We start from the raw sequence: 451,634 nt of genomic DNA on the forward strand, positions 1-451,634 counted from the left end.
TCCCTGTCCCTTTACCAAATGCATCTTTTTGAAACATTTCCTTACAGTGCAGACCTCCTACCCATGTAAAAAAGCCCTCCTAAATAATCCAGTTTTGCATAGTAGGTGGGAGCTCTCCTGATTTCTTCAGGTAGGCCATTTTTCCAGGCAGGCCATTTTTGAGGTGGGGGCCACGACTGAAAGTGTGTGTGTTCGGGCAATTGCTGATTTTACCCATTTGCAGTGTGCCACCTGCAGAAAGCGAAGTTGCTATGGCAAACATAGGGAGAGAGGTGGCTCCACAGTTAGGAGGGACCCAGGCCTTGAAGGGCTTTGTCTGTGATAGTCAAAACCTTGAATTGAGCCCGGTAACTGATGGGAAGCCAATAGAGTGACTGCAGAATGGGAGTAATATGCATGCTTCATCTAGCTCCTGGTAATAAGCGAGCTGTTGTGTTCTGCACCAATGGAGTTTCTGAGTTGCCTTAGAGGGGAGACCTATCCAGACTGCACTACAATAGTCTTGTCTCGATGTTACCATGGCATGTATCAAGATGGCCACATCAGCCATGTTAAGGCAGGTAGTAGAGGTGTGCATAATGAAATACAAGCTGAAAAGACATACAGAGCTTCACTGGTTCAGCTCGTTAAAGCAGCTTCCAGAACACTGAACCAAATCTCCCCTGCCAAAAACGTTTGTGTGTTTTGTTTGCACAGCGGCCATGCAGGCAAACAAGACAGCGGGGTGGGCCGTTCGGCAGCATCATGTTTTCTTTAATGGTGAGTCTGTCTGCACTCCTCATGTAACCAATTGGCCCCAAAGGGGAAGAGACTGAGCCCTTAGCATTAACTTCGTTGGCGGGAAGAGGATGTGCGTGGTACACTTCATGTGCAACGGCCCTGGCATTGAGTGGCTCATAGGAATCAGAGGTTTGCTTAGCACAGGGGAGAGGAGCAGCAGATGGCATGGTGCCATCACACTAGCATCACCTCGCCATCGCCATCTCTTTCTGTGCGCTTTTACACCAAGTGCAAAGAAAGGCCGGCCCAGCAACATTTATTTATTTTATTTTTTCAATTTACAACCACATGGTTGGACCGGGGAGAGGGGATAGTGACTCTGAGACCCTCCACCCTCCTTTACAACTAAGCAGAGATTTGAACCCTGTCTCCCCCTTCCCATCCATGATCAACCATCTATCAAACAGCACCACATTGACTTTCAGCCGAGCTGCAGAGTCAGACACTGAAATGTCTTCAGTGACATGCAAAGAGGGATGCAGCCTCATTTTCTTAGGAAATCGTCCTCTGATTTTCAAGATGTTCAAAACAAATTGACCCATTAGGCTGGTACCACGTTCATTTAGCTTCCGTATTATTTCATCTGCATAGCAGATGTGCATTATTAGGGGCCTTCGATAGTGTCATTCAGCAATGGCTGATAGCAATGAGCTGACGGGTTGATGCATGGGGGCCTTGCCTTGTTATAACGCTCGCCTTGCCATTCCGTAACTGGGACATAGAAAGCCTCCTGCTCTACCCCTTTCCTACATGATGAAGCAGAATAAGGTATTGTCAAAAAACAAGTAAGGTTAATTCTTTTCTTTTTTTAATTACATTTTTCGTCTTTGCTAAGAGGAACATGGTTAAAGCAATTAGTTATTAATTTATTCTATTCCCTACAGTTTGAGGAAATCACACTTACTTTAAGAATACCAAGGATGAAACGTCAAGCAAATGAAAATGTCTGAAACAACACGAGAATTACGTGCCCTCTGCACACAGTGATCAAGCTGGGGAAATAAAAAGGATCAACAATTACATATAAATGCTAAACGAACAATGGCATTCTTTAAAATAAACATGTATTTATGCTTCATGGAGTGATTTCTGAGATTTCTTTCCCTTTAATATTCCAGTCCTGACTTCCTAGTAAAGAACAGACACTTACTCCCCATTAGGATACTCGGTACAACAGCCATTCTCTGGGTAGCTTTTTGGCAGGTAATAGAATACTGTACAACAAACGCTTTCCAAAAACTTAAAAATAGCCCCCTTTGGCTTAATGAAAATGGATTGAGCTTGTAAAATGTGAGATGTCAGTGACAAGCATTAAATGTAATTCATATCATGAGGGAATAGCATCCTATGTGCAAAAACACCTTCCTTGCCGGATCAGGGACTGAAAGCATTCATGTATTCATCCAAGAGCTGTGGAGGAACTAAGAATGTGCAGAATCATCAAATTCCATGTGAATTTTGGCAGAAAACAGAATGATTTCACCCCTAAACTCCACAGTGGCTGTCTAGATCTCTGCATCGCATGCCCCAAATCCACTGAAATCGAGGGAAGAGACCACACATCTCCATCTTTCCTATTTATTTTTATTTCTAGAATGGGTTCAGAACCTGCTGGAAAGCAGTAGGTCCTGTGCTGATTCCAGAAATACTTCCACCCTGCTCCAGCCTAACAGTACTGGAAGGTAATTAGTCCAATGACACCTTTTCTGTCTCCCTTCCGCATGTGCGGTCCTGTGCCTGCATAATAATGTCACTTTCAGTGATGTCACATCTGGGCAATGTCATCACAGAGGCTCAGGAGTGGGCACACTACTTCAAAGCACTTGCCTGTGCAATGACATCACTCTCAGGAAGTGATGTCATCCGTGAACGATGCTCCGTGAATGAGCCCAGGAGGCCTGTTCCCTGCACCTTTCTCCCCTGCTGGCCCAAGGAAAAGTGGATAGTATAATAGAATAAAATAATCATGTTTGCATTGATGTCAGCAGCAAGTACATGTTTTTTTCTAGTTCTGAAGTTTTCCAGAAGTCTTTTCCAGCGGTTGTTTTGGCCAAAACTATCCAAATCATGTTGAATGTTTATCTGCATAATACTTCCTGGTTCTAAACTTAATTATACACAATGTTTTATTTTTGCAAGTTTCGTGCATTGCTGCATTCTAACGAAGACACACAGAAATGCCAGGCTTCAATAATTCACAAGCAGGTTTATTAAGGTATAAAACCCCTAGAGAAGCACAATCCCTGCCTATCTCATTGCTCCCCACCCCCAAATCTACCTGCACCCTAAGGGAGAGGGAAACATGCGAGACGGTCACAGAGGGGTCAAGTTCTCAAGGCTGAGTAGACAGACAATAAGGAAACACTTCATACATAAGCACAAGGGGCTTCAAAGCCTCTGTTTAGCAAAGGAATACAATGGCTAAAATTAAGTATTACCATGTTGGGATTTCTCTAAATTGATTTCAGACATTTAGTTGCCCCTGTTGATCTTAAATCTTCTTGACTTGTAAACAGAGAGATTGCTACGGTAGATTTCATGGCTTCGCTTTCAGAGGGAGCCATTGGGGAACGTATTACATTGGACATGCCCTGGCAGTATGATGCAATTAAAAATGACAATTCGTTGAAAGGGGCTTAGAACTGGTTAGCATAAGGAAAGGAGGAGACTTAGCTCACAGTGCTAGAAACCCCAGGTTGCAAACTCTCTTTCATGAGCAAATTACATTAAGGTACATCAAACTCTAGGTAGAACTTTAGATTTTAGCCCATAATAAAGGAGAACTTAGAACCTTAGAAATATAGGTTGCAGTGGTACTTGTTTCTTTGAAAGAAGCCGAGATAGGCTGAATCACAGAATCTTGAACATGGGGCGGAATGCAGTTTCAGCTTATGTAGGCTGAGGGCCAAGCTACAAGTGAGGAATGACACTTGAACGGCAAGTGAACAGACTCACGTGTATTCCTCCCTGTTCACTTGCCCTCCACTTGCACTCCACTACATGATCAAGTTTGGGCAACAGATGAAACAACAATACTGCAATACCATCTTCACAGACCCATCTATCTGCATTTGCTATGATGAGGTGACATTTCACCATTTCTTCAGAAAAGCTTGTGCATCCATAAAACAGTTATGTTTTCGAGTGTTACCATGAAGGGCTCAGACACACAAAGAAGAGATCATGAAACTATATCAAGAAACTATACTATTCCCATCAACCGAAATTTCGTCCTACTTTCTAGGCGGGCCTACACAAATATAGTGGTAGGTCAGCCTACAGAAACAGCATATGATGAACCTTGCCTGTTATACCACAGTGCAGACTAGAAATTAGCAGGTTTGAATGAAAAGGTTAACGTTTGTTTTTTTTAAGTCTCAATACACAGAAGACTAATGTGTCAAAGGGAGAGCCGGCAAGCCTCTTTAACTTGGAATGCAATCCTATGCATTTGCGTTTCAATGCAATCCTTCGAAATCAACAGGCTTCGACCAGATTAAACTCTGCATAAGATTGCCCAGTTAGTTTTCTCTGTAGGATTTTTTTTAAAAAAATACACCGATTATTTATGCCTTTGCATCCAAAGTGGTATTCATAGAAGATACTATTCTGAAGAACAAAATCTTCCATTTGAGCTTGTAAGCGTTGTTGTGAAAAATGATGGTAAAGAGGGAGGTTTGGGATGATGACAACACCAAAACTTGAAGGTAAGGCTAGGACTGGGAGAAAAGGTTACACAGCTTTAATTTCTTCTTTTAGTAGAATTGCTTTATCACTGCAAAAGTAAAAAAACAAACATCAGGCCTCCTCGGATCTAATTTGCATTTTGTGGATGGCTAATTAGGTCACAGAGGTTAATATGTTAAAGGATGGTCTGCCGATGGTTACGCAGGTTGTCACAGCCTATCTCAATCAACCCTCACTACAGATGATTGGGCACCTGTTATTGAACAAAATGGAAGCCTTCATTTTGTCTTTTAAGAATGAGGGGAAAACCCTGTTGAGAATAAGAATTCAAGAGAGTTTCTTTTACATGCTTGGCAAGCAGGCAAAAGTTCAGTTGCAAACCACTGAAATGTTAAGCAAAGAACAGTGAAGTGTGCTGGAATGAGTGTTCTGAACTATAAAGGTTGTAAGGACTGGATTCCAAGCAAAATGTGTGAAGGAAGCAATGAAAAATGACATTCATGGCATCACAGTTGCAGCAGAGAAGAATGACATTCTTCTCCACTGCAGTTGTGAGGCTGTGGATTTTTTTTCACACATTTCCGTGGAATACAATCCTTTAGTTTTCTGCTACTACAGAGCCTTTTCAATGCCCCCTAGATATATAGTAAAGAGTCCAGTAGCACCTTAAAGATGCATCTGACAAAGAGAGCTGTGGTTCTCGAAAGCTGACGATGCATCTGATGAAGAGAGCTGTAGATCTCAAAAGCTTATGCTACAATAAAGTCTTTAAAGTGTTACTGGACTCTTTACTGTATCTATATCTATATATCTGACAATGCATCTGACGAAGAGAGCTGCGGTTCTTGAAAACTGACGATGCATCTGACAAAGAGAGCAGTAGTTCTTGAAAACTTATGCTACAATAAAGTTGGTTAGTCTTAAAGGTGCTACTGGACTCTTTACTATTTTGCAACTACAGACTAACATGGCTAACTCCTCTGGATCTATGACCCTAGCTATATGGAAATGACTCATCTGCTATCAGCTTCTGCCCTGGTAGGGAACGACTTCAACACATGGACAAAGATCAGTCAGTGCCAGTCTTGCCCATGAAATCAGCACCATTCTCCAGCCATACAGGAGATGTCTACAGATAAAAGGGCACTGATATGGAGATGGTTCCTTATGGGGGTGAGGAAAAAAATCTCATCAAAATATGTTATTGTAATTGACACATTTCCATGTATTTGCATGTTCTTTAGTCACCGTATTTGTTATTGACTAGAGGCTACATTCCACCCTCACCCCCACCCTAGGAAGACACAAAACGGATAGAAACTGCTTATTACTTTTACCCAAGTAGATGTTTTTTCACTTTATGAATAAACAAAAGGAAGTAGAAAGAACTAAATCCAATTAGTCACTCAAAGAAAAAGTAGTTATCCAAAATCTTGTAGGAGATTTTTCCACGTGTGGGTTTCAATATTAATAACCGGAGATTGATGGAGAAAACAGAAAAGGGAAACCAAATGGCACAGGGTTTTATTTGTGAATTCCCGCCCCCCCCCCCCAAGACATTTAGCTTTTCTGCACACTTGACTTATTCCTGATTTTCTTAGCAGTCAATCCCCAGACACTGAAATTGGTTTGGGTATGGTTCTTTCATGCATCTAAGTTCCATACAATGTTTGTGCCGCTGAGTGCAAAAACAGCTGCCCCAAAGAGCCTGGAAACCCAAATTGCAAAGAACGGGGCCAAAACTCATGATAACAACAACAACAAAATTAGCTCTGAGCTGGCAGTGACCCAGTCCGGGGAAAAAACAGTAATGGTGCATGGTTGGTGTAGAACCCCCCCTAGATCTGAAACTGAATGTTTTTCAGTGCACACCTCTAGAGGTGATATAGGACCAAGAGGCAATGATGGGCTTCATTTATGCCTTTCACCTCATCCCACGCGCTACAACTTGCTTGGGGAATGGTGAGCCCCAGCAGCACTGTCATAGCCTCAGAGGTTTGCCTTAGGCCTCTTCATCCGTGGTATGAGTCCAGGCACAACGATGGGCCCATTGCCTCTTCTCACGTGCTGGCACCTCTGGGAGCCAGCTGAGCCCCAGCGGAATGGCAGCATCTCAGAGGCTTATTCAGACCTGGCAAGCACCAAGACCTAACAAGGTGTACAAGTCACACCCACTGCAGTATTTAGACATTTTTACCCTGTTTATCTCCCCAGTAGGACCCAAAGCGGCTTACAACATTCTTCCCTTCTCCATTATATCCTCACAACTCCACGCTGTGAGATAAATTGGGCTGAGAAAGAGCGACTGCCCCAAGGACACCCTTCCATGGCAGAGTGGGGATTTGAACCTGGCTCTCCTAGATCCTAGTCCAATGTTCTAATCAGCACACCTTCTTTCCCCTTGGAAGGAAGAGTATGTATTAGCTACTTCGTGTTTGTTCATTCCCTCATAGCCCCCGCCCACAAGTTTCTTTCAACAAACCCCGTGGCCTTAAACTCCAGATTAATTCAAGCCCTGAGGGTGGGTATAACCTTCACAACAATGCTGTGAAAGAAGTTTGTCTGAAGATCTGTTAGTCATCATGGCCTCTCGGGATGCTTCATAGATGAGCCACACCCAGTACTCCATGACCACTTTGTTCTTGGCAGCCCCAGTCAGCTCTACAATTAGACTCGCCAAGAAATGACCACGTGGTGCTGCTATTCTTTTAAAAATGCATGTTAGAGTGAAGACTAGAAGGTCCTGCTTGTTGAAGAGTGGTGGATTCTACATTGTGGCTACAACAGGAAGAATAAATTATTTTATGGAGTTCTTAAATTAACAGAAAGCCCTTTGCTGGTCTAATGCTAACAAGTTTAACCACAGGATAGATTCCTGAGAGTTTAACAGGATAATCATATTGATGATTCAGTATGGCCTTCCCATCCTATGTTTAATACATTATACAATCATCTGTGTCTGTGTTATTTGGAAATTAGATGTATATAAGGTTAATTAGGAACGCAAATGTTTGCAAGTACCCAGTTAATTGGCATAGCTGTTGTGAGAATTCATGTTATTTATTTGCATGTATTCCAATTTACCCTTGTACTTTAAGTTCAGAAATTATATTATATTATCATCACATGAAGCTGCCTCATGCTGCATCTTGGTCCTTCAAGGTCATGAGTCGCAGTGGCAGGTAGAGGTCTCTCACATACTTCTACCTGAACTTTTTAATTGGAGATGCTAGGGAGGGATTGAACCAAGTGTTTAAGGTTGTAACATTTAAATAGACCTTCAAATATACAAGGCCTTTACACTCCCTAACAAATGTCCTGCTAGCAACATATGGTGGTGGAAAGTGCCATCAAGTCACAGCTGACTGATGGCAAACTCTGATGGGGTTTTCAAAGCAACAGATGAACAGAGATGGTTTGCCGTTGCCTGTCTCTGCATAGCGACTCTGGTCTTCCTTGTCTTCCTCAGCATAGCAACCCTGGTCTTCCTTGGAGGTCTCCCATCCAATTACTAACCAACAGCAACCCTGCTTAGCTTCTGAGATCTGACGAGATCAGACTTGCCTGGGCTATCCAGCACAGGGTGCTAGCAACATATGAAATGGTGGAAAATCCTGATATTTATTGTCACTTTCCAAGCTGTCCATTTCAACCTTGGGATCCAAAACAAAATACCTCTTTCCTTCTATAAGGTGCAATGCAGAATAAGCGATCTTTAAATCCAGATTGTTCAGAGGTTGTGTACAGCGATGTAAGAGTTACAACTGGTGCCATTTTCTTAGTAGCACTCGACATGCTTTGAAAGTATGTAAATGTTGAGAAGCCCTGACCTGGATGCCATAAGCTAGCCCTGTCAAATCAAATCTTGGAAGCTAAGCAGGGTCGACCCTGGTTAGTACTTAGATGGGAGACCACCAAGGAAGACCAAGGTCACTGCACCGAGGCAGGTAATGCCAAACCACCTCTGTTAGTCTCTTTCCTTGAAAGCCCCAGTAGGAGGTCAGCATAAGTCACTGCAACTTGATGGCACTTTACGCACACACAAACGTTGAGGAACACGTGGCAATGAATGTATCAGTCCTTCGTTCTACAGACATTGGGGGGTGGGTTATGAGTGAATTAACTGGGTAAAGAAAAAACACACGCCTGTGACTGACATGGAAGAATGGCATAGTTGTACAATCTCGATCTTAGTATGCAGAAGTCATTCTGAGTTTACTGCAACTTGCTCTCAAGTAAATGTAAACAGTGAACTCTAAAGAGAAGTAACGCCCTTCTAAACACATTGCTCTCAATGAGTTTAGAAGAGTGTAACTCTGTTTAGCATTGCAGTATTAATTTATTTTCTTTTAAAAACACTGTAGGTTATTGGATCTTGTAAGCTAATAATAACTTTAATAGACTTCTCTTGGAAGAAAAAAATCTGGTAACCATGGCACTGACCATGGTTACATCTATGATTACTACGGCTTACATGCCCTCCTTTTGAGTTTACTTTAGCAACTAGCCAGTACCTGCTGCAAACAAAATGCTTTGAGATCTTGGTCTTATCCAGCCAGAGGACACCCATGTTCTTATTTTGACTGAATTGGGATCTGTTGATAAAAGAATTCAGGTAGAGACCACTGACATTTATAAGTTTTGTTTTTGACCTCTTATTTCTTGGAGAAACAACTCAAGGTCATATTTTGAATTAGCCAAACATTTTTGATTGTAGATATCAGCCACATATGTTTCATCAAATGGATGCAAATGTTCACTCATTCCAAATTAGACCACAGTTTAATGGGATTTGCTTTGGGTGGAGGTCTTTACATAAGAAATTGTATGGGTGGGGGTCACAAGAAATGAATCAGAAAGGAGAATTGCCAGTCCTGGGGACTTTTTTCACGCCATCTTCACTCTGTGATTGTACTGATTTTTGTGTTTAGAAGTTCCGTTTGGTTCAAGACAAATGAAACATTTTGATTTGGGATTCCCTCATAGTTCACTGCAGAAAAAGCTGCTCTGAACTTCTGTGTTCAAGCTCTGTCCCTCATGTTAAGCCTATTAAATTTGGTTCTGTATGTTCAAAACAGCTATAATTGACAACTGCAATTCTCCATGCAAATCAGCAACTCAGAACTTCATGTCATCTTTTCAGCAGAAGTTTCTTAAAGGAAGCTCGCAGACTCAGCATGGGCTGTGTTGCCACCGAGGGCGAGGCTGAGTGGAGGCGTGGTCCAGAGGCAGAAGAGGAGGAGCGGCAGGATGTCTCTTCCGAGGGCACGACATGGTTGGCGCCATTCCAGAAAGGCATTAGCAGGAGCAGGGCACTTTAGGACACTTTCTTCAATCAGGTACCAAGTAAGGCCCACCTGCTCCTGCGTGGGAAGCAGTCAAGCCCACCAGGCTCAGTGGTGGGGTGTGGCTCAGCTGGGCTGCGGGCACCCTGCGCCACAGCTCCCCAAGGCCAGCACCGCAGCGGCGGGTGAAGCGGGCAGAAGTTTCTTAACATACAATTAGAACCATCAGACATGATAGGAATGCACGTGTTTCTCCTGTTAGTTTTTATCTCTTCAGTGGAAGGACTCAATTTCATGAGCTGTATCAAGCCAGCTTTCTCACTTCAACTGGCACGATAACTCTTCTTGCTGTCACCTCCATCTATTCACGTTCTTGTCCATACTGATCCCATGATTCCCCACATAGCCTTTTTTGGTGGTCAAAGGAGTCTTGTTCCTTCCTTTTTAGTTAAATGTATAACATAAAATCATAGCTACCTCTAAGATGTTTCAAGGCCAAGCCTGCCTAAAAGCTGTAAGAATTGACTTGTAAATCTTCTATCAACTCTCTGATATCATGGATGGTGAGGAAAAGGCACTTCCTTCTTTTAATTATGTCACATGCTCTAAAACTCACATTGTAAACTGATTCCAGTAGGCGAAAGGCAGCGTGGGGGGCTGCAAGGCCGCCCACACCATTCACCTGTGGGGAGGCGAATGGCACGGAGCTTCCCAGCCCCACACGCTGCCTCCGCCGCTCCGCCCTGTGTAATGACATCACTGAAATGATGTCATCACGCAGCGCTGGGAGTGCGCACACACTGCACGCGCGCACGAAGGGTCGGACTAGGGTTGCCCTGGGCACCAGCAACCCTAGATGCGGCTCTGGTGGAGGCAAATGGGAGCTGGGTACCCAGCACACCGAGGAAAATAATTGATATTTAAAAAGTCCTATGAGAACTGTGGTTCTTGAATTCTATAAACAAAGCCAGAAATCTTCACACCCAGTGACACCCCTTCAGGACGAAAGATAAACAACCTGAGGAGTATGTAATTGCAAGTCTGAACAGTCAGGGAAGCAAAGCAAAGGATTTGTGCAGAGTTGCCTGCAGATTTTACACTCCGAGTCTGCTGGCAGGTAGCTTGTTCTGATGTATGTCTCAGCTAATTTCCGGGGCTTGGAAGGAGTTATTTAAGAAACAAACTGGATCACAGTGACCTCTAGAGGTGGTTTCTACATCTGCAAGTACTCGTCTTGCTACAGAACAAACAGTGATGAGAGAGCGGCATGAGTATTCCTGGGAAGAATGTTCCCTCTATATGAAGAACTAGACAGTCCAGACACCGGAATGGAAAAACAGTTGGCGATGCATGTACAGCTTAAGTTTCCAGGTGGAGTCTCATTACAGCCTATAGATCTTCCCACCTAAGAACCTGAAATTCAAAAGAACGCACACTAGAAACAGAAGGAATTCAGACATTTCCTTGTCCCGCATTCACCTGAAGATTGTCTCTGTTCCATGATAAGGCTGCCATGTTTCCAAGCAGGCGCCCAATTAAATGAGTAGAATATCAGTAATGTCCTTCTGTAATCCTCTCAACATCCCCAAATGTCTGTCTATGAGTTAGCTTCAGAAACATATAATTCGAAATAGAATCATAGAATTACAGAGTTGGAAGGTACCTCTAGGGTCATCTAGTCCAATACCCTGCAAAATGCAGGAAATTCCAAAATACTGTTCCCCCCTCCCACATACACACACACACAGTGACCCTTACTCCATGCCCAGAAGATGGCAAAACTTCATCAGGATCCCTAGCCAAACTGACCTGGGACAATTATTTTCAAGAACAGGTTTTTTTAACCTGCTCGTTAAGAATACCTTGCTTAAATTACCAGGGGTGTGTGATGCTAGCATAAGTCTCGAACAGCAGCAAACCAGAGCCAGTTATGTGCCCAAGGAGACCAAGGTAAGCCCCTGAAGTGCGGGCAACACTACTGGGGGGCTGCTTGCTCCCCATGTATCTGGTCAAGTAAAACCCTGATTTCCCTCACCCCTTTCAATTGCTGGCTGCAGCATCTCCAGATTGACCTTGCAAGGTTTTTAGCACTTTGGTCATTAACCCTGCCTTAAATCCTTCAAATGTCTGCCATATTTATAGTCATGGTATCTAAAGAGGCATTTTTCCTGGATGCTAAAGTGACACTTAGAGAGAAAACCAAACTGCACAAGATTTCTGGTTCAATCTGAATAGTTCCAATTACACACCTCCCTTGAGAAACAGATCAATAAACCTTCAGAGACCCCATTGGGTGTAGTGGTTAAGAGCAGCGGGACTCTAATCTGGAGAAACGGGTTTGATTCCCCACTCCTCCTCTTGAAGCCAGCTGAGTGACCTTGGGTCAATCACAGCTTATAGGAGTTCTCTCAGCCCCGCCCACCTTACAGGGTGATTGTTATAAGTATACTTTGTAAACCACTCTGAGTGGGCATTAATGTTGGGGAAAATGGGTTAAAATCTGACGAAGATGCATCTGATGAAGAGAACTGTGGTTCTCGAAAGCTTATGCTACAGTAAAGTTGGTTAGTCTTAAAGATGCTACTGGACTCTTTACTATTTTACAAAGTAAGAAACTTTATAAGCTACATCTTGACATCTACATCATCTGACATATTGACCAATAACAGTTTTTCAAACACACCTCAGTTTCCCGGGCTTTGAATCAAATAAGGCTATTGGCTCTGTGCCAGGTTTTCTTCTAGGTCAACACAAACAATAGAAACACTAGGTAAACACATTAACCCCATAATGACTGAATGTCAGAACTTGCAACATATATCCCAACAGTTAAGTTGTCCTGAAGGGCAGTATATAAATTGACCATTTTTAATTCATTTTCATAACATTTTCTATATCTTCCTGCTGTGGTCTCCCCCATAAAAGTACGCATTTTTCAATGTTATTTGTACATGGTCGCATAAAGGTGCATACATTTCCATTTAAAAAAAATAATCAAGGAAAATAAGGGGGCTCAAAAAACAAAGACGACAACATTAAAAAGAAACAACTCACATGCCTATATCTGGCTATTCTTAGATCTTGAAAAAGTCATTCCAAGCAAGAGGACTTTTGGATAGGTAAGCCCAGTGGATGGCGTTTGGATCACAGTTACTTGCAGGAGCATGCGCGGTACCCACTACTACTCATTTTTAAATCAGGAATGTTTAAAGCATCTCCACAGAGAAGATGTGATAAACCAAGGTTTTTTTACGAAAAAAAAATTGGGTAGGGCAAACTAGTTTTCTGGGTGGAGTGGTGCACCCCCTGTCCCCACCATATCTACAACCCTATAAAAACGTTAGCATGCTATGGGGAAAATAGTTTGTGAGCGCACATAGTCTGAATACATTACAATAAATATAGCACTGAAATATGATTAACTCTAAAAAATAAAACAATAAATGTCCTCTGGACCTTAAATAGATTTATTATGGCTTAAGCCATACTTTATTCAATGTATTAAGTGTGTTGACAGACACATCTATAAAGTTCAAATGTATGCAAGATAAGGCTAATGACCATTCACAAGAGCAGCAACAGGTGATAACACAATGTCCCTAGACTTACTAAGAGCCGAACCAAACGTGACGAGTTACTAGAGTTCAACTCGTGTCTGCTTACCTCAAGGTTTGATGGGAAGTGTAGAAAGTGTAGGTCCTTGCAGCTTTAAGTTTAACATTTACAGAGAGGCAGAGAGGGAAGTCCAGGCGTGGGGCTCCTGCTGTGCACCCCCTTCCCCTTCGCTGAGTGTGGGGGGGTTCAGGGCCCCTCTCCTGCCCCCCTTCCCCGCACAACAGACAGGGAACCTGGCTGCTGCTGCCTGCTAGCGTGGCTTCAGGTGGAGGCAGGTGAAGAAGTCAGCAGACAGGGCGTCCAGAGCATCGCTGCATCTTCCCCCCCCCCCTTGCTTACCTGGCCCCTGTCTGAAGCTGTGCAGCCTGGAGTGCCCAGCATGCTCTGCCTTTCCCCCACTCCCACAGAGCATCGCTTCATCTCCCCCCTCGCCCGGCCCCCACAGAGTGAGCAAGGGGGGAGATGCAGCAACGCTCCAGGCGCCTTTCCTCCTGTCTTTCCTGGTGCATTGCTTCATCTTCCCCCACTCACCTGGCCCCCTCCGCACGGCCCAGAGCTGCATAGCCCAGCGTCACTCTGCGGGGGCCAGGCAAGGGGGGGAAATGAAGTGATGCTCCATGCGAGCAGGGGAAAGGCAGAGCATGCCAGGTGCTTTTCCTCCCGCTTTCCTGGTGCATTGCTTCATCTCCCCCCTCGCTCACCCGGCCCCCTCTGCACAGCCTGGAGCTGCATAGCCTGGCATCTCTCTTCAGGGGCCAGGCAAGCAGGGGGGAGATGAAGCGACACTCCATGTGAGCAGGGAAAGGCAGAGCATGCCGGGCTATGCGGCTCCAGGCTGCACGGCTTCGGGCAGGGGCCAGGCGAGTGAGGGGAGGGGAAGGATGCAGCGATGCTCTGGGCACCCTGTCTGCTGATCTCTTCACCCGGCCCCCACCTGAAGCCGTGCTAGTAGCTAGCAGCGGCTAGGTGCCCTGTCTGCTGTGTGGGGAAGGGGGTGCCCAGCAAGAGCCCCATGCCTGGACTTCCCTCCCTGCCACTCTGTAAATGTTAAACTTAAAGCTGCAAGGACCTACACTTCCTACACTTCCCATCAAACCTTGAGGTAAGCAGACACGAGTTGAACTCTAGTAACTCATCATGTTTGGTTCAGCTCTAAGTTAATGTAATTCCTGTAACGTGAAAGCTAACACAGAATCCTGGGAGTAGACTTCTGGTTGGGGCCAGGTCTCAGGAGTGTGTGTCCCCCATATTGCACCAATTACACCAGCTACCAATCTAGGCCTGAGCACAATTCAAGGATTTGGTTTTGGCCTTTAAAGCCCTACATGGGACCGGGGTATTTGAAGGACCATCTTCTCCCATATGTCACTGCCCGGGAATTAAGATGACAGGCAGAGGCCCTCCTGATTGTCCCATCAACTAAAGAAGCTCACTTGGTGGGTACATGAGAAAGGTACTTTTTGGTGGCAATCCTACAATTACGGAACAACATCCCCAGGGAGGAGCTCCTGGCTGCCTCACTGCTCATCTTCAGAAGGCAACTGAAGGCATTTTTATTTAGGACTGCTTTTAATTAACTTTGTTTTTATGCTTATTGGCAGTCCTAAACTATGTTTTAAAGTTTGACATTCATTTAATGATTATTTTATTTATATTGTAAACTGTCTTGAGTTCCTTCAAAGTAGAAAGCTGGTTAATAAATGTTTTAAATTGAATGAATGAATGAATGAATGAATGAATGAATGAATGTAATCATCCTGATTACAGGTGGGATTCAACAATCCATTCATATAAGGATTGTGGATCTGTGCTGTGTTTCTCTCCCTCTAGCAGTCCTTCTGACCCTGGGGAAGTTAATTCCCAGGGTCATGAGAACTACCTGTACTAGCAGTGATACAGATGTGGGGGGGGGGCACTGGAGGGAAGAAAGGAAAAGGATGAAATTGCCTATCTTTGCTTTTCTGCATGTTCAAGAGTTGATGATGCAAAAGGTAGGGAAATAGTTTTGCCTGCTTCCTCTGCTCAATACAGTTGCCTGATCTTTTCCAGGATCTGAAGGCACTGCTGGGGAGAGGAGAATGCCTCCAAGTCCTGTGACCACCAGCATATTCCATTGATTGTTTATATATTTATTTAGAATTTTTTATGGCACCTTTCCAAGAATTTGCCTAAGGCGACATACAAAATAAAAAAATAATAAAAACAAAACATGAAAAGATATTGATTAAAATCCAGCATTAAAAACCCAGCCCAGTATAAAAACAGAATATAAAAACAGGCCACTGGCACCTTAAAATAAAAGTCTCTAGATTAAAATAGTATTAAAAGGTCAGCCCCACAACCTGGATCACTGGATCTAACCCAAATTCTAATCTAGCACATTCATGGTGGTGCCTTCTTTGATATTCACTTTTTTAACTCAAGATCAGTAGCGTTCAGATAAGCCACAGAGTGTGCTAGGGAGCTGACTCCCCCCTCCAGTTTCTGTATGTTGCTTGGGCTATAGAGGTTGGTGATGATTAATGTGAGAACAACCCATTTTGCAGCAGAATGCTGAGCATCAAAAGGAAGCATTTGCCCCTTGTTGTGGAAACGAAATTGCAAAGCACAAGAAAACATGGCAGCAACAGGAGGATGCAAAGGTAATAAATTATTGGCACTATCATCATTTAGAAAAAGAAAAAAATTAATATGAAGCAGGATTGTTTATAATGCTGCTACTGCCCCGCTACCACTTTGCCAGCCAATTTCCCTCCATAGTGTACACCCATCAACACTTGCCTTCTTCAGAGTCTGTTGTTGTGTGTGTAGTGTATCTGGGGGAAAACTCAGTGGGTGGATGGTTTAGATAGAGGGGGGCTAATGGTGGATGTGTTGCTTAGTTAAGAGTGAAAATAACTGTCCCAGAGTCTTGGTTCCCCAACCCCCCTTGAAAAGAAGAGTGTATATGTACGCTGTCGACACTTGCCTTCCTCAAGCATTCTGGGGGGGGGGTCTGTAAACACTGGACCCAGTTGTCGTGTGTGCTCTAACTCGGTGGGTCAATGTTTTAGATGGAGAACTGTGTTCTGTGCAATTTTAGTGCTGTTAACTGCAAAAACCGCTGCCTCAAAGAGCCTCGAAGATCTCATTGTAAATAATGAGGTTGAAACTCATAATAACGAAAAAAACAAACAGATTGGATTCAAATCAGTAACATTCCACCCGGAAAAAACAATTACAGTATATAGTTCATTTAGAAACCACAGATTCCATACTGAAATAGAAATTTTCTCGGTGCACACCCCTACTATTGAATTCCCAATATTTATTTCCAAATAAAAATGCTCAGGACAAGATTTTTGGGATAGACATTCTTTTTTAAGGGATAGAAATCCGCAGAATGTCACAACAACAGTCTGTCTTCCACATGACTTGATCGCATAGCTATGAGGCGACTACAGCAACCAGGCATGTACAATCTATTTGAAATGTTTACATCGAGAAGACCTTTTGTTCAGTTTCTCAGCTTAAGCAGAAAGTCTGGAAGGGCACCTTATTCACTGAATAATATATATTTCACTCATAATGCCTCCACTACAAAAATCTGTTGTGCCAGTCATAGGCCAGGATTAGTTTTAAAAGAAGGGGGTGGGGGTGGGGGTGGGGGTGGGGGAAGCATTGTTATGGGGAGTGGAATATCGTTTCCCAAAATTCACTTTTTTAGTGAATTCATTCCTCTTACACTCTTTCAAAAGAAGAATTTCTCTTTTTGATTCTTCTTTACAGTTTTCTGTGACACCTCTATGCACCCTTTTGTAACTTCAGCCCTCACAGGTGTTGGTTTTTTTAAAAAAAAAATAATGTTAGCACCACAGGGTGCTTAAGCCAGAGGGTTGGAAGTTTAGAAAGACGTTGCCTGCCTCTGAACATCTGCAGAATTTTGTAGAAGCCTGCTTCCAGCCTCTCTCTCCTTCAAATTTCACTTTTGATCAAAATAGAATTGACTCAAAATAGACTCCAAATTCCTAAGAAGAGGGGAAGAAATTGATTGTTTGGTTTCAGGGAGAAATTGGGTAAAGAAGAATTAAAAGAATTCATCTTAACAATGCTGTAGGGGGGAAAATCTCATTTTTTTGAAGCAGGAGAGAAATGGACTAAAATAACTTTGCAAATCAGCCACCCATTACAAACCAGGACATATTGACATCCTGGCCTGGATTTATTCAGGGTCAAGTAAATGGCTCCGGATTGCTCCAGGCGTTCTGAAACATCTGGTCTCTATTCTGCTCAAAGAATGAAAAGCCCTTCATACAAATGCACGCGCAGTCCGATTAATTTGCAAGGGAAATATCCTCCCTTGTGAGTCCTATCAGTGCAAGTTTTTAAAAAAATAAATTCCAAGGATTGCAGAAAAGCCATTGCTTATGACTGAGAGAAAATGTAGTAATGGAACGGAGGAACAGACTATTTCTGGGACTTGCAGTGCAATGACGCTATTCAGCTTGCCACTGGTAGGACATTTTTTGTTTTCGGTCACAAAGTGTGCAGATATCATGCTACACTGTTGCCTGCTACTCCATATATTAAATGGGGGAGGGGGAAATACTGCTGACAGCATCCAGGAGTCCCTGGAAATTTTTTTCCTTTACCCTGCCTCTCACATAAAAGAAAGAGATAGACAAGGAAGGAAACACACCATGGCTCAATAAAACACAAAGAGGGAAAGCATCTCTAGAAATACACAATTGCTCACTTTATACCTTCACTTAACCAGAAAACCTAACAAGGGTTTTTTTCCCTGAAGGAGACCACGTATAATATTGGGGTGGGTACAGCCATTTTCCTTTCTTCAGCTTAAGGTAGAGCCTCTAGGTGGTGGCTGGAGATCTCCCAGAATTACAACTGAACTCCAGGTGACAGAGATCAGTTCCCCTGGAGAAAATCAAAAAGAGTCCAGTAGCACCTTTAAGACTAACCACAGTTCTCTTCGTCAGATGCATCTGTGGTTCTCGAAAGCTTATGCTACAATAAAGTTGGTTAGTCTTAAAGGTGCTACTGGACTCTTTTTGATTTTGCTACTACAGACTAACACGACTGTAGTAGTCTGTTACTACAGACTAACACGGCTAACTCCTCTGCATCTATGGCCCTGGAGAAAATGGCTCTTTTGGAAGGTGGACTCTATGGCATTATAGCCAGCTGAAGTTCCTCTCCCTCCCAAACCCCACACTCTCCAAGCTCCACCCCCCCCAACTCTCCAGGAATTTCCCAACCAGGAGCTGGCAACCCTAGCCTAAGGAGACTTCCTTCAATCTAAGTTGGCAAACCACTTAATTTGGAGGAAGACTCCTCAGCTTGGAGGAAAGTTTCATACCTGAGCTGAAAGGAAAGCTGGGTATACATATTGTAATAAACAAACAGATTTGCTTAGTGGAGCGGTTGGGTAGGTGATATGAAGTCAAACAAAGGGTTAAAACAATTGAGTATGGTTTCCTAGAGTGGCTTCCACGTGTTGTGCCCAGAGAATATAGGCGTCATGCTGGGTGAGAGCAAGAAAGTAAAATGAGGCAAGTGGACTGTTTGGATTCTCAGTAGGCTTGCCAGGCCCCCCAAGCCAGGGTGGGGGAACCAATGCTCTACCTGCCATCCCCCAGCCCCGCTCACCTTGCTAGTGGGGGGGGGGGAAGGCACCTGGAGAAGAAGCTCATGCATGTATGCTTACATTCCCCCATCATGCCAGAAAATGAGTCCCCCATTCCCCCCACACAACCCTCCTGCACCCCCAGTTGGGCCCCTAGGGGATCAGGATTCAGGAGAAAGCTACTGAGAAGATAAATCATATGAAGGAAAATTGAACGTACCAAGGGTACTTTGCCTTTTGCAGCTAGTTTTCACAGGGGTAAAAACCTCCAAGTGGAGGCTGGAGATCTCCCAGAATTACAACTGATCCCCAGGCCACAGAAATCAGTTCCTCTGGAGAAAATGGCTGCTTTGGAGGGTTGACTTAGAATTGCCAGGTTCTTACACCATCCCAGGAAGCGGGGACCCAGCATTAACAGCATGAGCCCAGCAGAGCATGGTAGCATGCCTGTGGCTGGCATGATGATGTCACTTCAGGAAGTGATGTCATTGCACCCATGCCAAAAGCAAGCCCAGTGCACACTTGCCCAGGTTGCCTACCAGTGGCGGGTGATTGCCAGGTGGTTTGCCACCTCCTACTGATCACCGTGATCAACAACAGGCAACAGGGCAAACTGTGAGATTGCTCGCCACTGGCAAGCAAGTTAGAATCCTAGGTGGACTCTATGGCATTGTACCTCAGACTCTGCATCTTGGAGCTTCACCCACAAAATCTTCAGGAATTTCCTAAGCTGGAGCCAGCAGGCCTTGTCTGCTTTTTAAAAGAAGGAAAAGAAAGGCCGACTATTTTCACACATTTTACCGGCTCCGGTACGTCACACAAAGCTCCCGCAAGGACAGCGTCTTCCTGGCACGATTTTGCACGAGAACTGGGAAGTCATGCCAGGAAGATGCTGTCCTTGCGGGAGCTTTGCACGATGTACCGGAGTCGGTAAGACGTGTGAAGACAGCCGCCATTTTTCCATCACAATCTATCTACTGAGGATGGGACTAATATTTTTAAACTTCAGAAAGGAGGGTTTGTTTTCATTTAATGCCAGGTGGGAAACCATTAAGCTATTCTAGCTATTCAAGCAGTTCATCAATGCAATAGTTCTCCTATGGAATTTGTATCACCTCTTTCATGGTGGCATTCGGGGAAGGGGAAGGAATCAAAAAGATCCTGTTGGCTTGTTTTAGTGATTTTTATTTACTGAACTTCCATATTACTATTATGTTAAAATATCTAAAGTTGTTTACCAGTAATGCAAAACTAGATATGCTGCCATAAAGAATGGAAGACCAACTAGGTAACCTTCAGTTTTGTGATGCCAGCATAATATGGTCAATAGAATGTCAGACTAGGATAGGGTTGCCAGATTCAAGTTGAGTAATTCCTGGAGATCTGGGGGGGGGGGGTGAAAGTTGGAGAATCCTGGAGAAAGTGGGGTTTGGGGAGGGAAAGGACCTCAGCATGGCATAATTCCATAGAGTCCACCCCCAAAAGTAGCCATTTTCTCCTGGTGAACTGATCTCTGTGGCCTGGAGACCAGTTGTAATTCCGGGAGATCTCCAGCCACTACCTGGAGACTGGCAACCCCTAGACTATGAATGAATGATTCTTTATTACAGCACTTAGCCAGTACATAACCCCTAAACTAGGTTCCAAGAAACCCAGGTTTGAATCCCCATTCTGCCATGGATGCTCGCTGAATGACCCTGAGCCTGTCACTTTTTCTCAGCCTAACCTACCTCACAGGGTTGTTGTGAGGATAAACTGGAGGAGAGGAGAATAATGTGTGCCACTTTGGGGTAGGAAGAGGGGTATAAATATCTCAAATAAACACACTGCTCCACTGTGGATATAAAGCAGTTCTCAGCAGCCATTCAAAATCCCATTTCTGAATGTATTGAAGAATAAAGTTGTAAATAGCCATGTTGGTCCATGCAAAATCCATAAAGAAGAGCAAAATCTATATAATACCAGTCAAGTTACCACTCAACATTGTACAAACTTTTAAGCTCGGTACGCCTCCAGCTTGGATGTGACAAAATTTAAAAACATAGAAAGGTAGGAAGCAGGTTTTTTAGACCATGCTTCCTACTCCTCTTGTTTTTAAAAACTTTTGTAATATCCGGCCTGATTAAGAAGAATTGGGGTGAGCTCAAAAGTTCGTCCAGTGTTTTGTGTCAATTTTATTAGGCCAAATAAAAGGCCTGCACAAAAAAATGCAAGCAGTAATTTTTAAAGCCAACACTAGAGGTCGCTCTAGAACAATATTGGCAACATTTCACGCCTCTATTTAGCTTTTTGGCTAAAGACAAAGAAGCAAATTAACATTATAATAGGGTTAGATCAGGATTTGTTTGCTATACTCGTTGTTTACACATGTGAATTCATTGCATGTGTCCAACCTATTATTATCCATTCGGATATTATATTCTCACGCTGCTAAAAATAAATGGAAAATCAACAAAAACTGCTTTGAACATGAAAGTCCTAGTGAATTATTGCCACTGGAAGCCTGCCTGTCAGAACTTGCTGCCAGTCCAGTCTCAGGCCATGTTTGTGTGTCTAGAAGAGGAGCTCAGGCTCAAGGCAGAGCACGTTGCCTTCGATGCAGGAAGTCACAGTATAAATGCCTGGGTAAAGATTAGCAGGCATTGAGAAACATCTTTCTCTGCTTGTGGCCTGAAGAACTGCTGATGGTGCTGGGAGTGGGATGGACCAATGGTCTGAGACAGCATAAGGCAGCTTCATGGTGAACAAGGAGGAAGGCTCTACCAGTACTTGCGGTTCTCAGGAATAGATAGTAGGACTGTTTTGGAAGAGGGGATCTGGGAAAACCCCAATGTCTCCACAAACAGCTCTATATTGGAGAGGGAGTGTAGAGCTTGAATGTTTATTACACAAAGACAGCAACACTATTGGAACGTGCATTCATCTGTCTCATTACCTCCCCGTCTTCAGTTTTGATGGGCCTTCCTTCCAAGTAACAAGTGTACAAGATCACAGTTTAAGACTACAAGATCTGTCCCAAAGGAGCTCCTCAATAGCAGTTGCAAATCTGCATTGACGTAAATGATTGGAAGCTTCCAGGGGCAAAACTGTTGAAAAGGCTTCTGTAAATGTAGGTGTACTTTTACGGAATACGCTGACAGTAAACTGGACAGAAGTCAAGATGTATTTGTTAGTAGTACTTGACTGCATGGGACATTTGGGAAATAAAACTCCCCATCTAAAACTCTTGACAAGCATCATAAAAACACAATACTTTAGCAGAGCTAGATATGATATTTAAAGCCTGCACAGAGACAGCTAATGCGTGAAACTTGCTGCTTGCCCAGGAGTGTTACTGATGCCAGATGAAAATGCCTTCCAAGACTTTTGCTTGTGGTTTGTAGTATTAAATGCAAACCAGTTTATCCAGTATGAGTGAAGCTGGGGGAAAGACATGATTATCAGTTGAGATTTATACTGAAATAAACCAGAGCTCTGCATTACACAAGCATCCTTCATATAACTTGTGCAAGCAGTTCTCTGAGGGTCATTATTAGAACTGGTTCACCCACTGTGCTCTGGTTGGTTTATCATTCCTGCAGCAGTTGTGTCCAGCTTGGCCAACTAACACTAAGCTTGATAAGCAGGTGGTAGTGAGGCCCTGCTTTGGGTGTACCCATCTTCTGAGTTGGCAAGCAAGGACAGGGACTTCTCAGTGGTGGCACCAAAACTCTGAAATGTTCTCCCCAAGGAGACTCATCTGTTTTCTTCTGTTGCTGTCTTCTGTCAATGAGGAAAGACATTTTTTGTTTCATCAGGCATTCCTTCAATGATCCTTCCTTCTATATTTTAATTGTTGGTTTTATATGTGTTTATACGAAATATGTCTTTCAGATCAGTTTTTAATATGAATGTTTTTAGTCTGTTAGCCACCTTGGTCGCCCTGACGAGGGAAGAAAGGTTGAGCATTAATTTGTAAATTAATAAAAAGGAGAAAATGAATGCAACAAGACACAGTGATGACTACTACCTTAGATGGAGGAGGAGGTAAAGTCATGGAAGATCGGCCTGCCAGTGACTGTTGTCCGTGATGATAACTAAATAGAATCTTGGGGGATGATTCTAAGGACATTTCCACACACGTTGAATAATGCACTTTCAATGCACTTTAGCAATCCTTTGGAAGTGGATTTTTTGTTCCACACATGGAGTGATTCCATACACATTGGATAATGCACTTCCAATCCTCTTTATAGATCATTTGGAATGGATTTTTTTGTGTGCGGAACAAAAAATCCACCTCAAATGATTGATAAAGTGCATTGAAAGTGCATTATCCAACGTGTGTGGAATGGAAAAGCAGTTCCAAATGTTCACTAAAGAGTATTGAAAGTGGATTATCCAACGTGTGTGGAAGCAGCCTAAGTTGTGGTTGCTGTGCCCAGGGCAAAGAATGGAGAAGGGCAGTTGGCTTCAGGCCCTGCTTGAAGACTTCAGAAAAGCACATGAATGGCAAGTGTTAGATCAACTGGGTACTCTTCTGGATACTCTTGGGCTGATTCTGCACACGTTGGATAATGCACTTCCAATCCTCTTTAGAGATCATTTGGAACTGAACTTTTTGTGTGTGAAACAAAAAATCCACTTCCAAACGATTGCTAAAATGCATTGAAAGTGCATTATCCAACATGTGTGGAATCAGCCCTGGTCTCGTCTAGCAGGGTACTTCTCATATTCTTATGATCCATCATAACTTCTCAATTTAATGCAAGTCTTTCCTTCTTCAAGAGAAAAAAAGCTTTGCACTTTCCTAAGGCTCTAAGAAAGATCAGCTAAGCACTCCAGAAAACTAAGCATTTTACCTCTTGCTTTCTAAAATGTCCCTATTTCCTAGCACATGGTAGAGAGAGACAGAAGAGAGACCATGAGCAAGAGGGCAAAACTGGTGTCCACAGATCACTGTTTCACAAACCAAACATTACCATGTAATGAATCTGAAACCTCATTTCCCCTCTAGTCAGACACATTCTCTATCCACACACTAATGCAGATGTTGGATGCAGTCCTAGAGTACTGGCTCTTCTTTGCTGAAACTGATGATAAAATTGCTCACATCATTTGCACCAGAGATGACATCAAGTTGAAATATTTGGGTGAACAGTTTGAAGGGAGGGGAGGAAAGGGAAAAAGCCATTCCTAGTCCAAGAACCCCTTCTTGTTCCAGTAATCTTCAAGTCAGGAAATTAATTCCAGGTATGTAGCCTTGATGGTTTGCAGTAAAACTACAAGATTTGAATTCATCAGGACCTTAAAGATCAACAAGATTTTCAATGTACAAGCTTTCGAGAGTCAAAGCTCCCTTCATCAGGAGCTTTGAATCTTGAAAGCTTGTACGCTGAAAATCTTGTTGCTCTTTAAGGTACTTCTGGACTCAAATCTTGCAGGTAAGAAGTTAGTAATCCTAGATCCAAAATTAATGTGAATACTACCTACATAGAATTACAGTGTCATAAATCTGCCTGTAAATATAATAGACGTGAAAAACGTCACTAGAAATTTGAAGGACTTGTTCAAATGATATGCCAGCTCTATATGTTAGGAGCAGGAAGGGAGGTGATGCATAATCCATCCACCCTACCTCTGGTATCAGTAAACATCATCCAATTTGTCACACATCAGTCCCATACACATGGCTGAAATCATACAATTAATCTATGATGGAATTGTGCAGACAGTTTATGAATGCCAATTGGGGCTATACAGCAACATATGGAACCTGCTGGCTTGAGGAGCTGGGCCAGCACAAAAGGGGTTGCATCCTGTGACTCTGTTCTGCTAAGTTGGATCCCATGACTCCCTTCTACTATGTGTTCTTTCAAGGGAGAAAGACTCTCTTGATGGAGGAGGACTTTTTTGGATGGAGAAAAGTCTTTCTTTGTTGAAGAGCCTCTGTTCTCTGTTGGAAGAAAACTTGGAGGAGAATCAGAGAATCCAGCTCAGAGTGGGCAGGGAGGGCATGGTACCTTCCAGCTGTTTCTCTACCATGCTGGAACATTGCCTGAACTGACTCAAGGGGGTTATTGTATCGCAGCTATATTCGCAGGTGTGTGTGTGTTGTGCTGTCAAGTCATCTCCAAACTATGGCGATCCTATGAATGAGAGACCTCCGAAATGTCCTATCATTAACAGACTGGCTCAGATCCTGCAAACTGGAGGATGTGGCTTCTTTTATTGAGTCAAGCCATCTCGTTTTAGGTCTTCCTCTTTTCCTGCTGCCTTCCACTTTTCCTAGCATTATTGACTTTTCCAGAGAATCTTGTCTTCTCATGATGTGACCAAAGTATGATAGCCTCAGTTTTGCCATTTTAGCTTCTAGGGGGAATTCAGGCTTTATTTGGTCTAGTACCCACTGATTTGTCTTTTTGGACATCCATGGTATCTGCAAAACTCTCCTCCAGCACCACATTTCAAATGAATCAATTTTCTTCCTGTCAGCTTTCTTCACCATCCAACTTTCACATCCATACGTAGTAATGAGGAATACCATAGTTTGGATTCTCTTGATCTTGGTTCCCAGAGAGATATCTTTATCTTTAAGGATCTTATCTAGCTCCCTCACAGCTGCTCTTCCGAGTTTCAGTCTTCTGATTTCTTCATTGCAAGTATAGGATTGCAAACGTATTTGGGCCTGAAGGCCTGTACACTGATGCTGCATATCACTGGATTATTCAACATATGACTATTCACCCCAGAATCTGTGATTTGATACCATTGAAGTGAAGTCAGGTGATGGGAAATTCTACCTGTGGTGGTTGTCCTAGGATGCCTCCTTCACACATGCTCACTCATGCAATGTTATAGAGCCATATGTAAATCATATTTGTTTCTGAGTCCAGAACCATGAAATTAAAGTTTACTAGGTCAATAAAAAGTACACTAAAATCATCCTCCGAAAGAGCTCTTTCCCTTAATTTTAAACAAAAGGTAATGAAAATCATTTGTCCATTTGTCTAAGTGGACACTTTGGCTTTTAACAATGCCTTGGCTAAGCCACATTAAATAAAAACAGAAATTGCAGCACTCTCATCGAGGTCTAAAATGCTGCTCCATTGCTGAAAGTCGTTTCTTTATATACATATAAAGTTGGCTTTTCAAAGTTTATACGGTTTAGATTGTACTTCTAATGTTTCATTTGGCATGAAGGGCTTGACAGCATCAGCCCTGGACTGTAAGAGAGACAAATAAAATTTTGTGGGAAGAAAATGTTCACTCAGAGACTCCATGGTGGAATATTGTAAAAAACTGGGAAAGGAATGTCTCAAGCAAACCATAAGCAATCCTTGTTCTTCTTCATTTCCAATATATGTTCCACTTTCTCCTCCTTCCCCTTCAGTTCTCGTAACTTCCAGTAAAACAATTAATCCTCTTCTCTCCATTTCAGAATACATTTTAGCTACACATTTTAATAGAATCTCTTAGGACCAGTAAGCTACGGATAAACTACATGACTGGATCTGCAGATTTAGCCTCAAAAGCAACATTGGGGGATCAGATATAAATGGGGCTGAGGAACTGGGGGGGGGGTGTGATCTCCCTTACCCTTGTGTCATTTTCTAGATCAAAACTGCTCACCTGCACTACTTTTGAATGCAGTGGAATAAATCATTTATTTATTCATTTAGATATTTTCTTCCCTATTTTTCTTCTCAATGGAAGTGGCTTTCAAAAATACCATTTAAATAAATAAAAGGCAAAAAAGCTACGTCTTGGGCTGGATCCACTCAGCTGAATCATCTAAGACCACTGGCTGCACCCCCTGGGCTAAAAGCCAAGGTTCAAGAGCTCTTTCGGCTCTTGTCCTTCAGCTCATTCCAGAAGACTCCCGCCTCTGGCCACACCCAGGCTTTTAATTCTGCAACAGGAAGGGAAAACAGAAGCTCAGCTTGGATATTATACAGCTGGCAAAGATGTTCCCAGCTTTCCTTGCAAAAAAGATCTAAACTCCTATCAGTAGAGTGAAGCTGGAGGAGCAGGAATTTCCCACCGACTGCAGTCCACTGAGCCCCCTGCCCAATTCTGCTTCTGCAGGAAAAGGGGCCCCACAGAAACAAGCCGCAAGGCAAAGTCAAACGGTCTGCAGTGGGAAGGGGGAATCGAGACAAAATTCCATCTCGTCTTCTACCAGAGCAAGTGCTGTTCAGCCGGTGTAATTGCAGTTATGTCAACAGAATGGCACCTTTGGATCAAACCTAGTACCGTTACAAAGTCTGCTCCAATTAGGAATTGGTATTGCTCTGTGGACTGCACAATGATGTTTGCCTTTAAGTTCAGTCCTTCTGGTTGATCCTGTATTGAAGAGAATCTAAAGATTTCAAAGATTAACAGTTAAACTGATTAAAGTCAGAAGTCCTATTCCTGTCTGTTTTACTCTTTTTGTTAAGTAGTGTAACAAAAGACTTTAGAATAGAAATTTGATTCTTTGTCAGTAAGGAAACGTAGGAATGCTGCAGCAACATCCAAACACTGAGAATGAGAAAAGATGTATTTCTACATGGGTTATCTCCCATATGCATCTCCTTAAAATTTAAGATCATCTGGCCTTGTTTCAAGTGCTGACTTACTGAGAAGCCAGAGTGGACTCTACAAGAAGCCTGCTCAGGACAGATCCAGATTTTACTAGACAAGGGGTACGGGAGGGGGAAGAGTGCTTTGTGATTTAAAATGCCTTGCTAAAACTGCTGTTGGCTTTTGTGGGAAAACACACAGGCTGTTTCCACACGGCTTACCTTATTCTGCAAAATAGCGAAATCTCGCACAAAATCTCACGAGAAGACGCAGTTATCGCATGAGAAGATGCGATAACAGCATCTTCTCACGAGATTTCGTGCGAGATTTCGCTATTTTTCAGAATAAGGTAAGCTGTGTAGAAACGGCCACAGATTCAGGCAACCGAACCTGAACATTTCTTTTCCGGCGTGTCTTTTTCATGTTAATATTTTTGCCATTTCTATTATACACTACTTTGGAAAATGGGGTAAAATTTTGCAAACCAATACAGTAAAAGTAATATTTTCAGATATTCATGGAATTCATCTGCTACTGTCAGCATCCAAGCCTGAATGTCAACCTTCAACAAATTTGGGCATTCACTGCAGCACAGAGAGAATGTTATTCCTCCTCCAAGGGGAGTTGTAAAGGCAATCATTGCATCCATATAGGCGATGCATGAGGCTGGTGCCTGGGCAAAGAATTCACAACATGAACTCTTGGATAAAATTAGGCCATAACTTTCTTGATTACAGCACTGATGCAACATAGGGCAGTGGATCCAATGCATTGAACAGCCCGCCTGCTGGGCACCACAGGATGGCAGAAGGTGTAGCACCTGTCCAGGCATGACCCTGGTGGTGGCTGCCACCCAGGGTGAAGCCTGTAGCAGCCAGCCCAGGCATATACTCTTGGGCGTCTCCCAGATCCTTTAAGGCAGGGCTCCCCAACAGATAGCCCATGGGCACCAGGGTGCCGACAGACACCATTTCTGGTACCTGCCAAGCATTTTCAGGAAGCAGGCAGGCCAGGTGGGGCTAGATCACTGTCTCTTTAAGGCAAGGAAGTGCAGGCTCAAAGAGGGCCTTCAGAAGCTCAATGAGATACTTGGAATTCTGATTTGGAACACTTAGAGCTGGCCACACTGTTACTCATTCATGTGTTTCACTCCTCCTGCCTGCACTGAGATCACAGGACGGTCCTGTGACCTTCTCAGGCTGGACTGTTACTTGGTGCTGGGAGGGGTGAGTGCAAAGTCAGCAGGTTCCACAGATAAGCAGCCTTAAGAGGCGGGGGGCGGGGGGGAGGAATCAACTTTAAAAGTCAGGAGCCAAAGGCAATTAGTGCCCAAAGAACCTGAAGAAGGGAACGAACAGCAAACACATGCACTTGAGTGTTCACTAGTAACAAAGCTGCTGCATTATTTAAAGTTGAGGGGTGTAGAGAAAGAAATGCTTCATCCTTCCAACAATTGGAGTAGGTAGGCTCCAGGCAGAGCTGTGTTTAGCTTGCTGGTCAATGTTGGTGGAATGCAGTGTGGCTGGAACCTTTTGATGGTAGGCCAGGAAAGGGAGAGCAGTATAGCTGAACCATATGGCAAGAGGGAAGCAGGCTTTCTTTGCTCTTGGATGAAACTAAAGCACTCGATGAAGGAAAGATGTTGCAATTTTGGGAATCCAGGGCTTTTTTTCAGCTGGAACACAGTGGAACGGAGTTCCAGAACCTCTTGAACATGGTCACATGGCTGGTGGCCCCGCCCCCTGATCTCCAGACAGAGGGGAGTTTATGTTGCCCTCCATGCTGCTGGAGCACCGCAGAGGGCAATCTAAACTTCCCTCTGGAGATCAGGGGGTGGGGCCACCGGCCATGTGACCATTTTCTGCTAGGGCAACCACTGAGTTCCACCACCTCTTTTCCCAGAAAAAAAGCTCTGTGGGAATCCATAGATGAGATGAAAGGGAACTGGATAGCAGTCTGGAATGGACTTTTGGAGGAATGGAAACAAGCACAACCACATCTACTACTACCAAGGCTGCAGGCGAGGGGTTGCTCTGCGTGCCTCAGGGATCTTCCCTGTGTGTAATATAATTCTCTCCATGATCTCGCCCATCTCTAAAACTTCCTTGCCCAATATTGGCTGGATTTCTCCTATTCTCTTGAAGTCCCATGCCAGTGCCCTCTGGTAGCATTCCTTGATCTTATTTTCTCCCTCTCCCCTTTTTTTCTTGTCTGAATTGTTCTTGGAAGTTCTACTTATACCCTTTGCCATTATATATTTTAAAATTTTATTCTACTTAACATGGGCTTATAGAATTCTCCTCTCCATTGTATCCTCCAAACAACCCTGTGAGGTAGGTTAGGCTGAGAATTGTGTGACTGGCTCAAGGTCACCCAACAAGCGTCTGTGGCAGCATGGGTTTTAAATTGCTAAGAGTATATACAATGTAACAAGAACTATGTCTTAATCTGTTGTTAATTTGTTTAAATTATTAAATATAGGTAGGTATGTGGCTTTGTGGTTTGCTCTTACCACAGCTGTTTTGTGCTTATACACACCACCCTCTGTCAGAATTCCAAACATGCCCATAGGGTCAAAAAGTTTAGGGAACCCCCCCCCCCTTTAAGGGGACCCTGAAAAGACAGGGTGAACTTCCCAGCTAGCACAAATCACACAAGTGGATCCGGCACAATGCCCCCAAACTGCAGCCATGTTGTGACAGGCCTCTCCTATCTGCAGCTGGCACCTAGGGAGGGAAAGAGACTGTCAGTCTGCTTCCATCACTATCCAGGAATGGTGGTGTGGACCATGAGGAGCTACTGAGGAGATGCTAAGCTGCTTCTACACTCCTCTTCACCCCCACTGGTGCACGCTACTTCCTCTGTGGATATGCCCCTAACCTCAACTCCTGGCCACAAAATAACCCTCTGGTAAATCAATGATCCACCTTAAAGTAGGAAATATTATTACTGGCTGCACTTGAAAGTAGGTTTCCTATCAGAGAACTGGGAGGGAAAGATTTAACTCTTGCTTGGACTAGAGAGCTTGAGTGACAGGCTACACCCTCCTCTCTGATTGGTCAGTTAGAACCTGGCTGAAGGGCTGACAGTTGCTTTCTAACAGGATTATTCAGAGAAAATTTGTGAGGAAGTCTGACAGGGAAGATCAGACAAGTTCCCCTCTGGAGAAAGGGAAGAGGAAACTTTTGCCTTAACTGTAACATCACTGTCCTCAAAAAGAATTCTGTTTTAAAATTCATAGTATAAGTGTCAGTATAAACTGAAGCCCGTTTGACACAAACACCATAGAACTAGGGGATGGTGTTTTTAGCAAGAGTGATTGGGTAGTAAGTGAAGACTCCCTTTCAAGTCAAGTGAACAATGATTATATCTTCTGAGGAGAAGAAGATTAATTCCTGCCCAGTTTCTAAAAGGGGGGTTGGCTCTGAGGAGAACCCTGGGTCTGTTGTGAAGGGAAAACAGGTTTAAACTAACTCCAGGAAACCTGAGCTGTCATAGGAAACTGTGAAGAAACATTGTTGCTGTAACTAAATTACTAAATAAAACACCTCTCACTGTTAAGAACCAAGAATATATGAAATTAAGGTTCAAGGAAACTATTTTGCCCGTATCTCAAAGTGTATTTTGTACTACCAACAAAAGTTTACCCCAGCACTTTCATTCCCTGATTATTCTTATTCAATCCCTGCCTGTTAAATAAAGTTGCCATTTCCAACAAAAAGGAAGAGGGCTCCTGCTTCTCCCTATCAAGTTCCTGGGCTGGGTTAAAAAATCAAAATTATATCCAACTGTCAGAGTGGGACAAACAGACTTTCAAACCACAAAGATTAACACACTACTTGGGGCTGCTCAGTAAAAGCAGGCAAACTGAATTTTGGTAGGAAAATCTGCCTCACAGTGGGGGAGTGAAGGGGAGGGGGTCCTTGGAGTCTGTATTCTCCCTTTCATAACTCCACCAGCTATTCTTCATATACCAACCAGATTAAAATGCCTTGTTTTATGGTGGGCATGTTCCAGCCAGGTATTTCTCCCCCAACTCCAGTTTCTTAATGCTAACATTAAAAGGTTAGCATCTAGAAACTGGGATCACAGCGTCCTGTTGAACTCAGAAATCCAGTTCTATACAATGGCAACTCCAAAGATTTAGTTATTCAGCCATATTGCCAGTATATTCTAATTTCCTCCCCAACTGCCATTTGTTTCTATCCTGTTTTTAAGATGGATGAAGCAAAGCACCTATCCATCTCTCTTCCCCACCCCCCTCTCTTTGTCACGGCTGTTATTGCCGATTGTCATCTGAAGGACAGGCATCCTCTAGGGGTGCTTGAGAGACTCTGCCACAGTAACATATGTTCAATGAGGAACAAAAATGTGTTATGTGTTACATGATGGGAGAATAGTTGACAGTAAAACAAAGAACTATGAGTTATGCCAGAAGGAACAAGAAATAACGAAAACAAACATCCAAGCATCAAAATGGTAGGGAATACCTTGAGGAAAACAGATATTTACAAAGAGAATGTTAAGAAGGAAAACTAATGTGATAGCAAGTGTACACTGCTGACTTTACTCTGCTTGTAGTCTGGGTTCAGTAGTGGGAGATATTTAACTAACCTTTGTCCTATTCAGTTCCAAGGTTTGTGAGGGGAAAAAATGGTAAAAAATATTGGATAATGCAAATGTTCTAAGCCCAAAGCCATAATAACTGAAGTGTCAGTTTTAGCAGAACTTCTACAGTTACACTCCAGTTAAACAGAGATAACTTAAAAACTAACCGATTATGGTAACCCAAATTTGTTCTGAGAACCATAGCTGGTCAATTATGAGCAGTTAATAGAATTATCTCCTCAGTGCTCAGTACTCATTGTCCGGGGTCTGGGGCACATCCCCCGGACTTACTGGGAGGAGGGGATGGGAGACAGCCGGGAGACAGCTGCCCAGTCACCCCAGCAGGCACCCTCAGCCAGAGCCTACCTGCACAGGAGGGAGGGAAACTAGCACCCAAGCCTCAGAAGATTAGAAGGGGCAGGTGGAGGCCAGCTAGTCCCACCCTCCAGTGGGAGTCCAAGGTGCCAAGCAGGCAGAGTGAGGGCAAAGGCAGTGGGAACAGACAACAAGCAGCTGGGCAATCTGAAGCCTTACCAGCCAGGGAGGAGAAGCAGCCTCAGCAGCTCAGAGCCACGTCCCAGTCTGCAGCCCAGCTTGTAAGCAATAACCTAGCCCAGGGGATGCCAGGAGCTACGCAATGCCAGGTGGAGCTGCCTGAGGCAATCTGGGGGAGAAGATGGGCAGCTAGCCAAGAAGGCTTAGCTGGGCCTGCCTTCAGCCATCAGCTCAGCCAGAGAGGCTGGATAGCCAGCCAATGAGGCACAGGTGGACCGGCCCAGTGCTTCCAGCCAAAGAAAGCACAGGTGCAGCTGCCCAGGCCAGCCAGAGCCATGGTTAGAAGGCAGCAGGAGGGTGTGGTTGGCAGGTGGAGCACGGCAAGGCTGAAGGGATAAAAGGGAAGTCCTCCCACAGGGCAGGGTGGGTTGTGTAGGAGTGATGGAGTGGAGTTGGAGACCCGGACCCGGACCCGGACCCGGACCCGGACCCGGACCCGGACCCGGACCCGGACCCGGACCCGGACCCGGACCCGGACCCGGACCCGGACCCGGACCCGGACCCGGACCCGGGACCCAGGACCAGACGTCAACGGAGGAGGAGATGGAGGAGATCAAGGGGGAAGCCGGGAGCAGGTTGAGCAGGCCAGCAAGTGGACTGAGAGGGAGTCTGGGTGAGGTATACCACCCCTCTTTCCACAGAGCAGGGTCCTGCAGCATCCTTGCCATCCCTTTGATGTCAGGGCCAGGCATGGCGGCGCCCCACCCAGCAGTGCCCGTGGCAAGCCCTGACACTCATCTGGACATCTCAAAGTAGCTTGGGGTTTTGGAGTATGCCTAAGTTATGAACATAGCGGCAACACTTCCTGTTCCTATAAGTGATGGGAAGATTTGCCCAGGGCTCTAGGCCCAGTACACATTTGTAACATTACACACATGTTATCACATATATGCTGTACATATGCATTTTGGGGGCAGTGCCATGTACCAGTAGAACTGTTGTCCTAAACAATAGTATCTCTTTTCTTTTTAATTATGCCTTCTAAATTCTTCGCAACCAGAAAGCTAGTTCCTTGCTACAACATTGCACTGATTTCCTCTGGAACTCTCAGAATTAAATACACACCATTTTCTTTCTCTTTCTCCTATTTCAGATGATAGCAAAACAATATTCCTGGATACAAATTATCCTGATAATTAGGAGCATCAGCTGACTGAAGAATTTGAATAGCAGGATTAGAGTCCAGCAGCACCTTTGAGACCAAGAAGATTTTCAGGGTATAAGCTTTTGAGAGTCAAAGCTCCTTTCTTTGGTCCCGACCATGCCACTGGACTCAAATCCTGCTGTGATGTTATTGCTACATGCTTTGCTTTTGGCTCCAACTGGGCAGAATTAGCCCTGCGCAAAGCACACCCACTACTGTCATGATGATGTCACTTCCCAGGAGGAACAACCACCCAGTAAGTGCCGGGTCCCTCTTCCCACCGGGCCGGCGGGGGGAAAGGCCCAGGGCCCAGGGGGTCTGCAGTATACTCCTGCATGCTCCAGAATACTTCCTTGTTGTGCTGGGAATGACATCATTCCTGGTACAACAAGAAAGTGCTTTGAAGCACATGTGTGCTGCCCACAAGCGAGGTTAACTCATCTCTGTGTGCAAGCACATACCCCACCCTTCCCCCTGGTTTGGGCTCCAGGAGACCTGGCAACTCTAGCCTCAGCATATCATAATCTAGCCCTAACTGCTAAAAATATTGAACACGAATAGCCTTCAATGCTTATATACGCGATTACACACTGATTGGTCATGATGACATAGCTTCTTGTCGTACTCATGTTCCTTTCTTGCTCCTCCTCCTACTTCATGTGTTCATGCCCATCATAGACAAGCAGAGGTTTCATACTTAAGATCCAAGTTGGTTTGGAATGACATGAGATTTTTCAAAGGGCCAACTATGAAGATCAAAACGAAGCTGCAAAGTACAGCCACTCTTTTACCTTTATGCCAAAATCTGTAGTGGACAACTTGTTTTACGTTTTTGGTATTGAGAATGATTACCTTTCGAGTCCTGCAAGGTTTAAAACTTGGTTACTTCTAAGGTAAATTCCATTCCTCTTCTCTTTTACAGCAGTTGTGACCAAGAAGAAAGCTCTGAGTTGACCATTCATATTCAGGAACTCAGAGTAGAGATATTTTCTGTTGTTTGGCCATATATTCCTTGCCTGATATGGTCTTCCAAATTTCTTTTATGTTTTCTCACATGTAATACTGAGCAATCTTGTGTAGTTTTGAGTTCATCTGCTATAGAGACAATGAGGGTGGTTACCTGGATACGCCACTGAACGTTATTCCCACAAGCTTTGAATCTGCAACTGTGATATTAGCTGATGAAATAAGGATCCGAGCAGATGAAAATAAGAAGAAAAGGTTCTGTAGGAGCAGGGACATGACTATAGTTTTTCTTTGTCAACCTTAGCTTACAAAATACAGCTGAAATAGAGACTGCTGGCAATCAAATCAGTGTATGTCAGTATTTCAAATTGAGAAGTTCACTGCAACCCCCAGAGTTCAAAACCTGAAATTCCTCCTTTACGCTTGTTTATATTTAGGAATTTAAGAAAACATTCCTTCACTCACCAATTGAATGAGTGAAATCAGTATGAGGATCAGCATTTTCTAAATATGAATGCAATAAAATGTTGTTTACCTAACAGAAGGGCATATCAGCTAATCAGATATCATTGCATGAAAGTCTACTGTGCTTTGTTAATTCCTGAACACTCGTGTCAGTCAACATTGTTTAATTGTAATAAGCCAGTCTCAATTCAAATTCCCATTCATCATTGAAGCTCACTGGGTGACAAGGGGCCTATCTCTGTCTCTCATCCTAACCTACCTCACAGGGTTGTACTGAGGATAAAATAAAGGAGTAGAGATGCTGAGGTCCATGGAGGAAGGAATAGGATAAAAACATGATAGATGTATCTTTGTTGGTTGTCAAATAGAGCAAATACAAAATATTTTCTGAAAAAATTGCAAATATTTTTTCATTAAAATTCAGGGGAGAATTTTTTAAAAAGAGAATCAAGAGGGCAGATAGGTTCTATTCTGCTCCAAACAGGACTTTTCCATTAGTATAATGGAACGAATCACATTTTGTGCAACTAAGTCCCACCATTAACAGGTTAGCGCAGTGCCTGAAAAACCTTCTAACCTACTTGATTAAGAACCACCAGACATGAAACATCTGGGTAGATATTTATCTTGTTAAATTAAACATGCACCTGGCCCCTTAATTATCAACTGTAATTGACAACTTCATCATCTCAGAGCACTATTCTGTCCATGCCGCACTGGTAGACATAATTAGGTAATAATTAATGGCTCTTTAAGTGCATTATTTCCTGGGAGATGGGTTTTCTGTGCTTCTGTTAGAAGTTTATCAGACATTAAACCTCACTTAACATGTAGGCCAAACCTTGCCATACACAGTTAAGATATAATCCTGATGTAGCTTCATTTAAGGTATTGTTATTTTCAGTTATTATCCCTTTGTGTTTTTGTTTCTAATGCAGACTTAATATTTGAGAGTGGTTTTTGTAATGGGTTCCCTTAGGGGATATTTTATAAGAATAAGAATTTTTCGCTAAAAATTGGATGATTTTGAAACCAAAGGTGTTGTTTCTACTAAAGCATCCAAAACCTATGAGTAGGTGTCTTGTGCAGACTTTTCTGGACCTATATAAGGAAAAGAAAAAGTTCTTAGCAAGACCATTTCAGGTCTGTACTTGACGGATGTGAATGAATTTCTGATATTGCTGAGGAAGGGAAGTCTTTGTGATTGAACTATTTATTGTATAATTTACTATTTATTGTATTGATTATTTATTGACCGACTTATTTATTCCTATTTATTGTATTGTATGTTCTTGAGCACATTGTCACTTTAAATAATGTTGGTGGAGATTTTGGGATTGTGAGTAGTTCATCATAACCTTGGGAAGTTTTTAACTTCAGTGTCATTTAGTTTTTCCCAAGGGAACCTCTTTCTTTTGGCTATCTTAAAATTTAACAAGAATGTATTCCCACATCACAAATATTGTTAATTGTTCTATTGTGCCATGAGATTCCTAATTTTAGCAGCAACAGACTAACAGGACTACCCATTTAGAATCAGAAATATGTGTTACTTCTTGATTGAAAACTGTGAAGGGTTGTTATGGTTCCAGACATATTATGCAGGGGTGAAGAACACCCTGTTAAAGCCTCTGTTAAAAGGGCAGGGTATTTTTCTCCATGCCTTTTGGCAACCCTAATGATGTCCACTATCCTAATGATGTCCACTATCCTTTCTGAGAGTTCCAGAAGTGCCCACCAACTCAACAAGGTGTACGACTCTTGATGAAGATAGGGTTACCAGCCTCCAGGTAGTGGCTGGAGATCTCCTGGAATTACAACTGGCCACAGAGATCAGTTCACCTGGAGAAAATGGCTACTTTGGGGGGTGGACTCTATGGAATTATGCCATGCCAAGTTCTTTTCCCTCCACAAACCCCACTTTCTCCAGGTTTCACCCCCTAGATCTCCAAGAATTTCCCAACTTGGAGCTGGCAACCCTAGATGAAGAGCATCCGCTCAACTCAAACTTCTTGATATGTCAATGAGGAGATAAACAATTTTCATGTGTATGATCCACACAGAAGTTTCTTAAGTCCTATTTCTTATATAGAGAGCAGAACCACAAGTGACAAAAGGCACAGATTGGAGACTTGTCAGCTTCCCTCAAGTTTTGATGGGAAATGTAGGCATCCTAGTCTTGCAGCTTGGCTCTCTGACTGCTGTCCAATGGACTTTTCAACTGTCACTTGTCCAACATTCCGCCAAGCTGCCTACATTTCCCATCCAAACTTGAGGGAAGCTGACAAGTGTCCAATCTGTGCCTTTTGTCACTTGTGGTTCTGCTCATAGTCCCCTCTTTTCAGTCAGCCAATAGCCACCACCTGAGCCTTTCCAGAGTTTTCACCTCTATCCTTGAGGTCAGTTTCTAGTTACTTCACTAGCAGATGAAGGTAGTCTAAGGCAAGTTGAGTATCATTCTATCCACTACTGGAAATCAGTTCCCTTTTGTATATTCCACTGGGCAAGTCTCTTACTCCTCTTAAAGTTTGAATCTTGCCAAATGAATTTTTTTTTTAAAAAAAAGCCTCAATTTATACCAGGTTTTCAAAAGGTTTTTTAAATAGAAGGAAAAACAGAGAACAGATGTGAGCTTTTAAGTCTTCATTGCGCCTCAGAATAATGCACAGCTTTAGAATAACAAGTACTGCATGGCAGAGCCTCGAAAGGATAAAAAGCCCGCTGGGCAGAAAGAGGAAGAGATATCCGTATAATGGTAAGTTCAAAAGTTCAAAATGTAACAATAATCAACACTGTGATTAGTAATTTCACTGCAATCAATTACTTATATTATGACAATGTATATTTCAGAGAACATCTGCAAAACAATAGTATACACTATCTTCTACTCAAATAGCTTAGGATGGAAGCATGAAGCATTTCTGTTACCTGAAATTAGGATATATAAGGAAAACATTGCACTAACTGAAAGTTAAATAGGGATGGGTTGACAAGACAGAAAAGCATTGATTACAAGTAACAAAGTCAAGCTATAGATGAGAGACCTCTTAGCCCTTTTCAGTCATTAGGTTTTATTGTGTATATGGAGAGGATGTGCTCCATGTGGTTCTTTTGATATATACTGTTGCTGTTTTGTTTGAAAGAGGCAACATGCACATTTTCAGCTTCAAAATATGTGAACTAGAACTCTGGGAAATTAAGGTTCTTGTATGTATACACTGAGGCTGAATATAGACGTATTTGCCTTTCAAACAAAATGACAAATGGCAATCATACATGTTACATCTAATGTGTTCCCCCCATACACCTGGCAAGGTAAAACCATCCTTTTTAGGCCTTTGTTTTTACCATGGAGATTGGTTAACTCAACTGGCTCTGGTTTTAAGCTGAGCAACCTCAACAAGAAACTTATCCAGTCAGGGTGACTCTAAATGATATGTTTCTGCACGGGCATTCGATCATTTTAGTATGGTCTGTGCAGTCACACAGCAATTTCAGGGAAAGGAAATGCTTCTTTTTTAAAAAAATGAGAGCTCAAACAAGCTGAGAACGGCACCACAAGGGGAGCGAAAGCTCCTGCCTTTTCCCCAAGCAATTTTCCTGCACAAAAACAGTGTGTGTGGGGGATTTATGTTGCTGATTTTGCTGCCCCTCGTGGAAGGCCATGTAGAGCAGCACAGTCAGTGAAATAACGCCCCCTCACACACAGTTTTCATGTGAGAAAACAGCACAGGGAGGAAGGCAGGAGCATTTCTGTGCCCCTTTTAGCGCTCTTTGTTTAGAAAGAAGCAGTTCCCCTCAGCTGCCATATGACAGCATAGGGCACCTTAAAATGAGTGCACGCCCATGCAGAAATGTATTGTCTAGAGCTGCTTTCAGTTGCTTTCACTTCTAGGATTTACTCTGTTGCCACCAGCGAGCTATTAATTGAACTGTATTCTGACAACCCACTTTCACACACTCAAAAAATTCCGAATCCCCTCCTTCACTTAGGGCCAAGCTACAAGTGATGAATGACATAGGTTGGACACTTGTCAGCTTCCCTCAAGTTTTGATGGGAAATGTAGGCATCCTGGTCTTGCAGCTTAGCTCTCCGACTGCTGTCCAATGGACTTTTCAACTGTCACTTGTCCAACATTACACCAATCTGCCTACATTTCCCATCAATACTTGAGGGAAGCTGACAAGTGTCCAACCTGTGTCATTCATCACTTGTAGTTTGGCCCTCAGTCAATGCAAAGATGGGGGATAATCTGGATACTTCACTTGATACAGATATTCTCAACTGAGAAGGTGCCTCTGGCTATTATACTTTGGTAAAAGTGATCTGAGATATGAAGCTTTTTCATGGGTCTAGAGACCAAATTACTCCGATTTCAGGAAAAATAAGTTTATCTTTAAGTATATAAGCATTCCATAGATACAAAATTAAAAGAGTGAAAATGTACTAAGGCCGGAAAAGGAAAGCTTAAGAATATTTGGTCACCATTGCCTCCATGACCAGACCAGAGTTCTGTCTCTCCTTTGTCTTGTGTTGTATTAATTGCCCAACAGCTAATTTCATTACCTCTTTCTTCAGCTTGAAAACTGGAAAGAATTAAGAAGGGGGAGGGAAAACTTCCTCTTTGTTTTAACCAGGCTAGCTGTCAAGGCACTTTGAAATTAACACCTGAGCATTCACAGTGTACAGTTAAACCCAACATTCACAAAGTAACAACTACAACATTCAATGTATATACTTTATATTAAGTTCAGGACAACTTAATGCCCACTCAGAGCGGTTTACAAAGTATGTCATTATTACCCCCACAACAAAACACCCTGTGAGGTGGGTGGGGCTGAGAGAGCTCCAGAGAGCCGTGTCTAGCCCAAGGTCACCGAGCTGGCTTCAAGTGGAGGAGTGGGGAATCAAACCTGGCTCTCCAGATTAGAATCCTGCGCTCTTAACCACTACACCAAAGTAGAAAATTCATATAGTGATGTTTAGTTGAAATGCCAGTGCAATAAACATGGTAAAATTGAATGACTGAGAAGGGCTCTGGAAGAATTTCTATCCAAGGTGAATGGTCACAAAGCTGAAAAGGCAGAATGTACTGAGCATTGACACCCAAAGTGGTGTAGATCAATCTAGAGTCAGCTTTATGGCAGAGTAGGGCACCAATTGTACCAATTCAGGCTGCAAGTGTGGAAATAAGTGTTTGAAAGATCCTTTGGGGGGGGGGGGTGAACCCACAACTCCTTGCACATAGAAAAATAGCATCCTAGGAAGAGGAGCATATTTTTTCCAACCCTGAAATGTGTGTGAAAAACTGCCATCATTTTGCTTCTACGTGGGGCACACCCTAGGTCTGCGTATCATCCTTTGGGCAAATACATTTAGAGGAAACAAAAAGCAGCTTTCAGGAAGCGCTCTCTCTCATTCTTGGAAAAGGGAACTACATTGTTGAGTCTTACAAATAAATACTGTCACACAATAATGTGATGACATTAGCTGACCATAATGCCTCTGCTTATTAGCTTAGCTGCCACTTCAAGCTTTTATTCATCTTCCAAAACAATATTTTTGTGCTCACTTTTCTCACAGGATATTATTTTTCCTAGAGAAAAAGTTCACTTGATTGAAACCAGTTGTCTTTACTCTGAGGTAAAATAAATCTATTTCAAATCGAGCCTTTCCTTTTCAAGACAGTTCAAGATGGTTACATTTTAACACACACACAACCGTCTGCAGAACTACTCACTTATTTCACGTCTGTGGTTTCGTTACTAAATAAGCAGTGCTATCCTAAGTGTGGGGGGGGGGGCGGGGGGCGGTGCCTCAAGTCATAGTTGACATATGGATGGGTTTTTATGGCAAGAGACTATCAGAGGTAGTGTGTTATTGTCTGCCTCTGCAGCCCTGGTCTTCGTTGCAGGTTTCCCATCCGAGTATATTTACTCAGAAATAAGTCCCATTGCCATTCTTAATCAAGATCCTCTTAACCCCACTGGCCAGCCCTGTTGCTGGGTTTCTAAGCGGCCGATCAGAGCTGAACATCAGGAGGCTTAAACAGTCTTCCTGGTTTTCAGGGCCAACCACTTGCTGGTAAAAAGAGGACTTGCTCTCCTTGCCATCATAAATTGTGGGTGCTTTTTGAATTGGCTGTCCGAAGTTCCTTTTTTATTCTTGCCTGCTTGACTCAGCTTGTGTATGGAAGAATATTTGATTAAATAGGCCTATGTATTGTCGAAGGCTTTCATGGCCGGAGAACGATGGTTGTTGTGGATTTTCTGGCTATACAGCCTGGAAAATCCACAGCAACCATAAATAGGCCTAGTTTGGGCAAGTTAAGCCCTGCAGAAGGGCTAAGTAAAATTATGCAGTTGCTTTGGTTTTTTTCATTAATAAAACAAAACAGGAAGGGAGGGATGGATGGAAGGAAGGAACCAGGTTCATCTATATCATGTTTTAGCTCTACAGTGTTTTGCAGCATAGAACTCAGCCATGAAGCATGTGAAATAAAAATAAGTAGACTATATCTGAGTATATGCAGAGTTCTTTTCCTTCTTTCACTTCTACTGCTAAAAAAAAAAATCAGCCGTATCCCTAAATCAGGGCTTCCGGATCAAAGGATGTGACTTCCAGAACAGCCCAAACCTCAAAAATTTTAATTTTAGAAATGGAAAATGAGTTTTAAAAAAACAAGCCTAATTGTAAACAATCCATTAATTTAAACACACATGCACAGTGGCTTAATTGAGAATGTACTGTGTAAAACTTATTGACTAATAACAGCAATCCTCTTACCCCCAAAACCAGCATTCTAGCTAATTGAAAGCAGAATCAAAGTTAAACATTTAATTTATCCGAATAACTTTGCAGTCATTTTTTTATTCACCAAAAGATTTCTTTTTAAACCTGACATTTCCAAAACAGTGCAAGTGAATCAGAATACAGGTGAACACACAATCAGTAAATACAGGTGACAATGATAATAACATTCACATCCTCCTACCCAAATAAATTCAAGCACAAAAGTTACCAATTTTACAACCAGAGCAAAACGTTAAGCAAGCAAGTGAAAATGGTGCAAATGGCTTGCTGTATATTCAAATGTGTGCCCCCAAGGCCTTAACACTTTTCATGCCATTTTCAGACATGAAACCTTTGTATAGGATCCTCACTGCGACGTACAATGCCACTGATCTCTGCCTGTAAATGAAGGCAGAAAACCCTTCATGCCCCTTAGCAACACCAGTGTTTTATATTCCCATTTCTCTCAAAGAAAATATTTTAGAAATTTGTCATCATCATCAACCAATCTTTATGGCTTATGTAATTATTCAGGGCTTGAAGATACCTCTTTATGTTTTTTGTTCATTAAATAGAACAAATACCTTATCGAGAAATAGGGAATTTTCATTATGGACATTTAGTAAAATATCTAATTTAACTATGCAAAAATAGCATGTGATATAGTCCTTCCCAGGCTGTACAATTTCAGGTTGCATTACAGGACTGAATGTTCCCATAACATTAAAGTCTCCTGTGTTTAATAGTTCTCCTTGACTTGTTAAGCTCCCAACTACAGGAATTTGTTTGTTAACATAGAGGAGAGCAAGCATGTATTACCTTATCTTCTGTCTGATACACACGAGGAAGAACAGTACTACCACTGCACATTTGAAAGACAAGGGTTTTATTAATAGTCTACTAAGGGATAAATTAGACATTACGGCATCCATGGGTCCAACTCATGGACACTGCCTCCATTTTAGATGTGAACTGGGGCTATTTAAAAAAATGCTGCTAGGGCCTAATCCTAATTGGGCCTGTGGTGTGGTGGGACCAGGTGACACCCCCCCCCCCCACATACACACCTTTTCAAGTGCCTTGCGGCCTTTTTAAATTGCCTGAATTCACCTCTAAAATGCTGTCATCATCCACAGGTCAGACCGGAGGACACCCTAATGTCATTTCAACTTCCTTAATATCTTGGATTATATGGATTGGGTAAACCTTCCCGACCAATTAAAAGAGACTGGAACATATAACACATATTAGTAAGTCTATCTACTTTTCTATTGTTGCTCGGGTTTTTTTTTTAAAAAATGGGGACAGTTCCAAGTAAAACCATAGCAGACATACTGTTAATTATTTTGTCAGAGTGCTTACTGTAACATGAGAATAGAAATGCTATATATTTCTCATACTTCACTGGTTTTTATCTGTAACATAAATCAAATTGATTAATTATAATAACTGAAAATCCCTAAAATGAAGATTTAAAAAATATTTAAATGGGGTTAAATTCCCTTTCTGCTAGACTATGTAATGTGAAAGTTGCAAGTGCTAAGACACCACTTTGTGATGTCTTGTGATTTGCCATAAACTATTTATGCATATCTCTCAATTCTTAGATTAAGATCAGGAAATCTTTAATGACTCCCCTCTCCTAATATTGTTAGACATTGCAGAGCTAGCTCTAGAAGGACACAGCATGGATTGAGATTTGGCTTCCACTAAACATGATATTGTCGTGGTGTGATTCTTGCTTGTAAAAACTGCACTGACCCCCATAGCTTTGAATTTTCTTATAGAATATGGCACTACCATTTCCACATGTTGGTTCTTCCTTGAAATATGCTACACTATCACACGAGCATTGTTTATATTACTGGTGATAATTAAAACCAACTGATAGTTGATAATGGAAAAATAACTGTGAATGTTTCATGACGTTTATTCTTTTATTATATCTGGGTGTGTTCTACTGTCAAATATGATTATTATAATTGGAACCAAAAAGCAATCAGAGTAGAACAACAAAGAGCCTAAAAGGTAAACTCATGAAAAGGTAATGCAGAAAAAAACCCTCCTAAACTGTTCATGGCATCTGAACCAAGAAATAATGAACACAACATAAAACAATACTTGAGTTTGTGAATTTCAATTCTGTGAAGTTTTTCCCTCCGTTGTTCTTATAAAATTAGGACACCAAGTATCATCTGTTTCTGAGAAGAGGAATTATGAATTATGCCATACTACAGGCCCTGGATTGTTTATACTGGGAAAGTAGACTTTAACAGCCACAAGCCCCTCCCTGACCACCAATCAGCTTTTATACGGCACAGAGGTGCAAGGCTAGCCAAGACCGTAGACTTCTATGAAAGGATGCATCAGGGTGGAGCTGTACATTCTGGGTGGGATTCAGATAACATGTTTGCTTAATTTCACCAATTCTCTGCCTTACAAAGAATTTTGTTCATGCAGCTCCCATGATCCCAGCATAATCTTTTTAGGTGGTCAAAGGTGACTCTGCCTTTTTTTACCTGTAGGTAATCTGGTTGGATCTCATCCTATGTAGCTTTCTACATTTCCCCCCTAACCTACTGATGTGCCTTTATCAGGACACCGACACATGCAGAAGAATAAGAGAAAGGCTGGGTGGCTTGCCACCTCCCTCCGATTGCTGGAGGGGCAAACTGCCAGGAGTTTTCCCACCATTGGAGGGCACCTGGCAAACCTATAGACCCACCACTGGGCCTAGGCCTCAGCCGAGTGGCCTCTTTAGCACCAGCACTGGCGCTGCAAGGGTTCCTTGGCTCAACTTCCTTGAGTCCACCTCTGCTCAATATAAACAATATTTCAACATAGCGTCCAGGTTATGAAAATGTACCGCCACACTGAGTCAATTCCTCTCCAGCAACAAAAATGATAAAGCCATGATCCAATTATGTATTTCTTCTTATAGCAAATAAAAGCCATCTTCAAATGTACCTAATATACCTTGTTCTCATTGAAAAGGATCTGTAGCTGTTCACAAGTGAAAGCATAACTGGGTTATTGATTTGTAGCATTTTTAAAAAAACATACTGGCTTGAGTTATTATCTCCACGGCACTGAAATAGTCTTGCTTTTTTTTGGATCTCTTACTGGTCATATGGGGCTTGCTCCTGAGGAATAATGCATGGCCAATAAGGCTGCTTGGCATTTGCCACCATTGTGGTACAGTTTTTCATACTTGAATGTCTAAGAATGGCATATCGATTGCCCCTGAGTAGATGGGTTTGCACTTCATCTAAGCCCAAGTGGAAAAGTTGTCACTAACAGGATTATCTCTAAAGGATCTTAGAACTTCCAAGAACTCTGAATTTCTTTGGATGTGAGAAATGCAATTTACTTCTATTTTCTTTGTAACATCCAAGATCTCAAAGTCAAACCCAGTAATATTTAAGTAAAATGAATCCAGGTGGCAGTGCTAGGAAAGCCATCTGCCAGAGACAACAGAGAGTAGCTGCCTGACAGAGAAGTTTGTACTGGGCTAGATGCAGGGCTTTTTTTCTGGGAAAAGAGGTGGTGGAACTCAGTGGGTTGCCCTGGCTAGATGAAACAATGGTCTCATACAGTACATGGCAGCTTCGTAAGTGCAACCGTCTCATCTCAGTTTCACATGACAAAGTATTTACTTTACATCTCTCCCTTGGCATTTTTAAATTTTATATTTATACCCCACTTTTCTCCCAGTTGGGACTCCAAACATTCTTCCTCCTTCTGTCTTATTTTTACAACAACCCTGTGAGGTAGGTTAGGCTGAGAGTATGTGACTGATCCAAGGTCATGCAGCAAGGTTCCATGGCAGAGTAGAGATTCAAACTTGGGTCTCCCAGATCCTAGACTTACCATACTGGCTCTCAGAACTAACATGAACTTTATTAGCCCGGTCTTAGATGGTGGTTACTTACATTCTAAAATTTTCATCGTGAAAGTAAAATTGAGACGGGGGCTTCAGATACATTTCTTCTCCATGTGAAACTAAGGTTGTACAAACTAAGGCTGTACACCACTTTAAACATACACATAAGTACTGACCACGACAGAATCCTTTATGAAGGGGTTACCAGAAAATCTATTAACTATTTCCAAGAGATGGCTTATCAAGCCACGATCCCAAACTTACTAATTCTCCTCATTGCAATAAAATGAAATAGTTTAAAATATTATGAAGAGAGGTGCATTTAATAATTAAACCCATAACCCCTGAGCACTAACATTTTCAAAATGGTTTTCTTGTGTTGAGCACTGTTATCTATTGCTATAAGGTGTACATCAACCCTATGTAACTTTCTTTTGCCAGTGTATGTCCATTTATAACATAGCCTTATTTATTTATTTATTTATTTATTTATTTGTTTGTTTGTTTGTTTGTTTGTTTGTTTGTTTATATGGGACTCAAACAGTGGATTTTGATAACAAAAACCACACAGGTAACCAGTATGGTCCAAATCAACCACAGATTTACTGATTGGCCCAAGAAGCCCACTGGCTTGTATCCTAAAGCTCCATTAAGCAAAGTTTGAAGCCTTCCTCTAACTTTAGTGGCTCTGCCTTCAAGGGTAGAGCCATTTAAGCTGAAAGAATGCTATTTGGACCAGAAGAACTTCCTCCAGCCAGAGGTAGAATACCACCTATTATGCCTAAGTATACATTTCTCACCTGTAAAACATATAAAAATGATCAGTGGCCTACCTCATATGGCAGCTGTGAGAACAAACCAAGGCTAGAATTGCAAAAAAAAGTTTGCATAGGGAAAGTGACAGAAAAACAAAATAACCAGGCAATGGATAAAGGGAATTTTGCGCAGTTTATGAGCTTTGAGATTCCGAGCTCTCTTTGTCAGAGCTTTGATTCTTGAAAGCTCATACCCTGGATATTGAGTTGGTCTTTAAGGTGCTACTGGACCCAAATCTGCTCTTCTACTACAGACCAACACAGCTACCCACCTGAAACTTGTTCACTTTATGTTTATGATGATCCCTTGACTGCCCAATTCCCTTCAATTGCCCAAAGACAACCTGACAGCGAAGACAGGCTTGCCAAAGGAAGACATTCGTTGCTGCTCTCTTCAGTGCATTACACCCTATGAACGAGGATTATATAAGCCAAGGTGAGCTACAGTTCCTGCTATTTGGCTGCAAGGGACTGTTTCACTGTCACTCAAACTCATCAGCCATCATTCATTAAGCATGTCACACATGGATGACATAGACAGAATAGCACAATTTTGATAAGGAGATATCAACCCTAAAGTGATGACAATCCCCTTTGATTCTTGAGCACCCTCATTTAGTAAACTAATACACAGTGCCAAAAAGTACATTCTTTTGATTTTCCTTGACCCTCGCTATCTTGTGACTTCCTGTTTCACTTATTACAGGGCTCAACGTTTTGAAGAGAAGTTTCTTCTCTTCAAAAATCAGGCATATAGGGGCTCAATTCAGATTGGGACAACAGTGCAAGAGGAAGGCGGTTTAAAGCTTCTCCTCTGCACCATTTCCCTAATATAAAACAGCCTTGGGGAGCCACTATTTGCTCTGCTGGGGCAAACATACAAAACCTGTAGTAGTACCTCACAAGCCACTCAAACATGCCTTATATCTAAACATTCAGAATCACATATTACAGGCATTTGAAAAACAGGGGCGCAACCATAATTCTGGACACTGTTAAAAAATTCTTGTTAAAAATATATGCCTCTCATAAGGATGTATGACTTATTTTGAGGAACAAGAGATACTACACTACCGGCAAAGGATAAAGGAAGTTTTTTTTCTAAGATGAGACATACTTTATGGACAATCTGTGCACAATAGAATCAATTATAAATATCCAATACATATTGCATTTAGGATCCTTTAACGCCCAACTCAGATATTTAACTTTAGCATGTTTTTGTTTCAAACAAAATGGAAAGACTTTGACTTAGTGCCGCTGGAAGAGTTACATACTACGTCACTAAGATTTGTAGATATACTATGTGAGGTTTCTCATCTGTTTGTCTTTTCTGCATTGAAATTCAAAAGTACAGTATGACTGATATATATATATATACACACACACAGATATGTATGTCCAACGCCTCAGCTGACTCTCAGTGCTTTTGTGAACTATATATAGCTATTCAATAGAAAACATAAAAACATTGATACAAATATATAAAAAGACAATCAGTATAAAAAGTTTATATTTATAAAAAGTACTTTTTTTAGGCAACAGTTTTCCCCTGAGGGTACACCACATATGTTGGATTCATAAATATTGCTCTGCACTGCAGCTTAGTTATCAAAGTTCATCTCTTCCAGGAAGTATAAATCACTCCAGTCACCTGATGTATCTGCAGTGGTTGCCTCAGGAAACGTTCCCTAGCTTAAGATGACGAACAACGGGGCCTCCGAAAAATCTGGAGAAGATTTCTTCTTCCACATATGGAAGATACAAGAGCAGGACCAATAGGGTAGTAATTGTTTGTCACGTGACCGGACTTTCCCCCCTTTAGCAGTTTACTGGCTTTTTTGCACCCAGTCCCAGCTGTCTTCATTCTCTTTCCTGTTCTTCTCAGCTTCAATGATTTCTTTGTACTTCCTGCGAAAGAAGCCCATCTGCAAATGAAAAATAAGCTTTATGAATAGCTGTATCTATCAACTGAAAATCATACAGTTAGCTAAGATCACAAATGTTAATCTGACTACATGGGTTACAGTCCAAGTAACTAATTAGGGGAACAAAATCTATTACAGTTTTAATCCCATCCATCCCCCAAGCAGCTCGGAGGCATATAAGTTTTTCTTTCCGCCTTCATCTTATTGAAGTACAAAAATCTTAGGTTGGATCCTGTTGAAAACTTCTGTGCACAGAATTCCTTCTTCTCCACCTGCTTCCTTCCACTGGAGACTGAAATGACCCCAGAAAAACTACTTCTAGGGGATTGAGGATCCCCAGGAAAAGCATGAAGGGGAATTGGTGAAAATCACCCCCTCCCAAAGGAGCCTGGTTTTTGACAGGATCCAACCCTCTAAGAGGTTATGCTGAGAGATTATGATTGGCTTAAAGTCACCAACTGAACATCAGAAAAGAAAGGAGAAGATTTGAACCTTTATGAATAGCTGTATTCTAGTGGTTCCGGAACCGCTAGAAAATGGTCACATGGCTGGTGGCCCCGCCCCCTGATCTCCAGACAGAGGGAAGTTTAGATTGCCCTCCGTGCCACTTGGCGCAGAGGGCAATCTAAACTCCCCTCTGTCTGGAGATCAGGGGGCGGGGCCAACAGCCATGTGACCATTTTCTCCAAGGGCAACCCACTGAGTTCCACCACTTTTCCCAGAAAAAAGCCCTGAGTAGGATTGAGTATTAAGGTCTGAAAGCTTAATCAACTAGACTTAAGGTGCTGTTTCAAGTTCCTCCTGATCCCACACAAGCTACTGGGCCAGCCTGTGAATGATTAGTGTGAGGCTTTCCTTACAAATTTGTCATCACAATGTAAAAATTCACTGTAGTTGTTGGTCAGCACAATGACTATGATACAATTGGGAATTTGTTTATATCAGAGTTCTACAAATGTGTTATACTGTAGATCAAAACGTGTGGAATTCAAATTCTGATCTTATGCAGACACAGGCGAACCTCTGAAATAAACACACGTACAGCCAACTTTATCAGATGCATGTAGAAAGACATTTATATGTGAGGTTATGAAGTCATAGGGCCATGAAATACAAAAATATGAGGTGTGATATAACTAGGTAAAATGCAAATATAATGAAGGAAGTACAGAGACAATTATAATACAACATCCCTTGTTTTGCTAAGCTAGTTGACACCTGGAATGGCTGTGGTGTTGCTCAGCTAGCTAACACATTGATAGAAGCAAACTGTCAAAACACGTAATTGATAGGGGGAAAAATCCTTCCATTAACAAAAAAAAAGTGTTGCCAGCTTAGTTGAAAGATCTATGTGAGCTGAAAACTGAAAGACTTTGTTCTATACCTCAGTTATCATAGCAGCTTCAACTGTCAGACGTTCAAACTCAATGTTTCATGACTAGACATGGGCACGAACCAAAAATTTTTAATGAATCAGCAGTTCGTGGTTCGGTGCCGACGACAATCCCAAAGTCGTGAACCGCAACAAACATTTTCCATTGCCGAACCGGTTCATGGTTCACGGTTCGTGGGCGCTCTTGCACTGAGAGAGCCCATATTCACAGGAAGTGTGTAGCAGACTCTCCTCCAGCCGGCACCCAAGTTTGGTCAAGATCGCAATAGTGATCTTACCAGAGGAGATAGATCCCTATCCCAAAAATCCAAGCTCAATTAAACTCTCTCTGCCTCTCTCCCGAAAGGCTAGCAAGTAGTAAGCAACAGCTCTGTCACACTCTACTGCTCGCTGAAAGTGAAACCCAGCTTGGGAGCCCAGTGCTTTTTATAAGCTGACGTCCCATTGAGCAACACAGGAGGTCTGTGGTTGGCCGTCAGAGCTGCCTATCAGGCTTTGCAGGGATGAGATTGGAGTGCCCATGGCTACAGAACACCCCCCTCCCCCAGGTGTCTTCTCCCAACTTGTAACTGCTTTGCAGTTCCATGGTTGGAAGGAAGACTTGCCAATCAAGGTAAGATGGGCTTCCATTTGGGTTTCCAGGGTGACAGAAGGAGCGCAGACAGAGTTCAGGCATTCCCCCGGCTCCGTTTCCAGGGGAGTTGATTGATGGCGCCTGACTGTCTGGCTTCCCAAACCGTGGCCGAATGCACTGAACCAGGCTTCTTCCAAACACCAGTTCGTTTGCCATGGACAATCATGAACTGCCGGATCACGATCACGCGATCGCCAATTTCGTGGGTTTTTGAAGTTCGTAATGCGATTCGTGCCCATCTCTACTCATGACCAAGATTTGGATCCAGTAGCACCTTACAGATCAACTAGATTTCCAGGGTATGAGCTGTCAAGACTCAACTGCTCATGCCCTGGAAATCTAGTTGGTCTTTAAGGTGCTACGGGACCCAAATCTGCTCTTCCACTACAGACCAACATCTGAAACTAATTTCTCATGAAGATGTCTTGACAAAAGGTCAAGAAGCCCTCCTGAAATGTTACTAATTACATTAGAATTATTTTTAATACACTGACATTTTTACCGACATTTAACTGAACAGGATTACCTTTAGGCTAAATTTGGCGGCTATACATAGAGATTAAAGAGAAAAAAATAATAACCTTGGGAAATTCTGCTAATCTCTTTAGGATTGTTTTAACTTTTTTTTTAAAAAAGCTTGTCAATTTTTCACCTTAATAGGTCTTTCCAAATGACCTAAACTTTCAATTTAGGAGAAATTCAAGAGCAACTCTCTTGAATTTCAGAAGCATTATACTGGAATGAGTTTGTTTTATGATCCCTTACAGAAAATGAGGTATTTACTTCACAGTGACAACGCTGGAATGTATTGCCAGGCAGGGAGCATGGCTGCACGATAACAGGCTTGTTACCCAATCTACTGGGAGTTTCTCCTGCCAGAGTCCCATGGTAAGGAATGAGCACAACCATTCATGAAAGACTGTGCCCTCCGTTTCTAATGGAAAATAATGGTTAGCCTCCTTAAACATTTAAACCTTCTGTACATTTAAAGGCAGGGCCATTGCCATTTCTGCTGTCTGTTTAATATTCATCAGCCGTTTTATAAGTCTTCGTACCTGTCTAAAATAATCTGGCTCTGTTAACATTGGGAGGTCTCAGTTCCTTACTGGGCTTTTTATGCCCCTCCCAGAAACAAAAATAATTGTAATAAAGAGGTTTGGATAACCATTCAAGAGTAATTGCTCAAACGAAACAGCATGCCATTCAGATCATTAAGTCAATATTTTGTTCATTGTAATTAAACATTTATGTAACTCCTACTGTTTTAAACCTGTTTTCACCCTCCTGCAGAGTGTGATGCTTTCGTCTACCTCCATCCATCAGATGTTATTACCCTCTTTCCCAATATGGAGCATATTTAAGGCGGCTTTGTACATTAGCTCCGATGTTGCTATGTTTCTATTAAACATGACTTTTTAATTGAAAATCTTTTACCACACAGTACAATTCTAAGAAGGGTTACTCCAGTCTGGAGTAACTTTCCTGCAAAAGTCCAGAAGTCTTCAATTCTAAGCAGACTAAGTTCCGTTAAGCATAATACCAGGCACGGAAGAAAACATTATCACAGCAGCATACCCCATGCCAGGCTCAATTCCAAGTGCTGGTGTTAACTTATAAAAGCATGCAATGGTCAGGGCCTTACATATATCCTTGTGTTTCATCAAGTAGACCAAGAATTCTCTATCTATGTGCCAAATCTGTAGAGGCAAACAGACAAGCATTCATGGTGGCTGCACCAGTGACTAGCCACAGTGACTACAGGGAACTTCAGTGATCAGAAGCAGTAAGCCTCTGAATACCAGTGCTAGGAAGCAACACTGGGGGACGGCCTTGGCCTCTGTGCTTGATGGATAGCCAGAATAACTGGCTGACCGCTGTGTAAGATTGACAGCTGGACTAGATGCTTTCTACTGGTCTCATCCTATAAAGCTCTTCCTATATTATTATGTTCTGAACTTTAGAAGTCCTTTCCGCAGGAGATTCATTAAAGTTTGATCTTTAATGAACAGTATGACATATTTATTCAAGCTACTTTTCTGTTGGATAAGTGTAAGAAGTGATCGATTAGAACATTTGTTCCCAAGCTTTTGGATACGGTTACCGGCAAGTCTAAACTCTGAGCCAAGCTACAAGTGATGCCTGACACAGGTTGGACACTTGTCAGCTTCCCTCAAGTTTTTATGGGAAATGTAGCATCCTGGTCTTGCAGCTTGGCTCTCCGACTGCTGTCCAATGGACTTTTCAACTGTCACTTGTCCAACATTATGCCAAGCTGCCTACATTTCCCATCAAAACTTGAGGGAATCTGACAAGTGTCCAACCTGTGTCAGGCGTCACTTGTAGTTCGGTACGGTGACCTGTCCAGGGTTAGGCCAAGGTTTTCTGGTGCCCTAGGCAAAGTATAATCTTGGTGTCCTTCTAGTCCATCATTCAATTTTCTACAATGTCCAACCATGTTTTTGAGAAACTAACAAGTATCACATCACGATGAACCCCAAGCAAGTGGCATTCTGAACTACACAACCTTTGTATATGAGGGCTATACTGCAGCCTTTGACTACCTTGTTCTTCATTACTCTCTTTAACCTCCTTTAAGATTCTAAGACAATCACTCTCATAACCATCAGGTCATATTTTACTTGATTCTTTATCAATCCACATGTATATGCAATGAAGGAAAAATACCAACTAATGTATGACATGGAAAATACTGTTTCTAGGGGTCAAGTCTTAGTTTCCAAAATACAGATCAAAACCTTGCCTCAAATTAAGCACTGAAATTGGTTCTTATAGGAGCCACTTCACACATCATGATTTTCCTACAGAAATATTCTACATATGCATGTATATACTAGTTTCTGGATGGTTCCCCCTGCCATTACTGTTGCAAAGGGTGGGGGAAGCGAGAATGTGAGAAGCTGGCATGGAGGAAGAGGGGAGAAAGAGATCAATGCAAAGGGCAGGGGTGGCCATTAGAGAGGGCTGGCCTGCAACCCACTTTCAGAGCCTTTGTGACCCAATTCTGGGTCCCTCCCAACCCATAGATTGGGAAACGCTGGATTAGAATAATTATAGCATTATTCCGTGTCCCAAGACTGTTGGGTAGGCTTTAAGTCTGGATGCATGAAATCATATATTCAGTCCACCATGAAAAGATCTGTAGTTGTATGGCTATCAAAGATCCTAAAGAATCCTGGCATACTAGAAGAGAACTGCCAGACAGGGTACTGGACTCGGTGGAACACTGATCTGATGAAATATAAATGAGGCCTCTTACAGCATCAACTTTTCTTAAGAGTCTTTCCAACAATAAGGCAACATCCACTGAACTGATCACATGAGAAAGACTCACTGGTTCTTCAAAATCCTAATAAATATTTCAGGGTCCTGAATGAGAAACGGAATACAGCCCGGCCACAAGTGCTGATTTTGTTCCATTATCTCCTGCAAAGCCTCTTTTGCTTCATTTTGTTCTGATCTTCGCCACCAGCAAAGCACCAAATACTGTGGCAGATACTCCAGATTTGTGTGCTTGTGAGGTTTAAATAAGAGTGAGCACTAAACTTAAGCACTGGCCGAATCCACACTACCTATTTGTTTCTGTGGCTTTTTCGCAATTGGCGCGCTATTCATGCAGATACTCACACGCTTTCCCATTCCGCATGTTCCGCACCATCACCGCGCCACTATTGCGCCTTCCCTCCAAACCACGTGATATTCGCGGAAATCCGTTTTCTCCCCTTTTTTTCCACAGTGCATAAAGGTCGGTATACTGGTAAACCAACCGTAGTGAGCAGTGGTTTGCGTGGGAAGAAATGGTCACCGGAGTCAAGATATCGGTATACCGGATAATTGACCTTTTTTTTTTAAAAAAAAAAGGGAAGTGACGAGCACCGTCAATTCTGACGGCAGAGGATGGAACCGCCCACTGTGACACATTACTCAGTGGCATGTGGAGAACTGATTGTGCCATGAAGACACACCGCAAGGGTGGATGTGAGGATGCACAGCCTGGTAGCGGAATGAAGGCGATTGCCACAACAGCGCAAGATAAGCGGAAGATGAGTGTGGATTTGCCCACTTTTAAGACAGACTTAAGCACTTTTCAATCTCCATCTGTAATCAATGAAATTTTAACACACACTCAAACTACTTAAAGTGCATAATTTTAGCTGTATCTGATCTAGTGGATGCATTTTTACATCCACAGAATAATTACTCCATAGAAGCTCTAAAATACAAAACTAAAGGTTTGGAGTTCAATGAAATCTCTAAGGCATCTGAGAATCTACGTGAGCAAATAAAACAGGGGCTGTATCATCTTTACATGCCCCTTCCAGTCAGCCTATACAGACTGATGTTTGATTCTGGCAGTCTCCATTTCATAACTTCTCCCCCCTCCTCTACCACCTCCCTCTGGCAAACCCCTTCACATGCGACTTCTCATGAATGCTGATCTCATTAATACAATAAGCTGTTATCAAAAGTCAGAATATGCAAACCATCAATATTCCAATATGTCACACTCACCACCGGCGCTAGGGTTTCTGGTGCCTGTGGCCACCTTCCCTAGACTGTGCGTGCATGCAGCAAAGCTGGGCCCATTGGCTGGCGGGTGGCTGGGGCGGCGCAAGGAGGCTGCCTGCACTCCGCACGCCGCCCCGGCCGCCTGCTGTGCCTGGCCCGTGGCTGCTGTGCCTAGCCGGGAGCGTGTGGTGGTAGCAGCGGCAGCGGCGCAGGGTTGGCTGGCTGCAGCAGCAGCTGCGGCCCAGGCACGCCTGCTCCATGGCTCACGCCTCCACCCCGGCACCCCCTCCAGCACCCCCTCTGGCCCCACAGCGCCCGCCTCACCGCCTCAATAGTGGCACCGGACCTGGTTACACTTGTACCAGACACAGTTAGGGATCAACTCTGTCATATAACTTCCAGATCAATGAGCTAATCGTTCAAGTAAAATGATTCTGTTTCTCTATAAAAAAAAACCTCAAACAACCAGGATGAATCGGGTGTTAAGGGGCATGCAATTAATTTCCCATCATGCCCATCATAGTAAAGGAAAGATTTTCAGACCAAAAACTAGTTGTAACTTAAAAATCACACCACTTGTGGGGAGCTGGAGGAAAAGAGAAAAACTGAGCTCATAAGAATGAAAAGAGTAAAATAAAACAGCCCAGATCCCGAACAAGAAATATGAAAAACTTAGAACTACTTCACACAAACAGGAGGTAAAATAAAAGAATTCCAGGTCTGTACCACTTTTGAGTGAAGGTGGGGAAAGGTAATGAATGAATCCATACCACAAACTCTCTTTGCATAGAAAGACAAGGTGAACGGCTCTAGCCTAGCATCTTGCTTATATTAGCTGCTCATTATTTTTTTTCTCTGTGGGGGAGCATGTACCCCTTTCCCTTCAACATGAAGTGATATGTCCAGGAATAATCTTATTAGCTTATTGTCATTCCTCATCTTTAACTGACACCATTTACCTAGCCACTTTTCAAAGTAATCCAGCAGTTCGAGTGCAAGATCACAGAAGTACTTGCATTCCTAAAATTAAACAAAGACGTTTTAGTTATAATAATGCTGCTTGCTGAGCCCTAAAGGTGTCTATTCTTCATACAAACTACAGACTTTGAACATTAAAACCTACACTTGAAGTTATGATCAAAATATTCCTTTTTAATTTCCTCCAGGGCCAAACAAGCAAGTGAAAAACTATTTCCTACTGTTCTTTTAATAAAAATTGTCTGCTTGCAAAACATCTGCTACAGGAATTATCTTTAAAAGTTTGTTGTTAACAGTTTCTGGCATTTGATGTTATTTCACAACTGCATAAAGACTATCTTCATAGGGCCTCCCACAAGCAATAAAAAGGAGTTGGAAAAGTTAATGCATATTAATGAGGCATGAAATGCAGAATCTACAGGTGATCTCACCATGAAACTGGAGATAGAATTTTCTGTAATCATTCTTAAGCATGAAAGGGAGGAGGAGGAGAACAAAGTATACAGCCCTGAACTCCTTGGAAGAAAGATGCATGAAAGACGTACCAAATAAAAAAGGTTATTTATTTACTTCAGTTATACCCTGCCTTTCTCTCCAATGTGGATCCAAATTGATTTATACTGTTCTCCTCTACTCCGTTGATCCTTACATCAACCCTGTGAGGTAGGCTAAGAGTATGTTACTGGCCCAAGATCACCTAACAAGCTGCACCACGGTGGTTAAGTGGTTCGGCTGAAAAATCAGTACTCTACTGGTTCAAATCCCACTACTACCATGAGCTCAATAGGTGGCCTTGGATAAGCCACTCCCCTCAGCCCCAGCTGTATTGTGGGGATAATAATAACACTAACTTGTTCATCACTCTGGGTGAGGCACTAATCTGTCTAGAAGAGCAGTATATAAGCTCAGTTGTTTATTGTTGTTGTTGTTGTTGCAGAGTAATAATAATAAATAGGTTTAAAACAGACACACAGGAAATCTTGATCATGGATTTCCCACATCACATCTAATTGGACCTTCGGAATAACAGTTTTCTGTCCAAAGCATTCAGCCTTCCACAGATAATGGAGACTTGCACATACACAAACATATGCTGACACATGGCAGTTACTCCTAGGAAAGTGTCCCTGGGATTACAGTCTTTGATATGTTATGTAATTTGCCGGGAAATAATCAGTGATAAAGGGGGTGAAGGTCGGTCACAAATGCAACCGAGGTGACTTTCCAAATTAGATTATGCAGAACACCACTGCAAGAATAATTTACAATTTCATAGTGAGTAGAAAACTGAGAGTGGGTTTTATAATATGAAGAGGCTAATTCATAGGACTAGTATACAGCAGTGTGGCTGACTAAAGTCAAAGGAATCAGTTGTGATCAATTCTAGTCAGCGGAGACACAGGATCATCTCGGACTTTCTTCATGTTCTCCAGCCTTCTGTGCCCAGGAGGCAGAGCAAACTGCAGTTCTTCGTCTCTGCTGACAGAAAAGTGTTCATTCTGGTTCAGTCACACAAGCTGTGTGGAGCCTAAACTGCCTGTGTGAAGTTGTGAGAGATTCTAGTTGAGTCAGGCAAATTGTGTGGAAGCCTGAGAACTTATTCTGTCTAAGTCAGGCAAACTGTGTGTACCTGGGTCAGCTTGTGTATATCTGAAAGAAAGATTAATCTATTTAGGTCAGGCAAACTGTGTGGAAAGGCCTGAGTGAATCTATGTCTGTGTGCATGTGAAGAGAGTTTAGTGTGCGAGTGAAGACCTGTTTGGAATATAAATCTTTATTACTGGGTCTACAGAGATATCACTATTTTTGAAACCTTAAAAGCTTAAGGACTATTTTGAAACCAATACGCTTATCAAAACTCTACAATCATCAAGTTTACGTACCTATAAATAAATTCTACTTTTGTTTAGGGGGAAAAAATCCCTTTTTACCTCACAATCACCCTCACACACTGACCGTTCTGTCACACTGCCATCTATAACAAAACCTTTGTGTAGTATCAGTTAAGCAGAAGAGAAGGCAAAAGCCTTTGGTGGCAGCTAAAACCTTTGGAGAAGGCAGTAATATATAGGTCACACAAACAAAAAAAGTATAAGCCTGGAGAAAGTAGAGAACACCTGAAGCTCTGCATGAGTGGAAATAACAAGAGTGTTAGTTGTGACCAGAGCCCTCCTGAGGTATAACTTTAAGATAAAGTAAGGAGGAGCTGGATTAAAGGTCCAAAGAATTAAAGGTTTGGAAAACAAATGGGGCAAATCATTACAGGGTGGTTCAAAACTAACAAATCATTAGATGCACTACAATTCACATGCTGTTGTTGAGGATTCCTTGACCACCTTGAGGTGTGTGTGTTGAGGGTGAGTGGGCTCAGTGGACTGCAGCAGAAGGGAGAGGCTGAGAGAACCTGCACCACTAGCTTCACTCCCTGGCAGTGCTATGGATCCACCTCCAAATCACTAGTTTGTTTTTTTCTGGTGTTAACTGGAAGCCTATGGCTTTATTCAGGAACATTTATTCACCTGTTTTGATATGCACCTTTTGGTCCTGATTACATGAGAATCACGATGAATAGCTGTCACATCCCGAACTATCAGTCAGACTGATGACTGATGCAAAGCCAAAATCAATGCAGTACATGACTTATCTTCCAATAGAACTACACTGCCATCTACTGCATTTTCTGAACAGACGTTTTAGAGGCGGACATTTTTATAATTATATTTGAAGCACTGCAAATCAGGAGGAAAGGCGGGGGCGGGGGGACAGCCCCAAACAAAAAGCCAACAGCCCTAAATGTGGTGTCTGTTTTTAAGCTATCCTTCCATATATGTGTCTTACAAAAATACCAAAAATAGACTGCTGTGACAAAACAGTAATTAATCACCCCAACAAGAAGAGACAACCAAAGCTTAAATATCCACTGAACTGCCAACAGAAACAACTAAGGAAAGGTTAGGGGGGAGGCACTGCATGGGGAAAAAATCCCTTTCATTTTCAGAGCTGTGATAAGCCCATGGCTCGGGTCCAAAGGTGATTTTCCATTCATACTAGAAGGTTCTTCCACAGGCAGAAGGATATCTGTTTGCAGTTGCTCCAATGTACAATCTGATTCGCCAGCCAGGAACAAAAAAGCAGTGTACTGTAGTGGTTATTGTGTTGGACTAGGAGACCCGAGTTCAAATTTCCACACTGCCATGAAGCTCCCCAGGTGACCATGGGCCATTCAGCCCAACCTACTTCACAAGACTGGTAAGAGGATAAAATGGGAGAAGGGAAAACTATGTATGCTGCTCTGAACTCCTTGGAGGAAGTCATTAGATATATGCAAATGGAAAATATTGCACTGTGGAAATAGTTGTCTACCAGTGATATGAACCTATTATTTGCAGAGTATGCATTGGGTAGAAATATATGCCTATGCAATGAAGTGTTCATCTCTGCAGTATTTGTAATGTATATTTTTGTCCTGACCTGGATAGCCTAGGCTAACCCAATCTCATCATATCTAAGAATATAGTTAAGCAGAGTTAGCCCTGATTAGTGCAAATCACTTCTGAATATTTCTTGCCTTGAAAACCCTATGGGACCACCACAAGTCACCTATGACTAGACAGCAATTTTAAAAAACCCTTATAGCCTTCTTCTCTTCCATTCAAAGTCACTTACAATCATAAAAAGCTTACTGTGATGACCTTAACTCCATCCATTTCCCTAAGAAGTGATCGGTTGAGATGACAAAAAAGATCAGCCCCACAAAATACAGAACTCTTTGCCACAGAGCAAAGCCACAAATCTCAGCCAAATGCTCGCTGAAAGTTGACACAGCTTACAGCATCTGATCAATGAAGATCTTCACCTCAGTGCTTCTGGGAAGTGATTCCAACGAGCAAGTTCCACTACTGTCCATTACTGTCCATTTCATAAAAGACAACTTTACCACCTCTCACTGAGAAGGCACTTTAAGAGAAAGTGCCCAGGGCTGACATGAGATGACCAGCAAGCCTCTATAAGGAGAGGCAGTCCTTCAGATATGTGGGTCCCAGGTTGTGAAGGGTTTCAAATCAGCATCTTAAATTGTGTCTGAAACCATACAGCCAGTGCAACCGTTGCGGGATCACTATTAAGGCAATGCCACACAATGCAAGACGAAGGTTGGCTGCTGCGTTCCACACAAGCTGAAGTTTCCAGGATACCTTTCTGAGTATGATCTAAAGTTAAGCACTTTGAAAATCCCACTCAGAGGGAAAATGCTAAGCACGTGCTTAATGCTACCACTGAAACCAATGAGGCTTACATATACTTTACTCAGAATTGATTACTCCTTTTCAATTGCAAATTTGTATTTCAATTAGCCTATGAAACTCTGTATCCTTGCAAAAGAGTAAGCCACATGAAGTGCTCTGCTCCATTTTTTCTTTTGCAGAAAGATAGAGCAGAACATTGATTTCAAAATGTTTATAAAACTATACAAGTGCATTCACATTTCACAAGTTCCAGCTGGAACACAGTAGTAGCTAAATCATTGTTAGAAGTGATTTATCGACTATGCTGCTCCTTCCTTCCTTTCCATCCAAAAGGATGTACAAAAAATTTAAAGGTTGCTGGCACTGAATTAAAAACTCTACATTCAGCCTTTAAACATTACTGCTGAAGTCCATAAAAGAGCAATGCGACTGAATTGTGGTTGATTTTGCGTGCCAAAAAAAATTTCTTTTAAAACAGAAAGCTATATCATTCTCATAATTATTAGCATAAACAGTTGCTGATTGTTTGGTTTAACCAGTTGTAAATGGAGATCAAGGAATTAATACCTCCAGATTCACAGAAATCTGGACCAATGGACCAATGGTTTATTTTAAAATTGCATCTGCTGTTTCAGTTTATAAGTCTGAGAATTTTGTAATAGTATGTACTTATTTGCAATTTTAAAGTTGACATATATAGTGTGTCTTGGCTTCGGTTCTTAAGAATAATCATTATATTTAAAGGTTTGCTGGTCCCACAAAAGGACTTTTGGCTTGCCAGTGGATTAAATATGTTTATATGGTGCCAAGATAAAAGCTAGAATGTCTAACTGGTTTCTGATGTATACAGAGTCCCCAGTGGCTAGACTTTGAATCGGATAGACTGTTTACCCACACAATTGTAGAGAATGCATTGCCTTTTTCAAGTCATATACACAGACCACCAACAAAGCCCAGTTACTTGTGAAGGACAAATGAAAATACTGTGAAGAGTGGGAAAAGTTTGACCAAGTTTCTATTTATACAAAGTGGCAATTGTGCATAATCAATCTTGATGTTTTAAAGAATGTGTCAGAATGTTGTATATACAGGAAAATCTATTGTGCTCATATTAGCTCATTTATGAGTAATATGTGTCACATACATTGCTGAAGAAACATAGGGCATTTTCCTATGTAATAGAAGAATGTGTTTTTTTTAAGTGTCATTTTACAGATGCCATTTCCACACACATTGAATAATGCACTTTCAATGCACTTTCGCAATCCTTTTGAAGTAGATATTTTGTTCCACACATGGAAAATCAGTTTCAAATGTTCACTAAAGAGTATTGAAAGTGGATTATCCAACATGTGTGGAAGCAGCCAGAGATTTTACAGAGGTTTGGGCGGAGTTGCCACCAATATGCAAATGACACTCAGATCCATCTTGCTCTACCAACAGAATCCAGGGAGGCTGTGGAAATTGTGAAAAGGTGCCTGGAGGCAGTTTTGGAGTGGATGAGGACTAATAACCTGAAATGTAATCTGGACAAAATGAGGATGCTACTGATGGGGGGAAATCTGATCCACGAAATAGGTCCTATTCTAGATGGGGCTGCATATCCCTAAAGGAGCAAGTTTGTAGCTCGGGTGTGCCCCTGGACTCCAGCTTCTTGTTGGATAAACAGGTGGCAGCAGTTGTCGGGCGGGCCTTTCACCACTTTGGGCTGGTGAACCAGCTGTTGCCCTTCCTGGGTAGGAAAGATCTTGCCAGTATAGTATATGCCCTGGTAGTACTTAGATTACTGCAATGTACTTCTCATGGGGTTGCCCTTGAAGACTGTCCAGAAGCTACAGTCGGTACAGAATGCTGTGGCCAGAATGCTGATTGGTGAGGACTATAGGGACCATTTCACTTAAGTCTTGTTCCATTTACACTGGCTCCCAATTTGCTTCTGGGCTGAATTCAACGTGCTTTACAGCCCTATACGACTTCAGGCCAAATTACCTTAAGGACAATCTTCTACCATACAATCCTAGCCATCTACTCCAGTCATCTTTGAAGACTATGCTTTGGGTGTCCCCATCATGTGAGACGAGATGGGTGGCAACCCGAGAATGGACCTTCTAATTTGTGGAGCCAAAACTTTGGAACTCCCTCCCCAGGGAAATCCATTTGTTCCCCTCTATTACTGTTCTCCACAAGCAAGTTTTTATACTATTTTAAATGTTGTTTTAAATTTAAGTTGTTGTGTTAACATTTTTAATGTTTTAATGTTCACCACCTTGGGGACTCTATTTGGGTACAAAGGTAACATACAAATGTTTTAAACAAACAATTAAATTAGTTTTTGCATTTATTTGTTTTCATTTTCCATTGGTTACACCAATTCTAGCAGTAACTTTTTTTATTCAGTTAGGCTTATACTGTGATTTTACCCCTCAACCTGGAGTTCATCTATACCAAATTTCAAAGAGGTATGAGAAAGGGTTTCAGTATGGTAAGCCATTAAGTCAAAACATATACTATACTAGAACTAAAATACACTTTGATGCTTAAGTGAACACTTCCTACACACCTTTTGATCTCTCTTTTCTTTCTCTCCCCCCACACACATCACAGGCTGCCAGATATGGAATGGAAAGCTCCCACACATCTCTCTTCCATAAAAGGTGCAATGCAGAATTATTTCAACGAGCATTTGGCAATATAACTAATGAATGTTTCTGACTGCCAGCTGTTGGTGATATATATTTTTTAAATCTATACATAAGCTTCTATAAAAGGTTTCCAAATATCAGTTGCTGTCTATATGTGACACATTCAAATGCTGATAAGTTTATAAGGTCTAATGAGTTATGGGAGGTGGGCTTTAGTCTTTGTAGTATAAATCTTTTAGCGACTGTATGGGCACAGAGAGTCTATTTCTGTTGACCATCAGTTAGGTTCCAAGAGACAGGCAAATAGTGTAGAAATATATTAACATCCTCAAAAATAAATGAGTATTCTAATACAAAATTGTTATGAGTAATGACTTCCTCCCCAAAAGACTAACTGGACATGTTCAAAGCATATGCTTAAGAGAAGCATCTTGTAAGTTATACCACCAACAACTGGACACTGTACTTAATCCTTTACTAAAAAAAAGGTGCTCTGGTGTCCAGTATACCGTTAACATAATTTTTTCCTGAAATAGGTCACAGCTTAAGATCCATAGCAGCAACAGGTATAAGGCTTAAAGCCTTACCCCATTGCTTTGGCAGAACTGGATGATCTAGCTCACTATTCCATTAATCTCTGAGACTCTGTATATCATATTTTTGACTGACATCAAATATTTATAGACAAATATTGTAGGTTTCATTTTCCAAAAGTGGGGGAAATTCTGGAACACTCAAAGCTGCTGGGCCATATTGGAACACCAACAAATGTTGCAATTGTAAATATTGCCATTCAGTAGAAATTGGCAAATCATATCTAGATCTCAGCTAAGAAAATGACAAGAATTCATCATCATAGCCTATCAATTGATCTAAAGTAAAAGCTCCCTTGTCCGTCCAAGCCTTCCATAAAAAAGTTTTCCTCTCAATCAATGTTAGTTTAGCATCTGAGAACAGGTCAAGTTGTTACTGTCATGATATTATGTGCCATACTTCTCTAAGTGCAGAAATTGCAGGAGAAACAGAATCCATTTTTAATGTAAGAAGAAATGCATTCCATTTAAAAAGTGGATCCAAACAAGATGCCTCCAAGAGAGCCCAAGATGAATACTCCAACTGAGAGGAGTGATCTCAGTAATTTGTACATATTAACAAAGAAACTTCTGGTGGCCAGCAGATACAGACATAGATGCAGCCCCAGCATTTTAAGAATTCCAAGATTTTCCTTTAATCTAAATCAGTTTGTAACTGTTTACGAGCCAGAATGTTTTTTAGTGTTTTACTTAAGTCTACAAATATGTCTGATGATAAAAACTAAGGTCCAGAATACCAAATCCTCCTTCATTAATTTCAAGTCCATCCACTTTAAAGAAATCCGAGGTGCTGATGAGCCCCACGTAAATTTCCGAAACAAAGTATTAATTTTATGAATATGGAAAGGGATTGTATGCAAAATTTAAATAATTTTTAGGTACAATACTCATTTTAAGTGTATTTACTTTACTCCATAAGAACAGATTTAGAGTTGCTCATCTGTCCAAATTCAGGGATATATCAGAAATCCACTTATTAAAGTTCAACAAAATCATGCACAATATTTCTTGGAATCAATATTCCCAGATAAGTAATGACATCTGGCTACAATCAAAAATGTCCACCAGTAATTACAATCTGTGATACATTCTCCCAGTGCGATCAATTCTGATTTTGCCCAATTAATTGAATAACCAGATAAACAAAAATTATTAATCAAGCTTATTAATATGGGAGAGGTACTGAAATAAATAATAAAAGATCATCTGTGTATAAAATAATTTTAAATTCTAAAGAATTATATAGAAAGCCATGTATATTACTAAAGATACCATTGGTCTACACTCTACACATCTCTGCAAGTAGACATAAAATTGAGAGGATAACTCAACAGGAAAGCTCATAAAAATACAACAAAAATGATCTAGTCACTCATATGTTAGATTAATTCACAGAGGCTACACATTTCATAAACCTGTTCCTGCAAAGTTGCGTATTCAAGTTCTGCATGTTGCCAAACTTAACCCCTTAAGACTTGTAGGGGTGAACCATCCATATACTGCAGTTCTGAAGCTATTTACTCTAGAAGGCTCCCTTGGCCATAGTAAATTAAAGACTGCTGCTCTGAAAACCGTGAGTAAGCCACAGCTATATAGAATAAAGCTGTAAAGTAGATTTACTCATCAGGACCAACATTTAATACTCAACTCTGAAAAGGCAGATTAAGCTCATATGTGTTGGCCTTCTAGTGAATGTTACATCAGAATCTAAGCCACTGTTCTGTAAAAGCTGTAATGCCGTCTAGGGATTTGGGAAAGCAACAGGATAGTTACTTTTGAGGCCAGTTTCCTATTTCTGAAACAGTGGCAAGATGAAGAGGGAAGAAGGTGATTTTAAGCCAATCATGTCAGGATTTGTCAAATATGGAAAATGAGATGAAAGTAGAGCTGCTTCTAAAAGTACATGCTCATTTGGCTCAAAGGATGAGCATCAAGAGCTTGGAATGCCTGCCTGCAAAGTGAAGTAAGCCTCGTCACTGCTAAACTCAGCTCCCCCAGAATTCTCTTTCTTCTCTGCTCTCCTTTTCCACTGGTGCCATGATGACCAGCTGTCCAAGTCACTGCATAGGGGAAAGCAGGGCTTTTTTTCAGCTGAAACGTGGTAGAACAGAGTTCCAGCACCTCCTGAAAATGGTCACATGGCCGGTGAACCCGCCCCCTGATCTCCAGATAGAGGGGAGTTTAGAGTGCCCTCTGTGCCCAGCTGGCCATGGCCACCGGCCATGTGACCATTTTCACCGAGGGCAATTTAAACTTTAAAGAACTCCCCCCTTGTTCCACTGACCCAAAGTGATGTCATTGTGTGGGCCTGGGAGTGTGCGTGCACTTTGCTTGCACGCATGTGGTACCAGGAGCACCACCTCCTGTCAGGAGTTGCCCCCTGAGCTGGCAACCCACTGAGTTCCACCATCTCTTTTCCCACAAAAAAGCCATGAGGGACAGGATCATGGGTGACAGGAGGGAGGGTGGCAGCAAGATCCCCCCCCTTCTCTTGGCTACCTTCACTCCTCCTCACATCACTCCTCCTCAGTTCACATATGAACATATGAACTGGAGTCAGACCATTGTTCCAACAAGGCCAGTGTTATGTCCTCTGCCTAGCAGCAGCTCTCCTGCGTCCCTTTTATATCACCTGCTCCTTTTTAATTTGAGAAGTTGGGGGTTGGATGTGGAACCTTTTGCCTGCCAAGCAGATGCTCTACCGCTGAGACATGGTCCTTCCTCAAAGTAGGGCAGATACGTTGGGGCATAGCAGAGCAATGGAGGGGAGGAAAGAAGAAATTCTGGGGAGGTGGTGCTCTGATATCATTGAGTACACCATGCAGTTTTGAGCACATCCAGCACTTGGAAGAGATGATAGTTTATTTTATTTGATGATTTATAAGCAAATAGGTTTCTTTGGGCTGGGGCACACTTGTCCAACTAAACCTCATGGAAGTTTATGAGGGAATCATAAAGCTGCCAGGAAACAATTCGTTTAAAAATACATGTGTGCCATTACAGTTTTTGTTTTTTAGTCTAGAGGTGGTGAGTTTTTACACAAAAGTCTAAACATGCTTGGGAATTCACTGAACATCATGCCCACATAATAGTGGGAGAATTACTAGTGCAATGGTGGTATCAAATTTCCTGCATTCTGTCAGGCTTGTTGAAATCTGCACTTAGAAGAATGATTCTCCTGCCATGTTAGATTTCTTTTTTTTTTCCAATTGAAGGGCTGTATATATCACTTTTGCATAACTTGGAAAAGAATAAAACCCTGGAAAAACACACAAACATTTTCTTTAAAAGGTGGTAATAATGACATCTAACTAGAAGCTATTAATATTTACTTGGATGTAAATGCTAGTTTAACAGGGCAAGTTCAATTGTAAATATTGCAGCTTAGAATGCCTTTTCCAGATTTTTTTTCTCCTAGCTTTCATTTTGCCTTTAATTCTACACGTATTAATCCTTAAACTTCACAAAATGAAACCCTCTGAAACAGCAGTCCCGTAAGGGGAAGCTGGTATATGCTAACTAAGCAGGAAATGGCATCTTGCTCCACCTGGCTGAGGTGGTGGAGTGTCGCTGCTTTGCACACAATCACCCCCCAGCATCTCCAGTTAAAGGCTCAGGAGCCAGGGGATGAGGAAGACCTCTCCCTGAGACCCGGAGAGTTGCCAGTCCAAGTATACAAGTTTCACCTTCGTAGTTCAATGGTCTGACTCAGTAAAAGGCAAGTTCAGACATTCAGGTGGTCCAGCGTAGAAGGAGGGAATGCCTTCAAAACTGAATATAGGATATACAGAACAATCACTGGAAACGGACAAAATATCTACCCCTTCCTGCTAGAAATAAAGTCAGCCATGTGTTTTAGCCAGTAGCATAAACACAAGTAATACAGTGAGGGGCCATGAAGAGGGAAAAGTGGACAAGCAATGAATCTCTACTATTGAGCTCAACTTCCAGTCAGCTTATCGTTTAATGTTTAAAGCATTTTCCAAATACACAAATAAACTGCAAGGTATTTATGGAAAGAGTGTTTTAAACATTCTCCTAAATACAGCCTGTGTATTTTGTTGCTTACGCTTCTCTAAACACCACCACAATAAATGCAATTAAGTGTACTATTTGTTTAAGTTTGTTGAGAGTTTTGTATATCACAGTTTCTCTGTTAGAAGAGGAATGGAATGCTACAGTAATCTAAAAATCTGGGCCTGCCCATGCATTTGTCTGTCTGGCCTGATACTTCACATTTTACCTTTACAGATATCTGTACAAGACACAAAAACTGTTGTTGCTTTTTAAGCTGGGTTCAAGACCCACTAAAGTTTTGATTATTTGCCTGTGTTAACTTTTTAAAGACTAATTGGCATGTTAACTTCCCTAATAAGGGAGCACAAGCATGTATGTGAGGCCCACCCCCAACATGCATCTCCCTTGGAATTTCAAACCACCAGAGGTCTCCCTTCCACCAGTGGCTGGAATAGGATGTGGCAGGAAGTGGAGCAGGAAACGATGGGGCTTATAGGGATTTAATCATTCTCCCTTCTCTTCTGTAGAACAAATGTTGGTAGTTAGTTAACAATCAATTCAGACATGCTGGAACCATCATGAACAGGAAGTAACTAATTAATGGAAGTGGCTGTAAAACAAATGAGCAACATTTAAAGGGTCAGTTGCAAGAACGTTTCTCAAAGCTGAATATTTGTTTAATGGGATTTGGAAATTTCCAAATTACCATTTAGCAGAATCTTGCCCAAAAAGAATAGGCTATGCCAGATATTTAAGAATGGAACCAATTTTTTAAAATTTTGTTTATACCTGAAAGGAGTAAGAAGTGTGTTAAGTGTCCTAGTAAGGAAGCATTCTATGTTAAATTTCATTTGCATATATTCATCTCTTAATACACTTCTTAACTCTCACTCCCCCCTCCGTTGTCTGTCACTCCCCACTTCCCAAAATCAAAACTTGGACTGTAAACTCCTCAGGTCAGGGGCGCTGATATCAATAGCACCTTTTTGCTTTTGATTTCTATTGTGGGAATTGAAAAGAGTTCCGAAAAATGTGGGGTAGGAATGAAAAATAGACTTAGGGCATCTATTGGAAACAGAGAAATAAGTACACAAATGAACAAGTATTTTTGAAAAGAATAAAGCTGAAAACACTAGAGGACGAAGGGAAGGCAACAGCCACAATAAGGGGCATTCTGAAACATCAGACCAAATAAATAATTATAATGATAAAAAGCACTGTGGCAAGGTCCATATCAGTTTATGAAGTGCAATTATTAACACTAATTATCAGAAGAAATGGAATGAGGAGCCAACCACACAAGGTAATTCTAACATATAATGCAATAAATCACAGGGACAATCAGCCTATATCCTCCATGTCAGGACCTCTGACACATCTTGTCATTTTGAACCATCTCTTTTCCCAATAAAAGAAAAGAACACAAAAACTGGGGTGGGGTGGGGGGTTTACACACATAATGGTCTCAGTGTAGAAAACTGTTCACTCATTACATTTAATGGATGCTAAATGCTTACCAAAGACTGACAGAAAGCGTGTGTGCATTTTATGTCAAGGCCATAGCTAATTCTTCTGTCTGTGTTGTGTCTGACAGACAGCTTACCTTCCATAGCAGCACAGCCAACAACAGGAAAATAAGAATTCCCACCAGCAAACTGATAGCAATGATCCATCCAACCACATAACCACGGGGCTCCAGATTATGCAAGGCCTCAAAGATCACCTACAAAGCAAATTAGGAGAGGGGGAAAAAATCATTTATCTAATTAGCCTTCTTCATCCGTCAACAGATATGTGGCAGATATGTTAGATTGTTTTGCTCTGTTCATATTTCTAAGGCAATATACAGAATAACAAACATCGACAGTTTGTAAAGATTTGCTGACAAAGCTAGTTTTCTCAAGGGGTTTATGAAAAGCCTTTTTTAAGAAAAGAGAATCTGATATCAGTACTGACAAGATGGCATGGCTCATCTTTGGAAACCCCATCCCACTACAGTTTTCTCCCAGACATATAGATTACTTCCATGCTATCAAAAAAAAGTCACAGTCACTAGCTGGGGAATACCCTACTTCAGGGCTTTTTTTCTGGGAAAAGAGGTGGTGGAACTCAGTGGTGGAACTCAAGACCGCACAATGACATCACTTTGGGTCAGCTGGAACAAGGTGTTTTTTTTTTAAGTTTAAATCACCCTTGGCGAAAAAGGTCACATGGCTGGTGGCCCCACCCCCTGATCTCCAGACAGAGGGGAGTTTAGATTGCCCTCCGCACCCAGCTGGGGGCAGGGTCACCAGCCATGTGACCATTTTCAGGAGGTGCTGGAACTCCATTCCACTGCATTTCTCAGCTGAAAAAATGGCCATGTGACCATTTTTAAGAGGTGCCGGAACTCTGTTCCACTGTGTTCCCGCTGAAAAAAAGCCCTGCCCTACTTCTATATGTCAGACTTGCAAGAAGTCATGTAGCAGGTTCTTCAAAATGGCACAATCCTCCACAGTGAAAATACTTTTAAAAATCCCATATAAACTCAGTAAAGCCAATGAAGAGCGGAGTTCAGCCATGAAACACATTGCATGTCCACAAGCAAATCTCTCCATTGATTTAGATAGGGTTTGCATCTGGACTAACTTTCCCACCTGCTGAATGGAACTTTCCTGCCAGTCCACTCCCAACACAGCTTACTGATCTCTATGAAATACTGTTCATTGGCCACCTGTGAGCTTGATGAATGGCATTAAGTGGGTCTGAAAAGAAACTTCAGTTCACGGGAAGTTTAATCTAGATCCAACCCACAGATTACTGCTGTGTGAACATAATCTGTGCTCACATGCGCCCCTGCACTCTTTAAGTCAGTAACTCAGTCTGAATATAATGCAAAACCATGGTTCATTTTTTACTGTGGTTGGTTAGATTGCAAAGTCAGGATTTGGCTCACAAATAATCACTCAGATCTTAATGTGCTTCAACAAATGTTGGTTGTGTTTGCTCATTACTATGAAGAGACTTCGCTGGTATCCTGGTCTGCAGTGAGCAAGGATGGTACCATGGACCAAGCCAAGTTATAATTAGGGTGCCCCTGTTTATACATCATGATACAGATAAGGAGGTAACCTGGAGACCGTTTGGATATAGAGGCAGTAGAAGCAGAACCAATGGATGCCAGTTTCCTTTCCATTTTTTACTGTTATGCAAATTTAAATTCAACCAAAAAGACCCTGGGAAAAGAGAGATTTTTCATTCTATTCATTATTTGCTGGACACCCCATTTGTAGTCTCTGTATGTGCACATGATGGGGGTGCAGGTTGGAGAAATCTAAACCAACGAAAAGTCACATATTTCATTCCTTCTTTTGGAATTTAAAAAGAATAGCAGTTCCCTGTTTCAATTACTGCTACTCTTGAAGGTGACCTCATGGTTCACCTCCATGAGAAAACTGTTAGGAGCAGCAGTGTTGCCAACCTCCAAGTGGGGGTCTGGAGATCTCCCAGAATTACAACTGATTTCCAGACTACAGAGATCAGTTCCCCGGGAGACCATGGCTACTCTAGGGCATAGTACCCAGCTTTCATCCCTCCCCTCTCCAAACTCTGCCTTCCACAGGCTCTATAATCAAATCTCCAGGAATTTCCCAATTTGGAGTTGGCAACCTTAAGTTAAAATGGATTACAATGGATTTCAGGTAAGAAATATCCTGTTTGGGATTATTTGAATAACCATATATAAAACAGAAGGCAGTTTTGAAGGCTGTAGAGGCCCTTCTTATGAGGTTCTAAAGGACAAGCCCTTGAATATATGAAGGAGAAGCATAATATCCTGTTAGGAGCTAATACCTTGTTTTTGTAAGAAAAAAGAAGCACTTAATAAGTCTTATGAATGGCAGATGAAAGATTTACTAGCTATTCTTTAGGAGGGCAGATCGTAAAAAAAATGGAAGAGTTCTTGGAAAATGAAAAGGTGGAAGGAAAGTACAGAATAAACTACATTGGGGGAGGAGTACAGAAGGGGTTGCTTTTGTAAATAAGGAACATATGGAGGAAGAAAGCAGGACAAAGAAAGTACATAGTGAGAGAGAGGCACTGAAAGAGCCAGGTAAAATGTTAAAGACGGCATCTCCCCCTCACCACCAGGTGCTGCTGCTCCCCCATCCATTTCATTCATCCGATCTCAGGGCAATGTGCCTTTTGCCAATCCATCCCCTCATCCTTTTCCTTGCTAAGGCATTTAGGCCTTTTGGCCTTGCTCTGCCTGCCCACTGCTGTTTCTGAGGGAGAACGGCACTCTGGGAAAGACAGGTCCTTCCACTGCTGTTTCTATGGAAGTTCAAACCTCTATAAAATTGCTACCCTAGGCAGCTGTCTTGGGTTACCTAATAACATAGCCTTTTCATTTTCTTTTGAAACTGTATATACCACAGGAAAAGACAGCCTTTTCAAGCCAAGTTGGTTCTCAGAACAATTTACTCCTTACAACTGACAAAACTAGGTAAACCTCCAGACATATAAACAAACCAGCATGTCTCACAGAAGGCTTGGCTAGTTCTCTGACATTCAAGCAAGCAAGGAGTTTTTGACATGCATTAGAATCCAACCACAGGCCTCTCTAATCTGCTTTTTGTAGCCCTGGGAGGGCTATACCACATTTTTCAGTGTTTAGTCTGGCCCTAGGATTCCAAATTCCATTTCTAAGATACTGAAGAAGCAGCAAATCAGGTTATGTATTCAACCCATGGTTGACAGCCAGTATCTGTGCTTCATAGTGGGCGTTTCCACACGGCTTACCTTATTCTGCAAAATAGCGAAATCTTACGAGAAGACGCTGTTATTGCACGAGAAGACGCGATAACAGTGTCATCTCACGAGATTTTGCGCGAGACTTCCTGTTTGGGATCCATGGAGGTCTAACGCAGCTCCACTTGCGGAGCTGACCGGACTGCCGTTTTAACCGGCCGGCGGGGTGAAAATAGCCCGCGGCCGACTGCTCTCAGGCGGGGAGCAGGCAAAGAACGCTCAAGACCCTAGGGTGAGCTAGATCTCGGACGAGGGGGGGCTCTACACAACGAGTCTCCCCCCGATCCTTGAGGTCCCACCTTGCGACGGGTCGGCTATAATCTCTGCGGCAGTTTTGGGGCCAATTCGGCTGGCATAAGACCTACATACCCAAGCATCGATTGGGGGAAGAAGCTGAGAGGAGAACTTAAAATCGAAACAGCGATTACAACCCGAGAAAAGTGAAGAGAAGGTAAAGATCATTATCTTCTGAGACGGGACAGATTGATAAAAACAGAGAGGAAAAAAAGTAGATTTTTAAACTGCAACAGACTAGTGAAAAGGAGGGGAAGACTCGGCAGGAATCGAATTTAAAAAGAGACTAAGTTTAAAGAAGTTATTAAAGAAATGGGACTATTGTTTTGAATACCTGTGGCTTTGGAGCTGTGAGAAAAAGACACCATCGCGAGATCTGCTGTGGGAAGACGGGAGACAGGAAGTGCGTAATAACAATAGAGTGGCTGGAGAGAAGCGGCCCTTGCTGGAGGGCAGGAAGTAGGGAATCGCCATTTTTGAAAGGGGAAGGGTCGCGGCTTCAGCGGAAGAGGAAGTAGGCCATCTTGGATTACAAAATCATAGAGAAACCATAGAGAAAAGACGCCCGACATTTTGGACTCTTTAAAATTTAATTTCTATAAGAAGACCGGGACATTTAAAATAGAAAAACGTTAAATTTTACGCCACGGAGTTAAGGAAGAGAGCGGATTCGTGGGAGCGAGCTAAAGCAAGCCCCACGATGTCAAAAAAAGAGTGGCAATCGGCAATAGAAAACCTGGATAAAAACCTGGACAAAAAACTTTTAGATATGATTAAAGAACTTAAGGACACGAAATTGGAGCTGATAAAAGAGGTTAAAGAGGTTACACAGACAGTAAAATCGGAGCTGTCAGAAGTGAAAAAAGGTATGGAAACAATACGAAGTGAATTACAAGGAACGCAGCAGAGAGTTAAAACAGTAGAAGACGCGATGGAGAATTTAGCAGACACGCAACAAACAGAGATGAGATTGGTGAAGGGGAGAATGTCAGTTGCAGAAACTAAACATATGGAGAAGCAGCTACGTTTTCGTGGCTTGCCAGAAGTGGAAGGAAAGTCAGCGCAAGAACAGATGACTGAGGTGTTGGCTGAGTACCTGGGGAAGGAGGAGGAGGAAGTTGTGGCTATCCTAGATGTGGCATACCGTGTGAATTCGAGAATAGCAACCCAGAGGAAACTACCAAGAGATGTGATTGTGCAGTTTACAACACGAAATATGAAAGAGAGGATTGTGACAAAACAGTTTCAAGATCCATTGGAGGTTGATGGCAAGACGATTATTATAATGAAGGAACTGCCCAGATCAGTGTTACTGGACCAGAAAAAATATAAAGTGCTAATTCAGATTTTGAAGGACATGAAAATCAGGTACAGATGGGAGTTACCGGAAGGAGTGTCCTTTGAGTTTGGAGGGGCCAAAAAACGCATCAGATCTGAGCGAGAGATGGAGCGATTTATTAAGGACAATGAAAAAGACTTACCAACAAGATCATGAGTATGGAGTGTAAAGTATTATCTTGGAATGTAAATGGACTAAACTCACCGAATAAGAGGAAAAATACTTTTCACTGGCTACTAAAACAAAAATGTGACATTGTTTGTTTGCAAGAGACCCATATCAGAAAGCAGGATGTAAAATATTTAAAATCTGGAAAATTGGGCAAAGAATATGTAGCGGCCTCCAACAAGAAAAAAAGAGGAGTGGTGTTGTACATAAAAGAGGAGCTACAGCCAAAATTTGTTATGAGAGATGTGGAAGCTAGATTTGTAGCAGTGGAATGTATTTGGAATTTAAAGAGAGTGTTGGTAGTCGGACTTTATGCACCTAACGGTGCAAAAGAAAGCTTCTTTGAGGATTTAAGGAAGCATTTAGACGATCTTGCATACGACCAGATAATTCTTGCTGGAGACTTCAATGGAGTGACAGACTTGGAACTAGACAAAAAGACTACAACGGCACAAAAGAAAAGAGGACTATTACCAAAGCTTTTTTTTGAGTTGATTCAACAAGAGACTCTTGAAGATGTATGGAGGAGAGAATATCCTAAAAGCAGACAGTTTACTTTTTATTCTGCAAGGCATTCTACATTATCAAGAATTGATATGATCTGGGCCTCAAAAGACTTAGCATTATGGACTAAGGAGGTAGAAATAATGCCTATGGTAGGCTCAGATCACAACCCAATTATGTGGAAATTTGGAAAAAAGAGAAAAAGGAAAGCATGGAGAATAAATGAGGACTTGTTACAGGAAAGAGAGAATATGGAAATACTGAGAAGAGAGACAAAGTTTTTTATACAATACAACGTGAATAAAGAAGTACCAACCAATAAAGTTTGGGATGCTTACAAGGCGGTTGTAAGGGGCATACTAATGGACTTAAATGGTAGAGCAAGAAAGAAGAAAGAGGAGAAAAGACAAGAGATTGAGGAGAAAATAAAAGCCAAAGAAATACAGCTAAAAAAGAGACCAGGGAAAAAGAAGGTATACCAGGAAATTAAAATACTTCAAGAACAGCTAACAGCAATGAGCAATAAAGAATTGGAGTGGAATCTCAAAAGACTGAATCAAAAAGCGTTTGAGGGTGCTAATAAACCTGGGAAGTACCTGGCATGGCAATTGAAGAAGGAAAGGGAAAAGAAGATAATAAATAAAATTTGCGAAGATAACAAAACGTATTTGGAGCAGGCTACCATTAGTAGAGCCTTTTATAAATTTTACGCTAAGCTGTATAATAAAAAAGAAGTAAACAAAGAATCAATAGCGTCATATTTGGAGAAAACCAAACTTCCAGAAATCTCGGAAGCTTGGAGAAATAAGTTGAATAGTGAAGTAACTGACGAGGAAATAAGTAAGGCAATACAATCTGCAAATCTAGGAAAGGCGCCAGGGCCAGATGGACTTACGGCTAAATTCTATAAGACAATGGCTAATGAACTGGCACCATTCCTAAAAGAGGTGATGAATGGGGTTTTAAGGGATCAAAGGATTCCAGAAACTTGGAGTGAAGCGAATATATCATTGATCCCAAAAGAGGGCCAAGACCTGACTAATGTGAAAAATTATAGACCTATATCGCTACTCAACAATGACTATAAAATTTTTGCGAAGATATTGGCGGAGAGATTGAAGGGGTGGCTCTCGGAAGTCATAGAGGAGGAACAAGCAGGCTTTTTGCCAGACAGACAAATAAGAGACAACTTAAGGACAGTGATCAATGCTATTGAATATTATGACAAGCGTTGTGACAAAGAGGTTGGTTTCTTCTTTGTTGACGCTGAAAAAGCGTTTGACAATTTAAACTGGGACTTTATGTTTGCCACTATGGAAAAGCTACAATTGGGAGAAAGATTCATCAGAGCAATTAAGGAAATTTATAGAGACCAGACTGCAGCAATTGTGGTGAATGATGAATTGACCAAGAAATTGACGATAAGTAAAGGAACAAGACAAGGTTGCCCGTTATCTCCATTGTTGTTCATTTTAGTATTGGAGATTCTGATGATACAAATACGTCAAGATGATGAAATTCGTGGAATAAAAATAAAGGACTATTCATACAAGGTCAGAGCATTTGCGGATGACATAATGTTAATTGTAGAGGACCCATTGGAGAACATGCCAAGAGTGATAGATAAGATCAAGGAGTTTGGAGACTTGGCAGGTTTCTTCATTAACAAAAAGAAGTCAAAGATATTATGCAAAAATATGACTAAGCAGAAACAACAATTGTTAATGGAAACAACGGATTGTGAAGTAACAAGTAAAGTGAAATATTTGGGAGTCGAATTAACTGCAAAGAACATAGATCTATTCAAAAACAATTATGAAAAACTATGGACTCAGATAGAGAGAGACTTGATTAAATGGAATAGATTGAATTTGTCATGGTTGGGCAGGATTGCAGCAGTTAAGATGAATGTGTTACCAAGAGTAATGTTTTTGCTACAGACAATACCAATCATCAGAGACTCCAAACAATTTGAAAAATGGCAGAGGAAAATATCAGATTTTGTTTGGGCAGGCAAGAAGCCTCGAGTGAAAGTGAAAGTTTTACAAGATGCAAAGGAAAGAGGCGGAATGCAACTGCCCAATCTGAGACTTTATCATGATGCAATCTGCCTAGTTTGGTTGAAAGAATGGATGACATTAAAGAACAAGAAACTATTAGCCCTAGAGGGATATAAAAAAATATTTGGATGGCACGCATATTTATGGCATGACAAAGTAAAGGTCAACTCGATGTTCCTGCATCACTTTGTTCGGAGAAGTCTATACACAATCTGGAAGAAGTACAGAATTTATCTACAAGAAGGAACCCCTTTGTGGGTGGTTCCATATGAGGTGATAGACCCGAGAGCTGTTGATAATGAACAACAATGTTTAACGTATAAAGAAATAACTAAAACTGAAGCATCCAAACTTAGAATAAAGACACAAGAGGAACTATCACCTAACTACGATTGGTTCCAGTATAGACAGATCAGAGACTTATATAATTCGGACTCTGTAAAGGGAGGTATACGAATAGAGAATTCGGAACTAGAGCAGACCCTTCTTAAAGAAGATAAGAAAAGAATATCCAAGGTATACCAAGTACTGTTGAAGTGGTATACCGAGGATGAGATAGTTAAAACACAAATGGTGAAATGGGCTATGAACTTTAATAAAGAAATAACAATGGAGGCATGGGAATACTTGTGGAAAACTACAATGAAGACAACGACATGTATTAATATCAAAGAGAACATTTATAAAATGATCTATCGTTGGTACATGACACCAAAGAAGATTGCGCTAGGGAATTTGAATACTTCTAATAAATGCTGGAAATGTAAGAAGCATGAGGGCTCCCTCTATCATATGTGGTGGTCGTGTGAGGTAGCCAGGCAGTACTGGGGGGAAATAATAAGAGAAATGAGTGAAATTTTACAATTTCAAATTAATAAGAACCCAGAACTCCTGCTACTGAACTTGGGAATGGAGGGAATTCCAGCCCAACACAGGACGTTGATATTTTATATGACAGCAGCAGCTAGACTTTTGTATGCGCAAAAATGGAAAGTACAAGAAGTGCCAACTATTGAAGATTGGACTTACAAATTGCTGTATATGGCTGAAATGGACAAGATGACAAGAAAATTGAGAGATCTGGACTCAGGGCAGTTCAACACAGACTGGGAGAAGCTGAAACAATACCTGGAGAAGAAATGGGAGGTGGGAGGAAAACTGTGGCAGTTTGAGAACTACTGAAGTATCGAAGTAGAGGGGGGAGACTTTACCGGGGGGAGAAGAGATAAATGTGAATTAATAAGCAGTCAGATTAATAGATTGACATATATATAGATATATATAGGTTAACAAACAGAACATAGAGAAAATAATTAATTATAAGGACTAAATATAAGGAGCGATTAACTAACAATATTTTCTTTTTTTTCTGACAAGTTTTGTACCAAACTGAATGTCTGAAGATATAGATGGGTCAAATTGATTGATTACGTGAGGAGAGATATATAGAACTATTATAAAAAGATAGAATGAGTAATATATATAGAGAATAAGTCAAATTGTTTGATATAAACGAATGTATGATCTATATGGTTTATGATATATAGAAATACCTGAAATTGAAAAATTGGGATAAATTGTTTATCTAAGATGGAAACAAAGGCTTACAGTTTGGGCATATAATGTTAAAAATAGTTAAGGATGTACTGCTTAGAATAATTGAGAATATATATTTGTTTTAGATAGAGGAAGCTAATAAAAGTAAGGGAAAGGGGACAAAGGGTTGGAAAGCTGTTGGAAGTCAACAAAAAGGGGGGGAAAGGGAGGGGGTTAGAGATGAAAAAATTGGGGAACATTGAATGTAAATGTGGAAATAATGGATTCTAACCCAATAAAAAATTTTCAAAAAAAAAAAAAAAAAGATTTTGCGCGAGATTTCGCTATTTTGCAGAATAAGGTAAGCTGTGTGGAAATGGCCAGTGTCTGGATTCAGGAAACTGTGAATGGAGCTCCGCCCACAGAATAGATCTTTTCTACTTCCCCCTTTTTCACTTTCACCTCCTGAAAGTCATCGCTGAGAGTTAAATGACCCCCAGCAATGGCATGGGATGTGGATGTGACAGGGCTGCAGCAGGAAAAGGGTATCACCAGAGACCGCCCACACCCCATGTGAATGGAAGGGCCTTTCTGCTTCTGCAAGGGAGCCAAAGAACGACCACGGCACGGGCCATCTTTAAACAACACACCAACCATTTGTCTCAGCAATTTTACTAGTATTTGTAATGTTCATATTCAAATTTATTATTACGGTCATAGACCAGCAAGCGAGATATAATACACAGTAAAACCTATGGGTAAATAAAACAGCAGGTCAATAAAACAGTATAGTAAAAAAAAAATTTAAATTATTTCAAAACCCAATACAGTGTAAAACTTAATCCGGCATAAATACAGAATTAAGAAAACTCCCTTTAGTTAGTAATATAATGTCTCCTGCTCTTCATTGCCAACCATCCGAATTTAGCAGCCTTGTATGTTACATCCTGTTTCTCATCCGACAGCATTTTTGAAAGAAGAGCTCTTTGTCTTCCTGGGTACACTACAAGTATAGGCATTATATAGACTTCTCTGATCTGATTGTACATTTTACACTCAAAAATAACACATGGTATTTGTAATGAAAGTCTAAGTGGCAACATTTCCTACATTAAGTGGTAGTGTTTCAAAATCTTTTTTTTTTTTTAAAAAAGGAGAGATCATTTTTTAAAAATGACCTTGTCTACGTTGCTGCGCCTATTTGGAAAGATAATGACTGGCTTTCCAGCACAGGCTGGAGTATATATCTGTTCTTCCAACACTCTCCTTAAACCAGGTGTCATGTTTTTCTAGGGAATAATTATAGGTGTATAATTTTTAATATAATTTTTAATATAGGTGTACATCTTTCCAAAGAAGAAAGATGCAGGATTACTCTATCCAAAATGTGTATCTTTCTCATATTCATAGTGACATTAGAACGTGCAAAACACTTCAGTATTTTTACACATGAACTTGCTTGCTGGAACAAAACTATTAATGATACACCGTCCTCGTAGTTTCGGGGAGAGATGGATGTGGGTTATAGTGATGGCTTGTGGTTTCGGCAGGCATGGGTCCAAACCCCACTCAAGTCTACGTCAAGGCCTATAACATTATAAAATACGTTTCATTTTAAATGGTAACCTGGTCAGCAGAATGAATGGCTCAAGGAATTGGCAAAATCATTATAGTGAGATGTGGCTGTAAGACTTCTCAGGTGGCTCTAAAAAAAGATTAGAGAAATTCATGGAGAATATAATAAGATTAATGACTCTGGGCCCCAATGCTGAATAACACCTATGTACAGAGACACTAGCAGAAGCTGGGGACCAGGAAAAGGCCATTGGAAACAGAACGGCATACCATTAGATGGACTTCAGTCTGATCCAGGAAGGCAAAACTTAAATAAAAATGTCAGTTTCACATATTTTAATAAACACAATCTAGCAGATCCAGCAGCGTAAACCAAAAACCATCTCAGGTTCAGATGTTCTCTTTTTCGAGATATGCTGAACTGGTCAGAGAAATGTGAAGTCAGCCATTCATCTTTCCTAGGTTTTAGCAATGGTATTGCTGAATAGGAAATACGCCAGCCAGACTCAGAGCTTTTGAAGTTCTTACATCTTTGTTGCATCAAATAATCTGTTTAAGAACACATCTTCGTCTTTCCTTTCTTGGCCTGCTTAACAGCAACATCCACTTTAGGGCATCTAAAACACAACGTATATTTAATGCTGCCTTTAGATGTAACAGATTTCTAGCAGAGAAACATACATTATGGTTGATAGAGGAGAAAGGAAAAAAAGGGAGAGGTCTATAGGCCTAAATAAAATAAAATGGGCTATTAAAAAAATTAGAGTCTTTTTCAGGCTTTGAACATTTGCCCATGAAACAGTCCAAAACTGGATCCATACGAGAATGTAGCTTGAGTTCCTGCTTTATTTAGCTTTTAATGTTTCCAACCATACACTAAACAGCTTTTATTGCAGATTTCTTTTTCTTTCTTTTTTTTTTCATTTAATGCAACACTGAAGGATCCTTTCAGGGGAATTTACAGGACTGAGTTTAATGACCATTTTTTAGCAAGAAATTCCCTGGGAAGATCAGCAGGAACATGCTAGCTCCACTACAAAGACTTCCTTACAGAGACGATTACAAATCAGCTCCTGGAAGGGAGAAGGCCACCTTGACCTTAGTTTCTGAGGTAACATAAATGACAATCGGTAGCGACAGTTGTCACCTATAGGAGGCAAGGCATGTTTCTACTGATCAATAATTAAATTACGTTTCTTTAAATATGCAATAAGCTTAGACACACTGGCACATTCAACTACAGTTTTTAAAGGAAGATTTTTGTATGGGATGAGTTCAGAGAACACATACATTTGAGAAATATATGTGTGTCATATATTCCTCCACACACTCTCCTATGTGTTGGTGGAGGAAAGATACCTAGGGTTGTACTATTAATTTAGAGAGAAAATTTCCCTGTCAGGGTTCACTTGCCTGAGCTGTTCAGAGCATGGCACTTCCTTATTTTTGGTGCTGGGCAGAAACCTCTGGCATGGTGTGCATTTCCTTTGGTTCCCTTCTGCTTGAGAATCATTGAAGACAGGAAGTTGTCGGTCTGTGTGTGTGTGGCTAATGTAGAATCATGTATGAGGTTACATAAGATACTGTCTTAGGACTGTGGTCTTCAAGCTTTTCAGACTGCTAGGACCCATTGAGCACAGAACCTACTGAACTACAACATGTAAAAGGAAAGAACCAGAGAGCTGCCTTACAGATGTAAAAAAAGGCCAGGTGGGCTGTAGACAGCCAGAGCTGGAGACAGAAAGCACGAGCTGAGCACCAGGAGACATACCACAGTGAAGAACAAGTTTATGGGCCAGAGTCATGGAGGAATCCTCTCCAAGTGACTTTGCCTGACCAATCAGGCTGTTCCTCTTAGCATGTTTGCCAGCAGGAAGTGTCGCCTTTTGCTCCTCGTGCATGCATACTATCATCAGGTTTTTCCAAAAGGCAGCAACCTCCCCTCCAGTGGATCTGTCAGGGCTCATGACCCACTCAGAAGGGTTCCACAGACCACCTAAGGATCCTGACCTCTGGTATGAAGACCTCTACCTTAGGACAAGAGCTAGGACACAGTCCTCAAGTCCAAACCTATCAGTGTTGACAGTTTGCTAGCAGTGTGATCAACTGCTTAGACAGGCTTGGTTTGACTGCAAAAAAAGTTTCAATTACTTGGAATAGTTGGGTTTTGGTGGCAACCTAGGCTGTGATGGCATACATTAGTAAGAGTAGCACTTTCAAGTTCTCATGAAACTTGTTTCATGGTATTACTTTTCAAAACCATTTGCAGGCCATTAACACTGCCCATAGTCGAGCGGAAAAAACTATTTAACAAAATAACCACCCAGGACCATCAAAATCCATCTTATACAGTTAATAAGTCTTCAGGAAAACACAGTCAGTGTTGCAACTCTAGATTTATGGCAGTTAATCTGATCAAGCATTTGAAGCAAACACAATTTTCAACAGTATCAAACTTGTCAGCTGTTTCATGTTCATGAACAGTAGCTCAGAGAGAAGGGGTAGTTGTTTTCTTTTGAGGGGAGGGGAATCAACAGATATGACAGATTCAGAAGTAAAAGAAGATTATCAAGGGATGGTGAGGTTTCTACAGGAAGGGGAGGGAGGAGAGTGGACCCAAAATTCATGTATGAATAACTGTGGTTTGCAATATGTATGTTTCTCTATTACATTCCACGAGGGGGAGAAAAAAAATGAATACGTTGAGCCAAACCACATGTCTGACATTTTCCCCCCTTGAGTATGACCCAACAAAAAGCATACCCAGTCAAAGAAGCCAAGAGACATATGGAAATTGCATAACGGAAGATTAAAAAACTAGTATTCCTATTAAGGATGAGATTACAAACTGATACTCCAAAATGAAATTATGTCCAACATGCTCCTTTTCAACTAGAAGTTCCCAAGAGCTACAGTGGCTGCCCTTTGATCAGAGATCATATTTCATTTTCAATGCAAAATGGATTCTGTCACGACAAAGATGCAGAAGGATGCAAGCCCAAATGCAAACAAGAAAGGGTCATTTTCCAAACATCCAGTAATAAATGGAAATAGTTCTTAAACTATTACCATCATACTGAAGAAATATAAAATCTTTTACCGCAATAAAAAGGATGTCATATATTACATATATTACACAATGCCACCTATTTGGTAGATCACGATCCAAGGAAATCCAGAAAACAGACAGAGCAACGTAGACTTCTGCATTGAGTCAAGGCTGAGTTCCAGAACCAAATAATTCTGACCTGGTAATTGTAGCGAAGTAGCTGACAATCCGCTTCCAGGCTCAACGCAAGGTGTTAACAGCAGTTCATGGCGCAGACGCCAGCTCCCACCACTGGGGGTATGGAGTGACCTTACTGGCAGGATCAAGTGGAACAATGGAGATGATGGGGCCGTGGCTGCAGCTCCAGGCAGGCAGTTAATGAACGGACAGCAGAACCCAGTGACGCGCAGGTGGTGAAAGCTCTTGCCTCTGCTGAGTTTTGCTGTGCATTCAGTAGCTGCCGGCCGGCACAATATAAAGCAGATACAGCCAGGGTGTCTCCATGAAAAAAGGAACATCATTCAAGCAGTACACAGAATGAACTAAGACTGCAATAGTGAAGGGCAAGGCCTTTAAATTAATAGCCTCATGGGGGAATGAGTACTTCCCTTTGGCATCAAGAAAGTAATGCAAGTATCATTTGGTTTTGATCGTGTGGGTATTCAGGAGCACGGACAATGCCCTGAAAACATTACACTGTTTTCAGTGCTTGAAGATTAACTGAATACATCCAAATTACTCCTAGGAATCTTTTATAGGCATGATAGTTGTATTTATTTATTTATTTATTTAAAAAATTGTTAGTCGCTTTTCTGTCTTACGGCACTCAAGGGGGTTTACAACAGACATAAAAACAAATAAAAGCGTCAATTTAAAATCACTATCTAAAACTACCAATAAATAGTAAACTAATTGAATGCAGTTCTAGAAACCTGGCACAAATGCCAGATAGTCAGATTTTAAGCTAAGTAGTTAATTTGCACCTTCTTAAAGCTACATAACAGTCAATAAGCCATGACAATAAGATAGGGAGAAAGAAACAATATTGAAGATTTGGGTAAGAGGCTGTTTTTTGTTGGACTCATGGGGGAAAAACATTTGCACTAAGTTGGTGCAAGAGATTTGGGAGCTCCAGTTTTGAATTCCCCCTCTGTTATGGAGCTTCCTAGGTCAACTTGGACCAGTCACTCTCTCTGAGAGTAACCTCTCTCACAGGGTTGTTGGCATGAAGATAAAACAGAAGAAGGGAAAACAATGTCACAAGATGCTTTGAATCCTTAGCGGGAGAAAAGTAGGGTACAAATATTTAAACAAATAAAAGTTTTACAAATGCATGAACTGGAAAGCGATCATGACCAGGATCCATTTGCCACAGAGGCTACTGGGTGCAGCCCTAAAGCATTGCAAAGGATTATGGGGCAACCTCTCAGATTATGCACCTTTTACCTGCCCCAACCAGGTAACAATTAGAGATGGGCATGAATCGAATTACAACCTAAAAAACCCACACAAACCAGGCTGGTTTGTGGTTCATGAACCAGTGGTTCGTGGAAGCTTGTTTCCATGAACTTCCACAAATGGGTCTACTGGTTCGTTTGAGTCGTATTAAAGGGGCAGTTTAGGGTCCCCCCCCTCGCCACCTGCTAGCTGATAGTTTAAAGGGACCTGCTGCTTGCAAGCAGCAGGGCCCTTTAAACCCCACGAACCATGAACTGGTTTGTAAACTTGCCCCAGTTCGTGGTTCGTGAAAACTCACAAACCACGAACCTCATGGTTCGTTTTTTTGTGTGTTCCGTGCCCATCTCTAGTAACAATGGAGAAAAGTCCTTAGTCTGGCTGTTTCTCCACTCCAAACTGACTCTTCCAAAGTAGCTTCTCTTTAAGAGGTAAAACGGCTGTTACGGTTTAATGACAGATGTTTTGCATTTAATTTTTTAGGTCTTCAGTAGAAGTGACAGTATCTAGAGCTATGACAACATCTATTCTACTCTATTCCACAAAGTTGTATCCAACCGTCCTTATCCTGAGTAAGAGCTCAATGCAATATCAAAAATGGCCACAACATTTTAAAAAATCAACACGATTAAAATCAGGACATTTTCCCCTCAAACCCTTTGAACATTTACTATTTTTCACTGAAAAGTTAGTAAGCAGGGCAAGGCATTCTAGGGAATGCGTTCCATAGGTGTTATCACCTGAAGTGTCCTGCCCCTTACTCTTTGCAGGGGCAAAAATCTACTAATTTTAATGCCCCCAAACCTCTAAAGAATGGGGGCATTCCATCTGCAGAACAAGTGCTATAAATCAAATAGCAGTTTGTAATGAATCTAACAGTATTTATTTTTTGAGCTTGCCATATTTGAGACATAAAATCTTAATATACTGCTAACAACTGGGTTGCTTCCCTGTTGTTGAATGTGTTATATAAAATGGCTCATGTTTGTTCCAACATTGTTTCAGCTCCGTATCAGATTTCTGCTGGTTCTCAATTTTCTGTAATCTCTACTCTATTGTACTGTTTATCAAATGTCCCAGCTTTTGATCGTATTGAATTACACTGTGTCATCTGCCTTGAGACTCCGTGAAAAAGGACTATAATTAATGTAAATAAATAAATAAAAATTTAATCCAGATATCAAATATGGGGGGAGGTTTGTTTGAAAAAAATATACGCCAATTCATTCTTTTAATGGATAAAAGTGACACTGCCTTCAGGTACAGTGCAGAGGAAAGCCTTCCCCACTTCAGATTAATTTCCAGTTCCCAGATTTCTCGAGGCCTTAACAATCACCTGTTTGCCAGTCTTACCAGCTTGCCAGCTGGGCACTTGAAAAACCTCATTTGATGAGCCAAACACAAAATACACGGGAGGAGGAGATTCCTAATATACTGTGGACCCAGGGCATTGAGTGCTTTAAAATATCGTGCCGTTTCCAAGAGCAGTTTTACTGCTTTAGAATAGATGGGGCCTCTTGTTAGATAGGACTCAAGCCCGTAACAAAGGGACCAATGCACAAGGGAATTTAATAAGCAACAGAGGACATGAAATGGATATCTTTTACACTGAATATCGTGTCCGCTTAACTATTCTTTTTGACCTTTGTATGTAATTTTTTTTAAATGAATTGTTTCAGAATCTCCATATGAGCTGATCTTCCTAAAGGGGATAAGTCTCCAGGATTTCCAAAAACCTGTGTTCAATTAAAGCAGGCTTCAGCTTCACACAGGGGGAGAAAACCCCACACTTACGGCTTAGAGCGAAGGCATACCCAAGGCCCTTTGCACATCAGCCTGCCTGCCTCAAGTATTCTGCAAAACAGCATTTGCCACAGAGGCAAGGCTTATCACAGCAGCAAAACCACTGGAGGATTTGTGAGGCAGCAGCACCGCCAGCATATTTGAAGAAAGGCACGCTCCTTCATTCTTGCAGGAGAAGCTTAGGCCTGGCCACAAATTCCTAGCTCAGTGCAAAGTCCTCTAACACATTCCAGATGAGCGACACAAGCAATGCTGATGCAGGCTTCAGGCTTACCGTTGCATCTTCTGAATTACCATTGGGCACTTCCACTGCTCGAATGGTTTTGTCCACCCTCACCTTGGCTCTTGTTACAAACTGTATGACCGATGAACTATCCTGAGGATTTAAAAACAAAGCAGCGTGAGAAACGTGGCTAAAAAGACATAGACCTTTTATAAGATGCAAAGACTAGGATGTTCTAGATGTAAAGCCAACTCATCTCATTAAATTTGGTATGTTGCAGTACTATCTATCTAATACATTGTTCCTTGACCTTTCTCCAGAGAAATCAGAGTGGCGTATGTGGTTTTTCTGTTCTCCCTTTTTACCCTCTAAGGCAGAAAGGAAGTGTGACTAGGGCATGATCTCCCAATAAACTGCATTGCTCAGTGGGGATCTGAGCCCATGCCTCCTTGTTCATAGACTGACAGTAACCACTACATCATATGGGCTCCCACAATGGTACAGTTTTTGTTGTCAAGCTGGGATTTCATCTGGATGAGAAACTCTTCTGTCTAGGTCCACCGCCTCATTAGGAGAGTGTAATATGCTGCCAACCACCACCATCAGCAAAAGAAATCTTATTATTATTTCCAGATAATTAGGAACAGATATTTAGACACTGTTATCAAAACATACTTGTGTATAGTATAAAATATTTTTATGATTAAAATAAATCCAGACATGACACACTGTAAAAAGCCCAAATATTTAAATTTTTCTCCCGCAAGAGTGAATCCCTCTTGAATTTTGTAAGAGTTTAAATATAAATGGTCCAACCAGTTGCCTTTTAAAGTCATTGTTTGTTCCTGTAAAGCACCACTGGATCATATGCCGTCTGCTGGATCCAGATCAGAGTCACAACATCTGAGGCATACAATTCCTACCTGGGGCTGCAGGAGCAAAGTGAAAACTGACAATGGAACTTCTTACTCAGAGGCAAAATTGTCCATCTTTTTAGTGCCATCCCCCAGCCTCTGAAAGGCCAGGGCTCTTTGCAACCTGAACCTACATATTGGAAGCGTGCCGGGGATGTAAGTGGTGGACGCTTCATGGTGCACCAGCCACTCTGGATGGGCAACAGCCATGGTATCAACCGGAGCACGACTATATTCGGTACAGTTCTGTACACAGTTTTCTAAATAAAGAATGGCGCTATATGGGTTTACTCTAGCAAAGGGCACAGCTAAATAAATCTGCCCAGCAGCGTGGTGTAGTAGTTAGAGTGTTGCACTAGGATCTGGTTCAAATCTCCACTGTGCTATGGGAGTTCACTGGGGGACCCTCCTAATCAGAATAACCTGTGAGAAGAAAATGGAGGGTTGGAGAATGAAGTGTTAAGCTGCTTTGGGTGGTGCTGGGGAGAAAAAGTGGGATATAAATATCTAGATAAATAAAAACAAGGGGAATGGCTGTCAGCAACCACGGTGGGCTGATGCCCGGGTTCTGGCAGGTCTGCTGCTGCTCAGCTGTGCACTAAGAGACGGTGGCTAGGCTGAGGCTGCAGTGAGGCCTCCAGTCCAGCAGGGTGTGGAGGAAAGATGCTGTTGGCCCTTTAGATGGCACCTGGAAATCCATTAACAAGCTGGAGACCAAAGCCCCTGAGAAAGAAGTGCCACAAGACTGGTCAATCTCACAGGAGGAGTGGAATGGGGACTAGCTATTTAAGCTCTTCCAGCCAGAGACTAGGAAGGTGATTGGCTTGTCTCCTCTCTAGGGTTGCCAGGTAGTGCTTGGCAATCAGCCGGAAGGCTGTGAGCAGTGATATGAGGGGGCCTTGACATCACATCACTTCTGGTAGAAAAACAAAAGTGAGATAGGTAGCTCTAGGCAAACCCTAAAGTGACATGATTGAATTGGCGTGATGTGCTAGGATTCACCAGGTAAAACCACAGAGTATCAGGTAAATCCTAGAGTGTTACACTGATGCAAAAAACTTAACCTCTGGGTTACCCCGGAAGTGACATCACAGCATTGCTGCAAGGTTGGTTTTCCTCACCATTTTTCCTTCAGTGTCCCACTGACCAGTGGCAGGGGCTGGAGGCTGTTGGCATGAACAGTTTTGCTAGAGCAGGAGACCTGGCAGCCCTACTCCATCCCAATGCTGATAATCTAGAGATGGTGCAGGCAGAGGCACCAGATAATGGGAGGAGGAAGAGAAAGAAGGTGAACAAACTTTCTCCCCATCCAATCTGAGGCCTTCCTGTGGGGAAGGAGAACCCCAGCACCATGCTGCCCTGCTGCTGGTTGTGCTTTGCTTCCTCAAAATAACAAAAGTCATTTCCTCCTAAAACACCAAAGGGACGCTTCGCTTGGCTCTCAGATACATGACTAAGCTTTTGTTTTCCATTCAGTCCAACATTTTACATCAGTTCTTTTTCAAGTGAGGAGGTAATCATAGGAGCTCTCGAGGGACAAACCACATTTCAGCCAAAAGCCAGCTGAGCAACAATAGGCTGATCAGTGCTTGCAACCGAGACAGGGAGAGCTCAGAAGTTGTTGAGGAAATAAGCCTCTGGCAGTATGTGATAATCGCTGCCAGACCAAACAGTGAACAAACACTTGGACACTCCAAATGCACTCTAAGTGCACCAAAGGGTTGTGTGAATCAGCTCCCAGATTCACATCAATTGAGAGTTATTCTGCAACTTTAAAAGCATGCTTGTGGGCTCTTGTTGCTGTTAACACTGTGCAGAGTTAAATGTTTTAAAAAAATGGAAAAACATGAAGATGTCTGCCAGTCTGAAATACTTTCTGTCTCTGAGATCTGCCCAAACAGCAGCACGGAAAGAAATAAATTCCCAATCATTCTGGTTTCACTTCCATTGCGTGCTGGATTCTGTACAGGAACTTTTAAATGATTATTCAAGTGATCATGCTCACCTTTTTTAATATCTCAGTGTTCAGTAGCATATACACATCTATACTGCGAGATTCGGCTTTGGCTAGTGAGCTTAAATTACAGTGTACGATTAAGCAAGACCTGCCTGGTCTTTCGCAGTCCTAAAGGAGACAAGCAGAGAACCATGAGGCTGACATGGAAAGGGAGAAATTCAAAACAGTGAAACAAATGCTGCTCAGCCTTTGGGATTAAACTAGACAACATCAGCCATGATTTGTTAACTGTTGTGCTTCTTCTAGGGAAAACATTCTGGGGAGAATTTCCAGGAAAACAAACTTATGACAGCCCGTATAGATTTAGATTGGCTTCATTCACGTAATGAAGAATTCTAAGCAGTGTTAAGGTCTAGTGCTGGTTCTGTATACCGGGGTGAACTGGATTAACTCCAAATCCCTTCCAACTTCAGACCTCTGCACACTTACCTGGGAGTAAGTTCTACTGAAATCAACAACCAAGGATAGAACTAGACGCACATAAATTATTTCTTAATTTTAAGAAAGAATGCTGAAGAAAACAGTTAAATAAATATTGGATGAGATAAATACATTTTGAAAGGATGTATAAATTGGTGTATTGGAGGAGGGGCCATGGCTCTCAGGGAGGGGGTGTGGCTCAGTAGAAGAGGTCTTGCTTTACATACAGAAGGTTCGAGGTTCAGTCCCTGGCATCTCCGGTGAAAAGATCAGGGGCAGCAAGTGATCCTAAAGAGTCACTGCCACTCACAGTAAACAATACCGATCTGTAGAAAAGAGCAAGAGTCCGGTAGCACCTATAAGACTAACAAAATTGGCGGTAGGGTATGAGCTTTCGTGAGTCACAGCTCATGTCTTGTTAGTCTTATAGGTGCTACTGGACTCTTGCTCTTTTCCACTGCTACAGTCTAACACGGCTCTCCATCTTAACACTGACCTGGACAGACTAAGGGTCTGACTTGGTAACAGTCAGCTATTTATACACGTAATTTGAATAATGTCTCTTTATATCAAGTTTTTACTTCCATCTAAAGCTTATCTGCTATCAAAAGCTGCTTTGGCTTTAAGGCCCTCATCCAAACACCTCGCCTGCTGCAGTGAGTCGAACGGATGCAGCTGCATCAAAGCATTTCCCTCTCCATGTTCTCCAAACAGATAGTTGCCATGGATCAGACGCAGCAGAGCAAATGAACTGTTTGTAGGTAACAGAAGAGAAAACCTACCCTGTGTTCTGCCCACACAGATATTGTGCTTTCAGATATTGTGGACACTCCAGTGCACAGTGTGATGCACAATTGTACACAGAGCCAGATTGGAAGGGATTTTTCTGTTGCACACTTTCATAGCAGCAAGACCCTGACTTTAATGCCCTCAAGTGTATCTTAGAGAGGACATGAATTATATCAACTTGCATCCAACCAAGAAAAATTTTTGCTGATTCCCTCCTCCCACTGCAACCCACTGAGGGCCAAGCTACACATGACGAATGACACTTGAACAGCAAGTGGATTGAGTAGAGGGCAAGTGAACAGGGAGAAATACACTTGCCATTCAAGTGTCATTCGTCATGTGTAGCTTGGCCCTGAGCTATCTGAAATTCTGTTCCTGGGGGGCCAGCAGACCCAAAGCAATAGCATAGTGGGGGGCTCAGTAGGAGGGGAGAATTGGTGGAAAGTGCAGCTTCCACTTAGGATACTTTATTAGCAAGCAGTAGGTGCAATTATTTATAAATCAACTCTTTACACAATGGATCATCACTGTGATGAACAGCTGAACTCAGAGAGATCATTGATAACTGGATGTGAGAAGATTATGTAGAGTGGAAATACACATTGTGAATTACCTGAGGATGCTCAAGTGCAGAATTTGATGTGTGGTCCTCAATTCACGTGCAGGCTGTTCTTGCTTGGCACACGTGCATGCCACTTTCACAGGAGCTCCCTTTGTGGGATTGCATCTGCAAGTGAGTATGAATGCCACCACTGACAACCAAGCTACAAGTGATGAATGACACTTGCCTGGCAAGTGAACAGACTCACGTGTATTCCTCCCTGTTCACTTGCCATTCACTTGCTCTCCATTTAATCAAGTGGAGAGCAAGTGAATGGCAAGTGAACAGGGAGGAATACACGTGAGTCTGTTCACTTGCCAGGCAAGTGTGATTCGTCACTTGTAGCTTGGCCCTGAGTCTCAATCCTGTTTTTTGCAGCGAGAACTTTCAGAGATGGACACTGTAGACCAAGTACTTCAGGCTCCTCTGACATGACAATACGCATTTCTTAAAGGTATGAGAAACTGTCAAGATCTGCATTTCAATGAATGGATGTTGGAGGTGGGGGAAACTGGGAATTTGGCAGTTGTAAGCCTGGGATACTTTTGGCAGTTGAGGAGGGACTGGTATTGAACACATGAATGTACTCACATGGAGCAAACTGAAGTGTGACTGTGCGAGCGAGTGCATTAAATGAGGTTCATTTGAGCATCCCTAGATACTTCATAAAGTGTATTTCCACCATATGCGTACACAGAGCACTGGATCATAGCACTGTTGAAGCAGCAGTTTGGGATTTCTTACCAGTACTTTTCTCCCAGATTTTGTGAAAAAGGCAAATATTGTGTGAAAAATGTTCTCCTTTTCCTGAGGAATGACACATGGGGTTGGGTTTTTCTGAAAAGAGCAGTTTCCTTTGTCCTGGGCAACCTGAAGGCAGAAGAAAGACTGTAACACAAACTTATTCTCTTTATGATACTCTTCTGTTATATGCATCCCAATACGTTCATTGCAAAATGGATCATGCTTCTTCCATTCAGCCAATGAGATGAAGCCAACCTTTGTGTTTCCTATCTTCCTCTGCTAAACTATAATGGCTCCCAATTAAACCCATATGTAGCTTAGTCCTGGGGAGATCTCAAGAAGCATCTCCCCATGCAGAGAATTATCAGATAGTTCCAAGTGTCAGCCATGTCTGTTGCTATAGCAAGAAAGTTGCTGTAGCATAGTGGTTAAGTGGTTGGGCTGCAAATCCGCACTCTGCTGGTTTGAATCCCACTACTGCTATGAGCTCCTTAGACCATCTCATTGAAGTGTACCACTGGAGGAAGTGTAGATTTTATTCTAGACTATATGTCTTTGCTAGAATATGCCAGTTACTGTTATTGTTTATTACACTGATTATAGTATATACTGCTGATTGGATGCATGTATTTTCAATGGTTTGCACTGTAGGATTTTAAAGTCTATAACAGGATATAAATACAAATATCTGAAAAGTGGCAGTGCTATCACGGGCAGTAAGAATATTGTTTGGCCCCTCTCATGTTCTAATTGTACCAGAATGGGTTGGGAGTAACCATAGGGAATGGCAATGCATCCAATTTTATAAGAATTATCCTGACTTCCAAATAAGTGTGCTTATGATTGCAGTCAGGCATCACAACCACCAATACATTGGACAGAATTAAGTCATATAAAAATCCATGGCACTTGCATCTAAGTAATGGACATAGAACTGGGATATAATACATAAAACCCTTTTAATATGTTGAAGTTGGCATTGTTGGAATACATGAGAGTGTGTAGGATTAGAAGCTCTCAGCCCAAACTGCTTAAGGATGAAGTTTCGTGGAAACAGAAATACAGAAACAGCCTGCTAGCTGTAGGTACACTGTTCATGAGAACTTAGGGTTTACTGAATGGCTTTGTCCAGGGCTTTTTTTTAGAGGGGAACGGAGTTCCGGAACCTCTTGAAAACAGTCACATGGCTGGTGGCCCCGCCCCCTGATCTCCAGACAGAGGGGAGTTTAGATTGCCCTCCGCGAGGGCAATCTAAGCTCCCCTCTGTCTGGAGATCAGGGGGCAGGGCCACCAGCCATGTGACCATTTTCTCCGAGGGCAAACCACTGAGTTCCACCACCTCTTTTCCCAGAAAAAAAGCCCTGGCTTTGTCACAGGGCAATGAAAAATGCAAACTATAGTTCTATGCTGATCACATTTACAGTTGATCTATAATATCTGTGACAAATTAATTTTGCAACTAAAATAACAGTCTTTGACAGAATGAAGATTTGAAATATATCACATACTTTGACAAATAATTGATGTGAAGTGCCAAAACAGAACCGGTAAACTAGAAATGTAAAAATAGCTAGGTTCATACCCATCTGTTCCTTTGGTAAACGGCACACATAGAACAAGTAGGTTTGGCCTCATAAACAGATTGTTTCCATTAAATAGCCTTTCAACTTATTTTTCACATAACACCGAGACATGCAATACAATGGGGGGTGTATTCCGATAATATTTTATTGCCAGCATGAACCTCATCGCTGCTCAGAGGCAGGATGTTACCAGTCAAGTAAAAAATGCATGTGAGTTCACTCGTAAAGAATGCAGTGATTGCAACATACAAAAGAATTTCCCATAGGATTTCTTTAATAGATGTTGTATACTTGAGTAACCATATGCAGCAGGGAGAACAGAGGGAGAAAGTGGCAGAGAATTGTAGTCTGATTGGACTGTGTCATCATAAAGCAAACACAGGAGACAAGCATATTTAAGGAAGTCAAATGTTTCTGGAAGGCAGCAGCATAGATCAAGAAGATGAAGATATTCAACCCAAATGTGGCATTCTGATGTAGTGGGTTTATATTTTAAGTGGAATGATCTTTTGCAGTCTCTCTATGCCTATTTGGGACTACAGCAGTTTGGTAAAGCCTTGACACTCTTCAGAAGACTGAACCCAAAACACATACCAATTCTTAACTTCACACCAACAGTAATTTAATAGCCACACCCGTGGCGCAGAGTGGTAAGCCGCAGTCCAAGCTCTGCTCATGACCTGAGTTCAATCCTGGTGGAAGCCAGGTTCAGGTAGCCAGCTCAAGGTTGACTCAGCCTTCCATCCTTCCAAGGTTGGTAAAATGAGTACCCAGTTTCCTGGGGGTAAAGTGTAGATGACTGGGGAAGGCAATGGTAAACCACCCTGTAAAAAAGTCTGCCAAGAAAACACTATGATGTGTCATCCCCCCATGTGTCAGTAATGACTCAGTGCTTGCACAGGGGACTACCTTTACCTACTGGAACACTATATTCTAAAAGGGACAAGGGATCCTGTAAGTTCCTCAGCAGCAGTTTCTCTCATCTCAAGTTTACAGTCATGACGAGAAAAATGGAAATTGTTAAATACTGCCTGCTTCAGAGCATTTAGGTGATCCGGCATCCTTTTGCAACACACCCACTTTATATAAGCAACTCTGGCGTTCAGGTTTTGTTGAGAAAAAGGTGTTTTCATGTGCAAGGCTTATGCTGCCTTTCACCCTTACTCAAAGTCCTTAAATTCATGTCTGATAGTTGGGTCATATAGTTGGTCATGCATAAAAGAAAGCAAACACACATTCTCGTCAACGTAAGTTTAACATTTATATAACTAACTCACCTGAAGAGAAGGTGGCTTTAAGTTTCATGTGTGGAATCACACTCTAGAACACTACAAAAAACCCTAACCCTTGCAGGCACAGGACTCCTCCACTGACTTTTAAGTGTTACCCTAATAAGGGGGGGGTCTCCTTGTGAGTTGGGGGAATTAGCATACAAGGAGATGCAGCAAGAGGGGATAACTGGCAGGATCTCCACCAATGTAAACCAGGATTGTTCCCCTAGAGGACTCTCTAATAAACAGGTGAGTGTTCAACAGGAATGGTTTTTATTAAAGGGGCATTAAAAAGCAAACACACAGGAAAAATACACAGCATATAAACAGAGCTAACCAAGAGAAAAGGGAGGAAGAGGGAGAGAGATTCAAGGTCAGGTAATATTTACCAGTCTAGAAGATAGAGGAGCAGCTGAGCAACTAGTGCTTTGCAGCAAGGAGAAGGCTAAGACACACATTTGAGACTGTGCATAGGATTCCAGAACACACACACAACTATGGCAGAGGGCAGCCCAATTCTACTGTGAAACATTCCCTGGGGCAGGATCACGTCTTCTGTCCCAAGAACAATAGCTTAAGACTTATAGGTCAGAAAAGTAGAGTAAGAAAGAAAGCTTAATGGCTCTGGAGGTGCAGGCTCCAGACATGTAACAATAAATTGGGAGAGGCTTGATTGAGTATATTTGGGCAGAACTATAAGGGAAAAATGGGACTGATGATCCACGATTAGTGGAAGGGAATAGTTATCAGATCCCTGAATAACTCTGATTAGGAAGGTAGAAAGGGGAAGACTGGAAGGGTGTGGATGAGATTAGCATAGGAACTTCTGGAAGACCTCTTTTGTCCTAAGTCCGGGGTGTGGGGCAGCTAGCCAGTCTGGCCTCATGATACACATTTCAATAATTTTCCAACTCCATCTGGGTTGGCAGCATGTCTTATACTCAGGGCACATGACGAGAAGGGATTTATGATATTGGCGAATTCATAAACTGCCCTTTCAGTGTGAGGGAGGGTTTGACTGCTAATAGAAGATCCTCGATTTCTTTTTGTTAAGGCAATAATGTTAAGCCGAGTGAGATGTGAGGTTTTGTTTGACCACAGAAGTAAATGTCTGGAAGTGTTGTCAACGTAGCAGGTTTGCATTAATTAAAACCGATACATTAACTTGTTTCAGGACTTTGGGCTTTGGTTAAACAGTGGCTTAATGTAAACATTACACCATATCATGGTTTGGTACTAACCATAATTCAAAACCCAAATCCTGTTTGAGTTTTCAAATATAAAGTAAACGAGTACTTTCATTTTCCATTTGCTCATCATTCCCATTTCTATAATGCAGCACCTTCTCAAGGTGGGTGACTATAACTATCGTCTGTCAATTCAGACATGATGTCAAGTTAACATAAACCATAGTTTGTAAACCTATTGCAAACCATAGCTTCTGATTTTGGTTTGCAAGCTGTTGCAAACTGTGGTTTGCTGGTTTGGATAGACATTGCACCAAACCATGGTGGAACTTCTTACACCATAACTTTGTATGAATTGAGCGATTGATTTTTACTTCCTAGTGGTCATTTCGGAAGGGTATAAATGCAACACAGAAAGCCGAAGAGAGCTATTAAATGTCCTAGTTATTGTGGTTACTCCCTTCAGTATACAGGAAAATTCAGGTACTGTTTTTTCATTTCATTTCCCTTTTTATTTCTATGATTCTAAATAAATACTCCCTTTCTAAAGTTTTCCCCCACTAAAACCAAGATCGCTCTCTCTCTCTCTCTCTCTCTGCTATTTCCATCCCCAGCAACACAGAGCAAGCTGGAATGGTCAATTCCAGCCCTTCTGAATGACAAATAATAGCTATCGGTAAGACACCCTTCTGGGATGAATATGAATCAGCTGATACAGTTCATGCCTCAAACAGATGCCTCCTTCAGAAGGCCCAGGGTATGCTGACCTCAGTGACTTGTTAAAATGTTTCATCTTTGAACTGTTGACAGAGAGAATCTTCGAAAAACAAAAAATGAGACTTTCTTTAAAAATATACTTCCAGAGTGGAAGTCTGCAAACTGAACAACATACAATTCCTTTCCCCTTTCCACAGAGGTTCAAAATACTTTCAAAGAACTATAATAAGTAGCTGTACTAGTCACTTAAGGTTTCCCCAAGAAATGTTAACAATCCAGCAAACGGAGGATTCTTTGCCCTTGACAAGTTGCATCAACTGGATGTGACCATTACTTCTTCTTTCTGCTGCTTCCAATTATTTGTGAAATGAGCCGTTGCACATCTCCCCAATGGAAAGCGTGCATGTATTCCTGCCCTGTGATAACTGATTTTTTTCCTGGTGTTTTTAAAAATTATATTTATGGATTACAGATTCTTACCAAAACAAATTAGAGCAAAAACGATTCATACACAAGCATTAATATGGACAAAAATAGCTTCCCAGTAGCTTCCAAACTAAAAACATTACCTCTTCTTTGTAACCAAGTCAACTTTTTCAAAATACAGGGCTTTTTTTCAGCTGGAACGCAGTGGAATGGAGTTCCAGAACCTCTTGAAAATGGTCACATGGTTGGTGGCCTCGCCCCTGATCTCCAGACAGAGGGGAGTTTAGACTGCCCTCTGCACCACTGAGCGGCGTGGAGGGCAATCTAAACTCCCCTCTGTCTGGAGATCAGGGGGCGGGGCCACCAGCCATGTGACCATTTTCTCTGAGGGCAACCCACTGAGTTCCACCATCTCTTCCCCCCCCCCCAAAAAAGCACTGTCATATATCTCTTTACACTATCCTATACTGGACTGAGTCTCTTTTTTTCCATATAAACTATTCCTAATGCTGTCATCAGATGAAGGGACAGATTCTTCAAGTTTTTTGGAATAAACTTAACATAGGTTAAAAGCTAAGGCCGTGTAAAACGGCCAAAACCTTCTGTAATGACTGATTGTATTGGTCATCACATAGATAGCGCTGCGGCTTCCTTCTCATTGATCACCTCAGCAGTATCTCGTACAAGCAATGCTAGCTTCACCCTTTTTTCTCAGCCTATATTCTTGTTTCCAGAAAGTGAGTGCCATTTTGCCATGCCCATGTGAAGCATTCCCAGGAAATAGATAAGGACTGCAGCATACATAATATCTTAAATATTCTTTGACGAATCTTGGAAATGTTTTTAGATTTGACCTTTGATGAAAAATTCCTGTCATAAGCCAATAGGCAGTGCTGTTCTGCACACACACACACACAAACACACACAAACCCATCTGAACTGGTACAGCAACCAAGAATAGGCATGATTAGTCCTGCTTGGCATGAACAACAAAGGCATTCAGTCTTTGTGAGTAGGGAAGGGGGAGAGCACCCAATATATCAACGGTGTAAAGAAACATTTATTTTATTTTAGTGCTCACAAAAGGCTTAAGCCTACAGCTTAAACATCACCATACATGGCAACCAAAAAGAAAGTTTACACGTAACATTCCCATGCTCAAGTGCTCAACAGTTGAAATCCAAGCCTGTGCTTACATTCTGCTTTTCTTGGGTGGCAAAGTGGAGGGTAGCTTATGCCAACGGCTACTTGATATGAGGGTAAAGCTGCATACATGCATAGAAGCAGCTGTTACACAATAGAAGCACAGCAAACCTTTGTCATTTGAGATTCACCACTGCACTGGGTGCAGCCCCATCAACCATGTATTGTTGTGGTCTCCCAAGAGCTGGGACTGCCAAACGTCGGAGGGCAGGGAGGCCTCAAGGATCTGTCAGATGCTACACGGCTCAAGGGATGCATATGGCTTTGTGGATACACAACATGTACATGGTGAAGTAGAGTCTCATCCCCCATACGCTTTCCTACTTTCACTTATGATCCTAATATGCACATATGAAACACTTGGGTAGAATGTCTTTGCCTCTCTCGTGCTGCAGGTATTTATAGATTGTGTGGGGGGCCAGGGGGTACCACCAGCCAAAGGGAAACAGTTTACTGACCCTTAGCTCCTGGCTGTTAGCCCGCGAATCACAGCACAAGGGCCAACCTGGACATCTTGTTTTGTTTTTCCTACCATGTTACATACATGGCAACTCACAATAAAAACAATACCATAAGAAAACAGAAAATCATCAGTACTAAAAACAAGCCATATGCACAAAAACAGCATAAAACAACCACTGAGCAGCCTTAAAAAATCTATTAAATTAGTCCTCATACAAGAACAGACCACACAACTTTTTAAAAAACCCTTAGTTAAAAGCTTGGGTAAAAAGAAACTTTTTGGCCCCATGCCTAAAGGACAGTAAAAAGAGTAAAGGAAAAGAAAAAGAGTGCTGCTATTTTTTTATATTTTTGTACGATGCTTTTAAATGTTTTATATAGAATGTTTTAAATGTTTTAATGCTGTTATCCACCCTGGGCCTGCTTGCGGGGAGGGCAGGATACAAATACAATTTAAAAAAAAAAGTAAGGTAGGCAAGCATCAAGAGGGAGAGCATTTCCCATATGAGGTGCCACCATTGAAAATGTTCTTTTTCTAGCTCCACTTTCCAGCCACCTCACTTCTTCACTCAAATCAATGGGCTGCCCCACCTCCTTAGGTCATTATTTATTCTCTCACTAACAAAATCTTTTTTTAAAAGGTGCGGTTAATCCTAAATGAAGAATATGATATATATTGGTAATCTGCCAAGAATAATGTCAGGATACTATTAGAAAAGTTTAAAGATTTGTGAATGGAAGAGGGAGGAATTTACTTGGGCAACATTTGGAACAGAGAAGCAAGTGTCCTGGGAGCTACACACAGCAGCCTTCTGTCATATGTCACTGAACAAGTGTTACTTTTTATTGGGCTGACGTTTTTAATGACTGAGAAATGGTTTAAAACTTGTACAACAAAGTGATCACCAAAAGCAAATCAATACTTGTATTAACATTTCTATGAAGCTACACAACAGTAAAGACATCAAGTAGAAATAACTTGTTTTTGAGACTGAAAATATCCATTCATGGATAGTTCAGAGAGAGAGAGAGGTGGAGATCTATTTTTATTTATTTATGTCATTTATAGTCCACCTTTCTCACTGAGACTCAAGGTGGATTACATAGTATGAGATTAGTACAATCAGTATCAAGTATATGTCAGTACAGTATCAAGGACAGTTCCATAAACAATGCCATAGGATAAATAGATACAAGTTTAAAAGACATAGTATTAGCAAGAATCCAATACAGAGTAGAAAAAATACTGAAGCAGAATATAATCAATTCTAGGACTAACATTAGACAACATGGAGCACAGGTGGTACATAAGAGTACATATTTAAAGCAACAGATAGTGATGAAGTCTATGGTCCCTAACTCATTAGTGAAGCATCTGAGACCCCATCCCTACAATACAGCCCTCCCATTTGAGTAAAAAGCCTTTTTGAATAGTTTGGTTTTGCATTGTTTATGAAAGGTCAGGAGAGTGGGGAGGGGTCCTTCTGACTTCCTCAGGCAGGTCATTCCACAGGATAGGGGCCACCACAGAGAAAGCCCATGTACAGGCTGCTGCTGACTTCACCCAGGTGCAGTCTGGCACCTGCAGGAGACCCTGTTCAGATGAGCAAAGCTGCTGTGGAGGAACATAGGGAGGGAGGTGGTCCCGTAGGTCTGCCGGACCAAAGCCGTGAAGAATTTTGTATGTAATAACTAATACCTTGAACTAAGCACGGTAACTGATGGGTACCAATGGAGCAACTGGAGGATGGGAGTAATGTTCATGCTCCTGCTTGCTCCTGATAACAGTTGAGCTGCAGCATTTTGCACTAATTGGAGACCCCTAGTTAACTTAGATGGGAGACCTATAGAGCATTACAATAGTCAAGCCCTTATGTTACCATAACATGGATCCAAGTGGTCAGGTCAGCTGTGTCAAGATAAGAAGCCATCTTCCAGGCTAGAGTGAGGTTGTAGAAAGCATTTTTTGCCACTGCCTTAACTTGTTTTTCTAGTAATAACCCCTAGGCTCTTAACTGAGTCTGCAAGGGTCAGACAAACTCCATCAAAAGTGGGGAGTACAATGTGCTTCAAGATCTCTGGCTTCCCAACAAGTATGACTTCAGTCTTGTCTGGGTTCAATTTACCCATCTCATCATCTTTCCTGGCTACTATATTCATCCCTCTTAAAAAGCCATTGCAGAGGAACCTTGACAAGTTACCATCTACAAAGTTATGTATTTCTTGCCTGCACATGAGGGTCCTTTAAATTAGAGGAAATTACCAAAGGCAAATGAATTCATGTTCCTTTTGCAAACATAAGACTTAATGCTATCGTTTTCCCTAACATTGGATCAGCTGTATATAGTCGGCATTCTCGTGAACAATTCTCTTAAAACTGTGTCATGTTGCAATATATCTGTACAGTCCTAACTGGTTTGATTCCAGTACCTATTGCATCAAATGAAAGTTCTTATTCATTAGTCAGCCTATTTGAAAATCTATTTAAGTTTTTTTAAAGGGCTATTTCATCATTTCTAATTTCCTTCATAACTATTCCTGGCAGAGTTAAAACTACACCAATAAGCAAACGGGGAAATTATCTCACTTTTCACAATGCCCACAGGAAAACAATGGTGACCTTCACTCATTCAATTTCATAAAAACTCTTTAAAGAGGGAATTCCCTAGACAGGAAACTTACAAAAAGACCTCTTCCCGATGTCTTTGTAGCTCTTCTCACAGTCATGATATCCTATCAAACCTTCTGTTTCCTTGCAGTATGTGACAAAGGATAACCTATATACTCAGCTTATGCAACAACATCTTTGTACGTGATTATGTAAAAACTCAAATCTTTCCCAACACCGATGCCACCCATCCACCTATTCTTACCAAAGCATCTTGTCATTCACATCTGCACATAGCTGACATAACTGCACAAGGACATCCTTACAGCTTGAGCCTTGGAGCTTTTCAGGCTCTCTCTCCACCCCTTCACTTTCGGCTCTATCTCATATCATCTTCCCCTATACCTTCCCCACAACACAGAAGAGACACTACATTCTGCAGATCCCTAAGAATACAGGATAAGCCCTGCTAGGTCAAAACAAGGACCTCTTTAGCCTAGCACTTCTTTCTTCCACAACGGCCCACTAGATGCTTATGAGATGCTCACAAGGAAATGGTTTCTCAGGCTACTGACCCCAGCACCTCATTACTGAGAAGTAAGCTGTCTGTGAACCTAGTGGTTCTCTTTAGTCATCAGGTCTAAGAGCGGCTGACAGACCTATCCACCAAGAATTAGCACCTGAGCCAAAAGGGACTTGCATTCCACTGCAGGCAAGCTCAGCTGCATAGTTTAGTGCCAGTCAAAAACCAATTCCAAAATTGCTCAGTGAAAAAAAATTGCTCAGTGAAATTTGGATCAGGTTATAGAAGTGAGATATTTGCCAATAACTATCAACAGCAGTCCACTGATGCCAAAATCATATTTATTTATTTCTAAACACTTTGTATGGCACTTCTCTATTACTCAAAGCAGCTTAAGCACATTAAAAACAACACCAAAATACACTGCCTTGGGTAACAAATAAAACAGGGTACCATCTCTGACCACAGCCAAAACAACTTCAACATGAAACACAGCAGGAATGTTCTAAGTGTTCATACAGAACAAGCGCTCCTTTCACAGTTTTTGGTATTCTGTCAGAGAGGGTGCCCTGCGTAACTCTTCCGGCAAGCTATTCCACAGTACAGAGAGAGCTACAATGAGAGAGAGCTACAATGAGAGAGCCACAGCTACAGCCACTCGTAACTCTTGAAAGATGGTTGGCTCCAGAAGAATCTGCTAGGGAGATCTAAGGAGGTGACTGGGTTTATATACAGAGAGATAGTCCTCCTAGAACACTGTGGAATGGAAAAAGACCAGTTCAGGTTGGCAGAAACAGAAATCCATTCCGCCTAGAAATCTGGTAATGGTTTTGAAGTTTGGTACAAAATGCAATACAGATAGCTAAATGCAGCTGTAATAATTATCGCTGTAAGTTGGCCAAATTTTACCCTCTGGGTTAACTTCAAGTGTTACATACATCGTGAAGATCAGGAGTGTAGCCAACTGTCACAATGACAATGAGTTTCAAAAAATGCTACTGCTGAGCATTTACATGTAGTTACCAAACTCTTGCTGTGCAGCTATTGTCAGAGCCAAGTCCAAAACTTCAAAGGAACAGAATAACACAAAATTTCAGAACTGGCTGCCAAAAAAACCCAAGGGGATTTTCTACATCAGATGTAGATTGTAAGATATGCTTCTAGTTCTCTGAAAAAGAGCACCAAAAGAACATACCTCCAATAGGGGAAGGGTTCCAGCCCAGCATCTACCTGGATGTGGCTAAGTTAAAATTTAGCGTACTGTGCCTTCTCTTTAAAATCTCACCACCTATGCTGATGCCACATAATTGACATGCAGGAAAGACTTTAGCCCTTGATCAGCATTTTTTTTTCTGGGAAAAGAGGTGATGGAACTCTCAAGAAGAAAATGAGGAAGAAACACATGGGATTCTTTGAAATCATATTATTTTTAAGCATTATTGCCGAGTATTTTCAAGAGGTGCTGGAACTCCATTCTCCCGAGTTCCCCCTGAAAAAAAGCCCTGCCCTTGATGATGCATAGAAGCAAGACTCAGGTTGTTTCCACAACGACATCTTGCTCCACTTTGGTATTGGCTGCATCTTTTGCTTTATAAACTCCACAACCAAAAGGGCTATAAACTTTCTTTTAAAAAGCTGGGAACATTACTGCAATAGACGGTCATAATGTTATAACACAATAATGGTATAGCTATTATGGATTTTTTTTAAATGGCCTGGAAGAAAGGAGGGGAGGATGGCTACCAAAAAGGGCTGAGGCAGGAAAGTGTGAAAGAAACTTCCACCTGGATGCTTTTTGTTGCCACTGTGAATGCCTCGGACTTTGCAGCAGAGGGAGCTACACAGAGAATTATTTCTGCGGCCCTAAAATTGCAATTAAAAATTACTTTTCTCACTTCTAAATAATGACAATTAAAACAGCCTCTCTGGGTTCTTCTGTACCTGCCAAAGTTTCTTGAAGAGCTTGTTTAGTTTTGATTATACGATAATTTGGGTCATGTAGGCCTCTTTTTGTACCTGCGTATCCTAGACAGCGCAGTCGATAATACATCAACTCCTTTCTAGCTTTGTCTTCACATCGGCAAACATAGTAAATACAGCCTCAAGGATTCACACAGAGAGAAATGTTTGCCTTTCCTTTAAAGGGTTTGCGCCAGAGAGATGCAGCCACCTACCATGTGCCAAAATGATGCAACTTCACTACTTTGGGGCCTAAAAGAAAAGTCTTCGTATTTTTAGTTCAACTCGCAAAGTAAATGAAAACAAATGTTTCCGGACCCAGACGTTGTTCATAATGCCAGATAGAGTCGCTTGCTCTCCAATTCTTAACATCTAAGACACTCTCGCTTGAGAGTTCTGTTTAGATGCTAGTAATCAAACTCCTGGGAAGTGACCAACTTGGCACTGCTGCAAAGCAGAATCCCCTCAACAGCTAGGTTGGAAACCATTCAGCTGCCCTACTTATACTCAGCTTACAATGTTTTGTCATTTAACTTTCATGACAACATTGACCCTGAAGATGAAAAAAGTTTTTTAAAAATACAGAATTCTTTGTATTATTCAGTTCAAAGTGTGCCAAAGTGGCACCTCCAGCAACCTTCAGAGCAGGTAACTATCATGGTGGCCCCAGTTCTCTGAGCATGAGAGCAGCAGGCAGAGTAAGGCCATGAGAAGCATTGGGGATATTTGTTAGTCAATGCAGCAAAGTTGCAGTATACTACAACAGATAAAACTTACTTTTTATTGAAGCTGATTCATATTCGCTTACATTCTTGTAATGGCAGAAGAAAACATAGAAACCTAATCTAAATAACACTATTCCCTATTACAGGTGGCCAGCGAATTCAGCTGCATGTAAGTGGGAGTATGGGTGTGCCTCTTGCAACTTTGTACAAGAGAGCTCTGCAGATCCATCTTGCTTCTTGTAAGACCAGCAGGAGAGAGAGGACAAAGGGCACAAAAAGAAGAGTCAGAAGCTTCCAGATCAAAGAAAGGCATCGCACAAATACACAATCTGTTTCTAATGTAAACGGAAAAATAGCACGCACACACACACCACCCAGTGTCCAGGCATGCTGAGTTGCCTCTATTCCAACAAGGAAGACAGCAGTAGCTTGGCTGAAATACTGTACAATTTGATTAGTGATGTTTGAGGGGAAGGAAGCGAAGAGGATAGGAGCGCAATGGTTAGGATGTCAAACTAGCATCTAGAAGATCCAGAGTCATATCTCCACTCTGCCATGAAGCTTGCTGAGTGACCTCGCTCTGTCTCTTTCAGCCTAGCCAATTTACAGGTTTGTTGTGAAGATGTAATGGAGGAGGAGAGAGTGATGTACTGAGAGATTAAAATGTACTAAATAAAGGCTGGTGAATTACAGAAAAGTCTTCTTCTGGTCGCAACAAGGATGAGTTAAAACTTCTTCCTGGCTGTAATCCAGAGTGGAAGTTGGTGGGTGTGGTAGGTCCACTCCTCTTTCTGACACTGGTCTCATTGTTCTGAGGCATGGAACTAAGAGATCTTTAGCCATGCTCCTATCCCATCAAAGGTGAGGCGTACCTCTCACACACAGGCTGCACCATAAATATATCAACAACTTCAAGGGAGAGGGAGGTCACAGGGATGTCAGAGCTTACATTTTTTTTATTTCTTTTTTTAGCTTTATCCTTCTGCTCCTCTCTCCCATTTCAATATCCCTCATTACGCACATGTGCAAAGCAGGTCTCCCTTAATTCTCTTCAATATATTAGATTCTTTTTGATGTGATATCTTGTGAAATATAGTCCTGATTCTGCTCGCCCTGCATAAAAGCTTTAGCTTTGTATTATGGAATTGTGCGCATGGAGTAGCAGTGGACATGCTCATGTTTTTCCAGTGGATCCCCAGACCACCTGCCATACTTTCTAGCAGAAAAGGCAACAATGAACCGCGGTTGCCATGTTGTTAGAAGTACAGATCCCACCAGAGCAAGTCAGCAATGTTCTACTCTATAGGCTCCAGGGGACTCGAACTCAAGATCCTGGAAGCCAGGGCCCAGTACTGCAACCAGAAGCAAGCCAATCCATCTGAGCCTGAAGAGCAACACAACACATATTAGTGGCTACTTTGGGAAACAGAGCCTGGGCCAGCCCATCAGAAACATATGGCTCAGAGATGCAGTCACAAGCATGGCTGGGCTATACAAGCTCAACCTCAGCTCTTCAGTCCCACTGTCCTGATCACTGTGGAATGATATAGTTCTGCTCTGGCTGTTTTGGGGATCTGCTGCTGCTGTGGACTTGACTACTTGCCTGCCTATGACTACATCTTCTCTCTCTGGACTGCTACACTGAATTTGACTTTGGCCTACCAGCACCACGTCTCTGGTCCTAAAGAACTATTTTTGCTGCATTTGACCTTGGTCCTCACTACAACCGTGCTGCTTGCCTGTGGTCCTGCTGTTTTGGCTTCCTGTTCAGTGAGGCTGGTTTAGTAGGATCCAACACAGATACATTCCAGTTTAGAGAGCTGTTCTTGACTAGGATTGCCAGGTTTCTTGACCCTCCCGGCAGGGGAAAGGGACCCAGCATTCACCTTGTTCTCTCCTTGTGCACACATCCCCCAGCAAGGCAAAGTCACTAAGAGCCCCAGGAGCACTCTTAAAGAATCGGCCCATTTGGAGCCCAAATGGGTCCAATGCAAGTGTGGGAGCACTCCTGGGTCCTGCATGATGATGTCATTCCTGGAAGTGATGTTGTGTCACATCAGGAGTGTGCCTGGGAGTCCCATTCCCCCACCTCTTCCCTCCACTGGCCAGGTTAGTGGGGGCAGGGGGGAAAGGCTGGGAGCAGGGGATTCCGTGCCCCCTCCAGAGGACCTGGCAGGCCAATTTGTGACATAAATAAATAATTGAATGAATTGGGGAAGGGGTCTTTGTTGTTCAATCGTGAGTGAAGTGCCTACAGAAATATCACACAGAAATATCCAGATGGTTTGGAAGGAAGGAGTAAAAACGAGTGTCAGCTTCTGCCATGGGTGCTACTATGCTGGGCACCGGCACTCCTGACCTTGATTCTGGGAAGCCATCAGGGACAGTGCAGGTTCTTGCTCCTTCTGTGGAAGGAGGGGGGCATACATCACCCTCGCTCCCTCTCAGTCCACTTGCAGGCCTGCTCAACCTGACAGAGTCCTGGCTGCCTCCCCTTTCAAAGCCTCTGCCCTCCTCGCCTCTTCTGGGCTTGCTCTTCCTCCTGTTCTTCATCTCTCTCACTCCTACTTCTTCCAGTTACTCTCTCCAAACTCCACCACACTCCTGCACAACCCACCCCGCCCTGTGGGTGGACTTCCCTTTTAACCCTTCATCTCTTCCCTGCTCCACCTGTCAGCCACGCCCCCCTCCTGCACTCTATCCACAGCCCTAGCCAACTCAGGCAGTTGCACCTGGGCTTGCTCTGCTGGCTGATTGGGGCAGGTACACCTGTGCCTCCTTGGCTGGCTGCCAAGCTTTTCCTGCAGATTGCCTCAGGCGGCTTCACCTGGTATTGTCTTGCTCCTGGCTTCTCCTGGACCAGGCTACTGCCTTCCAGCTGGCCTGCAGGCTGGGTCATGGCTCTGGGCTGCTTTGGCTGCCTCTTCTCCCTGTCTGGTAAGGCTGCTGGCTGACTGCCTTTGCTTCCTGCGCCTCCTCCCTCGGGTCTACTCCCCTCCTGGTGGGTCCTCCCTCTCCCTGCCTGGCTCCCTGCGTTCCCACCAGAGGGTGGGGCTAGCTGGATTCCACCTGCCTCGCCTGACTCTCTGAGGCTTGGGTGCTTCTTTGCCCTCCTGTGGTGGGGATGCCTCCTTCCCCCCTTTTGTTGTTGGTTTGCTCTGATCCTGGGTGCCCGTTAGGGTGGCTGGATGGCTGTTCCCCAACTGCCTCCCATCCCCTTCTCCTGGTAAGTCCGGGGGCTGAGCATCAGACCTCGGACAACGAGTAAAGGGATATTCAAAAGGGGAGGGGCAATAACTGACTCTGAAATCAACACAGAATTGCAAATGCTTGTTCTAATACCTGTTTTTGGAAAATGGGGACCAAGGCAAACAAAATGTAATAGATAAACAATATCCTTTGCTGCAATCTTGAAAATGAAAGCTCTCTGCTGGATAGCACCTCATTCAACAATGTATAGTAAGCAACATGTGGAGGTGGGACACAACTGGAATTCAAAAAATTAAAGAAAAAGGAATTTTAAAAGGATTGTGTGAGGGCTCTTACATTTCAGAAAAGAATGACTGAACTTCTAGAAATGATGAATGCTAAAAGAAAGATCACAAAATAGAGGGATTGGTTGTCCTTCCATTCTGGACGTCAGATTGTCTCAATAAGACTAGAGATACTCTAGGACTAGCAGGATCTGCTAGGCACTATCCGTGTCTGCTGCACTGTCCATGTGAATACTACCAAGATTCAAGCATAGAGCCAGTTTGGAGTAGTGATTAAGAGTGCGGGACTCTAATCCGGAGAACCAAGTTTGATTCCCCACTCCTCCACTTGAAACCAGCTGGGTGACCTTGGGCTAGTCAGCTCTCTGGAGCTCTCTCAGCCCCACCCACCTCACTGGGTGATTGTTGTTGTGGGGATAATAATGGCATACTTTGTAAACCGCTCTGAGTGGGTGTTAAGTTGTCCTGAAAGGCGGTATATAAATCAAATGTTGTTATTATTATTATTCCTTGGGACTGAGTACCAACTTGCAACATGTCCCATATATATACAATCACCTGAGTCATTAAAAGAAAACATATCTATTTTATTTCTAAAATATTTTGTTTCTATAAATAGAATGGTAATGTAGCCTGAGTTCTTCCAAGCCTTGAAAAGTATACCTATGCTAGGATCCTGAATATCACCGCCACATGAATCTTTCCTATCTGAAAAGTGGGGAAAACCCATTTGATCATCTCCATTTATGCGGTCGTGATGTTTGGACACACACGGCAACTGCGTGAGACAGCCCTATTGGGGAGGCAGCACCCCATGCAAATTAAATGTGAAAAAGTGCCATGACACTCACCACAGAACATCACTGCATGTTCACGTCTGGGAAGATGAAGTGGAGAATCACGTTTTCCTGACAGCACAATACTGGAGTTTGAATACTGCAAAAATGTATTTTCTCTACAACTGAAACACTTTTTTGAGGAAAGACATCTGAAATCCATTGTAACAACAGAACAGCAACTGCACAAATTGCTGTGTGAAAAACGTCATCGCCTAGAAAGGCCCTGAAGATGGTATGACGCCCATCCCAGAACCCGGCGCTACATATTCCCGCGTTCCAATTAAAGATTAGGTTGTTTACGTGACTTTTTCAGAACGGCTAATGAGCCCTTGCCAAGGAATAAAGAAGACTCCCAGCTGCTGCACAGCAAAAGGTTGAGCCAGTTCAGAGAAGTACATTTTGCTCTTGTGTCTCAATTGATGGGAACTTACTTTGTCTCCTAGCCTATGACCCAGACATAATCCACCTCCTCTTTTGAAAATTCTTAAAACATGGGAATTTTTAGAAGGCAGCCCTTAAAAAAACATTTCAAACAGTGACTTTCAACCCATTTTCCCCAAGATCACCCTCATACTTGTTTGCAGGAAGTGCATCATTGACTGAAAGCAGGAAATCACATTCCCAAACATTAAGTATGTCACCAATAAAGTTAAGGGAGGTGTACGTATATACACAAACAACGGTAGCCTGACATTCCTACTACTCTGGTGACAAGGAAGCTGCAGCAAAGACACCATGGAGTGATGTGAGATGCCTCAAACCACATGGAAAAAGCAGATGGACACGGACATAAGGAGTCCCAGCACCATGGTATCTCATGTTTCCCCAGTGGCAAGAAAAAGAGCATTGCAGCAGTTTACATGCTGCCCGGGGAGTAATGCTTGAAGCTCCAGTGTCAAGTTCACATGATTATACGCTGTTCGATGCTTGAATATGAAATATCTAAATGCAATTGTTTGGTTCCATGCTTGCTTAGTATTGGCCGTGTTCACACTGCTTACCAGCCATGGAACATCACGCCAAGCTCCCAGAACGACAGCATCTTCCTGCTGCGATTTCGCACGAGAACTGTCTTGCGCGAAATCGAGCCAGGAAGACGCTGTCATTCCGGGAGCTTGGCACAATGTTCCGTGGCTGGTAAGCAGTGTGAAAACGGCCACTGTAAAGTGTAATTACTTGGAACTGAATGAATCCCACCTCTTTTCTATAACTTGTGACAACTCCCCCCTCTTTCTTTTATGTTTAATTATAAAACTTATAATTATAAATATAAATTATATAATTATAATTATACAATTTTATTATTAGCAATAAATACAATATCAAGCTCTTTATCTAATACATGACTATGCCATATCTCAAACCTAAATAGCTATATCTTGGATCAGTCTTCACCTCACTAAATAATAATAAAATCAACTACCTTTTCTTAAATTCTAGATAAAAACTCATTTTTGACATATATATCACAATTTGGTGTAGGGTAAGAGTGGCAGGACTCTAATCTGGAGAACCGGGTTTGATTCCCCACTCCTCCACTTGCAGCCAGCTGGGTGACCTTGGGTCAGTCACAGCTTCTAGGAGCGCTCTCAGCCCCAGCCACCTCACAGGGTGATTGTTGTGTGGGGATAATAATAACATACTTTGTAAACCACTTTGAGTGGCTGTCGTTGCCCTGAACGGCAGTATATAAATTGAATGTTGTTATTATAACATACCACACATTATATTTCACAATGGCTCAGAAAATAAACTTAACACCCTCTAAACATATTCTAGTATCTATTGCTGTGCATCACTAAATATGCTAAGACAATTCCAATATTTAACAAATGGGTACCAAATTTCTACAAATTTGCATACTGACCATAATTTTTGTGTCCCTCTTTCCTTTTTTTTTTTTGCAATAACTAAGAATTGCTTTCTATGTGCCTCTACATCATTTCACCATTCAGTGTTTGATGTCTCTCAGCCAAATGCAAGAACTATTTCTTTTGAAAAACACCGTCTTATACCACATTTACTCAAAAGGATGTTGTACATGCAAACACAGAATTATTACTGTATATAACTACAGCTTATATGCAAATGTAAGATGACCCCCTTTTATTTCATGGTATACCTTTAAAAAACACTAGTCATACATTTGAGTAAACGACACAGTTCCAACCACACAGTTCTTTCGAAAGAACGGCATTTCCTTTCACAGAAGATGGGGCATTTCTGCCCTCTCACTCATGCCGTTTGTCTTCTATGGTGTTTCTGAGGGTCCACTGACCCCTATAAAAATTTTTCAGAATGTTGAGTGGGCTGCAGAAAGAGTAGAACGTAGCACTTCATGAAGTCTGTGGATCATTGGATACACACAGTGCGAACCAACTGACAATAAGATAACCTCACTATGTTTATATAGAAGAATATAACACTGTTCTAGGAGGCTGTATGCAAACCAAGGTATGCCAAGTCCTTCACAATCACAGACTGAAAAGGCATGGAATAAAAGGGAATGTGGAAAGGGAGAGAGGGTGTGTGTGTTTTTTTTGCAATGACAGAGAAATAATTACAGTCAAAATTAAAGTTCTTTCTGTGGTGATTGGTCTGTTGTGGCTAATTATCTCACACACAAACACTCACAAACACACATAACTTCTATCAGGTACACAATATCTTACAAACCTCAACTTTTTAAAAAACCCTCTATGAGTTCATAAATACTATACCATTCCCCAATGGAATACTTTGGTCCTCTCTATCTTCTTGCCAAGTGATAAGGAAAATGTTACCGTAATCATTTGTACAGAAGTGTGCAAAAATGTGTGGTAAAGTGGGTATCGGTTTTTGTTGTTTGAGTTCACATATACTACTTAGGCCAATATAAGCTTCGGAAAACAGCTCTCCCATTTATCAGCGACTGATTACCTAAATGTTTTTTTAAACACCTCTCTTGGGGGGGAAATTGCCTTATAGCATATCTTCGAATAACGCTGATGGATAGCAGCTGGGGTTAATGCATTAAAAATAGTAAAACTATCATGGGAGAGGAACAGGGCTAATGGTCTCTCAAAGGAGCACTGTGGAGGAAATTAAGACCATATTATATTCGTCACTGACTAGGTGCTTGATTTTATTTGGAATATCTGTGCAAGGCTCCCCCGTTATAAAAGAAGTTCAAGTCAAAGTTCTACATTCCACTGCTATCGCTATAATGAGTCACAAGTTTCCTCCTTGAAATGACAGCTCTGTAGCGCAAATTTTCCTGTTACTGCCCATCTTCCAACTGTCATAGTTTATAAGGGAAAGATTTGCAGGGTAGCTTACCATCATCTGTTGAATGTGAAACATTTCTGCTCCAGTACCAGAGAGACGATTGGGAAATGAAATGTCGACAAAAGAGCTGGGGAGAGTGCTTGGGCCAGCATTGTAGACCTTAAAAATAAGCAGAAATAGGCTTCAGTGACGGATATTGTCTAGCATAAAAAAACATAGAAAATCATTGCAGACCTCCCCAGAAGTGGTAATACTATACGGTAGGAGAAAGTAGAAGAAAAAGAGTCACATCACACACTATTAGGATGAAAAGAGGGGTTTACCAAGACAAGGTTGTGAGTCATTTTGATATAATGCTTGAGATTGCATAAACTGCATAGTCCATTATCCATAACAGTACTAGTGATAGTATATACACATCAATCAGCTGTTTTAATTTGACCAATGATTCAGTTGAGTCAATCAATGCTGGAACCCCTTGTCGACAGTTTGATGTAGTGGTTATGAGCACGGGACTCTAAGGGGTGAGATCCCCTTCACTGGCAGTTTTGAAGAAGAGGCTGGATGAATATTTGCCAGGGATACTTTAGGCTCATCCTGCATTGGGCAGGGGGTTGGACTAGAAGATCTGTATGGCCCCTTCCAACTCTGTGATTCTGTGATTTAAAACAACAGATAGTACATAAAGGAACATAGCGGTCAAGTCTGTGGCCCCTAACTCATTTGATTTGGTGTAGTGATTAAGAGCGCGGGACTCTAATCTGGAGGACCAGGTTTGATTCCCCGCTCCTCCACTTGAAGCCAGCTGGGTGACCTTGGGCCAGTCACAACTTCTAGGAGCTCTCTCAGCCCCACCCACCTCACAGGGGTGTTTTGTTGTGGGGATAATAATGACATACTTTGTAAACCACTCTGAGTGGGTGTTAAGTTGTCCTGAATGGCAGTATGTCAATTCCCTGAGTTGCCCAGCATTCTCCCTCCCTCAGTAGCCATTTCTGGTTACAGTAAAGTTTACCAACAGGGTTGTGGAACATGTGTAGAATAATAGCCAATCAGGAAATGACACATAAAACAGCAGGATTTGAGTTCAGTGGCACCTTATAGCCCTTGAAAGCTCAGGGGAAGAGCAGGGCCGGCACGCCCATTGAGGCCAGGTAGGCGGTGGCCTCAGGGTGCGGGGTGCTGGAGGGGGCGCTGGAGGAGGCACGGGGGCCGGGAGCACGCGCCACGGAACTGCAGCCTCCTAGCCCTCCCGCCCCGCGCCACCACCACCGCCAGCACAGGCCCCCAGCCGGGCACAGCAGCCTCGGGCAGGCGTCTACAGCGGTGCAGGGCAACCAAGCAGGAGAGCTCAGACGTCACCCGCGCGCCATCCCAGCCACAGCAATCAGGCTGGCGGCATGTGCGTGCCGTGATGACATCACACGTGATGTCATCGCGCTGGCTGGTGCGTGTGTGCGTGCGCGCACGGGCGGGCGGTGCCTGGCCCACCGGCCAGCTGCGGGCACCGAAAACCCTGGCGCCGCTGCTGGGGATGAGCTTTCAAGACTCAAAGTTTCCCGTTGCACCAATATAGATAAAAGCACATGACAATAATCAATACTAAGCAATACTATGCCATGTACTTGTATTCTAGATGAACTTTCAAACTTTGCATGAACCGTCTGTGTGTTTTTTCTAAGTGTTAGGTAATTCTAACAGGTGTGCTTTAATCTTTCGACAGTTAATTAAAATAGTGGACTCTATCGAGATTAATGTTCCTCTATCAGAGATTCAACCGATAGTGATCTCTCAACTTAACTTTTTCTGACATTTCTCAGAGATTTATAGTTTTGTTTTGCAAGTTTGAGTATAACGTCCATTTTTTACTAATTGGAAGGTTATACAATAGAAACTATGAATATTCAATGAAGCATCAGACCAATTATCATTTGTTTGTGCTATCACGTGAAAAGCTCTTAGATATTTGCATATGATGATGTATAAAACTGCAAATTCAGATAGAATGTCAGAGCTCTGATGGAAGAAATCTTGAGAGAATTTAGGTGAGAATTTATCTTTACCTATGCATTTCATAGAAACTTTGATTATGTTAAACTTAGAATTTATTAGGAAATGTTAGCAAACTTATTTCTTATTGCCTTTCTGTGTTCTGTTTTTATAGGATTTATATTAATAACCATTTATATTTTAACTACTTGCTTCATTAAAAAACGAGGGTGTATTTTCAATAAAGTGAAATAAACTCGAGACAGGTGTCTGTGTGTTTGATAAGGAGTTGCAAAGCAATATTGAACCCTATATAAAATAAATGTACTGATAAACAGGTGGTTCAAAGAACTTAGCTGTTTGACAGGTCTGAAAGCTAATTGCTGAAAGCTTTCCAGGAGAAAAGATACATCTTTCTTTTGGCTAGTAGAAGCTTAGTTTCAGATACGGGCAAAAGTTTGTTACATCCCTTCTTCAGATACGGCACACGGAGTGAGAATAAAAGAGAATACATGAGCACGTGAAGGGTTGCCTCTCCCTCACCACAGAGCACACTCAATTATCCCTCACACATCTGAGACTAAAGGACAGATTTACAGAACGGCTGGCACGCTGGAATTTCTCGTACTTGTAGTCTGGTTAGACTCACTTTCTCTTCTAATGATTAATCCAGCTCTGTTTATCTATTTCACATACACACAGAGACACCTAACATTTACATATTGAAAAATAAACAAGCTGAATTAGACATTGTCATCTGTGTTTAGAATTTAGTCTCTGAAAATTTGGTGGTGGCCTATACATGGTGCTGTTCGAATCCAGCCAACTCTAAATAGTCAAACATCTCTGCTTTATTCCTTAAGCATTGTTTGTGTTTTGAGGAATGTATGAACGATAACGAGAAGTGGGTGCACAATGCCAGGCCTTTGCAAATGTCCCAGAGGCACTCGCAAGGGGGAGAAGAAGCCGCCACTGCAACATGAAATGTGGGAATAATGTAACAAATTAGAAGACAAATGAGCTGGTAACTCTGTTGTGAGGAGGAATGAGAGTTAATGAGGAAGGGATATCTGGATGACTCATCACATTATCCATGACAAAGCAGATGTGAGTGACTTTTTTTTTTTAAAGGCATCTAAACCTTTGGCATATAACAAATTTTTACATGCAAAAATAATTTTTAAATGAATCCATTCAAGTTTTGCAATCAACCAAACCTCTTTCCTTTTCCACTAAGTAAATCTGTACTACTTTTCTCAGTACATTTTTTAAAAAAAATTCTCAAAAACATTTCCAAGCAGTCCAGGCTTTTACAAATGGCTGCCCTCCTACGTGAGAAGGATATATATCACTTTGCTGAGGAAAATATGGTAACTTTCTAATAATGTTTCTTTACTCTTTTTATGCTGTAACTGGGGTCTCCAAAAGATAGCTTGCTGGCTGCTGAAGAGTACCTTGTATAGCCCCTAGAAGATCCTGCAAAAGACTGCCAAAAATATTTGCTTTCGTCTCTTTTTGTTTAAAATATTTTTTTTCATAGCTATCTGTGCCGCTCAGCAGATAGCTTTATTTCTGGTGCTCTTCTTTGTCCATTTTCCAGGACAGAACAAAACTTGGTAACATGGGGGAGGTGTGTGGAGAAGTTGGGTGCTGTCATTAAAGAAAGGGTTGGCAACCCCAGTACTATATGCTGCTCAGGCCTTTTTTTCAGCTGGAATGCGGTGGAACGGAGTTCCGGAACCTCTTGAAAATGGTCACATGGCTTGGCGGTGCAGAGGGCAATCTAAACTCCCCTCTGTCTGGAGATCAGGGGCGGAACCACCAGCCATGTGACCATTTTCAAGAGGTTCCGGAACTCTGTTCCACCGCATTCCAGCTGAAAAAAAGTCCTGATGCTACTCTATGTCAGATTGACCAAGAGAAGTCCAAAAATCAAAACACAATCTCCATAATTCCTTTAAGTGGATTGCATCACTCCTCGGCTGAAAGATCTAACCTGGTTACCTTCTGTTTCTGGGCACAATTCATATAGCTAGTTCTTACCTTTAACAACCTAATCAGTTTGGGGTCAAGCCTGAGGGACCACCTCTTCCCATGGTATCCCAGCCGCCAGTTAAGAGAAAATAAAATGAAAAAAACACTTTTTTTTTGCAATCCTTTGCTGGATTTTCTAGGGGTGATACAAGCTACTCTTCAATAAAAGGTGATAAAATGGTTCACGTATTCAATAAGCATTACCCTCACTCGGAACAGAATTAATTCGGTGTCAGTGGCATCAGCATACAGCCAAAAATAAGTGTTGTGACATCATCACATGGGTACGTGATCTCTGAGTGGCAACAACCATTCTAGGAAGCTGAAAGAAACCTAACCAGGGGAGGAAAATGGTGCCAAAGCATCAGCAAATAGAGGAAACAATGGGAGCAAACGGCTTGTGTTTTTTTCTTTCTAAATTTCAAAGCATTGCTATGGAACTAGAGATTGAAATGGATGAACATTTGACACTGCCTTAAACTGTGTTTTCCTCTAAAATAATCAAGTAATTCAAGCATTTAAGTCCGGTCTTTAGCCATTCTTCAGTTCAATTGTGAAAACACTGTAAATTCTGAAGTATGAATTTAGAACACAGTATCTTGTGGCTAGGTACTCAGGAGCTTGAAATCCTTGTCTGAATATGCACCTTCCGTTCCTTCTTAATAGATCTCCAAGGGCAGCAAATGACAGTCAAGAATTAATGGCTGTGAACTACAGTCTTCCCATAGTGGGAGACACGTGATACCCATTTTGATTAAATTGGCATCATGCATGAAAGAAAAGGAGAGGATAAAAAACACACATAAAATGTGAGACCTTTCATCCTCTTTGATGTGCAATTTGTCATTCTGTAATTCTACCTGGTGGCCAAAGAGACTTTGTCATACTGTAGGGATTCTAAAATGGCATAGATAGGAAATGGCTGGGGGGGGGGGGGGTCAACTGACAATCTTTCAGATCTGGGAGACTTTTGTCACAATCAACTAGAACATAATCCAAACAAAGGGTTGTTTTTTTAAAAAAAATCCTTTTAGCTTCAATAGAGAGTTAAGCATGTACTTATAAGAGGACTAAAAGTGCTTGAGTTTGGTTGATTATGCCCCATTAGGTGAGTGAATAAGAACACATCTGGATGGGAAACAACTGGCAGGGAGGGACAGATGACACATTCACCAAGCAAGAACCTGCAGTCAGTTCAGGCTCCTTCACCTTTATGATATATATAGTAAAAAGTGTGAATTGGTTTGTGCCCACATGACATTCTCTGATGTACAAGTACATGGGTAGAAATATCCAACGCATAAAGCCACCTATCCACAAGGCATCTCTCTCTCACAGGGTCATCACATTTTTATCTAGTTAACTGCAACAGAAACAATGTAGCTCTAAGCAACTCTGTTGAGGATTGCACTGTAAGACTGTGATCCTAAGAACATATTCCTGAGAATATGAATTAAATAGGACTTACTTCTGGGCAGACCTGCTTAGAATTTCTCCCTAAGCTCCTGGAGGGAAATACTAATCTAAAATGTTGGCATAGTGCTATTTTGCACAAGTTATGACTCAAACCAAATGCAGACCCGCTAGCTAACGTATCATGGCCTGTATGACTACTATGTACTATGTTTTTACAGTCCATACAGAAAACAAAACCAAGAAGATGACTGGGGCCCTGGTTGGCTATCTTATATGGCAACACTTGCTCTGGTGAGCCACAAGTCATGGAAGTTGAGCCTTGCGGCAGCAGTTCGACATTTATTAACTCTACTAGTCGCTTCCAAAATGTATCAGTTGACACTGTAATTCTTTTCATATGAATTTGCATATATGTCTTAGGAATTTCCAGCAAGCCACAGAGTACACGTACCATTTGTTTTTTGTCCTACATGCATCTTACAAATTCACAACGTTCTCAGTCCTCAAAGGGATAGTATAGGACAAGGCAAAAAATTAACCCAGCTGCACAAGCCACTGTGCAATCTACTGCAGGACTTGTGTGGACTGGTGATTTTTTTCCCTGCTAGTGTGCATAGTTTCTTATGTCCTAGGACAGGGTGCATGGAAGCACTACAGCTTGTGATTTAAAGAAAATGGCATCCATTATGTTAACATCAGCTACGGAAGCTCAATGGCATTTCAGTGCACTACATGGCCAGGATCGAAAGTATCATACAGCTAGTTCCACATGACCAAGGCGGTTTGGATTTCTGATTCTTAAACAGTATCCTCCAGCTAGTCAAACTGGCAAACTGCTTGAATCAGTGAGTGATTCCAATATGGCATGGCAGTGGGAGTTGTTTGTTGATGAAAGCAGAAAGGGAAAACCCCCATTCGTTGCGCCGAAATTAGCTCTTTAGATGCTAATCAATATTAATACCGTAGGGGCATCCTGCCATAATATGGGTTGGATCCTACCAGTTTTTCCACTAATACACAAAGGAGAAAAGATGAAGCCAATTCCCCTTCTCAGTGTAGATCCTGTGTCACCTGGGGTTTTGTCCACATGGTTTCACAATTCCTTGTACCGCCTCCATAGGATTCAGACGTGATCTCCCTCTTCCCTCTTGCACTAGAAGAAATGTTAGTAGGATCCTATGTAGAAACTCTATTTTTGTTGACCAGCTTAATAATCCAGAGCACACTACAGCATACCATATACATGTGTCAGCCAGAAGAGATGATCTTATGCTCAATTCTCTCATCCTTCTTTGTAACCAATGGCTAGAGCACTTTAGCCACTTTTTGCATAGGACAATGGAGATATCATGCTCTGTACAATAACAGACTAGAGCGCACACTTCAGCCAGATTACTTTAAAGCAAACAAAACCCCACAAAAGAATGTTGAGAAGAATTTTTTACCTGAAGAGTGAAGTTCAGAGGTTGAAAATGACACTCAAAGTCTTCCAGCTGAATAAACTGAGATGCCTCCACAGACTCGCCATAAATAAAGGAACTGGGAGAGACCACTCTAAGTGAGAGAAAGAGGAGATCACACACAGGGTAACAACAGTGACCTTCACTTTGCTCCTGGATTGCAGGAACGGCCCTTCTGACAGTAATTTCAAACCTATCTATTTCTCTTCCTGCGATTTCACCCTCCAAAAGGGTGGAAAACATAAACAGAATTCTGACTGAAATTAAACAGAAAGGCCCAAAGCTAGACCTTATCATGACCTGTACTATCCCAGAACATTTGACCCTAACCTTTGGCCCAGCAGATCAAAAAAAAAATCTGACTTGACTTCAAAAATAATGCCCTTAAAAGAAAAGAGTACATCACAATGCTATAATTAATGCCTAATGATTCTGCATCAGGAAGACAAATAAAGAAAGACAGAAACATACAATCCTATCATAATGTCCTATTTTCAAAGTCTGAATATTTAGCCGTGTGGGGACGGGAGGCATCCTGTCTTCAACTTTATTTATAAAGAGCATACTTGTTTTTTTATTAGAGGAGATTCTTGAAATAAACTTGGAAATGTCGTATGCATGCATTTGCTCATTTGATGAGCCGTGGCTTACCCAGTGATGGAGGAGTCAACTTCATGCTTCAGGGGAACAGAGAGAAGGAGAGTGTTATCCTGGAGGGAATGCTCCAAGTTCCCACTATGTCAAAAAAGAGAATCATGGTGGTTATATAAGTGACCTTTGAAGCAGCCGTGCCACCAATGTCCTGAATTGAGCTTCAACATCAATATTTTTGCCATGGGTAATAATTGATCTGCTTAAAGGACATCCATATATATGTGTGCCCTCAAAAATGCCAGTTCTCTGGTCAAGGGGCCACACTAGTTTAGCATTCAAAGGTCTCTGAATTTCTACTGATTATTTTAAAAACACTGTTAATTCTGTATTTCTACGGATGAAAGATTTGATATTCTCAATGAACTCAAGCCCTGACCTGAATAGCCCAGGGAAGTCTAACCCTGTCAGATCTCAGAAGCTAAGCAGGGTCACTCTTGGTTAATAATTGGATGGGAGATCTCCAAAGACTAGGGTTGTTATGCAGAGGCAGGCAATGTTAAGATGCCAGCCACAGCTGCTGGCGAAACGTCAGGAACTACAATGCCAAGACCACGGCAATACAGCCCGGAAAACCCCCAACAACCATCGTTTATCTCTTGCCTTGAAAACCCCAGCAGGGGTCGCTGTAAGGCCCTTTCCACTACCACCATGAACTCTGGAAAAGCTATATCTAGTCATATGCTTAAATCCAACAGAAAACCAACCCTTCCCACTGAGTCAAGGATTTTATTGTGTATATCTGAGGCCACTGTGCCTTTCTTTTGAACTGTGGTTGTTTGGACCTTCTCAGTCTTGTAGTTTTGGAGGTGGCTAAGAGTTTTAGCCTTCTTGTTGGTTCTGAGTTAATAAAGCCACTATGTTTAAGGCCTGCTAAACCTCCTTTCTTTCACTACCAGACACAGACAGCTCTTCTTGTGGAGATGAAGATGGAACTAAATTGCTGAAAGCTTATCCAACAGTAAGTGTGCCTCTGTTCTGAAAGGCTACTGGTAGCAGTCTGAACAAGGCCAGTTCAGGAAACAGTAGATTTTGTTATCAAAATGGCTGCCCCTGGAAAAATTGACGACTTTGATATTAGCAAACCTAATTCTTGGGATTCATACTCAGAGAGACCCTCCTTTTTTCTTGAAGCAAATAAGATAGACAACCCTGAACAGAAGCAAGTCGTTCTCCTGACTGTCTGTGGAGCCATAGTAAGATCATTCACTGCACTTGGTTCTCCAAAGACACGTGACCAACTGGTGCAGTTATTGCAGGCCCATTTCTCACCAGCACCATCAGTAATTGTGCAGAGATTGAAATTTCACAAAAGAGACCAACAGCCGCTGAAGGCATTGCTGCTTACATTGCAGGGCCGTGCCATCTCTCTCTATACTGCAACTTTGGGATCTCTGGGAGGACATGTTGAGGGATTGCCTGGTGTATGGAGTTTATGATAAAGCACTCCAACTACACCTATTTGCAATGGCTCAAGAAAAGGCATTGGATAGTAAGACTCTTTAGTTCAAGTCACAGAAATTAAGGGGGAAATTAAGGAGCCATAACAAAGCATCACATCGCCTGGCACCACATGATCTCTCCAATGAACCCTAGGAGTGGTATCACATTCAGAAAGTCAGTGGCGAGGAACCTGTAGGAACTGCAATTTTTGCAACAGGACTTATTAATGTTCATGAATGTAAGATGGAAATCTACTCTGGTTCTGGGGTATCCATAATCAATAAAGATATATTTTGTTGCCCTTTTCTGCAGGAGTTTTCCCTACAGCTGTCACATCCATCATGCATTCTCCATGATTACAATGAGCAGACAGTAGGGAGTTGTCATGCGGATGTACAGGATGGTTCTTTCCAAGGAAAACTTCCAGTCATCGTTGCAAGGAAGCATCACAAAAGCCTGTTTGGAAGGCATTGGTTCTTCTCACCACTAGGAATCAGTATCCAACAACTCCACTCCCTTAATATAAGCCAGCTTCAGGAAGCCGTCTATAAATTCTCAAGATAGCTTCTGGGGCTTTTGGTGCTTTTAATGAGAAGCTACTGTCATTCCATCTGGATCCAGCAGTCCCACCAACTCACATGAAAACTAGGAATGTGCCTTTTGCACTCATAAAAATCTGAGGAAGAGCTGGAGTATCTGATCAAATAATGAATCCTTGAATCAGTTACACAGACCCAATGGGCTACACTGATTGTGGCAGTATTAAAGTCTAACAGTAAGGTGTGGATTTACAGAGATTACAGGTGCGCTGTAAATAAGGCACTGTACCCCCAGACAGACCTCACGCCTGCCTCCTGCCAGTCCCTTCTTCATTGCAGCAGGTGGTGGCCATTTCTCCTTTGCACCTGCTTTTGCAGAAGCTGCAGAAGCACAGCAGCGAAGAGAGCCAGAACAGGAAAGGCCCTCCCATACGGAGTTACAAGTGAACAGGTAATGCACCTGCAATATCATGAGAGGTCTTCATCAGCAGTCTGCAATGAAGTGAAGACTGGGGAGAGCAGCTTAAGAGACATTTTTGTAAGCAAGACTTGGGAAAACTCGAGTATCTAAAAAGAAGAACCAGAAGAACAGACTCACGTGTATTCCTCCCTGTTCACGTGGAGCGCAAGTGGAGGGCAAGTGAACAGGAGGAATACACGTGAGTCTGTTCACTTGCCAGGCAAGTGTAATTTGTCACTTGTAGCTTGGCTCTAAGATCCGGGGACCCAGGTTCAAATCCCCACTTGGCCATGGAAGCTCACTAGGTGACTTTGGGCCATTCACTCTCTCTCAGAGCCTCGCTACAAGTGACATTTTACACGTGAAGGGCACTTGATCATTTTCGCAAGTCTTTCTGGGAACTGAAGTCCCTCTCCCCCACCCCTTTTCCTTCAGTTCCTTCCCCCCTCTGTTAGAAAGGCTGCCTGAAGAGACAGAGAAAGCCTACGGCAACAGCAGCGTTTGCAAATCATCTTGTTCGGGGAGGGGGGGAATGCTCTGGAGAAAGCTGAGAAAGTTGCAGCTGCCCGCCCCCAAAGATCGTTGAGAGCAGGCTTGTGACCGGAGGAACGATTTGCAAAAGCTGCTGTTGCCGCAGGCTTTCTCTGACTTTTCAGGCAGCAATTCTAACAGTTCTAACAGAGAGGGGAAGGACACTAGGACTTCACCGACATGTCAGCTTTCTCCAGAACATCCCCCACCTTTTGCAAATCGTTCCTCCGGTCACAAGCCTGCTCTCAACGATCTTTGGGGGCAGGCAGCTGCAACTTTCTCAGCTTTCTCCAGAGCATTCCCCCCCCCTCCCCGAGCAAGATGATTTGCAAACGCTGCTGTTGCCGTAGGCTTTCTCTGTCTCTTCAGGCAGCCATTCTAACAGAGAGGGGAAGGAACTGAAGCAAAAGGGGTGGGGGAGAGGGACTTCAGTTCCCAGAAAGACTTGCGAAAATGATCAAGTGCCCTTCATGTGTAAAACGTCACTTGTAGCGAGGCTCTCAGTCTCACTTATCTAACAGGATTGTTGCTGTGAGGATAAAATGAGAGAATGATGTTTTGGGTACCCATTGGTGAGAAAAGTGGGATATAGATACCTAAATAAACCTGGAAATGTCCCATTCACTGCCTTTGAAAACATGGCAAGGATCATTCCTTCGGGTGGATGTTCTCAGATAATAAAATGACCTAGAATACAGATGCAAGGATTGTCTGACATTGAAAGCTGGCTTATGGTATTTATTGGCAGCAATGAAGGCAGTGCTATCTTGTTCCATACACCTGCTGTCGCTGAGGGCTTAATACTTCCCCCTATGAGATTCAAAGAGCAACTGCTGGTAGCCTTCTCTCATCTCCAGCTGCTGTGCATGATATCTTTTTTTTTCTTTTTAAAGGGAACCGTTATTTTGATGTGACGCTGGAAGATGCCAAATTGCAGCCTTTCATGCATGAACACATCACATCTAAGAGCATCAAAAGGTTTAAGTGGCACCCTGTGCTTTAGAAGTGGTGGGACTAAGAGCAAAAGTTTAGGAAGCTGCGTGATTCTCATTCCCATGCCAGTATCACTATTTCCTGTGGCAAATCACAGATGGGGTTTGCTTTGTTAAGGCATATAATCATGGAAAGCGAGCTCTGCCCATTATAGTTTTCATCACTCTCTTTATCAAATCCCCATGCACTCATTACAAGGGATGTACAGTCAATCAGAGAGTTGGCCTTCTCTCCTAGCAAGCTTCAGGATATCCTCTGGGACAGAGAAAAAGCAAGCCGCTCAGCTACTTCATGAAATCAACATTAGAATAGCACGAGGGCTCTATGGGTAACACTGTAAAATGCCAGGACATAGATCAGCTACCATCAAATAAAAGCCATCTGCCTTCTGGCTTGATTCCTATAGACTATTATGCTGATGGACCAGTAAATAAAGATTCTATGGTCATGACAATAAGGTACGTTTCAGTTAAACACAGTGCAAGCAAGGATGGAATGAGTAAATCTATCTCGGTTTTGGGATTTATTGAATCCTGGCACAAAAAGCAGCACAAGACAAATTAGTCCCACCATCCAAAAGTAGTCCCTCACCAGCTGGGATCCTTGGTTATACATCATGCATAGTGTATGTTAACTATTTCCCATACCTTGAGAGATTTGGAAGTATGCTATTGGAGCAGTTGGAGAGGTGCTTTGAAATGGAACAGTATCTTTATGCTTTGCATTTTAAGCCATGACAGAATGGGGAAAGATTAAACCCACACACCATGCCATTTTTATGGGCTATTATTATTACAATTCTCCAGAATACAAAGTCTGTCTAGAGTACAATAAATCATGTATGATATCATGCTGTACGTTTTTCCTTGTTGGTCTGAGCAGAGTTTAACAACTAGGTGCTTTCTGGAAGAAAGTAATAATGGATTTGTTTTCTCAAAACCTTTCATTTTTTTCTAATTAGAAAATGTTCTGAGGCAAGTACTTAAATTACGGATGATACAAAGCACTATTTGATGTAGTGCTTGAGATGGTGTACAGATTATCTATAGCCTAAAAAAGGCTCTACATTGAAGAGGGCCATGCAACTATAATGTAGACAACATAAATGACTTGCCTTCCAAAGAGCTCACAACTATATTTCAAAGAATTAACTATGTGTAGACAAATTTACTATTTGTAGACAAATTGAGTCGATCAGCTAACATGCCACATTAATAGTATACAACCAATTTACATTCTTGCATGCAAGAAGGTTCTCTTAATGGATTTTAATCCCTCCAAGACTACTTTTAAGTGCTGTGCTGAATAGTCTTGTAAGTATTATAATGTTATAGATGAATGTGTATTTGACACAGAGAAAAATACCATCTTCTAACTTCTAATAGCTTCTTCAAACTTGATGAAGGCCTACTAAAATGATAGCAAAGGGGGTCTCAGAGTTAAAGTCTCAGAGTAATCCCCAGGCTTGAAGAAAAATATTTCTTTGTGATTATTTTTTCAAAAGAAAGTATCTTTTAGAACGGCCTGAAGAATATCAAATTTGCTTTAAGAGACACAGATTGCTCAGGGAAGTTGAACGTCCGTTTTTAAAAAAGAAGGAGGGAAGGAAAACAGGTGGGATATGGAAAGTGACTTACTCAAGTAGGGAATTTGGGTCAGACAGATTTCCCTCCCCCCATAATTTATTTCCCCCATGATGCCTTGTGCAACCCCAAACTTGTATGTACACTAATACCCAACTTTACTCCTTGCCAAGGTATCAGATTAATAAGACACATGTATACAAAACATCACAAGAGCATCTATCAGCAGGAGTGCTCAGTGCATACTTCCTTCTAAATATTTTTCAATCCCTTCAGTGCAAGCTAAACAGAATCAAATCCTTGCATGTAACCAGAGAAGGGAATAGGGAGGAGCTGAGTTGCGACTTTGGGATAAGTGGATTAATTGTGGATGCTCTGTTCTTTAGATGTGAACTTCTGGTCACTATCAAATATTAAACCTCACAGGTACATGCTATACCAAATGGGGATGGGTAGCTCTGTTGTGTAGCTTCTCTTCAGCCAGCTAGGATGCCAAAGGCCCTACCTGAACTTCATGCCTGAAATCTCAATAAAGAGAAATTGAGGGATGAAAGAGCTGCAAGGGAATATGGTGCTGTTTTAGAGTCTGTGTGAGCTAGGCAGATGCCAGGCCAGAGCAATGACTGACAAGATAGATGGCAAAAAAGGTCTGCAAGTTGAAAATGAAATCCACCTTACCTCTGAGCAGTGACAAGGAATGAAAGCACCTCTTCTTCCCCAGACAAATGACTGGTGTCAAAAATAACACTAAACTCATACTATGGGGAAGAGAAAGTCAGATTTAGCAATAAATAATAAGCTTTATTTGAAATATAGACTTTAATTTCATTACATGGCTGCATCGTTCTAAAATACATATGTAGCATTATTAGTCCTGTTCCAGACTTGAAATGTGTAAGATGTGAACAATGGATCCTGTCAACAAAAGCTACACGTGTACAATCCCCCCCCCCCTCCAGTAGCCCTTCAACTTCCCCCTCATTTGGCTGCTGGGGGTCCTCCATCCCCCAAGAGCAGCATTTCAGGGGGTATTTGGGGCTACTTTGGGAGGGGGGGAGGTTGCACTTCCGAGTATGGAACTTAGACAGGATCCAAGACAAAATTATTTAAAAAAAAATATTCTTACACAACACAGAGGATATAAGTGCATGAAAGGAGGCTTCCATACATGCACAGTGATCCATTGATGGGCTCTTGGGGGGAATGACAGCTTTTACGATACCCACTTTGTAAGAGTTACCAGGGCCAGTGACACCAGAATAATCCTGCCACTTTCACTTGTGTAGACCTTTAATATAAAGCTGTGGCATCCTCTTCTCATCTCAAAGGCTTCCCTCTCCCCCCACATCCAAGGGACTGGGACAAGAAAGGAATGAGATTGAATCTTTACAGAGTGGTCAAGAAAAATTTTCCTACTGAGTTACTGGCTGCAAATGGAATTCATATTTAAAATGTTCAGCTGCATTGCTGCAATCAAAGGGCATAACCTCACTAATAATTTAAACAAATATGATAAGTGCAACTTGAAAAGGGAAAAAAACTTTGCATTTATTTTTATTGGCATTATGCTGTAACTAGCTGCACTTTGCATACTTTTCATAGCAGGACAAGATGCAAAACACATGCAAAACACAGCAGGGTGACTAAATGAAATGGAAAGCGTCCTCTTCCAAGCGTCTGCTGAGAGAGCTACACACAGTCATTCTCTGGCAGCTACACAAAATCTCATTTGGGCTCCAAGACCATGAGCAGTTGTCACAGTCTGGAAAGTTGACCACAGCATCTTTGCGGCCAAGATGCAAAGCCACACTATTTGCAGAGCTGCCTGCACCCCACAAACTCTGACTATGGGGAGGTCTTAACTCATTACCTTGGACTTTGATCTCATGAAAGGAAACCCCACGCTGCACTTAAGGAAGTCCGATTCTGGTTCCAGCAACTCACACGCAATCCCCATCTCTTCCTGAAAGAGGAGGGGTGGGGGGAATAAATTTCAGCTCATGAAACTATGGCCAAAGAAAAGAAAAATATTTATTCATGTTATTCTGATTTTCAGACAAAGCAGCACATACTGCGGCAGGTACTGAATATGTACAAGAACCACAGGCTGTGCCCTCAAGCTTTACAAACATTGTTTACTAGGAATGACTTTTATTATTATAGTGGAAGTAGCCAGTAAGTCGCCATTCCCAGAAGGATGCCAGTGTGGACTTGGATCTAGCTGGTGGTGGTGGTGGTGGTGGAGAGTCACAGCTGACAAGGTTCAAAGTCCTATTCTGCCAGGAAGCTCACTGGATTGACCTTGGACCAGCCTAACCTATTTCTCACAGCCTAATCTATCTAAGTCTGCCAATTCCAACTTGGGAAATTATTGGTGCCTAGTGAGACAAGAGTTTGGGGACGGGAGGGAGAACCTATTTCACAGACTTCTGATTTGCCCCTTATGCCATTCTTGATGGTCCCTTGCCCCCAAGAAGCAGATTTTTGGGGGAGGTCAGTGGGCTGCAGCAGGAAGAGAGAGGCAGGAAAGCTCTGTTCCACTGACAGACATGCCTTGGGTAGATGGAAAATTGAGTTTGGGTCCAACTTATAGCATTGCTTGGGTGATGTGGGAAAAAACCGATACACTGAGGGCCAAACTACAAGTGACATCTTACACAGGTTGGACACTTGTCAGCTTCCCTCAAGTTTTGATGGGAAATGTAGGCGTCCTGGTTTTACAGCTTGGTTCTCCATTACAGCTGCAAGACCAGGATGCCTACATTTCCCATCAAAACTTGAGGGAAGCTGACAAGTGTCCAACCTGTGTAAGACGTCACTTGTAGTTTGGCCCTGAGACTTTGCATTGTAGTAAGGGGGAAAGCCAGGCAGACTAATCCCAGGGTCATTTAAAGACCTTCACAGGCCCTAAGCACTCTTCTTTTTGGCGGTCCCACTCCACATCATATCAAACATTAAAATGCACCCACATCCCACATTAAATCTCATTTTTGCTGGGAAACATTTGAAAGGATTTTTATAATTTTGCTTTTGAATTTATTTGATGTAACTCATTTAATTTACAATTGAAAAGGATGTTATGCAAGAAATGACCTTTGAAGATGGAATTATATGGGATTTGGCTCACAAAAAAGTCACAAATTTAACATAATTTGATGGTGTTTTTTACAATTTTAAATTTTGAGTTTTGTTAAGAATGATTCATTTTGTTCACGTGCTTTATATTTTATTATATTTATATGTCATTATATAAATGTTTAGTTGAGTTGCAGTTGATTAGTTGACACAATATTACATTTTGTAGACATTTAATCAAACATTTATTGATTTCAATTTTACAGTTTTCGTTTTTTGGAGCCTTTTTTTCAGGGCTCAGACATTTTTATACATCTTGAAAACCTCATAAGACCTAGGCCCTGTGTTTATGGCAGATAATGGATAAAACAGCCCTGACTAATCCCAAGGGCACAATCCTAAAAAGGTTGACTTGGAAGTAAGGGCCATTTCAGTCAATGGAGCTTACTCCTCAGAAAGTGTTCTCAGAATCGCAGCCAAAATGTGCTTGGCTAGTTTTAATGCCTTGATTCACTGGTCATCTATGGCAGTAAGAATTATTTGCCTAATGAAATGGGGATGTGCAATCTAAATCTAGGATTCAGGGGGAAAGCTGGATTTTTGCCTATCAGCCTAAATCCAGATTTCCCAAATCAAATCAGAGAATCCTGGATCTGATCCAGGAACCTGGATCCAGATCCCTGAATAAGTCCAGGTAAATCCAGAAACATGGCTTCAGCCTCTGGCTGGCTCTTTCCTGGGCTTCTCCTACTTTTTTCCGAAAAGGGGAGGGAGAAGAGGGAGGGGGAGTGAGGCAGAGACAGGAGCGAGGGGGAGTGGCCAGTCTGTGCCGGAGCTCTCCTTCTCTACCTGGCTTCTGTGAGAGACACTGGCTCAGCTGGGCTAAGTTGCAACAGGGTCCCTTGCTTCGGTTTGGCTTGGGTGGAATTCTTTGTTTGGACATGATTCTATAATAACAACAACAACATTTGATTTATATACCGCCCTTCAGGACAACTTAATGGCCACTCAGAGCGGTTTACAAAGTATGTCATTATTATCCCCACAACAAAACATCCTGTGAGGTGGGTGGGGCTGAGAGAACTTCTAGAAGCTGTGACTGACCCAAAGTTACCCAGCTGGCTTCAAGTGAAGGAGTGGGGAATCAAACCTAGTTCTCTAGATTAGAGTCCCGCATTCTTAACCGCTACACCAAACTGGTTTGATGTTGGTCCCCTTGATACACTATGGTTCTGAGGAGATTCTGAGGAGACTTCTGCACAATGCAGAAGTGACAGGTCTTGCCAGGGCTGAGTCTTTAAACCTCAGCCTAAAACATAGCAAAAATGTTATGTTTGGGGTCCAGTTTTAGAGACTTAGCCTGGTACAACCCGTCGCTTCTGCTTCATGCAAGGAGTAACATAGATCCTGAACAGGATGTCATAAAAAGGGATTAATTTACTTGCTCTATACAAGGAGACAATGTTAGACTCACTCTCTCATTTTCAGAACTTAAAAAGACCATCTCACATCTTTGCTGAGACTTGGAGTAGTTTTAGAAAATTCTTCTGGATATTTTTGTCAAGGTCTACCAACCAGAATGATTACCAACCAAGTCCACTGTGGTTTCTTCAGGGATGTAGTGGTATAATATTTGATGTCGTTTTAGCCTAAACTCCCACATTTCCTCATATCTATTAATATTTTTAAAATTTACATTGCTTGAAGTTTAGCATTTTCAGTTGATTAACATAGCTACTGTTACCTTAAGAGTAAAGATTTAAACAGGAATAATACTGTAAAATCATATCTGAAGAACATTTCCTGCTGTAGGAAGGTCATGATTTCAATGTAATGATTTCCAGGTCATCATGGTTTCAATGGGTTAAACTGGAGTAACGCAGCACAAGACTGCACTGCATATTGATTAAAATCCATTTGATAAGTGTTGTTTTCTTTTTTAAAAAAGCATGTAATAAAACAAAATCAAAGCACGCAATGTATTTGGTGGTGGTGGAAAGTACCCTCAAATCATAGCTGACTTATGGTGACCCCGGCACGCTTTTCATGGCAACAGAGGTAGCTTGCCATTGCTTGCCTCTGCAACCCTGGTCTTCGCTGGAGGTCTCCCATCCAATTACTGACCAAGGCCAAACCAGCTTAGCCTCTGAGATCTGACAAGATCAGGCTCACCTGAGCTATCCAGGTCACAAATTTATTTAAAGGGATTTATTTAAACTGGAAGAGATCTCAAAGTACAATATTAGTGTTACGTTAGTAAATGTCAGTAGATAAGAACTTCAGCTGCGGTTTCATTCATTACTATCTATTTGAAAGCAATCTATCTTTAGGCCTAGTCCTGTACAGGACGGCGAAGCGTTAAGGGGACATCCTGATTCCTGTAGAAAAGAGCAAGAGTCCAGTAGCACCTGTAAGACTAACAAAATTTGTGGTAGGGTATGAGCTTTCGTGAGCCACCACTCACTTTGTTAGTCTTATAGGTGCTACTGGACTCTTGCTCTTTTCCACTGCTATAGACAGAATAAGACAGCTACCCATCTTGATCTATCCTGATTCCTGACTCCTTGTATTGTTGCAAAGAATGTTGGGGGCCGACTGAACAATGACTGCAAATTCACAAGAGACCCTCAGACATCCCATCCCATCCCCTGCTGTGCAGCACCTAGGGTCAACCAGTGAGAGGGCTGGGGGCAGGGGGAAGGGGGCGTGCATGTGACATTGGCAAGGTCACTGACATCACTATGTTGCTTCCAGATACAACCCAGAAGTGACAAAGGGTAGCTTTGAAATCGCTGGAAACTCTGGTAAAACCCAACCAGAAGTGATGTACCACTACCAACATCAGTGACCTTGCTGTTCTTTTATTTTTCTCCTGCTGTTACTTGGAGCAGCAGTGGGCAACAGGGCATGCCCATGGAAAGCCTCCTCCCACCATAGTGGGAGGCCTAGCAAGCCTAGCAGCAGCCCTGTAGATGCAAAATGGTTTGCACAGGCCTTGGTGCAAGGATCCCACCAGTTTCCCACAGCAAGCATGTATAGTGTGGATGTTATGTTTGAAGACCCACTGCAGCCCATGCAGCAACTCCACTCAGCACAAGGCCGTTTAGTGGTTCCAACCCTTGTAAGAGTACGGACCACCACTGCCTGTTAGCAGGTTTTTCATTACTTGCTCTGATGCTATGCAAACAGACTCCCAGAGGACATTAGAAGAGCCACATGCCTTGTGCAGTTTCCAAGGGGATGTAAAAATGAACTTTTAAGGACTTTTGGTTTGTCTCAGTGAGTACTTTAAGCACTCCTGCTTTGAAGCGCAAGTATTTGGGGTCTCTTAAATTTGTTATTGCTGGCTTTTAAAAAAATATTCTTTGATATTTTTACAGTGGTGGTGTTACCTACTTTTCTGAGAGAAAGGCAGGTCTAGAAATGTTTTAAATAAATACATTTGCATACACATTAACAGTCTTCTATACACACATATGGGACCCCTGGCTCAATTAGTGTTTCCTGCAGCATATATCCACCTGTAGGTCACTGATATGTTGTGTTTGAGGCACCAGCAGGGTAGCCAAAAGAATATGCCGCCACTGAAGCTGCCCTAATTATCTGCAAACTAAATGTCAGTTTAGCTCTTCCCATGGTTTGTTTTGTTCATGTCCTGAGAGGGTGAACATTTCTTTAATGCAAATGAGCTTCAACCTGACAGCTGCCCTTCAGTTCACAGGAGATACTCAAAACCTGGTAAGGGTCAGAATTAAAACCTTGAAAAAAAGAGTTTTGTCGATCAACTGCACACCTATAGACAAGTGCTGAACATTCAAATAGGCCACCTTGCCCAGTTTCATCAAACCCTATGCATTCAGGCAGTTCAATTTTTTTTTATAAAAAAAAGCATAATAAACTTTACACATTGGTAGCAATATTAAAAGTTTTTCAAAGATGATCACCTAAGCACAAAGGGCCTCAAAAGGCAATGGTAAAAATAATCAGCTGTGTATTCAGATAAAGTTGTGCTAAAATATCAGATTTTATTATTTAAAATTTTATTCTTCAAAAAATAAAAGAGAATGGTAGGTTAAGCTACAAATTTAACTATCTATTAATTAAGTAAATGGCATTAGCAGATATTTGGGAGGAACAGCAAATCTGAGCCACCTACCTCAACAGCACTCATCAGAACCACACAGACAGACCCACTTTCCCTAACTCTGATGCACTATTTGGAAGTAAGTTAGTGCAAATTTCTCAGCATTTGTTCTGGGAAGGGGATCGAGGGAAAGAAGGAATGAATGTTTATTTTGGCATTGGATGCTGGTTTCCTTCTCTCTTCCATGATCTCATTAGCAAGTGCTGAAGGCACATCACACACCCCAATCCAACAAACTTTGGTTTCACATCCTTTAATTCCCTGCTCACTTTTGGAGGGTGAGTTCAGTAGAATTAATTGCAGCAAACCTGTCCCTCCCTCCCAGCTAAGTTATTTGTGGAGCATGAGATCACAAGTGTTGATCTGCACATGACGTTTCCAACTGAAGGAACAAAAAAAAAAAAGATTTCTGGATGTCTTCCCTCCTACTACTCTCCTCTAAATTTGTAAACTGTATGAAGAAAAGTTAGCACATAAGAAAAGAATTCAGTAAGTATGACACTGTCTGTTTAAGCAGTTGGGGAAAAAATTAGAAATTTACCTGGCACATTTTTTTAAAAGTCTGAGGCAGAGTATTGCACATGGGCTATTATTACCAAGCAAGGTGGGATGCTAGGCAGAATAGGATGAGGGTCCAGAATCCACTACTCAGCACTGCTTTGAATAAATATAGTTTTCTCTTTTATGAACCATCTGCCACTACAACCCGCCCTGCCAAGCTGTGGATCCTATTCTCAATCATTATATTGACAACGTGATTTAAGCATCTGAAATTAGCTTACTACCATGCCTGTTGTCGAACTGACTTGATGTCCTTGACATAAATGCTTAAAAGTCACCTAAAAGAAGTGGCAACAAGCGCACCTCAAATTTAGAGTGCTCAAAAGATCTGTTATGCACTTGAGCATTTCCCTATGTACCCACTGTCAGGACTGACTATGGTTCCTATGTGATCTAACCAAAGAGACTCCATTTTAATCCTGTCAGTGTTTTAAGTGCTTCTTTTGCAGGTGACAAGCAGTCCAGTAACAGTTATCTCAAAGAAGAGAAATGTTATGACTACAACCTTTCCAGCCTTGGGAAAGTTTCACTCTCTCAGCCTCAAGCCATTTGTTTTGAGAACTATGGGGGGAGGATGGGACCTGCAGGGTTATGCTATTCTGTACCTTAACTTTTGCCTGTCATTCGTAACAATACTCGTGTACCAGCTAGGATATTGCATCTTGGTTAGTGGACTATAATGGTTGTTTATATTCATTAAAATCTTTTGAAACCAATGGACTCATGTCTAATTGCAAGAGATAGGCTGGATTGCAACTTTTAGTAAGCCACTGTCTGACACTTGGTAGAACCCACTTGGGTTCTACCAACTAGAGATGGGCACGAACTGGAAAAAAATGAACTGAGCGGTTAGTGGTTCGTCACATTTCACGAACCTGCCCCAGTTCACAAATCGGTTCGTTTTGGTTCGTGAAAATGTGACTTCCAGGCCAGCAAATCACCACTTCCGGATTAACAGAAGGTCACTTCTGGGCCAGCAGAAGGCCACTTCTAGGTCAGCAGAAGGTCTGCAGGAAGTCCATCCCCTGTTGCCTAGGAAACTGATTGACCCGTGCCAGGCTGTCTGTAGTGACGAACCAAAAAACGAACCAAATGAACCAGCCTAAAGTTCATAGTGGTTTGTCAGAAATGGGCTCTGAGGAACTGCTGGTTACGGATTTGTCCTACAGATCTGCCTTCAGGAATTTTCTTTTGTCCAGCTTCCAAAGGGGTTCCACAGTTACACTTTTAAATAGCCCAAAATGTGCACCTTTTCCCCAAAGAACAATACATCTGCAAAATTTGCAAGCTATATCATATTAACTAAAGAAAAGATTGAACCAAAAGCAAAGGCAGGGCACAAATATTTTAATTAATAAATCACACATACATACACATGGCTCATCTCTTAAAATCATGTCAGACTTTTGTCAAAATGTACAAAGCAGAATTTGGGTTCTGTCATTTCAAAATATTAATTCAAAGGTTCAGGTGGTTATTCTTTTTCACATCAAACTACTTGCATAACTGTTATAATATTTTAAATAACTTAAATACCCAAATAGCTATATTCTTAAAATATTCTAATATTCCATGCCTAATAATTTTTACCCCTTTGCAACAGGAACACATGAATAAGAATTATTTGTTTACAGCTATCATTTTAAGCCTTAGAACTTCAAAACCTACCATGCTATGCAGCTGCTAATCAAACATACATACACACACACATGAAGAACTGATATAACTAAGGTTATATTGCCACAGACTTTCCAGCAATTCCTAGAGAGGCACGGTGCCATGTCCTGGTTTTCCCCGGAAGTGATGTAATACTGCTGCACATACAGTGCCCTCCCATGTCCACTGCCACACTCCCACTATTGGCTGGCAACCGTGGTAACTAAATGAAATGTACAATCAGAACATGCATCTGTATGGGTATCTGAAGGATGCCACTCAAGATTTGGGGGGGGGGGCGGTATTAATTTGGCCAATGGATTTTGCAGAAGTTTAGGTTAAAAGTAGAGAAAACCCACAAGTTGCTGGATTTTAACCTTTAAATGGATGCCATAAACAATGATCTGAGAACCAAACCCCAGCTTATTATCAACACACATTATCTTAGATAATATCAGATCTTTCATCATAATCAAAATATTGGCATGGGTAGGAAGTAGAGTAGCAACAAGAATTCAAATAAATGTTCCTTTGGTGCCTCTTTCTAGTTCTGCAGTGGGAATGGAAGCAACATGTGCTAAAATGCTGCAAAGACAGGCTGGATATGAGGAACATCCGGCCCAGTCTGGAAACAGGAAGCTCTGGAAATTGATTTTTTAAAACAACATACATAAAATAAACAGATTCTTGTGAAATTTGCAGAGCAGCCCTTGTAGATGCAAAGTTCTGAATAAGCAACTAAATGCCCGTGGACTTATTCAAACCAAGCCTCCCTTATTTTCTGGGTTCTTTCCGCTGCTGCCTGTTAGACTGCATGCGATTTTGGCTCAGGGGTGGAGTTACTTCTGGATTTCCATTTGCATGCACTCTGGGATGTGCTGATGCAAGATTATCATCAGCACAAAAGCCAGTTCTTTCGTTTCATACCAAAAAAGGAAAAGTCTTTCCCCTCTGCAGGCAAGGTTCTTATGATAGAAGACTCTTCTGGCTTTAATGGCATTTAGCAGAGGCTCCCTTAACCAGGTCCTGGCGGGAATCTCTTTTTGGACTCACTTTTATTTTCTCTGTCTTTTAAAATCTTTTTTGGCCTTCATTCATTTTAAAAGAGACTAAGCTATGAAAAAAAAATGGTTTCATTAATAACAATGTCTCCCACTGTGTTGTTTTCCAAAAAAGACTGCATTTGTTAATGCCTTGTTCAAAGAAGGAATAAAACCAGAAATTTGAGATGAAACCAGTAATTAGCAATGATTGATCAAGCAATACCTGGAGGCTAAGGGAGAACTCTTTTCCACCTCTTTACTTTCTCCCATGTAAGTTGTACCATTGTACTTGGAGGCCAAAATCTGCTTCCTACCTTAACACTGGGAAACCCAGCAGGTACAACATGTCTGAGCAGCATGCAAAGTCCTCAAAGACAAACTGTAGACTCACCAGATAGGGTTGCCAGATAGGTCTGGAATAATACCAGACTCCCGGGGGGCGGGGAGAGACGGCATGAACCTTTTCCTAATGTTCGTGCATGCAGCACACAAAAGCGCTCCCAGCTGGCACAATGATGTCACTACAGGAAGTGACGTCAAGATGCCAACCCACTTCCTGGCTGGCCACACCCATGAGGTGCCACACAGCTGCAGGAGGCCAGCCAGGCACCCAGACTGGTTGGCCACTCCCATGCAGCACCACACAGCTGCAGGAGGATGGCTGGGCAGTCCATTCCTGCTAGCACTGCACAGGAGGCTGGGTGTCTGGGCTGCTGGCCTCTTCCCCGGGCTGGTGGGAATGCTGCGCAGCTGCAGGAGGCTGGGTGGCTGGGTAGGTGACAGAGGAGGGGGAAGGAGGGGCCAGGTGTCTGGTATTTGGGGAATGTTTCCCATGGACAGTCCCCCCAAATACTGGACTGTCTGGATAAATACCAGACACCTGGCAACCCTAACACCAGAGCTGGCTGCATACTCTCCAGCTTTGTATCTTTCTGGAACTATATGATGCACCAAAGCCCAGTTTATGGGATGCCCTGTTCCTACTGGTGAGTCATCTTGGCCTGTTTGTGACCCCGATGTCAACTTGTAAGATTCACTTAAGTGAAACCTTCCACCGCCTTAGGAGCCCTGATGCTTAACTCTACAGGCCCCAACCCAACTTCTTATTTCAGCCGTCAAGGCAACTATGTTGCCTATTGAAAATAAGTGTGTGACTCTACAGGAAACAAAGAGAATGAAAGCATTGTTTTGATTTTAAAAGTGGAAATCAAAAGAAATTTAATGATTCCATTTAAAACTCTGATCTCAGGGGCACTTTAGTGCATACACAGTTTTCCAGGATACAACATTTTGTGAATCAAAGCTTACTTTGTCAAAAACCATGTCTGATAAAGTGAGCTTTGACTCACAAAAGTTTATACCCTGGAAAACTCTGTTGGTCTTTAAGATACTACTGGATTCAAATTTTGCTCTTCTACCACAAACTAACACAGCTACCCACCTGAAACTCATTTCAAAATGTTTTACATGCAAAAGCTCAGAACAAAAAAGTTAAAATCTGGCACTGTTTAAGAAATACAATTCTTTCATCTCCGTAAGAGAGAACTTTCAGTTTTCACAGAAATAACCAATAAGAATTTCCTGTCACAATTCAAATGAGAAAATTGTCACTTCATCAGATGTTTATCCAGCGTCACTCTCTGTATCACATCCAGAAACTGAATACGATTCAGTAGAAATATCTCATGCTGATATGGAGAGACAAGCGCAACTCCAGAGATTGCATTTATGATCGCTCCACACTGACTAACACCCAGCATGATATGTACTACAGACTGATCCAATCTGATCACTGTGTGGTCACATTACCTTAAAGCAGGGCTTTTTTCAGCCGGAACATGGTGGAATGGAGTTCCGGCACCTCTTGAAAATGGTCACATGGCCAGTCGCCCCACCCCCTGATTCCCAGCCAGAGGGGAGTTTAGATTGCCCTCCGCGCCTGGCATGGAGGGCAATCTAAACTCCCCTCTGTCTGGAGATCAGGGGGCAGGGCCATTGGCCATGTGACCATTTTCGCCAAGGGCGATTTAAAGTTTAAAAAACTCCCCCCTTGTTCAAGCTGATCCACAGTGACATCATTGTGTGGTCCTGAGTTCCACCACTGAGTTCCACCACCTCTTTTCCCAGAAAAAAAGCCCTGCCTTAAAGTCTTCCTGAGCCACATTGTTGCCAGTTACAGGTAACTCCCATGGAGGGAGCCATTTTTAAAGTCCAAATCAACTCCCATGGAAGGCAGAACCACACAGTCCAAAGAAAATGGCAGCCCCATTGGGTCATCAGCATTGTTTGCTCTCATGTTTTTAAAAAATCACAATTAAAAAAACACTATTGGGGGGAAATAGTTATGGCCAGACAGACGTTTGTTCTGTTCCATCAACTGGATGGGGGCAGGGGGGGAGATGGGAACATTATACTAAGGTTTATTCATATTGTGGTTTTGATTAACAAATTCAAAGCTCTTGTTCCATAAACACTTTCACACTCACATAGCTCTATTCATTCATCAGTGAGATATAGGGTAAAGTTTTTAAAGGCAACTGTGTCTTGCTGCCAAGTAAAAGAAACTTCATTTCTTAAGAGCCAAAACTAATATGTCTCAAATACAGTGAAAGACCAGAAAGAAGCCTCTTTACAGAAGTGACTTTGTATGAAACAAATTACAGGCACTATTGAACCAGGCTTTATGTACATTCCACTCTTGACAAAGGTAGTAAGAATTTTTGCTGAGATCTTTCTGGATTGAAATTCTAACAATTTGACCTTGTATGATTTTTCTTCAACAAACACTGGAAAGGAGCAGCTTCCAGTATCACATTCATTAAGCTACTAAAATAAATTTGGTTAATATTCAAGGCATTATGTGGTGATGGGGGGAGGGGGGTGTCCGTACAATTTTTTTTTTAAAAAAACCCTTTTGGCCAGACTACCCCTATGAGGAGAATGGAATCTTATATATTTCTGTATACTATCTTGTTTCCCACTGTCACTGTTTACTGTTAAATGTAAACCATATTTTTCTTATTCATACCCTTGTGGTTTAGTTTATTTTAAAGATGTGTGAATTCTATGCTGAAGGTGTGTTTGACAGCCAAACATGCTGTGTCCCAAGCACAGGTGAGCTGATCACCCAAACTGCTGAGCTCCTAAGGAAAAACTGGGAAGGCTGCCAAACAGAAACTGCCTCCCCAACTTCTTGAAGAGTCCCCACCTGGCAGGGACCTACTAAGAAGTTCGAAGGTGGAAATCCAAGGCTGACTCTCAGCAGATGCCAGCGTAGCTTCTTTGTCTGTTCTCCACCCCACTACCCAAGCTTCTCTCTGTGTCCCAGCAAGGCTGGAACACAGGGAGAAGCTTGGGGTGGGAAGAACAAGAGCAATTGACTTCTTGCCCGCTTGGGGTGCAGTGAAAATCAGCACACTGCTCTTGTGCTCTGCAGTCCAAGTAATTTTGGGGGGGGGGGAGAAGATCATTCCCCTCCCCCCAATTGCTCCTATTCTTTGCAGTCCATGTGTCAGTTTCTGGAGAAGATGAAAGGAGCTATTGGTTTTTGTTTTTTCTCCCTCCACCAAAATCTGACAAAACGGTTGCAGAGAACAGGAACCTTCTACTCCCATTCTCTGAAGCCCAAATTCTCACTGTGGGATGGGGGAAGCAGGTGGTTTTCCTCTCTCCTTCCCCAATACAATCTGGGCCACAAATGATAGGAACAGATTGCTCATATTCTCTGCCAGTTTCTGGCGGAGTTGGAAAAAACCATCTTTTTATCTCATCCACTGCTGTGCAGAGTATGTGAGCGGAGTTTTTCAATAAACTTTTTATTTTATTTTAAATGATGGTAAGTTGCTCTCCATACCACATAGACCTGCACCATTTGAACACACTATCTAAAACAGGTGTCAGAGGAAGAGAAGTGGTTGGTTGTTAGATCACTGTTTCCCTGGGTATGTGCAAGTGGCACTGTTTCCCTGGGTGTTCTCCGTCCCGGCTCTGACCTGGTGGAACTCTCTGTCAGAAGATACGTGGACCCACCAAGATCTTGTATCTTTTCGGTGGGCCTGCAAGACAGAGATGATCCGCCAGGCATATGGTTGAGGCCAGCATTTGGATCCATCTAATCAGCCTCCCTGCCGGTCTCCTACTAGCAGGGGGGTCATATGGTCATCTGCCCCACACCCACGCATGAGTAGTTATAGAATACCAACCCACACCTCCACCTTTCTTCTTATATATGGTGTGCAGGAAAGGTGAAGGGGGCCCATCTGGAATACTGAAATTTGTTTGTTGAGCACGATTATAGGATGTTATATCCATAGACATGTGATTTTAGTGTTTTTATCTTTTGTATTCTTATTTATTGCTGTAACCCACCCTGAGCCTGCTCGCAGGGAGGGCAGGCTATAAATAACAACAACAACAATAATAATTTTTAAAAAGTGCAATAAGCCGTTCATTTGGTTACCAGTCATAGGGAGACATGGGCATTAGGTGAAGCCTTTAAAAGGCAATGCAGAAGGGAAGCTGGGATTGCTGGCCCCCTTGGCAGGAATTTGCAAAATTGACCAGCTGGTGGCTATGCACTGAAGAAAAATAAAAGACCTCCAAGAGTCGGGTGGACTCAGGAGGCTGGCACATGGTTGGGTGAAGATTCAGGACAAGCACTGAGCACTTAGATGCCTCAGAGGGCCAAAACAGAATGGGGTTCCATGGCACATCACAATGTCAGTAGATCATGTGAAGTAGGGGCACTAAGACACCAATTACAGGGGGAAGTTCCACTCAGACCTAAGTCCATTGCAGCTCATCCCAGATATGGTACCAGGATGGGAAACAATATAGCAGAAGATACATGACCTGCAGTCTGTAGAGGATATTGTGTTTTTGCAGACTGGGGGAATGACTAGCTTGCTAGAGAAAGTCAATTCTCCCTCTTTAAATGTTTGTGTATACTATACATTTTGCTTTGCCACTTCAAGATCTGCATGTAAATATATAATGAGTACATACCAATCATCTCCTCATTAAACTGCAAGCATGTCTCCAGATCAGTTATGATGCCTCCATGGTGTTTAGAAAAGAATTCAGGTACAAATTATGCTGAGGTTAGCACTGTGATCTCTTTTGACCAAGAAGACCAATTTATCGCTTAAATTACTATTAGTATTCCCCGATCTGATTGGATTGTTTACTGTTTTGACAATCTCTCTGTAAAGTAGCACACCTTCCTGCTGGGCCTTCTGGCCTGACTTTTGATACCCCTCCCCTATCATTCTTCTGTTTCTACCCAGGGCTTTTTTTCAGCTGGAACGCGGGGGAACGGAGTTCCGGAACCTCTTGAAAACAGCTGGTGGCCCCGCCCCCTAATCTCCAGAAAGAGGGGAGTTTAGATTGCCCTCTGCACAGCGGCGCAGAGGGCAATCTAAACTCCTCTCTGTCTGGAGATCAGGGGGCGGGGCCACCAGCCATGTGACCATTTTCTCCAAGGGCAACCCACTGAGTTCCACCACCTCTTTTCCCAGAAAAAAAGCCCTGTTTGTACCCAGGTACAGTCTATATTTCCCACATCTGAAGAAGCCAGCACTGGTTCATTAAAGCCTTTGCCACAATAAATATGTTTTCCTTTAAGGTGCCAAAGAACTCTTTACTGCTTTGCCACAGGCTAACACCAGAATCCCTCTGAAGCTGACATATTGTGAAAACAAAACCTCTTGGCCTGTTGTCTCCAGCAAGAGTAGGATACACACATGGTTGGGCACTGCACTATCGCAATCATTCACCTCTTGGATTTTCCTGTCTGGAAATCAAGATCTGAAGACAAACTCAAAGCACATATCTCACTAGACTTCAAAGCTCTTCTAGATAGAGATCAAAAAAGCACTACAAGCTATCAGAAAACTAATTCACGAGTAATCTGAGGAAAGAGAAACAGCTAAGAGACTAATGGAAGGCTGATAAAACTTTGAGGGGGAAAAGGTAAATTTATAACTTAGATAAATTAGTTTCCTGTCTTTGCCTCCTTAATCTGAGCCTAATTCTTTTATTTAAACCATGATCTGTGCACCTAGTTATAGAATGTACAGTAGTTTCCTACAGTCTCTGGGTCAAAGAAATAAACTGCTAATTTTTTAAGTTACTATAGAGACTCCCAAGGGAAAAAGAAAAGCAAAATGGCAACCTATCAAGAATGCATTTTCTGGAGTCCCAGAAGTTAAATACAGGCTATTAAATTAGTTATATTTTAGGAATAAAGTTCAGTTTGAAAAAAAAATATAATACAGTCACTAAGAAGTGAGGACGAAGTTCTTGAATAGCTGTCATTGGCTTGATTCAGACATTATGCCAAACTTTGGTTTGGTGGTATTATTTGAATAAGCCTGGAAGAAATCTCAGTCTTGCTTGCACAATTCCTTATCCCTGTTTCCTTTGTTTGCTGAAATCTAATTTGCTAGTTTCCTAGCTTGTGATCAGCAGGTTGATCTCAGTCCAAAATCCTGACTTGTAGAAATCCTGCCAATTTAGATGCTACAGCAAAGTACAGTTTACTACAAACTAGGAAAAATAACAGGAAAGGAGGGTAAAAAGGATTGCACGAGTGAGGCCAGAATTGTAAGTGGTCTATCAGCTATGTCGAGTGTATCCACATTTCAGTGGGTGTGCATGTGTTTAAAAGATACTTTCTTAACTAACCTTTTGCTCAAACAAGGTAGAAACTCCTTCAGAAGAACAACTGAAACGCAGCCCAGCATACCTATGGGACCGCCTCCCTCCCTATGTCCCTCCATGGCAGCTTCACTCATCTGAACAGGGTCTCTTGCAGGTGCCAGCCTGTACATGGGCGAAATCAACAGCAGCCCGTACACGGGCTTTCTCTGTGGTGGCCCCCACCCTATGGAATGGCGTCTGAGGAGGTCAGGAGAGCCCCCACCCTCCTGGCTTTCCGCAAACAATGCAAAACTAAATTATTCAAAAAGGCCTTTTTCTCAGCTAAGAGGGTGGTATTGTAGGAAAGGGGTCCCAGATGTTTCGCTAATGAGTTATAAACCATAGATTTCACCATTATGTTGCCTTACATATTATCTGTTGCTTTAAATATGTACTCCTATATACTACCTGTGCTTTATGTTGTTTAATATAAGTCCTAGAATTGATTATGTTCTGTTTCAGCAATTCCTCAACCCCATACTGGATCCCTGCTAATCCTATGTCTTTGTAAACTTATATTCATTTACCCCATGACATTGTTTATGGAAATGTTCTTGACACTGTATGAAAATGCCTGCCCTTGTCCTTGTGCCTGATTGTACTAATCTCATACTATGTAATCTGCCTTGAGTCTCAGTGAGAAAGGCAGAATATAAATGACACAAACAAACAAATAAATAAAACAAATCGAATAACACAGAGAAGTAGCCTACTGAGAAGGGAACACCTTTTTCCACATAGAGGCCACAAATATTTTGAATGGCACCATCAACCTTTTTTTTATAAAAGTTCTCATCAGGAGACTGCCTATCCAAATGAAATGGGATTGTGTATCAGAGCAACCAGGGTTTTTTTTCAGCAGGAACGCAGTGGAACAGAGTTCCGGAACCTCTTGAAAATGGTCACATGGCTGGTGGCCCCGCCCCCTGATCTCCAGACAGAGGGAGGTTTAGATTGCGCGGATCTAAACTCCCCTCTGTCTGGAGATCAGGGGGCGGGGCCACCAGACATGTGACCATTTTCTCCGAGGGCAACCCACTGAGTTCCACCACCTCTTTTCCCAGAAAAAAAGCCCTGAGAGCAACCTTAACATTTAGGATGCATATGATGAAGAGGACACTGGCTTACCAAAGTTTATGCCATTAAACATTTGTTGGTCATTAAGGTGCTATTAGACTCTTTTGTTACATTGGCAGCAGTCAATCACTACCACCCCAGAATTTAGCAGATTAGAATCTGTCTTCTTCCCAGCAACAGGGATTCTAAGATACAATTTCATCATGGTTAGGAATCCCAAGATGTTGGCAAGAAAAATATTGCCATTTGTTGAAGCACCTGAACTCAGACATTATAACAATTTGGAGTTTTGTTTAGGGCTTCCTAAACCAAGAAGTCTTCAGTCACAGCTCTGTATGCAAGGGGAAGACAGAATGTGAGATCTCAAGGATTCAAGGGCAATGCATGTCCCAAAGAAACTGCTTGTTCATGACATCTGAATGCTGCTTACATCTCTAAACCTCAAACTCTTTCTTAGTTACATACACAATATGTGTGTTTGAATCAGCACCCCCCTTGTGTGCTGTAGCGTTGGGACTAGGATTTAGGAGACCCAAGTTCAAATTCCCCCTTTGCCATGGAAGGTCACTGGATGACCTTGGCTCAGTCACACACTCTCAGCTTAACCTACCTCACAGGGTTGTTGTGAGGATAAGCTGGAGGAGAGAATGAGGTAACCTGCTCTGGGTCACCACTGGGGAGAAAGGTGGGGTATAAATGGAGTAAATAAATAATACAGCTGTTGAGTGACCTCAGGCCAGTCTCACACTCAGCCCTAGCCTTACTCACAAGATTGCTGCAAGGAAAAAACAAAGAAGAGGAGAATGATGTAAGCTGCTTCCGGTTGTCATCGGGGCAAATAGCGCAAATAAATAAATAAATAAATAAATAAATAAATAAATAAATAAATAAATAAATAAATAAATAAATATGGGATTTAAAATTTTCCATTTATAGCTGACCAGGGATGCTGCTATGAATTTATAGTGAACAGTTTTGTTGTATGGGTTTGGCCTTCAGTAGCAGGCTTTGGAGAAACCTGAGTATAGGATAAAAGAAGAGCCATGTTTCTTAAGGATATTCCCTCAGAGGTCATCACATGACAGGAAATGGTTCTGGCCATGCGCCCATCAAGGCTTAGAAGAGGTGGTCCTTCCTGCCAGCTGAAGGGAGGGGGCAGGTATGTGTCTATAGGAAAAGAAAGGGCAGTTGAAGGCCAAAGAGAAGCAGACAGTGAGTTGACTGAAACGCCCATGGGAGTGCCGGATCTCTCCTTGGGGATCTGATGCAGTCTAGCATATCTGTTTCTTTTTAGGACCTTGCCTTCACCTGTGCTCTACTTGTACATTTGTAAATAAAGCAAATATTACAGAAATGCCACAGTCTTTCTTTTTCCAAATGAAACCACCCAGGTGTTACCCCTATAACTGCTCACTGCTTCGGGAGTAGGGCACATGGAACAATATAATAATAAGAAAACCAAACTGGCATACAACTAGCTATTATGATATATTGTTACTATAACCTGTATGTTGGGTTAACTCTCTCGTCAAGGGTTTCAACAACCAAACACAATTTCACTGTGGCGCTGCGACATAAAAATTCTGCACTGTAGCTACTTAATGGTTTGCAAAAAGTGTTTTGTGTTACATCTATTAGGCCAACAGAAACCACTTGAAAAGTGTTGTCTAAAATGATATTGTAAAATATTTGAAACTCTGAAGGAAATTTTAAAAACAGCCTTTCATTCTTACAGATGTAATACTTTTATTATTGTATAGATGAAAGAATTTTGACAGGTGCAGCTTTTCAAAAATCTGTTATGAACTCAGTAGTGGCGCCAACTGGGACTTCCTCAACGGCTAGATTAAGAAAACTATCAGAGTCCTAACACTGAAAGACGGGATGCTCTCTTTTTGAAGCGTGGGAAACAATATTTATCATTTAATAAAAGCAATTATTTTGGCACTGAATATCTAAATCTAAATTTCACAACACAGCAGCACTGGTTTCAGGAAATACAGAAACCAGCTGATCATAACTGTTTATCTTTAAGAATTATTATCTTCTGGATGCATCTGAGCCTGCTGTAGTTTGAAATGATTCACCAGCAAGCCACAAAAGTGGCAAAGCTTTTACTGCAAGCTTTGTAATCACCACAGGTTCAAATGTGCTTACAAATTAAATTTACTCTGCATTTACATGACCTCTAACCTCACTGAAGAGGTAAGCAGATGTGGTTAACAGTAGAACAACAGCCTATAAGCGGGGACAGTTTTCAAGGGGGTGCAGTCTGTCAGGGAGGCTGCCTCAGTCAGAATCAGGCCTTAGTGTTTGGTTAAATATTGCCTGTGACTGCTATTCAGGACCCTCTATCCACAGACATGTGGAATCAATATGACAACCACGTCCAATGGCAAGCTGGCCATGATACAGTTTGAGCTAGAGTGACAGACCAGGATCTAAACGACCTGGGTTTGATTCTCCATTCTGCCATGGAAGCTCCCTGGGTGACTTTGAGCCAGTCATAAACTTTCAGCCTAACCTACTCCACAGGATTTGTTGTGAAGAAAAAATGGATGAGGGGAGAATAAGCAGCTTTCAGTCCCCATTGGGGTTAAAGGTGGGGTATTAAGTAAAAATAAAGAACTCTACCCTGGTCCTTTGCCTGTTCTACAATTCTATTTTCCCTGAACCATATTTCCTGTTGTGATCCACACTCACACACCCTCTCTCCCATGGTGGTGTTGGGATGTGGGAAGCCCTTTGTCCCCAGTTATTTTTTAATTTATTTTTATTTATATCCACCTCTGTTCCCAATTTCTGCATTAGCAGTGGTTAAATGGTTGGGCTGTGAATCAGCACTTTGCTGGTTTGAATCCCACTACAACCATGAGCTCAGCAGGTAGCCTTGGGTAAACCGTTCCTCTCAGCTCAAGCTCTCCAGCTGGACTGTAGGGATAATAACAACACTGACCTTATTCACCACTCTAAGTGGGGCACTAATCTCTCTAGAAGAGTGGTATATAAGTGTAGTTATTATTGCTGTTGTTATTATTAATGGGGACCCAAAGCAGCTCACATTGTTCTCCTCTCCTCCATTTTATCTAATGTTCCACAGTCCTTCTGTGACTTGAAAGAGACTGAAGAAAAAACATCCAACCTAGCATTTTCCTTTTCTGCTACCACACAACAGCTACTTGCAAAATGGCCATTTGGAAATGTTGAAGGAGCAGGGACAATAGAAAGCTCAGCAAAGGGCTACCGATTGACTTCTGAAAGCAGATGGTACTTGAGACATATGTAGCAGAACAGAGTCTCATTACTATTTGCCCAGTGAGCAAATGGGATCTCATTCATTCATGCCATTTACTAAAAAGTGCATTTATTGCCACATCGCTTGAGAAAGCCAACGACAGCCCCTCCAAAAATTCAAATTCTCGCGTTTGGTGAAGATGAATTTTGGTCAATCCATTTTGGCTCAGAGTTTCTGATAACTCGTTCCAGTGTTGGGAGTTTTGCCAATCTAACTTTTTTTTTAAAAAAAGTACCAAAAAGACCTGCTGCGGTCATCTGCACATAACGCACGAACAACGAGATAGTCCAACCTGCCAGAAGATCCTCTTCCCGAGTCCTGTTCTCTCTGACACTGTCTGCAGGTGGCAAGCAGAAGCAGGGCTTTTTTTCATTGGGGATGCCTTACCTTCAGCCCTGCCTGATGCCTAATTTACTGTCCCATAGTTCCCAGCCCAAAATATTTCTCTTACTCTTTTAACCCTTTAGCTACTAAGGAGTGTAGTTGTTTTATTACATCTTTTACATTGTCTTATGCAGGGCTTTTTTTCTGGGAAAAGAGGTGGTGGAACTCAGTGGGTTGCCCTCAGAGAAAATGGTCACATGGCTGGTGGCCCTGCCCCCTGATCTCCAGACAGAGGGGAGTTTAGATTGCCCTCCGCGCCGCCGAGGTTCAAGAGGTTCTGGAACTCTGTTCCCCCGCGTTCCTGCTGAAAAAAAGCCCTGGTCTTATGGCCCCTGGCCTGCAGCAACTTGAAGCTTGATTGTTCTTTGCTTGTCAGCAAATCCAAACTATGCTGGCATTAACACTATAACACTATATCCTGAAAAACCTGCTTAAAATCTGCTTTCCTCCCTCTTTTTTATTTTGTAACATCTGGCCTCATGAAGACTTCTCGGGAACTTGCAAGTTTGTGCAATGTTATGTGCCATTGGGTTGGTCCTCATCTGACGAAGAGAACTGTGATTCTCGAAAGTTTATGCTACAGTAAAGTTGGTTAGTCTTAAAGGTGCTACTGGACTCTTTTTGATTTTGCTACTACAGACTAACAGGGCTAACTCCTCTGGATCCTAATAAAGGGATTACATGGACTGTGCTCTTGGCTTTTGGCTTTGACTTTCAGACCAATATGCTTGCATTCACTAAGCAAATTACAACTAGGAACTCTTTTTTTAAAAAATAATGTTCTTAAGGAAAACATTATGATGGTAAATGGATCTGTAAAAAAATTGTCAAAGGGAATAGCTGAGAAAGTAGATGAAAGAGAACAATTACCACCAGTTCCTGCTATCATGGCAAATTTGATATACAGTGTGTAAGCGAATAAGGCTAAATTCCAAAAATATATGATTACCATCCTGTTGGGATTTCAGTTCAGGATGCCATTTATCTCTCGGCACCATCTGAAACTGCCAGTCTTAAAAGCAAGAAAAAAAACCCCTCTCTGGCATGAAAGCTGTGTAACAAAACCTGATAAATCTCTAGGTCTTGTTTCAAAAAACAACAAGCCCAATGTTCATTGCCTCCTACGCTCTTGAAAACAAAAAAGAAAGAAGAGAGTCATTAAAGGTTGACGGTTGTTAATGGCCCAGATAGAGGATATTTTACAAATCACCATCAAGTAAGGCTAAAGAAATCAGAGACATTTAGTTAAGACAAGAAAGGATGTCAAGGGGGGGTTTATAAAATCATGCTGGGTGAACAGAATTTGGATGCCTGATATTACTAGAATTTGGGGTTACTCAGCAAAGCTGATGAGTACTAGATTCAGGACAGTCACTTCCTCACCCATCTGCTGCTAGGTCCACCTACTCCTCCTTTCTTCTTCCTTGTTGTGCGGAGAATTATGGTTTAAAAATTTAGGCTACTGTATGAATCTAACCACACATTAATCCCCCCTCCCTCTGCACATAGTAGCCAGCAACTGGAGTTAGTTTTTAACTGTGATTCTCTAAGTGAGGAGGAAGGGGTCTCAAGCAAGGCAGGAGACTGAGCTCAGCAGCAAGGTTTGGGCACAGTTTTCCATAAGCCTAGTCAAATCAAGCCTGAATTCTCCCTAGAAGCTAAAATGACAAGACTAAGGCTATCATACTTTGGTCATATCATGAGAACACAAGATTCTCTGGAAAAGTCAATAATGCTAGGAAAAGTCGAAGGCAGTAGGAAAAGAGGAAGACCTAAAACGAGATGGTTTGACTCAATAAAAGAAGCCACATCCTCCAGTCTGCAGAATTTGAGCAAGTTTTAGAGGTCTTTCATTCATAGGGTCGCCATAGGTCAGAGGCGACTTGACGGCACATAACACACAGTTAAGTGCAATATGGATGGGATCTCTAGGCATCTATTTGCAGCAGCACACAACCGGGATGAGTACTGAGCATGGCAAATCTCTTGATCCCTGGGGCACCCCCAGTAAGCCAACCCTGTGAAACTTTCAGCATATGCTGATCAATCAGGAGCATGAAAACTGGGCTGAATTAGGAGTTGAAAGAATTTTTGCCAAAAATATTGCAACTCAAGCACAATGCTGATGCAGAAGACAGACACATGTTCTGTGGACAAACTGGGCGCCTACCACATACAGCATCATCTTCACAATGACAATTTAAAGGCTGGCCTTCAACACGGTGGAAATCGCATCTACAGCCTGCAGCCACGGTGCTGCTGATGTCTGGTTACAGAGCGAAGAAAAATGAAACAGCTCAATAAATGAAGCCTTTTAAATATCAGTCAATGTGCCCTTTCTCACCTCAGCAAAGAGGTATGGGGGGCTTGCCAAGAAATGCCATTAACACGGGTCATGAAATTTCAGAGTCTGAAGGAAATGAGAGCCAGCAACAATAACACTCACATGAAGTAAACGCTTCTCTAATCATTACTGAGCAGGGGCATAACTTTCCCTTTCAACCGTAATATTAGACATTGTGTGTCTATTCACCTAATATACTTTTTCAGAAGTTTACATAAGCCATTTGAAACAAAGAGCCACTTATTGTCCTCCCTTTTGGGGTAGGTGTAATAAGCAGATGAAAGCATATTACGTTTAATCTGCTAAGCGCAGCTTAGTAGGCGCATGAAAAAAACAAACTGAAGCATATGGTGAGTTACTGCATATCCAGAGCGCTATCCAAGGGAGATTAGGTACCTGGCAGCCAGGGTGGTCTTTATTCGGAGGTTTTCCTCTGCTGCGAATGTGTTTCGTGTGGCAACATGGGAAAATATGACTTCGCTTGGGTCGCAGTCATTAACAGGAAAGTTTCTAAAAGTTTCTCTGCCACACTGATTTTTCAACAAGGAAGCTTTTTACACAAGGGCAGTGACAACACAATCCTACTTTTCCAGGCAGGCAGTCCGGATCACACTCCTGTTATGTGCTCATGCAAACAAACAAAATATGCAATGTGGGCCATAAGAGATACAATACACTTCCTAGCACTTTGTTACGTGGTAAATGAGACATCTGACATCATACTGGGAGATTCTGCTCACCAGTTAGGTGTAGTTATCTCAATTTTCCCTAGCAATTGATGAGGGGAAATTGTGGGAATCGGCAACATTTTTATCAGAAAATAGCCCTTTTCGGACGCTATGTTTGACCATATGAGCGGAATGAAACACTGCTTGTGATCTTCCCATATACACAGTCAAACATAATGACTGAAACGGGTTTACATTTCATGCAGTTATCTGTCAGAAAAGCAAAGCTGTACCATCAACTACAGTTACTGCTTGATTTACCTAAAGATGCAAGATCAGCTATCGCTAAAAGCAACCTTGGGAAGCACTACAGACTCTTACTATTTCAAGCAAATGCTCCACAATGGAGCCACGCAAAGGATGGTGTTAATTTATGACAACTCTTCCTCCATCATTGTCACAGGTGATTCTTTCTTGGGAGGTCAAAGGGGCAAGGGCTTACTTTTAACCACATCCTGAAGAATAGATCTTCTTGAGCCATGCTTAAATATAAATGACCAGACCCTGCAGAAGCACCTTCAAGGAGACCCCCTCAAGTCAGAAAAAGTCTTGTCTTGTAAATTATGGCACACTCCCTGAGTGATGTGATAAGAGGCAACAATTTTTCACAAATCACCGCCATGCTGGCTGGTAGGATTTTGGAGCATTCATCTAAGGGGCAATGCGTCAAGATCAAGCATTTTGAGCATACAGCACGGAAAGAAGCCTGGGGAGGCTGTTGCCTACATTCTCCCTATCTTCAATTCAACAAAATTAGTTTGCATTAATATTTGTGAACTGACAGAAGAGCTACAAGCACCTGGGCAATCAAGAAACACTTTTTAACAACTCCTGCCCATCCCCTCTGAAACAGTGTATGCAACAGTAAAGAAAGAGAAATACGTAGAGTTTCTAGAAATACGGAGAAGCTTTTATTTAATCTTATAAACAGGCAATTTGAGTTCTCTGATCAGTGTCCTCGGACAAACGTGAATAGTAAAAGCTTAATATATCTCAATGATTTCAGGTTAACAAAAACACCTTTCCCCATCCCGAGACTGACCTTTTGCCACATCTTGATGAAGAAGAGCTCCCTGGAGAAGTTGAAGGCTATGTTGGTATCGTAAGCATCATCGCCAAAGTTGACGACGGAGACGTTAAGTGAAATGTTCTTCACTGCTCCCAAAGCCAGATAGGGAGCTTTATCATCCACACTGTGAACCGAAACAAAGACATTATTAAAGCCTTGCTACTCATACTAAGTCTCCTTAATGAACAGCAGAGATACATGACAGCATATCGCCGAAATCTGAGCCAAAACTAACTCCCCTATTACAAGGCCTGAAGAGGAAATTTTTTAAAAAATGATGCACCTGGCTCTCCTCCTAATCTGTCATTAGGTGGCTACGCCAAAAATATTACTTAAGAACACTTTGCAAACAAGAAATCCCATTGCATCAACATTCACCGCTTGCTGGAGATCTCTTTCACGGAAATGAATTCAGAAAAAATGGGATAATCACACGGAGCACTGCCCTGAGCTCTTTGGAGGAACAGTGGGATACACATGTAATAAATAAAACCATTACTCTTGGGAACTGGACTCCTATATCCATACTTCTACACTCACAGAAACTTGTGGGACTAGGTCAGTTATATCAATACCACAAATATTTGTGATATAGTATTTCCATGGCAAAAAACCTGAATATTATATGTGGCAGATAACTGTTGTGAACAGAAAGGTTTTGAGGATTTTATATTGGAAGTTGCAGCAGAAGCCGTGGATGTGCACACTGGCGTGCTATTAAGCCAACTGCAGATAAGCAGGGGCATGACTTTGGAAATATTGACTCATATGAGCATTGGTATTGCTGAGTCAAATGTCTAGTCATGCTTCTGTAACCTCAAGGCTCCCCTCGGACAGGCTACGGCGCCGTGCGAGTGAGCGACGCATGCACTCTAAAGGGTCCAGCCCGCCCCCATTCCAGCCAAGCGGCTGAGGTGCAAGCGCTTCTGGCAGTGCTTGAGTTTGAGCCCCCAGAAAGCCCACCTGCCATTTACACAGACTCGGATTGGACGGCCAAAGCCGCCACGGTCTGGCTCCCGGTGTGGCAAAATCAGGGGTGGAGAGCTAGTGATGGGAAACCCGTAGCCCACCTACAGCTATGGCAGCAAGTAGCCGCGCTCCTTCAGTCCCGCACAGGCCCAACGCAGGTTACCCATGTTAAAGGACACCAAAAGACAAACTCAGAGACCGCTTATTGGAATGACCAGGCAGACCTCGCAGCCAAGACGGCCGCCTCGGAGAATGCTCCCTTACCGGAACCGGCCACCGATTGTCCCCTCCACCCTGTCACCACCCGGGCACAAGCCCGCAGCCAGGCTCAGGGAATCGCAGGAACACTAGACCTAGCACAACTGCAGATATCTGACCCAGAAGTAGATGACCTCCTAGCCGCAGGAAGAGATCAGACAGGAAGACTAATGATCCGAGAAGAGGAAGGCATAGTTTGGGCAGTAGATGCAGCCGGTGAACGCCACTGGGTAGTGCCACTGGAAGTCAGGGCCGACCTGATTCAGTTTGTCCACGAGCAGGGACACCGAGGCAAGAATCTGACTCTGGAGAGGGTCAAAGAGGTTGGTTGGTGGCCTAGCATGCGTACCGAAGTAGCACAATGGGTGGACAACTGTCTGTCTTGTGCTATGGTCAATGCAGACCCAACTGGACCTAGAGCTCCCCTCCAGTATCAGAGAATTGATGGACCCTGGGCTCGTATACAGATTGACTTTATCGGTCCCCTTCCTCCCACTCCCCGCAGCAATCGCTACTGTCTCACTGTCATAGATCCCTTTAGTAAATGGGTCGAGGCATTCCCGTGTAAGCATAACACTGCAGCCACCACGGCCAAACTACTGTTCAATAATGTGTTTTCGAGATGGGGCACTGTGCGAGTCATGGATTCCGATTTGGGCTCACACTTCATTGGAGAAGTAACCCAGGAACTTTGCAAGGCGTTAGGCATCCAACAACGCTTTCACATAGCCGGCCATCCCCAGGCTTCCGGCGCCATAGAAAGAACCAACCGGACCCTCAAGGAGGCTCTCCGCAAGATGGTTCGCTCCTCCGGGAGAGACTGGGATGAAAAACTCCCCATAATTCTAATGGCCATCAGAGGCACCACCGCAGTTCACGGGCTCACGCCCCATATGGTCATGACAGGACGGAAAATGCAGCTCCCAGAAGCCTTCTGGCTAGACACGCAGCTCCCTTCTGATATGCAGCCCGTAGTAATTAATGACGCCTGGGTTCAGGACCTCATCTCATCCATACACGCCGTCCACATGCAAGTGGCCCAGAAGTTAGGCACAGCTCAGAAGGATATGGACCGCAAACTAGGATGGGTCAGGAACCCCAGGCAGTGGGAGGAAGGACAGCTCGTTTTATATAGAAAGTTCTCACAGAAGGCACACTCACTAGCCGCCAAATGGCAAGGCCCCGTCCCAATCACGAAAAGAGTCTCTCCAGCCGTCTATCAGGTAGCTATCCAGAGGAAGACAGGAGGCACTTGGCTAAAATACTTCCATGCCTCTCAATTAAAGGAATGGAAAGGGAAGCCGCTCCAGACCGCCCCGCCAGTATATGACCCTGGGGGAGCCGCCGCCAGCCCAGCCCCCCTCTGCCCAGTGATTCGCCAGACGTCCCTTCACCCTGGGCCAGAGATACCCTGTGTCCCCTTAGACCAGACCTTTGTAGCTCTAGTATAAAAGAAACAACAGAATATGTAGATGTAGATGTGAATGTCAAACGTTTTTCCAGTTCTATTCTTTAACTTTATTAGGCGGGCCCCACAGTTGGGACCCTAGGGGGAAACACGGCAACCAAAGCCAAATAGGACCACCACCGAAAGTGATTCTTAATTGGATTTTAAGCCGCGTGTTCGGAAAAAAATTGCACAGGCAAAAGAGATTTGCTGTGTGTGAAAGTGTTTGGAGAGGCTTTAGCCCAAAAGTGAATGCAGTATTCCAACGTTGAAACCACCAAAAAAGGTGATCTCTTTGTTTGAAAACATTTCACAGCCGTGCTGGTGAAGATCCCGCATCTACGTAGATTCGGGGTCTCACCTGCCAGACCCACGCTTTCGCATGATGGTCGGCTTTGGCTTTGAGGGCCGTGCCTCCCCTGGAAAAGGACCCCCAGATAGCCCAACATCCCTCTTTTACTAATGTTCATATTCGTCATGGTGAGTTGCTATACGGCGCCACCACTTAGTACGCTTTAGTGCAAAGGTAAAAGACCCGCCAGTATTTTGTAAATATGTGCCCTCTGGAATGTGTTATTGAGGTGCGTTCGCTACGCACAAGGGGCAGCGTGCCTCATTTACATAGCCAGGATCCCCCGCGCCAAGATGATCCCCGAACAACCCAGACCCAATGGCGCCGAAAGATTTCCGCCGCCTCCGCCGTTCTTAGACAAGCGCTGCCGAGCACCTTCGGCTGCACTCGGCCCTTTCCGCCAGTAGCCGCCTACCCCGCCTAAAGTTATCTTTTCCCTTGCCCGTCCCGTATAAGGAAAAAGAAGGGGGGGAGACATATTGAAGTTATAATAAAGCCATGTCAGGCCTTCCAAGTGAGGGCAACCTGAAAGTACCCCAGACCCGTATGCTTCTTGCTCCGTGTGTTTTTCTTTTTGCTCAGTGCATTTTTCTTTTGCTCAGTATATTTTTCTTTTTGCCCGGTGTACCTTTTTTTTTATACCAGAAAATGGGGCCTCCCGAAGGAGTCCCTCCAAAAATTGCTTGTCCTGCAAACATATGACGAGAGCCTATTTTAGGAAGTTAAGCGAAGGTCTCCTTAAGCAGCAACCCTTATAGTTGCTGGATACCGCTCTCTAGGTTTTTTCCTTTTAAAGCGGCAAGGCCAGGCCGAGCCGGACCGATAGCTCTCAGCCCGCAAGATAAGAGCAGCCCGCCGCCAAGCAGGGGCACCTGAAGGCCACACAGCCTAGGCACCCAGGGACCCCTGGGGCGAGTTTGCATAATCCCGCCTAACGCACAGCCGACCCCTGCCCGACGTAAAGACGTACCCTCTGAAATATACATGCTTTAGGAAAAAGCCCCCGCACAGGAGTTCCCCAGAGCAACAAGCTGGAAGGCCCGCTTAGTGCCCCTGGGACTTCTCGTTCGAACCCCGCTTAATAGACAGTGCTGGCAGAAAAACACCCTCCTTTTTTCCCCCTGCTTTACTTCATTCATTTTGCTGCAAGAAACTCAGGGAACCTGTACTTATATCCGCAGGTCTCCCCAGGATATTTTTACTACAGAAAGGAAAAGAAGGCCAGGAGATGAGGCACCTGGCTACTCTGTGTTTGCTCGTGCTGGCAGGCACCCTAACAGAGGGACGCCCGTCCAAATTAATGCCCTACCCCCACTGGAGATGTATTAATACCCTAGCAGGAAATGAAATGATGGTCTGCAAGGTTGTGCAGCAGAGCAATATGACCACCCCCACGGATCGCACTAACTTCCGCAGTTGTGAAGAGCAGTGGATCCGACCCCCAGAGCTTGTTATTTTATGTGTGGGAGTGAAAACCATGTCCCAAGAATTAGTATGCTACTCGCCTACCGATACAGTTTCACCTCTCGCTCCGATTCCTTGTATGTTTCTTCCCCGTATCAGGCCAGCCCCCACCACAGTCCCGGTGGTAGACAGATATACCACCCCTGCCAATTTCGAAACCTCGCCGTTTGTCACTGAGGCTTTCGGACCATACTGTGAAGTTATTTTAGTGTCGGCCGCAGTATGGAAGGCAGGAGACCCCTTTAGAATGACCATCCTACTAGGCACTACTAACACTGAGTCTGCATCAGTCACTATCACGCCCCCTTCAGGCGCAGTTCTCTCCTTTGCTATAGAACGCTGGGAGAACCTGACCTGGATTATAAAGGAGGAAGACCTAGCCAAACACGGCCCACCCGATTGGATACTGGTTCAACAGACGCCCGAATGCCAAACCAAGCCCCTAGTAGAGAAATTTCACCGGCTTGGGCTGCTCTTTGTAAACTTGACTCATGAACCAGGCAATTACTTCCTGCTGATCCGGACCCAGGAGACCCACACCATCCAAATTGACCCTTTGATTGCTAGCAATGAACAATTAAGCCAAGGCGGCACGCATATAGTGGGCTCCCATGTTTTGAAAACTGACATTCGAGAGAGAGTTCTAGTCCGCCCGCAAATGTCTTTAAAAGAGATCCGCATAGACTTAGCTGAGCTAAATATAACCCAGAGGCTGCCGCAGTGCGCTCCCTATCTGGAGGCCGGTAGCAAGGGTTGGAATGCATGGCTACAACTGTGGATCGATCCCTCCCCCTCTCTCTCGCGTGCCAGACGAAGCATTGCCGACTGGACTGCTCCTGCAGCCGGAGGCCTAGCAATCATGGATTCGGTCAATATTGAGACTCTCGCTAATAAGTTTGCCCATGTCACGACTAACATCTCCGACTTAGGTAAACCGGTGGTGCAGTCCCTAAATTCCATTTCCAATGGGCAACACGAGATCAGCTCCATTTTAGTTAACTGGGAGAGTCAAATTGAAAGAGATTTTTCTCTGCTGCTCAAAGGAACACAGTCTTTTGAACGCAACGTGTCAATAGCCATGGCATGTATGCAAGCCCAACAATTAAACCAGGCTGTGGCCATGGGGCTAATTCGGCAAGCCACGGACGGGCACCTGCCCCTGGAAATCAAAAGATTGATTATGCCCAAATTGTCACCCATAGAACTGGAGCTTGAATCCTGGTGGTCTCTCGTAAATTCCTCATTCTCACCGACCACCCAGGAGCTTAAATTATTTTTATTAACGGCCAGTGCGCACGAGTCATTCCATGTATATCCAGTCGTGCCTCTGGGACTCCAAGTCAGCGACACCGAAGTTCTCTACGCCCGCCACCCCGACCATTGGGCCCGCTCCACCCCGACCGGATGGCAGCTCGTCAGCCTCCAAGGGTGCCAGCATCGAGACCAGACCGGCTTCATTTGCCAAGACCAAGCCTTTGCACCGCATCACCCCTGTGTAGCCCCGCAAGTCGACGCCCTCAACGAATGCCCTTTTGAGGTCGTCCGGGAGAACAGCTCCGCCGTGGTCTACGTTGGGAAAGGATGTGCCTGCGTGCGAACGGCCTGCGACTTTGTGATCCTGAACTCGTTCCAGCTTAAGCCCGTGATCCCGGGAGTCAATCGCTGCTTCTGCAACCTGTCTTCGGTGGCAGCCTGCGACTTCACCTACACGGTACCGGTCTGGACCCAAGAAGAGATCCTAGTGGCACCTTCCATCTATCGTTATGTGAAGCCCATCTCCCTTGGCATCGGTCTGGAGCTAATCCACGAGCTCCTGGCCCACCCGCAGCTCCACCGCACCCTCCAGAGCATCCAGAGGGACGGGGATACTACTGCTTTGGTTGTGTCCCACAACGGAAAGGAGATTTTGGATCTTGCCCAACGAATCAAGACCACCGGTGAGCACTCGTGGTGGGAAACCCTCTTTGGCTGGAGCCCCACTGCCACTGGAATTTACAATTTGGCTTTGCACCTGATCGTTGTTATTTTGGCCTTCCAAGTTTTGTTATGTGCCTCACTACTTTATTTGGGCTGTTGGAGCCGCCGACAGCTCCAGCAACTCCAGCTGTCTTACCGCATGGATCGATACAACCCCGACCTCCTTCTGCCTTAATGGTTGTTCTTGGCGCCCCATTTCTATTCCTTGCTTATTTTGTTGTTTATGGTGTTATGAACTATGATTATGTTTATTATGTGTATGGATCCTGCACCGGCCCCATGGACGCTCTGCTGCCGGACACCGCTCCGAGGCCCTCTTGTGGACTAGGGGGGGGACATATTTCTCCGCCTCCCAGCCCACGGCCACCCCTCGAACCGCCAGCGGCGCTACCTCCATGAGGACTAGAACTGTGTGCCTGAAGCCCTTCTCGCCGCCTGCCGACCCTGCTCTGCGGATTGACGCAGACAGCAAGGGGGGGTGGAAGTGTGTTTTGGAACACATGGACTAAGTTTGCTTGTTCCTGTATATATGCAACCCAGTCCAGCAGCTGTACTGCGGACTGAGCCGTCTGTGATCTGTGCCACTCTATTGTTTTAAGTTCTTTATGAATTTTTGCTATTGCTTTTATGAATTTCACTCCCATGAATTTAGCCCCGAACTAGTCCCTCCCTCTATCTACTGCAAGTGCGCCCATGATCCTCCCATGAACTGGGATCTTTTAATCGTCCCCTATCAATTTCTCTTTCCTATGAATTTGCTTTTAACCCCATGAATTGCCTTTTAACCTGACTCCCTCCGCCGAGGTAATTCTAGCCTATTTATCATTTTATGAATTTGGTTTTAACCGAGACCCCTACTGAACGGTCTCTTTTAAAGGTTATTTTATCCCTGATTTTAGACTCTATGAATTTGGTTTTAATCTGGCTCCATGAGTTAGCCTTTTAATTGCGGAGTTTATTTTTCTGCCCCTATGAGCCCTTCCGCCGCTTACCCTCATGAATTATTTCCTCGCACTTGCTTTTACCACTGCTGCTGTTATCTATGAATTGGTTTTAACTCCCTGAATTATTGTTTTAATCCTATATATATACATATATTTATGGTTTTAATCACCTATGAATTGTTCCACCCTCGATGAATTGGTCTATGCCTTGCTTGCACATTTCACTTTTATCTTGTATGAATTGCTTTTAATCCTGCATTCATGAATTGACCCATGAATTGCCTTTGCTTTTAATCTTATGCCTATGAATTAATCCATGTATATGAATTGCTCCTGGTTTTTAGTGCTTTTAATCCACCATGAATTACGTATGAATTACCCCCATCCATGAGTTGATCAATATACACAAATATGAATTATTGCTATTTATATGCATGAATTGCTCATTGCTGCCTATGAATTGCTATTTATTCTGACGGTTGCACTTAGCACACCCCCTGGTGTGAACCCAGAGACCTGCAGCCCATTGGCTGATCTAAATTGCACTTATTCGGTTAGGTGGTTCTCCAAACTAAATTTTTGAGTGACGCCTCCCCCTCCTTCCCTTCCCACTCCTTCTTCGCTCGAAGCTCGACCACCGGACATTGCCGACCACCTCGCCTTTGAAGTCAAGTTCGGGGACTGCCGTGCCTGACGTCCCAGAGTCCCCGAGGGGGGGAATTGTTGCCAAGTAGGCTCCCTCTCCTGCTTTAAGGCCTGCCATGAACTGTGTTAAAGTTTCCTGCATCGCTATTTCACTGCTACACAAAGATTGCCTTGCACGTGTGTGTTCTGATACACGTGTCAGTTTCCTGCCTGCGTGTCAATTGCCTTGCTGCTGTTATAGACTGTGTAGTTTACTGACTCCATGTTTGGATAACTACACAAAGGACTCTCTTTCTGGGCAGCCCTGCCCTGACCTGTATCTGGACTTCCCAGTGTGCGTTTGGACTTTGTTACAAGTGTGCCCCGTGCCTGCACTGCCATCTGCCACGGACCGTGCCTGTTCCCTGCTTTGGACTGTGTTTTAAAGTGTTGTTCCCCCTGCCTCCATGGAAGCCTGCCTCATATGGGCCCAAGCCGCTGCTAGCAGCCGGGCGCCTGCCGGGGAAACCTCCAGCGAGCCTGGCTAGGCGCTCCCTGGTCAGTTCCCGCCTGGAGCCTCCCGCGAGCCGGTCGCCGAGCTTGCCCTCGCTACCGGGCAGCCTGCAAACCAGCCCCAGCTATGCCCAGCCGGCATCCATGTTCTTAGGCAGCCAGAAGACCCTGGGAAGAAGACTGCTTTGAGAAGCCATTTCGGCGAAGCGGGCACACCACGTCCGCAGCGAGAGTACCTCGCCCCGCTCTGCATATCTTAGGAGCCGCCCAGGAGAAGGAACTAAGTGCCGACCATCCCAAGCACTTAGAGAATGCATCTCAAAGAAACCTCCGCATTCCAGAGCTGATGACATCAGGACAAGCCCTGTCCGCTGGAACATCCTTTCAGCCCACTTGGATTTCCCCCTCCCTCTTTTGTCCCCTCTTCCTGAGGTGTCACTTATTGCAATCAGATTACCAAAGTGGCCCATCCAAGCCATTCAGTAGCCCATTAGAACCTTTGTTTTAAACTGTGAGAACCACCAAGTACAGCACCAGCCCCAGGGTACGTTTTGGGGTATTTAAGATGGTCTCCCAGACCACTCGGTGCTCAGGCCATTCCCTATCCAGACCTCCTTGCTGTCCGTCTGTGGTTCCAGTGCTGGCATTGGGTCACCCCCCTTGCTGTTGTGTCTCTGCTTCGCTTCAGGATAAGTGAGTATTCCCCCTATCATCGTTGGGAACCAGCTAATGCGAACGTCTCTGTATTTCATACTCTGTATTTCCTAGATCTTGTGTGTTTCTTGTATGCTTGTGCAAGTTCAGGCTTACGCCACATTGTTAGACAATACACGTGTTTGAACCTATTTGTAGTCTGCCTCTTTTTCACTAGAGTGTCTGGGATCGGGACCTCCGTAGACATAGGTTAAGATCCGCGCTAATTTTAAGTTACAGACTGCTAAGCTAATTCCCCATTATAATAAAGAGCAGTTCTGGTAACAAAGGTTGGCTACAAGGAGCTACCCCAAAGCCACCTGAGAAAAAAGACGGGCATCTGTTTGTTGATCAATTTGCCAGTACTGTACCTGCCTTGAAAAGTCTCCATCGGTTGCCATAAAGAAGAACCCAGAGCTATTGCTACTGAATTTAAGTATGGAAGATGTTCCTATGCAATACAGAACATTACTATTCTACATGACGACGGCAGCAAGACTTTTATATGCGCAGAAATGGAAGGTGCAAGAAATACCAACTATTGAAGACTGGATATATAAATTGCTGTACATGGCAGAAATGGATAAAATGACAAGAAAGCTGAGAGATCAGAATCTGGCAGAATTCTTTACTGATTGGGGAAGACTGAAAACATATTTAGAAAAGAAGTGGGACGTGAAAGGGGAACTATGGCAATTCGAAAATTATTAGAATGGCTTTCTTTTTATTGGAAGAGATGGAATCTTTACCATATGGAGTGAAGTATTAGCTAATTGTTAGCTTAAATTTAAGTGGATTTGGAGTTAATAGATATTGGTAAAATTAATAAAGTAGATATTTTATTTAATTGTTAGCTTAAATTTAAATATATCTGAAGTTAACAGATAGTAATAGATAACAAATTTTAAGTTAATAATAATAGATCTGAAGCTAACAGATAGAGCTTAGCTTAACAAAGTAGAATGTAAACACGATATAATGAGTTATAGAAAAAGGGGATAGATTAGGAACTAAGATAGATTAAGATATAGGGTTGGAAAGCTGTTGGAAGTCCTGAAAAAGGGGGGAGGGAAAGGGTGGGGGAAAATGATATTGAGATGTTATTTGAAAGTTGTATGTATTAATATTCTCACCTAATAAAATTTTTTCAAAAAAAAAAAAAAAGTCTCCATCGGTTGCCTATTTGTTTCTGGGTTCAATTCAAGATGCTGGTTTTAACCCTTAAAGCATTACATGACTGGCTAGTTCCATTTATAACTGCTCCTGCCTAAGCCAGTCATGACAAACAATTAACAACAACAACATTCAATTTATATACTGCCTTTCAGGACAACTTAGCACCCACTCAGAGTGGTTTACAAAGTATGTTATTATTAGCCCCACAACAATCACCCAGTGAGGTGGATGGGACACAGAGAGCTCTGGAAGAGCTGTGACTGACCCAAGGTCACCTAGCTGGCTAGAGGAGAATCAAACCCAGTTCTCCAGATGAGAGTCCTGCTGCTCTTAACTACTACACCAAACTGGCTCTCAGTTTGAAGAAAGAGAAGGGGAGCCGCACCAAGGCAAAACAAAGAAGGAACAGCAAACGGTGCAAAAGGAAGAATTCTTTAATAGTAAGTAATCCCTACATATTTTGCATCATCTTTGTCAGGGGGATCTTCAGAATTCCTTTTAACATCTATTCTAAGTCTATGTCTAAGTGCACGTACAGAATAGACATTAAAAGGAATTCTGAAGATCCCTCTAACGAAGCTGATCTGAAATGTGTAGGGGTTACTTACTATTAAAGAATTCTTCCTTTTGCTCCATTTGCTGTTCCTGCTTCGTTAAGTCATGGCAAACAACAGTCTACTGTTAACATAACTAAGGGAAGGACACATTAGGATGGATCCCATCAATAAGATGCACATAGACAAGAGGGGAGAATTTCCCACCCCCTCTCAGCAGCCCTCCAAGTCCTGCCTCCTGTTGTTCCTGGGAGTCCCCCACCTCCCATGAGCAGCATTTCAGGGGGCACTGTGGACTCTTTCGGGAGGTGGACATTGTACTCTAAGCACAGAAGTTAGGCAGGATCCTAGCCTTTGCTAGGCCCAAGGGGACGGACGGATGGAAAACTGACTGTCAACCTTATGCCCAACCTACCAAGCCCAGTTTCAACTCTATTTCAACATTAGGTTACATTGTGTTGAACTCCTGACAAATTGTCCTGAAACTATTGGAATACTATTGAGTTTTATCTACTACCTTGGTAGAAAACTCAGCTTTAATTCTTCTTTTTAACTCTAAAAGTCTAAATATATGTTGCCACTCCACATACACATTTTAAGGTCCATAAGCTGTAAAAACAGAGCGCAAGTGGGTTAGAGAGATTTGGAGCAGAGAAGCAGAAGGCAGAGAAAAGGTTAAGTTCTCTCATAGCTTCTCCACACCGAATTTCCTTTTCAAAAATTTCGCTACATGGGCATGCAGGTAAGATGTAGTTCCCCTAGAAGAGGCCTATCTGAAACGGCTTGCATTCTATTTCATGAATATGAATTAATTCAATCCTAAAAAAAATCCAAACAATACTTTACCACCAAAACAATTCATTAATCTCATAAAGAAGCACTGTTTGAATTTTTCACCCAGGCAACCATAAACGACTATTATAGGTCAGCATCTGCAGCTGCTTGTTATCTTGTACAACAAACCCTACCAGATTTAAGGGAAAACTTGCCAGTATCCAAGTAAAGCACATATTTCACCGCTGAGGAAACAAAGTCTGATTCTTCAGAAAGCACAAATGGCTGTCTGAATGGAAGGAACCGACATCAAAATCCGTAGCCTTGGGGCACTTCATTGAAAAGCTCCTCGGTCTGAAGCTGACAGAGGATTTCACATCCTCATCACAACAGCAATAGGAGACCGAGCGTAGGCCTCCCTTTAAAGAGAGCAGTTTCCTGAGTCATTAAACCTCGGGACATCTGGAACGAATCAGGTACACTTTCAGTAAGAAATGGATTAAGAAAAAGAATCTCTTTATTGGCAAGGGAATTCCCAAGCCCTGATCGCTGCTCTGTGGCATGATGTCATTGGGTATGGATTGCCTGCGGTGATGTATGAACTGCACTGCCAATGTGGTACCATCCTTCTTCAGCATCTGCAGTACATTAAACAGGCAGTGTTGCCACAGTCAAAAGGTGTCAGACTACATTGTATTCAGTGAAATGATCTGACCCCATGCTGTTTTTAGACACACTCAGGGCTGCCTTTTCATTTCGTTCAACGACAAGCATTTGTGTGACCGGTGTATTTTCTATCAGTCTTAGGGCTGATTCACATGACCTTTCTGGCCCTAGTTTGGAAAATAATTGTGCTTCCCTGCTCTTATCTTGAGTAGGTCTCTGGCATAGTTGGTCATAAGCAGGAAATGTGTTTTGTAGCTCTCATGTTGAAAAATGGCGTGCAAACAAACACAGGGATTAAAGTACTTGGTAGAGAGCACATAGTGTAGGCCAGCAAGTACCCTATTTATTGGCTTTTTTCCCAACATAAGCATTCTAAAAAAAATCCTTTGCATTTTTTAAACAAGAACAATCAAAACAACTAGATCCAGAAGCAGTGGCAGGCTGTCGAAGCCCCTTTCTCTGAGGGCAACTGGAAGCCAGATGGACCCTTAAAAGTTGGGCAACAAACATCATGGGAGGGAGGAAGGGGAAACATTGGGAAATATCTTGCCAGCTGCATGCCATCTCAAGCTGTTTTTTTTACTCCTACCTTCCTGTCTGCTGGTATAAGGGCTGGGCATGGCCAGAAGCGCGAGCCGCTGGGCATGAGCTGAAGGGCAAGAGCCAGAGGGACCTTGGTCCTCTGGCTTACAACCCATGCCTTCAAATGAGCCACCATTGTACCCAGACTTGGCCCAAGACTGGAATACAGTTAGTTGTTTTCTTTGTTTATTGATTTCTCTGTTGTAAGCTGCTTTGGGTCCCTTTGGGGAGAAAAGAAGGATATAAAGCAGTAAACAAACGCTGACCTTGGCAGAGACTAACTGCAGCTGAACAAAAGGAAGACCTTGGTCGAATCCACATTCACCCATTACCCACATGTTTATCGGATATCTTCCGTTTGCCTCCAATCCGCGATTTTTTCCTCTTCATTCACATTCCTGCTTCCAATTCGTCTTTCTCGCGCGTCTCTCCAGTCACATGGCCGCTCGAAAACCGCTTTTTTGGGCAGGACCATTTTTCCCCGCCCATTTTTTTTATTTTTTTGAGCGCACCTTTCCGTTATTTCGATCTTGCTTTATAAAGAAACATCATTGAAGATAATGATGCTTCTCTTTCCCCCACTGACAGCACTGACGGCTCTCTCCCGTTTCTTTTTTGGAAATTTGGAAGCATGTGGGAAGCTTTCGTGGGCATTTCTTATGCAGGACAGTTCAGTGCCTGAATTTTACTGAAGTTTCACTTCCTTGGAGTGTCATTATTTTGATATTTCGTAATTTCTATATCACAGTAATATAAAATAAAAAAATAAAAAACAGTTAAAAAGGAAGTTTCGCGAGTCCGTTCTGAGGATGGATTCACCCCAAAATGATTTTTCAAACTACCAGATTTGATTCAGAAACAGCATAATCAATAAATCCAATGCTATGAAGTCAAAAACAGTCTTTTGCAGACTACGGAGCACTTGCAAGTTGAATCAGCCAATAGGAACTCTCGGAACGGCCGGAGAGACAGGAAGGGGGGTGGTTTTTTAAAAAACCGTGTAAATTGCGCATTGGCCCATTCACGGCCACCGTGAAACTCCCGTTGAAAACCTGTGACCACATATTCGGGAGAAATGAGAATGAAATGCCTCTGTTTAATGAGGTAATGTGACCGGCACTTGGGATTGCGTGGGGAATGCGGGGAACATGCAACTTAGAATGAGTAATGTGGATTCGACCCTTAAGAGAGGGAAAGCAGAAAGGACACAAACAAGAGGGCATCCTTGCAGCTCCCTGCCAAGCTCCCACTGCATGTACAATGCGACAGATGCCTCAGACTGTATGAAACATCCCCAAGTCCTAGTGGGGAATAGACCCTTCTGCCCTTCTACAAAAATGCATTCAGGGCAGCTAACAATATAGCAACTGACCATTTAACACAAAACATTCTAGCAGTGCTATCCTAAGCAGATAGTTTCAGGTGGGTAGTCATGTTGGTCTGTAGTAGAAGAACAAGATTTGGGTCTGGTAGTGTCTTAAAGCTCTGACTCCCAAAAGCTCATAGCTTGGAAATCTAGTTGGTCTTTAAGATGCTACTGGACCCGAATCTTGCTATCCTATGGTTATAATGGCACTGTAAATCATGTAAAAGCAAAAATAAATATTAACAACAAAGTACGTCAGTAAAAAGCAACAAGTGAAACTACACCTCTTTGCACCAAAAATCTGAAATGTAAATCTTGATACAGTATCAACCACAAGAGTTCCCTATTGCCTTTAAGAAAATTGCCAATACTAAACACTCAGACCAGACACACACACACACACACACACACGTAAAAGCCTCTCATACAAACCATTTACTTGGGAAGAGAAGTGAATGGGATTAACCCCCTTCAAAGACCTCTGGAAGAGGACTCACGATAAAAAACAATAAGGGAGACTTGCAGATGCAGAAATGGGCTGCTTAACCTCTACAAACTAGATATGATAAGAAAAGAATGATAGGTTTTCCCTCTTAGTCAGGGTCAACATTTCCCCTTATTACAACATTTTCCTTTTTAAAAAGATCTAGAGCTGGGCCACATCTTCATCCTCCCACCTTCCTGAAACGATCTTCTTCCTCCATCATTTCTGAGAGATGGAAAAGGCACTCTCAAAACATCCTATTGTTGCCAACGCTTTCTGTGCCTGTTTGCAGTGCTGTTCTGTGCCTGTGTTCCTATGCTACAGCTTTTAAAATTATTTTTCTCTCAGTCACTACATGATCCTGGCCAGGATCACATACTGAATGCGATAACATCAAAGACCCACAAAGCCAATCTAATTTGGCTACAAGAAGACTTCAATATGGACAAACGAGGTCACACTGTTCTCACTCTGAAGCCCTGGTCCAGAGACAGCCATTCCTGAAAGCACACTGGAATGCGCATTTTGGATGTTCATCAGAATACACATTCAAGTACGCATACACTGACAGATCAAGATGAGTAGGCGCGTTAGTCTTTCTGTAGCAGGAGAAAAGAGCAAGAGCCCTGTAGCACCTATAAGACTAACAAAATTTGTGGTAGGGTATAAGTTTTCATGAGTCACAGCTCACTTCTTCAGATACAGCTGGAATGTGAGTCCATCTGTCCTTGTATCTCCACTTTCCAAGATATAGGTGCTATTGGACTCTTGCACATATCACTGAGGGCCAAGCTACACATGACGAAAGACACTTGCCTGGCAAGTGGATTGAGTGGAGGGCAAGTGAACAGGGAGAAATACACTTGCCATTCAAGTGTCATTCGTCATATGTAGCTTGGCCCTAAGAACAATACAGTGCAGATATAACGACAAGGGATGCTTTCACAATGGGATGGGAAAAGTCACCCCTACTGTGCAAGCAGCAGCAAGTGAGACTGAGGAGCACGGGGACAGCATCCTCACGCTCCATCCCTATGCCTCTAGCTTCTGGGCACCCCCCCCCCTCTTTCTACGTGTCACATCAATGCAGAAGTGCTGAGCTGCTGACCTGATGACAATATTGCCCAATCTTCCCTCCCATCAACAGCTGAGCTTTCTTTAAATAGCTCTGTTAAAGGGCCAAAAGTGGGGGAATTCCAGAGCTGAGCATCGCCATTTCGAAGGCTGTGCTAAGCTCCACTCCCTTCTGAATCGGCTGCAGCAAGAGTATCCACATGGACGCTCTGCTTCTAACCAGCATGCTGTACCCCCTGGATAGCCCAGGGGATAGTCCTTGAAGCCCCACCAGCTGTTAGGAAAGGTCATGGGGTCATGGTGAAGCTCCCAAATAAGGTGGGGGGATGCTGTGTGCCACCTGCATGGAAAGAGCCAACATCAGCACTTGGATGCACAATGGGGCCAATGCTCAATGTTCTGCTGTGCAATGCTCTGGCAGTTTGGGTGCTGCAGCATGGCAGTAGCATGGGAACAGGAACCCATTCTCTCTGTCCAAGCCACACACTTTCTCATCCTTTTCTGAGTCTCCATACAAAATGGCTAAAATGGGATGTGATTTTCAAGCAATATAAGCATATGTAGCTCCTTTCTTTGGTTCAGTTCTAATGCGGATTCTTACCTAACTTAAGAAACAGGTCACCATTCACTACTATTAGTAAACTAAAGTATCTATGAAACAGATACTGAGTTGGATCCAGACTAATTTTCTGCTAACAGAAGGCACTTCCATCAGCGGAAAAGAGCATCCCTGTCTCATACTGCAGGGCACTGATCTCCCCCCCCCCGCCCCAAATGCTGCTCCCGAGGGACAGGGAAGCCTCAAGAACGGCACGAGAGCCAAGCTGGGTGTCTGCAGTAGAAAAGGAAAAACTGGCGGAAATTACATCTCCCCTTCCAGTGGTGGATTCAATCTATTATATGATGCAACTCTAGTATCAGGCGTTGGTTAATTTCATCTGGGCTGATTTATGAAACCATGTTAATTTCCTAGGATTTTATCATTTAGGGCGTCATCTGGCTTTTATTTAGGTCAATAGATTTTTGCCATTGAGAATTTTGCCAATGCATCCACTTTCTGCATCCTTCACAATTGCCACTTGGTATCATGGACCAAACATTCCTATTGAGTTAATACAGTAGCTGTCCGCGGAGTCTGATTTATCACTTCGGAACTATAGTCTCAACAGGTTCTGTAAACTGACCCTGGCACATTATTACGAATTCCTCTTTTGCTATTCAAAATACAGGACTGAGTTGTCTCTCTCAATTATTTGCTAATGAGAAAAGCAGAAAGTGTTTAGTTCTGGTTGTCTCTATACTAATTAAAAACATTTATATGCAACCATACATTTCCAAGGGTTTCCCCTGCCCTCTGATTCTTCTTTTGCCTTATCCAAAGTCTAGAAACAAACAAAAAAAGGATCACACTAGCTAAACTCAAACACATTTGCACAGCATGATTTCAGGAGTGGGGAGGGGGTGGCTTTAGTTCACAATGGTTGTCGTAAATGTCTGTGGTAGTTCAATGGATGGCTCCACGAGTTCCTAGTCCTGTAGTAGTCAGATGTTGCAAAAAGATGCATCTTAAGATAGTGTAAGTAATATATAGATATATTCCTAGTAACAAGGAATATTCCCGCGCTCTGTGTAGCATTGCATTTCACCAGGTTCTATAAGGTACATTGGCAATATGTCAAATACAAATATTGACAGATCTGATACATTTAATTTTTGAGGAAAAATCTGCAGTAACAGAAACCGTTGTTGTAGTAGTAATACAATGTATAAAGCAGTTTAGGGACTGCCTTTGAAACCCATTTAAAAACTCCAGTTGGTCCAAAATGTGCCAGCCAGGCTACTGTCAAGGATATCTATTGTTCTACTGCAGACCACTTGACTACCAACCTGAAACAGTCAAAAATATATGGACCTTATCACAAGTGTACTGGAAGATACAGGGCTGCATGTTTCCAGGCGCAAGTCAATGTGATGGTTCCTACCTGTAAGGCCCTAAATGGCTTGGGTTCAGGGCCCATGATGGACTACTTCCTCCTGTACTGTCAAGCCCTCCAGTTAAGATCCTCCTCAGACAACCAGCTCTCTGGGATCCCCCTGCACAGGTAAAGTGGGTGGTGACTAGAGACAGGGCTTTTTCAATGGTGGTATCTATGGTATCTTTAGAGAGCCAGTCTGGTGTAGTGGTCAAGAGCAGCAGGACTCTAATCTGGAGAACCGGGTTTGATTCCCCACTCCTCCGCTTGTAGCCAGCTGGGTGACCTTGGGTCAGTCTCAGCTCTCCGGAGCTCCCTCAGCCCCACTCACCTCACAGGGTGATTGTTGTGGGGATAATAATGATGTGCTTTGTAAACTGCTCTGAGTGGGCATGAAGTCGTCCTGAAGGGCAGTATATAAATCAAATGTTGTTGTTGTTGTTGATATGGGCACACCCTGCCACCTGGGACTCACCTGATGCATACTATACTCTCTTTTAGGTGTCAAATCAAAACATTTATTTTTATCCTGGCTTTTAATAATCGGGTTCGATCTTAATAATCTGCTTCTAACTTAAGTACTGTTTCACAAGTAACATTTTAGGTTGTTTAAATGATTAATGCCATTTTTATGCTCTGGATGGATTTTAGTTGTTAATTTTATATTGTTTTATGATTTTACCATGTCTTACATTGTGAGATGCCGCAAGTGGGTTTCTGGAAAGGTGGCATATACATTTTCTAAGTCAATAAATAGAACATTCCATATGCATCACATGTGGCACACCATGCAACAACCTTGTAAAGGAGGTCAATATCATTATTTCCATATTCCCAGAAAGGGGGGGGGGGCTGAGCTTAAAAAGAATAGCTTGCTTCAGGCCACCTACTGAGTTCTTGAAAGAGTTGACACTTGGGACAACCTGATTTGTAACTCAGCCTCATAGGTACTACTCAATAGCTCCCTTTGAGAATAAAACCTTCGGAAATGCAAGTTAGCAATACAAATAGTCAAGGATATGACACGGATCTTCTGCAGTTCATCCAACTGAAATATGACATCCCTTCAGATGTCCATATGAGATAATGAAAGGGTAGGAGACAGCAAGTTGTATACCAGTCAAATATAAATGACAGTCTTGGAATATACACTCATAAAGTTCACTGTTGGTTGCCGTAAAGAATCTGGTGCACAGTAGCAAGTGATTTATGTCAAGAATAAACTTTACCCAAGTCAGATATTTTTAGCCAAGAAATGCATGAGTACAAGAGAAAAGTTCTCAAACAACAGTTTTTTTTCCTATTTCAACTCACCAGATGACCTTTAAAGAATTCCCACTTCAGATTTCACAGAAGATGCCCATATGCAAAGATACTAAAACTAAGCTTATGCAGATGCTTAGAGAAAGATCTACTATGTCAGATTTATATTACCAAAAGCCAAACACAACCGTGCATTTATGGTGTTCTGGCTCTCGTCACACTTGTTCAGCCTGCGCAGTGTCAGCTGAGCCTGTGTTTTTCAATAAAAGGAAGAACAATGCTGCAAGGGTTTAAACTTCTTTTGGGCCTGCCTTACATCACAGAGACAGTATGCCAGCGATGCACATGCCAGGTCTTGGAGCACATTCACCAGGGTTCATTTGTTTTACCCCAATGTGGTTATCATCTGTTTCAATATGTTTAGAAGCACGATACCATAACGCCCTTCTAAGTTCTCACTCATCTTATTCTAGTACTTGGAGATGGGCTTGGAAGTGCCTAGAGAGAGGAGGCAGTTTGATATAGAAGCCACGGGGTAAACATCCATGTATACGTATGCAGATGGATATCAGGACCCAAATCTTGCTCTTCTACTACAGACCAATACGGCCACCCACCTGAAACAATCGCTGCGAATATTCCTGTTACTTCTAACTAACCATGTTTTTTGGAAAAGTTTTCATGAGCCAAAGATACATAAAGCAGTACGTTCTGCTGGCAGAGAGATTTATACCCCCAACTACAAACAACAGAAATGGGGGCTGGGAGTGGGGTTACAGAGAGAGAGAATAGAGGGTCCATTTCTTTAGAACATATTACATGGCAGAGCACAGCTGAAAAGAGGATCCAGCCAAATGATCCCCCATGAATTGGCATGGACCACGTACATAAGGAGAAACGATGACTTTTTGTAGCAATCTAACCATCCTGGTTTCTATCAAGTCCATGTCGGATAGTACCTGCCCTGCAAATAAATTTCAGCTCTGTGGCTTCTTGTTCAACTGGCCTTTTGAACCCCTTCTGCTGAAGCGCTGCAGTCTTTAAGTCTCATACTGAGCAACCAAGGAACTTTAAATACTCTCCCATTGGTTTCTGAGTGTACCCATTTTTAATGGCTTATTCGTGTCCATTTATTCTCTTGTATAAAGTGAATAAATTGGCTCAATCTGGCCAATGTAAATGGCAGAGGAGCATGGCTGGCACATGAGAGCTTATGTCACATTAGATAACGTGCCGGTGAATAAGCCTTTGAGGGTAAGACTGATGTCACTGGATCCTGTGGCACTTCTCACTTGAGTGGAAATGGGAGTAGAGTTGGCACCAGGGTTTGTTGCAAGTGTTAGTTCCTGGGCTTCTACGTCCTCTGCTGCTATTGTCCAGTTGCTTCAGGTTGGAGGCTGTCCATAAGAACCAACCTACCTTTCATACCCAAGGAATATGAAGGAAAAGGATGATCTTCTAGGAGAGGCTGCAGATCTTCAAGTTTTAGTGGTAAGCAATAGATGACAAAGGGAGGGAAGGCAGTATGGTATAGCCCCATCTTGTCAGATCTTGGAAGCTAAGCAGGGTCAGTACTTGGATGGGCAACCACCAAGGAAGACTACAAAGGAAGACACTGGCAAACCACCTTTGCTTCTCACTTGCCTTGAAAGTCCCTCTCTGGTGTTGCCATAAATCAGTTGAGACTTGACGGCACATACGCACACAACAGATGACAACCGGTGGGTCTTTAGTGTTTTCCTTTCTGGACAATGTTGTAGATGACTCCATACCTATTCTAGGAGGTGAATCTGAATCTTCTCCAGGTGGGCACAGTAGTTTTAGGAATGCTTGTTATAAATTGGGCAGGTATTTGTTCCTGTTCAAAGGATGAGCGGCACCAAAAACAATGGCTGCTACAGGACTTTTCAGGCTACAAAGGACTTCACCTAGGCCAGTTATATCTAGTGTATTATAAATCTATCTTGTCCATTCAAATACTATGACGAAGACTATTCCTGGTGATCCTCTTAAGAGTAAAAGAAGAGAAATAAATGTAGCTGCCTTGAATACTACACTGTTTTCTTGACTAGAAAAAAAATCACAAAGTTATTCTAGCTGCCAATCCATGCTTTAAAGAGGAAGACAGAAGAGCATTACTCCATGGATGGTAGGATAGAGAGAGGACAAGGCAAGAGGTGGGGATTCAGGATACAGATCCAGTGTGGTACAGTGGTTAGGGTGTCAGGCTAGGATCTGGGAGTCTCAGTTTCACATCCCCACTCTGCCAAGGAAACACACTGCGTGCCCTTGGGCCAGACACTCTCAACCTAACCTGTGCCAGGATAAAATGGCAGAGAATGATGTAAGCTGCTTTGGGTCCACACCGGAGAGAAAAGTAGGTTTAAAAAAGAAGTATATCACAATACTTTTTTAAAAATATCAAGCAGGAGGTAAAGACGAGCAGTAGAAGGCATGAGAGGCAAGAAGGATTATGATGCTAGCAAGAGAGTACACAGTCAAAAACTGCACTCTTAAGGATGGTAAGATCCTACTAGTTATATTTGAATGACTGTACAGATGCAGAGGAAGGTCAGTTGGAAGTCCCTATTTTTTTTTGTTTGTGTTTTAATCCCATCACCTGTGTATAGCAAACATATTTTAATGTGCTTTTATGTGCTTTTAACATTATAGTTTTGTCATTTGTTTTTCTTCGTTCATGTTCTACTTATATATTTTATCTGTTCAACTGGGATGGCGTTTAGCATCATGCAATAAACCTTCTTCTTCTAATCCCATAATGCTTGTTGTAACTAAGGATGCTTAGAATATTCCCCAGTCCTGTAACCATCCGCAGGCTCAGGGATCATCCTTGTCACGGATACCTAGCTAACCAGACAGATTTACGATGCACCACATGTAACTGGCCAGATGGAAGCGAAGGAAATGCTTGTTCAGTCCAATGCACACGTTCAACCACGCAAGACATTCACCCACTTCCTGGGATGATGCTCTCCCTGCAACAGACATTATCCTCCTGATTAATTGCTGTGACTTTTACAGGAAACAAATAGTTTTCTACATGCCTCACAAATGCAGTTTTCACCTCATTAGCAACATGTTACAGCTAGCTCAGAGCTGCTTTACAATCCCCCCCACCAGTTTCCTTTGAAGTCCTGAAGTCAACGACATTGTATACCACATGAAATTTCTTAACTACACTGCATTCACAACAATCCCTCTGGCTGCACTTGTTCTTTCAAACAGCAATAAAAGAACTGGATCTCTCTCTCTCTCTCAGGCTGTCGCACTGTTTAGGATGATTTTTAAAAATCTAGTTAGCCGTGTTAGTCTGTAGTTGCAAAACAGAGTCCAGTAACACCTTAAAGACTAACCAACTTTACTGTAGCATAAGCTTTCGAGAATCACAGCTCTCTTCATCTTTACTATTTTTTAAAAAATTAACAGTGTAATCCCAGTCTTCAGGTTATCTATAATGAGGCTGCTTAAATCAGGAGCGTATGCCTGACACATAGCTCAGCCTTTGGTTCTGGTTGCTAACACACTGCATCTTCAAAGCTGCTCTGAATGTTCTGGGTTAGAGCCAAAATACCAACCGTACGGGGCTTTTCTGCCTCTCCCTGCCTGCTGCAGCCCACTGAGCCTCCATAGTTCTGCTGTCGAGGGGCTAGGGACCTCTGGATGGGGGTAAAGTGGGTCTGCGGCGGGCAGAAACTGCCATTCCCTAATCTGCCAAGGAAAACACTATTTTGCCAGTGCAACAGTACCTTTGGATCCAAGCCTGGAAACCGGTATCTCTATGAAGATAGAGATGGGCAGTCATGGTACTCCGGCAGGACTTCAAAGGCCAGCAAAATTTTCCACTATATACACTTTCATGAGTCAAAGATCTGACAAAGTGAGCTTAAACACTGGAAAATTTTGTTGATCTTCAAAGTCCTATTGGACTGGTGTCTCCATGGCAATCCACACCCCCCCCAACTCTGTCCATATGACTTAGTGTACTTTACCATCTATATCTCATGAATCCCCCCTGTCCCCTGTGCCATTCAAACCTTATAATACCTGTTCACTACCTAGCAATGCCCTTTCCCTCCTTCACCCCAGCTGCAATAAAAGTACAGAAGGAAACGTGTTTGAAATTGGAAGCTTTTCAGGAAGCCTCCCAGCCCTGGAGTCCTAATGTGGGAAAATGTGGTGCTCCTATCAAAGAACAAGAAAATCAGCACGAATGGGCAAAAATACAACCAAGTCTGAGAATCGCCCTGCTACACTAATCAGGCTTGAATAATACATCGACCAGGGACAGAGACTGTTCGGAATATTTGTTTAACGGTTAACAGGGAGAGCATGAAAAAAAATTCATTTGTAACTGTTGCTTGGAATGGAAACAGGAACTGCGATATGATCTGAGCAAGAAATTAAGCTTCAAATTTAAGGTTATTATTTTCCTCACCTCCAGTATTTTTTAAGCTATCAAGAGCTACAAATCCCAGTGTACCAAGCAAGAAGTAGCAGCTCCTGTAGTTTGTTCAAAGAGCATTCCAGTGCGTGGCACAAGCAAGATTACCCTTATGAAATGACATTTCATCCCACAACAACAGATGGCTGGACTTGGACCCTGGACACTTGGTTCAAATTTCCACTCTGCCATAAAGTTCACAAAGTCATTCAGCCAAGCTAACCTCTATGAACCGATATGATGATAAAATAGGATTAATACCACAAATAATGCCCTGAAATCCATGGAGAAAAGGTTTGTTTATTTAGTTCTTATATTTAGATTTGGTTCTTCAGCAAAGATTGATTTCTAAAACGGCATACATCAATTGAAATCCAATGCATGGAGACAACAGAAGATGTTAGGAATATATGGATATATCTAAATGGTCATTGTTGGTGAGTAATTGGAAGGAAGGCTACCATGACAGACTAGGGTCACTAGGCAAAGGCAGGCAATGGCAACACCTCTGTTAGACCCTTTGCCTTGAAAACCCCAGCAGGAGTGGCTATGACATGATGGCACTTACCACTACCACCTAAGCGGTAGTCTCATTTGGACCTTAGCCAGGTCTTTTTTTCCGGGAAAAGAGGTGGTGGAACTCAGGACCGCACAATGACATCACTTTGGGTCAGCTGGAACAAGGGGGGAGTTGGGTCAGCTGGAACAAGGGGGGCAAAAATGGTCACATGGCCGGTGGCCCCGCCCCCTGATCTCCAGACAGAGGGGAGTTTAGATTGCCCTCCACGCCACTGAGCCAAGGGGCCCGGCAATGGGTTAATATGGCCCTGCATCTGGGCGGTGTTTGGGGCTGCCATAGGAGAAGGAATCAATGAAAATCACCCCTCCTCCAGGCATGGATGAAAATTCTAGTCAGGATGCAAGCCATCTCTATGTTTAACTAGTTGCACTAGCTGTGATTAGGAATGCAAGTGATTAGTGGTATCTATACACATCCCATGGAGAGTAATGCTTACATCTACATGTGGATGCACATTTCAGTGTATTTTTTCCCTTCACAATGCAAAACAGATCAGATTGAATGGGACAGAAGGAAGATCCACAATAATTACCTGCATTATCGGAACAAAATCCACATCAGAAGTCAAACTTGCCAGATTACCACAGCGAACATTATCTAACAACTCTCTCCTTATCCAAATATCCCACTTGTCTCCAGGGACACCTTCCTAAAAATTAGGCTGCATTAACTTTTCTAGATATCCATGCACTTTGTGCAGGACATGCTTTAGAGTTCACATTTCAAAGACAATCATGACTACGAAAAGCAGCAAAATTAATGCAATTCTAAGAAAGAAATTCTATAGCCTAGTTAAGTCCCCATTTCAGAATTCAGCATTTTAACACAAATCCTCTACAGTCACAGAATAAGAATGGCTTGGTATGATTTGGAAGCAAATTTGGGGTCTGTGAATGAATGAGATATTCTGGCATATTCTGAAAGCATTTCTATTGGCCATAAAAGCTTTCCAGTTTCTATTGCCTTTAAGCCAACTGCAGGAAGAGTGGTTGCAGGGTGGGGGGAGGAATCTGGCAAACAATTTACATTCATTTTAATGGCAAGCACAGGGAAAGTTTAGGTAGCAGAAATATACAGAGAAGAAAAGCTGCCTTTGAAGTCCTCCCATCCATAACAGTTATTTATAATGCGGTCTCTTCCAGCCAAGGACCGCCAGCAGTCCCCGGCCTTTATAAACTGAAGAGACAGTCAATTTGCAAATGTCATTCCAGCCTCTCCCCCGCATGGAATGCAGGAGCCATATGATAAGGGCAGGCACTCTGCTTTTTCTATTAACGCTGCTTGTCAAGCGGCTCTGCTCCCCATGGCACCACTTGGAGTGTTATGACATTTATGCGGTCTGTCGCACCGGATTCGTTCTCCAGCTGCGCTGCTTGAAGTCACCTGCTCATTCAGCTCCAGGGATGGCACCTGTCCACTTTTCTCTTCTGTCTGTTTATTTTTAATAACCAAGAGGGTCTCTTTTGGTGTGCTGTATTCTTTTTTCACATACTAAGTACCATACAGGCAAAAAAAATGTTTGGTGCTTTAGGGACAGTTTTTATTATTATAATATTCTGAGGCCAGGACACCACCGCACTTTTCCAGATGACTGCAAGCTGCATGCTGCTAGTGGCCCAGTTATTCCGACAGTGCTTGCAAGCAAGTTTTTGCCTGCATGGTATCTGTCTATAGCAATCGCAAAACTATTACAAAAACCAGTGGCTCTATTCAACCCATTTGGCATTAATACACAAACTGGGTGAGTAACACTAAATGGTTCAAAAGCATTAAAAAAGAAAAAAAAGGATATAATTTACCCTGTGCACACAATAATATTAAAAGTTATAAAGTTGTCTTTGGAGTTTTGTCCAGAGGAGTTAGCCATGTTAGTCTTTATGTTGCAAAATAGTAAAGGGTCCAGTAGCGCCTTTAAGATTAACTAACTTTATTGTTGTATAAGCTTTCGAGAACCACAGCTCTCTTCGTCAGATGCATCTGTGGTTCTCTAAAGCTTATGCTACAATAAAGTTAGTTAGTCTTAAAGGTGCTATTGGACTCTCTACTAAATGAATCAGGGATCGCCTGGCCCTTGCCTGCTTAGCAGGACCCACTGCTGCTGCAGCTTCCATCGAGGCTCGCTTCATCAGGTGCAAGAAAGGCACCCCCATCACGTCGACCCATTCTACACCCCACCCAAAGGAGGGGCGTGCAAATGTTCCCTTTTCCGGAAGATCTGAAATGAAAATCTCAAGGCCCCAGATCTCATGGTCACTACCCTCCATGCATCTGATGAAGAGAACTGTGCTTCTCGAAAGCTTCTGCTACAATAAAGTCGGTTAATCTTGAAGGTGCTACTGGACTCTTTACTATTTTGGAGGTTTTTATGCGTGTGCTCATATTTATGCAGGTGTCTTCACTGTACCATTTACTGACACAGCCGCTGTCAGCATGCCAGGAGAAACCCTGAGCATTCAGAAAGTAAAAGCTTAGCAAGATTCAATCAATATGATTCAAATGGAATTGCCACGGCCACTTTTAAACACAGCCAGAGAGCGATCCGGCTTCCAGTTATATGGCTCAATTACTGCAAGTAGTCAAAGGCAACTTTAAATCCTCTTTCCCACTGCCCCAGGAAACATGGCAACCCAAAACAGAGAACAGGTTGCTGGGCAAAGTTCAGATGGCACACAGGGTTGCCAACAAGCCTGGAGAAAAATGTCTTCTCCCTTTAATAGAGGCTTAATCCATGGAAATGGGCAGCTGAAGCTTTTCATGCATGGAGATAAACAACATCACCTGGTAATAATTTCCCATTAAACCACTATTAAAGGGGCAGGACATTTTTTCCCCTACAGACATCTGGCAAGCCTAATGGTGTGATGGAAGAATCATATTTCTAATATAAACATTTCAAGTGGTCATATAGATAGCTACAACACATGGCGGATTATATTTGCATACTGGCTCATGTGTTCCTCTCTTCTTAAAATACAGAATTTCTACACGTGTGTTTTTAGGTTGGCATGCAGTGATTTCCCCCTCACAGGGCTCAGGGTCCCATGCATCAAGTGCTGAACAGACCAACTTTCACACAAACATGAAGAAAAATATACTCAAAGACTCCTTAAGGAAGTAGATTGAAGGAGAAAAAGCACAGGCTTGAATATAAAAGAAAACTGGCACTCACAAATAAATGTTCTGAGAGATGATTCTCAAATGAGATCCAGACAGATCTGTGATGAGAACATTGTGGCTGAAAGCTTTTGTACTGCAGGGAGGGAGTCTTGGATGCTTCACTAATAATAATAATAGGTAAAAGTAGTCCCCTGTGCAAGCACAGAGTCATTACTGACCCATGGGATGACGTCGCATCATGACGTTTTCTTGGCAGACTTTTTACAGGGTGGTTTGCCATTGCCTTCCCCAGTCATCTACACTTTACCCACAGGAAACTGGGTACTTATTTTACCAACCTCGGAAGGATGGAAGGTTGAGTCAACCTTGAGCCAGCTACTTGAACCCAGCTTCCACCAGGATTTAATTCAGGTGGTCGTGAGCAGAGCTTGGGCTGCAATACTGCAGCTTACCGCTCTGTGCCACAAGGCTCTTAATAACAACAACATTCAATTTATATACCACCCTTCAGGTCAACTTAACACCCACGCAAAGCAGTTTACAAAGTATGTCATTATTATCCCCACAACAAAACACTCTGTGAGGTGGGTGGGGCTGAGAGAGCTCCTAGAAGCTGTGACTGACCCAAGGTCACCCAGCTGGCTTCAAGTGGAGAAGAGGGGAATCAAACCCAGTTCTCTACATTAGAGTCCCACACTCTTAATCACTACACCAAATCAAATTAGTTAGGGGCTACAGACTTCACCACTATGTTGCTTTATGTACTATCTGTTGTTTTAAATCACAGAATCACAGAGTTAGAAGGGGCCATACAGACCTTCTAGTCCAACCCCCTGCCCAATGCAGGATGAGCCTAAAGCATCTCTGACAAATATTCAACCAGCCTCTTCTTGAAAACTGCCAGTGAAGGGGAGTTCATCACCTCCCTAGGCAACTGATTCCACCTTTGAACTCTCTGACCATGAAAAAGTTTTTCCTAATATCCAGCCGGTACCTTTCTGCATGTAATTTAAGCCCATTGCTTTGAGTCCTATCCTCTGCTGCCAACTGGAACAGCTCCTTGCCCTCCTCCAAATGACAGCCTTTCAAATATTTAAAGAGAGCAATCATGTCCCCCCTCAATCTCATCTTCTCCAAACTAAACATTCCCAAGGCCCTCACCCTTTCCTCGTAGGGCTCAGTCTCCAGACCCCTGATCATTCTCGTCGCTCTCTTCTGCATCCTCTCAATTTTGTCCACATCCTTTTTGAAGTGAGGCCTCCAGAACTGCACACAGTACTCCGGGTGCAGCCTGACCAAGGCAGTATAGAGAGGGACTATGACCTACTTGAACCTGGCTTCCGCCAGGATTGAACTCACATTGTGAGCAGAGTTTGGGCTGCAGTACTGCAGCTTACCACTCTGTGCTCCTATGTCTAATGTTAGCCCTAGAATTGATTATGTTCTGTTTCAGCATCTCTTCAACTCTGTATTGGATTCTTGCAAACGCTCCGTCTTTGTCAACTTGTGTTTATTTACCCTATGGCATTGTTTATGGAAATGTCCTTGATATTGACTGTACCAATCTCACACTGTATATTGAGTCTCAATAAGAAAGGTGGACTATAAATAAATAAATAAAGAGAAAAAAACAGAGTGAAGGGCTCAGAAAGAGGAAGACATGGGGGAAAGCTGTAGATAATCAAGTTGGGGCAGGACCACACAAATCTTCCCCCCCAGACCCTGTGAACAACAGACTGGGGCATACATCAAGTAATCGCTTACTGGTTTCCTCAATTACAGACCCTTCCACATCTCCAGACTCGTATGGAAAAAGGTCTTCAATGAGGGCAGGTATAAGTGGTCCCCAGCATAGTCTGTGTTTTCATCCATTGGCACAGTTTAACAGTCGCTGCTTTCGAGTACCTGGATTGCTTTATCTGATCATGCTTCACCACCAGAGCACGAAGTTGCTCATTACCTTTTTATTTTATTTTAGACTAGAAACTGAGTTACTGACTTGGTCAAAGCCATTAAGGAAATCCATACCTCATGTTTGATCAGACAGGGTTCAATTATATTTGACACTAGGAGGTTCAGGAACACGCTCTTCCGGTATTTTTATTTTTGAAAAATCGTGTGTATGGGGGACCTCCTATGGAGTGTGCCTTAAGCCTTCCTCCCCAAGCCCTTTTCTTATTCTGAAATGGCCCACAGAGCTGCTGTTTTCATACAGGTACCCATAGGTTTACAGTATGGTTACATTGTTGGCTTCATGGAGCCAACAGTGCAGGGAAAAAGGCTTACCCCTTGCTAGGGCTTTTTTTCAGCTGGAACGCAGTGGAACAGAGTTCTGGAACCTCTTGAAAATGGTCACATGGCTGGTGGCCCCGTCCCCTGACCGCCAGACAGGGGGGAGTTTAGATTGCCCTCCACGCTGCTAGAGCAGCGCGGAGGGCAATCTAAACTCCCCCCTGTCTGGAGATCAGGGGGCGGGGCCACCAGCCATGTGACCATTTTCTCCGAGGGAAACCCACTGAGTTCCACCACCTCTTTTCCCAGAAAAAAAGCCCTGCCCCTTGCGCTTCCTCTGCTCCCAATTCAAATCAGGCTCCTGCATGTCTGATGTCAAATAAGCAAACCTGGGAGCTCTGTATACAAAACCTCCCAGTGTCACATATGGACCAGACCCATTCAGGCAAAGACATTTACATTTCATTTCTGGATCTATTAAAAGGTCACCTTCAATCCCTCCGTCCCCAAAAGCTCACCTTCTGGACATTTAACTTTTAATGAGAATTTTCTGAGAGTAGTGATAGTTTCTTGGTATTTTTGAAAAACTAGTTATTGAGAGCCAGCAAGGCATGGTGGCTAGAATGTCAGACTAAGATCTGGGAGACCCAGGTTCGAATCTCCACTCTATTATGGAAGTTTGCTGGATGACCCTGGGACAGTCATATACTCCCAGGTAACCTACCTTACCGGGTTGTTGTGTTGATAAGACACTTTGGATCCTCATTTGGGAGAAAAGTGAGATAGAAATGAAGTAAATAAATAAATAAACAGATTCTCAAAAGCTGGCTTGGAATAACTAATCCAACTCTGATATCCTCTGAGCAAATGAGTGTTGAAGCCATATTATGATTTTTAAAGGCAACTGTAGCACAAAAACATACCTATCACAAAGGAAGTTGCATACTGAAGGGATATACTTTTGATTTGGCCGCCTCAAGCTAGAATTTTCAAGATGTATGAATTTTCCCTTCCCTTCATTCTTATCAATAAAAACTAGCCGTCTTCTTTACAATACAAATTAAAAAGCTGCCTTCGCTCACCTGGATAGGAACAGTTTACCCAGAAGTTTCAGATCTGCAGCACAATCATCTGATTGACAATTCCTCTCAAAGACAGTCTATGAGAAAATGAGAAAAAACAGCACTATTAGGATTGAAACGGGGGAAGAAACCTAGATGGACTCAAGCTTCCCTTGAGGTTGGATTTGTATAGACAAATGCACCACAAGAGATCTGCAGACAAGCAAATCTTAAATGTTTGCTAAATCTTTTCTGCCAGGAGTGTTTAACATTAAGCAATTTGAACATTAGTAGTCACAGCAAATCACTACTATGCTCTAGCAACTGTACTTGAAAACATGGTAGCAAAAACATGGCATTATATGAATTCAGAAAACAAAAGCAAGGTTCTCTCTTCTATACACACACACATGACTTTCAGGTCCATATAATCAAGGTTTTCATTGCATGCAACAAGCACTTTGACCCTAGATCTAAACACATCACTCACAAACTACCAGAAACTTCTCTTTACAGTGAAATTGACATTGACCAAGAAGATATTCACATTCTTTCTACTATTACCCTGACAACTGCTGCCAAATCAAATACTAAGCATAACATAAGCAAAATACAGTATATACAATGGAAGTACAGATGTAGTGTTTGAGCATGAAGGCCACAAAAGTAATGCTTTTAAGGCAGACAAATGCAACAATACACACACACACACACAGGGCTTTTTTTCAGTGGGAATGCGGTGGAACGGAGTTCCGGCACCTCTTAAAAATGGTCACATGGCCAGTGGCCCCGCCCCCTGATCTCCAGACAGAGGGGAGTTTAGATTGCTCTCCGCACCACTGAGTGGCGCAGAGGGCAATCTAAACTCCCCTCTGTCTGGAGATCAGGGGGCGGGGCCACTGACCATGTGACCATTTTTGCCAAGGGCAATTTAAACTTTAAAAAACTCCCCCCTTGTTCCAGCTGACCCAAAGTGATGTCATTGTGCAGTCTTGAGTTCCACCACTGAGTTCCACCACTATAAAGCCCCCTTCCCCAAGCCAACACCATAATTTGTCCTGTGGCTAAAAAACCACTAATTGACATTTTCGATGGCATGTTGAATCGGTTATGATGTTGAAATATTGGTTTCATCCTGAGTACAATCCTGGATGAAAATGGGAAGCTCACACCCAGTCGGATCACTGCCTATGAATAAGACCATTATTGCGAATTGCTGTTACAAGCAATTGCTGTCCAAGGTAGAAGTCTTTCACATCCATTACTAGCTGACTCTTCTAAGGGAAGATGATGGAAGATTGAATCTGGGAACTTCTGCATGCAAAGCAGATACTCTAGCACTAAACTCCAGTCCCACCTCCTGGAACTTCTAAAATGGAACCACTATTTATACACGTCTTCTGAACACACCAAAATCCACTAAAAAGTCAACTTGCATTAACTTTAAATTTGTATTATACATTTTCTTTTTTTCCTCTAGCGGAGCAAAGAGTTAACATGTTAGTTCCTCTTATGGCTACTTTCCCTGTTCGTTCTGCTGAGTACCATCTTTTATATCTTCTTTCAGGGACTGACAAGAAACGGTAGTAAAATTCGTTTCATTGACGCCAAAACTTTGTGATAAAGTCTTGAAGTCATCTTGACACCTTGGAATTTGGTGGAATGTAATTTTAAGGTTAATAGTAGATATGTATGAGGTTATTTTGAAATTTAACTGTATCAACCTTTCATATGTAGACGTCTCAGATTTTTTATTCGTGTTTGTATGTGTATTGCAGTTTACTCAGTCTTTGTATTGAGTTAAGAGGTTAGGAAAGTCTAACAAGTCAGTATGTTGTATGGACTATTTTACTGAGAATAAAGAAAAAATGTTTACAAAAGATTGCTTGAATTGGCCTTTTCATATAGCATGGAAAAGAGCTTGATGAGGAAGTCTGAAAACACCAAACTGAGTTTTGTAAAGGCAGTCCTAATCAAAAAAGATTCCTTTGGCTCAAGAAAATATGTGATATGCTATATTCATAACTCTTTGTTCTTCCTTGATAAAAGAAACACTTCCTTGCACTGAGTGGTTCCAAAGTAAAGAACCAGTTGCTCTTAACTGCACACATCCGGACTCTGCATTTATGAAGCATGGCTAATAAAATATATCCCATTCAGCCAAATGCAAGCACCAGATTTCATCTCACCGATGACAAGTAATTAACATTCCTGAATGCTTTCCAGGATTTAATTGCATACACTGGCTACAAGAGGACAAAATAATTGGCAGAGTATTTCTAGTGACAGCCGCAGCAGGTGAAGCAAATGGGGGTAAATTCTTTAGGAGCTATAAATGAAAAGAAGAATCCTGTTATGGAATAAAGTAGATGTGGTTGTTCAAGGGGTAGCTAAGAACAGCTGTGAAATTCCGTAGGCTAATATGAACACATTCCATTTCATATGGATGTGAGCCAATACAGGGTCGAGATATGGAAGTATAACATTCAAAGCCTTGCTCCACCACGAAGATGGTTGGATGAAACAAGTTGCCATCTCTCAATCTAACAATTTTATCCTCCAGGTTCATGATAAATGATGAATCAGGTAAGAACTGGAGGCACCTCAAACAATAAAAATTAGCATATACTTACACATACACATCCAAAACGGAACAATAAGATCCGGAGCCCATGGAGTTTAGGACTTTTAATAAGCAAAACCAGTACCTTGAGCTTAGCCCAGGAACACTGGCAATCTTAGTTATGGGTCAACTGCGGCAGCTATCCCAGGCTTCATGCTGGAAGGGACCTCTGTCCTGGCTGGTGGTGGTCTTTCTGCCACTGCCACAGCAGTGCCCTGAGAGGCAGGAGTAAGGAACGGAGGCTGCGGGAGCCCTTACAGTGGGGAGGGGTGGCCATATAGTCAAACTGTATAAATTTGCTCATCTGCCTTCTCTTGCAACTGTCCAGGGTGGGGAGTAGGGGGTGCTGTGCCAGCTTACTCGCTGGTCTGCATCATTCAGTCAGCTCTGTCAAGGGCATCTGAGCAAGAGAGAGATGCCGCACAGCTGCCTTTACCTCTTATCGCTGGCTTCTGCCTGCAGATCTGCATACCAAGCATGAGAGGGAAAGGGCCACTGCTTCCCCCCATTTGCTTGTTCAGCCAGCGCTGCACCTGACAGTTGAGCAAGAAAACAGTACTGTGCATATGCACTTACCATCTCATTGCTGGTCAGCACCTGCAGTGCCACGTGCCAGGCATGAAGGAGAGAGGGGGCACAGGAGCAGATCCTGCTATCACCTCTTTGGGCAATGGATGGTGGGCCAAAGGAACTATGGGGAGCAGACAAGTGCTACTGCTCAGGGCAGCTGTCTCCCACCTATCACGGGTTGCTATGGCCATGGGTAAGTCATTCCTAATATTCTTACTGAGTAGGTTGAGTGGAAAGAAGGGCTGCGGGGGGGGGGGGTCATACTTGAACTTTGGCCAGAACCCCAGAATCACTGAGACTGCCCCTGCCCCGGAGCAAAATGGCAGCCAGCAAAATTTTTAGAAGAGCTGGTGTCATATGTACTAACAGTTGGGCCGCTACATTTTAGATCTTTTAAAGGTTCAGTCTTCTAGGGAAGACCCACTGGAGTAGTCAAGTCAACAAGTTGCCCTAGATTGCGCAACAGTGGCTAAGGTCTTAGGCTAAAGAATGGGGAATAGTTGGTGAATCAAATGAAACAAAGAAGAATGCACTCCTGGCTACCAAGTTCATTTGGATGTCTAAGGAAAACAGTTTTGTGATCCTGCTCCCTAAGGTGTCTGTGACTTCACTGAAAACAGACACAGCCCTCTTCTATAGATCAAACCCCACCCCCAAATCGTTATTTATGTAAGATTCCATTTGTTCATACTTATCCAGTTCATTGCTGAGGACCTTGGCACACTTAGTAAGGAGGGAAAGGAGAAATATACCAGATTGTCATGGGCATACTCAGGACTCCAAAGTTCAGAGCCTTGAATGAGCTCACCTGTTGTTTTCAGGCAGACAGAGAGCTGGAGGAGATGGAAAGTATGAGAAAAGACATAGGACCCTGAAGGACAATTCTCTTGGGTAAGAGCAGTAGCCATCCAACTCTCCCTTCTCAGAGGAAGATCCGAGAACCTTAAAAATCAACCAGATCTTGCTCTTCAAGTGCAGACCAACATGGGTTCCTACCTGAAACTACCTTTTCAGACTATCTTATGCATCCCCTGAAAATAATTTCTTACAACTTGCACACCCTGCATAAGTGTACCATGGTTAATGTGTGAAAAGACTGACCCAATAAAGGTTGCTGAATTGGAAGGAATGCTCAGCAGCAAGGGCAAAGATGTCATACAACACGATGTTCTTCTCACACATTACGAAAGGCAAATCTAGGTTTGGCAGATGCTCAAAAGGGGCTGCGGCCTGCCCTTCAAGGGAGAAAGCCGCTTGCTCTATTTCTGCATATTTTGAACAAATCTTTTAAATGCCTTAGACATTTTCCCCAATCTAAATTAGTACCAATCCTTTTTCCTCCCCCATTCTGGTCCAGTTCAAAGAACAGACAAATTCAAAGCTCAACATCGTCCAATTGTATTATAATTCTGGGTGGGATCATTTTTAAATTTCCTGGCATGGAAAGTGTCCACTTGCTGCCAGCTTTGGGTTCACTCTGACCATCAAATTCCAGCATGTGAAGCCAAGCAAGTATGTGTGGGTGGGACTGAATGAATTAGGGATCCCGCCCAAGAAAGGGGGGAAATACTGTTAATTCAACAAGGATAGAGGGACAGGAGACACCGTTTCCTGTAATGGAAAGATTCATATCTTGGACATATCGGGAAGAGAGCAGATTTCTGCAGCCTATTCTACTTAACAGAGAACATTCGCAGCATTAAATTTTACTGTCTCATATATAACCATAACCCACAGATGTTCTGAAGAATAAGTAATTGGCAGTATGCCTGTGAAACATTGAAATCAACAGCCTTAAGACTGGAGTAATGCTGTACAGGATCACACTATGAACAACTTTCAAGGCACGTCTAGACATTATCCTATCTTCTCACCAGTCACTTCTATGTAGAAAATAGATTCTGCCCCATGTTGAACATTCCAGTTGTGGTTACCACAAGACTTCTCCCAGTTGTGAGGAAGACTTTCTCAGCATAATTCCCACACCAGATATACGTTACTGGCAACGACGCTCTCCACATGATAGGAAGGAGTCACTTGGCAATTGGATCTTGATGTTACAGCACAGAAGAAACTGACCAAGAAATTGGCACATAAAGAAATTGGCCAAGATAGGTACAAGGTACGCCAATCATCACTGGACTCACTGCTTTAGTATGGATTAAATGAGAACTAACTCTGTCCCAAGTCATGATTTCTGCTGAACTCACAGCATGCCATGTATATACTATAAGACCTAAGAATCCCCCAAACCAAATCCAGTTTACAAAATCACCAACACTTTAAGGAAAAAAACAACAGGCCAATGTTGCACTTTTCAGAAAATGCTTACTCTTGTGCCCTTTTGCAAGTGATTCAATAAAGATCCAGATTTGAGTTCAGTAGCACTTTAGAGACCAACTAGATTTCTAGTGTGTGAGCTTTTGAGAGTCAAATGAAGGGAGCATTGACTCTCAAAAGTTCATAGCTGGAAATGTAGTTGGTCTCTAAGGTGCTTCTGGACCCAAATCGTGCTCTTCTATTACAAACCAGCACAGTTACTCACTTGAAATTAGGATCCCATTTACTCAGACCAATTACAAGGAGCTATTTTTAACTGCATAATTTCTGATGGAAGGCAATTCTTCTGCTCATTCAGCAAATGAATATCTAGCAATACATCTGGTACAGATTGTTTTAATATTGGCTTCAGGAGTCTTTAAGATAGTTTTAGGTGGGTAGTCATGTTGGTCTGCAGGATTTGTAATCCTAGATGTTGGAACAACAGGATTTGAGTCCATTGGCACCTTAGAGATCAACAAGATTTTCAGGGCATAAGCTTTTGAAAGTCAGAGTTCCCTGCACATGTCATATGAGTATCTGAAGAAGGGAATCCAGGATTCTTTAAGTACACAGTACAGTACATGCAAACAAGAGCATAAAAACACTGAAGGACACCTAGAAAAGATATTGGTAAACTGTCGGGGATGCATGTATTTTAATGTCCTGTTATACTGTCCTAGGTATCGTCATGCAAGTGAGTTCCTGTGAACCTCTTCAACCACATGGGCTGTTGCCACATGCAGGAAGACAAGGTCACTCCCATTGTGCAAACAGCAATGGACTGGGATGGAGGTGCCCAGGGATGGCATTTAAATCCCTAGTCCCACTCATTGTTGATGCTGTCCCTCTCTGCCCTTTTTTTCTCATTGCAAAAGCTCCAACTTTAGGAAAATCTTGCCAAGCCTCCATAACTTGGCAAACCTCACCCCCACCAATTGCTGAGCCGAAGCCTCTCAGCTAAGCTGCAGCGCAGCTGCTAAAAAAGAAAAGCCCTGTAAATAGCTAAAAAGGGGGAGGGAATCTAGAGCTTAGCATTGTCATCTTGAAGGTGGTGCCAAGCTCTGCCCTGCCATCCAGGTTGGTTGTGGGTACAGCTTTCACAAGGAGGCTCTACTTGCAGCTGTCACACCATTTCCTCTTTAAGTGAAGGCAAAGGGGGTTCTTCTTTGCTCTGGGTTAAAACAGATAGCCCAGGAGACCAATAAGCCATGCTTGAAAAGAGCAGACGGTGGTTTGGAAGCACCTAAATGAAGCACAGTCATGTTGTATTCCACCAGGGGCAAAATATTAACCACATAATGTTATGTATCTCCACGCCATGAAAAGCATTACTCGCTCATTCCCACACATGGAGCCTCTAATGCCGGGGCGGGGCATTTTTTTCTCCAGGTTGTTGGCAGCCCTACTGAAAGATGAATGAGTTGGTAACCTGATTTCTCTGAGCCATCTTCTGTCCCTTTTTCCATCGGAGTACAGGCTTGAGTGAAGGTAATTCCTTCTCCTCCTTTGCTGTGATATGGTCACCAAGGCTATAGGCTGCTTCGAATATGATTGGCGATATGACGTCTTTTACTCTTCTCTGTAAGATTAAATGGAAACAAAAGAATATATTATGAATCAGTGGAGGTGGACAGGAATATCTTTGGAGGTTAAAAAAAAACCCTACACAGAAATGGCTACCGCTAGACTTGCTTCTAGCCCTACTGTCATCTTCCTTCCTTCCTTCTACCCAGCTGTTTCTCTCACTTTTCAATCCATTTGTTCTTCATTCTACACCTGATTCCGAAATTGGAATGTTTTAAAATTTCCAGCTGTAATACAGTATTTAAAACTATTGGTAAGCACCTTGCCATTTTTTCTGCTCATCCTCTCACATTTCCATATCTTTATTAGTGACCTGTTCTGTGCTTTTCTTTTATTTAAGTACCAATACTCATGTGTAAGGTTGTGCTAATAGGACTCTCAGGACTTGAGGGGGGAGGACCTCAAAAATATGTCTCTACTCAATACCAGTGAGTAGTCACACACAAATAAAGTCTTGGAACTGCTTAATGCTTCGATGGCATTAATGTTCCACCAATGCCCTGTCAGATACTTTCTGTCATTGAACAGAATAGTAGCAGTAGGCTGAGCCAAACAGAGAATGCAGACTGTTATGGAGGTGAAATCATCACATTTTTGTTCTTATTGTGGCTGTTTGACTGAAAATTGTAACTATCAGGACCAGCTTTGAGGAAGTGGAAGAGCATTTACATGGCATACAGAAATTCCCAGGTTTAATCCTGACAACTCCAGTTGAAAGAATCAGGTGACAGGAGATGTGAAAGACTTCCACCTGAGACTCGGGACAGTGGCTGCCAGTCCGAGTAGAGAGTATTGACCTTAACAGACCAATGGTCTGATTCAGTATAAGGCGGCTTCATATGTACGTTATTTACCACAGCAGACCTACACATCTATGAGCTCGTTTGAATGTTCCACTTAAGTGAGAGCCCCACTCCCCACACTAAGATTCCCACTGCCCCTTCCTGACAAACATCATATGAAAGCTGACTGAGCCCCAAAAGTGTCTCTCCTCCCCACCCCCACAAGTCCACCATATTAGCAGTTCTGAACTTCTTGGAGCAGTGAAATTATCACATTTATCTGTGAGGAAAGTGTACGCTTGAGACTGAAAACCCTGGTTAAAGCAGAAATGTGATGTTCCCTCAAGCCCTTCCTTTGATGAATACCACTCTCATGAGCCCGCAAATGCATAAGTCCATGGTAGCGGTGTATAAACCAGTCTGTAGAGTACTCTGTCTCATTCAATCACTCACACACAGAAACACACACAACCCCAGTGGTTCATTAGAATTCTACTCCTGGTTAGAAAAAAGTATCTTTGATGTCCTAATGTTCCAGAACATCTACAGGCCGGTGCAGAACACTTCCAGAAATATAGGTCCTAAGACCAACGGGAAAACAATTATTTATCAATCATATATCTTAGGACCTATATTTCTGGAAGTGTTACATCGGGAAAAGCCAGTTTTTTTTCACTGGCACAGAACACTGAGGGAAGAGATGCAGTGACCGTGCAGTGTAGAGGGAATGGAAGTCTCTCCTCCTCTTGGTGTGAAAGCATGAGATGTTTCAGGACACTAATGGCAGAATCGGATTTTTTTATTCTTCCCTAGATCAGAAGGGCTCTGCATTACAAGGCTTGAGTCCCGGCATAAAGCATTCAGAAAATGAAAGAAGTGGATCGGTACGCCAAGAGTTTAACAAACCAAGGATGACGTTTAGAAGAGTAGCTGGCAGTCACTAAACAAACCTGCCATGTACCTTGCCTGAAGAATGCATTATAACAGCACTTGCTAGGCAACAAAGAAGAACAATCAATTAAGCCTGCCCATTGTATCATCCAAGTCCCGATTCTGTTTTCTTTCACTGATTGCGGAAGAACCAGAATATTAATACATATAAAGGGGAATGGGAATAAGAAGAGTATTCGGATCAATATCTGCCTTAAGGAGTACACTGTGCTCTCAATAATGGCTTTTCTTTTAAAACCAGAGATCAGGAACTCCCAAACGGTATGCTGGGAAACACCAGGGTGCAGCAAGCGCCTGTCAGTCCAAAGCACCCACCCACAGAGAAGGCTGCCTGCTATAACTCTGCATGAGTAAGTGGCCTCGCCTTCTTCCAATCAGACACCATATCTCTGTAGTTCTACCATATCTCTGCGTTGGATCATTCAATGACTCCCAATAGAGGAGAATTACTTGCCCACAGAGGATGCTGTATGTTGCCTCTCTGCATGAGTCACTGCTCTGGGCTTGCCTTCTGATCGGGAGACAGACTGGTAACTCATGTAGACATATATGGGCTAAGTGTTCTACTTCAGTTAAATATTATTATTAGACACCAAAAGTTAACTTTTATAATGTAATAGTGAAGCACGTCTACACTTAAAAGCTAAACGTTTGCAAACACAGCCATCGATTGTAAAAGGCTCATGCTATTGCTGCCTTAATAATCTATTACCTGAGGGGGATCAGTCAACCACCTACACATCAAGTTTAAGAGAAACATTCTGCAATTCTCCAGAGTTCATTGCTGACTTCTGAACAGCCGCTTGGTCCTTTATACAGTGCATGCCCATGCTTTTAAAATCAGTGGGGGCCTGTCGTTGCAGGGTGTCATGGTCTTCTTTGAAGAAAATTGCAGCAAGCAGAAGCCAAATTAATCACATGTGCAGACATTCCCCTTGAGACAGCTCTAGAGAAATAGACTTCATAGAACCACTTGTCTTTAATTAAAGCTTTTTAGCGTAAATTCTAGCCAGCCATTCATTATGCCACATGGGCCTTCTCTTCCAACTGATCTCATTGCAGATTATAGACCAAAAAAAAACTTTTCAGAGGACATGCAGATCTAATTACACAATACGAAGGCAGTCCTCTCAACAACTAGCCCGATGAAAATAGCACTTCGCTCTCAGAGGAGATAGGAGCATTCTTTGGATCAGTCTTCTTTCAGCTAAACGTCCAGCTTCTTCAGTCAAAAGTCGATAACTAAAATTGTCACTTCAGCCCCCCACAAACCTTGCATAATTGTTGTATTTCCATCTCAGCCACTTTTATTTATTTATTTACGTTATTTATAGTCCGCCTTGCTCACTGAGACACAAGTCTCAAAATCTCCCCCGAAAACCAACTCACAAGCACAAATAAACAAAGGGGGGGAAATCCATGAATTATGTATGTGACCCTATGAATGAAATAGTCGCCATAGGTCAGAGGCGACTTGATGGCACATAATACACACACATACAAGTATGTGAATGCTATAGCTATATATTTTGAAAGCGAGAACCTGCTTTAAGTACAAAATGCAGCATATGATGCAGCCATTACAGAACTATAACCTTAATTGTAGGGCAACAGTACAAACATAGATTGAAACAAAAAAAAATTATTGGCTGTTTCCACAAGGCTTACTTTTCTGGAAAACAGCGAAATCTTGCACGAAATTGTGCAAGAAGATGCTGTTATTGTGTCTTTTCGCGCGATAACAGCATCTTCTCGTGAGATTTTACTGTTTTCCGGAACAAGGTAAGCTGTGTGGAAACAGCCAATCATTGTTAACAGGCTTGGTAGGTGATACTGATAAGGTGGGAGGCAGCCATAGAGAAGTTACAAGAGACTACTCCACACAGGACAGGTAGCTTTTGAAGAGAATATGTACTAGGCTAACAATGCAATCAAAAACAGAGTTACATCCTTCTAAGCTCATCAACTTAAATAAATGTATAAAGACGTATCTCTGCTTTGGACTGTGCTGTAAGCAAGACATCCTGGCCATATGTATATAACTTTTATGAAATCAAAGGAAGGGCAGTTAACAAGGAAGTGCATTCGCTTTCAGACAGCTGCCACAATATGAGCAGAACAGTCCGACTGTGCAATCCTAAATGGAGTTTCACTGTTATAAGACAACTTACATCAATATGGTGAGAAGGGTGTAACTCTGCTTAGGACTGCACTATGAACCAGCCACCAAGCACAATCTCCCCTTCGCAGCTTCCAGAGAAGCCAAACAGCTTTGTTCTTAATTATCAGCCACAGACCAAGGTATAAATATAGGTTAGCGTAGTTTACCAGACTTGGGGATATGACCTGCTCATTTTTTGAAGCATCTCACTTTCTCCCAAGGAAACCATTTGCAGCCCATCTAAGATCAGAGGCTATTTGCACAGTACACTTTATTACATCCCCAAAACATAATTGATAATTAACCGGATCCTTTGCTAAAACTAGCACAAAATTATTTTACAAAAAGATGCGGAGCGACAGAGATGTGTTCCCTGCTGGTCTGTTGTTCTCTTTTCTTTTCTGCAGACTTACATATATACCAGTTGGCACATCCGTATAAATGAATACCAGAATCTTATCATCACTAACCAACAGTGAGCCAACAACATGAATTATTGATATCAATATTTCTCATCTATTTCAGGTTTTATATATTTTTTATTTTACATTTATAAGAAAGGCTGTATTGTTTTTTTTTAAAAAAGGAAGATCCCATGTTCAAATAAATTGTCAGATCTCCCCAGCTGAAAGGCTTACTTCTACATGTGGTCAGGGGCACAAGGGCAGTGTCGGAGCTGACGTGCGTGCGCCCACTCCAAGGCTACCACTGGTAGAATCTCATCAAATAACAAGTGAACCGAATTGGGAGGAAATCACTGCTAGGGCTCACAGAATAAGCTTAATAAAATTCATAGATGAGAAGAAAAGTCCCAAAAGCAAAGAGAGTAAAATGGAATCTAAGAGGCAGAAAAAATAACAAAAGGCTCTACTAGGCTAGGAAAAATTCTGAAGTTTTCCGTACTAAAATCAAAGGTTCACAAAATAATCATCCAGAAGTATCAAACACGGTACAACTTTACCCATTACCTTAACTCAGACTAATGCTCTTACATGTTAATATGCATCTTTCTATTACATTAATCAAGCTATCAATAGTGTTTGTAGAGCTTAACTCCATGAGAAATCAAAATTTAGGCCATAACTATTTAATATTTGGCTATGGTGGGCCGAATTTGAACAGCACAGTCACGTCTTGCCAGGTAAATCTCCAAGCACTTCACTGCATTACCTCAAGGTTTGAGTTAAAGGTACTTTATTGATGAAATATACCAGTATGAAGCTAGTCAGACAGAAGCATTGGCAGAAGTGACGCAGGGTGGCAAAGCAAGGTTAATTATAGGGGAACGTTCCCGCCCCTGGGAAAGAAAGTCCATTAGAGTTTTGGCATGAAGGGTCCAGGATCTCAGAGAGGAGGGGGAAGGGGAAGGATGAGCTCATCCCAGTCTTTTAGGGAGGGTGATACGGCTCTGACTGGAACTTCAAGGCCACGTTCTCAAGGTGGCCTGGAAATAGTAACCAGATACCTGCAAGATAAGCAGCTAACAGCAAGCAAATATGTTCCCTTTGCATATTCTCAGAGGTTCAGAACAACATGCAGTAAGACAGACATAGTAGATATACTAAGGTGTATCTGACAAGCACATGGACAAAAGCAGAACTCTGCTTGTGAGGTCCTGAAAACTATGATGGTTTGAGACACACAACTACAGTGGTTTGTGGGAGAAGAAAGGGAGCCACCTGCCTTGTGGGGAGACAATACACCCCCCCCCCACATACTCCAAACTCAAAAGACCCGACTCAGTCCCCTTTATTGTGTTCCTCTTCTTTGTCCTTCATTCTTTCACACATACTACCTCTTTCCTGTTCTCTGATATTATTTTGTCTCTGTTTTCACCCTTGCCCCATTTCCTCAGTTCCTTTTTTATTTTCTCCCCATTCTGCCAAAACACATTCCAATTTCCCCCTCTCCTCCATACTAATATCTTCATTTTCTCTGTTCCTAGCTTTTTGGGGTGCATGTACATCCCTAGGGATCACATTCACCCAGTGGGAGCAAGGGATCCCCACTCCACCTTCCATCCCCCACCACTTACCTGGCCAGTGGAAGGAAAGGTGTGGATGGGCCTTCCAGCCATGTTCCCAGGGCCAGAGCAACAACTGCACTGACACCATCACATTGCCCCAAGACTGCTCCCACGCTTCACAGCAGGCCAGTCTGGGGCACGAATTGGCATGAAGCATGCATGCGCTTCCCAGCCTTGCGCGACGACCTCACTTTCTGTAAGTGAGGTCATTGCACCAGCACAGGGCAACGCGCCAGCACAGGACAGCGCGACTCCCTAAGCACCAAAATGGTAAGCGCTGGGTCCCCCCTCCCCCCAGGAGAGTAAGGGGATCTGGCAACCCTATACACCACACAGATGGTGTGGTGTAATTATATTGATATAATTCTCTGCAATCCTAGGGGCTGTAGTTTGGGAAGATGAAAAGCAAGGCTTTCCAAACGCAACACCTATCCAAACAAGTCCCAGGAATCTATGACACCTGAAGCAGTATACAAACTGATGCTGTCTCTCCAGCTCCTATAGTTTCTTCTTTCACTCCTCTTTCTCCTCTCACTATCTTTCTCCTGCCTTTTCCTTCTTCCTACATAAGACCAAACTCTATAAATAGTTTTTCTGTACCATAAATAAAACCAATTCTATTTATAGAATTTGAATGAAGTGACACAAAGCGCCGTGATGGTGCATTAGCATCTGGCCCATCACAAACATGTGGCCAGGCTTAGAAGGCATGATGCATTAAATGAAGCAGCAGACAACGTCCTCTCCAAACCTACCACATCAATGTCTCTGGTATTCTAGAGAAACCAGACATGTCAGAACAATTCTTTTAACAAGCTGTCCCCTTCCAAGATTTATTTTGTACGTGTGGCATACAGCCTAAACTTCAATCAGCCTTTTGCCATGTGAAATCATGAAATAACCACAACCCAAAAATGTTTGGGTTGCAAGAATACATACTATAAACAGGCGAGCGCCGTAATAGTTACATTAAAAATGATTGCCTTTTTTTTTGCTTTTGGTGGTGGTTGATTTATTGGACAATCTTGATAGGAATAGAAAAAACTTTTTACCATCACTACAAAATTTGTTTGATCTTCCGTCTCGTTTATGTGTACATAGGCATCATAGATAAGTTTGTCAACTTCTGGGTGGTGGCTGGAGATCTAGAATTGCAACTGATCTCCAGGCTACAGAGATCAGTTCCCCTGAAGAAAATGGCTGTTTCTGAAGTGGGAATCTACAGCATTATGCCCTGCAGAGGTCCTTGACTCCGCAAACTCTGCCCTCCCCAGGCTCCACCCCCTAAATCACCGGGAATTTCCCAACCTGGAGCTGGCAATCCTAATAACAGATGATGCTTTAACCTCACTCAGTTTAAATAAAGCTTTTAAAAACATAGGACTAGTAGCATTAACCTTTTTTATCGTCAAAGAACTTCTTGACATCTACTTATCGACTGAGAAATCATAGCAGTTCTTTCATGGAATCATTGCTTATTGCATTAAGGGAACTTTTCAAGGGGACATACCAGGGCCTTACCATTGCCATGTCTGGACAGAACACCACCTAGAAAATAGTGGTCCTTTGCAGTTCTGTGCAATGGAAGAGAAGATCAGTTTTTTTAAAAAAAATTAATGGGCAAATGACCCTCATTATTCATTATTGACATTTTCATGAGAAGCTCCCAATACATTTCGAGAAAGTGTCATTGTTCCCCAGAATACAGATGAAAAATCATTGCCCCAACAAATGAAGAACAGGTGTCTGCTCACGTAATAATAAAACAAGATATAAAAGGAAAGACCGCACTACTGTGGTATGAGTCCTATTTTTTTTTATATTTTAAAGGCATAAATTATATTGCTTTGAATCTCTAAAATCCTGTTTATATCTGAATCTCCAAAATGATGGTTATATTTTTAAAAAACTGTAGCCTACTTCATCATGAAGACTAAGAGAAGATTATGTAAATGCAGAAGAAAAACATTACCCTATTAAAATTCCATTACAATTCAACAGCAGCAATGAAAAACAAATTATACTGCGAACCTCATGACTTACTATCTTAATTTTGCATTTAAAAATAACTAAAATAAGAAAGCTTAGAAAGGGTTTCAGGTGCAACCGACAGTCAGGCTTCTGTAACTGTTCCATCTTTACATGTATTATAAAGTCATCATATAATCCAATATCTAATTCCCACTATGCAGATTAAAATTTCTTCCAACTGAGGAAACCCACACAGCCTCCTATAATTTTGGGAATTGGTTTGTTTTGAAATGTAAGCCTTTCCCTCAGTTGCTAGATGTTCTTATGGTAGCTAGTGTAAAGATTTTGTGTTTGCTGTTGTGATTTTTTGTATTGGGCCAGAAGAGTACAGAGATTACTGACACAAGAGGTTCAACAAAGCAACAAAGAAGGTTTATTTACATACAGGTGGTTTTGAAAAAACAGAACAGCAGTCAAGGTCTCCAGGAAATTAGAGAAGAATCCTGGCTGGGCACTTAAGCTAGTTATGTCTTCTTCAGGCTGTGATTTAAATTCCTTTTAATGCTTTCGGTTACAAACAGGCTCGTCTCAGTCACAGGATTCCGCCCACACCAGCCTGTCCTTTCACGAGAGCTGGATTGCCAGGTATCCAGTTTTCACTGGGACAGTCCGGAATTTTCTTGGACTGTCTGAGAGAAATGGAGTAAAAATACTGGACCTATTAATGTCTGGTATTTTTGTGAGTGGTAGGAGCAATTGGCCAAGGCAAACCAGCAGTGACTCTAGTCCTGCTGCTGCTGTGCCTGGGCATGCAGGGCCCTTGAGTACAGTGCAGGAATGTGAAGGGAGTAGGCTTTTTGCTGCCTCAGTGGGGCAAAGGTGCATGTCTATCCCCTTCGGGTCTCAAAGATAAGTGCTTTCCAGTTGCACAGCAAGGGATAGGCACATTTGTGTGAAGAGAGGCATGGAGGAGTTTGCACGGAATGTCTTGCCTTGAATTCCCTAACAACCCAAGAGGCTATGTGAAAAGTTAAATCAAAAAAAGAGAGGAATGCGAATAGAAAATGAGTAATTGGGCAGGTGCTGAATCAACCTTGAGCTGGCTATATGAACTCAGCTTCCGCCAGGATCGAACTCAGGTCGTGAGCAGAGCTTGGGCTGCAGTATTGCTACTTACCACTTTGTGCCACGGGGCTCACAACAGGGTGGGCTGAGGAAGGAGCTGAAATAAGGTAATTGGGGAAAGAGGAGAAGTTGGCAATTGGGAAGGCTGGGTAGGGGAAGTAATAAAGGACAAGTGGGCTGAAGAGTTGGGGAGGGCCATTGGGAGCCCTCTCTTTGTAGCATCACAGTATCTTAGAAGCACAAAAATGAAAGATGGCCTGAGATACTCGAGTCTACTTCTAAAAAGAAACTCTGTGATATTCCACAGATCCAGAAATTGTACAGCCCCAAAGTAAACCATGCAAAATGAAAATGTATGTGATAACTTTTAAAACCTAATGTGTGGCTAAAATAATTATTCACTTTTCTATATTAATAAAGTTTAGCAAGCTCACTCCACGTTGTATGGCAATCCCTACCATAGAGATACGAAGGACATCCCAAATAACCAGTTTCTGGCCATTACCGTAATCTATAAACATGGACTATTTGTTTACATCTTCAGAAAGATACAGCCGTAGTCAACGTTTTCAAGGAAACTCCCAAAAGAACTGGAAAGCACGGGATGCATCTGCCACACAGGGATGCGACTGGAACTGCTCAACCTGTAAAGATCTTATTCCATGAAAAAAATTTACCTAACTAGTTTTGTGCACCGTTTTTGTTTTGTACTTGGACTGCAATTCCAGCACACTTGCTTGCAAAGCCAGCCTTATTATACTTAATGGGATTTACTTCTGAGTGAACCCATATAAGATCACCCTGTGGGGATGATATATTTTGCAGGTGTAGGTGAACAATCAAGTTCTGAATGGTGCTCATTTATTTACTGTCTAGACTACTCAAATAAAACTATGTTAGTGGAAAAAACTGAAGTGGATAGCTTAGAAGTCTCCATTCTACTCATATCTAACAGCAATAATGTTCTCTTTTATTAACATTTTCAAGACAGGATACAATATTGGTTTGCTTTTACTGTGTACAGTCTTATATAGTGAATATTAAATCCCCCATGCAAAGATTTAGGAAGACCTCAAACACCAGTGGAAATTGAAATCTTATTCTGCCGGAAAAATCCTACATCATATTTTATAGGAGCACAAGCTGGTAAAGAAGTTGGTATCTAAAGAACAGTCACAACGAAGTAAAATGCTAGAAAACCCAGAGGTTCATAACGTATTTGCTATTCCTGATGTCTTTTAATTGTAATGATTATAAAAGCTATATTCAAGTAAATGTAAATAAACAAGAGATTTCTAGTGTTAAAACCTAGGCTGGCAAAGAGAAGAGATCTTAAAACGAAAGTATGTTGATAAATACAGAGGTGACACTGTACCAATATTGCAAAAATATAATACATAATCCTTCCACCAAAAATGTGGTAAATGGGGGACTGACATGGAAGTTCCACTCATTATTATTCAATGAAGGCCAGGAAGGCAGAGCTACAAACACAGACACACAGACACCCTGGGAGCTACAAATACAGACGCACAGACACCTTACAAATGGCTGAAGTAAGATATGAATATTTATCAGCAGTGTTATTCTGGGAGCGGATGGTTTGGCCAATGCCCAGTGGCCCAATTAGTGAAGATGATCTGATGTTGACAATGGTATGCAGCCATGATGTTGGATGGTACTTGGATACAACAAGGACTAAGGTTACCAGGGGCCCAAGCTACAATGTAGGGGGGCTTTGGGTGGCGGGCTGCAGGGTACTTACTTCCTGCATGCACTTGTCCCACTGAATTGGTTTCAGTGCACCCGGGTTTCCCTCCCTTGTGCTGAAAATTGACTGTTTTCCAGCATGAAGGAAGAGCCATGGACATGCTGAAGCTAAAAATCACCTGTTTGGAGGCCTCAGTGCACCTGGTGTTTCCTCCCTTGTGCCGGGCAGGGTATACTGAAACCTCCAAAGGGTGATTTTTTTAGCTTCAATGCACCCTGTGCTCTTCCTTCATGGTGGAAAATGATAAAAGTTTCCAGCACAAGGGAAGAAATCCTGGGTGCAGTGAAGCCAGTTAAGAGGGAAGGGGGAGTATGCACATGCGCTTCCCTCCCTACCTTCCCCCCCTATCGGCCAGGTGGGGGCAGGGGTTTCCCCAACCCAGCAGGGCATGGCAAGCCTAACAAAGACAGCAGTAGTATGGCGGAGGGTAGCTACTTTTTTCTTTGTTATATCTGCTGCTACTACTAAATGTTTTAATTGTTTTGGCTTTATGCTGTTTTACGGTTAGTTTTATTACTTATTTTCCTATTTTCACAATATCTGTATTTTTCTTTTATCCTGTTTTTCTATTTAATTGCCGGTACCATCCAGACTCCTCACAAGCCCTGCTCTTTATGCTCCCACCTGCAGAAGTAAGGGAAGCGGCAACCAGAGTTGGGGCTTTTTCAGTGCTGGCACCTTGTGTACAGAATTTTCTTCCCCTTGAGGCTTACCTGGTGTCTACTCTATTTTAGGTGCCAGGCCAAAACGTCTCTTTTTATCCTTGGTTTTAATTAAAATGTGAATTTTTTAAAACTGCTTTTACAATCTGCTTCTTGCCTGAGAAGTGTTATATGAGACTTACTTAAGGCTGCTAAATGTTTGATGCTGTTTTAATGCTCAGGCTGGGTGTTTAATAATTAGTTAATTTCTAACAAAAAAGTGCCCCGTGGCGCAGAGTGGTAAGCTGCAGTACTGCAGCCCAAGCTCTGCCCATGATGTGAATTCAATTCTGGTGGAAGCCGGGTTCAGACAGCTGGCTCAAGGTTGACTCAGCCTTCCTTCCTTCTGGAGTCGGTAAAATGAGTACCCAGTTTCCTGGGGGTAAAGTGTAGATAACTGGGGAAGGCAGTGGCAAACCACCCCGTAACAAAAAGTCTGCTAAGAAAACGTCGTGATGTGACATCCCCCATGGGTCAGTAATGACTCGGTGCTTGCACAGGGGAGTACCTTTACCTTACCTAATTTTGAACAATTTTGTGCTGTTTGATTATTTTATCATGTGTTACTTTGCAAGCTGCCTCATACAGGTTCTCTGGAGAGGCGGCATGGACGTTTTCCAAATAAATAATAGCTGCTTCAGCCAAGAGTATTACTTTAGAGCAGAGGTTATACATGTTTTAAATAAACACAAAACAAAAAGAAGAGACTATACGAAAGTATAACAAAATGCAATTCAAAAATATTACTCAGATAAAATATAGTTGATGTTGTTTACAAAGTCCTACAGTCCCCATACACTGGGAACTGATTTCCAATCATGTTAATGAGCATTTGAGTTTCCTTAAAAATGAATCTAAGGCATTCCTAGCTATAGTTGATCACTTCGGCAGAAAAAAAATCTTTTAAAGGAAATCTATCAGAGACCTAAAGAACAGGCATGTGTGCTTTCTCCATTTCCTGATCAGAGTAACTAAATAAGCGATGGGCATGTGGATTTCAGTTTGAAGCCCAACACAAATTAGGAAAATGCACATTCCCTAAGTGTCTGGCATTCCAGTTTATTTAACTCCAGTTCTGCTGATGGCCTGGTCTGATTAAAAAAAATGTTCCATTTCTTCTTACAAACAATAGCTATACAATGTGATTGAAAAATGCTTCAAAAAACACACACAGCACTATGCAAGCAGACTGAATTTAAGATGACAATCTCCTATATAATATTGAGATACTAAAGGGGGAAATTCAACAGGCAGACATTAATTTTAAGCTAGTATGCCTCTATCCACACACATTATGGTTGCCAGGTCCATATACCCTCCCAGCAGGGGGGAGGGGATCTGGTACTTACCGGGAACAGAGCTTCCAGGAGAGAGGAGACAGGTGTCCTGTATTTGGGGATAGTTTCCCTCAGAAAGTCCCCCCCAAATACCGGACTGTCCAGGTGAAAACCAGACACCTCACAACCCTAATTCTAGTTGTTCTTGTGGTTATTCTAATTGTAGAATGAATTAAACCCAGTCTCTGGGAAACAAATTAGAATGGATTTTGAAAACAAACTCACAGTGCAACCGGAAAAGTTGGGGGAAAGGTCTTGGAAAGGAATGCAAACTTTCCCCCCAACATTTTCTGGTTTTTATCCTAAGCCATCACATACATATTCTATGTATTAGAAGTACTCTCAAGGGTGTTATGCACATTTTAATATTTGATTCCATTTTGTGGTGTCTCAGCACAGTCCACTGACTAAATTCAGTCTGATTGCATAGTGCTGTGTGTGTTTTTTGAAGCATTTTTCAATCACATTGTATAGCTATTGCTTGTCCACTGACTTCTCCTGTGCAAATGGAAAGAAATTAATAAAACATGCTTTTGTAGATCCCATTCATTTCAGTGGAGCTTGTGAAGAAAAACATCTAGTGGACAGGCAATGTTTGAATTATGTTTGGAAAGGTGGGTGGCTGTTAATGAAAGTTACAAATTACTTCTTAACAAACACTTGAATAGAACTATGGAGGAACCTTATGTTTCTACCCCAATGTTCTAAACGTAGTAACTAAAGGGGCTGTCACAAAAGCTAGAGGGACATGTTCACCCTTGTAGTGCAATCATTGGTTGATTGTGCCTATGGGCTTATTCTAAAGGTACCTTGTATATATACATGTTCAGAGTAACTGGCTGAAAGAAATATTGAGCAAGTCAATATTTTAAGTAGCTTCGTAAAAATCATATTGCATTTGAATTTTTAAATTGCGTACTGAACTTTTTCCAACATAAATAATAATTTACAATAATTGAACATGTGCTTCTTCCTGGTCTTAAGTGCAATATATCCAGGACTATTAAAGTGTAATATTGCACTGCTAATACATGGTGCTGTATTCTCTTTCAGGAGTCATTTTGATGCACAGGCGGGATCTTTAGGCCTCCCATTTATCTGCTTGGTGCAAGGAATTACCAGCCTCAATTTCCAGCCCCTGAGAAATTAAGGATTGCAAGAAAAAAAAATTGCTTCCACATAGTGATGCTCTAGTAATTTACCCTGGTCTCTGTGGTAAAGACCATAGAAACTAGGAGAATAAGTTTAAAGTGTCACCCTGAAGTGACATCCTCCCCAAACTCTGCCCTCTCCAGGCATCACCTTTCAAATCTCCTGACATTTAGAAAGGCAGTATCTTCTATATGACTATCCTAACACAGTACTGATTCTGTCTTGCAAGTCTTCTTCTGAACTGCAGGTAGGAGAGGCACTGTCTGAAAGCTGAAAGGAACTGTGTTGGGGGAATGTTCTGGCTTTCATGAAGGAGAGCAACATCCCCAGCACCTCATTCCCTTAGGAAGTGCACAGAGGAATAGCATTCCTCATTGTTTTAGGGAAGCCAACATAGTACTTGTGAGTCATCAGCAGCCACAATATTAATTCCCCACCCTTATCTCAGATCTATTTGAATGCCTGGCAACTAGAGCACTTTCCAATGAAAAGGGTAAAGATTTCCACGCTGAACAGGCCTAGAAGCAAAGAAAAAAGAAGGGGGAGGGGAAAATCCAAACTCAACCCGAAGTATCCTGAAAATGCTACAAGGTGCTATCCTCATAGCATCTTCTAGAAGCAAAAGATCCAGGATCAATGACCAGCACAGCTACACCAAAAATACATTCGTAATAGTTTGGTGGGCATTTCAGTGCTGTTATGAGCACAAAGCATTTCATCTCAGCCTCCATCCATGCACTTTACCCATGTGACCCATCAATTCCGCTTACCTCACTGGGTTGAGAAATGTGTATTCACAGCTTGTTGTAATAGCACTGTTCCAAAAGTTTCACTATTTACTGCATGATGATTTTTTCCACTGTCCACTTCAATTACTGGGAAAGATTTTGTTGTTTTAAACTTCATTCGGATTGCAGTTGCTGGATGTGTAGGAGTTTCCGCCCATTTTAAAACTGAACTTCTAAATCTTTGTGAATTGAAGACAGATAGGCAGACATATGGAGAAAGCTTGTGTGTACTGATATATTGCCCATTATGTGAGAAGCCTGGCTTGCCCTTTAAGTGCTTCTCTGTTTATTTAGCATTTGACTTTAGCTATTGAATAAAGCTGGGGGAGGGGGGGCGTTTATGAAAATATTACCTCCTTGAACTGTATTCATACAAGGGTTTGTCTTCTACTGTTAGCTGAGTGATAACATGAGACCTTTTAATCCGGTATTCAATGAGAGTTTAACCACGCTGTGGGGCCGCTCTTGGATCTGTTTGCAAAGCTGCAGTTGCATCAGTATCGTTGCAAGGAGAAAGTGAGTTTGGGACTCCCAGTGAATGTCTGCTTCAGAGTACACAAGCTGTTGCTTCAGAGTACACAAGGACTTTGTAAAGTGCAAACTGACTCTGAGATTGGCAACAGCTTTCCAAAGTTCTCTCCCAATCCTGATCCTTGAACTCCTTCAACTAGAGTCGCTAGAGTTTGACCCTGGGATTGTATACATGCAGTCAGCCGCACAAAGCCTACATTTGCCTTTAGTTGGCATTAGATAAATACAAGTGGGGGACCTGCAAGGACTTGCAGGAGGCATCTCGTTTTCCCCTCCACCACCATGTCCTCTTTCCCTTTCCTGCTTCCTTTTCTCCTTCCCACCACCTTTGTCTGTCCCCGTTTTCACCTTTCTCTCTTCCACCCCAGGCAGCCTCGATCCTATTGCCAAGTTGCATGGTGCTGGCTGAGCCAGATACAGTAGAAAGATGAAGAATCTGCAACAACGTGGAGGGGTAGTTCTCTTTTCTCTGCACCCCCTTCCCCACACTACTTCTTTCCCTTCTCCTGGCCGCCTCCATATGCTCAACTTCCTCATCTTCTTCTCTCCTTCAAACTCACTAAACAACTTATCTTCTACTTGTCCCCCATCTTCAATTACATTTATTAATTTGCTTCATTTACATAATGCTTCATTTACACAATACTTTTCTCCACAATGGGGACCAAAGCAGCTTACATCATTCTCCTTGTCTCCTTATTATCCTCACAACAACACTGAGAGGTAGGTTAGCTGAGAGTGTGTGACTGGATCAAAGTCACCCAGTGAGCTTCCACAGGGGAGTGGGGATTCAAACCTGGGTTTCCCACATCCTACTCTGGAACTCTAACCGCTACACTATGCTTGCTTTTTTGGAGGAATGCTGTCAATAGGGTTCCTAGGTGCCCACTAGTGGTGGGCAAATTCCTAGGGGTTTGCCTCCTTGCCTGCCAATTCACCAGTGATTGGTGGGAGGTGGCAAGCCACTGGAGGTTGCCTGCCACTGGCAGGCACTCCAGGAATACATGTGGAGTGCACACTCCTAGGGGTTGCAATGATGTCACTCCCGGAAATGATGCTGTTGCGCCAGCTGTGGGAGCACTCCTGCACTTCATTTGGGGCCAAAGTTGTCGTGGTAGGGTCCATGGCCATGAAGACTTTAAATTGAACCCAGTAATTTAAAGGCAGCCAATAGACTGACTGCAGAATGGCATACACCACCTAGTTCCTGATAACATCTGAGCTGCAGCATTCTGCACTAACTGGAGTCTCCAAGTATATAGTAGTCCATTACTATACTATACATTACAGTAGTCCAATCGCAGTGTTACCAAGTTGTACTATGGATCCTGGTGACCAGCTCAGCCAAGTCAAGGTTCAGAGCCATTTCCAGGCTAAACTAAGATGGAAGAAAGCATTTTTTTTGGCAACTGCTTTAATTTGCTTCTTTAGTAAATTTCTGTTTACTAACTGTAAGTCAAAATAAATATGCTAAATCACCCTGTTTATAGTAGTAGGAAAATATCTGATTCATATTTCTTTCAGAAAATCCACATAACTGGCTTGGCTCAAATACATGGCATGCAAATGTGTTTTTTTAATTACATGCTACTTGCTTAACAAAAGAACTGTGGCAACTGTGTTTTATTGCTGTTGACAGTTTTAGTCTTAATGTATTTTACTTCGTATATTGTATTTTTCTGTGGATACGTCACCTTGGGAATGCTTGTTCAGAATCAGCACAAAGTTGTTTTAAAAGACTACATATGAACATAACCCAAGGCAATATATCTTGCAGTACATTTCCAGTTGGACAAGTCCATCTTACATCACTGCTCTAGAGCACACCTGCACCTGTGACATACAGTATTGAGCTAAGCCCACCAGCCAGCTTGATACCTCCCCCCAATTTCTATACTCTGGAAAGCTGCAAAAAACAAGCGATTTAGTAAAAAGCCCCTGATCGGCTGCCAGAAATGGCTTGTGGTCTTCATTTGGTTCGGTGAGTCACTAGTTATGCAGCCTTCCCCTGGAGCCATTGCTAATGGTGCAAAGAGGGCTTCAGAAAGTCAGTGCAGTCTACAGCACATCGAGCATTGGTTATGAACTCTGAATTTAAAGTTCCACTCTGGCACAGCAGGTCTCCTTGGGCGAGCAACTAATCAGTCAACAAAACTTATTTTGTTTGTATGTAATGATATATTTTAAAATCATATGTTAATTTAAAAGAGCATCCCATTAAACAGAACTTCTGCTTCAGATGTTGAAAACCTACTATCACAGTTACGCACAACTTTACTCCCCAATATTTTGTGGTTGTCTCTGCCTCCTGTAGCAGCCATTTTATGATTGTGCTAGGGTTACCAGTCCCCCAGTGGGAGCGGGGGATCCTCTGCTGGCCAGCCTTATAATGTACAGTAAGAGAGAGGAACATAAATGGTTTTGTAAAGTTAACAAAATTTGACGCAGTGATGCTATTATCAACTCCCGTCTAAATTATAAAATATGCTAAAACTAGAAAAGATTTGATGATTTCAAAAGAAGTTCCAGTTAGGAGCATTAAGCATTTTAGCTAAACAGCCCAATCATATTTTTTTTTCAGAATCAAGTTCCACTGTGCTTTGAGAATATCACTTCACCATTTGTAGGTAAAATACCTTACTTATGCAGTTACTAGTAAAGAGTCCAGTAGCACCTTTAAGACTAACCAACTTTACTATAGCATAAGCTTTCGAGAACCACAGTACTCTTCGTCAGATGCATTTATACCATAAACATCAAAAATTTTAAAAGCCATACCTGGCTCCACCCCACTTCTAAAAATCACTGGCAGGTGTTCAAAAAGGTGCCTGCAGTCATCACTGCACCCACAGGCACCATGCTGTGGGCTCCTGCCCTAATCTAATCAAGTTCTACCTTATGAAGAAGAAAAAGATGACTGCCTCCATCTGAAAATATAAACAATTGATCAGCTCTCTCAACAATGATTTCTTAGAAATGGTTAATACGAGAATCTTGTGGCATCTTGAGGACCAACAAATATATTGTGGCCTATATTTTCATGAGCCAGAGACTACTTTATAATGTCTTATAATAAATCCTTTTTTAGATTTAGGAAATTTCAAGCATTACTTCGCCTGTGACACAGTAGTGAACAATTCAAGATTTTGAGTTTATTAAGGGTAAACTCCCCAGTTGTTCATAGGGATGTGTCCCCCTATGGGGGACTATGGGGAACGGCTTTCTACCATTGGTTCCTCCAAGGCTTTCTATTATCAGAGGGAAATTGCTACAAAGGAGGGGAGAAAGAGAAGGCAGCTCTCTGCAGCTTGTGATTGGCTGGGATTGATCTGAGCCCTTGCAAGAATCTACTTAGAAGGAAGGGAGGGAGAAAGGCCACTGTCCAGGAAAATCAGTAGAAAAAAACCTGCTCGTGCTGCAGGGAGGAGGTTTCATAATTCCCAACCATCTTAGATTTGTGTTACTGTTTCAGAAAAGCAAACTAATGATTTAAAACAGAAATGTCCATGCATATCTTCAGCTCAGGAATTTCGTTATGCACATCCCTAGTTGTTCGGTCATTTCTACATACAGTATTGGTGCAATTTAATCAATAATGTCCTTTCATATATAAGAAGCAAGTGAGTGAATGATCTAGTGAGCAAGTATCTACACTTACCTAACACTGCCAAGTCTTATGTAAGAGCTACAGTATACTGATATGCATAGGATTTTGTAGACATCTGAGTATCAGAGAAAAAAGTACAGCAAGTCCTTTTCTGGAAAGGACACCTGTTCGTTAACATCTCCAGAGAACAACTGGTGTGATCTGCCATCTCTTAAACATGTCCGCTCGAACAAAGATCTGCAATTTGCAAGGCACATGATCTGGGCACAAATGGGGAAATGGTGATTACACAGAAAAACAGAGAAAAGGCCTATCATTAATTTTACAAAATTCATTTTCCCCTTCATGCAGTGTAAAGAACAGACTGATACAATGGGTAATCCTAGTGCTTCATCCTTTGCTTAAATGAGACCCTTTTCACAGAGACCCACATTCTTTGACTAGCCTTAGTGGCTGGACAAAATTTCTCATCACCTGAAACTTCGTAAGAAAATGGGAAAAGTTACATGGTTGTGGCGGTGGGGGCAGGGGGTGCATGATCATTCCCTAATCATGCAATAAACATGATTCTATGAACAGTCAACTTTTACGTAGTGCCGTCTGGTGCCATTGATACTGCTGCAGCACTTCAAGTGTTGCTTTAACACAGTTAATATTTATAACTTTTGCAATGAGATCCTGACCACTTCCTACCCCCGATGGATAAAAGGAAAGGATCTGCTCTGAACTCCACTGCCAAAGCAATCGTATTTCTTGCTTGCAAAAATCAACAGAATGCTTTACTGTCGTTACACAAACAGCCGGATACAATTCTTTATTTCCCTTTCGCATGCATACTTATTTTTTGCCTAGGAGCCAAGATGTCAAACGACCTGTGATTTATTTATACTTTAAAATCTTAATAGAGGACACAGTATATACTTCAGATTAAAAGGAATTACCCTTGTGCATGCCAAAGCAATTTTTCCTTGGAGCATATCAAATCTCAGAGGTTATGTTGGCTAAAGCAAGGCCAGGACATAGCCAAGAGACCTCCAAAGAGAGATGCATTCTTATCAGAACATCCATCAATGATTCTGCTGGAAAAAAACATGCAGGAAGTACTGCCTTGAAGTCAAGGTCTTTAAGATCCTTCAGTAGGAAGCATTTCGGTTATGTTGTTGTGCTTAAAATTCTATAAAGCCAATTAAGTTGCCCTATCTTCAGTTTTAACTGCCAGAGACACGTGTCTCCAGGGCAGATGTGTGGAATAGGCAGTAAGAGAAACATCTCACCTTCCATGGCCCTTTTGTATTTGCAAAAGCATGCTGAGCGGAAAGCAGGGAACAACAAAGCCTCTCCTGCCTGTCCATGTGCACTCAGGGGCATGTCCCCATCTCACATACACCATTTTGAAGGGGAGTGCAGTGTTGCACGTTAAACACAAGTTTATCATCTCATGTGGCCAGGCCCTCATCTAGTTAGCATCTGCATCTTGTAACTTGCCACGACTGGGCAGTGCATACCTGAGCCTGTGTAGGTGGCCAATTCCTCTTTTTTCCAATAGAATCACTACCAGAATAAGAGCATCTGAGACTTTTATCATTTGGAGTCTGGGAGAGGCTATGTTCTAGACCCAAAACACTGGAATGGAGTGGGACAACATGGCACCCCGAAAGATCTGGGGGAATATGAAGGGGTGGATCTAACCAGCTGATTTACTTAGTCTTACCCAATTCCCATCCCATATCTGACTTTCTTGTTTATTACGGTCCTAAGACCAGCATACAAATTAATCAAGCAAGGATACAATTAAAAGGTGGGGGGGGAATCAACTTTAAAAAATTTTAAGATACAATTCCCGTAATTTAAGAATTAATGCACAAAATTTAGCAACCTGACATATAATCTTAACATTTTTATCAGATAAAAACCAGTGGAGCCTTGCATTATTGGTGGTTATATGTCTTTTGAATATGCAGATCCCCAGGACAGCATTTTTTGGTGGTCAAAGAGAACCCCCACCCTCTTTTTTCAACAGCAGGAAAGCTTCTTGGATCCAGCCTTAAGATAGGAATCTAAAAGGTAAACTCTGGCCTTGTTCCATGGAAACAGGGTCTCTGTGTCACACCAATGTAAGAATCAGAAATGGCAAAGTTAGAAGAGATTTAGACGAATGGGAAAATAAACTTGCCAAATATGCAGCAATGGCAAAATTAACAACCTATTTGAGAAATAGATCCATCACGAAATTTGACGAGAGATGGAATGTGTATTTTGAAAGCAGGAGACAAATTTAGAATCAAATTATGAGATATATAATTGAGATATATAATAGTGGTTATGTAGAATGGGGGAAAGTATGTAATACTGAATATGAAGTAATGTTGAAACCAATAATATAGTTGTAAAACAGTTGTGCGCTGCTTTGAGTTAATTCTGTTTTATTTTCATTGGGGGAGTGGGTGGGTGGGGCTCTGTGTGTATGTATGCTGCTTTGAGTTCATGAGAGAGAGCGTGCAAGCTGAGCTGCTGGGGCCGGCTCTCCAGAGGAGGCTAAGCTGCTTTGAGTTCATTCTGCTTTCATTTCATTCGGAGGTGCCTGGGGCTGTGTGTGTATGTGTGCTGCTTTGAGTTCATTCTGGATTCTTTTTATGGGGGGTGGGAGCTGTATGTGTGTGTGCTGCTTTGAGTTTATTCTGCTTTCTTTTCATTCAGGGGTTTCTGTGTATGTGTGTGCGGCTTTGAGTTCATTCTGTTTTATTTTCATTCGGGGGTGCCTGGGGCTGTGTGTGCATGTGTGCTGCTTTGAGTTCATTCTGCTTTCTTTTCATGGAGGGTGGGAGTTGTGTGTGTGCGTGCTGCTTTGAGTTCATTCTGCTTTCTTATCAGGGGGTGGGTGGGCCTATGAATGTATGTGTGTTACTTTCATTCTTTTGTTGACCTAAGTTGCCATTATTATGGCTCCCACAACTTTTGAATGCAGATTGGTTCTGTGTTAGTTAAATACATCAGTTATGGTTATTTGTATTGGTTAAAATATCAGTTATGGTTATTCCAGTTTTATGCTAGGAATGGATAGCTGTGTCCAAGTCACAGAAGGCTTTCATCAATATATTCATCAGTATATAGGTGTTGTTATGTCTTAACAGCTGTAACTCAAATGGTTTTCCTCACCCTCAGCTGATTAACATCACTGAAATTGCAGTGGGCATATGGGTGTTAAGGAAGTTTGTATGAATATTGTTTGTCTGGGACATTGGAATATTTATGAGCATTTCACAATGTCACAACAGCTTAGCCATTGGTACCGTAGAGTTGGCAGGCAACACAAAAAAGCCCTTTTAAACTAAGTATAACTCTAATGCAGCTAAAGTTGAGTATCTAACTTTGAATTGCTCCAGTAAAGCAAAACCCTCTCTGAAAATTTGAAAATTCAATATTCATTAGATTAGGAATTTCAGACTCTGTGGAATTATGAGAAAGAATTTTGGATTTTTTTTCCTACACTGGCAGAGGGAATCTGTTAGAATTTAGATTTGTGAGATGGGTTTTGGTTTTTTAGAGGCCCTCTCCTTCTTGCATATTTTAAAATATGATTCCAAAGAAATGAAATGTTTGGAAAAGGGAATGGAAGATTCCACTTTTTGTAGAGGATACAGAAAGGGAAAAAACCCTTTCTCATAATACTGTAATTTCCAAGCTTACTAACATTTATCTCGTCGTAATGCATTGTGCTGGGTTCCGAGAAGCAGCATCACTTCCGGGAAACGGTGTCACTTCCAAGAGTGATGTCACTTCCAGGAGTGACATCATCACGCATTTCCAGGAGCGTGCGCACGCTTTGCACGCATGCACACATGATAATAGAGAGTTCCCAGAACTTTTCCCAGAAAAAAAGCCTTGGAAAGGAATAAAATAAGCTGTCTTTTTCAGATACTGCAAGTGTTGTTGGGTGTCCCATCTTTGAGATGAACAATTTGGCCATTTGCTGTGCTATAATTCATGAGACCCAGCAGCACAGATCACTTGGCTGGCAAATTGTATTCTTGCCCGAAATCCTGCAAACAGCTTCAGTTAAATCACACACTCTTAAAAGCCTGCCATGTGAACCTCTTCATTCCCCAGAGTTCAGATTTTTCCCTCATTTTTTAAAAAAATGTGCTGCATGTTTCAAATACACCACAGTTTCCAGGTTTCGTTCAGTCCCTATTTGGAAGTGATTTTGCCCTTTTTATTAAAGCAGACATGTGCCTCGGGAGCCAAAAAAATAAAATGATTTGTTTAGCTTGTCAAGAAACTCACTGAACAGACACAAACACGTCCTTAGTCGAAGAAGTGCACTGAGATTTTTAAAATAGCAGAATCTTGTTTTCTAACATGTTTTGCTAATCTGCTTTTTTTGTGGGGGAGGGAATAAAACCCATTAAGAATTACTTGGAAAAGGAGAATCCCAAGAACTTGACTCTTGCTTTTCCTGGACATTGACAATGGTTACTTCATAAAACCTTTTCTTCCTTTCTACAAACAAAAATAGTACTTTTTCCAGGCTTCTGTCATCATAGGTGAAAACAGTAAAGACAAATTGATTCCATAAAACGATTACTTGTTATCAGAATGCCCAATATACGAGGCAAGGGGAAAGAACCACATAGGGATAAAAAGGCTTACACTCAAGCAGCAGAGATTCTTGTTCACACTGCATCAAAAACAGTTGCTTGCCTGGGCTCAAATGCCATTTGGATTCTCTCCTCCCAGAAAAAGTTGGTGTCAGCATTTGCTGAAGTGGGGCCATGGCCAGAGCACAAGGCTTCTGGTAAGGCCAGCTGCTGCCATCCAATGGAACATGCAGCAAGAAGCGTGAGATGGGTTGCCAACCTCCAGGTAGGGCCCACAACTGATCTCCAGACGACAGAGATCTGTTTCCATGGAGAAGATGGCTGCTTTGGAAACTGGACTCTATGGCATTATACCCCACTAAGCTCCTCCTCCTTCCCCAAACAAGCCATCCTCAGGATGCACACACACACACACCCAATTTTCAGGAATTTTCCAACCTGGAGTTGGCAATCCTAATGGGCAGTGGGATGGATCACAAGCAAGCAAGCTGGTGAAGAAAAAGGCATGAGTGGGTGGTAGAGGAGGGGTGCCTTGATAGGTCAGAATGGGGTGTGAATGGGTGCTGCAGAGGTGGCCTGCTCCTTCCCCCAAACTTGGGACTAGCTCTGCATCCAGAATTACTTCTCACAGCAGCCATCCAAACGGGTCATCATGGAATAGTTTCATCAGTTTGTACTTGAGTTTGCTTATTTTGCTCTTCTCTTTCTGATCACTTCTATTATTTTTGTTTGGATTTGAGAAATACCGTGTGCACAATGGCAGAATGGCACTAAGAAAGAAAGAAAGAAAGAAAGAAAGAAAGAAAGAAAGAAAGAAAGAAAGAAAGAAAGAAAGAAAGAAAGAAAGAAAGAAAGAAAGAAAGAAAGAAAGAAAGAAAGAAAGAAAGAAAGAAAAAGCAAGCAAGCAAGCAAGCAAGCAAGCAAGCAAGCAAGCAAGCAAGCAAAAGAAAGAAAGAAAGAAAGAAAGAAAGAAAGAAAGAAAGAAAGAAAGAAAGAAAGAAAGAAAGAAAGAAAGAAAGAAAGAAAGAAAGAAAGAAAGAAAGAAAGAAAGAAAGAAAGAAAGAAAGAAAGAAAGAAAGAAGGGTATTTTGATGCAAACTATATAAGTTTTGGTAACACTTACACAGTAGACAAGACAAAGAGAGGTTCTTGAATGCTTCTCCAGAGCCTTTTTGCTAACAAATCCAAATGAAGACTGTGTAGCTGGTATTTACCAACAAAAATGCTTGGGAGAGCCATTCAAAGATTTCCCGCTACCTCATCTAGTTTGTCCCTAACAAACATCAAGTGGATTTTACACATCTTGGCACTACCACCATGACTATCCAAGCAGAATAAATTGTGTTTTTAAAAGTATATGTAGATACACTATTTGCCTTGTTTAATCAGGATACAGAATTTCCTAGGCACAGGTTTTGGATCCCAGCTGTGTAAAGTACATTGGTTGAATGCATTTCAACAGCCGTATTATGTCATACTTGTTAGTACACATGAAGCTGCCTTATACTGGTCATGCCACTGACCTGCCAAAGTCAGTACGGTCTACTCGGATGGCAGTGGCTCCCCAGGGTCTCAGGCAGAGGTCTTTTATGTCATCTACTACCTGATCCTTTTAACAGAAGATGTCAGAGACTGAACTTGGGACCTTCTGCATGTAAAGCGAGCGCTCTGCCGGTGAGCCACAGTCCCATTTAATTTAGAATCTGGTTGCCTTTCTCACTCTATTGTGTGGTTTTTAACTACATAGCCCATAGCTGTAGAAGTACTGTACTCCTTACGATACAACAGATGAATTCTTAATCCAAGCAAGTCTTCTGCTTGAGTCTCGTTTTAGGAATGCGAGCTCACGGCTTAGAACTTGCCCACAATCAGCATCTTTCAACATCCTGTGAAGAGAAACATGTATCTTGTTCTACCCTCTCCCTTTCCCCCTCCCTCCCAGAAACAAAATAAACTGGAATTATTTTTGAAAATCTGGGCCTTCTTGGTTGATTTGGACTCATACCAAAGCATTCTGAACACCCTGACTTATACAGGAATAATTTTAGCCAGCATTTAAACTGAGCCATATTTGGGGAGTAAAACGATAGCTGATTTATAACAGACATGGCAACAGCATGAGAAATTTCAGTGTGGCCAGAAAAACTCATCTCGTATTAATTGTTTGAGCAACAGCACTTACAGTGCAATCCTAAACGGAGTTACTCTAGTCTAAGCCCACTGAAATAAAAAGTCTTAGACTACGGTAACTCTGTTTAGGATTGCACTGTTAGTTTCCTCTCTCATGAAAAACAACATGGAGTTTACAGCAATGCAAGATTTATGCTGAGCTGGGATACCAGTTCTATACCACTAAAAATTCAGTGGTGGCTAAAGCCTTTTTCTTGTAGGTCTTGATTCTCCTCCAACCTAAGCTTCATAAATCACTGACATAACTGTTGTGGTTAAGCAACCGAGCTGTCAGTCAGGAAATATCTAGTTCAAATCTTATTTAACCCATGGGTTTAACAGGAGCCAACACAGACATAATCAATTGACTCTCTTAACCAAAGTTTAAAAGATTATGAACAGGCTGAGAGTCTTACTCTCAAAATCTCCTTTCAAGAAATCCACCCACTCCCCCTGCATATTAACTCAGGTTAAAGCATTACTTTAACCCGAGGTTAAAGTACTTCGTAACACTACGCAAGGATGCCTCTTAACCAAAAATGAAACCATGTTTTGAAACTGATTAACAAGCCTCTATTAAAAGAAAACATTACTCAGTGTTAACTGCGATTAATGTCTATATTGGTATTAAACTCAGCCACACTAATGGACGATCAAGTGTACATGTTCTTACTTTGAAGAGCAGATAAGCTGCATGGGGAGCATGCAACTTCAAATCTCATGACTATAATTTAAAGAGTCTTTTTAGGATTATAGCTGTTACCTGGAAAAAGGAGTAGTATTGAATTATCCTGAGCATATTAGCTCTACTCCTACTCCTACATGCTCTCAGCTGAACTTCTGCACAGGCCTATGAACAAAGAAACTGTAATCTTCGACTTACAGGATCCTCCTTGATCATGTGTACAAAGTCCATGCCCATACCCATACAGATTCCTGCAGCAACTATGCTGCATGTACACAGGGAGTGGGTGAGAAGGTAGCTGTGAGCCCACTCCCCCCCATTTGCAATGACTGGAGACAAGTGTAATTCGGTTTTCCAGATCCCCTGCTTTGGTAGAAGACCTCCTACCTCCCACCAGCTACGTCTTCCACTACTCAGCTGGGCAATGGGAAAAAATAATATGGAAAATGGGAGGAATGGGCATCATGGCAGTACCATGATATCACTTTCAGTGTGACCGATGCTCTAGCATTCACCCAAAACTCTATGGTTAAGCCACAGTGTTTGGGGCAAATGCTAGAGCATTGCATCGACATAATGACATTGCTCCCAGATTGCACAGGAAGTGATATCATCAACATTGCCACTCCTCCTCCCAGTAAGTCTCCTGCTGGTTGCCAGCCTTGGTGTGGCAATCCTACATACAATGTGTGTACAATGCTCTTGCAACATCTGTGCTAGGTACATGAATTTAGAAAAATCATTATTTCTCACCACCAGCCTACTATCTGAATAGTAATACTACACTATCTTACAAAATCTGAAAAGTCATGAGTTTAAAGTATCTTAAAAACAGCAACATGTGGATTGTTCTTGAATCAGGCTTTCAAACAAAACAAATATTTGGTTTACTGCTGCCACAAAACATTCCAAGCTCTTGGAAAAGGAACACAAAAGCGTATACTTGCAATGGAGCACAGCACTGAAAAAGAACCTGCATAAAAGAAACAGACAAAATCCCAGAATAGCCAATTGTTTGAATGTTTTCCTGAAAAAATGTTTACAGAAAGAATTTGATGTGTTTCAGGTTGCAACCCATGGTAGACATGGTCAAAAATTAGAATTTTATAACAATATGTTCTTCTAATTTCTCAGCTCATTCTGCAATGCACAATGTCAAAAACCTCTTCCTGTCTTACTAAATCAAACTATTATTGATTGAAAAATTGAGCTGTTATGAACAAAATGTTATTGTCAATGAAATCCAGAATGCTTTATGACTATCTTTCAGTTATCACCAAGAGTGCTAGCCTAAGCAGAGTTTTATTTATTTTATTTTGCTCCATTTATACCCCACCTTTCTCCCAAATGTGGACCTAATAGGGTTTCCAAGTCCCCACATCCTCCCAGCGGGTGAGTGGAGGACCCACCACTCAACTTCGACACTCCTTGTGAGCTTGCTCCCGGTGCAGCATGATGATGTCACTTCTGGGAGTGACATCATTATGCCCAGAGGCAGGCATGTGTGTTAGCCCAGGAGGTTTATGCTGTTCCCAGCCAAGTGAGTGGTGGCAGGGGGCAAAGGCTGGGAGTGGGGGATCCTCTGCCCCCACCGGGGAACTGGCAGCCCTTGGACCAAAAACGATCTGCACCATACTCCTTCCTCCACTTTATCATCACAACCTTGTTAGGTAGGTTAGGCTGAAAGTATGACTGGCCCAGGGTCATCCAGCAAGCTTCCTTGGCAGATTGGGAATTCAAACCTGGGTCTCCAAGATCCTAGTCTGACATGCTAGCCATTACATCATGCTAGGTACACAATGCTGTAACTCTACTTAGGATGGTACTGTAAGATGAATTTTCTTGTATTATACTAAGGTCCGTTAAGACCAGCATCTTCTCTCCAACAGTAGGCAGTCTCCTAGTTCTGGAAAGTCATACACAGGGCATGAAGGCCCAAATCCTTGTCTGTTTTTGGTATTTGTTAGCCAGACATCTATTGCCTATGAATACTCTTACCAGGTTTCTGCCAATGGTGGGCAATCTCATGGCGATTTTATCCTCTTGTATGTTGGTGATCCACAGAAGGAAGCAGACCACCCAAGGACTGCCTGTCATTGGTAGAGACCAAGAGGTAGGCTGGGGAAATGGGCACAAATGCTCCTACACCCCTGGCCAAGAACATCACTTCTGGTGCAACCTGGAAGTGATGGTATCAACCAGGGCCAATTCTTTAGGAATCTGTCCAAAACACAGCAAGAACACTATGTTGCACTGGAAGCAACATCAGCAGCAGGTACTGTAGAGCAAACCACACATGCACTCCGCAGCCTTGTGCGATGATGTCACTTCCAGGAAGTCACTTCCAGGAAGCGATGTCATCATGCTGGCACAGGGCCTCCCACATATGAGGAGCATCCCAGAACACCGGGAAGGTAAACGCTGGGTCCCCCTCTCCCGCCAGGAGGGAAAGGAGGCCTGGCAACCCTAGATGCAACTATCTAAATAAAGTACTTTAGATAGGTGCTTCTGCATAAATTGTATTTTTAAAAATCCACAACACTATAAGAGTCGCTCTAAGGATCACACTGTATTCACACTGTAAGGGTCAAAAACCAACACAGATCCAAGGCCTCATGGCCACCACGTATAAATCCATGAGCAACCTGCAAGCAAACTTCTGAACTGGTATTCAACCAGCAATGAACTCAAACAACACGCACATGTGTATTCTGAGCCTACATTGATGACATCATTATGCACACTACATTGAAACTACTGTGTTCTTAAGAATTACGATTTTACCAGCAAGATATGAGGACTGCCAGTTAACGGAATGACACACTACAGGAAGTGAAGACCCTGTATTCACCCTTATTTCCACCAGATGTCATGCAGTGGGATCAAACAGGACGGTGAGCATCAGATAACAGCTACAAACATTGCTCATCCCTTTTTGAATGAATAAGCCATTTACAACTTCTCTGTACTGATAAACTTGAAGTCGGTGCTGGGTACAAACATTAGCCAAGCTAGAATGGGTGGGATGGGATAAAGAGACTTTTGAAATGTACACCTACGTTATAGCTTGAAGCGGCTCTTAACTCATCTTTCAAAAGAGAACTGACACTTGCCAGACTGTATTTTGTAACATAATGCAAACTGAAAGAACAGCGACACACATTCAATAGCTCGGGAACCACATGTGACTCTTTGACATGCCATTTGTGGCTCTTTTGAACATTGTCCCCCAATGTGCCATATACCTTGTTTCAGAAAAGGCCCCTGCCCCGTGAAGTTTAAGATTGGCAGTTGGTTTCCACTTTGAAATAGTTGCCACTAGAGAAAAAGAAAAGCTACAAGACTCCATAAGGTGCAGGCCTTAGACCAGGAATGGAAATAAATGCGGCTCTTTTGCTTGTAATTGTAAATGTGGTTCCTCGTGAGTAGCAGAGTTAGTACCACTATGATACAACGATTGCACCCAAAGAATAATCCCGTGATGGAGAAAGACACACACTTTATTAGAAGGGAATCTTTGAATCCTATTATAGTATTTTAAAAGGAATCTTCAAATGAAAATATTTTTAGACAGGCTGTTAAGTCCGATTTGCTATGGGGCAACTGACTTCTCAACATTACAGATGGGATGCCCAGTGCACAGCCACCACAGTTGCTATGACATGGTACTAGATTTGCCACTGGATTTTGCCTAGACTAAAATGTCTAGAAAATTTAAGGATTACTGTTCAGGAGAAATGTCTAAAGAATTTCAGTAAGACTAGCAAGATCTGGAAGGAGGATCTGTGCATTCTTAACTGAGAAGTTGTTTACTCTTTAAGACAAATATAACCCCACTCTTGCTCAACTGCATTAGACTGGCTGAGTTCAACTGAGTAAGAGAGGAGTATGAAATTTACTTCTGTACCACAGGGATGCTCAGAAAACGAACTGTTTCAATAATTTGCCCCCAGAGATTTTGACAATGTGTTTTTACATACTGAGAAACTAGGAAAAGAAGTAACTTTTTAATGGCTGCAAGATTTTTGAAGCATAACTAGATTTGGGTCTTAAACATTATTATTGTTTTTGCTAACATGTAAAGGGATAAATTATTCATCGGGCTCAGAGACTAAAGAAAAGGATATTGGCAAGTATAAATAGGACTACCCTTTTATTTAAGCACTCCCTTTTATTTAAGCATTAAGGTAGCAAAAATTTCAAGAGATCTCATTGCCTGCTCTCTTCTATCACCTACTGTATTATTTTACTGTGTAAACACCAGCCCCCAGGCTTACCTGGGGGCCCAGGTTGCAGGCCATCCGGGGAATGAGGGCAGGGAGGTCATGGTGGCCGCCATGTTGTTGAGAGGGGTGGGGAAGTGTGGAGGGCCTGGGAGGCTTTCCACGCACATCCACCGTAGGCCCTGATCAGGGGAGCTGGTCCCCGCCCCTCAGCACTTGGCTTTCGGCCAGCATCATGACTAGCCCTTCCTTTTGTCACCACTTGGGAATGAACAGGCAGATTGGCCATTGGGCACCAATCCGTTTGCGGGGAAACAGGGCCCATAAGCTCAGCTTCCCTATTATGGGGATCCCCATAAGGGATCTGGGGAGTGAGGCATGGCAGGTGCATGCCCAGCTTGGAGGCTGTGAGATCCGCCTCACTCCGTGGTGGCAGGGGATAACCCACACAGGAGTGTACATGCACGTGCCATCCCATTGACTGGTTCCCCCCCTCAGCAGCGGTCTGAGGGGGATTGAGGGTCATTGGCTGGCAGGCGGGTCAGTCGCCACTCGGATCAGTGCCGTATGCAGCGCCAATGCTCTGCGAGCTGTAATTTCAATAAAGTTATAGCCTCTTTCAACTCCAACACTGTGTCTGTTGTGTTTTGTCGCTGTGCCCCCTCCTCGCTCTCCTCTCCCATTCAGCACTGGCCTGCAAATGCTCTACATACAATAAACAATGAAGAGTTACTGGGATTCAAACTAACTTTTCTATGAGCACAAGGATTTCCAATCACCAAACACAATTTGCCAGCTCCCCAGAAACACACAGCAGCCCCAAATGCCCCCCCTCCAAATCTTGTTCCTGGTGGGGGGGGGGGTCCTCCACTCCTTCAATAACAGAAAGTGGAAGAAGCATTTTGGATTTCTGTAGGGGAGGAGACAGCAAAGTCATGTTCTGTGAACAGAAGGAATCTGTAGAAATGTCTAGTCTGGATCCAACCCACTAACTGACTGCTTTGGGAGGAGCAACCCATCTGATAGTATCTCACATGATGGGCAATACAGAATAGTTTGGCCTTTAAAAACAGTTAGTTTTAGGGAGAAAACACTCTGCTGTGCAAGATTCTGTACCTGGAAAATGTTAGCATGCATTCAGTTGGTACAAAATTGCATTCACAAACAGTAAAAGGGGGCTCTAATCCCTCCATAGCCTAGCCCAAGTTCTTTCCTTACATTCCTCAATTGTTTACTTCTATGCACGAACTAAGAAAATTAAGCAAGGAGCTCATGAGGACATGCAAAAATCTCAGTGATTACAACAATGTGGAGAGCATTAAATTACTCTTTGTGGCTACAAATATACATTGTTGGATGTTGTGCTATCATTGCATTCTAGCGATCCTTCAAGGGCGGGGCCATAGCTAAGAGCATCTGCTTGGTTCAATCCTCAGCATTTCCCATTAAGGATCAGGTAGTAGGTGATGCGAAAGACCTCTTCCCGAGACCCCAGAGAGCTGCTGCCAGTCTGAGCAGATAACACCAACCTTGATGGACCAACAGTTTGATACAGTATAAGGCAGCTTCAGGTGTTCGTGTGATGATAATGGTCCTGGACGGACAGGAAAATCCTGTTGTGAGTGACTGCTAGAACACATTGATAGTGCTATATCCATCAAAATGTTGACACAGCCTGTGTTTTGGCCTGGCAAGTCAGTGAATACAGCTATAGTGCCATTTAAAACATGGCCATTGTTGATAGTTGTCAACCAAAGTTCTACCTTCTTGATGCATTAACTATTCTTACTTTTAAATAGCACGTTAAAAACACTGTCTTTGAAAATGTAAAACATCATAACTATTTGCCCAAATTGTTATTTTTTGAACATTTATAAAAAAACAAAGCTCTCCTCATTGAATGAGTGTTCCACCTGCAGCTAGCGAAAAGCCACTAATTTTTTTAGACTTGAACTGTTCTGTTCTGCTTAAACTTAACAAAAGCTAGAACCAAATGGTGCGATGGGAGAGGAGGATATCTCAGTGGCTGATAACACCGGGTGAACAAATGGTCAGAATTGAGATAGGGCAGTTTCATATGTTCACAAGACTCTTCGTAGACTTTACAACTTTGTTCTAAGTTTGGAAACACTTCCTCTCTTGATGCATGCTTCACCAGCATTTCCTGGATACAGTGGGGCCTATTATCACAAATGTCCATTCTCACAGTATTTTAAGCAAAGTAATTAGCAATGACGAGGACGAAAGATTTAAAAGAAATAGCCTGTTCTCATGAAAGCAAGGAAGTTCTCAAAGTTAAAATGTAAAACTAAGGAAGTCAGAATTGCTTTCTTGTTTTCTGCTTGTTTCACAGGTACTATCAACAAAGAATGAACTGAAAAATAACATTTGAGATTAGGAAGGCTTCTTTTCAAGATATGGGCGCAGAAAAAAATTCTGTTTCTTCCAATAAGTGTAAAATATCTGGGGGGGGGGGGCGGTCCTCCTTTTAAAAGGGGGAATCAATCTTTAAATTGATGAATGTGCAAATTAACACTTCATGGCCAGCTACGCAATTTTTTCCAGTTTCTTCACCATGGTCAAAGCCTCAGATCTCTCCAGTATCCTTTGATCTCTCCATTAGCATATTTGAAAATGTGATATAAGCCTGATTAAAGTTACACCCAAGGATGAAGTGGAAGGTTTTACATTTCACCAGAGGAGCCAAAAATTAAGTACATGAACATCAAACAGGGTCATCAAGTTGTGTTGAAACACCAATTTATAGTTGCAGATTTGTTATCATTATGACGACCTACTTTGTCAGAAACTGGCAAGAAAAAGGAGCCCTTTTTCTATGTCTGGACAATTTCTCCTTTGCCTGTACTTTTAAAGTTCTTAAGGCTATACTGGCTGGAAAAAAACAACAGGCAAAACTTCCTTAACATCTTAACTTCCTTGCCACAAAATCAGGATGTCCAGAACTAAGATCTTGACAGATGGCTGCGTGTTGTGTGGGAAGCAAAGGAAACTTCTATTTATTTAATTCATTTATACTCCTTTTTCTCCCCATTGGGGACCCAAACTATTTTACAGTATTCGCCCCCTCTCCACTGTAACCTGTGTGATAGGCAGAGGTTATTCACTCCAATAAACAGTCACATCTACCTGGGATACATGCATCATTTATCAGTTGGTATTGAATGTGCCTATTAGACTTGAAGCGTAATCCTAAACGGTCACACCCTTCTAATCCACTGAAACCATTGGGTTTAGAAGAGTGTAACATTGGTTAGGATTGTATCCTTAGAGGTTGAAGCATTAGTAATATGGAAGTTAACCAAGTTCTTATAAAATCAACTTAAAGCAACAATTGGTTCTGGCACAAATCAAAGAGTTCCTTTGAAGGAGTGGCACATTTGGCAGTATCCTCTCAGCCAACCTACGGAAAAAAGTTTTATGCCCAGAACGGTTATCCAGAAATCATTAATCTAAATATTTGCTTGAACAAACCACATCTTCCTAATGGTAGTATACATTTTTGGGGGTGGGGGGAGCACTACCAATACATAAGTGGTTTGGTTTTAAAGTTCTCCAAGAAACTTTGATGAAATTAATGATAAAAAGCAACACTTGTCAAGGCTAGGAGGAGGGAGCAAAAATGATAACTGTGTTTCACCTCCGTACACATGTACAGTAACGTAACTCAGAAGAAAGGCCTCATTAAAATATTCTCAGAAACAAGGAACAAAATTCCGTAAGAGTTTCAAAACAGGAGGGAAAGAACCTGAGGATAATATTGCTGTGTAGTGTTATAACTACACAGTCAGCATAAGGAAATATAGGCAGCGCACCCAAATATACAGTCACAGACCTCTAGAACAATTTCACACTCCAAACAGAAACAAATAATATAGGCAGAACTGGAGCCACTTAGACTTTTATATTTGAAAGAACTTGGAAGACAGACAGTCAGCAGCAGAGACAGGCAACTTTTTTTGGCAGTGTAAAAAAAATTACAGCATTGACCTGTGAAGATGGCTGCATTGGTTGGAGGTGGGGGAGAAACATTGTACTTGGCCAGACCGGAGAGCAAGCTGAGTCACAGTGGTCCCGCTGTCAATCTTGGCCAAGTTATTTATTTTTCTACACTACTGTAAGATGAAACAGAGCTATTTTTCATAAGATTACGACAATGCTGTAAATATCCTAGCAAAGAACTGCATCTGACAATCTTATTTCAGAAATCACCTGAGCTGGTTGATCATGTAAGTGGCCTCCTCAAATGAGAAATGTAATTGTGGTTGGAAAGGACTCACAGGTTAGCAGGTGCTCCTAAACTGGAAATTGTACAACAATGTCTTCAAACTGTGTGCCTAGGAAACTTGGAGCCTCTGGGGTATTGCCCCTCTAATTGGGGAACTAAAAGTACCCCAGTGAGAAGGGCAATATTAGCGGACATAGTTTGTTCCAGTCTTCCCCTGCTGCCAGTGGTGGGAGACTCTTGGAAACATGACCTAAAAGGAGGTGTAACATGCCTGCTGTCGCCTTGCAATAACCTGCTAATTTCCTCCAGAATCATCTGTAATGTACAGAAATTCCATAGACAACACACAATTGTTCTTTGGCATGCATATTGAGGGAGGAAGGGCTCCTCAAACTTGCCTACACTGGAATGATGCATAACTGTTCACCTCCAGCCATGCATTTAATTAGGGTCCAGGCAAACTGTTTTCCATGTTGAAGTCTGCATGAGGAAGAGCAAATAAGCAAATCACACAGAGAGACCCTGGTCTTTGCGTAGCACTATATGGGCTGGGAAGAGGATTGATAGAAGGGATTCTGAGGGCCAAGCTACACATGACGAATGACACTAGAACGGCAAGTGGATTGAGTGGAGGGCAAGTGAACAGGGAGAAATACACTTGCCATTCAAGTGTCATTCGTCATGTGTAGCTTGGCCCTGAGTCAGTTTAGTAGCTCAGTCAGACTGAGGAGTTTTCCTGAATTGGCCCATATGGACCAACAGTTCAAGGACTATTCAAGTTCTTAAATACAGGCTTGCCAGACGCCCACTTATGGCAAGCAATATCCTTGCAATCTGAGGGCCAAGCTACACATGACGAATGACACTTGAACGGCAAGTGGATTGAGTGGAGGGCAAGTGAACAGGGAGAAATACACTTGCTGTTCAAGTGTCATTCGTCATGTGTAGCTTGGCCCTGGGCCTCTGTCTGCTAATCACCAACTGATTAGCAGGAGGAGGCAGGCACATGAAATTGGGGGGGGGGGGGCTGTCGCTTCCAGCAAATGATGTCACTTCTGGCTGCTGGTCCCAGTGGGGCGATGCCAAGCAAGGATGACTCCCACAGCACAACCCTTAGCCAGGATGCCCTTTCATGTCTTGCTTTCAATGTAAATCGCTTGCACATGGTGTACCTCAAGGTGTCATGTGCTTCGCCCAAGCAGAATTGGCATTTTTCTTGTCCGTCCAACTGGGCCATCTTCATTTTGCAATGGGAACACTTCTTCAACACCATGGATCCAAAGGCTGCAGTCCAAAGAGGAGAGCTGGAAATATCCTTCTTCAGTAGCAGCATAAGAACAACTGCAGGAAGGGGTTGCTCACCTACCCTTTTATACCCACACTGTGGGGCGGGGGTGGGGAGTATGAGAAAAAGACGGGTGGGCATCTCTCATGTCTAAGAGCTTTTGGAACTTCCATGGCTGGTGTGTACATGCACAGTTCTCATGTGGGAATGCACAGAAACCACAATGATGGACTCAAATATGAGCCTTGAGGAACTTTTATACACTTACTTCTAATATCAAGGATTTGGGTGGGGGGAATAAGAATTTAATTTTCAAGGGGCCATTGCAAGCACACACCTTAAAAGGGAGGTGCTTTGAGGGTTGTCAACTTCCAAGCAGGGCCTGAGGTTCTCCTGGGCTTACTCTGTAGACCGGAGATCCATCTCCCTGGAGAGGGAGGACGATATGGGCGTCACATCCCCATCACACTTCCTTACCAAACTCCACCTTCCCCAGGAATTTCCCATTCTGCAAATGGCAACTACAGGTGCTTTTCAATGACAATGGAAGTGAAAATGAAACAAAAGATCGCTTTTAGCTGGGATCTACAGTTAATTTTTTAAAAAATCTGAATTGGGCTGCTGACTCTTGAAAACAGAATAGATAAGTATAACACAGGCATGAGAAAATAAGCTCTGGCAACAAACATCATGGCAGCTGAACCAAGATATTCCTTTCAAGAAGTAACTGTATAAAACACAGTGCTCCTGAGTACACCCGCTAACATAACACCCCCCCCCCCAAATCTGAATGATGTGCTCTAAACAAAATTTTCTGTCTGATGAGCATCTTACTGGGAACCTACTAGCCTCCCTTGCACAACACACTGTGTGTCACATCATATCATAGATGTAGAAAAGAACAATTCAGATGCCTCATTAAATCATCAAACACAATATGTGTGGGGTGGAAGAAATGAGTGTTCCCAAAATACTAGGAAAAATAACATGAGCCATTGCAAATATTTAAATTGGTTATGTAAAAACACAAAAATAGATCTCCGCATTCCTCTCAGTTCCTAAAAGAACAAATAAAAAACAGCAGCCCTTCATCTACTCTTTTAAGAACTAGTGTTGCTTGTGGTGTCAAAGCAGCTTTTAAAATGCAAGGCGTCCACTCTCTTGGAATGCGTTCCAGTGAATTTTGGCAGGCCTAAGCAAGGAAACAGCAGTGAAGCAAAAGACATGGGCACTGGCGTTCTTTTTGTTACATAACCTGCCCCTTGTCAGAGGTTACAGCAGTTCCATAAATTACGTAACACTTTCCTAAAACCCACCCACTTTCCTGTTCTACTTTTCCTGTTCCTGTATTGTATGCAATCCCCCCTCCCTCAGAGATCCCAGTCTCTAGTTCACATCTACAGCCTGTTTTATATTAAGTGGGTTACCACCTTTTTTCTGGCAGGATGCCTGTGCCTTTAATCATCACATGGAAAGAATCGTCTGTCGGGGCTTTTAAAGGGACATGCACCCATCTCCAGACAATGGCCTGACAACTCTCAATAGTGCTGTGCACAAAGAAATCGTTGGAAGCAATATGAGTCCTGGATTCCAGGTCATTTCTGACCAGCAAGTTGCCGCAGCTACTAAAAGGAGAGACTGACTGTTTATAGTTGAGATTTGCACTTTACAGTTAAATAAAACACTCCAACAAAATCAGGCTGGCCAGTATTAAAGGCATAAAGAGAGACGACACAGACCCTTGGTCTGATCCAGCAAGGCAATTGTGATGGTCCTTTGGGAAGAGTGAAAGGCTTTTCCATACAGTTTATCATCTGTAAAGCTGGAGTCATTCAGGTACAATGACAGACGCAGCATTTCACAGGAGACACAAGCCATGTAACCAACTTTTAATTTTAATTTATCAGACTGCTGTATTCCAAGACATGAAATTGTTTCTTTCAATGGCTCTTTTCCAGAATTCAGAACACTGCCCGATGACCCACTAAACAAGGCTCGTAATAGAATACTTTATCACAGCTGGAAAGCACCTGTTTTCATTCACTTTTAAAACCATTCCTTTTAAGGGAAAAAAATACTACGTAAACCTTTACAGCCTTACAATATTTTGTTCTAGTCACTTGGATGTGTTCTCATGGAAGACAGACTAGAAATGAAGATTTTTAAGACAGATTATCATAGCAGGACTATGGTTCGTATTTGCATCATTCATTTCCCCTCTGCAGTTTCACAAGTCAAAGCCAACCCACCCAATCCTGTGCTGTTGAGCCATCACAGGAAAATAAGATGAGTCTCCGTTTACAGAAACACGGGAGGGGGCTGTTAAACCACCCCTCCCTCCAGTCCCAGGCCAGTCTCTCACATGGCTTCTATTGACATTTTAAAAATGGAACTGCAAGGGACTGAAAAGAATTTCAACAGCCAGAGGATTTCAGTGCCATTCCAAGTCATTTCCCACTCCTCGTGAGTAGCAGATTAATTAAGAATGGTATATATAGGCAATTTTGCCTAATTTACATAATTTAAGCCCTTACTTTGATAGCCCAGGCAAGCTATATCCTTTTTATTTAATATGACAATTTTTATTTTATTGATAAATTTAAAATCCCATCAAAATGGGGGAGGGGGAGAAAAGAAAAAGAAAAATCAGAAATACAGAAGGAGAAAGAGAAAAAAGAATAAAAAGAAAAGAGAATAGAAACGAAAGAAAAATGATACATATATAAGAAATCATTTTCACTTTTCTCTATGATACCTATAATATCCTTACAAACATTATACTTGCAGTCTTAATGCCTTGAAAATTTACCTTTTCTATATTATTCCCCTTTTATTTAATTTTCCCCAATTTTGTCTCGCTTTGACAACACGTATACTAAAAGTGGAACAATACAGAGAAGGATGGTTGTTGTGGGTTTTCCGGGCTGTATTGCCGTGGTCTTGGCATTGTAGTTCCTGACGTTTCGCCAGCAGCTGTGGCTGGCATCTTCAGAGGTGTAGCACCAAAAGACAGAGATCTCTCAGTGTCACAGTGTGGAAAAGATGTAGGTCATTTGTATCTACTCAGGAGGGGTGGGGTTGAGCTGAGTCATCCTGTAAGAGTTTCCCAGGGTGTGGAATGCTAATGGCGGGAGGCTTCACTGTATCCTGAGGAGGTTCTTTTGCATATGGATTGGTACTTGATGTGCTAATCTTCTCTGCAGGGCTATTGTCGGGGATAGAATGTTTTGTTAGCCTGGTGTTTTTCAGAACTGGAAACCATGCTCTGTTCATTCTTAAGGTTTCTTCTTTCCTGTTGAAGTTTTGCTTATGCTTGTGAATTTCAATGGCTTCCCTGTGCAGTCTGACAAAGTAGTTGGAAGTGTTGTCCAGTATTTTGGTGTCCTGGAATAAGATACTGTGCCCTGTTTGCGTTAGGCTATGTTCAGCCACTGCTGATTTTTCAGGTTGTCCAAGTCTGCAGTGTCTTTCATGTTCTTTTATTCTTGTCTGGATGCTACGCTTTGTGGTCCCGATGTAAACTTGTCCACAGCTGCAGCGTATACGGTATACTCCTGCAGAGGTGAGGGGGTCTCTACTGTCTTTTGCTGATCGTAGCATCTGTTGTATTTTTCGGGTGGGTCTGAATACTGCTTGAAGGTTATGCTTTTTCATAAGCTTTCCCATCTGATCAGTAATTCCTTTGATATATGGCAAAAACACTTTTCCTGTAGGAGACTGTTTTTCCTTGGTTGTTTGATTCATCCTGGGTTTGATTGCTCTTCGGATTTCATTTCTGGAGTAGCCATTTGCCTGAAGTGCGTGGTTTAGATGATTAATTTCCTCATTGAGGAAGTGCGGCTCACATATCCGTCTTGCACGATCCACTAATGTTTTCATTATGCCTCTTTTCTGTTGGGGGTGGTGATTGGAGTTTTTGCGTAAGTACCGATCAGTGTGAGTTGGTTTCCTGTAGACCTTGTGACCTAACTGAAAGTTTGCTTTGCGGATGACCAAGGTATCCAGGAATGGGAGTTTTCCCTCGATTTCTTTCTCCATTGTGAATTGTATGTTTAGGTGGATGTTGTTGAGATGATTCAAAAACCCCATCAATTCTTCCTCCCCATAGCTCCAAATGATAAATGTATCATCCACAAACCGGAACCATACACTAGGTTTGTGGGGTGCTGATTCTAGAGCTGTTTTTTCAAAATGTTCCATGTAGAAGTTTGCTATAACTGGGCTGAGTGGGCTCCCCATGGCCACCCCATCCATCTGTTCATAGAATTCGTTGTCCCATTGGAAGTAACTGGTTGTCAGACAATGGTGGAATAAGGCTGTTACATCCTCTGGGAAAATCTGATTAATAAGTGCAATAGTGTCTTTTACTGGGACCTTGGTAAACAGGGATACAACATCAAAACTGACAAGTATGTCTTGTGGATTGAGTTTCAGAGAACTGATTTTGTTGATGAAATTTGCTGAATCTTTGATGTAAGACGAGGTTTTCCCGATGTGGTCCTGCAGGAGATCTGCCAGATGTCTAGCTAATTCATATGTCGGTGAACCAATGGCACTCACAATGGGTCGGAGTGGGACTGAATCCTTATGTATTTTGGGGAGTCCATATAGTCTAGGTGGCTGTGCTTCAGTCTTGCATAGTTTTCTGTGCGTGTCGGGATGTAGTGAGGAATTCTTGATCAGCGCTTTTGTTAGCCTGGTGATTTTGCAAGTGGGATCTCGTTTTAGTTTTTTGTAGGTGGAGGGGTCCAGGAGTTCCTTAATCTTCTTTTTGTATTCCTCTGTTTTCATGATCACTGTAGCATTGCCTTTATCAGCTTGTAGAATGATGATGTCTGGATCTGCATTGAGGGTCTTGATGGCATTTCTCTCCTTGCGTGTTATATTGCTGGTGGGAAGCTTTGCCTTTCGTAGAATCCTGGCTGTCTCTCCTCTTATTTCCTCAGCTTCCTCTTCAGGTAGATGACGAATGGCAGCTTCTACATTTGCAATGATGTCTTCCACAGGAATTCTGGTGGGGGTGACTGCAAAGTTTCCTCCCTTTGCCAAGATGAAAAAGCATAACCTTCAAGCAGTATTCAGACCCACCCGAAAAATACAACAGATGCTACGATCAGCAAAAGACAGTAGAGACCCCCTCACCTCTGCAGGAGTATACCGTATACCCTGCAGCTGTGGACAAGTTTACATCGGGACCACAAAGCGTAGTTATCTCTGAACATTCGGATAAGAAAAAATTAGAGAAACTGCTGTCAAACTCCGATTTTACTGTATTACACCAGATAGCGAAATTTTGTGCTCTGGTCGTTAAAGCCCATTAGAGCCTAGGCCTCCATTTCAGTTGCTTGCTTAGAACTATGCTGACTTCCTGGTTTTTACAAATTTTGATAGATATTAGGAAATTATGTTTTTAAATTGTATATACTTATATGCTTCATGTTTCAAATGGTTGTAAAATGTGCACTTAAATTTTATGGTTAACGTACTGGCCAAGTGCTGTAATAATAAATTACTTACTTACTCACAAAGCGTAGCATCCAGTCAAGAATAAAAGAACATGAAAGACACTGCAGACTTGGACAACCTGAAAAATCAGCAGTGGCTGAACATAGCCTAACGCAAACAGGGCACAGTATCTTATTCCAGGACACCAAAATACTGGACAACACTTCCAACTACTTTGTCAGACTGCACAGGGAAGCCATTGAAATTCACAAGCATAAGCAAAACTTCAACAGGAAAGAAGAAACCTTAAGAATGAACAGAGCATGGTTTCCAGTTCTGAAAAACACCAGGCTAACAAAACATTCTATCCCCGACAATAGCCCTGCAGAGAAGATTAGCACATCAAGTACCAATCCATATGCAAAAGAACCTCCTCAGGATACAGTGAAGCCTCCCGCCATTAGCATTCCACACCCTGGGAAACTCTTACAGGATGACTCAGCTCAACCCCACCCCTCCTGAGTAGATACAAATGACCTACATCTTTTCCACACTGTGACACTGAGAGATCTCTGTCTTTTGGTGCTACACCTCTGAAGATGCCAGCCACAGCTGCTGGCGAAACGTCAGGAACTACAATGCCAAGACCACGGCAATACAGCCCGGAAAACCCACAACAACCATCGTTCTCCGGCCGTGAAAGCCTTCGACAATACATCAATACAGAGAAGATTAGTATGGCCCCTGTGCAAGTTTGACCTGGTCAGATCTCAGAAGCTAAGCATGGTTAACCGTGGTTAATAATTGGATGGAAGACCTCCAAGGAATACAAGGGTTGCTATGCAAAGGCAAGCAATGGCAAACTACTTCTGTTAGTCTCTTGCCTTGAAAACCCAACAGGGATCATCGTAAGTCAGCTATGGCTTAAGGGCACTTTCTACCACTACTACATAACTTATCTACATCTCAGACTTTTGCTTCTTCTGAGAGGCTCTAGTACAGAATTAAGTACAGAGAACACACAACTCTAGGGATTTTTACACAAAAAATTCAGTAAATCTGAACCAGGAATACTGAAGTAGAGAAAGAAATTCGATGTTCCATGAATATCAAATTGATTCTCTAGTTCAGTAATATCGCAGAAATTCGGTAAAATGTGGCCATTGTTTCCTACGGGAAACTAAATCCAGGGGCTATCCAATGGGTTGGGGGGGGGTCATTTTTCAACCAATCTTCACCAAATTTGCAGGGGATCTACTCCTGACAGTTTTCTAAAGACCCTCACCCCAAGTTTCAGGAAGATTGGGCCCCAGGAGCCAATTCTATGAGCCCCAGCCATGCCACTGTTTCCTATGGGGAAAAAATTCAAAGCTGACCCCTACTGCAGAAACACACTGGGGCAAAGCTGCCATGGCCAAGGCAGACTCCCAAATGCAAGCTGAGCTCATCTCAGAGAAAGCCCAAAAGAACTAAAGTGAAGCAAGGGGACCAACATAACACCAGAGAATCACATCCATTCCACCCAAGGGACACTCCTGCAACTTAGCCCAACAGAACCAGTGTCATTCACAGCAGCCCGGCACTGAGTTCAGCCAATGATGGAATGCCACAGAACAGAACCCTAACCCTAACCCATCCACAAGCACAAGCCATTCCTTTGCTTTCGTTTGCTTCTGTTGGATAAATGTTGCTGCCTCAAACATTTACTTCTAGGTTCCTTCAAGCAATCCTAAGAATCCTCATGGGCCTCCTTCTTTCCTTCCAGGAAATTTGCTGGGCTGAAGTCATGAACAAGTATTGCCAGTTCATTGGCTTACCTTTATTTACCTGCTTCTATCCAGTCTTTCTCCCAAAAAGGACCAAAGACAGATTGCAAACTAAAACCAGCAAGTAGCAAGCTTAAAAATCAAGATCGAAACGAAGGGAAACCCATTTAAAAAGCACACCACCACACATCCCGACTCAAGGCGCCCAGCCTGCACAATACAGGTCCAGTCACCCCACCTTTCATATAAATGCTTGCCTGAAGAGCTTGTTTTGCAAAAGCCATTAGTGTAGGAACTCTCCTTATGTGGACAAGCAAGCTGTTCCAACCTGTGGATGCCACAACTAGAAATGCTCTGGAATGAGTGGTGGATTATCTGTCCAGCCTCAAAAACAGGAATGTTCAAGAAATCCTGCCTGGATGAACAAAGCTGTCACAGGGCGGGGGGAGTGGAATACCAAAGGAGGTAGATTCTTTGCCTGGGAGGCCTGGACAATTTCCATTATAAATTTAGTCAAAATCATATGTATAATTTTATACAAATAAAATGCATTCAGAAAAGAAAAGAAAGTCTTACTAAACCTGATACTAATGCAGAACACGTATATCACACTGGAGTTTCATAGTTGGCATACCTTGAGACAAAGCATGCCAAATTCTTCCAACCAACAAAATGGAAAAGGAGTTAAATGGATCAGTTGAGGTACAACAGCAAACAAATAATAGCATTCTACTATTTGCCATTTGTTAGGAAATATCTTACCAGGGCCGTTTCCACACTACTTACCTTCATCCAGAACGCTGCGGAACATTGTGAAAAAAACGTGGAAGATAGCATCGTCTTGCGTGAGTTTTGCGCGAAGTCGCACAAAACTCGTGTGAGAAAACGCTATCTTCCGTGTTTTTTTCGCAACATTCCGCAGCGTTCCGGATGAAGGTAAGTAGTGTGGAAACAGCCACAGTTTGGCATTCCTCTCTCTCAGAACTGATACTAATATCCCTCTCTTCTAAAAGAAGCTCACTGCATTGTTCATGGCATTTACCAGTGAGGCAGATAGTTAGTGAAATGCCAAACACCACCAAGTGAACTTCATGGCCAAGCATGAATTCACCAACAATGTATATGCTACACCAAATTTTCTTTCTTTGGGGAAAGTATTTCCTTTTCATGCTTTCCCTTTAACTTAAGCTGGAAATAGATGGGAGTTTTTTCAGAGAACTGGTAATCAGTTTGAAAGAGAGAGTGCCGAGCTTGTATATCTGCTCCACTTTAGTCTCTTGATAAAACTGATTTTGCAGGTTTGTGGATTTCAATAACCTGCAATACCTATTTTAGACCAGAGCTAACAGTGGGACAAAAATAAATAAAAGCAACACTTATCTGGAATGACCTGCATTCAAAAAACAAAACTGAGTGCATGAAATGCATGACTCTTTACAGAAGCCTATAGACTTTTTTAGACTGTTAAGAAGTTACAACTTGGAATATAGCCAGTAACCACATCCTTTCCAAAACTAATTGTTTTCTTCTCAAGCATAGAAAAGAAAGCGCCGTTTGGCTGGAGGTGACTCTAACGTTTCCTGCAATACATTCTACTCATCCTCTCAAACGTACACAAAAAGGAATATGTGATAATTTTAGGCCATTTTGGACAGGAAAAGCGATCTGTTTGCGTGTGTATGGATGTCCAGGATCACCAGGCTCCCTTATATTCCCACAGCATTATAAACAGGAAAACCACTAACAACACAGGGCAGAAGGATGCCGCCAGGAGCTTAAGGGTTTCTCTCATCTCCACACAGAGCTTGTAGAACAAGTGTGCTCTCTGAGACTCGGTCAATCATTTCAGCGTTGTCAGAGCCATGGAAAATCCTTCCAGAGGATACCACATCAAGGCGAAGAGCTTAAAATGCTAACAAGCATTTGCTTCTTGCTTTACTTCATGGGATAATTCTCAGAAGAGGGTGTGTGTGAGAGAGAAAGAGGAAGACAGTGAGAAGTGACATTGATTTGATTGGTAAAAGGAGTGATAGTTAATGAGACCAAGAGCCCCCATGGATCCCCACACAGGTACTGTCTGCCCCCCCATAAGACCCCCATAATACACAATCTAATCATCATACAAAAGCATAATGTGTCCAGCTCCATGGGTCCCGTGGATGAAAATGGGGCCCCAAATTTTGTTCTCCTAGCCCAGCCCCTCAGTGACCCTGTTCTGAGGCATATTTTACCTCACATAGTCACATTTTACCTCACATAGGCACATTTTACCTCACATAGCCAGGCCTTCTGGGATTCATCACCAGCCTGCATGAACTGGTGTGGAAGTATCCTGGAGCCCCAAGAGGACATACCTTCTCTCAGAGAATCTTGCTTGAAATTATTGGATTTTTTTTAAAATCAGGGAGCTTCTGATAAGTTGTTGGGGAATCCCTAGAACACATTTTTAAAAACTACTAATTTCACTTGCATTTGGTCTAGAGGCAGCAAGTTTACCGCTGAATCAGTGGTTGGAGGAGGTTTACCCAACTGAGAATGAATTGTAATACAGCACATTTTATATTGTGGCTGACAGGTCTGGGGATTTTGTCAGAATTTGTCATCTCACAGTTGATGGGACCTACGGCCCATTTGAAAAAATTTTAAGATCCCTCTGGGTTAACTGATGTAACTGGATTCCAAGGTAACGTTGGCAGCTGTGTCTGAAATGTACACAGGTGTGCATTCCTTGCTACTTCATTTGGTAAAGGAAGCCGAAAAGCTTTTTCTCCTGACTGTATATTGCAATCACCACAGAAACTTTTGTAACCTTCAGGACTGGCTAGTGCAAACATCTTACCTATGAGACAGTCTCTACTAATCCAGAAGGGCTGCATTGACATCCTAGAATGGCTGCCTTGAGAAGGTCTTCTTAGACCAAAGACTCAAGGTATAAATAAGACTAGTTTACTTGAATAGTCCCCCCTTCCCAAAAAATTTGACTTACTAAACCAAAAGTTTCTCACAGCAGTTTACGTTAAAAGACAGTTCCTAGAAAGTTTGTACAAAATAAAGTAAAACCAAAAACAAGCAATTAACAACAAAATTCCACAAACCACAATAATAGCACCAATAACCAAATGCCCTCTTGGACATAAAAGGTTTAACAGGTTTTTTGAGATTCAGCAGGGAACTGGCCAAATTTATTTACTTTATTTATTTATTTACTTTATTTACCAACAGAACCTAAAATGGCTTGAATCATTCTCCTCACCTCCATTTTATCTTCACAACAACCCTATGAGGTTAGGCTGAGAATATGTGACTGACCCAAGATCACCCAGCAAGCTTCTGTGGCAGAATAGGGATTTGAGCCTGGATCTCTCGTTGGTATCTAGGGTGCTGCTAGACTCAAATCTGGCTGGTGTACTGCAGACCAACATGGCAACCGACTTGAAACAGTACACCACACTTGGCTTGCTTTTGACTTTCATTTTTTGAGGAGTTCTATAGTGACCAGAAAATTCATCAATAAGTTTCTAGAACCAAAAAGGCCTTGATTCTGAAACTACAGGTGGCAACCAGCAAATTTTTCATTGAGGATGTTTTGTTGGTTGAGTACTGGTGAATTTAATCCATGAACAGGGATTCGTTGTTAACTCCAGGTAGAGAAATTTCTGGAAATTTGGAGGTGGGGCCTGGAAAGAGCAGAGTCTGGGGAGGGGAAAGCACTCAGCAGGGATGTGATGCCATAGAATATACCTTCCAAAGCTGCCATTTTCTCCGGGAAAACTGATCACTGTATCTGGAGATCAGTTGTAATTCTGGGAGAACGCCAGATGCCACCTGGAAGTGGGCAACCCTATCAGTGAACAAAGCTAGCCTATTTACCATAAAATGAGGAAAGTTATAGGAACAGCATCATCATAACCAACAAGACAGGTGCTTGAGCTTTCTATACCCATCTCTCTTCATTTAAAGGGGGGAAAGCTACATTTTTGATCTGCCGTTATAAATTTGGGCTGCTAACATGAAGAGAATTCCACTGGCTCAAAGAGAGCAGAATCAAAATTTAAAAAGTAATCCCTCAGTCTTTCACTGTAACTGGCAGGAAGCCTCCAAGCACAGGCCAATTTGCTGTTGAACAAAATCTGCCTAATAAAGGGCATTTATATCCTTCAGTTACCTCCCCCTCACACACACATGCAACAAAGCCTGATGCATGGAGAGCGTTGCTTTTCATTATATATTTGGGACTGGGGAAGCTTTAAAATGCCAGAATATTTTACAGATGAAAAATGAAAATATTTGGATTGACTCACAGCAAAGGAAAGTCACAAGGCTTTGTTTTTCATGGTTCTTGAGAGCACTTTTATTTTTAGCAAAATGGATGTATCTTAATCAAGTCATATTAGACAACAACAACCTCAAATAATACTTGGCTACAACAGGGGCCACGCTAGGTACAAATGTCTCATGGCTGTTAAATAAAACCTAACCAGTCAGTCAGCCAGAAAATAATCTCTTCTTCGCAATCTCTGTCACACCCACTATTCTGCATTTCTCTCTCTCCCTCATGACACCTTCTTGCCTCTTGCTCTTTTTCTCATGTCTTCCTGCCTCCACAATCCATGTACTGTTTGTGGTAAGACTTCAACACACACAAGATATAGGAGGGAGAGGGACATATTGCCCACAATGTGGAGAACCACATTGTCTTCCCATGGCCAAAGCTATAATTTACATGATATCCTATGAACATCTCTCGGTATTCAACTACAGCATTACATATTTCCTGTCAGCGAAAAGATGCAACCAAACTTCTGCAGAAACCACCACCACAGGCCCACAGCCCAACGAGTATCTTTCTAAGTAGGTTAATTCTTAAACCAATCGTGGTTTTGTTTTCAGAGGATTCTTTTTAACGAGCAATTCATTTCCTTCATTAAAAACTAATGGGCCTTTTAGATATAATTGTAGAGGATTAATCTTTGAAGAATTTGGCAAGCTCCTACTTTAAATGTATTAAATAAGAATAAAAAAGGCACGTATTTGCAAGACTAACTTGATTAATCTCACTCCCCAGCAACAAATGAGCTTGAATGCTGAGCCATTTCATTAATTAAGGATCATGTCAAGGAAGAAAAAACACACACCCACACTCAAAAGTACCATATTCCATGTTGTAAAGTCCACTCCTAAAACTCCCTCTATCCATAAAAAATAATTTCACCGTGCTGTTATGCTATGATGTAACAAAGAATTCTCTACTACTGAGACAAGCTTTTAAACTCCTTCAGCCAAAACCTAAATTTGCAAGGCAATAACTTAAGAGTCCTCAAAAGCTAGAAAGAGCAGCAAGCATGCTGATTTTTAAAAATTAACACAATCATTTGTGTTTAATATTTCACAAAGATCCTAGAAAGAGCCACTACAGTGCAGTGGTTAAAATGTTGGACTAGGACCTGGAAAACCCAGGTTTGAATCCCTTTTCTGCCATAGAAGCTCGCCAGGTGACCCTGAGCCAGACACATTCTCTCAAGCCTACCTCACAAGGTATTGTGAGGATAAAATGGAGGACTGTGACCTGCTTTAGATCCCCACTGGGGAGAAAGACAAGGAATAAATAAATAAATAAACAAACAAACAAACAAACAAAAAATAAAAAATAAAAAAATAAAAATAAGAGGGAAATACTTTTGATTGTTCCATGAGTTAAAGAAATATGGAAATCTCAGTGCCTCATGAAAAATCCGTAGGATGGGGAAAGAATTAAATCCATACAATTTAGCCCATCTGACGCAGCTTCTGTGCCCTCAAAAAATCGAATAGCTAATGACGTGGGGAAGACACACCAGCATACAAACTTCCAGGATATAGCCAAACTGTTTTGCTATAAAAAGGGATCCATCTAGAAACTATTAGTCAAGTCTCAGACCAGCTTGACATACTGAAAAACAGTCAAGCGGAGTTCAGAAGCTGGTGTGAAACAGTTCTCTTTCTTCAACACACACCTCATTTGCAAAAACAAGACTCTCTGTAGCCTCACTGCTCTAAACCAAATTACGAGATCTAATACTGCCATTATAGATCTTTCCACTTGTATGCTGGATGCAGCCCACCATTAGAATGGATGTATTTCGTGAGAATTGTACCATGCAGGGAAGGGTTGATACTGAATTCAGCTTTCCGAGAACCTCAGTTTTCATTTTAAAAGGAATCTGCCAAACCTTAATGTTGCAAAGACAAGTTTAAAGATGTGTGGGTGGTGCTTCTGGGGCCACTCTCCCCATGATTAGGGAACACCAGAATAAAGTATTCAAAACTAGCAAATAAAAATAAATTTACCTAACTGGTCTAGGCCACAGTATATTGTTTTTCTGGCACTGGCTCTGGGTTGCTTTGGAATAGTATCTATGGGGTCAGAAAAGAGATAATACACCTTCCTGCTGTTACGTCACAAATGAACAGTATATGATTGGATACCATGAAGGGCCAGCAGAACAGTTTAAACATGGGCACAATTACTTCCATTTGTTTTCAACTGTGGCAAAGGAAAAGTAACACAGCATGATGGGAGCAACAGGGTAAATGCATATGGGGTAGCATTAAGGCTGAAAAGAATTAAAAGGGCGGGGAGAGCTTTGCTGGAAGAGATCAAAATTTAATTTCACCTAGTGTGCTGTTTCCACCAGCAGCCTCTTAGGTTCATAAGAAGTCAACAAGCAGCAAAAGACAGTTGCCTTCCAGAAACTCGTATTTACAACTGGGGACCCACAAGGACTTGTGGGGAATCTCATCTTCTTATCATTTGGGTTTTTTATCCCCCTCCCCCCATGTGAGGGTTTTTTTTAAATTTCAGATTTTTCTGCAAAGCTGGGGCATTTTTCAGGTGTGTAGGAAGATCTGTTTTGTTCTTTTGTGGCTCCAATCTCCAGATTTAAATATCCTCAGATCTTTGCCACTGGGTTATTAGTATATAAGATTAGTCTGCTGCCTCCTTACTTCCATCCAGCCATTATGGCTAATAACTGTTGATAGATCTATCCTGCTCCCAACTGTATATAATACCCCTTTAAAGTCACTGCCACATCTTGCGGCAACCCAAGATAAGGGCACCTCCAGATCACACTTTTCAGCAGAGGCATGAACTGATCTTCACGTGCTCCCCACAGTCAGATGGCAGCTGAGGGGAACTGAGGCGAGAGATAAATGGGCTCAGAATGGCACTGTGGGGGGGGGGGAGAAAGGCTCCTGCCTTCCCACGTAACTCACTCTTCTCATGTGAAAACTGTGCAGCTAGGAGTTATTTTACCACTTTTGCTGCTCTACAGATGCTACAGGTAGAACCAGGGCCGGATCTAGGGTTGCTGGTGCCCGGCGGCAACCCTAGTGCGACTCTTTGCGCACGTGCACTGCAGTGCGCGTGCGCACTCCCGGTGCTGCATGCTGACATCATTTTGATGACATCATCATGCAGGGCAGAGCGGCAGCGTGCGAGGCTGGGAAGCCGCCCGTGCCATTCGCCTCCCCGCAGGTGAATGGCGCGGGTGGCCTCGCAGCCCCCAGCACTGCCTTTTGCCTGTCCTGCAGGACAGGGGGTGCGCGGCAAGCCGGCCACCCCCTGTCCCGCGGGATGGGCGAAAGGCAGCGCGGGGGGCTGCGAGGCCGCCCGCACCATTCGCCTGCCCTGCAGAACTGGGGGCAGCCGGCTGTCCCCGGTCCTGCAGGGCAGGCGAATGGCACGGGGGGGGGGGTGCACTGCCTTTTGCCTGCCCTGCAGGACAGGGAGTGGGCGGCAAGCTGACCGCCCCCTGTCCTGAGGGGTGGGCGAAAGGCAGCGCGGGGGGCTGCAAGGCTGCCCGCGCTGCCACCTGCGCGTTCTGGCAGCTGCTCCCGGCGCCGCCTCCCTGGCAGTGCCAGGGGCAGACTACCCCCCCGCCCCCCCTCGATCCGGCCCTGGGTAGAACAGCAAAATTGGCAAAGAGAGCTGCTGTAGCATAGTGGTTAAGTGCCTGGGCTTTGAATCAGCAATCTGCTAGTTCGACTCCCACAATTGCCATGAGCTCTGCAGGTAGCCTTGGGTAAGCCACTCTTCTCAGCCCCAACACCCCAGCTGCATTGTGGGGATAATAATAACACTGACTTTGTTCATTACTCTGAGTGCAGCACTAATCTGTCCAGAAAAACAGTATATAAGCACACTGTTATTATTGTCGTCATTATTATTGAAATAATTCCTCTGTGTGGTTTTCATGTGAGAAAAGTACATTCAGAGGGGGGGCAGGATCTTTCCTCTCCCAGAGCACTGTTCTGAGCCCTTCTGGGCACTCTCTCTCTTTTTTTAAGAAGCAATTCCCTGCAGCTACCATGTGACTGCAGGGAGTATGTTGAAAGAAGCGCATGGCTATGCAGGAAAATATTGTCTAGAGGCACCTGAAGTAGAGCCTATTCAAGTGTTCACTCAATGTAGAGAAGGGTTGATCAGAAGTGCACTCACTGGTCCTAATGCCAAGATGTTTTTATGGATTGTGTGTGTGTGTGTGTGTGTGCGCGCGCGCGCACGCGCACGCACACACACACACACACACACATCCTGTGCACCTGATCCAGTACCCTGGGCGATGGAAGGTATGGGATTGCCAATACAGGAATCTATGTTGGTGGGCTTGATATACCCATGGGCAGTGAATGTGTGGAATTTGGAACAGGGATAGAAGTGGCCACTCCCATGCAGGCAGGAAATTAATCAAGCCTGTAATAAGAATTTTAAAAAACTACTCTCTATTTATGTAAACCCCAAGGCTTCATATTAGCAAGATGCCGCACAAATCAGACTATCCTAACATAGATAAGCAGCTTTCCCCCACCTCCCTGAATCAGCAGTCAAGGGAAGGATTCCAGCTTCACGTGGACTGCACAGTCATGCCTGACTAGATTGTCTCCAGAGAGGGATGGCTGAACTCTTCACATCACTGTGAAGCGATGGAAAATGCTGTGCTTGTTTAGTTAACAGTTTTACAGCAGCTCGGCCTCAGCCAGGAGGGACATTAGGTACAATAGACTCCCAGCACGTTCTTCACAATAAGCTGGCCAGCTCTGACATGCGATTCACCAAAATAGCACATTTATGTAAATAAAGCTTCTCAAAAAGAAAAAGAAAAAAAGATTACCACCGCTTATAATCAGGCAGAACACATGGTGCGTTTCTGGGGCAATGAAATAAACACATTCAAAGCATATAAAATCTACCGCTGAATACATAGGGCTGTTCTTAAATGGGGTCTTAATTCTTGGCAAGGCAGCCTTTGGTCTTACATCGTGCATATATAGAATTCCAATGCACTAGGTCAGTTTTTCCTTTTTCTGAGACTCCCATGATCTAAAGACGAATGGTCTTAGTGTTTGCAGATTAATGCAGAACAATTATCAAAAGGTTGGTAATATGAGATCCTGTCCTTTTTATATAAATCTATCCAAAACCATTTGCTAAAAGAACAGCTCATCAGCACTGGCTTTAAGATCAGTGGATGTATATCTCTAGAGAATCAGGGAGATCTTTTCCTTGACGTTATTAACCACTATTGAATTTCTAAACTGTGACGTGCCCATGCTCAGATCTGCCTGGAAATTGTATCCTCTTCCCTAGAAGACACTCTCCCAGTGCCAAATGTCTGGAGACGCATCGTGGTCTCCCGTGTTCATACATTCATAGATGCTCAGATGTGCCCTGATTTATTCATAGGTCACATTTTCTAGAGCTGAGCTTTGGCACTGAGAGAAAGGCTCTAATGTTCAACCAAAGGCAGACTTACTTAAGACCTGCTGTTAACTCTCTTCTTTCTTTACACTTTTCACAAGTGAAATAATAACCTCAGAACATTAGGTAATCACCCAAGTTTTCAAGTGCATAGCCACTCTGAAGATAAATACAATATTGTTAATACACTAGCAATGGCATTAACTTCTGCTCTCAATGAACCTGTCTCCAATTCATACTTAAAGGTAAAGGTAGTTCTCTGTGCAAGCACCGAGTCATTACTGACCCATGGGGGGACATCGCATCACGACAGACTTTTCTTGGCAGACTTTTTGTTACAGGGTGGTTTGCCATTGCCTTCCCCAGTCATCTACACTTTACCCCCAGGAAACTGGACACTCATTTTACTGACCTCGGAAGGATGGAAGGCTGAGTCAACCTTGAGCCGGCTATCTGAACCCGGCTTCTGCCAGGATCGAACCCATGTCGTGAGCAGAGCTTGGGCTGTAATAATGCAGCTTACCACTCTGCGCCACAGGGCTCCTACCAAGTCATACTTATATCATGAGAATCATCATGCTTGCGGTATTTTGATTAATGCAGCATGCCAACTGTTTCACACCAGATCATCTATATCACCATGACAGCATCTTGTACATAAGAAACACACAAGTACTTTAAAATGATAAAATGCATGATACAATACAATTGTAAAAGGAACACATATTCATGAAGAGATATTGATCTTTTCTTAAAGGAACTAATTAATGAATTAATTCATTATCGACACATCTACAACTCAAGCGAATTAACATTTTCCATGGAATATGCTGTTCAAAACAGGGAAATGGAACTGAAAAACAAATCCGTTGGATCCTGCCAGCTTTTTTACTCAGTCTCACCCAATTCTCATCCCCTCCATCCTACAGCCCTCATCCCGCCTGACTTTTGTTCATGCAGGATTAATAATTCTCAGCCTAATCTTTTTGGGTAGTCAAAGAGGATGCCTTTGTCACCAGCAGAAAAGCTGGTTGGATCTAACTGAATAGGAGTGTGTACCAAAAAAAAAAAAATAGGAAATCTGGATTCAGTATTCTGGAATCCCAAAAAATTCCGAATTCTTGGAATACTAAACCAATTATCTAATTCGGTTCAGTTATACTAGCGAAATTCAGTTTAATTCAGCCATTATTCCCTATGGGAAAATCCATCGGGGGCTATCTGGGGGGCCGGGGGGGTCATTTTCAAGCAAACTTCACCAAAATTGCAGGAAACCTACTCCTAACTGTCCTCTAAATACTCTCCCTGCCCCCCAAGTTTCAGGAAGATCAGAGCCCGGGGGCCAATTCTATGGACCCCCAAAGAAAATGCAGGGGCACTCCATTGTTTCCTATGGGGGGGGGGGAGTCAAAGGTGGCTCCCATTGCAGAAACACACTGGGGTAACACTGCCATGGCCAAGGCACACTCTCAAGTGCAAGCTGAGCTCATCCCACAGAACGCCCAACAGAACCAAACCAAAGCACGGGAATGGAATCTCCCCAGAACCAAAGCGCTGCAAGAGGACCAACATCAAACCAGAGAATCACACCCATTCCACCCAAACTGAAACAAAGGACACTGTTGCAACTTAGCTCAACAGTATTAGTCTCATTCACAGCTGCCAGGCACTCAGTTCAGCCAGTGGGAGAACACCACAGAACAGAACCAAGCAGTACCCAGCCACAAGCACAAGGCATTTCCTTGCTTAAGTTTGCCTCTGTTAGGCAAACTGTTGTATTCCATTCCCTTGCTTCAGTTTGCTTTCATTATACTCAAACAGTTTTTGGCTCTACCAAAATGCAGTCATGTCTCGGATGGAATGTAGTGACTGGTTAATTACGGTTGATGAGCAACTATTACAGACATTATAAAGCAGCTCAAGGGTAAAATAAAGCAATGCCATACCACATGATGAAACTGCCAAGGGAATTAAAAGTATTTTCAAACTGGAGTATAACCAGTGAATTGAGAAACTATATATTTGTTCTTGTATTAATTTCATTGTTTAATCTTTATTTAATTGAACACACGTGAAGCTGACTTATACCATTGGTCTAACCAGTTCAGTATTGTCTATTCTGACTGGCAGCGGTTCTCCAGGATTTTGGATACAAATCTTCTACATCACCTGTTCCTTTTAACTGGCGGTGCCAGGACTGAATCTAGATTTTTCTGCATGCAAAGCTGCATTCTGTCATTGAGCCATCTCATTTATATGCTGTCTCTCCACAACAATTGCTTGAGGCAGTTCACAACAGTAGAGTCTAATAAAAACAACCTTTATAACAATGTAATCCAACACTTAAACCAACCAGACCAGCTAAAAAACTAAAAACATATTAAAAACAGACGACACTAAAAGAAAACCGACAGCAACCAAACTTAATATGGCCAAAAAGCAAAACAAGTGGGCAAAATATACAATAATCAATGAAAATCATCTGAAATGGTTAAAAAAACTTTTATCAAGTCTTACTACTGATTTTTTTATTGGCTGGTGTTTTACTGCCTTGATTTGGGGGGGGGATTTGTTTTTGTGTGTATTTTGACTGATGTTTTAAATTTTGATGTGTATGGTTTTCATTTCATTGCAACTACCTATACTTGAAGTTGGTATTTTTTTCAAGGATAAATAGCCTTGAATGTTATTTTATAATAAAAACAAGCTATAAATCTTTTAAAAAAATTTAGCATTTACTGTGAATTTTAAAAGTTCTTCAAATTTCAGTAATCAATACAAAAGCCTTGTAAGGCAGGCTACTACTTTTTCTAAGCAAATGGGAATACCAAGGCTGAGAGGTTACTGACATATGTGGTGCAATTAGGGTTACCAACCTCCAGGTTGTGGCTGGTGTCATGTCTGAGCCCCATCCATGCCAATTTTGATTCTGTTCTGCTGAACACAATGTCTCTTACTATAGCTAAATATCACTTTGCTAGTGTCATAACTATTCCTTTCTTGGGCTTTCACAGGTGTTTATCTGTTGGACTGTAACAGCTTCCAGTGTTTATGACCTTGTGCTCATTCCCAGACAGTGCTATGTCTTGCTTCCTAGTAACTCAACGTGATATCACAAATATGTGAAACGTTCTCACACCAAGAGAGCGCCAAAGTGTTGTTTATGGTTGGGAGGGGAAAGAAAGAAGTAAACTAGAATGTTAAAAGAGAAGTTTCTCTCACATGATGTCATTCCTGTCAACTTCTACTCATGCTGCTTAGATGCCTGTCTTGCTTCTAAGTAGTCCTATGGACCTGTATATGGAAATGATCTGATTTCTGAATAAAAGCCATTTGATCAAGCCCTTGTGTCTTGCTGCAATGGTCCAGGGATCTGTCTGCTGTATCCTGTCATCCATAGCCTGACAGCTGAAGATCTCCTGAAACGGTGTCCAATTCACCATCAGTAAGTTAGTGGAGAACAAATTTATAAAATAAGTTACCCATATTTGTGGAAATATACAGCAAGAGATGATTGGCTGTTGTTTGAAACCCGAACTATCCTTAATACAGATGATAGAGATTAGGGTGCACCACTTCTTAAGGAGAGACTTTCGTTTTCTTACTTTAATCAGTTCTCTAAAAAAATTCTTAAAAAATATAAAAATTCCTCAAAAATAAATTGTATTATTACTTCAAAATACTTGGTGCTTTTGCAGCATTTTCCTTTTGAGTAACTGACAATCTTTATTAACCACCTATTCTGATTATAGATGGGCACGAACTAAAAGACGAACCAACGTTCGTGATGAACCAGGCCGGTTCGTGGTTCGTGAACTGGCGTTTCATCAGAGCCCATTTCTGACAAACCACAACGAACTTTAGGATGGTTCATCTGGTTCGTTTTTGGTTTGTCACTGCAGACAGCCTGGCGCAGATCAATCAGTTTCCTAGGCAACAGGGGATGGACTTCCTGCAGACGTTCTGCTGACCCGGAAGTGGCCTTCTGCTGGCCCAGAAGTGACAATTTGCTGACCTGGATGTGATGTTTTCATGAACCAAATGAACTTCAAACTTCAAAGGAGTTTGCCCTGTTAGTTTGTAGAAGCCAAACAGCTAGACCATCCAATTCCAATGCAGTATGGGCCTTCGATAACCACAGCTCTCCCTGCCAGATGCATCTGACAAAGAGATCTGTGGTTCCCGAAAGCCCACGCCAGGTTTGTGATTTGTAACTGTAAGAGAGTTCATTTCACTATTCACTAAACTATTACAGTTAGAGTTCCAACAGATGCAACACAGACCTCTATTATGTTGAAATAAAGGTACATATTGGCTGGAGGCATGATAATAAGCTTGAGTAAAGTTGACACAGAGGGTAATAGGGAGATGATCACCTCCCATAAAATCACAAACTTCCATGAAACTGCTCTGAGGTTAAAAAAAAATCAATCAAGCCAACTCCTTTATAGCCAAAATAAGTAAAGTCAATCTCTAAGCATCCATTTACAAGAATTAAATTCCTTTGTAAAACAAATTTGGCCATTTCAAGACCTACAGCATTAATCACAGTATCCTTGGACCATCTCTTGAACCATGCTAAGTCAAAAAATTCTTTGCTATTAGACCTAGAAGTTTTGAAAAAATGGTCATCATCTCTACCAATTCTGGCATTAAAATACCTTCCAAGAAGAAATAAATGATCTGATTTAAAATAGTCAATTATTGCACCCATATATGCCCAATTTTTAAGAGTGCCTGTAGACTCTGAGAAATAGAACGTATAATTAAAGAAACAGTGTCTAATATAAGTCTGGTAGAAATAAATGCCAATAAGCCAATAGGAAGTGCCATCAAGTCATAGCTGACTCATGGTGACCCCCACCCCCAACCTGGAGTTTTCAACACAAGAGACTAACAGAGGTGGTATGCCATTGCCTGCCTCTACAGCCCTGGTCTGTGTTGGAGATCTCCCATCCAACTACTAACCAAGACTGACCCTGCTTAGCTTCTGAGATCTGACAAGGCTTACCTGGGCTATTGGCTTACTTCTTAATGATCATGTTTAAGTTTGCCATCTAATGAATTAGGGGATGAGTGATACTTGAACAGGAAACTTCCAGACTCATGGACAGAGTTACCAACCTCCAGGTGGGGCCTGCAGATCTCCTGGAATCAAATTGTTCTCCGGACTACAGAGATCAGTTCCCTTGGAGAACATGGCTGCTTTGGAGGGTGGACTTTATGGCATTATACCCCACTGAGAACCCTCCCTTCCCTAAATCCCCCCTCCCAAAGTTCCACCCTGAATTCTCCAGGAATTTCCCAACCCAGAATTGGCAATCCTATACTATGTTTTACTAGCTTTACAGAAGAAAAAAAACCCTCATACACTGTTTCCATCAAAATGAGAGAAAGCTAAAGAATTATAAAAGCATTAAAAGGAAAATGTTCTAATCATTAATTTTCATCATCAGATACACGAAGTGACAACTAATGTCTCATCTCTTACGTACCTTAACCATAGAATGTTCTACTTACTCAGTCTATGGTTGTAGCTAAACTAATATGCTTACTCGTTTGGAAAGAAATAATTACCAATATTTTCTTGAACTATCAAGTAGACAAAGATTGGCACTGATCTTAAAGCCAGACGAATTTAGCAGTCCAAAAATCCCTCCTATTGTTTGAGAAACCACAGCTTTTTATGTTTCTGCAAATGTAGTGATTTGTCAGTGAGTGATAAAAGCAGCAATTCAAAAGATAGTGAAGGCCCAAGACCCAAGAAATACAAGTGAGCAAACAGATGGTGCATCTCCTCCAAACAAATACCAATTTCCACCAATTTAAATAGGTAGGTTTTGCACAGAGTTTGATATTTAGTATTCCTGAAAGATGTTTTAATATGATTTTTTTTAAAAAAAACACACGATTCTTCTTTTCCAATTTCAGTCCAAATCTTAATCCAGTTTGAAATGGTCTTTGCCTTGAGGAAACTAATAATGACATCATGAGATAACGGGGGTCGGAAGAACAGATGCTTGCTAAATTGTTGATTTGTCAGTGACACTAAATACTTTCACCTCTTCTCCCTCACGGACACGCTCAGTTACCAAATCCATAATGCCAACCCAATGGGCCTTGCCCTTTACTGGGCACATAGCCTACATCTCATCTCCGGCCAATTGTGCTTGGCAGACATGACACACAATCCCTTACATCTGTATTCCTTGGAGATAGAACTGAATGCCTAGCATGATAATTGCTTTATTTGCCTGAGAGCACCAAGCTACTTGGACACGCCAGTGGCAGGAAGGATAAAAAGTAGTAAGATAGTTCTTTATGGGATTACCAAGTTTCCTTGCATCTTTACAGTTGACAGAGATATGCACAATCAACACAATGCAATGACTGTGTGGAAGAGATTTCTAGAGACAGTTTTGCCACACATTTTGAACTCCTGCCCATTTACCAGGGTCTGCTAAAGACACAGTTCTCCTGAGAAACAAGCTGGCTCAGTCATATTGCTAGAGGCACAGAATACCACATGCAACTGCCGATGTCTGAAATATCCCTATAAGTGTGCTTTTGGCAGCAGTTTGATCTGTAGTCATTAGCAAAGGACAAAGCTTATTGACATGTCATGAAAAGCTTCACCAGGTGATTTCTTTAGTTGCTGGTCAAAGGAACACATGGGGTGGGCACTTCACAAAGCTTACTTTCTGTGCATCACGTCATGTTTTCTTAGGTCCACTGGTAATCTTAGCTATACTCATACAAAGCCTTTTAAACTGCTTTTTTCACTGCACTCACTTTCAAATGCCTGCTCATTAGTTGTGTAGCTCTCTGAGCACATCTCCAGCTGCTTACTGGGCATTATTTTGCATGCTCCAAGAATGGGATGAAATAGTATATTTACACTGCATCTCAGAACCATATCAATTTCCATTTAGAACTTCAGCTGTACTCACTATTTTTTTAACCAATATATATTAATTTTCTCCTACCCCACTCACTCCAAGGTAAGTTTCCAAAGGTGAAGGAACAGGCATAAAAGAGGAATTCATACTCCTACCTCTCCACACATGCAGAGAAATGGGCATGAATTGGAAAAAAACGAACCATGAACTTTCGCGGACCTGCCCCAGTTCACGAACTGGTTTGGTTCATGAAAACTGCACATCCAGGTCAGCAGAAGGCCACTTCTGGGTCAGCAGAAGATCTGCAGGAAGTCTATCCCCTGTTGCCTAGGAAACTGATTGACTGGCACCAGGCTGTCTGCAGTGACGAACCAAAAAAAGAACCAAACGAACCAGCCTAAAGTTCATGGTGGTTTGTCAGAAATGAGCTCTGACAAACCGCTGGTTCGCGAACCACAAACCGGCCTGGTTCATCACGAACTTTGGTTCATATTTCGGTTCGTGCCCATCTCTACACACACACACTTTGCTGTGCACGATACTGAAGTGTGTCTCATTCTTACCCTTCCAAGGTGCCTCTGCCCACCACTAAGGGTATGAAGAGTAAGCCTCGGGTCCAATAGCACCTTAAAGACAACAGATTTCCAAGGTATGAGCTATTTTTACTATAGAAAGCAAAGGGATTTTCCACACATGTTCTATCAATATAAATGAACAGCTGAATCTAGGTTTGCTGGGAAACATGGAAAATGTAATCGCTGCAAGTAACTGCATACAGGCCAAAATTCTGAGATCTATGATTGCTAGTGCATGCCTCCTCCCTGCTGCCTAGCCCATTCCCTCCCAGTATAAGTTTGGAAAACACAATCAGTAAGTTTGGCAATTATAGTCATGGTGAGGGTTAAGGGCAGGTAAGGTGCAAGTTGGCCCATTTTGACCCACATCTGAACTCTGGAGAGATGTGGAATTCAGAATCAGCTCTGGGTCAACCCCTGAAATACAGTGACTAAATTGCTCATTACAAAGTTCACTGCATTCACCAGTACTTTAGCCTTCCTCATAAAGATCAGATTTCCAAGGAATTAAGCCGAAAAGCTGCATACCTTTTAGTGAAATTTGAGTAACCCACCAGTGGATTAAAGAGCAAGGGTGGATGGATTTACTCTGAAGTAAGTAATTTTGCATGAGTCTTTATTTAAAATAAATAGGCTGCTTTTCCATAAAAACACCCAAAATGTGTATAACGGAACCATCGATACAAATGTCTATGGGTGTATGCACACACAGAGATGCCAACTGCACAGCTGCACCTTTCTAATGCTTGAGTGATCATTCTCTTGGCCCGTTTCCTCCTCTCCAATGCAAGGTTGTATTAATTATAGAAAATAATGCTGTTTAAAAAACAGTTCGAGTAAATATGTTGTTGGGACACTATAACAGGCAGGTACGTTGGATGGATGCTGTTAAAGATAGCCATTGGAACAAACATCTGCATTCAATGCACATACAGAATCTTTTCGGTCACTTGGCAAGATGATGCAGACCCAAGTCTAGCATTACACTGATGGAGCTGCTGCAGCTCAGCTGCTTTCAGTACCACCAATGTATTATGACAAACTCCGGCCCATGGAGAAAGAGCCCACTAGCATCCCTTCTCATGGGAACTGGGGCACTGCTGGCACACAGCAGAGCTGTGGTATGGCCCACACATCTCTCCTTATCCCAGCAGTAAGAAACAGAGCCATGCTTTAGCGTTCCTCAAACACCATACAAAAGGACTTACACTCTATCTCAGAGAATTGGGGGCTTGACAGTTTGGCCTATTAGCCGTTTGGACATCTAGTATATGTTTAGGATTAAAGTTGGTTGGTAATGTTTGTCCGTCATCTCTATTAGACAATCAAGAACCACAAGTGGAATAATTGATCAAAAAGGCATCACGGGGCTGTTTAAGACATCCTGCCAAACTGAAGAGATAAAGAATATCTGCACAACATAAAATGCTGAGTCTGATTTAATTGCTGTTCGTTTTGAGAGTCTGGTTTTGAGCTCTGATAAGCAACAATTGGTAGAAATAACTATCCGTCAACTATCCATCAACTAGATAAAAAGCCAGCCGTCAACTAGATAAAAAGCTGCAGAGGTCACCTGTACCAATCCCAAGGATTGTATGAGGTTGATCATCATTACCACAGTAGCCTTGTGACAGCTAGAAAAAAAGAAAGCCCCAAACTACTGTGAAGGTACAACAGATATGCGCTTTCCCCCCTTTTTAGTCTGGATTCAGAGTTGAACAGTCTCCTCCCCCAAATGACTTTCACGAACAACGGTTGACCACTATGGATAGAATTGGCTGAGGAAAAACGAACAGCAGTAGAAAAGGTTCGTACTGTCTTCCACTTTGTCCATCAGTTTCTATAACGAAACTTTACACGATCCAATTGTGTAAAATGGATCAAACAGCTGATCAGCTGCAACCATCCCCTTCTCAAGCTGAAATCAAGCAGAAACAAAATAAGTAGTCAACCCACAGACATGTGAATACTGACCAAGATTCTCCTTCCTCCCAGTTCCTGAAGCCACAGTAAATTTCCTGCCGCACTCTTAGACCTGGAGAGTGTGGGGTTCAGCTAGTCTGACTTCCTTGGCTACAGGAGGTGGTAAGCAAAACTTGAAATAGGCAATAACAGAATATCAGGTGCCTCGTATTCATACCAGGACTGGTGAACTCAGAGGTGCTTCAAGCCAATTACAAACACTGACGGTGCACAACCCAATTCTCTACCATATCTGAATGGAGCTCTGAGGAAAGGCAATTATTGTAGATCACAAAGCTGGCGCTCAGATTCAGGCCACAAGAATCCTGGGTAAAGCCACAGGATCCCACCTGTGAGGCATACAGCCTTTATATCCAGGCACTTCTGTTCAGCAGCTGCTTACAGCCACAGAAGCTCTTAAGCATGAGAATAACCAAGTTGCTAGCATGTATACGAAGGAAGCAATCTTGATTTTACTAATCGTGCTATTGATTTATTAGAACACTTATATGCCATCTGCCCAGACAGTTACCTGAGGCCGCTCACAAAAAAAATGCAAAAATACCTTAAACCCAACTGCCACTAAAAAATTACTAATATTAAAACAAGAATAAACTAATCAGGACATAAAACAACATCCTTTTAACAACCTGAAACAATATCCTTTATACAGCCCTCAGGCAGAACATTAAAAAAATTAAAAATGACAGAATCCTTCAAATAAAAGCCTGGATCAAAAGAAATGTTTTGGCCTAGTATGTAAAGGACAGTACAGCCAGTTGAGGCTGACCAGCTGAGTCTTAAAGGGAAGGGAATTTCCAAGGTGACAGGTCACCCCTGGAAATGCCCCTTCCTTGGGCGCTATTGTCTCACTGGGGCACAGAGAGCCAGGCTCAAGAGGAGGGTCTTAACTGGCAGGCTGGATGGTACAGAAACAGACATTTCTTCATGTACTATTGTATTACTACAATAATAAATACAGAAATCAACATGAGCAGCTGTTCTTAGGAAGGAGAAAAACAGGACCAATGATTTGGCTCAGTCTCTGTTTTCTAAAACTGATCCTTATTTTTTTCCCTAAAATTGGAGCTGACGTTTGGTAGCCTCAAAGACAAACATAAACACACAGAGATAAAATGAATATCCTTTTTAAAATATCAAGCAGTGGCACACCCAGATAATAAAAACATTGGGAAATGGAAAGTTTATGATCACAGTTATTTTCTAAAGTCCAATTACTAAAGAGGCAGGAACAGCCACCCAAAAGCAGAAATATTATAAAGACCCGCAGTCTGGGAGCCCCGCTAAAAATTGCAAAATCTCATTAAAGAACCAGGAAACAAATTAATCTAATAAAAATTATAGGATGTTACATTATAAAATATACACGGTCTATTTCACTTAACAATATCCTGTTTAGTCAGAATTGATTATAATACCACATCGTATACTTAAAAATGAAACATGGAGTATTTTGAAACCATACATTACATTTTTAATATTGCTCACACTATCTTTAACATCTGGCTTTCACTAGGAGTTCAGAACACTCCGAGTTTTAGATTTTATTGCAGAAACTGTAGAGAAGCAATGTGAGAACTTGGTGGAACTGCAGTGCAATCCTAAAAAGAATTACAGCTTTCTAAACTCATGGGCTGAGAAGAGCTCTGAACTCCATTCAGGATTGCACTGCTAGCTAGCGGTGATTTGCTTCTATCTCCTCTGCCAATGATAATTCAGTTGCATGAGGAACTGTCCAGCACAAAGTAACATGAATGGCACACATTAATTGAAGAAAGGCAAGGATAGGCTTATTACTACAACTATTCCTAACTGGCTAAAAATCTACTAATTCAAATTCCTCTTGCACTTGTTGTCAACCGTTTTGTTTTTACTAAAGGCCATATTTTGTAGTGAGCAAGAACTGATGGGCCAGTAAGATTGGCTTTGTCCAGAACAGACATAAAACCATTAATATCTGAGGTCACATTCTGACAGCAGCTAAATGACCAAAATAGGTATTCAGAGACCATTCCCCTCCCTAGTCTCCTTACTGAAAGCCTGACACGTACTAAGCAATGTTGACCCACCCCCTTTATCCAGCGCTCTTGAATGTTTCTAACATCTAATGGCCATTATCACCATCCCCCACTGGAGCACAGGCTACCCAAGATTTTTAATCCTATACCTCTGAATAGCACAAGCACAAACATTCCTACCATTTTCTTCGTAGAAGGGGAAAACAACAACTGTATTTCCTATGAGGAGTTAACAATCCCATGTGCTTTTTCCAGTTATCTCAATGTTTTTCTTAATCAACAAAATATATTTAGGTTTTGTGTGTCTTTTACATAAGCAACTGCAATTCCTAATAAATCACTAAGTCATGGTTCATCTTCTTGAAACACAGAATATTAAAAGAATTATCTAGGAATACATTACAACTTAATTGTTAGATTACTTGGTTTTGAAGGATGTATTCTTACTAATAAGGTCCACAGTTTTCCTAACAAGGACATAAAATACCATCTCAAGCAACAAAACATTTTAACACAAAAGATCTTTTGCAAAAAAATAATTCTATGAAGCAAGTATATATCCTAAGTAGTATTGATCAACAAAGATATGATGATGAATATTAATGGCGAAAGAGAAGAAACAGAATATCAAACCACACATCTTTTCACATTTCCCTAGTTATCTACAACAACCATCACAACAGGAAGTTCCATAAAGTAAAGAACCTTATCAGGAACCAAGTATTTCCTTGGTGGTCTCTGTTCAAACCTTGAGAAAAGGAACACTGATAACAAGGAGATAAATTCTGTTTGAGAAAAGTGGCCTCCTCAGAGCTGAATCCTTGGCAATGTTACTTATTGGAGTAACAACGGTAAACGGGATGTCTGTCTAATAACAATTCAAATGAATTATGATCAGGCTGCCAATTAGAGACATTTCCAGACAATCCAGGGAACACACACATTGCTCCTTATCTGTCATAAGGAAGCTAAACATCTTTTCCACTACCACAGGGGGACCAAGCCTCTTTCCTCAAGATAAGAGTGTTAGTACTCATCCTCCTCACAACTCCTCAAAAAAAAAAGTTGTGGTATACTTTTAATATGCCCTCACTTCAGACACTTTAGCAATAAAAACACAATCATACTCTGAACCTATCACAGCTGAATATTTATATGCTAACAAATTTAAATCCACAGCTAGTAAAACAAAGTCATACAAAAATACGATAGGGAAGAAGAACTAGACTCACCTTCACATAAGCTAGGTAGGACTTGCACTTTTCTTGCATGTACGACAGCTGCAACATCTCCGTGATCTGACCCGTTGCTTCCCCGGACGACACAAAGTAAACCCGGATTGGGTGAGCCTTTTCTTTCTTTGCCACATCTGCTGTCAGGTTATAGTTCAAGTCTATTTTAAAAAAATTAAATATCATTTTCAAGTAAACAGTCACTTATTAGGGAGAAGTTTGTTGTAAACTGTTTTTCTCTCCTTTTCTTCCACTGCCGTAGCTAGATAGAAAAGCCACCAAAAATCACGCTAATTAAAATTCCACAAAATTCTAGAGCAAGCTTGTACTATTCGGGACACCCTACTTACTTATTTGATATATTTTTAGACTGCCTCTCCACCCAAAGATCCTTGCTAAGCTGACTGCCCTCCATCAGCCACATAAGTCAGTTTGGTGTAGTAGTTAAGAACGTGGGATTCTAATCTGGAGAGCCGGGTTTGATTCCCCACTCCTCCACTTGAAGCCAGCTGGGTGACCGTGGGCTAGTCACAGCTCTCTGGAGCTCTCTCAGCCCCACCCACCTCACAGGGTGTTTTGTTGTGGGGATAATAATGGCATACTTTGTAAACCGCTCTGAGTTGGCATTAAGTTGTCCTGACGGTCGATATATAAATCGAATGTTGTTGTTGTTGTTGTTGTTGTAAGGTGACCCCCCCACACACACACACACCCTAGCTGTGTGGCTTGCCTAAGAGCACTACAAAAACAGGAATCCTGTCAAGCATTTGGTAGGCCAAAAAAGGAAGCCGACATATAGTAGCTGGCCTGGCTACTATGCAGGCCCATTCTAGAGAAAGTTTTCTCATCTTGTTAGAGGAAGTATATGTATATGAAACCTCTGACATCCACGAATGGCATGTGCTAACAAAAGTTTCAACACATCTGCTTCTGGTTATGCCCAGGCTTGCCTCTTTTACTTCTCCATCTCCAATGTGTACCATTTGTCCAAAGATGGACTGTTCATATTCGTTTATTTATATTTTGTTTGGAGGTCCTTTGTTTTGTTTTTGAGGTTAGTATTCTACAAATTTTTATATTGGTTCGTTTCTCTCACAGCACACATATCTTTCTCAATGGTCCATTTACTATTTACTTTTTTATTCATTTATATTAACAAAGAAAATACACAGTCTTACACAATCACAGAAATTAATATTGCAGCTTTCTACAAACCAACTCCGGTTTCTAACAAATCCAGCTGATAAAAACCCTTCTCTCTTTTTATAATAAGTCACTGTGTAAAAAACGCCATACTCCAGATTCTCTTATACTAATCCACTACTCATGGTGGAGCCTTTGGTTTCCAAGTTTGCTACATACATGTGAGACACAGACAATAAAGATGTAAGCATTTCTGTGTCACAAAAACCTAACAAAAGCACTTCAGGAGCCAGTGGCATTTCATATCCAGTAGAATTATATGGTTTAATTGAAAGGGTTTTTTTAAAAAAAATAATGAAATGTTGAAACTGTGACCTGCTTTGTGAGCTTTTGTGAGCTGCCTTTCCAATCAAAAAGCATGGTAAAGTGCCAATCAAACAGAGGCTATCTAGAGTTTGGGCAATCAGCACCTTCGATATGAAGTTCTTTAGATGCAAAAGCATTGCCATCGTATACCCTCCATTCATTTCAGTGAACTCCCCTTTTACATGCCGAGATTTTCCAGCAATCTCCCCATTTAAAGATAAACAGTCAGGAAAATTGGACTTGGCAGTATAATATCTAGCACCTTACCCGTACTTCCTTTAAGATAAGAATGCTGATATAAATGTGGAAAGAACAGATAACATCAAATAAAACGATTTAAAAAGGCATTTTGTATACGTGACTGCAACAGCTGGTTCTGCAGGGCTTTTTACATAATTAGGCTGCATATTACATTATTTCATCTAAATTTACTGTACACAACTTGGAGGGGGAGTGTTTGTTTCCACTTGATTTTGTCCAAACTAAGAAAAATACACTTTTATACAATCAAGTTTAATAATAGCAGAACCATTCTCTGATCTTTAAGGCTGAAAGGGAGGTCAAGCATCAGATACTCTCAGACTGGTTTGATTTGGGATAACTGGAAGAAAGGATCTTCATTTAACTAGAGTTCATCTTCAGCCTTTGGGCTCTCCAGATAATGCAGAAAAAAGGCCATGTTGGACATATCTTATACCTTGGAATGTCTAGATCTAATAGCTCCTTCTTTGCAATCAATTTAGGGCACAAATACACAGTATGTGTGACATGAGTTTGGACATGGTGCTTAACCCAACTTCTTGTCACACATCAGACCAGTGTAATTCACCTTGAAAGTATTGTATTGCTATATGCGGCTTTAAATTCAGCAGGGGTGGGAGAGGCTTCAGGCTTCTTTCCAGCACCATTTTCACCTGTAGAAGTGGTGTGGAAGAGAACCTTGAAGTCCCTTCTCCCCATCGCCATACAGAGCAATAAGGTGAGTTACACCAATCCTATGTGACAAGTAGTGTTGGGCACCTGTGTCCCGACTTATGTCACACATACCATGTATTATGGCCCTTTGCTGATCACGTGCTGTAAGAAAATGGAGAGACAGGAACTGTAGACTATATTACTGAGTATGTTGCTGTAGACTACATTACTGTATAGGTTACTGCAAGTATGCTCCTACAGGATAGAGCAAGATGCAAGTCCAGTAGCACCTTAAAGATCAACTAGATTTCCAGGATATGAGCTTTCTAGAGTCTTGTCTCTTGAAAGCTCACACTCTGAAAATCTAGTTGGTCGTTAAGGTGCTAGTGGACCCAAATCTTGCTGTTCTACTACAGACCAACATGGCCACTCACCTGAAATTATCCTACTGGATAGTTTCCGTGTCTTGTAATATGACATGCCAATGTGCTTATGCTTTGTTTCAGCACCATTTTAAGCTCTGTATCAGATTTCTACTTGTTTTCTTCTGTAATCCTTACCCTATTGTATTCTTTATTTAATGTTCCAATCATTGACTTGACTATATTGTCCTACACCGTGTGATCCACCTTCAGTCTCAGTGAGAAAGGCTTACAATAAATAATGTAAATAAAAATAAACAGATAAAATGTTGAGAGGTGCACACATGAGAACTACTAGCCCTAAACCACAAGTAATCATATTAAAAAATAAGGAATCTAGTGAAATGTGGATGTCAGAAGTTAGCAGAATGGCCACCTTGAGCTTCTCAGCAAACAAAAGGCTGCATCAGCAGAGTATGTTAAAAAAGACACCGAGCAGTAAGATAATAGTTGAGGAGGGAAGTATTTGGAACAGCCATTGGCATAAAAAGATGCATGGGACATGACACAGTGTGTGTGAGTAAATGAATCTATTATGGATCTATAGGAAGGGGGTGTAATGAACACAAAGCGTACCTCCAAAGGATAATGTGGCTGAAAAATTATCTTATTAGCCAAAAAGATGACCTATTAAACTGAATGAAGCCCACCAGCAAAGCATGGCTGCCCAACAAAGGATCAACAAACCATTAATCGTTGTTGCCTGGCTGAACTGGAAAAAAACAGTGTGGATATCAAGTTATCTGGCAAGTTACACTACACAGCTGATCGGCTTCATGCAGCTTTGTGGGCCACAAATTGCACAGTCCTGCAATGCGATCACCTCACGAACATCACTTTGGATCACTCCACATAGTAGCTGTCACCATGTGCTGAATGTGAAGGAGAGCAGGAGGCCAGGCGACAAACATAGATCCACACGGAGCTAGAGTAAAAAATTGGCCACAACTTTATCAACACACAGCATAAAGGAGCACTGGCGATGCATGCGGGTCAGATCCCACAACACTGGCTGACTCGCCTGCCAGCCGATGACCCTCATCCCTCCAGACCAACCTGAGAAGGAAACCAAGGAGCAACACTGAAGGGGGAGATCATGTGAGTGTACACCCCCGAGTGACTCCCCTGCTGCCTGGGAGTGAGTATGCCCCAGCAGCCCTGAGCTGGCATGCACCACCATGACTCACTCCCAAGATTCCTTATGGGAACCCCCTTAATGGGGAGACTGGGCACACAGGCCTCACCTCCCCCCAAAAGGGATCTGCCAGAACAACCTCCGGAACAAGTTGTGACAAAGAACATATGCAAATATGACTAAAGAGGAAACAAAGCACAAACATGAGGGCAAGTAGTGGGTGGGCTTCACTGCCAGAGTCAAGTGCAGAGGAGGCAGGGCTGCGGTTGTAAAAATACCTGGCTGCCGGACCGGAGGGAAGACTTTGTCCCTCAGGTCCAGAGCCAGGCCCCCACCCCATCACCACTCCTGATAGGGTGGCAGGGAATTTTAAACTGATTGGCTGGGCTCACCCGGAGGAGCTGGGCCCACCCTGCCAATATGGTGGCCTCCATGCCTCATGCCCCTCCGTCGCCTACCAGCAGCAACCTTGACCCCCAGGTAGGTCTGGTGAGCTGCCACTTCTGTGCAGTAGCTTGCTACACGGACAGGAAAAGTTTCTCCATACCACAACATACATTCAGAAAGTCCACAAACAGAAAGAAAAAAAAATGCCTAGTCTCCATGGTGAACTGCTATGCACAACATCTGTGACAATTATAATTTCAAATGATGGCCATAAAATGTATGTTGACCCCAGGAAATGTCAGAGAACAGCCTGTACATCACAACACTCATCTAGCCGTGGCAATGCCTTCTCTGAGCAACAGCTGACATTTAGCATTAGAGAATCTTGAATAGTAAATTTCACATCTTTCTCCACTTTGCCTTTTGGCAGCCACAAGTCAATGATGTCAATGAGTGGAAAACTAAAATATTAGGAATAAGTTTTTAAAACCTTGCATATGTCACCAGATCATAGTTACCAGCTGACTCAGATTAGTCCTCCGAGAGAAATGAGCTTCTGCTCATAATTTCACAATGCAAGAAGGTAATCATTTCATAGGCTGCAGATTTGCACAGGTAAAAGGACACAAGCAGTCTACTCACACAGCCAGTATAATGAAGACACACCCATTCACAGAAGACTCACTGATCGGATGCTGCACTGCTCGAAAAACATGGGCCACACACATAAAACAATTATCTACACAAGCCAGCCACCTAGCGCATTACAGGAACTGAAATTGAAGGGCACCAATTGTGGGTAAAAAAATGTAGAAATTCATTGCCCGTGCCAGGCAAAGCCAATATATATTCAACAATCCCATTATATAAAATATCATTTCCTTTGCTCAGAAACCAAGCCAAAACCTTTAAGGTACTCTAAAAGAAGGAAGTCTGAAAGGCTCGTTCCCAAGAAAAATACTTCAAGAGCAGCACTGGCTGAATAACAAAGTTACATGGTGGCCTATCACTAACTATTAGGCTTGATAGCGAAGACTGGGATCATTACATACAAAGGTATTATAAATCTGATCACCAGGTTCTGGGCACTGGGAACAAAGGAAAGCTCTTTCCAGCTCACACTCCTTGCAACCTGAAGTGCTTGCCAGGAGGAATATGGCAAGCCAGTGCTGGAGTCAGTGTTCTGGGCCAATATGCAGCCTAAGAGCCAGGGCACAATAGCAGTTTGAGCATCCGACATGAGCCTGGGAGACTCATGTTCGACATCCTGCTCAGGGCCAAGCTACAAGTGACGAATGACACTTGAATGGCAAGTGAACAGACTCACGTGATCAAGTGGAGCACAAGTGAACAGGGAGGAATACACGTGAGTCTGTTCACTTGCCGTACAAGTGTCATTCATCACTTGTAGCTTGGCCCTCAGCCATGAAGCTCACTGAGCAGGTGACCTCAGGCCACTCACTAAATATATAAATAAATAATATTCAAGCTGAGCTTTCCAGACATATTGGTAAAATTTATCAGAGGCTTTATTCAGCAACATAATTCTTACTTGGCTGGGTTATAACCACCTCACTGTTGGGGCAGGAGGAGAGATCCTAAGCAGCTTGTCATGCTTGTGCAATAAAACACAGGAGGAGGTCAACCTCCTGGTATCTTTCAAACTTCACAGTCAATCAATAAAATACACCTCGCTACTGAGCAAAACACTCATGCAGTTTGAAAAGGCATTACTAGTCTTGTGTGTCCCTGTGCTCAAATATAAAGCTACAACAAAGGATGTCTGGATTCAGATTCTGCTGCATTTATTAAACAACCAGTGGCCTCTACCATATCTATAAATTTCAGCTTTACTCTGTGACACGGAGTAGAAACATTGCAGGAACTAAAAGCAGTATAAAGCATTTTACAAAACACACTTTCTGTGTGGTGTAGCTGTTAACATGTCAGAATAGGACCTGGGAGGTCCAGATGCTACAGAGGTTTGCTGAGTGCCTTTGGGATGGTTACACTCCTAACCTACCTCACAGGGTAATTGTGAGGGGAAACAGGGGAAACCCTGTAAGCTCCCACTGGAGAGAAAGGTGGGGTATAAATGAAATAAATAAATATATAAAGTCTGGAACTGCAAAATAGTGAAGGACGCCAGGATTGTAACTTACCTATCTTTCCTGGAACATGCTTGCCATTGAAACGAAAGCAAGCTGTGACATTTAGGCAGTTCACCTCTTGCAAACCATCGTGGCATTGAGGGGCTGTGATGTCAATGGATGCCGGAAGGAAAATAGAGATGTCCAGTGTGATGACAGGCCTCGATCTTAAACAAAAAAAGGGAAGGGGAATGTTAATTCTCATAATAGCTAGTGCAGCACAGTGGCTAAGGCCGCATTTACACATGCAGGAAAATGAGGTGGTACAACGGTTTACGCCATGTCAGACTGCATGTAGAGGATTCTGTTTTGCAGATGGATTCTCTAAGTTAAAACCTCCTTGCAAACAGAAATCCAGTGTAGCAAAGCAAAGGGGGTGAAATCTTTCTCACTGCCATCTGCTTTCATGGAAATTTCTTTAAAGATGAGAGGGAAAATATAAATGTTAAATAAAATAGTATGCCATTGCTTCTGCAAGTTTGATGATTTTCACTATGTCTCTTATTTCGCCTGTGTCCTATGCATTCCTTGAAACTGATATCATACATCTCATCAGATGCATGTAACAGATATCATACATCACATCAGCAGTATGGAAGTTGTCCCCCAACCAAACTAATATTGATGCTATGTTATACAGAATGCCGTTTGTGTAAGTGGCTCCCCAAGATATTGCAGAAAGACGAACTGTGCTGGCATGATTTTAAAAAAAACAAACTAAAGCCAACTGGGGGATTCTTCATACTGTCTAACAAATGTTTTTTTTATGTTCTTCCTTACCCAAAGAGAGAAAAAAATCTAGAAGAGATTCAAGAGGCAACAAATCTACCTATATATATAAAGACAAGTGTCCTGACTGACTCATCAACGCCCAGCCCAAACCCCTGGACCTAGAAACGTGAAATTTGGGCAGGACGTTCCTTTTGTGATGTAGAGGCTCACTATGAAGGGATTTTAAGAAATTCACCCCCTAAGGGGTGAAAATGCATTTTCCTAAAGGGATACACCTTCCCTGTGTGGCTGACAGGCTTGCACCCCTGCTCACTGTCAGCTCGCCACTCTTCCCTGATTGGGCCAGCTTTCAAGGTCATTTGCATATGTGGGCTTATTGGGACTTACAACATTCCACATCTCATCCACACACACACACCCAAGACAGTTGGAACAAAGAGGTCATTTGCATATGCAGCCTGATTGGACCTCACTCACCACATTCTAAACAGTATGCAGTTGCTGTTGGAAGTTGTTCAATGTGTCCTGAGATAAAATGCATCTTCCAGTCTTCCCCTACAAGTTCACTAGGGTTGCCAAGTAGTTAAATACCGTAGCGAAGCACGGGTATCAAACTAGTCAAGACATATGTACCAGCATCCAGGTATGGCTAGAGGCACCAAATACAGCTAAGAAATGTGGGCGGGGGGGGGGTTCATCAGTGCTTTGATACAAGGCCTCCTGGGAGCCTTATGTAAACCACCTTGAGTTCCCTGACGGTGGAAAAGTCGGATAAAAATGTAACATAGAGATACACTTTTGGAGTATATGAATGTAGCTATCTTTGATGTATTAGACACTGTGTCATCCCAAGGGCAGCAGGAGCTCGCTCTTGGAAGAAGCAGACACAGGACCCTTGTACAGAAGACCAGCTGTAGGACCTGGATCCTCTAAGCCAGAAGAGCTAAGCACATCTACCAAAAGTTTCCTCTGAAGAAACGCTTTTCCAGCTGCCCAAGACCACAGACTCATCTGGTAAATCAGGAAAGTACGGGAATGCTACTGAGCATATCAAGTGGGCATGGCTCCAAGCCAGAACATGCCCTTTAAAGCTCTGTACATTCTCCAATGAAAGACAGAACTTGGAACAGTCAGGTTGCCTTAAGATATAATGGCTTCAATTAAACTCATGAGAACAACTTGTCTGCTGACTTGGAGCTGTCCATGGTCTGTCAGATCTTACCTCTGACCCAAACTTTGCTTTTCTTCCCTCCTTGTAGCATCCCTCATTGCATAATAACATTAGTAACAGTGTGCTTATATACCGCTTTTCTAGACAGGTTAGTGATCAAATCAGAGCAGTGAACAATACAGCTGGGGAGCTGGGCTGAGAGGAGTGGCTTACCTGAGGTCACCTGCTGAGCTCATGGCAGTCATGGGAGTCAAACTACCACATGCTCCTACTGCTGTATCCAGTTAGTGGTGACCACCACCTGCTGCCTCCTGCTTGTCTTCCCCATGGCATTAACTTAGAAAAATCCACCCTGCACCTACCATGCCCAGTTTTTTTGGCCAGGCCAGGCACTGAACAAAACTGTAAAATATAATTGTTGTAGAACAGCCAGTGTGAAAAATAGCAAAGATCAAAGACACTCTTGCTGCTGTAGTCCTTTTACTTGATGACTTACGGACAAGATATGTGAACAGTCTCCACTGAAAACCATTCTGCTTGAAGCAACCCAAGGTGATACTAAAGCTCCATCTTTTTCATTCACACCGGATACTATTTATATAAGGAATTGTGCAGAATCCTTCAGCCCAGGTAGCGTCAACTGAAAAAAAGAATGTCTACCTTGTGAGGTACAGTGGGGAGCGGGAAGAGGGCATAAAGGTCTAGGGGGCTTCCTGGTTCATTTTATCCTGGACCACCCTTGCCCTAAAGGTCACAGAGATAATCACCCATCAGACTCAGTCAGCCATTATAATTTATGGCACTGAGGAGGCTAAAAAAAAACAAAGTAAGAAGATGGAAGGACTCTGCAGGAATGAGGCTCAGGAAGGAAAAAAGAGCAGCCAACTTCTTGGCTGTCTCATGCTATTTCATGGTCCCTTTCTTTTCATCCCCTCTAACTTCCCCTAGGATCCACAGACATCTCTTTCAGGGAGCTCCAAGGACACCCTGATTTCCTGCTGTAGTGGAGAAGGGAATTAGGCATTTGCAGAAAGACTCTGCCTCTCCAGGAAATGGCTGTAGCTCTGTCTTCCTAGTCCCAGAGCCAGGACGCTTCCTTTTACAGAATTCCCTGAAGCCCAAGGAGAGGGCAGCCTATAGAAAAAAGAACCCCTCAATTAATTTTCCATCGAGTTGCAAGATGGAATAAGTACATTAACGCAGCAACTGTTGTCAACAAGGCCATGGTTGAATACTTCCTAGTGCCATGAACTCTGGCTGATAGTATTCCTCCGAGGCAGTAGAATTTAATCAAGATTGGCCTGCTTCCTCCCATCTTGTGTATCATGAATGGAAGTATTTACATTTCTGCCACTTTATGCCCTGGCTTCTTGCTATGGGTTTTTTCAAGTTGAAGAAGAGTTCAGTCATGTCAAAGTCATATAACCTTTATGGCAAGGCTTTTCTCTACCACATGACTGAGTAATTAGAGAACACTTGGGGATTATTTATGAAATTAAGAGCCCATTCATGATCACAAACATCTCACAGTGCACAACATGTGCTACAAAAGATTCTTTACTGGCCATAAAATCAGGGATGAATGACAAAAATAAGCATTCATTTCTACTTCAAATTCTTTTGAAAATATTTTAAGTTCTACTTATCACACTAACTGATACATTCATGTTATGAAGTCTATTTATGTATGGAAAGAACATAGTTCCTAGAAAATAAATTTGCCCTCTACAAACAGCTTAGCTTAGCTCAGCTCCAGATTCTGTTATTGATGCCAGTATGGTGTAGCTGGTAAAGTGAGGGACTTGAACTGGCAAGTCTTGGAATCAATTTCCACACAGCCCTAACCACTCACTGGCAGTGCCATTCTAAGCAGAGTTACACTCCCTTAAGTCCACTGAAGTGAATGGGCTTAGAAGGGTGCAACTCTGCTTAGGATAGCACTGAGGGTTATTTTGGGTTAGTTATTCACTCTCAATCTAACCTACATTGCAGAGATGTTAAGAGGATAAAATGGAGGGAAGAATGTTGTGTTGCTCTGAGCTCCTTGAAGGAAGGGTAGGATTAAAATGTAATGGACAATGAAATCTACAAGATACCAACAATTTTAGCCCCTCCCCCAAATGCTAACCAGCCTCTCCCCAACTCTGTCCCTACAGGATCCTCTACAAATTATTCATATAGAATACATTCTGTTATGGCAAAAGTAAAGAGGCGTTGATGATGCAACAGTAACAGGACACAATGTTTTTAGCATCTTTTATTGAAATAATCACATTGGATTCGGAATCAGCAACTTCTGAAAATTCATGCATCGTCTTGGTTTTGGGATAGATTTACATTCAGAAACATTACTTTTAGAGTAACCGGAACTACTGTTAAAAATTCAGAAGGTGCTGGAATTTCTCCTCTGAAGGTGGAACCTCACTCCCTCTATAAACAAAAGATGCAAATATACAAGGAACCTGCTTGGAAATGCAGCAGAGATACTGAGAGGTCACGGCAAGTCAACACCAAGTTTATGCAGGCATGTGTACAAGGATCCTCAGGAATCTTGTGCCCTCTTTGGACTACACATCAAACCAACAACCTCCTACTCCTGTTGATCTGCTCTAAAATGAGATAATCAAGCCTACATTTTCATAAGTGTTGTTTGTTACTGTTGCTGTTTCCCTTCAAAGAAAAGCATGGCATCTCAAACCTGCAATAATAATTCTCCCCCCTCTCTTTGTTCTCACTATGCTTGTAAGAAACGAGGCCTAGAAAGGGGAAGAAATGCTTTACTCCACCAGGCCAAGTTCCATCTGGTGCAGCACTGCTACCACTGTATCTGTATCTAAAGTGAGAGGCCTATTCTAGCCAGAAGTCTCAAGTTATTCAATGGGATTTATTTATTTGCTTCATTTATACCCTGCCTTCCAGATCCTAGTCCTGCACTCTTCTACACCGCACTGACTCTCAAAATGATGCATTGTACTTCTTTTTGTCTGACTTGAACCTTGTCCCAATCAGTCTCATTGGGTAAGACCAGGTATTGCAAATAAAGGATAAAAACGTTCCTCTATCCAACCCTCTCCACTGTTCATTGGATACCATATAATGCTGGAGCACCACAGCAGCAGGTGCCATGCAGCAAAGTATACCCCCTGGGGCAACAGCTGGCATTCCTACAACCAGGGTTTTTTTTCAGCTGGAATGTGGTGGAACGGAGTTCCGGAACCTCTTGAAAATGGTCACATGGCTGGTGGCCCCGCCCCCGATCTCCAGACAGAGGGGAGGGCATGGCGCGGAGGGCAATCTAAACTCCCCTCTGTCTGGAGATCAGGGGGCGGGGCCACCAGCTACATGACCATTTTCTCCAAGGGCAACCCACTGAGTTCCACCACTTCTTTTCCCAGAAAAAAAGCCCTGCCTACAACATCCAAATCAAAGTGGCTTCCCCAAAAGCTTTTAATATCACTTGGCAGGACATATTGTTTTTGGCATAGAAACTTTACAGAACTTTACAGAAATTTTAGGTAAGGGAAGGTCCTGCTACTTCACCCTAATCTTAATCCAAATAACAAATGCGGCACACTCCCTGGCTGGCAGCTGCTGCAACTAATCAGCCTCACCACATGGTTAATTGATAATGCCCTGATTTCTAGAGAAATAAGCAGATGAGACAATGGGTATAGAAAAACCCACCCAAAGCCAGTGAAGCCTGCACAGTAGGAGAGTTTTCCCACAATCCATTGTTTGGCTTTAAAGTCATACCAAGCATTTAAATCGATGTCCTTAATCATTGTCTTTAATTTCTTACAGCAGTAGGCAGGAACGGAGACATTAGTGAAGCATAAGCCCAAATATCAGGTGTTAGAGACAGGCTGTGGAGCAGATTGTCAAAGTTTATTCTGATTCCAAAACTCTGTAGATAATTGCAGACAGCATGAGCAACAGCAGCCAGGTGTTTAGGGCTGGGATGACAGAGGATGAAGTTATCCATGTAAGAAAAGTAAAATATGTTAAAGTGCCGACAAATATCTTCTGCGAAAATGACAGTGAAGAGAGTAAAATTGAAGGGGCTAAGATCTACCCCCATAGGACACTTCCTGAAACAGTAGGTAGATTCGCCATCAGAAACAGATCCCGGGGCATGATCTTATGCCGCATTCAGTGGATTGGGCACCAGTCCTTGGGAAATCACAATTTGCCAGCTCCTCATGAAAAGTGAGAGAAATCCACCAGTCTAGACTTCATTGCACCCCTATTATATTTGTTAAGAAGAAAGACCCACCCAGTAAAACAATGAGGTATCCAAGATCTGCAGACACGTAGCTTTGGGTGTCCGCCATTTTACCTGGGTCTGGATCTTTTTCTTGTTGGAAGGAATAGTGGTTTGGGGAGATGTCACTGGTGGATACGTCAGGGCTGAAGCCAGCATTGCTACTGGGAAGACTTGAGGAATCACGGACTCGTTGGTCTTGCTGATGAAGTATGTCTTGTATGAACCAACCACTTCCCACACATATTCCATTTTGTTGGAGGAATTCATGTTCTAAGTGTGGTTTATGGCATCAACAACTGGCATCACAGACGAGTAAATGGTGATGTTTGTTAACCTGTGCTTTGTCAGGGTGCACACGGTGATAGATTTCGGAGTGATCAGACTTGGATTCACCCCCTGAAGAATTAATTCATGCACTCTGTCCCTGGCATTCTGTCCGATGCACACAGACCATCTTAAGTATTCCTTAGTGGTCATGGCCAGGTGATATGCCAGTTCATATTTGTCCCATTCAGCGGCTTTGCTTTCTGGCTCACAGTATCCCAGGGCTCCCCAGAACCATCCATTGTCACAGTGACCCCCTGCAGGATCAGAACGGAGGCAAGACTTGGCAAACTCTGGGTTTTCGAGTTGCCATCCATGCTGGATGAAAGCCTCTGCTAGGAACTGGTGCTCTGGAGGAAATATGTTTTTCACCTTTGCCGCTTGTTGTTTCAGAAGCAGAGATTTGGGTTGTCTTGACTGCCATGGTAATCAAAGCTTTTGGTATAGCTCGTTTATCAGAAGAATAGTGTCCTTGTTGGCAATTTACTCATAGGTAGTTTGTTTGCATTGAGTGCTGGCCATCACCAGTGTGTTCAGAGGGCTGTAGGTCCCTAAGATATGGGATCCCATGATAAGCCAAAGTACGTGCATTGATATGCCTGTAAAGTACCCAAGCACTAAACAGCTTGTCTAAATAGGGTTGACTAAGTTCTTATGGGAGCCTTCATGATCAGGATATTTATTGTAACCCTATGAGGCCAGAACCGGTAATATCAGCTTCCACCTATCAGAGGGAATTTCTGAAGTTATAGCTAAATCCAAGTGGGAAGGTTTTATGTTGGGTATCTGCCAATCTGAGTTATAATTGTCTGAGAAGTTCTCATATAACCCTGGCAGGTCTCACAACCTTGCATGGTTCTAGGTTGAGCAAGTGGGAGCCTTTGATTTGGACCTTCCTCTCTGTTGCGGAGAAGGGGATCTCTGCAACTTGGAAACGTAAATCTTTTTCTTATCTTCTAGATTTCTGTCTAGTATATCCTCCATTTCCCCCAACAACATAGGCAGCTGATGAGGTGACTTGTGTGGACTGAAACATTGTCTCAATCGTGGGAGCGTTTGCTGCTCTATATTGCTGGGGGGTTCTGAACCAGCTGTGTAATTTGGCAACATATTCTAGCACCGGATTGGTCCCCCACAGGAGCACCATGGTATGAAACCAGAGCAATCTACGGTGTTCTTCAAATTTCTCCATCAAGGTCTTATAAGCAACAACTGTGTACAATGTTGGAATGAAAGCTTCAGGTCTGACTAAGCCCTGACGCTGTGCTTCCGTGCCCAAACCCAATGAGACAAGGTTGGCTTGAACTGAAGCTAATGCAGTCCCTGCCCCATCAAGCTCTGGTCTTTTCTTAAAAACATCCAAAGGATTGCACTGAACATTGTCAAATAGATCAGGCCAATCCTTCAAGACAGGAGCCTGAGCTGCTCTCAATTGGGGAAGTGGGGTGGACCCTAAAATGCCTGGGGGTCTAGGCAAGGGAGTTGGGGGTTTATTCTCTGCAAAAGCTAGATTTGATTCATGTTCAATCTGTACTTTCAAAACTGCAAGAATGGGCCCCAAGATCCACACAGCCCGGTAGGCTTTAGCAGCAGGGGTGAGATGAAATTGGAAAACCTCACCCTCATCAGCCTGCTTCAATTTATCATGTAAGGCATCCCATGATAACTGTAGTTGTTCTAAAGGCGATGGAAAGAAATCCAATGGAATGGTCTTTATTGTTCTCATTCCTAAATCAACCCTGGATCTAAACATGGGTACAATCAAGGCGAACAATCACATACAATGGTCTTACCAGCTAAGGATCTGCACAGCAAAGCAACAGCAAGCATACGATGTCCTCTGGAGAGGGGTGTGATCTTAATGGATCTTAGGGATCCATGGTTTATATAGGAGAGGGGTGTATGCAGGAGGACAGAGGACTGGAGCCAATCGGTGCAATGGGCAGTCTTCAGGGTTGTCAGCTAATGACACATAGTATATATACGTCAGACTCAGTGTTCGCTGAGCAATCAATGCAGCCACCAAAGGTAGACTAGCATATTGTCTAAAGATGACAGCTATCAGAGAAGAGGGCCTTGGGTCTAAAGAACAAACAAATAGTCGAGGCAGTTATTAACTTTTGGATATGTATTTGTCTCTGTTTGCAAAATGGGATTGTTTGCCAAGCCCCTGTTGGGAGGTCAATGCAACCTGCACGTATCAAGGTAGCATCAACTGCAAATTGAGGCAAAGGTTGTTTACATTTAGCAGACAGTGAAAAGCATGGTAAATCATTAATGATTTTTAGCAAATGATCTCTATAGGATTTTCAGAAATGCATGTCAGTTTTTTCACTAATACCTTGGTACAATGGTATTCAGTGGGTGACTTCCAGTTGGTGCAGGAACCTGGGAAGCACCACAAACCTGTTCTTCATAGAAATGGAGTATTACATATACAGAAATAGATACAGTATAGATGTTTACAATGGGATTTGGGGGAGGGGTTATGTTTTCTCCTCTAGATGCCCTCAAAGTGCCCTGCCACTCTCAAACTTGGAAGTCAATCATGGAGATTAGCTGCCTACCCTTGATGCACAGTCTCCTCTGTCAGCCGTATGCCCTGGCAGGGAAACAGCAGGGACTCCGAGGAGAGAACATGGACACGAGAAGTGGGTTCTGGCTTGAGCAAGCGGGCAGTATGAGGCTGTGCTTGGGAGCACTCTAACTTAAATTTCTTTATTCCATCTTGGTGGATTTTGATGGTATTATTTATCTTTTGTTGTTTGTTTAATTAAGCTTTATTATCTGCTTTGCTCTGGTCGCTTTCTTTCTCTTTTATCCTGTTGCTCTTTTCTCTTGTTTTGTTATGGGAATTACAGAGTAGGCAGAGCAGGGGTTGGTCTCTGGGCAGCACTCCTGTTTCATCTACCTCGCTCTGTTTTAGCTGCTTCCCTTAATTTCAGTCTGTTTTATTTTAGCTTTAGTTCTATACTTGCTTGTGTCTTTTATCCTTTCTCTTCTCAGCTTTAGTAGCAGGGAGGCGGAGAAGAGCTGATTTCATTGTTTATCTTGTATTTTTTTTTAGGGGTTTAACTTCATTTATTTTTATTCTCTATCAAGTACTGTTAATTTTCTTTCTTTCTCCTACTTTGCCACTGCCTCTGTTGATTTATGTTTTCTGTTCTCTCGGGTTGTGCTCAGCATCTGCAATCTGTAGGAAGTGGTCGTAGTGGCAGTGGGTCCCTTCTGCTCTGCCCTTCCCTCCTTGTTTAACTAAGTATAAAGGGAGAGGGAGATCTGATAACCAGAGAAGTTTGACAGAGAATACTGTTAATGACTTTTTTCCACTTTGTCTTACTCTTATTATATGTATATTCCTTCTCATGAATGTGGGGAAGGGCTAGCGAGTTTTAAAGTATTCAATGTTGATGTATTTGAGAAGGGAAGCACTTAACTACATGGTTTAAATTTTACATACTGTATATATCCTATTTATATTGTACTGATTAAGGATCTTATATTTGATACCTTTATTTTTTATTTTATATTTAACATTTCTATATTTAATTATTTAATTATTTTAATCGGTGTTCTGGGTTATGGAATAGCTCTGGAACAGTTACCAGGATCTATAGAATTCTTCGTGGGCTGTCATTTCAGTATTCAGTATGGGGATTAAAAGAAGGTCATTTAAGGATACCTTAGCTCCATCTACAAAACAAAGCAAGATTGATAACTTCCTAGGAGGTTCTCTTTCTACGATCACTCGCTGTAGCCAATATGCATACCTTGGAGATGATGACCCTCTTTCATACCCAGAAACCAGTCAGACTCCCACAATGGTCATGGAAGAACTTGTTAAGCCCAAAAATGATGTTAGACATTCTGTTATTTTGAATGTTTATCCCTATGAGGGTAAAATTATAAATTGGACTCCTAAACGGAGAGCTAGGCAACACCTTCAATTCCTTCTGAACTTATGTTGACCTAAAGTGGGTAGAGCTAGTGCCTGGTGTTGTCCGTTCTGACAGGATTTTACTCTCTTTTCACTCACCCAGAAAACCATCATTGCTTCAGGCAGAAGAGGAAAGGCTTAGGACTAGACATGGGCACGAACCAAAAACATTTAATGAACCAGCGGTTCGTGGTTCGGTGCTGACGACAAACCTGAACCAGCACACTGCAATGAACATTTCCCGCTGATGAACCGGTTCGAGGTTTGTGGTTCGTGGGCCTCAGAATGGCCCCGTTGGGCTTAGAGAGCCCATATTCCCAGGGAGTGTTTAGCAGGCTCTCCTCCAGCCAGCACCCAAATTTGGTCAAGAATGCAATAGGGATCTTGGAGTTATACCCTCTCCAATCTGAGGCCCCCAGGAAACTCCCATTCGATACAATTAGAGCCACCAGTTGACGTTGGCCCAGTGTACAAGTGGTTGGCCATCAGAACTGCCTATCAGGGTTTGCAGGGATGAGACTGGAGTGGCCATGGCTACAGAACACCCCCTCCCCCCTCCCTCCCCCGGGTGTCTTCTCCCATGTAACCAATTGTAACCAAATTGCAGCTCCATGGTTGGAAGGAAGACCTGCCGATCAAGGTAAACTGGGCTTTGATTCGGGTTTCCAGGGAAACAGAAGGAGTGCAGACATAGTTCAGGCATTCCCCCAGCTCCGTTTCCAAGGGAATTGATTGATGGTGCCTGACTGTCTGGCTTCCCAAACTGCGGGCGAACGCAACGAACCGGGCTTCCAATGAACGCTGGTTCGTTGGCCATGGACCCTCAAGAACTGCTGGTTCGCAAACAGACAATCAGGCGGTTCGTGGGGGTTTTTGGTTCGTAATGCGGTTCATGCCCGTGTCTACTTAGGACTTTCGGTATAGTGGTAGCGAGGTTTTTTCTCTGATCCAGTATCTGATTCAGTATGAGAACATTTCAAAGTTACCAACTTTAAGCAATAAATTCTGGGTCTGAAGGCTAAGGAGAAAATCAGATAATCATTTAACCCTGACTGGGGAAGGCACAAATGATCAGATTTCAAGAACATATTGTAGGGTCTCCAGATAGAGTGCACCCAACCACACCTGGTGCCCCTAATCCCAAGATGGACATCACTGAGAGCCCAGGTGAAGTGGCACTAGATGCAATATAAGATAATCTCTTCTCCTCCTTTAGCTCCATCACTCCTTCTGAGCATGATAAAATGATCAAAATGTTCTACTATCTGCAGGTAAACTTGGAGAAATTAAAGCAGAAACCTAGCAGTGACAACTGGAATACTCCAGTTGATGATTTTTCCACCCCGCTACAGATACTTTCAATTTATGGAATTTGAGGGATGTTAATGAGGGATCTCCCCCCCCCCGCCCCCCAGAACCTGAGATTATAATCCAAAGGGGACACTAGAAGCAAAGTGTCGAGGTGGAAGCTCTTAAAGTTATTTCAGGCATTTTGCACAGAAGGCCTGAAGGGATGAGGCACAGCTGCCCAATTTCTCTCTTGTGAACACACAGTACAACAGATTTAGCAAGCTGACCTGATTTTCTCCATGCCTTGTGGGACTGTAAGGAATAGCAATTGTTGCAAGGACTGCCATCTCAATCGACTAGTGGGCAACACTCTCACCATTTACCATGAAGGCTGAAAGAAAGGGTGCAGCTGGAAAAGCAATGAAGTGCAGTGGTAGCAGACAATGTGTTGCACTGGTTAAACTAGGAACAGGGAGATAAAGGTTCAGGATCCCCTTTTTGCTTTGAAGCTTACCAAGTGACCTACGGGCATTCCCCCTCTTGGCCTAACCTATCCCCTCACAGTGCTGTTGTGAAGATAAAATGATAAAGGGGGAACTGTGTATATCTCCTCGAGTTCCTTGGAGAAAGGGCAGAATAAAAATGTGATAGATTAGATTAGACTGACAGCAGATCAATAGTGTTTCTCAGCATTCTGTTGCAGAGACTGGCCAGCCAGGTTCCCCAGGAAGGCTGACGAGCCGGGCCAACTTTTATTCTGATAGCCAACCTTTGTTTTGATACCTAGTAGCCATAGGTAGCTTTCTTCCAAACACTGAGCCTCCATTTTTAGCTTTTATGCCTAGGCTATGAAGAAAGGGACTGAGCTGTTTCCTCTAATTAGATCATCTACCCACCGCCTCTCGCAAGCCTTCTTGTTAAACCACAGTGTTAAAAAAAAAATCTATTGCTGATTTTGCCACCACAAACTATCAGTTTAACCAAATGAAACCATAGGATCCCCAGTTGCAAATGTGTCCCCTTTACATCGTGAAAAGAGAAAGGTGGGTTGAGTTATTGTCTGTGCTGCTGATATAAAGAGCCCCCCATCTTAAAAGTCCATTTGTAGAGGGAGAGATCCAGCAAGAAGCAGAAAGTGGGATCTAATCAGATTAAGGATGCCCTCCCAGCGGTTTTTGTGAGGCGTCAGCTGATACAGTAATGAGTGGCCCCATAAAGACGCCAGAGGAAAAACAGTTTCACATTCTTTCACCATCACAGCCACCACACTTGCTTCATTCATTTTATGAGCATGTTTCTCAAGCTGTTTCCTCTAATTAGATCATCTACACACCGCCTCTCGCAAGCCTTCTTTGTAAACCACAGTAAAAAAAAAATCCATTGCTGCCTTTCCTGATTTTGCCGTCACAAACTATCAGTTTAAACAAATGAAATCATAGGATCCCCAGTTGCAAATGAAACATCATGAAACGAGAAAGGCCTGGTATACACGTTGCTCTGATAACCTTTTTGGCTCTGCCACCATTCCCTAACTACTGCCAACTCTGCTCTGTCTAAATTAAAAACTCCTAGACTCTTGGAGCACTCAGCATGAAGATGATTTTTAAGAGCTCAGGCAACCAACCAGGAAAATAGTCCTGATAGAACTGTTTCTCCACTGGCATCCATACAGGAAGTTGTTATTCTACCTCATACATAACACATAGCATCAGTAAACAAAAAGTATGGCACTGGATAACAGTTAAACAGCACTGTTCATAGAAACACTCTCTCACACAGGCCAATGAGTTGAATTCAGCAGTCCGATAGCAGAAGAAAGTGACAGTCATAGATCTTTCCTGCATTCCTCTCTTAACCCCAGGAAAATAGTCTCCTGGGGCTGCAGCATGAAAGAAGGAAGGAGCCAAAATGCCCTTCCTGCCTCTTCTGTTGGCACAGCTGTAATGATAGAAAAGTGAGGAGAGGAAGGTTTCACCCCTTCTCGCTCCCTAACTCACGTAACTGTTAGCCTACAGGGTTGTGGGCCCTACAACCCTGGGAACCAGCTTTCCCCAAAGGAAAAGAGTCGTTGGGATGAGAGAAACATAGGAAAGATCTGGGATCCTTGTGCCCACAGATCACTAGATTTAACCCAATACCAGTAGCAGTACACCATCAGTGTTTATTGCCTGTCTCCAGGATACAATTCCCACTGTCGCCAAGGTTGGGAGATCACAGAAACTTTAACATGGTCTCACTGCTATTATTTCTTGGCTACTGTGCAATCACTGACAACAGAAATTTACTATGCAGTGGAAAAGGCCTAGTAGCACTCTTGGTTTCCCCCAAAAAAATATCTGCAGGAGAACTGAAAAGAAGTTCCAAGGGCCAGGCAAGAGATACCATATTAAAGAGGAAACAATAAACTTGGTCTCACCTTAGAAGGATCACATTGTTTGACATAAAGGCTCCAATTGTCACATCTGAAAGCAAGGTTTTGTAACATTTAGAGAATTATAAAGAAGAGTGAAATACACAGTAACATCCCTGCATAATACATCATAGCATGAAAATTATTAAATATCTGCCTTTAAAAAAGGAAGACCTGTTCTCTTGCAATGTAATGGTTCCAGTTAATGGATTGGGTAGCTTTTCTACTGGTGCAATCTTGTCCAGTTCCCCACCTCACCACAGCACTGATAATGGCTTTCAGCTATGTGGGTCCCACAACACTTGGCCTACTTTCTTCAGAGTTCAAAAAGAGCCCTTCTCTTTTCTTCCACCCGCTGAAAATTACTCCATTAATATCCATGTGGGATATTACTAAATATTACAATACGAGCCTTAACTTGGCCCATACTAACAAAAGAAATAATCTATGAAGTCATCAGGTTAGTTACAAGTTTTCTTTCAGAGATACAATTGTTAGTAGTATAAGTTCACATTAACTATATTTCTCTTTTCTGCTCTTCCTAGAGGGTTTCTTAATTAAGTATGGGGGAGGGGGACTCAAAACTGCCCTAAACACAAAACCAAACTACCAGCAGATAAACACATTCTGAAACAGGCTTGTCATGACAGTATATTTTTGAAAGAACAAAGAAAATGTAAACATTCAACCCACGAACTTTCAATTCACAATTTGTACATTTTTTCATTAACCGTATCTGTTGTTTTGCTTTATTCTTCTAACCAGTATTGCAAGCCTACCTGGATAACCATTTCCATCCATATCAACTCCTCCAGAAATAGACTGGCCAAACATCTGCAACCTTGGGCTGACCCGTTTTCCCGATATCCTCTGTAACAGACAACATAGAACTGGAGTCAACAGAACCAAGCAAATGTGGAAAAGTTTTAAGTTACTGATGAACTTGTCCTTGCACTCAAAAGACAAATCTCTCACTAGTTTGGAAGGAACTGTGCCCTAGAAAAACCACATGTTCATCTTGGTCAAACTACTGATTACAACAAGCAAAAAAGATAACAACAGCATGGTTTTCTAGCTTACTGCCATCTCAATACCCACTTACTATATTTAGCTGACTAATATTAAATCTCTTGTTTCAAATCCCATTATGACCATGAGCTCAGTATGTGGCCTTAGGTAAGCCACTCCTCTCAGCTCCCCAGTTGTATTGTGGGGATAATAACAACACTAACTTGTTCATCGCTCTGGGTGAGGAACCAATCTGTCTAGAAGAGCGGTTTACAAGGACAGTTGTTATTTCTTACGGTATTTGGTATGGTACAACAGAGAGTTTACCCATACACAATTTATCATATTGTTTGCTAATTTTTCCAACTCATGAACTCTATACCAGTAACTCCTCCTTTACTATCACCTTCTAAAAATTGTGATGCACCATCTTATCGACGAGTTTCACAGTAAGTTTGAGGCAAAATTAAATTGAGAGAGCAACTTACAGTGCTTCCATAGGCGGAGGGGAGATGGTACTTGTACTTCTGGTTTAGAGATAAAGTACCAAGCCTACAGTGCGCAAAAACCTCCAGGTAAATATGCTCTTATACTTTTTGCTTCAATCCATTAAAAAGGTGGAAATATTGGCCAACAGTCAGATGGGAAATGAAATGAAAGAGGCAAAGTTCAAAGCCCAAAGGAAAGAAACGAACTCTTAAAACTCTGATCTCACAAAGTAATGAAGAAATTTTTCCCACTTTTGTACCGATAACACTAACGCAACGAAAAGCAGCTGAACTCCTCAAATTACATTTGCAGAAGAGAACGTGGCTAGGCTTTTGTGGGGGGTCCCTGTTAGGGTGGCAAACCAGGGCTCTACATATCCCACAGACATCTGCAGGCGATTAGGGCATAAAAGGTTGAAGTATAATGCTACACAGCTTTAAGAACAGCAAACAAAACCTAAGGCCCTGAAACTGAGCTTGACAGTATTTATTTAGTATGCACATTTATCTGCAAGCCCATTGAGTTGTTTCCTTTGTACCTGCAGAGGTAAAAAATCAGCAATTCATAATAAAAAAAAATCTATTGTAAAGAAATGGCCCTTTATTCAATATATGCACAGACACAGGTTGGTTTTTAAGTCACAGCATCTGGATGGTTCAGTGTTAAAGTAACAGGACACAAAGCCTTTCACCTCAAGGTTATTGGTTCAAACAGAGGCCAGGTAGACAGACACCGCAAACATCTGAAACCGTTTGATATATTTGGAGGCCAAATGACTGGCTGACCTTCAGCCCTACCCCATGTGAACAAGATGCAGCATTAAAACACAGCCATTAGAGGGGGAGAGAGAAAGAGAAAGACCAATGAAAAGTAATGGAAAATAGCTAGCGGGAACAAATCATGAAGAAGATCATATAAGCTAAGGACTAATCTAGTAAGAGACAGAAGCCAACTTTCCTGTTTGCTAAAGTTACTGTCTCCTTATGAAACACTGATATTATTTCAAATATGTAAAAAATAAAGTACCCATCTATTCTAATCTGAACTGCTCGTACTTGCGCCAGTTCATTCATTTCGTCCCATCTTATCCCTGTGCAAAGGAAAGAGAGTCCTCCATATGCTGCAAATTATCACTTATAAAAAGCATCATAAAAAAGGGATTTCACTGGCAATTTTTTCTAAAACCTAATGTATTCTAAGCAGTCAGCAAACAGCAGAACTAATCAGCTACAGCTTGCTCAAAAAATCTCAAATGTGACCACTAAAATTCTGACTTAGCATCCTGCATGGGCTCCCACCCAGCAACAAAACAAAATATTTAGAACAGAATCTTAAACAGCTGAAGGAAAAGGAAAAACAGAAGTCCCAAAAACCAAAAAAAAAAATTACCACCACCCAAACTGGTCCAAAAGCTGATGCAGTGATCTACAGATCATTTAAATCTGGTTAGTTTGTATGCCTATGGATTCCAACTCACTGAAGGAGGCAGGACTAGATAAACCTCAGGTTCCTTCCAAAGGTACAGTTCAGGACTCTTTAATGGAAGTAACAAGGTAAATGGCATGTTTATTATACTAAACACACGGTTTTTTGTTCCACTCCATTGTACGACATGAGGACTTCACTCATGCAGGTTGCACATGACAAAACTGCATTTGTATGATTCTTCTCTCTCAAAAACGGAGGGAAAGAGAATCATGTGACCTGAACCATCGTGTCCAAGGCCACCTGTCCACTGTCCTTCTGTCATTTATCACCTGAGGTGTATGATGAAGGAAAGCTGTGTGGGTCAACTCCTCCATGGGAACAGAATCAACAACCCATTGTTTGTAGTAACCAATGTGTTGACAAAGACAGAAACCAGATTTTCATACAAAGCTGAGAGCTCATATTAGGTTACAATGAAGAGATGAGCCTTATTTGGAGCTTATATTTTCTGAACCCACCCTCACATTTTCCAACATGCATTCATTTAGGGCCAAAATGCATATTACATGTGACACAAGTCAAGTTAGGGTACCCAACTCAACTCTCAGTCACTTGTTCATCTGGGGACTAAACTTGAGAAACTTCTCCATCACTCCTTATTGCTCCAAACACTATGAGCTTCAGGCTTCCCTCTTGTGCATTTTCACCAGTGAAAACAGCCATGGAGGGTCTGTTTGGCCCTTTCACCAGCCCTCGGATAGACATGTGGAGCCCAAAGAAGGGGCAAATAGGCTCTTCAACATCCATTTCTGCTGGTGAAAATGGTGTGGGAAAGAAGCCTGAATCCCCTCCTGAGAGTCTAGCTGGGCGCCATGACCCAACATGTGTCACATGTAACATGCATTTTGGTTCTCAAAGTGTTACCATGGAAGCGTCTAGAATCAGTCACTTTGTGGCAACTCCCGATAGATCAGTGTCTGTTATCATCAGTCATCAACAACCTCATGAAGAGGATATTGGCCTGAGTTGAAATTGGCCACAAAGGTGTGGTGGCGCACTACAGGGTAACCAATGCAATAGACAGCTACCTAGGCAAAGGTGTCTTGGGTAACCCTGAAAAAGCAAGTCACTTGTAGTGTGCAGGGAAAGGAACCTTTTAAAACTGAAAATAAGGCAAGTAGTCAGCCTCATTCAACACAAATCTCTGGCCAACATCCAAGTCTTAGATATGGACCAACTGCATATACACTATGGCACATGTCTAAAGAATACCACAATGTCACAGAAGCAAAACTTACCATAGAATACTGTGGTACAATGCCACCAGTGTGTCCATGGTAGATATAGACTGCTCCTACGTAATCATCTTCTTTAGGGGCACCAATAGCAACATCTAGGCATTCAAGACAATGTAAATGAGAAAACACTTTACAAGTCTTTTTGCCCTTTGCAATAAGAGGAAGCTGCAGCTAGTCAGCTTCATCATAGAGACAAACACTTCTGATCTGCAGATATCGGACAGAAAAATGTGCCTCACTTTGTAAACAGCCGATGTTGAAAGCATCCTAAAACGTATAGAATCATAGAGCTGGAAGGTACCTCCTGGGTCATCTAGTCCAACTCCCTGCATAATGCAGTAAATATCACTCCTCCTAATAGAAAATGTTACATAAATTTATTTCTTCCATTTTTTTATGGGGATAATAATGACATACTGTGTAAACCGCTCTGAGTGGGCATTAAGTTATCCTGAAGGGCGATATATAAATCGAATGTTATTATTATATTATTATTATTAAATCCATCGTGGTCAACAGCCTATCACGGAGAGAGTGAAACTGGCTTGCCTTTATACAAAGAGCAGTGTCTGCATACTTGGGGGAAGAAGGATATTCAGAAAATACTAGTGGGTAAACTGGCGGAGGGGGGAACATGGCTGATGCGGATCAAGAATGCTCAGTGCCCTCTGAATGTTGTGAATCAGTTAACAAAACTAATTATTTTAAATGATATAAACATTTTAATCACTAAACAAAATAAAGGTAAAGAGAAAAAACTGAAGGAAAGAAGCAAATTGGCCTGCTCAAGTTCCTAATGATGGACAGGATCTCGGAAGAGGGATTTGGGTCAGGCAGGGAAACTTCCCAGTCATTTACCTTCCCTCTCCATAATCCTCATGGGTTCCCAGGCTTATTTCAAGAAATACATGTTTGAGCTTTTACCAATAACAGCAGCAATATGCAGGAGAATGACTGCAGGTCTTCACATGCTTTATTATCTTAAGTGAAATATAATCAGGCAGTGTGTGTGCACAAAATTGGCACTGGCACATGGAGCACATGCTACTCCATCCCACAGCCACTGAAAGTATCTGTTCGGAATATGAAGTTTCCAAAGTCTTTATCTGATACAAGTTGAAATAGATGGTCCAAGTCAATGATGAAAGGAATCCACTGAGATTCACATTCATTGTATGGCTCTATATATCTACATTGACTAGACTACCAAGATTGCAAATCAGAACACCAAAAATAAAGTTGGCTTAAAATTAATGTTGTGAGCATTAATCTGTTTACAATTAGATCAATCAGTTGATTAATGAGCAGGGGTCAACTTTAATAAGTAAGGGCAGATTTTAACTGAATTGGTGAAGCTGAGACTTAAAAATAAACTTTTGGAATACATTATAATTTTGGTATGGAGTAGAAAACAGTAAGTTTGCTTTTGTTTATTAAAAGTACGCTTGCATGTACCCTCACAAACAACAACATCTTATTCTAGCAGTCAGTTCTGTAAAGAATTTCACCTCAGTAAGGGCGGAATTACCAGTAAGAAGTGAACAACCTACTTGCCCCCTGACTGGCAGAGAGGACAATACAGAAGAGAAATACTATATGGCTGAAGTTAAGTCCTCTGTTTGAGATGTGTAGGTGTGAGTGAATCCTCAACTGAAAATTTCCTACACGTCCACTAATATTGCAATAAGGTATCGACAGGGAGGATTAGCAATATGCAAATATATTTAAATTAACGTACTAAAGGCAAATGAATTAATCAACTAAGAATCCTTTATCCTTAATGTTAAACATCCCTGTTAAACATCCTTAATGTTAAACATCCCTCCACCCCACCCCACCCCAACATTCTTTGCATCATGTTGAAGCAACAACAAAAAGAGTGCATGTATGAAAAGGAAACACACTGACCTGGGAATCCATCATCGTCGATATCCCCCAGGGAAGCCATACTTTCCCCAAAGTGTGCATTGTAGGCATTATCACCATTCAATACAAGCTGCTCTTCCAGGACTCCCTAGCAAACAGGAAATAGGACTGGCTAAGGAAAACAGAGTAAGTGTTAAATGACACATGGCCTCTTTGCTGGAACACACTGGGGCACACGTCCCTCAGGAAGCACCTGGAGCCTGACGGGGCTACGGCTCCAAGCAGAACTTCAATGAGGGCAGTAAAACCCGCGTATTACAAAAGGAAACACTCTGCATTTTAAAAAGGAACCTAATTGCTCCTGAAAAGGAAGCAGCCAGACAGGAGGACAGAGGAACAGACCAATTAATGGCAATCTATAACATGTGAAGAACTACCTGAGGCTGTCACTTTTTATGCATTGTGGGTAAAATCCACGAACAACTGAAGGGCTCTGACAGTTGTGAGAAAAGAACCCAACAAGTGTTCAGTCACTTCTATTTTGTTCAAAGGAATGAATACGATGAAATCCTAGAACAGCACAAATGTGGCCAACATCCCATGTAATAATCCTTCCTCAGAAAACGTGGGTGGGAATTCTGGTTGGCATATCCCTCACATGTTCCTCATTAGAAAGGACAGTCTGAATTTGGCAGAATACTGGTCTAGCTACTGAGAGACACGAGCAGGCAACACACTGCAATTCTCGGGCGGGGGGGGGGGGGCGGGCTGGGAGGGAAGTTGTGTGTGTGTGTTACACATATGTGTGTGTGTGATTAAAAACAATTGTAGGACAATCAAAGAAATTAAGTTGTCAGACTAGCTTAAACTATTTTATTCTCATGTACTTCAGTAAGGAAAAGCAGGTAGCCAAACGCAGCCTTAACATGTTGAAAAGATGGCTTTTTGTTCTTGAAGTAGATGCGCACGTGAGTTTGGGTGATGTAGCATAAACAAATGATGCAACCCTCACACACACACACACACACGCACACACAGCAACAAAAAGCCACAGACCTGCTTTACCCTGCTTCACATTTAAGTGTTCTTATTCTGTTTTTATCCCACCATCAAGAAGGAAATTCTGAAGCGCACAGGTCATAGAGGAATGGTTATTTAGGCACAACCACCACTGAATTCATTCACACACATGAAGCTGAAATCAGCACTATCAACAGCTCCAGACCGACCCTCTCCTGGACAAAAGGATAAGGGTCTACCACAGCTGGGCTAGTACAGGGTCAACCCTTCAGTACAACTGCTTGCTCCCTGGCTCAGGAGACTAGATACAAAAATCATACCAAAGCACAAGAGAGCTGAAAACATACAGGAGCGACATTAGCCCATACTTCAGACTTGAAGGCCTCAGCCTCAATGTCCCGTTGTTCGTCCTCTATAATCACTGGTTGGCCACTGTGTGAGACAGGACGCTGGATTAGACGGACCGCTGGTCTGATCAAGCAGAGCTCTTTTTCTCTCCTTATGATTTGCCGTACATTTGGCAAACCTGTTCACAGTATCATCTCATACCTGAAGGATTTGGGTTGATATTTCATGCAAAAAAATGCATACTTTGGAGTGAGGGCTGCAAAAGGGCGGCAGAAGCAAAGAAATCACTTTGCAAAATAAAGGTAAGTGGTTTATTCTTAAGAATGCGGACAGGTTAATGTTCAAGAGCAATCTAAGAGCATCAGGTTTGGTGTAGTGGTTAAGAGCACGGGACTCTAATCTTGAGAGCTGGGTTTGATTCCCCACTCCTCCACTTGAAGCCAGCTGGGTGACCTTGGGCTAGTCACTAGAGCTCTCTCACCCCCACACACCTCACAGGGTGTTTTGATGTGGGGATAATAATGGCATACCTTGTACACCACTCTGAGTGGGCATTAAGTTGTCCTGAAGGGCAGTATATAAATCGAATGTTGTTGTTGTTGTTATACAAGAATTGCCACAAAAAGGCCATTTTTTTATATTTGGATTTGTTAGTTTCTGCTATCTATTCCTATGCTTTCTGAGAAAGAATAAACGAAACCTGGTTACTTAAACAAGCTCTAAACATTCTCAAGATGTCTTTTCTCAGTTTGTTTGTGAATGAGAACAGATTGGTTTCGGGAAATTGTAATAAAATGTTTTGGGGGAGTCCAGGAAATTGTAATGGGGGGGGGGGTCCTACAGAAAGCTGCTGACATAAAGAAAATCCTACATACTGAATCTGTAAGAAAAACAAAGAGGGAAATGTTCTGTTTTTGTGGTGTTTTTCTTTTCTTCAGTGTTCACCGCTAGGAACAATTTTATTTTACCCTAAGGCTCCACACACAGAACAGTTAATATTATACGTGCAAAGTTGCTCTCTTTGGGCACGTGCGGGATGACTGCAAGTAACCGGAGAAAAGACTACGTGGTTTTAAGTGAGAATCAAACTGAGTAGTTCTGGTTATAGTGACAGATCAAGAGCATGCTTCTTACTGGCATTCATTTAAATAAAACTTCGGTAGGAATTACCAACTAATACATTTAGAAATTAGTATAATCTTATATTAATGCACCATATTTTTAGGGCTCACAGAACCCAACTGGTAAATCGTATGATATTTTTATTCTGGCGCAATGTCTCTTATTCTCTTGTACCTTTCCTATTTCTGTGCCAATTTTTGCCTCATGACCAAGTACTGGGTTCAAATCACAATAGCACAGGGTGCAGTGGTTGGCTTTGGACCAAGCACTTTCTCTCAGCCCAGCCAAAAGCTTTATTTAAGTTAATCACAGGGTTATTTGTCAGGATGAATGGGCCTTCCCATTGTACACTACCTTACAGAACAGCAGGACACAAAACGTATTCAATATGGAAAATACAACACGGAGGGATATAATTTTGCAGATGAGATGCTTGGCAAAGAAAACTTAGCTGGCTAGAGTCAAAGCATTGTGCAGCCAAACCAGGAACCAATCCATCTTTCCAAAGTTCAGCATTTACAGCTGAATGTCTGTCAAGATTATTTTATCACAGTCTGAAGGGCTCTCCGTTCATCACTTATTCTCTACCATAACAGCCTTTCAAAGTATCAAATTCCTGATCTCCAAATCCTCAATATGCTGTTATGCTTCTTCAACCAATTGAAGAACAACCCAAAGGAGCAGGGTGCTACTGAGCATGTTTGACCTGAAATGACCTAAGTGGTCATGGTCTAAGACCCATATGTTAGAAACCAATGCTCAAGCAGCATTTATTTGGAAAAAGAGACATTTTCACAAACAGAAGCATCTCTGAGAAAACACACATGGCTTATGTTCTTTCGAAACAAGTCCCTGGTCGTTTCAGAGCACAGGAAGTTTATGTTGATTATCTCTCTAGGCTACTGTTTGTTCAGTGAAGGGTCATAGTGGTTGTGCAATGTACAGTTGGGCAACAAAGCCTCCAGTCATTTCTTGTCCTGACCAGAGATTTTTTTAATAACTAACAAAATTAAAATCTACGTAGGTACCTATTCTCTCCATTTTGCCTAAGTTATAGGTTAAACATTTCTATCTCTCTCAAAAGATACTATGGCTATTCCAAAAGTCACTATGCTTAAAAAGAGAATCTTAATTTTATTTTACTTTATTTATATTCCCCCTTTCTCTCCAATAAGAACCCAAGGTGGCTTATGTAAGGTGGTTCTACATATTCTACCTAGGTAAAAGGTAGGTAAAGGTCATCCCCTGTGCAAGCACTGAGTCATTACTGACCCATGGGAGGGATATCGCATCACGACATTTTCTTGACAGACATTTTACGGAGTGGTTTGCCATTGCCTTTCCCAGTCATCTACACTTTACCCCCATGAAACTGGACACTCATTTTAACGACCTCGGAAGGGTGGAAGGCTGAGTCAGTCTTGAGCCAGCTAGTTGAACCTGGCTTCCGCCAGGATCAAACTCAGGTCATGAGCAGAGCTTGGACTGCAGTACTGCAGCTTACCACTCTGCGCCATGGGGCTCTTCTTATTATGCTACATAATAATTGCATAATTCAATGTTTACCAAATGTTCTAGCAATTGATCATATTGTATTTTTTCACTGAATGTCCTAGAGGCTGTTCCTATTAACTTGCACTGTGTAATCCACCTTGAGTCTCAGTGAGAAATAGTTTCTCCTCTTCTCCATGCTATCCCCACAACAACCCCAATAATGAAAAAAATAATAACGCTCCTAGATCTTAGTCTAAGACTCTAACCACTACACCATGCTGGAAGCTCCATAGGAAATTGCAGAATTCTTTAGTAAATCTGACAGTGTTGTATTTGAGTTTCGAATACCCTGAGAACAGCTCTCTCACTGCAAAGAATGTCATGTTCTGGGCTATTTCTTCCATCATTAAGATTTATCACTAAATTGCTGCTGCTTCGGTACCTCTTGTCATGGATGTCTCTAGACCAGGCCAGAGCCATTGATGGCCAACTATACCCAAATCTGGACTTGAAGGATGTGTTCTACAAACCAAGTCCGTGACTTAAACAGCTTAAATTAGAGAAACCACAGTACAATAATTACAGTAAGGGGAAGGTACAGTTTTGTCGGCCAGGTAAAAACAGAAAGCAAAGCTCTTAATATTTATTCCATGCCTGGTCCATCCAGAGGTTTGTTACTGCCAATCAGTCAAATCTCCCTTATTCCCTTCTGCTTTTGAAGAAGGTCTGAACACACATTGTCCACAGCAAGTCACTACACAAGGTCTCATGGATTGGCGTTCAAACCACAGAATCCCTGACAGTATGAATGGGATTAGAGATGGGCACGAACCGAAATACGAACCAACATTCAGCAGGGACTGGGCCGGTTTGTGGTTCGCAAACTGGCAGTTCATCAGAGCCCATTTCTGACGAACTGCCACAAACTTTAGGCTGGTTCATTTGGTTTATTTTTTGGTTCATCACTGCAGACAGTCTGGTGCCAATCAGTTTCCTAGGCAACAGGGGATGGGCTTTCTGCAGACCCTCTGCTGACACGGAAGTGAGGATCTGCTGATCCAGAAACAACGTTTTCATGAACCAAATAAACTGGTTCGCAAACCGGGGAAGGTTCGTGAAAGTTCATGGTTTGTGGTTCATGCAACGTGACGAACCACAAACCGCACAATTTGGGTTTTTCCCGGTTCATGCCCATCTCTACCACGACAGGCAGCTATATTCATTGCTCTTCACAGAACTGCCATAATGCTTCTCTTGCGTTTTCTTGGCCTTTGGGCCCCTGCTTTGTAAAACTGTCTATATATACATTAACCACTGACTTCATTGTCCCCTTTATGAGTCTGAGAAAGCAAGACTAACCCCTGAAATCTCATGCCACAATAAATGTGATTGTCTCAGTGAAAAAGTATTTTTTGTTGTTTTTGTTACAAAAGACTAATATGGCTTTGCTTCTGAAAGCGTAGTCAATATTCACTGGATTTTTTGATATTCTGACATATCTTAAAGATGAGTAAATTATCGCTTAGTATTTTAGGAAGCAGTTGGCATCTTGAATACAAATGGGCAAAACACCCCACATCCATTTGTACAATAGGTTGCTAGAGGATTCCCCCAGTTCAAGTGCTGAGCTCCATACTCACATTTCCTCTGCTGAGGTAGACAGTGACCTGACCCTCATCCCGGATCTCAGAAAACATGGGCGCTCCCACCAGGAGGTCTGAAAGTCCGTCAGAATTCAGATCAACTGCACATAAGGAGGAGCCAAAGTAAGAGCCCATCTGCAACCAAGCCGAGTCACAACAAAGCATTCAGTATCTGCCCACACACAGGAGGAAATAATTTATGCTTTTCTTTGTTTGTAATTGAAGTAGCAACTTGCTACTTTATCTAACACCAGCAGCTCCTAGTTATTGTCTCAAGGGAATCTTTTGGCAACTGCAGTGGCCTTGGGTTTTCCCCTCCTCAAAGTAATAAAAATCACACCTCCAGTTGGATCTTAAAATAAGTTATTGCTTTGCTTCAAAAGCTATGGCTTTATTTTATTTTGAGCATCCTTATCTCACACTTCCTCCAAGGAGCTATGGGCAATATCCATAGTTTCCCCCTCCTCTATTTATCCTTACAATAATCCTATGTGGTAGGTTATGCCAAGAGAGCGTGGCTTCCATGAGGTCACACCCAGGAGGTTTCATGGCAAGTGGTCATTTGAACTCAAGTAGTACTGGTTCAGTACTCTAACTGCTCTGCAACACTTCTCTACCACTCTACTACACTGGCTCTCTTGAAAGGCCCACGAACACTCATGGTTTTTTTTGTTTGTTGAAATCAACACGTGGGCTTTTGTGAACCCTACAATACACATGCAGATTGTGACTCGCCTCATCGTGCTGCAAATCTTTTTACAAGTGAATGGATTCAGAACAATGTCACAATTGGGACATTGGACAGGGCCTTCCCAACTTGGTTTCACAGACCAAAGGGCACTCGAAAATTCAACTAATCTTTACTTTACCTTGTTGAAAGGTATACAAACCAAACCAAGGAATATTTATTGCTTCACACCATTGAAAACAAGACTGGAGCCTTCCTCTGGCCTAAGGGAACTTTCCTTGATGGAACAGACTACTCGATATATGAAGTGTCTCTTCTCAGCTTCAGATCCAGGCCATCAATCACTACGTCAGCCGTTTTGAGCTTTCCTCACTGAATCACCAAACCACAAGTGCTGATTTTGTGGTTTGTTAAATCAATGAAGAGTCAAGATGGCAGACAAGTCATGAGTAGGGGCTGATTTCCGCAATGTGTCTGTCAAAGACAAAATTTTATGGAGCAGCTCGAAAAGCCTACGCCACACAACATGCAGATTGGCTCCAGTGTGTGCAGAGTTCCTACACCGGCACAACAGTTCTAGTATGGCTAGCACCTACATGAAGACTTTCCATACAATACAATAACCAATTTTCATAAATCATGGTCACCTCCATACAGAATAATTTATCATTGTTTCCAGTTGAAAGCCAGGTGAGAGAATGCACTGAATCACATTTTTGCTGAGGAGTCACTCACAACCACTTGTGGACATTTTGTGTCTATTTATCCACTGTGATACTTGGACTATACACCATTAATCTGGCAGCAAACAACATGCAAGTTTAGCGACTAATAAGCGGTGATCAAAAAATGACAAGACATCGAACTGAATTTATATTATGAATCTCACCCCATCGTAAGTTTACTGGCTGAACATTTGCATTTCCCTCCCCTCCTTAATTTGGTCACACAGTTTGTCTTTGACCAAGACGAGCCAAACAATCAGGCCAACTGATGATATCAGTCAGGCAGCAGCAACCACACCTATCATCATTTAGTTAAAACTGACTTTTTAATACAGAAATGCTGTGCCTATTGTTTACAAGCTACTGAAAGAGGTGTACTGGTGTACTTGACTTTAGAGTTTATAGTCAAATATTTCACATTCGTATTTCTTTTGTGAATTTTTGCTTGCTAGATTTAACACACACAATAGCAGGCATTGGATACATCTCTGAACAGTACCATTGCGGATTTAGGCAGTTTCTAACGGGAAAGGGGTAGTATTTCTTCTACAGCAAGTCTGTGTGTAGGGGGCCAAACTTGACATGACAGCATCCTTGTAGCTGCCACAGGGGCACTGCTGCCATTTTAAGGTGATTTTAAAATGCTGCAAGGGCCTAATTAGGATTCACAGCACTCTCGTTTCCCCCACCCAACCCCTGCACCTTTGAAATGCTGAAACACCTGTGGGTGGCCATTTTGGCAGCTGATAAGGTGCGGGAGGTGAAAAGAGTATCTCATTTTGCCATGCTGCAGGCCCTCGTGGCATTGTAAAATCAAAATGGCAACAGCATCTTTTGGGTCGCTACAAGGCCACTGACACACTCAGTTCTAACTTGTGTGCGGCATAATCCAGCTGGATTTACTATGAGAACATTAGTTTTTTTGCTATTCCCTTCTGGTATCACGGACTTTATTTATGTTTATGAGCTGCCTTGTGAATCCCTCATGATTGGTACCTGATATAGAAATGCAAGATCCCGGTTCAATTGCACCTTAAAGGTTTCAAATAAATAAGCAATTAAAGGTTACTTTTATTCATATCTTTTCTAATTGCCAGTAAGGGTCCAGGCACCCCCACCAAGGGGTAGCATTGCAGAGGGATCAAGCATATCACTCTTTGAGTGATCCTAGCAAAAGAGGGAGCCACTGCCTTGCTCTGTGCTACACAACAGACCCATCACTGTCTGTGGACAGCCTTGCAGCTACCAACTCGTCAATAATCATGTGACACAAGAAAACAATGCTGCAATGGGTTCCTATAGACTCTCACCAAATGGCGCACCTCAGAAGTACAATTCACAAACAAAAGTGCCCTTTCTTCAAATATTCTGTATTTTTGCTTCTATAGAATCTGCAGAACTCACCAATGTGATTGAAGGCCATTCTACACAACAGTTTCTCACTCAAATATCACTCCTCAAATGCATCATTGTATATAATGGATGCTCAAATACAACAAATAGTCTATTTCGCCATGTGCCATCATGAAAGACAATGTGGGAAACCGTCACATGTGAAGGGGAACTGGCTGGAGACAAAATCGTGGGTGGCCCTAGCAGACACATACTTGTGACTTCTGAGCAGTCTAAATGGAATCAGAATTAGTCAGAAGCACTGAGAGCAGGTGGTATTCTTTCCATACTCAGGGCGAAGCTACAAGTGACGAATGACACTTGAACGGCAAGTGTATTTCTCCCTGTTCACTTGTGCTCCACTCAATCCACTTGCCGTTCAAGTGTCATTCGTCACTTGTAGCTTGGCCCTAAGTGGAACAACTAACCCTTGTTTCACTTAAGGATAGCTCACCTTTTTACCTGAAGCCTGAAAAATCTTTATTAGAGAAAGAGACCTCCTATCAGTTCGGAAAATGTACACCTAAAAAGTTAAACAAAAAAAATTAAACATTTAACTTCATCACACATATATTATATGAAATTATTAACTGCTGAAGTCTGGTATCATATGCAGGGCTTTTTTTCAGGGGGAACGCGGGGGGACAGAGTTCCGGAACCTCTTGAAAATGGTCACATGGGCGGTGGCCCCGCCCCCTGATCTCCAGACAGAGGGGAGTTTAGACTGCCCTCCGCGCTGCTGGAGCGGCACGGAGGGCAATCTCAACTCCCCTCTGTCTGGAGATCAGGGGGCGGGGACACCAGCCATGTGACCATTTTCTCTGAGGGCAACCCACCGAGTTCCACCACCTCTTTCCCCAGAAAAAAAGCCCTGATCATATGTATGCATTCAATACAACAGTGAAAATGTAGTAGTCCCCAACATTCAAAATCAGGTTGCTATAAGGATTACTCAGGTGCTTTAAACATTCAAAAAGCAGTACATAAAATAAATACTAAGCAGGGAATGTAGCATAGATGGCCAATGGGCAGCAAGGTGCCTCAACTGACCCAGAAATCTAGACCGTGCTGTTAAGTTGATATTGGCTGATCTTTTATCGTAATAAATGAAATGATGACAACACAGAGATCAGGAGTTTCCTGGATGCGACCAGGAAAGGCTGGCTATAGCTCTGCAAAGGGCTGCTGTTGCTTGCTCCCTTGTGCAGTAGCAACCAAAGTGTGTGTGCAGCACTTGGCCCCACCAGGCCAAACACAAACCCACTGTCTGCAAAGTGTTCCACAACTCACCTTGCTTTAGTAGCGCAAGGCAGGCAGCAGAAGGAGGTTATTCACAGAGCCCATTATAGGGTCTCCATATGAGGCTGGTGAGCTGCCTTCAATTCAGTGGGAGGCTAGGGAGAGCTTTAGAGCATAGTAGAGAGGTAAGGGAGGAGGGAGACTACACACATTCATATATATTGTAGCAACTGCTGTAGTAGTACTTGACTCTGACTCATGTCCATAAAAGGTGGGCTGTCATCAGCACATCAGGTCTACATCATCATTATTAAGGAGCCAGTCTGAGGCAAAGAAACCTTAGAAAGCCATCAAAAGTTTGGGTAAGCAACAGTAGGACAGGCAATGGGTTCAATTCAGCATTAATGAGAAAAATCCAGGCTGTGCTAAGACATTACAATAAACCATGGTTTATTTAGAAACAGTGTGTTGCAGAAACCCTGTTTAGTCTTATCAGATGTACCTAACAGGCCATAGTTTGTTTTAAACCTGTTAGTCCTGCTGCTGGTCTTCTTTCCTACCCACCTCCAAGCTGAACCCCCAAATGCTACCCCAAACTCTTTTGTCTTGTATGGCTGATGATGCCATGTATGCAGCCCACCTGCTATTAGTTAGCAGCACAAACAGGCAGAGAAACTGCCCTCTCCACTGATTAACCAGGAAAAGGGGCACTTACCCTGTCCCCAGGGGAGGAATAGGCAACTGCAAGCTTGCCCGACAGAACGTTCAGTCAGGAAGACGGAGCCAGAGGACTTTTATCCCCTGGAAATGTGCCATGCAGCCGTTTTTACTGGTGGACTCAGCTACCACCCACCCACCCCCTCCCTCCCTTTAGGTGGCAGTAGAGGTGCAGGCTGGACACTCAAGGACAATGTAGAATTTTTTTGCCTTCTAGTGTGATGTTTGACATCTTCTGCTCCACACTGGCTAGAAGTGAATGTTTTTTGCCCACTCTGTATTGTCCTTTGCCCAAGGCTTCAGTAGTTACATCTGGGCTGCAGAAGTAAATCTTAAGAGCACTCTGTTTGGTTGTCACAACTTGAAACTTGAGGAACTCAGAGCTGAGGGGAAGCTGATCAGAACACCAAACCAAGCTAAAAGGTTGCCTTAAGGCATATTGGTTAAGAACCAACGCAGCCCAGAGCATACTTGTGGCATGTGTTGCAGGTTCCTTCTGAGGTGAAGGGCAAGGGCAGCAAAGCCTAGGGCAAGCCAAGCCTTCTCCTCACTCCTACTAAGGATCATCTGCCTCTCTCCCACTGCCCTCTTCTAGCTAGCCATTTCATGGAGTTGCTGAAGTTTTAAACTCTGAAAAAAATAGATCATTTACAGACAGTCCTTTCCCTCAGACGTCTCTACTGGGAGAGGATGCAATCTATGGGGAACATTCCTGCTCGGTGAAATATCACTAGCAGGGAAAGGGGCAAAGACAGAGTAGCCAGAGGCAGGAGGGATTAAAAGTTCTTAGAAGCTCCCTGTTGAGTCTGTGCTTCCCTCTGTGTGCACTGCAGGTAAAAAAGGACAAGTGATACTGGACAAACTGGGATTTTTGCATTCAAACATCATAACAAACCACAATTTGTAAAACGGGTTGTGTGATATCCGAACACAGTTTTCACAATCTGTGCTATCTTCATAGGTGCTCGACTAGGGTTCTCAACCACAGCTTGTAAACTTTGCCTGATAATGCAAGGGAGCTTGGGATAACGTCAGGGGATGCTGCTGGAGGCTGGAAATGATGCAAAGAGCAGGCTGGGATTTCTAAGGTGGTCTGTCCTGTACATCTGGTAAGCTAAATAGGGAACATTCAATAAACTGTGGTTTAAACAAGCCTTGGTTTATAGTGACGTTTGAAAACATTGGGCAGCCTTATAATTTTGTACTTGGCTGCTATGAAGCCAAATGAGATAAATATCACAGCAAGTGCTTTGCACATTTATAAATGCTGCCACAAATTATACATGACAGTAATGCCAATAAATGCCTTTCAGGGGCTTTGCTGAAATTAGCAAGTAGCCCCACACCTCTTGTTCATCAATGTTTCCAGGAACCGACACAATAGGTCTCTCATTGCCACATTAACAAGGGCGTCAAATTTTTGTTAAGAACTACACCTTTCCAATGCCTCCATCCTGGGGAGCTCCTCCTACGATGTCTGTGGTCGTCAGCTGAGAGAAGTGACCTGCTGTCACGGCATATCCTGAACAGGGCGTAGCGGGGTAGATGATCAGGGAGGGGTCAAAAGGAGAAAAGTAACAAATGTATAAAAGGAAACTGGTTACAAGAGCAGGTCAGCCATCTGGATGATGGCAGGATTTTTCTTTCTTCCTCCCTGGGTGTAAATGTACTAGCATCAGGCAAAAAGTCCAGAATACCAGGAAGTAGCCAGCTTTCTATTCAAGGCTAAAAATTACAATAACGTTCATGCCTGTAAGCAACAGCCTCTATATACACCAAATTGAACAACACTCCCTCAGCTGGAACTGCTACACCAATTTTACTGAAAAACAAAAGGCAGTGGGCAAGGGGCGGGGAATGATAAAGAGTAAATGCTTTAAACAAGCCATCTTCTTAGGTAAGAACTCAAAAACTGAAAAATCTATCAAAGAGAGGGTTTATTTGAAAGAGGGGTATCAATAATTTGCTCCTATTTGCTACACTAAAATGATATATTATGATACCAGGGAAAATAGAACAACCCCCCCCCACACACACACACTGTGAATTATTGGCCCTTTATCAGCATTCTAAACACCGTATTTCAGAGCTCTTCAAAGCAAAACCTCTATATCTTCAATATATATAGCCCACCTCCCACTTAACTATTCTCCAGTGGCTTTCTCTAAGTGGTCTTTTTTTAAAAAAGTACAGGACTGAAGGCTAAAGAATATAAGAGGTCAGTCTGAGATTTTTAAAAGCATTGCCTCAGCTTAACACACTAAACAAATCACGTAAGTGAAGGTCTGTCAATGTTTTCATAATCAGAGCAAGTAGCCATGAGGGACCAGACAGAAGCCATTACACGTACAGTATTTCTCTGAGGAAACCTGCTGCGTTGTGAACCGAAGTCATTAATGAACAGCCATGTCCTCTATCCTTATCTTGGTGTATTCTCTTATGAACAATTTATCATCAATAAAAAATATCTTTAGCAATGAATTTACCTCCCAAACACCGTGTGACCAACCAATGACAAAAATGAAAACTGAGCAACCCATACAGAATACTTTGATTTCCTAAGGTGCCAGTTCTTCCCAGACAAGGATTTACCTCTTACACACACACACACACACACACACTGAACATAACAATAATTCCTAAGATACAGGAGAAGAAAAAATGTAACAGTTAAGTTTGTAATCTAGATATACTCTGAAAGAGAAACAATGATAACTACTAGAGCTCACCATTACCTATGTGAATTGTCAGCCTACCGCAGAACATATTCTGTGCTCCACCACTCCAGGGAAAGACTAATAGTGGTAAACATGTGATATGCCATAACTAATTTCATTTGCTGAGCCCTCCTAAGTTTCTACAGAATCCCAGTCTTCACACAGTATAGTTTGAGAATTACTGGCTTAGACTATACAGCCAAGAGTTGCCAAGCAACCAGATTTGCATCAATTTTCCCCACTGTAAAAAGCTACATGAAGACAGACCACCATTAAAAATTTGAAGCATCTACATTACTTACCTAGATAGGTGTACCGTTTGGCGATCACAGCATCATCATTCAGTTTAAAATAGGTATTGTCAGTGAGGTTCAGAACTTTGATGGTTCCTGTCCAGTAGAAAGACCCAGGAGCTCCCATAACAACCAGGTCCTACCAAAGACAAGAGGGTCACCATATTAAAATTCCACCTTGCTGATCTTATACAGCAAAGAACAGATTGGCATGCTGAGGGTCCCCTGTATTAAATAAAGCTGAGACCCATTCTGACATCCAAAGAACTTGTGTTAGCTCTTTATCCTGTGTCCACCTACATAGCAAGGATGTTCCCCTTTGACTGGCAACCAAAAGCTTGATCATTCCAACTTCCCTCATTGCTGCGGTCAACAGTGATGGCCTCATGAAACGAGACAGCCACTGAGAAGAACTCATGCCTTTTTTTGCAAATGTCTTCACCTCTTCCATTGAGGACAGCTACTAAGGGATGTTGGCTGTTATTATGCCACGGTGTTGCATTGGTGGCAAGGTGGTCCAGAATTCACCATTTGCCTGGAACTGGTAGACCCAGTGATCCATGTAGAGGAAGTAAAAAGCTGCCGTTAACTTAAACAGAGTGCACAATGAACTAATAGGGCACAGTAACAAAAAACTCTGCTGCCTTTACAGGGATGGCCTGTGTTTACCATCTACAAAACTTCTCCTCACAACTCTTAGAGAATATCTACAACAAGCCCTCACAAGAGCCCAGGCTGGATTTTATTATCTCTCTCAAATAACCTCCCCCAAGTCAGCCTGGCACTTTCGTTATAGGCATTAAAGTACCAGGCAAAGACCTTCTTATTTCTTCATACATTTGGGTTAGTTTGTTTTACTCTGATCAGCTTTGCTATTTTGTTGTCTGTCCTACTTTAGTTTCCCTTTGTTTTTAAGGCTGGTCCGTTGTGTTTTTCTCTTATATTTTTGCTTTTTACTGATGTTTTTGAAGGGTTTTTTGAAGGGACATTTGCTCTGAGCAGACGTGTTACTCGAGAAAGAGGGATGGAAATAAATTTTAATAAACAAATAACCCATCCACCCCCTCCTGTCTCTCAACAGAAAACAGCAAGCATTAGAAAGGCTGAGTACATATACATTAGGTGCTTGCCTGTTTGACCCAGAACTCATTTATCTACATTTCCTGCTCATACTGAAATGGCTGAACTCTAGGGCTGGGGTACTCAAAGTTCAAAGCCATCTTTTGAATGAGAAGCAGGCACAGGGAGTTCAGAGCATGGGAAAAGAAACAGCCTCGGTATAGCAGAGGAGTCAGGAAACAGCTGCTGCCGACAAAAGGCTCCTATGATCAAAAACGTTATCACAAACGTTGCCACCCAGACCAGATTAACTTGGAATGAGCCCTGAATCTTTTTTGTACGTTGTGGTACAAGTGTTGCTTACACGAACCAGGGCAATTAAACCCTTTGATCCAAACATAATGATGTCTTGAAAAGTAATCTTTTACGCTCTTACCTAAGGCAGAACTAGACATTACACAACACATGGGGCTACCGCCCAAACCCGCAACATGGCCTTGTGCGGAAATGAAACTTGTATCCCATCCCTTACCCTTGGCAGATGATAAGGAGGAGCAGGAATGGTACTAGGAACTTTTATTGGAACATTAAAGTTGAGATTTCTCAAGATAGTGAGCTTTGCATCCAAACCTGCAAAGCGCAATTATGGAAGAAAAATGCAGCACGCATGCCGCTCTGCTTATTCCCCAAGAAAGAATATGCTTAGTATCATTTGTAATTGGGGCACACATCTATAAATTGTGGCTATTGCTTGGGAAAGTGCACATGAGGGAGGAATCTGCACCATTCATAAATTATGCTCTTTGGTTGTTTCTTTCCTCAAGAATCTGTTCCCAAGAATAAGACGTCACATACACAGCAGTCAATTAAATTTAGCAATGGAGCAAGAAATCTGGTAATAAAGCCAAAGAGGAATGTTAGGGGAACACACTCCATTATTCAGTAAAACTTCATTATAAACCAGCAGTCGTTCTCTTAGAGCTTCTCTGTGAATTAAATTTCTGAAGTAGATAAATTAAGTGTACAACTGAAAATGTTAGTTCAGAAAACATAGGTGCATAGGGACAGTGAATCAGCATGCTGGAATTGGGTACAGCTATCTGAGTGTACATCTATAAGCCCCTGTGATGCCCCCGGGGGTAGGGGAATGTCATATTGCCAAGCCCCCAGACAAACATAGCAAGGGACAACTGGTGCAGTTCTGTACTGTCTTTTATTTAGTGATGGGCAGCCAGTTAACATCGCTGGTGGCTCTCAGGGGATCAGTTCTGTAAATGACACAGATGTCCCATTCTGGGAGTCCTTTTCCTCCTTCTTTCCCCCTGCTTTCCCTTCTCCTTGGAGCTTTTGAACATTTACTTCCAGGTAAGCCCCACACTATCACAGACATTCTGCCCAGGGGAATACCATCCATGCTGGCCTCCCACTATCTTAAAGGGGACTCACCTATGCTGCCTATCTCTCATGGCACCAGATGAGGAGCATGTAGCAGGGACTTCCAGGGAGAAGCCTGGAACAGAAGGATAACACTGGGCTGGTGGGGGGACTGCCCACATTTGGGGCATGGCCTAAGGGGGAGCAGCCAGATGCCCTCTTACTGGAAAATTATTAGGGACTACAGTGGTGTGAATTATGAAGTGGCAAACCTGGGTTTGTAACACATAATTAAGGAAAACAGTCCTTAGAGTCTTTTTGGATGAAGGGAGAAATTTTTATTGAGTTAGTGCTCCTGAAACCTTCAAGCCACAGGGACTGTGTGACTCCATACACTGATTCAGAATCTAAAGCACTAGGGTTGACATAGGAGGTAGAGTCCAAATGTGAGTGTGCTCTACAAAAAGTGCAATTCTGCTCATTTTTTAAAGATGATGCTTCCCACACGTCCAGCTAAGCATGACATCCCGGGAGCTTTCAATGGGTGGGGCATAGGGAAGGGGAATGTCACAAACGTTGTGACTTCACTTGCAGCTGATAATCCAGAAATGCTGTCTCACATAGGCACACAAAGCTCTAGGAACTCCTCCAATCTCTATGGTAAAGTCTACAGAGATTGGGGAAATTCCTAGAGGGTCACTGAAAAGGTTGTGATGTTAGTATTACCCCTCTCCATTTTTTCTCTTGCTGCTCCAATGCTTGAGCATGGTTAATAGAAGGGGACAGGAGCTTGCCCTCCATGGGTGGGCAACTGGTAAGCCTTTGAGACCAGCACTGAATACTACTGGGGAATGATTACATGTTATATTTTTCTCACGTCTTCCCCAGGTCCACCCAGGATCCTGTTGCTCGATATGTGCTTTGAGGTTATTTACTTCATTTATACCCCACTTTTCTCCCCAATGGGACCCAAAGTGGCTTGCATTGTTCTCCTAGCCTCCATTTTATCTTTGCAACAACACTGAGAGGTAAATTAGGCTGATAGTGTGTGACTGGCACAAGGTCACCCAGCAAGCTCCCATAGCAAGGTGTGGATGAGAACCTAGATCTGCCAGATCCTAGTTGACACTCTAACCACTGCATCAAATTGGAGTTCTGAGCATGGAACTCGCAGCATACATCTGACTGACAGGACCACAGGTGGACCTGGAATGGATTCAAGGGAAATGTGGCAACCCTTCAACCATGCTGAGAAAATGGGTACTATGCTAGCTCCTGGTTCAGATGGACTTACCACTCTCTTACCACAGCAGCCATATAAGGCCCTGTAATAAAGAGCCTGAAGAACAAGGACAGCAAGTGAAGATACCAATATGTGGCCAATACAGATTTAAATTAGAGTTCCTTCTACTGCTCCCCTCCCCCAAATTAGAAGAACTAAACTGTTCTCTGTGTGGGAGAGTCTCGTGTTTGTTTAGATTTGTTTCTGAGTTTTGTTTTGCTTGTGAGGTCAGTATTTCAAAATTCTTTTTTTTCCCAGAGCATTCTCTTTCTCTCTCCCCCACCCACATTTCTTCTTTAGTTTTAATTGTTAAACTGCAAAAGAGGGGTGTATATTTATATTGGTGGGATCTGCTGCATGTTATGAGCTGCTTCAGGGAGTTCCATTAAAAAAGGGATGCAAAGACAGTAAGTTAAATAAATAGCTGGGACATATGACGTCACATATGCAATAAAGAAACAGATTTCTTACCTAGCACCATGTGACAAATTGCAGCATAAAGACAGTATTAAAGTTACGGAGTTGTATGTGGAAATTAAAAAGCTAAAAGCATTCCTTCTTTATTCTCAGCAGGAAAACCCTTCCACAAAAGGAACTTCACACCAAAGCTATGTTACTTACCTCCGTAAAGAATCCTGCTATGCCGGCCTGACAAGAACCATGCTCTTCCCCATATTTCTTCTTATATTCTAAGCAGGATGAGAACAAAAGAGTGGGAGAACACACAGTCACATGTCAGTCCTTGCTAGAGGTGTGCGGTTCACAGTTGCCCAAGTTCAATTCGTTCTGCATGAGCTGCGAGATGCTGAGTTGTAGGAGGCCTACAGCAGAGTCCAAGTTAAGAAATCTCTGGAATTCAGAGAACCTCAGAAATCCAGGCTCTGTGGCCACAAATATTGTCAAAACCAAGCAGAGGAAGAATAATGGCAACATAACACAGAGATACAATTCCCCATTGGCTAAATCAGATAGAAAACAAAGCTCTGTAGAATAGGGGGACAGTAAAAGGGCAGAGAATGAAGCTAAATGCGTACAGCAAACTAATAAAAAAACTAAAACTGCAAATCAGATATTAACAGGCTTCTCTCTAAATCCTCTTCATACAAAATAAAGTTGTACACGTACCTGTATCTACTCACAATCATCTCTCTCCTAGTCTTCCTCTATTACTCTCCCTTCTCTCTTTCCTACTGTAATCTACTTGGGGCAAAGACTTATTGTCTTGTTTTGCTTATGTTACTCTGTAATGTATCACGTACACTGTTAAGTGCTATATGAACATCAACAGGAGCAGACCGCAGTGGGCACGAATACCAGAAGCAAAGGGAATTCCAGGGAGACAACACTAGCAGAAGCCAGGCACTCTAGCTAGAGGTCTCTGTTCCCAGCACCAGGGAGTTTGGACTGGGGTTTGCAGCTCTGAACGGCTACTCTCATCCTTCAGTATGAACATCATGTTGCCCACCAGGAAGCAAAGCCATACTGGTCTTACCTACATGTATTTGTTTTTCGTTTATGTGGTAAATTTATTCTGCCCTTCCTCCAAGGAGCTTAGGGCAGCGTACGCAGATCTTCCTCCTTTCTTTGTTTTATCCTCACAACTCTATGAGGTAGGTTGGGCTGAGAGAGAAGGAATGGCCCTAGGTTGCCCAGTAAGTTATGCAGCAAGTGGAGATATGAACCTGGATCTCCCCAGTCCACCACTCTCACCGCTATTCAACAGTGGCTCACAGCCCTACCCTGTAGAGATTTAGTGTCGTTTTGGATTCACGGTTTAATCCAAGAAAATGGGAAGCTGCAGGAAATCCAAGAAATGGGTTTTTTAAAATCTATTTTTCCAACAATTAGTCATCCCAAGGATTCCATGGAACCGTTTTTGGTAAGGCACATATTTTTATATTAGTTCCCTTTCTGTGTCACTTCCATTTGCCTTGGAAAGAAATTTAGAAGCCTATAGTATACTTGCAATGCAAATTTGAACCAAGTTTCAAACATGCATAAATGTAATTATGACAGACCAAGGAAGTTTGAGAGCTATACTTCTGCGAAGGAACTGGTAAATAATCTTCAATAATTTCTACTACTCACAAATCTATAATGCCATAGTTATTTCAACAAAATGATCACAGTTAAATCAGTACGAAACCACCTTAAATGTGAAGTGTAACTGTGTTTCAGGCTCCAGTCCAGTTCTGAGATTTACAGCGCTATGCCTTGCCTGAACAGCTTATGAACTTCATATACAAGGCTCTGGCAAAGAAATCAATGTATCATTGCAAAATATTCCCACTTCCTGCTTCTTGCAACATGTTCCTAAGGATAACTGGGATTTCAGGGAAACACAGTGTGCTTTAGTTTCTGAAAACACCCACCATGTAGCCTGGCAACACTCCGGAACAGCCAACTACCTATCCAATGCTAAATTACACGGAATGTTCATGGAATTATTTTGGAGATTGTCTCTTTGGAAGCAAACGTATTCCTCATGGTTTGACAGACCGCAAGAATTTAACGATCCCTAGTCTTACCACAGAAACTCTCAGTTTTTCAAGAAGAAGAAAAAATAGGGACAGGACAGCAGTTATTTCCACCTTAAACAAATATAACAATGTCTTGGATAAAATCCTGCATCCACTGTAAATTAAATGGAAGAAAATCTGCATTTCACAGCAGTCAGGCTCTCTTAGTAAAGATCTATAAAACTGAAAATTAGTATAAATCATACCGTGGATAGAAAAGGGCCTGAGGTTACAAGAAATTTTTATGTTGGGAAAGCCAAGCAAGTCAACGATCCATGTCTTGATGGGTGACTATAAGGCTGCCAATGGAGAAGGGAGATTATGAGAATAAAATACTTGCTGTTTTGTGTTCATATTCTGACAACTGAATGAAAAAGTAGCTCAGAAGACAAGTGACTAAAAAAAGAAGTTTTGTGAGGAGGGGAGCTGTTACTTCCCAGAAGGATCCCAAGAACTGCTGACACTTTTAGTTGGCCTATGCAGAACATCACAGAAGAACACTAATTAAATAATTGCGGGGGGAGGGGCTACAGGAAGGATACCTCCAGAGCCTTTTACAATGAATAGTTACCTGAGGACCCCCGATTCAAAAAGGGTGCACTGAGTATGGAAAAGGGCACAAGAAAAGACCAAAAATCAAGTTGACATAAGCAATCCTGAGAGGGAAAGGAAGCCAGCCGGGAAGAACATACCACCCACCTTGAGGAACCAAGTCAAATGATACGAGAGGAGAAACAGCGTAATGTTTTGGATACAATTAGGGATTTTGTTGCCTTTTTGAGGAAAAGAGAGAACGCTAAACTAAACTAAAACGATGCTCATACCTCTATCTCTAACCATGGTCAAGAAAAATGAATAAAAGGCAGTGGGTTGGATGGGCTTAATCAAGCATCTAGAATACCTAGACTGAAGATCCGCTGGAGCCATCTAGAAGTCCCAAGACCTCAAAATCGGTAGCTATGCTTCACAGACCTAGAATAATTTAATAACTTAGCTTTAAATGAGAAAGGGCAGGAAGATATTTATGAAGGAAAAATCAGTGCTGTCAGTTCAGTTCAATTGTTTTTCCATGTAAACAGGTACTTCTTTCCTTCACGAATGTATTGTTTGTACTCCTTTACCCTCTTTCAATAAACCACTTGATTTGTTTCAGATAAACTCTACATCTTCCTTACTAGTCTACTGTTTGCCTTCTGAAGTCATATGACCTCATTTTCACCAACTGCAAGGATAACCTATCACAGATTCCTTTCCTGAAGTATCACTGATTATTATTTGATAAGGGTACAAAAGGTACCTTTAGACAGAAATCAGGTCAAAGGTAGTGAAAGCCAGATAGAGAAAAATAAAATAAATAAACCATACTAAAGAGAACAATGATTTCTTCAGTGTCTTTAAATAAGTGAGGCACAAAATTTAAATAGCATTAAAAAACCAAAAAAAATTACCCACAAACTTACAAACAAGGTTCTTAAGCTGGAGCAGGGTTTTCAAATAGAATGGGTACCACTACGCTTGCCATTTGCCCACTGGCAGCAGGTAATCCCCTGCCATTAATCCTCTGCCCTTGATAATTTGAGGACCATTTCCCTTAGTTTCTATGGTCTTTACCATAGAGATTGGGGGAAATCCTAGAGCAGGTCCCAGAATGTAGCTCCCCAACAGACATGATTAAAGGCATGCAATGTACTCAATGTGACATTTGTTTGGGAACTGTCTTGATAAGAAGGTAACAAAAAAGCAACAAAGAAAACATCTGTGCAAAAAAAGATACAAAGGAACAGGAAATGCAGTGCCTTGTGTATCCTCTCCCTGCCCCCACCCTGCTATCTCTGCATTAGCCAACAGAACTTGAGAATTATTCCCCTCCATTAATCTTGTGCTTCCTGTTCATCTTATTAAAGTCATCTTCAAACTCGTCATTCTGAGAAACCAGCAGATGGAAACAGAGCAGCATTTTAAGTGTTAAGACCACCACTACGTAAACTGTAGAAGAAGTTCAGTGGTCCTACAACAATGAAAAGCAATTACGAAATTACACTGGGGGAAAGGGGGCAGAAGCTTGGGCCTCCAGCACGTTTTAACGAAGCCAAGCAAGAGCCTTTTAAAACAGATATGCTTTGTACGAGCAGATAGAGCACATTTAGTTTGCATAAACAATCTCAGGCATAGCGGGGGGTAGTATTAAAGAATGTGGTATTCTGTCCCAGGCATCTGTTTTTTTCTGGGAAGTCTAGAGAAATTCAGAAGTATTTTGGATGGTGTCTGTAGTATAGCTGTGGCAATGGCTGCTGTGATGTATGAACTCACTCTAAATTCCCAGGCTCATCTCTTCTATTTTCTAACTCTGGGCCTACAAAGATGTCCTGAAGCATCTGTGAGCCAACACAGACAGCAATAAGACATGGTGACTTCAGAAGCACAAATTAATCACACTTGGAATGTGGGCTACATCGGGAATGTGATATGTCTTGTCTTATCAAGCAAAATCTCTTTTTCCAACTTCACTCAAAACTTACAATGCTGAAAACTTCTGAGTGGAGCCACCAGCTCAGCTCTTGTATGGGGAAGGGGAGCCAGTGTGGTATAGCTGCTTGCGGCTGTTAAGAGTGTTGGACTAAGATCTGGGAGAACCGGGTTTAACCCCCCAGTCGGCCATAAAGCTTCGGCCAGTCACTCTCTCTCATCCTAAAGGACCTCACATGGTTCTTGTGAAGAAAAAATGGGGAAGGGAGAATGATGTACATTGTGCTGAGGTTCTTGGATAAAGGGTGGGATAAAAATGTAACCAATCAATAAAAAGCAGCCATGGCAATCAAACCAGGGTTATTCCCACTCCTTGACTTTATCTTCCTCAGCGTTGGCTGCCATCTCTTCCTTAATAATCTTGCTGTACTACAAGAGGAGACCCTAGAGTTCAAACCCCACTAGTTTCTGCATGACCCAATGGCCTTGTTTAATGCCCAGTCACATATGATTATCTAGCAATATGATCTACTGCTATACAGCCAGTTAGGAATGTCTCCGACCCACTATGTACAAATGGAATACCTGGATCTTGTTTGACATTGGCCTTGTTTTACTCTTTGTAACTAACTTACACACATACAGAGACAGAGACAGAGACAGAGACAGAGACAGAGACAGAGACAGAGAAACAGGCTCAATGGCTGTATACTTCATGCTTTAACTCACAGAAACTTGTGCGGAAATAAATCTTGTCTACCTTTAAGGGTCTGCTTGACTCCCATGTAATTTTGCAACAACAGACTAACACAGCTACTCTTTTATCTATAAAATTCATACAAATGTGTTAGCGGTAGATGACTTTCATTCCACAGCAAATAGTACATACAAATCCATCTTGTTCAAAACCAGCAAGTATATGCAGCAGCAAACCACTGTTTTGTCAGTAACTGCCTGTCTGGGCTGCCATCTCTCCCACCCTTGATTTCCATCACATTCTTCTTTGGCTGCAGTCTCCCAGCCAAGCACTTCATTATTTCTTTCTGGAGGGTACATTAAAAAGGATTATTATAGGAAGGGAGTAGCCCAGTCAATTTAAATCACGGCTTCTTCCCAGTGATGGAGTGTAGCCATCTCTTTGAGAAGACAGAGCTCATTAACTTCATTCTAAGTGGAAAGTCACAGAGTTCAACTGATGAAAAAACTCAACCGCCTCATGCCATAGTGTACATGGCCAGTCACAGGCATGCACCTACAGCATCTTCTGTGCTCATTCCACTCTGCAACAGAATGAACTGTAATGAATCAAAATTGCCAATTTTCCACTCGTTGTTTCATAGATCTTGGATCAACATTTCTCTATTTTTGTAACAATTCTTGGCTAGTATCTTGTCCAGAGTTGGGGGCGGGGGAGAGAAGTGAACTAGGGGTGTGCACCCAAAAAAATTAGGCAAATCTAAAAAAAAATGTACCAAATCTGGAAAAATAATCAGAATTCCCTGAACTGGTTCTCTGGTTCGATTCAGCTAGGGAATGCCTTGCACTTATGGCTGGGTACTGCTTGGTTCTGTTCTATGCTGTTCCACCACTGGCTGAACCCAGAGTGTGGCTACTGTGAATGACGCTAGGCTAAGTTGCAGCAGTGTCCCTTGCTTCATTTTGGTTTGGGTGGAATGGGTGTGATGTTCTCAAGTGTGATGTTGTTCCCCTCGCTTCATGTTGGTTCTGGGAGGATTCTGTTCCCTTGCTTCGGTTTGCTTATGTTGGGATAGGTTGCAACAGTATCCCTTTCCTTCGGTTTGGTTTCAGTAGAATGGACGTGATTCTCTGCTGTGATGTTGGTCCTCTTGCTTCACTTTGGTTTGGGGATGGAGCGTTCCATTACTTTGTTTCAGTTTGGTTCTGTTGGGCTTTCTTTGGGATGAGCTCAGATTGCACTTGGGAGTGTGCCTTGGCCATGACAGCCTTGCAACAATGTGTTTCTGCAGTAGGAGTTAGCTTTGACTTTTTCCCCCGTAGGAAATAATGGAGTGGCTGGGGGCACCTTCTTCAGGAGGCCATAGAATTGCCTCTCAGGGTCCAATCTTCCTTAAACTTGGAAATTCTTTAGAAGATGGTCAGGAGTAGGTCCCCTGCAAATTTGGTGAAGTTTTCTTGACAAATGGCCCACCCACCCAGCCCACTGGATAACGTCCCTCGACTGATTTTCCCATATGAAACAATGGCCCAATTTTACTGAATTCAGTAAAAATTCAGAATTCCTGGGTTTTGATATAGAATACCCAGTTTTCACCAAATCAGCCAAAATTTAGTACTTTAATCTGAATTTCGACGTAAACTGCACACCCCTAAAGAGAACTTCTGTTTTGGTTTTTTACAAGATTCCTTGTATATCAATGTATACTGTATATACTATAAGATGCATGCAATAATTCTTTGTCCCTCAAGGATGAGCCATCCACAGTATAAACAAGACAATGCACTATTTCAGAGGGGGAGGATTTTATGACTTCCTTTCATTTTATTGCAATGAGCCTAAACATGGAAACAGTACCAGACAATTCTCCCCCAAATAGCTATTATGTCTGCAAACACTTTATTAAATGATCTGAACTATAAACAATTGCAGTCTCTAGACAGATGCAGTTGTGTTTTTTCCCAAAAAGTTTGGTTTTGCATTTTTTTAAAAAAAAAAAAAGCGTACCCAGTAGGCACAGAGGAAGGGTTATACAAATTGTCTGTTGCCAACTGCAAAATCCTATTAAGTCAATGTTTTACTAGTTTTGCTCCTCTCTCTCTCTCTCTCTCTCTCTCTCTCTCTCTCTCTCTCTCTCTCTCTCGTACTCTCTGAATGCATTCTGGTTTGGGAAGAAACCCAAGAACTATGAAGTTAGCATCATGAGAAAAAACACCCATATCTAAGCCCCATCTAAACTTAATCCAGTACATTTCATTCGCTGACATAATGAATCTACCTTTTCATGTGCATGGTAGCTTTGAGCATATCCATAATCATAAAAAACAGCTAATAAAGACATTAAGTGCTATTTTTCCCCAGTGTCTGTCACTGGAGCTGAAAATGAAAGGACGGGGAAGTTCTGTTCACAGCAGACTGTCCCATCTCAGCCTCACAGCTTTCCAAGGGAAAGAGAGCTAGAGCTTTTGTAAGAGAAAGGAACAAACCATCTGAAACGGATCCAAACTGTCTTCTAGAATATTTCTGCAACTGTCTAACTGAAAAGCCTGGAGAACAACCCATCCTCCCTTCTTAATTGAAGAGTCACACATCTTGATGTGTTAATTATATTTAAATAAGGAGATAGGGGGTTATACCAAAAGGAATTTGAAGGACAGAAAGGGAGAGGTTTATCTAGCCATTACAGAAGAACGTGTCAAGCTCATGAGCCTGCAGGAGAGAACTGGATGGAGTCATTTCCTAGCAGGGTTAGTAAGACAGATTTTCACATTTCCTTATCTACTGCAGTTTAAAATCAGACCAATCTTGCATTGGTGCTAAGGAGATGGCCCTCTGGATGTGCTACAAGGTGAAAGTGGGAACCAGACTGCCTCCCAACCCTCCTCCCACCACCTCACCACACTCAACTCACTCAATTTCAAGTAATAAATAGAGGACAAAAGAGAGAAAGGAGGCAAAAGATACTCTCTTACCTTCATAGCACGGAATTAACTTCCTACCAAAGGACCCTAGATTGGGTGGAATGACATTGCAGAAGCCATGAGGAAGGATGTACTCTGTCTCGTAGTAGACATTTTTCCAACGGTGTGCACAGGCCTAAGGTAGAATGGACCAAAAGAAAGTGAATTTCACACCTGGATCCAGAACATGAGGGGATGAAGGCAGATGGTAGAGTTTTCATAGGGTTGCGGGAGGGAGGATAGTGAGATAGTTGCACTTTGCATCAACACTGTGTTTCAAAAAGATGCAAACCCTGTTTGACAACAGACAACAAACAAAATCAATGCACAGCACAGACAGCATCTGGGTCTGTTGTGTTATCTTCAATACTCAAAAGATGGTTCTCTTCTTTCCTTTCTGACAGCAGACTGTTTGTCTGCAGCCCAGCCTTAATTCTTTCCACAGATATAGCTCTGTGGCTACATCCCAACCCCATGAACAAAACCCCTGTCACCTTACAGGGCAAGGCAGATACCAGCTCAGCACATTGGCAGTCAAATGGTCCTTCATTGTTCTGGTCAATTGAAACGTAAGCCATGTGGACCCAGAAGTTGTGCCCTGTCAAGTCTCAGGGGCTCGCCCCAAGCCAGGGCCAAAGCAACTTGAAGGTGAAGCATGCAATGGAAGAGGAAACCGGGCACCACGAAAGGGAGTCTCTTATCTCCTGTAACTTGTGCTGCTATGTTAAGGGAAACGTTGCTGCTAGAAAAACTGGCCCCCAACCGAGTTCTTATTAAGGAGGAGAAGGTGGCTGCTCCCCCCAATTGAGCAGGGCCAATTTAAATTTCTGTAGAGAATACTATTTTCTCAGCAGGGCCTAATTTGGGCTGATTCCACACACGTTGGATAATGCACTTTCAATGCACTTTATCAATCGTTTGAGGTGGATTTTTTGTTCCGCACACGAAAAAATCCGTTCCAAATGATCTATAAAGAGGATTGGAAGTGCATTATCCAACGTGTGCAGAATCAGCCTTGAACAGATTCAAAAGTGCAGCGCAGAAAGCGTTTTCAGTGTATTTTTTCCTTATTATAGCCTGGTGTGGTGTAGCATTTCGCTGGTTCAAATCTCACTACTGCCATGACCTCACCAGGTGGCCTTGAGCAAGCCACTCCTCGCAGCCTCAGTTCCCCAGCTGTGTTGTGGGGATAATAACACTGATTTTGTTCACCGCATTGAGTGGGGCACTCATCTGTCCAGAAGAGTGGTATGCAAAGTAACTGTTACTATTATCAAGTCAGGCTACAAGCTTCCTATTGGTTTATTTCTAATATAATGTGTACAGTAACATGAATTTATTTATTTACTAAACTCAGATATGGGCCTGTTGATGTTCCTGGCCTTAAGTAACTCTCTGAAGCCCTCCGATATCTGAATGAGGAATGCCTTGTTTATAATGGCATTGGGCTTGACAGCCAGATGTATGCAAGGAAGCTTGTAAGAAACTGAACCCTGTTATTTGCTCTTTTAAGTAGACCCAGTTATAGTTTCAATTCCCTACATGCTCTTCATTCAGATTTTTTTTTAAAAAAACATGCAATACTTATATCCAACAAGTTCAGGAAATAGCTTCTCACATGCCCTATTTCCACCATGAATACAAAACTCGGATATACATTTTTAACGGAGGAGAGCGTGTCCTACAGATACCCAGCACTAAAGCTTAACTCTCTTCAAGTCTCACTAGGAAACAAGAGAAGAGAACAGGTCACAGAAAGGAATGTAGTTTGAAAACAAAGAAAATTTATATCTGACATGAACTGTAGAAACTAAAGGTTCCTTTTAAACGATGGCAAATGTAAATAAAACCTCATGCTTTTAATTGTTCCTTTAATGTATTTATTTTGTACATTTGGAGAAACTGCCAGTGACCCACATCAATTACCCAACTTCAGCTCTCCCAAAGGAGAATAAATGACTGAGATGAATTGGGAGGATCAGCAACATTTGAACCAGCACAAGCACGAATGAGATTTTAAGTTGAGGGCCAAAGGAGGAAGATGGAAAGGAGGAGGGAAGGAACAGTGTGTTCCGGGAATGCCAAAATTCAGGGCTAGAGTTCTAAAACAGAGCCACCGACACCCACAACTCAAAAACAATGGGTAAGCGATCAGATATCAACTGTGAGAACATTCAATCCCTCCCCTACACGTCCCCCTCAGTGAAGGAAATTCCCCCTTCTGGCTAGGGTTGCCAGTTCCCCATTGGGGGTGGGGGATCCCCCAATCCCACCCTCCACCCCCGGTCACCTGGCCAGCAGTGGGGGGGATGTGCCTCCCGAGGTGTGCTCCTGGGCTGTACGGTGCACTCCTGGGCAGAACGGCACAGTCCCTTGGGCAGCTGTGGAGAGCAGGAGCACTCCAAGGCACATCGCAGCGGCCTGACTCAGGGCCAACCCGGGCCGCATCGGGCCACTGCGGAGGACAGCAGTACTCCCGCGCTCCACAGCGGCCTAATTTGGGCCTGATTCAGCCCCCTGAAGAGCATGGGAGTGCTGCCAGGGTGGCACATGGTCTGTGCAATGATGTCGCTTCTCAGGAGTGACATCATCATGCAAGCCAGGAGCTGGCGCTTTGTGCATGCACAAGGGAAGATCAGAAGGTAAATGCCAGGCCTCCACTCTCCCACCCAGTGGGTAGGGGGACCCAGCAACCCTACTTCTGGCCTTTACCGTTGTTAAAGGAAATACTAGCACTGGCCCTAGAACCAATGAATTAGACTTCAGATACTGGGATAAAGGGAATTGAGATAAAGGATTGAAGGAATATGTTGCACATAGAGCACGTGTTCCCAGAACAGGCTCCTTATTTCTAAACTGTGATTAAAAGAGAAATAGTATAATATCTGCTCTGGCCAACCTCACAAGAGATAAGGAATCTCTAGCTTTGCCTAAGGCCACCTGAAATTTGAACCAGAGGCATGAAGGCGAGATCACATGACATCTGGGGTATCTCCAAACATATATGCTAGCTGCAAAAAAGCAGCTATGGAAGGGTCCACTATAAATCAGGGCTACAGTGCTGGGGAATTAATTTTTCCCCTACTGTCATTTCCCCCATAGGCAACTGCCCCCCGCCCCATTTTCCCCAACTGCTTTTAACAAAAGGGAGGAAAGTCAGAAATGAATACGGGTATATCCATGCCTTTCTCCCTTTAAAGCAGATAGAGAAGGATTTTTTTCCAACTTTCCCCAATTCTACAGTTCAGCTTCCAATTGCTGCCTCCTGGCAGCTAAAATCCACATCTGGAGATGCCATCACTAATCCTCTATATTGTTGTGCGGTTTGGCCTTTAGTCACTACAATATATTGGCTCTCATGGGATCTCAGTGATTCAGTATCATGAGTGTCTTAGGGTCAAGCTAAACATGCAGCTTTTTAAAGAGCTGGGTCTGGATTCCCCAAGGTGGGTTCCCCAGACCCAATTCAGGTTCCCCGCAGCCACACAGCAGCTGTGGGGAATGGCTGTTTAAAAATAAAGAAGTGCCCAAACGGCCTAAGAACACCACTGCAGTGGGAGAAAGTGCTCCTGCCTCCTCCCTCAATCCATTTTCCAAAATAACAAGGGTGGGGTCTCTATTTTTGCTGCCCTACGTGAAGCATTCTGCGCATGTGGAGCAGTAAAAACAGGGAAATCCCCTCCCCTGTGTTATTTTGACATGAGAAACCGCTTGGGAGGGCGGAGCTCTTCCTTCCCCCTTGGTGGCATTTTGAGGCCGTTTGGGCTCTACTTTATTTTTAAACAGACATTCCCCACTGGTGCTGAGTGGCTGTGGGGCTGAGTTGGGTCTGGGGAATCCAACTCTGGGGAACCCAGACCCAAATCTTTAAAAAACCTGCACATTTGGTTTGACCCTTGGAAAATAGCCAAAGTGAAGTGAGGAGCACACTGATGAACCTCAGTTTATAAGCTTTATCTTCAATGTTTGTTGGCTTGCATCCTACACAGCCTGAGCAGAGCCTTCAAACTGAGTCACCTTTGGTTAGTGGAGCCCACAAAATATCACAGAAGCAGGGGGGCTGCATTGAGGGGGAGGAGCTGACGAAGATTGCCTTCCCCTTCTTCTGTGAGCAGAAGTGCCTACCATGAGCAGAAAAGGGGATTTCAGATCCAAGCCAATATATTTTTATCCTAATCTTATATACAGCTCCCAGTATTCTTCCATCCCAGCAAACGCCCTGCTTAGTTTCAGGAACACAGCATCAACACGATGTTCCCAGGTCAATCTCCGGGTCCTGTATGTTTTCTTGGGCAACGAGGTTTTTATGCGAGATCAGATATCCAGGCACAAAGAGATCACCACAGGACTTAAATCCAGATGCAAAGTTTGATATACAATGTGGCATCTGAAAACAAGTCATTTTATGGTGGATGGAAAGCTACGTAAGGTTAGAAGGGCAGTCATTTGGCCGTTTAAAGTGAAAAATGGCAATACTTTTGAGGAGGAGGAAGGAAAAATAAGAAGCATGATAAATAGGGCAGGTGCTTGAAAGAGCGTCTGTGAGGCTCGTCTCCAACTTTTAATGTACTATCCCCAGGTTACTTTTCCAGAACAAGTGAGAGAACGGCTTTTGCAGTCATAACACGAGAGGAACTGGGAACTTCTGTTGTGTTATTGAAACACTTACATTAATACAAACACCAATTCTCATGTTGATATTTCAAAATCCAAGAGACTTTCTAAAACTGTATTTTAAGCTTCTGCTGTCATCACTTAATTAATTTCTGGTCCTCCATTTAGCCTCCTACCCCAGGCTGAGACTGAACAGGACTGCAGTTTAATACAACAGCAGCCAGCACACTTCTGAGTTTGTCTCTTTATCACGCCTTAGGACAATACTTAAAACTATTACAAGGGAAGCTTACTAAATGCACTTCACCATGATCAGCTCCCACTGAAAATGGCTTCAGAAATGGACTGAATATCCTCCAGTTTTAATGGATAGAAATCTTCCCCCGAATATATTTTGGCCTGGGTCAAACTTATCTAGGCCAGTAACAACTATTACCTGGCAAGGCCCTCCTTCACATAGAGGTTGCCATTTATACCACAGACTCCACACAAAGAGAGTTAGTTTGGTGTAGTGGATAAGAGCAGCAGAACTCTAATCTGGAGAGCCAGGTTTGATTCCCCACTCCTCCACTTGAAGCCAGCTGGGTGACCTTGGGTCAGTCACAGCTCTCTCAGAGCTCTCTCAGCCCCACCCACCTCACAGGGTGATTGTTGTGGAGATAATAGCAACATACTTTGTAAACCGCTAAGTTGTCCTGAGGGGTGGTATACAAATCGAATGTTATTATTATTATTTTTTTAAAAGACTCACACAAATAGGGCAAGTGGGAGCCATTGAGAGCAGGGACAGTTCCAGGTTTTTGGGGGGGAGCTCTGGGCACAGAGTTTCCAGGGCCTCCTCCCCTCCTCTGCCCACCATCAGACATTTACGCCATCACTCCCCCCCCCCCCCGCTGCATGTGTGCCCTTCCCTTGTCCACTTACAAGCCCTCCCACTGCCCATACTCACAGCTGCCTGCAGGCCTTTTCCCAGTGACACTAGGCAATGTGTGCCGCATGGGTAGTGGAATGCTAGCAAGTGAGTGTGCAAGAGGCAGCAGCAGCAGTGGGCTTTACCAGAAACCCTGGACCTCCATAGCAGCCCCACCTTAGGGTATACTGATGCCAGCCCCAATTGAGAGTTATGGAAACTCAAAGACATTTTTGCAAGGAGTGCCAAAAAATGGGGTGAAATTCTCAGCACCACTGAAAATCTTCTCCAAAAAGCAGTCACTTTGGATCAGCTGTACATGTCATTCACAGGAGCCAAGCACGCAGCATACGTGCTAACAACATGGCAAGCCTGGATAATGACAGCCAAGGGCTGTTTGGTCTGCAGTTATGTATATATCCATTTCCCAACCAGCCACCATCATAATTCATATCCTTGAAGTACAGAAAACCAAAATCTCCCACTAATTTCAATACTTCACTAATGGTGTCATAAAAACATGCACCAAAAACCACCTCTCTCTTCCATGTGCAAGCCTACAAACATACTGAAGCCAATACACAAATATTTTATATACAGCTGAAACATAAAGATAGCCTGTAAAATTATGACCTGTAGTATAATACATCTTTATCTCTACATGAAATGTTTAAGTGTGTGCACTTCTAACCCTGTGTTGTTGTTGTTTTCTTTAAAAAAGAAATGGAACCATGTTCATTCATAAGAGCACAAAGGGCTATTCATGCTGCTCCAAGTCTTTAAGCATTCACAATTTTTTTTAAAAGGAAGCCCTTAGGGGTGACAGAATCAGGTGAAACTGCTTTGAAGCTAATTTTCCATAAGCAAGCATTGTCTTAAGACTCAATTTGCCTGTCTCCTAAAGGAAATGATCGCCTCATTAGCTGGACCTTGCCAGTCATCAATTAAGCCCCATAATTAAGGCACGTAGAGCATCAGTGACAATGAGACATTCCCCACTTCAAGGAGATCAAGGGAAGGATGGACTTACCAGTATACTTCCTCCCGCCTTGGGCTGTCTTGCCAAGCTTACACCCATCCATTCATCATCTCTGTCCTCCCTACAGGTCTTTCCACAGGGCGCTCCTCGAGTATTACCTTAAAGAAATGCAGGCGAGAGATCAGAAGAATGTAACACTTCAGTAATCACTAGGGGGAGATAATTCAGGGCCAAGCTTCAAGTGACGAATTACACTTGAATGGCAAGTGAACATACTCACGTGTATTCTTCCCTGTTCACTTGCGCTCCACTTGCACTACACTCAATCACGTAGATGATTGAGTGGAGCACAAGTGGAGCGCAACTGAACAGGGGGGAATACACGTGAGTCTGTTCACTTGCCATTCAAGTGCAATTCGTCACTTGTAGCTTGGCCCTTACTGTTATTTTGCCAATAATACAGCCTCCAGCATAGGAGCATTCAATGTATAGTTCAAATGAACCCACCAGCTTCTGTGATGAACCCAAGAGTGTTTCAGCATCATGTATCATCATGTCTAAAGAGCTCTTTAATAGCACAGAGGTCAACTTCTACACCATTTTCTAATGCCAGTTTGCATCTTACTGGGAAATGCTGGGAAAGAACCTCTTCTGTCCCCTATAGCTTTTCATCCAACAGAGACATCTCAAATGGAACTGAAAATTCCCAGCAGCAGCGATGCCCAGACATGCAGGAATAACTCCAGTGCTGCATGAACACCAGAAGCAATAACCAGAAGGCAAGCGGAAGCAATGGGGACATATGTCCCAAGAGGAGCTGGGAGTTCAGCTTCCCCAATCAAGTTCAGAGAGCAACTGAGTCAAGGGTCCAAAGATGTTGTTCATTTAGAAGGCAGGAGGAGGAAGCTGGCTATACATCTGATTCAAAACATGCCCATTTTCACCTCACTTGGGTCTTCCCCCCATTGCAGAGAGTTGGGAGTGGCAAAATAAGGGTATATTCTGCACAATGGGAGGATTGTTGGCATCTGTGGCAGGTTTACTGGTTCCCCTTCGGCCTTGGGAGGGAGGGAGTTTACCAGCCCATGCAACCTCCTCTTCCCTCCTGCATGCTCCTGCCCTCCCGCTGTGGCCTTGTCAGAGAGTCCTCCTCAGCCTCAAGCTGCAGGGGTTTAAGCCCTGTCCAGCAGATTACTGACATTCCATTCCCTCTTTTCCCTGACACTGTAAGACCACTTCATCTTGGCAGTCTTGGTGATCACCCACCTGCTCTGTATGGGTTGCTGGTGCTGTCTGTGGGCATGGCCATTTGGGGGCATCAGTTCCAGCCCGATTGCACTCAAGTCTTGGAGCTCTGCCCCTTTTGGCATTCCAGCTGTTCTTTCAGGATAACGTTCAGCCCTACCCCCAGGTGACTGGCAGCATTCCTGAAACTTCCTGACAAGTGTGGCAAGGACCCACCCACCGATCATTAGAACTTTCCAGCTATACCTTCAAGATAAACACAGCACCACTGCTTATGGAACCATCAGAATCTTCAGGGCCAGATATTGACATGCCATCTCACATCTGCTTTCTTCTCATAAAAGCAGTTTCTTGCACACCAGTTTCAACACAAATCCAGAGTGGGTTCACTGGACGTTTCCCATGCATGAAAGGTCCACGACACTTGGAAAGAAGAGACTTTGTTTTCAAAGTTTATAATACAAAGAGCATTTACAGATACATACCTCTACCCATATCCAGTTCTGTGCATCGCCTTTCAGGGTTGGTATGAACACGACATTTAAACACAGCTCCTGGGGACTTAACAGAGGCACTGTATTTGGAATCTGCTTTGGGGGCCCCAACCAAGACCCTGGAAATCAAGAGTGTTGTAAAGTTTCATTAATATCATAAGAGCCAATGAAAACAAGTTTTAGACGCTCTTTCCTTGACAAGTTAGCTTCCCAAAACTTCATGGGAAAATCTATCATCCCAGCTGGATGTCCCCATTCATGGTATCAAGGCATTTAATTCTTCGAAGTGCTGTAGCAGGTCTTTCCTCTTACCCTTCCCTTAAAATACATTTCAGTGAAAAGACTGAGCACCAACAAAGAACAGCTACATAAATATTTTTCTGTTACAAATATAAGGGCTGTCATGCCAAACAGCCCATATAGATAAGCATCTTCTTTTAGGGGTTAAGTTAACTGGAAGGCGTGCATCACAATATCTGCTAGGGGACATATGCAATGAATCACACAGAAGAAATCCCCCTCAGCATATTCACTACAAATATGTAACAAATGATGGTGTTGTGTTTGTACTTATGGAACGGTGTAGCACATCCATGCACACTCTCCAAGATTTGGCAAAGGAAAATTGCTATATTTGTCTGATATTAAAGGAAGAATGACACACAAGGAATCACGGAGTAGCCACCCAAAAGAGCAAACCTGGGTAGAAGTCCCCCTTTCCACTCCATAATGTACCACACAACTTACCATATGTCCAAGCTTCACGAGGCTAAATATTTCCTTACCCCCACTAGCAGCAGCCAATGGCATGGACACGGTGTGGGAGAACATACTACACAGTGGTGTGACAACATGAAGTAAGGTGTTACAGAGAGGGAAGAGAATTGAGAAGCCTGATGTGAGGCTGTCAATTTTCAGCAAATGCTCCATGTTCCTGAGAAATACAGCTCAGCCCTAAATGAACAGTGAATTCACAGGGGAAGTGAAATTGACAGAACCTTAAGGGAGGCAAAGATGAAATTAACAATCCCTCTGAGGAGCAATCTCTGCCAGCTCTGTCTTTTTAAACTACCCTCCCGTAGAGAGGTGAAATTAAACTACGCTTCCCGGCTAACATTGTGTCTCCCTTCACTTGAGCATCATCGTGTAAGATGTCTCGTGTAGAGAGACTTTCAGTGTGGTAATGAAAAAAAACTAAACCAGGACACAAGTTCATACTAGCAGCTACGTTCTGACATGAGAATTTTAGGCTTGAAGATGAGGTCACTCTAACCTTACAGGAAATTACTATTGTTCCTTTTAGATCATTTCTGTATGAATGGAGAAGGAAAACGTTTGCTTTTCTCTCTTCCAAACCCTGAAGGAAATAAATGCATTTTGAGACACAGGATATTGTTATATATTAAGGTGTGCATTTAATCAGAAAATTAACTCTTACACTAACATTTCCACCGCTACTTTGACACTGACCGACTTGGACGATATTTAAAACAAACTTTAAAACCAGGCTAAATTAACAGTTCGATTTCTCCTGTGTTTTGGAGGCTAAGCTGTCAAATCACAGGATTTCGACAAGGGCTAGCGTCTATAACGGAACCAATGTTTGCACAAGTGAGAACAATTAGCAGCCCAGATACCGACATTTCAGGAAAAAAATAGAAAGCCAGCAAACACCACGAAGCAAGCACAAGGGAGACCAAACAAGCAGCTCTGGAGACAGAGGCCCGCAAGAGACTCTCAACCTCCAGTTAAAGCGCAAATCATCTCCATCATACATGCAACGCAACATGAATGAATGTCGTTCATTTATCAATATCCTTGAGCTCCTAAAAATTAAACCTTGAAGAGATATTAGCAGATTCTGGGACAACAATTTAAAGTATGTGTCGGATAAGGAAATGTGTCTATGGCTCAGTCTTAACAAAGGTATTATAGGCCCGGTTTTAAGGTTGCACAATTCAGAAGAATAGGAATCCCTCAACATCTCAACCTGGTGCTTATAGCTGATTTCGAACTAATGATAAGTGGAAAGGCATGCCCTTCAAGGAATCCTACTCATTACTGCTAAGAGAAAATAGATTGGGGGTCAAATTACAGGGCCTCTGGTCAACCCAGGAATTCAGAATTTTGGGCAATGTACCAGTGGTAAGTATGACTTCCACTTTAGGGGTATGGAGAATGGGATGCCCTTGGGTTAATAATTCTCTTTTAGCCTAACCTGCATCACACGCTTATTGTTAGGATAAAATGGGTACAATCATGTATACTGCCTTTATTTCCTTGGAGGAAGAGTGGAATATAAATGTAAGGAATAGAATGGGGGGGGCCCTAACATCATCCAATCTTACCTCTCAAGTTTGCTGAGAGGATAAAATGGAGGCGAGCAGAACAATGTAAGCCACTTGGGATCCCACTGAGAAGAAGGCAGGGTCAGGGGTCATTTTGTAGAAAAAGAGCGGGAGGAGCTCATTAGCATAACTCATTTGCATATGCCACGCCCCTTGACATCATCAGAAATGTGTCACTGGCATAAATGATTTGCATATGCCACACCCCTTGACATCATCTATCCTAGCTGTTTTGGACCCAATTTTGGCCATTCAGGGCCAAAATTGGGCCCAAAATGGCAAAAAGGGGCCCCAAATGGTCAGGATCGGGCTGCCGCTGAGCAGGAGAGTGATCCACCACCCATCAGAGGCCCGATCCAGGCTGTTTCCGCCCCAATCCAGGATGAAATGGGCCCAAAATGGCAGAGTCAGGTGGGTGGGGCCACCTGACATGTGACCTCTTTGGAGAACTGACGGAACTGTGCATTCCCCCTCAAAATGAGCCCTGGGCAGGGTATAAATGAAGCAAATAAATAAAGTCCCATTGAACAAAATGAGACTTGGGTCCAAGTAGACCTACTTAGGATTGTTCCCCAAAGTGCTTATCTTTGCCTTTGACACATATCAGTATGTACAGACTGATGCTAGGACAATGTTGATTTAAAAAAAAAAAATAGGAGTCTTCCATTTGTTTTTCATTTAACTGAATTAGTCACAATTAGTCAGGCTTTTGTTTAAGAATGCTATTTATTTTCACAAGCCTTGTCAAAACCCACAACAGTTTGCCAGACGTTTCGCTTTTGCTGGGATTTCTATGGGAAAGCATGCACAAGGAAACCCAGAAGAAACAAATTACTTTTTTCTTTTTTTTACAATTGTAAACGCCTTAAGATTTTTGTCATCCATTTTGGAATTCGCAGCAAAAACCCCTCACAGCTTAAAGATGATCTTCACCCGGCAGGGAAGGGAAGGTGACTGGAAGAGGTTCTCAGGCCCCATCTCCAGCCTCCCATCCTTGCGAGAGACTCCTCTTGTCTGATGGGCACTCGCAGTAAGGTGGAGTGAAGGGACTGAAAAAGCAAATGGCCTCCTCTTGCACAAGAATCCGGAGACAGCCATGAAACACCCAGACCAAACTCTTAAGTTAGTTTTACCTCCAGAGACATCTCTCACATACATTTTATCCAAACAGGTTCTAAAGTCCATGGAGAGAAAGAGAGCCTGAAAATACAGTATGATGCATCTCTGTACTTTCCCAAATATCTCTTGTTCAACAAATATCTTAGAATCTACTCAGCCAACTTTGTAAGTGACCCAAGATGTGACCCAGGCAAAGCTAAGCCCTTTAACACATCTTGATTTCAATAGGAAAAAATTAGTCAAACAGTGTGTTCCTTTACATGTCTCTAAAAACATCAGCAGTGACTTAGGAAACACAGGGGTAATGAATAATGATATCTTTCTCTTCCCGTCTCATCAGCATCTTTATACACACCAATGAAGGAATAAGTGTGGATGGCGGGGCGGGGACATGATGCGCAAGAGCTCACTGTGGAAGCAAGGAGAGGGAAGAGAAAGGAAGGACTTCATATGCCTTAATTTGGCCTCCATTATTCATTTGGTTCACACAAAGAGAGTGCAGAGCCAGTGTAGTGTAGTGGTTAGGGCAGGGGGCCTCCAACTTGGGGCCTTTGGGCATGATGCGCCCACTGACACCTTTCCTGGAGTCCACCAAGTGTTTTTAGAAACTGGGCAGGGCCAGGTGAGGTTTCTGCATTGCATCTGATGAAGAGAACTGTGATTCTCGAAAGCTTATGCTACAGTAAAGTTGGTTAGTCTTAAAGGTGCTACTGGACTCTTTGATTTTGCTACTACAGACTAACACAGCTAAGTCCTCTGGATCTGCTTCACATGAAGTTATTGTTGCCTGGCCTTTAAACCATACCAGGCACAGTTTACAAGCAGTATTCCCCTGCATGCATGCATGCATCCCCCCCCACACACACACACACACAAACTCTAAGGAGGTACAACAGTACCAGAAGAGAATGATGTACTGTTGCCGTAAGCATCCATCAAAATGTGCTAATTAAAAGATAAAGTTCCTTGGCATGCATGGAGTAAGGTAGGGGGGAATACGAAGAATTGTCTACTTTTCATCTCTGCAAGCAAACCTTCAGGGCCTCCTATCTCGGCAGCCATCTGGCTGCAAAGAGCACAGCATGCCCACAGCATGGCCAGTGTATTAATGTTCATACCTAGGTTCATACTCCTCCACCTCAGGAGCCAAAGAACACGAATTCCCAGCATGACAGCCCGACCAGCGGTAAATCCAGCCGCTTAATTTCAATGTAACCCTTCTCTCCATGACCTCTTCCCCTCTGCTTAGTAGCTGTATAACATGTGCCTCCTGCCACCTACATGCTGAGAAGCCCTCAGGATAAACAGCTTTGGAAGTCAATGTGCTGCATTTAGCAGGGAGCAGAGGACTTTAAGGAATGATGAATGGCACAGAAGAGCACAGAAAAGAGGCCAAACAAGCCCATCTGCCCACAACAGTGCCAAAAAGCAATCAGACAGACATCACTCAAACACTGCTTTATTATCTAATCTCTGTGCTATGATAACTAGCAGAAATATAACTTCTTAAGTGTGGGCCTCTTCTTCATCGTGAACTTTACGTCGGGCTTTCTGCGTATTCAGCCCACGAGGAACAGATCTGCTTTATTCATCGATTCTGCTTTGATTCTTTAATTCTACACTTGGAAAGAGTCAGACTGGTGTCTGGTTTTTATTTCTACACTAGAAAAATCCCCCCTTTCTGCTGTGCACTTTGAGGACATGTCAGTTTCATTAACCAATCCACTGAGAACTCATCAGTTTCTTTAGTTGATGATAGATCCAGAGGAGGTAGCCGTGTTAGTCTGTAATCACAAAATAATAAAGAGTCCAGTTAGTTGACCATCTACCCCCCTCCCATATATGAGCAACCATGTGTGGTTAAGCTGCACCTCCACCTCCATCAGATGCTATATGGTTTTTATACGGTGAGCAGGTGTTTTATTAGAAGGCTGTGTTAAATGATGGTGATTTTATCTCTGTATATTTTATTTATTGTTGTGACCCGCCCTGAGCCCGCTTGCGGGGAGGGCGGGATATAAATGAATGAATGAATGAATGAATGAATGAAAATGATGGTGATTGATGATGATGATGATGATGACGACGACGACAACGATAGGTTAGTCTTAAAGGTGCTACAGGACAGGTCCCTTTCCTCAGTTGATTGCTGAGGAAACGTACAAGGGTTTGTTTGTTTGTTTGTTTGTTTGTTTTTTACTGGCCCCATTGTAACATTGCAACATTGCTGTTTTTTTAAAAAAAAATTAAAATGCCAAAAAATAATGGACTAAAAAGTACAGGAAGCACAGGTGAAAACTTTAAAATATCAAGTGGGATTCAGGGCTCTCTGCAGAGTTTTTGTGTTAGCCGTATTGCAGCATTCCCACCTACCAATCATTCCCCTCCCCCCCCCTTCCCCCCACCCCCGCAGCAGAAAGGGTTTTTTTCTTTAAGGCACCAACATTGTAATTATGCTACTTAGTTTTTTTTAAAAAATCAGAAAAAAAACCTGGATTGGTTGCTGTTCAACCAATCAGAATGCAGGGGAATAAAGGGGAGGGCAAGAGGTAGGGCCAAGGAAAGCTGGTAAACATCGTTGGCTTGCTACCACCACTCAGCCCAGGGAAAGGGAACCCCTGCTTCCACCCCCACCCCTCAGCCCTGCTCACTGGCCAGCGGAGGGGAGGCAGTGGGGAGCTGCAGGTCACACTGAAGCCAGATTCTTAAAAATCATCTCCAAACAGGAGATTTTTAATTACTCTGGCTTCAGCGTAACCTGCAGGTCCTCCATCCTGCTGGAAAATAACATCATTTTCTGACATGATTGGGAAGTACAGGGACACAGGGGAGATAAGTATCCCGCTGCCCCCAAACCCAGACCCCTGCCCCTCTGGTTTGGCCCCTGAGGGCCGTGGCTACCCTATTTACAACACGATTCTACAGTTATATGTTTTTTAAAAATAGCCTCCTTTGTAGCATTTAATGTTCTCAAAATGGGGTGTAAAATAAAATAAAAAACCAATGAAAACAATTAACACCAATCTAGTTTAAGAGGAAATCACAAAGAAATTACTGGATCATAAGGATCAGAATGGAGCCTTGAGAAGAAGGCACTCCAACTACCCGAGGCCGAAACAGTAATTGGCCTTAAAAGGTAAGCATAATAACAATGAGGGAAAGTGGTCCACAATACACACTAAACAAAGGAGGAAATTCCTAAGAGACCACTAATACAATAATGAAAATTGTCTCAGTATAAATAAATACAATTGATAGGTCAAACCAAGTGTAGCAATATTTTGGTCAAAGCATAATAATGTAATATCCTTCTACTACAATTAAGCAATGGTTTGTTCATATCACAACCAGAGCCTGTGGAGAAATCACATTACTAGTCAATTATCACAATGTTCCTTTCAGGTAAGTGTCAATCATCTGTTGATTTCAATAATTGTCTCTTGTCACAATGTCCCTTTCAGGTAAGTGTCAATCATCTGTTGATTTCAATAATTGTCTCTTTGATATGTTTTTCTGGTTTTAGGCAGGATTTCCGCTGATATCCAACGATGGGTGAGTATGCTCCAGGAGGAAAAATTCCCAAATCTCCTGGGCAGTTGGCAACGGGTGAGCCAGCTCTTTAGACTGCCCATTTCGCAGTTGCCAGCCAGGTGAACAGTGGTAGTGGGCAGTGGCTGGGGATCCCCCACTCCCAGCAGGGGCCTGGTGACCCTACTTCAACCTGAGCATTCAAGAGAAAGATATATTATGACAAAAGTAAATGCTGGAACAAAGGTTTTTTTAGTCTTCAAGGTGCCTCGAGGCTTTTGTTAAAATGTGTTTGTTGATACAGGCAGAGGGTAAATGGAATGGTAGGAAATATATTTGCACAGGACAGCATTAGACAAAAGTCTCACAATGGAATCAGGTTTAGATGGTTCTACGGTCAGAACAAGTCTGTAAAGGGCTGTTTAATATGATTTAAGCAGCGTTTATACATATGGAAGAAAGACAGCCTTTGCACAGGCGACATATATGATGCCTGAACCTTGTGCAGAGAAATGTATGAAATTTAACTGAGGAGGAGGTTTATTTTTTAAATAATCTAAAGGGATTGGTATTAATAAGACCATTGTTTATATTTTATATATTTTTAGTGACAGCATCTTTGGCACAGTAGCTCAACACGTACTATTTTCTAAGTGGTGCTCCATATGTATTTCTTTTTATTTTTGGACTCAATATCAAAAAACCATTTTTAACTTTGCATTTCTCGTCTCATTTCACTTACTTACTATACCAATAATTTCTTCAATAACTTTAAACAGCTCTTCCCATTTGTTTCTTTCCAGATATTAAGATCTTTTCATCACTCTGCGGCAAGTCAGCAGGCAGAAATGTAAAGAGTACCAGTGCTCTGGAATCAAAGAGCCTGTACACCGTTCATTTTACAGCCTGGATCCAGCCTGAATGAAGTTATTTATATCACAGTGTGTTACACTTCCAAGCCAGCATTTTAGGAAATAGAACCCCATCTATCAGAGAGAGATAACAGACCAGCTTTGTGAAGGTTTACTGGCATCAACTATTCATTCATTCAAAGGACTCCAGGTGAATTTAGCTTCATCTGAGCCAAGGAAAAATATTTTTAAGAGCCTCTTATACATGTGGAAAGAGAGTGTTCGCTCACTTTCCCTGGTTTGTAGGATAACATGTCAATGTTAGGAGGCAGCCTGAAACAATTCACACAGTGCAACAGAGTGGTTAGAGCACTGGAGTCCTCAGATGAGGACTCATGGGTGCAAATCAGACATGAAGCTCATGGGGTAACCTTGGACCAGTCATTCTCACACAGACTAACATATTTCACATGGCTGTTGTAAAAATAAAAGGGAGAACAATGTATGTAGCCCTGTGGTCCTTGGAGAAGCACTGGACAAAAATGCGATTCATTAAAACAAAGATTGCTTACCATAGAGTCGAAGGGGTCTTACTAGCCATCTAGTTCAACCCCCTGCGTAATGCAAGAAATCCCAAAGGAAGAGTAGCAACAGATGGCTGTCCAGCCTGAGGACCTCCAGTGAGAAAGAGCCCATTCACCCTACCAATCTGGTTCTATTGTCCAACTGGTCTCACCATTAAGCAGTACCTCCAAATGTTCTGTATCGTAAGCCCATTAGATCTCCGGAACAGCAGCGAACAAGACTGTGTCCTCTTCCATGTGACAGCCCTTCAGGCATTACAAATGCATGTATCAGTTTCTCTCTTCCTCTTATTATGGCCAGGAGATGTTTTTAGAAGGCCACCTTTAATCATTTAGAAAAATGCAGAAGCAGGAAATGAATACCCTGTTCCCACTCCCAATGTTAAGGCTGCTAGAGTTATTTCCATCAAGCACAACAGATGTCCTATAGGTGACATCTGATGTCTAGATGATAGTCACTGTAGGTATTTTCAACAAGCAAAAATATAAGAACTACTTCACAATGCAAAAAAGACAGGTACACACATGTTCCCTTAGCCACGAAATCCAGACTGTCGTTGTAAAAGAGAACACTGGCTCGAGTGAGGCAGTAGCTCATTAACTTGGCACTTGGACTCAATCCCAACAAGCGGCTGGATCTATTAGGGTCAATTCATTGTGCCAGCCTATACTTCTGTGGCTATAGTCATGGGCTGCTAATGATCCTCAGTTTGGGGGGAATAGCTATGATGCTTTTAAAAACCACTATGCTAGATTTCAAGTCTCAGCAGAATTTTTTTGTAGTAAAACATGACCCATAGTGCTGAAACCACAAGAAGTCTTTGACTCCCAGTTATTCTAAGAGCACACAATAAGGAAAACAGAGGCGATCGCAACATCAACATTATCCACTTCATTGCTGTTATTGCACCATTTATTCCCCACTGTTACCAGCAAATATATGGCTGAGAGGTATTTTGCCTTCCAGCAAACCAGAAGGACTAGAGGTTGAACATTTTCCAAGGAACCAAACAATAAAAATAGCAAATTTGAGAACATATGCTTAAAGACAGGGAACAAGGCTTATACTCTAAACAAAATTGTCTTGTCCTGACTTCCAAACCAGATATTCAGAGTAACATTTCTGTTGTTTGGCTTTAACGTTGCACTGGGCCATTATTACTTAATACTTTAATGATACTGCTCACTTGGCCAACAGCAACGGCCAAAGTATTACAGCTCCTGCTTAGGTAAAAGGTAAAGGTAGTCCCCTGTGCAAGCACTGAGTCATTACAGACCCATGGGGGGACGTCACATCACAACGTTTTTTGGCAGACTTTTGTTACGGGGTGGTTTGCCATTGCCTTCCCCAGTCATCTACACTTTACCCCCAGGAAATTGGGCACTCATTTTACTGACCCCGGAAGGTTGGAAGCCTGAGTTAACCTTCAGCCCAGCTACCTGAACCTGGCTTCCGCCACAATCGAACTCAGGTCATGAGCAGAGCTTGCTTGGGTTGCAGTACTGCAGCTTACCACTCTGCACCATGGGGCTCCTGCTTACATTACCTTAAACTTTTACCTCAGGAGGGCTCTGATCACAACCAATGCTCATTTTTTCTTCCTACACAGAGAGCTTCAGGTGTTCTCTACCTTACCTAGGTTTTTAACCTTGAGAACAGCTTCCCTTTGGCATTTGAATCCCACTGCTAACCCTACCTGTGGCATTTTGCCCAGATTATGTGTCCTATATATCACTGCTTCCCACTGCAACTAAAACCTTTACCTCAGATCTCTTCTGTTTAACTTGTATCATAGGAAGGCTTTTTATAGATGACAGTATGACAGAATGGTCAGCATGTAGGTAGGGGTGATTATGCAGGGGGAAGGGGTTCCTTTCTTGCTTAATTCAAAGTAGAATTTATTTATAAGTACATAAGTGTGATGGTTGCATAGTATTGATAAACATACTGGTTTCAGAATAGCTCCTAAGCCCAGTGGTTTCAAAAGTTGTTATATCTTCACAAATCTCAGTCACAAAGGCTAATTTTCCACAGAGATCTTCACTTTCATAATAAACACTCTTCTCATCCACACAGTCATAGATTCACTCAGGCCTTTCCACACAACTTGACCTAGATAGAACAACCTCGGTCTGAGGTACACATAGGCTGACCCAGGCCCACACACAATTTGCCTGATTTAGCCAGAATTTCTCAGAACTTCGGCAGATTCACTGAACTCGATAGAATGAACACTTTCCCTCAGGACTCTGACTAAAAACCTGCAGTTCACTCCACCTCTTAGGGTACAGCTACCATCCATTCACAGCACGCTCCATTCACTCATCCAGCCACCCTCCCTCTTACTCCAGAGGCCTGCATTTAACCCACAGTAACAAATATTAAAAACCCCACATTAATACACTCAGATTTATTTATACAAAACATTACATTCAGTATGAAAGGAGAACTGTGATTCTCGAAAGCTTATGCTACAATAAAATTGGTTAGTCTTAAAGGTGCTGCTGGACTCCTTTTGATTAGGCTACAATTGGGGAAGTATGGTCCCAGTTCAAATCCCCACTCAGCTATAAAAGCTCACTGAGTGACCTGTGGCCACTCACTCTCTTTCAGCCTAACCTACCTTGCAGGATTATTGTTGGAGAAGAGAATCACAGAGCCTGAGCTGCTTGGAGGAAAGGATAGATAAAAATGAGATACCTGATTCCTTCCATAATTTGTTCTCAGCTGCATGCAAAGTATTATAGCTCCCTACGTATCAAGGAAGAATTCTCATAAATGCCTCTGCCAGGTGAAAACCTATCACTACCACCAACAAGGACACCAACACATGCATATGGGGGGGGGGAGGGAAGTGCTCTATTAAATAAATTATTCAACCACTTCTCCCACAAGGTTACAAAGACCAATGCCAAGGCTATTTTTCTGCATGACAAACAAATGCACAGAAACATTAAAAATAAAACCTCCCTTCTTCCTATTAGGGCTTGGAGATACAAGATGAGCAACGAGGGAACATGTTACAAAATACAATCCCACTCAACTAAAGGCAGCGTCAGGCAGCTCTGTGAGATCAGAAATTTAATTTATTGTATTTCTAACCTGCCCTCCCCGTGAGCGGGCGCAGGGCAGGTAACAACATCGTTAAAATACAATCACAATAAATACAATATAAAATTGATAATACAGTACTAAGTACAAAATACAATTTAAAACCATAAACCATCCAACAGCAGCAAGGTAGTAAAACAATACACCTCTTCAACAACTGGGAAGGGTAGGGCAGGCAGGTTACAGATGCTTCCTTGCTCCTCATCCTTGCAGGCCAGGTGCAAAAGGCACCTGCACTGCTCCATGTCAGCCACACAGCTAGTGAAGTCCACCAGAGGACTTCAGCTCAGCACCTGTGCAGTCCCCTATGTTCTTAATTCCAGCTGAAGCGAGGAGGGGAGCTGCCCCAGTATCATTTGCAGACACACGTGGAACGAAAAATGAAGAGGCTAAGGTGACCTTGGATGGGTTACCTGAAGGCTCTCAAAGGCGAAGAGAAAGGGGGAAATTCAGAAAGAGAATAGCAATGAGTGCCAAGAAACACCAAAGGCAAGTGCCAGCCCATTGAGGTATCGCTTGAGCAGCCTCCAATCTGGCTTTTCACTGACAGAAGACACAACCAAGAGGGGACATCCTCAAGCATTTCTGCAGCTTGTACAGACACTCCAGTCCAAACTCTCCCACCAAACCTGGAGACTCTCCAGTCCAAACTCTTTCCAAACTCTCCCACCCAACCTGGGTTAACTGAGGAGCTTCGTGATAAAGAGATAAAGCTCTGAAACTCCCAGGTCGATCAGCTACCACAATGTACTTGTTCCCAGGTTTTTTAAAAGAAAGTTTTTAGACTTTGGGGTTCTGGAGTTATAAAGGGCAAGATATAGGCTGCACATTACTCCTTATAACTCAACAACCAAAGAGCTAGAGACTTAATTTTTTTTAAAAAAAAATGAAAGTTCGGGAACCTATATATTGTTGCAAGAGATTGGTGTAGCATGATAACTATTACTGATTTTTCTTTTTGAAGTTATAGAGGAATGAGGCAAGGAAAGCATGGAGGAAACTTCTCCATTGCCGTTGGGAAAAACACTGAGAATCTTCTCAGTATGGAAGCAGCCTTCATATAGGATTCCCTAGAGAGGTCAGTGGTACCTTCAGAGTCTCCAAGATACCTATTCAGGGACATGGAAGTGGCTAACTGGACCAAAGCAGATGTTTTCAGTCAGAAGATGAATAAGAGATGTTGGCGGATATCCAACAACAGTACTGCAAATATTAATGGCTGTGGCTGATATGGCATTTGGCTTTGCCCAGCTGTAGTTTACGCCTCTATTGTCTATTACATTTTATCTCACTTTTGCTCAAAAGAACTCTGGGCAGTGTACATAGTTCTTCAACCCTTCCTGATTCACAACAACCCTATAAGGTAGGTTAAGCTGAGAAAGAGCAAGAGACTGACTGATCTTATCAACTTGAGGACACCAGGTGAGTTTTATGGCTAAACAGGGAGGTGAATCCTGATCTCCTTAACCCAACTATACATAGCACTACTTTACTACTGAGTCCAAGTGAAAGTATAAATTGTTTTTTAAATTGCACTTGCATAATGGGCATCAAGTCAAACACATGCACATTTTCTTTTCCTGTTGCAGAGGATCTAGGCATGGGCAAGAATGATCCATTTCTGAGCCCTTGTGGTCTGTCAGTCACCAGGGTGATGATAAAGAGACAGACAGAATACACATCTGCTGCATTCCATGACATTTCAGGATAGTAAATAGTCTTCAAACCACTTCCACCACACAAGCATGTTGGTCTTTATCCTGACTTCCCAACACATTACTTCCAAATGCAAAAGGACTTTAGGCCTGGTTTTCAACTACCTTCTTCAAAAACCATGATTCTGCCATGGGTTAAATTGATCCCATTCTGTTTGAATCAAGGAAGGTAAACATTAGTTGAAAACTAATAAACGATTACAAGAGATTGTTGCAATAAGGACTACCATTTAAGCTTTTGAAAGAGAGAAATAAAAGAGAGCTGTTGCTAAATATTATTTGGTAATTTGCAGTTTCCAAGAATAGTCAAAACTCGTTCCACCGCACCACATCCATCCAAGATGGAGCAAAATTACTTTAATATCAGTGTACATTCTCTAAGTATAAATTGAGTGACCTCAGTTACACCGGAGGCTTAACAGCTAATGCCAACTTGCATTGCCATTTCCAAGCCACAGCTACAGAGGCAGCTTTTCTGCAACAACAAAAATATAATTAAGACAAGATTTAATTGACAACTGTCCGGCTGCAAAGAGAGGACTTTTTGCTCAAGAGCAGCGTATGAGTATGCAAGGCGTTGCCAAGGGCAGTCTTTGCTACCCTTTTCAATTGGTTACACAGTACAGGTTGATAGGCCAAAGTTAATTGGGTATGTATACACACACACAAATGCACAATGTACCTCTTTAATGGTTGAATCTAAAACCCGCCCAGCAAGCAGCTTCAGCCTCTAGGACAGACAATGGTCTCTTATTGTGATAAACTGGAATGTTGCACTGGTTGACCTTAAAAGTCTTAGATCAATGGGCATGAAGCACACAGATGTGACTGGCTGAATACTCCCAGAGCAGAAACAGGAAAATGGATAAAAATATACATGATACATGATAAACTTGTCCCTGACAACCTCAGCTCTACATGATGGGGATTAAATTCAATTATCTGGAAGACCAAATTAAATGTCACACAAGAGAAAGGAAAAGACAGAATTCTCATGACCCAGTTTTTAATGGAACCCTTCAAAAATGACTGCTGTGAAGCATGACAGTTTCTACCATTTTACCAGTGCTTAATTTTTAAAAAAGAAAGCAATCTCGTGATTCAAAACTGGAAGGCGTATCTTCTGAGCTGCAAGCCATGTTTCTTTATTGCAGTGGGAGTTAGGGTTGCCAGGTCCCTCGAGTCCCCCAGCAAGAGATCAGGAGCCTGGCACATACCTTTCTACGCCCTTGTGTCCCTGTTCGCACAATGACGTCACTCCCAGGAAATGATGTAATCACGCAGGTCAAAGGGCAGCCTGGAAGCGCTCCTGCAGTCACCAAGGGGCAGAATTGGACCCGCTGCAGGAACGATTCAGTTCAAATCGGGCCTCTGTGGACATGGGAGCATGCTGCGCCGCCCAGAGCATGCCTCCCCCACTGGCCAGGTAAGTGGGGGCTGGGGGAAGGGGATCCTAAATCCCGGGTGGGGGAATGGCACTGCTAGTGGGAGTGGAGGAGTCCACTGTGATTCCTGAAGTGTTACTATGGCCGAAGCCACACTACCTATTTGTTTCCGCGGCTTTTTCGCAATTGGCACGCTATTCATGCAGATACTCACACGCTTTCCCATTCCGCATGTTCAGCACCATCACCGCGCCACTATTGTGCCTTCCCTCCAAACCACATGATATTCGCAGAAATCTGTTTTCTTCCCTTTTTTTTAAACAGTGTATAATGGCCGGTATACCGGTAAACCAACCATAGTGAGCAGCGGTTTGCACGGGAAAAGAAACGGTCATCGGAGCATGTGCATGTCACACGGGGACTGTTTCCCTATTGAGTTCCCCAATTTTCAAGAGTGCGAGGTGCTAAGCTGAGCAATCCTGTACTTCCCACGACGTAATAAAGTGTTCTGTGACGAGAAAAAACGAGCCAATCAAAGATAAGGGGGAGGGTACATTGCCAGTTATCAAAAGTCAAGATATCGGTATACCAGATAATTGACCCTTTTTTTAAAAAAAAAAAGGGAACTGATGTGCGCCGTCAATTCTGACGGCAGAGGATGGAACCGCCCATGGTAACGCTTTACTCGGTGGCGTGTGGAGAACTGATTGCGCCATGAAGACGCACCGGAAGGGTGGATGTGAGGATGCACAGCCTGGTAGCGGAATGAAGGCGATTGCCACGACAGCACAAGATAAGTGGAAGATGAGTGAGTGTGGATTTGCCCTCTATCATACATTCCAGATCTAAGTCCAGATGTTGCCAGTGGAATCAGATTTTGAGCTGTAGCTAAAATTAAGCCTTGACTTTTACTAACTGAGTATGATGAAGCGCCTGTAACCACCTTGTTTATTCTTATTTTAAATATTTTAACCTTATCTTTCATAGAATCACAGAGATGGAAGGAACCTCTAGGGTCATCTAGTCCAACCCCCTGCACAATGCAGGAAATTCACATCTACCACCCCAATCTCCCCCCGGTGACCCCCTGCTCCATGCCCAGAAGATGGCAAAACACCTCCAGGATCCCTAGCCAAACTAGCCTGTGGAAAATTGCTACCTGACCCCAAGGTGGCGATTGGCATTACCCTGGGCATGTAAGAAGGGCCATGAGAACTAAACACTCATGTAACCCATCAGTAACCCATTCAGGAGCCTTCAAGGTGATTCACAAACTAAAATTTACACACCAACAAAACATTGCAAATAAAATAAGCAATTAGCAGTAAATGCAACCAACAGCCAAAAGCCCAAGCAAATAAAACCGTTTTAACTCATCAAAACATTGATGCCATGCTGGTACCTCAAGAGAAGAAGCTCCAGTTCACTCCCAACTAGGCCCTGTCTCTGGCAACTGCCTACCTGACTTCTGAAGGTATTCAGACTGAGACCTTGGAGAAGAGCAGGATTTGCGTCCAGTGGCAACTAAAGAGACCAAAAAGATTTTCAAGGTGTAAGCTTTCGAGAGTCACAGCCCCCTTCTTCAGACTCTCAAAAGCTTACACTCAGAAAATCTTGTTGGTCTCTTAAGTGCTACCGGACTCAAATCCTGCTGCTCTACTGCAGACCAACACAGCTACCCACCTAAACTTTCAGAGAATTATATTAGAAAATTATTAGCCAAGTTCAAACAGGGAGACTTTATCTGAAGCAGAATGCTACGGTTTTGTGGGACATTTCAAAACATCTCTGAACTTTTAACTCTCACCTTCCACCCATCTCGATCGCCACCATTAAGATAACTTCATGTGAACTAAGGCAACGAGAACTTGGCCTGGTTCTCACTGAAGCGGTAAACTCACATCTGAACTGAACCACAAGGGTACATGTGGTTTTCTCCTGTGGGCCAAACAGCCCACCCTCACAACTGTAGCAGGTCAAGAAAATGGTGAAGGGTGGAAAGCTAAAACAGATGCATGCTGCCATTGAGATCCAAACCACATACCATGCACCCAGGAACTGAGGAGAATCCACAACTCATGTGTGACTGAGAGTGGAAATACACATTGTGGATTACCCGGAGATGCTCAAGTGCAGGATTTTATGTGTGGTCCTCAATTCATGTGCAGGCTGTTCTTGCTCTGTGTACGTGAATGCCACTTTCACGGGAGTGTGATTGCATCTTCAAGTGTGTCCGGAGGGCAGAGCACCAATTTAACTCCATTTTCTTTGCAAGAACAAATACTGTAGGTTCCTTTGACTTGCCAATTTGCATTTCTTGAAGGTGTGAGAAACTGTCAAGATCTGCATTTCAATGAATGGATGTGGGGGAAACTGGGATACTTTTACAAGTTGAGGAGGAACGGGTGTCGAACACAAATGTATTCACATGGAGCAAACTGGAGGGTGACTGTGGGAGCGAGTGCATGGAAAGTTGGAGGGAGGACATGTGAAATGGGGGGGGTTCACTTGAGCATCCCTAGGTACTTAATAACATGTATTTCCACCCTGTGACACAGGTTGGGGATCCTGGCCCCGACCTGTACTCTCCATAACATGGGAATTGGAACTTGTGAGTCAGACTATAAGTGGGCAGTTCACATGACTGAATGATCCTCCATACCAAAAACAAAAACCCTCTGAACTTACAGAACTAGATGCTGAAAAGAAAGTTTCCAGCTTCAGTTTCATTCCCACAGGCCAATTTACTACGGAGAAGAAGGTTGTTTTAAGAGAGAGTCTTCTACCGTATGACACCCAGACCACAAACTAAACTGGTACAATCAAATTTGTCATCTCAGAGAGAACTTGACCTACGTCTGCTAACCCTTCAACAATACTGCTTGAGAACTAACCCTTCCCTGATATCTTTGTATGGTAGTCCACATGGTGTAATAGCTAGAGGTTCACAATAGAAGCTGGGACACTAGCAGTGCCATCCTAAGCAGAGTCGCACCTTTCGACATTCATTGAAGTCAGCGGGGTTCAAATCCCGACTCTGCTATAAAGCTCACTTGGGTCTGCCACTATTCAAGCATAACATGTTTCGTAGCATCATTGAGCAGGTGAAAACAAAAGACTGGAGATCAATTACACCCCCTCTGAGCACCTTAGAAGGAGGGCAGGATAAAAATGTGACAGATGGCATCGCTTTGTCCTACTTCATCTTCTGTTCGCATCAGCTATGATTATGGATGGATCCTCTGAAATAGTATAATTAGAGGGTATTTTGAGACTCAGTTTAAATCCACCTTAAATTTTGGTCCAGTCCATATATGCCTGCTCATCATTTGTTGACTGCAATGTCAAGAGAAGACTCGCATGTGTCTTTGTGTATTCACCACCACCACAGACTTCTGGCTGATGCAGTTTTTTTTTAATGTATCTGTTAATTTCTCATGCAGTAGTTAGTTGGTTCATCATTTGATTTCTTTAGTAGACTTTCCCATGCATTCAAAAGCAGCCGATCCAAACTCCAAAGGAGCTCTGTGGTGGTGAACTGGAAGATAGTACTTTCGAGGAGTGGGTGTGGCTGACTGGTAGAGCATCTGCCTTGCATAGCAAGTCCCAGAGCTCCAGTTTCAAAAAGGATCAGGTGTAAGTGATGTGAAAAGACTTCCTCTGCCTGGCCCTGGAGACCCACTGCCAGTCTAAGCAGACTATACTGACCTTGGCAGAGCAACAGTCTAACTTGAGATAAGGCAGCTTCATGTGTGTTCATGAGCGACAAACTATCATTCAGCATCAATTCAAACATAACACCATTCCATAGAGCCAACTCACATATTCAGCTGCCCATCATAGAAATGATACAATGTCTGTGCACATGCATCAATGAGTTTGATCTGAAATCATCTCCAATCTGTATGTTTGTAAAATGCTATCCGGTCACAGCCAATTTACAACAACCCCACATGGTTTTCAAAGCAAGAGGCAAACAGAGGTGGTTTGCCATTGCCTCTGCATAGTGACTCTGGACTTCACTAGTGGTCTCCCATCCAAGTACTAACAAGGGCCAACCCTGCTTAGCTTCCAAGTTCTACCAAGACTGAGCCATCCAGGGCCATCCAGATGAGGGTCCAATTTGTGCAGCCACGTTTCAATGAATGGAAGCTACATCACAGCCAGAAATAGCTTTTTAAAACCATATTACTATCTTTTGATGATCTGGCCACAATGTCACCCAAATAGGCATCTATCTGGCCATCTCCACCATGCAAAGGCAACAGCTCTGCCTCCAACAGAGAGTCAGACAGATTCATGTTCAAATGCCATCACAAACACCACTGGGGCAAATTTCTTTTCCATGTAGCACTTGAAGTTCTGCAGCTCAACCAGTCCTAAGCATTTAACTGAGAATGAGGAAGAGCCCGTCTGTGGCTAAAACAGCCACTTTGATAAACACTCATTTAAACAAGTTGAAAAATGTTTAACTGATAAAGTAAGCACAGACAAGGTGATACATGAAGAATCCCATGTCATCATCCTCAGCGGCTATAAACTGTAACACCTCAATGGAACCTACTCATGCTCAGAGGAAGTATACTACAAACTACCAGGTGCCAGGGACAAAGAAGAGGAAAGAGGGGTCAGCAAGCAGCAGTTGTTTCTCCAAGGCTGGAGAACACTGGATTTAATGAACGACCCAGGAAGGCACTCCTTCTGTCTTTAGCTAACGCTGGACCACGCAGAAGGCATAGCCCATTCAAGTCATGCAGTCGTCCCTGCCTCTGTTCAAAGAAGACAGGTGGAAGGCTAGCATGTGCTGGCCCTCCTCCTCCATGTGTGTGAATATATTCTGCTGGCTTCATGTGCGCCCCACATACATATCCAAACTCACGAACACCACACATTTTTTAAAAAATTCTCCGTGTGCAGATATCTATTTATAAAACTGCCAGGGAAGGAGACTCCACTGCCACTCTGAGCAAACTTCCTCAGTGAGCAAGCGTTGGTCTTACTACAAGGAAAGATTACCTGACGGAGTCTGTCATCTTCCGAGGGCCCAGCACAAACCAGGAGTGTATTCCCATGGAACCTGGCCAGTTTGTCTACCCAAAAGTTCACCCCATCAAGTTCTCTCATGCTGCATGGCCCCGGTTACCCGATGCCTGGTGTCACAGGTGCCCCACAAGACTGCCACACCCCACCTATCATTCCCAAGGTACGGATTTAGAAATCGATGACCTCCCAGGTGAGAAAATGAGATATTCCCTCTTATACCAAGAGGGAAGGAAAATATTTATCCTGGTTTGTGAGAAGCCCCTCTACCCAGCTGTCACATATACACCCCTGCTGCAGCCGAAGCATCTGGGGGATGGACTCAGCGCAAAGGATTGGAATCGATTTCTCTGCCACCCCAGCCAAAGAGTGCTCTCTTCAGATCATGAGGGAGAAGGCAGACTATCTTTGGGGAGCGCCACACTCTCTCCCTCCCACTGTTATGATAGACACTTTAAAATCCCACTCATTCAAGCCACAGAATCTGCTTCAGAAAACCCAACTGAACTCTGAGCTCGCTAAGAGCGCCAGGTCCAGACCAGGCAACTGAGAGGTTGCCTCTGGGTACGTGCAGAGCGCATTTGTCATAGGACACACAATTATAAAAGGGAGGGGGCCTGTCAGAAAATCGCCTTTCAAACTGGCCTAAGTCTTTGTAAAAAAAAGAGACCTGGAGACAAATCTTCAAGATGTCCTAATTCATAGGATGGAGCCGTTAGCTCAAGAGTGAAAGGAGAGGAAGAGCGTCCACACAGGCACCCGCTCGGCGATGCCCCAAAGCCGCCTCCAAGGCGAGGCGAGCGCCCGCCGTCCGCGCCGCGCCGCGCCATACTCACCATCGAGTATTGTCGTAGTAATGCTCCAGCACGGAATATCCAAAGAAGGACTCGTTGGGCCCCTGGTAAACCACCGGCTGCTCCAGCTCGATGTTGTAGGAGTACGCCAGAGCCACGGAAAGCGTCGCCACCAGCACTTTGAAACCCCGCCGCTTGCCCTGCCAGGGGGACCCGGCCATCCTCCGCGGGAAGGCGGCGCGTCTCTCGGCACGCCGGCTCCGGACAGGGGAAGCGCCCGCGCCTCTGCTCGCTCGCAAAGGGAGACAATTCAGCCCGCTCGTTCAGACGCGAGCGGGGGGCGCCAAGCAAGCCCGTCCCCTCCCGCTGAGAAGTCCTCCAGCGTCCCGGGGCCGCTCCCGCGAAGCCGCCGCGCACCGAGCCGGGCCGAGCGAGACTTGCGGCGTCCTCTGCCTCCCTCCGGCAGCCGAGCGGAGACTTTTGAGCGCCGCTTCACGCCAAGCCCCGGGCGCGCGTCCTCCTGGCTTGGGACCCCCGCCGGCCCCAGCGCCGAGGCCACAGCGCCCTCTAGCGCCACGCCCGCGCCACGCCTCTGGGCGCTCGTTTCTTCGCGGGGAGGCTTTTGTAAAAAGGTGCGGGGATGTTCAGAAATGGGGTCTCGCCTTCCTCTCGGCTGCAGTCGAAAATGAGGCAGCGGAATTCTTTTCTCTCCGTCAGTTCCTTCATCTCGCGTAACGTGTGAGGCCGGGTCGACACTTGCCTCGGAATGAGGTCGTAGAGGGACTCGTAAAGGGACTCAAGGAGATCTAACCCTTCGCTCTGCAGAAGGGAAAATGCCATTAAAAAAAAAAAAGCTCCTTCAGGTAAAAGAAGGGAGCTCTGACTCCTGTTTATCCCCTGAAAATCTTGTTGGTCTCTGAGGTGCCCCTGGACTCAAATCCTGCTGTTCTACCGCAGACCAACTACCTACCTGAAACTATCTTCAGGTTAAAAAAACTCCCTGGAAGTGAAATAACATTAACATAATAAGGGGGGAAAGTTACAGTCCAAAATCCCTGTGGCCTAGTTTTGCACACCAGGAAGGAGCTTTTTTAAAAAGAACGAGCATATATTGATTCTCTGCCTACATGCTGGTGATTCTAGGACCACATCCTGCAGCAGCCAAGAATGGCTGGCAGATTGTTTTTAACCCAGGAGGTGCAAACAGCCTTTCAGTGCAATCCTAAATAAGGCACCTTTCTAAGCCCACTGAAGGCTGTTTAGCAATACCCCAATGTTGGAGCTTCTGATATAACTTGCTGTTCATACAAATGACCCAATACTTAAAAAGAAGAAGCAGCTCCAAGTAGCGAAAGAGTTTACTTGAGCCTTGTGTGGATATCTTCATGCAAGGTGGTTTGATTGGCATGCACTTAAAGAAAAATTAAATACTTGTCCTAGGTTATAAGCACATACTTGAAATATTTTAAAAGGAGATGTAAAGAAACAACAAACTCATGTTTGCAACTATTCACTGACTGCCCATCTTAGATTTTGCACCATGTATGAACCAGAAATGTATTTATTGGTTTATTTAAGGAATTGATATACTGCCTTTCCAGAGTCCTGCTTGAGGCAGCTTACAAGTAAAAATAAAATCCTAAAAGTCATAAAAGCTTTACAGTAATTAAGAAGAATATGAAAACAAAACAAGTTAGGGGCATAAAAACAACATACCTTAAATGTATTGTCGAAGGCTTTCACGGCCGGAGAACGATGGTTGTTGTGGGTTTTCCGGGCTGTATTGCCGTGGTCTTGGCATTGCAGTTCCTGACGTTTCGCCAGCAGCTGTGGCTGGCTTCTTCAGAGGTGTAGCACCAAAAGACAGAGATCTCTCATTGATACTGAGAGATCTCTGTCTTTTGGTGCTACACCTCTGAAGATGCCAGCCACAGCTGCTGGCGAAACGTCAGGAACTGCAATGCCAAGACCACGGCAATACAGCCCGGAAAACCCACAACAACCAACATACCTTAAACACTGACTACCTTAAAAACATTCACAAATCAGACCTCAGTAAGATTATCAATTCCAGGTTGGGAAATTCCTAGAGATTTGGGGGTGGGGCCTAGGGAGGTCAAGGTTTGGGGAAAGGAGGGACCTCAATGGGGTATAATGTCATACAGTCTACCTTCCAAAGCAGTCATTTTCTCTAGGAGACCTGATCTCTGTAGCCTGGAAATCAGACAAGAAGCAGTCTATAAAACATCTTTAAAAAACCCTCTCATTTAAAAATCTGAGTAAAAATAAATGCTTTGGTTAGTGCCTAAAAGACAGTATGGTAGGCACCTGGCAATCCTCAAGGGGGAGGGCATTCCAAAGAAGAGGTGCCACTACTGAAAATGCCATGTCTCTACTGCTTGCCATTAGGCATGGGCATGAACAAAAAAACCCCAAAACATGTGATTCGTGGTTCGTAGCATTCCAAGGAACCTCAAACCATGAACTTCCGACCTTTTCCCAGTTCCTGTTGCAGGGCATTTTAAACAGACAGACCCTTTCTTCTGCTGCCCGGGCAGCAGTAGAACGGGGCTATCAGTTTCACAGACCCTGTGCTGGTTTCAGCCGATGGGCTGAACCCAGCGCAGGATCTGTGAAACTGACAGCCTCCTTCTCCTACTGCCAGGGCTGTCAGTTTCACAGTTCCGCACTGGTTCCAGCCCAGGGTCTGTGAAACTGACAGTCCAGGCAGCAAGTAAAGAGGCTGTCAGTTTCACAGTGAAACTGACAGCCCAGGCAACAGGTAAAGAGGCTGTCAGTTTCACAGACCCCGGGCTGGGTTCACTCCATTGGCTGAAACCAGCACAGGGTCTGTGAAACTCCGAACCGGCCATGGAACAGCTGTAAAAATTCGTTTTGTTTTGGAAAAACGCGTTCCCACGGAACGCATGTTTTAGTGCAAACGAACCGGCCATTCCATACAGAATTTTGTTCTGTGGTTCGTTTCATGCTCATCTCTAGTTGCCATCCTCCTCACCTCTGATGGCACAGCAAGAAAGTGAGGCTAGGGAAGCAGATGTGTGTATATGAACGGACTTACTGAAACCAAGGCATCATGTTCAAGCCCACAAGTCTTGCCCATGCTGTCTCTGCTGAGTCATTCACCCAGGCACATCAGCATTTGCTGATGCAGTCATTCATTCCTGATGAGGCCCGCATCTGGTGGCCAACCCTCATTTTGAAACATTTTCAGGCAGAACTTAATTGGAGCCAATATGTAGCCCAGAACGTGTTTTTACTTTTCAGTGCTTTCTAGTAAACTGTGCTTACATGCGTTTATTTGCTTCATGACTGAATAGCCATAGATTGCATCATTTTTTATGGGATAGGCCAATAGAGCTTCAGAGGAATCATTCACCTTTCTGTTTACATTCTCTCTCGGCAAGCTCTATTCCCATAGTTGGCTGTTTAGTTTTTGCCCTTCCCGCACAATAGCACTGCCAAACTGGTTTCCTTTACTTAATCCTTTTGGTATTCTATTACTTTAATATAAAATACGAAGTATCTGGTACAATTGCCATCTCTTTTGCAACTCACTGAGTCGTCAAAATGAAATAAACAAAAACATTTTAGCCCCACACCTTGTTTCCCCGATTCGTTTTACAATCAATGGTCACAAACTTGGAATAGCCCCAAACTGTAATGAAAGAACATCAAAAGGATTGGAATAAGAGTCTCTCTGCACAAGACATCTTACACAAGTGACTTACTTTCTGTGCGGTCTTATATTCAAGTGTACTCTGTCTCCCTAGCAGTGCAGGTGAATCCACAATCAGAGAACAAATGTAAGGTCTTTCACTTGATCCTACTTGTGTAAGATGTTTTGTGTTAGAGAGACTCTGAGTCCTAAACCAATATGCCTAAATTGTTCTTAATGAAATTAGTCCCCTTTTGACAATTTCACATTTTTTAAAACCAGAACTCTGGCCCATTAGTCCTCTATTCAACATGTCAAGGTGGTTTGTGTGTTTCTTGTTAGACACTCTCATTTCTAATGTTGTCGTAACTGCAGCCAGTTCCATCCAAGGAAGTTAGTATAGTCAAGCTTCTACTGGGGTGTTAACAAACTTGCACGCTCAGCTTACATTCTATAACATTAGCAAATAAGTGCCAGGCAATTAAATGGCTAACAATTTAGAAAGAAAGGTCATTTTAAGAGATTTAAAACGATTTCCACTTTTTAAGAGTAAAGTTTTTCAGATTTTAGCAATCCCCTAAAATGAAAAATTTATGACTGCCACGTGAACGATGGCTTCAGCAACGGACAGCCCTCCAGCAACAAAATTTCCACAAAGCTCTAATGACTCTACTATCGCTCTGGATTCTGAATAATCCCATTCAGAAGGAACATCAATATGAAGTGATTAGATAAGTTCCATGGATGACAGGCAATCCATTAATAAAGTCCTCACCAAAGAGGTTGCATCCGGAAGCACAAAAGCTCTAAGGCTTTCCAATTAAATCCTCAAACTGACCAATGCTGAAAAGGCTTTCCAATCATATTATAGAAAATAGGAACTCTCTTCTCATACACACACACAGACACACACACAATGGCATTACATGGAGAGAGATCTCCACAATGTCCTAGCATAAAGAACTTGGAAGGCTGACCGTAGCCAATAGGGTCAAAACTTGCAAACAGCAAACATTCTACCGAAATTATCTTTACAGAACAGAAAACAATCCTTCCTACTCCCTACAGAGGGAGAGAGAGAGAGAGTGTAAAGTGCCATCAAGTTGCAGCCAATTTATGGCAACCACATAGGGTTTTCAAGGCATGAGCTGTTCAGAGGTGCTTTGCCATTGCCTGCTGCTGCATAGCAGCCCTGGGCTTCCTTTTTTTTTTTATAAATTTTTATTTTTCAATATACTACACAACACTACAATAACACTACACAAGACTATCACAAGGAAAGGAAAAGGATGAAGAGAAAGGGAAGGGGCGGGGAAAAGGAGACATAAAGGGAAGGATAAACTACATTCAACACTACACTTCAATGTTTTCCCTTCATACTGCCATAATAGAAAAAAATAGCTCAATAAAATGATGATGGGGTGGTTAATCATACAGATTACACATTTCAAATTCTAATTAAACTTTCCTCCCCCTTCTGGGTCCCGGACGCAATTCTCTCTGTGCAACCGCAGCTGCGGTGCTCTCCTCCTCCCCCCCCCCCCAGGCTTCTCCTTTTCTTCGTTCTTGGTACACTGGAATTCCGGGTTTTTATCCTCAAAATCCTTTAGTTGATCTTCTGATAGTATCTTATAGGCTTGATCTTTATGTCTAAACCATATTCCTTCCGGAAGTAACCATTTATACTTTATTCCATGGTCCCTCAGAAGAGCTGCGAACTTTTTGTACTTAAAACGTCTTTTCCGGACTAGAAATGGAACGTCCTTTAAAATCTTGACTTTAAGACCCATAAAGTCCAAATCCGCATTGTATGAGTTATATAGGATAGTGTCCCGAAGCTTTTAAAATGAAAAGTCAATAATGATCTCGCGAGGCAACTGTCGCTTTGGCAGCCCTGGGCTTCCTTGGTGGTCTCCCCTCCACGTACTAACTAGGTTGGGCCCGCCCTGTTTAGTCTCCCACATCTGGTGAGATCAGGCTAGCCTGGGCCATCCAGGTCAGGGAGCTCCTGAAAACAGCTTTGAATTAACATTTTGCAACTATGACAGAAATCAGAAGTCATTCCACATTACTAGTCTGCTGCATCAAAAATAGAGGCTTCTGCTGGAATAAAAACTTGTTGATTTTTTAAAACACCACATGACTCCTGTTTAAAATTCAGGACACTTTTTGAAGTATCGTATTAGAAATGGCCTTGGAAGAATAAGTATGATTGTTAAAAGCAACGCACAGGATCATGGAACTATAAATCCTTCTAAGAGCAGAATGTTTCATTTGCTTTTCAAATGGGATCTTTCACATTTATTGCTCATGTATATTTACCTAAAATGAGACAACAGTTCTTTGCAGCTGCTGCCCCTTAAACAGTATTGCCAAACTGTTCATATTTAATATTTCTCATTACCATAATGTTTCAGATGTTTGTTTTATCCTGGAAGAAACCTCTACAGTTCAAGTTAATAGCTAGTTATTGCACTACAATTGTTGTGCTTGACCAAAAAGGATGGTCCAGCCACACTGGGACTGTAACTCTTGAGTATTAAGCCAAAGTCACTGTTGCCTAGTGGTTAGTGTGCTGGACTGAGACTGGGAAGAGCAGCATTCAGATCCCACTCTGTCATGAAACTCGCGTGGTAACTTTAAGCCAATCACTGTCAGTCTAATATACCCTACAGAACCATTGCAAGGATAAAACGGAGGAAGGGAAAACTGTGTACATTGCCCTGAGCTCAAGAAGGCAGAGCAGAATAGAAATGGGATCAATAAACCTTTGGGGGCCTACTACTGTTCTGTTTCTTTGCCGGTTGTGCTGCAGACACTTTCAAAGTAATTTCAGTTCCAAAAGATTTTTTTTTTTTTGCTGTAAGTTCAATACCAGGTCAAAGATAGACTTTAAAACCAGAACAGGAGGCAATCATTTAAATATGTCCCTTCTTCCTCTAAGCTTTTCAATAATGTCTGGTGCTTAAGCAGCGTTTCTCTAAGTTCCATCACAAAAATCAATCATACCTCAAGCATCCAGGATTCTTTTCTGATGTACCATGCTTAAGGATGTTCAGGTCTGTTGAAGAATTACTACTCTTCACGTAGCTCTGTTTAAAATGGGTTTATGAAATGTAAAGACGTCTAGGCTTGGATAGGGAGGTGGAATTTAGCTTATGATTTAATGAATACACACATTTATTATAGTAATTTCTTCAACATGCACAGCTGCATACTGTCTTTTCTTACAACTCAGCCAAACAACAACTAAGGAAGAGGGGAGATCATGTGCTGCTGGCTGCTCATAGGTGGACGCCTCCTTCCCAGGTAAATATGGAGTGAAACCACCTGTACAGACATCAGAGTTGCCAACTCCAGATTGGGAAATTCATGGAGATGATGGGGTGGTGTAGGGTTGCCAGCCAGCAGGTGGTATCTGGTAGGAGTCTGAGGGGGGGACATGGGGAGGGCACCATTGGCATGACTGTTGCATCACTTCCAGGGGAAACCTGGAGGTGATATCACTCCACACTCTGAATTGCCAGAAATTCTATGGTAAAACAATAGTTTCTGGTAATTCCAAGAGCAGAATTTTCCCTGGGTTTTCACTGGGAGTGATGTAACATCATAGTGCCAACTGTGATTTTTTTCCCTCTCACCAGCCACTAGAGCAGCAGCAGGCAATGATACCTGGGGGAGACCTCCCACCCCCCAGTAGGTAAATGGCATCCCTTGATGGGCACATGGAAAGGATGGAGTTTGGGAAGAGAAGGGACCTCAGCATGATATAATACCATAGAGACCAACCGAAGCAACGATGTTATCCAGGGGAACCGATTTCAGTAGTCTGGAGATCAGTTCTAATTCTTGGGGATCTCCAGGCCCCAATTAGAGGTTGGCAGCTGTAATATATAAACAGTGATGCAACCCTTTTCTTGATTACCTCTTAGCTGTGGCACTGGAGGTCCTTTTCCTATTGGTTATATCTGTTAGTTATTATAGCAAAGTTTCACAGTCAGGAAAGTGTGGAATCGTGCAATAAACACACCTCAAGCAAAAACATAAAACTTATTTTTATTAAGGTAGGTTTGCATTCATATTCTTTTTGTAGATGAAAGGAGACAGAAGCCTAAAGAATACTTTTCTGTATCATGTGGCCAGCTAATCCAGCTGCACATCTATGAAAATGTGGGTGGCCTGGGCATATCCTTGGCATGGTCTCACAGGAGATATCTGTAGAAGTGTCTTGCAAGACCACAAGGAGAGAGAAGGCACAAAACGAGAAGGATGAGTCAGAGAGAAGCTCCCAGCTTAAACAAAGAGAGAGAACCTATTCAGTAAGAGGATAACATATAATCACAATCTGGTTCTAGGGCAAATAGAAATATAACACACACACACCCCGCCCCATGTCCAGGCAGTTACTCCAACATTTCTATCTCAGCCATTGTTTGCTAGTGGCAGACAGGAATTAGATGAGATCAGCCCTTTCCTGCCCAGGTCTGACAAGAGGAAGTGCAATGTGTCTTGGCAGATTGATCACAAACGCTCACAGGATGTGCACCAAGATTGCTCATGTGTTTGTTGTCATCTATCTATTTCTCACAATTGTTTCCTTATTCAGCAAACACTTTTTAATTTTTGCCCTGCCTTACAGTCCTACCAGAACACTCAAGGTGGATAACAATTAAAATAAAAGCATTAATTTAAAAAAGACAGTCTTCTCATTAAACCGTGATACAGACAATGTGAATCTTTCGTTAATTGCAGAATTAAAAACAGCAGCCGTCAACCTCGTCTAGATAAGGCCTCGAAGGCTTTCTCAAATGGAAAGAAAGTGTTCGCCACTCTCCTAAAGAGAGACTCAGTTTCTAAGGCTTGCTTCAGTTTGCTCCCTTCATGGTCTGTTGCAGAAGAAGTCCTCTGGTGCAAGGTGATTTTCAGCTCATTGAACAATAGCGCACTTGCTTGAGCCAGAGGGGCATGCTTGGCAGCCAGGGATTGCCCCTGCAACAGAAGCAAGGATCCAAGAAAGAGAGAGAAATCAGGCAGCAGGTGATGTGGAAGGCTTCTACCTGAGACCATGGATAGCCACTGCTAGCCAGAGTGGACGATTCTGACCTTGATGGACCAATTGTCTGATTCAGTCGAAAGCACCTTCTTGTATTCCCCTAGTAAGTCTCCAAAAACACAGCATTTCAACAGGCGATCGCCATGACCGAGAATACTCGGCTGTTTACTGACAGAATTTAGAAGCAAGGGGAGCTTGAATTTTGGCCTTGCTTCCCTTCGCACTGCTCTTTATCTGTGGCAGAGGCAGTCTGTTGTAAAGGTGGATGTAATCACACAAAGAGGATCATATGGAAGAAGGCAATCTTTAAGGTACGCCAGCACAAAGTGTTTTCTTTGTATCATGTCGTCATTGCGCTCGAGAAGCAAAATCTCATCTTGATCCATACATGGCATGCACACACACAGTCAACAATTCAGTGCACAAAATTACACGTGTGTTGCATCACAAGCAGATGCTGCAGAGTGCATAGGCCTGGGTTTGTGGCTGAAGTTGGTTGTGAGTTTCCATGCCCCTTTTCAAATTTCCAGATATGACAAGGAGGTGAAAGGCGAGAGATTTTACATTTTCTTGTTCTGATCCTGCTTCTAGCGCCACACAGTACCCATTCCAAATCATTTACAACCTCTTGGAAAGCAACCTGCAGGACTTACTTGCTGCCCTACCAAAGGTTGCCAACTTCCAGGTAGGGCCTGGCAATCTCCCAGAATGACAGCTGATCTCCAAATGAAAGACATGAGTTCACCTGGAGAAAATGGGTGCTTTGAAGGGTGAACTCTGTGGCCCTGGGATCTCTCCCCTACCCAAACCCTCCCCTCCCCAGGCTCCATTTCCTAATCTCCAGAAATTTTCTCAACCTGCTTTCGGTCCCTGCTGAGGGCAAAGATTGGGTATTAATGAAGTAAATAAATGGATGGAAGATAGAGCCAGCACTGCTGTCTTCAGCATATCCTTGGCTGCCCCGTGGACAAATATGGGTTTCACCCTTTCTGCACAAAGTAGGGCTCCCACCCATGCATAATGGCGTGGTCCTCGCAGTTCCATTCAACCCCAAACAGCTTCATTTTTGTTAGGCGGGCAGCACTTTCTCCCCCCCAACTTCAATCACAAGGATGACTTTGAAGTTTACCAGGATCACTTCCTTCTCATCTTGCGTTTGCCCATAACTAGCTTTGGTTATTGCACCAACTTCCACTGGTGAAAAAGAATAAAACCTTGCAATATACCCAGACTTTTCAGTAGGTCGAATAGTCAGTACTTAGTTCTTAGGTAGTGTCAGAACTGGCTAACCTAAAACTACGCAATACACACTCGCTTTCTTGTCTCCTTGCTACTTTGGCAGAAATGATGCAACAGCAGCCTTGGCAGCACGGTTTGCGCGTTGTTGTATTTATGCTCACTTACACTTGTTGGTCCAGAGGATTTCCTGCCATGTGAGGCGTGATCCCGTTCAAAGAGCAGCATGCCCTACCCACAACCCAGTACTAGTAAGTAAATCCCATTAGTGACTTATGTGTCCCAGTTCTCCTAATCCACTAGAGCCTCGGTTTCTCCAAGCTCACTCGCCTATTTTAATGTGATTAGCCAGAGACCCCGCCGATCGCACATTGTAACCGGATGGCTTGTCGAAAGGCTCACTCCACAGCTCAGCTTCCACACACTGTAGCAAGGAATTTGTCAGACATCTGTTTGTGATTAGCTAGCTTTTCAGTGTTTATTATTGCACATGTTAACTATCATGCACTACTTGTGTGAAAAGTTCAGATGAACAATAACGCATTTATCACATTAGAGAGATCCAGAACGTTTAATTTTCCTACCTGAAAAGACACTCCAGGATGAGGTGTACACATGTCAACTGCATGGTGAAGTTAATTATTGGGAAAGAAATATATCTGTGATGGGTGCAGCTGCTTGGGCATCTGGAATCATTGTCTGAACCCACACATGCACTGCCTTTGGGTTTCTGTCCTTCTAACCTGATCTCAACCCTCGAGATGCTTTCTGCTGGTCTTGAAGATGGACAAGAGGTGGTTTAATGAAGAGAGAGGATTCATAGAGCAGAGCCGGGATCTGAAAAGCCGCATACAAGCTATCATCCATGCATGTTTTTCAATCTCCCCTCAGCAGTCTCACCATACCCTTTAAAGCAGCGCCCTCGAAGGTACCGGTGATCCTCAGGAGAGATATCCTAGGAGATGAAACTCAGTAAACAAACAAAAGACCCTACACTTTTTGTGTTGACTTCTTTCATTCCCTAACTATCTTCCAACGAAGACCCAAAGTGGCTTACATTGTCCTCATCTCCTCTGTTTTACCTTCATAGCAACTCTGTGGTCCAAAGATTCCCCTCTCCTAAGTGAGCATCTTCTTTAGAGCCAGTTCCATGGCTCAGTTCAGACACAATGTGAAACTATGGTTTAAATAAACTAACTATGGTAGTGTGATTGTCTGAATCACACTAACCATAGAAGGATAGGGTACATCACACCAGCATGGGAAGTTGGCTTATTTGCCCTAGTTAGTCTTAGTTGTGATTTCATATGATGTTCAAAAGCCTTGCTGCAATGCAGACTTGGATACCAAGCAAAGTCTCTGTGCAGGAAGTGGAGGAAAGAGCCAAGGTGATTAAGCCATCATTTGTTGAAGGAAACCAAGATCTGAATGAGTTGACTTCTTAGTTCATGAACTAGCTATAGTTTAAATAAACCGTGGTTTCATGTTATGTCTGAAATGATCCCATGTGCTGAAGTGTTTGGGCTTCTTTGGACCCCAGCCTATTATATGTACTTATTATCCCTACCCAGCAATGAAAATGGGAGGAATTATACATGAACAGCCACAATATACCCTGAGCAGAACTTGTATGGGGCATGAAACTGGAACCCCTGAAAAGATGGAGTTTAGTGGCTGACAAAAAGGGAGATAAAGCCAGAGTGGAATGCATTAAATGGACTAGACATATGGAATTGATGTGGACAGTGACAAAGAGCCAATCCACAAGCTTACAAGAGGGGATGACACAAGACAAGCTTAGCAGAGAGAGACTGATTCAACTGGATGAGAGGCTTTCAGAACGGAGGAGGTGGTTACTGTCATCTAAATGGGAGGTGACATAAACCAGAAACTTTACAATGTAGACAAGTGACATAACTTCCACTTCCACTTGATTAATCATGTGATAATCCCTGAGCAACTCCATGCTTGAGGTTCAGTGACTTCTCCTAAGGTCTGTCTGCAAGAGTCTTTGTGACCTTGTGCGCTGGACAAACTTCTGTCGTACAAATATTACGCTAATGCAAACTTCATCAAAGCTCCTGGTTAGTTCATGGCAAAGCAACAAACAAGTTTTAAAATTCTCACCTTGTCAAGGCTAATCCTTTTCCTTTCTGTAGCACTCCATTAATATAGCCCCAAGGGGCTGTCTGAAAAGTTATCAAGGTCCGATAACAGAAATATATGTAGATTTGCTATTTTTAGTCAACATTTCAAACTTGGCCAAAATAAATAGCCTTCTTCAGTTTTCACCCTGTCAGCAGTGCTCCCAAATACATTCTTCTATTAAAAATAATGTTGGCTGGTGTTTTCAGTTACTGCTGTTCTTTTTATTTGCTTCCTTTACTGCATTAATTACCTATACTAAGTGGATGTAATTATGGGGAGTTGGATACCAATCCACTGAGTTATTTGCTAAAATAAAAAAAATACAGAAATGTGCCAGTATTATGGAGGGCAAGAGGAACAGAGAGGAATTCAAAGGGAAAAAAACACATTAAAAGTGAAATTCAAATGTATTTAAATTATAGACTGACAAGTGTGGGAACCACAAGAACTTGTTAGGAACAGAATAGAATAGCATTCTCCCTGGTTATCCTTTCTTCCCTTTTTGTTCCATTTCCCCTGCTTCCCTCTATTCCATTTCTTCCCATTACCCCGATCTGCCTGCTAGCTCCTCCTTTTTCCTTCCACTCTCATTCCTTTGAGTTTCCAACCAAACTTTCCAAGATCTCATGAGACCTCACCAGCCATTTTAAGACTGCCTAGGTATTCATAGTCAACATCAGTGATAATGCTGTCTGTGTAGGTTTCTCATTCCCTCGCCCGGGGTGGGGAGTCCCCTGATCCCACCTTTCCCCCCATGCCCACTTACTTAGCCGGCGAGGGGGCACGCTCCCTGGGGTGCCCCCTCTCCTGGCAGTGTGGTGCGCCCCCATGTGGGGGGCACGCTCCTGCACTGCAAGAGCAAGCAGTGGCAGTGAGAGCGTGCTGCACTCACCGCCACCCGCTCTCACCGCTGTTGCCCCTTTGCGCCCAATGAGAATGGGCTGCAGCGGTGGCGGTGAGAGTGGGCCACAGCTGCAGCAAGAGCAGCCTGTGCCAGTGAGGAAAGGGCACCCTTGGACCCGTGGGCGCCCTTGGACCCCACGTGATGATGTCACTCCTGGATGTGATGTCATCATGCGAGCTGGGAGCGTGCATGTGCGCTGCAAGTGCGTGCACACAAAGAAAGAAGCCAGGGGTAAGTGCCTCGCAATTCCCTGCCAGGAGAGTCCGGGGACCTGGGGACCTCCTAACGAGGGACTCCAGGTTCCTGACAATCCTATGTCTGTGGCCTACACACAATCCAAAATGGCTGTCAGTATCTCAAGATGAAGCTTCTCAAGATCTCGGCACCTTATTTAAATTTAAGACTCTTCCATGCAACTGGGGGTTCCTTCAGGTTTGCAGAAACATCAAAATCAGTTCTAGATACTCCCAATATGTAACATTTTTATGCACATAGTGGCACCAAATTGGGAATCATATATATGATATTTTAGATGAAATGTCACCTCACTTTTTCCAGAGTAATCCAGTCAAATAGTCTAACCGGCATGTGGCAAGATTTCTGCACCCAGTTGGTCAGGTAACCCTTTTTGGAAGGCTTATTTTCAGGTACTGTGTGACTTCAAAAATTTGACAGGGTATCAAGTTGCAGCAGGACATACCCAATAATAAGGTTACATTTCTTGGTTTGTACAATGGCTACAGTTCTTAGATTGCAAAGTGGATCATATACTCACACACAAACACACATAATTTATTCTCCAGTGCTTGAGAAAACTGTGCAGGTATATAATCCTGCCTATTGTATAGTTAGAAAAGCTTGGTGGATGGAATGTTTCTCATTGGATAGGGTTGGGTTAAATGGCTATTCTGTATATGTATGTATTATTTTAATATAGACAGTTTGTACAAGGAAATTACTGCTATATGTTATGTTTCTCAGATGAATTCTGCTATTATTTGTTCTTGGGTTTGATTCACGCAATGATTTTTGAGGTGCAAAAATTGCCAAAAGCTAGTTTTATCCTTACAATTTTCACAAGTAATACAATCTTGTGAATGCAACCCCATATGGTAAGATGGTAAGTTAACACTTTTAAGAACTCTCAGGAATTGTAGTAATCTTTAAGATATAGAAACATACAGTTTTCCACTGTGGAGTTCCTCTCAGAGCGATGAATATTATTTGACGCAAATATATTCCTATACTTTACCATAACGCATGGCATGTTCGTTGCAGGAAAAATCAGCAAGCTCTGTGTCAGGCTATGGATGACAGGCTACGGCAGATAGATCCCTGTACCATTGCAACAAGAAATCCAGGCTCTTGGTTAAATGGCTTTATTCAGAAATCAAATCATTTCCATAGATATGTCCATAGGGTTACTCAGAAGCAAGGTAGGCATCTAAGCAGTAAGAGCAAGATTGACAGGAATAGTCAATGGAGGGAGGGAGGGAGGGAAAGAAGGCGCAGGATCACGGCAGGCTACCCATTGGGGCTGGGGCTGTTGCTCAGAACTGCCGCACAAGACCGTGACACCACAGGAGGGGGGGGGGGTGGCGGCTGAGCTAGTTCAGGTACTCCTCTACCTCTGGCAGCCCATGTGATTTGCCTCAGTGTGCCTAATGGACGGGCTGGCCTTGGTCACTCAGAAAGACCGAGTGTATTTATTTTAAAATGCCAACCTTCAAACTTGGTAAGGGCCACCTTTCACATGTTTTTTGGTAAGAGCGACGCATGCAAAAGCATGTCGTAGACACGTATGTTCTTTACTACTTATCTAAGCTCTTCTGAATTCTGCCCTGTCACAAGTCCATAGTGAGACAGCCAATGAAAGCCTGGTAAATCCTGAGACCAATAAAAGATCCTGAATGGATTTAATCTTTGCTTTACCTTTCAGGCTGAACTAGAGTTCTGGCACATGGCCGCCGGCAGAAGAGATAGAATCATTCCCTTTAGGACACTTTCTCCTATCAATTTGAAAATTGGCAAGAAGGATATCCTGGGTCAAAGGTACAATCTTTGTTCAAGTTGGACAGAAAACAAAGACAGAATTGTTTCCCAATGAATAATCATTTTCATATTTTTGTGCTTGGATTTTTGGGCTTGCTATAATTTATTCAGGAAATCATGGGTGATCTTATTATATTACATTAAAGATTATGAGCAAAATATGGATTTAGAGATTATATTGTTAGTTGCACAGATGGGTATAGCAGCTTATCAGAAATAGTTATATAACAGTTAATAGTTATACAAAATTTGGAGAATTGCTTATATGACAAAATTAACATACTATAAACAATTATTAATACTGGTTTCAATGCAGATGAATTTGACGATGAGCAATGGACATTTTTTTGTGTTTTGGAATAATAAACCTGGAGATGGAAGCTGGCCATATTTTAAGTTGTTGTAAAAATTCCAATTCTTTAGTATGGATTTTCTTTAAATAATACAATTATATTAAAAATTTTAAAAGAAATGTTTCCCAAGGTAATCAAAGGGGCGGGAGGGGAGGGGGGAGACATAAGTAATAACAAAGATTGAGCTTTTGAAATGAAAAGTAAATAGAAATATACATGAAAGAAAACTGCATATCCTTTACAAGATAGTCAAACTCATCATCTGCAGTCCAAAAGAGGTGAAGGCAGAAAGTGTACTGAAAGTGTACTACTCAGCAGTGTGCCTGAAAGGGTAGGCTCAGAAGTAAGGTTCTCGGCTCCAAGTTGGGAAATCCCTGGAGATTTCAGGGGTGGAGCCTGAAGCAGGCAGGGTTTGAAGAGGGGAGGGACCTCAGTGGGGTATAGTATCAGAGAGTCCATCCTCTGAGGCAGCCATTTTCTCCAGGGGAACTGATCTCTGTGACCTGGAGACCAGTTGAAATTTCTGGAGACCTCCAGCCACTACCTGGAAGTTGGTAATCCTACAGAGAAGCCCCTACTGGATCTGAAAAATTAGACCTTGAACAAAAGCAAAGCCTATAACTTATTCTTCTTACCACCATGAGCCCACAGGTCATACCGTTAGTGCCCTTGGTTGCTGGACAATAGACATTTCACAGCACAGCAAGTACCTACTTTACATTTAGAATCTGTCAGGCCTTTTATCTTGAGTTTTGCTTTCTGCTCTGCAGCCTTCCTCATCAGTCAGCTTTTTTGCTTTCCCATCCGAATGCATATTTTTCAGCACAATTAGCTGTCCAGAAACAATAGATCAATGCAAAGATCAGAAGCCTGATATAAAACAGCATAATTCTTCAGAGAGTCATTAACGGCCTGGGTTTCTACCGAAGAAATGCTATTTTGCTGCATAGACAAATGACTGTTTCAGGCTTTTAACTGCAACTTGCTTGTTTCAGTGAAGTCTTGAGATATATTTACAGCCCCTCTCTTTGAATCTGATAGAGCTTGGAAATGCATAATATCTTTAAAGTGCAAGAGCTTCTCCGCTGCTCCCCACCTGCATCAGCACAATAGGATGTATAAAGCCTAGATTTACAGGTGAACAAGCTCTTAACTGATGTCTATCGAGTGAGTAAAGCAATCCTATTATTTTGGGGGGCCCACAAATATAACTGAAAATGTGGGAATGCTGTCTTGATGACAAGAGGCAACGATGCATTTTGGTTTCAGGCATACAGCTACAACTCCAACCAGAAAGGCTTTCATAGCACATATAGGTCCACTCTGTTGCTTGGATCAATGGCAACTCAAATTTGCATACGTCTGCTGAAATAAGAGCCCTGGTCCAGGAGGAATTTTAGAGCACTTCATTATCATCTTTGGTGCAGCCAAACTTTCTGGGAGAGAGCGAGTCCCAAATTTCCTTCCTTTTCGAAAGCCAAAGGATGATTTTGCAACGCTCAACAATGCCAAGTTCTGACTTGGTGCCCTCATGCCATTCACAATGCTCCACTAGTTTCTATCTCCCTCTTCACCTTGTCTCATTTTGTGCATAAATTAAATGACACGCTGGTAAGCAAGCAAGAACTCAGCAATAGAACTCTGTATGCACCAAGGGTCTCCTTTAAACTCAGTCTCTGGCCATGCAAAACAGGTATTCCGTGGGGTGGGGAGAGAAGTGCTGAAGAAATCTTTCTGTGAGAAAAGAAAGATGCAAAAGAGCAAACAGATTAACAGAGCAATCCTGAGGGGGCAGGGAGATTTGCCCTGAGAACCGACTCGGAGTTAAGCCGGTGTATCCTGGACTTATGCTGGTATAATTCCTCTTACACTGGTGCAGTGGGCTAGTGCCACTCTGCCCAGGTTTTTTGCCAGCCCTCGGCCATTGTGGCTGAGCACAGGCATAACCAGGGCATAAGTCTCTGCAATGGTGGGCAGAGGGTGGGGCAAAACTTAGGGCCAAGCTACAAGTGACGAATGACACTTGAACAGCAAGTGGATTGAGTGGAGTGCAAGTGAACAGGGAGAAATACACTTGCCGTTCAAGTGTCCTTCATCACGTGTAGCTTCGCCCTTAGTTCCCTAAGATGTCTCAGGCACAGGAACAGGGTTAACAGCCTCAATCAGTCCAGCCCAGGTAGCCCGAAGGCCGTCCGAGCTGGATGAGCCTCCCACTCGTGATCTCCTCACCCACCGTCTCTGGAGGATCCTTTGGTCACAGTGAGTGGCCCTCTCACCCTGGCATGGGGAAGCCACCCAGCCAGCAGCAGTGGGGGAACATGGGGCAGACGTGGCATGCTGGGGTCTGCCCTCCCCCCATGGTGAGGGTCCAGCTAGCTGGATGGCTGCGAGCCCATGGCCTTCCTGATTGGTGACGGGGGCTACCCCCAGACGGCTTCCCCCCCACCCAGGCACTCCGATATGAGTGCATGACTGCACCTTTGCTTGCCACTCACACACCTGTCATGGGGACAGTGCAGTCATTGAGGATGCTGGCAGGGTTGTCAAGGGAATGGCGGGACGGGCACATTTGGCAGTGGACTCGTGCCTTCCTGGGCTTAGCTGCTGGTGTAGCTCTCCCACAAAAGTCCTTAGGAGCAGATAAGCAGCACTGCAGGTACAAAGGCACCAGCAGCACGGCAGGCCTCAGGACTGCGCTGCCAATCCTTTCCCCACCCAGATAATTCTAATGAGGTCAGGGGCAGAGTTCTCATTTGCAGGGAGGAACAGACTGGCAGAGTACTCTGATAAGGCATTCACAGTTATGCATCTCTTCTGCAGAACCTGAGGAAATGTGGTAGCAGCGTCTTCCTTCCTTCTGCCAGCACCATGGGATGAAAGGACTAGGAGCGGCTTTGTAAGTCTGCTCTTCAATTAGTGGCTTCCACCGGTTCCACAGCCCCTCCACTCCTAGCTATTTGCTTGTCCACTCATAACAGAAAGTTGGCAGTGGCAACTGGAACTTTCTTAGGGTTTTCCAGTTGATTAGTGGGGAGAGGCCTAGAAGCAGAGGATCATTTCCTAAGTTACTACTCGAAGCAGTGGTGCCCAATAGACAGCACCAGCCACATATGCTGCTGAAGACTGCAATTCGGATAGGAAATAGTATTCTCCACCCATACTTCTTTGGTTTAACCAGTTATCAAAATACTAATGCTGGATTTAGGGACAGCGTCATGGGCACCATGGAAATCTCATTCATATTTCTTTAGAAATTATTTTTACATAGCCTTAAGATGGGATGGAATGCAGTTTCTTCTGCCAAACTGCCATGCTGTTTCTTCAAATAGTGTATATATGCTTCAATTCCTTACATTTCAGCAACATTTGACAAAAAACAGCTCCCTCCTAGTATCTTGTGGGAATTGGGAAAACATCCCACTCTCAAGCCATATTAAAAACATTGTTTCTGAAGTTTAAGATACTGAAAATTTAAGTTTGATGTCAGAGTAAAAGATTGCAGGTGTGGGTAATTTCTCATAATATGATATACACCATATATAGTAACCTTGAAAAGTATATTTTTAGCTATTTCTAAGAATGACAGAAGAGAAAATTACAAGCCTAAAAAAGGCTAAACTGCAAATAACTCATTCTTCTAACATGTATGAGTAGTTTCTGCACATGTAGACTAGCCTGTTTTCCATTGATTTCCAGGACACAGTAAAATCTGCACAATAGTAAAACAAAGGGCTTAATAAAGGGGTCCATTAAAGATCAAGATTTTGATAGTAAATAAAAGCAACTATTTTAATAATAACCCTCTTTAGGTCTCCATGTTTTCCCTCCAACTATAGTTTCTTGTGCTATTCCATATCATATTTGAGATACTCCTAAACAGGGCATTTTTTCTGGGAAAAGAAGTGGTGGAACTCAGTAGGTTGCTCTCGTAGAAAATGGTCACATGGCTGGTGGCCCCGCCCCCTGATCTCCAGACAGAGGGGAGTTTAGATTGACTTTAGATTGACTTCCGCGCCGCTCCAATCTAAAGTCAATCTAAACTCCCCTCTGTCTGGAGATCAGGGGGCGGGGCCACCAGCCATGTGACCATTATCAAGAGGTTCCGGAACTCCGTTCCCCCGCGTTCCTGCTGAAAAAAAGCCCTGCTCCTAAATATACTAGAGTATGTGTAGGTGTGGATGTGATAATAAAATATATGACCTGCCCTGAGGAATGATGGGACTTCCAAATGAACTCCTCCCTGCCCTCAAAGGGACCACATTTATTTGCACTTACTAACTGAGAAAGGTGCCTGATCTCCGGGCACAAAATGCACAGCGCACATTAGGGGCATATTAAAAGTGCAAAAAGGGTGCACTAAAGATACTAGTGGAACGAAGTGCGAGCCATGAGAAAAAATGCTAAAAAGAAATTAGGCCCACCCCCCCAGCACCCGATGGGAAGCTATCTTTATATTATAAGGCACCTATACAAGATGTAAATGAAACTAATTAATATGGACACTTGGTACATATTAATTAGTACATATCATTTGGATTGGGCAGTATGGACTAATTCTGGCTCAGAATAGAAGTTGGGGTCACATGCAGCGAGAAAACAAGGGATGGGTGATTGATTAGGCAAGAGGAGACGGATACTTGGTGATTAGGGTCAGCATATTCCCTTAACGCAGACTCGATTGCTACTGAAAGGAATCTTCCAAAGACATGGCTGGATATGTATCCTGAGCAGGTTGTAAAGGAAGGAAGTCTATAACCTAGAAGCACCTCACTGTTCCTTTGTAGCTTTGAAGTACAGAATAGATCAGAGCAATACAGTATACATTGGCACAAGTTGCAGGGAATTGTGATTTGTATCAAACATTGAGATCTACATCTCTATTTGAGGGTTTGCATGAGAGCCCATCCTATTGACATGACTGAAAAATGATTCAACTAACTACTCTGAACAGCAAGTATAATTGCCATGCCCATAAAGCTGGGAGGGGGGAGACAAGCAAGACCAGTGGGGTGCATTTGTCCTCAAACTTCAGTCTCCCATGCATCGGGAGGGATGTGTGTTTGGGGGGGGGGGCTCCAAGCCATGCTTCCAGAACACTGAATTCCTCCACAGCCCTGCAGTTCTGACACCTCCGTTCGTGGACCCAAGCTGCGCTTAGCACTTGGGTGAGTGCTATAAACTGCAATAGGCATGCTTTTTCATAATGCTTTCTCTGCTACTCACAGGGGCAAGAAGATTATTAATATTTCAATCTACAACCGCCACCACCCGCTTCTTGCGATGTATGTTTAAGAATCATATCACGGGGCAATTCATGTACCATCTTCCACAGATCAAAGTGTTTACTCAGTCAATAACTCCCACAATTAATTAAGGCTTCAGGCTGCAGTGTTATACAGTAAATAGAATTTTATTTTCTCCCAGCTCTGCAAGATTAGCACTGCCAACAGTCAGAGACCAGATTATGATACAGTTAGGGAGTACTATTTACAATTTACAGCAGTGTAAATATAATATAAGTACAAAAGCTAGGAATAAACAGTTGAGGTACCGCAATGTGGATTTGCTGGAAGCAAAAGTTTAAAGGGATCGCCTTCAACTAATAGTTCTATTGGTGAAAAATAGAGTCTACAGTTGTTTTATAGGAACAATAATCCAAGGCCTGCTATCACCCAAAGTGTATTGCACGATTATTTCAAACAAACACTCCTCCTCCAACCCAGTAAAATAAATAGGACCTTCTAACCATTAAGTCATTAGACACTTTGCCCTTCATGAAATTGGCACTGTGATATTGCAATGAGGCAAAGCATTTCAAAAAGTAGTGTCTTCTCCTTCTTTCTTTAATAAAAAGTCTAACACAGAACAGAAAACCGATTAACATTCTTTCCCCAAGGCAACTGATTAATTAATTTCAGGACCCAGAGTCATCGCTGTTCTTTTTTTTTCCTATATGAGGCCCAGAATCATAGTTCTTCTCTAGTCCATTCTCCAAGGTGCTAATAGAAAGTAGTATTGTCCACCACAAAGTTCATTTGTTGCAAGTTCTTCAAGGCGATGGTCGTAGCCAGGACTGGAGATGCAGGGGTGGAGAGACAGAAAATAAAAGGTAAGTGAAAGTAAACTAATCAAGGGTAAAGAAAAATATATTCAACATTCCTTAAGAGACTTGACCAGTTTAACCACAGAGTTCTTCTCTTGCTTCCAGATACCAAAGGGTCTTTCAGTAACTGGTTTTGTCCTTTTTTATCCTCAAATCATACATTTATGACACGTAGGCCTCTTTACAAATGGGAATCTTTTTTTTCAGCTGTAGCCTCTGAGCTTTTAATTCATGATGAGCCAAGTTCTGTCTGGAGTCTTGGATGGGGGATCTCGGACTTTAAATTCAGGGGTTCTCCTGTTACCCTACACCTATTTTTTCTTCTTCCACTGACAATAAAGCAATCAATTGGAATGCAGGAGGTACTTTGGAAAAAGTACTTTCAGAAAGATTTTTTTAAAATTGCAGATTTTTATGCCATTTTGAAAACATTATAGATGCCATTCATCGTTGCTTTACTAATAACTAGTCACTCTTCTGACCAAAGGCAGCTGTTGTGATTGAATGATATATAATCCAATGCAAACTACTAAGCTGTATCATACCCCTTATGGGTGGGGGGGTGAGTGGTGGGGGTGGGTGGGGGTGCTGGGAGAAAGCCCAGCCTCCTGAATCACTTTGGAATGCTCCAAATCTTTACAAAGCATTCCGAAGCGATTCAAATACCCGAATCAGGTTATGGGTATTTCCGAATGTTTTTCCCGCTTCAGATAAACCCGAAGTGGGAAACCCAAATATTTTTGAGGTGCACACCCCTAAATATGACGTGTTTTGTATACTTTTGCTTCATTACCTGCTATTGCTAGTGTAGTGTGTTTCTGTGCTTAATAAACCAGCTTGATTTGTAAATCTAACTTGCTGTGTCTATGGTTGGTCTTGTCCTCACTACAATCTGAAAAGAACCTGCAGTAATGAGGCCTACTCAGCTGAGTAGAACCAAGTGCAACAGTAGTAACAAATCTGCATTTTAGAAGGCCATTTAGCAAAAAGGGTACCCAACCCACCACTTATTAGAACATCAACTATTTAAAATAATTGCTTTAAAAATGATTTTTTAATGTGTTTTTGCTGCTATGACAAGTTCCTGTAAATCAAATGACTCTTAAGATTTGGAGGAATTGGGCTTTTTTACAATATAACATTCCCCTCAGTTTTTGGGGCTACAGTACCCACTGAATGAGGAGAGGAAACAAATCAACAGGGCCACACTAGTACCCAGAAACAGCTTGCTCCAGGACAAACGAAAAAGAACGATCATCAGAACACCACTAGTTGTTGCCTATAGTTCCCAGCTCAAACCCATCCAACATATCATCAGCGATCTACAGCTCATCCTGGAAAATGATGCCTCGCTCTCTCACAAGCCCTGGGTGGAAGACCTCTTCTTGCCTACAGACAACCCCCCAACCTGAAACGACTTCTCACTAACAACCATGAACCGGCTAACAGAGTCACCAACACAGGAACCAGACCCTGCAACAGACCCAGATGCCAACTCTGCCCACATAGCTACACAGAAAATACGATTACAGGACCCAATGGCATCAACTAAACAATCTCTGGCTCTTAGAACTGTTCATCCTCCAACATGATATATGCCCTCACGTGCCAACAATGCCACCTGCACAAAAGAATAAATGGACACAAATCTGATATAAAAAATGGCAATATCCCGAAACCAGTAGGAGAACACTTCAGTCTACCAGGACATTCCATCAAGGACTTAAAGGTCACCATAGTTCAACAGAAACGTTTCAAAAACAAAATCCAACAGGAAGCTGCTGAATTGGAATTCATATGTAAATTTGTCTCAGTCAGACTTGGATTGAATAGGGACTCTGTATGGTTATCTCATTACCAGAAGTAACTGCCTTCAGGCATTCCATTCATATTCAGCAATGGAGGGAAGGGATCACACCCAAGCTGGATTGCGTACTCCACCTCTTTCATGACTTTTGCAACTGATTTACATTTACACGTCCCTCACTCTCTGCACCCTCTCCCCACCCCTTCCCTCACCACCTATGTATCTCTGGCCAGTTTCTTCATACCCTCCATGCATCTGACAAAGAGAGCTGTGGTTCTTGAAAGCTTATGCTACAATAAAGTTGGTTTGTCTTAAAGGTGCTACTGGACTCTTTACCCTCAGTTATAAGGTATAGTTTGGGTAGCAGGTACAAAGGCTTTGGATTCACTGCTGTGAGACAAGTTTTGTGGTGAGCAAAAAGAACATGATCATTTAGGCAGGAGCTGTAAAAATAATGTACAGATTTATTTATGTACAGGTTGTTTTTAAAGAACAGCTGAACAGCACAGATCTCCAGGAAGTCACAGCTGCAAAAGACAATTCTTTTTGCTGCCAATCATTTTTTGCTTAATGGTGTGGAATATGCTTTCCGTAAGAAGCCACTTTAGCTCCCTTGCATCTCAGACATTATGAATATTACAAGCAGGGAACCCCAAAGATCTTGCGCGGGGGTGTGTGTGTGTCACTTTATTTCCTCTTGTATCCCTTTCCCCACACTCTGCCTTCTTTCTATCCTCTTGGCAGCCCCCATATCCTTTCTCTGTTTCCTTCTCTCCTTCCTACCCACCAACCTACCTTGTATCTGCCCCTCCACCAGTTTTCAGCTTGATTTATTATTTATTTGCTTCATTATTCTCCTCTCCTCCATTTTATACTCACGACAACCCTGTGAGGTAGACTAGACTGACAGTCTGGGATTGGCTCAAAGTCACCCAAATAGCTCCCACAGCAGAGCAGGCATTCAAATCTGGGTCTCCCAGATCCTAGTATGGCACCCGACTCACAGTTCCAATCTGGCTCTGAGCTTTCCTTCTTCCTCTACCCCTGGCAGCCTCTCCCTGGACAAAGTCATCAAGTTGAGTTGTGTGGTGGCCACCAATGGGCCCAGCCAAGTTGCACAGCTTGTGTGGTGGCTGCCACTGGGTCCAGGTGAGTTACATAGAGTTAAGTCACCCAGTAAGCACTGCTGAGCCTAGGTGAGTCATGCAAATCACAAGTATTGTGTTGCCTGGTGGTTGCTGCTGGCCCTGGCCCTGATGAGTGCTCCCTCCAGGTCAGGGGGGAGAGGAACAGGGGTAGAGTGGGAGGTTAAACCAGCCCTAGAAACAGTCCTCCTTAATGCCTTTTACTGACAGAAACCAAGGTTTGAAGGCTGGCAATACTGTGGTTGCCAGGTCACCCACAGTAGCCACTGAGATCTCCTTTCTTAAAGGTAAAGATGCTGCTTCTATCATTTTGAGTTTTTTTTTAAAGATTTCAATTTTTTTGTAGACTTGGGGATATTCTCAGATTTGTAGAAAGATCTGTCTTGTCTGTTCACTCCACCCATAGATAGGTGGAGTGAAATACCCATAGATGGGGCCGTTTGAGTATGAGATACATTGGTTGCATAAGCTCAAGAGAAGATGATAGCAACTCATAGTTTTGCAAATGGCATCATGAAATTGCCAAAGCAAGAATAATGCGATAATCTGCCAAATTCCATTTCCAATACACATATTGTAACTCTGCATTGACATTCTCTATATCCAATTCTATATATTTCATTTCCTGCAGGAGAAAAAACAACAGCAACCATTTGATGCACAAATGCTCAAGCAGGCTGGCTACAATAGAAACAAATACTAGCAGCTGCACACGTGTGTTTTGCTAGTGCAAATCTACAAACAAAGACATTTGAACTAGGCAGAAGGAAACCAAAGTTCCTTAATAACAACAACATTTGATTTCGATACCACACTTCAGGACAAAATACCCACTCAGAGTGGTTTACAAAGTATGTTGTTATTATTCTACAACAACAAACACCCTGTGAGGTGGGTGGGGCTGAGAGAGCTCTGAGAGAGCTGTGACTGACCCAAGGTCACCCAGCTGGCTTCAAGTGGAAAAGAAGGGAATCAAACCCAGTTCTCCAGATTAGAGTCTCGTGCTCTTAACCACTACACCAAACTGGCTTTCCTTAGCAGAAGGCAAACCAAAGCAGAAGGAAACGAAAGTTTCTTAGCTCTGTATTCTGTACATTACTGTACAAACCTATTGAGTTACTCCAGTCTAAGCCCATTCTAAGCCCAACTCAGGACAGTGTAGTTGGGTCTCCCCTCTCCATTTCATTCTCACAACAACCCTGTGAGGAAGCATTAGGCTGAGAGAGTGATTTGAATCCAGGTTTCCCAGCTCTGACGTGCTAACGACTTCACCACACTTGCTCGCTACATGTTAAATTACGTAAGCTGGTTTTTCAAAAATTAGGTTTTGCATACCCTTGCTCAGTTTGCAGGATTTATTCTAAAAAATCTACTACTTCCGTTCCGAAGGGGACAGGATTCTCTGCGAAGAAAGCACCACGGCAGAATAAACTTTGCCAGTCAGACGGACAGAGATATACATAGGGATGAGGACAAGACACGTGCCAGGGGAAAAGGAATGGAATAACAACGCAGAACACAAAAACGCCGCTTCTGTCATACTGGAGCTTTTTGTAGACGTCTTCCTGCGCATTTTCAAAGTTATTTCCAAGGCAAAAAGGAGTATAAACTCTCAGGGATCCAGTCATATCTCAGATATAGTAAGTTTAATTCACAAGTGAATGGAAACAAACAATATGGTAGTTGCATTTAAAAGTTCACCCATAGCTAACATTTGTTAGGCCAGGGATAATAAACTATTTTTTAAAGAAGTCTTTTTGAAAAAAGGTATCACACTTTAAGTATTGCAGTTAACACAACTGTCTTGGTGATTTATCAAGCAGGTAAGAATTATCAAAATTATGACAGCCAAAATCAGTGCAATTTGTTTTAATTTTTTTTAAATGGTGTCTCAGATCTGTGCAGCCATTGACCTGCTTTTTCAAAGGCTCAGATTCTCACAAGGTCATGAAACAAAGAGCTTAAGGAATGCTCATTACAAAGTTAGCCTTTCAAATGCGATAAAGGTGTATGTTCGGCATGCTTGTTAGTACAAGGGACCAATTATTATTTCAGCAAAGGAAAAAGGAGGGAGAAAACAAACATAGTACGTAAGACAACACTCACCCACATGCTATCTAAAGGACTGATTGATGGTTTAGTCAGAAGATACCACTGCGAGGTGAGGTGAACTACAAAGCCAGGAAGAGAACAGCTTGTTGGGTTACTGTGTTAATAAAAGCAAGCGTGAATTTGCATATTATCATGGCTGTGGTTTTGGGGGCAGGGGGCATTTAAGACCTACAAATAACCATGGTTCTTTCACTTTGTACAGACCTGACATGCTGCTGGGGTTAAACAAGGATCATCAGCAATCTCAGAGCCAAACTACAAGTGACGCCTTACCCAGGTTGGACACTAGTCGGCTTCCCTCAAGTTTTGATGGGAAATGTAGGCATCCTGATCTTGCAGCTGTAATGGAGAGCCAAGCTGTAAAACCAGGGCGCCTACATTTCCCATCAAAACTTGAGGGAAGCCGACTAGTGTCCAACCTGGGTAAGGCGTCACTTGTAGTTTGGCTCTCAGCCTCACCCCACCCTAGTAGCTTAGACAAATTTATTTACTTCATTTATACCCCTACCTTTCTCCCCAAAAGGGGACTCAAAGCAACTTACATCATTCCCCTCTCCTCCATTTTATCCTCATAACAATCCCGTGAGGAAGGTTGGGCCGAGAGAATCTGACTGGCCCAAAGTCACCCTGCAAGCTTCCACAGTGGAGCAGGGATTCGAACCTGGTTCTCCCAGATCCTAGTCTGACATGCTAACCACTACACCACACTGGCTCTCCAAACAGAGAGATGCCCAACCCATGAACCTGCTCTACCTGATGACTTTTTAGCCAAGAATGCCCTACCCTAAGCCTCAGGGTCTTTCCTAACTAAAGATGCTAGAATCAAAAACAGGGCAGAACACATTCAGCTTCATTTTTAACAAAAGCAACATAAAATACTGAGTCCAGTATTGCTGTTCCTCTTAACTTCTTTAACATTTGCATGCAGCCTTATTGGGTTTAATATTGGTAGCCCACATGACAGAAAAGCACGCCGGAAGGATTAGTATGCATTAAAGCAGGTCACCTTTTTCAGCAAATCAGCCAAACAGGAATAGTGAAGTTTCATTTTTCAGCTGAATTTGCATGCAGTATTTCTAAATTTCACTACTTATTTCCCCCCAGTAAAGCTGAGGCATTCAAACATTAGAAAGCACTGCAGCGGAATTTAAACCCCAGGTCTCCTCTACTATACTGCTCCAAAATAAAAAAAAATAATGCTGATTTTCAACAATCTGGAGAGTAATTTGAAAATGTTGGCTGAGAATGACCAAGGTTTATTAATACCGGCCATGTTTCCTATTATTTTCAACTACTGTTTAAATTGTAAGAAAAACTATAAGAGAAAGGATGAAAGGGACACACAGTGTACAGTAATGATCTAAAGCATATGTGCCTATGGACATCTTGCTAGAGACATATACTCTACAAGTAACAGCCTGATAAACTCTGATGTTTGCTTATCATTACTTGCACAGGCATCCATTATCTTGCTGAATTTAGATTTATGTTTTATTCAATTTTTTCATTTCCACAGTTTATAAGCAGCCCTTTCCAATTCCACAGTGCCCAATATAGCAATTTAACTGCTAATATGGATGATTGTACTGTTAATCAGGACTGGCAAAAGAGAGATTTACTGAACTGAGTTTGCTTGATTAAACCTGTCAAAACAGGCTAGTGCACAAAAGTACCCCTTTAGCTTTCACTCACCTGAGGATATGGCTTGGGATTTCCTTGGCTAGTACAATTTATAAAATCCGACACTACACCAATCTGAGATTTGTACATACTGTCCCTGACCAGTGTTGGGTCAGCAAGGCAGATTTATGAAAAAAAATTGCTGCTAACTCCTCAATCTAATTTTACAGAACAGTTCTTGAGGGAAGAAGATGCCCAAAGCCCAAAGACTGCAATCTACTAAGAAACTGCAGCGGTTCTTTCTTACCAGTGTCCGTGCGTCTTCTCGTTCTAAGATCTTCTGTGCCTGGTCGGCAGGGAATTTCAGCACTGTGGTTATAACCTTTGCCATTGTCTAAAGAACAATGAATATAACAAACATGAACTTACATAGGCTGCAATCCTTAGGGCACTTCCCTGGGAGTAATCCCCATTGAATAATATGGGACTTACTTCAAAGAAGTCCTGCCTACGATTGCTCCCATAAAAACTTAACTATGTCAGTCACTGATATTTGTAGAGACAACCTTACAGTGTTTCACCCAGAAATACACACCAGAGAACCTCTGAATAAGCAAGAAAGAAGTAGAGAGATAGGAAAAGGGAAGACCCATGAGTGATGTGCAGCATCTCTTGCTCTAGCAAAATCAAGTAAGAGCAACAAAAAGATGGCTCAGGAAGAGACAAGCACACCCAAGGAGCTACTGTGATAGCCAAATTCATGTTGTTATAACTGAAAAAATCATGGCAGCATGTATTTCAATGTGCTGTATATCTGTAGCAATCAAATCCCTTTTGATGTGTAACTGCTACATCAATTCCCAGCATAGCAGAGATGCTGTAAGTGAGAAGTGTAACAAAAAGGATTTAATTATGGTATTTGTCTAGCAATAGCATGGCAAAATGCCATACTATGGAGCATAACAGCCAGCCGTCACCAAAATAGGTTTTTAGCATTCATATTTACAGAAATGTTACTGCTGTTTGGAAAAGTGTTTCTGGCATATTGCCTTGCATGTTCAACTTATTTTTTTTTAAGGGGGCAAAGCAGTTACAAAAAACAAATCACATACTAACCGTGCAATCCTAAGCAGAGTTACTCCAATGGGCTTAGACCAGAGTCACTCTTCTTAGGATTGCACTGTAAGACTTGAACCATTGTCTGTCAGCGTTCATTCTAGAACTACTGAGCCCTCCCAGCCCAAGACATTCTGAACAACCAGCCCTTCAAGAAACTGTTTTCATTAAGCTCTCTTCTGCTCAGAGGGGTGAGTGGAAATGGCTGTCAGGTAAGTGGCTTGCTCAAGTGTTGCCCACCCCCCAAAGTGAATACTTGCGCTCTCCTCAGCATGTAGAGAAGTGAAAACAGTGGAAGGCCGGGGTGTCTCAAACAGCAGATGAACTGGTAAATCTATTTCTGGCTATTCAGACTGCAATTGAGAGCTTGCACGGCTCCTTTGTATTTTTTTTAAATCCCCCTCACATCAGGGAAAGGCTCCTTGCACAAAAATGTCAGGGAAAACACTAAGTTAAAACCCTAATATCTAGGGGCAGTTTTTGTATGGAGGAGCATTCAGGCATATGAGCTCTCCCTTGAATCTGAAATGGTACAGCCTAGAAACACTTTTCCGATCACATTTGCTGTGTGTTGGAACTAGGCCTTAGCTAGACTGTTGATGAACAGGCTATGGTCTCTGTCAATGCCAAAGAATAAAAACAATTAAGTGGACAGATGCCCAAAAGAGCTCTAGAAGAGGTACAATTCCAAATGGGAATACACACCTCTTCCCTGCCCAGTCTGAGCAATACTGCAATGTACAAAGCAGCTCCATTATTCCTCCCAGATCCCTGGTCTGAACAGAGAAAGGCAGCACTAAATTCACGTAATCTCTCACTATAGGTTGAGACTTGCCGAGGATATAATAATTGAAGGTTTGGAGGGTTTAGAGCTGTGATTGTTTATAAGAAATCCAGAGAGACCAAAAAACTAAGAAGCCAGAGCATATAAAAACTAGAATCTGTAGGGAAGGCGCTCTAGAAACTCAATGGAAGGATTGGAGGAGAGAAGAAAACAGCTCTGGACCCACTGTGAGAGACAGTAATGGAAGACTGCTGTATGGAGATCGAGTTGTAGGGGAGTGACAGGAGAGGAGGAAGGAAGCTGGTATGTGGTTCAGAAAACTAATTTCATTACATTACATTTGGCAATTAGCCTGTTTTGAAAACAGTTAAAAACTTTTATGATATTTTTTGTTTTCATTACTGTAAACTTCTATAGAAGTGTTACTATATAGCAGCATATAAACTATGGCAGATCAATAAAAGAACATCACTGCCAGATGGGCTCTGTTCACTGTGGTGGCAGTCCTGCTCTGGGATCTTGATAAAGGCATCCATGGAGCGCCCCACTTTGCAGCAGGACTGCTTCTTTGGGTCATCCAACACAGCTGCTCCATACCCAGTATAGCTCTTAACACGATAGCTATGTGCCCTGAACATGAGAGATACCTTTGTCTCACGGCCCATCATATATTCGAAGAGCACTTTCCTCAAGTATTCAAACTCTGTAGGCTCACCAAAGAGAGAAACATCGGCATGGCAGAGATTCCCATCTGCACAAACAAAAAACAGCATCTCACACAGCAGTCTGCACACCTATTCCAGCTGACCAAATTTTAAATAGAAGTGGTACTTAGATATACAGCTACCCAGAACCCTATTCCACGTTTATTTTAATGGGGCTTATTCCCATGAGAGTGTTCTTATGATTGCAGTGTAAATCAGTGATCACAATTATGTTATTTTTGTAGGGAATGTTTCTGTATATTGAACTTTAATAGTAGAACAGGACCCTCAATCCCCTTCAGAGGTTTATGGATTCCCACTCTCGTTCCCCCCTTTGCCACCTAAAATTCTCTAACTGATCCAAAAGCTCCAGAACAATGGCAAATGTACTAAATTGCATAAACCCTTCAAGAGTCAAGACTATTATGAGGAAGGTAGAAAACTTCAATAATTTTCAATTTAGTGTATCAAATGGTTATTTAAAAGATTGCTTCTTCATATCCATACTAGACAGGCTTTCCAACAGAGGTTATCTACATTCTTGAATATGCTTATTTTGCTATCTATGCGCATGTAATAAACACCATTTAAAAATCTAGCAAAAGCTGCTCATTTATACCAAAGTATATTATAACCTTTTCTCAGAAAGGTAAACAGATGCACAAACACACATATGCAGCTTGTATCCCTGCTCCATGAATCAGAGGACTGTTATGAGGACTGTTAAAACTAAACCATGGGAAGGGAAGGGAACGGAATGCAGTCCCATGCAGAGTTTGCCCATTTTCTGGTGTGTTTCTGGATACAACTGCAAATATTCCTCCTCCCAGTCTGAGGTTGTTTTAAATGTAATTTCAAATAGATTTTCAGTCAAATCTTGCTGTCATTACCAGAGATTGCAGAGAGATGTGTTTAAAAAGATTCCTCTTAAAACAACACTGGGTGTCTCTAAAACTTCGATTAAATGGGCATCAAATGGTAGCTACAGGTTAGAGAAGCACCATGATTTTCATATCACCATGGGCCTCCAAGTGTCCTTATTATGCTCATGTACATAGATGACAGACTTTTCATAACTTAGATTTGCTTCCAAGGTATACAAAATTAGACTAAAGAAGAAAAAAAGTCAAAATTAAGTGAGAAGCCATAAACTGTGTTGCAGATGAAAAAATAAGTGTTGCAACATGTTAACATTTGGAGTGAAAATAACTAAAATGAAGAAATACCGAATGTGGAAGAATGGACAAGGAAGCTGTTGTACATGGCCGAAATGGATAAAATAACTAGAAATTTGAATGAGCAAGATCCAGAAACTTTTTGGGAGGATTGGAAGAAACTTAAGAAATATTTGGAAAAGAAATGCGATGTTAAAGGACAATGTGGACTCTGGAGGGATTTTAAACTTTATATAAAAAGACTTTAATGAAAGAAAAACATATCAAGATCTTTACCATGGTAAAAATGATAGCAATATAGTGTAATAATAATAGCTATGAATAAACGGGGGGTTCGAGAGTTGTTGGAAGTCAACAAAGAAAAGGGGGAGGGGAGGGGGTGGGGTATATATCTAAGCAGAAGGGTTAATTTGGATAAGTTTAATGTATTAATCAATTATTGTAAATTGCCTCATCCAATAAAAATTATTTTTTTAAAAAAACATTTAGAGTGAAAATAATTGAAAACATCAACTACGTTTTTATTTATTATTCAAGAATGGCCATGTCAGTATTCAGGTGAGTGTACAGACTGTGAGGTGGGCAGAACAGGAATTTATACTGGCACATGGCTGCATCAAGAAAAGTCTCAAAAAGGACTATGGATTCTTCTCATTCTACAAGAGCTGAGGATTAACTTCTTTTTTTGCACTGCTGACTTCCCCTTAGATAATTCTTATAGTTAAATGTCCCTTTAAGAGTTTAGGCCCGAACTAACTGATATCTCTAGTTTGCAGCTCACTGTTCTACTAGCATCTACTGATGCTATGAAAATGTGTTTTTTTCAGTTAAAAAATTACATTCTAAAAGTTTCAACTGAATTTTAAAAAATACATTTCATTAAGTATTCCAAACAAAAATAATTCTCCTTTCTGAAGGAATGTGTGTACAGGAATTACATGTGGAACAATCTATGAGCAAGACTGGATAGCAGCGGAATCTTATATTTACAGATTATCTTGTTTCATAGTTCTGTGCCACGTTTCAAGCATGTATTCCTTCACAGAGGAAAACAATACCAGAATTAACCTAAAGAGCTGCAGCACAGCATGAAGGTATTAACCTGACAAGAGCAAAGCTTTTGAGGAAGACGTTAAAGAAAATCCATCCCTTACATAACCCAAGGGCACCTGCCGATTAAGAGTTCCACCCAACACAAAAGACCAGTACAGAACAAAACTGGGAATGATGATGAAATGCCCGCCGTCATTAAATGTTAACATGACCTTACATTGGTGATAAACTACCAACTATCACAAAAGATTACTTATTTTAATTCTGCTTTGTAGATTACTTCTGAGGCTATAAAATAGATCTCTTGCCCCAAATACACATATATAAAGCCCAATGACATGCATGTTTACTCAGAAATAACTCCTACTGAGCTCTATCAGACCCCTGCCCAAGAGTGGGCCTAGGCTTGCAGCTAGAGTTGCATTTGCAAGTGTTTTCTTATACTTTACTCTGTGCCTCAATGCCAAGACAAACATTCCTCACCTCCGTAAGGCGTTCCAACTGTCGTCGTGACATACATGCTCTTCTCATAATTTTTCAATCGGTCTTGTAATGTATGAATCTAAAAATAAAGTGACTGATGATGAGGAAAAAATGACAACTGAGATAACTTTGGAATATGCTTTAACACTAATGTTTAATGAATGAAACATTACAGAAAAACATAAACCTACCAACCCTTCTAAAATGTAAACGCTTATGGCTGCTAAACAGTTTGCATCTGGTCTTGCTAAAGTTACCATTTCAAAATGCACTTGTGTAGGTTAGACATGTTGGTTAATACTAGCAAAGAAGGAGATATTGTATTTATTTCTATTCAGATTCCAGATGTCTAATTCAAGATTCAGGTAATATATATCTCCCCCGCCCCACACCGATCCTACACCTTCCTTCCTCTTAGGAGCCTTCAAAGTTGAAGGAGCTCTGCTGTGCCAAATGAAAAACACTTCTTACACGTTTCACTATTTCAATGAAAGGGAAGCTGCAAATGCACATAAAAACTGAGTTTCTCTATCTGCTGGCATGAATGGGAAACCATGTGGGCAGAACAGCTAAATACAGACAGTACAGCACACACTGGGTCCTGGATCACCCCATACAGAGTGGAAACAGGAAATAGTATTAGAAATTTAAACTAGTTTGAAATCAGTTTAGTTGTCATGCTTCCCCAACAAAACTTCCCCTCACAATTATGGTATTGAAAAGGTGCTGAAAATTTCTCTTTCCTTAATTCCTTCACTGCAGATCCCAGGGTTATATAATAGGTAGTCAAGACATTCAAGTACGTTTGAAATAGATTTAAAATTTGTGAACATGGTTTTGCTGTTTTACTTTACTTCTATAATAGCCTGAAAATGAGAGATAGGGAAGCACAGAATATTTAGAAAGCCTTTTAAAATAATTTTGCAACTAGAATATGGTTCTTTAGTGTACATGACACTTAAAACTGAAAAATCCTTCTTATTCAAAGCAGTTCTTTACCTGTTCTCTGAATTCTTGCTCTTTCAATTTTGAATCACTGATGAGAGTTGTCTTCTGGGCTAGCTGGGTCTGAAAACACAAACAGATTTCAGCACAGCACATATAGGAGAATATACACTTGGAATCGCTTGCTGTCTTCTTACTTTTGATCACTAATGTATAAATCACAGGAAAATGGTGGCAGCGGAGGGGAATATAACATCTTCATAAAAGTCAATCTTACCTGAAGTTCAGCTATTGTTACCTAGAATAAAAGGAAAATGAACATTAAATAAAATCTTTTTCCACTGACAAAACAGGACGCCCGTTTTGCACTTATCCAAGTTGCTATTAATTCCCTGTTCTACCTTTCCACCAGCTTCCCTACCTGTTTCATATGTGCAAAGTATTTGATAGTTCCAAAGTTTATAATGTAGAATTAACTGCGAAGTAATGTATCATCCATAATTTCCATTACATAAACTCACTTTATAATAAATATCCATTACTGAAATAGTTTTGTTATGCTGAAAATATACCTTAGCCTCTAAGTGGAAAATATATCTAAGTCTTACAAAGAAACCTGTCAAAAGAAAGACATCAAAACTAATATTAAATATATTCATAAATCAGTGATTTTTCTTTTGTTTATGTTAGAAGCGGTTGAAATTTTTTTTTTACTATCTCTGCTATTTTTACAGGCTATATGAAAAGAAAGGGAAGGTGGGCTGAACAAGCACCAAGGGAAGATGCCACTTTAAGCTGAAATCCTACGCTCCAGTTATATGCATTTTTATCCTCTTTAACTAATGAGACATAAATGGATGCAGAGGGATTGCAGTGTTGAAGTCTTATTTCGGTTATCTCAGGGATTTTTCACTTTTTAATGCTAAAGAAATTACTCCTGGTTAAACTGATACAAAAGTGTGCTCTAACCTGTGCAACACAAAGACAAAATAAAATCCAATTATCAATTTACGGTAAGGACTATTTGTCACATTTCAAATAGGTGGCAAAGTACCAAAGAAGTACTTTTTCACACAAGGCATTCAGAACTACAGAATGGAAAAAGATACCATCTTGCCTTCATTTCTAATATCCGCTGGAATTTCTCTGAGATAGGCAAGTAGAGTCTGAGTTTTGAGGCACATGAAGAGAAAGCCTGAAAATCGTCCTCATAATAATAAAAAAGAGCCCCACAATCAAGTCATTCATTCACTCTCTACAAATACTAAGAGCTGCTGACCACGATTTTTATAGGTTATCTGTAATCAGCAGTAGTTGGTCCCTGGGTGCAGTTCCAGGACATGCACAAATACAGTTTAGAATGGCTGAGCCCATGGCTGCAATGGCTGGAAGTGATAAAGTAGCAACTGCCATCACAGGTGCTTCCCACATGCTGAACTGCACCTTCCTTTTACTGCATTTCTAGTGCAACGTAAGTGAAGAAACTGACAGGGACAGGAAATGCACATTATTTTGGCAAGTAAGCGTATATTTTAAATGTGCGGAGCTGTCCTAAATGTTGTATCACTTGAAGAATATGATATCATTACTTGATTTATTGCTGATATCCAACCAACAGAATTATGAGCAGTTCAGATCCTGACACAGAACTGCAAGTGCTTCAGATCTGAGAAGTCAAATCCTTGAAATTATTTCAATTCAAGCCACAATAGGATCCTAAGAAAGCATCTTTAGAAAACCTGTAAAATTAGGTTTGCCAACTTACTTCTCCACTATTCCAGTTCTCTTCATCTGCCAATCTTTGTTTATATTCTTCCTGTAGTTTCTCCAGCTGCTTCTGCAGCTCGTTCACTTTTCCTGTCATTTCTTCTTCTCGAGTCTTCAGAATAAAAAAGAGCCCGTCAGTTTATATGTGACACAGTTAGGGTGCAATCTCACAACAGCTTCAACTACGAAGGCCTAATGTCGCACCCATAACATCTAAATGCAACTGCAGAACAGTACTTGTCTATGGAAATTTGTTATCTGAAGAAGGAGCTTTGACTCTCAAAAGCTTATCCCCTGAAAATTTTGCTGGTCTCTAAGGTGCCACTGGACTCAAATCCTGCTGTTCTACTACAGACCAACATGGCTTCCTACCTGAAATTGTCTATGGGAAGCTGATCCATGAGAAAAAAACAAAGTTCCCACCCTTCAGAGTACAAATACTAAACTCAGTGAAAGTCATTCTGCAACGCCTACTCATTGAAAAGAGACCATTCTTCCTACACTTTATTTCAATGAAAAAAAGAAACATTGTAAAAATTGTCAAGGGAGAGTCCAATCCTTAACTGAGTTTATAAATGCATATCGATGTTAAATGTTTGCAGCAAGTGCAGAGTAGGTAGTTCACACAAGGACAACGGAGTAGTAAAAGTTTGTAAAACATTTACTGGGTATCTATTATACAAGGACCAATTCATTGTAGCCGAAACTTGTTTATCTTTTGGTTTGCACCATCTTCGCAAAAAAAAAATTTGGAAAACAAAAGCCTTTTTGCACATGCACGGAGTCCAAATTTTCCCATACGGCTGGATACTACACAAGCTAACTGTGTAAATCACAACAAGAATACATAGTGTGCAATAGTTATTGTGAAGCAAAACATTTTTTTATTCTGATACAACCCCGTTGGATAAAACTAGGGGAATGAGGTAGCAGCATAGTCCAAGGTTCTTGAAACAGGAGAATGAGCAGTGTCATTCAGAGGGCAGAATGTACTGCTGCAAATATGAAGGTTTCATAAACAGTATCAGTAGCAGCTAAGACCTGGGGGCACAGCCGAGTTAAAGGGAATACAAATTGTAGTAGCTATGATATTCCATCCAAAAGTCCCTTGACATTAGCGAAAGCCATGATTACTGACTGCTCCAGAAATGCTGCATTCCCTTTAAGTAGAGCAAAAAGGACATTTCTAATCAAATAAAATTATAGGTAAGGAAACATAGTAATGACCCCCCTACCTGACAACATACATCCTTGGCCACTCGATCAAAAGCTGGCTTTTATTGGAATGTGTCTATTTTGACAGAATAAACACCTTTAAAGCGAACATCAATATATAGTATGAAAAAGTCTTCCAATGCCATATACTCAAAGCGGATTGAACAAGCATGATAGTATGAGCTGCAACACAATTCCCATAAGCAAAATAATTTCTAATTCACTAGAGAATATGCAATTTGGGGACGGAGAACAGAAATTTCTTCTCGGAGCACTGCCAATTATTCGGGCAGATCTAATGAAGCAGCAATTTGCAATAATCAGTTTATCCACTTCTGTACATTATGCAGTGATTGCGCAGAGGCGATACTAATTGCCTGGAGGGAAGGTCAGCTGCTGGTTCTTGGCCTGGACATAAAGGGATGCCACAAATTCCACTTCTACAAGACCGACAAGTCCCATGGGCTTTTTGTCCTCCCCTCTAGTGCTTCCTGGAGGACTGGGGTCCTTGCCAGCAGCCCAGAATTGGGCAGCTGCAAGGGCTGCAGCACATCTTCAAGGCTGCAAATGGGCCCTTTGCCCAATTCCCAACGTGCTGCAAGGACAGTGGGGTCAGGTCTGGAGTCAAGTGCCTCACCTGGCTCAAGACTGTGGTTTACAATGTACTCAATAATGAAATTAATCTTTTGGCAAGGAAGGCAAGTACACGCATGTTGTGCTACATAACCTTTACATAAGAGCAGGAGTATAGAAAGAGAGATCAATACTTTGCAAACTAAAAAAAAAAAATCTAAAAACCACTATCCTCCCAATGGTGCTGCAGTATTGGATAGGAGATTACAGCCTGGCATATTCTGTATACAACACAGGTGTTCAAATAAGGGACAATAGCAATAAATGCTTTAATAGATTCTATACACAGATAGGGGACATATATTGAAAACCAGAGGAAGTAAACATTGCTTACAGGCAAGAGTGCAATTTGTAGATGAAGAAAAACCCAGATAAGATCAGCAAAGGGATCAGATATGGAGGGAAAATTACATCAAGGAGCTCACATCAGCATAGATCTGGCACAGCCTCTAGGCAACACAATATCATGGTTACTGTAAACACTGAGCTATACTTCTTACAGGTCTTCATATGCCAGGAAATTGTCTCTGTCATACCTTCCACTTATGCTATCTTCCACTCAGGCATGGTCAGTTAATGCACATTAATCCCTCCCTACAGATTATCAGTGCAAACCTAAAAGGAGGTATACCCTTCTAAGCCCACTGATTTCAGTGGACTTAGAAGGGAGGGGGTATAGCTCTCTTTGGCATTGCACTGTAAATCTAGTATGCCACTAACAAGAAGCAGTAGAAAAGAGCAAGAGTCCAGCAGCACCTAAAAGACTAACAAAATTTGTGGGTAGGGTATGAGCTTTCGTGAGCCACAGCTCACTTCTTCAGATACTAACACGGCTGCCCATCTTGATCTAACAAGAAGCAGTAATATGCAAGATGCTATGTACCAGACAATGTATAAGCAGTATTCATATAGATGCTCTCTCAGGTTCAGCTCTGTACTTATGGCTGCTATGGGTCTGTCCCAAGGTGTTATGGCCTCTACGCATAAGAAATGTCATATGCCGGATGTACGCTTTTGTGGCCTTCTAAGAGGTTTAGTTCTTATTAATCATGTTGTATAGTCTAACAATTATACATTGAAGGCATGGATTGTGAGGGTACCCCGCACCGCAAGGTTGCTGGCCAGAACCTCTGAGTCCACCCTCAGAGGTTTATGGATCCCAGTTGGATTTCAAGATGTCTGGACTCTCATAATCTCTTCAGAACAACAGTTCTGTTCATACCATTGTAACTGCTGGGAGTATCAGGTTAGCTGAGGCAACAGACAGGATTGCTCCTCAGTGCCATCTCCCTTTTGGAAGGAACACAGCCCTGTGGTTTATTGTGGAGCTGGGGAACTTAAAGTGACAATGGTTAGAAAATGGTCAGAGAAAGAATCAGGCCAAATACGACAGAGCTAGAGACCTCATTTGAAAGCTTATGAGGTGGTAGAGATTGTGGCAAAAAACCTTTTTACTTTTCCACTACTAATGCATCAGCAGAACCATGACCAGCTCAATTATTTAGGATAATTCAGCAGCTGACATCTAAAGGGGAATACCAAAAAGAGAAGGATTGGCTATGCCTCTTTTGCTCAATTCTCTTGCTGATAAAATCTCAGATCTTATTTGGATGCTAGTTTGAAAATAGTACAGGTAGTACAAGTGTTTGGAACTTCACCTGCTCCTTTTCTGGATGGTTTCTGTCTGATCTCCCTGATGGATGTTGACAGGGCCCTGGGGGTTGTGAAGACCAGCCATTTGTAGTCTGGGAGCTTCTACCAAAAATGACCTCCTCATCTGGGGTACTTCCCCAAGGGTATTAAAGAAGGCAGTGATACATTCTCTGTTAAGGAAGCTTTCTTTGGCTTCATAAGGCTGTGGTTAATTATAGACCTGTTTCAAATATGCTTGGGGAGGGGTTTATAAAGTATATGGAAGCAGAGCAGCTACAGGGTTTCGTGGATGAGTCATCTCCTTTGGCCCACTCTTTTAGACTTCATTATGAAACAGAGAATACACTGAAACACTTAGGAATTGCAGTGAGGGTGAGAAGGAGAGCACTGGTGTGTTTTAACTCTCTTCAGTTGGGCGATAGTTAAAAGGTTGTGGCAGAAGATTCAGACTCAGCATCTTGGAACTTATCCTGCCGAGTGCCTCATATATATTCACAGCTCTGGCCCATGTTTGTCCTGGGCCAGTGCCTGTCTGCTGTGGTCAAGTGGCTAAGAGAGAAGTTTAATACAGACAAGATGGAGGTGATGCACAGGAAAACTAGACCTATGGAGGGGACTGGACTACTCCCCCTTGATGGGATAAGGTTGTCCCTGCTGGACTCAAGAGATTGGGGGTAGTTTTAGAACTAGCTCTTTTACTGGAAAAACAGGTTGAGAAGGTAGCACAAAGTTATATCAGTTATATGCAGTTCAGAGGCTGGCCTCCTTCTTGGACCTAGCGAATCTGGCCATGCTGACTGATGCTACAATAATCATAAGGTTGCACTTTACATGGAGCTGCGACTTGATGGAAATTCAGAAACTTCAACTGGTGTACAATGCAGTGGCCCGCTTACTAGCTAGGACAAGCTACTTGGCACCTAGTCCACCTATTTTGAGATCTCTACACTAGTTGCCTGCTCGTGTCTGAGTTCAGCTCAAGATGCTGGTGGTTACCTTAAAGCCCTTCATGGCTTTACCTACATAGTTGTGGGACCACTTAACCCAGTATTAACCCATGAGACAGCTCCACTCCTAAAACCAATACATACTGACTATTCCCTCCTGCATGGTACTAAGGATATTTAATATTAAATCTAGAGCTTTTTCAGTGACTATTCTACAGAACAGCCTTCCTGAATTTTTTAGGAATGCGTCCACTTTGCTGAGATTCCACAAGTTATACAAAGGAGAGTTATTCATACTTGACACTGCCACCTAATTATTAATTAAACATGTTTGTTATTATGGTTTTATGGATTTTTAACTGTACATTGTTTGTATTATCATTGTAACCCACCTTCGGCCCAGTTTCAGAGAAAGGAAGTTTTAAAATGTTCTAAATATAGTTTAAACAATCCAATTGTCTCAAGTAAGTGAACAAAGGCAGCCAACTGCAGGGAAAGGCAGTTTTCTAATACTCAGCTGCCAAATGATCACTTATTTTGAATGAAATTATCTGATTGATGTTTTACGCAGATCCATCTAATTAAAGGACTTGCAAGCTTGTGAGACTAGTAATTTACATTACCTTTGATCTTGCCCGATTATACCTAAAATGGATTATCATCAGAAAGAGACATAGCTGCAGTTTAATTTAGGTTAGCAGATGAGCTAGGAATGAGGAATCCGCTTTCAAGTGTGAAACTATGCATTTTTGTTGCAGTTTTTCACCTGGACAACTAGGGAACATTTAACATTTGGAAAACCAAAACTTGCTGATGTCCACAATTAAATTTAGCAAAGACTTTAATAGTTTCCTAATACATCACAATCAAAATACCTTCTAAAAACAAAATGTGTCCTAGTTTAGAAACTAAAACTTCCAGGGAATCTAATGACTAATCTTCCAGTGAATCTAATGACTAATCTTCCAGTGAAACAGATTAAACAGATTAAAATTAGCAAACCAAATTATCAGCAAGAGTCCATTAATGTGACAATTACTGCAAAGATTTACTCCATGCTATATGATTTATAAACCACATAGATTGCTTTATATAAAATAAAGATAACAAAAAGCACTAACTGAGCTGCTTCTAACTAATTAAGAATACTTAACAACGTATACCTCAAGAATTTCCTCATACTTTTTCACCGTCCTTTGCAAGTCGTCATCTTTTTCTAGAATCTTTTTATGTAACTGAGTTATCTCTGTGTGATGGCTTTCTATCAATTCAGCTTCAACTTCCTGGGCTTTACCTGTTTAAAATGGTCAAGTATGTTAATATGGCATATGACTGCATTGCTTTTTTTTTTCATTCATCAGCAGCAGAAAATTCTGGACATACACAAAAAGGTAACAAAAAGCACTGTGTAACTTTAAAGGGATAAAATTATTATCTTCTATTCAGATTTCAAAATGCCAACATGTGACTAGCAATTATTAGATTACTTTATGGCACATTCTTTGCCATATATTGCCAAATAGTAAATGCCTCAAACTTCACAAAGTAGTCCTAGGAGAACAGTGAACAAGTGGGAGAAAACTGTTTAAGCTTTGTTAGTTCCTACACTACTTGTTAGAATGCCCCAAGGCAGTGCGCTCCAGTTGCTGATACAGTTACAGTTCCCTCTGAACTTAAAAGAAAAGCATATACCGCAAACCTTCTAGGATTCACACAAAAAGTTCTACAAGAATGCATCTTAAACTCTGGATTTAAAAGAGAGAAAACCATTGCAAATCTATAAAGGATTCAATGATTATTCCAACTTACTGATGGTTTCTTGTACTGCTGTTTCCAGTTCCTTTTCTTTTTGTGCCAGCTGGGTATTGAACTCCCTCATTAACTGCTTTAATGTGGAATTGTGCTTCAGTTCAGCATCCTCCTGTTCATACCTATAAACCACAACAAATAAAGTCACAATTCTCTGCCAGATTAAGGAAGGCCCAAACCAGGGCTTTTTTTCAGGGGGAAAGTAGGGGAACGGAGTTCCGGAACCTCTTGAAAATGGTCACATGGCTGGTGGCTCTGCCCCCTGATCTCCAGACAGAGGGGAGTTTAGATTGCCCTCCACACCACTGAGCGGCGCGGAGGGCAATCTCAACTCCCCTCTGCCTGGAGATCAGGGGGCGGGGCCACCAGCCATGCGACCATTTTCTCTGAGGACAACCCACTGAGTTCCACCACCTCTTTTCCCAGAAAAAAAGCCCTGGCCCAAACCAACACTGATTGCCTACAGAGGGACTTACATGTTTGCCTAAATATTCCAAAAATAAATTCATATGAGACTGTGATTAAAAAGATAGGCTTTCTTAATGTTTTTTATATTTGAATTTTTATTTATTAAAAAGGAAAAGCAATGTTTCTGAACAAAAATTTAGAGAAAACAAACTGTACATTTAAATGATCTTGCAGTAGTCCCTTAAATACGTGTACAGAAAAGGGTTCAAGAGGATCTGCTCCAAGGCCAAAGCGGTTTGCAGATACCCACTTTATTTGCTTAGGGCCAAATGAGTAATTTAACAACACTACTTACATGTATGTCTACAAAGCTGAAAGCTACAGAGACCCAGTTTAGTGTAATGGTTGACAGCAAGAGAATTCTAATCTGGAGAGCCGGGTTTGATACCCCATTCTTTGCATGAAGCCAACTGGGTGACCTTGGGTCAGTCACAGTTCTCTCGGAGCTCTCTCAGCCCCACCCACCTCATAGGGTGATTGTTGTGAGGATAATAATAGCACACTTTGTAAACCACTTTTAAGTGTGGCATTAAGTTGTCCTGAAAGGCTGTTTATACATCAAATGTCTATTATTGTTGTTGTTGTTATATCTAGCAGCCTGAATAGCCAGGACTAGCCCAACCTTGTCAGAGCTTGGAAGGTTAGCCATGGCTAGTACACGGCTGGTAAACTATCAAGGAAAACCATAGCAATGAACCTCTGCTCATCTCTCACCTTAAAATTCCTATGAGGGGTTTTAATTATGAATACTATACTATACTATACTATACTATACTATACTATACTATACTATACTATACTATACTATACTATACTATACTATACTAATTAAATCCTTACCTTCTTGCAACTATCATTTTGCTTTTTCTGCTTCAATGCCACATAACACGGTATAGTTTTACTAGTCGCCATACAAGGGGCTAATGATCATTTTCAAAGTATTTAATGGGCCTCAACAGCCAGAACTTACTTTAGTTTCTGCTCCGTTTCTTCTAATGACTCTTTTTTCATTATCTCCAGCTCTTGCTGATGCTCCTTTCGCAAAGTCCGCATATCCTTCTGCAGCTTATTCACATCTTTGCAGAGCTTCTTTTTCTCCCGTTCAGCCTCTTCCACTTTAGCTTGCAAATCCTTTTGCTGGCTCTTCAAATCATCAAGCAGTTTCTGAAGCTCAAGGCTTGACTGAGCCTTTTCTTCTGCGCTTTCTTCCAAAGCTTTTATGAGGCCACTTCTTTCATCTAGCTGCTGCTGCAATCTCTGCAGTTTTTCATCATATTCTGAAGTCATCTTTCCTAAATCTGCCTTGTGTAGGTCTCTCTCTCGTGCTAAATCCTCATTGATGCTGCTTATCTTCTGTTGTAAAGACCACCTCTCTTCTTCCTTTTCTTGCAGCTTTTTTTCCAGGTCTTCAATCACATTCTCCATCTCTTGCTGCTTTTGTTCTTTGGTTTTTAGTTCTCCTCGGACATTTGCTAAGTCACTGCCATCCTTTGTATGTTGTTCAAGTAATAATGCATGTTTCTTAATTTGCTCCTCAAGTTCTTGCTGAAGTTTCTCAATTTTGGTGTGGTCGTCTTGGTGCTTTTTAAGGAGTTCCTCTCGCTCTTTTTGAGCTTCTAACTTTGGGGTATTATTTGTCTTTTGCGTCTCATATGTCTGCAGCAGTTTCTCCTTTTCCAATAAATCATTTTGTAGAACATTCATTTTTAATTCATACATCTGCTGCATGTTCTCCAGTGCATGCATTTTCTCTTGCTCTTTGGAAACATTTATGGTTTCCACCTTCTGTATCATCTCTTTTTCTAACACAGAGGACTCTTCAGTTGATTTAATTTTTTCTTCTAAAAATGCAATTTTGCTTTCTTTCTCCCTTAGTTTTTGCTCTAAATCTACTAACTGTTTTTCAATTTCTTGTCTATACAGGTGTTCCCTTTCCTCCATTTGAGAGGTCAACTGTTTCCTAAGAGAACCAATTCTTTGTTCAGCCTTTTTTTTCAGCTCTGCTGTTTTCACATTTGTTTCTGAAATAAGCCTCTCTTCTAAAGCCTTTAATTCTTCAGCTTTGCTTTTCGTGAGCGCACTGTTTGTTTGTTCAAATTCTCTTGATTTTGTCTCAAGGTCGACTTCAATGGCCTTTATGTTCTTTTCAAGGTTCAATACTTTCTGTTCCATCTCCTTAAGACTGTTTTCTTTTTCCTCCATTGCCATTTGAGCTTGTTGAAGGTGATGTGTCAGATCTTGCTGCTTGGTGTCGTTCAGCTCCTTGTGCCTTTTCAGTTCCTCCATTAATGAATCATTTTCGGCTGTTTTTCGAGCAATATGTTCCTCGAGCTCGGCGATTCTTGCTGTATGGATTTTTAGCTCTGCCACCAAATCAGATTCTTGCTTCTCTCTTTTCATTTGCTTTTGATCCATTAAACCCTTCAGATGTTCGGCATTCTTGGTTTGTTTATCTAACTCTTCCTTCAGTCTGTTCAGCTCCTCTTCTTTTTCACTAGCTTGGTTATTACTTAACTCCAGCTTGTTATGCAGCTCCTTAATCGTACTGTGGTTCTGAGTAAATCTCGACTGGGCTTTCTTTTTCCACTCTGACATCTTGTTCATCCAGTGCTCTACCTGCTCGAGCGCAGCTGCTTTTTCTTGACTTAGTGTATCAACTTTGGAAGACAATTCTTGCACCTCATTCAGTAACTGCAGTCGATTCTCTTTGTGTTGTTTGTTCAACAATGTCACAGTGGCATCTTTTTCACTTAAGCTGTTTTCAAGTTTGAGGTTTAATTCACTGACAAGTTTATTAAGATCAGCAATCTCTGACTTCTTCTCATTTATCTCCTCCCTCATCGAGGTAGCAGCGTTAATATTCTCCGATAATTCTTTCTTCAGCTGCGTGATACACGTTTCCTTCTCTGACGCTGCTTGCTGCTGATGCCCTCCTTCTTTCTGCAGCTGCTCTTTCTCTGTAACAAGCCTTTCAATATCCACCATCATGGACTTCACCAAGCTTTCCTTTTCTTGCAAGTGCCCTTTGGATTCTTGCAAACAGCTGCTTAAACTATCACAGCTCTCAGTTGCTTGCTTCAGCTGAGTTTCTAATTCAGGGATTTTACAGATTTTGACTAAAATTGCTTCTTTTAGTTTTGCTGCATGATGGTGACAATGTGCAACTTTAGCAATTACTGAAGACATTTTTTCACTAAACGTTTCAATCAGTTCATCGGCTTTTGTTTGCAGTAAAGCTTCTGCTTTCTGCTGATAATCCTCTAATTGTACAGAGATATTCCTTACAAGGTTCTCAAATGCAGCTTTGCCCCCCTGAAGCTCAAAATTTATAGCCTCAATTTTTTTCTCATAATCTTCACACTCTTTCAAATGAGAGGATTCCATAGCCTGCAGTTGCTCTTCAGAAGTTTTCAACTTATCTGCCAGTTCACTAACTTTAGCCTTCTCTTTTTCCCCCATTGTCTTTATTTCACTTAGCTGTTCCTGAAGTGTTTCCTTCTCTTTTGAAGACAGGCTAAGGTCATGCATGAGGTTTTCAAGTTGAGTTTTGAGAGCATTTTCTTTTTGTGTCAAAGCAGCCACTTCAGCTAATCTCTGCTGTAGCTTTTCTTGCAGTTCATTTAAAGATTCATCCTTCTTTGCCTGCTCGTCCTTTAACCGGATGATCTCTCCACCAATCCTTTCATTTTCAGCACTGAAAGTAGCCAGTTTCTGTTTCAGGTCTCCAACTTCCTGTTCTTTTTCCTGAAGCTCCAATTCATGTTTTTCCTGAAGCTCCTCAGCCTGCTGATTCAGCTTTTTTCCCCAGGTTTGGACAATTTCTTCCAGCTCTCGTCTGTGAGTTTCAGCCAGAGTTTCTAGTTGTTCCTTCTGATTCATCTCCAGTTTTGACACAGCATCATTGATTCCAGCTGAGCTGGCATGAGCCATTTCCAGCATTTTTGAATTGAATTGCTTTTCTTTCTGACTGAGCTCCAACTGTTTGTTTTCAATCTCCTTTTTCAGTTTTGCTTCCTGTTCTGAAAGCTTCTTCTTGAATTTCTCATGCATCTCCTTTGCTTTCTCTTTAACTTTCTCTGCTTGTGTCTCTTGATGTTTTAATCTGGTTTCATAGTCACCTTTTAAAGCACCAATTTCCTCTTCTTTGGTTTGTAAGTGCTGCTCAAGTTTGCTAATCTTTTGATTCAAGAGTCCCTTGATTTGTTCAAGCTCATTTTCCTTATTTGTCAAATGAGTCTTTGTCTGATCGATTTTTTCTCTAAATTCTCTTAACTGGGATTCATACTGTTCTGTCAGAGAAGTAACTTTCTGCATATTTTCTCTCTTTTGTTCTTCTAGTTCACCTTTCAAATCATCTACCTGAGCTATTCGAGAATCTAAATCAGCCTTGACTTCGCTCACTTGAGATTCGTTTTTTACCATCTGTTCGTCAAGACGTGATTTTTCAGCATTCACATCGGCCAGCTTTCGCTGCAATTCCATTAACTGCTGTTCATAAGTGCCTGTCTGTTCCCTTGCGCTGTCACTGGTGGATTGGCAAAGGGCATCAAGTTCTTCAGACAATCTATCGTGTTCAATTCCAGCTTTTTCTACGGCTTCCTTCAGTTCCTTCACTTGCATTTCCAATTCCAATTGGCATTTCTCTTTTGCTTCCAAAAGTAGCTTGAGTTGAGAGATTTCTTCTCTGAATGTTTCCTCAGCTCCTTCATGGTCTTTAAAGATAGTTTCAATTTGTTTCTGATGACGATTCCTCTGTTGCTCCAGCTTGGCCTCAAACTCTTGCTGTGCTTTATCTGCATTATCTTTTAACATTGATAGATCTATTTCAAGAGCCTGACGGATTTTGAATGCTTCTGATAACTCAGAAGACAGCGCTTCCAGCTCAGTCTGCTTCACATCAAGTTTTTCTAATGTCTTCTCATTCATTTCTTCTATATGGGAATGAAATACGGTCTCTTTCTCCTTTAACATGTCAGCCATTTCTTCAAATTGCCGTTTAAGTTTCTCCATTTCCGATTGCTGCTGCTGAGTTAATCTATCAAGTTTCCCCATCCAAAGTTGCTCTTGTTGCTGCTTCACATACGCTAGCTCCTCCTTGTGTTTCTCAGCCATGGCAGTGATTTCCTCGTTGTGCTTATTTTTGCCTGATTCTATTTGAGCTGTCATTTCCTCCAGCTGACTTTTATCACTTTGGGAACCTTTTGCAAGGGAACTTTCCAACTCAAGAATTCTCTGTTAAAAAGATTAGTTTAAACATGGCATGAATATAATTTTCATGAATTAAAATTGACAATTAACTTGAAATTATACAGTTGCAGGAGATGTACATTGCTACTGTAAGATACACAGTTTTAAATATCTGGGCACTGTCCAGCCAAAATCAAGCACTTTTATATCCTATTTACTTCAACAGGAGAATTAAGCATCTGCTTAGCTCTCTCCCACTGAAATCAATAGGAATCCAAGTTTAATTCTGGTCACCCTGCCCCTTAAATAAATACATGAACAAAGGGCTGCATGATCCAGACTAAATTTTTCCATCAGTGGAACTGAACTTTCCTAGAAATTATCAAGAAATTATGCTCTTGGGAGAGGAAGGATCCTAAAGAAGGACATAAGAAGGGTATGTAGCAGGAAGGGGTAAATGGTAAAAACTGACAATTTAGTCTGGATCTAACCCAATGCACAGGCTTGTTTCTGGGGACGGGTGAAGAAATGAAGATATTTCCCAAGATTTTCAAACCACAGCTGATTTCCAGAACTGCCACAAATATTTTTGGCTAACGTGAAACAAACATGAAGAGGTGACTCTTGTCCTTATCCAGGGAGAATGATGTGTAAGCATCTGGCCTCTGCCTCTCCTGAAGAAAATGAGATTACACTCATCCAGGTGCACATAGGATATCTCTGTGGCATACTGTCACTCACTGTGATGTCAGACTGGAAGTGACGTGACAGATTCACCCACTGCTTTCGACCTGGGCAGCACTGCCTCCAAGACTCCCTCAATCAGATAAGCATGCTCCCCTACATGAAATAAAAGCACTCTATGGAACCCTTGGAGGATTGTCTTGGATCAGATGACTCACCAATACGCCACCCCTCACTATAACCCTTATCCCTTAGGTTCTAAGTAATACAGCCCCTCAAGGCCAAAAAAGATCACAGGAAAAAAGAACATGTGGCTGGTGAATCATATACTCACAGTTTTGAAGGTCTCTACTTCTCGTTGCGTATCTTCAATTTTTTTGTCACATTCCAGCTGAATTGCTTTTTTCTGCAATTCTAATTCTTCTAAGGCTAACGATTCCTGTTGTTCTTTCTCGTGTATGGACTGTAAATGTTCACTCCGGCACTTTTCCTTTGTAAAGAATTTTTTTTTTAAGTACCATGTAGCCATTTATACAGAACCTTTTATACTACAACAAGAAAGTTAAACTGAGCTATGGGTAATTCTTGTTCATATCCCATAAATTTGAAAATAAGCATGTAACCATAAATCACCTGAAGATTAACTCTTCCAACTGTTCAACCTAATCTAATACAGGATCCTTTACATTTACAAGAAACAGATATAGTTTTGGAGGTGAACCTGTTGACCATTCTCTTGTGTATGCGTATACAGGATAGGCAGCAATAGGAACTTGGCAGGGTTGAAGAGAGAAGGCTCCAGTATAATCAATCTGCAGGCTTCCCTTAGTACAACCTTCTGTATACATGTGGATGCAAGCATCTTTACTATGCATCACACGAAAGGGGGCTTCATCAAAAACCAACTAATGTACATATACACTCAACATGAACAGGGCTGCAGGTAAGAGATTGCATCTTTAAGTTTAACTAATGTGGTCAATAATCTGGACATTGATTCTTACTAGAAACTTTATCTTGCTAATTTCCCCACACTAAAGTTTTTGTTTAAACCAAGTACTAGACCTAAAAAGAAAAAAAAATTATTAGCCAAGATATCTGCTCTCTCTCTCTCTATCATGGCAGATATAAATATGTTGAGCTTTAGTTCTAGTTCTTGGTTTAAACAAAGACCTGAAACCTAATGCAGGGGAATAGCAAACTACAGACAATGAAATCTCCAAACTATGGCAAAAGTTAGCACCAATTCTCACTTTACACAGCAGATACATCTACTGGTGTTTGCCGGAGAGCCAATAGATTCCCTGATATAAGCTCAAGTGTATTTTACACACATGCTTCTCTCTTTTATATCAGTCATCACCAGAGGAAAAGGATTTAGGCAGAACATCAGTTTCATAATGTAGGCACTTACAAGAGCTGCCTTCATTTGTTCCTGAAATGCCTGTTCTTGAGCCCGTAATTTATTACTTAGTATCTGTTCTTTCTTAGCTAATTCATTTTTATGCAACTTCTCCAGTTCAGTAACTCGTTCTTCTGAAGATTTCTGCAATTTAAAGTTAGAAATTTAAGAGTTGTAAGGAACAAAGTAGTACTGCTCAGAGAATTAACAAGAAAACAATTGTGACAAAAAACGTTAGATTGTTCCTTTGCAAATAGATAAAATGCTGCTCAATGAATTTAAAAAGAAAAACCCACAAGGAGAGTTGCAATTAAGATAGAAATAGTGAAGTCTTCTCAATATATTCCAAATAAGCACTTGCTAATGAATAAGCTTGATAAGCCTGGGGGCTTGGTTGGCAACCTTGCTCTCCTTGGATAAGCAGGTGTCCACAGTGGTGAGGTCAGCATTCTACCACCTTTGCCAGATGGTATTTGCCCTATTTGCCTCAGTCAGACCTGGCTACAGTAATTCATGCCATGGTCACCTCCAGGTTAGACTACTGTAATTTGCTCTATGCAGGGCTGCCCTTGAAAATGCTCTGGAAACTGCAGGTTGTCCAGAATACAGTTGCTAGACTTCTGTCCAATTCATCTTGGTCTGCCCATATGCAGCCTATTTTACAGCAGCTGCATTGGCCTCTAATTGGTTGCCAGATCAAATTCAAGGTGCTGGTTTTAATAACGCCCTACAGTCTGGGACCGTCATCCCTGAAGGACTGGCTCTTCTGATATGAGCCTCACAAAGTCTGTGTTCTTCACCTTGCAGCTTACTGCTGATGCCCAGCCCCCAAGAGTCTTGGCTCTCTTCCACCAGATTGAGGAGGGCCTTCTCTGTGATGGCCCCATCCCGGTAGAATATCCAATAATACACATACCATGCGGGACCTATCTAGGTTCCACAGGGCCTGCAAGGTGGAACTATTTTAGCAGGCCTTTAGCCAGCCATGATTAATATGGAATCTTTGTTACCTGGTCACTGTTTTTACTATTGCCTGTATTTCTGGGACCACCTAATAGCAGGGTTGTGCTTTTAGTTTAACTTATAATATTTATTGTTGTTTTAATTGTTCTTAATTATTTTACATTTTTAAATTGTTGTTCGTTGTTTTCACTTGTAAATGGCTTCAGGCCTCGTTCAAGGGAGAGGTGGTATAACAATCTAACAAACAAACAAAGAAACAAACACAAACAAAGAAACAAAGATCTTTGCTATAAATTCCATGGGGCATTCTCCAAAGCACACAGCTTGCAGCCTCAGTAAATCACCTGAGACAAGGGCACAATCCATTTCTTTTTTTCAAAGTGTCATACAATTCTGACTGGTCCTTAGTTCTGCAACAGAGCAAGCATTGTGTATGTTACCCTAAGAACAAAGTAAAGCTGCAAGGCTGAGTTGTAATGAAATGGGAGATTTAGTTCTGTTGCAACATTAATATGCCAAATGCTAAATTTCACACCAAATGATCATTTATATTGCAATTCAGCCTTAGTATTTACCTTCATAATATTAACCACCTCCTGCTTCACCCTTGTTAACTCCTGCTGAAGGCTCACACGCTCTTCCTCACTTGCTTTTTCAATTGCCTTGATCTTGTCATCCATTTCTGCTTGTAACTTCTTGCGTGCTTCTTCAGTTCTTTGGGCTGTACTTAGAGCCTTCTCTAGCTCTTCAAATGCTGCAGAAGAGGACAAACGGAAGATTTTATATTTATGAAACAGCACAGCATAAGATCAGCACATAAATCAGTTCTTCAATGTGCAGATCCTATTTTTGCTAAGTTACTTACAAACAGCACATCACAAAGTCAACCTGGACTCTGGGAAATGCTGCACTGGTCCTCATGTTCCCACAATAAACTCAATAATCAAGCAACTAAGTGATACTTCCTGTTTAGCGTTTAATCTTTTTTTTTAATTTGTCGATTGTGCCACTTAAGGGCCTAGACAAGAACACAGTGTGAAGGAGGTAATTCATGAGCAATGTTTTTACTCAAACTGATGTTTTATTAACGATTCTCAGAAGTCAAGAAAAGCAAAGAATGATTGGAATGTCAGCCCTATGTAACCCTGAGAGGACTTTTATCCCATAAGAATTTGGAACAGCATTTAACTTTATTGTAATTTGCTTGCTTCAGCATAGCTCAGTTTCCAAAACTACCTGCAAGAGAGTCACTACAATGTATTCAACTAAATTAAGGATCACATAATTGGAGAATTTTATTAAGGGCCAGGTCTAGGTGTTATTGGGAGGGGCGGGGAGCACAGGAAAATCTTCAAGCTGTGACTCTTCCTTTTCATCTTCATCTGAAAGTCGCCAGTTGAAAGAAATACTACTTTAAAACCTTCAGAACAAAAAAAAATGACATAGAAAGCTCCCTTCAAGTTAAATTAACTGCAAGATGAGATTTGGCCCTAAATGGCTAATGGGAGGATCCCCAAGAGCAGCATGGGGGGAGGGAGTTTCAGCAGGAGGGGGAAGTGAAAAATTCGCACTTGGGAACAGAAATTCTTCCTCTTGCAGAAATCCCCTACTGGATCCAAGCCACTGTGTCATAATCTCAGGGTTGTACTCTGCTCAGGCAAGACTGGGCCATTCCTCTCGTGGAAGGAGTTTCTTCTGCTAGAGGAAAGCTCTATACTGATCTAAGAGAAGCGGTAAAATAAAATCAAAAATTCCACACAAAGTATTTCAACAGGCAAATGTAAATTGATTTTACAGGATAAATTTGAAACTGGCATAAAACTCTAATACTTAAATGGGGCCCTTCCAATGGTAACATCAAATCAGATATATTTTCTCTATTTAAACAAGTCTTATGAAAACCCCACCGGGGTCACCATAAGACCGCTATGACTCAAGGGCAGTAATTCATTTTTCATCTATAGTTCATCACTGCTCCAATTCCAGATAACTAGCTGGTATTCCAGGGTTAGTGGGACACACAGAATGAGGGGGAGGGGGGAGAGAAAGACACCTCACGAGAACTCTATATTCGGGTAGAAGTTCTGTGTCCAAATGCAACATCTAGTTGTACCTTTTAGGCTGGCAAAGAAAACTCAAGCGGCAATCAATTCAAGTCCTGTGCCACCTTAATGTCTATCTTCTGACAGCGGAGGTAAATAATACCCAGAGCAGTGTTACTATCATTCTGGGGTGTGGAGTGGATGGAAAAGAAAACGCACATTTATGCCCACTGGCAGAATCCCCAGGAACATTTCTAATTTCTACTAGGATTGACTACCAAAATGCAGTAACTCAGCACCATGCAACTGCACTACCGTATTCACAGGCACACAGCACCAGGAGGGAAGCTAGGCATGCAGAAGGGTAAATGGTCCGAGAAGGGGCATGAAAGCACAAGGATGCAGCACTCCACAGAAACACGTTCGGTTCTCTAGAAGTAAAATTGTATGCATCTCAGGCAGTCGAACACATAAGCAAAAACATGGGACATTTCTGTCCAAGGCAAGGGGCAAATGCCAGCAGCAAAGGAATGAGGAGTCTCATCCAGTTACACCAGCAAGTATCCAAATTCACCTTTAATTTACTTAGTTGTTCTGTATATACGCTACAAAACCCATCTTGAAACAGAAACTGTTCTTCCTTTTACTAACATTGCTGTATCTAAAAAAGAGGCGCTAAAAACATTCTACGATGTCCACTGCAGGGGAAAAAAAACTACTCTGTGATATAAATCTAGTGAACTGAACACACTACCCAAAACACTAGTCTTCACTACCCTGGCACAAGTAGCAACGTTTCCTAAGGTACCAATTCATACATGTCTGTAACTGAAGTAGTAAACCTGGTTTTCATTTATTTTACTGGCAGACAAACACGCACATGAGTGAATTCTTGTATAGTATAGAATCTCTCCCATTAATATGCCAGCTTTTATATAGAGAATCTTTTTATCAAGAAGGTAAATTAAAACTCACTTGCAATCTAAGGCAGTACAGTGTAGAGAGAAGTTTACCACCTTGTCTAGTTGTGAGATCTAAGCCTGTAATCACTTATTTTTAAAAGTTTGTAATGAAAAATAAAGGACAGCATACTGTGGGTTCATTTGAACAGGTAAACTTATATTAACATTTTATTTTTCCAGATGGTCTATCCACTGAATACAGAAGAACAATATATTTTACTGGGCAACCTCCAAGATAATTTGTCTAGCTTTTGAGCATGCTTAGCATACCAGGCATATGTGATATGAATAACAGGATAATTCTGAACAAAAACCTGGTATTCGGTCACTGAAAAATAGAACATCTCAGATAAGTTACATGACTTTGCCTAACAAGAAGCTAGCCTCTGATTCAGGATGGTCCAACAAAAAGGTATTCTGTTGCAGGCTGCAGAATTTTGCCATCCAAACTGTGTCATTATGCCAAAAAGATGAATAAAGTTAGATACACGAATGGCCTGCATAGATATAACAATATTTTGCTAGGCTCTAGCCAGTAGCATATTCTCTCTACTAGAACTGGATATAGAAAAAGATGTATCTCATTTCCATTTAAAAATTTTTGAAATTCCTGCTATAAGCCAGTTCCATGTTTTTGCTCTGACCTAATGAAAAATTGATGTGGTTTAAAAGCTTGCAAAAGTCTTAACAACAACAACAACAAAACCCATAGAGCTGGAATGACAAAAACTCTCTCTCTCTCTCTCTCAAAGCCTTTTTTGCATGGGTGATTTACTTCTCCCTTTTGAGTGTTCACCCCTTAAGGATCAGATTAGTTTTGGCCACCAAACTTTCCACACCTTAATCCTGGTGTGGGTGCCATCATTTTTTGTCCACGCCGCCATGAAACAGAGTTGTGTGGTGAGGTATGAACGTCGTTATTGGCGTCACTGTCAACATCACCGGTGCTGTCACATCACCACTACCCCTTTTTAATTTTTGTGTATGCCCAATTGCATTATTACGTTATGATGGTATGACGTTATGGCAACCAAAGTCACCCAGCACTAAGGCATTAGCAGCAGGAAAAAATAACAGAAATGAAAGCCAAAAGAAACCTAACATGGCGCACATGCAGCGTTGGTACAGTCACCCCAAACACAGAACTTTTAAACGAAAAAGAACACAGAAACCTAAAAGAGATCCAGGTAACTACAACACAAATCAACCATCATTGTATTGTTATGAGGTACATCTTTATTGTGTTAAGAAAACTTTTATGATGTTATAACACTGTAATGTTGTTATCTCATTGTTGGTTTGCTCCCCTCCCCCAGTGGCAGCCTCTGTCTCCCAGCTCTGGGTCAGCCTGAGTGGGCTTCTCCAGTTTGGATGGTTGGGGGGGGGGGGGGCGCGTGTAAATCCTATACAGGCTGTCCTGTATCAGGGATTTTTTTAAAAAACCAAGCATAATCATGTTACAATGTTTTATATAATGTTATAATGTTATGCTTGGTTTAAAAAAAAATTCCCTGATACAGGACAGCCATAGTCTGGTAGACGTTTTTGTTTAGGATTTACACCCCCTACCCCAACCTCACTGTCCAGGAGGCAGAGGCCTGCACCAGGGCAGGGGAGCAAACCAACACAATAAGATAACGACATTATGATGTTATAATGTCTAAGATTTCTTCACAAAAAAAAAAACATCTTGGGAAAGGAGAGGGATGAGGGAAAGGAGGGAAAGGTGGAGGTAGGAAGGAGCTAAAAGAAGGATGTGGAGACCAATTAGCAAGAAGTGGCTTGCAGAGAGGGGGAGGCAGGCAGGTCAGAGGACAGAAGGAAAAAAAAACGGAAAATTCTGCATGATTGAAAAAGCCAACTCAAAACTGCATTAAGAAAAATATTGAGAAATAAGCACAGGCAGAAAATTCAGAGAAATCTTGAAAACGCCACATTGCAATTTGGAGGAGCTAAGTGTCTGGAATTTAGAAGAAGCCCTGAAGAGTTACGGGGCCAAACGCAGGGAAATCACCCATGCAAAAAGGTCCTAAGACTCTCGTGCTACATTAACAAGTCTACTCTTTGGCACCATCTAGTGGTGAAAGCTGGAAAATTCCATATAAAGCTGAATTTTAACAAACAAATATTCATGCAGTCTTTTGTGACTAATGCAACCACAGAATCTAAATGTTCTAACATTCAGGAAACTTAACACTAGTATTTATTTGAAAAAAATATCTGAATAGAGAGAACTTTTCTATCTATTTATCTATATACAACTCAACTGGCTAAGATAGGAAAAGGCTAAAAATTTGTTCTAATAGCTGCTTTGCCAGGGCTCAGAAACCGGTCAGCCTTAGATGAGTTTTGTAATGAAAATGTAACACTTTGGCATTATGCCTCTCCTTAAATTGTGAAAATTAACACATAAAGCATTACAAAATAGCAATCCTTTTTTTAAAAGGTATTTGAAATGCCAAATATTCCAAGTCATTTGGGGACTTATTTGGAGTCAATGAAAGGCATTCACTTTTAATATTGCCTGAGAAGCACATAACTTACTTTGTAAAGCTTGCTGCAAGCAGCAATTGAGTGATGTAAGGAAGAGATCCCTTACCCCAATCCTGTTCATACAAGGCTTGGGAAAGGCACCATGATTCACTTATTGGCATGTGTGGATGCACAAAAATAAGATCCTTTGTGAGATTTTAGTACATAGTGCTTATGGTTACAAAGCAAAAAAGCTGCAATAATCACCTTATAAATAATCTGTTAAATTTTTATTTTATACATTTTCAAAGTTTAGCATTTCAAGCATAATTTGCATTGCATTACATATCTAAAGGAGATTCTCTGAAAAGGACATCTCAATTACACTGAACACTGTTACTGCTACCCTCAATACAGTCTCCCTAAACCCAAAGCAAGACTGTGACTTAACCAAATCAGACCCAGAAAAGGTACCAAAAAACCCACTAAACGTAACCCAATGTACAGAGATCTATTGTACTATTAAATGGAGCCAGTCATTAAAACTAAAAAAAAATCTATCAAAATTGCAGAATTGTGAATTTCCATAAAAACTGACTTTTTTTTTACATTCCATCTTATCTCCCCCTCCCCTCCCAATTAACTTCTTTCACTAGAGTAGCAGAAAATCTGAAGACAGGCTGGAGGAGGAAGTGAGCAGGCTCATATGAGAACCTTGGGCCTGATGAATGCGTAAAACACTAACGCAGCCAACTATTACAGATCAGAGCCATCCTCATGAATACACATTTCCTCCTCCTGTCTCTGGAACAATGTCTTCCCCCTCTTTCCATGATCTCAAAACTGTTTGCACATCAAAGAAAAACTATGACTGAAGCTGTGATTTGGAGTTAACTTAGTTTGCTTTAATCATAATTTGTGTTAGCACACAAGCAACACAAAAGGAGGAATAATGGGGAGGTGGAGAGTACTCCCCAAAGAGAAGGAAGCGCACATTCATAAGCCAGTATTCTGTCTGTACCGGACCTCAATGGATCTTTCACCTGTATTCAGGATGTAGCATGTCATCATGTTCGATACAAGGGAGGAAATTTTCATGTAGACCAGACTGGCCAGCTACCATGAAGTGTCCATTCAGAACACTTTGAGATTAATTTATTATTGGTGGCATTACTAACGGCCAACAGTGTATTAGCCAATATAGGGAATTCTGAACTAAGCTGGCCACAGCTCAGAAGATCTGCAAGTCAAGATTATGGAACTATTCTTTGAATTGGCTAAGAAGCTGGGGTGCCTTGTTTTGTCTCACGACACACGATAATGAAGTGGTTTAAATCCTTAAGGAGGATCCCACAATTCTTTTTTGACCCTCTGATTCCAACATAAAAAGGGAGTGCTTGTAATTAATAAGTTCAAGTTCTAAATGCGGCACGCTGGAGAAACTTCACTTGCCTCGCACTCTCTCTTATCTCTGCCTGTTCGTCATGTACTCTCATTTCTATACCAGCAATGGGAGGTGGGGAAAGTAGAGGGGATGCTGCAGGCTTCAGCAAAACAAATCTGACTACATTATCTTTAGAAAGCCACATAAACACCCCGGGATTTCGGTCTAGGAAAGTTTACCACTGCTCTTCAGTCAAACAATGATGACAGTTATGATGCATGAAGCAAGTCAAGCTAATGGAATTGTTATAATGGCTGGTTACAGGGTGTAAACAAAGAAGGCAAACGAACAAAAACCAAAGCCTACTCAAACAAGAGACAAACTGGCACAATTTCTTACCAGCTTTTTCAGATTTTTCTCTCTGCTCTTTCAATTCTTCACTTTGTGTAACAACCTGCTTGAGGTGAGCACGCAACTGAGCAATTTCTTCCTCCTTCATTTCCAGAGTTTCGTGCATTTGTCGTTTTGTTTCTGCTATTACCATGCCCTAAAGAATAGGTGATTACAGGCAGCAGAAGTACACCGTGTGAGTATATACCTGTAAACAATGAACTCAGGCATAGGCGGCAAACACTGTCATGCAACTCAGACCCCCACTTCTTTGTTGCCTTAGAACAACATGCAGAAATACAGTGGAAGGGAAAGCAACGGCAAAAGGAAAACTTGCAGTCAAAGGGGAAGGAAGGAGAATGTGTCCTGTAAGAGCTTTAGAAGGCTCAACTTCAGCATACAGAGTCCCACCTCTATGCAAGGAGAGACACCACAAACAAGAATAAAGTTATACGATATGAATTCTGGTATTCACGCTAGAATGAGCAGTTTTTGTATTGTATGTTGAGGGTGCAGAGGGCAACTTACACACCAGTATGACTGCTGTAACAAACCTAGACAGCATATCCACATCCCATAATACACATTCCCACATAAAAGCTGTCCTTCGAAGCTTTATATATCTGTAACCAGGGCTTTTTTTCTGGGAAAAGAGGTGGTGGAACTCAGTGGGTTGCCCTCAGAGAAAATGGTCACATGGCTGGTGGCCCCGCCCCCTGATCTCCAGACAGAGGGGAGTTTAGATTGCCCTTCGCGCAGAGGGCAATCTAAACTCTCCTCTGTCTGGAGATCAGGGGGGGGCGGGGCCACCAGCCATGTGACCATTTTCAAGAGGTTCCGGAACTCCGTTCCCCCGAGTTCCCCCTGAAAAAAAGCCCTGTCTGTAACAAAATTAAGCCTCACCAATTAAACATGTGGGGAAAATAAAATGTTTTGAACAATTAGTACAAAAACAGTGTACTAAATTCTCCAGCCAGTTTTTTTAGAGACATTCTTGATGAGTTTGCATCTAAACGAAAACCTGGACATTTCAAAATGCTTACTTTATCTTGTTCTAGTTGCTCTATCAAGTTCTTGGCATCACGCAACTGAGTAATCAGTTTGGTCTTCTCAGCCATATGGAGATCCTAAACGATAAAACAAAGGAACTTGACGGAATATTCTTCCCTGGAGAATGCCCCCCCCCCCCATGCTTCAGATTTGGTTATTTCTTGCCAATAGGCATACTACGCCAACCCACTTCAGTCTTCAGTCACTACACTACTCTGGGAAAGACATGCATGTTTATAATGAATGCTGATAATATCTGGAGAAGAAGCGAAGTTACTTTTCCTTTCTGAAATTATATTAACATATCACAATCTTTGAAGCCTTCACAATGTACTTGCTATTTAGGTCCGAACTACGTGTTTCATCTACTACGTGATCGCCACAGGCACCTGTAACTGTATGGCAGCTGGGACCACGGCATAGGGGAAGAAGGTGCTCCTGCCTTCCCCCACATAACATTTTCTTGACCTGAAACGGTCCCATGAGTGTTATTTGTGCCATGGGGGGGGGGGGGCTGCACATACACTGAATGCTTACATGCGCAGCCCTCAGTGGGGCAAATAATGCCTCCTCTAGACTGTTCAAAGCCTGGAAAATTCTACAGACAGAAGTTGGAAGCCCCTCCTCCCCACACAATGGACCCAGTCCAAATCAGGCCCCTGCAGGGGTTCTAAACTGAGGTCCCATGGGAAGCTTGCATCCTGGGTCCTGCCGCAAGTCCCTGTGGCAATCATGTGGTAAATATAACTTGTAAGTTTGACTTTTAGTATGTGTCATGAGTCAGCGCGGTGCCAGTGAAGAGTCTTTTGCCATCAAACATTAGTAACAGCTGTGAAAAAGCTATTGGTTTTGTTCAGTAGCTGGAGGCTTACTTAGAGAAGCCAAGGTTGACTTTGGTTTCCTATTCCTCTTCAAGAAAAGAGGAAGATGGCAAAAATGGTAATCGTGGAGAGCAATGTGTTAGAGATGATATGTTGTTTTGAGGGCCTTTTTTATAACTTTACCACCTTGTGTTGCATTATACTAAGTTCAGTCCTTAAGGCTCCCCCAAATCACTTTGAGTATTATATATGCCAATTTATCTTGATTCCTGTTTCTTTTTATCTCTCAGTGGATTTCAGTTTTTCTTCCTATTTCTGTGTAAAGAATGGTCTGAGAAAAGAGACTCAGAAAGTGTTGAATTTGTCTTGCCTGTGGGAATTCAGGTCTGCTAAATGAAGGTAGCTTCATTTAGCAGAAAATTGGGGTCATTCTTGTAAAAACCTGGAGATGGAAAAGAACCATCCATGATGTTTCCACCTTCCATAAATCAAAACTTTGGCTAAAGCAACTAAGGTTTTCATCTCTGGAGCCTGACAGGGTTGCCAACCTCTAGGTGGGGCTTGGTAATCTCCCAGAATTGCAAGTGATCTCCATACTAAAGAGAACAGCTCCTCTGGAAAAATGGCTGTTTTAGAGGGTGGACTCTATAGCATTATACCCTGCTGAGGCTGTTCCCCTCTCCAAATCCTGCTTTCCCCATGTCCCATCCCCAAATCTCCAGAAAATCCAAGAGCAGAGTTGGCAACCCTAGAGCCTGAAGAGATGGTGAGAAAAGGTTAAAGGGTTTCTGAGCAGGTCCTTCCCCTTGCCCTCAGAGAGATGGTGTTGTATATCAAGCTATATACCCTCAGATTGAGGTTGTTATAGACAGCAAAGTGATAGCAACTGTGATGGAATACATTACTAAGCTCACTTCATTCATAAAACTTATAGCAGAAGATTTATAAATAATAAAATGTCATATTCTTCCTACTGAAACCAGGGACGGCAGTTCTACCCCTAATCCTATAAGCACAAACAAAGAGGCACCCCCGGTAAAAGCAACACTCAGTACAAAGGACTGTGTAAAAAGGTCAGAGGAGATCAGCTGATGAGTCCAGTCTTGCCCATTGTCTTTCACAATGTCATTTAACAAGAAAAATAAAAATCGCAGGAACAAATAAGTCTGGAACAACATTATAACTTGGAGGACTTCTACAGTTAAGAAAAAACAGTCACACAATATAGTTTGTGCTACTATCCCCACAATGACTTTTTTGTAAGTCTAATTACATACATGGTACTCCTTAGCACAAGAATTTAGAAATAGTTTTCACGCCATGTTTCTGCACCTTTCCCTCCAACAACTTTTGCTGCAACACTCAATGCAAAGCAAGAGAGGTCCCCCCATACCTTTATTTTCTCGAGCTCCTGAAGTCTTTCATCTAGCTGTTCCTGCAGTGCTTCCTTCTCATTGGTTAGCTGGGCTGAGCGCTCTTTGTGCATTCGAATCGTTTCTTTACATCGATGGAGCAAATTCTCTTGCCGTTTCACTCGCTGAGTTAGGCTTTCTAATGTTTTACCAGAATCCCCATCACCACCTATAAAACTCCCAGAAAATTAGGCATCAGTCAATCATAAGGCAGCCTACACGTCTCACACAGGAATGCATCAGTTGGTCACACAGATCATGGTGCTTCCATACAACAACTGTACATATGGCCTTAGCCATTTACACAATCACAAATGCCCTTCCATGTGGCCTGCTATACAGTACTAAGGCCTGAGTCATATGCTTAGCGGACACATGTGATCATCTACAAGAGAGTGCAAGTCTGCTGATGGGTTTGTGACCCGGCAGAAGAGCAAAGTAGTGTTGATTACAGGCAGGCTGCCAATGTATGAACTATGCTACATAAACAACAGAACTGGTATATAGTTCAATACCAAAGTTTTCTCCAGTTAGTTCTAAACAGAGCTCCTGGATACCACCATAGATTTTTTTTTTTAAATTTTAATGCAACCATTTATTTTATTTGAAAACTAGGCCTCAACATCTTTTCCTGGACTATGGAATATCTCATTTGCATATTAAGAGAAGGGTGGGAATATTCTACATTGAAGTCTGTTTAATACGAAAGCTCCAATTAATAAGAAAATGTGAAATGGAGGGGTGAATGAATGTTCTTACCAATTACAAGCTTCGCCGCAGAAATTACAAAAGCTTCTACCTATAAATTTATCATAAGAAAGAATACAACCTGATGGTACTTCTCAAAATTACCTGCATATAGTGTAAGAATTTTTAACCATTTCATAAGCCACTTTTGATCTGGAATAATTAGTACAAAAGCCAGAATCCATTCATAGATTCTTTCAACACTGTACCAGTTTCTTCCCATTTCAGTAGATGTGAGAAATGCTTCCATTTTATTTAGAATTCCATAGTCAAGAATATTCAACAATTAAATATTTCTGATTTCATTGGTATCACCTGTCCAACTGAAATAATGTCAAAAGGGAAGTTTACCCCATTAGATGGTCTGGATAAAAAGCTCTTAAAGTTAAACTGATCAAAATACAAGCCTTTTAATCATTTATTAAAAAAATATTTAATTTGAAAAGTCAGACAAGACGTGAACCTACCAAGACTCCCCGGCTGCAGGGTATTCTCTCTCTCTCTCTCTTTTGTTGGACTCTGAACTTGAGGTTGCGTCTGAACATTTGGCTCAGGAAGTTCAATACTTATTTGGCCGTTCTGCAGTCGTTGTTTCAGCAATGACACCTGCATAAGCATCAGTTTCATTAACATAAAGTAATCTTTGCCAGTTGCCTGTTCAGATGCTGTCTACAAATTCATATTTTTACCTCAGACCTTCTTTTCAAAAATGGAACCAATCTTACAGCACAGATAATTCAAATTTCAGTGTGAAGAGCACATGAATCACTACTCTTGTTGATAGGACTCTGAAGTGAAAACTGGACTTGGACTAGAATCAGGTTAGTAAAGGCAGGACAAATCCCCAGCATTTTAAGATTACCTAGCACAGACAGGCTTTTTTACATGTTAATGCCAAGGGAATGCTCAACTTCTATGTGAGTTTTAGATGTTTAGTGGATGACACTTTCTATATGAGCTTGGGCAAAGCCACTTTCTTGAAAAAGCGTTCTGCTGAAATCAGTTGTATTCATAATAGTTCCAGATCCATGTACTGGAGCTTCCAAATCACTTTCTTTTGACATTTGCCCTCCGCGCTGTCTTAACAAGATCTCCAGAGATACACAAAGAGCTGCTACCCCAGAAGCAAAAATGTACATGGAAGTTCATGCATATAGCTAAAGGGGCTCTCTGGATGCACCCATGACTTTAAGAAGTAGGTTACTATATTAAGCAATAAAGTGATGATATTACCAGCCAGCTCCCAAAGGGGGGTGGGGGTGGAGCCAAGGGCAAAACCACCAGAGACTCCAATAAAAAGGACTGTATAATCTATCCACAAAGGAAAGTCCAGTAAGTATTGTTCTTTCAGGCCGTTCTGGGAACATCTCTCTTGCCTGAGTCTGCAGGACACTGATGAGTTGGTCTTTTTCTTCTAATGATGCATCAAACTCTTCCTGGAGATGTTTCTTAGCCTGTTGATCCATCTGGAGTTCCTAAGAAACCAATTTTGCAAATGTTTCTAATCAAAAGTACACAACAGCTCAATTAGCTTTAGAGTGTTATTTGAAACAGAAAACACAGATTAAGCTTTTTGGAAAGGATTCTTCCAATACAGAGGTAAATTTGTGCATGCTGACGAGAATTTTTTTAAAAAGAAAACTCACACACATCCCCCATCACTTGGTACTAGAGGGTTACTGCTTTACTACAACTGATATTCCTCCATTCTCTCCTTACAATGCAGTCATGATACCATCCTTTTCATCAGCCCACACTCTCTTCCGATGTTCGGTCTCACTCAGTTCTGGCATCCCCCTTTGACCATTCACATTCCTGATATCCTAATAAGAAAGAAGTTCATCATTCTATAGGGGCAGGTATTAATTCCAATCTCTGCTAAGACTCTGCATGAGTCTCTACGACAGCAGAGGTGAGAAAGGGGTACACAATCTAGTTTACAAGAATGAGTAGTTCATGGTAGAAAAGAGCTAGAGCCGTAGCCCCTAGACATTCCTGTACAGAAACAAAGTAATACTGTATAGGAGTAAGAGTTAGGTGCAACAGTATGTATGAAAAGGGCAGTGCTTCCCAAGCTGTGCAGTGGGGAACCTTCGACCTCGTCAAAAGCTTATTCTTGACAATTCATCCAGCATCACCACATTCCTCTAGTAATGTTGGGGATGTGTGTTCTACAGCAAAAAATCACACAGAACAAAATTAAGACCCAACATATCTGGCCAGTGTACAGGGCAACTGCTTGGCCTCTATGTGAATAGTATTCTGGGTTAGACAAACCAGCAGTCTAAACCACCAGACTCTACTTATGTTCTAGACAGCATCCATGGGCTGATATGTGCAATGACTTCTCAGCAGTTAAGCTGATATAGAAGAGGTTACTGAAGGCAGGAAGTCTGAAAACCATTGAAATAACAGTTTATTAAACATGTCAGATAGAAAATTACTTTGTACCAAGCTAATCAGAGGTACCGGAACACTGCAGCTGAGACTTCCTGGTTTTGTCCACTATTAACAGATGCCCCTTTTCAGAGTATCGCAACTAAGAATGGAATCCTAAGCAGGGTGATACCTTCCTCAGGATTCTGCCTCCCAGCCTATTCCCACCCAATTCTATTTCTGCTTTGGAGTGGAGCAAAGAAGATGCTGTGCCAACAAAAACTGGCTGTTACAATGCTGTTCAGCTTGCATGCTAGTGCTGCCTGCTCCTGGAATAAACAGAACTGGGTTAGAGAGAGACCAGTATGGTTCACAATAAGGCAACTCTGTATCCACAAGGCTGTCGTCAAAAGAGATTTACTATCCCAATAGTAAACGGCTAATTTAACTTTTAATGACATTCACACAGGAACACCGTTGCCAGTTTTTGAAACAGCCCTTTTAGCTGTACAGTTAAGAGCTATTTGATCTGCAGCATTTGTGAAGTGAAGCACATAAACACTTTGCTTGCTAATTCAAGCATATGAAACTGCTCTTAAAATCACAACAGCAGGCCAGGCCACAATTTTATGACTGGCTGATAACTCCTGACAAAATTCAGCATGCTGAAAACTAATCTGATGAACAAAATAACTAAGATCTAGGTTCTTGCTGTGGAATTTGGCTTTGAAAAGCTAGAGTGGAAGAAAAATACCATGAACTTGTTATTAAAAACCCATTATATACCTGTAAGTCGCTATCTGCAAATACATGTGCTTGCAAGAATTAAATTCTATATGAGGAAAAAGGACAATATTAGTAATAAAAAATAAACCATATTCTTTAAGGAAAAAAGATTCCTGGCTCCCAAAAGCATACGAAACTCCATGAAAACTCCACATGGAGAAAACTGTACTAAAAACTTTGGCAATTAAAATAAAATTTTGTTGGAAATAAATAAATACATATAACAAAATTTTCAGCTAAAAGGAGTCCGTGTTTCCTAATGGCTAAGGAACAGAATCTGGCCACAGCATAAGTCACTGAGCTCCGAGTGTCTTCTAAAAGGAAGCTGCACAGGATTTCTGGTCTAAAACAAAATTTTCTTTCTGCAAACTATGCAAAACTGAATTATTCAAGAGGGATTTTTTTTACACTGGTAATAAGACTATGCTGTAAGGAAATGATTCAGAAAGATCAATTGGAAAGGGATAACGACTGTAGACTATAGTACTGTGTACTGTCTGTTCCTTTAAGTATGCTCCTACTGGATTGTTTCCATGTTTCGTAATATATTATGTCAATTTGCATATGTTTTGTTTCAACTCCATCTTCAGCTCTGTATCAGATTTCAGTTTGTTTTTTCTGCAATCCTTACCTATTGTATTATTTATTAAATGTTCTAGCTGTTGACCATATTGCCCTACACTGTCTGCTTCATCTTGAGTCGCAGCAAGAAAGGTGGACTATAAATAATGTACATAAATCAACTAACAATATTAATGCACAAATAAGGCAGTAAGGATCTCCACAGAGATGGTAGGTGGGGGTAGACAAAGCTAACTTTTGTAATTCAGAACAAATAATTGTATTAATAGGGGTGCACAAAAATAAATACAAGGAATAAGCACCTCCACAAAGATTATCAGCATTTCTCAATCTTGGTGCAAGCTTTATACCAACTAATCTAATTTACAGGAACAGGGTCGCAGATAGTGATCCACATGTTCTGGAAAAAACTGAATCAGAAAATTATCCAATTTAAATAATAAAGAAGGCAAATATGTCATGTAAAAGCATGGACCATATACAAGTGTAAGAACCTCAAAGAAGTTTTGAACTTATAGCTTACGTAATTTGTGCATGCTTCATTTCCCATATTTAGCCCATCTAACGAAATTGATTTGCAGCACAACACACCTGACAACTACAGATAGACTATATTTACATACACGGAGTGTAATTTTTCCATGGAATAATATAACAGTATAAGTTTTTCTGGAAAAAAATCTACCCATATCACTAGTTGCAGACAACTGAAATTTTTAAATTTCCAATTGAAGCTTCTGTAACCAGAAGAGCACAGAAATGTACCCCAGCCCTCTAAAACTGCCCATGGGAATGAAGTACAGGGAAAGGTCTAAGATCTGACAGTTGGGAGTTTTAGTCAGTTACTGACTGAGCAGTTGGAAGTTGAGAAAGAGAGTGAGTGGTTACTGAACAGTTAGTTTAACAGAACTGTGGATTAATGCTTCTGTACAGGTATCAGGATCTTTGGTTCAGGTCCTCTGGGTGAGTGTAAAAACCTATTACAGTATTTATGGCATTTTGCTCCCCTTATGAGGCCTGTGGTATGTAATTCCTGTAACAGCACCTCACTATAAAGCTTTGAAATGGCCTCTATTATGCTGCCTCCCTTAGTCTTCCCACATGATTTTCACCTTTGGTCTCTCAGTTTGACTTGTAGTATAGGAAGGCTTTATTAAATTTGGTAGAATGAGTGAACAATCAGCATGTGGGGGGTGGCTGCGAAGTAAAAGGGGACACTTTATTCTAGATAAAAATGTTTTTCTTAAATAGAAATAGGGTTTATTTATAAGTATACGTGCATAATGGCTTCAGAGTATTTCATAAGCACACTAATGTCAGAGTAGTTCGTAAGTGTTCTGATTTCAAGATAGGTACAGATTTTCAAATGTTTCTAAACAAACTCAGTCACAAACTTATTTTCCCTCAGTTGCCACTTATGCTAATATTATCCACAAAGAAAAGAAGAGACAGACTTCCTACAGCACTTTACTCCTTCTCACTCTTTCCCCAGAATAGCTCTCCACAGTGCTTCAACAATGCACTGAACTCTTTCCCTCAGAACTCTGACTAAACTGCCGTTCACTCTGTCCTCTAAGATACAGCCACCATCCAATCATAACACACTTTGCTCACCCATCCAGACCCCCTCTTTATTCTCTTGGAGGCCTGCATCTTAAACTACAGTAAACACTCATTCAAAAATCCACATTCATTCACTGGAATAAAATGCCTAAAATACTTCGCTTTCAAATATTACAATATTCCTGGATCTTAACCACTTAACAGTGGTTAATAGGTTAAGTGGTTTGGCTGCAAATCAGCACTCTACTGGTTCAAATCCCACTACTGCCATGAGCTCAGTAGGTGGCCTTGGGTAAGCCACTCCGCTCAGCCCCAGCTCCCCAGCTGTATTGTGGGAATAATAATAACACTAACTTGTTCACCGCACTGGGTGAGGCAGTAATCTGTCTAGAAGAGCGGTATATAAGTGCAGTCGTCATCATCATCATCACCATCATCTAGGGTGCAACAAAATTGCAGCAGAGTGATGTATTCATATGTGACAACCTCGCTATAAAAGTTCACCTGCTCCACTCCCCCCTCAATTTGTACTATTTAAAATCTGACACCACAAATCTCCTTATTACTTTTTAAGATTTATGATTTTTCAATCTATTAAGATTTTGTGTGTCTCCTTTTAGATACTTTCTACTTATTACTTTGAAAATTAACCATCTTCTCCCTACGTTGTTCCTCAGTTACTGATATGGCCTTGGGTGGGTTTATACCCAGGCCCAGATTCCATCCCCTTAAACCTTTGTAATTTCTGCTTAGAAACCCAGTTGCAGTGGGGAGGCAGAAAACTGGCAAAAAATCTTGTGGAACACGGTCACAATGGCTAATGCGTACATTTGCTTATATCAAGTTTTAAAAAATCTCAGAAGACAGCAAATGTTTCCACATTCCTGTAGAAGCTACAAAAGCTCAGTTTGCATTGCCACACTCAAGACAGAATACTTTTTTTAAGGATGCAGCAATTAGAAAAAAGCCATGTTTATCTCAGTGCCATTAAAAGCTTCACTTGCTAATTCATGCATATGAAACTGACACAGAATGCAAAGGAGTGGGCCTGGCCATGTTTTTATGTCTAGTTGGTAATCCTATGCAGTATTCAGTATTCTGAAAACTAGTGTGATGAACACAACTAAGATCTAGCTTCTTGCCGTGCAATTTGATCTTGAAAGGCAAGAATAAGAAAAAAAAACACTTTGGCCTCTATGCTTAGAACCTACATTAAACCTTAAGTCATTAACTGCAAGTATGTGCTTTTCTGAATTACATTCCATATCAAAAACACAGGAATTATTATGGGAATTTTAAAAATATATATTCTTAAACAAACAAACAAAAAGATTGCTTAACAAAAAAGGTGTAAGAATCTCCACAAAGATTCCACATGGTAAAAAGAAAAAGGACAATTTTGTAATCATAAGCAAATAATTTTCTTTAAAAAACACTGTTAGGCAAAGAAAGCCACAAGCACCTTCGTGAAGATTATTAGCCATGCACAAACTTAGTGTGAATCTTATCAGATGTGATGCCCTACTGTTGTATTGGTTAATGCTTGCAGAACTGGACTTTCCTGTCTCCCGCTGAGCACCCAGGAATTCTGCTCATGAGGATAAAGGGACCCTACCAAACAAAATGTTTGGGGGTCTGCAGTAGGAAGGGGGAATTGCCACCAATGAAAGTGTCTTTAAGCCATAGGAACTGCACCTATATTCCTTCTTAAATCATGTAAGAATTGAGCAACCTAAATTAACTCAAGCCAGAAAGATATCCATTAATCTGGCTTAAGTAATTTAAGAGACACACTTCCTATCTATAAAAGAGTACTGAGGTTATGGGAACCTGATAGAACAAGTTGGGTGACAGAACTCGGTGATGTCATTGCATCTGTTTATACACTACTGGTTCACCTGGACGGCTTCATTCTGAGGTGAACCAACACCTACATGCGTGAATATTGATAAGAACCAAGAATTACAGTAGCAATATACAGTGGTGAAATACTTTTAATACTTTAGCCTTGTTTGGTAAGTATAAATATTTTGATCTCTAAATACTTTGAATTCTAAATACTAACATTTATTAAAGTTATACCAACCAGGTTTTATCCTAACTGGAACTGAGAAAAGTAGGTATGGCAGCGAGCAGGGGTCTTAGATAACCTTTAATTTGGTCATCTTAACAAGGAAATCCTAACTCACTGCCATGATACTTGATCAATCAGATAATCAAAGTTCACTGTATTTTATTAATTAGCCTAAATACAGACTCACATAAGACTCTATACAAATATCAAACCTTAAGGAATGAACAAGATGAGAGTGAAAATGTAAAGTACTACTACTGATGCTATTATCATCTCACATTTATAAAACAGAATTAGTGCAATCCCAAGCATACTTTCCTGGGAGCAACCCCCACTGCATTGACTTGCGCAGGGTTCTATGTAAACCTGCTTAGGCTTGTGCGGATAATCACATACACAGAAAGTAATGCTGCGAACTCTGAACTACTTACACATGATTAATTCCACGGACATTATTCAATTTAAGCATAGAGGGGGTGAGTATTTTCCTCTCTACTGAAACCATGCAGGCCCCCCTCTTGCATATTTAGTGCCTGTAGAATTTACATAGGACAACACATGGAGGCTAGTTTTTAGTTCAGAGGAATTATTGTAGATAACATAGGAGTGGACACAAATATTTTATGAAAGACAGTGCCTGCCACAGGAAAATGTAGTGTTTATTTGTGATTATAAACAACAAACATGCGCACAGTATAAATTCTTAAATTTTTGTCAGAAAATTTCATGTGCAAATGCAATTATGGGTTACCTCTCGCAGCTCTCCAATTCTGCGAAGTGCTTTATCTTGACTCTGGCTCAATATTCCCTAAAATAATAATAAAAAAAAAATAAAACAAGTCTTTTCAAAATATATTCAATACATTCAAAATGTTAACAGTTGTTCGTATGTGAGGTTTCTGCCATGTCTCCACATCAAAGTATTAGGCAATCATAAGGTGTTTTTTAATTGAAAGCAAAACTTGGGACTATAAAAAAATGCCTGTGTAATTCCCCATGATTTTTTTTTATTTACCTGTAACTTTTTCTTTTCTCTTTGCACAGCTTGATAGGCAGTGACCAGCTGGAAACCATAAATGAAGCACAAATGACAATTAAGACCAACTCAATCAAAATTGGTTGCTATAAAATCTAATTTAGTCAAGTAATTTAGTTAACTTTATGCAGTGCACTTTATATAAAAAGGAACTCAGAGAAGAATGTTGAGTGATAAATTTTTTTGTTGCTACAGAGTCCACAGAATGCTGGAACAGGAGTGAAGGGGGGGGGGGAGCAAGGTGAAAGAGGACAGCAGATGGAGAAGAGAGAGAAGCAAAATGCTGAAAGTAAAAGGAGTTGAGAAACAACTTTGTTTTAAGCAGCAAGGAAGGGCCATAATAAAAATATAGTTAATAAATAAACAAAAGTCCACTACTCTAGCTTTTCATCAGTAATGTGCCACCACCCTTTGAATCTGCTGTTACTGTTTTATTACTACCACATGATTACTGATGTAATTACAATAGAACAATTTCCAAAGCAGAAAGCCTTCTGCAAGGTACATCGCATTTATGCCTTTTTAATACATCTGTGCAAACACAAACTGTAATTTTAATAGTGAAGGACATAAGCACAAGATGTGCAGCTGGATCCCACAGAGAATTTCCATGGCTTGGGGGGGTGTCACTGATTCTCCTCCCCACCGCCAGCAGCCCTCCTATTCCTTCCTCATGCTGTTTGTGGGAGGTCGCCTCTCCCTAAGGAACAGCATTTCAGGGGGCATTTGGGGATGAAGCAAGAGGGGAAGGTGAGGAAGTGACATTCCATGAATGGAAATTCCCTTCCATCTGCAGAAGTCCTCCATGGGATCCTACCCTTACAACGCAATCCTATGTGAGAAACAAGTCAGCCTTAGGTGGATGGTTTCATACTTCATCCGCATAGTCCCATTCCTCAGACGAACTACAGCAGAGACCTCTGACTTTGTTCATCCTGTGGACCCTTCTGGAATTCTGTGAAAGGGTACTGGGCATTACCACAAAATAGCTGATATGGGGCCGGAGCCAATTCCAAAATAGCTGTCATGGGAGCAAAGCCAATCACAAAATGGAGGGGTGTGTGTGTCACATTGGAAAGTCCAAAGCTAAGCATCTTCCTTTGGTACAGGCAACTGCTTCCAAGATGGTACTTCCTGCAGATGCAAAAGTGATGTTTTGAGGCTCTTCTGAAGAACCTCCTGCTCCAAAGAGGCAGAGGAAAGCCAGGACTGGCTCTTTGCTTTGCAAAACCAATAATATTTGGTTTCAGTTTCTAAGAGAAGGTGGCTTACAAAGCACAACCAGAAGCTTTTGTGCCATGCAGATTATTATCCCAGAGCCTTAAGAAGCGAGCAAGCTAGGAAGCAAACTGACAGATACAACAATGTCTGTGGGCATCACACTGGAAATTAATGCCCTATAAAGTGCCAGATCTCAGAGAAATGGCTTTTCATAGTAATGCATAAAATATGCATTTCTCTCTCACACACAAAGACAGACAGACAGACAAGAATCAGTATACACTAACTGTATACTGCAAATGGTTTACAAGGTATGTTTTTCTACCTCTGAGTACTTTCCTCTGTAGCTGCCTAAACTGCGTTCCATCCTACGCAAACGTTGCAGCAACTGCTCCTTAGGCAAGCTGTCCAGATTTCCTGGCAATTCTTCTGCTTCACTTTCAGCATCAGACGGTGGATCAAATGTGGGCCCTGGAGAATCCAAATCGAGTTTGTTCAATGAATCTCTTGAAGAAGTCCGCACCAAAGACTCTTTAGAAGAGGTGCGAAACAAAGAGTCTTTTAATGGACTTCGAAACAATGACTCCATCGAAGGAACCCGAAGCTGAAGCTTTTGTGCAAAAGACTGGGCATCACTAGGCTGTAAATAAACAAAACAATTATTTTCTAAAGCATGATTTCTTCAATATACGATACAGCTAAGAAAATATACTGACCTACATAATAATCTGATGAAGAGAACAGTGATTCTCGAAAGCTTATGCTACAGTAAAGTTGGTTAGTCTTAAAGGTGCTACTGGACTCTTTTTGATTTTGCTACTACAACTAACACGGCTAACTCCTCTGCATCTACATAATAATGTTTCACTATCACAAGCAGTTTACCTCTGCAAATAATTTACTATCCAATTTATGACGCATAGATACTCCTTTAATATCTTACTAAATTCTGATATTTAAAACTAGCATATATTTTCTAGACAAAATAAAGCCACAGAGTTTGTCTTGAGCTTCAGGAGTTAAGACATTAAACCTATTTGGAACATTTAAAAAATTATATTTCTTACGACTAAATACGAGCAGTCATAATCCTTAGACCTTACTACATTCAAATATCAAACCATTTGGTTACCTCGGTTCTTAGGAGATAATGCAACCATAAACCTTCAAGCTAAATTAAGAAATAGCTACCAAAGAGGATAATTGCTGCAAACCTGGGGAGAAGACTGTTCATTTTCGCTACTGTTAGGACTGGAAACTGTGTGCTTAGATACATGCTAGAGAGGGAGAAAAAGAAAAACATCATTAGCTGAACAATAATAGAATGCCCTAAGTAGCTGATTTGTATTGTATAAAGCAACATTATTAGTAAAGTTACTTTTACAATTACTTATTAAGATGTCATGCAAACTGACACAAGCATGTTAAAAATTCTGAATCAGTGTCCTGTAATATATAAAACTATGAAGCAGCTGTGTTTACATGGATTAGCATGATAAGTATAATATAGCACAATGCTCTTCTTAAAATATTACATATAGAAGTAATTCCTTAATAAGACTCTTGAAAATTAACTGGCAATCAAAGTTCTAGCTATCCGAATCCCTTTTTATGAGCAGAAGAGTCCCTGCAGGGGGCATTGTACTTCACAGAAGAAAATAAAGACAGGGCCTCATAACAGCAGAAAACAACTAGAAGTGAACAAATACATACTGCCTGGTTGTAAGCGATTATACTGCTCTACCACATACAGTACTATTTAGCTGCCTATGAAATTTAGCATCTCTACCGTTAAACACTGTAATTTCACAACTGTCTTCAGGATCTGCCTTTCACCTTTATCCGGTGAAATGCTTCTTTAAAGTAAAATCATCAATATCAGTACTCTCAAGTGAAGTCCAAACTTATTTCACAGAGGTCTAAATTATCTAGGATTTCTCACATATAAAAGATGGTTATTTACCACCATAAACAATAAGGTAACAAATCATACAATACCGTAAGACTTCAGGTATATCACTTTGTTTAACATGCTATGTTCACAATTTAGGGTATCGTATTTATGGCCTGAAAAGTAAACGAACAACCAAAAAAGGTTTTAAGGACTAGTGTATATTCAGTAACATCTTCTTGGAACCACAACTGACTGAAATACAGTGCTGTTTAAAATAACTCTTTTAAAACAATGTAGATGCTTGTTCATGGTATAGTTTTGACTAAAAGGAAAATAGCCAATTTTAACCAAAGCATTTCAGTATTGAAATCAACAATTCAAAAGTTTCATAATTTTCTTAAAGGCCCAACATCGATGGAAGGTTTTTTTAAAAAATGTGTGGTCTATCCTCATCTCTTCTATAAATACAAAACATGCAATACAAAAAACCTCAAATGCTGGACTGGATCCTAAGGTTCCATTCTACTCTTGGTTCAGCCTTCCTCTGAAGCAAGCTGCACCTTCGAGGAACAGAATCACTGGATTCAATATTCTATTAATTTAATATAAGTGTAACATTTCAGTTCTACATATGGATTTATCTTTCTATATAAAAGGCAAGCTGCATTGGCAATAATGCACTTTTTATCCTGGTGCACTTGCGCAGGAGTGCCAGGATAAAACCTGCGTTGTAGCCAATACTGCCTACAGAGGGTGCTGCCTCTGCGAGAATGCCAGGCGAGCTGGCCTGTCCCTCCAGAGGGTGCCGCCGCTGTGGCAAGTCCAGGCAAGCCAATTCGTCCCTCCGGAGGCTGCCGCTGCGGCAAGCCCAGCATTCCTGTGCTCTGTTTTCTAGAGCCCATTTTTTAAAAAATTGGCTCTGTTGCTAGTTTTTCTAAGTCTGTCTTTCTCTTGGCACAGACAGGACCTGATATAGGTAATTACAGCAAGATTTCCTGTGAAATCCCCACTGAAATCAATATACACAATAATGCTATTCTGTGCTTTTGTAGCTCCCATTCATTTTAACTGAACTTGCTCAGCAAACCCTTCTATTTGACCAGTCAGTATAATGGTTTAAAACAATATGGTATCTTCTTCAGTTAATCATTATTTTAAGATATCTTTAGAAAAGTATCCACCTAAATGGTAATGAGTTACAAAATAAGATCTGAGCAATGTGTATCTCTTTTTTTAGGACTTTGATTCAATATGAGGATGCAATCATTCATGTATAAATCTGTCCTAAACCGGTTAATCAAGCTTGGTTTGAACAGTCAGTTTCCAGCGTACAAAAAAAAAACACCTAAGTTACAAAACCAGAATACTGCCCAGTACATGCAAGAAAACTAACAAGTTTCTGCATTCAGGTCCCACAGCACCTTAACGATCAACTAGATTTCCAGGGCATGAGCTTTCAAGAGTCAAAGTTCCTTTCATCAGAAGGGAAGGGAACTTTGAATCTCGAAAGCTCATACCCTGGAAATCTAGTTGGTCTTTAAGGTGCTACTGGACCCTAATCTTGCTCTTGTACTACAGACCAACACAGCTCCTCACCTGAACGTTTATCCAGAGATTCATTTAATGTTCTGTAGTACCGTCAGCCCAACAATTCAAAGAAAGAGCCACAAGTAGGGAACACTCCTCTGCCACCATATTAATTTGGTTTCAGCAGTGAGCAAACAAGAAGTGCTATACCCAAATGCCATGTTTTTGCATGCTTCAAAGCTGTTTGATGTTAAACTACCAGAAGATGATAAAACAGACTTGTCTGAATCACAATATCTGGGAAACAACCTGTATCCTGCATAGAGTAAGAGAAAACTGAAAATAACTTCACTTTCAATATTTAATTAAACTTTTTTTCTTCTATGATCCCTTGACCTTGAGAGGCGAAGGTGCAAGGGGGGGTAAGAAAAAATTAGGGGAGGGACTGATTTTTTTTCTGAGGACCCCTCCCAACCCCTCAATTCAAGTATTTTTTCTTTGAAATGACTGAAATGCTTTTTTTTTAACTCATTCAACATATATAGCATGAAAGTCTGAGGACCTCCCACCCCCATCTTTTTCATGGTAAATTCGGAATACCTTGAAAAAATGTATCGAATTATTTTTTTTCTTCTTCTTTTGGAATTAGTGAAATGCTTTTTAAGACAAGGTTTTACTCACTTTATTATTGGATATATTTCCAATTTTGCTTGTAGAAAACTATGGCAGTTGTACTTTTAAATTCCATAAAATGCGACTTAATATAATTTTTACATTAATTATTTTATATTTTATTTTGTCAACGTAGCAAAACAGATTTAGGTTTGACAGGAAAGTAAGCATTTCATATGTTAGGAAAAGATAAATATGCTCTTAGAATAACACAAGCTTATAGGATGGAAGGGGCAATTAAATCCTAGTTACATTCCAGGCAGAGTGGGACAGGTATGTGATGATTGGCTGAGCTGGGAAAGGAAATTGAACCCCAGTCTCAATTGAACAGTTGGGGCTAAGCTGTCAAAGTGACCTGATGGATTGTTACTGGCTTCCCATGAGGTGGGCTAAGTTCCTTTAATGCAAACATTTGCAGAAACGTTGAGCCTGCAACCTAAATTCTGTCTGAGTTCAGAAAAGTCCATAAATACGTTAGCCTAGGCAGTAGTTCTGTGCAAGATTGTAATGTCAGGCTCTGTCAAGATGCCCTCTGCCTGGGACCCATTCCCAGGAAGGGGAATGTAGAGGCTGTAAGTAAAGATTAGTTAACAATTTACCATTTGATTCCTTTCCAAGTGTTCTGCCTAATTCTACTTACAGATCGTTCCCAAGTATATGGATTTTCTAGGATTTATGGTTGGTTAGTTATTAAAGTTTTATTACACTCAAGGTCTTTGGGGAGGTTTCTGTAAACTGTAAACAAAATCTCACTCACATTTTGCCTAATACTGCTTTGTTAGGCTACCCAGAGGAATCTGGTGTTGAAGGACAGCACCTGAATACTGAGAGAGAAAGTGGGGAAGGAAAGCCACAGGCTTCCTTTTTATACTCACAAAAAGACACAGAAAGATTGAGTTCTAGTCTTCAAAGAAGCCAGAATCACAGATAATAATCAAAGAAATTGTCTTGATGATGGCAGCTAGTACCAGAAAAGATCAGGGGCTGGAAAGTAAGGCTGTAAACACCAAACTCTTGATTCTTGACCAACTCCGGAGTGCAAGGTGGAATCCCATGCAGCAAGGGTAGAACAGGATGGACAAGGGATGCTGAGAGCCAAGTCGGGTTTGTGACAGCATATTTTTCCATTTCTCCTCAAATGTCCAATTTTTCCACAAAACAAAGAAAACCCATGCAAAAAATATAACACCTAGAAAAAATCCTTTACCCACCATAGCTTCAAAATTTCCAGAAATTTTATCTATTTTGACCTCATTTTCTTTCCCTCTGATGAGGACACTAACTGAACATAAGAAATAAAATAGCGATCAACTCCTAAGGAAAAATTTTATTACCAGGAATCCAGCAATACAATTAATCTAAAGTATAAAAGTTGTTTTGTAGGGATAAAGAAGTGAAAAATAATAGAAAATGAATCCTTAAAAAACCATGTTTTCTAAGTGGTTGACCTCATTTTTTTATCTTCTGACCGCATCCATAATGTTACTCTTCATGAAAGAGATGAAAAACAATTATTCCTCAGCACTACCACGTATACCAAAAACTTTGTCTAACTTTTCAAAACAATTACCAAAACTAAAATAAATGGAGGGAATGGATTGCTACTCTCCAGTAACAAAGCACAACACATTTTGTGGTGAATCGCGAAACTAAAAAGCAAGGTTAATTTTTAATGTTAAATTAAGCTTTTGTTATCCAGTTTTCCAGCCATGAATTAGCCCATAATATGGCCAAGCTTTTTAGTGCAGTGTTAGCAGCAGATCACTTAGTATGCTTTCAGTTAACCAAAAGCAAAACCAGTTTTGCCTTCTAGAATTACAGAATCCTCTTGTCCCAGCCAAAGTCATTACTGTGAAGGACGGGGGAGAGGAGAGACTCACCACACTCTGACTCTTTGGTTTAGGTCGTTTGGTGGGATCCAAAGCAAAGACAGTATACTCAGAAAGAAAAGCAGGCTCTGCTATCATCCCAGCTAGCAGCTGTGTCACTCAGTGCAAAAAAGCAAGAAGATGGAAAATAAAAACAAAGTAATAAGGTAAAGGGGGGAGGGTCACAAAAGCATGTTCAAAGTTTTTCCTCGCCCATCACGTTTTTGCATAATGCTTAATAACAGCAGCCAAAGAGTGCAACACTTCCAAGAAAAATGCATGAACAGAACACATTCAAAGGTGATTAGAACAATCAAACCAGCCATGGTATATATAAAGATGGGCATGAGGAGATTTTAAAAAATTGAAACTGATCCTATTTTAACTTAGTATGAATATACACTATTGTATATTCTAATTTTATTTACAAATATATGTGGAATTATTTTGATACTTTAGGGTTCCTGTTTATGACATGCAAATTATGGTAGAAGAATCTTCACTTAACCATATATAATACAAATTACAGTTTGGTGTAGTGGTTAAGAGCACGGGACTCTAATCTGGAGAGCCGGTTTTGATTCCCCACTCCTCCACTTGAGGCCAGCTGGGTGACCCTGGGGCAGTCACAGCTCTCTGGAGCTCTCTCAGCCCCACCCACCTCACAGGGTGTTTTGTTGTGGGGATAATAATAACATACTTTGTAAACTGTTCTAAGTGGGCAAGTTGTCCTGAAGGGCGGTATATAAATCAAATGTTGTTGTTATTAAATAGATATAATATATATTACATACAACACGGATAAAAGGATCCTACCACGATATATCTTGCAGCTATGGAATTAATCTTGCTGAAGATATCTATAATTATCAATGGAGGTGCCCATTACATGTTATCAGGGGAAAAAACCCCAGGTAGTCATATGGAAAAGTATAAACCTCTTTTTAAACAAAAGAGGAAATATGTTCTTACCTAAATCTACTCAGAAAGATTTTCTGCTTCTGCGTGTAAATTAACTAATGAGCTTTTTAGAAGAATCTTAATCTCCAGTTTCAAATTCATTTTAATAAATCTACCTTAATTTAAAAAAGATACCAATAATGTGTTATATCAATGAAAAATAAGATTCAGCTCCTAATGTACAAAAAGGACTCAGTTGTGCATTTTGCCCTAAATCAGACAGATTTAAAGGAGCAGTGTTAAGTTATAACTGCAACTGTCTTATTCTTTACGCAGCATTTTGAGAACATTCAGTATGCACTTAACAGTATTAATGGGGACTGGGGACACATAACTACGGATAAGAGACTATCAGTGCCATCCTGCACAGAGCTACACCCTTCTAAGCCTGCTGACAGTGGACTCAGAAGGGTGGAACTCTGCTTACAATGGCACTGTATGACACAGATCTATCCTAAATTATGATTTCAAGAACTCTTTACCCCAGATTTAAGAAACTATAAAAATCTGACTCTCATATAGCAGAACAAGCATTACCTCAATGTCTTCTAATCTCTACAACAAACTTTAAATGAAAGATGGCAGCAACATGAACACACGAACACACAGACACACAAACAGAACACTGGGAGAGGGAGTTGCAAGGAGTCCCAGTGTCTTTGCCTTTATGTATAAAGGTTAATTCGCTTTACAGTTTCTAAGATTTTGACAACATAGGAAGCACTTCAGGTAATATCTTAGACTCTGTGCATCAGATATGCATTAGGCTGCTTTTCTGAGATGACATGTGTGTTCAGAGCTCTTCATAACTAACTCTACTGTTTCAAGAGGAAGGAAGGTTAACAACCTAATGGAACCTTTTGGATCTAAGCCAAAATATTAATACTATCATAACACTACAATGACAAACATGCTGTAAATACACATTTCTAAATATTGGTTTACCACGAGACCAAAATATGTCTGGGCTCACAGTCACAGGTCCCACTAACCAAATTCTATTCTTATTTTTATACAGCTAGAATATAATGCAAATTGTAGCATCACATGATCCAGCAATCTATTACATTTTTATCCTGCGTTTTCTCCAAGGAACTCAGGGTAGGGTCCATGGATTTCCCTCCCCATTTTATCCACAAAATTCTGTGAGGTAAACTAGGCTGAAAGAAAGGAAATTCCTCAAGGTTATCCATACTGCTTAACGGTCATTTGGGGATGTAAACATGGGATTTCCCAGTCCTAATCTCACATTAACCATTGTACTATGTAAAATTCATATAGAAGAATGCCTGAAACTTTGTAACAGCAACAGTAATACATAAATAACAAACAATAAAGGGATAAATTTAAATCAGAGGGCATGGGGGAAGTGAACAAAGCAGTGGATTTGCTTCTTATTTTCATATTAATCAACAGAACAGTCCTCTCTACAGAGGCACACTATCTACAGTTTGGGATCAAAAGGCTCCAAACATAATGCATAGCCTTTATAATTCCATTTAAAGTTAACAACAAATATTTCCTACATAATTATACAGTTTAAAAAACATAAACAATACAAAAAGCTGGTAAATGATTTACATATGAGCATCAAGAACTAAATTTATTGACTTTATTTATACCCCGCCTTTCTCCCCAATGGGAAACCAAAGCAACTTAATTTTTCTTTTCTCAGTTTTATCCACTCAATAACCCTGTGAGGTAGGTTACCCTGAGAATGTGCAAGTGGTCTAAGGTTATCCAGAAAGTTTCCATGGCTGCATGGGGATTCAAGTCTTTGTCTCCCAGATCTTAGTTCAATACTCTAACCACTATACAACACTAGCTCTATCAGTTTCATTATCAGATTCTCTACAAACATCTTGCATGTTCATTTGAAGCTATTTTGATGTGCATTATTCTCTTAAAGGAACAATCTATTAAGAAGAAATAGGAGCCATAGAAAAAATAGCAACGCACTGTCTTTCAAATTAATATAATCTTAACTGCAATGTGAATGCAGCTAAAGCTAATGATAATATCAGAGGCTTACCATCCACAAAGCTGATAAAGTAGGGCAACTGATGAAAGCCCTCTTACAGAAATCTGTGTCTTTTTCATTTACCAATTACCCAGTCATTTAAAAAATACAGGGTAAAAGAAAGACCTTGCAGCTGGAATAGAACTTCTGAAAGTGTGCATATACAGACATACACTCAAAGATTCTAGGAGGGATTTTGCATGTATACCCTTTTAAGAATCAATAGAAACAACACTTCCAACTGAAGAAGTGATCCAAAATAATTTCACTGAGTTGTCGAAAGAGTGGAACACATCCAGCTGTAATAGACCTAATTATCTAACAGGAGATGGAAACTTCTTTTTTTGTAAATTGGTATAGTGCATGGCTAATTCAATACATTCATATCCACAAACCAAAAAGACTAGTGACTCAGCAGTACAGAATTGTAGGAAAAACTCTCATTTCCTCAGCAAATTGGTAATTTCTGGCTTTAGTCTTTACAATGAATGTTCTACTGCAAAACTAGTAATAACCCTGTAAACTTCTACTATTTGTAAATAGTTCCTACCAATGTGGCCTTCTCAGCTAAGAACCCCATTAAGGACTGTGAAAGTTTCACATTCCAGTAGTTTTCAAAATTATGACTCCATTGACAACATTTCATTGATTTGTGGGAAAATATGAGATGCAAGGAAGAGACTGCCATCTAAAGAAAAACAGCTGAAAAAACTAGTCCAGTTAATATTTAACCAAAACAAGTTTATATCAGAATTGGTTACAGTTTTCTCAGAGGAAATAATAATAGGCAATAGAAATGACAAATGTGTACTTAAGGGTAGTATAATAAATACTGGGGCTACAAATTGAAACAGAATAGGGAACATATGAAAGACCTCTGAAAGTATCTTTAACACAAAATTTCCCATTAAACTCCCAATCTCGCTGGTTTTTCCTTTAAAAATTCTAGAACTGTTACAAGGAGAAAAAGTGTCCTTTCTTACTCTCAAGTTTCTGAGTGTATACCTTCTAAAGAATGGTTTTTCATGAACAAGAATGGATACTAATTGGCTTCAGTCACAATAAAAACATGTTGATTTGCAGATAAAGCTTTTTGTGCTACACATGACTATAGACCAAGAACTCTGGTCCTGCAGTCCACATACCTTTTGCTTTTGACGATGTTATCTTAGAGGTAAGCAGAACTGCAACATTAACAGATTTCTTTTTGTCTCTGCACACAGAATTAGGCCTAGCATGATTCACTTACATCATGGCAAGGGCTCTGATCCTGCCCAAATGTTTTAGCATTGGCCTTAAGTAAGGGCAGGGAGTTTCAGATCCTATATGAAGTAAAAAGTCCTTGTAGGGAAATGTTATATGTACCTCTTGAATCTTTACTCAGGAGGTGAACCAGTTCTAGCCACAGATACTGAATACAATTTTCCCTTAAGCTATGGCTGTTTCAAGAAAACTTCACTTTTAGAAAGGACTGTGGTTTTATATGAAACGGCACTCTCTGTTTTCCCTTTTAAGAACTCCTTATCTTCAATAATGCTGAAACAGCAGACTGAATGGAAACAAGTCAGTATTGGAACTTTTGTACTCCAGCTTCCCTTTCATACGGATTTGGGGAATTTATCTTCTTGCTTTGTATATAGATCTTTTATCATTCGTGTGGCATTATCTTTTTTGGCACATATTATATTTAACATGAATGTTTTCCTAATTTTTCACTGCTGCACATCATTCTAAGACATCCCTTCTCTCGTGGTTTCTTTATTATTTTACACAAACTGGTTTTCAACCCACCTCTCTGTTTGGTGTTAAAGTGCCTTCATCATTTTGCTCTACAAGAGAAGATGTTCTGCTCCTTGCATCTGGTGGTGAAGATACAGAGGAGTCCTGCAAAAGAAGCAACCACAATGAAACATGTACACTTATTACACACAACCTGATCCTAAAGACACAGTCTTTACCTGGGGGTACTAGAAGGGGGTACTAGAAGCTAGTCTAACCTACCCCACAGTTATTGTGAAGATAAAATGCAGGACAGGAGAATGATGAAAACTGCTTTGGGTACCTTAGGGAGAAAAGTGAGGAGTAATTTATTAAATAAAATACTAGGTGCAATGGGCTTACTCCTAAATAAGGAGGTTGAGGCTTTAATTCTATGCACACTTAAGAACAAAACTGTAGCCTTGGTGTTTGAAGAAAAATCCTTCATGAAGTAATAAATTATGACCCAAACCTGAAATTTCATTAAATTGCATTTGGAATACATTACATTTTGAGATCTGAAGATAGTACACAAAAAGTTATCGTAGCTATTTAAATGAATACATGTTGGCAACTTGGCTAAATTATGCAGAAAAACCAAATGCACTGATTAAGGTTCCCTTGAAGTTGACAAACAGCCAATACAATTCTTTACCAAAATGCTTCATTGTACCATTAGTAACTAAAGAATCACAGAGAAGATCGTCCTTTATGTAGGCTTACTCTGAGGACACACATATTTATCTCCTTATATCAACAAGCCCTTGAGGATCAAATTACATGTTACATTAGAAATCTATTACCAGATCTCCTGACACTAAAAACAGTTGCAAGTAATGGACAATTCAGTGCTGGGCAAAGGAAAGTAATAACTCTCCTCCACTGCACTTTTTTCTTATTTGAATCATCCCCTTTGAGGCTCAAAGTGGCCCCGAGGCTAACTACAAGGGGAACAATTCCAGTCTAGGAATATGTGTATGGGTGAGATTAACTTCTTTTACCAAGCACTGCCTGGTAATGAGCCAAACTGCTACTTCCACACATTGCTACTTTTTAGGGGAACAAAAACACACACTAGAAGCACCTGTCACAGATTTCCAATGTAAGATTAGGATTGCCAGCTCCAACCTGGGAAATTCCTGAAGAACTGGGGAGTGAAACCTGGAGACAGTGGGGTTTGGGGAGGGAAAGGACCTTGGCATGGCATAATTCCATAGAGTCCACCCCCCAAAGTAGCCATTTTCTCCAGGTGAACTGATCTCTGTGGCCTGGAGACCAGTTGTAATTCCAGGAGATCTCCAGCCACTACCTGAAGGCTGGCAACCCTATGTAAGATGTAGCTGGGCCTGCAAGCTCTGCCATAATACCAAGATATCAAGGTGATATAATAGAAGTAATACCCATCTACCTACTCACTTATCAACTCAGACTAACAAGAGCCATTAAAAAGCTACAGATCATCTATCAGTGAAGCTGCACTGCACTTCCTGTTCCTCCCTGACCAATCCCAATGTGGCCTATGGCACTTTACCCCTCCCATTTTCAACATTCATTGCGCCTGCCACTCACCAGGGGTTGTCTGAAAAAAGGCAGCTGTAGTGATTACTTATGATTAGAAGAGCCTCCTACATGTTTGATGCTGCCCTTTAACGATCTAGATTTGAAACAAACGCTTTTTACACAAGGGAGTGACCAAGAAAGCCAATATACCGCTGTTGGCACAAGCACCAGAGGTAACTTGTGACAGAGGCTGGCTTCTTGCATTGCAGGAACTCGGAAGCGAATCTCAACAGGACTTTCTTGGCGCGAGTTACTTCCTGGTAGTGCGTGTGTGTAAGATTGGCACCAGCTTGTAAGTCCACTGAAGCGAGACTACAGAGCCTTACTCCCGAGTAAACATGCACAGGCTACATCGAGGCACGAGGCTGCTGTGTGCGTGAGACACCGAGAGCGCAGGAAAATAAAACAGGAGTCCAGGGGCACTTGAAAGAATAAAGGAAAAGAAGATCCGGGTCCAGCAGCCCCTTCGAGGCCGACTAGATTTCCAGGGTACGAGCTTTCGCGAGTCAGAGCTCGCTGCTCATCTGAAGACAGGCGCTTTGACTCGCGAAAGCTCATCCTCCGGGAACCGAGTTGGTCTCCGAGGGGCTGCCGGGCCCGGATCTCGCTCTTTTACTGCAGACCAACGCGGCCCCGCCAGAGGATCTTCCGGGGCGAACCGAGCTGCTGGAGTAAGCCTCCTGCTCCTTTAAGGGCGCCGCGGGGCTCCCCTTTTCTTTTGCTGCCCTAGACGCGCACGGCTCCCGGGCCGGCGCTGTTTTGCTGCGAGCGGGCGCCCCGTGCCCTCGGCGCCCTTGTCCCGCCGCGCTCGGGCCGCCCTTCCCTCGGAGCCGGGCCGAGGGGGCGGGCAATGTTTACCGCCTTACGTCAGGGCCACGCAGACCCTCACACGAGTCGGAGCGCCGCGTTCCTGTCGGCGCCCTTCTCACCCCCTACCTGCGGGAGGTGGCTGCCGGGGCTCCGCGGCGCCGGCGACGTTTGTTCGTCGCTGATTTTCTGCTTCAGTTTCTTGAACATGCTGAGGGCCGCGGGAGGGAGAGGCGGCTGCCGCCGGGGCGGGCGAGTCTCTCGCTCTGTCGCCGGGAAGGCCTGGCTAAAAGCGGCCCGGTGGTCTCCGGCCGCCTCTTTCGCTTTCCCTCACAGGCGGCCTTTCAAAGCAGAGCGGGGCGCGGGGAGGCTGTTGGCCGCGGACGTCGCTCGCCGCCAAGACCCCGCTGGCCGCCCCCCGCAGCAGCAGCAGCCTCCGGGATGGATCTCCCACCCTCCAGCAGCAGGTGAACGCGCAGCATCACTGCGCACGCGCGGCCAACGTGGAGGCAGGAGAGGAGGGTGGCCGGCTACGGTGGCGCGAAACGGCCAAACTTCCCATCAACGTCGTATGTTCTTTGGGGAAGTCGGACGAGAAAACCCTCTGGATGGTTTTCTTCTTTTTCTCCCGGCTGAAAAGGCTCGCCAGCCTGCTTCGCTCTTCAGTCTCACGAAGTCCAATGGGTCATATTCGCCCCCCCCCCCGCCCCTGGAAAGGTGCATGTGTCCCAAACTGACTTTAAACGCTGGGGAATGGAGGTGATGTACAGCGCCTAGTGTACAGATCTTAAACGGGCGTTAGCGTGTGAAAACATGAGTAGGAGGTTTTGAGGCAGAGCAATCCCTACCTTGGGAGAGGGACAGGAGTTGGAGCAGGGGCTTTAGGGTTGCTAACCTCCAGGTGGGGCCTGGAGATCTCAACTGGTCTCCAGCCCACAGAGATCAGCGTCCCTACAGAAAGCTTCCCTCCCCAAACCCACCATCTCTAAGCTTCACCCCCAATATCTCCAGGAATTTCCCTACCTGGAGCTGGCAACCCAGTTTGCAGAGACACATGCGCAGTAGGGTTGCCCACTCCGGCTTGGAAAATTTCTGGAGATTTGGCGGTGGAGCCTGGAGAGGGTGAGGGACGAGTTAGATACCCCCTTTAGTACTATAACCCCAATCTATATTTTCCCTACACTGTGGCTGCTATTTGCAGCACAGTTACTTGTCCACAGATCCAAACTGAATTGCCATCATCATGTGTGTCTTGGCTCTAAGTGAATTTAAAAGTATTTGGAGTAACTTATGAACCGTTCCCTGAAATAACTAAATGAATGATTGCAGGTAACTGATACTGCTTTGTTTGCTTTTTGTTTGTTTTGTATATACAAATTATTTGAGAGGTCTCTTTTTTAAAATGCACTTTCTAAGCATGTTTAGAGTCTCCTGTTTAAATCACAGCTTCTTAAGCAATTCTTCTCAAGTCAGTTTTCTACAGCAGAGTTTGTAATCCTTTTCCCTCCATCCTTGTATTCAAAATTACCCGCGCAGTCTTTGTTTTTCTCCAAGCTATCTTACTTTTCCCATGCAAATCCTTGTTAAGTATGTAATTGTGTACTTTTTCAGAGAGGCTTTACATTTGCATGGTTTTACAATGTCTGTGGATGAATTACCAAGTCAAGAAAACCTTAATTTTGAGATTTTTTTAGCATAACACAACACTGGAAGAAAAATTGCTTCAATTGTGTCTATCAGGTAATTTATTTTTTATGCACAGGGCCTCCTGCCAGTCTTAGTCTGGAACTAAAAGTACTCATTTCAACTGTCAACTGATTTCTAGGTGAGAAAAACACTCACTGGAAAAGGTGGCATCATGCCACTTTCTTTGGTGTTTTTCAAATGCACAGATAGTTTATGGGAAGTGTATGAACTTGCTAGCAGTTTGTTCTTCAAAGCCAATTGTCCAATGCAAATGTGAAAAAGCTGCTAAGCAAGTGGGAGCCCAGATGCAGCCGTATAACTCCAGTCTTAGTTCAGCTACACCAACTTCCACTTTGTTTCCAGGCACAATTCAAGATGCTGGTGTTGCTTTTCAAAGCTCTGCATGGTTTGGAATCAACATATCTGAAGGACCTTATGAACCTACCAGACCACAGGTCATCTTCAGGTGCCTCCACTTTCTGAGATTAGACAGGTGATGACCCAGGGGAAGGCCTTTTTGGTTCTGGCACAAAAACTCTGGAACTCTCCCCCTTGGAATTTATCTGTCCCCTTCTATTGTCATCTTCCCAGCAGGGTTGTTTCATTTGGCATTCCCTCTGGGATCCCTCTTTCATGCTCAATGTTTTGTTTTAAATATTTTCATTGTTGTTTTTATGCCTTTGTATTTTTAAACTCTGGTTTAATTGTAATGTTATTGTTTTTGTTGCTTTTGTTTTAAAATGTGGTTTTAATTATTTTTTAAAATTTATTAGATTTTTATACCACCTCTCCCTCAAATGAGGCCCAAAGCGGTTTAAAATATTAAACACAATTAAAAACAATAAATATTATATATCAAAACTAAAAACATCACAATTAAGGGGTCCCACAATCAATAGTAAAAAACAACCAGATGGCAAAGATTCCATGGTATATAGTATTATTATGTATGTTTTAATTTGTTACCCACTTTGGTGGCCCTCATAAAGGCAGAAAGGAAGGATACAAATGTTAATTAAAAATAAATGTTTCTTAACAAGATACCATCATCAGAAAAGTTATTTTCCTTAAAAAGATCTGTTGACATGGGGCCCACTACATGTCAGTAGATGAGGCTTCCCATTGTGGGCTGATGTCCCTGTAATATTATTAAATAATTATAATAAAAAACTGAATGCTTCAAGAAAATTAACAATGCAATCCTAAACAGAGATACTCCAGTCTAAGCCTATTGCTTTCAATGGGCTTAGACTGGAGTAACTCTGCTTAGGATTTCACCTTTCCTTGCCTACAGACAGCCCCCCAACCTTAAACGACTTCTCACTCACAACCATGAATTGGCCAGCAGAGTCACCAGCACAGGTACCAGGCCCTGCAACAGACCCAGATGCCAGCTCTGCCCCTATATCTACCCAGGGAATACAGGACCCAATGGCATCAACTACACTGTCTCTGGCTCTTACAGCTGCTCATCCTCCAATCTGATATATGCCCTCGTGCCAACAATGTCCTTCTGCTCTGTACATTGGACAAACCAGCCAACCTCTATGCAAAAGAATAAATGGACAGAAATCTGACATTAGAAATGGAAACGTCCAGAAACCAGTGGGAGAACACTTCAATCTACCAGGACATTCCATCAAAGACTTAAAGGTCGCTGTAGTTCAACAGAAACCTTTCAAAAACAAAATCCAACGGGAGGCTGCTGAACTGGAATTCATGTCCAAATTTGACTCTGTCAAGCTGGGACTGAATAGGGACTATGAATGGTTATCATATTACCACAGGTAACAGATTTCCTTTACAGAGGTGGGGTCTGGGGGAGCTCAGTGGCACCTGGCGTGGGCTTTCGGGAACCACAGATCTCTTTGTCAGATGCATCTGGCAGGGAGAGCTGTGGTTATCGAAGGCCCATACTGCATTGGAATTGGATGGTCTAGCTGTTTGGCTGCTACAAACTAACAGGGCAAACTCCTTTGAAGCCAACTGATACACCCACTAAAAGGAGATGTTTACATATACTAGCAAAGGAATGTTTTGATTGCTCCCTCCCCCTCCCCCCCTAATTGCCTCTTCTCTCTCCTCCTCTTCTGTATTTGACCAGTCTCTGTATCAGGCATCTGACGAAGAGAACTTGATTCTCGAAAGCTTATGCTACAATAAAATTGGTTAGTCTTAAAGGTGCTACTGGACTCTTTTTGATTTTGCTACCACAAACTAACACGGCTAACTCCTCTGCATCTAGGATTTCACTGAAAGTGTTGCATTTACACTGCCATTTTAGATAGGTTTCAGAAGGAACTGGCCTTCTCACTATAGTGTTTATATTTTGTAGGCTAGGTTTGAATGAAAAGCTCCAAACAGTTTGCTTGAACGTCAGGTTCACGGAGATTTCTTTTGCTATATATTTCAAACCTGTTTTTATAGACTGTGTGTTGGTGCTATTACCTGAAATGGCCACTAGATGACAGTGTGTTAGCAGATTATTTGTGTTAATAGGTAAATGCCATGTTGTTGGTACAAAACTGTAACAAGAACTACAGCAGAGAAAACCAGTATGATGTCGTGGTGAGATCATTTGGGACTAGCAGTGGCAAGTCCTGGATTCAGATCCCCACTTGGCCATGAAGCACACCAGGTGACCTTGGGCTGTTGAAGCCTAAGCTACTTCACAGGGTTGTTGTGAGGATAAAGTAGAGGGGGGGACTAACCTTGAGCTTCTTGGGGAAAGGGCACAATAAAATTGTAACAGAGTTTATGAATCATCAACTTTGATTTTTGGTACAGTCCATGCTATTGATATATCTGCACAACTGTGTTTGAAACACAGAATGTCTCAACTCCCAGTGCCATCTGTTTCTTTAGAGGGGCTGCCTCTTGAATGAGAAGAATTTGGATTCTTGAGACCTTTCTGAATTAGAAGGCTTCTTACAGTGTCACCCTAAGCAGAGTCAGTGGTCTTAGAAGGATATAACTTTGCTTAGGATGGTACTTTTTGTGTGCGCTTGTTCCAGTATAGGAGCTTTCATCGTAATAAAGCATTTTCATGGCCAACTTTTCAAGGATTAAATGTGCTCCTTGAAACATGTCTGATTCTTGGAAGAGTCGAGATATGCGCAGTAGTGATATTCCAATTCAGGTAGGCTGGCAAGTGCGATCACAAGGAGATCAACTTATGGGCACTGTCGTCACATCATTCCTGAATTTCACTGAGAGAGGGAATAGATGCAATTAATAAGCCAAAGTAGAAGTGCCTTTGCCTGGATGTTTCTATGTGGATGAATTATAGCCAGTGTGTTATGTAGCCTGGCAATGTTTTAGTACCAGAGGAGCAGAGCATATATGAATAAAACACTTCAGCCAGTTACAGATACATTATGCTGTTCTCTAATATCAGGGAGGCAGCTCCAACCCATGCGTCAAACTACATGTTTATTCTTCAAAAGTACCTACATTCCTGACCTGGCTTCAGATTCTATACACTGAGTAGCTATTATCGCAAACAATTGAATGGTCCAATTTACTGGGTATTTATTGTCAGATACAAATCCCTGTGCTTAAAAAAGGGACGGCCGGTCTCCATTGATAACCTTCTTATGGTCATGTGGTATTAAAAGAAATGCCTGCCAGAAATGCTATTATTGTACTGCTTTTTTTTGCAATTCAAGCTTCATTTATATACAAAGATTAGGTTTTCCTGGGAATCTTCTTCTCTGCAAGTGAAATCTTTTTTTTCTTCCCCCACTGAAATCTTAAATCCCACCCTAGTTGAAGAAATAAGCCCCAAACCAGTATGCTGATGAAGAAGTTCTAGGGAAAGGAACCGTCAAGGCTGCAAATTGAATTCAAACAGAATAAATTATGCAAGACTCAGAAGAAATGCCAATTCACCAGAAAGCATCACTGATTCAGAAAACTGTTTAGTCATACCTTGGCTAGATTTCAAAGGTATGCTTATGATATTATGAATATCTGAAAAGAAATCAATCATTTCAGGAAGAGGCACTCGCTGGGTAAAGTTGTGAGGACTGACATCATTGCAACATAAGGAAACCAGATAAAATGGCATTTGGAAATTTCCAAACAAAAATGTCAGCATTCAGGCTGACAGTACACATGCAAGTTACAGTGCAGTCACCCCTTTCCTTGCATTTGTTGTTTGCAGTGCTTTATCTACTTTAATCCCTCATGCTGACATCAGATTTATTTCTATCACCACCATCCCACTGATCTGGACAGCTGGAAATGTTTAAAAGGATGCGCCTTTTACATTTGACCTACTGCTATGCAAGGGATCTGTGGGATTCTAATCTGGAGCATCTTAATTTTTTAATGAATGGGAGGATTCTGCCAAAGTCTTGAAAAGTGTTGCTGTTCACACTAGTAGAAAAACATGATTTCTCCAAACATATCAGTTTGTGGGGGTGGGGTGGGGGTGGGGCAGGGGGGAACCTTTGGACCTAGGGACTATGCAGGGGATCAGATGGGAAGCCCCTGAGAGCAAGTTTGAGCCATTGGGCTGTCAGTTGCTTATTCATATTAGACATGATTCATCCTGGCGATGTAGCATAATGGAAAGTATTAGGTTTGGGTTATACTTCAGTGTCCCTTGGGCAGAATTCTAATTTTAGTTTTCATTAGTCACTACTGGCTTGCCAAGTGGAATAAAACAAGTTGAGGCTTCGGGGGAAATAAAGCATGAGATAAGATTTCATCGCTGCAGTGCTGCTGTGTCCTTTATCAGGTTTTGCAGGAATGGAAGAATTGCTTCCTTTTGGGCCAAGTGCAGTTGCCACTTTTGAACCTCTTTTCCCCGCCCGCGAGTTGCTTCTGTAACAGTGTTACACTTTTCCTTAGGATTTTAAACGGAGGGGATGTATTGTCTGGGCGGGGTATTTTTTAGCTAAGTTTCACAGCTAGACAGAACAGGAGAAGCTTTTTAGTTCACAGAATGGTGGAAGGAATATTTTCCAGCCAAAGCCAGAGTTACGTGTTTCATGCTGAGCAAGAAGAGACTATTATGGTTAAAATAATTGCAATTTGTCATTAAAGCATAATTTCCCCCTAATCAGTTATTTTTAGAAGTAATTATAATATTCTGTTATGTATAATATTCTATTGTATATGTTGTACTATATAGCATCTGTAATGGTCAGACAGATGTTTGTGACACAGATTGTAGCTGAAATATTTGCATGAGTAATATCTACATAGATGAGACTGCAATCCTAAGAACACTTTCCTGGCAGTAATAACAGTGCTGAGTAGACCTGCTTAGGACTGATCCCTTAGCTGTGTTTTCTTTCTGTCTGATCATGTAACTCCAAAAGCTTAGCATATTCCCACACTGCAGACTGTAGGCTACCATCCTATACAAAATTATGACAAAATAGGACTGAAATCAAAAGGTCTTTTTTACAAGTGAATATATTCAGGATCAGAACCTATTAAAAGATACCTTTTTTACCCTCTAGAATACAGAAAGAGCATCCTCTAATAAAGGTCTGGCTTGGTGATGAAGGAAGCGATTTCTAGACAGTGCACCAGGGTACACTAGTGCACCATAATTAAAATACCCTGAGAGCCCAAAACATCCAGCCACAGATTATCTGCTGTCTCTCTGCATGATTCAAACTGCTTCTGCTGTAGGCAGATAATTCTCCTGCATACCTGTATCAGGTGAGATTGGATCATTTTTCATGTAGAGGCAAAGTATAATGTCCACCTCTCAGTGCAGACTGTTGACTCTTTATGAGTCACTGTTCTGAGGCACACTCAAAAGCAGACACATGTGAGGCAGGTTGCAGCCAAAGAAAGTCTTTCTCATTCACATCTCGAAAGGAAAGCTTTTCAGCTGTAAGGGTGAACTGTGCCCCTCTGCATGATTCAAACACCCCGTTTTAGGCGGTTCATTTCTCTGCACCCCTGCATCAGGTGGGATTGGATCATTAAATTTAAAAAAAAAATGTGCCCCAGCTGCCAGAAATTTTGAAAATTTTGAAGATCTTGTAAGCGCAGCAGCAAAAATTACTTTCAGTAGCATATCGCCAGTTTGGTGTAGCGGTTAAGAATGACAGGACTCTAATCTGGAGAACTGAGTTTGATTCCCTGTTTCTCCACTTGAAGCCAGCTGGGTGACCTTGGGGCAGTCACAGCTCTTCCAGAGCTTTCTCAGCCCCACCCACCTCACAGGGTGATTGTTGTGGGGATGATAGTAACATACTTTGTAAACCGCTCAGTGAGCGTTAAGTTGTCCTGAAGGGCAGTATATAAATCAAATGTTTATTATTGTTGTTGTGCTGAAATTGTCTGCTGATCTGGCATTGCTGATCCATGCTTCTGTAACTTTGAGACTAGACAGGGGATCCATGGTTTGGGGGGGGGGAGCCAGATTTTAGCCTATCCAGCTAAATTCACCTTTCACAGATCAAATTAAGAGACTCCCAGAGCTGATCTGGGACCCTGGATAAATCTGGGTAAATCCAGAAATCGCAGCTTCAGCCTCTTAGCTGGCTGTTTCCCCTGGCACCTCCCATATTTTTTCCAAGACAGCAAGAAAGGGGGAGGGAGACAGGGAGTGGGGCTTGAGTGGCAGTCTGTGCAGGAGCCCTCCTTGCCTGCCTGGCTTCTGAGAACAACACTGGTTCAGCATTGCAACAGTGTCCCTTGCTTCAGTTTGGCTTGGGTGGAATTATCTGTTTTGACATGATTCTCTGGTTTGATGTTGGTTCCCTTGCTTTGCTTTGGTTCTGGGGGGATTCCATTCCCTTGCTTTAATTTGGTTGTAGTGGAATTGCTGAGTGTTTGGTGTGATGTGTTGGTCCCAGTGTTTCATTTGGGTTCTGGGAGGATTCCATTCCTAGTTCAGTTTAGTTCTGTTGGGCTTTCTCTGGGTTGAGCTTGCATTTGGGAGTGAGCCTCTGACCAGTGGCAGCCTTGCCTCTGTGTGTTTTGGCCTGAGAGCCATCCGTGACCTTTTCCTGCTATGGGAAACAATGGAGAGCGGCTGTGGTGGGCAGCTTGCTCAGGGAGCATTTGGGTAATGGAGAGGGCATCAGCTTGGTTCTCCTGGACTTCCTCTGGGTTGAGCTTGCATTTAGGAGTTTGCCATTGACCCATGACAGCCTGGCCTATGTGATCTTTTGCCCGAGAGCCAGCCTGGAAATGTTTCCTCCATAGGAAACAATGGAGTGGCTGAGGACACCTTCTTCAGAGACCCATAGAATTGGACCCTGGGGTCCAATTTTTCTGAAACGTAAGGATTTTTAGAAGACCATCAGGAATAGGTTTCCTGCATATTTGGTGTGGTTTGCTTGAAAAATGACCTCAACACCCCACCAGATAGGTTTCCCCATACAGAATAATTGCCAGATAAATCCAGGATTCTCTAATCTGTCCAAACAGGATCAGAGAATCTTTCTTGGATTTCAGGAATCCTGGATTTTTTGGGATCCCTGAAACCCGAATCTGGATTTCCTGAGTTGGGTTTTTGTGTGTGTGCGCACTCCTAACCAGACTGTTATGATGTGCTCTATGGGGCTGCCCTATACTTACTTACTTACTTTGTTTATAGCTTGCCTTTCATGCTGAGACTCAAGGCTTAAGAATATTGCAGAGCTGCATTGGTGCATTTAACAATTTTGTTTTGTTTTCATAAACTTTGTGGTTTCATAAATAGTTGTATATTCTCAGACCCAGTCACGGAGACTAAATTTTCACACAGGTCTTCACTAACAGAATAAACTCATCTACACGGAGATTCACTTTGGCGTTTCTACACAGCTTGCCTGACCTAGATGGAATGAGTCCCTTTCAGGCTTCCATCCCATTTGCCTGACTTAGGCAGAATAACCTTTCTCTCAGATGCACACAGACTGACTGAAAATCCCCCCAACCATTCTCAGATAAAACTGCAGTTTACTTAGAGCCAAGCTACAAGTGACGCCTTACACAGGTTGGACACGTGTCAGCTTACCTCAAGTTTTGATGGGGAATGTAGGCGTCCTGGTTTTACAGCTTGGCTCTCCATTACAGCTGCAAGACCAGGATGCCTACATTTCCCATCAAAACTTGAGGGAAGCTGACAAGTGTCCAACCTGTGTCAGGCGTCACTTGTAGCCTGGCTCTTAGTTCCCTAGGGTACAGCTACCATCCAATCACAGCACACTCTGTTCACCCATCCAGCCCTCCTCCTCACCTCGGAGCCCTGCATTTAAACCCAAAGTAACAAAGCTCCACATTAACCAACAAAAACAAATACAAAAACTTATTTACATGGTAAACATTACAGTACAGAAGACTTGCTCATCTATTGATTACAGCTCAGAGGTTTAATTGTATTACTTCACTTTCATGACACTTCCACTCATGACTTATGTGCTTCCAGGTTATTCCAGGATGCTGGTTATTACCTTAAGAGGCTTGTACAACTTGGCGCCCAGCTGGTACGAACCTGATCAGGTTAGCTCCTTGTAGAACTCCATTCTGACCCCCCGCTCCCACAGTCTATTAGATGCACCACAGCCTGATCTCAGTCAGTTTGGGCTGTGGCACCCGTCCTCTGGAATGGCTTTCACTCAGGAGGGTGCCTGCATTGGCCTGCTTCTGGAAATTATGCCAGGCTGCCCAGTGCAGGGCCGTTTCTACATGGCTCCCCGCTGCTCGTAACAACCCGGAATATCGTGAAAAAACCGCGGAAGATCGCGTTTTCTCATGTGAGATTTGCGTGACGTCACGTGATGCGCAAATCTCACGTGAGAAAACACGATCTTCCGCGGTTTTTTTGCAATATTCTGGGTTGTTGCGAGCAGCGGGGAGCCCTGTGGAAACGGCCCAGGAGGGCTGTTGAGAACTGGCAGTCTCTGATACTCAATGTAATCCTTTGCAAAGTTACTCCAGTCTAAGCCCATTGATTTCATGATGGCAGGATTTTACTAAATAAATACTGCATTGATTAATGTACTCCAGTCTTCTGGTTTCATTTTGTGCTTTTTTTTTTACATATGCTCAGTTTGTGCTTGTTTAACCACACAATCTGCCTTAGTGAATGAGCAAAATATGCTTTGATACACATTTAACGTGGAAGCCGTCTGTACCCGCCTTCACATACAGCCTCCTACACACCCTCCTCCCGAGAAGCAAATAGAAGCTTTGGAGGGACAATATAGATCAGGGAGGCGAGGTCCTTTCCCCATCACCAGCTTGGATTAGTAATGCCTAAGGCTACTTCAGAGTTTTAAAAAAGGGAAGATCCATAGTTGCAGATCTGCTGCCCTGGGCCTTATGTCACCCTTAGATAAGAAACACATATAAAAAAGCATGGTCCTGTAGATGAGCCATACTCGGAGAGGATAGGCAGATCACATAGAGAAACCCCCAACCAAACGCTTCCATGAGCATAGGAACGACATTGCACAAATAGCCTTTACTGTGTTGTACTGCTCAGATTCAAGATGGGTAGCTGTGTTAGTCTGTCTGTAGCAGTAGAAAAGAGCAAGAGTCCAGTAGCACTTATAAGACTAACAAAATTTGTGGTAGGGTATGAGCTTTCGTGAGCCACAGCTCACTTCTTCAGATACAGCTAGAATGTGAGTCCGTCTGTCCTTGTATCTTGGAGAGTAGAGCGATTGCAGAAGCCAAATGATATTAGCCGGACGGTGAATAACAATGGCAGGTATGATTGAATAGGGTGGGGTATGCAGAGGGGTAGTGGGTGGGGAGAAATTAGCACTGGTAATGAGACAGGAAGCAAATGTCTCGACTCAGTCCAGGTGAATGCATTGTCGAAGTCATTCACCTGGACTGAATCAAGACATTGACTTCCTGTCTCATTACCAATGCTAATTTCTCCCCACCCACTACCCCTCTGCATACCCCACCCTATTCAATCATACCTGCCATTGTTATTCACCGTCCGGCTAATATCATTCGGCTTCTGCAATCGCTCTACTCTCCAAGATACAAGGACAGACGGACTCACATTCTAGCTGTATCTGAAGAAGTGAGCTGCGGCTCACGAAAGCTCATACCCTACCACAAATTTTGTTAGTCTTATAAGTGCTACTGGACTCTTGCTCTTTTCTGTTGCTCAGATTCAAGAGTAACTTCCTGCTCAACTTGCCCCAAATGCCAGCTGCCAGCCCAGTTGTGTTAACGTATCAGAATGCTGAAAATCAGAGCTAGGTAAACCTGAATTTGCTCAGCACACCTGTGTGCTACGGGAAGGAAATGTTTCTGTTCATTTATCTTTCTTGCAACCCCTCTTGGGTTCCCCAAGTGATATGTAGAGTTTTGAAATCCTGAAAAAGTATGATTTTTATGTAAAAGCTTGATTAGCATTCAGAAGTTTGACCTTGATTTGACCTAGGGATTTATGGTATTTGCAAACATAAGTTACAAAAAGTACTGATCTAAAGTTAAGGCCTTTGAAAATATATTTTCTGGAGCATGCTAGTCATCAGTTGCCATGGAAGCTCATTATTTACATTGTGTGCTATTATGATGAGCTAATCTCTCATACATAATGTAATGCTTTGTGCGTCTATTTTCATCCATCAAGAGTTAGAGGGTATGAAGCAATCCCTTTGATCTCCCTAAGGAACTGTCTGTGTTACTGGGATGTGACCTTAGTTGGATCATTATTACAAAGTATGTCTGATGATGAGGAAGGGAAAACTCCTGCTTCCACCAGCCAATTTGGGGAATAACAGAAAAATCTCAACAAAATACACCACCCTGTCCCCTTAAAATATTACGCTTTCCTAGAGTACCCCCTTAAAGGTGCAAGATGCATAACCAGCACCATCCTGATGGTGTTGCCCATCTCCAACCCTGCCCCCCAGCTGCAGCAAAAGATGGGTTTTAAAACTGTTGCTCAGAAGCATGGCAGAGAGGCTGGTGATTAGGGTCAGGGGGCCACTGGATCTAAATAGCAGCGGGCTCATTTGGTTTTGGGCTACAGCCAAGGTCAGTCCCGAATTCAGGATATAAATGGAAGATTCTGAAGGCCTTTAAATATAGCATAGTCCCAACACTGTGCATTTGGGGACCTTGAAGGAGAACTTCCCCTTCACAGTTTAGAGATCTTTAGTGGTGCAGTGTAAGCCCCCCCACCACACACACACACTATATTTTGTGGTGGAAAGTTCCATCAATCACAGCTGACTTATGGCGAACCCCCATAGGGTTTTCAAGGCAAGAGACATTCCAAGGTGGTTTGCCATCGCCTGCCTCTGTGCAGTGATCCTGGACTTTAGTAGCACTGAAATGATCTCTGTACTCAGGCTGAGACTCTCTGGTCATGTTGACCCACGCTATGAGAACTCAGGGCTGCCCTTGAAGACAGCTCAGGAACCTTGACTGGTCCACAATGCAGCAGTGCATTTATGATCTGGAACTAGCTGTGATACGCATTACTCTGATTCAGGAGTCGTTGCACAGATTATCTGTGTGCTCAGGGGGCTGGATATTACCTTTAAAGACTCAAAGCAGCTGAAGGGGGAAGTGTGAGAGGATGGCTGCCAGGTTGTAAAATCCCAGCTGCGTGTTTCTCTCTCCCTCCCTTTTTAAAAGCAGGGTGTGGCTGGCAGCATGAGCCGAAAGGCCAAGAGCCTTGACTCTCAGCCCATGGCCATGATGGATTAAGCTAGGTTAAATCATATTGCATTTTTGTAGGATGCTTTGGATCTCCATTGGGGAGAAAAGTGATCTAAAAATATGTCCAATAAATAAACCAGGGACTGATATACCTGGAAGACTATCTCTCTAACCAGTACGGCATCTCCTGGCTTCCAGTCAGTCTCTCCTGTTTGACTTGTGCAGGCAGATGGAAGACTGCCACGCTTCATTTTTCAGTATAATTGCCCCACTTCTGTGAAATGAGGCTGTTGGGAATTCTTCTACCCATACAATGTTTAGAGAGCTTTGCGAAACAGAACTGTTTGGGAGAGCATTTGAAGGAAGATAAACTAGCAATGCTGTACTATTTTTGGTGTCTTGCTTTTATCACTATTTAGTGGTTTTATTGTCCTGCCTGTTGGACATGACTTTTTGCTGTAACTCAGAAGTATTTTTAAATGAAGTCAATAAAATCTTCATAACACACATCTCCAGAACCTAATCCCCCTTTCCCCATCCAAGATATCATTGGAGCTAGACTACAAAGATGTCTCTCTCCGTCTCCCTGGACTTTTCTGCAACTGATGCTCAATGGCTCTTGACATTTCCTGGAGTGCAATGAGCATGCTCACTGGGTGACCTTTGGCATCTCGGTCTCTTAGACTAGCCTACTTCGCAATGTGGTTGTTGCGAGGATAAGGTGGAGGAGGGGAAAGCACAGTGTGATAAGCTGTTCTGGGCTCCTGGTGAGGAAGAAAAGCGGAATATAAATTTTAATATATAAGCACATACAGAGCACACTATACTGTTGTGAGGATCTCTTTAAAATTTGCATCCCAATATTATTATATATACCCGGTTAGTCCTGCCTCCCTGCCTAATATGCAAAAAATCCTATTTCGTTGGCTGCTGGCCCTGTTTCACTGTTTTAAGAAAAGGGATTCTTTACTATTGGAAGGTGAGACAAGAACATTCTAAGCAAGGAATGTCAGCTTTAATGATATATTTGGATTATGTTCTTCAGTATTAGGCCTAAATTCAGCACATAGTAACTAATACAGAGAAACCAGACGATGTACCTATTGGATTATTGTGTATCTGAATAACTATTATTCTTTACTCAGTAGGTTTTGGACAGCAAATTCTGAATGCTATATCCTCATAAGATATAGATTTCTTTCCCAAACCCAGTTTATGTCTAGGTTATCTCACAAGCAAAAGGTTCATAGTACTTTATTTCTCTGGTGACTCTATTCGACATTAGCTCATGCTAATTTTGTTCTGATGAGTGATCGTCATACATAAATAACCACCACCCCATACTTCTGAAGGAGGAGGCATGCCTTAAAGCTGATCTGCCAACCATGTTAGAAAGATGAACTATGCCACGGACTTCCACAAAATAATTTTAGAAAGTATTGACTATTTTTTTTTACTGAAGTTCCTTTTTAATTTTAGGGGGGAAATGGAAAATACAGATTTTCAATAGCATTGGCGCTGAGTTCAAATCCCCCTTCAGCCATGAGGCTCACTGGGTGACCAATGAGCCAGTGATTATCTGTTAGCCTAACCGATCCACATGGGTATTCTGAGCACAAAACTGGAGGGCAGGAACTGACTTGAGCTCTTTAAAGAAGAAGGGTGGGATAAAAAAATTGTCTTTGGTAAATAGGAGCAACTGGAGTATAAGCAAGATGATTGTTGATTTTCCTAAGGCAGTGTGAGAGCTAGTGTGATGTAGTGGTTAGAATTTTGGAGTAGCATCTGGGAGACCCAGGTTTGAATCCCTGCTGCGCCAAGGAAATTTGCCGGGTGATCTTGGACCATTCACATACCCTCAGCTTAACCTACCTTACAGGGTTGTTGTGAGGATAATTGGAGGCAAGGAGAATGATATAAGTGTTGGGAGAAAGGCAGGGTATAAATGAAGTAAATAAATAAATATGATCCACTGTCAAAAATCTCAACCTTTCCACATCTTGTGTGCTCCCTACTTCCCTGAGCAGTAAGAAATTCCAGTAGCAAGGCTTCCTAGATTGGTTCTCTTCGGTGTAGAGAATGCTGAAGAAGACATAATTTTAAAAAATCGGATTAAAAATATATAGTTGAAGGAAAGGAGGTATTCTTACAAGGAAGCAGAGGCCCCTTGGCCATCTTCTGGATCTGTATTAGATCATTTCAGTCTTCTTTCTCAGGGCATATATATTTTATATATGTTGTATTCTGCTTTGAGCCCGTTTCCAGGAAGAACAGGTTAGAAATACAATAAATAATAATAATATGCCACCCCACATTAGATCGTGCGCGCACGCGCGCGTGAGAGAGAGAGAGAGAGAGAGAGAGAGAGAGAGAGAGAGAGAGAGAGAGAGAGAGAGAGATGATGCATCGCCAAGGGGCTTCAACTAAGGATGGTGTCAGGTTCAAAACTCAAGCTGCTGTTTCGTCACACATCACTTCTGCCTCCTCTCTCACCTGGGCAGGGTGTGAGGGTCAGCTTCCCCAAGATCTCATGATGAGTACTGGAACATAGCCTTTGGGCAACCCTTTTGGGACAATTATTGAGGAGACATCCACAGTTGTTGAGTCATCAGAGGCCGTGGCTCAAGTTCCTTGAGGCCAAACTGCACACCGATCAGGCATCAAACCCACAACACACAGATGGCAAAGATATTTAGCAAACTCAGTCTCTGAAGGAAGGAAGATTACTAGTATAATATTAAATTCCCTTGAGTTTCTGCCAACCATCTCTGTGTAGCTCAAGCCTGTTTCCCATGCAGTCCTTTCAGCCCTTATGTTTCCTGGCTGTTACTAACCTGTTTTCGAGTTGCTGTAATACATGTCAAGTTGCCACAGCTCCCATGAGATGACTGGCAGGCCCAAAATAGCTACGGGACAGTGTACGTCAAGCCACATCCTCTCCCTCTTTCCTCCCTCATTGCTGGCATGCCACCACAACAAAGATGACTCCTTTTAACTCAGAACTGGCAAGATCCACATTAGTTTGTAGTCCGGCAGCAAAAAAGCCTGAACAAATGTAACGATTTTGATTCCCCCCCCCCCATTAAATATTACTTTGTCCAGCAAAGGAGCTGAGATAATAAATCACGTCAGCAAATGTAGGTCAGTTTAGGGAAGGGTTGGGCACTTTCTGGCTTGTGTGTGTCAGTTGCAGTTCAAGCAATTTTCATCTGGTCCCAAATAGCTCTACTGCATGTTAATCAAGGGATGACAGCCCTACTGCCTATAGTTTTCACTTGTAAGGAAAACAACATTGTTCTCAAAGGCAGCTGATGAGATGGTAGTTCCTCACATTTAAGGAATATCATATCAGTATTTTGATTTTGCATACCCACCACAAGTAGGCAGACCTTACTGGCTTGATGACCCGATAAAGCGAGTGTGGTGTGGTTAAAGTGCCCAAATAGGATCTGGGAGGACCTGGGTTTGATTCTTCACTGTGCTGTGGAAGCTTGCTAGGTGACACTGAGCCAGTCACCCATTCTCAGCCTAACCTACTTCACAGGATTGTTGTGAGGATAAAATAGAGAAGAGCGATGCAAACCACTTGGGTTCCCTGCTGGGAGGAAAGGTGGGGTATAAATAAAACGAATAAAGTCATTCGCTTGTGCAGCAAAATACACTTGTGGATGCCAGAGTAAAAATATCTTTGAGAACACAGAGATTGGCCATGCCTGAGATGACTAGAGATGCTGTTTCAGTTTTCACATGGTTGATAAGGGTCAGTGCAGATCATTCCTTTTCCTGTAGCAAGCACAGAAGTGGTGGTCTTCCCCTGAACCCATCCTCCTGGTTCTTTTCTGAAATGCAGGAAAAGGAGTGTGGGATGCTGTGATCAACCCGCACTCTCCGAAGCACGTTACGGCAAGCTATGTTCTGTCTTTTTTTTTAGAATAACCATGTGAGGCAGCCATTCAAAATTGTCTAGAAACATCAATTGGTCCAAACTGCAGTGGTCATGATGTTGTCAAGGGCTGGCTGCAGGGGGTGGGCTGTGGCTCAGAGGTGGTGGGTCTTCTTTGCAAGCAGAAAGACCCAAGATCAATCCCCGGCATCTTCGGTCAAGTAATCGGAAGGCTGGCCTTGGCTTTACAAGGTCTGACCTTGATAGGCCAGTGGTCTGATTCAGTATAAGGCAGCTTCATGTACTCACATAACTGCATGTACTTAAAGATCTGTAGTGGCTGCTCATTTGTTTCCAAGCACAATTCAGAGAATCCAGCAGTTAAGATCCTCTTCCCAAGTCCTGTTCTCTGCGTCTGAGCCGAGGCCCCCCGAGATCTGGCTTTTTCAGTGGCAGCCTTTGGAATGCTCCCTCCCTTGAGGCTTGGTTCATGTTTACCTTACTGTCCCTTAGGTGCCAGGCTTTTAACTGAGGGGTCCCATCTTTTAAAGGCTTTTTTTTTAATGCTCTGCCTATGGTCTCTTTTGTGGATATCATTTGAGACTGCTGAACACTCGGAACATATTTTGCCCATTTTGGTTGACAGTGTGTTTCTGAGCTTCGTTCAAGGTGCTGGTTGTCTGATTGCCAGCTCCAGAATGGTAAATTCCTGGAGATCTTGGAAGAGTGGGTTTTGGGGAGGGGCTAGAACTCAGCAGGCTATAATGCCATACAGTCCACAATCCAAAGCAGCCATTTTCTCCAGGGGAACTGATCCCTGTCATTTGGAGATGAGTTGTAATTCCAGGAGATCTCCAACCACTCTCTGGAAGCTGGAAACCCCTGCTGGTTATGACCTTTAAAGCCCTTCACAACCTGGGATCTACATATTCGAAGGACCATCTCCTTCTATATGTCTCTGTGTGCCACGTACAGACTTCAGGCTGGTGATCCCACCTCTTAGGATGGCCTGTCTGGCATCTGCCAGAGCTCAGGCCTTTTCCATTGTGGCCCCTACTCTGTGGAATGGAGTGAGGAGAGCTCCCACCTTGGAGATCTTCAGGAGGTGCTGCAAGGCCTGTCTGTTGGTTTTTTATATTGTATTGTATTGTATTTTTTTTACTTGTGAGCCTTCTGGAGTAGGTCTCTACAGAGGCAGCATATAAGTTAGCTAAATAAATAAAACACATAGATTTCAAGTGATAAAAAAATCACAGCTCCATTCTAATAATCGGCATTAAGAGAACAAAAATTAATTGCAAAGCACATAGTTCCAACGTTTCCTGTTTACCAAGGATGGGCCCTATATTTGGTCCCTCTGCTCTAGTGGAATTACTGTCCCTATTTTGCCTCAGTTTGCAGGTAGGCGATGTCTCTCAGCCTCATCATCCGGGGCTTTCTAGAAGATAAGTATCTGAATAAGGACTTTTTTTTTTTAGTGTGCATGAAAGTAGATCCATGCATACTGCACTGGCGCCATGCAGCACAGTGCACAGCCTGCAATTTTCACAATTTCACTGGAAATGTTGGAGGGCAAGAACGGATAGTTACAATATTTTTAAGTTGGCTCTCCTTTTAAACCTGGTCATTAATATGGGATGTGAGTCACACCGGCCGTATAGGGTAGAGCTGAAAGCAGTGCTAGGAGAAGGGAAAAGAAAAATGATGGGAGAGGAGATAAGGTGGGAGTTTTAAGTTTGCATGGGGAACTTTGTTAGGACTTTAGAGGGATTAGTTACTAAATAAAAATCTGGTTCTGTTTGTATGTTTGTTTATTTACCCTATAACATCTGGTCCACTTGTACTTTTCTAACTACTTTATCACCAGCAAACTTAGCTATGGGGGAGGCTGTGGCAGCTGCCCCAGGCCTTGTGGGGGGGGGGCAACCACCATGCAGCTGCCCCAGCTGCTGCTACAAGCCACAGCAGCAACTTGAGAGAAAGCAATGGGAGGGACAGAGGAAGGGGCCCCTGATCCCTGTACAGCTGCCATGATTGCCGCTGCCTGCTCTGCTAGTTGCCCACACTGTGGCTAGCTGGCACACCAGGCTACATGAAAAAAGGCAGCACACACACAAGAGGGATGCCATGTGCTCCTTCTTGCTCGTGGCCTGTGCAGCAGCCATGCTTGCACTGTGTGCTGCCACCACTACAGTAGTAGCATGCAATTCACAGGTGACTGGTGTATGTGGTGATTAAAGTGTTGTGCATTCCTTGATGGTTGGGGAGAAAAAAGCCGTCTTAAGAGGTCTGAGGCCTTGTATGTGTGGCAGGTTTCTTTCTGCCTTAGTGCCTTTAAATGCCTCAAGCATATGCATGCAGTGAAGCTATTCTTGTGTTTCTAGGTGGAATGGCTGCATTTGGTGGTGGGGAGGGGGGAGTGATTTCCGTCTTTCCATGGCATAATCTCTATAACTAGCCCAAACATAGATCTGTCTCTCTAATGCTGATTATTAAATTGGTGGGATGTTGGGGGCCTCCTGGATTCTTGTTCAGACTGGGTTAGGTGAGAATAAAGGGGGTCTGGGGTTCCTATCCCTGAATTTTTCTTAGGACCCCAGAATCATTAAGACCACCCTGGTCCCAAACATTCTTCAGGTGTCCAGTTCTCCAAAGGAAACCCTGTAAGGACTGCATTGAATGTTCAACTTCTTGATGGAATGGGAAGCATAGAGCAAATGATTCCAAAAAGAATCCAACATTAAGTGTGAGACTAGTGAATGGACAGAATCTAAATGCAGGAATGCTCAGATGGTTTATGGGTCTGGAGCATGTGCGATGTTGAGGCCTCCACCACTACCCTTTACAAGGACCAATGCATGTGTGTGCAAAGTTGGGGGAGTGCATAGATTATAAACACCTATTCTTGCAGGCAGCTCGTCGCTGCTTTTGAACAAATGGGCTTTCCCTGCTTATTCCTTTGGCAAAGATAGCCATTTACTTCATCATGGTTGGGGCAAGTCCCACTATATCACAGTCACATGCTGAGATCAGTGCCATCTTACATTAGATCTTAATGAAATCGTTGCTCACCTGAATGATTGATAGTCTGTTTAAAGCTGCAGGGGCCAAAATATGCATGGGAGCTAAGGCAGGAGTCCCTTTGGTTTCTAAGGACCCAAGACCAATTGCCCCAGTTGCCCTGCTTGGTCTCAATGAATTCACTTGCATTTTATTTATTTCTACCCAATAGGGACTCAAAACAGTTTGCGTTGTTCTGCTCTCCTCCATTTTAACCTCACTACAACCCTGCTGGGTAGGTTAGTGTGTGTGTGCGTGCATGCGCATGAGCAAGCAAGCGCCTGGCCTAAAATCACACAGCAAGCTTCTGTGACAGAGTGGGGATTTGAACTGGGGTCTCCCAGATCCTAGTCCGGCTCTCTTACCAGGACTCTACACTGGCATTATCTATTCAAAAAGAACCAGAGAAATTCAGCATTTTCCTTCACTGTCTCAAGACCGAAATTACTCCAAGAAGTCCAAATAATTAAGACGGTGATACGGCGCCTACTATACATATTGTATTATGGTAATTTACTTATGAATATATGAAGCCGCCTTATTCGGAGCCTGTCCAAACATGGAACCTAATTTGATTGGCAGCAGCACTCTGAGCTCTCAGTGATCTTTCCAAGTCTGGCTACTGATACCTTAATGGAGCTGCTGTGGGCTGAAATGGTTCCGTGGAAGAGCACAACTACAGGTCCTTTTCTAAACGTAGCCTCTGGTTTCTGATGTGTTTTCAAGATCGTAATTTCTGGACTGGGTTGTTATATAAAAACAGTCATCTTACAGTCTTTTATCATAAAATTGAACCACGATGACACTGTTGCCAGGAAATGAAACAAATGCTGGGATGGAATACTAACATCTTGCTTATTTAGTTGACAATCCAATGAAACCCTATAATTTGAAATGAGACAGTAACTAAACTGCACATAATAACTGTTTATGAATTGTCACTAGATGTTGCACAGTAGTTAGATAATTTGCTATGGCAGACTAAAGGGGAAGAAATTATGGGGTGGGCAATTATTCCCACTGTTGTTTGTTACTCTTTTTTTTTGCGTTTTTCCCCAACAGGGATCTTCTAGTTTTAATAGCTGACAACCAACAAGTAAAACCACTACCACCCTGGCTTAACAGTAGGAAGACATTTATGGCACAGGAAGAAGAAAAGGTGGAAATCATAAATATAAAATAGTTATAGGCACCAAAATTCCTGGACCTTGAGGTTTTTTCCCCTGCCAAATGTAGACTGGGCACTCCATATGTGATCCTGAACCAGTTTAACAACTAAGAAAGTATTTCAACCTGTTAGGCCTGAAAATGAAATACAGTTCTTGCATCATCACTTGTAATAAAGCTGGTGTCAATCAAACTGTGTCCTTACTTGTGCAATCCTATTGCTTTTACATTACGTTCACAGCAGTGGAGTTCTATAGGGACAACTGTTGATAACAAGGGTGTACATTCAGGGTCGGAAAGAAATTCACACGGTAAAGCTGTCCCATTTGATCTTCATACATGAAGAACTCAGACAATGATTTTACACTATCAAGAGAGCTGCCGTGCAACCAAGAGATGATCTGTATGAGCAAGCACTTTCCCTATGTGATAACTCAACCCTGAACGCTTTTTTAAAATTTAGAATAAGCAGAGATCAAGAATGATAAACACAAGTGTAAATGCAGCCTGATTGTGTCCCCCCTCTTTAATAATGTGAGAGTGGCCTGTACAGTTCTGCTCTACTAAGCAGAGTGTGAAGCCTTCTTTAAGTGGCTCTTCCTTCAACAGAAGTGCCACTTAAGTTGGAGGAAGGCTTCTTAGGCTGTGAGGAACTTCTTTAGGCTGGAGGAACTTCCTATAGCCTAAGGTAGGATTCAACCCAGCGATTTGCCATTCAATGAAACCAAGGAAGAGGTGGGATGCAGCATCCACAGATTCAAGTCTCCCCACGGGTTCTGCTGCCAAGTAATCATGTAGAAGATCTCATTTAGATCACACATTGTAGGGTTTGCTCTTACTAATCGTTGTCTGGAATGCTAACCAGGCCAATCAACAGCATTCCAGTGATAGGGTGGATAGGCAGTGAAGACCTTTTTCTATTATTGTGTTCTTCTGCAAGTAGAGCAATTTCTTTGCATAAAATTAGAACATCAGTCACCAAGAACGGGGCATGGAAGGCTATGGCATGAACTCTCAGAGGAGGCCTCGAACTGTTCTTCCTTCACCACTTTTTTAGAACAGTTGTAAAACTCACTGTTTTGCTGGTTTTGTTCTTTTTCAATTGATTGATCTTTTTGCATCTGGTTCTGGTTTGTTTGTCTTGCTGATTTATGCTATTGTGATTTTGTGTGTTTCCTTGAACCATGGAAAGGTAGCATAAGTATTCAAAGTTTAATACATTTTTTCCAGTCTCCAAAGTTTTTGTGATATTTATAGCTAGAAAATCTAGGTTCACATGGCTTCTGAAGGCATATCTGAACTAGTGGTTTGATTGCTTGAGTACTTCAGTTTTGAAACAGACTCACTTAGTTCTTTATCTACTGTGCCCCATGGTCTGGAAACACTCACAACTGCAAGATAATTCCATGAGGTCAACAAGAATATGATGGAGGCTCTGTGACAGATGTGCAAAGATCCTGATCCCATGTTTTCCTGTTTGGTGTGTGTAGAGCTGGTAACAGCCAATCGGGGCTCATGGATAGCTGAAGGAGCCAGATGGGAAAGATGGCCAAGTTCTAGTAGTTGTAGAAGTCTATAAAATTATGCATGGTCTGGAGAAAGTGGGTACAGAGAGCTTTTTCTCACTCTCCCATAATCCTGGAACTCGGGGGACACCCAGTTGAAATTTTTGAGAAATAAGTTCAGGACAAACAAAAAGGCCTGCTCGTAGGGAGGGCAGAATAAAAGTCTAAAATAAATAAATAAAATCTTTACTTAATTAATTAACCTGTGGGATTCACTGCTCCTGGAGGTAGTGATGATCACGAGCATGGATAGCATTAAAAGGGGGGTTATGGATACTATCCATGGTGTCTCCATCTATAGAAGCAGCAAACCTCTGAATGCCAGCATGGTAAGGCCTCTTTCTTTGGCCCTTCAGGGCAACTGTGTGAAACAGTATGCTGGACTAGATGGACCACTGGTCCAATCCAGCAGCAGGCTGTTTAATGAGAGTGAGAGAAATCAGTTTCACTGTCAGCTTTTATCAGGTAGTGCTGAGTTTTTAGACAGTGAGACTGGAGAGAGCACCTGGCCTGAGTAAGCAGGTATAGCACACAGCATATGTTGGGCCCGTGAGCCCAACATATGCTGTGTGCTATATCTACTTTCAAGCTTCTTTACTGAACAACTTTATTCCATCCAAAAAAGTTAATAAAAGTTACTTCCCCGCTGCCCTCCCCCCAATTCACCTCAAGCTTCATCTAGAATTACGGCTTTCAGAAGCCTGTCAGATGAAGGTTGGGACAGAGATCAAACAACATAGCACTCTGCCTCACTTTTAAATGGCATTTAAATCCTGGCCTTTACAGGCTCCTTCTGTAGAGTACATGCCACAGCCTTCTCCTAGTCCCTGGATGGTACTGTACGTCTTCATGGGATCAAAGGGTACTTGGCATACGTGGGCTACATTTCCCATGCTGTTAAAATCACCTGCACATGTGATACAATATAGTATAAATACAAGCCTTGATTTCACAAGTGTGGAGAGAGCTGAATCTACATTGAGATGACTATAGCTTGCTCAGATGCTGTGACCATCAGGGTCTAGTGGTTAAGTGGTTGGGTTGCATTTCAGAACTTTGCTGGTTTGAATCCCACTACTGCCATGAACTCAGCAGGTACTCTTGGGTAAGCATCTCCTCTCAGCCCCAGCTCCCCAGCTGCATTTGGGGATAATAACACCACTGATAATAACAACACTGACTTTGTTCACCACTCTGAGAGGGCACTGATCTGTTTAGAAGAGCAGTATATAAGCACACTGTTGTTGTATTAATTCAAACTCCTTATTGATTATTATAAAATCCAGAGGATATCTAGAAAAACAGTGATAAGAAATAATTAATCGCAAACTGGAATAAATGAGTTCCATCTAGCTCTACTGTTGTAAATAACTTGCTGTCTTCCCCCCAAATTCATAAGACAAGACTTGTTCAGTCTGTCCGGTGGGAATTAACGACACAGAGATGTTTGGCCTTTAAGCCATTTTCCTCTTGCTCCATGCAATGGGAAACAAGTCATTAAATAACAATTTTTATCATTCATGTATTCCAATGACATATTGTCCCTTTAGTTTTTCCACCTAACGAACGAATGAAACCACCTCCCTTCCTTCAGGGAGTTTAATTAAAACAAATGTCAAACAGACAGTGTGAGAAAGAAAGGAAGCTCATGAAAGTGGCAAGCAACAACTTGTAAATCTGTGTTGAACGGGTGTTTGAGGGAATCAGGAATATTCCCTGAGACACTGTTTTGATGAGCTCCCAGATGGCTTACTTTAATGTAAACATGAAATATCTTTAATGTACACCACAGATAGTAGCATGCCATGTAGAACTTCAGAAGGGGAATTCGCTTTAATCTCTAATTTATACACTTGATCTTACACTCTGCTCACTTAATTGCTTTACTCCTCTATTTACTCACTTATGCACTTTACCTGTTTTTTACTTGTATTTTAGTAACCTTGTAAAGAGACGGAAGAAGCAATTATGGTACAGAGTCCAACATGAAAAGGGAACAGAAGGAGCTGGAACAGGGAGAGGTTGAGGCACGGGAATAGGAGATGGGAAGGAGAAGGCAGAAGCAAGAGGAATGCAAGAGGGAATGGTAGGTGGTGTGGTTTGTTGTTTTTTTTAACTTAGCTTTATAATAGATCTATATTATAGATGTACAGGCAGAAACTTGCAAAATTGTACAGAAAAATGTACCCCATTCACACCCGTACTCTTGTTGGATTCATATATGTCTGGCAGGGTATTCTTAAGGGACCCACACATATTTCAAGTCTACATTCTTTTTCGTGGGTGGATGGAATGGCTGGAGAGGATTCTACACCTAGGAGGATATTTGAAGGAGCCTTTAAACTGTAGTTTTGGCGGTGATAGTTGAACCCACTCCCCACTGCTGTCTGAGTGCTTAGTTAATTGAGTAAACCCTCCCCTCCCCTCCGCTGAAGCTACACTGACCTGCTTCCCTTCAGGTTGTAGAGTAAGGTGTAATGAAATAGCAAGGAGAAAATGTGATAGAAGCCTATGTTTTTCTTTTGCTCAGATTTTTTCCCCACTTGGAAGAATGCATTGCATGTTCAGAAGCTTCTAATTGTTGATAAATTTAATTTTGGGTATATTTTATGTATTTGCATAGGTAAGTGGTACATATGATGTACCACTTACCTATGCATAAAGTAATTGCCTTCAAATATGGGATCTTATCCTACCTGTAAGTTGCCATTATGATATTCTGTGAGAGATTTTCTCTAATAATCTCTCCATATTGCTGTTCTATCCATATTACATAATATTACATATTATATCATAGACAGAATATCGTATAGAACTCTTTATTAAATCAGTTAATCAATTGATTACACACACACACACACACAAACTTAATACCAAAATATTAATGTCCATGCTTTGACGTCATTGGGTTACAGTAATTATCAGGAAAAAGTATTTGTTAGTTGACTGAGAAACTACAAAGTTATTCTAATTAGATACACAAAACAGTGTGTCCCTCTCATGTGACGTTTAAGTTAAAAAAGGCCATAAATAGATGAGTTAACTTGGAAGGGAAAAACATTTGTTTCCTGATTAATAACATAAGCAGGCCCTTGTATAAGGGCCAATTTCTGCTTGTTGATTACCTTAGATTCAAAATCTTTTAAAAGATAAGTCCGTTTTCCCTTTGATTGAAAAGAACACATGAATCTAAACAAACTAGTTCTTACAGCATGTTTGTCAGAGGGGCGGGCAAAATGCTTTACACAGGGTTCTTCTATCAAGTATATCATTTGCTTGTAAAAATAAACAGCGATGAAAGCACAAATTAAATTTTAGGAGGGTTTTTTTGGCTTAACGTACAGAAAGACAAACTCACAGACTGCTTTGGAAAGTTGCCACATCTTCAAAAATGATTCATCATATGGTTTAGGAGACTATGATGTTCAAGCATGGACATGAGAAAGTAGGTGAACATGGGTTTTTTGGATCTGATTTATTCTTACTACTTATTTGTATAGCACTATCAGTGTACAAGGCATTTCATTGAATAACAAAAAACGAATCCTTGACCCAAGAATTTGCACAATGAATAGTGATTTCTTCCTCTGCATAGGTTCTTCCATAGGCACCACAGTTTGGATGTCTTTGAGAAGCACTGTGTGTACTAGGGGCTTTTTTTCCTTCCCATTAGAAATGCTTCCTGCATATAATGGAGGTTTTCTGTGTGCTCAAGGATCATAAATTTTACAGCCATGCGGTCTTTTTATTGTTTCCACTTTTCAATTTCATCAGTATTTCATTCACATTTCTCTTATTGAAGTTCTTTTGTTTATTTCTTAGATTTCCAGGCTTGTTTAACCCAAGATGGGGTGGCTATATAGAACTGTAAAATGTTGATCTTGAAAAGTATGCAACAATACATCTATATTTGGAATTGTTATTGTCCTAACACAGCATTGCAAGATGTTTTCCTAGGATACTGCATATTGCTTCCTAGGAAAATAAACAATTGTTCTCTTTAATACTGCCAGAAAGAAATTGTATGCTGTGAAGTAAAATAGACTTTTTGCTGCATCATCAAAAATACCACTTGTGATATAAATGGAACATAATTGTGCAAGCCACACTGCTTAATGGGAGGCAGAGAGCTGAAAAGCTTTGTTCTACAATCCTGCTGCAAATTGCCAGAGCAAAGATCTCATACAGACTTGAAAGAGTTCACATTTCACAAATCAGTTCAAAGATACCTGTAAGTGGGAAGTTCATGCATTGTGGCAAATCAAGCAAAAGAATAGCTTTTTTAAACTATGAGGAAAAGACTCCTCCAAGCAATCATAAATCATGCAAAGTTGGCTGGATTATGTTTCAAATGGTCAGATAACAAATATTCAGCACCGTTTCCCTTGCTTTTATGAGTTGCATTTGAAAGGTGTTGTCTGTATCACGATGCAAAAATTCCTCTTGCCTAATGCCGTGAATGACTCATTAATATGAAACTTCCTCATCAAAACTGAGATCTGTTGAAAAGGCTTTTTTTCCCGTGCTACCATGATCAGAGTGCCTTCTGTAGTGGCACTTTGATTTTGGAACTCCCTCCTCATGCCTGTGACAGATGCTCTGCAGTTTAAGTTCCTGCAAAATATATTTTTACCTGGCTTTGGGCTTAATCATTGCACCCATCCAGCTCTGTTATGGATTCTGAAAGCCAGTGCAGTGTAGTCATGGGGTAGGATGTGGGATATCTAGATTTGCATCTTCACTCTGTATGGAAGCTCACTAGGTGATCTTGGGCCAGTCACTCTCAGATTTTGGGTCTCCGTTGGGGAGAAAAAAGTGCAGTATTAATGTCTTCACAAAGAAATCGGTGTGTGACTAACTATCCTGTTTGTAGTAGAACTGCTGGATCTTAATAATGCACAAAGCAGACTGCACAGCAAATACTTCTGAACTCAGATGACATTTAACATCTACGCATTTATTTAAAATATGATTTCGAGGATGAAAGCTACAACGTTTAAAGTGCTTAGTTTTCATTGTTCTGAATGAAATGAATGTGACTACCTTGGAGCTGGGGATTTTAAAAATGGGTAAATATGGTTGTTGTGGGTTTTCCGGGCTGTATTGCCGTGGTCTTGGCATTGTTGTTCCTGACGTTTCGCCAGCAGCTGTGGCTGGCATCTTCAGAGGTGTAGCACCAAAAGATAGAGATCTCTCAGAGATCTCTCAGGCCGTGAAAGCCTTCGACAATACAATGGGTAAATACTTTCCTTATGCAAAGCCTCAGAGTGGTGGAACTTCCGAAACGATGGATATTCTCATAAGTGATGCAATGAAGAATATATTTTAGGCTGGACTGCCTGACTACTGAATATTACTGATATGAGAACAGGATACAGAGCTGAACAACTCCAGTTTTAAAACTGTATATTCTAGCCAATTCAAATTACAGATGCAGTAAAGGAAAACAGTTATTTATGTATGTGTCAGCATGCCCCATGGTATGGTTGGGGATGACATGAGCAAGCTTTGCTTAGCCTAAATATGCCTTGATCTGGTTGATACTTAAGAAAGAGTTCCTGGGAAACCCAAATATATACCACATTTGGTTACATAGTGGCTGTGAGTAGGGGGGGGGGATGAACACGGTGGGGCCAGGGGGAGGGGAAATCTCAACTTTCCCATCCATCCATCCATCCATCCATCCATCCATCCATCCATCCATCCATCCATCCATCCATCCATCCATCCATCCAGGCTTTATTCAATCTTTTCCACAACTTCACAGCAAAACAGTTTTGGGAAAAAAATGGAGGTACACAAAATGTACCCCAATGCTGTGAGGAAGCAGGAAAAAAACCACTTTCCAATGGCATTGAACTGGGGCAAATAACCTGTGTGCAAAATGGCCCACATAACAACCATTATATAGGAAATATACTGTACTCGAAGAACATGTGAAGTTTAAAACTCTACAGATTGCATGACCAGAACAATAATGTAACTTTGAATGCTCCCTCCTGCTTATTGTGACACAGTCATGATATCTGCTCTAGTTTCAATCACTGTACAAAATAGTGTATAATCTACCTTGCCCAGATTGCTCACCACATTACAAACGCCTTTTCCTCCCTTCTCTTCTGCATGAATAGTAGGTCAAAAATAATTTAAGGCTACTGCTAAGGCAGCCATTGAGTTGATTTAAGCAACTATCAAGACTATTTATTATAACTTTAATCTATCTTTTCTCCAAGGAACTCAGGGCAGCATATATGACTCCCTGCCTCCATTTTATCTAGGCTGACTTGCCCAAGGTCACCCACTGAGATTTATAGCATCAGCGGGGTTTGAGCCTGGGACTCCATATTCCTAGTTCAGTGGGCATAAATCCTATGTATATTTGAAATGAAGCCTCATTAAATACTTACTCCCATGGAAATATGCATAGGATCAGGCTGCACAATTTTTTCCAACTTTTGGGGGGCTTAATCCATAGAAGAAACTGATGAGTAAATAAAGCCTCCAAGTAAAGATTCTGGGTTTATAATCTCTAGGCCAAATGCTTGTATAATCAGACCATGCTGTTAAACATAGAAAAGCGTCTATAAACAGAAACACTTATGGACCTACTTCTCTCTCTCCAACTATTTTGACTCAGTCTGCCTTCTGCTTCAAATGATATGGCTTGGCAATCTGTTCAGGCATTTCTTAGGTCATCTGAAGTTTAGCAGGGTAATCCCACGTTCATAGATCTTCATTCACTTTCAGGGAATTAAAGAAACATCATATCACTGAATTGTGAGGCTGACACTCTTGACATGCTGCCTGGGTTAAATATCACATTTCTGGCAAAGATGTATATATGCTAAAAGGATACCGTTTATTGTTCCAACCTCTGCTAAGGACAGCATGCACTCTTTGTAGACAAATAAGAAACCGAGCACATCTATCAACCCAGACAGTTTTGAGTTATTTATTAAGGGCAAGTCAGACATGATAAAAAGTGACAAACAGAAAATGAGCTTTAAAATGTAGGGAAAGTGAAAAATGTGCTATCTACAGAAAAGATTCCCAACAGCATCAGCAGCATCTTTCTTCCCCTTTTAAATACAGTCATTTTTCCCCTAGAAAAGGAAAAGCAATTGAGGGAAATCCTGCATATAGGATTGTGGTATTAACTGTCCCGAGATGATGTGGCACTAGCTTATGTATGCCCCTGGACAGTGTCACGAGCTCTTGCAACAAGAGCCTGGCAGGCTCCCAGCTGAGAATGGGAGATTCTGTAGAAAAGCTTTTTTTAAAAAAAAATGCGAGTTTATTTTCTTCATGTTATTTCTGCCACACGTCCCTACTGGAACGTTCGGTTACGGTTGACATTTCAACTCCAAATCACGTTAAAGCTTC

General features: G+C 42.1%; 2 protein-coding genes and 1 non-coding gene across 6 annotated transcripts; 1 reads left to right on the forward strand and 2 right to left on the reverse strand.

Annotated features, from left to right (window-relative positions):
- Positions 1-48,188: 48,188 nt before the first annotated feature.
- Positions 48,189-336,549, reverse strand: ITGA9 (integrin subunit alpha 9). Its single transcript, XM_054992076.1, has 28 exons — positions 336,157-336,549; positions 315,630-315,757; positions 313,951-314,057; positions 307,409-307,532; positions 299,376-299,443; positions 295,049-295,178; positions 293,466-293,551; positions 290,528-290,596; positions 287,266-287,403; positions 281,684-281,789; positions 279,776-279,870; positions 276,332-276,422; positions 275,559-275,604; positions 261,437-261,591; positions 254,907-255,067; positions 188,986-189,135; positions 182,063-182,139; positions 151,410-151,560; positions 127,232-127,324; positions 126,040-126,119; positions 119,813-119,896; positions 119,147-119,255; positions 112,314-112,421; positions 91,999-92,124; positions 89,433-89,552; positions 86,565-86,666; positions 69,323-69,442; positions 48,189-48,691 (listed from the first exon to the last, which is right to left on the reverse strand). The coding sequence occupies exons 1-28, from the start codon at positions 336,333-336,335 to the stop codon at positions 48,593-48,595; spliced, it is 3,102 nt and encodes a 1,033-aa protein (XP_054848051.1). The 5' UTR covers positions 336,336-336,549; the 3' UTR covers positions 48,189-48,592.
- On the forward strand, positions 231,381-231,483 carry LOC129338097 (U6 spliceosomal RNA). The gene has a single exon (XR_008597884.1). It is a non-coding gene; the product is annotated as a U6 spliceosomal RNA (small nuclear RNA).
- A 20,384-nt stretch (positions 336,550-356,933) lies between the features above and the next one.
- Positions 356,934-421,779, reverse strand: GOLGA4 (golgin A4). Of its 4 annotated transcripts, XM_054991879.1 has the most exons (26): positions 421,425-421,779; positions 418,962-419,054; positions 414,203-414,301; positions 409,444-409,506; positions 408,555-408,869; positions 406,988-407,035; positions 406,724-406,780; positions 399,968-400,066; positions 399,059-399,197; positions 397,826-398,013; positions 395,605-395,688; positions 394,571-394,718; positions 387,887-388,065; positions 386,361-386,492; positions 385,281-385,436; positions 380,046-384,307; positions 378,608-378,729; positions 377,962-378,092; positions 372,349-372,462; positions 370,861-370,881; positions 370,638-370,706; positions 369,639-369,717; positions 366,871-366,974; positions 364,631-364,717; positions 362,698-362,762; positions 356,934-357,609 (listed from the first exon to the last, which is right to left on the reverse strand). In XM_054991879.1, exons 1-25 carry the CDS (start codon positions 421,503-421,505, stop codon positions 362,733-362,735), a joined length of 6,900 nt encoding a protein of 2,299 aa, XP_054847854.1. In that variant the 5' UTR covers positions 421,506-421,779; the 3' UTR covers positions 356,934-357,609; positions 362,698-362,732. The 4 variants fall into 4 exon arrangements, with proteins under 4 accessions (XP_054847854.1, XP_054847850.1, XP_054847852.1 ...); XM_054991875.1 differs by lacking the exon at positions 414,203-414,301; XM_054991877.1 differs by lacking the exons at positions 362,698-362,762; positions 414,203-414,301 and having other exon boundaries at positions 421,425-421,778.
- Between the last annotated feature and the right edge of the window lie 29,855 nt (positions 421,780-451,634).

The sequence above is a fragment of the Eublepharis macularius genome, chromosome 11, assembly GCF_028583425.1.
Source record: "Eublepharis macularius isolate TG4126 chromosome 11, MPM_Emac_v1.0, whole genome shotgun sequence".
Taxonomy (NCBI): Eukaryota; Metazoa; Chordata; class Lepidosauria; order Squamata; family Eublepharidae; genus Eublepharis; species Eublepharis macularius.

Coding starts and splice junctions, on each gene's coding strand:
- GOLGA4 (XM_054991879.1), bottom strand. CDS start 421,505: ATGTTCAAGAAACTGAAGCAGAAAATCAGCGACGAACAAACGTCGCCG. Junction 419,055..421,424: donor CCGGCAGCCACCTCCCGCAG/GTAGGGGGTGAG, acceptor CTTCTTTTGCAG/GACTCCTCTGTATCTTCACC. Junction 388,066..394,570: donor AGAAAAATCTGAAAAAGCTG/GTAAGAAATTGT, acceptor CCTCTTCTGCAG/CATTTGAAGAGCTAGAGAAG.
- ITGA9 (XM_054992076.1), bottom strand. CDS start 336,335: ATGGCCGGGTCCCCCTGGCAGGGCAAGCGGCGGGGTTTCAAAGTGCTG. Junction 281,790..287,265: donor TCTACCTCAGCAGAGGAAAT/GTGAGTATGGAG, acceptor CCTGTTTGCTAG/GGAGTCCTGGAAGAGCAGCT. Junction 119,897..126,039: donor TTCCTTGTCACTGCTCAGAG/GTAAGGTGGATT, acceptor TTTTTGACATAG/TGGGAACTTGGAGCATTCCC.